The 576,716-nt window shown below is 43.9% G+C and overlaps 1 protein-coding gene, 1 long non-coding RNA gene, 1 other non-coding gene and 1 pseudogene across 20 annotated transcripts; 1 reads left to right on the top strand and 3 right to left on the bottom strand.

Annotated features, from left to right (window-relative positions):
* Positions 1-199,755: 199,755 nt before the first annotated feature.
* LOC134731006 (uncharacterized) lies at positions 199,756-235,150 on the bottom strand. The gene is made up of 2 exons (XR_010113031.1): positions 234,845-235,150; positions 199,756-201,241 (listed from the first exon to the last, which is right to left on the bottom strand). It is a non-coding gene; the product is annotated as an uncharacterized LOC134731006 (long non-coding RNA).
* Positions 235,151-284,728: 49,578 nt separating this feature from the next.
* Positions 284,729-528,707, bottom strand: LOC100971826 (uncharacterized). 18 transcript variants are annotated; one of them, XR_008626508.2, is made up of 12 exons: positions 528,547-528,707; positions 492,984-493,393; positions 444,451-444,619; positions 401,255-401,555; positions 396,252-396,381; positions 375,861-375,989; positions 375,131-375,257; positions 348,042-348,118; positions 346,601-346,664; positions 315,275-315,476; positions 289,335-289,471; positions 284,729-285,005 (listed from the first exon to the last, which is right to left on the bottom strand). XR_008626508.2 is itself a non-coding variant. In XM_063606899.1 (5 exons), the coding sequence occupies exons 2-5, from the start codon at positions 348,095-348,097 to the stop codon at positions 284,804-284,806; spliced, it is 459 nt and encodes a 152-aa protein (XP_063462969.1). In that variant the 5' UTR covers positions 348,098-348,118; positions 352,721-352,785; the 3' UTR covers positions 284,729-284,803. The 18 variants fall into 18 exon arrangements, 6 of the variants coding, with proteins under 6 accessions (XP_063462969.1, XP_063462968.1, XP_063462967.1 ...); XR_010113025.1 differs by lacking the exon at positions 315,275-315,476; XR_010113023.1 differs by lacking the exons at positions 346,601-346,664; positions 348,042-348,118 and adding an exon at positions 302,788-302,883 and having other exon boundaries at positions 315,364-315,476.
* Positions 374,964-375,036, top strand: LOC112440810 (U4 spliceosomal RNA; annotated as a pseudogene).
* LOC112440793 (U1 spliceosomal RNA) lies at positions 386,301-386,464 on the bottom strand. Its single transcript, XR_003028803.1, has one exon. It is a non-coding gene; the product is annotated as a U1 spliceosomal RNA (small nuclear RNA).
* Positions 528,708-576,716: the final 48,009 nt, after the last annotated feature.

Genomic DNA, 576,716 nt, shown 5'->3' with positions numbered 1-576,716 from the left:
AACCCAGCATACATTATACAATCAAAGCTGTAGGACAGAGAATCACAAGCAACATAGACATCAGTGCTTGAAGAAGTCACTTGCCTCCTGACACCAAGATACCTCTGTCCTTGAAGGTATAGAGAACATCTTCTCAATGGCTGCAGTCCAAGTAGAGGTTACACTTCAGAGGTTATTGATTTGCTACAATTTATAGAGTTCTCCAGAAACTTGCTAGTAGGATTTAGTAGGTTAATCCTCTTGGGGCACCAAAACAAAGTCTTCTTGATGTGGTTTCCTGTTGGATACAGCAGACCAGATGTATCATTGCCACAGGACTTCTCAAGAAAGTCCTGACAACATCAACTAACAAACGTTGACAATGAAGGAGAAGAAATGTCAATTAGAAAACTACACTACTCTGTGGTCAGTGTGGCAAAAAGCTTCTCTCATCTCAAGATCTCTTCGGAGATCACTGGGATAGGAGATTTTGCCTTCATAATGGAGGCATTGACTCTTTGAGAACAACCTAACTCATGTTCAGAAATAGTATAGTGTGATGGTTAAGCCCTCAGGCTCTGAGACCAGGTTGTCTGGATACAAATGCTGGGTTTGTAATTTAATCACTGGGGGACTCTGGGCAAACCTCTTAGCCTTTCTGTGCTTTATTTCCCTGATTTCTAGAAAAAGGTTATTAAGAAGATTAATGAGTGACTTCAATAAAACACTTTTTACTAAGCAAAATGTGTTAAACATGTTATCTATTATTATTTAAGCTCTGTTTGAGAAGGGTGGGAACCATGTAATATTTCCTAAGATATTTACATTAAAAAGTATCTAAATGTTTTTGTTTAACTTTGTTTTATATAAAGGAGTAAGCACCACTTATATAGAAAACTAGTTGCTTAACTAAACATAAAAAACAATAATTAGTGCATATTAATATGTGCCAGGGACTGTTCTAAACCTGGGTATATAGCAGAGAAAAGAAATAAACAAGAAGATAAACATTTCTACTTTCATGGAGCTTACAAATCTTAGGGGAAACATGCAATAAACAAGATAAATAGGAAAAATGGATGGCAAGTTAGAGAGTATTAAGGTCTAGAGAGAAAAAGCAATACAAGGAATGGGTATACGAAATCTCTTGCATATAACCATTTAATCAGTCAACTCTACTGAACACCTATAGAGACAGCCAGGATTGTGCTGGCCTTCTATATGTATAACATATACCCTGATTAGGTGAAATGAATGAGGTGTCATTGGAAGCGTATACAGCTTCTGTTAGTAACATGGGACCAACAGTGAGTTATGCTGGAAAGGTCAAGCTACATCCAGCCATCCTTGGCTTGTCATACCTGTAACTTTTGTAGACATACATTCCATTTTCAGATGACTGTGCTGTTTTGATATGACCTCTTATCCTTTCTCTGCAACTAGACAGGAACCCTCCTATTCCTGAACGTAGCACAGGGTAATGTGTATTCTGTGTTGGATCAGCCTCCAGTGGTCCATTATCCTCATATTTGCATCTTTTGAGTTCTGTTGTTCACTGTTGGGGGCCCAAATTTTCCTGGAATTGGTGAATTATCCATGGAACTCTATCCCAGAAGCTAGGATAGAGGCTGGGAATTATGGGTCGAGGGATAGAGTCACAGATATTGACAGTCACAGGCTCTAATTAAAAGAAAAAAAGATTTAAAAAATGAGTATGAGGCAGCAAAGATGAAAGATGAAAAGCCTCTAATGATCTGAGGTCAGTTATTTGTTAAGAAAACATTAACTGATTACCTGGCATTTTGCAGGGACACTGGGAACTCAACAGCAGAAAGATGGAGACGTTTTCTATATTTCCAGATCTTTCAGACTAAAATAAACTGTGCACAGGCTGTCACAATAATATTTAACATTTGAATAGGTTTAACAGTTTAAAAAGCCCTCACTTGATCTTCAAATAGCCCCATGAAAGTAAATGCTATTATCCCCGTTTTAAATGAGGACACTCAGATCCAAAGACTAAATAAGGAAGTCAGAAGGTAAGGAGGCCATTTAAGTCATCATTATAATGGGAAATTGACAGCTCAAGTTATTTTTATAGTAAAAGGATTGACCTCTCTGCTCCTCTGGAGCTAAGGAAATATCATACTTTTAGAAACCAGGCAAAAGCAGGGATAAATTTAGCCCATACATAACTTGTCCAGTACGAAAACAAAAAGTTCCCCAGGCAAGTTGATTGAGAGGTCAGGGGATGTGTGGACAGCAGCACATCCACACAATTTCCCCAGTGGCAAACTACTATGGGGGAGCAGTAAAGGACTCTACCTTCCAATCACCAGGATTGAAATCACTCCCCAGGAGGCAAGGTCTAGTGGCAACAGGTGGCATCAGTTTCATCCCATGTTGATGAGAGGGAAGGGAGAGATGGAGGTGGGAGGAAGTGAAGAGGAAAGCATGAGATCCTTCATGCTATAACAAGCCCTGGGAGAGCACTCTCTCATGGCCTCTAACAGCTCTTTGCAGGTGGTACTATCAGCAAGTTAGGTATTAGTACCTGCACACAGATGAGAAGCAGAGGCTCAGGGAGATGACGAGAATTCCCATAACATTCTTGTTGGCACTGGGCAGGTCAGATGTCAAATGGTGGTCTCTTGGACTTTGTGAGTTTCTGTTACCTACCAGCGCTGGGCTCTGAAGGGATGTATACAGGGTGGCCGCTACCCTCAAGGAGGATGTTTCCAGCCGTCTCCTGGAAGAAAGGAAGACCCTGGTTCAGGAAATGCTTGGAGACTGACCAAAAGTAATAGTTCAGAGGAGGGAGAAGCCATCTGGATCATCTCGAAGGTGCTGAGAGCCTTCTGGAAAGTTCCTCAGTCTTGCAGAAACTCAGGAATAATCCAAGTAGATCAGTAGAATGCTTTTAATGGAACAAAATGCCATCAAAGAAACAAGCTTCCTCTCCTGGTGCCATCCATCAACTCTTTCCATGTGATGACAACAGAGGGTGTGTATCTCCAAAGCATTCACTTTTGAGTCAGAAGACAGAAGGGGTCAGGGAAGTGGCATCTGAACTGGTCTATAGCTCCGATTTCATTTTGTGAATATTTCATCTAATCCAGTATTACTCATTAAGTGGTAACGACTGTCTCTATCTTCTTTGTCCTCACTGTGTCTCTTTGCCTCTCAAGCTCCTCTCCTGTCTTCCTTCTTTCCTTCTCTCTTCTCTGTCCATTCTTTATGTCTCTGATTTTCTTTCTGTGTTTTTCCTCTCCCACGCTTCCCTTTCTTTCTCTACCTTTCATACTTTGCTGCTCACTCATCATCTTATCTCACTGACTCTCTGTTCTCTCTCTTTCTCCCCATACCTGCCACACATATACACTCCACTCATCTTTCTCTCCCCTGTCCCATTACCTGACCTCATTCTTTGGAATCAGAAAGCTATCTAAATCTACAGATTTCTAGCCACATATCATGTATGACAATGCCCATTATAGAAAATGTATGAGGGGCTGGAGGATGCCCAGATCCCAGAAAGCCAGGAGCCAGAAAAGGCAACCTGGAAGTTTACAAGTATAGCAGGGTTCATATCTGAAGGCTCCAATATTTTCCTGTCATTAACAACTCAGCAGGCAGCCGGTGCAGGAATCCAGCACAGACATGCAATTCATTTAACAGCAAACAACACTCTCTAGTGCCACAACTCCACCAGGGACAGAAGGGCCCTCGAGCTCTCTGTTCTCTTTACCAAGTAAGAGAGCACCTTTTCCACAGCATATCATGTCAATGTGTTTATGAAATTCATAAAATCAGAAGGTCATAAAGCAGGAAAGGGAGACAGAGAAGTTGAGAGTTTATGGATTTCCTCCAAAAAAGAAAGCAAGAAGGGAAAACTATTGGTGCCTTTTTTGCAAAATCCATATGACTTGTCTCCAACCATATCTTCACCCAAATTTCCCATCCAAGACCCAAATATCCTCCTTGCCCAAGCCAAACATCTGTGTTTAAATAATATTAAAAAACTAAATTTTCTCTTCTATTTCACCAAACTAAGTCATATATGGTATAGAATTTTCAAAAATGTTAACAAGTACTACTTTTAAGTGGGAAGATTAGAAATTCTTTTTTTGTTTTCCCCTCTGTTTTTATAAGTATGTATTATTATTGTAATAAAAAGATACAAATTTAAAAATTAGCAAATATCCAGTAAATCTATTGTGTCTAACCCAGCTCATTCCCCAGAATCTCCAGTGACTCCGCATCACATTAATTTCTGCCTGCTCAGAATCACCAAGGCCTTTTATTCTCTTTGCAGCACTCATCATAGAGTTTAATAGGATAATTTTATGCAGATTTTCTTATCTAAACTTCTTAATATTTCTTTAAACTAAGGCAAAGGTAAGCCCAGAGAAACCAGTGATTTGCCTATGGTCATATATTTAGTGCCAGGCTCATCTCTTCCAGACTCTTCCCGATTCTTCTAACTGCTGCACAGTTGATAACAGTGATGATGGGATTTTTCTTAACAGTCTCTTTAGTCTCCAAGGTGGATTACTTAGTCTCTGGTGTCAGGGAGTGGATCTGGATTTGTCTGAACATATTCACTATATAGAGTGTACTCTCTTCTTGCTGAAACCACCCCAAGAGAATTCCTCTCTCCAAGCTCATTCTCCAGGTCTCTGGCTGACCTTCTTCATCCCAGACAAGCTGCAGGTCAAGAACTTCTGCAGGAAGATTCTGATGAGATTATAACTTTTTCTCATTCCTACTACTTTCCTTATTTGTTGTTGTTGTTGTTGGGGGGTGGATAGAGCTTTGATTTTCTAAGAAAATTGGCAGCCTCGGAAGAACAGGGTTGGTGTCAAGATTCAGGAGCATTCTTTCTCCTGTAGCATAGAGCAAAGCAGGCAGTGCGGGCTTTTGAAGGAACCAGACCCTTTCTACCCTGAGCCCATCAGCCTGACAATGAAAGAAATGCCACCACAAGTTGGACCATGATCGGTCTATTCAGCCTAGTGTTCAGTCTTCAACCAGATACTCCTACTACCAAAAATGAACTTTTGGGTCTCAATGAAACTTTAGAAAACAAACTGCCTTCATACTTTGTCTTGGCTTCCGCTTGGAATTCTCCCAACTCAAAATATCATTTAAATTAAGAGTTTGGGAGAAGAGAATCAGAAACTTCATCTCTACTCTTCCTGGCCAGCAACTCATCTCATTTTCATCTGACTTCTCTTTTCCCTAAGACTTAACGGAAAGGAAGTCAGTAGGGAAAGAGATGATATTTTATGAGTTATGATAACAGACCATGAAATGGAATTAAATTGATGCTTGTGGATTGCATCAGTTGGGAGCAATTATGTGTTCATAAATGAAACGTTTGGGTTCAGTGGAAGGTGGTCACAGAGCTAAATCTCAATGGAGGGGAGAATAATGATATCGAACATTGTCTCAATGGAAAATTAAATAGCCTCTTTCTTACCATTCTATAGATAGGAAAATGAGGTACAGAGAGGTAGTATACTTAAGGTCATCCAAAAAATAATCATTGCAGTTGGTATTGGAACCTAGGCAGTGTATCTCCAGGGCAAAGGTTATTTTCCAACCCCACTATATTGCCTGGGGTATGATCTGGGGTCACCCTCTTTGTGCCACTTTGTGTCCTTGTATGTAGGCTCTGTGTATGTGTAAGTGAATCATAGAGAGATATTGTACAGTCACTGAAAAAAGATGTCAACGTCTCTTTATCTTCCTCTACACCAGCACTGTTCAATAGAATTATGTAAGCTACATATGTATCATTAATTTTCTAGTAGGCACTTTTTTGAAGTTTTTAAAAAAGGTGAGATATTTTAAACTCTTCTGCTCATTTCAAGTCTCATAGTGTGTCCAGAGTTGGTTTCTTCTGGTGGGTTCATGGTCTCATTGACTTCAAGAATGAAGCCACAGACCTTTGCAGTGAATGTTACAGCTCTTAAAGGTGGCACAGACACAAAGAGTGAGCAGCAGCAAGATTTATTGTGATAAGTGAAAGAACAAAGCTTCCACAGTGTGGAAGGGGACCCAACCAGGTTGCCATTGCTGTCTGGGGTGGCCAGCTTTTATTCCCTTACTTGTCCCCACCTATGTCCTGCTGATTGGTCCATTTTACAGCGTGCTGATTGGTGCATTTTTACAGAGCATTGATTGGCACATTTTGCAAACCTCTAGCTAGCCACAGAGTGCTGATAGGTGCTTTTTTACAGAGCTCTGATTGGTGCATTTTACAAACCTCTTGTAAGACGGAAAAGTTCTTCAAGTCCCCATCCAACCCAGAAGTCCAGCTGGCTTCACCTCTCAATCCACCCTCTAGACAGGACACCCCAACTGCTGTTGGGAATGGGGTGAGGACTACTCTAGCTACTTCCTGCTGGATAGGGGCAAAGAAGGGGCCCTGCAGTTGTAGTGTCCTGCAGATGAGAACTCTCTAGGCCAGTCAAAGGGCCAGTGGGTCAATCCAGGGGCCTTGGTAGAAGTTGTTAGTTGAGCTCATTTGGGGTTCCATTTGTAAGGCCATCTGTAGCTTGATGGCCTCGATCCTGGAGGAAACAAATTTGACAAGGAGGTTAAAAATACAGGGCCTGGGACAACCCTTCCAGGTCCACTTCCACTGCATGGAAGCTTTACTTTTGCTTTTGTTTTACTTTCACTTTCACTTCAATAAATCTTGCCAACACACACTCTTTGGGTCTGTGTGTTTCTCTAATTGAGCCGTAACACTCACCACTGCAGTCCATGGCTTCATTCCTTGAAGCCCGTGAGACCACCAGCCCTTCAATCGAGAAAAGACCTTTGATTGGGACATTACCTCTTGTCTCATTTCTGGGGGCCCACCTGGGATTTCTCCAAAACAGAGAGTAACATCAAACCCTTTTCACTTGCTATTCTGTTCTATCTTCTCACTAGAACTTGGAGGAAAACACCAGGCACCCATCGGCCATTTAAAAGCAACAAGCACTGCCACCGGACTTAAGACACAGGTGTGAGGCTTTCTGGGAAAGGGCTCTCTAACAACCCCTGGCCCTCCAGGCTGGGAGCATTGGTTTGCCTGGAACCAGTTCCACCTTTCTCTACCTTTCCTGGGAAAAGCTGAGGGCTGGCTGGAGGTGGAAAACTGTCCCCCAAACTCCTGGCACTGACCCAGTCAAGATCATGGCACAGCAAGAAGCCTCTAGTCTGCAGCCGCCCATGCATGCATTCCCTGCCTTTTCTGACCCAGGCCTCCTGGGTCCTAATGTCCTCAGAGAATACTTTAGGCCCTCTCTTCTAGGATCTTTCCTACCCCTGAGTCTAAGAATCTTTTGGCTAGAAGCCTAAGTCGAGTGGAGTGGCAATCCAAAGACCCTTGCCCATGGTGCCCCCAGGCTTATTCTTATGCAAATATGTATCAATATACTTATATGAGACCTGTCCCTCATAACCTGTACCCTAGGCACTATCCGGGGCATCAAAAGGCATGTGAGTGGCTGACAGAAGTCCTAGGACATTTTTCCTTTTGTTGCCGTAAACTTACTCCAGATTATAGAGGCCACTTTAATTACCACCTTTCCTGTTTGGGATCAGCGATTAGAACTGTAGAACTTCTCCACTCGAAGCAGTCAGACTACGGGCCAAAAACAATATAATAGATAATAGGTCCCCCTATTCAAGACCAAAGGTCAATGAATATTCTTAGGAGGGCAAATAGGGAACAGAAAATTCAGGTACAAAAAGCACTGCGCCAACCATGGTCCTCCAATTTGCCACTGCCTACCCTAAAACTGTTGTGCTTCAGTGCCATTTTCAAGGAATTTATCTTGCTGGGACAGCTCCAAGCCTGGAAATATGCTAATTGGTGACTGGTCTCTAAACTCAAAATACACCCTGAACCTAAGACCCACTTGCAGATGCAAAGGCAATTGTGGGCACACTGGTAAGGAGCCACTAAAATCCAGCAGCCCCAGCCCCCTTTTTTGCAGCTAAAAAAGGGCAGGAAATGAGTGTGGGCAAAATTGCTACATCAGTAAGTGCAAATAAATCTGATAAGCAGGGTTCCATGGGTGATTGTGCACCCTGGAAAGAAAAGGACATTAGAACTGTAGGGGACACTCTAGGACTAGTGCTCACTAGGGCATGACTAGGAGCACGGGCACTCCTATGCCCTCCCTTCAGATGGGAGATGTTCCCTCAAAAGTGAAGCCACCTCTGAGGTGTATTCTGGATAATTTGGGACCAATTTGATTTACATCTTACCAGGGATCCTTAAAGCCTACCCCCACACCCAGGTCCCCCCACTGCTCCCCCTCCCACTAGTAAGGACTCTCCTTTGGCCCTAACGGCCTGAAAAGGAACCAGACAAAAAGATAGTCAGGGAACCAAAAGGTGCCAATGGCCCTCAATTGTGTCCCCTCCAAGCTGTGGGAGGAGGAGGAGACTTTGGCCCAGCGTGAGTACATGTCCCCTTTTCCCTCTCAGACTTAAAACAGATCAAACGGGACCTAGGAAAATTCTCAGATAATCCTGATGGATACATAGGTATCCTGATGGATACCTCTTACAGGGGTTAGGACAATCTTTTGATTTAGCAGGGGGAGATATTATGTTGTTGTTAGGTCAAACGTTAACTCCCAACAAAAAAGAGGCTGCCTTAGCTGCGGCCAGGCAGTTTGGGGATCTCTGGTACCTAAGCCAGATAAATGATAAAATGACATCAGAAGAAAGGGAACTATTCCCCACAGGCCAACAGGCAGTTCCCAGTGTGGATCCCCATTGGGACCTCAATTCAGAGCATGGAGACTAGAATTGCAGGCATTTACTGACTCGTATACTAGAGGGATTAAGAAAGACCAGAAAAAAGCCAATGAATTTCTCAATGATGTCCACCATAACGCAGGAAAAGGAAGAAAACTAATTTTAAAGGATAAGCTTATCACTCAGTCAGCTGCAGACATTAGAAAAAAACTTCAAATGTCTGCCCTGGGCCCCGAGCAAAATTTGGAAACTCTATTGAATTTGGCAACTTTGGCATTTTATAATAGGGATCAGGAGGAGCAGGCTGAATGAGACAGATGAGACAAGAAAAAGGCTGCCGCCATAGTCATGGCCTTCAGGCAGATGAACTTCGGTGGCGCTGAAAGAAAGAAAGGCTGGGCAGGCAACCCGCCTAATGGGGCTTGTTATCAGTGTGGCTTACAGGGGCGTTTCAAAAAGGACTGCCCAAACAACAATAAGCTGTCCCCTCGTCCATGTCCCTTGTGCCAGGGTGATCACTAGAAGGCACACTGCCCCCGAGGGCAAAGGTCCTCTGGGCCAGAGGCCACTAACCAGATGGTCCAACAACAGGACTAAGGGTGTCCAGGGCAGGTGCCAGCCCATGCCATCACCCTCACAGAGCCCTGGATAAGCTTAACCATTGAGGGCCAGGAAACTAACTTCCTCTTGGACACTGGTGTGGCCTTCTCAGTTTTACTCTTCTGTCCTGGAAAACTGTCCTCCAGGTCTGTCACCATCAAAGTGGTCCTAGGACAGCCAGTCACTAGGTATTTCTCCCACCCCCTAAGTTGTGGCTGGGGAACCTTATTTTTCTCACGTGCCTTTCTTATTATGCTTGAGAGCCCTCCTCCTTTACTAGAGAGGGACATATTAGCTAAAGCAGGGGCCATTATATAATTGCATGCAGGAGAAGGAATACCTGTTTGCTGCCCTCTGCTCGAGGAGGGAGTTAATCCTGACATCTAGGCAGAGGAAGGACAATATGGATGAGCAAAAAATGCTTGTCCAGTTCAAGTTAAATTAAAGGATCCTACCTCCTTTCCTTATCAAATGCAGTACCCCTCAGACCAGAAGCCCAACAAGGGTTACAAAAGATCATCAAAGACCTAAAAGCACAGGGGTTACTAAAGCCAAGCAGCAGTCCATGGAACACTCCTATTCTAGACATACAAAAACCCAATGCACAATGGAGGTTAGTGCAAGACCTCAGAATTATCAATGAGGCAGTTTTTCCTCTGCATCCGGTTGTACCTAATCCTTATACTCTACTCTCCCAGATACCAGAGGAAGCAGAATGGTTTACAGTCCTAGATCTTAAGGACACTTCCTTCTGTATCTGTCTGCATCCTGACTCTCAATTTCTATTTGCCTTTAAAGATCTGTCAAACCCAGCTTCTCAGCTTACCTGGACTGTCCTGCCATTCATTATCAGGGCTGGGATATTAGGAGGACTATGGACCGGCATTGGAGGCATTACCACCTCCACCCAATTCTATTACAAATTATCACAAGAGTTAAATGATGACATAGAATGAGTCGCAGGTTTGCTGGTCACCTTATAAAGCCAGCTTAACTCATTAGCAGCAGCAGCCCTTCAAAATCGGAGAGCCTTAGATTTATTAACAGCCAAAAGATGTGGAACCTGTCTTTTTCTAGGAGAAGAGTGCTGCTATTTTGTTCATCAATCCGGAATTGTCATCAAGAAGGTTAAAGAGCTTTGAGACCAGATACAGTGCCAGGCACAAGATCTCCATGACACAGGACCTTGGAGTATTGTCAACCAGTGGATGCCCTGGCTTCTCCCATTCTTGGGACCTATGGTGGCTATTGTGATGTTGCTTATGTTTGGACCCTGCATTTTTAACCTCCTTGTAAAATTTGTCTCTTCCAGAATAGAATCCATGCAAGTGGTTCTACAAATGGAGCCCAAAATGACCACCACTAGCACCTACTATCAAGGACCCCTAGACTGACCCACCAACCTGTTCTCGCACCATGACACTGAAGACTCCCCTCTCGAGGAAACCTCAACTGCAGAGCCCCTTCTATGCCCTAATTCAGCAGGAAGTAGCTAGAATGATCATCGCCCAACTTCCCAACAGCACTTGAGCTTTCCTGTTGAGGAGGGGACTAAGGGACTAAGTGGCTAAGTTGGCTGGACTTCCAGGGTCAATAGGGACTTCCCTAAGGGGACTTTCCCCTAAGCCAAAATAAATTGTAGCTGCAAGCTAAGGGATTGAAACTTCAACCAATCCAAGGGGACTTTCCCTAAGCCAAGATAAGTCATAGCTGCAAGCTAAGGGATTGAGACTTCAATCAATCATGTAGGGAGTTTAAGCTCTAGCTGCAGCCTGATGTTTTTAACCAATCAGGCCCACCAATCCACAAGCAGATTGAAAATAAGCTAGTTCTACAGGACAGAAAAAGGAAAAGAGGAGGGGTCATAAGGGGTAGACAAAACTGGTTGTGTATGTTAAAAAGGTGTGTGAGTTTGTTGTTTTCATTTTCCCATACTAAGTTATATCCTTGACCAAGTTGGCTCTTTCCTGATCAAGTAGGAGGTCATTTGTGAGCAAATGTCATCCCTACAGCATTTCATATGGACTGAACCCCATTTTGTTAGGAGGATTTCGGATTCCCAACAAGGCCATGGGCAAGAGAGTAGGCCATGGGAGATGAGTTTCTTTTGTTAGTTTCCTTAAGTGCCTCTTGAGTATAAGCATAAGACATCCAAGCCAAAAAACGGCAACACTTCCGGGTCCCCTTCCACCCTTGTGGAGGCTCCACTTTCACTTTTGTTTTACTTTCACTTTTGCTTTAATAAATCTTGTGCTGCAAAAAACAAACAAACAAACAAAAAAAAAATACAGGGCCCAAAGGTGAGTAATAGCAAGATGGCTGTCATGGGACCTAGAAAGGGGAGAAGCCATGTCACCCAACTCCAGACGTTGGTATAAGAGTTTGAAAGGCATTGTCTGATTTCAGAAGCCTTTTCCTGTAAATGCCAGGCGGCATCTCGTACTATCCCTGACTGATTAGTGTAAAAGCAACACTCTTCCCCTAAGAAGGTGCAAAGTCCTCCTTTCTCAGCAGTGAGGATGTCTAGGCCTCGGCGGTTTTGGAGAGTCACTGCTGCCAAAGAGTCTATTTGGGATTGTAGAGTAAGGATAGATTTTGTTATTTCTTGCAAACTGTCTGAGAAATACCTTGAGAGTGTGTGGTAGTAGGATAATGAAGTAGATAAACTGGCTATTCCTGTTCCTGTAGAAGTGGTCCTTTGTAACCCTATAAGTAGGAGTATTAGTTGTATGGCCCTGCGTTGACGAACTTGAGCCTTGAGGGGCACTAATAGGGTCTGATTTCCTGGGGCAATGTCAATGTTGGAACTTAGGAAGACTAAGGTGCAGGTGCCAGTCCAGTTGGTGGGGAGGCAGAGGTTGAAGTTCCACATAAGAAGAATATGCCTTGGCTGGGTAGACAAAACTGGCTGTGTATGCTAAAAAGGTGTGTGAGTTTGTTGTTTTCATTTTCCCATACTAAGTTATATCCTTGACCAAGTTGGCTGTTTCCTGATCAAATAGGAGGTCATTTGTGAGCAAAGGTCATCCATACAGCATTTCATATGGATTGAGCCCCATTTTGTTAGGAGAATTTTGGATTCTTAACAAGGCCATGGGCGAGAATAGGCTATGGGAGATGAGTTTCTTCTGTTAGTTTCCTTAAGTGCCTCTTGAGTGTTTTGTCTTCTTGGCCTTCCCTGAGGATTGTGGCCTCCAGGTGCAGTGAAGGTGACATTGTATCCCTAGCGCCCTAGAAATTCCCTGAGTTATTGTGGCCTTAAAAGCTGGACCATTGTCACTTTGTAAGCTTTGGGGAAGCCCAAATCTAGGAATTAGGACTTTAACCACTTACCAAGCCTTCTCCGTCTTGTAGGGGAAGGCTTCTATCCAATTTGTGAAGGTGTCAACACAGGCCAACAAGTATTGAAATCTCTTTGACTTAGGCATATGGTGAAGTCTAACTGCCAGTCCTCTCCGGGATAGTGACCTATTCTTTGTTCCCCCAGAGGGGCCTCACGATGGACCAAGGGATTATTCCTTTGGAACATCTCACAGGATTTGACTACTTGTTGGATGGTCCAGAGGAGATTTGGCCCTGTAAACAGGGATTTAGCCATTTGATGAGTGTTCTCAAAACCCATATGAAAAGTTTGGTGGAGGGTCTTAAGTATTTTCCACTGGCTAGCTTCAGGTATGAGTACCTTTCCCTCTTCTGTTGTTAACTACCCTGAGGGGAGAAAACTATGCCCCCGCAAAAGTCCCCATTCTGTTTCAGTCAGGGAATACTGGGGCTTAATCTCTTGGAAAGGGTTATTCCATACCAAAGGCCCTTCCATATATATTTCTAATGGGAGGTTCAACATGGCAGCAATTTTGGCCTCAGTGTCTGCCTGATGGTTTCCTTCTGCTTTTTCTCCTTCACCTTTTTGATGGCTTTGGCAGTGTAAGACTGCCAACTCCTTGAATTTTTACACTGTGTACAATAACTCCATAATTTCCTTCTGGTATTTAATGTGGGTTCTCCCAGAGGTTAGGAACTCCCTTTCTTTCCATATTGCAGCATGGGCATGTAGGATTAGATAAGCATACTTGCTATCTGTATGCACATTTATTCTTTTTCCCTTTCCCAGTTCTAAGGCTTAGATAAGTGCCACTAGTTCTGCTAGCTGGGCACTGGTCCCTGGGGGAAGAGGCTTACTTTCAAGTACTGTTACTGAGTGCTGATTGGTCCATTTTACAGAGTGCTGATTGGTCCATTTTACAAACCTCTAGCTAGCCATAGGGCGCTGATTAGCGCGTTTTTACAGAGCACTGATTGGTGCATTTTACAAACCACTTGTAAGACAGAAAAGTTCTTCAAGTCCCCACCCAACCCAGAAGTCCAGCTGGCTTCACCTCTCAATAGCACATGGCACTATGAACTAGCCACATTGCAACAACCACCTGTTGGACGGTGCAGCATTCAACTGAAAATTCTTCATCCTGGAAAGCTTTGGAAAACATCAATACCTGGACCCCTTCAAAGGCCTATTAAATCAGAAACTCTGGAACCAGGGCCAGGCTTTGGTGTCTGTTGAAATACCAGGATGCCTCTAAGATGTAGCCAGACAGTAAACTCTTAGAGAAAAATACTTTTCTTATTCCCCATGTATGTGGATTACTTTGCATAGAACCTACAACTTAGTAGGCATTCAAAATATATTTTGTGAACAAATGAGTGGGTTTGCATTTGCATTTAGATGTTCTGAGTTCTAGTCCTGACTCTGCCTCGATGTGTGATCATGACCTTATGCCAATAATGGCTTTCTGAGCCTAATCTTTCTCATTAACAGCAACAATCCCGCCAATCACTGCTCCCTTAGCCTCTTCTATCTCTGAAATTAATAACTCCCACGTATGTGCCGAGTACCTGCTATACCCAAGCACAGCCCAGCAATGCATGCCCCTTTCATCAGGTCTTCACCTCCATCTGAAGTCCATGGCCTGGGATCCACAATTACAGGGAACCCTCCTGCATTGCACTTGCTTGACACATGTAATCACTGTGTTGGTGGCAGCTCTACAGCCACAGGAAATTTAAATTGCATCTTTTGAGTCTTAATATGATGTTTCTGGGCCATTTCACATACAGCTCCTAAGATAAAGGCATCTACTTGGCATGCACAGCAGTTACACTAATAACAGAGGGATGGTGACATGCCACTGTTTATAGCATAAGAACAGATGCATCTCTGTGAGCTTCGGGTTCTGCTTACAGAGAGGAAGGGAAAGATGCCTTTCTATGAATGTGTCATTTGCATCTGTGGTTTTGTGGAAACATGAGAAAAGACATTGTGAGCCTTAGATTAAGTCCAGGTACCCTGAAATATTAGGGAATAGTTTGTTAATGTATCAAAGCACAGGAAGGAAAGCAGGAGAGGGAAAGGATGCTGTAATGAGAATTCAGGGTAAAGCCAAACTCTGAGCAGAGCATCAGACTTATGATGTACACTCCATCAGTGCCAGCACATGCAGCAGCACCAGCAGTACCAGTGACTGCACCAGCACCACCAGCACTAACACAGGTAGCACCAGTGCCAGCACCAGCAGCATTAGCACCTGCACAAGCAGCACCAGCGCCTGCACCAGCACCAGCAACTGCACTAGCAGCACCAGTGCCTGCACCAGCACTAGCACCTTCAGCAGCACCAGTAGCACAAGCAACACCAGCACCAGCAGCACCAGCAACTGCACCAGGAGCATTAGCACCAGTACCTGCACTACCAGCAGCATCAGCACCACCAGCACCTGCATCACTAGCAGCACTAATAGCAGCAGCAGCAGCACCAGCACCTGCACCAGCAGCACCAGGACCAGTACCACAAACAGGACCAGCAGCACTGCACCAGCACCAGCACCACCAGCAGCAACAGTACCGGCAGCACCAGCAGCAGAACCTACACCAGCAGCAGCAGCACCAGCACCAGCATCAGTACCACAAGCAGCACCAGTGCAAACACCAGCACCAGTACCACCAGCAGCACCAGCACCAACACTAATAGCACGAGCAGCAGTAGGAGCACCAGCACCAGTGGCAACAGCACCAGCACTAGCAAAACAAGAACCACAGGCAGTGCCAGCACCAGTACCAACAGCACCAGCAGCATCAGCACCACCAGCACCTGCATCTCCAGCAGCACGAGCACAAACAGCACCAGCACCTGCACCAGCAGCACCAACAACAGCAACACTGGCACCAGCAGCTGCACCCCCCTGCATTCCTGGTTCTCAGCATATCCCTCAGGGCTTTTCCTGTGCTCCCTGCACACTGGAGTAACAGTAGTTGCTTTAGTGGACTATAATCTCTCAAAGTTCCTTGTATTTGCACATGCTCTTTCCATGTTCTTCTCTTGCTAAATTCTACCCATTCTTTAAAATTTACTTGGATACTACCTCTTCCAGAAAGTGTTTTTTGGACACTTCAGCAAGCCCAGGCAGGATTAGAGATTTTGCTTTTGTGTTCATCCAGTATCCAGGCTCACTCTTATCATTGCACCTATCATCATAGAGTGCAAATCCCAAGTACTTCCTTCCCAACAGATTGTCATCTCACTAAGTGTAGGAATAGTATATTTTGTCTCTGCATGACAAGCACACTGGGTGGACATGGCAGGCTTTTAATGTGAAGACTGAAGAAGCAACGGAGGGAGGAAAGGAAGAAACATTTACTGAATGAGGTATATGAATAAGTTACAGACTAAATTATGTCTCCCCCAAATCTATATGTTGAAGCTTTAACTTCCAGTGTCACTGTATTTGGAGATAGGGACTTTAAGGATGTAATTAAGGATAAATGAGGGCATAAAGGTGGAGCCTTAATTCACTAAAACTAATGTCCTTATAAGAAGAGGAAGAGCTGCATGCACACAAACCGCAAGAAGGAAGCCGTCTACGAGCCAGGAAGAGAGGCCTTAGGAGAAATGAATCCTACTGACACCTTGATCTTGAACTTTCAGCCCCCAGAACTATGAGAAAATAAATTTTGCCACCCAGTCTGTGTTGTTTTGTCATGGCAGCACAAGCAGACTGATAAAGTGAGTAATAGAAGTCTTTATCCTCAAGGTATAGACAAGAAAAAAGATGAAAGAAGAAAGAGGGGTGTGTGGAAGCTGTGATGCTAGGAGAGTAACCTGCTCAGATGTCCCCTCAACAGAGAACCTGCTGAGTAGAATGAAGGAAGTCCACAGACAGCCGCCAGCTGCTGAGCCTTCAGGATCCACCATGGTGCTCAGGAGACTCAGGCAGCTCCCATCTAATGACTGAGCACTGTGAGGACAATAGAGCCAGGCCATTTTCACCCAATGCAAGACTCCTCTAGCAGCCTGTCTTTGCTCCTGGCTTCCCCAACTGCCTGCTCTATCAGTGCTGCCGTGGGTCTGAGGCTCTTCATCCCTCTTCCTCTTTCCCTCTCTGCCCTCACAGTTGTCACCCCCACATCACATTCTGAGCCTCTCCACCTGCTCTGCCTCCATTTCTCCTTATCCTATATGGGCATTTCCTCCAACAAACCTCTCATCCATTTAATTCTGTCCTGGCTTTCTGGAGTACCCAATCTGACAAAGGATTGGGGAGGGGCATTCACTGAGTGCTATTTGCTTTAGAATCATCTTCTAATTATATTACTGTATCTAGCAACCTCGAGAGGAAATTTTAGTTTCATTATAAAGAGTAGGAAATGGACATGATGGAGAAGAGGGGCTTGCCCTGAAATCACACGGCCAGTGATGAAAGAGCTGCTTCCCAACTCCAAAAGTAACATGGTGTATTGTGCCTTCCTCCCATCCCTTTTGGTCCCCTCAAGCCCTGCCCCTGCCTGACACTGTAAGCAGCTCCTTTGAATGCTGGGAAGTTCTTGGCAAGTTTCCAAGGGGATGTCTCCAAGTGGCTTCTACAATAACAGGTTTCACCCCAAGGGAACATGATGTCAAAGTCATATCCTGAAACCCGAAATATGATCCTCTTGGGGGAAAAAGAGAAGCCCTCTAATAATCACCTGATAGATTCTTCTTGCCCACTGCACAGATAAAATTGATTCACTGAGATAGTGGTATTGTAGTAAAGAAAGGATTTCGGCCAGGAGCAGTGGTTCATACCTGTAATCCTAACACTTTGGGAGGCCAAGGTAGAAGGATCGCTTGAGTCCAGAAGCTGGAGACCAGCCTGGACAATATAGTAAGATCCCACCTCTACAAGAAAATTTTAAAATTAGTCAAGCATAGTGGTGTGCACCTGTAGTCTCAGCTAACTGGGAGGCTGAGGTAGGAGGATAACTTGAGCCTGGTAGGTGGAGGTTGCAGTGAGCCAAGATGATGCTGCTGCACTCCAGCCTGGGCAGGAGAGTGAGACCTGGCTTAAAAGAAAGAAAGGAAGAAAGAGAGAGGGAGTGAGAGGGAAAGAAGAGAGGAAGGAAGGAAGGAAGGAAAGAAGGAAGGAAGGGAGGGAGGAAGGAAGGAAGGAAGGAAGGAAGGAAGGAAGGAAGGAAGGAAGGAAGAAAGGAAGGAAGGAATTGTTTAATACAAATCTAGCCATGTGCCTTCCTGAAAATTCAGAGACTGGAGTTTTTAATAATTTGGTGGGCAGATGGCTAGGGAATGTGTGCTGCTGATTGGATGAAGATGAAATCATAGGGGTGTGAAAGGCAGTCCTTGTGTGCTGGGTCAGCCTCTAGGAGGGGGTCGCAGGATTGATTGAGGAACCTTTCCTTTTTCCTGTTTCCTGAGGCTGCATGAGGTCAGTTGACCACCAGAAATATAAAAGCCTGAAAAAACATGTCAAAAGATCAATCTTAGTTTCTACAATAGTGATGTTATCTATAGAAGTAATTGAGGAATTTACAAATCTTGTGACCTCCAGAACAATGGCTGGTTATTATTTAACTATGACTACATCTTGGCAAAATTCAGGCCCCTCTCATAATCCTAATCTTGTGGCCTTTCATTAGTTTTACCAAGGTTGTTTTGGTCCCTGAATGAGGAGAGGGCAGTTTGAGGAAGGAGTGTTGTCATCCTTACTTTAAAGTTAAACTATGAATTCCTCCTAACTTCATCTATGCCTAGGAATGAACAAGGACAGCTTACAGGGTAGAAGCAAGATGGGGTGAGCTATGTCAGATTTCTCTTAATGTCATGATTTTGCAAAGGCAGTTTCACAGATTTTCAAAAAAAAAAAAAAAGTCAGAAGGGAAATGATGTGGAAGAGAAAGGTGTTCTGAAAGTGGGCCCCCAACAGGCTAGTCATTAGCCAAGAATGCATTGCTTAATAACTCCACTGCTAGGAACTTCACTCGCAGTCTTATGTTGCATAAATAATACAGCATTTCCACTAGTTATTATGTTACTCATGCTCATAGCCTCATTGAGAAAGAGGCAGGACAATAGGGCCTTTCACAGACAATACAGAGGGACAAAGAGTGAGTTCAAGTGAACCCAACATGTGCCTCAGAGCCACCCAAGAACTTTCGTCAAAATTCATACACCTAGCCTACAGCCCGCAGCTGCCAGCCTGTGTCTGATCCTGTCATCTCTGGAGAAGTCTATCAGGAGCTCACTACGTTTAAGAACCACTGGTTTTGGACTTTATCAAATAGCTGCTGGCCTAAGCTAGTTAATTTCAGGTCAACAAACATTTACTGAGCACCTATTATGCAGCGTCATGCCAGTTGCCAGGAATACAGTTTAAATAAGATATGGTCTCTGGCCTTGGGGAGCTTGCAATTTTCTAAAGCAAGACAGGCAAATAAACAAGCAATCCCAAAGGTGCGACAAGTATTTGACAGAGTAAGGACAAGATGCTCTGGGAAAACCTAATGCAGCCTTGGGAAATAGGAAAAAGGAAAGGTTTCTTTTTCCCAGACTGTTAGGGAAGAGAGGTTGTAAGTCTGTTCCAAACACAGGAGATTCTTGAGAAAAGGAGTAGAGGTCTAGAACAAAATGGTTTCTCTTAGGTATATATTAGAGCAGCAGTTCTAGAGCATATGTGAAACGATAGGGCATTGCACTAGGTAGGACTGAGAGGTAGATCAAGGGTAAAACATGAAGCATGTCGTATGCTAGTCTAAGAACCCAGAAATCTCTTAGTCACTCTTGGCTCCTTCACCTTCCCTGACACTCACTTCCAGCTCTTTCTTCTTGATTCTCACTGCTGTGGCTTGAGTGAAAGTCCACTCATCTCTCTTGGGACTCCCCAGGTCACACTATGTCCTCACTAGGTTCCGCCTCTTGTCTTTACTTCCCCTCCAATCCGTGGCTCTTGTTGCTGCCAGAGACACTGATCCAAAATAAACCAATAATGATAATAGTAATAGTAGCTGGGGATAAATATTAAGCATTGCCATGCATTATCTTAAATTGGCTGATTTATTTTATTTAATTCTTAAAGAATCCTATGAATCTCATTTTGCAGATGAAAAAAGGAGGACACAGATGGGTTTCTCACCTTGCTTAAGGAAAGCCATGTGACTCGTGAAAGATGAAACTCCAATCTCTCAGAGCCTTAGTCTCTCAGAGAGATGAAGTAATTATTTCAATGATTATTTCAGGAGCCTATCCTAATGAGGCTAAAGAAACATGACCCCAAAATATGACTGTAGGAGATCAAAACATGACACCCCAAAATATGCCTCTTTGGTGTAAGAATTATTTTGAACTGGATATTTTGAAAAACTATAGACACAGGAGTAGCTCTGAAAGATTACTATTTTTAAAGAGAAATTCACATCTATAATGGAATTCTCCATTTGTAAGAGTATCTCCCTTTCTGCACTAGGAAAAGAAGGACAACTCTTAAACAACAGGGAAGGCAGCTCTTAAATCTTCGTAACAAAACCTACCTTTGTTTTTCAGTGATTTTCCTGGCCACCTCCTCTTAACCAAACCTTTTTCCACATACTTATTTCTTAGTTTCTGAAAATGATGGTATTTAAGTCTGAAGTTTAAGCTCTTTCTTTGAGATCTACTCTAAAGATTTACTCCTAATTTGTTCCAATCCACACCCCCACCTTCTTCCCACGATACCAAAATTCGTGAACCCTCAGGTCCCGCATTGTAAAACGGTGTTGCCTTTGCATATAACTTACACACATTCTCCCACATTCTTTAAATCATCTCTAGATTACTTACAATACCTAATACAATTTTAATGCTATGTAAATTGTTGTAGTTTTTCAATTGGTATTATGTTTTACTGTGTGTTGTTTTTCACTGTTTTTGTTTTTTTAATATTTTTGATCCATGGTTGGTTGATGCAGAAACCATGGATATGGAGGACCAACTGTATTCATGAGCTGTACAGGTTGATAAACTTGTTTTTCTCTTGTTAATCTGTCTTTTGTCATGGAGAATCTCAGTTAAAAAAACATAAAAAATAGAAAATTATTTTTCCTCCCTTACACTTCCCTGACTTAAATGATCCAGTGGCTTCCTATTTCCTACAAAGGATGAGGTCTAAGCTCCTCAGGATGGCATTCAAGGCTTGCATACAACCTCACTTCTCCTCCCCACTAGCCTCAGCTCTGCCCAGGCAGCTCTACCACAGCCAGACTCCAGCACACTGGACAGCACACAGTCCCCCAGTAGCTCCTGAATGTTTACACCTCCTGTCCTTGTCCTATTCACCTCTCCCCTCCACGAACCCTTCCTCTATTCATGTTCCTGCCATGTAAAATTCTCCAGAACTTAAATTTGAAAACCTTTCCTCTAGGAAGCCTTTCTAAACTCTCCCAGAACAAGTTGATTTCTCCCTCCTCAGTGTCCCTACATCACTTTTTTATATTATGTAGTAAGGGATGCATCCACACTACTACAAGGGGGTGTAAAAATGCCTGCCCTCCACCAGCACAACTCTCCTTTGAGAAAAGTGCTTTCTTCAACATCATTCCTGATATCCAGCACCAGGCCTGGAACTAATCATGCTTGCTGAATTATTAGATTAATGAATTGTCTTTAATACATCTTTAAAAACCATGAGGTTAGATCCTGTAAGCTGTTAACACGGGACCTTTTCAAATGATCAAAGTCCTGCTACCATGAGCTAGCATGACAAAGAAAGTAACTTCGGGCTTTCCCTCAACCAAAATGTTTCCTGGATACTTGGTGCGCATTGATCATCATAATTTTAAATGGTAGAATATCTCTTTTGCAACAGGTCACTGGCTTTTTATTAGGTAAAGATTCTTGAGCTCTCACGATGTGATTTGTATTGTGTCAAATACTAAGGGTTAAGCAAGGGAGTCATCCTGTCTACAAGAAGCTCTATGGATAACAGGAAAGACACACCTTCTACTATAATACTGTTCAATAAATGCCATGACCAGGATGAACCCAAGGCACATGGAATTAAAAGACTCAATCCTTCCTGTGAAACAAAGGCAAGGCCTTGAGGAAGTAGCATCTGAGCCTGAATTCTAAAAGTAGTTTTCGAGACCAAGAGGAACATTCAAAGTAGAGGGAGATATGCATGCTGAGTCAGCATGCCATGACAAAGTAGGTTTAAAGGAACTCCATGTTATTTGGTGGAAGGTGGTCCCCTTTTAGGTTCTTCTGTGTCTGAACCCACTTCTGTGTTTTGAAATTTCCCTCCTTTCTAAACCTTAATCAGAAACCAAACCCTACCTCCCACTATATATGCTAAAAAATGTATACATCCTTATTTTTCCATATTCTTGTAACTGAGCTATGGAATGTGATCTATGCTTACTCAATCAGTTGCATCTACCAAAGATTTTGAATTTAGAGCAAAGAATTTAAGAGATAAGACATTGGAATATCTTGTTCTGATGGTAGCAGTAGCAGCGGTGAGAAGAATTTCCCAGGTCACTGATTATTTTCAAATGGTTTCAGTGGTAACCACAGGGTGGCCTGAGGTCTCTAGTGTGGTGGTAGGTAAGCCTATGTATAGCAGGTGTAAAATCATCCAGTGGCTTTCTACTTCCAGTCATGTATAGCAAGAGTAGCTGGGTATCTTTGCTGGACTCGTGTATGGGGTAATTTATTCTGTGGTTTTGTCTCATCACTTCCCTTTGTTGCAATTTTTTTCCAAGCCCAATTCCCCTACCTTCTAGGTGATTCTGAGAGCTACTCACTATATCCCAAGGTTGGATGTCCCAGAAGTAGACCTTGAAACAAGGATTGAGGAAGTGATGCTGGAAGGAAACAGTAAAGGAGTGAAGAAGAGAGAAATTTAAAAAAAAATAGAGAAAGAAATCCAATATATTACACATGATTAAACAGGTTACTGCTGGAGGAACCTAGAGCTCAATCCTTCTGATTTATTCTTCAGAGTTGTCCCATCTGAGGAATGAAGAACCTAGGGTATTTATTGTATAATTTCCATCCATCATTGGTTGAGGACTTCTCTCAAGCATGAGCTCCCTGGAACGTTCAGTCTGCCTACGAAAGTGTCAAGAAAAATTCTGCAGGTAGAGTCATAAATGCTCCCAACAGAATGCTCTCGACTTCTATCAAAATGGTGAGTGCCAAGGGTATACAGAGAGACACACTCAGGAGCTGCTACACTATTGCTTCAGTACATTATTTTTGCTTAAATTAGGTCTCATTAGTTTCTGTTTGTCGCAACCAAGAATGCTGACAGAATTCAAACATGAGAAGGAGCAGAAAGTAATGCAATGACAGCTAAAAGTCTAGAGCTTATTGCTAGAGTAATGAGGAGCCCTTGAAAGGTTTTAAGTAAGGAAAATAAGTCCAATTTATATTTTAGAATACTACTACAGATTGGGGTTAATATGAAGCTATTGACACCACTAAGGAAGCTGTTTTGTAATCCAAATGTAAGATAATTAACCATTTAACCCCCAAACCTTACTATTGAGTCCAAAAGTGGGCTTACTTTGTAGTCTCACCTATATAGACATCAAATTTTACTAGAGTCTCATAAGTTGCAGCATTTAAAATATTTAATAACAGCACAAAATATACCTGCTAATATGACTGCAATTAAGGAAAATGTTTTATGAAGTCAATTTACTGAAGTTTATTTGTGGATCTGTGGATCAGTAGAGCAGTCTTGTGTATAAAACTTTTCATTTTCAGGAATTTTTTTGTGTGTGTTTTCCTTCGTTCCTTCTTTCCTTCCTTCCTTCCTTCATTTACTTCCTTCCTTCTTTCCTTCCTTCCTTCCTTCTTTTCTTCCTTCCTTCCTTCTTTCTTTCCTTCTTCATATGTTTATAAGCACACCTGTACAAATGCTCTGACTCTGTGTCATGGGGCTCTGTCAGAGCTAGAAAGGTATTATCTTAGTCTATTTGTGCTGGAATAACAAAAATATCAGAGGCTGGGTAATATATCAGGAACAGAAAATTATTTTCTCACTGGTCTGGAGGCTGTGAAGCCCAAGATCAAGGCACCGGCAGGTTTGGTTGTCTGGTGGGGACTGCTCTCTGCTTCCAAGATGGTGTCTTGCTGCTGTGTCCTCCAGAGGGGCGACATACTGCGTCTTCGTATGGTAGGAGGCCCTTGAAGCCTCTTTTATAATGGCCTTACTCCTATTCATAAGGGGAGAAGGCTGTCATGACCTAATCACCACTTAACAGTCCCACTTTTTAATATCATCATATTGGCCATTAAGTTTCAACATTTGAATTTTGGAGGAGACACATTCAAATTATAGCAGGGCTTTATTTTATAGACGAGAAAAACTGAGACCCAGAAAGAAACACACAGAGATAGCAGCATGTTTGTTTTTCCCTTCTCACTAATTCTCTTCTATACATTTCTCCCTATTCTCCACCCACTGGTACTGTAACTCTTCTCTTTAAAGTTGAACAGGAAAAAAATTTGAAGGAGGAAAAATGTGTCATCAGCATTTGTTCATCTGTTGTGCTCATGCCTTCCCAGGACAGGTGCTGCAGAATAGGTGCTCTTCCTCAGCTCTTTCCTTCCCACATTCCATCTCTGCATCTGGGACAGCCTTTTCAGAAGTGGAAGGGGCCTCAGGAACCATTCGGTTCAAACATGGAATTAGAATATCACCATTTTGCAACTTCTGTGAATTGTTGAATCATGGCTTCAATCAAGTATTCTTGCCAAAAAATAGAACCTGGCTCCAAGAAAAAAGAACATGCTAATGAGGTCACGAGGATGCAGTCTGCAAAACCCAGACTGTTGGAGTCAGAAACTCTAGAACAAGCAACCCAGTATCTTCAACAACACCAATGAATGAAAATAAACAAATGAATAAAACAATTGAAGGATGACACAAAATGAAAAACAAATGAATAAAAATAAAATTTTTCAATGGAATAAAAGAGAAAATGGAAAAGCTGTAGATTTACAGAGATAAACATCAACCAGTTGACTTGTATGGAACTTATTTGAAATGATTCAAACAAAATGCAAAAAATAAAAAATGCAATAAAAAATTGAACACTGCATATTTTATGGTATTAGGTAATTGTTGTAGAATTCTTGAGTTGTGATAATTACATTGTGGTTATGCTTTAAAAAACAAAATAGAGTCCTTATGTTTTAAAGATGCATATTGAAATATTTATGAGTTAAATAGTATAACCTGTGGAAATTTGCTTCAAAAGATTCATGGAGGTGGGGAATGGGTAGGGTTATAGATTAAACAATATTGGACAATAATTAATAATTGTTGAAGCTGCAAACTCATTATACAATTCTTGTTTTTTGGACACTTCTAAATTTTGTGTAATAAGTTTAAAAATAATACCAGTTTCTTTGTGTGTTTTGTTCCTCTACCTTGCCCTCTCCCACTCCTTCTGGTACTATCCGCCCCTAATTCTCACAACTCCCAGAGTATTTTAACACTAAGCATGGCCAGTTGCTTGCCTTTACTTATGCTGTTCTCCACCTCTGGGTGCCATTTCCTCTCTCTTCCACCTATTCACACGGTAAGACCCAGTGCAAAAATATTATCTGTTAAATCTGCTTATTATCTCTATCCTGGGGAAGAGGTGATTAATCTTCCCCTGAGCATCCAAAGTTATATATATACATACACGTATATATATATATATATACACATATATATATACGTATATATATATATACGTATATATATATCCACAGTAGTATCTACACCAGTACGTTAGGTTAGTAGAGAGTAGAGCTGAGATCTCTAAAGGAGTGTGAGTTCTTCACTCACTCATTGTATCATTAAGCCATTACTTTTTGAGCACCTACTCTATGCCAGGTGCCATGTGTCTGTGAGTGAGATGGAAATGAATGGACTCGGTCTCTGCACTCAAGAGATCCCCACCTACTTGCTGAAACAATTCATTTTAAAACAACTTCGATCAAGCCAAGTTATACCAGATTGCAATGGAAATGTAAAGGAAGAAGAGACCAATAAAGAAGATTCAGCATAGTCATTCCTTGCGATTAGACTTGATGGTCAAGATGTTCAAAGGAAGCCAAGGTGCATCAGAGCCTACTCAACTAAGACAAGGGCATGTACAAAGAAGGTCTGTGACCCAAGGAAATGTTGTTCATTTGGAAACTAGCTCATATTCTGATGAGGGGGAGAATGGTAGGATAAAAAGACTAAGTATGGAGCCCAGAGCCACATCAAGAAGAAACTGTATTTTTCGTTGTTGGTTCTTTAGTGCCTAGCACATAGACAGGCCCTTGATAAATGTGCATTATAATAATGAGCCAAGACATAATCATTGAGCTTATGAGCATCAATTTGACTACTAGGTTAAATTAATGCAATATAAAAATGAACAGTGGTTTAATATTTTTCCCTTTTATTCTTTTTTTTTCATATCATTCCAGTTTGGGGTAAATTCAAAGCACAGATGATTCAGGAATGGACAGTTCTGACAAGAAGAGAACACTGTTCTGATAACTCTCTGCTGGTGCTTCATCTCTCCTGTTCTGAGGCTGTTCAGGAGGGCAGCTACTGAAGAGTTAACTCCTGGCAGGATTCCAAATCTGCAGCCAGGAGGCCAGCAGCTTCCTCCTCCACCTCCAAATCAATTACACAAGAAGGCTTCACTCTAAGTTTTTCTTTGATCATTATCTTGTCCCCTGTTACAAACCCATTCTCTGTCTTGCCGCAGCAGCAGGGGAGAAAAACGGTGTTAGCAGACTGACTGCAGATACCTTGGAAGTTTCAGCCATTGAGAGGCCACCTGCTGATGCTTTTGCTCTGCAGAACTTCAGAGGGGAACCCCACACATTTAAACACCAGAGGGGAGAAATGCTGGAAATAGATGCAAACTCTACCTCCAGAGGCCTGGCAGTGTTCTCTTTAGGCTTCAAGTAGAGCTGTTCTCTGAGGAGGCATTAAAAAAAAAAAGAGAAAGAAAGAAAAAGAGAAAGAAAGAAAGCAAAAGAAAGAAAGAAGAGAGAAAGAAAGAAAAAGAAAGAAAAGAAAGAAAGAAAGGAAAAAAGAAAGAAAGGAAGAAAGGAAGAAAGGTACTGGTTAAGGAAACGGGGTGAAAAAGTAAAATTGTAACCAACACTGAGTGCCTCTGGGCAAGAGATTTCTCTCTACTGGGCCTCAATTTCCTCATCTATAAAGTGGTGATCTTTTAAATACCCTTCAGTTCTTGAGGATTTATCTATTTCTGGGAAGATGGATGGATGAATGGATGGATGGATGGAGGAATTGATTTTTTAAAAGGATTACATAGACAAATACAGATGATCAGAGATAGATTATATTGATGATAAAGATGAAAGAATGATAGATTACAGAATGAAAGAGAAAAGAAAGAGTGAGCAAGAGAGAGAGAAAGAGAAAGAAAGAAAGAAGAAAGAAAGAAAGAAAGAAAGAGAAAGAAAGGAAAAGAAAGAAAAAGAAAAGAAGGAAGGAAGGGAGAGAGAGAGAAAGAAGGAAAGAAAGAAAGAGAAAAGAAAGAAAGAAAAGAAAAGGAGGGAGGGAAGGAGGGAATAGCAGATATGGCATGAGAAGATTTGGATCCAGGTGAGAACAGGACCCGGGTTTGAATCTTTGTTCCACTGGTTATTAGCAGATTTTACCCAGTTCCAAAATCTATACATTGTCTCATGTTTTCACTCCTCTTGGTCTCAATTTTCTCAACTGAAATTAGAGAAGGACATTTCACTGCATATAAGGCTAAATAAAATAATATGTAGAAATTGCCTCACATTACTTCATAGCTACCTATTAGATGTAAAGTAACCAAAAACAACAATAGATAAAAAAGTTCATTGGTTCTCAGAATCGTCAAAAGAAGCAAGACATATGCAATTGCCAGGCTTGCATATTCAGTTGTCTCTCCACTTGGATGTCTCACATCTATCTCAAAAGCAACTTGTTCCATACTGAAAGTTTCATCTAACGCTTAATCTTCTCCTTTGTCCTCCCTATTTCATTGAGAGAACCACTGTCCATCAAGTTTCTTAAGCCAGGAATCTGAAAGACATTCCTGATCGCTCCTTCTCTGTAGCCTTCATGTTTAACTTTTCACCAATTCTTATCAAGTTCACTTCCAAAGTACCCAAATCTCCTTCTTCAGCTCTTCATCAATGCCATCCTAAATCAAGACATTATCATCTTATTTTCTGGACCACTCCAGGGACCTTCTAACTGTCCTCCCTGCTTCCACACTTGCCCTCTTACCTCCTTTAATTCAATCTCTGTAAAGCCACAGAGAGATTCTCTGAAATTGTAAACTGCACCAGGCCACTTGTCCACTCAAAACATTTTGGTGTCCCCTTTTGCCCTTAAAATGTAATCCAAGGCCAGCCACAGTGGCTCATGCCTGTAACTCCAGCTTTGGGAGGCCAAGGCGGGAGGATTGCTTGAATCTAGAAGTTTGAAATCAGCCTGTGCCACATAGGGATACTCCATCTCTACAAAATAAATAAATAAAAAGTTAGCCAGGCATGGGGGAGCACCCCCGTAATTCTAGCTACTCGGGAGGCTGAGACAAGAGGGCAGAAGGATCGGTTGAGCCAAGGAGTTTGAGGCTGCAGTAAGTTATGATAACTCCACTGCACTGGAGCCTAGGTGACAGAGTGAGACCTTATCTCTAAAAAAGAAAAAAAAAAGATATAATCCAAATATTTTTCCATAGTCAGCCTCGCCCTCTGTGCCATAGCACCCCGGCACTCTTAGCTTCACGGTGTACTGTGCTTCCTCCACACCTCTGTGTTCTAACTACACTGCTCTTCCTCCATACTCTTAAATACACCAAGTTTAGACTTCAGAGTCTAAACTCCCATTCCTCTTATTCCTCTAGTCTACCCCCTTACCACCCCATCTCATAGGCTGATTAAGTTCTACCCATTCTCTACCAGGAATATCATTCAAAAGATTTCCTCTGACTCCTCAATTAAATTAGCCTCCTGGTTACACCATCTCTTAAAACCCTCCATTTTTCTTTATGGATTCCTGTTAGTGTGAATCTGTGTTTTTGTATGTGATTGTCTGTTTCAGGTCTGTCTCCTAAATCAGACTACCATGCCTACAAAAGCAGAGATTGTACTGTTGTTGTTTCTCACTGCTGTATCCCCAGCACTTTGCCTAGTTCCAAATACGTATAAGCCATGAACATTTGTTCAATTGTTGAATGAATGAATGAACGAAGTTACTGTATCTTCAGTGGCTTCTAATAAAAATCAGTGTTAAGATGTAGTGTCTTAAATAATGTTTTGTCATTTTTTCACAGTTAAGCCTCAAAAATACTTAAAAAATAGGATGTTTCCAAACTGAATTTCCTAGAACATTGGAATCAAGGGAGGTAGGGTCAAAAGGAAATTAAAAGCCTTCTCATCCAATCTACAATTTGAACTTCAAGTTTTTTTTTCTCAACTTGGTGGCATTCTTTATAAAAAGTAATTGTGATATAAAAAGTATTAGTGGTTGTGTTGAAATGGTAATACTAAAAAGTTTTTTTTTTATTTTTAGGTATTTCCCAATTTTTAATTATTTTATATAATTTTATATTTATTCTTACAATGAAATAAATTCTATAAATGCATTTTTACTTTCCTAGCTTAGGTAGCAAACAGGAATGAATATGTTTGACTGGTGAAAAGTTTGCTATTATTTTGTATTACTATCAACATCATTCCCATAAGCAAACATTTCCTGACCAGGGATCTACTTAATGTGAGGTTCTAGGTTCTCGGTTCTCTTTCTGCAAATAAGATGACTATAGCCAAAAAACATTGAGAATCTTTTCTCCAAGTCTCACAGCGAATAAATGCTGAAAGCACTATACTAACTTGAATGTCCGACTTGAAAATCCATGCAATGTAGAAATTTAGAAATTGAGACAAATCCTTGAAGCAATCAATAATCACAAAGATTTCTGGCAGGTTCTACATTTTCATCTCTAGACTCAATTTGCCAACAACCCAGATGCACATTTCCCCTAGTAACATCTTCTTTCTTAACTATTTTATACTTTATTACATATTTTGTGTTTAGAAAATCAATATCTATTCCATGAAAATGAAAATACATATTAACCCACAATTCAACCCACCAGAGGCAACATCATTCATTTTAACAGCCCAGATGAGTGAGTTCCATGCTAATAACTCCAAATATTGTTTGTCTTATAGGTGATAATATTTATTGTCAAAGAAAAAGTAGATATCAATGTTTTGTTTATTTTTTAAATCATCATATGGCAAACAATAACCTCCCTTGAAAATTTAATCTAAAAATCATCGCTGGTTAATATCATCCAACTAATTTGGAAGTCTGAAAGGAGAAGTACATGATTTGCTGCAGTTTACTTTAACATGATGCCCAACACAGTTAATGTTTACAACTCCAAGGTGCTCACCTCCACTAAAAGCCAGCCTTGCACATCAGCCCTACAGGGAAGGACAGCTCATGACAGTGTGAAAGGTGGGCTCCAAGATAAAGAGTAACCCAGCTTTCCGGAAAGCTAAGGTTCAAATGCATCTGGTTTCTATTAACTGGGATTGCAACAGCCTCTTCAAAGGCAAAGAAAATTCCTCTGTCCACAGCTATAAATGCAGCTTCCTCCAAGCTGGCAGGTATAGAAAATGATACTGGGTCAGAGAGTGAAGCTCTCAGTGGAACAGTTATTCTTTCATGCTGATTTTAGACAAATTGGCTTTGTTTGTTTAGTAAGACAAACAATACTTGTTCATTGCAAAGAAAAAATCAAAAGCCCCATTCATCATAAACAAGAATTAATTGATATCCTATTATTATTAATGTTTTTAAAAATATATAACAAAATGAAAGCATACAAGCATTTTTCATATATTGCTATATTATGATTATCCTTTCTAACAGTTTGATGCTGCCTCATATCCAATTGAAAAGATGTATGGTTTGCTTCCAATTTCTCCCTATTATAAACATTTCACCAAGGAGCACCTTTTATACTCAACAAATCATTCTACAAAGATTTATTGAACACCTACAATGCCAGCCACATAGTGTCTAAATTTTTGCTCACATCCTTAATTATTTCTTTAAGGTAAAGTTCCCAGAAGTGGAACTGTTGGGAAAAGTATACTTTTCAGATTTTGATTGGAATTGCCAATTGTTCCGCCAGAGAAGCTGTACCAATAGATACTTCTATCAATACCACCTGTGAATGAATGTCTACCTCACCCTACCTCCACCAAGGAAGGCAACAGGTCTGGTTTTAGAGCAGTTTTACTTTCAGTAGGCCTCAGACAAGTAGCAGTAGAATCATATGGTAATACACATTCTCAGCCCCCAGCCCAGATACCTACTCAATCAGCAATTCAGTTTTCAAAAACTGTTTTTTTTTTTTTTTTAAATCATTTTACTTTAAGTTCTGGGATACATATGCAGAACGTGCAGGTTTGTTACATAGGTATACATGTGCCATGGTGGCTTGCTGCACCTATCAACCCATCATCTAGGTTTTAAGCCCCACATGCATTAGGTATTTGTCCTAATGCTGTCCCTCCCCCCAACCCCCAAAATGCCCTGGTGTGTGATGTTCCCCTCCTTGTGTCCATATGTTCTCATTGTTCAACTCTCACTCATGAGTGAGAACATATGGTGTTTGTTTTTCTGTTCCTGTGTGAGTTTGCTGAGAATGATGGCTTCCAGCTTCAGCCATGTCCCTGCAAAGGAAATGAACCCATTTTTTATGACTGCATAGTATTCCATGGTATATATGTGCCACATTTTCTTTATCCAGTCAGTGTGGCGATTCCTCAAGGATCTAGAACCAGAAATATCATTTGACCTAGCAATCCCATTACTGGGTATATACCCAAAAGATTATAAATCATTCTACTGTAAAGACACATGCACATGCATGTTTATTAAAAACTGGGTTTTAACAAGCTCTTCACAGCATTCCTAAAAGTTTAAGAACCACTAATTTTGAGCATAAGACACAGAGTTATAAGTGCTACCACCAAGGAACTCACACCTCCCTTGACCCTTCCCACTGACTTTTTTTCTCAGTAACCTTCCCTATGGCTGACTGACAGGTAGCTCTTCAACAGGGGCCCTAGGGGATTATAAACAACATTGCAGTCATTTTGGCAAGAAAGTGAACTCCAGAACCGAGGTGGGTGCAATATAGAGACCAGTAGAAAGGATAGAAGTACATGGTCAGCAGCCAAGGGCCTGAGAAGAGTGGCCACAAGGTTTCTGTGAAAAGAGCAGTATGTGGAACCAGGACCACTAGCTGGAAGACTGGCTTTGAATGTCGGCCCCAGCTCACTCCTAACTCTAGGACTTTGGACAACAACTTCTCTAGATCCTTAGTTTCCTCTTTATTTTATCAGGAATAAAAAGTTCCATTTTGCAGGTTGGTGTGAGGTTCACATGTGAGAAGCAATGTGAAATTCTTTGGAAACTGTCCACATCAGGGGGCAACATTATTATCACAGACTTGAGCGTGGGTGGAGGGGAAGGTTGCTCTTCCTGTGCGCAGTCCCCCTTCCTCATTCTGACCATGAAATTCACATTTTCCTGCGAATCTTCAAAGGCCCCATTTATCAGCCATCGAAATACAAAGCAAACAGCCTTCTTGGCCTTCTTTTACGGGGTATCACTTACACTTCCCATTTGGAATATTATCCTTCTTATCTCCAGACTGCAGAAATGCATGACCCACCACCTCTTTAAGTTATATGGAAAATTACTTAGAGGGAGCACCCTCGTTGCAGAGAAGGAAAAAAACTGGGAAAGTTCAGCACACTATTGGGGAAGGCAGCATAATGTTTAGTGTCCTAAGACAGAAGCTCAAATCCTGACCCTTTTACTAGGACGAAGAGTGTATCCTTGGCCATTATGAGAATAAATACCCCAAAGCAGAAGAAAGTTTTACCCCCTACAAATCTGCTTTCTCTACATTCTCTCATCTCAAAAAATAGCTCCGTGGTTTCTCATACCAGAAATCTGAATTATGCTTGATTCATTTATTTCCTCACCTTCCAAGTTTAATTGATCACTCGATTCTACACTCTTAAGCAAGTTGCTTGACCTATGTGTCAGTTACATCATCTGAAAAATAAAAGATAAAAATGTATCTCATCCTAGGTTGTTCAAAAATTAATTTAGACAACATCCTTTGAGTCCTTGACCATCTAGTCTGCTAAAAATACCAACAATGGCTTTACAGTGTAAAGTGGCACCTCTGAGACCCATTACATAAATATTCATGGGGCCCATGCTGTGTCCTAGGTACTGTACAAGGGGCATAACAATGAAAAAGACAGGAAAGATCCCTGTCTCCTGAGGGTCAGGATCTCTCCTGGGGTGTGTAATCTAGTAGGTGGACAGGTGGTTGGTGGAGGGAGAAATAGACAAAGGAAACAAGAATATCAGATTATGGTAAGTGCTGTCCAAAGAGAGCCTTAAAGTAAGATGATTTAATAGAGTAGATACGTGGCTATCTGAAACTGGGTGGTCAGCAATGGCCTCTCTAATGAGGTCACTTTAGGCTGACATTTGAATGACAAGAAGCAGCCAGTCACGTAAATAGGATGAAGGGACAGGAGGCATCAGATGGAGGAAATAGCCAGGGCAAAGACCCTTAGGCATGAGTGAACCCAGAAAGGCTAAGGAATATCAAGGAGGCTACCATGGCTGGAACATGAAGAGTACCAGGAGAGGTAAATTATAGCTACCAGGGTGTTGGGAGAAAATCAGAGGGCTTCACAAACCAAAAAGAAGGAATTGGAGTTTGTTTTGTTTTGTTTTTCCAGTGAAAAGAGAGTTCGGCCAAGGGTTTTAAACACGAGAGTGAATTGGTTTTATTTGCCATTTCAAAAGCTCACTCTGAGTACTGCATGGAGAAAAGATTGTAGGATGACAAGAGTAGAAAGGAGATCAGTGAGAACAAAACTTGCAGTAGCTCAAGCAAGAGAAAGTGGTGGCTTAGAATGGAGTAGAAGAAGGGAGTTGGAAGAAAGGGAAAATTCTGGATGTGTTTTGAATGGAAAGTCAAGAGGACTTGGTGATCCAGTAGATCTGGAAGTTGTTGGGAAAAAAAGAATCAAGGATAACCCAGATTTCTGGCACGAAAAACTATGAAGCTACTTACTAGGATGGACAAACTCTAGGAAAAGCAGTTTTGCAAAGGGAAATCCAGAGTTCTACTTTGACCATATTATTCTTGTGATGTCAAAGATGCTCATATGGAAATGTGAAGCTGGCACTTAGATATGAAAGTCTGAGCTTCCAGGGCACATTCCATTCAGACTACAGGCAAAAATTTAGGAGTTATCAGAATCACGGATACCATTCAAGGATCAACTTCTTGAATGTTTCTACACATTGATATATTCTAGATTTCTTGTTACATCCTAGGGAAATACAAGTGAACAACATAGTTTCTGCCCTCAAGATATTCCCACTGCCATAGAGAAAAGAGGTCAAGAGAAAAATTGATCATACCATTTGTAAGTATTAGGATGAAGGTGGTTATGAGGTGCAGTTTGTGTGGCATTCAGTCATGCTCCCAGGTCTCTCTAGTCCTTGGTTCTGCCTCCCATAAATGGGAATAATACCACCTGTCTTGCCTATAGAGCACTAGGTATCTCAAAGGAAATAATGTAGATGGAAGTAAATGAAAAACAGAGTGTCCTGAATTATTATCCCAATGCAAAGAGGGAGAAAGCTGGCATGAAAAGCTTATTAACAAACTTTCCAGTAAAACACAGGGCTAAGTTCTGGCTGATAGGACTTAAATGTGTCCTCCTATCTAATCACTGCAGCAGGAAATGTAATTCTTCACAAGCCAGTGTTGCTATGAGGGAATTTGCATGAAGTCTAAGATAGAATGGAAAAGTTTTTCTGCTTCTGCTGCAGCTGTGTGATAGCTACCAAAAAGCAGGCACAAAGGACTTAGAGACTGTTTGTTTCAAAACAGCCCAACCTTGACCTTTAGCAAACCTTCAATCTTCAAACATTCTACCAATGACATCACACTGTCCAAATGTGAAAGCAATAAGCCATGGAATGGATATGCCTTGATTCAAACTTTGACATTATCCTTTAATAACTGTGCCTCCTGACTAAGTCCCTTAGCCTCAGTTTCCTGAAATATGATATGGCTGTGCTAACCACCTCCTAGGTATCTATGAGAATTCATCAGAGCTTTCAAGGCACGTAACATGGTGTGTGTGGTACAAAATGAGTGACTTTAAAATGTATTAATATGAAAAGAAAGAGTGGCATATGAGTTTATTCAAATCCTTACTCACTTGGAAAGGCGACAAGTGGGTTATGTTCATCTGGGCATTGGCAGCACCTATCAGAATAGAGGTTCCCTACATGTTTGTGAAATGAACAAATGACATGCAAAATAGCTGTGTAGAGTCCTTGAAGGACACAGTAAGCGATCTCTGGCTAAAAATGCCTTCCTCCATACCAGAGACCCTTCCCTACTGAGCCCAGCTGGTGCCCAGAAGTTAGAAAAATCAACTTTATAATTCACAATTTCAATGGCACCTTTGTTTGAGAAGACTGACACTGGAGCTCAATGGGGGGAAAAAGTTCCCGTCACTATATAATTACCTCAGTTTTCTTCCACCCCTCTAACTAAAGGAAAGGCTTACTTTGATAAAGAGAATATTAAAACCTGCTTCTGCTCTGGCAGGTTTGAAAAAAAAATGTCATTGTGAAGATTCTTCTGAAAATGATCAGCTTTTACAGCAGGAAGAATATTCATTGCAATAAATTTTCTTCACCTTGTAGAAGTTATTACACAAAAAGCAAATGTTTCCTTAGGCTAACATTTCTCAAAGTGTTATCAGTTGGGCCACTGGATCTCAGAATGTTAGTAGATATCATTGGGAAGACAAGAGCTCCATGGTACCCAGGTTTGGGAAAGACTCAGATAAAACTAAAAACTGGGGTAAATGTTGAAGAGGTATCTTTACTATAGCATTGTTCATCTTTAACATGTTAATGTGCATTGTCAGTTCTCAAGAGAGGGTGAATCATTGCACATATTCTTTGGATTTCTAGAGCATCTCACAGGACTTTCCACACTTTGAGAAATGTTTCCTGGAGTCAGGGGAATAGAGCACATCAGCTTTCCAAATCTCTTCCATCCAAAATCAGCTGTCATTTTCTGCCATACACAATTCAAATGGAATTGACAAATCAGCTAAGCATGTTTGTGTCTCCTGGGAAATGTTCCCTGTAAACCTCATGAGTACACTTATTTATTCATATGAGGATTCATTTACTCATCAACCTATGTCAGAAATCTGCTATGGACCCAGCACTGTGATTAAGGCAGAGATCTGTTCTCTTGGAAAAAATATGATGTTGAATCCCACAGGTGATAGAAAGAGAGAGGAAGCCTAGGACAGGATGGAGGGTTTAGAATGGAGGAAAGCCTGAAGAGACAGGAGAGTGAGAAAGAGGCAGAGAAGTAAAAGCTCTATTTCATTACATGTATTTATTGAGAGCTCACTGTTACCAGGCTCTTTGCTAGGTATAGCAAGCATGATAGTGAACAAGGCACAACCCCAGTCTTTGAAAAATTAACTCTTTTGTTGGGAAAAGAGAGAATCAGGTTTTGCTTTAAGGAAGACCATGTGGGCTACCATGTGGAAGGGGCAAGGCTGTGACTGGCTTATAGGTAGAACAAGCTAGGTAAAAAGTGGGAAGGCCTAACCAGGAACAATGACAATGGAAATGGGGAGAAGATAAACTGAAAAAATATCAACAATACAGAATGGGCAGAATGAGATTAGTGGTCTAATTTGATGATTGAATGGGAGACAAAAAACCAAACCCCCCCAAAAAGATTTCTAGGATTCTAGTTTTTAGCAACCAGGCAGAAAGTGGTGCCAATCAATGAGATGGGTGGGTGATGGAGGCGTAATGATGTGAGATGGTGGGGCTGAGGTGTGTGGAGGGTGTTCAGGAGATTCCCAGATGCACAACTGAGGAGTCAAAGATACATTTCTGAAATTCAGAAGAGGGAGCAGACCACAGGAAGAGATTTGGGGTTATCAGCATAAATATGGTAATTTAAGTTACAAGATTGAGGGTTCATACAGGGAGAGTCTAGAATGAGAATGAAGGAGCCTCCAGAAGACACATGACTTCACCAACACATCAGTTTTAGCCCACAATCCTTATTTCACACTTCTGACCTCCAGAACTCTAAGAGAATAAATTTGTATTGTTTAAGACACTAAGCTTGTGAGAATTTATTACAACATCAACAGGAAATGAATACAGATAGACACAGAGGACCCTAATTCAACTTGCAATCTGAAAAGAGTGAACCCTGTAGGTACCCTTCCAAGAAGAAGCAAGCATGCCTGATCTTCTAGGTTCTTGCCTGCTCTGTGGTCAGAGAAAATGGAAATTGGCCTCCCATTTCTTGTGGACTTAAGTTAAGCACTTCAGCATAGCACAGCAGTTGAAAGGGAAGCGCTCACACACTGTGTGATTGCATTTGTATAAAGTTCAAAAATAGGCAAAACAAACCCATCATGTTGGAAATCAAAGTGGGGATGATCTTTGGGCTGGAGGGAAGGAAGAGTGTTTGGAAGTAAGCAAGTAAGTGGAGGGGCTCCTGGACACTGGTTATGCTCTACTTTTTGACCTGGATGATAGGTTCCCAGTTGCCCTCACAATGTGATAACACAAAGATTGGCAACACGTTTTAGGAAGAAGAACAGATAGCAAATAGTTCAGGCTTTGGGGGCCATTCTTCTCTGGCTTTCTGAACTCTGTTGTAGCCCCAAAACAACCATCAACAATTAATAAATGAATTATTGCAGTCTAGTAAAACCTTATTTACAAAATCAGGTGGCAGGATGGAATTTTCCTGCGGGCTATATTTTGCTGACCCCTGTGATCATGTATTGAATGCGTATTTATAATTTGTGCACTTCTCTTCAAATGTTGTATTATTCAACTTTTTAAAGTTTAAAATAAAACAAACTATGAAAGAGGGCAGGATTCTGGATTCAGGCTGCCTGGATTCTATTCCTGACTTTTCTACTCAATATTTGGTGACATTGGGTTGCTTAAGTTCTCTGTGCCTCCATTTCTTCATCTGTGACCTGGGGTGTCGTAACATTGAAATGAGATAAAGTGTGCACAGTGTTAAAAGCAGTATTTAGTTTACAGGCAGCCTTCAATCCATGTTCACTATTTTTAATGAGATCCTGTCATGTGCAACAACATGGATGGAACTGGAGGACATTATGTTAAATGAATAAGCTAGGCACATAAACACAAACATTGCATGTTCTCATTCACTTGTGGGAGCTAAAAGTTAAAACAATTGAACGCATGGAGATAGTAGGATGAGGGTTCCAGAGACGGGGAAGGATAATAGTGGTGAGGAGGCGTAGTGGAGATAGTTAGTGGTTAAAACAGTTACAAATAATAAATAAGATCTCATATTTGATAGTACAACAGGGTGAATATAGTCAATAATAATTTAACTATACATTTAAAAATAACTAAGAGTATAACTAAATAGTAACACAAAGGATAAATGCTTGAGGTGATGGATGTCCTTTTACCCTCATGTGATTATTACACATCTTATGCCTGTATCAAAATATCTCATGTAAATTAAATTAAAAATTAAAAATTAAAAAAATTATTCTTTTTTTCTTCTTTATTATTATTATTACTATTATACTGTAAGTTTTAGGGTACATGTGCACAGTATGCAGGTTAGTTACATATGTATAAATGTGCCATGCTGGTGCGCTGCACCCACTAACTCGTCATCTAGCATTAGGTATATCTCCCAATGCTATCCCTCCCCCCTCCCCCCACCCCACAACAGTCCCCAGAGTGCGATGTTCCCCTTCCTGTGTCCATGTGTTCTCATTGTTCAATTCCCACCTATGAGTGAGAATATGCGGTGTTTGGTTTTTTGTTCTTGTGATAGTTTACTGAGAATGATGATTTCCAATTTCATCCATGTCCCTACAAAGGACATGAACTCATCATTTTTTATGGCTGCATAGTATTCCATGGTGTATATGTGCCACATCTTCTTAATCCAGTCTATCATTGTTGGACATTTGGGTTGGTTCCAAGTCTTTGCTATTGTGAATAATGCCGCAATAAACATACGTGTGCATGTGTCTTTATAGCAGCATGATTTATAGTCCTTGGGGTATATACCCAGTAATGGGATGGCTGGGTCAAATGGTATTTCTAGTTCTAGATCCCTGAGGAATCGCGACACTGACTTCTACAGTGGTTGAACTAGTTTACAGTCCCACCAACAATGTAAAAGTGTTCCTATTTCTCCACATCCTCTCCAGTACCTGTTGTTTCCTGACTTTTTAATGATTGCCATTCTAACTGGTGTGAGATGGTATCTCATTGTGGTTTTGATTTGCATTTCTCTGATGGCCAGTGATGGTGAGCATTTTTTCATATGTTTTTTGGCTGCATAAATGTCTTCTTTTGAGAAGTGTATTTTCATGTCCTTCACCCACTTTTTGATGGGGTTGTTTGTTTTTTTCTTGTAAATTTGTTTGAGTTCATTGTAGATTCTGGATATTAGCCCTTTGTCAGATGAGTAGGTTGCGAAAATTTTCTCCCATTTTGTAGGTTGCCTGTTCACTCTGATGGTAGTTTCTTTTGCCGTGCAGAAGCTCTTTAGTTTAATTAGATCCCATTTGTCAATTTTGTCTTTTGTTGCCATTGCTTTTGGTGTTTTAGACATGAAGTCCTTGCCCGTGCCTATGTCCTGAATGGTAATGCCTAGGTTTTCTTCTAGGGTTTTTATGGTTTTAGGTCTAACGTTTAAGTCTTTAATCCATCTTGAATTGATTTTTGTATAAGGTGTAAGGAAGGGATCCAGTTTCAGCTTTCTACATATGGCGAGCCAGTTTTCCCAGCACCATTTATTAAATAGGGAATCCTTTCCCCATTGCTTGTTTTTCTCAGGTTTGTCAAAGATCAGATAGTTGTAGATATGTGGCGTTATTTCTGAGGGCTCTGTTCTGTTCCATTGATCTATATCTCTGTTTTGGTACCAGTACCATGCTGTTTTGGTTACTGTAGCCTTGTAGTATAGTTTGAAGTCAGGTAGCGTGATGCCTCCAGCTTTCTTCTTTTGGCTCGGATTGACTTGGCGATGCGGACTCTTTTTTGGTGCCATATGAACTTTAAGGTAGTTTTTCCAATTCTGTAAAGAAAGTCATTGGTAGCTTGATGGGGATGGCATTGAATCTGTAAATTACATTGGGCAGTATGGCCATTTTCACGATATTGATTCTTCCTACCCATGAGCATGGAATGTTCTTCCATTTGTTTGTATCCTCTTTCATTTCCTTGAGCAGTGGTTTGTAGTTCTCCTTGAAGAGGTCCTTCACATACCTTGTAAGTTGGATTCCTAGGTATTTTATTCTTTTTGAAGCAATTGTGAATGGGAGTTCACTCATGATTTGGCTCTCTGTTTGTCTGTTGTTGGTGTATAAGAATGCTTGTGATTTTTGTACATTGATTTTGTATCCTGAGACTTTGCTGAAGTTGCTTATCAGCTTAAGGAAATTTTGGGCTGAGACAATGGGGTTTTCTAGATATACAATAATGTCATCTGCAAACAGGGACAATTTGATTTCCTCTTTTCCTAATTGAATACCCTTTATTTCCTTCTCCTGCCTAATTGCCCTGGCCAGAACTTCCAACACTATGTTGAATAGGAGTGGTGAGAGAGGGCATCCCTGTTTTGTGCCAGTTTTCAAAGGGAATGCTTCCAGTTTTTGCCCATTCAGTATGATATTGGCTGTGGGTTTGTCATAGATAGCTCTTATTATTTTGAAATATGTCCCATCAATACCTAATTTATTGAGAGTTTTTAGCATGAAGCATTGTTGAATTTTGTCAAAGGCCTTTTTTGCATCTATTGAGATAATCATGTGGTTTTAGTCTTTGGTTCTGTTTATATGCTGGATTACATTTATTGATTTGCATATATTGAACCAGCCTTGCATCCCAGGGATGAAGCCCACTTGATCATGGTGGATAAGCTTTTTGATGTGCTGCTGGATTCGGTTTGCCAGTAGTTTATTGAGGATTTTTGCATCAATGTTCATCAAGGATACTGGTCTAAAATTCTCTTTTTTGGTTGTGTCTCTTCCCGACTTTGGTATCAGGATGATGCTGGTCTCATAAAATGAGTTAGGGAGGATTCCCTCTTTTTCTATGGATTGGAATAGTTTCAGAAGGAATGGTACCAGTTCCTCATTGTACCTCTGGTAGAATTCAGCTGTGAATCCATCTGGTCCTGGACTCTTTTTGGTTGGTAAGCTATTGATTATTGCCACAATTTCAGATTCTGTTATTGGTCTATTCAGAGATTCAACTTCTTCCTGGTTTAGTCTTAGTAAAGTGTATGTGTCGAGGAATTTATCCATTTCTTCTAGATTTTCTAGTTTATTTGTGTAGAGGTGTTTGTAGTATTCTCTGATGGTAGTTTGTATTTCTGTGGGATTGGTGGTGATATCCCCTTTATCATTTTTTATTGTGTCTATTTGATTCTTCTCTCTTTTTTTCTTTATTAGTCTTGCTAGCGGTCTATCATTTTTGTTGATCCTTTCAAAAAACCAGCTCCTGGATTCATTAATTTTTTGAAGGGTTTTTTGTGTCTCTATTTCCTTCAGTTCTGCTCGGATTTTAGTTATTTCTTGCCTTCTGTTAGCTTTTGAATGTGTTTGCTCTTGCTTTTCTAGTTCTTTTAATTGTGATGTTAGGGTGTCAATTTTGGATCTTTCCTGCTTTCTCTTGTCGGCATGTAGTGCTATAAATTTCCCTCTACACACTGCTTTGAATGTGTCCCAGAGATTCTGGTATGTTGTGTCTTTGTTCTCATTGGTTTCAAAGAACATCTTTATTTCTGCCTTCATTTGGTTATGTACCCAGTAGTCATTCAGGAGCAGGTTGTTCAGTTTCCATGTAGTTGAGCAGTTTTGAGTGAGATTCTTAATCCTGAGTTCTAGTTTGATTGCACTGTGGTCAGAGAGATAGTTTGTTATAATTTCTGTTCTTTTACATTTGCTGAGGAGAGCTTTACTTCCAAGTATGTGGTCAATTTTGGAATAGGTGTGGTGTGGTGCTGAAAAAAATGTATATTCTGTTGATTTGGGGTGGAGAGTTCTGTAGATGTCTATTAGGTCTGCTTGGTGCAGAGCTGAGTTCAATACCTGGGTATCCTTTTTGACTTTCTGTCTCATTGATCTGTCTAATGTTGACAGTGGGGTGTTAAAGTCTCCCATTATTAATGTGTGGGAGTCTAAGTCTCTTTGTAGGTCTCTCAGGACTTGCTTTATGAATCTGGGTGCTCCTGTATTGGGTGCATATATATTTAGGATAGTTAGCTCTTCTTGTTGAATTGATCCCTTTACCATTATGTAATGGCCTTCTTTGTCTCTTTTAATCTTTGTTGGTTTAAAGTCTGTTTTATCAGAGACTAGGATTGCAACCCCTGCCTTTTTTTGTTTTCCATTTGCTTGGTAGATCTTCCTCCATCCCTTTATTTTGAGCCTATATGTGTCTCTGCACGTGAGATGGGTTTCCTGAATACAGCACACTGATGAGTCTTGACTCTTTATCCAATTTGCCAGTCTATGTTTTTTAATTGGAGCATTTAGTCCATTTACATTTAAAGTTAATATTGTTATGTGTGAATTTGATCTTGTCATTATGATGTTAGCTGGTTATTTTGCCGTTAGTCAATGCAGTTTCTACCTAGTCTTGATGGTCTTTACATTTTGGCATGATTTTGCAGCAGCTGGTATCGGTTGTTCCTTTCCATGTTTAGCGCTTCCTTCAGGAACTCTTTTAGGGCAGGCCTGGTGGTGACAAAATCTCTCAGCATTTGCTTGTCTGTAAAGGATTTTATTTCTCCTTCACTTATGAAGCTTAGTCTGGCTGGATATGAAATTCTGGGTTGAAAATTCTTTGCTTTGAGAATGTTGAATATTGGCCCCCACTCTCTTCTGGCTTGTAGAGTTTCTGCCGAGAAATCCGCTGTTAGTCTGATGGGCTTCCCTTTGAGGGTAACCCGACCTTTCTCTCTGGCTGCCCTTAACATTTTTTCCTTCATTTCAACTTTGGTGAATCTGACAATTATGTGTCTTGGAGTTGCTCTTCTCGAGGAGTATCTTTGTGGCATTCTCTGTATTTCCTGAATCTGAATGTTGGCCTGCCTTGCTAGATTGGGGAAGTTCTCCTGATTAATATCCTGTAGAGTGTTTTCCAACTTGGTTTCATTCTCCCCGTCACTTTCAGGTACACCAATCAGACGTAGATTTGGTCTTTTCACATATTCCCATATTTCTTGGAGGCTTTGCTCGTTTCTTTTTATTCTTTTTTCTCTAAACTTCCCTTCTCACTTCATTTCATTCACTTCATCTTCCATCGCTGATACCCTTTCTTCCAGTTGATCGCATCGGCTCCTGAGGCTTCTGCATTCTTCATGTAGTTCTCGAGCCTTGGCTTTCAGCTCCATCAGCTCCTTTAAGCACTTCTCTGTATTAGTTATTCTAGTTATACATTCTTCTAAATTTTTTTCAAAGTTTTCAACTTCTTTGCCTTTGGTTTGAATGCCCTCCCGTAGCTCGGAGTAATTTGATCGTCTGAAGCCTTCTTCTCTCAGCTCGTCAAAGTCATTCTCTGTCCAGCTTTGTTCCATTGCTGGTGAGGAACTGTGTTCCTTTGGAGGAGGAGAGGCGCTCTGCTTTTTAGAGTTTCCAGTTTTTCTGCTCTGTTTTTTCCCCATCTTTGTTGTTTTATCTACTTTTGGTCTTTGATGATGGTGATGTACAGATGGGTTTTTGGTGTGGATGTCCTTTCTGTTTGTTAGTTTTCCTTCTAACAGACAGGACCCTCAGCTGCAGGTCTGTTGGAGTACCCGGCCGGCCGTGTGAGGTGTCAGTCTGTCCCTGCTAGAGGATGCCTCCCAGTTAGGCTGCTCAGGGGTCAGGGGACAGGGACCCACTTGAGGAGGCAGTCTGCCCGTTCTCAGATCTCCAGCTGCATGCTGGGAGAACCACTGCTCTCTTCAAAGCTGTCCGACTGGGAAACTTAAGTCTGCAGAGGTTACTGCTGTCTTTTTGTTTGTCTGTGCCCTGCCCCTAGAGGTGGAGCCTACAGAGGCAGGCAGGCCTCCTTGAGCTGTGGTGGGCTCCACCCAGTTCTAGCTTCCAGGCTGCTTTGTTTACCTAAGCAAGCCTGGGCAATGGCGGGCGCCCCTCCCCCAGCCTCGCTGCTGCCTTGCAGTTTGATCTCAGACTCCTGTGCTAGCAATCAGCGAGACTCCGTGGGCGGAGGACCCTCCGAGCCAGGTGCGAGACACAATCTCCTGGTGCACCGTTTTTTAAGCCCTTCGGAAAAGCGCAGTATTCGGGTGGGAGTGACCCTTTCTTCCAGGTGCCGTCTGTCACCCCTTTCTTTGACTAGGAAAGGGAATTCCCTGACCCCCTACGCTTCCTGAGTGAGGCAATGCCTCGCCCTGCTTCGGCTGGCACACGGTGCGTGCACCCACTGACCTGCGCCCACTGTCTGGCACTCCCTAGTGAGATGAACCTGGTACCTCAGATGGAAATGCAGAAATCACCCGTCTTCTGCGTCACTCACACTGGGAGCTGTAGACCGGAGCTGTTCCTATTCGGCCATCTTGGCTCCTCCCCCCAACTATTCTTATTATTATTGATGCTCACAATACTTCTATAAATGTTGGCTTTTTTAGTTCTGTGTTACAAACGAGCAACTGAGGCATTCTGCCCAAATCTTTCTGTGGGTCCCTATTTCTCTCCAGATTTCCTGAACCGGCATATGAGGCTCTTTCAAGCCTCCAAGTCTTATCTTCAGCCATATTGCGACCATCACAACCACTCGCAACTACTTCAACCACACCACGTTTTTTATGCCTCTGTACTTTGGGAGATGCTGTTCCATCTTCATAGAAGGGCCTTCATCTTAGCAACTTGGTGAGCCCCAACTCTTCCTTTAAAATCTTGTTTTATGCTATCTCCTCTGTGAAACTTCTGAGTCTAGACACCATGGATTAGTAACCATGTATCAGTTTGAGCTTGAGCACATGCATAAGTTGTCATTTATTTCATTCCTATTTGTCAAGAGCCATGCACATTCTAGGCACCCAATGTATGTCTGTTGAATGGATTGCATATCTGAGTTCCCCTGTACACTGTGAGCTCTTATTTATCCTTCTTCTTAGCCCCTAGAATAATGCCCTATACAAGGCTGGTGCCCAGTAAATATTTGTCAGATGGATGAATGAATTGATTGTTGGAAGCCAACCAAGGCCTGGGCACCCTCATAGACAAGTAGATCCAGATGACAAGTAGCACAGTCCCAATCTCCGGGAGCTCCGTAGAGAGTTCCAGTCTTCATGAATATCAGCCATCAAAGGTTAATATTATGAGATTTTTATCTGTATTTTATACCCCGGGGGAAATTCTATGGATGTTCTCATAATTATTGTTCACATCTTCCAGTCATAACATGAAATACAATACATGCTCACCATTTCCCAGAGTCTGTGAGGGACAAATTTCTTGCTGAGGCAATTATCTTTCACAGCTGCTGTCCACAATTTTGTCCAACTCCCATGGAAACCAGGAACATTACCTTAATGTTAGAAGGGACCCCAGAGACAAGCTAGCCCAGCCCTACTGTTTTACAGATGAGGGAATAAATAACTTGTAGAGTTTTCCATTTTCAAGATCATTTTGCTAGGGAGTTTTCTTTTTGCTGGACATGAGAAAATGTAACAACATTTATGAACAATATTTTATCTCACTTATAAGCTTACAAATACATACATACATAGCTGAGGGAAAAAATATTTTAAAAAATCAAAAGGAAAATTATTATGCAGCCAGGATCTAGAGAGAGAAAAAGAACCTGAGGTACCATTTTACCACTTGTCAATAATAACAGTTTCTATTAGGGAAACCATTTTACAGAGTAATTTTCAAGCAGAGAGCAGAGTGGTGGTGAGCGCACTTGCACTACCCGTGTCTGAAGCAGTACTGGGTGTTATAGGTAGAAAAGCATGAATCATTTGGTTATATCAAAAATCATTGAGAGAGAAAAACAATTTGTTATCAGGAGCACTCATTCTTTGGGGACTTTCCAGTGGCCTCTACAGCCGCCTCCTATTCTGACCAACTCCTACAACTCTGGAACCCAGTTTCCCATATTCTGAATCATCTTGTGTGCCTCCTGTCCCTGCTGCTGGTAAGAGGGCATGAAAAGCCAAACCAGAACTGCCAGGCCTGACCCAAGGATCAGTTCTGAAAAAGCAAAGGACAAATCCAGATGAGAAATAGGGTTCTTCAGGATCTTGTCTTGCTGCTTCATTCATATCATCACATTCTAGTTTCCTATTTCAACCCTGTATCTTAATCAGGGCAGACTTGTCACTTATTCATATTTAATGACTTTCATGTACTTCTTGTTGCCTGGAATCTCCTATGCTTGACCATTGGCCTGGTCAATTTCCAATTCTGAAGAACTCGGTGCAAGTCTACTTCTATTCCACTTTCCTGAATACAATGTCTGATTTCCAGCTCCTGATGAATACATCCATTATAGCTCATATCACAGACCTGTTTACCCACTGTTTACTTATCTGCTTCCCCAGTAGACTCTGAGCTACTGAAGATAGGGACTTTGTTATACTCCTTGGTGGCCAGCAGTATTGGGCAATGCAAATTTGCTGAATGAATTAATGAAGACATAGAGTCACAGGAAGAAGCCAGAGTCAAGTAGTATAGGAATGGGAAAAATTGTACAGTCCAATAATTTGGGGTAATACAGTTAGTGAGGCCTCTTTATATATAGACTTCTCAGAGTCTTTTGTAGGCAAATGTGCTTGGTAAATATACAAAAGATGATATTTACTAAGTACTTAGTAAAGAAGTACTTTCCAACTTATTTGTCTCTGGAACACACACACACACTCTCTCTCTCTCTCTCGGTGTGTGAGAGTGTCTGTGTGTGTGTGTATGTGTGTGTGTGTGTGTGTGTGTGTTGCTTCTCTCTCCCAGAAAAATTGCTTAGGAGATGCAGCTTTCAGGCATCTTCATCTCGACTTTTTGCTTTAGGGTAATACCATTACCAGAAAGTCAATATCTAAGTTATAAGTCCAATGTGCAGGGTTGTAAGTGCTACAGCAAATGGTTGAATTGAATTTAGCCAGATGTAAAAGTACTTCAAGTCATTTTTGAGGCTGAAACCCCTACAGTGAAGAAGTTCTTCCTCTGAAGTTCTGCAAAATCCATCTGAACTTTTGACCCAGAAACATCTTAGACTCTTAAGGAAATGTTCATACCGAGTCAACTAGCTTTTACTGTTCTCATCTATAGTTAAGTAAAGGGCACCAAAAAACCTCCTAACCATTACATTCATATAACATCTTTTGGGTGCTTTGCATTCAGTGTGGTGAAGGTAATGAGCAAAAAAAGAAAGACAAGAAAAACAAAAAAATACTTTTTGAAACCCTGATAATATTTTCACAAATGATATTTAGCATTGCAAACTAATACTTCAGGGTTCTGTAAATGTGAAGAATTGAACAGGCAATAACAGATAAGCAATTATGGCATGAGATAAACCAATACTTTAGTTTATAGTCATAAAATTCTTGCCAAAAAGACACAAATGTTTTGATTTCCTCAGATACTATATGAATAAATTAGGTTAAAAAGCAATGTGATTCAGAAATTCATCAAAAATAAAAAATAAAAACATTTACTGGTAACTTGCTATGTGCCAATATTGAAGACGCAAAGATGCAGAAAAAGAAAAGGAAAAAGATCTACTCTCAACAAGATTACTATCCCTTTACACAAATGAATCATAATTAAACAGAAAAATATCTACAACAGGAGCACTATCTGGCTTTTAACAGGACATCCTTAGCACAAAGACTGGCACATATAGATATTCAATAAATGTTGAATGAATGAGTAACTGAGTGAACAAATGAATAAATATAGGCAGGATTTAAGTGGATGTCTTGACACATCAAGGTAGGGCTTTCATTAAGGACTGGGGATTGACAGATACCATACAAATGGTCATCCCCCAAAAGGCATGTTATAGATGCCTGGAGGAGGGTAAGTGGGAGCTTTCCTAAGTCAGTAGGGTGGCAGGAGACGAGGAGTGTTTCAAGGATGTACAATGACTAGACCTCTCTGATCTGAGGGGGGTTGGGTTGGGATACAGCATTCACACCAGACAGTTACATTGGAAAAGGCCTAAAGGGTCATTAAATGCCATGTTATAAAGCCAGAATTTTATCTTAAAGATAAAAGGACACCAAGGAAGGAAGTTTTTGACCTAAGGAATGATAGACAAATGTTCTTTTTAGGCATAAGTCTGTCTCATCATGGATTACAAGGAAAAAAAAATGTGGATTAGATGGATATTGAATGAAAAGACCCTTCTCAAATCTCAAGTCCTTGGAAATATAGATGCAAACCAATGCTTCAGGGTTCTGTAAATGTGAAGAATTGAACAGGCAATAACAGATAAGCACTTATGGCATGAGATAGACCAATATTTTAGTTTCTGCTGCTTAACAGCCATCAGATTGGGGCAAGTTGCTTAACCTTGGCAAACCTCAATTTCCTCCATTGCAAAATGGGGATATTAATAGCACTACCTCATAAGGTTGGTGGTGAAGATTAAATTAGATAATGATTGTTAACTATTTACAACAGCACTGATCCACAGTAAATGGTCAAAACATACCACCTATTAACACTCGACTTGAAATTGCAATTAACAGTTCATCCACTCAATAGGTCCTTTTTAAGAAGACCATGAATGAATGAACCAGCTTTAAAGATACTAATTCCTCAGTCTTCTTGTAATATTAATATTATGAAACAAATTTTTAGGGAAGGTTGTAAATCAGAGTTAATATTTTTGTTGCATTTGAGTCCCCATGATTATATTCTGCAGGGATTTAATTTTCTGTGATACTTAAGGCCTGTTTGTGTCTAGCCTGCTTTTTTCTGTCTTAACTCAATTTCCATTTAGTGCCATCCAAGTTAGAAAAAGGCAATGTCAACTCCTTCTCAATATCCACCTGTAGGGACTTGCCTAAAGTCACACAGCCAAGCACCCAATAAGACAGCCAGATCTGGAATGTAGATTTTCTCACTCCCAGGCTGGTGTCCACTCACACCCATGAAATGGTTTTTTCCACTCCCACTAAAGTGTGCCAACTAGGCAATAATACTAATGTGAGAGCAAGTATTGAAGCATCTACTTAAAGAGGTATAGAAATGCATGGGTGTTTACTGGCATGTGGCAAATCTATAGTGTTCACTTTCCAAATGAGTCAGATACCCATTAGAATGACTTCATTCAATTTTTGCATTAAATATAGAAAATCTTATACAGCAACCCACATGCAAATATTTAAAGTGGTGCTTTTTTAGCTCACAATGCTTTCCCTGTACCTTCTAATCAGCCAACCAGAATCAGTGCAAAAACAATATAAAAGACTAACATTTTTTGTTACCAGTAATTTCCAAGCTGGGGACAACATCATCAGAGGATCTCATCCTGACATCAGTACTTCCCCAGCTGACACAGAAACTCTGCTCTTACAGGGTGGCCCCATATTGTCAAGCACATGACTAAATATAGATCATAGGCTCATGCCTCTTGATCATCAAACACTGCTCCAAAATAATATTCAAGGAGTTGGTCTGGTTTGGAGGTTAGAAGGTATGTGTGGACTCATGACTTTGCCACTTCTCATAAAAAAATAAGAATTATTTCATGAATAAGCTGCCATGTTATGAATGCTCCAATATCCTGTCATCAGCACTGAGCACTACAGTTAGCTCAAAGTACCTATAGTTTTGCCACCAGCACCAGCCAAAGACAGACACATCACAGTTTTTTACCATTCCCATGCCTTCTATGTTGTTCTATCTGCCTTGAAAGTCCTACTCCACCCCTTGCCCATGTGTCACCTTCTACCTCAAAACTCAGCTTAAAGGTCCACTTGGTAAGAACATCTTGACTGGCCCTTGGATTCCAAAATCACTTTTCATATGAGCCTTCCATTCTGGCACTTAGGACATTGTGTTATGTGTTGACAAGTCAATTCCACACCAAGCTGTGGTCCACTTAGAAGTAGGAATCATCAAATTCTCCTTTCTAGAGGCCAAAGGAACTTGGTTGCAGCAGCCAACTTTGGAGCAGCCTCACTCCTTGGGAGCTGGAACAAAGCAGACAGTTATTCAGAGCAAACACTACACCAAGAGTAAGCAAAGAAAGCAAATCAGGGCCACGGAAGGTGCCACAGTCAAAGAGGCACCATCAGCGTTACTTCCACAGAGGTAAGGTGAATTCAGTAGTAAAAGGTGAGGACAGATGACAGAGGCCTGAGGTGATACAAAGTAAGTAGGAAAGTGAATATGAAGCGGAATAAAGTAGAAAGGCTTAGGACAGAAGTAAAGTGGAGCAGGGGAGAAGAGGGCCATGTCCAGGCATCTAAGGCTCTCTGGCGATTGCTTAGAGGTAAATGAGAAAGTTGGCCATTGTAAAGGAGCAGGACTGTTCTAGGGACTGTTCCTTTCTACATCTCTGCTACCTGGCACACTACCTAAAGCAAAGCAAGTATTTGAAAACTGTTTACTGAATAAATGAGTGAATTAATTAATAAATCAGTGAATGAATCATAGAGTCTTCTAAGAGTTGACCTACATATTCCAAGAATCTCAGCCTTGCTACTATAGTAAGTTGGTCATCTGCTCTTGTAGCAGTTCTCATAGGCCGATTGGTTTGCAAGTTATATATCTGTGTGTCTCCTCTGTTAGATGATTGCCCCAAGAGAGCAGCCATGGAGTTCCAGGACAGAGCAGAATACCATCTCTTGCACACAATAAAGTGTTCCATAAATGCCTATGGAGTTACACTGAACAATATTGAATTTAAATAATTTGCTTTTCAGTATAAATCAGCTTAGTAGTCCGGAAGAAAAGTTTAGATCAAGAGCAAATACAGAAACATTAAAAATAATAAATTGAATAAGTACATGAATTGATGCTCAACATCATTAATCATTAGAGAAATGCAAATCAACATCACAATGAGATACCACTTCACACCCATTAGAATGGCTAATATATATTTTTTTAAACCCCAGAAAATAGGAAATATTGGCAAGAATGTGGGCAAATTGGATCCCTGGACATTGCTGATAGAAATGTAAAATAGCACAGTTGCTGTGAAAAACACTGTGGCAATTCCTCAAAAAATCAAAAGCAGAATAATCATACGATCCAGCAATTCATTTCTAAGTATATACCCAGAAGAAGTGAAAACAGGAATTTGAACAGATATTTGTATACCCATGTTCATAGAGGCATTATTCACAGTAGCAAAAGGTGGAAGCAACCCAAATACTAATCAACAAATGAATGAATAAGAAAAACGTGGTATACACACACAAAATAATATTATTCAGCCTTAAAAAGGAAGGATATTCTGGCACACACTTCAACTTAAACAAACTTTGAGGTTATTATGCTAACCAGAAAAAAAGACAGTCACAAAAGGACAAATGCTGCATGATTCCCCTTATATGAGGTACCTAGAGTAGTTAAGTTCGCAGAGACAGGAAGTAGAACGGTGGTAACAGGGGGCTTGGAGCAGGTGGAAATAGAGAGTTATTGTTTAATGAGGATGGAATTTTAGTTTTGTGAAAAAAAGTTTTGGAGATGATGATGATGGTTGCACAACAATATAAATATATTTAATGCCATTGAACTGTTCACTTAAAATTGTTAAATGGTAAATTTTATGTTATGTACATTTTGCAATAAAAATAAATGTTAGTAGCAATTTTTTTAAATTGATAAATCAGACTCTAATTTCCTAGAGGCTTATCATTGAGGACCATCTCCCCTCTTTACCACTTTTAGAAAAAATGGCTAGTGATCACCAAAATACATACAACACACACACACATAAATATGTGCAAACCACAATTGCACACACACACATATTCTTATAATAAAGCTTTCTGTAATAAGCCAAAATGGAGGCTCTAATAATAGAAGCCAGAATATCTTACCTCCAAGACTTCTCAGCTAATTAGCTTCCAGTTGGGCAGGTAGTGTTCTTTCATCCTCCAGAATCTCCCACACGTTTGAGAACTAAGGACTCAAAGAGCAGAAGTAGGCTTAACTGTAAGGTCCAACAGGGCCATGAATGTTGAGTCTCTTCCTAGTCTCATAGAGAAAAGAGGCGTTTCCTTTCTTCTCCCACAAGAGACTCCCTTTCAGTACGACTCACTCATAGGCAGACAGAAGGTAGAGAAAGTTCTTAAAGTCACCTGCCCACACAGGATATTGATGGATACCACACATAAGACCACATCATTGTAGCAATGAGACATGGGCTCTGCTCTGGGCAATCCTGGATACTAGACCCAAATCCCAGATTCACATTGACCCAAGAATTCAGAGAAGGTCTGCGCTTATCATTGGCTTATTAAACAAATAAACCACTGCACAGGCTGGAAAGAAGCTTCCCTTAGTTCCTGCTCACTCTCAGAGGTGTTTCCCCTCCTCCCCACTTACCTTGTCACCCATCACACAAGGTCCAATTCCAGTTCCACCTTGTCATGAATCCTTCTCCTAATCACTTAAGTTCTTAGAAGTTTTATTTTTCCCTCTCCTGACCCCTAAATAATACATTTTGGGTATTCTTCAGAATGAAGATTTATGTAATAGAGTTTCTTTGGAGCTTTTATTGAGTTCTTGCTCTGTGCTCTGTTTTATCCTCAATTAGGATGTGAGCCCCCAATTGAAGCTCACTGCCCTGTCTTCTTGCCCACTTGACACACCCTGAATTATAGTATATTCCCAGGAATTAGTTAAGAGATTGAAATATTTCAACAACAGCTTTATTAGGTAAAAATACAGCCTTTTACAAAAACATCCCTTTTTAGTAGATCTTGGAACACAGTTAATTCTCAATAAATGTCCATGAACTGGCCATCTTAGGACAGCAAGAAGTACCCCCTCTGAATGTCATTTTTGTGCCTATCAACCTACCGGGAGGAAAGACAAGAATCCTTATGAACCAGCCTTTTCTCTGGAGCAGACTCACAGACTCCTCCAAGGATCAGAATTGCAGGAAATGTGTACATTTCAGCCCAATTTCCTTTTCCAGAAAGAAAAAGTGAAGTCCAAGGAAGGAGAGTGATTTGTCCAAGATCATCAATGAGTTGTGGGCAGTTCTAAGACTAGTACCTAAGTCTTGACCATGAATAGGTAAGAAATCTAGTCAAAGGTTTTGTAACAGTCCATTTGAAAACATTTTTTTTTTGACCTCAGAGAGAAGCTCTCATTGAGTTATTATATTGAGGACATTGCAAATTGACAAGGCTGCATAGAATCTTCTTGCCTTTTACTAAATTTTCTTCCAAAATCCTTATAATTTGAGAAAAATGAATTACATTCCAGAGTCACGGAATGTAGAAAGTTGCAGGAAGGATTTCAGAATGAGGATGAAGATCTTTTCACAACCTGGGTATCCTCTGCATTTCATTGCACATTAAGATAAATGAGCAACCCAGGTATTTTCAGAGAAGTAGAGGGCACTTAGCTGCCATGGCATAGTGTGGTAATTTCATTTATTTGTTAATTGTTGAAATATCTCTTTCAAGTAAGTTTTACTTTGAATGCCTACAATATGCTAGCTGCTGTATTAGGTTGAGAGATCCAGAGATGAATTAGACAAGCCTTCTGCCCTTGTAGAGTGCTAGAGACAGGAAATCAACAAAAAATAGTATTAAACTATGGTAGGCACCGTGGCAGAAATTTATAAGATGTCTCAAACCATTCCAGGCACAGAGGAGACACTCGATAAATATTTGTTAAATGAATGAATGAGTGAGTGAATGAATGAGTTAACCAGATTTTGCCTGAGAAATTTAGAACATATTTTATAGAAAAGTTGATACTTAAGCTACATTTTCATTCATTTATTTAAGTGATCAATCATTTATTCTTGTATTTTATACATGATCTGTTACTAGGCACCATGGTAAGCTGAGCATACAAAGATGAATAAAGCAAGGTCTCAGACCTCAGTAATGAATGATAGACCAATGTGACAAATAACGTTGTATTTGATATATTTGTATTCTTGTCTCTGTGCATATCATAGAATGTAAGTTCCCTGAAAACAGAAGAACTTATATTCTCTTGTTTCTCTAGGCTCTCTTGAAACACCCAGAACAGGGCTTGGCACCTGGTAAGCACTCCACAAACAGTGTTTGCTTTAATAACGAGTGACTGAATGGACACATGGGTGGTATGTTGACATGACCATGGGAGCACAGAGGAGCAGCATCTCATCAGCAATGTTTTAGGGGCAGGTGGAAGAAGAAGAATCCAAAATGATTGCAGAGAAGTTCCTGTTAGAGAGGTGCAAAGGTAACCAGAACCATCCTAAATGCCAATTGAGGGGACAATTTCCAAAAGGAAAAGATGGTTGACAAGCCTTCAATTAAGAATCATTTATTGATTGGTATTTCATGCTCCAAGGCCAGGACTGGGATAAGACAAGCTAGGAGTCTAGGATGGGAGCTCTAAGAAAGCACTCATTCTCAGGATGGTACAAGCACAGAGTCAGCACCTGAGAGTGGCACCTTCTTACATTTTGGGTCCTTAAATACCTCGCTTGCCCCACCCTAGTGCCAGTCCTGTTGGGCCCAGCACTGTGCTAGGTACTTGAAATATAATAGTCAGTAAGACACTGTCCCTGCCCTCAAGAACTTCAAGATTTTTGGGTGGACAGACCTGCAGCTGGTGATTATGATGCAGATGATGCATTCAGACAAGAGAAGGCAGGAGAAATGTGAAGGTATGAGAGACAGAGCATCAGCTCATAGGCTCTGAAAATAAGACTGTGCTTGAGCTGAGACTAAGACACAATCACAAATCCACAGGAGAGGGAGGAAAAGAATTTCTGACCAGGGAACAGCATCTGCAAAGACTAGAGGCCTTGAAAATACATGAAGTGCTTTGAAATGATGAAGTGTGGTAGCCAGAAGTGAAAAAAGACTGGTAGTAAATGGGGTTGGATATATAGGCTCTCGTTATTCATCCTTTCATGCTGGACCTCCGTTTTTATTTTTACCATTATATCAGTATCTGGGGCAGTTTTCCTTGGAAACAACATGCTGTCTAAATTAATTGGAAGGACCATCAGTCTGCTCGTTCTGCCTGGTCCAGCCCTCTAAGAGAACAGGGAGGAGGCCCCGGCTGAGCCTTTGCTGCTCGGTCAGATGTATTTTTAGCCCTGGCAGAAAATAACAGCAGTGTGTGCATTTAATAAGGAAAAAAAAATCAAGCCCTGGGAATGATCTAGTGCCAGTGTTGGAGCAATCAGGGACAGAATATGTTTCCAATTGAATTACTACTGTGGTCATAGTTATAAAAAGAGAGAGGGAGGAGAAAAATGTTAGGCTGGTCAGTTTCTCGGGAGCATTTAATCTTGGTTCGCTCTAATTTTAACGTTCAAAGACACATGAGCCAACTCTGCCCCTAGGAGTTATTTCAGGGGTACTGGCCAATACCCACAACTTGCAGTCAACACTGGGCAGCTCTACTGCTTGAAGTTGTTTTTCCTTTCTTTTCTTTTCTTTCCTTCCTCTCCAGCAGTTTTGGCCTCCACTAGTTCTGCTCACAAGCTGATGAGACACAGTGTGAATAATTACGATGAGGGTAAATCTAGAACCTGACAAAACTGAAGGATGTAGGACTCAGAAGCTGAGGCTCAGAGAGAGGTAGAGATGGTACAGCATCAAGAAAGAGCCTCGAGGAGTCACAGTACTGAGCTTTCCCACTGCTTCCACATTCAACATCTCCATATTTTAAATTGCCAGAGACCGCACCTCCCAGCCTCATCACAGTTTTCCTCCACAGCGTAGTCACTCTCCTTCGGCTTCCTCCCACCCTTCATCCTATCCTCTACTAAAAAATCATAATAATTAGCTACCTCCTATTGAAGGCCTCCTTTGAGTCAGACACTGGCTGAACAATTGTAGAAGTTATGTCATTTTATTCTTAGACTGACATTAAAAAGTACAAAATCCTAGCAATATGTGACTGAGGAGGAAGCTTGGTGAGGTTAAGTCACTTTCAAAAGGTCACACACCTAGTAAGTGGCAGAACCTGAATTCTGGCTCATTCTAAAGCCCACTCACCCTCTGCCCATGTGTGACCCTAATCTCCCCATTGAAGCCTGTCCTTCGGATGCTAGGCATCTTCACGCCCCCATATCATACACACACCACCCTCACCCTGCAATGCCTCCAAATTTTTTTCTTATAATTTGCTCCTAGAATGTCTCTTTTTGCTTTCATCAGCTGTAGCTTGTATTACCATTGGTATTGGTGATAATAACTATTATATATTTGATACATACTATATGCCAGACATTGCTTGAAGTGCTTTACAGGTATTACTTCATTTAATTTTCTCAACATTCCTAGGTGGTTACTATTATTATTCCCAATTTACAGAAGAGAGACGGATACATAGAGAAATTAACTGACTTACCCAAGTATCTAGAACTGGCTACTGGTAGAACTGGAAAAATGACTCTTGTTAATTGAGTAGTTACCATGCAACAGGCATTGGACCTAGCACAAGGCAGGTATCATTGCACTGAACACTCACAGTAATTGTGAGACAGCATTATTAGCCCCATTTTACAGATGAGAAGCCTGAGGCTCAGAGACAGTTTTGAGTAACTTGGCAAGGTCACAGGATGGGTCACAGTTCCAGGATGGGAACTCAGATATGAGAAACTTTCAAGCCCATTCTCCTTATACACTGCATTATTAGTTGCTTCCATATCTGTTTTCTCGGTACGTTGTCACTTTGTAAGGGAGAAAGCCATGCTTTCTTCATTTCCAACTCCCAGCACTTCACACAGTGCCCTGCTACACAGTGGGCACTCGGTAAATGTTGGATGAGAGGATGAGTAAATACAGGGCATGTGTAACCTCTTTCCCATGTGATATGTTTAAAATGACTTGGGAGGAAAAAGCAGATCAGACACGCAAGGGAAGGACGTTCTAAGGACAGAAAACACTCCCTCCCAGCGTGTTCAGCTCCTGCAGCTGGTCTGGGCTGTCGGGTCAAATCAGACTCACATGAAGGCTATTTTCTTCAATAGATCACCTCCTGTCTGAAAAAAAGGTCCAGCCCTGCCCCTCTGGCCCCTCCTTGCTGTCCTCTGGCCCTCTGAGCGGGCCGGCCCTCACAAGGTCTGGATCCCACATCCAGCCTGTCTGCCGGGAAGCAGATGATAATGACCACACTTCTGTTGGCTCCTTTCAGCACTCCCTGGACCCCAGCAGTCCCCACCTGTGCCCTGAACTATGCTTCTTCCCTGTAACTCTGCATCATGTCCAGTGTCAGAAAGCTATAAACACCTATAGGAATAAAAAGCTAAAGTCCTGAAAGAGAATTACACCTGGGGAGCTTGAGAGCGGATGGTGGAGTCCCCAGATAAGCCGCTGCCTCTTCTTCACACCTGTCAGTCTTGACCTCTCAGTCGGTTTCAGGAGAGTTGCACAGAGGGGCCTCAGAGCCCATGAGAGCTAGATTTCAGAGCTGAATTGTTAGTGCTTAGGCCCTGGACCCTGGACCAGCCACTGGCTTCTCTGAGCCTCCTTTTCCCATTAGTAAAGCAGGTATAACAATCCCCAAATTGCAAAGTGGTTGGACAATCAGAGGACGTCATGGATGAGACGCAGGAGAGTGCAAAGTTTGAAAACACAGTCTTTGTAGTAGAGGTAGAATCTCAGATCCACGGTGTGTGACCCATTATTCCTGCTTTTCTAGTACTGAGAGATTTCCCAGGAGTAGGACTTTGAGTGGTAAGTCTGGAAAATTCCCAGACAAATTAGCATGAGTTGGTCCCCCAAGGGACAATAAACTGGGGACACTAAGTGTTCTTTCCTTACAGGATAAACAATAAACTGGGAACAACAAGTGTTCTTTCCTTACAGGGTGGCCGCAGGATTCTGTGAAAATACATGTAAATTTATTGCTCCCATTTCCTCTGTTCCCTACAATTCCTCCTTGTGTTCACCCACTGACTTCTCTGTTGTTTTCTAAACAGAAGAGGCTAGCCATGCTTTTCAACCAGGCAGAGTATAAGTAAAGAAAAACCACGCTGCCCTTTCTAATCCTTGAGAGAAGGTCTCCCTTCTGGGCCCAGTGGCTGTGTAGGTGACTACCCTGTCTTGAGGATGCTGAGTAGCCCCCACGAGTTCACAAGGAACAGATTTCCATGATGCTAAATTTAAGATGATTCCACTTCCCTGCTTCACGCAAGTCTGGTATCATGCCAGCTGGAAGAAGGCCAAAGCAGAACACTTATTTAATGAAATGACTCAGGCCTATAGCTTGAGAGAATAAAGAAAGTAAATAAAATTCTTGAGAGAATAAATTAACTAAACCCTTTTGAGTGGTTCACAAGAAGAACGTGTGATGGCACGGCATCACTCATGGGGAAGGTTCATTCTGTCAAGTCTGCTGGGAATGCGGGGCCAACAGGCCCAGGGTCTGGCACATCAACAGGTGCCTTTTTAAATGAGTTGATTTTGAAACCATTTTGACAACTTCATGTGAAGTAGTAATGGTTAAACATATTATTTAAAATGTATTTGCCCACAGATATCTTTTGTCAACTTATCTCTCCTCCAAAAGGTAAGAACACAAGAGGGATATCCTTTACTTGAAGAGTGAGACCTGTTTTCAAATCCCCCTTCCATCCCTCTCCTCCAGTAACTACCTGCCACTTACTAGTTTTGTGACATTGTGTAAATCACTTACCTTTCTGAACCTCAGTTTCTTGACTTGTAAAGTGGCAAGAATAAGCTTTGCCCGTTTACCTCCCAGGCTGCCTTAGGACCAAAATAAATGGTCAATGTGAAAAGGTCAGACACATGCCTGTTGTTTGAGGCAATGTGTACTAGGTATACACATTGGAACCATTTATTATTAATCTTGTTCACTGTTCATACTGGTAGTTGCATCAACTGTCCAACTTCTTGGCCTTACTTCTCTCCTCCATATGTACTTTAAGTCAGAAAGACCATCATACTGGTAGTTGCATCAACTGTCCAACTTCTTGGCCTTACTTCTCTCCTCCATATGTACTTTAAGTCAGAAAGACCATCATACTGGTAGTTGCATCAACTGTCCAACTTCTTGGCCTTACATCTCTCCTCCATATGTACTTTAAGTCAGAAAGACCATAGTTTCAAGAACATAGAACAGGAATTAGAAATCAGGCAGGTCAGGTTCAAATCTCAGTTCCACTGCTCAGGCTACTTCCATGAGCTTTAGTCTCCTCATCAGTAAAATGGAGATGATAAGTTCTATCATACAGAGTTGTAACAAGAATCCAGAGACACAAGTCCTGTGTAAGTCACTTCAGGAAAGACAGATTCACAACAGAACCAGAATTCAAACCCAGGACTCTTGACATCCGAAACAGGGATGTGAACATGATAAACATCACAACTACTCCAGACCAATGTAGCCTCCCTGCCATTTCCTAAGCAAGTTATTCCCATGCAGGTAAAGCCTTAATTTTTACCTAGTATGAAATGCGTATATAAATTGTCACCAACATGCTTAGCATGTTACAAAGCATTACAATGGATAAAAAGATGTAGTAAGTACAATGTGTGCTGCTCCTAAAAAGGTTATAATCTATTTGGAAAAGTAAAGATGATAGATGATAGATAGATAGATAGATAGATAGATAGATAGATAGATAGATAATAGATAGATAGATAGATAGATAGATAGATAGATAGATAGATAGAGACAGACAGACACACAGAGAGAGACAGAGAGAGAATATAATTCCAAGGAGCTCTGGACCACAATATTAGGATCTAGAATATTCTCTGAGGACAACTCCCACATGTAAGATGATGTGAAAATCATAAGAATAAATAACAATTACAGTATCAGTAGTTGACATCTATAGCATACCTTCTATGTGCCAGCCATTGCGTTTAAGTATTTTAGCTATGATATCCTTCTTAATCCTCACAGAAGTCTTAATATTCTCCGTAATTCAACACTAGTCTAAATACATAGAAACTGAATCTCAAAACATTATCTTTAGTGAAAGAATCTTATACAGAAGAGAGAACATATGACATGACTCCATTTATATGAAGTCTTAGAATAGAACAAACTAATAATGTGGTTTAAAAAAACCATTAAAACAGTGTTTGCTTCTAGTAGGACATGGGTGTTGGGGCAGGGATTGGCAGAGTTGAGGAAGCTTTGGATGGTCCCAGTGATGCACATTAGGGGCTGCCTTACACAAGCATATGCATTTTTCAAAACTTACCTTAAGATTTAAGATTTATACATTTGTACATTGCATTGCATGTTCAAAAGGAAAAATGGATATAAAAATATTAAACTCTAGATAATGATTAAAATGCTGAAGTATTAAGAAGAACATATACTGATACTGTAGCTTACTTTACATTTTATTTACAAAATTAGATAGGTTGATGGATGGATAGACCAATGGATAGACCAATCAATAAATATGTGATGATGCAAGTTACAGTAAAAGGATAATGACATAATTTTGTTAGTAGGTATAGGACTACTTTCTACTTTTCTCTATGTTTGAATATCCTCATAGTGAAATTTAGTGGAAAATAAGTAAATCCACAGGGGCAAAGTTAGCAAATCCTCATCCTAGTTCTCTGAAGGAAACACACACAATAAATTTCTGTCCTGTCTCTACAGGGCAGGTAAATTTTAAATAGGGTCTAAATTGGCTGAAAGGCATAACTTTATACACCTGGGTGGGCCAGGGGATGCAGCCAGTAACATTTTCACGGAGGCAATGCAGACCCTTCTCTGGAGGAGGACCAAAGGCTCACCCTTGCTGAGTCATTCCTGTGCTGAGATCCAGGGACATAGGGAGTGAAGATCAAGTGCATGTGATTATGGGCCTTGTGCCTAGGGAGAGACTGACATCACCAAAGGCTCATCTCTTAGATCATCAAAATGACCTGTTTGCAGTGCCTGGGTGAGGAGGAGGTGACTAGGTGTTCCCGGAGCCAGCAGACAAGAAGCTCAGCCCAAGAAAGCAGTGGCTCCATTTCCCAATGTGATCACATTTTGGCCTTCAGTTAGCTTTTATTTGGTTTGTTATATTCAATAATCCACTCTGCTCTGGTCTCTGGGTAGCTGGGCTTAAGCAGAGCCTTTGTTCAGAATGATATAACAGGCCCTGCTCCTTTCTTAAAATAAGAGTTGTCGGTCAGTGGAAAAAGTATTATCAGAAGCCTTGGATATGAATTCTGGAAATAACTAGCTCTGGGGCTGCATGTGAGCCCTTTAAATTATATGGGCTCTGGTTTCTCCAAGGATACACGTACTGTATAAATACTAGATGTAAATTCACATCTGTCCTCGTGAGGACACAATCTTCACCATATTTATGTCCTCAGAGACTAGCCTAGTACAGTCTCCTGTACAGGAGCACAGGAGGCTCCTTGCAGATGTCGGCTGAACTAAAATGAAGAAACAGCCATGTATGCCTGCATGCTACCGTAAATGCTGATAGATTCGAAATCTGGCTTCTATTATTTCCTGACACTGTAGTCTTACTAAGCCTCAGATGTTTTGTTAACCTATTTTTCATCCTTATAACAACCTGATGAGGTAGGCACGATCACTTCATTTTACAGTTTGGGAAAACTGAGGTAGTGAGTGGTTTACCAACAGACATGTGAATGGTCTGCCAATCAGCCGGATATCAAGCCACACTGGCCTTGCTTTATAGCCCACCCCGGTTATTTCACACCACATTGATGTCTTATCAAAGCACCAGCAACATTGTCTCTCAGTGTTGCGTTTTTCTCCTTTCCCCATGAGAGACCATACCTAACAGCTTCTTCCACACTTGACTGAACAGGCAAAGCTGTGAAAACACAGGCAAGTGAGCTCTTCTTAGGGAAAATGCCAAACAACCTCCATCCCCAATGGCTGAGAAGGAACAAAGAAACAAATAAATCTACTCTTGATTATGGGCCAGGCACTGCTGCAAGCCAGATCACAATTTTGGGTCACCCACACAGATGAGAAGCCCCTTGTTGGTGACACAAAAAAGCTGCAAGTCACTCAAAAGTGATAGCAAAGGGCCTTCAATACGAGGCCTGATTGATCGAGGCGCAGGGAGAATGTGCTCTTTGCAGACCATGACAAAACGGCCCCGGTCCATTCATCTTCCCTGACCACAGCCTTTCTCCTTCCCGCTGGGGAAAATGGGCCTCTAATCCAGGGCACAGCTACACCTGCCACGTTCTGTTTCCATGGCTGTGGCTGTCCTGAGATTACTCTTTGAAGAGGAGATAAAAAATGTTCCAGCTGGAAGAATGCTTCCTAATATCTTTATCCTTGAATGATACCTGTGACCTGCAGGAAAAGGGTAAATTGTGCTTTGATGCCAGAAAGTTTATTCTGATAGTTAAATCTCATCATTCCTCAAAAGCCACATGATTTTCATCTCTCCCGCTGAAAGAGATTTTGTGTAGGTTTCTAGGTAAATGGCGTCCAGGCAGCCAGTACCACTAAATCACTCAGATTGTGGCCGGCTCTGCGCACAGTATATTGGATACCTTGTTGCCCTTAATCCCCACACTGGCCTTCAAGCTAGGCAGGCTTACTCACTGTACAGATGTAGAAAATGGGGTTTCCATCTTAATTCAGAAGAAGGTATTTGACTGGAGCCTTGAAGGAAGAATTAGATTTAAGTAGGCTTCAAGTAAGTGGCACAGCATTAGATAAATGACAATGGCACTTAGATGGGTCACTGTAGGTTTGAAGGCCATTGACCAGTTGTGTGTGTGCCTTATCTTTGGCAATGCGGATGATGAAAACACCTCTAACCTAGGACTGATCTGATGATTAAAAAAACTAATGTGTGGGACAGTGCCTGGTATAAGGAAGGCATTGAACAGAATTGTGATGATCTTTAATGAAGAAGCAACTAGATACAAAACAAGCCAAAAGCAAAGCAGTAGAGATGAAATGAACTATTACCAGGAGAAGGTAAGGTGTCAGGAAGCAGCCAAGGGTGAGCGACAGAAATGCAGGAGAATTTGCCTGGTTTCAGCAATACATCTGGATTGAGCAAGACCTGGAAGAGAAGTGATTGTAGAAGGGCTGAGTCTAGAACGGCATGGGGAAGAGTCTGGACTTGATCTGGAAGAGGCAAGATGGAGCCATTTCATGTTCTTGAGCTGAGGAGTAGCATGGTGAAAGTAGAGGTATTTGGAGACCTCCTTGGTCTCCGGGATATGATGGCAACTTTGGCATCACATTAGTTGCCAGAATGCTACCAACATTTCTCTTCATTGTCTGATGCTTATAATTCTGTAGTAGTTTTTTGCTCAAAGTATGGTCTGCAGCAGCCAAATCCCCTGGGGAGTCTGAGAAAATTACATAGTTCTAGGCCTTGCCCAAGCTTAGGAATTCGAAAACTCTGGTGATAACGCCCAAGAATTCACATGCTTCCAATTCCTCAGATGATTCTTACTCACACATAAGTTTAAAAGCCACTTGCCTGAAACAAGGGGCTTCAAACTTGGAATAAAGAAGAATCCTCATCTGTATTACTATAATTTTTGTATTATTATAATCAGGGCACAGTGTTTCCAAGGCTGTGCATAAGTATAATAAACCAAAGATAGCTGTAGCCCTCTTTTAAACTGCCAGACACCTAAAAATAAAGTGAGCAAGGCAACGTGAGTTTAAGCCTCAGAAGAGTGGCCAGAGGAGGGATTACAATTCGCAACTGGTCCCCTGTTACAGAGCAGGACTCTTTAGGCCTATAGCTCATGCCAATTCAGCAGCCTACAGCATATCTCAACTCAAGTGCAGCTTACATTGCTGGCCAAAGAGAGTCCTGGAAAGTAGCCATGACTCTCACCAGCTCCAAGTTTGGAAGCAAGGTTGCAGAGCAGGAGGGAAGGAGGAAGAGATTCAAATCAAGTTGATAGCATTGACTCAGTACCTACTATGAGGCAGATATCCTGGGTAACTTGATGGACACAGAGGTGGGGAAGACTGAGGCCTGCTCTCATGGGGATAAAATCTAGTGTGATGGAAAACATAAGTAGATGATAATATTAGTGTGAAAAAATGACTATGGAAACAGAGAAAAATAAGAGATCAATTCTAGGTAGTTTAGGAAGGGAAGACTTCATAAAGGAGGTTTACAATTGAGCAGGGTTTTAATAGAGTGAGTAGCATTTCAGCAGCCAGAGAAGAAAAGTGAGAATATACAAGTAGAGAAAATACTAAGGGAAATAAAGCCAGGGAACTGTAGGAAATATTAAATATTCTGATGCAATAGAAGTGTTGGATTCTTTTCCAGAAATAAGGAGTCAAGAGCATGGAAAGAAAGATTAAAAGCAATTCGTGGAAGCCTTGAATACCAGCTTAAGAAATGAGGTCCTTATTTTGTAGGCAACATGAAGAGCTTTATTAAAATAACCTTGGTGGTAAGGTGGAGAGGGATTTGCAGGTGACAGGCAGCAGTATAGATAGATATCTCTATCCCCACCTGGGCTGAGGCCCAGAAGAGAAAAACTGTATGCTTAGAACAACTTTCTCTACCCCTTTGAGCTTAACAGGACCCTGGAGAAATGGTAGGTGCTAAATAAATGTCTTTAAGTTGGTTTGTAGCCAGAAAGGTTAGTTTAGAGCTACCCTAATTATCTAGGCAGCAGAGATCATGAAAGTTGCACTAGGGCAGTGTCAGGAGACAAAACAGCAAGGATTAGATAAAGAGAGAAGAGATAAAAGGATCCACCTTTTTTCTTTTCTGAGTTAACAGCATTAAATCACTTTCCTACCTTAGCTCAAAGATTCTTGGATAGACCAGTGGCATCATTCTCTCATTCCTATCCTCCCTGCCCCTTTGCCCTGGCCAAATGATTTATAGCTCCCTCCTTCAAGAGATGAAGTCTATATCCCCACCCCTTGAATTTGGGCTGACCAATGCCTCACTTTGGAAAACAGAATATGGAGGAAGTGAGTCGGTTTTGAGCCTAGGCCTCAAGAGGACTTGAACAATTCTGCAGTGTTTTGGAAACATGCCACCACAGTGAACACAAGCTCAGGCTAGCCTGTTGAGGAAGGGGACACAGCTCATCTGAAGCCTTCCTATACCAGCCATTCCCTGGCTGGCCCACTAGCTGGCAGTGATGCACAGGAACAGACAAGATCAGCCAAGCCCAGGTGAGACCAGCCAAGCTCAGCTGGGATTAGCAGAGCTGTCCAGTCAACCCACAGACTCAAGAAAAATAATAGTTGTTTTGTTTTGTTTTTAAGCATAACTGTTGTGGTAGTTTGTTGTACAGCAGTAGTCAACTGATATAGGTGGGGTTAAAATGTCCCCAGGGAACTTCTATACAGTTTCTCACGACAAACAAGAGCTAGACCCTCCTTAGTGAACATTTTAAGCCAGGTTGTAAAAATAAAATAAAGAATGTTTCAGCATCAAGCTGAGGAGGATTTGCTAGATAACAGATTATTTTATTCTTTCAACAAACAAGTTGAACATTAACCATGTGGTTGTTAGGCATTTAGCACCTAATTAAGCACATGAGTACTTAAAGGATACACTGGTGACCAGGACAGGCCCTTCTCTTGCAGAGTAGGCCCTTCACTGTTACCAAGTGTTGTCATGTCCAACAGCTCATTTGATTCACACATTTCCCCATTTACAGATAAGAAGACTGAGGTTCCAAGAAGCCAACTAATTTTCCAAAATTTTATTCAGCCAGTTAGCAGGTTCATGTGCTCCACTAGGCTGAGAGCCCACTGTGGGATGAGAAGAGAGATCCTTGTCTTCCCAACTCCTTGGGACCAGATGAGTAGATCCCATCATTAGATTTTAAAGAAATAAATAATAGGACTAGAATTCAGTTCCATAGTTCTGACTCCAGTTCCTCTGCTTGTTCTATGATAACCATTTTAAGTTGAAGACAATCTCTATATTCAGGTAAAGGAAAGGAAATTCCCATTCCTCATATTTCCAGCTCCCAACTTGAGTGCTGAGTGCAGTGAGGATATCTGCTTGAGGTAGCTATAAAAGTCCAGGGACTCAGGCATGGCAGGATCTAGGTGCTCAAATATTTCTCTCTTTTCATGTCTCAGCTTTGCATGGCTCTGAGCTGGTGTTCTTCTCACACTGTCTTAGCATGAGGGTTAAAATGGCCCTTGGGAACTAGTTTTCAAGATTCTTTCAGCTTAAGATCTGAGAGACACTCTTTCCTTGAATGTCCATGTTAATTCTTTATATTGTACACTTGCCCAGGTTAGGTTATATGCTAAATCTTGGACTAATTTTGGTGTCCAGGAGAATAGTGTATTTTGAATGGTCATCTTTCTGGTAAGGTGAACAAAGACAATCAGTGACCACTACGGTAATCAGTAAATATTTTTAAGTAAATTAATTAATGAATCTTGGCTCACAAAAATTCAAATCTATCTCCTTTGCTAAGGAACAAACCAACATCCTTTGCCTGTCCCCCTCACCCCTGCACACCCTCACTGCATTCCATGAGCTGAGTGTCATCTAACCAATAACCCTTCCTGGGAAGCAAGATATGGCCTGCAATTCTAGTGGCATCTGTACACTCAGCATATAATTAAATCAGAGGCAAGTACAGCTGGTGGAAGCAGGAAGACATGCATAAACTCTTCAATCTAGGAATGTGTGTGGACCCTGTCATTATATCCCCCCACTTGCTAATCTACCTGACTAGGATTCCATAAACTCTGTAAATCTGACTCTTCTCTGGCTGAAAACTGTATGAGTCCTCTTTTAAACTGTGGCTTTCCTCTTTCTTTCTCTTCATTGAATGTTCTTGCAAATCATCACCAAATTGAAAAGATTTACAAGTCATTGGATGAGGAATTGATCTAGAAGATATTCAAGGTACAATGTCACCATGGGGTGGGGCAGGGAGAGTAGGTTTTAAGATAGAAATGCTATCTATTCCACATTTCACTGTGGAATTTTGTCAGGTTACTAAACCTCTCTGAGCCGCTGCATTTATATCTGTCAACATCAGTAATAAAATCTACCTCCTATGGTCATTTATGAGGGTTTAATGTCATTAAGAACATAAAAGGCCTAGCGTGGCAGCGGGAACATGACAAGTGTTTGACAAATGTCAGTTCTCCCCTTTTTTATAGACATAAAATGCTTTGAATCTCCTTGCTAAATAAAGTTAAAAGAAAAGGTAAAGGAAAGTTCTTTAGAAATGATCTTCTTAAAGCCAAAGCAAAATCAAAATACTTACCTAATTGTCTAGACTACTCATTTCTTTATTCATTCAATTAGTTATTCACTGAGTTCCTGATATCTGACAGGTCCCCTGCTAGTGCTTGGATGCAACCTTGAGTTAAACATAAGTTCCGGGCTTAAGGAGCTTGTGTCTGGTGGATATGATTATTATCTAATGAGGGATGTGTTTAAAGCAACTGCTGCATTTTGGCTGATGAGCAGTGCCCTCACACTCTTGCATTGTTATTCAAATCCTAGGCACTTATTTTTTTATCTCTCCAAATAAACTACAAGCTAAGAAATTTTGTAAAGCCTCCACATTGCCAAATAAGTGATAAATTTTTAAAAAATGGAAAAGAAAGTGAAGATAGAAAAGAAAATGTTCTTTCCATTTTCTCATTGATGAACAATTTTCCTCTGAGTAAATATTTAAGGATAGCCAGGTTCTGAGATTCTCCTATCAGCACGAACACAGTGTCACAGTATCTATTTAAGCATACCACAGCATTTTTTATACTTTACTTTTTCTCATCTGTAAACTAGACATTGTAGTACTTTCCCATATTAATCTCATCTTGTATGCTCGTGATGCATTCAAGAGCAGAGGTAATATTTTCTTTGCTGTTATGTCTCTGCTTTTAGCAATTTCTAACACATACTATATGATCCATAAATGGCAATGGCTTGAAACAACAAACGTGTCTTGTTTCTCTTGCGTCAGTGGGTTGGGTGGGCCATTCTGACATGGGCTGGGCTCAGCTGATCTTGACACACTCCTCACTTATGATAAATTACTGATCAGCTAGCGGGCCAGCAGAGGGCTGGCTGGTCTGGGATGGCCTCAGTTAAGATGACTGTGTTTTGCTCCACATGGCCTCTCAGAGATGACAGGGTCTTCTGGAAAACAAAGGGTTAGCAAGACAGCACTTAGTTTCTTAACAGCACCAAGATACATCCTAGGAAAGCCACTCCATTAGATAGGTCCATATGAGTACAAAGAAGAGATAAATAAAATGGATGTTCTGATTCTACATATATATTCTGCTGAAGGAAATATTCAACCTCTCTGGGAGGCAACTTGGTAATCTGTGCTAAAACACAACCTGGATGCTCATTTGGGCTTGAGGTTGGGAAATGAGCTGGGCACAGAGTGGCAGGTGAGAGAATGCCAGGGGGAGGCGAGTGGGAAAAGAGATGGAGAAGGCAAGGCAGGGACCTCAAAGGGCACTGTGCATCCTGAAGTCCTCTTACATCTCTTTCCTATGCTCTTCCAAGGACCACTTAACTCTCTGAGAGTGAGCCATGAGTCCAGAGTCTCTTCCTACTTCCTAGAGACAAGTGAGAAGAAAATGTGGACAATTAAACAGGTGGAACAAACCATGCAACTCAGGCTGACTCCCCAGCCTCTCAAGTGGATAGGGGTTGGGGGCAAATCCCACGATAGAGGCAGCCCCTCCCCAGCCCCCTAGGCAAGGAAAACAGTTGTCTAAACTTGCCAAGCATCATGAACAGACTACACCAAAGCCACTAAGTGGGCAGGTAATGTGACATTCAAATGTAACTGGATTTCTGAGCTTCAATCTCTGAAATCTCTGCAGGGGGCAAAATCTGCCTCTGTTTTTTTCCTTATCTCCTATGTCTGGGTTGTTGGAGGTAGCAGCAAGTTTGGCAGTCTGGAATATGTTCTCCATTGTGTTCTTTCTGTGAAGAAAATTACAACGTGAAAAGGAAAGGGGGTGGAGAGGAACATTGTATTCTAAACAGTCTCAGGGAGATAATTGCAAAGTCTCCTTTGCTCTCTCCTGGTTCCCTCTCCCTTCCCAGCTTCTCTGAGTTTTCTTTCCCTTCTAGGATCTGGCAAAGGGCCTACTGCATAAACTGCCTCTGCAGACAGAGGAGACCTCTGGGGCTGGTGCTTCTCTGTGAGGTGCCAGCTGTTTCCTCCTCTTCTTCCCAGGCAGCATGGTACCTGTCCATTGCCGCTAACAGTGGAAAATTCAGAGGTTTTCTTGGGGAAAGTTGAGCTGTTTTGTTTTTCTTCTTTTTCTTGGTTCTTTGGGTTGTTCCTTTAACACCTTAACTTTCTGCATGGGCATAATTCAGTTAAGATGGGCTCCAGGACTTATTGAGTAACTATGTCATTGTTTTATACATTTATAAGCACATAATAACTATGATTTATTGATGTTTTACTATATATCCAAGAAAAATATTAAGCATCTATGTCCCTGACTTTATTTAATTTCCACAGCCATCCGGGGAAATACGTTTTATTTGTATTTTCATGTTAGAGATGAAACGTGGGATCTCAGTGAGTTCCAGTCACTTGCTCAGGTTCACAAGCATTGCCACAATTTGAACCTAGTTATTTCCCATCTCCACTAGAACAGGCCCACCTACAAAACTGAGAAAAGCAGTCCTAAGTCCTCAACATCCTTGGGGTCTTAAGGAAGGAGACAGAAACCATAAATGAGGTGATTGGTTATAGGCATGGCCACATGATCCATTTCTGGCCAATAAAAAGCAAGCAGAAGGGGCCACCTTCCAGGAGATGAAGTGACTTGCCCCAGGTCACCCAGCTGTAGATCAAGGCTGGAGGGAAAACATCCATAGTTCTCCCACTATGGAAACTTAAAGAATTGTGACTGCCAGATCACTTAACAGATGATTGAAATACTGCTCAAAAGATCATTCTCCCTGCCCCACTGTGCACAGCTTGAAAGAAAATGCCATACAAAAAAGAATAACCTTGTTTTTCTTTTTTCCTCCTTTTTTTTCTCGTTTCTTCTTCTTTTTTTTTTTTAATTTAAGTATTGGTTTGTTGGGTATTTATGTCCCCATTTACTAGATAAAAAAACTGAGTCTCAGAGACAATAGGTCACCTGTGATCTGAAGTCCAGGGTTGTTTCCTCCACACCAGTGTTTCTCGCAGGGTAGCTGCTGGACCAGCAGTACCAGCATCACTTGGAAATTTGTGAGAAATGCAGATTTTCAGGCTCCACCCTTGACCTACTAAATCAGAAACTTTGGTGTTGGGGCCCAGCACTGTGAGTTTTAGCAAATCCTCTTGGTGATTCTGATGCAGCAGCTCAAGATTTAGAACTACTGTTCTATGGCAGCTTACAATTAATAACAAAATCCAACTGTAAATTCATATATTTTCTACTTCTATTGCTTTAACTAGAGACTGTTCTGAAAGCAATTTCATTTTGACCTTGGACAAATCAGTTGGAAAAGCAAAATACCAGCGAACTTTTAAAAATCTAATCAGCCATGCAACTTGTGATACACTGACATTTGGTACATGGCACAAAACAGCAGGTTGCTGCATTAAGTACAAAGGTATGAAGGGGAGGGGAAGGTTTTTCCAAGTTCTCACTGTTTCCTTCTTGTGCTGTGCCCAGCTGACGCTGAACAAACTGGATTCCACCTCAGCTATGAAGACACAATAGGTCAGTTTGAAATGCTCCCCTCCAAGGATCTCATTGTACTGATGAGAAACCACGCCACCTTCCTTGAGAGTAAAGTGACTTGCCCCAGGACACCCAGTTGCAGGGAGAGGCTGGGGAGGCAATCAATCCACACAGTTCCCATCGGCACCAATATTTAATTAAGCTGACTGCCAGGCAACTTGAGCAGATGTTTAAAACAGTGCTTCAAATGACCATTTTTCCTGTGTCCCTGTTGTCATACGATGTGGACGAAAATGCCATAAAAATCAAAGAGTAACCTTGGAGTGTTTTTCTTCGTTTATTCTAAGCTTTAGGTTTGTTGCATTTTTAAATGTTTTCAAGATTTTTCAGTGGTAAAGTGATAGTGCTATAAAAGTACTTATGTAATGCCTTCAGGTTTCAAAGCAAACAAAAATCAAGAAATGTTCTGTTAAACCAGTTTGGAAATATCTAGGTAGAGCCTAATTGCTCTCTGTCCTTCTGCATCTGAATTTGCTGGTAGGGTTGAGCCTCCATTCTCTTGCTGTCATCACCTTCCTCTCCATGCTGTATGTTGGTTCCTGCTCCACAGCCCTATGATTTCTCTCCAGCGGTCATCAGCACCCTCATTGTCTGGCCATCCACTGGCTTTGAACTCCTCTCTTGCTTTCACTCTATACCCTTCCTTCCTTGGTCACTGTTCCTTCTCCATCTCCTCCTAGAATTTACATCCTCTGTGAACCCTCAAATATTGGTGATCTCCAAATTCTCTGATTTCTGTCAGTCCATTATATTTTAGGAAAATTCCATTTCAATATACCAAAAGCTCAAATATATATCTATGCCACTCTGACTGCTTTTCTGAACCTCAGACTGGAATATCCAACCCCCTGCAAGATCTCTCCCTTAATGATTTCTAACTCCACTTGGTCAACACTGAATTCATCTTCCTGCTTCTCTAAAAACCCGTCCCCTCTGTACAGTAAGACTCAATATGTGATAACATCAACTATCTAGTTAATCCTCACTGATTCTCACCAGTGTCACTCTCATAGCATACACACACTCATACACTGTATATACATACACACCACACCCCATACACTGTGCTTGTAGTCAAAGGCCAGATCCTCTCAGTTTTGTCTCTAGACTTTTCTCCAACTCCATTCCCGCTGCTCTTGAGCTGAGATTCTCATCACTGCTCACGTAGCCATTGGAAGAGTCTCCTACAGCTCTCCTTACCTCCAGCCTCAGTCTCCTTGAATGAAAGCTGCATGATGCAGCCAAAGGAATTCTTTAAAATGCATATCAACCATAGCCCCCCTAGGTCATACTCCCCATCTACTAGTGCCTGTAGAATAAAGTCCTAGCTCTTAAGCATAGCCAACCAAATCCTCCTTGACCTGATCCTAGAGTCCCTTTACTGTCTCCATAAGAAATCTGCCACCAACCAGCACCATGATATCTTCAAACACTTTACTGAAGATCTGGGGGCAATTGATGTTAATAAAAAACTATTGATTAAAAAAACAAACATTAGTGGAAATGTGATCTACAAAGTAGAGATTTGGAACACATACTTTAGTTATACCAAATTCCACTGCCCCTCCAATGCCATAGCACTTAACTAGCTAGGTGGCATGGAAAAAGAAAAGGGTGTGCAGCCACAAGAAAGACAGAGGGAGTTCTTTATCTACTGACATGGACATATGATCATTTATTTAAGGAGCCCCCTATCGATGGAAATAGAGATAGTTGCTAATCTTTACAATTTACATTACTAAGGTATCAGTCTGTCTGTCCGCCTTAGGGACAGTAGGCCTGAAGGGCGGGCAGAGTTAAACTGGGGACCCTAGTTACAGGGCAATAGGCCAGCTAAGAGAAGGGAGGTATTTAAGGACCTAGAGGCCCTGGACTTAAGGCATTTAACCTTGCTAGGAGAAATGCAATATATCAGTAATTTCAGTGCATTCATTCATTTAACACATTTATTCAGCATCTATTATGTTCTTCGGGGCTCTATCAAGCCCTGAAGATAAAGTATGGAATAAACACTTGACCAGTCTCTGCCATCATGGAGCTTTCAGCCTATTGAGGAAAGACGGGTAAGTATTTCAGAAGGGGCTAATCCAGCCTGGCGAGAGGATGGAAGTGGTTTTCAGTAAGAGCTGCACTCAGCAGCGATCACAGAGGTAGAAAAATCGCTTATCAGTGGTTCTCCAAGTGTGGTCTTGATCTGTAGCAGAAGCATCACCTAGCAACTGGTTAGAAATGCACATTCTAGATACCACTGCAGACCTCTGGAATGATAAACTCTAGGATGGGTGGGGCCCAGCAATCTGTGCTTTAGTAAGCTCCCCCAGGGGATCTTTACACAGCCACAATTTGGGAGCCACCACCTAGAAATCCAAAAGATATAAAGCAACTTTCTCTGGCTGGGACTGATCTGGAAAGCTTAAGGCAGGGAGTGACCTATGAGCCTACCTTCAAAGGAGAGTGAGAGTTCCCCAGGAGGACAATCAGAGCTGGTGGGGAACATTCCAGAAATTCCAGGTGTTTGTGTTCCTCAGCCAGCTCATAGTACCTCCAACCTACATATTTTTCTTAATAGATTTAGAACTAAATCAGGGGAAATGACTTATGCACAAAGTTATTAGCTGCATTTTTGCAAACAACGTAAACACCCGTCAGCAGAAGACTTGTTGAATCAACTCTGATTCATGTATGTAAATGAGGACTCTTCCCCAGTTTAGAAGGAGAGAAGTCTTTATCTACTGACCGGGAGGTGAGTTGTAAAATACAGTGCTCAGTACAAAAAGCCAGCTGCAAAATCATGCTACCTTTTCTGTGAAAAAATAAAACCATACATATATGTATAGAATACTGCAGAGATGCATAAGAAACCAGTAACAGTAGTTTGCCTCTCAAGTGGCGAATTTAAGGAAGCAGGATAGGAGAGGCGGGTGATCTTCACTGGCACCACTTTGCACCTTTTCAATTTTGTTTTATGTACATAGGGTTACCAATGTAAAGAAACAGGAGAGATATCCTCTTCAATAGGCGAACAAGTGGAGGGGAGAGGAGAAGGCGCCTGTTCTGAACACCTTCTCTCAATCTCACCCCTGTGACACCTCTTGGGGAATTTGGCAGGGTGGGGGATGTGACAGGGAGGGGTGCTCGGTGTGGTGTTATATTTATTGCTTTCAGTACCTATTTTGTTCTAACAGGATGTGCTGCTTAGGGTCGCAGCCCAGGACCAAAGTAATAAAAAGGTTGCTGTTCTTGTTACAAACCTTGAGTTCCTGGTATTTGGGAAATGGTCACTGAATAGAGCAACAGCGGGGGTGGGAGACAGAGGTGCAAGAATTGGGGGAGGGGCACAAACAACCACTGTGGTGGGAAAGGGGCCCCACGGGGAGCTCCATTCAGAAAAAGAACAATTGGTGGTTTCAGGCAGCTGAGCTGAGAGCAGGGAGGGAAATGAGACAGCCTATGAGAGAGGAAGACACTGACCCTTGCCACTATCCAAAAAAGGAAACAAAAAATAGGTGCAAAAGAAGTGGCTTTTCATACGAAACGCTTCTTGGTTTAGCGGCTTTTGGCACTCTCAGAAGATTATCTTGGCATCTCTTTTCTATCTCGGCTTCCCCATGTCCCTGGAAGGAGAGGGAGCTCACCTGGGATTACAAAGCACCAAGTACACATCTCGTTCTGCTTACTGTCCCTTTTTGTGGTCACCTTGAATCCTCTCCATATCTCTTCCAGAAAAACATCCATTTTGCAGATATGAAACTGAGGCTTAGAGCAGCAAAGTAACTTTCCCAAAGTGGTCATAGTGGAGCCAGACTTTGAACCCAGGTCTTTCAGATTCTAAAGCCTCTACTACACTTTGCTGCACTTGCTATACGATTTTAGACTTCTCATTTTGCCTCTCTGATTTACAGTGTCAAGTGTAGTGTTCATGTTCACTGTAGAGGCAGAGAGAGAGAGACAGAGAGAGAGATGGTGTGCTACACTTAGCTAAGGAAAGAACTCTTCTCAGACTCTGAAACCACTCTACTTGGAATCAGCCACTTGGGCCCAGACTCAAACCCCAGGATTTGAAAACTGCAGTTGAAGGGAGCAGAGAGCACGGTGATGTTTCCAAGAAGACAAAAAAAATTCACCAAGGAAATCCTGTTTAAGACAGAGGAAGGATTTCCAGTATTTATCTGAGCTAGTAACCATGCTTTGTATTTGCTTCTGTAAAATACTGGTTTATCAAGTGCATGTACGTGATGGCAATCTTGAGCCCACCCATCACAGGAGTTTTCTCCCGTCTTCATATTGGCCAATAGCCAGGTCCACACAGCTCTCCAGCTCCAAGAACATTGTCAAGATAAAGGTTTATTTGGAAGGGATGTGACCTTCTTTGGGGTTTCAACAAAACCCTGCAGATGGCTTTAAACTGAAAGGCACCTTGACTCAAATAAGATATGACATCTCTGGAATTTGTTCGTTGAATCATTTAGCAAGGTTCATTGAAGACCTATTGCATCCTAATGATACAGAGATGACTAAGAGATAATTCCAGTCTTTACACAACTTATAGACACTAACATATACAAGTGTAACAGCAAAAGATGAACTCTAAAACAGAGACCTCAGCCAAGGCTACGGAGCACAGTGTGGCAAGTGGTCAATTCTCTCCAGGACTGGGGCAGTAAAGCAGAGGTGAAAAGTGGGGAATTGTAAGAAGCCTCTAAGGGAAGCTTTGAGATAAGCCTAGCAGAATGGAAAAATAAAATAAAATAAAAGGCATTCCAGGTAGAGAGAAGAGCGTGAGCAAATTTTTGGAGGCTTGAAAGTTTATTATTCATGCAAAGATGTTGCTCATACAGGAAATCTGTCTCAAATTTTTTGCCCTGCTACCAACTTGCTATATGATTTTAGACATCTCATTTTGACTCTTTGATTTGTAGTCTCAAGTGTAGTGTTCATGTTCACCGTAGAGGCACAGAGAAAGAGAGAAACAGAGAGAGACTTATTTCCATTTATGGTAAGAAGGGATACAGAATTGCATTGTCAGAGAGAGTCCTAGCTGAATTTATCACAACCTCTAGGAATCTCTCCATGAGACACACATGTTTGACTAAAAGGCCATGGAGGAAGAATTCCAAGGTTAGCTAGTGGTTGTCATTCATATTGCCTCATATCTGAGATCTATGATCAACTTCTCAAGAAAAGAGGAAGTAAATATGAAAAAGGCTCAACAGCTGAAAGTAGCCAGTCTTGGCAGAATTGATTGCTGGTGCTCTGGGAGAGCCAAGAGATGGAGTTGTCCCTTAGATTCATGTTGCTTTCTCATACTAGACCACTGGCAACCTCCCTCTTTTACTGACCAGACCCAGCTTCAACATCAACTCTTCCTACATTCCTTCCCTGACCCACTAAGAGAGGTCAGGTACCCTCTCTTCTGTGCTTTCTAACACTACCTGCTTCCTTCACTGTAGCCTTTAGCATACTAAATTGTAATTGCCTACTTACTATTTAACACCCCTCACTAGACTGTACATTTCATTAGGACACCATGCCTGTCCTTTATACAGCTAGCCTGCTACACAACATGGGCAAAGTAACTGCTGAATATGAATAAGTGAACAAATTAATGGGAAATGAGAGGATGAAGGTTGGAAGGTAGTAAGCAAATGGCAGTTTGCACAGAGTGGTCAAGAAGACTAGTTCCCTACATCATGAATTATATACTCTCTTGGATCCTAGGTACCAGTTTGGATGAGTGCAAGGGAGGAACAAAGGAAGTCCCAGAAAAATAAGGGTTGTATTACAACTGTCCTTGGGACAATATGTTATCTCCCAGCTGCTGGAATTTTAAAAGCCAAATGCAGTTTCTGGCCATTTCTCCATGGGCATCAAAAGGCACAATCTACTCCTACCTGAAATAGTTAGCTTCAGGTGGCTAGGCCAGATAAGTTTTTTAAAGACATGAAAAAAATGTTTTAAGAAAAGAAAAAATGAGAAACTATTTGATATGGGAGATGACAGGCTAGAATGAAATAGAAGAATTGAAGTGAGCTCTACTGAGCCACAGGAACAAGTGGGGAAGTTAAGATAGATGTTGGTGAAGGTAATAATGATAATAATAAAGATAATGATGATGATAAAGGCAATAGTGATGATGATGATGAAGATAGTAGTAATGGTGATGATGATAAAGGCAATAGTGATGGTGATGATGACAATGATAAAGGCAATAGTGATGATGATGATGATGGTGGTGGTAAGAAATGTAAACATTTTGAGCATCTCAACACAGGCCTTCTATATGCATTCTCTCATTTACTCAACAACGACTCGAGAAGGTGGGTATCATTTTTATCTTTATTTTAAAGATGAAGAAAATAAAACTCAGAAAGGGTAAATAATTTGCTCATGAGCACAAATCTTTTTTTTTTTTTTTTTTTTTGAGATGGAGTCTTGCTCTGTCACCCAGGCTGGAGTGCAGTGCAGTTCAGCGGCACCATCTCAGCTCACTGCAACCTCCGCCTCCCTGGTCAAGCAATTCTCCTGTCTCAGCCTCCCAAGTAGCTGGGATTACAGGTGCCTGCCACCATGCCTGGCTAATTTTTTTGTATTTTTAGTAGAGACAGGGTTTCACCATTTGGGCAGGCTGGTCTCAAACTCCTGACCTCAAGTGATCCATCCACCTCAGCCTCCCAAAGTGCTGGGATTACAGGCATAAGCCACTGTGACTGGCCTTGAGCACAACTCTTATAAGTGGTAAAGCCAGGACTTAAAGCACACTGAATCCAAAGCCCCTTCAGCTAACTTTTTTATAGTCTTTTTTACTTATTTACTTCAGATCTTGAAATCTTCATGCCAATACTCCTTCTGTGCTGGATAACAGTCTATCGAGGTCATTGCTAAGAAGAAATAAACATGATATCAAACTTAGTTCCCCAGAAGTAGTTCAATACACTCCGGACTGTACACACTAACTCAATGGTGACTTTGATTTCATATTCCAAAATGAATGACTGCAGGTGCATAGCAAGTGGCATCCAGAACTCCATTTCAGAAGATAGAAAGTCAGTTCAGATGTGGTAGGATTAATTGAAAATTCAAATGGTACATTTCACAATTTGCATAAATCACTGAATTGTAATATAGATTCCATTCATTCTGTGAGTTGTCCCTCTTTATTCAATACCAGCCTGCAAATCCTTTCAAAACTTAGAGTCACAAGTCTTTGCCTTGGAAAGAATAATCATGGAATCCATTGACATTCAGAAACTTGGTTAGGTGCCTGATCCATTCCAGGGGATTTAATCACTATGCTCTTAACTAATTGCCAGCTCTTAAAAGACAGAAAATATGACCATTATTTCCTATTTACCCAAAAGTCAGGGCATATATGGTCTTGTTAATTTAATGGTCTGGTGAATAAAAAAGACTACAGCTAACAGAAGATAAATTTCTACATTTCCAAAATGTAGACTATAATATAATACAGTACATTTAACTTCATATGAAGTCAGAATGCCTTACAGTTTACAGAGTACTCTAAAGGACATTACCAAATATGATGCAACAATGCCATGAGAAAACTAGAAGCATTATCTACATTAGAGATAAAAAAGCTTGAAGAGATTTAATTATGTGCCCCATGTGACATAATTAAGTCTCTTCAAGCTTTTCTATCTCTAATGCAGGAGATAGAACTAGAATTTGAGCTGTGCCTCCTAACTCCTCACTCAGAGATCATTCTGCCATCTGCTCTGCCCCATAGTTTTTGGTCACTTTCTTTCTAGCCAAGACAAGCGGACATACAGAATTTATAGACAATAAGCAAGCCACCCAGAAGCACTGTCAACAAACTTAGTACAAAAGAAACATGGAATTTATTATGGAATACAGCTGGTTATAAGCCCATGCAAAAAGTCATGTCCTACTAACTTTTTTTTTTTTTCCCCTGGGCTCAACACAGAGTAAATGTTTGTTGACTTCTGCAACTAGCATGTTACCATTCTGTTCAGGTAAGAAAGTTGTTTGTGGGGAGTCCTGAACCACAGGCCAACTCTCTTTTACTTAGTTACTCTGTCAAGTCAAATCAGACCAAGAGCTCAGATACAGCTTGTTCCTGATCAGGATTCCTTGTGATCTTCCTCCAAGAACAATCTCATTGCATACTGTCAGGCGATATCTCCTTAACAGCAGTAAAAGAAACACTACATGGCATCATACTAATGAAGTCAGAACCTGGCCGGGATCTGCCAGTGGACATCAAGTTAGGGACTAGCTTCCATCTTCAGCTTGCATTACATGTAGGACATCCTAGATGTCTCCCAAAGAAACAAGAATAGACCAAAAGAGTTGTTCCTAGCCTAGTGTAGGTGTCCTAGAGTATGGAAACTAGACAAAGTTCCCGTGGAGCCAAATGACAAGGCCATATTTTCAGGGATGGCCAGTTGCCCATTTCCCTTGTTGACCACTGGCCACTTTTCAATGGGGGAATACCTATTATCCTACAGACCAGATCAGTCAATAGGGATGGACTGTCAGAGACTTGGGAATCAAACTATTCTGGTTTGAACATCTTTATTTTTCTAGCTATGTGACCTTGGACAAGTTGATTAACCACCGTGAGCCTTAGATCCCTTTTCTGTAAAATGAATGAGCATGAGGATTAAATAAGATCATGTTTGTAAAGCATCTAGTACACAGTAAGAGTTCAATAATATGGAGCTGGATTTCATAAACATGCAAAAATTATAGACGACTAAAATTACCCTTGAGAATTCTTTGAATTGCCCAGAAAGAACAATATACATTAAATATATGTGTATATAAAACACATGTATATATAAACAAATATGTATAGTCTGCCATAATAATATAAGTAACATATACTTATAAATATATGATATATTTGGCAGTTAGTACATATGCACATATATAATAAAATGTATGATACCATAAAATAGTATCATAATTATATATAAAAGAGTTTGTAGTTGATTTTTGTGAGTTAAATAAACATATGCAAAAACCCTACTCTAAATAGAAGCTGAGCGTTTACCATGTTACTCTCCTAAAGGTTGTAGATGCAAAGGAGCATGAAATGTCTGATAATAGTAAATTAAGCATATTCTCTACTCAACACTCTTCTAGGCACTGTTTCATCTATTTCCTCACTTAGTTTTCACAGCAACCTTACAATGTAGTTTCTATTACTACTCCCATTTTACAGGTAAGGAAGCCAAGGAACAGAGACGTTAAGTAGCTGGAATAAGATCGCATAGGAAGTATAATATATAGTCTGGCCCCCAAAGGAGATTGTGATCTAGTTATATAGATGAATGAAAAATGAAATCGATGCTACTTAAATATTTTAAGATGACAATCTGGAAGAAGTAATATGACTGACAGAGGTCTGATACAGACAATATTTTCTGGACTTAGGATTTCAGAACTGGAAGAGCCCTAAGTGAAACTGGTCAGTGTAAGGGAAGGAGAGTTTGCTGTGGGGTCGGAGGTTCCAAAAGCACTCTTCTAAAGTTAAAACTGAAGCTGTGCCTTAAAGGAGGGAGGGACGGGTACGGCTAATCAGATGGTAAGAAAATGGAAGCCAATGTATTTATGCTGATTATGGGTGTAAAAATTCGGAGGGAAGCCACTGACTTTCCGTTTCGTGGATATATAGGTAAGTGGAGCTGTGGCTATGATGTCAAAAGATAGGAGCAGTGTAAAAAATAAGCCAAGGTCATATTGTGTCGGCCTCTGGGGTGGCACTCCCAGGAATTTGCCATGAACCTCAGGAAGCCCCTGAAACTGTGGAGCAAGAAGATGAAAAAGGGCATTTGGGGGAAATTAAATCTCCCATCCCCGGCCCAAAATATTTTGGCCATCAAACCAGCAGACTGCCTCTCCATGAGAAACAGCTAAAAACAGTTCCAAGGAGCTCATTTTTACCCAGCAAACAAATCATTAAGCAAATGTGTCTGCTTTCAGGATGAATCTGGACTTTCCAACCCTTGGATGACACCTTCACATGCAGCCCACAAGGCCTCTGCTGAATATCACTTGCAGCCTAATGAGAAAGCCATTCCTGGCACTAGATAATCGATGGTCGTGGTTTGTTTTCAAAGCTCCTGGTAAATTAGGTCTCCTGGAAGGCACCTTCCCCGAACCTTCCCCCACTGTATTTATGCTTAATTCTTTTCATTTTTCATTGCTTCCCCAAATTAAATTTATGTGTGCACTTGGCAAATTGTTGCCATTAGTGTAAACATTCACTACAAGACATCCCCCAAGTTCTGGTGCCTAGAGATATCGTAGTAAAATGAATTGTTCTCCCCCTCGATGTCTTCTTTCTGTATTCACTCACTTTGATAAAGGTCCGTTGATATCAAGTAAGCTTGTTTTGCAAAGCTCTGATCAGAAAGGCTTGATCCAATAGAGGATTTGTTTATTTTAAAGAACTTGAAGGTAACTCAACATTGAAGTGGCTCATGTGTTGAATGGTAGCACATAGTGATGAGGTGTGCTGTTGTAACTAAGCTCTGTTAGACATTGTAAGTTACAGGGATGGGCCTGGGGTGGAGGTGGGGACATTCAGGGGAGACTGATAGGGCAAGGAGGACCTATAAGAAAAGACTCAGAGGACTTTCCATCTTAAAGAAAATTTTAACGGATCAAGAAGTAAAAGAAATAAAAAATAAAAAAAAGACAGACCCAAAGAGACGACAGAAGAGAATAGAGAATAGTGCTACAATGCAACATTTTTTTTGAGACAGATTCTTACTCTGTAGCCCAGGCTGGAGTGCAGTGGTGTGATTTTGGCTCACTGCAACCTGTGCCGCCTTGGTTAAAGCTATTCTCCTGCCTCTGCCTCCTGAGTAGCTGGAATTATAGGTGCCTGCCACCATGACCAGCTAATTTTTGGGTTTTGTTTTTTGTTTTTTGTTTTTTAGTAGAGAGGGGTTTTCACCATGTTGGCCAGGCTGGTCTTGAACTCCCGACCTCGTGATCCATCTACCTCGGCCTCCCAAAGTGCATTAACCACTGCACCAGGCCAACGCAACACTTCTAATACTTACCCCCAACTTTCCAACTTTACCAATTTTATAAATGTCAAACTCAGTTTCTTGCTGATTTGGTTTTTTGTTTTTATTTTGTTTGTTTGCTTGCTTTTGAGACCAAGTCTCATTCTGTTGCTCAGGCTGGAGTGCAGTGGCTTGATCTCGACTCACGGTAAACACTGCCTCCCAGGCTCAAGTGATTTTTCTGGCTTAGCCTTCTGAGTTGCTGAGATTACAGATGCCCACCACCACACTGGGCTAATTTTTGTATTCTTAGTAGAGACGGGGTTGCACCACGTTGGCCAGGCTGGTCTCAAACTCCTGACCTCAGGTGATCCACCCACCTCGGCCTCCCAAAGTGCTGGGATTACAGGCATGAGCCACCACGCTTGGGCTGTTGCTCATTTTGTTCTGCATAAACATATATTATCTATTGAGAGTCTGTCTGGAAATATATTTGTTTCATAGTTAACTTGATTCTGAAAAACCAAGAATCACTTTACTGTTTTTCCAGGAGAAAAGATAGTATAACATATAACCCAGGCCTCTTATGCTAGTTTTCTCATTGCCTCAGATAGAAAGAGCTGATATCCAGTATGCCATTCCTGTTCTTTCTCACACTTCAAACGCGCCTTCCTACTCTCTCTATGACAGTACACCTCATACTTTAAGACTCAACCTAATACCTTTATTGAATAACCATGGTCTCTTCCATATGCTAGTAAAAGAATTAAAAGCACACATGTTAAAGTCAGATGTATATGAGTTTGGAGTCCAGCTCAGCCATGTACCACATCTCTGCTCTTGAAGAATTATTGAATCTCTCCAAACTTTGGTTTCCTGATCAGTAAAATAAGCATTAAATAAGAAAATAAATGCTGCCTTCTGGTAGGCTCCCTGATGGGAAGCAAGTGCTCAGTAAACTACAGCTGCTCTGGCTATGGCTTACCATTGGTTTTTCTGTGTATTTAGTGCCCTACCACACTGTTTCCCCTTGGGTTCTGTGCTGTCATTCTGGCATGCTTTAATCCCCTATTGTGGATGAAATTTTTCACTCAAAGAAGACTCTAAGACCTTTCACAATATAACTCTTAGACTAACTACCACTTAGCCAACTTCTCTCCTTCTGATGCTAACTTCAATCTGCTGCATTGTTCTCACTTCCTGCCTCATCCTCACTGCCTCTTCTCTTTGTCCAGTTCCTCCTGGAATCTCACCCAGATTCTTGCACAAATCTAGCTAAAGACATCTCTTTTTCTGTCTCTTCCTTCCTATTATAATATTAATAACTACTCTTTTTGAGCTCTTACTACTTACCAGGAAGATAAGAACATGGCATACTCATACTCTAATCTCCATAACAATACTACATGTATTCCCAATTATTCTGATGTACAGATGAGGAAGCTGAGTGAGGCTGAGAAAGGTGAAGTTCTATGTCCAAGGCTACCCAGTAAATCACCAGGTTAGGGTTCAAACCCAGGTCTGTCTCAGCTCGAAAGCTCTTTTCTGTATGTTCTGCTCCATCCCAATTTATCTTAAAATCTGATTAACCTTGCTAAATCACAGATCTGCTAAGAAATGTGCAGTTTGCCCTCCTCTTGATTTGAGAAGCACATTTGGCCTGGAATTGAAATTTCTCTTTATCTGACTCCAGCCTACTGTCCTTTATGAGCCTATCATGGTAAATGAAACTGTTCTTCTGTATGTGTCATGGAAGCCAAGCCTTTACCAACTTGCTGAAACTACTCCCCCTATTGAGAATGCCCTCCAGGTAGCCACCTCATCTTCACACATACCCAATCCTTCCATGAAGCATGCATCCCATTCACTCTTTTAGCGTCTACCACGTGCTAAGCAGTTTTAACTTCCATGCTATTCAGCACATGCTACTCATCACAAGATGAGTAGGGGTGGAGTGGGGAGATGGGAGGAGAATCAGCCTGTCAGGAATGCCTTTCTGAAGGAAATGATAGCTTACTTAAGACTGAAGAAGCTCGCACTTAGTAAATAATCTCTCCTTATTACAGCATTTTTCTAGGTCTTTCTTAAGATCACACTTTTTAAAATATTAGACTTATTTTTCATTTCTTTTTTGACTCCTACTAGACTTAGAGCTCTTGAAGGACAATATTTGTAACCATTTCATCTTTAAATCTGTTTTACAAAATAGGTACTCCACGGTGGGCATAAGCACAGACTTTGGAATGAGCAAACATGATTTTTAAAAACCCAGTTCCACCTATCAGCCACATGACCCGGTTAGGCTAGTTAAATGAGCTAAGACTCAATTTCCATATGTGTGAAATTAGAAAAAATAATATCTGCCTCCCAGGGCTACTATGAGAACACAAAATAATTTCAAAAATGTTTGTATAATGCATAGCATTGTGCCAGGTATACAGTAAGAGCTCAATAAGTGGTGGTCCGTTTGTATTTCTAATACAGTCTTAGAGACTATTTAGTTTTGTATATCTCTTAGCACCATACACAAGAATAGTCCCATGTGAACATTCAATAACCTGGATTGCCTTATTATCATCCAAATATATGTATATGAGTATGATAAAATTAAGCAAGATTATTTATCTCTTTTTGCAAGACAAATTTTCCTTCTGCCCCAAAATAGCATTTGAGGTTGAAAAAGCTAGTGCTTGATCATATACCACCTTGACCAGAGTTTGTCAATCACTCTACAAGTAAGCCTGGTGATTCATTCCTGTCAAGTGTGTATGTGTGTATGTGTGTGTGTGATAGTGGAGGTGGGTCCAGGAGGCCTCATTTAACCAAACAGAGCAAAAGCAAAAAAAAATGTAAGCCAGGGCTAGTGAGAAATTAAAACCATGTAATTCATTCTAAGCAGCATTTGTGGTTGGTTTTTGGTTTAGATAGCGGTGGTTTTTAATTACCCAAGATACAGGAACACACATCTAAGAAAGAGAATCCCATTAAATATTCTCAAGTTGACCCTCATTAATTCAGACTAATAGAGAGGGGAAGACAGATCATAAATTTGAAGAATTTTCCAAAACATGCCATTACCTTCAAATGCACCTAGTGGCCTCAGCTTATTAACTACTTATTAAACAGATCCAAATTGAAATTCTCTGATATAGGTAATGAAATAGATAAGACTATTGAGCACACACCAGATGCCACACACTGCTCCAGGGATTCAGGGGAAAATACACCCATGAATGAGATCTGCCTTTTGGGTGAAAGAGCTGCAAATACCTAACTTCACTTCAAGACAGTGAAATAAGAGAAAATTGTTTTATGGGCTTCCAGAAGAAAGCAATTGTTATAAATAGGAATAACAAATTTCCTTCTGGAGGCTAGATGACATTTTAGCTGGGCTTTAAAAACTAAACGCAAATTAAAAGCAAGGGAATTCATCTTTATTGAGTATCTATTCTGTGCCGTATGTTGAATATACCATATGTCAAGTAATTTGTCCAACTCTCTGAGATAGGCATAAGTATGATAGTCTCATTATAGAGATGAGAAGGTATTTTTTCCAAGGCTACACCATTAGTGAGTAGAAGCTTGGATTCTATCATGGCCCTGGATGATATAGAACCTATGATTTTACATCCTCTGTTGCCCTACAGTTTCTGCATAGTATATGAGCAACAAGATTAAAACGATATAATACCAGAGTTTCTATCATTGTAGCCAAACAATGAATGCATGAAAGCCTTTGTAACCAGTTCATTTCTCTAAGTAGATTGAATGTGCTCACTGCCAATACTGCTTATACTATTCATTACCCAGTATAGATTAACTAATTTACAGCTAACTTATAACTAATTTAAACAATTAATAAAGGTTATTGTATTGAATTGAATGAATTTTTTTCTCTTAAGAGACAGTGTAAAGGTTAGCTTAAACCAGGTTCAAGTCTAATTGTAATAAATTACATAAAATACTAAGTCAGTCAGAGACAAAATGAGGTGTTCCCAGGGCTTTGATTAGGGCACCAGCCTACCAGGTCCCAATACACAGATGATGTCTATGCAAAAGCTCAGGGGAATACAAAGAAGCTTTGTCAGAATGTGGGTTGTAGTAGTTTTTGAGTCCTCATGAAAAACAGCTTACCACCCTTCCCCAGTGGAATGGCCGTATCAATTGCAGTGCCTCCATACGATGGATCTTATGCAGCCACCAAACACCTAACTGGCTGCTGCTTTTTGGTCTACTTTGCTGGCTCCTTCTCATCTCTCCAAAGAAGAATCCTTGGTCTTCTTCCCTTTCTAATCTATTCTCACTTCCAAGGTGATTTCATCTAGTCTCATAACTTAGAACACCATTCAGCAATCAAAACCTCCACATTTATATTTCTGTACCTCTATCTTTCACTCTAGATGTGTCCATGCAGCTGCTGGATTGACATCTTCACTTGAATATCTGATAACCTTTTTAAACTTAACATGCTCTAAATTAAATTATTATTAAATTATTGATTTGAGGCTCTCCCTGCCGCCTCCCCACAAGCCTGATCTATGTCTCCTGAAGTCTTCTGAGTCCCAGTTAATGGAAAAATCAAGTATTCAGCCATTTAGGCCAGAAGAACTTGGAATCAACTCTTCTTGACTCCTTTTCTTCCTCACACTCCACATGGAATCTACTAGCAAATACTATCATCTCAACCTTTAAAATACGTGTAGAAATTGACCACCTCTGGCCACCTTCCTGCTACACTCAGCCTAAGCCATCATCACCTCTTGCCTATTTATAGTTCTGCAATTGCCTCCAACGATCTCCCTCCTTCTCACCCTTGACCCCTACATGCTATTCTCAGGCCAGAAGCCAGAATGGTGCCAGTGGCTCTCCTTCTCATCAGAGTAAAAGTTCAATTTCTTACTAGAAATCATAAAGCCCTCATGAGGGGGCCCTCCACCTTCTCCTTTTCCCTCCTCCCCCACCCCCACACACACTTTCCCTCTGTGCTGTCTTGCCAACTACAGTCTGGCTACACTGGCCTCTCAGCTGTTCCTTAAAATGACACACTCTTTCCCAACTGTGTCCCCCGAACATAGGCAATGGACCTCAGTCTCCTCACCTACAAAATGAGACAATTAGATCAACTAGTCTCTAAAGTCCCTCCATAAAAATATTGTGACTTTATAACTATTATCTGCAGACATGAAGACCATGAAATCCTAACCCTAAAAATAGGACAGCATTTTGAGCTCCAACCAATGATAAAAAAGAGCCTGCATTTCCATTCTTCTTCACTACAGGCTCTGAAAATCAAAATTAAATTAAAAAAAAAACCATCCTTACAGTGAAAACTGGAGATTTAGCAGCGGTCCACTGTAGTATTTAACCACTGAAATACCATGGTGACAAATACTGTATTAGAATAATAAGAAAAATATTCTGTTAAACTGCTAAGAGAAAGTAGGGAAGCAGTTTTATATGAATGCTATTATAACAAATGAAAATGTAAAAGTAAATAGAAAGATGTGTAGAAGGAAAATCATTAACATACTAAGAGTAATTGTGCTAAAGTCATGGGATTAAGGGTTATTTTTTCCTCCTCCTTGTCTAAATGTTCTACTTATATGGTTTATTTTATTGCCTTTTATAATGAAGATGTGAATATATATGTGTGTTTAATCTTTCAAATGTTTAAACTAAGAGATGTATCTCCAACTAGAACCAATACTTTATGGTCTTTCAATGACTGGGTCTACACACTACAGGCAAATTAGAAACTGTGTTCTTTGAACAAGAACATGGTAATAAAAGATTAACAGGCAATTTCCCTGCATTGATGTGGATCAGCCATGCAGTCAACTCTTTTGGCAACCAGGAGCTCAAATGCATGGACTCAGGTATTTTCTTATCTCACAAATATAGTTAGGGACATGCTCACTAATTGACATTGTTGGTAATGCTCAGAGGCCCTTGGAGGGACTCTAAATTCTTTCTGTCCTCAGCGATGTCAAGATGTCATTCCAAAGGAAAGGGATAGCATAACCCTTATCATTCAAGAATATTCATTGAGTTTCCCAACTTTAATCTAGTCGATGCAGTATTTATTAAGTCAGTGCTATGCAGCTAGAAATGTAGAGTTCAAAGTTTTAGATTCACTGTTCTCTGTACAGAAGCTGCCTGGCTTCGGCCAGGTTGCTCACCATCATGGATCTCAATGTCCCCATCCCTAAAATGGGGAAAGTAAAACCTTTGCCACTGTGGAAGAAAGGAATAAAGGGTGGAATGGGGAGTAGAAATGTGTCCCACCTTCCAAGGCTGTTATGAGCATTAAATATTATAACAGGTTAGCAAAAGACTTGTTTCAAATTACACACCAAAAATTCAGTTCTTTATTCATTCAGCAAGCGTTGAGTGAAAATTTAGGATGTGCCAGGCCTGTGGTAGGTGGCATGGCTACTACAGTGAAAAAGGCTCCTTCTCCTGCTCTAAAGTGGTGTCTAACTGGTAGGGGATCCAATAAATAAGAGACGATTACAATACTGTAGGCTATGCAGTAGATGGCAGAAAGAACAGTGCTATGGGAACACAGAGAAGGGCAGGAGGGTAGGGGGATAAATATCCCCTAAATACAGTAAAAAAAAATGTTTTTAGTATCAACAATAACTTGAGTGTTGATTACATACCAGACACTATTCAGCATTTGCAAAAAAAAAAAAACACCTTTTTTACTTGCATTATCTAATTGATTCTATTCTGTTATAAATATCTCTATTTTAAGATAATTGAGACAGAGTGATTGAGTCACTTTCCTAGAATCACACAGCTATTAATCATTGGAACCAAGATCAAAAGCCAAGAAATCTGACTTCCAACCCGCATTTTTAACTGCTGTGAACACCGCCTTCTTTATTGACTACTGTGTTTGTTAAACAGGGTAACAAAGGTAAAGTGCATAGTATATTGTCTATCATGTAGCAATTCCTCAATAAATGTTAGCTAGTGTTAGTAATAGCAGTAGTAGCAACAGTGATAAGAGTAATAACAAAAGAAGGAATGGAGTAGTAATAGTAGGAGTAGCAGTTATAATTATAGTGATGATAGTAATAACAGTAGTGGCAGCAGCAAAATGTAAAGCGCTCTATAAATGCTGGCAGTTAGTCTGGGCTGAGAAGAAGCAAACTAGGAAGGAGGTGAAAAGGGTTCTTATATTTTTGTAGCCTATGGTTTCTCTCTCAAGAAACCTGCTTTTTGGTGCAGAAGGGCCTGCACACATAAAACAGCTGGTCATTCAGAAGAAAAACTCTTTATGCTTCAAACTGAATACCTGAATTTTCAAGAACCACATGATTTAGGAAAAGATTGTCTTTTAGGGTAAGCCCAGAGGGACATAATCCTTAAGTTTTGGCAGCATACTTGGAATGCACGAGGTGCCACACTGAGTACTCCACAAGTACCAAGCAGTTTATTCCTTACAAATGCTCTGTGACGTAGGCACTGTATTGTCCCCACTCTACATAACAGAACACTACGGTTCAGACAGGGCAAACTATCTGCTCAAGGTTACATAGAATAAGCCGGGATTTTAACACAGAGATATGAACTCTGCTAATCTGGCTGCTGGGATGGGGGGTAAAGTATAACCCAGGTGGAACAGACTTGGGCAAAGGGAAAATAAAAGACAGGGCATGCTGAGAAGAGGAGCTGCTGGAACCGAAGCAGGTGGAGGTGACTGTGCTGGACTCAGGGCAGGGAGAGTGACTCAGGCCAGCTGATGCACATGAGCCTGGGTCCTGCCCTGCCCAAGGACCCCACCCAAGAAAAACCACACAACAGAGACACATATTTGTTTCATATATCTTGTTTTTAATTTGCATTTTGTTTTTGTTATCTGTATTGAGGTGTGTAAAACCACAATCAGAATGAGGAGAGAAGACAACTTTTCTTTTTTATTTTGGTATCTTCCAAAATCTACCCAAAGTAATAAAACTTTAAAAAAAAATGTTACTTTGGTTTTAGGACAATATTTGGGACCATGTTCACACACCCATTTGACCCTTCTTCCTAATTAATACCCTGTAGAATTTGTTCTTAGCTGAAGTAAGCTTAGGAACCTCAGAATAGCAGTTGTTTATTCAATCAACAAACTTTTTTTGAGTATCTACTGTATATCAGACCATGTACAGACATGACAGTGAAGTGAAAGAAGCACAGTCTTTGCTCCCCTGGAACTGACACTTTAGTTGTACAATAATTGAGGCAGGCAATACATGAAAAACCAAATAAATAAGATAGTATCACATCGAGACACACAGATGGACAAATATAAACTAGAGTGACATGAAGAGAAATTATTCAGGAAGATCTACACCAGGTTGAGGGGTTGGGGTTTGCCCTGAGAACATGATGTTTGAGCTGAGAATGGACAGTAAGAAGGAGCTTGCAATGTGGAGATCTAAGACTGGAGGCAGCCAGGTGGAGGAAACACCCAGAGCAGAGACCCCAACAGAGATGAGAACTTGGGGTGTTGGAGCAACAGAGAAAACCAGTTTAGCTGGATTGTAGAGTGCCAGAGAGAGAGTACGAGAAAAGGAAATCCAGAATGTAGCCAGGGAGCAGATCAGGAAGGAGCTTGAAAGCTCAGCATAAGACGTTTGGATTTCACTTTAAGTGCTATGAAAGCCATTTGAGGATGGTAAGCTGATCAGAGAAGGAGCTTATTTTCCTTGGTGAAAGTATCTACTTGGTAGCTGTGTAAAGTATGAATTATAGGGGGCCAAAGGAAGGTGAGAAATCAGTTAGAAAGATATTATAATGGCCCAGGTGAATGAAGATGGAGCATGGACTAGGATGCTTTTGGTTTATTTGGAGCAAAGCAGAGTTAGCAGAGTTTTGGTGTAAGGAACATGATGTATGGTGGTGATAATCAGTGAAACATGTAGGTCTGGTGATGAACAAGCTGGTGGAGGTTTGAGGAAGAGGATTCAAGGGTTCTGTTTGGACCTAACAGGTTAGAGATTGTTATTAGATATTCATGTAGAAATGGAAAGCAGGCATTTAAATATATAAGTACAGAGTTCGGAGGAGAGGACAGCCTGGAAATAGATTTTGACTTTTTCACCCCATAGATGGTAAGTCAAACATGTGACCAGATGAGATCATCTTGGGGAGAGAGAAGGGAAAAACTAGGTTCAGATCATCTCAACATGTGAACTTCCATTTCCTCATTTATAAAATAGAGATCATAACAGATACCCCATAGCATGGCTTTACAAATTAAATTTTATTTATACAGAAGTCCCAATCTGACTCCACATCCCTAGCTCATTGTAACACCATATCACAGTCCTGTCAAGGCCAATTTCACAAGGGCTAGGGTTTCTCAAGGGACAGGGTTTATTAACCGATTTACAAAGCAAGAGCCTGCAGTTCTCTGGACTCCACCAGCACTTCTTTCTTTCTCTAGATCCCTGCTTGACTAACTCCATCGCCAATACGTTTTTACACAAATATGCACAATATTTTGGGGTCATTTTTACATGGACTGCTGAATCTCAAGCCCTCTAAAAGAGAAGGTTTTCAAGACCCTGACCTGGGAGCATATGACCTCAGGGAGTCATAGCTGGCATGGGTTGCACCCCATTACACAATGTCAACTAAAGTGGCAGCTGATTCCTCTTGGCTGGAACAAATAGGAGCTTCCCTTAGAGCCCTGGCCTGGTGCCCAGTGGGGTTAGTAGCAGGCAAAGGAGTCTTCAGTCAATGGGGGATGAGTGAGGACACTGACACACACGCTCCCGATCTGCCCTCTCTGCCACATTCCATTGCGCAAAAGAAAGAGTGGCAGATTCTGCCATAATAATAGCTAACATTTCTTAAGCTAACTCTGTGTCAAGCACTTGGGTAAGCAATTTCTATGCATTATCTTATTGAATATTTCCAGCAATCCAGCAAGCTTTATACTATTATAACCCCCAAGTTATATAAAATACTGAGCGTCACGGAGGTTACATCATTGTAAAGGTCATACAACTAAGAAGGTCATACAACATACAAAAGGTCATAGTTGTAAAGGTCAAACAACTAAGAAGTGGCTGAGATGTAATGCAGGTCTGCTCTGTGCACACTGAGCCCAATAGTCCACAGTATTGTGTGACAACCCTTTTCAGTCTATGTCAGCAACATTGACTGTACACGGTGGGCTGAGCACAGGATGAGGAGTCGGGATGAGTCCTAGCTACTAGCTATGTGGCCTGTAGTAAGTCATTTACCTTCTCTGGATCTTAGTTTTCTTATATTCAAAGTGGAGAAAACAATCTCGGCCTCATTAGGAATATTGGGAGCACACAATGTGATAACTGATATAAAAATTGTTTGCAGACTCTCAAGGGAGAAATGCACATTAAAGACAATGACGCTGATAATAATAAGATGACCATGATAATGATATACACATACACATACATACATACACACTAGAATGAAAACATCTCAGGGCTCCTTTAGCTAATTATTAAGAATAATTAGAATAGTGCCTGGTCCGTATGTTCAACGAACATGAAGTAAATAAATAATTACGTAAGGAGAAAGAACTGATGAGAGAAAACTCTATAGACTCAACCCACTTCAAACAATTGAATCTGGAAATGAATCACCTAAACGCACATAAAGTTGGGGGTAAAATGAAGTTTAGTTATTACAACTAAATAACTTTACCTACGTAGCAGTTAGCACCATACCTAGCACACAATAGGTTCTTTGTATAGTTATTTTCTCATTGTCTCTCATTTCCTCTTTCTCAATCCCCCTCCTTTTCCTTCTCTCTCTTCTCTCTCTCTAACTCTCTCTTTCTTTTCTCTTTCCCTTATATGTACATATATTATCTCTCCCTTATATTTGAATATATATGTACATACTGAGGCAGGGTCTTGCTCTTTTGCCCAGGCTGGAGTACAGTGGCACGATCACCACTCACTGTAGCCTTGATGTCCTGGGCTCAAGAGACCCTCCTACCTCAGTCCTGAGTAGGACTGCAGTTTCACACCTCCATGCCCAGCTAATTTTTTATTTTTTATTTTTGTAGAGACAGAGTCTCACTATGTTGCCCAGGCTGGTCTCAAACATCTGAGCTTAAGCGGACCTCCCACCATAGCTTCCCAAAGTTCTGGAATTACAGGCGTGTGCCACCATGCTCAGCCCCTTTTATATGTTTTTAATTATCTTTCAGTCACTTCCTTTCTTCTCGCATTTCTCCTTTTCTTTCAGTTCTTCCATATTCTCCCTAATGCCTCCTTTCTGTTTCCTACTCCTCTATTCATTCTTCCTAGCCACTACATAATGAATCCTCTTCTTTGTTTTCTTTCTTTTAGGACTTCACTTATAGCAAGCTCTTTCTTCCCAGACTTTGATAACTTTAAATAGAAAATTCATCTATGAGGCCACCACAGAAAGACTTCCTAGAAATCCAACCATGGTCACCTTCCAATAGTGAAAGTCCCATTTCAAGTTCCAATCTGTGGATTGACTCACACTCAAGGGCACCCTAAAAACAATCCATCCAATCAAGGCCACCTCTTCCATTAATACAGTCATTGAAGGGAAGCTTGTCAATTCCACTAAATGTATGTCCATCTATGTTGCTATAATAGCTTGTGTTTTTCAAGAACCAGCTGTGTGGGCTTCTGTCTCCCCCTATGAACGTTGAGCCTCTGGGAATCCTTATTTACATTTCTAATTTCATTTAACTTCCATAACATCCTTACGGGTAGACCCTATTTTTTCCCCAATTTAGACATAAAGCAATAAACTCTAAAAACCACAAGAAGAAAAGAAGGTGGGAAGGAAGGAAGGAAGGAAGGCAGGAAGGAAGGGAGGGAGGGAGAGAAAGGGAGGTGGGAAGGGATAGAGGGAGGAAGAAGATTCTCCCAAATTATATATTATGAGAAGAACATAGAGATCAAGCCCAGGTCCCCTACATCTATTAATTTTGGGAAAGCACAGATAAACCCAAATCCTTCACTGTCTTTCTAAAGACTCACCATCAGAGTTATTCAGGGTAGAGAAAGTATAGGTTAAGGTTGTACAATCAGACAGACCTGGGTTCATTCATTAGCTGTACCACTCACTAACTTTGTGGCCTTCAGCTAGTTATTTAGGCTCCCTGCGCTTCGTTTGTCCTAATGAAAAAAAACAATTTCTCTTATAGAGTTAAAGTAACAATCCATATAAAACCCTTAACAGAGTTCCTCGCAAATAGTATATCAAGTAAAGTTAGCTATTGACTGCAAAGTTTTGATTCCTGGAAAGGATGATCCCTTAAGCCAACATCAGTAAATACAAGGGGCCAGAATACAGATTTTTATGATGTCCTGAACTAAATTTAAAGCAGAGTAACCTCTGCCCCAACCTATAGAGAAAAAGGACAAATTGAGGTATAGCAGACTCTCATGGTCCTAGTATCTAGTTCTCCAGAAATCATCACAATGGCCAACCTTGGTCACTTTGGAGTTCTTGTGCTCCAAAAGTTTTCCAGTAAGTCCCACTGGTTCTAATGACAAAGGATTCCAGACATCCCTGGGCCCAGAGAGAGAGTCATAGCAGGAGACCTGAGATACTATTTTCCTGCACAAAAGCCTCAGACTCCTCAGACTATTGCATCACAGGTATATCAGACAGGGGATGATAGCACCTGTTCTCATTCTCCTGTTGATTACAAGATAGATCAACTACCCATGTTCAATCACCACAAAGCCCATAGGTGTAACAAGGGCTTGGGTATGAGATCAACTGCCTCAGACACCCTTTGAAGACAACAGGAGCTCTTGAGGTTAGAGTTAAGAAGTGACCTCAGGCTGTCTACTCTTCACATCCCTGATGACTCCGCCCTAAAAGCGGATCCTCAAAACAGCACTTGATAAGTTAAAACCAGAGGTGCAAACCCAGTATGCACTTTCAAATTTTCTTGTAGGCCCTTCAGTTTGGCCCACCACACTTAACCCCTTCATCCTTCAGATAGGGAGACCTACTATGAGCAAGGCATATGGTAGGTGTTGAGAAAAACAAAAGTGCATCATCAGTTTTGCTTAGCCAGGAGGATAGTGGACAATAGCAATGGCTTCTCAGCATGGCTTCACTTTTGTTCTATTCTACAGAGTTAAATTGAGTCTCTAGAGAGACATATCTCATCTCTCCCTTGGCCTTTCCATGACCTTACATCTGTGGCTCTGCTGTGGTTTGAATATATACCCCAAATTTCATGTGTTGGAAACTCAATCCCCCTAATTCATATATTGGTTATAGATGGGGTTTTTGGAAGGGTAAACTAATCAAAGGGGGTGCTCCATGATAGAACTGGTGGCTTTTATTTTTTTAATTTAATTTAATTTTTCTTTTTAGAGAAAAGGTCTTGCTATGTTGCCCAAGCTGATCTCAAACTCCTGGACTCAAGCAGTCCTCCTGCATCAGATTCCCAAAATGCTTGGATTACAGGTGTAAGCCACCATGCTCAGCAGACTGGTGGCTTTATAGTAAGAGGAAGAGAGACTTGAACTGACACACTCTTGCCCTGTCATTTTGTGATGCCCTCTGCCATGCTATTATGTGGCAAGAAGGCCCTCACCAGATGCCAGTCTCTTGATCTTGGACACCCCAACCACCAGATCTGTGAGCTAAATAAACCTCTTTTCCTTATCAATTCCTCAGTCTCAGGTATTCAGTTATAGCAACAGAAAATGAACTAAGAAATGATCTATTCGAAGTCTGACTAACTAAACCTTTTAAGGTATTGACAATTGCTTTTTTGAGAAGGTCATCCTGATCAAGGTCAAGGTATGAGGTTGCTCCTCCACTCAGCCTACGCATCACTGTATTTGGCAGTTGGTCTCTAGTAATCCCCTAGCTTCAGTAAAGGTTTTGCCTATATTATTTTTATTGCTGTTGTTGTTGTTTTTATCAAGGGAAGACGAAAACCTTAAAGAAACTCCAAACCCCCTACTGTGCCATCTTTGTATGAGTCACTTCATTTTCCAGTTAAATAATCAGGTCCAGAGACAGGGGCAGAGTCAAGCAGACCTGAGGGACAGAGCTGGCCCAAACCCTGCTCTTTTGGCTCCAGCCTAGTGGTGCTGCTGCTGTCAAGATATTTGGGACAATTCACTCATTTTGTCCCTGTATAGCAAAGTCTGGGAAGGAGGGTATACTAGTCTGTTCTCACACTGCTGATAAAGACATAACCAAGACTGGGTAATTTATAAAGAAAAAGAGGTTTAATGAACTCCCAGTTCCACATTGCTGGGGAGACCTCATAATCATGGCAGAAGGCAAAAGGCACATCTTACATGTTGTCAGACAAGAGAAAAAATGAGAGCCAAGAGAGAAAAAGGGAAACCCATTATAAAACCATCAGATCTTGTGAGACTTATTCACTACCACAAGAAAAGTATGGGGGAAACTGCCCCCATGATTCAATTATCTCCCACTGGGTCCCTCCCACAACACATAGGAATTATGGGAGCTACAATTCAAGACGACATTTGGGTGAGGACACAACCAAATCATATCAGAGGGCTCCCCAGATTGATGCCTTGGTGATTACTTGAGGGAGGAAATGTGTTGAACAAAATTTTCTCTGATGATTTCCCACTCAGTCTCATTGTTATAACCAGGAGACTTCAGCTGGTCTCAAAAACCTTGACATGTATTTGGGCTGCAAAGTTAATTACATGTAATGTACTATCTCATTCAGTGTGAAGAATCAAATTTGGTGAAAGAATTACACAGAATTATGGTTTTCTAGTCAATTTACATTTTTTAAGATCCACCTGCAAGATAAGATGATTCATTCATTCATTCATTCATTTATTCATTCAATATAGTTAATGTCCTTTTCACATGGTGGAGGCAGCAATGTGTGGTTGTCTTAGCACTCAAGCTTTGGGGTCAGGCAGTTTTGGTTGGGTTCTTGAATTTGTTTTGCTAGTTGTTTGACTTTGGGTAAGTCCCCTAAGCTTTATGAGGTGTACTTTCTTTAACATTAAAATGAGAGCAATAGTTACTACATTATTTTTCAATGAAATAACATAGGTTAATGAGTCACATGGTAACTGGCATAGTAACATTCAAAAATTGTATATATTAAAAACAATAAAGAGTGATAGATTGTGATTAGATGGAATCATTAGTCCACAAGCAAGCTGTCTCCTGTTCTATTTGGGAAAACCTTTCAGAAAGCCCTGAAATGTTTATTTTACATTTGAAACACTTATTTGTCAGAAAAAAAAAGGCAGTGTGTTATTATGTGTATATCATTTGGGCCAAAACACACTGACACAAATAAGTTTCACTATTGAATATGCTTAGACTTGTAATTTTCTTCTTACTCACAAAAAAAGTTTGTGACTTGGCCATGGTATTTCCAGTAAATCACTCAAGTTAATGACCTTACAGGAGATCATTTGCACTTTTATCTCCTTTTGGTTTAATATCAATTTGAGCTTAAACTCCATTGAATTGGACTCTTTTAGTGTTTTCCAGTATTCACATCCTGCAGTGAACTGACATCATGCATGGAAAAATCACCCATTCCTATCCAACCAGTGCTAGTAAATGTTTAACAACCAGCTCTGTGGAAATAGGAGTTGGGGAAAGCCCTAATTAGTAGGCTTAACAAAGTTTTATTTTTTTAAGACAGGCTCTTCTTTGTTGCCCAGGCTGGAGTGCAATGGGGTGATCACAGCTCACTGTAGATTTGACCTCTGGGCTCAAGTGATTCTCCCACTTCAGTCTCCAGAGTAGCTGGGACCACAGGTGTGCATCATCATGCCTGGCTAATTTTTGTTTTTTGTAGAGATCAAGTCTCCCTGTGTTGCCCAGGTTGGTCTTGAACTTCTTGGCTCAAGCAATCCTCCCACCTCAGCCTCCCAAAGTGTTGGGATTACAGGTGTGAGCCACTGTGCCCAGCCATTAGCCAAGTTTCGTAGTGTAAATACTATCCCCATGGCCAATTTCCAGCTACCAATATGACATCATGACTAGGTCAAATTATCAGAAAGTGATGAGTTTTGAATATTTGTTACCTCTGTTTTCAATATAATTTATTTACTTTTAGGTTGATATATATTAATTTTAATAATGCCTGTGTTTAAAAATCAGCTTCCAAAATTCCTAACCATGTAACAATTGGCTCTACCCAGCCTATAGTTTCTGGCTCCAGGCACTCCTGGGTAAAGTAAAGAACCTATCCAGAATCCAATTCAAGTCCTGTCACAAACTGCTCTATGAACTTGGGACACTAAATGTATTTCTCTAAGGTTGTTTCTGCACATGTAAAGTGGGGGGTAAGAATCCCTGCCCTTCAGAGACTGTAACAATTGGAGAAAATGCACGTGTAGCCCATGCACATGAATGGTAGCCTTAGTCATGGTAGCCATTGCTCTTATTACTGGGTGATACTAGAATTGCAGGATCAAAGGAAAATGTTAAGTCCAGATTAGGGTTTTAAATAGAGCCCTCTCACAGGAAACTGATGAATTTTGGAAACTGGGGTAATAAATGAGGGGTGTTGGGAAACCCATTTATATTATTCCCAAAATGCAGCACACACAACTCTGGTGGGATATAAGATGATTTTGGTTGGTACATAGGTGCATATTCCATGTTTTGAAAACATTATACATATTTTGAGAATTTTATTCTATTTGTAGTAAAAGACATTGCCGTTACATTCTTTTCAAACATTTCATTGTTTATATATGCAAAAATTTTCTTTCTAATTAAATTTTAATATATATGAATGTAAATAAATTTTATTTAAAGAGTAACATTCCATAAATACTAAGACAGAAGGTGTTCTAATATTGGGAAAAAATGTGTAGGTGTTTCATAAATGAGGGAAGTTTAGAGGATAGCGAATTAAAGTACCACAGTGGTCCAAAGGATGTACACAGAACAGGGCAGTGGAGATGAAATCCAGACTGGAATAACACCTGAGGTTTGGAGAGTGACTGGATTGCCAGGTGAGAGAGGAGAGGGATGGTAAAAGGCTGGGCACATCAAGTAGAGTGAAAACTCAGATCACAAGTCAGAAAGTCTGTGACCAAAGGGTTTTGCTGTGAGTTAAATTGACTTGTATGTACTTCAAAAACCAAGAGCTATGTCTACCCAGGGCAAAAGAAAGACTTTCTACTGAGAGATGCTACATGATAAGCCCAGATAGAGACAGGGGAGAGGCAGAGGCAGTCGTGAAATTCCTCCCATTTGATTATTCAGTGGTCCCTGCCTCTTTAGAAATTGAGTGTTATTCTAAAAGAGACAACCCACGGCCTCTGCAGAAAAATCCAAAGACAGAGGGAGAAAAGGATATAAGCAAGGAGAACACACACACACACACACACACACACACACACACACACACAACACACAGGATATATGCAAAGAAGCAGAGGGGGATCAGGTAAGTTTTCTCTACACTGATTTTCTAAGTGCGAGTCTGATTCTGTCACTCTCCTGCTAAACATTCTTTGATGGCTTTCCATCACTCCGATTCCATTTTGTTACATAGTCTACAAGTCCATCCGTTGGAGAGCTGGCCCATTACTCCAATGCAAACTTTGTTACATGATCTAGAAGTCTATCCCTTGGAGAGCTAGCCTCCTCACCTCCTGACGCTATGGGTGCCCTTCGTGCATTCCAGCCACACTGACCAGGACTCGGTTTCTCACACTCTCCTTGCTCTGTCTCACCCCAAGGCCTTTGTGCCTGTAGTTTCCTCTGCTTAAAATGTGCTTTGGGCCACACTCGATCTACTCCCACTTCAGATCTCAGTTGACTTATCCTTTCCTCAGAGAAAACTTTTCTCATCCCCCACCGTAAGTAGGACAGGACACCAAGTTACATTCTATCATGGTATCTTTTAGCCTTCCTTTATGACATTTATCACACATACCTTCCTGGGCAATTATTTGATTGGTAAGTGCCTGCCTGGGCTGGAAATTCTCAGAGGAAGGAGTCCACTGATTTTTCTTACCATTGTACCCCCAGTAACTAGTACAGGAATTACTTAATGGGCATCCAATAAATATGTGTTCGATTAATAAATAATGAATTGGGTAGCAAAAGAATAAATGAGTATGTGTTGTTAACTATAACAATTTGTTCAAATACTTTTTTATATTTGCTGATTTGTGTTTTGCTCCAAGTTTTATGCTAGCTCCAGAGAAAGCTAAGCTGAGAAGCCCCAACCCCTGGCCTTGAGTTCAGAGTCTAGCAGGAGACACAAAACAAGTCATTAAATGCACTGTGATTGCATTGTATGGACTTGGATTAGGATCAAAGTATGTAAAAGAGATAGTCTGAGAGAATAGCAACACTGCTAGTTACCATTTGTTTCATATTGCAGTAAACGCTATCAAGACTTTGGTTTTTTTTTAATTTTATTATTATTATACTTTAAGTTTTAGGGTACATGTGCACAATGTGCAGGTTTGTTACATATGTATACATGTGCCATGTTGGTGTGCTGCACCCATTAACTCGTCATTTAGCGTTAAGTGTATCTCCTAATGCTATCCCTAAGACTTTGGTTTTTAATACTCCTTCCTCGGGATTTATGACTCATCCACTTAGAATTAAGACTTTTCACCATGATCTGTGCTCTCCTCCGCATGACTCTTGATCTATTGGTCACAGTGTATCTACCATATGTATCTATTGCCAATAACCAAAAATTCCTCTTAAAAAGAGAGTAAGGTACCACATCTATTTATGTTATTTTTAAGTTTGTACCTTGAAAGTGTTTACAAGTAAGTTAACCTTAAAATGTAATTTTTAATTGGGAATGGAGATAGAGGCAGCATCAGAGTTCACAATGAAATAATTTGGAGTTTTTTCTTATTGGAAGACTCTTCCCTAAGTCACATTTTTAACTGATGTTGAGTATACTCAATGTGTGTAATGTTTATAATTAGCATTTATCCATCATTCTAAAGACCCATATGGATATTTTTGATGAATACAAGCAACTCACATTATTGTAGTGAGAAAGCCCATTGTTCACCTCTTTGGAGGGAAAACTTAAGACTCAGAAAGTTTCAGAGTCTCATTGAAGCTCACACAGGTAGAAAGTAGCCTTGCAAACTCTTGAAATCATTCTTCCAATTCCAATACTTGAGCTCTTTCCAACGACTTCATGTTGTCTTGGTAACTCACATGCACTTTCCTCTAACCCTACTTTGGTTCTCAGAGCTTTGCAGGCGAAATTAGGAGCTTCAGGACCATAGAAATATTCCATTTTCCAGACTAGATGACATGTAGGAAAATACTTGAGGCTTGCCTTTTCCAGGAACTTCACCCCTTCCCTGTTACGTACTTTTGATTTTGACACTTCCACTTCACAAATTATGTACTAAGTACTCACCTGGACTGTTAAGGTCAATACCCTCAAAACTGAAAAGGGAGTGCTTAAAAACATTTTTTTGAGACAGAGTCTTGCTCTGTCACCCAGGTTGGAGTGCAGTGGCATGATCTCACTGCAACCTCTGCCTCCCAGGTTCAAGCAGTTCTCCTGCTTCAGCCTCCAGGTGTATGCCACCACACCCGGCTAATTTTTGTATTTTCTTTTCTCTTTCTTTCTTTCTTTTTTTTTTTTTTTTTTTTGAGACAGACTTTTGCTCTTTGTTGCCCAGGCTGGAGTACAGTGGCATGATCTCAGCTCACTGCAACCTCTGCCTCCCAGGTTCAAGCAATTTTCCTGTCTGAGCCTCCCAAGTAGCTGGGATTAGAGGCGCCTGCCACCACTCCTGGCTAATTTTTGTATTGCTTTTAGTAGAGACGGGGTTTCACCATACTGGCCAGACTGGTCTCGAACTCCTGACCTCAGGTGATCCGGCTGCATCAGCCTCCCAAAGTGCTGGGATTACAGGTGTGAGCCACCATGCTTTTGAAAACACAGTTTAAGCATGTTTATGTTCTTTGGCCCCATAATTTCACTTCTGAGAATATGCCCTGGAGAAATGATCACAGAAATCTACAAAGATTTAGCCTCAGCTAAAGACTGTTCACTGATACTTGTGTATCTTTTTTTAAAGAAACCTTGGAAACAACTTATATAAACTGTAATCTGTTCTAAGTGTAAAAGACTATGCAATCTTTAAAAGTAATGTGAATGGATCTTGAACATCAAGGAAAAATATTGATGATTAATTATTAATGTGAAAAATTAGGTTATAAAACAAGATGTACAATATAATTTCATAATTTCTCCTTTTTTTAAGTATATACTTACCTAGTAAAAACCGTAGGAAAATATGTCAAGTTATTAGTAAGGGTAAACTCTAGGAAGTAAGACTATAAATTATTTCTTCTTCTTCTTCTTCTTCTTCTTCTTCTTCTTCTTCTTCTTCTTCTTCTTCTTCTTCTTCTTTCCTTTCTTCTTTCTTCTTTTTCTTCCTCCTCTCATCTTTCCCTTTTCCTTCTCCTTCTTCTTCCTCTCCCTCCCTCTCCTCTTCTTCCCCTCCCTTTCTTCTTTCTCCACCTCCTCTTCTCCTCCTCCTCTTCTCCTTCTTCTTCTTTCTTATTTTCAGAAAAATACACAATGACCCTGTATTGTTTCCAGGAGAGAAGAATGAAGGCAAGACTGGGGAAAGAAGATTTACCAATGCGATGAAATCAGGAACAGGTTATATCACTTGATCATGAAATGTTGAACCTGGAAGACATGCTATGAAAGGAGGACTCACCTTTCCTGCACACCATGCATGCATCTCACAGAGAACATAAGTTCCCACCCTTCCACAATTCTCATTCTGCAGATGACAAATTAACCTGGCCAGTCATTGCCAGGATTTGAATCAAAACCTCCTGACTCCAGTCAAGGCTCCTTCTGATGGAAAAATATATCTATAAAATATAAATAAGTGTATATATGCAAATATTTAAATTAAGAACTCAGAAGAGTTATAGGAAATAGGAAGGAAAAAGAATGTAAGGGCATATTTATGAGCCCCAGTTAAATACATACAACCTCCAGTCAAATACTACTATTTATTATTTTTATTTATTATAAATAATAATATTTATGAATGGGATGAATATCTTCAGGCACTGAAAGAGAATGAATCCACAAAGAAAAGAGAAGTAACTTATCCAGTCCAGAAAGCACCTCATCACCCCAGACAAACCCTCAGAGAGGCATTTAGCAACAACTTGTGGGATAAGGGTTTCCATTGTATATTTTATGATGTCATTCATCATTCTGTCGAATTGTATGTTCAGAGAAATATGGCAAGTCCTATTTCTCTTTCCCAAATCTCTGAGTTTTTACTTTCTACCCAACCAAAGCCCTGTACTAGAAGTCAGAAATTGTCAACTGACTTTACTGAAATTTCAGCCCCAAAAACTGTACCCTCAAATGCTATGATTTAAATATGGACTGCCAATGCCTCTAGAGAACTTAGTGCATTGACAACATGGAGGAGGAGCTTTGTGTCTTATCCATAGGAATTCCCTACTGAAAGGCAATGCCTTCTTTCAGGTTAACCATTTATTTTATCCTCTGCAATAGGACCCTGCATTCTAGCCAGGATCTCAATGTGCTTCACAAATGTTACCTACAGGCCAGTATTAGCTTTATCTTTTTTCAGAATTGTTTCTAGTATTAGATGACTAATACGATTTTAGTGCAACATTCAGGGTTTACATTTCAACAGAACTAACAGGCCAGAACTGTGGCGATATTTTCTTTCTCTGCTTCATGAAGGCATTAGTTGTCTGGCTGGGAAAGTGTAGGAGGGGCCAAAAAAAACCTCAGAACCCCTTGATCTCACCATCCGGTATCTTCTCCCCTGCATTGGCATTGACTAATTCTAAGATCTGAAAGATAACTGCCTTTTGGTCGTAAGAAAACTTTGGTTCCCTGAAGGCCAACTCATAAACCTCAGACACATAATTTAAATGAATTTCAGGTTTTAATCTTACTTGTATTAACAAGTAATAAAAACATTACTCAAGGTATCATTAGTTGCTATTATAAACAAATTTCAAAAATGTGTAATGCCCCAAACACTATAGAAATTTCCACCTATATAAAATCCAAAATGGGTGGTGTTCATCAGCAAGTGGATGTATTCCTGATTCCAAGAAACGGAGTCTTCCCTCTTGTGGCTCCATCATCTTCAACATGGAGCTCCAAAAATGGCTTGTCCATGTCAGCCCCAAAATAATAGGAAAGACGATTGCAGAGACCATGAGAGATATTTAAGCACCAAACCAGAAAGTAGAACATTTCTGATCAAATTTTTTTAAGTAAAGTTTTTTTTTAATTGAAGCATAACACACACACAGAGAGAGAGAGAGCTTGAAAAAAATTGCAGCTCAAAAAATTTTCGCAAGCTGAGAACACCCATGTGACCAGCATGAAGATGAAGAAATAAAATATCAGCATCCCAGATACCTCCCTTTTCCTCCTACTCTGTTCACCTCTCACAAAGGTAACCACTGTCCTGGCTTTTACCACCATAGAACAATTTTGCCTACAAGTTGAATAATACAATGTAAACACTTCTATTTCTGCTTTATTTCTCACAACATTGTGTTTGTAATATTTATTCCTATTGTCACATGTAGTTGAAGATCATTAATTCTCCTTGTGATAGTATTTCATTTTGTGAATATAACTACATTTTATTTATCCATTCTACTGTCTGATGTATATTAAAGTTGTTTCTGGTTTGGGTCTGTAACAAGTAGTGCTACTATAAATTTTGATGATCATATATCTATATTTCTTTTGGGAACATTTCCGGTAGAGTAATTGCTGAGTCATAGGACATGTGTATATTCAGACTTATTCAACAGAGCCAAACAGTTCTCCTAAGAGTTGCATCAGTTTACACTCTCACTAGCAATGTATGAGAATTCTAGTTGCTCCATATCCTTCACTAACACTAGGGTATCTTATTTATTTATTTTTATTTAAATACGTTTTTGGGGGACAGGTGGTGTTTGGTTACATGAATAGGTTATTTAGTGGTGATTTCTGAGATTTTGGTGCACCCATCACCCAAGCACTGTACACTATACCCATTGAGTAGTCTTTTATCCATCACCCCCTTCACCCCAAGTCCCCAAAGTCCATTGTATCATTCTTATGCCTTTGGATCCTCTTAGCTTAGCTCCCACTTATGAGTGAGAACGTACAATGTTTGGTTTTCCATTTTGAGTTACTTCACTTAGAATAATGGTTTCCAATTCCACCCAGGTTGCTGTGAATGCCATTATTTCTTTTTATGGTTGAGTAGTATATATATATATATATATATATATATATATATATATTTATATATACACACACACACACACACACACACACACACACATATCACATTTTCTTTATCCACTCGATTAATGGGAATTTGGGCTGGTTCCATATTTTTGCAATTGTGAATTGTGCTGCTATAAACGTGTGTGCAACTATCTTTTTCATATAATGTCTTCTTTCCCTCTGGGTAGGAAAACCCAGGAGTGGGATTGCTGGATCAAATGGTAGATCTACTTTTATTTCTTTAAGGAATCTCCACACTGTTTTCCATAGTGGTTTTACTAGTTTACATTCCCACCAACAGTGTAAAAGTGTTCCTTTTCAGCACATCCCCACCAACATCTATTATATTTTGATTTTTTGATTATGGCCATTCTTGCAGGAGTAAGGTGGTATTGCATTGTGGTTTTGATTTGTGTTTCCCTGATAATTAGTGATGTTGAGCATTTTTTCATGTGTTTCTTGGTCATTTGTGTTACTTCTTTTGAGAATTGTCTATTCATGTCCTTAGCCCACTTTTTGATGGGATTGTTTATTTTGTTCTTGCTGATTTGTTTCAGTTCCTTGTAGATTCTGGATATTAGTCCTTTGTAGGATGTATAGATTGCAAAGATTTTCTCCCACTCTTTTGGTTGTCTGTTTACTCTGCTGATTATTTCTTTTGGTGTGCAGAAGTTTTTAGTTAAATTAAGTCCTATCTATTTATCTTTGTTTTTGTTGCATTTGCTTTTAGGTTCTTGGTCATAAAGTCTTTGCCTAAGCCAATGTCTAAAAGGGTTTGTTCTGGTTATCTTCTAGAATATTTATGGTTTCAGGTATTAGATTTAAGTCTTTGATCCATCTTGAGTAGATTTTTTTTATAGCATGAGAGATGAGGATTCAGCTTCATTCTTCTACACGTGTCTTGTCAATTATCCCAGCACCATTTGTTGAATAGGGTGTCATTTCCCTACTTTATATTTTTGTTTGCTTTGTCAAAGATCAGTTGACTGTAAGTGTTAGGCTTTATTTCTGGGTTCTCTATTCTGTTCCATTGGTCTATATGTCTATTTTTATACCAGTACCATGCTATTTTGGTGACTATGGCCTTATAGTATAGTTTGAAGTAAGCTAATATGATGCCTCCAGATTTGTTCTTTTTGCTTAGTCTTGTTTTTGCTCTTTTTTGGTTCCATATGAATTTTAGAATTGTTTTTACTAGTTCTATGAAGAATAATGGTGGTATGGTATTTTTATGGGAATTGCACTGAATATGTAGATTGCTTTTAGCAGTATAGTAATTTTTCACAATATTGATTCTACCCATCCATGAACATGAAATGTGTTTCCATTTGTTTGTGTTGTCTATGATTTCTTTCACCAGTGTTTTGTAGTTTTCCTTGTAGAGGTCTTTCACCTCCTTGGTTAAGTATATTCCTACGTATTTTACTTTTTTGCAGCTATTGTAAAAGGGGTTCAGTTCTTGATTTGATTCTCAGTTTTGCGGCTGTTCGTGTATAGCAGAGCTACTGATTTGTGTACATTAATTTTGTATCCTGAAACTTCCCTGAATTCATTTACAAGTTACAGGAGGTTTTTGTATGACTCTTTAGGTTTTTCTAGGTATATGATCATGTCATCACAAACGACAACAGTTTGACTTCCTCATTACCAATTTGGATTCCCTTTATTTCTTTCTTTTGTCTGATTCCTCTGGCTAGGACTTACAATACTATGTTGAAGAGGAGTGGTGAGAGTGGGCATCCTTGTCTTATTCCAGTTCTCAGGGGAAATGCTTTCAACTTTTCTCAGTTCAGTGCAATGTTGACTGTGGGTTTGTTATAGATGGCTTTTATTACCCTAAGGTGTGTCACTTGTATGCTGATTTTGCTGAGGGTTTTAATCATAAAGGGATGCTGGATTTTGTCAAATGCTTTTTGTGCATCTATTGAGATGATCATATGATTTTTGTTTTTAATTTTGTTTATATGGTGTATCACATTTATTGACTTGAAGATGTTAAATCATCCCTGCATCCTTGGTGTGAAACCTGCATGATCGTGGTGGATAATCTTTTTGACATGCTGTTGGATTCTGTTAGCTAGTATTTTGTTGTGGATTTTTGAATCTGTGCTCATCAGGGATATTGGTCTGTAGTTTTCCTTTTTTGTTATGTCCTTCCTTGATTTTAGTATTAGGGTGATACTGGCTTTCTAGAATGATTTAAGTAGGATTCCCTCTTCCTCTATCTTGTAGAATAGTGTCAATAGGATTGGTACCAATTCTTCTTTGAATGTCTGATATAATTTAGCTGTGAATCTATCTGTTCCTGGACTTTCTTTTGTTGGTAACTTTTTAATTATCACTTCAATCTTGCTGCTTGTTGTTGCTCTGTTAAGACTTTCTATTTATTCCTATTTAATCTAGGAGGGTTGTATATTTCCAGGAATTTATTCATCTCTTCTAGGTTTTCTAGTTTATGCACATAAAGGTGTTCATAGTACCCTTGAATGATCTTTTGTATTTCTGTGGTATGGGTTGTAATATCTCCCGTTTCATTTCTAATCGACCTTTTTGGATCTTCTCTCTTCTTATCCTGGTTAAGCTCCTAATGCCCTATCTTTTGTAATTTTTTTGTTTCAACTTCATTTAGTTCTGCTTTGATCTTGGTTATTTCTTTTCTTCTGCTGAGTTTGGGTTTAGTTTGTTCTTGTTTCTCTAGTTTCTTGTGTGACCTTAGATTGTTTATTTGTTCTCTATCAGACTTTTGGATGCAAGCATTTAATGCTATTAACTTTCCCCTTAGCACCACTTTTGCTGTATCCCAGAGATTTTGATAGGTTGTGTCACTATTATTGTTCAGTTCAAAGAATTTTTTTAAATTTCCATCTTGATTTTTGTTGACCCAACCATCTTTCAGGAGCAGGTTATTTAATTTCCATGTATTTGCATGGCTTTGAGGGTAACTTTTATAATTGATTTCCAATTTTATTCCACTGTGGTCTGAGAGAGTACTTGATATAATTTTGGTTTTCTTAAATTTGTTGAGACTTGTTTTGTGGCCTGTCCTATGGTCTATCTTAGAGAGTGTTCTATGTACTAATGAATAGAATGTATATTCTGCAGTTGCTGGGTAGAATGGTCTACAAATATCTGCTAAGTCCACTTGTTCTAGGGTATAGGTTATGTCTATTATTTCTTTGTTGACTTTCTGTCTTGATTACTTGTGTAGTGCTGTCGGTGGAGTATTGAAGTGCCCCACTATTATTGTGTTGTTGTCTATCTCATTTGTTAGGTCTAGCAGTAATTGTTTTATAAATTTGGATTGCCAGGATTAGATGCATGTATATTGAGGATTGTGATATTTTCTTGCTGGACTAATTATTTTATCATTATATAGTGTCCCTCTTTATCTTTTTTAACTACTCTTGCTTTAAAGTTTGTTTTGTTTGACATAAAATACCTACTTCTGCTTGCTTTTGGTGTCCATTTGCATGGGATATCTTTTTTCACCCATTTACCTTAAGTTTATGTGAGTGCCTATGTGTCAGGTGAGTCTCTTGAAGACAGCAGATACTTTGTTGGTGAGTTCTTATCCATTCTGCCATTCTGTATCTTTTATGTGGAGCATTTAGGCCATTTACATTCAATGTTAGTATTGAGACATGAGGTACTATTCTATTCATCATGTTATTTGTTGCCTAAATACTTTGTGTTTTTTTTTCATTGTGTTATTGTTTTATAGGTCCTGTGAGATTTATGCTTTAAGGAGATTCTATTTTGGTGTAATTTTGAGGATTTGTTTCAAGATTTAGACCTTTTAGCATTTCTTGTAGTGCTGGCTTGGAAGTGGTGAATCCTCTCAGCATTTGTTTGTCTGAAGAAGACTGTATCTTTCCTTCATTTATGAAGCTTAGTTTCACTGATACAAAATTCTTGGCTGATAATTGTTTTCTTTAAGCAGGCTAAAGATAGGACCCTAATTCCTTCTGGCTTGTAGGGTTTTGGCTGAGAAATCTGCTGTGAATCTGATAGGTTTTCCTTTATAGGTTACCTGATGCTTTTGCCTCATAGCTCTTAAGATTCTTCATCTTGACTTTAGATAACTTGATGACTATGTGCCTAGGCTGTGATCTAAGTGTGTCTTTGATTTCCAGAAGTTGTAATGGTTTTTTATTAATGTTATCTATTTCACTGGATAGTTTTTCCATTCATATCCTGTATCACGTTTTTTATTTCTTTAAGTAGTATTAAGTAGCACCTTTCTCTGGTGCCTCTTTGATTGGTTTATTAATCAACCTTCTGAATTATTTTTCTGGCAATTCAGAGATTTTGTCTTGGTTTGGATCCATTGTTGGTGAGCTAGTATGATCTTTTGGGGGTGTTAAAGAACCTCGTTTTTGCATACTACCAAAATTGTTTTTCTGGTTCCTTCTCATTTGGATAGACTACGTCAATGGGAAGATCCGGGACTCAAGGGCTGCTGTTCAGATTTTTTTGTCCCAAGGGGATGCTCTGTTGATGTGGTGCTCTCCCCTTTCCACTACAGATAGGGCTTCATCAGAGCTGAACTGCGGTAATTGTTATTTCTCTTCTGGATGTAGCTACCCAGTGGAGCTATTGGGCTCCAGGCTGGCTGGGGAGTGTCTGCAAAGAGTCTTATGATGTGATCTGTGTTCAGGTCTCTCAGCTGTGGATTCTAGCATCTGCTCTGGTGGAGGTAGCAGGGGAGTGAAGTGTACTCTGTGAGGGTCCCTGGTTGTATTTTTGCTAAATGTGCTGGTTTTGTGTTGGTTGGCCTCCAGCCAGGAGGTGGTGCTTTCAAGAGTGCATCAGCTGTGATTGTATAGGGAGGATACAAGCTTGCCCTAGGGTTACTTTTGGATAAGTATCAGGTATCTCAGGTGGTAGGCAGAGCCATAGAACACCCAAGAGATTATGTTCTTTGTCTTCAGCTGTGAGGGTGGGTAGAGAAAGACCATCAAGTGGGGACAGGGTTAGGCGTATCTGAGCTCAGACACTCCTTGGGTGAGGCTTGCTGTGGCTGCTGTGGGGGATGGAGGTGTGATCCCCAGGCCAATGGAGTTATGTTCCCAGGGGGTTATGGCTGTACCTGCAGCATCACTCAGGTCGCCAGTGAAGTGGGGGAAAGCCGGTAGCCACAGGCCTCACCCAGCTCCCACGCAGCTCACACCCTGAAAGGATGGTCTCACTCCCACTATGCCCCGCCTACAGCATCAAGTTTACTTCCAGTTCTTGTTGAGAACCTGCCCAAAGCTACAAGCCTCTCAAGTGAGAAAGCAAGCAGACTCACAGTTCCTTGGCTGTCCCACAGAGCCTGCAGGAGCAATCCACCTCTTTCAAAGGTTCTGGGGATACTCTTGGCTTTCCTGGTATATTCCTGTGGTAGTTCTTAGAGGAAAAGCTCACAGTGTGGAACTCTACATACTGCTCTGTCCCTCTGAGTGGCAGCTGCAAGTTAGTCCGGTCTCTTAATCTGCCATTTTTTCCTCCATGCTCATTTTTATGGAGCTCTTCCTTGTTTTCCACATCTGATCATGTTCCACTGGTCAGACTTTAGTCACATGATCACACCTAAATGCAAGAAAGGCTGGGAAATGTAGGTTGTGTGTCCAGGAAGAAGAGGAAACAGTGTGGTATACTTACACAATATGCAAATATGTTAAAATCAGCCCAATAACAATAAAATGACAGTTCCCAGTGTATGCCCTGGAGGCTGGAGAAATGAAGCCTAGTCTCTCCTAACTGCATCTTTGGTCCTACCCAGGAATCCCTGCACGTAAATAATATGTTGTAAGTTTTTCTGTCTAAGAACCTTTAATTGCCACCACAGGACTTCTCTTCCTAAGAAATGAAAGTAAAGAGATCCATTTCAGGGGTAAGTAAAAGAGTGTTTGAGGTAAGAATTGAAGGAGAAAAAAATTATCAAAATATCCTTGGGTTAGTTTAAAAATGTAATTTACCCAAAGCCACATTCCTCATTCAGTCAGCTAATTTGGACTTTACCCTAACTAATTAATAAACCATGGATATTAATACTCTGTAGTATTAATTATTCTAGGTGAGTCCCTATTTACCATATATTCTGTCCCAGACTAAATACTTCATGACAAAAAAAAAAAAGAAGGAAGGAAGAAAAGAAGGGAGGGAGGGTGGAAAGAAGGAAGGAAGAAAGGAAAGAGGGAGAGAGAAAGGGAGAGAAGAAAGGAAGGAAGTGAGGAGGAAGGAAGGAAGGAAACAGGCCCCTCTCTGTATGAGTTGTAGATCCCTCCACTTCTTTGCTGTGAAACTACACTTGGCTTCTAAAACTAGCCTCTCTGGTCTAACGACAATGACAAAAAGTAGCTCTGAGTGAGGAGACCCAAGAGTATTTGAAACCAGGTTACAACTCCCTTCAGTAATTTGGTTCTGTGAAAAAATATGCATTGCAACAAATTATTCTTAACTCCTGCAGTAAGAGATCCAGCTCTCATGGGTATTTGAATTTATTTTGAGGGTGGAAGTGGAGGAGACAGGCATTATTTTTTATCAATTTTTAAAATGGATTTTATGACCATATACATGAAGGAATAGTTCTGGCAGAAAAACACCTTCACTCTAATCAAAGCCCAACGGAGATTCTTGATGTCATAGGGTATGAAGTGAGGAACAAAGGGATTTTGCTCCCATATTATGCATGTCTGCCTAAAACCAATACACACACTTCCTTGTCCCCTTCAATCTGACCCATTATCCAAGAAACGCAAACACTGAGGTACAGTCTTTCCCATCGTATATTTTAAATATCACCTGATACCAATAAGAGTATGTTCAATAGATAAATACTGCTAACGAAATTACATCCTTGGGAAGCAGTTTCATTGGACATTTTATCAAGATTAGATGTGTTCACATTCTTTGAGCCAATGATTGAACTTCTTTCTGTCCTCATTTCAAAGGAAATGCTCTTAATTTCAGGAAATAAAGGTCTTACACATAAATGTTGTAGAGGTGATTATGGCCACAACCACCAACTATAGAGATTTGTTAAATTAATTTGGCATATAGAATATAGTGATGATTGAACTTATACCTGTGCATATATGTATAGCTCCAGCAATATGTAAATTCTTACAGATTTTGAATTAGTAAACTTATAATAATTGGCTTTTCAAGAGCTCTAGTGCCAAAGGAATCATGAGTTCATGCTTTAGCTTTAAGTGAACACATTAGTACATGCTTTCTGAATGGTAGACTATTGCCTTTCTGTTTCTAAGGCTGTGGCATTTTAATGATTTTACATTTGAAAATGGGTTGAAATTTAATTTAGGTATCAAGTGGAAAGTGATATCATTTTGCAATAACTTGGTGACATGCTTAAAAGATATGTTAAGTAAAAAAAGGCAGGAAAAAAATTGTTAGTATAGCCAAACTGAAACCAAAAAATGAAGTAGAGTAAAAATGTTTTAAAATAAAATAAGTTAATTTTTCCCATTTTTGCCTCCTTTTTCAAAATTTCTTCAAGAAAAAAATAAGATATTCTTTGAAAAAAATAAATATATATGAATTTGCAAACAAAATTTGCCTCTTAGGTCTATACTTTCTCATACGTCAACTGCAACTCCCAAATTGTAAGGATCACTTAGGTTACATGAAGCCTGATATTGGCCTTGTATCTCCAATATTTTTTATGCAACTCAGGAGGCCTCATTCCCAGTGGTGGTATGAGCTCATATTAGTCTGTTCTCATGCTACTAATAAAGACATACCTGAGACTGAGTAATTTATAAAGAAAAAGAGGTTTAATGGACTCTCAGTTCCACATGGCTGGGGAAGCCTCACAGTCATGGCAGAAGGTGAAAAAGGGGAAAGGCACGTCTTACATGGTAGCAGGCAATAGAGAGAGCATATGCAGGGGAACTCTCATTTATAAAACTATCAGATATTGTGAGACTTACTCACTATCACAAGAACATCATGAAGACCCACACCCGTGATTCAATTACCTCCCACCGCGTCCCTCCCATGACACATGGGAATTATGGGAGCTACAATTCAAGATTTGGGTGAGGACGCAGTTAAACCATATCAGAGCCCTTACAAGGGGTAAACTTCCAATAGTTAGAAGAACCTCCATAAGCCCCCCTATCAGGTCAGTTACATCTACAGCCACATGACACATAGCTATGATGATGATGCTGACAATCAACTTAGAAAAGAGATGCCAGCAAGAATGACATTCTTCCTCAACTCTGTAGCTCTCCTTTACCTTCCTTCTAGAAACAATTGCTCAGTCAGGAAATCTGGGGTGGCAGAAAGATCAGAATTTGCCTTTTCCCTTCCTCTTTAATTTGAATGTACCCCTGGTACTTAAGCCAAGGCAGACTGAAGCCAAGGCAGACTGAAGCCAAGGCAAGGCATGCTGAGTCAAGTCTCTTTTTACCAACAATCTCCTTATTGTTCTTGCGGGCAGCATGCGGTTTTGTTTCTCTTTCGGTGCCAGTGGCACCCAGCCTATCTTTAGTCAGGACCTCCTGCATCATTCTAAGAGAACATTTTTTTTTCTCTCCTGCATTTAATCATATTCTCTGCCACCGTATTTTAAAAGAAGTGATGTAGGTCCAATCCAGCTAGAGATGCAATAGCCCCTCTGTCCCTAGAGTTCTGAAAGAGGAACACTTGCCTTCAAATTGGGAAGCATCTCATGGATCCTGTTTGCCTGGGATCTCACTCCAGCCCCAATTCCTGACTCATCTCGAAAATTCAAGTACAGTCTTGGTTTTTGAGAAGCTGCAACACAGAGCTGTTACGTCAATTAGTCAGTGCAACAATATTTCTTGAGAACCCACTAGGTGTCGGGCAGTGTATTAGCTGCTGAAAATGTGGCCATGGAGAAGTGCCTTAAACAAATGATTCCAGTAAGTTATTAAGTCATAATCTCAACTGTTCAGGGTGCTACAGGAGTGTCTCACAGGGAGATATACTTTAGTCTAAGGCAGCGAGTTTCCAGTAGGGGCAATTTTGTCCCCCCTGGAGACATTAGGCAATGTCTAAAGACATTCCTGGTTGTTGCATGAGGGAAAGTGAAGAAATGAACAGGAGTGCTATTGACATTGAGAAGTTAGAGGCTAAAAGGCTGCTAAACATCCTACCATGTAGGATTTGGGGGTTTGGGGTGGGGGAACTACAGGACAGTCTGCCCACTCCTCAACCACCAACAACAAAAATTATCTGTTAATCGTATCAAGGTTAAGAAACCCTGGTAAACTTCCAAACTTAACCAGGCAAAGAATCACCTGGAGAGCTGGGCCACATACCCAGAGTTTCTGGTTCAGAAGGTCCAGGTGGGGCCTGTGAATTTGCATTTTTCGTAAGTTCTCGGGTGATGCTGAAGTTGCTGGTCCAGCGACTACACTTAGAGACCTATAGGTCTGGAGTTTCAGAGAACACATCCTCCCCAAAAAATGACGTGTGAAAGTTTAGCAGAAGTTAACTAGGTTTAGCAGAAGTTACGAGATAAAATTTTGCAGGTGGTTTGTGCCAAAGCCCAGAGGTGAGAGGTCCTGGCATGTTCAAGGAATTGAAATGTACTATGAGGTTTAATAAAGCTGGAAGGGGATCCAGAGTCTGACTGTGCCGGGCCATATTAGGGCTGTGGTCTTTATTCTGTTTGAAAGCAATGAAAGAGCACAGAAGAGATTTTAGCAGCAGATGGAGGGAACTTTACCAGGCAGTTGGTGTAGGGAGGTAGAGTAGGGCACGTTGCCTACAATTTCATGTAATAAAACAGCAAGGCCTTTGGAGCCACACAATCCTGGATTCCAATCCTAGCTCAGTCCCCTAATAGTTAAATGATTGTGGACAAATTATTTAACTGCCATGTGCCTCAGTTTCCTCACCTGTAAAATGGGACCATTCAGATCTATTTCAGCAGATTATTGTGAGAATAAATGAGATCATGTTCATAAAAGTTCCTGGCACACAGAAGGGCTCAATGAATGTTAATTCCCTTCCATTAAATGTTAATGATGAAAGGACAAGGGGATCCTCCAGAACCTCATTTGCATCACAAAGAGAACACAGGAAAGCCTGATCTCAGCAATCCAGGTCTAACCAAAGAGCACTTGCATTACCAGTGTGTGCCCAATCTGTGCCAGGACCTGCTGCTGGCATGTTAAAGTGCAAATTAAGCAACCACCTGCCCACACGAAAATGCTGCAAAGCTAATGCTAGGTTTGCAGATACCATCACAGAGCTCAGGCCAAAGTTACCTAATTTATAGATGTTTGGATACTTCAGAGGCTCTTCTCCCTTGTTCTTTATTGTTTTGTAGACTGACAATGGGGAGGAGAAACAGTGTTTGAAACCACAATAAGTAATAATACTTAGTACTTAAATAACATTTGCCATCTTCAAAGCCATTTACAAACACTCACAAACTGAGGCTTACCCAGCCCCAGCCTTGGGAAAGTGTCATTATCTTTGTTTCTTCAAGACAGCAAAGAGGATGAGGTAATGGAGTTAGCCAAAGCCTGTGGCCAGTTGGCATCAGAATGAGCAGTTTAATTTAATCCAGGCATCCCTAGTGGGCCCATTCCAGAAAGACCTGAACATTTCGCTGAACCATGGGTTGTGCAAAATGTTGGATTAAAAGAGCAAGTTCTGCTTTTCAAGAACCCCTTGTGAATCCAGTTCGGCACAGATGTTCCCAGTACAATCTGAATTAGACTTAACTGGAAGATTTACTTTGGCCAACAAGGTGTTGTCACTGGTTCCCCAACTCTCTTACTCTGCCACCTCCCAGAAAACTGAGCAAATGTCAGGACTTTGTGTGTGTGTGTAATAATTATATAATTAAGAATGATAATATCTCAAAATTTCCTAATCTGTAAACTGGAGAGATAATAACCCACAGGGTAGTTGTGAGGACAAGGTGTGAGAATGCTAGGTAAGTAATCAACACAAGGAAGCTCTCTATATCATTGTTGTGGTTGACGTCACTGCTGTTGTATTTATATCATTTTATTATCTACTCTAAGTTACACATATGCTCTGCCTTAGGGTGTTCATAGCAACTCTCTTGTAAAGATAAGCAGCTAACGTCATCCTCTGTGGGCCAGAGAGGGAAAATGGGCTCACTTAGAACTACACAGCTAATCACTGGCAGAGCAGGAAGGAGCCCAAGGGCTGTCTTTATGTCACCTGCACTTCAATTTCAAATTCTTCTCCTATCACAGAGACTTTTGATTTGTGTTGATGAGGTCTGCCTCTCCACATTCTGTGAAAATAACAACATCTCCCATCTCCCCTCACGTAAGTCCACACTAACTCAGAAGAAATTTGTTAAGCCTCTATTATATGCCATACACTGTTGCCAGGGTCTATGGAATGTCTTCCAGCAGTTTGTCCTCAAGAAGCTTCCAATCAATTGAAAAAGATAAGCACCAACCATCTGGAATAACTGCTTCTCTGAATCTAAGATTTGGAAGGGAATGGCCACCACTAGAATTTGGGATTTGTGAAACGTCAACTATGCCTCTCATCTCTACTCCTACCCCTATGTCCTCAGAATGTCCTCCTTTGTCTCAAGGTATAAGATTCCCTTGTTAAGATGCCTAGAAATTCTTTATGCTTATTTCAAATTAGATGCTTTTTTTTTTCTACTTTAAATCAGTATTGCACTGATTTAAAGCCCAGGCTTTGGGGTCAGATAGATGCGCACCTAATTCCCATGTTAGCACGAGCTTGTATATTTTACTTACCTTTGAAGAAACTAGAACTCCTGTAAAGTAAAGATGACAGATTTTTGATGGAGGATTTGAAGGAAAACACATATATAAAGTACTTACCACAAAACTAGGCATGTGGTAGTTCTCCATAAGTAGCAGCTATTGTTATGATTATATCATTTATATTATTATTGCTATTATTACAAAACCATGTTACTTAAGTAAACATTGTGTTAAATCTGAATGCAGAGTTTGGCAATGATGTTACTAATATCTCTTCTGTAAATAATCTTAGTGCAATTAACTGGTTATCTAGTGTAATAGATCTGAGGTCCTTGCAAATAATACAGTTATTCACAGTGCAGCTGCATAGATTAATTAAAAATTTTAAAAATATTTGTCCTTTTTTTCCTGAAGTTGCAACAGCTCAGTTTGGAAGCACTGGTCATTTCATAACCATCAGCCATAAGAAGGCATTTGCTCCAAAGAACAGACTTATTGGAGTCAAACAGAATATTAATCCCAGCTCTGTTTCTTAGTATCAGTGTGATTGTGAGGAGTTCAGCTCCACCAGGACTCTGCTTCCTCATTTGTAAAATGGAGATGGTAATATCAACCTCCATGGGTTATTGAAGAGTCAGTGAAATAATATGTATAACAACCACTGCACTATGCAAATGCTAGTAAAATACTAGCTATTTCGCTGTACTTAAAAGATCGATTTCTGTAGTTAATATGAAACTGGAAAAAATTATTATTATTTTATAAATATAGTTATTTGGTAGATAGACTCTAAAAATAGAAGGTTCCTGATGGAAAAAAATAGTGGAAGGGATGCTTGGTTTAAAAGGGTGGAAGGGAATGTATCATAATTATTAAATACCAACTGTATGCATCCAAATAGCATACAAATACCATATTTATATTAATAGTATGTGTTATAGATCCAGACAGATCTGGATTCAAATCCTAGTTCTATTGTTTCTTAGCTGTGAGGCACTGGACAAGCTACTAAATACCTCTGGGCCTCTGCTTCCTGATCTACAGGTGCAATAACAAATGTTACCTCCCTCACTGGGTTTTGATGAAGATTATGTACATGGAAGTACTTATCACAGTATCTGAGAAATATCAGGCATGTTACAAACATTCACTTTATTTTAACTATTATAATATACCAAAAGGAAAAGACAGCTTGGTCAGTGTTCTCTAGGTCAGTGCTTTAGAGAGAATAGTACACTTATTTCAGGCAGAGCAGCAGTTTCAAGAGTAACATCTGAAGGTGCTGTGCCAGCTGAGAGAGGCAAGGTCTGGAACTGAAGCCCTGAGTGCTTGTAAATCAGAGAACCGTAGCAAGCAGAGGAGAACAAAGGCTAGCAGCAACCTGAAGGTGGCAGGGTGCTACACTGCCTGAAATATTAACACACATAGGGTGATCATACCGCCCAGTCTGCCCAGGTGTTACAGTATCTACTGATATGTAGCAATTCGCTCCAAATTTAGCCGCTTAACATTTTGTTCCTGTATCTATAATTTCAACAGGACTCTGGAGGGAGAAAGAAAGAGAGAGGGGGAGGGAGAACAGCAGAGAGGAAGAGATGAAGAAGTAAAAGGAAAGAAGGAAGAGAAGAAGAAGTAAAAGGAAAGAAGGAAGAAAGAAAGGAGGGAGAAGAGAATGGATTAATAGATAGACCGACAGATAGATAATTGAAAATTACAGGATGGCAGAGTTTGCTTGGACTGAAGAAAGAGATTGCAGAGAAAACCTCACCATCCCTGGTATGCTCCAAGGGAAAGGAGATTTATGTAGAGACTGAAGGTTGCTCCAGTGAACTCTGACATCCCTCTTAGCTCTCAGATTCTGTGACCCTCTCTAAGGAGCAGGCATGGTGGTGATTAACATTCCCTTTTCCCAAGATGAGTGGTGCAAGCTTTCATCTTGCAATGTTTATAAATGCCTTGAAAATGGAATGTGCCAGATACACACTAAGAGCTATTATTAATATGGTGTCCAAACACCTCTCTCCACATGATAGTTAAACAACAAAGCATTAGGATGCGAGAACTTCCATAGTAAGTATGTGTGTGTGCATACACCCCAATTAAGGAATGTTCTTTATTCTCTCTCTGCCTTGGGAGAGATCGGAATACCTCACAGAGACCAGAGATGAGGCAGAATTGGGGACATGCAAGGGCCTATATAGATAATTGGGTGACAAGAGCATAATTAAGCAAACCACTTTTTATGGAGCTCCTATCTCTTGAAAGATACAGGGCTAAGTGCAATAAAAAAATGTAAAAACTTAACAGTACAAGGCCTTGTCCTGGGAATAAGGATATGACAAAACATTGACCTGGTTTGTAAGGGGTTTACTCTCAGAAGATAAACTTTAAGGTGAGTTGACCAGGCCCCAAATGGAGGAAACCCAGTAGGTCAGAGCAGGTGACAAGAAAGAGAAGATCCTACTTGTAAATAACTAGGGATAAGTTATCTACAATTTTTGCTGTGATTGCAAAGGCCATAGTTTAATTTTTTTAAATTTATAAATGCTTTAAGAATCCAGTGAAAGTTATGAACTGTCTCTCCCCAGAGATATGCACTTGCAAATAAAATTTTACAATAAATCTCCTGGAGTTCACAAATTTCCTAAAGCTCTGTCCTCCATGGGCTCTTTTTTGTACCTCTTGTGTAACTGTGACTTCTAAGATGTACATTAGCAAAGGCTGAATGGATTCAAAGCAGAGACCAGATTTTCTCCAACTCTGGATTTTGGTTGTCTAGCCCAGGGTCCACCAAGCACATTACGCAAAATTGAGGAAGCCTATTTTAGGAAATCCTAGATAACTAGCAAAGCAGAGCCAACCTAAGTATACTTCCTAAACTTCCAAATGTCCCTGTTTCATGAAAGAAATAGAAGCTGGGGATGCTTAAATGCACTATAGCTGTAAATCCCCCTGGAATAAACCTCTCAAAGAGATAAACATCTGCTGGCAACAATTCACTGGAAGAAATAGATTTGTCACTGAAGCAAGGTGCTCATTTATATGGACAATAAGAAAGCAAAGACAAGAGAGAGTAAAAGAGAGGGTGGGAGTGGGAGGGCAGGAGAAGTAGAAAGAGGGCTTTGGAAAATCAAAGCTCCTCATCTCATCTTTTTCTAAAGCGCTCATCCTCCTTGTGAAGGTAAATAAAACAACCCCATATGGGGATCCATTATGCAAATGAGCAGCAGGGGAGAAGTCTAAGAGGAAGAGGCCCAGGTGGATGGTTACGTGGTGGGTCACCTCTCTGTGTCCTCTCATCTGCCGAAGCCTTTGCATGCCGCTCTAGAGCTTCTCCCCTTGAGGGCTTCCAACTTCCGGCCACCTTGAGGGACTTTCTGGTAAAGTGCCACAGAAGATAAAATTAGAAACCAGGCTTCCTTTTTTTCCTCCTTCATTCTGTTACTCACACATAAATCAGCATTCACTGAGAGACACTCCCCACCTTCTATTGGCAGACACAAGAGTAAGCTAAGTTTCAGGCTACCTCCCATCTGACTCTCATGCCCCTCCTTTTGCTCACCTGCCACTGCAAAACCAAAGAAAAACATGCCCCTGGCCCCCACATTCTCTTCATTTTACGTGTTCTCTCTTCTTTCAAAATGTGTGACCCTGAGAAAATTGCTTAACTTCACTGAACTTCATCTGTATAATGGGGATTTTAAAAAGCCTATCCACCCACACAGAGTGACCATGAGGAAAAAAATGCAGCAATGTGAGTGGTGTTTGACAGCAAGCTGAACAGCCACACTACTCAGCTGAGATTGTTATTGGCAACATCACCATGAGCCCAGGCCCTCGGGGTTGTAATCCCAAATTCAGCTTCAGATATGATCCCTGAGGATCATGTTTGCATTTATCTCTCACTCTAATAGTCTGTACCCTTGAGGGTGGTCAAAAAATGCTGCAGACACTGGGATGTGAATAAAAATTAGTTGACTTTCTTTTCCCAAGGCTGCCTCTGATGCAGTTTTTGTATATCAAGAGGAGAAGATAAGGACAGAAGTTTCATGCTGTTTTTTCATAAGGATCAGGGTGTGATTCATTTGCATTTGCTTGATGAAGGAGGATGGAGCATGGTCTAGAAAACTTGCAGCAACTTTTCAAAGCCCACCCCTGACAAGTCAGATCTGGAGGAAGCCCTGCGCAGCTCCTCAAGTGCCACCATACATGGGGATTTGCTTCTGAGTGGTACATGGATAAATATTATGTTTTTGTTGTGAAGTTTAGAAGTACATTTTAAATAATTATAACAATCGATACCTGTTTTTCATTAAAAGTCATCACGATTAATTTTTCTTCTGTAATATTTCTACTTAAGTTAAAAAAAGAGTCACTATCTAGAAAATATTAAAGAATCAATAGTACAAATAGATTCCAAGTGGGTCAAAAACCTTGACTTGTTACTCCAATCAGATATCATAAACAAATAAGGAAAGCTTTGAAGAAGAGGCAAGATAGCTGGGCTCCAGTTCTAGCTCTAGTTATTTTTCTATAAAAATGTAGACACAATGTATTACATCTCTGCTCACAGTTTTCCTAATAATGACAAGGAGTATGTTGCTACATGGTGGGAAAAATGTTCTGTCTCTCATCCTTATCCTTTAAAGTTTACTCTACTCCGTCTTCCCTCTCTGGTGGAACACGTCTCTCCTTCTGCCTCACTCGCATGTTATGAAGCCTGGGCTCCTCGGGGAACGATATAGCAGAGTGATTGAAAGCGTGAGCTCCAGAGCCAGGCTGTTGGGTTCATATCCCAGTTCTGCCACTCACTGGCTGTGCCTCAGTTTTCTCATCTGACAAATGAAGCATCTAGCTCATAGAGTCATTATCAGAATCAAAGGAGATTAGTTGAGGTGCTTAGAGAAGTATCTTGCTAATAATAGGCACTCAAGACATGCTGGTTATTATAATTGTTCTATTAGAAGTTATTGTTATTGTCCTCTTGAATATGTCCCATGTGGTTTTATTTTATAGTAAATTGTCTACTTCTCCCATGAGAAGGAAAGCTTCTTGAGAGCAAAGGTGCAGACTCTTCAGTATTGATTTTCCCTTAACACCCAACACTAATCTTTGTAGGTGATTGGCATATGTTATTGAATTAAAGAAAATGTTATTTGACAATTTAAGAAGTACTTAGTTGAGCGTTGATTTTTTCAAGCCAGTGGATTTGGATTGTATCCAAAATAAAGTGATATAAAAACAAACAGTATTGGTACTCTGACCACCCTCTCCCCTCCTGCCCCTTCCACATTCACAAGTAGATAGGAGAATTAAATCCCCAAGACTTAAGGATATGTGTCGTTTCTCCTCAGAGTCCATGAGACTTTCACATCAAATAGGTTCTTCATGGAAAATTTGCATCACAGACTCATGATATTTTAGAGTTGAATGAGAGTGTAAGACAATCATTCTTATCTCTTATTTTACAGAGAGGGAAACTGAGGCTCTGAGATGAAAATAGGTGCACCCAAGATTACAAAGTGCATTAGTGGCAGTGCCAGAATTAGAACATTCCTCAGCATGCCTGGAAATATCACTGCATTACAAATCTGTATGGCTGCAAAACAGAGCTCTGTTCAACAATATACGATAAGGGGTTTAATGACTCAATGAACAGCTTGCTTCTCCAGGAAAAACATATCATCAATTTTTCAGAAGGCATTTGAAGGAAACTCATCATCATCTGCTACACACATCAATTTCTAGCATAATCACAGCAATAACTATTGAGTAGCTGCCATTTAAAGTAGGAGTCTTTAAACAAAAGCCCATGGGCTAAGTCTGGCCCACCACTTGTTTTTGTAAATAAAGTTTTATTGGAACACAGCCATACTTGTTCAATTCCACATTCTCTATGAATATTTTCATGCTATAATAGCAGAATTAAGCAGTGGTGGCAGAGACCAAATGGTTAGCAAAATGTAAAATGTTTACTTTGACCCTTTATGGAAGAAGTTTGCCAACTTGTTACAGAGCTTGTACTGCATGCTAGATGTTCTGCTTGGAATGTAACATATATTTCGCTAATCTTTAAACTGATCTACTGAGTGTTTAGGATTATCCAGCCTTATTTTATAAACTAAGTTTTGGGCAAATTCCTCAATTTATTCTTAGATTACAATGCTTAAAGAAATCGAGGGATTTGTCCAAGATTTATAATTTCTAAGCACCAAACTGACTTTTAGTAAAAGCAAAACATTAATACTTATTATTAGATGTCAATGGTGAGAATATGAGATGTAACACCACAACTCTATGTGTTTGACTCAAGGAACCAATGAGAATTACAAAACCGAACAAATCAAGAAAATGTAAAATAGCTTTAACAGTGAACAGATCACACAAAAGAAGAGGAAGAACCTTTTTATAGAAAAAAAAAAAAGGTGCCTTCCAAAGTATGGAGATTTTGATTCCTATCCTAGCTTTTGCTCCTACATTGCTGTGTGACCTTGAGCAAGTTACATGACCTCTCTCTGCCACAAGTCTCCCATCTACAGAATTTGGTCTTAGAGCCCCCTGATTGCTAAGGCTCCTTCTAAGTCTCTGGTTCTGTGGCTTTTCTTGGGGCCATGCAGAGCCATGTCCTCTGCTGTGATTCAGGCTGGCCATGTTGTTGGGGCTACAGTCTAAGAGTTTTCTGAGGCCCTTAAGGGATTCTTTCCAGGATTCTATCACACTTGAACCTGCTTAGTCAGGGCTTTAAGAGTTCCAGAGTCTTGATAATAAATCTTTCAGGCAGGGTTTGGGAGTGGAGGAGAGAAGATAGTAGAAAAGCTTTACAAATGAAAATAAAATCACCTTGCCATTTTTTTCCACTCTAATGAAGATGATAGATAGATAGATAGATAGATAGATAGATAGATAGATAGATAGATAGATAGATATAGATAGATAGGACTGGTCCATTGGGTCCAGTAGAAAACATGATTTTTTTTTGGTTCAAAAGTGTACTCAATAGTGCAACATTATTTGCTATATATCTATCCAATTGCCTCTTAACTTACTCAAGTTTTAGAGAATTATCTACTCTTGTGAACCTGAGATTATTCACTATCTTTAAGATACGTTATGCAAGCCCTGGCAGAATCAATTCTACAGAAGCTTGACTCAACCAATATAACAGACAATATAACTGGCTTTCTCAAGGCAGAGTTTAATAATCTTTAGCTTATGGATTCCTCCTACATAGAAGAAAGCTGAATGTTCTATAGGAATGGATATTTTGCCAGGCCTCTTCATTTTTCCTGCTTGATGTTCACAAAGTGATGTGGTAGTAGAGAATGTTGCAGCTGTTGTGGGAGTGAGATTTGTCACAGAACATACCCCCTTCATCAGAGAGTAAATCCCCATTTGAAAATAATTTCCTAACCCCATCAAGATCACAAAAGATTACTAATACTACAGGTCACTGTTATTCAAAATAATATTTAGATCCTTAAATGCCCTAAAAGATCAGAAATGCTGAAGGCCAACATCTTAATCCCCCAAGGACCTACAGTTTGACCTCTAGGTCTATTTGAGGCATGGGGTTTTTCCTTAAGAACCAGCAAATCCAGAGAGGAGCCAAGAGGGTAAGAAGACGAGACTGGTAGGTCATCTTCTGAGGAAAGGACAAAGGAGACTCTCTTACTCCTAGACCCAGCTGTGCAAGTAGCTGCTGCTTCTTTAGCCTGGATCCAGGAATAGGAGACATGTGGAGCTGTCTGATTTATTTTTGGATAACGCAGATACCATTATATCAACATCACACCAGGTCTACTCATAAATGCTCTGTGAGGTAACAGCAAGACGAGGCCTAATGGTAAAAACAACCACATTTTATTTTTCAGCCTGAGAGTTGGCAATCACATGCTCCAAATGATGTTTCCAATGATCTATCCAATAAATCAAATGGTCATTTCAACTGTCCAACAATGGTGCTACTCCCCAGTAACTAAAAAAATATGTTTAAATTAGGCAACAGACTACATGATTCTTATCTGCTGGTCTAACATCAGACGACTGATGTTTGTGAATATTCCTAGAATCTTAAATTAGAAAGAACTTTTGGAGTTACATGGTTCAGACTTCTAACTAATGAGCCTGAAGTCTGAGGCTCTGATAGATCTGATTTAAAACCCCACCTCCACAAATAACTAGTGCATAGCCTTGAGAAAATTATTAAATCTCTCTGAGGCTTGGGTTTTCCATCTGTAACATGGAGATAATACCACTATTACTTTAAAGATAGCTGTAGAATTAAATGAGCATCAGCTCTCAAAACACCTGGCCCAACATCTGGTACAATGTAAGCATGCAATAAATATTAACCATTAATATCATTATTATTATTACTGTATCCCCAAAGGCTGGCTATTTGGCCTTTTTAAAATCAATTTTATTGTGACAAAATCTGCATACAATAAAATACATATATACACAGTTGATGAGTTTTGGCAAATTTATCTGCTGGTCTAACATCAGACAACTGATGTTTGACTGTACCATATAACCACCATCAAAGTCACAATATAAAACATTTCTTTGACACCAGAAAGTTTCTTTCTGAACTTTTAAAGCCAATCTGTTTCAGCCTCAGCCCCAGACAACCTCTAATCTGCTTTGCACAAATCTTAAATGTCATCATATATTAATTTTTCCTGTTCTAGAATTTCATGTGTACAGTATACTAAAATATGTATTTTGTGTCTGGCTACTTTTTCTCAACATATTTTGAAATTCTTTCATGTTGTAGTATCAATAGTTTATTCTTTTCATTGCTGAGAAATGTTCAGTTGTACATATATACCACAATTTGTGTATCCATTTGTCTGTTAACAGACACTTGGACTGTTTCAGTTTGAAACTATTACAAATAAAGCTGCTATGAACATTTGTGTACAAGTCTTTTTGTGGCCATATATTTTTATTTATCTTGGGTAAATAAAGAGAATAGCTGGTATTCGAATGGCTGATTGATGATAAGCAAGTGCTTAACTTCACAAGAAACTGCCAAATATATCTTTCAAATTGTTATGGCATTTTAAATTCTGATATGGTTTGTTTCTGTGTCCCCACCCAAATCTCATCCCAAATTGTAACCTCCATAATCCCCATGTGTTGAGAGAGGAACCTATTGGGAAGGGATTGGATTATTGGGGTGATTTCCCCCATGCTATTCTCATGATAGTGAGTGAATTCTCACAAGATCTGATGGTTTTATAAAGGGTAATTTTTCCTGTGCTCACACACACTCTCTCTCACCTGCTGCCATGTAAGATGTGCCTGCTTCCTCTTCCACCATGATTGTAAATTTCCTGAGGCTTCCCCAGTCATGCATAACTGTCAGTCAATTAAACCTCTTTCCTTTAGAAATTACCCAGTCTCAGGTATTTCTTTATAGCAGTGTGAAAACGGACTAATGCATACTTTTACTGGCAATGTTGAGCATTTCAGTTGCCTACACTCTCACTGACACTTGATATTGTCAGTCTTTCTCATTTCAGTCATTTTAATGAATATATTGATAACTTATTGTGATTTAAACTTGCATTTCTCCGATGACATATTATGTACTATAGATTTTCAGATGCTTATTTGCCATCTCTGTATCTTCTTTTATGAAGTGTCCAAAACTTTTACCAATTTGGATAGAGGCAATGTCTTATTATTGTTGAGTTGTATGAGATTGTATATATTCTCTTTAGAAGTGTTTGCCAGATATATGTGTTGAGACTATTTTGTCACAGTCTAGTACATTTAGTGTATTTTAAACACACTAACAAAATATCAGTCTTCTCTAAAGCAATTCTGAAGTTTAATAGCTTTATTAGGAAACTCAAATTTATATTGAAAAAAAATCAATCTTTTTGTATCAGGGGGCCAAATATTGCCCATTGCCTGTTTTTATAAATAAAGTTTTATTGGACATGACCATCTCATTTGTCTACTTATTGACCATGGTTTCTTTTCTGCTGCAAAGGCAGAGTTGAGTGAGTAGTCATAACAGAGGCCATGTGGCTTCTGAAGCCTCAAATATTTACTATCTGCCCCTTTATAGAAAAGTTCACCAACTGCTACTTTACAGCATTGGACTGTTTGTTCTACTCCAACTTGTGAGTAACAGAAAAGAAGCCTGTCATCTTCTCCAAGGGTCTGAAACAATTCTTTGTCTTCCTTTCTGTTCTCCAGGCTAATTAAATACTTCTCAACTTGTCATGGAACAGGCTTTTAAGGTTGCACACCATCCTGGCCACCCTTCAGTTTGTTAGATCCTCTTAAATTGCCATGTCCAAAATTATTGTAAGACTTATTTGTGATCAAATCATTATAGGTAATGAGAAAACCATTTACTCCTTTAAATTGGGCTCTATGGCTTTTTAACAACCTCATCCCATGGTTGGCTTCAATTATGAATGTGGTCACTTATAGACCTCAAGTGTTTTTCTTCTGAAAGAGATCTCCCTAAGATTATTTACCCATTCATTCATCAGTTCATTTAATAACATTTTATGAAGTGACTCCTGTATTTGATGCAGGAATGCAAATTCCACATGCAGAATTTGTCTCTGTTAATTATTGGAGACTAAGACATTCCAATCTGCCATGTATGATATTGGCTATTACTAAGATTATCTGTTGCTGTGTGACAAATCACCCCCAACATGATGCATAATAAGTAATGATCATCTACTTAGTTAATGATGGTGCCATTTGGGCCAAACTCAGCAGGGAAGACTCATCTTTGCTCTATAAGGCATCAACTGGCGTCCTCAGGCCCCGTCCTCTTTCTATGTGGTCTCCTCATGTGGTCACTCCAACATGGCAGCTTCAGGGTAGCCATCCAAAAATGCATTTTCCAAGAGAGAGCCAGAAAGGAGCTACAGAAGCATTTCTACCCTAACCTCAGAAATTACTTAAGGTCACTTTTTATTTGTCACATTTTATTTGTTGAAGAAGTCTCAAATTCCTCCCCTTTTTCAAGGGCTTAGGGAACTAGTCTCTCCAGCTCTTGATGACTTTAAAATCTCCACAAATACCATTGCTTTTATTGGAGTGATGGTTCTCAAACAGTGGTCATAAAGAGCTCTGATAGTCCAGGGACTGAATTGAGTTTTTCTACCATAAGGACAGAATTTTAACGGCATTCCCTTAGTCATTTCTCTCAAGAAGTAAATATGATTTTGGCCTGGTGACAGCCACCTTCACCGTCCACTCACACCTGCCCTTGAGCTGAAAAGCATCACTCCAGTAGACCCATAGCAAGGACATCAGGTTTTCCACAGACCCCTGTAAGACAGTCTCCTTCAAGTTACTTTTCTCCACATTGGAAGCTGTGTTCTGGAGCTCAGTCTCAGGAAGATTGCCTGTGCTGCTTTGAGATTAAATTAAATTCGAAGGGGAGAAGAAATATTCCTTCAATCCCTTAGGTTTCTGGAAATACCGTAAAATTTTCCTGATCACACTCAAGAAAAGGAAATCTTTATAATAAGTAAATTCTGCCAAGACTATCTCTTTGAATATCTTCTGGGGCCAGCAGAGTGATAACATCTTGAGTTCATTTAAAGTAAACTGAGATTTTAAACTTTTAATTAGCATTATTTCTAAAATGTTAAACATGAACCCTATTACATTGCTCAAGGAAAGATAGATGGGGCTTTCAAACAGACCTCAGAACTGCTAACTTAGAAGAAGCAGGTAAGTTGGTGAAAAGCACATGAGCTTTGAAACTAATATCCCAGCTGCAGCGACATCACCCTATGATCTGGGGAAATCATGTAACCTCATTGTGCCTCAGATTCCTCATTAGTCAAATAGGGAAAAGCAAACGTGAAATGCTCACCGATGTTCCATGTGACTTTCACTAAATCTGGAAAGCCGAAAAGTTCCAGGCTTAATTCTTATTATCTAGCCCCCAACAAGGAAAAGTAAAGAGAAAAATAGAACAAGCGTGGGACTTAGAATTAGTAACTTTACTTCCAAATAGCTTCTTAGAATCTCTGTTTCCTCATCTATAAAATTCAGGTAGCCATTCTTGCACTGCACATATGCCTGGGAAGATGAGCTGATTAAATAAGATGATGCCTGAAAAACAGCACCATAAACCTAATAGCATCATAACTTGTCAATGGCTTTGTAAAAACAAACAAACAAACAAAAACAAGTTATATGAATCGATCAAGTTCTGAGGTGCTAGTATCGAGAAAAAGACAAGAGGAGGTAGGAGTTTGAGCCAAGCTCTCACCTTTGGACTGAATCTGTAAAACAGCAAAGATTTGACCAAGATATCTGGAGCATCCAAATATGTGATGACTATGCAAAGATTCTAGGTGACAAGGAAGAAAGGAATGTAGGTAGGGAAGGGATGACTAGCCTTTAGTGAGGACCTGCTAAGAAAGGGAGTAGGACTTAGCAGTTTGGAGTAGGAATCCACTTGCCTGGCTCTGATCCTTAATACAGTACTTCTTAGCTGCCAGGTCTTAGCCAGATAATTAAACTTTCTGTGCCTCAGTTTCTCCATCTGTAAAATGGAGATAATTAATACTAGGGTCTCCTGACAGTTGTGAAGATTTTATTAGTTACTGAAAGTGTTTGGAACTTGAGTGCTTCCCATAAAGTAAGCCTTCAATCTGTATTATATTTATTAATTTAATTATTGCACTTAACTAAAAATATATTTATAAAGAGTTTAGTCCATGCCAAGCCCTGTTCTAGAAACAAGGCAAAGTTACAAGCAAAACAAATCTCTGTCCTCAAGTAGTTTGGACAGGGTTCTAGAGCAGTTCCAGAAACATAATAGAGAAATCACTATAAAGTAGGTGAGTCCATATTACTATAATAAATTACTACTGAAAATACCATGGATAAAAATAAGGCAGGGTAGAAGGGGTATGAGATTAAGGGACTGAAATTTTAGGTAGAATAATTAAGCCTCCCTGAGGCTGTGACTCACTCTTCATGTAGGGGAAAGTGTAGTAGGCTGCCCCAGGGGGCTCCCAGATGGAGGCACTCATTTCACCTGCTACCAAAATCTCTGGCTGCTGCCTGTAGACTCAGCCAAGTAGAACTTCCTCACTCCAATTTTTACTCCTCCTCAGAAGGCAGCCTTCATTCATGACTGGTCAAAATGGATACACAAGAGCCCTGCCACTTCTCAACTGGGACAAATTCTTTTTTTACTTTTTTTCTTTTTTTAAGACAAAGTCTCACTCTGTCACCCAGGAGGGAGTGCAGTGGTGTGATCTTGGCTCACTGCAACCTCCTCCTCCTGGACTCAAGTGATTCTCCTACCTCAGCCTCCCCAGTAGCTGGGATGACAGGTGCCCACCACCACGCCCAGCTAAGTTTTGTGTTTTTAGTGGAGATGGGGTTTCACCATGTTGGCCAGGCTGGTCTTGAACTCCTGACCTCAAGTGATCATCCCGCCTCGGCCTCCCAAAGTGCTGGGATGACAGGTGTGAGCCACCGTGCCTGGCCTTCAACTGGGACAATTCTGAAGGGCCAACCCAGCGGCAGGATTCCCTATGGGGATTTCTGGGGGCCTCCACTGAATTGCATCATGGTCCCACTTCTCCCTCTGCCTAATCCCTGCTTCCCTGCCTCAAGAATTGTTCCTGAGTCTACTCCTCAAGTAGCTTCCTCCACATAAACTTCAGAGTCCTTGGCTCTCTTCTCCAGGAAACCTGACCTATGACCAAGGCTAAATAACTTGTACAAAGTCTTTGAGCAGAAAGGAAGGGAGCTAGGACTTGTTCCTGGGCCTGCCTGCCTTGGTGGCCTATGCACCTCATGGCAGTTATCAGCCGCAGTACATTCCAGCCTGTTCCTGTCAGTGTGGCAACAGGAAACTTCTTGGAATTTCTGAGCAACACAGAGCATGAGGGTGGGTATGGCTGTGGATAAGCGAAAAAGAAGTGAATGTTAATTTCAATAGCAGAAGATACTAAATTTCCCACATCAAAACCCAATGATGAGGAGAGCGCATCATCACATTTTGAAAAAATAACCTGTAGTATTCTAGAACTTGACTTATGTTTTGCTGTAAACTCAGTTCCTTTGCAATAAATGGATAATGGCTTATTTTATGTCAACTTTAAAAAACCCTCTTTACAAATAAGTTCTAGCTTTCATTTTTCATCAAGCACATTTTTCTTATTTTATTTTATTTTGTTTTATCTTTTTTAAGTTCAGGGGTACGTGTGTAGGATGTGCAGGTTTGTTGCATAAGTAAACATTTGCCATGGTGGTTTGCTGCACCGATCATCCCATCACCTAGGTGTTAAGACTAGCATCCATTAGCTATTCTTCCTGATGCTCTCCCTCCTCCACACCCACACTCTGACAGGGCCAGTGTGTGTTGTTCCCCTCCATGTGTCCATGTGTTCTCATTATTCAGCTCCCACTTACAAGTGAGAACATGCAATAATTGGTCTTCTTCTCTTCCTTCATTAGGTTGCTGAGAATAATGGCTTCCAGCTCCATCCATGTCCCTGCAAAGGACGTGATATCATTCCTTTTTATGGATGCATAGTATTCCATGGTGTGTATGTACCACATTTTCTTTATCCAGTCTATCACTGATAGGCATTTAGGTTGATTTCATGCCTTTGCTATCGTGAATAGTGCTGCAATAAACATATGCATGCACATATCTTTATAACAGAACAATTATAGTCCTTTGGGTATATACTCAGTAATGGGATTTCTGGGTCAAATGGTATTTCTGCCTGTAGGTCTTTGAGGAATTGCCATACTGTGTTCCACAAGGGTTGAACTAATTTACACTCCCACCAACAGTGTAAACAAGTATATTTTTTATGTTTTAGAATGGCATTTATATCGTAGGACATAAAGTGAACTTTTGAGGGACTCTCAAAAGGTGATCTTCCTCTTAGTCTCAATGAGATCTTTACTTTTATATCTGAATGTTTTTAATACCTGACTTTGGCTTCAGACACGACCCTGAATGCAGAAGTTCCAGAGTCTGGTGAAAAGGCATCTCAGATGGAAAGAGGGAAGACAGAAAGTCCTCAGAGATTGGGAAAGTCTTCCTATGTTACAAATGTTTGGAAGGGAATCCAGGAGCTGAAAGAGAATTAGCATTACTATAAGTGGAATCTCAAAAAAAGCAAAAGTTCAGTTAAAATATCCAGAACTTGAAGGAAAAAAACTAAGTCCAAATACACGTAATTTTTAATGAGCACAGTCTGTAGATGCATCTGAGCTCAGTCTGTAGATGTATGACTGCATTTATAGAGCACCTTTATGTGAAGATGGTATTATAACTCACTTAAAAGGAATAAAAGCTGAGGTTCAGAACAGGTGACTTCCCAAAATTTACACAAATGACTTTCAGAGTGAATGTTTCAATCTAGATTGGCTAACTCTCAGTGCTATGCCCAAAACCAAGGATTCATTTTTATAATCATTGGGAAGGCAACTCAAGAAATAAATATCCAGTTCTTTCATAGTTCTGCTCTTGCATTTTCTGAGATGCAACATTGTAACCCTCAGGAAACTTAGTCAAGTCAAGTGGATTCTTTGAGTTTATCTGCCAAATCTGTATAAATATATAATCTTCTCTGAAAGTATTTGTGAAGACACATTTCTTGTGTTCTCCCAGAACCTCTTGAGCTTCTACTGTGGCATTAATAGCAGGGGTTGAAGCCCACCTTATCAGAGCTGATGTAGAAAAATTACAAAATTTCTAGTAGCACAGCATTCTTTCGACATGTTCCAGCCTCTCCTAGAGCCTATGAAAATAGTGATATGAGTCTAAGAAATAATTAAAAGAGAGGCCAAATATTTCTACTAAGTATTAATGACTCTGATTTTTACTGATGCAATGTTGGCCTCTTTTCATTTTGGAATCTTGGAAGAACTTCCAAACCAGAGATGGGAACCCTTGTAAGGCATCATAGCAAATGTTACCTAGTCTCCAACTGAAGTTCATAGGAATTCATGGATTCAGTAGGATTCTAGCAAACAGAAATATATAACATGATCTCAAAATATAATTTTTTTAACTCCTGCATTATTTGAGTAGTGTGACCATTTAACCCCCAGCCCCCAAGTCTCAATTTCTGCATCTGCTAAGTAAGTAATAGCTACTGGAGTTCACATACCATGCAGGGCTAATGTGAAGAGCTAATAATCCCTTTGGTTTTCTGGTAAGGTATTCGCTGAGTTGCCTTGAAAGTGTTTTATTGGATATTGGCTGCATAAGGAAAATACTCTAATCGTGTTCCTTCTCCACTTCCCTATGCTCAGCAGCATTTGGGAATTGTCCATTATCCAGTGTAACCACATAAGCTTCGTTTTATAAGCTTTTCATGACCTGCTCCCAAAATCCTACCTCTCCAAACTCCGCTGGTATATCTTTCTTTCCCACCACAGCCAAAGATGCCCCACTTCTGAGACCAATCATTGACTTTCATTTTGCATTGATTTGTTTAATCAGCTTCCTCTGTGAAGAATGCTCCTCTCCCTGGCTGCCCGAAGAAATCAAGTTAATAATTTAAATCTCACTCAAATGTAACTCTACAGTATCTTCTCCTGCCACTCCCTTGCCACCCCACTGAGCTCCATGGCACTTTGCTCTTATGGCTAACCAATATCATAAGGCTTCTGGCTATGCTCAAGGTGACTTACAAAAGTTACAAAATTGTAATCCAGCAACCCAAGTCTTCTGGTTTCTTTGGCTCCTTGTTCTAGTCTCTTTCCACAGACACTTCTAAAAATAAATAAATAAAAAATAAAAAAAATTTTAAAAAAACCAAGAAACTAAATTACCCCAGGATCTGTGGGAGACTCTGATGAATACCCAAGACATTCATTTCATGTTTAATAAAGCTAATCTACCCAGCCATTCTAATAAAATTGTAGAAATGCAATTGACTAGACCTCATGGCTGGCTCTGTCTCTTCAGATAAGGCAAAGAAAGCTGAGTACGGTGCTTCCAGAAAATAAACAAAAGCAAGAATGAACTAAAGGGCTGTAATTCCATCGAGGGTCTCTGGCCAGTGACAGAAACCCCCCAGAGCAGCCTTCTGTGATCTCAGAAATGACCACTTCTTTGAAATCCTTAGTCCCTGCAGTATTTGAGTTTGATTCTGACAGTGACAAGACTCACAAGATAAGGCCATGGACTGCAGTCACAGATTGAGTTTGTGTAACACAGCTGTCCACAAATGAAGGATTCACCTAACGTCAATGAAAGCAAATGAATTTCATTGTAGTGGTGCCTTAAGTCCACGACCTCAAAGTAGAATTTCACCTCCCTCAATTAGAAAACATCCATGTATGCAAAAATTGAAATACTTCAGGATACCTGTAAGTCATAGGAAGAGAGCTTTTGCTGTTAGAGCTGATCAGCCATAAATTTTTATCAGGAATAGAATGCCAAGAAGATCTATAGGATTCAAGAAAGTGGAAGCTATGTTGTAACTCTGCCTTGACACAGCATGGCATCTTTTGCATAACACTGTACAATTATCTTGATATAGCCTCTCAAAATCCATCAATGGGCTGGGCATGGTGGCTCACGCCTGTAATCCTTGCACTTTGTGAGGCCAAGCCAGGCAGATCACAAGGTCAGGAGTTTGGGCCTGACCAACATGGTGAAACCCCATCTCTATTAAAAATACAAAAATTAGCCGGGCATGGTGGTGTGCACCTGTAATCCCAGCTACTCAGGAGGCCGAGGCAGGAGAATCGCTTGAACCCGAGAGGCAGAGGTTGCAATGAGCCAAGATCACACCACTGCACTCCAGCCTGGGTGACAGAGTGAGACTCCGTCAAACAACAACAACAAAAAACAAACAAACAAACAAACAAAAACTACAAATGTAGGCAAGTAACCAGCATAATTGTCCCCATTTCACACATAAGGAGAAATGTGGCTCAGAGAATCTGTGTGATTTCCCCAAAGTCACGTTAAGTAGAGGCTCAGGGTCAAAACCACCCCCAGTCCAGTGATTTGTCCACTCCTCTCTACTCAGGGGTTTCACACAACATCAAGTAAAGGCTTCTGTTTAAAAAAAAAGAAAAGAAAAGTACAACATTCTAAAGGAAACTCTAGTTGTTCCTAAAAATTGCCAGGCAATAATGCTATGATTATTTAACTTATTGTTATTATTAATAAAGCGCATCTAGATTATCCTACCTAAATTTTGGCCTTTACTCTCCATGGAAGGTGTTTAACTAGAGATAAAATATAATGTATTTTGAAGTGCATGGTATTTCGCTGAGGAGAGACTTGGGTTCAAATACCAGCTTTGCTATTTACTAGCTTTATGACTAAGGGCAAGTTACTCAGTCCCTTTGAATCTGAGTTTTCTTATCTTTAATATAGAAATTATAATAAATTCATCACAGAAATATGGCAAGGAGTAAACAAAACTGCATGTGAAAAGTGTTTAACAGGGTGTACTTGATGCATAGTAGTGCTCAAAGAATGTCAAAATCTAGGGAGACAAACTCTTTAACATCTTGTCTGCTAACGGTGATCAAGCTACCCACAAGTTCTTTCATAGAGAGATTTCATTCAGGCTGTAACCCCACTAGGGTACTACTCTTCGCATAATACCTTACACTTTGTGAAGAAGGTACACACACTGTCACAATTAAGGAATCAAATCACTGTCTTCAGGTTTCAGCCATTTGCCAGAAATCACGTTAGCTTTTGAATCCACTAGCAAAACATAAAGGATTCCCTTCTTTTCCTTATTAACAGAATTCAAATAAAACATGTCCTAAGCATCTGAAATAAGCCCCAATATTGGGAGAGCACTAGATGTAAGTTACAATTTCTTGAGTAGCTGCTAAGTTCCAGTCTCACTGTAAGGCACTTCCACCCATTAAAAGACATTAGCACATTTGAGCCTTGCAAACAACTTAACAGGTAAGCTGTGGAAATATAATATTCTCTTCATTTTACAAGTGAGGGAATTGAGACTCAGAGTTGCCAATCATTGCTTAGCTCCTGAAAGCAGCAGAACAAGATTCTGACTCCAATGCTCTTCCCGCCTCCTTTAGGGCAAGGGCTCACTGCCTACGACTCCCAAGTCACCATCAAGTCGACATCCAACAGAAAGTGCCCCAAGAGTGTGCACGGGTGGCTGTGAGTGGGAGGTGCCTGACTCACCACCACTGACTCACCATCAGGAGGGATCTGCTGCACTGGTCCTTTGCACTCTGATTCTCACCTTTTGAAATAGGATGGCATCTTACTTGGTTTAGATTTAAGTCAGTATCTACTTACCAAGTAGCCTGATTCATTTCAGAATTTCACATTTGTACTATGTTTCCCAGAAAGCCATTTGAAACAGCAGCTTTTCTTTGTGTGAGTTTTATTGTTCTACAAAAGGAAAATCTGCTTTTTCATGATTGCTCACTATTTATGAAGTCAACACTATTTGGCAGTCACTGTGCTAAGTTCCAGGTACAGAGAAACTGACTAGACTGATTCCATCCCTGCCCTCGTGGAGCTGATAGTCAGCTGGACATAACAGACCTAAACACTAAATTATAAAAGTGATTACACAGTAAAAACTCTGATGACTGCCACAAAGGGGAAGTCCAGACTGCAATAAGAGGTTATATTAGGGGACATACCACAGTCTTGGGGTCAGGGAGGGCTTCCCTGAGAAAGTGCTATTTAAGGAGAAAGCAGAAGGATGAGCACAAATTAGCCAATCAAATGGAGGGGTGATGATACTCCCAGCAAAGGAAACAGCACTTGCAAAATCCCTGGGGCAGGAAGAAGAGTAACACATTTAAGGAACTGAGAGGTTAGTGTGGCTAAAGAGCAGAGACCCAAAGTGGAAACGATGTAAGAATGGAGGAACAGGAGTATAGCAATGCTTTCCAAAGCACTAACTGGCGATGGCATCAGCCATTGTGAATGCATACAGTCAGCCCAATGCAAATGCCAGTTAATCTCTCTGACATTTATGGAAGTTAGACCTGAACCAATGAAAAGTTCGATAGCTAATTTTTCTTTCTTCTTCTCTTCCTCTTCCACCTTCTATTTTTTTCTTGATGATTATATTACTTTCTAAGTATGAGAGGGGAAGTAGACAGAAAGAATCTCCGAAGAAACTGCTTACATTACACATCTCATGCACTGTGTGTAGGGAAACATGGTGTAACCTTAAGCAAACTAACAAGCTTCAGGGTCTTTTGTTCTGCAAAACAGTGCTGAAAAACCGCAGAACACATTTAAGATTAAGTGAGGCAGTGTATACAATCTGCTACGCACAGTGACTCACTCTAATAGTTAAAGCAGCACCCTCTTTCCAGGTGAGACAGGAAACTGAAGAGGTGTATTAGTTAGGCTAGGCTAACTGCTGTAACAAACAAATCTATGCATAGTGGTTCAAACACAATAGAAGTTGATTCCCTGCTCGTGTAATGTCTAAACTGGCTGTTCCGGAGGTGGCCAGCTCTCATCCACAAAGCAATCCAGGAACCAGTCTCCTTCTCTCTTAGTGCTGCACCCTGTTCCTCCACATCAGGCTGGAGGAAAGGTAAAACATGGAGGAGTGTGTATGAACGAGGCCTAAAAGTGAAAATATTACTTCTCTTGTAGAGCTCCATTACACAATCTCACCTAACTACCAGGAAATAAAGTCCAGTGGAGTGGAAAAAGAAGGAGCGGGTGTAAGTGATTAGCCAGCAGTCTTGGCCACCATGCATAAAGGTGAGAGAGGTCTTTCTTATTCAATCAGCTTAAATAAATTAATTTTTCTGCAAATAGGTTCTGCACATCTCCTTTCTGCAAACCTTAGTCTAGGTATGACAATGACAATGAGCAAGTCAGTGTCTTCTGCCCCATCTGGAAGTTCCTAAAGATATGACAGCAGTGTGACTTCTCCCTCTCCTTTATCTCCCACAACCACTCACTTGTCTCATTAGTTTCTCTAGTTTCCTTTTCTAGGGATATATGAAAATCCTTCCTCTTCTTGTGATTACTGTCACTCTTCTTGATTTCTCACTTGAATCACGGTGAAATGTTACCTTATATCACCTGCAACTAGACTGACTCCCCTCCCACCCACCTCTGCTTGCCCCCACCTCCAACTCCAGTCCATTCTTCCCCCAGAGATAGGAAAGTGCTAGCTCTCCAGTGCAAATTCCAAATGCAGTAGGCACTGGCCTGCTTCAAATCCTATTTGGTTCATCCCAGCATACAGGATAAAGTCCAAATCTCTTCATTTAACAGCTTACAGTGCAGTAAGCTGGCCCGAGCTTCCGTGCAGTCTCATGTTTCTCCAAGCCCCTTCTGGTACCTAGGGCTCCAGCAACACAGAATTACTTATAGTTTTCTGCACACAGAGCCTCCAAGCTTCTTCTCTTCTCCAGGTCATCTTGACTCCTGTTGACCCTCTGGTGGCATGCACATCCTTAAAGTCCATCTCAGGTATCACCAATGGTTGGAAGCATCCTCTGATCTTCACCCTCCTCTGCTATTCTCAAAACACTTGTGCATGTAATTATCTCTGAATTATCTCTGTAGTGTGTGCTCCTTTGTAATTCATCTGTCCACCCTACTATCCCTGAAACTCCTGGAAGGCAGGCAGCATTGAGAGCATTGAATGTCATTCTAAGGACTTGCAGGTCTATCCTGCAATTTAAAAGAAATTATGTAGGATTTTTTAATAGAGGGAGTGATACAATGTAGTCAATATTTAAGAAGACAAATTTCAGGGAAGACTTTAAAGTTGAATATGGAAAGAACTGACTGAATGTAGGTCAACTAGCAAGAAGGGAGAAGACACCAGGGTGGCATTTTCTCTACACCCAGGGCCTCAAGATTTGGTCCCAGATCTAGCAGATGTTAGCCGTATAAAGTAAACACAATACCTCTCCTGCTCTTGTTTTATTTGTGAACAAAAAGGATATAATAAACAATTCTGGACCATCTTACCAGTTTGATATGTGGGCATTGCAAATTAATGAATGCTAATGTGCTTTGTAAATTACAGTAAAATTGGCAAGACTAGTAGTTAAAATCCAAATAAATCCAAACTTAGGCAGTCTCATCATACCTTCAACGTCAAATAGAGTCCCTTCTTGAAGTCTTGAAGGATGCGTCCCAGGAGCCCCCACTGTTTCCTTGTGCAATGTGAGGCTGAGATCATCCCTGCTTGCCTGCCACCTGAAAGCTGAGTTTTAATATCTGAAGGATTGTCATGCAGAAGAAAAATGGGACCAACTCCATGGGCTGTGTAGCAGTTTCCAAGAGACAAATACTGGCTCAACATAAGAAAAAACTTTCAAACAATCAGAGCTGTCCAAAGGCTGCCAAGGGCTGGGAATGGAGATGGGCTGTGAGCTCCATTAGATTGGAGATGATGGGGCCAAAGCTGGATGCCTATAGCTAGACTCCACACATCAGAAAGGTTTGGACTGATCAGCTTCAAAGCTTCCTCTCAATTCTAAAATTCTATTGTCTGCTACCACTGGGTGCACCTCTATTATTGTACATATTGATGACATGAGATGGTTGATTCAGGCATCTTTCTCCTCCACTAGAGTAGGCTCACCAGGAAGGTAGGAACTGAGTCTCCTTCAATTGGGATCCTCAATGCCTGGTACAGCTCCTGGCACACAGTAAACACTCAGAATTGCTGGTGGAATAAATGAATGTGTAAATGAACTAGTTTCTTTTTTTATGCTATTGACACCCCATAGGGGAAAAATGATGGTTTATTAGTTCGTTCTTACACTGCTATGAGAACTGCCTGAGACTGGGTAAATTATAAAGGAAAGAGGTTTAATTGACTCGCAGTTCTGCAGAGCTGGGCAGGCCTCAGGAAACTTACAATCATGGCTGAAGGCACCTTTTCACAGAGTGGTAGGAGAGAGAATGAGTGCACAGTGAAGGGGGAAGCTCCTTTTAAACCATCAGATCTCAAGAGAACTAGCTCACTATCATGAGAACAGCATGGGGGAAGATGTGCCCCTGTCGTTCAGTTATCTCCACCTGGTCCTGCCTTTGACACATGAGGATATTACAATTCAAGATGAGATTTTGTTGGGGACACAGAGCCAAACCACATCATAAAATGTCCTTAAGTTTATACTAGGATGAGTTCTTTCATTGTGGGCCTTGTGTATTTTGATACTAGTCTACTTTTATACTCTCCAACTTGGAGTCTTTGGACTTTTGGAAGTCCTAACTTCAATATTTTAAAAAGTCAAGTAATAAAAATCAGGCATTTGTCCATGTTGCAAGTGCCCAGGTTTCAAACACACCCAGTTTGTATGCATTTGACAGGGAATTTACGAATGCAGTGTGGCCACTCTTTATCTTATATAGCAAACTATACCCCTGGAATGTTGCACCTATAATCTCATTTAATCTTTACACAAAGCCTGTATTTTAGGTGACCTCATCTCTAGTTTATAGACAAGGAGACTGCAGAGTTCAAAGAGTCTATATTAAAAATTTACTGTCAGAGGCAGAATTTCAATCCAGTGCCATCTGGCTGGCTGGCCCACACAGCACTTGGCTTCATTTTAGAGAACAAGGTTCCTCTGACGTGCGTTTCTGTCACAGATATGCTTGAGATGGGGACCTTTCCTGGCTATTAGCAGTTTCTGTCCCTTGATGGGCCAGTCAAATATAAGAGGCAAAGAGATCAATGCACAGAAGGCCTTCTGATCCCTCAAGAAACCCTCGGTTTAATGAGAAGGCTGATACGCTACCTGCTAAGTAAACCTGGCCTTACAGACCCACCACGCTCAGAAAGCCCCCCCACTCTCCTTTTCCAGTGCAATCTCCTTTCTACCCTCAGATACAATATATAGCAGAACACCAGGAAGTCTCCCAGGCATTCTATTCTAGCCTTTATATTTTTCTGGTGTTAACAACTTAATATGTGCTCATGCTTCCTTTTATGGGTAAAGATAAGCCCCCCCGATGGCAATCAGGGGACCAGTGTAGGAAATGCTGCATTACTCCAGCAAACATTTGACTGCACTTTCTCCAAGACAGGCATCATTGTGCCGGGCCCCAGGAACAGCTTCAGGTCCACAGATCGGCAGGTGAGATAGCCTGGTCGTGAATTATGAGAGGGCTTCTTTAAAAACCAAGGCCAGAGCTGTGTGTTCTGGGGTGGCCCCTGCTCTACATGACAGAAAGCTGCTCTAAGGAAGCCAAAGGCAGAGTCCAGGTCTCAGATAGGGTGGAGTTCTCTGCTTCAGAAACTCATCTCTGAGAAAGGGGGCCTGTCCAAGTGGCTTTTAAAAGGAAATTACTGCAATTATGTAGCTAGTTTTCATGTGTTTTTTTGAATTGAAAACTCAGGAACAACCTCAAGGTCAATGAGGAATACTGTGGATCTACAAATGCAGGGCACAAATAGTAAAACTATTGACAATAATTACCAATATTAAATGAATGTCTCCAATGTGCCGGTAATCATGGTACGTTCTTTTCATGTTTCACTCCATTGCACCTCACAACATTCTATTAAGGTATTTATTGCCCTGTTTTAGAACTGCAGAAACTGAGGCAGGGAGAGGTTGAGCAAGTTGCATGGGGTCTTGCATTAAGCAAGGGATGGAACAGAAAGCTCTGCAGCCACTAGAAATGGTACTTGAAATGAATATGTATGGATTCAAAAACATGTACACGGTATGTTATTGAAGGGGAAAATGCAAGTTCCCAACTTGTGCGATCCCACTTTTTCTAGCTCACAAAAAAGGAGTACCAGCTCACCCCATTAGGATGGTTACGATAAAATGAGAACACACAGAAAAGAGCAAGTGTTGGTGAGGATGTGGAGAAATGGGGACTGCTGATAGGAATGTAAAATGGTGTAGCTGCTGCAGAAAACAGCATGACAGTTTCTCAGAAATGTTAAAAAAGAAAATCCATATGATCCAGTAATTTCACTTCTTTGTATATGTTCAAAAGAACAGAAAGCAGAATCTCAAGGAGGTATTTGTACACCCGTGTTCATAGTAGCATTATTCACAACAGCTAAAACACAAAGGCAAACCCAGTGCCCATTGATGGAAGAATGGAAAAACAAAATGTGATATGGCACAGCTCACTTTATTGCACATTGCTTTATTTTGCTTCTCAGATATTCCATTTTTTACAAATCAGGGGTTTGTGGCAACTCTGAGTTGAGCAAATCTATTAGCACCATTTTTTTTCTGACAGCATATGCTTGTTTCATGTCCTGTCACATTTTAATAACTCTCACAATATTTCAAAGTTCTTAATTATAATTATAGTGATCTGTGATCAGTCACCTTGGGCATTACCACTGTAATTGTTTTGAGGTGCAATGAACCTCACCCATGTAAGATGGCAAACTTAATGGATCCACATTGTGCGTATTCTGGCTGCTCCACTAACCAACCGCTCCCTTCGTTTTTCCCCTCTCCTCAGATGGCCCTATTTTCTGAGACACATAGTATTGAAATTAGGCCAATTAGTAACCCTACAATGGCTGCAAAAAGTTCATATGAAAGGAAGAGTTACATGTCTCTCACTTTAAATCAAAGGCTAGAAATGATTAAGCTTAGTGAGGAGAGCATGTCAAAAGCTGAAATGGGCCAAAAGCTAGGCCTATTGTGCCAAACAGCCAAATTATGAATGCATAGGAATAACTTTTGAAAGAAATTTTAAAAGTGCCACTCCAGTGAACACATGAGCGATAAGAAAGCAAAACAATCTTATTGCTGATATGAAGAAAGTTTCAATGGTCTGAATAGAAAATCAAACTAGCCACAACATTCTCTCGAGTCAAAGCCTAATCCAGAGCAAAGCCCTAGGACTGAAGATGTTTTTCAATTCTATGAGGGCTGAGGGAGGTGGGGAAGCTGCAGAAGAAAAGTTTGGAGCTAGCAGAGTTTGATTAATGAAGTTTAAGAAAAAAAGCCATCTCCACAACAGAAAAGTATAATATGAAGCCACAGTGCTGATATAGAAGCTATGGCAAGTTATCCAGAAGATCTAGCTAAGATAATTGATGAAGGTAGCTCCGTTAAACAACAGATTTTTGATGTATACCAAACAGCCTTATATTGCAAGAAGATGTCGTCTAGGACTTTTATAGCTAAAGAGACATCACTGCTGAGTTTCAGAGCTTTGAAAAACAGGTCTACACTCTTGTTAGAGGCTAATGCAACTCATGACTTTAAGTAGCAGCCAATGCTCATAAACCACTTCAAAAATCCTAGGGCTCTTAAAAATTATACTATATATACTCTACCCATGTTCTATAAATAGAACAACAAAGATTAAATGACAGCTCATCAGTTTACAGTGTGGTTTACTGAATATTTTAAGCCCACTGTTGAGACCTACTGCTCAGAAAAAAAGGATTTATTTCAAAATATTACTGCTCATTGACAATGCACCTAGTCACCCAGGAGCTCTGATGAAGATGTACAAGGAAATTAATATTGTTTTCATACCTATTAACATAACATCCACTTTGCAGCTTATGGCTCAAAGAATAATTTCAAATTTCAAGTCTGATTATTTAAAAAACACATTTCATAAGGCTATAGCTGCCATTGATAATGATTCATCTAATAGATTTGGGCCAAGTAAATTGAAAACCTCTGGAAAGTTTTCACCATTGTAGGTGCTATTAAGAACGTTAGTGATTTATGTAACAAAGTCAAAATATCCACATTAACAGGAGTTTGAAAGAGGTTTCCAACTCTCATGGATGACTTTGAGGGGCTCAAGACCTCTACACGTGATGAAAGTAGCAGGAGAACTAGAATTTGAATTGGAGCCTAAAGAATGTGACTATAATCTTATGATAAAACTTTGATAGATGAAAACTTGCTTCTTATGGATGAGCAAAGAAAGGGGTTTCTTGAGAAGGAATCAACTCCTGGTGAAGATACTACAAAAATTGTTAAAATAACAAAGGATTTAGAATGTTACATAAGCTTAGTTAATAAAGCAGCAGCAGGGTTTGAGAAGATTGACTCCAAATATATAAAAGAAATTCCACTGTCAGGAAAATGCCATCAAACAGCTTTCTACAGATAAATCTTTCCTGAAAGGAAGAATCAATTGCAGTGAACTTCACTGTTGCCTTATTTTAAGAAATTGCCACAGCCACCCCAACCTTTAGAACCCACCACTCTGATAAGTCAGCAACCATCAGCACTGAGGCAAGACCCTCCACCAGAAAAAAGATTATATTAGTAACTGTTGGAAGGATCAGATGATCTTTAGCATTTTTTAGCAATAAACAATTTTTAATTAATGTATGTACATTGTTATTTTATAAACATGTTGTATTAGTCCTTATTTATGCTGCTGATAAAGACACACCCAAGACTGGGAAGAAAAAGAGGTTTAATTGGACTTACAGTTCTGCATGGCTGGGGAGGCCTCAGAATCACGGTGGGAGGTAAAAGGCACTTCTCACATGGTGGCAGCAAAAGAAAATGAGGAAGAAGCAAAAGCAGAAATCCCTGATAAACCCATCAGATCTTGTGAGACTTATTAACTACCATGAGAATAGCACAGGAAAGGCTGGCCCCCATGATTCAATTACCTCCTCCTGGGTCCCTCTGATGATACATGGGAATTATAAGAGATACAATTCAAGTTGAGATTTGGGTGGGGACACAGCCAAACCATATCACATGTTATTGCACACTTAAACCACAGTACAGTGTAAACATAACTTTTATACACACTAGAAAACTAAAAAAAAATGTGTGATAATTTATTGTGATATCTGCTTTATTCAGATGGTCTGGAACCAAGCCTGCAAAATCTGTGTGTTATTCCCGTTTATAATACAATGGAATATTATTCTGCCTTAAAAAGGAGGAATACTCTGACATGAACTACAACGTGGATGAACACTGAGGATATTATGCAAAAGTGAAATAAGGCAGTTACAAAAAACAAGTGCTGTATGAATCTAAGTATATAAGACACCTAGAGTAGTCAAATTCATAGAGACAGAAAGTAGAATGGCGGTTGCCAGGGCCTGGGAGGAGGAGGAAATAGGGAGTTATCACATAATAAGCACAGAGTTTCAGTTTTGCAAGATAAAAAGAGTTCTGGAATTGGTTGCACAATGGTGTGGGTATATTTAAGACTATTGAACTTAAAACTGAAAGGAAGGAAGAATGAAGGAAGGAATGAAGGAAGGAGGGAGGGAGGGAGGGAGGGAGGGAGGAAAGGAAGGAAGGAAGGAAGGCAGGAAGGAAGGAAAGGGAAGGGAAGGGAAGGAAGGAAGGAGGGAGGAGGAAAATAAAGAAAAGAAAAAAATCAGGTTACAGTATGCATGAAAAAATATCCAAAAGGATATACAGCAATGAGTTGATAGTAACTTGCATTGGATTATCATTTTACAAATAAATATACCTAATTTTTGTTTGACTTTCTATTTTTTCTACAAAAAAATGTGTTTTGCACTAGTAATAAAATTTTTTAAAATTATCTTCAAGACAAGAGAAAAGCCGTGAGAGGGAGTGAAAGCTGGAGTAGAGGAGAAGGAACCTACAATCCATGTATAAAGGGATGGAATGGACCACTGGTTCTGCAGGAGAGTGGTTCCAATCAGGCAGGCTGTGCACACTCCTCAAGTTAGGTTCTTGTGCTCAGATGCTCAGCCTTTGTGAAGGAGGAGCTTACGAGAATCCTGAATAACCAGAAGCAGGAGGTCTTCATCCACATTAAAGAGAATAGGTGGAGAGAATAGAGTCAGAGTTGTAATTCTGGGTGGAGATAGGCATCGCTGCAAGGAGGATCTTGTAATACACCTGTTTGAACACTGCACCAGAGGGTGGAGTCAGGCACAGTGAAGACTGGTAGGAGGGAGAGTCCCTTCTCTTGCCCACTACCAATTAAGATACCGAATTTAAAACTCAGAGATTAAAGAGATCTTAGAAAACATTCAGCCTAAACACCTCAATCCCCCAAAGAAATTTAAGCCCATGGAAGTGACATGATTTGCTTAGGGTTGCATAGACAGTTTTGTGGTAGACACCAGATTGTAATCCAGCTATCCTGAACATGTCTTCCTTATCAGTCCACCCATCCATCTATCCATTTATGCATGAATTTATTCATTCTTCCATTCTTCATTCACATTTATTGAGCATCAAATCTATACCAGGCTCTGAAAGAGCCACTCTACATCTCTTTATCCCCCCACAGTGCTCCATACAAAGTGTATTTGCAGAGAGATGAAATGTAGTAGAAAATGTCAGATGCAAGTTTATGCTTTGCTGCATTTTCACTTCTCTTTGTCATCACTGTTTGCATTATTGCTTATTCTTCACTTCACTCTGCAATGGTCACCTCATACACAACCAAACCACCACCATGAGAAGAGCTTCATAGAGAAGAGTGCTTTGGGGGCAGAATCTATGTGAGTGCTTCTCTTAAGCAGGTTTTTATAGTTAAGGATATGCTGTGTCTATGCTGGCCAACCTCTGCTTTTTGAACCATCATGCAGGAGGAAGGAGAGGGTCTGTCTGTCTTAAGCTAGTCATTGTAAAATCTGTTAGAAGTACAGCAGTAGTTGAATAAATATTAACTTTCTCCTCCATCTGTACACTTTTGCCTAATAGTTTTTTTTTTTTTTTTTTTAGTTTTCACATCATCTGTCCCCTTTATCAGGACCATCTTCTAAGGCCAAGGAACAAAAATAAATGAGGGCAGAGTATTCTTCAGATTAGAAGAAAATAGCTTTGCCAAGTTGATCTACTTTGGGGCAGAGGATGAGGAACTACAGCCCATGGGCCAAATGTCACTCTGACCCATCCATTGTTTTTGTCAATAAAGTTTTATTGGAATACAGCCTCATACATTCATTTACATATTATCTATGACTGTTTTCTCTATAATGGCAGAGTGGAGCAGGAAGGACAGTGGCTCAGTATCCAGTAAAGATGAAAATATTTACTATTTCTGTCTTTATCAAAAAAGAAGGAAAGAAAGAATGAAAGAAAGGAAGGAAGGAAGGAAGGAAAGGGAAGGAAGGAAGGAAGGAAGGAAGGAAGGAGAAGAAAGAAAGGAAGGAAGGAAGGAAGGAAAGAAAGAAAGAAAGAAGAAAGAAAGAGAGAAAGAGAGAAAGAAAGAAAGAAAGAAAGAAAGAAAGAAAGAAAGAAAGATGGAAAAAGATAAAGACAATGGCCAACCTCTGATTTACAATGTGTTTGCTATTTTGTCAAGAGATGATTTACACATCCTATTTTCTTCTCCGGATCTCCAAGATGAAGTGGTGTACAATTGCAAGAATGACTAAAAGAAGGAGGAGCATATACTCTGCAGTTCTAACAGTCTGGGGACCACCTTTTACTAAATTCCTTCCATCCTTCTTTATAATAGTGATTGATGTTATGTGGCAGGCAGTGGAGACATGTAACTTGTTTTCTACTGGTAGATAAGTTTGTTACATCTTAAGCATAGTAAAAAAGCCAGTGACTCCAGGAGTCACAATACATTGGAGTGGTTAACCTTGTGATACTGAAATGACTCATCAGAGTCCCTGACTTTACTACTATTAGTTTCCTTAGTTTCAATCTTCAGTCACTGTGTTCATGCTGCTAGTGTTCCTGAAAGTGCCCAATATGTGTCAGCTGCACAGGTTCTTGATTTGCTGTGAGGGCCTTTTCAATTTTTTTCTTTCCTTTTTTTTTTTTTTTTTTTTTTGAGATGGAGTCTCGCTGTGTCGCCCAGGCTGGAGTGCAGCGGCCCAATCTCGGCTCACTGCAAGCTCTGCTTCCCAAGTTCACGCCATTCTTCTGCCACAGCCTCCCGAGTAGTTGGAACTACAGGTGCCTGCCACCACACTCGGCTGATTTTTTGCATTTTTAGCAGAGACGGGGTTTCTCTGTGTTAGCCAGGATGGTCTCGATCTCCTGACCTCGTTATCTGCTCGCCTCAGCCTCCCAAAGTGCTGGGATTACAGGCACGAGCCACTGCTCCTGGCCAAATTTTTAAGAGCCTTTGACATCCCTTGGCAGCTGAAGAAACTGTGAAAGTTTCTGCTTTACTCCACAGCCTATGGATGCAAGCTATGGATTTAAGCAATAACAAGAAAAAGATGCTAAAATAATGTTAAGAACAGAACGTTTAACTCAATCCGGAGTTTCAAAGTCTAGATAGGAAGACAGGACACCGTGCATAGTTGAGGCAGAAAGGAACTTAATACAGGAAATTAAAAGCTTAAACAACTGTGGGATGAATTGGAGTCACGTTGGTCAGGAAATCTGGAAAAGCTAGAATCCAGGAAGCTGTGCAGAACTGGAAAATTCTCAAGAAGATGCACGGAAGGAAACTAATGGAAACTTTCTACATCTATTGACACCCACTCCCTGATGGCTGCTGCTGAGAATAAGAACTTCTTCTCTTTTGCCTTCAAAATACCACACCAACACTTCTTCTTAGAAAAATCCAACCCTGAACCCTCCTGGCAAAAATCTAGAAAATGTGGTCCAAGGCTAGCTTCTCTCATGCAGGGAAGAACATAAAAGGAAGGAGAGGATAATGCTGAGTTGATATTAAATAACCCAGCATATTGGGGGATCCAGGAAGACTTCCTAAAGAATATGATACCAGAGACTGGGTTTTGAAAAATCAAAATTGGCCAATCCTTGGCCTTGGTCAATGATTCATCAAGAGAATTTCCCTTTCTAGACTACAAGAACCTGAATTAGGGAAGTACAGCCTTCCCAAGAAGCATTCATCTTATGCAACCAAATGAAGAGGTATCCATAAATAGCCTGATTTGCTCACCATTCTGTGTTCAAAATGGATAACTGAGAGCAATCTTTCTTTCCTAGAGAAAGAAAGATATGTTTTATAGTTATTAAAACCAAGAGCAGTAGCCCTTCACATTACAAATGTAAGTGAGGAAGGATTTTTCTCCCAACATATTTCCTAAACAATGTGGAATTGTTGTGCCAAGAGATTGTGCAAGGGTGGGAAAATCGACCAACTACATGGTTGTTGGGCAATGCACAGAAGTCAGATCCTAGCATCCCTCCCGTAGCATTATTCTTTCTCTCCTTTGTGGCCCCCTCCCCTTCTTTTCAGAGACACACCAGGAACCCCCAAATAACCATCCCATTGGCAATTGATCCCTCATCTTTCCCTCAAGATTTACATTGACAGAAATCTCACAGTGCTGTGAAAGTAAAGGTGAAGCATCAGTTAAGCACCTACCATTTCTCTTGCTATGTTAGATGCTTTGTGTGCATGATTCAATTAAATCTTCTAAAGGACATTTGAGATAAGATTATTATCTGCACTTTCCAGGCAAGGAGGCAGAGGCCAAGAAAGATAGACTAATAATACTGAGGTCGCACATATACTCCTTTGCTCCATAGAAAATGGGGAGTAGGGAGACCCCACTTCTCTACTATAAATGAATCCTCTTTTTTTTTTTTTTTTTTTTTGGAATCCTGTATTCAGTGGGAGCATTCTTGGGTCACATAAAGGTCATCACACTCTCGGAGCTTTGCAAAACCATGGAGAACCTTAAATCCATCTCTTCAGACTTCTCTTCTTCCCTCCTTTACCCTAGAAAATGTGAAACAGTGAAATCACACCATGGCCAGAACAGTAGCCACCTTGGAATTCCCCACAGACCCCAACTTCCCTCTGTGCCATTTTCCCAAAGACACAAAACCAAAAACCAAACAAAAATGGCTCCTTAGAGACTATAAGGTAGTCTAATATTGGTAGATTTTCAAATTTTCAGACCAAATTCATCTTTGGGTGTTTTATTTCATGTAAGTTATTGTGTTTTTCACCTTCCACTGTTTCTTTATTAGCCAAGTACGTACTAACTTGTGTTCAAAAAATTAAAAATACAGGAGTCAGGCACGGTGGCTCATGCCTGTAATCCCAGCACTTTGGGAGGCCGAGGCAGGCAGATCACTTAAGGTCAAAAGTTTGAGACCAGCCTGGCCAACATGATGAGACTCTGTCTCTACTAAAAATATAAAAATTAGTCAGGCATGGTGGTACACACTTATAATCCCAGCCACTTTGGAGGATGAGACAGGAGAATCGCTTGACCCAGGGAGGCAGATGTTGCAGTGAGCCAAGATCATGCCACTGCATTCCAGCCTGGGTGACAAAGTGAGACTCCATCTCCAAAAAAAAAAAAAGAAAAAGAAAAAAAAAAGAAATAATAAATAAAAAATATGTATAGATAGACCTGGAGAAAAATAAAATATATAAACACATTACAAATATAAAAATACTTAGGTCTTCTATAACACATGAGTTCAGCACTTTATTTTTCTCCTCCACATTCCATTTTGTGTATTTCCCAGTCTTGTCAATAATTCTTTGAAGTCTTGGGACCCGGATTGTTATTGTGACATTCTTTTAAACATTATAAATGTTCTGTGTGCTGAACGGATTTCAGGCTTTATTTCAGTTTTAGAGTCATAATAGTGACAACTAGACTTATCTCTTCTTTAATTGTTATCACTGCTTATTGCTAGTCCTTCTATATGGTAACCATCTTGTTCAGAGTCCTTAATTGTGTTTTATTACTCAGTCTGCAGTATGTCTTAAAAAATGTGTGAGAGTTTTTAGAATCAGTTTACAGATAATATATTTTGTCTCTTTTGCATATCCAGTGATATCATTCTCTTCCCTGTGTATGTGAATGCTAACTGGAATATATACGTAATATTCTTGGTGCATATCCTTTTCTTCGTCAAACTCTATAGATGCTGCCAAATTGTCTTCTGGCATTTAGTGTGCTAGGAAGAAGACTAAGGCCAGGCTAATTTTTATCTTCAGAAACTACCCATAGTTTTATGTCTGGATATTTACAGGGTTTTGTGTTTGTCTCAGTAGGCTGGAAGTTTCACCAAGCTACATAGATGGGAGGCTCTTATCCTTGAGTTTTCCTAAGTTGGGGTCAGCTCTTTCTGTCTACCATGAGTTTGCTTTGTTTTAGCTCAGGGATCATTGTTTTTTTTCATTCTTTACACTCTTTGTCCCCTGTTCACTCAATTCTGTAAGATTTTCTCAACTATGTTCTCCACAGCAGTGATACACCTTTAGGGAGCAACAATACTGCCTCTTTTTGCCTCTCACATGAGTTTAATTCCAGCCATTGATGCATATTCTTCTTACTTTATCCCATCACTATTCCCTGATATAAGCCATGTTTTGCCTTTATTTCCCTCCAGATCTTGCCTTCAGACTTCTGCTTCCATTTCAGAGAGACCAAGACTTCATGCAGTTTCTGAACATGCTGCGCAGTTGTCTAAAATAATCATCTAGATTTTATGGAAAATCATTTTCAAGATTGCTCTGCCTTCCTGAAGTTATTCCCTTCCCACTCACCCCTCAACACACATACTTTTTTTTTTTTTTTTTTTTTTGCATCATTTTTCACCAGCCTCTTGGTGGTGTTGTTGCTGATAATATTGTTTGTTTTACTCATCCTCGGACAGGACAAGGTCAATTTGTCAGTATGTATTAATGCCAAGAAGAGTGATTTGCGCTGTGCGTTGCCTTCTTGGTCAAATTCTCATCTCAAATCCATGATTTGTGTTCAGAATCCAGTCTACCTCTTACTCAATAACCAGCTTTCACCTGTGATGCTCTTGCCTTGACTATGGTACCCCTTCCTCAGCCCTCAGCCCAGCTCCTGGTACTTAGAGATAATGCGAGATGGGACCAGCCCAATGCCCAGCATGCAGAGCTAGTCCCAGTGTCCCAAGTCTTCATGTCTTGGCAGCTGTCTCCAGAGCTTTGTCATGATTTCTTGCCGCCCTGTGGTCACTTTAATTGTCCCAATTCGTGCCCAGCAATTTGCTGTGATTTGCAGAATCTGGCTGGTTTGGGGGAAATGGGAAAAAGGGAGCTGAGGAAAGATAAATAAATAATGTTTAAGAGACCAGCACCTCAGGAAGGGAAATAAGTGACTGCTTCATTTCCAATTGATGCAAAGCTTAGAGCTGAGTCTAGGTTCAGGGAGTGGGCAAAAGCAAAGCCTCTTCTTGCTTTCTCAGGGGAATTTTTCTCACGAAGGAAAGTAAGAGTATGCCACATTCTGGAGCCAACGTAGGTCTTTCTCAATCCAGATCCATCTACCCTGTCGTTACTATGAATCGTTCCAGATTCTATCATTAGGCTGTACTGTTGGTCTTCATTTTCTTTCTCACCCACAGTTTTAACAGTTTTAATAAGAAAAACTGTGAGGTTCAGCTTTGGAAGGCCCCAGCCAGCTGCCATTTTGAACCAAAAGTCAGTGGGCAGCTTACTTTAAACTTTTCCAATTTCCAAGCAGCTATTATCTCAAAAAGTCAGAAAGAAGACATCCAAACATCTAAACCCCATGGTGGTCTAACCCTCTCTCTTCTACTCAGTCTGGTAGAAAACTTGTTCATAAAGCAAGAGAAAAAGATGACAAAGTATTATTATTATTATTATTATTTCCATTTTAGTAAATCTTCTTCACAGAATCTTTCAAACTGCCAGTTTAGTTTTCACTCAACATCTCAGCCTCTGCAGATTGTCCCACCAGCAGGCTCTCCACTACTCTACAGATTACCTCACGTCAAATCTGTGAAGTCCCATTTCTCAGGGACAGCCATGCAGCTTCCAGAGTCAGCCTTTGTCCTTCTCACTGGGAGGTCAGGGTGGTCTTTGCTGTGTAGGGTGGCTGAACTGGAGCCCTGCACTTATAATCTTGGAAGGAAGGTTACCTCAAACCTTCTGATCTTTACTTGTCAGTTTTAGACTTCCTTCTCATGTTTCATCCCCTTCAAATATAATTATCCTGCCCATCTCCCAGACCTCCACCCAGTTTAGGGGCTGAATTTCATTGAGTCTACACCAGGCAAAAAGACACACAATGCAAACCAAGAGAAAGACTAATTTGAAAAGCAACTAACATGATCAGGGTATATTCATGTTAAGAACAGCATGACAATTAAGATCAAAGTCTCAGGACTCCCCAGATTCAAACCCCAGCTCTGCCACTTAGCACCTGTATAAATTTGAGCAAGTTATTTGACCCCTCTGTGCTTTATTTCCTCATCTGTAGAATAGGACAATAAGAGTCTCCACCTTATAGAGTTGTGTGAAGATTAAGTAAGTTAATATCTTCAAAGTGCTTTCAGAAATAAATGTCCAAGATCTGTCAGCTATTAACATCACCTACCACATGGAAAGTTCTTTCGGACATATTATTGTAGGCATTTCATCTACTTATCTGTTCTTCTTTCCAGGAGTATTTCCTCCACATAAGATGAATAATAGGAAACAAAGTCAGAGTCTTGTTACTAGATGCACAAGCACATCACTGTCACCACTCCTCCCCAAACAGAGCAGGATTACTCAGCTAAGCTTGGTAGCTCAGCATAGTGAGCGTATAACCAAGCCTGAGGTCTGAAGTGAAGATAACACCATGCTCTAGAATGGTCAGTTATCTGTGGCAGTCGCTGAGCCCACTCATCCATCCCTTTACCTAGACAAGAATGCCCAATTGCCTCTCCCACATAGGGACAGACTGAGAAACAGAGGTGATGTGACCAGTTGCTAGATGAAGACCTGGTCTGCTTACACATGGTGGCAAGATGTGAGAAAGAGAGTTCACCCTGAATGGGCCACACTCTGACAACCAATACCTTCCTTGAGGGCAAACTGGAAGCATATCCTCGAATAAACATGCTTTCCCCTCCCCAATAATTTCTCCATAGCCTCCCCATAGCTCTGCCAAATAGATATGCTTACCCACACATTCAAGTTGAGCATACTGAGGTTCCGAGTTTCAGCGGTAGAACCAAGATGACAATCAGGTGGTTCCCAGCCAACGTCCATGCTGTTTTCACCATACCCCACAGAAGTGATGTGTGCATGCAAAGGTGAGAACTTTTCAAGTCTCTTCATTCAGTTGCTGAGCCAATTGCAGTAAAAGAATTCATGAAAAACTTGGAAATCTTATTTGAGCTTAAGTCAGAGTCTTCTTAGGGTGTTTATCAGAGTAGGTCCTTCAGGTCCCCTTTGCTTAAGTACATTTCTCTCTCGTTCTCTACTAGTGCATTAAATCAAATCTGTTCAAATACCCAAATGCAGTACTCAAACAAGGTTTTCTCGGATCTCAGTGGGCCTCATGTTTCCCAAATGTAAAAGGGAGTAGACTTTGTAGGATGTTGAGGGGACTACAACCAATGTGCAGGGTTTTGGACATACATTGAATGCTCATTTGTGAAATGATATATATTAAGTAATGTAGTCTTCCTGATATTTCCCGATGTTTCTAGACTCTCTCTCATCTTCTCTCATTCTGGCATTCAGACATAGTAGCATCAGGTGATTCAGAGAAGAGTAATAGTAACAGAAGAGTGAAGGCCTTTGAATCTTCAAAAGTTTAAATGTTGGTTCCAGACATAGAGAATACAAAATAGGTCACAAATAAGCTGTTTCCTGTCTCCCAAAATTAAATGAAGATTCCATAGGATGAGATAATGGAATAAAGAAAATCCTTGGAAGTGAGCCCTATGTCTTGTCACCTGAGTGCTAGGTAAAGATGGGGGTGGGGTTGAAGACAGACAGAATCCCCGTAAAGCTGGGGATTCTACAACAGAGGGGACCTGATATGGTTCGATTATGTCCCCACCAAATCTCATCTTGAATTGTAATTCCTATAATTCTCACATGTCATGGGAGGGACCAGGTGGAGATCATTGAATCATGGGGGTGGTTTTCTCCATCATGTTCCCATGATAGTGAGTTAGTTCTCATGAGATCTCATGGTTTTATAAGGGGCTTCCCCCTTCACTGGACCCCACTGTGAAGAGGTGTCTTCTGCCATGATTGTAATTTTCCTGAGGCCTCCCAGCCTTGCGGAAGTGTGAGTTGATTAAACCACTTTTCTTTGTAAATTACCCAGTCTCTGGTATTTCTTCATAGCAGCATGAGAATGGACTAATACAGGGCCTGTACCTTCTTTGCCAGATAGGACCTGAGAAAGTGGCGAGTTCTCAGGTACTCAGCATAGTGTGCAAGCCAAATATGTATTTACTATGCAGCCAAAGCAGCTAAGAGCCAGTGGACCTGAAAGAGCCCTGTGAGGTGAAGAAGGGGTATGAAGCAGACACTCATCTGGGCCAAAAAGAGGAGGCCACATAAGAACAAGCATAGCTTAACTGATGCCACCAAAGAGAAATGATGATCCAGGACAGATTCCTTTATTCCCTTCTCTCAAAATTTCAACAACAGGTGATGCCCCCACCTTTAAACAAAAAACCTGGACACATCACCTAGGTACAGAGAAGGGATCTCAAATTAACTGAGATCAAATTTTTAGCACCAGGGAGCAGAGGCTTGCTATACTTGCTATACATATTAAGGTCTAGTATAAAAGAGAAAGGAAGTCACATATATTTTATAAATGTTGTAGCCTGAGTTTTATACCCGTTGCACAGCTGTTTTAGAATCTGTAGAATCTAGTTCAAGAAGACCCATAATTTAATGCAAATAATGGATAAAACTGAAAGAAAAAAAATAGGATCATAGCTTCTTCCTCCCCGATACCTACTAAAATAAACACAAAATGGAGCCCAGTGCAGTGGCTCACGCCTGTAATCCCAGCAGTTTGGGAGGCCAAGGCGGGTGGATCACCTGAGGTCAGGAGTTTGAAAATAGTCTGGCCAACATGATGAACCCCATCTCTACTAAAAATATAAAAAGTAGCCAGGCGTGGTGGTGTGCGTCTGTAATCTCAGCATACTTGGGAGGCTGAGGCATGAGAATTGCTTGAATCCATGAGGTGGAGGTTATGGTGAGCCGAGATTACACCACTGCACTGCAGCCTGGATGACAGAGCAAGACTCCATCTAAAAATAAATAAATAAATAAATAAATAAATAAATAAATAAATACACACAAATTAGAAAAGAACAACAAGCCAAAAATTCACCAGGAACTGTTTAATAGGAAAAGACACTACAACTTTATCCAACAAACTTCAAAAACAGCAAATAAGAAAAGAAACAAGATTCTGGTCCACCAGAAACTAAAGCCACGCTCAATTTCTCAAAGATACAGTTAGGAAAAGAACATGTAGGAACAGGGAACACGCACAAATAGACAGCGAAGGAAAAGGCCAAGAATGAATATTTGAGGCAAGAAGTCCCATATAACATTTGTCTATTCATCCATCCATTCATTCAGCAAATAATTGAGTGCCTACTCTATGTCAAGCACCATTCCAGGCACTTGAAGGTAACAGGGAACAAAGCAGAGAAAAGCTGCTGTCCTATATTTTCATGGTGGTTGAGGGAAGAAGTAAATGATTTAAAAAAATGAAAGACAGTAAAAGATAAAATGCTTCTGATGATGTTAAGTGCCTTGAAGAAAAATAACAGAGATGGGCCGGGTGCGGTGGCTCACTCCCATAATCCCAACACTTTGGGAGGCCAAGATGGGCGGATCATGAGGTCAGGAGTTCGAGACCAGCCTGGCTAACATGGTGAAACCCCATCTCTACTAAAAATATAAAATGTTAGCCAGGAATGGTGGCAGGTGCCTGTAATCCCAGCTACTCAGGAGGCTGAGGCAGGAGAATCGCTTGAACTCGGGAGGCAGAAGTTGCAGTGAGCCAAGACCAAGCCACTGCACTCCAGCCTGGGCAACAGAGAGAGACTCCATCTCAAAAAAAAAAAAAAAAAAGAAAAGAAAAATAACAGAGATAGGGGATGGAGGGTGCCACGTCATCTGCTATATACAACAGTATATATGAAAGTATATTTAATAGTATAAATGAGCAAAGACCTCATTGATATCCTGACATCTAAGCTTAGACCTGACGGATTTGAGGAAGGAAGCCATGTGGTTATCTGGGGGAAGAGTATTCTAGGCAGGGGAACTACACTGCAAAAGACCTGTGGACAGTGTGAGCCTGGCAGATTTGAGGCTCAACAAGAAAGCTAGCGTGACTGGGGCCAAGCGAGCCAAGGGATAGGAGAGTGTTGCCAGTGGCCATCACACAGAAGCCTAGGAAGCATTGAAGGGCTTTGGCTTGAGGAGGATTTTGAGCAGGAGAGTGTCATGATATAACGAACTTTTTTAGAAAATACAGCACTAGTGAAGCACGTTAGACTTTAGCAGAAAGAACAAGGGCCATCAGAGCCCAGCCTGTTGCAGTGCACTGTGCTGAGATGGTGAATGAAGGGGAGATACAGCTGGTAGTGGGCCCTGATACAGCACACTTTGTGGACTCAGATGAAACCAGTGTGGAGTCAACCAGCAACTACAGCTGAGCTGTCACCCCACACTCTGTATCCTCAGAGTCTGGAAGAATGTTCAGAAAGAAACAGCCAGCCCATAAATTTAACTAGAAATGACAAGACAAGACCACCTTATTAAAGATAAGGCAGCAAAAGAACAATCATGTGTCCCCCACCCCTTGAATCAGGGCGAAGAGATGACCTGGGCAGAGCTCACCTAAGCCTGAGAAAAAAGGGGGGGAAATGGTATTTCAACTATGCAAACATTCTAGAGCACAGAAGAGAAAGGAAACACAATCTGCAAAAGAACAATAAAAAACTCAGTATGGAATCATTTATACAAGACTGAAAAACAAGACGATGAAGCAATATGCTGTGATGAAGAGGAAGATTACCGAGTTAAGGAAACAAGGAAGGGCCAAAGCAACATCTTCACAGATTAAATAAATAAATGTAAACCAGCAAAGAACTGACTGGGCTCAACTGAAAATTCAAACAATAGCATAAAAAAAGGCTTTAGGAATCACAGTGAATACAAAGGTAAAAGATAAAGCAAATAAATCGATCTGAGATGGTGATAAATAAAGACTTCGAAGTTGGCCCACATAAAGTTCACTTGTATTTCTCAAGTACAGCACCCAACAAAAGGAAGAGTATTCAGATGTGTAACTTCATGTCTGAAGTTTTTTCTGATGTTAGAAAACTATTATACTAAATCTGCAAATCATAAGAAAATGAATAAATTGGAAGAAAAACAACGTAATTTAAATAGAGATACTCAACGTATCCTGATCAATATTAACCATAGAGAATGCTTTCATCCAGGAAAAAAAAACAAGGGAGTGGAGAAATCAAGCTGGTCTCTGACTTCTTCACACGAATGTTTTTACAAAAGAAATCAGAGTAAAATCTACATAGTCAGATAAAGGAAAGTGTAACCCAAGAATATTAAAACTGAACATATTCTCAAGCATGAAAGAATCCAGGGAATATATGGGCCATGTTGTAAAATATACTGGAAGACTAAATACAATCACAAGATAAATTTATTTACTTTTTTTAAACAAGCACGTCTCTAGAGTGAAGAAGTTATGTTTAAGAGAACTAGTGGTTAGGACTAAATCCATTAAATAGTGTAGACAACACAACAGCAAAAATGTTGTTTGCAGAACAGAATGTGTTATCAATCATTTAAATGAAAATTATAAAAGAAACAAAAATCAGGGGGTGAAAGAAAATGGGAGGAAATATTAAGAGTGGGAATCACTTGATTTTTCATAGTAGGAAGAAAATTCATGCCACATGAAAAACTGAAATATGTATGTTAAAAGTAAATAACATGGCACTAACTTACCTGGTTTCAGCATGTTTTTTACCTAAGCTTAGAAGAATATTTGAGGAAATAGTATCACTGGCAATGAAAGAAACATGATCTAAATTTCAGCAATTCCTTGAGTTTAACTTCAGTTTTTCTCTGGTTGCATTCGACTGAAGTTAAGTAAATGCTTTATTTCACTAAATATGGTCAGTATGATATTTAATTAACTAGCTGTTTACCTAAATAGCTTCCAATTCTTGCATTTTTTTGACACACACTGATATCTGGAATGATATCCACCAAAATTTAAGGCTGGCTATTTACTTCTTGCTGGTGGAATTTTGGGGTGATTTGTTGCTTTCTTTGTACTTTTAAAAATATTTTAAATTAGTTTATTATGAGCATGTATCATCTAATAAAAATAAAGTTTTATGTTTATTTTATTTTATATATATATTTTGAGACAGAATCTTGCCCTGTCTCCCAGGCTGGAGTACAGTGGCACCATCTTAGCTCACTGTAGCCTCCGCCTCTGGGGTTCAAGTGATTCTCCTGCCTCAGCCTCCGGAGTAGCTGGGATTACAGGCGTGCACCACTATGCCCTGCTAATTTTTGTATTATTAGTAGAGATGGGGTGTCATCATGTTGGCCAGGCTGGTCTTGAACTCCTGACCTCAGGTGATCTGCCCGCCTCGGCCTCCTAAAGTGTTGGAATTACAGGCATGAGCCACCGCGCCCAGCCAAAATAACATGTTTATAAACTACAATGAGATACCACTTCACATGCATTTCTGTCTTCCTGAATTTGACTACTCTATGAATTTGAGGTGCTCTAGGTGCCTCATATAAGCGGAATCATATAGTACTGTATGTGTCTTTTGGTGACTGGCTTATTTCACTCAGCATAATGACCTCAAGGTTTATCCATGTTGTACCATATGTCAGAAGTGTACTGATGACTGTATTTTTTGGAAAAAAAAATGACTGCTATTTTTCAAAAAAAAGAAAGAAAAACAAGTATTGGAAAGGATGTGCAGAAAATGGAACCCCTGTGCACCGATGAGGGGAATGTAAAATGGTATAGCCATTGTGAAAAACAGTATGGCAGTTAGTCCCTCAGAAAATTTAACAATAGAATTACGCCATGATCCAGTATCTCCACTTCTGGGCATCTATCTCAAAGAATTGAAGGCAAGGTCTCACGGAGATATGTGTACACCCATGTTCATGGCAGCATTATTTACAACAGGTAAAAGAGGGTAGCAACTTAGTGTTTATCAATGTACATAGACGTATAAACAGTAAGTGGCATATACAATATACATACAATGAAATATTATTTAGCCTTAGAAAGCAAAACAGTTCAGATATATAGTACAACATGGATAAACCTTGAGGTCATTATGCTGAGTGAAATAAGCCAGTCATGAAAAGACACATACAGTACTATATTATTCTGCTTATATGAGGCACCTAAAGAACTTCAAATTTATAGAGTAGTGAAATTCGGGAAGACAAAAAGCAGAATGATGGTTTCCAGGGGTGGGAGAAGGGGAGAAGGAGGAGTTATTGTTTAACAGATGCAATTTCAGTTTTGCAAGATGAAAGAGGTTCTGGAGATGGATGGTGTCACGGTTTCACAATGGAAATATGCTTAATAACAGGGAACTGTACACTTAAAAATGGTTAAGATGGTTTTATGGTTAATGGTTTTATGTTATATGTATTATACCATGATAAAAACGTTTTATTAAAAAAGTAAATAAATAAATAATACATAATTTTAAATATGTACAATATTAGTGTAATAATAAATCACTACTAGATGGTGCCCTAAAACTGAAATTATTATTCACTAGTAATTGATTTATTGAAGGCCTTATATAAAGGTGCCATTTATTTTAAACATCACAACTTCATGAGCGTGTTCTCATTTTAAAGACGAGAAAGCTAAGGCTCAGATATGTTAAGTGACAAATACAGCGTTTACACACTTCCAAGTTCTGAGAGAGAGTGGAAATTCATGTTTTTAATTCCAAGTCTATTCATCCATTCATCAGTTTTGTACTGAGGCCCCACTCTGTCCCACACATTATGTTTGCTCCACCATGACATAATTTCTAGACTTCTTCCTGATGACTAATTTTGACTAAGAATTTCCTCTTTAGTTGGTTAAAGAAAAGTATATGGCAATATTTCATACTGATTTAGAGACTCTAATTCATAAACTATCCCAAAATGGTGCATTTATTTAGTATTCCTTTCATCTTCTCTTTGAAGATGAAACAGTCACTGATTTTACATATACTCTGCACATTTATTTCATTTAAAAAATACAGTATAATGAAATTGGAACCATGATGTTTGTTTATAATTGGTTCAACTGTACATGTAGACTGTGCACTTTCTATATGCAGTTCTATTTTACAATTTTAAAGTTTTTTTTTTTAAAAAAAGAATTAAACACAAGCATAACATCAGTTTGCTTCACTCAATAAATTCAATTTTGATGTGTGATAGATAGTAAAACATAGATGACCCAAATATTTATATAAATGTGTCTAGGATTATATATTATTTACCTATTGCTATTTGTCAAATTACCCCCAATATTAGTGGCTTACACAACAAACATATACTCCCTCACAGACTCTGTGTCCGGAATCCAGCCTTCACTTAGCGGAGCCCCTCAGGCTCACCCTCTTTCACCTTTCACAGAGCTGAACTCCATGGGTTGACTGGGGTGGTCACCATAAAGCTCTACTGGGGAGAATCACCGACGTGGGTCTTGGCAGGTCTCAGGTATTTCCTGGCAGTTGATCAGAGACATCTGTTCCTTGCCACATAGATTTCTGATCACAATAAAAGTTTGCTTCTTCCACAGTGGGGTATCTCAGAGAAAGAGAAACCCAAGATGGAAGAAGAGTCTTTGTATAACCTAATGTCAGATGTTACTTCCAATCACTTCTGCCTTATTCTGCTCATTAGAAGTGAGTCACTAAATCCAGCCCACACTCAAAGGGAGAGGATTACACAAAAGTGTATAGGGCAGGAAGTGGGGGTCATTGAGAGCCATCATAGAAGCTGGTTGCCAAGAATACAAAAGCCACGTACCAAAATGTTAGCAATGATTGCCTCTAAATACTGGATCAGAATTACACTTGGTTTTTATATTTTTGTTGCTTCTCTGTTTTTCTAAATTGTTCACGGTGCAGATGCAGAAGTGGTCTGTATTTAAATTCTGCTTCTGTCACTCATCATCTGGATAACACATAAGACAAAGCTGTCAGTCTTACCAAGCCTTTGCTTCCCCAGTGCCAACCTCTTATAGTTATAAATATCAACATGATCTGTATGTAAAAGACTTACACAGTAGCACATTACAAGAGCTTATTATCCAAGCACGATGGCTCACACCTGTAATCCCAGTACTTTGGGAGGCAAAGATGGGAGGATCACTTGAGGTCAGGAGTTTGAGACTGGCCTGGGCTACTTAGTGAGAACTTGTCTCTACAAAAAGTTTTTAAAAAAATTAGCCAGGGACTGTGATGCACTCCTACAGTCCCAGCTACTCAGGAGGCTGAGGCAAGGGGATCGCTTGAGTCCAGGAGTTGGAGATTACAGTAAGGTGTGATTGTGCCACTGCCCTCCAGCCTGAGTGAAAAAGTGGGACCCTGTCTCTAAAATTAGTGCTTATTACTGGTCAATATGTAATTTTTAATATATTGAAAATTAGATGGTATGGTTTTATCCCCACTTATATTTTCATTAGCAGGGAAAAGATATAAACACATAAAACACAGGAAAAATAAGAGCAAATAGTATAACAGCAAGTGCTAAAGTATGTAGGTGAGACAATAAATGAAGATATTAGAAATAAAGAGAAAATAGAAGATGAGGAAATTGTGGTAAAGGATACATTTCAGAGGAGGCAGGGCAGACTTTGAACAGGTTAGATGGCAGGATTAGAGGGTTTGAAATTCTAATGAGCTTCTTGTTTACTGAGGGCCTCATCCATGCCAGAGTATAAGAGTATAGTGCTGAACAAGGCAGAATATCTGCCTTCAAGAAACTCATAGTCTAAGAGACAAAGATATAAATGAAAAGAATCTTTCAAAATATTTGGTGACTTCAGAGCTAGAGATTAGCATTTGATCAATAGCTACTTATTAAGCACCTACTATGTGCAGACATTACAGTGGACACTCAAAACCACGACCCTCAAAGAGCTCATAATATAGTGCAGAAGATGGATAATTAAACAGGCTATTTTATGATAATTTATTTGGCAATGTAATAAATGCTAAAGTGAGAAGAGAGATGAGATGAGATGGAAGAGCAGAGGAGGGCAGAGGACTGCACAAGGAAGGCTTTCTGAGGCAGGTTATATCTAATTAAGCTGAGATTATGTTAGCCAAGCCAAGAGTTAGGGGAAGGAAGTTTTAGCTGAAGGAATACCCCAAGCACAGGGTTCTGTGATGCACAGAGAAGATGGCATAACTGAGACACCACGGGCAAGAGGATTTAGACAGGTGAATCAAGGCCAGAATTTAGAGTGTTCAAAACTACAAACAGGAAGCAGAGTGCATATTCAGAATCGGCAGCGAGCAATAACATGGTGAATGCTCTGTTTAAGGACGGCCACACAGAGAACGTGTGGATAAGTGGTGAGCTCAGCACCTGGAGGGGAGGTGACCGTGACATCAGAGGTTGAGTTCACCTGGGGTCATCCTCCCAGGGTGATTTCCTAAAATGCCAATGGCATCTGGGCTGGAAATTCACTGCAGCTCATTCTAAGCTCTGCAGAATCATGTGACGCTTGCAGAAACAATTAGTCTCATGCATGATAGACAGAGTGTCTTAGAGAATGACAGAGAAGAAAAAGCTCTCAAAACAAATCAAAATACACCAAGACTCAAATGGGATCCTCACAGACAGTTTCTTCAATAAGATGGTGCCAGCAAAGGCAGAGCCTGACACAGGTTGGGAGAAGTTTTTAGTTGCCACCTTAGTGGGAAAACCATCTGATTTTACTCCTCCAGAGCACTGTGAGTTTGGCCAAATTCCTTAATCCTTTTGACCCAAGTTTCACATCTCTAAAATGAGGATAATTAACCTCTATTTTACAGGACTGTTGCAGGGATAAAAGGAGATTATCACTATGCAGACACAAACCACTACTTCACTGTAAGCTAATTTTACTATTATTATGAGACAAAAAGTAGAGTGTCATTGTAATACTTGAATTCTGGAGTTCAAGCTTGGATTCAAATCCCAGTTCTTTCAATTGCTAGCTGTATAATCTTAGACACGTTGCTTAACTCCCTGAGTCTCTTATTCTTTATCTACAAAATGGAGGAAATAATGGTAACTACTTCATAGGAGTTTTATGAGACATAAATTCTTAATTTATGTAAAATGTTAAAACAGTGCAGGCATACAGTAAACTCTCAATAAACATCAGCCATTAATATTTTATTAACAGTAATGGTTGTAATAATAGCACCAGTACTAACAGTAGTAGTAGCATTTCTGGGCTCTACTGATCCTGATTTTTATACAATGCATACGTGAGTGGAAAATCACATATTGATGCAATTCAGATTGTTTAGCATCTCAAAATATTTTCATATATTTTGTGCTCTTCAAACCCAATTGCAGGCAGGGTTGCAGCATTATTCTGAGATTAAATATAAGGACAAACTGGGAGAAGTCACAAGAATTTCTTATGATCGCACAACCAGAAAAGGCTGTGCAAAGAGTTGAACCCAACTTTCCTGATGCTAAATTCCGTGTCCTTTCTCATACGTTCTCTCTCTGTACTGGGTAGGGCGTGCTTTAAAAATAATAATTTTGAGACGTCTCACCAGGAATTTTCTTTAGATTGAGCTAAAATCAGACTGTATGGGATCAGTGAGTGTTACTGTTCTTCTAAAAAGTGTTTGTCTTTTCCAGTCTTGTCTCAGCCTTTTCCTCCAAGAAGAAATTTTCAATTAACTATTAGCTTATGTTGCAAACATTTGTTCTTAAATGCACTCATTCATTCTTGTAGGTGATTAAGGATGATGGGCATATAAATATACAAGTACATAAATGACAAGTCAAACCATGTACATATGGTAATTTAATTTTGAGAGGAGTACCATGTTTATGCATTTCTATCAGCCTGCCTACTTTTGATGAATGTGTAATTTTTTTACCCACCATTTTATCATGGCCAATATTTAAGTAAATATCCTAAGTGTAGCACTAGATAAAAGCATCTATGCCATCCAGATAATTTGCAGCTGGGAGACATGAGCAATTTTTTTTTTCTAGATTCTAAGTACATTGATGTTCCGTACTTCACTAACGCTGTATGTTTCACAGGTGTCAGTGCTTTGGAATGTGCCACTGTGTGAAGTAACATTGATCCTAGATAGCAGCATAAGTTTTAAGATAAAGTTTAGTCATTTGACTAAATATGGCCAAGAATATTTTGGAAACTATCACAGATTATATAATTTTATAGTTACAGAAATATAGAGAAGAGATACCGAATCCAGCTAAGTAAGATTAATCATAGATAAAAGAAGAGAAAGGGCATTCTAGAAAGGAAGAACTGGGTAGAAAAGTAGGATGATTTCATTCAGGAATCTACAGGAAGATTGGTGTTGCTGAAAACAAAAATGGCAGAGATGAGACCGAGGTGGGCCAAGGGGAGGTATAGGGTCTTGGATGCCATGCTGAGGGATGTGAACTTTATCTTGAGGTCATGGAAAGGTATTAAGCACAGTGTGGCATAGCCAGGTTTGGTCTGGGACAAGGGAGTTGGAGGATAGTGCCTCATTTCCACAGCAGGCTGGAACTCCCAGCGTTCTCTGCTCTTTTTTCATTATTGAGGATGGTTCGAAGCGTTCCAAGCACGACCCTCCTCTTCTACAGCAAGAGGGCATGGAGAGTGATTGAAGGACATCCAGAGCACTGTGGCTTGTAAGCGTCCGAAGTTAAAATCATCTCTGACAATCAGCAAAGTCAAAATGTCCTTAGGTTTCACAGGGCTCAGTGCTGAGGGATGGGAGCCCTTCAGATATAATTTGAAACCATAATTGAGACTCTAGGTGGCCAGGTACTCTCTTAGAAGATTTTTGCACCTCTCAGAGTGTTCGATAGAGCTGAGCTGTTGTACAGCTGTGGGTTTTGCAAACCTGAGCTTATGAGTTCCTTTCCTAAAACTGTCTGCTCGCCACACCACACAATGCAACTCTGCCCCTCTATGAAACTTGCGGGGGTCACAGGGTTTGAAGTAAAACTGAAAGTTCCAAAAGAACCACAAGAGACTTCTGCTGTCATGTCCTCCCCAAACTTCTCCTGCCAAAGTATGCCCTCTTCTTTTACTGCATGTGTACTTCCCAGATGTAGGGCTGACTCAGAGTCCAGATGTTATAGTAAAAGAACACTCGGCTCAGAATACAGGCATTTGGTTTGTATCCTTGTTCTGTAGCTTTCTGACCATCTGACCTGTAAATCCATTTAACGCAACTTTCCCATCTGCAAAACAGAAGGTTAACTAGATGATGTCTAAGGGAGTTTTGAGTTCTCTAACATTCTGTGACTGCAAGAACTTCCTGTCCTTGATGCTGAAAAGGCATAAAAGGAAAGAAGCCACAATCCCACAATTATAATATAGCTATGATATTGATAATAAGCAGATACCCAAACAATGTAGTAGGAAAGTGCCTAATGACATGGAAAATTCTTCAGTTCTATTACCAATGAGAAAAGAATCTACAAACAAGTACACTATGATCTCATTTTTTGTACAGTAAATATATACATAGAAAACACAACCAAAAAAAGAGTCTCATGGTCCTCTCGGGCCATAAGATTTTCTTTTTTGTGTTTATATTTATTTTCTCTCTGTCTCTCTTTTCAAAGAAGGTACACTATTTTCCCAGTAATCAAGTACATTTTATTTATAATATGACAAGGGTCATTATTCTCTGAAGTGTTGTGGATCTCATGGATCTATTGATTATTTTTTATCTCAGGGATCTATTGATTATTTTTAAGGAGAAACAATGAAAATTTTGCAAATGATGTGACATTGAATCTGAAACACAATAGCTAAATGAGGGTAAGTTTTTTCTTAGCAACCCCTTCATCCACTAATTTTCCCATCCTTTTCTCCTGAATACTTCTTACGGTTTCTTATGAGTAGCACTGACTTTTCCTGCCAAAGCATGTGCACCACTTGAAGGCAAAAAGCAGTTCTCCTGGTTCCCCTGTATTCTCTCTAAAAATAACAAGCATTTAGTCCTGAGAACATACAGAATAAATAAACTTGCACTTATGATGTTGGTTTTTCTGAAGGCAGTGATGTTGTTTAACACCTAACTCTGTGGATAGTTGTGCAAAAATCCTCTGTCCCTGGTTTCTCAGTGGTGTGTGACCCAGTCTCCCAAAGCCAAGTCCATGAGTTCATTTCCTACATCCCTCAGTTTTACTGTTTCCCTTGTGGCTTGAAGCAAAATCCCAACAAAGTGTGCAGTCATTGCACTGGGGAAACTAAGTAGAGACAGACGGAGAAACTAGAAAAGCACAAGAGAGTTCAGTTGTGATTGAATGGTTCTATACAGAAGCAAGGACTCACTGGGGTAGGACAGAGAGATGGAAGAAGCAGAGGGAGGAGAAAGGAAGGGAAAACGGAAAACCTCTACTTCTTGGACTTAGGCCAAAATAAGGTGAAATTAATCTTAGGAAAGCCAGTGGTGGGATAGTTGTCAGCTACGTTGCGTTTCTTAAATACCATATATCTACTGGGTCTTGAGAGCTTGTCTGGATGTTCTAGCAGGAGAGCACAGCTAATCATATACCCTTGACCGAAGACCAGTCCTTCTCTGTCAGGGAATGGTCGTCCTCTTCGACCTAGCGTGCAGCTTTGGGAGGAATGCACTTGGAGCTGTGAGCAAGGAAGGGACACCAGCTTAGCCAGCCAGATTAGCCGAATCAATGCTGGCGATCAATGGGGTGACAGATGTCGCAGTCAGATCGCCCTCACATCCAATACCATGTATCTACATGTCAACAACTCCCAGATGTTACATCTTCTGCCCAGCCCGATCTCCCAAGTCCCAGACTAGTATTTCAACTCACTACTTGATAGGTCCACTTGGATACTTCATGAACTTCTCAAACGTAACATGCCCTAAACTGAACCCCTGATGTTCCTCTCTTAAAACTGCGTAACCAGCAGCTCCCCCATCTCAGAGGACAGGAATCTCATCCATCCTGTGCTCAGGCCAAACCAGGAATAGGAGTCATCTGTGCTGTCATTCTTTCTCTCATATCCCACATTCAATTTGTCAGGAAGCGCTGATGGCTCTATCTTCAGAAAAATATCAGAATCCAACTGCTCCTCACCAACCACACCACTGCTCTTCTGTCTCAAGGCACCACCATCTTTTGCCTGTATTACTGCAAAAACCACCTGATGTTCTCCTTTCTTCCTTAACACCCTAGAGTCTATTCTAAGCACAGCATCCAGAGTGAATCTCTTAAAACATACATTATTTTATGCCACTCACCTGCTCAAAATATCACCCTGAGTTCCCTTTTCACTCAGAGTAAAAGACAAAGGCGGGTTTTTTTGTTCATTTTTTTGTTTTGTTTTTGTTGTTGTTGTTTGTAGACGATGGCCTACAAGACCCCCTGTGATCCCGCTTCCAGCTCCCATTACTTCTGTTACCTTATCTCACTCATTCAGTTCTTGTCACACACTTCTTCTTGCCCCTCCTCTAGGCAATTATCCACTCATATTCATGGTGGCTTATATATACTTTATCTAACTGTTAAATAATATGAATAGCTAATACTTTGAATCCCATGTGCATAGTGCTTTGCAGCTTACAAATTACTTCTGTATATAATATTTCACTTAATCTTCACAATAATATTGTGAACTAAGTATTACTTGTCACATTTTATAGATAATAAATCTAAGCTCAGAGAGGCTGAACAACTTGTCCAGATCATATAGTCAGTAATTGGTGCACTTGCATTCAAATATAGGTCTGTTAGACCCTAAAAGGGAAAGGGAGGGGATTAATATTCATTGATTTGTACTGGGGTAACGTCCTTTACTTGACAATCTCATTTAGTTTCCCTTAGTCTATCATTTTCTCACCTTCCATTATGTCCTACTCCATTACACAAAGTGTCCATAGTAGATGCTTACAAAATGTTGATAAGCATCGTCATCATGATTATAAATTCTATCTTTTGAGTCAGATTCTCAGTTATCATAGATCATGTTCTTTTTGCTTCTTCATTCATGAACTAAAGAAAGAGACTTATGACCAACAAGGTGGGAGAATTAAATTCAGTGTGCGATAATTGTCTATGTCTCTTTTTCTTCTTTCTAAAAATCACTGTCCATTTGTCCTCACTGTCTGCTCTATGGCCATTCCTAAGGGAACACTTGGTTCCTTGAGTTCCTTTCTAACTTTATTCCCACATAGCAATACAGTTATTTAATTTGCCAACTGTATGTTTCCAAGTGCCCCCAGCGTTGTCTTTTGTAAATGTCATGTGGTCTAACTCATCATCATTCCCTAAATTGTTCATCTCTATTTTCAGGTATAATTATTTTTCTCCTTTCTCAGAACACGTACAGAGCTTGGTCAGTTATTTAGCCAATAAATATTTCTTTAGCCTTTAATATAAACGAATCACTGATTTAGGAATTGGGAATTGACAAAGAGATAGGACACTTTATCCTTGTGGTACAACAAAGGATAAAGATAAGAACCAAGACAATTTTAGTCTCTTCCTAGGACGTAAGTGTCTGAGCTGGAAAGTACCTAAGACATCAATTATTCTCTATTTTATAGATATCTAAACTAAGTCCCAGATTTTTTAGGGCAGTTTCCAGTTTTTTGTACCAATTATTTTTATCCCAACAGATTTGAAATGTTGAAGACTGTGTACTCACTAAAAAGAAGAAAATACTATTTTTAAGCAACTTCATTCTTTCCTAGTTTGTTTGTTTTTTTTTTAATTGAAGCTGTCAATTGGGGCTTCTAATTAGCATGAGGTAGAGTTGCTACATTAAATTGATTTCATTCCATCAAAATTAGAAAAACTTCCAGCCTGGCCAACATGGCGAAACCCCTTCTCTACTAAAAATACAAAAATTAGCTGGGCATGGGGGTAGGCACCTGTAATCCCACCTACTTAGGAGGCTGAGGCAGGAGAATCACTTGAACCCGGGAGGTGGAGATTGTGGTGAGTGGAGATGGCACCACTGCACTTCAGCCTGGGTGACAGAGTGAGACTCCATCTCAAAAAAAAAAAAAAAAAAAAAAAAAAAGCAAAGAAAAAGTTGATGTTTTGGCTGAGCCTTTGTACTACTAGAAAGCCTAAACATAGTTTTTTCATTATGTTTTTCACAATTTTTTGTGAACCCCTGGGGATTCAGGGAGCACAATTCAGGCAAACTTGCTAAGATGGGACAATAATAACAACTATGTAAAGACTCAAACGATGAGTCCTGTATTCTCCCCATAGTCCTTCATGTTTCATGCATGCAGCCACCATTCCTTGGGCCCCAACTGTGTTTTGGCCGGTCTTCTATGTACTGTGGTACAAAGAGCTGCAGACGCTCCCAGAAGAGAAGGGAAGAGAAAATTGTGCACACATGAATAGCAGTCATTCACACAAGTAAGGCCAAGTGAAAAAATAGTGAGCAGACGGATGAAGGAGGTAGGAAAGGATCTAGTTTTAAAAGAATTTATATAGCATCATCCCACAGAGTTTGAACCTTATTTCGTAAGCATTGAGAGGTCATTGAGGATACTGAATTAGGGAAATGATGTTATCACTTTATGTTTTTCAAAGGCTGTTGTGTGGAGTGTATATTAGCTTAGGGGGAGAGATCAGAACCAAGGAAATCAAGTCAGAGACTATCACAGTAATCTAAGCAAGGATATATGAGGGCCAAGACAGTGGGAAGAGAGGGGTAAATGGGAATGGATGTGAGAAACATTTAGAATATTAGATAGGACTAGAGGAGCAGGAAGTAAGAATTTAAAAGCGCTGTAAGTGTTCTGTCAATTTAGCGGTCACTTCCAGCCTGCTTTTTGAGGTCATCAAGTGCCATGTCCCATGCGACCCTCTCCAAGCAAGCATCAGCTTAGTTACCAGAGATAGACACCTGACCCCAAATGGGCCAGATTTTCTTTCCTGGGACATCTTAAATAAAGGCATAAAGACTTAATTGTCCATATCCTGGAAAATCCTGGATATTAATATTAGAGCTTTGGAGACTCAGCTAAAGACCATACTGAGGCATGAATAAGCAGCAGAAGGCAGTCTCTAAGGTAGACACCAGAGAAAATTGATACAGAGAAGACAAATGAAGGACCACATCATCCAGGAGAGGAAGCAAGGAAGAGGGGATAGGAAAAAGATAAGGGAGAGAGACGGAGACCTTGGTAAGGGATTGTACTCTCGAAATTGTAAGAAAACAAATTGAGAATCATTATACCAGAGAAACAGGACTTGCACATCTGACCTGGAGGAGGTATTTGAACAAAATGCTGTATTCCACTTTACGGTGATTTCAGGAGACAGAAAAGACCCTGGTAAAGAAAATCTTAGGAAGGAAGCATCCTGTCCCTGCTGTCATGAGTTCAAGTGTGGCACAAGGACACTGTGACAATTAAGTGTTCTAGAAATGTGACAAATCAGAGTGTTTGCCTATGTTTAAGAAAGAAAGGCTTCTGAGGAGCAGTAAGGTAATTATAGCCATCATATTTACATATTTGTTTAGCACCGATAAATTGCTATGCCACATTTTGGGGTTTGGGGTTTTTCGAAAGAATGCTTGTGGTAAAGGGGTAATAAAAGAACTCATTGAAAAGAAATGTAAATGCATACGTGCTGACCATTGTGCCAGGTGGGCACAAAAACATGGAGACTGAAGATGATCCCTAACATAGAGAAGCTTACCTCCAGGGAACACAATAGCATAATGTTAAGTATTATAGTGGAAGTTTTAACAGGAAACTCTAAGAACCAGCATGAGCCAGGGGGATATGGATAACTATTTTCTAGGAGGAAACATTTGAGTATTACAGAATAAGCAGAAATTCACCGGACAATGAAAGGTGGAAGAGGGAGGGTGCTATGAAGAAATTATCACACTTTTCCTCCCAGTAGTATTTCATACATGTAGGTACTGATTCAAAAACAAAACCTTAAGTCTCTTGAAAGTAGGTTCTAATTTTGTTTTTATTGATAAGCTGATTTTTTTCTTGTTGGGTCCTAGCCTATCTTAATATATTTGGTGTTACTCCATGATGGTGAATCACATGAGCTTAGGAGTCCAACAGACTGGACCTCAGGTCCAAACTCAGATATTTCCTAGCTGTGTGGCCTTAAGCAAGCTATTTCATAACCTGTGCCTCAATGTTCTAAAACAGGGGCTATGCTGGTATTTACTTCATTGGATGTTTTTGATAATTATACTACTTCCAGTAATATAAAAAACATTTGAAACATCTTACTTAAGAAAAAACTTACTCTTTATGTCCCGTTCTCCAGTAACATTATCTCAAAGTCATAAATATATTGGTATATGTAGTTTGTTAGTGCACTAGCTTTTTAAAAGAATATTACAAGAAATTCAGAAAAAATATTTACCCACTATGTTTACTCAAACTAAACATCACTCCCCTCACACTCTTCCAAAGCTCCCTTCTATTTTTTGATGCCCCCAGACTTAGATATTGAAAATAGCTAAAATTCTAGTATACATTTAATTACACGTTCTGCTTCCTTTCACCTAACATTATTTACAAACTTTTTTATTTGTTATATTTTTCATAATTATTGCTCAAAATTTTTCAGAATGAAGGTGTTATCATTAATTTAAGTTTCCCCTATTATTAGATATTTGAATCATTTACAATTTTGCACTATCAAAAATAATATTACATTGCCTTCATTTATTCCATAAATAATTTTTGAGCGTATATTAAGTGCAAGACACGATTCTTCAATGTTGGGTTAGGAAATTGATTCAGGCAGATATTCTGCTTGCAAGTTTTCAATCTAGTAGAGTATAGCTAGATCAGTAGGTAAATATTTGCAATAAGAAGAGTTGCATGGGTGCTGTAAGAAATGTCCAATTACACTGTTGGAGCAAGTGCTTTTATTTGGCTATAATTCATGGTTAGGGAAACAAAACACGGAGAGATTAAATTGGAATAGTAAGGGCAGATCATGGAAGGTCTCGAACTCTAAGTTAGAGAGTCTGGGCTACTTCCTGTGAATGATGGGTTACCATCAATTGAGGCACCATGAACTAATGGCTAAACGAGCATGGGTTCAACGATAAAGGTTTGTTAAATAAATCATGACATGTACAAGTAATAGAATACCACAAAGCCATTAAAATAAGTGGTAAAAGAATAACTAAAGACTTGAAAACTATTTATAACATTATCTACATAGAAAAGTCAGGTCATAAAACAATATATACAGTATGACCCCAAGTTTGTATCAGAAACAAAAAATAGAAAACAGCTGGAAAGATATACATAGCAGTGTCCTTGTGGTTATTTCTGAATACAGAAATTGTGACTGATTCTTATTTTTTCCTTTGTACTTTATGTTATTTTTTTCGTTTTAAAGTTGAGCACTTAATAGAGCTCTAACTGTTCAGCATTTGGATTGTCTCCAGTTTCCATTATTGGTGGAAATACTTTGATGAAAATTTTTATACAGAAATATTTGTGCGTGTCTCTGTCAATTTATGTAAGTGAAATTTTGGGATCAAGGGACATGCCCACAGGATATGTATACTTCGTGTACTTTTAAATACCTCGGTATTTAAATTTTTTAATGAAAAAAAAAAAGGCATTGTTTCTAGAGCTAGGCTACCTATGCTTGAATGTAAACTCCACATTTCCCAGAATATGACCCTGAACAAGTTACATTAGTTTTCTGTGCCTCACTTTGGAATGTGAGGATATTAAAGCACCTTCCTTATGGGGTTATTGTAAAGGTTAGATGCATTGTTTCCTGTAGTTTACAATAGTGCCCAACACAGGGTAAGCACTTAATCAGTGTAAAACATTATGATTTTTTGTTTGTTTGTTTGCTTGCTTGTTTTGTTTTTGCCGGACATGGTGGCTCACACCTGTAATCCCAACACTTTGTTTGGGGGGCTGAGGCGGGTGGATTACTTGAGATCAGGAGTTCAAGACCAGCCTGGCCAACATGGTGAAACCCTGCCTTTACTAAAAATACAAAAAATTAGCCAGGCATGGTGGTGCATGCCTGTAATCCCAGCTACTCAGGAGGCTGAGACAGGAGAATCAATTGAACCTGAGAGGCAGAGGTTGCAGTGAGCTGAGATTGCACCACTGCACTCCAGCCCGGGTGACAGAGCAAGACTCTGTCTCAAAACAAAACAAACAAACAAAACCAACCAACCAACAAACAAAATTATAAAATAATTATGAATTTTTATTATTGATAATATAACAAAAAAAATTTATTTTGTTTTTACCTGAAGCATTTTTCCTTGTCATTTAATGTTTTCCATTAAGACAGGGTTTCACACCCTCCAAGTAATTCATTCTTACAATTTCTATCACTACTTTAGAAAACGTTCTTTACTGGGTTTGAATCTATGACCATTAAAAAAATAGAAAATGTTCTTTAAGAATAATTCCCAAGTTATGGGATATGAGTCATTATCTTTCACTCTTGATATGAAAAAGTATATTTTTTAATAGTTTTTAAGCTATCCAATCACTAGTCACAATATATTTTGGCATGAAAGCTAGTTAGGATGTAGTTCTACAGTGTCAAAACCAATTCTGAAAGAACACAGAGATCCCTACAGGATTTCAAGCTTCACTTTTCAAGGGAACATTACGGTTTGAACAAGCATTTGTTTCCTACATTTCCCTCTGGAGCCTCTCTGAGACAGATGAAAGAGGGAAAGGAATCTTTTTTATAAAGTAGAAGGTGCACCCGCCAGAAGCAATTACAGATGCGCAAAGAAAACATCCTTTAAAATTTTGGGTTTTGTAGAACATAATTCTATCCCATAAAATATTCTGTTAAACAAAGCCTTACTTGCAAGATGAGGCTGCATTAGAATTCAGACATACTCTGTATGCCAGCAAAAGAAGTACATCCTTTCCAGACTCCTTTGTGCTTCCTCTGCACATGTCTGTAACTGATACAATACCCATGGCTCAAAGGAAGGAACTGAGGACTGAAATTCAGGATACTTGGATTTCAGACTTGCTTGCTACTAATTACCTGGATGACCTTGTGCTAGTAGTTACAAGGCAACTTTTCTGAACTTGTTTTTTATGGTAGAAATGAGTTATAGAAACAGCTGATGTCCAAGTTTTCTTGTGTCCAAACATTCTAATATGTTTCTCTTGATTTTGTTGTTTCCTTCTAGACTTGGCTCAGAGTTAAGAATGCAGTAGGCTCTCATTAAATATTACAACAGGATTCCCCTAAACACTTGGAAAGAAGGTGAAAATTCATGTGCTAATATTTTATCCCTTGACACACAACCCATATTTTTAAGGTGCCTATTAGGTGTTGGACACTGTTATGTGATGGGGACACATAATAAGCAAAACAGAAACCATCTGTGTTCTTTGAAGCTGAGAGGAACATCAGATAATTAAACAGGTGATGACTATTAAGTTTGACAGATGCGGTGACCTCAGGGATAGCCAGCTTTAGGGTGCTATGATTTTAAAGCTGGACCAACCACTGGAAGATGCTAATTGTACTGATGTGTCAGCTCCTTTAGATAACCCTCCCTGGCCCTTTCCAACATCCTTAGCTCAGGCCGGATGAGGTGTTTCCCCTCTGGGTTCCCACAGCATCCAGTGCCTACTTTCATCTGGTCCCTTAATACATTGAACTGAAAGTGTCTGGACATATGTATTCACTCCATTAGATGCACAGTTCTCAAGAAGATGGGTCATTTCCATTATTTCTTTGTGTCTCCACTCAACTCCTTATTTTAAGACATAGCACAGTTCCTGATGCCTTGCTGGAGCCCAGAAGATGTTTGTTGACTAGATATACCAGGTGGTAGAAGTCTAATCAGAGTCCAATCAGCCCAGGAGTCAAGGACCAGCTCTAGGCAACTAAATACTGTCTTGCACGGAAAACATCGATATAAAAGTAATTATTTGGTTACCTTCATTCTCATTCAGATTTATCTTGTACTGCTCAAATATTTCCTCCTTTACCAAGCCACAGAGAGCATTGAGCCCTAAAGAAGAAATGATGTTGGAAAAGCTCTTTGACCTCTCTGCAAGAAGGTGAGTACACGCACACACACACACACACACACACACGATCACTTGACCACTTTATATTCCTCTGAATTTTTCTTTTTCTTTTTCTTTTTCTTTCTTTCTTTTTTTTTTTTTTTTTTTTTTTTGAGACAAGTCTCACTCTGTCTCCCAGGCTAGAGTGCAGTGGCATAATCTTCGCTCACTGCAACCTCCGCTTCCTGGATTCAAGCGATTCTTCTGCCTCAGCCTCCTGAGTAGCTGGGACTGCAGGTGCGCGCCACCACGCCAGGCTACTTTTTTGTATTTTTAGTAGAGATGGGGTTTCACCATATTGGCCAGGCTGCTCTCGAACTCCTCACCTCATCATCTGCCCTCCTCAGCCTCCCAAAGTGTTGGGATTACAGCCTGACTTTTTCTTTTCAATTCAATGAGTTCTTATCAGCGGTTGACACTTATCTCCCATTTCAGGGAACATGCTTTTAATAAACTCAGTAGAAAGTCAAAATAGACAAAATTGTTCTAATACAACTCTAAGACATTGGTGCTGTCTTGCTGGTGGCCTGAAGGTATACCAGCAGCATCCTGATCAAGCTCTGGGTGCCTACCACTGCCAAGCAACCTCTTTTCCAATTTGAATCAGGAAAGAAGCTTTCTGAGTCTGTAGATGGCTGGGAGCAGGGAATCTGCAGGTTAGTTGTCAGCCGACACCTTTGGTTCCTCCATTGTCTGACCCTGACCCATTAGTCTATCTTTTCTTTCTTCAGCTCCCACTTGCTCTTGCCAAGCTGAGGCTCTCTGTTCTCTGAAAGCCCAGCTTATCTTCCACCTCCTTGCCTTTGCACAGACTGAACTCTGGCATCAAAACTCTCCCACCCTCTCTGCATATTCAAATATTTCTTATTTTCAAGGTTAAAGTCACAGGGCAAATGCTCCAAAATGTCTTTTCTGATTATTCCAGCTTCATATAGTTTCTCCCTCCTCTGAGCTTTCTATGGAGCCTTCTGTTTGTACATATTCTTATTAGTTCCTGCCTGGTGTTTTGGGAGTTCATGGACTGCTCTCATCTTCCCTGCTAGCTGCAAGTTCACTGAGGGCTAATTCATTGCTACATTCCCACACCCAGGACAGACAGGATGCTCAGGACATTTGAGGAGGATGCAGGGATGGGTTCTTCCACCCACTCTTGCACTTCTCATTCTTCAAAATAATGGACACATCTGCTATTTGAAAGGAGTGAGGGGGATTTGAGAGGCCTAGTTGCTAGAGAACTTCCTCAGTTTGGATCCTTTGTTCTATCAAGGCTTCACCCAAGCTAGGCTGATCTTGGGTGGAAAGCACTCAATTCCAAGGGAAAGCATGGGCAAAGGCACAGAGATGTGAGCCTGCTGTGACTTTTGGAAACCATAGAGTGACTTGAATTCAGAGTCCACGGTGAGAGAAGACATGTAACTGGAAATATAGGAACAGCCTCAGATGCTAGACACACTTACATGCTGTTTCAGAAGATGGGACTTTATCCCATGGTCATTGAGGGCTCCCCAAGGAAGGTAAGCAGAGGAGGCAACAGTGAGGGTCTGAAAAATGACCCTGGCTGCTTTGTGAACAAAGACGGACGGGAAGTGGGGGTCAGGGAGATCAGCTAAGGGAAAGTTTGTTAGATTCCTTGAATGTACCATCTCTTTTGGTTTACCCAAGGTGGAAGAAGGAGAAGTAGTAAATTTAGATGGCATGCAAGCACTTTTTTTGCAAATAAAAAAATCTCTGAGAAACAAATGGGCTAACTGTACCCAAAAGCCTTCCAAACATCCAGGCAACACACAAATATAAGATACCCATTCCCTCAGGCTAAGGCAAAAATGAAGCTTCAAATTAAGTACTGTTCCTAGGCGCATCCTGCCTGTTCATTTTCTTCACACAGTGATTGACACCTGTTTTTAGCTAAAACATGCATTCTTCCCCAGAAAGTGAGGAGGAGGGCACAGAGCTTGCTGAGCTGGGGGAAAAGAGTAAGTTACAGATCATTCAATACGTAAGTGTTATTTTAAAGTAAAAAATTGCAAAGTGGTTTCTGTTTGTTTTGTTTAACTCCTTTAAACAAGCAAAACAAACAAAAAGAAACACGAGTTTGTTTTACTCATATGTCTTTCATTTCCGTCTTGGATTTGTGGCCAAACCCCAGGTACATAACTACCACTCGCTGAAGAAGGTATGTGCCTTCGTTTCAGCTACCTTTCTCTGCTGTTTGGAATATTCTGCTTTCTTGTGGGCTGCCATTTTTTGAGCTCTAGAAATCATACATAAAGAGAGCTGATCAGTGGGGAGAAATTTCAGTTGAGGAATTGATAAGAGTTTGGATGTTTGCCTCCCCCCCCCGCCCCTCCAATCTCACATTGAAATGTAATCCCCAATGTTGAAGGTGAGGACTGGTGGGAGGTAATTGGCTCGTGGGGGCAGATTTCTCATGAATGGTTTAGCGCCATCACCCTTTGTACTGTCCTCGTGATAGTGATGAGTACTTGTGAGATCTGGTCATTTGAAAGTGTGTAGCACCGGCCGGGCAAGGTGGCTCACGCCTATAATCCCAGCACTTTGGGAGGCGGAGGCGGGTGGATCACGAGGTCAGGAGACCGAGACCATCCTGGCTAACACGGTGAAACCCCATCTCTACTAAAAATACCAAAAAAAATTAGCCGGGCGTGGTGGCTTCCGCTTGTAGTCCCGGCTACTCCGGAGGCTGAGGCAGGAGAATCACTTGAACCAGGGAGGCGGATGTTGCAGTGAGCCGAGATCGCGCCACTGCACTCCAGCCTGGGTGACAGAGCAAGACTCCGTCTCAAAAAAAAAATAAAGGAAGGAAGAAAGAAAGAAAGAAAGAAAGGAAGGAAGGAAGGAAGGAAGGAAGGAAGGAAGGAAGGAAGGAAGGAAGGAAGAAAGAGAGTGTAGCACCTCTCCCATAGCACTCTCTGGCTCCTACTTTTGCCATGTGACATGCCTCCTCGCTGTTCACCTTCTGCCATGATTTTAAGTTCCCTGAGGCCTCTCCAGAAGCCAAGCAGATGCCAGTATCATGCTTCTATACAGTTTGCAGAACCGTGAGCTAATTAAATCTCTTTTCTTTGTAAATTACCTAGTCTCAGATATTTCTTTACAGCAATGCAAGAACAACTTAATACAGGAAGGAACTCAGAGCTGGTGCCCTGTGTTGCCGTAGTGCCTCCCCCTTAGCTGGGCAGAACTCTTCATTTGGGTCTTGTAGAGCATAATCGTATCACATTAAATATTCTGTTAAATAAAGCCTTGCATGGAAGACGAGGCTCCTTTAGAATTCAGATGTATTATTTATGCTAGCAAAAGAAATCAGTCTTTTACAGAATCCTTTGCCTTTCCCTTGTACATATATATATAGCTGATAGAAGATACTTGATGAGACCCCACATGGCAAAAAATTTCTTTCTGGAGTCTTGTATGAATTCTCTAGGCTCCATTTTCCTGTCTAAAAAGTGAGGTTGAAAATAACGAGAACTGACCTTTGGAGTCTGTTACTCTATCACAGGGGCTGGAAACTATGGTTTGTGGACCAACTCCACTTATTTCTGTATGGCCAGAGAGCTAAGAATGGTTTTTACATTATTATTATTATTATTATTATTATTATTATTATTATTATTATTTGAGATGGAGTTTTGCTCTTGTTGCCCAGACTGGAGTACAATGGCACAATCTCAGCTCACTACAACTTCCACCTCCAGGGTTCAAGCGATTCTCCTGCCTCAGCCTCCCAAGTAGCTGGGATTACAGCGATGTGCCACCACACCCAGCTACTTTTTTGTATTTTTACTAGAGGCAGGGTTTCACCATGTTGGTCAGGCTGGTCTCAAACTCCTGACCTCAAGTGATGCCCCCACCTTGGCCTCCCAAAGTGCTGGGATTACAGGCAGGAGCCACCGTGCCCAGCTGGATTTTACATTTTTAAATGATTGGAAAAAATCAAAACAATAGTAATAGATTGTGACAAAGGAAAATGATATAAATCAGATTTTGGTGTCTGTAAATAAAGTTTCTTGGAATACAGCCACTTATTTGTTAACCTGTGGCCTACAGCTGCCTTCCACTGTGGTGACAGAGTTGAGAAGTTGACACAGAGACTAAATGTCCTGCAAAGCCTAACGTATTTATTATCTGGCCCTTTGCAGAAAAGAACTTCTGACCTGTGCTGTGTCTACTTAACAACCCTACATGTGAGTTCCCACCAGTGTTTCCATTTTAATGGTGAGGAGACTGGGGCACAGAGGATAACATGCTCTAGTGAGCACAGCTAGAAAGTGGACTCAGCGTCTACACTACCCAGTCAGACTCCAATGGGTATACTCTCATTCTTTATATACTACATTTCTAAGCTTCTGTGTTACACCTCAAATCCCCCCAAAGAGAAATTGGTTAAAGAGTAAAAAAAATACTGTTAGCTGGAAGAAATAAGTTCTAGTATTTGAAAGTACAGAAGGGAACTTACAGTTAACACTAATTTATTATATATTTCAAAATGTGACTAAAAGAGAAGAATTGTAACATTCCCAAGACAAAGAAAAGATCAACTTTTGAGGTGATGGATATCCTGATTACCATGATTTGATTATTACACATTGTATATGGGTATCAAAATATCACACATCTCCCCAAATATGTACAACTATTATTTATAAAAAATAAATAAATTTAAAACCGAGTTGAGGTCTCGTCCCCTCTGAGAAGTCTTTCTTCACTATTTTATCTTCTATTATTCTCTTTCTCCTAGCAAATTTCCATATCACTCCCTGTCTCTCTCCTTTTCCTTTTAGCCCTTAGTCTTGTCCTACTGCAGTCACTTACTTGTTTTGCTATCCCAATAGAATGCAAAGCCCGTTGAGGGCAGGCAAGGTACCCGCTTTTACACCCCGATCATTGGCACAGGGGCTGACTCATGGTAGGAGCTTGGTGCAAATGTCACTGATTGAACAAATGTGACTTAGTAGGTGAGTGTGATTCTTCTCCTCTCTACTAAAGCAAACTCATTTATAACAGAGATTAAAACTTCCACTCCCAGTGTTTCTCCCCACAGGGAAGAGCAACATGCTAGTTCTCAATGGTCTATTATTGGAGATTGCCTGTATTGAAAATGAAAATAAAGATATTATAACCATCATTTATTGACAACGGTGTTTGACCCAACCCACCAAGGGGGACTTCCTGCCTTGGGGTTGTTCAGGCATGCCATTTCAGGATATTCTTTCTCGGTGAATCCTCATCGCAAGCTGGACCATTTCAAGTCTCTCTTTGAGAGCCTGTATTGACTCACTACTATCTACAGAATCAAGTCCAGTTTCCTCAGCTTGGCTTTTAGAACTCTCAGGGGTTCGATGCCAAGACAACTTTCCAGCTACATCTTCTGTTTCCTCACATTAGACTTTCCACCATCTCCCAAGCTGCCACCCTTAGCCTGTGACCATGCCTTTAATCACCTTGTTCCCCACCCCATGTCCCCAGTCATCATATCTTTGAATGCCTAATGCCATGGGGAAATGCAGCCTCTACAAGGACAGAGACTGTGCCCCAGTCAGTGCCCTCCTCTTGTCCTGCAGGTTTTAACCCAGTGGCTGTGCACAATAAATGCTCAAGAATGGCTTGTTTGTTGCTATGGTTCTAGTCTCTTATCCATCCACCTGTTCTCGTCTAAATCCTCTGACTCTATAGAGGTAGGAACACATAGAGGTAGGGAAGAAGGTAGGAAAAGGAACAAAGACCTGTGTGCCTCCAGTATTCAAGCTTATTCATTCATCCAACATTTATTAAACACCTACAATGTGCCAGGCACTGTGCTGAGAACTTTATATTTATTATCTCTCCTAATATTTATAACATCTCAGCGAGGTAGATACTATTATTAGCTTCATTAGACAAAAGGGTTAACCTAGGCCTAGAGGTGTGTAATTTGCCCAGGTTCACACAACTATTTGTGCCTGCTCATGGAACAAAAGGTATGGTTTTTCTATTACATGTCATCATCCTAAAACAAAGACCTTGCCACCAGGGAGTGGAGGGAGAAAACCTGTGAAACTCAAGAAAGTAATCATAACTCCCTGCGCAGGTAAAACAAAGGAAGTACAAGTGGCTTATTCACATAGAGATTTTTTTTTTTAATTGTGAAATGAGGAACTCTACAAACCTGGGTGGGGTTTTCAACATGGTTGGCCTAGCTGAAACAGAGGAGGAAGTGAAAATCAAAGGAAGGAATGAAACACTGATTTGGAGTGAAAAAATCTCTATTATCACACATGTTCTGGGTTTTTCTCAAACTCAATAAGTCTGTGTTCCAAACAGAAAACTTCAGGAAATTTAGGGCCTGGCCATGAAAATATACTGTTCAGATCTCTTGCCATGAGAAGCTGAATGAATGACCCAGCTGCTGATATCTGCTGTGTTCATGTCCCGGCCACACCTCCCGTAGGCAGCCCCCAGCCAATGACTAAAAACCACAAAGAGACTGGTCCGGGCCCATTCCTTAAGGCAGCAGTCCCCAGCCTTTTTGGCACAAGGGACCAGTTTCATGGAAGTCAATTTTTCCAGACTTGTGGGATCAGGGGGATGGTTTTGAGATTATTCAATTGCATTACATTTATTGTGCATTGTATTTCTACTAATACTATTACTACATTGTAATATATAATAAAATTAGTATACAACTCACCATAATGTAGAATCAGTGGGAGCCCTGAGCTTGTTTTTCTGCAACTAGATGATCCCATCTGGGAGTGAGGGGAGACAGGGACAGATCATAAGGCATTAGATTCTCATAAGGAGTGTGCAACCTAGATCCTTCACGTGCGCAGTTCACAATAGGGTTCGCACTCCCATGAGAATCTAATGCCACTGCTGATATGACAGAGGGTGGAGCTCAGGAGGTAATGTAAGCAATGGGGAGCAGCTGTAAATACAGATGAGGCTTTGCTGGCTGGGCCACCACTCACCTCCTGCTGTGCTGCCCTGTTCCTAACAGGACATGGACCAGTACAGGTCCATGGCCCAGGGGTCAGGGACCCCTGTTTTAAGGCATGAAAATGTTCAGACAGGCTCAAGAACTTCCTCTGATCATGCCAAATTCTAGAATTTAGAGCCATGCTACAATCTGAGACTCTTTGCCACTCAATTTTCTTTCCTCCTTCTCTCCTTTCACAGGTGTAAGACCTGCAGCAGGTCTGAAGCCTCTCCCTGCCTTCTACTTCCTCTTTCTTCATGGGTGTTTCCTCTAATAAATCTCCTGCACAGCTACTCCTACCCTCTGTGTGTGCTTCTCAGAGTGCCCAAACTTCCACATTAGTTCATTCAGACTTTCAGATAATCAAGATGGTTTTTTTAACTCATCTTCAGAGAGTTGGAAAGAATTAATGATAGAAAAACAATGATTCTCATACCCCTTGCCCAAGAAATTTCTGGCTTCTGAAAAAACTCCTCAAATACCACAGTAACTACAATAATTGCTATGACGAAATATTTTTGTCTTTTACTCTGGAATAACCAGCTGAACGGCATGAATGGGTGTTTGCTCACTTTAGAGACCAGAGAGCCGAGTCCCAGAACAGTGAGATGACTTGTGTGAAGTGCCATGTGTTAGTAAACAGGTATGGTAAACTGACATTGCCCAGCCCCTAATTTTATAGGCACTCCACGCTGCAGTGTTGCATGACTTCATGTTTCACACCAACTGCAGGACACAATCAAGAAACCTGAAGTATCTATTTTGAGTAACATAATCAGTCCATTGAACCTAAAGAAACTCATTTCTGCATAGTAAAGAAATATCTATTTCTTGGGTGTTTTTAAACCACCTTAATTGTCTGGTCAAAGTCTTCAGCGGCATGAGGCCTCATCAGTTGTTCAATATAATCCCGGTGCCTAGAACCGTTCCAAGACTACAGAAACCTCCTTACAACATTGACGGATTGTTGTTGGATGGGCTGAAGTTGGGATATCCACATGGCATAATCCATTTTTCAAAGATGACAACTACAGTTGTTAAGTATGCATTTCAATGACAAACTGAAGAATGTAACATGTTATCAAAAGCCATTAAAAATAGCATTTATTTCACCCTTACAATGTGCCATACACCATGCCAGAACCACCATCGATTATTGCCCAGTTTTGCAGATGAGGAAACTGAGACATTGACATTGGAGACATTAAGCCATTTGCCCAGTGTGTCACACTAATAAGTGATAGCAATCAGATTCAAGTCAGATTAGACAACCACTCTGCCATTCTGTCTTCTTCGCCTGGGATTCCAGATATGAGCACAAAAATTCTCATTTTGGCCTAGCAGTGTGGGTAAACAAGACTGAAACCACAAATAATCCAGAATAGCCATGTATTTAAAGAAATATTTTCCAGTGCTTCATTCAAACTAGGTCAACAAAGTGATACCTAAAAAGGCATTGTAGACCGTTTGAACTATGCGCTATGTAGAGGACATTTATAATTATCTCATTAAAGGCTTGACAACTAATGCTTCCAAGGTGCTTAGTGCATTTCAAATCATTTCTTTTAAGGTTTTTCTCTGCAGATCCCTGTTATTTTGTTCACATTCTAACAGGGGAGCTTGAAAAGCCATAGGAAACTGCCCAAAGAGATGATTAAAGGGAACAAGCTTATCCTGACTTCCAATCTTGCTTAGAAAGGTCTTGGTCACGTCTGCGCATGCAACCCTTGAGTTTACCATCAGCCTCACCCATGCTGGTCTGTCTTTGACCACACTGACCAACTCATATCAAAGGCTGAATGTGGACAGTGTGACAGGCCATATTCAATTCTTCCCATGTTACCAAATTTAGAAAGAGTCATCGTCAGACTGGAAGAATAGCTCCATGGCTGCCTACCCCAGACTCAGAAAAGAGGAAACCAGAATTCTAGATGGAAAAAAGGCAGAAAGAAGAGCATTCTATTCATGATTTATTTAGTCATTATTTATCCCCAACAAATATAAACTGAGTGCCATTTTTAGGCCAGGCACTGTGTTAGGAACTGATGAAAACAGCATACTTGTTTCTTGAGGTAAAGGGAGGGATGAGAAAGGAAGTACCTTTTTCATCAGACCCTGCGTACCCAATGGCCTTCCTTGTTTCGGTCCCATGGGTCTATCCTGAGTCTTCTCAGCCAACCCTGGTTACCCACTCGCTTTGCCAGCCATTTGTTTACAGCTGGATATGTGACACACTTCTGGTCAATGGTATGTAAGAGAAAGTCTGAAAGGGGCCTTCTTGGAAATATTTGCCTCCCAGATAGAAAGAAAAGCATAGGAGAAGAGGCCCTTTTTGTCAGCCCTCCCCCTTTCTTCTTGTCAGACATGATGTTCTGAGAGGACAGAATGCTTGGGGGTGAAGCAGCCATATTGCAACCATGAGGAGAAACATTGCTGAAACTTGAAGAATGGAAGAACGGAAAGATATACAGGATATACGTCCTCGATGACATCAAAAGGTGACATGCATCGGAATCCAGCAAGTATGTGATCAGCTCAGAGAGGCCTAATGCATGTGAAGATTTAATAACTGTCAGGTTTTATTAATAATATCAATGAACAAAATGAAAACTTATAGTATCCACTTATTCTAGATCTATTTTGTGCCAGGCAATGGGCCAAGTGCTTTTCACATTATCTATTTTCATTTGCACAGGAGAGCAAACAGATGTTCAAAAAAGTGAGATTGGGCAGCCACCTCGTATTTACCTAAACCAAATGCAGTTTTTACGTCTCTATCATCCTTCCTCCTTCTTGTGTTAACAGCCCCTTGATGTTCCCATGGGGAGCCACAGTTACCCATCCCATGTGGTTCTGGATGAACCATCAACTGTGGTGTCTCAGGCCCCTTTTAGATAATTGAGAAACAGTAAACACTAAAAAAACTACTGATGTTCTCTCTTCCGCTACACCCCAAAGCACATTTGGTTCATTCTCTTTAACATATAAAATATAATATTTTTACCTTGTTCTTTTTCCAAGACCCCACCACATTTTTTTAAAGGACCATATTTTTAATATATTTTTCAGCACATCACTTATTCTAGATAAATATACCATCTTACTAAGGTTCTATTTGGGAGTCAAGCAAAGTTCCAGCCTCCCAAATTCTATGTGTTCTCACCACAGACTAGCTCTAGAGGTATGTGGAGAAGGTGCAGTTACCAGGAAACAAGGAGTTAGAAGGAAAATATGTGGGAGGGAGGGCTCTCACCACTCACACTTGTTAAAGAAATATTACAAACAAACACAAACTCCGAGAACAGATTCCCCTGCAAGCACACTGTCTCTGCCAGGAAAATATTGCTCATTCCTTAACGCTGGAAAGGAATGAAGAGATGAGATCTGCCTAGGAAGTTCAAGAACATTTTCAGCCTGTTAATATGGCTTAGCACCTTTCAGATTCACACTGCTCAGACCATAGAATGCAGAGGTCAGCAAACTACAAACCAAGGGCCACTTCCCATCTGCCACCTCTTTTTGTAAATAAAGTTTTATTGCAGCACAGCCATACCTATTTGCTTATTAATTGTCTATGACTGTGTTCACACTACAACGGCAGCATTGAGTTTCTGTGACAGGGACAGTCTACTCTGCAAAGTCTAAAATATTTTTTATACCTGGTCATTTACAGGAAAAGATTGTGGGCCACTGGTCTAGTATAATAATATCAGCAATTATCAGTTATTCAAAATCTACATTTATCTAGATTTAGGCCTCATGACCTCTGAAGTAGGTACCCAAATCCTTATTTCCAAAATGAAAGCAAAGTGAAGCTTAGAAAACTTCAATAACTCACCAAAGGTAATAGACAGAGCAAGGATTCAAACCTAGACTTATTTAATGAATATTACCTGATGCTCTACTGTGCCTTGGGCATGGGCTAAATAGAGAGAACACAGTCGTGAGCAATACTCGAATCTCTCTTCACTCTTTGGCAAAAGGGGTATCCCCTTCTCCATCTACAGGCACCATCTGGGTGAGTTCCGTTCCCTTCTAGGCATCTCTAGATGCACATTTTTATTTCTGCCAATAGCAGAGATGTAGGCAGTGGGGAGGGCTAATAATAATACTCACAGTCAAACAACTTCAATTTCCAAAAAGATTTTAGATACATGACTTCATTTCACCTTCACCATTGCTTTTTGTCCCTTTCAGAGAGGCAGTATCACAAAGTGGTTAAGAATGAAACTTCTGGCACCAAAATGCTTGCATTTGAGCCCTATTTGCTAGATGTGTGAACTTGAACAAGTTACTCAACCTCTCTGTGCCTCCATTTTCTCATGTTTAAAGTGGGGATTATGACAGTAATTATATTGTGGGGTTATTATGAGAATTATTTGCATAAACACATGAAGCACTGAGAATAGTGCCTGGAATATAGTTAAGTGCTCAATGTTTACTTTTCATATTGTTTTATGGATGAGCCCAAGAATCTTGGTCAAGGCTTGTAGGCGGAGGTAGAGCAAGAGATTCCAAATCCCAGCCTCCTCTTCTTAATGCTAGAAATGTCCTGGAACCCAGCCCTCTGTTTCTGCCTTTCAGGTCTCACCACTGCCCCTCACACACTGTTGTTCTTGTCCAGGCTGCAGGTGCTGTACTGTAGTGGAAAATGACCTAGAGCTGGAGATCAGAATGGAACACTGCACAGCAATGTCCAGAAAAGGAGAGAAAGAAGGAAAAAGAGAAAAGAATATGAGGGTATGAGGGCCTATGCAGCATTCTGAGCAGCGTCAGGGCTCCATGCAGGGGTGGGAGCACCCTGGACAGGGGAATGATTCAGTGCTCCTTCAAGGAAATACGTTTTTAACTGTTTGGCCATCTATTCTGTGTGGGAAAATCAGAGAAAATAGCTTGTTGGTAGCAACCTCAGCCTCCCCTCTGTCCTCTCAAACAATTCAGCTCTGACCCAGACTTGCATACCTTCCTGGCACTGACCTGATCCACTATCCCTAGAAGATAACTCTGTTGGCACCTCTTTCCACCTTCAGTGTCTTATCAAACATTTTTCCAAGCAGAGTTCTCCACGGAAGGAATATTAATAAATAAACTGTGTTCCATGTCATTAAATTTCCAGTGATGTCTCAGAGCCTATTATAGAATCAATCCTCTGGCAACTTCCTGTCTAGCCCACCCCTTAATTTGACTCAGAGTAGAGTTATTGCCCATTTTCAAGGCTAAGTAAAAAGGCATAATCACAAAGATATGGACAGGGAGTGGAGAGGAGCCAAATCACATACCAGCGTGAGCAGAAAGATGGCTGTAATTTAAAGGGAATCAGGCCCCTTCCCTGCAAAACACTCCTCCATGTGCCTTGCCAAGGGACCTCTTTATCAAGATATTCATTTTTTTTTAAGAGGAAGCAGCCATTTAAGACATCAACTGATAAACTAAATTGGATCCAGAAATGTGATTTAAATCCTGATTCCAAAATCTATTACTGTTTACATCATTTATAGAGTATAAATAATTATACTCACTTTACAAATATCATTGCAACATTTGAATGAAATAACATTTTTAAAGTATCATAAAATGGTTGGCCTATTGCAATTGATCAATAAATATTATTGTCATTTAAGTAGACAAAGGAGGTAAGAGGGTCCAGAAAACTTTGTTTTGCCACGAATCTGCTAAGCAATCAATCAGAAGGAATGTTCAGATGAGATCCCTTGAAAACATTCCTCTCTGTCTACCTGCCACCTCCTGGCAGCTGGTGTCCAGGTGAGTGAGCTTCTAATACCCTGGACGCTGCACACAGTGTTGGGTGACACAGTGAAGCAGATGAGATGCACCCATGGCCTCTCTGGGAACAAGAGATTGAAGGGGTCCTTTCTTAAGACCACTCTCTCTGAGTGAGGGTCTGAGAGGACAGAAGTGGTGGATGAGGGAGTAAAGATAAGAATGGGAACGGACAAATAGTGGGAGACTTATGTGCCCACAAACAGCTAAATCATCATCCTCACTCACTGAGGCATCCTTTTATGTCCACGGCTGCCTTGTCCTGTGAACCAGCCTTTGGATAAGATAATAACAACAACACAGTGAATGTTTATTTAGCACCTATTATGAGCTAGACAATCTACTAGGGGTTTTACATACATTCTTTCTTTTAAAACTTCCCTCAAATCCCATGAGGTTGGAACTCTCATGATCTTAATTTGTACATGAAGAAATAATCTCAGAGAAGCTCAATAACCTGCTTGGGGTCACTGGCAAAGTTGGGAATTAAACTCAAGGTCGCCTGTGTTGCATTTTCTGGTTGGTAACATACTACAGCATGTGCAACCCAATAAATGGTGACAATGATGATCAAGATAAGGAGACAGTCATGGGTTCCAGAGTGGTACCTTGAAGACATCCTCGCCTCCTTAGTGCCTCTCTCTGAATTCTTCCCTTAGTCTTCCCTCCCTCCTGGGACCACCAAATTACTATCTTTTTAATTCTTCTTTTGATTCTAGCTCATCTAGTCAGGAGAAGTTGTGACAGTTACTGAGGAGAGGTTCTCATGATTCAGAGGCTCACTGAACCTCTATGCCTCACCCTACTCTTGTGAGGAAATGTAGCTTTAACATACTCTCTAAGGAGCCAGGGGACTGGGTTTGAGTCCATTCATTTGTCACTGATTACCCAACCTTGGCCAAGTCACTGGACCTCAGTGAGTCTAGTGGATAATCAACACCTGTTCTATAAACACATCATATTCTCAGAAGGTGGCTGTGATGTCACCTCTTTCTACCATCTCCTCTCATCACATATTCTTTCTTAAGAGATTCTGCTTCCACTCTACTCCCTCAGTTGTGGTCCAGAAGCCCAAAATAATAGCATCTTTTGGAAGAACATCTTCCCAAGGCTCTAAGCTCCGCTGGTATGCTCAGTGCTCTGTGTAAGTCCTTTCTTCCCTGAAAGCACAGTGATTTAATATGGTCCAGAAGTTCTCAAACTTGAGTATGCAGCAAGACCTATAGGAAAACTGTTAAAACTCAGATTTCTGGGCTCCACTGACAGAGTTTCTGATTTAGTAGGTCTGGAGTGGAACCAAGAATTTGCATCTGTAACAATTTACCCATCGATTCCAATACTGCTGGTCCTAACACCATTTTGAGAACTGCACAGCCAGGATGAATTGGTCAACCTACCTGAAGTCGCTGCTCAGCTATTCTACTTTCTAGCTGAGCAAACTTGGGCAGGTCAATTTCTCTGAGCCTCAGTCTCAATCAACATTAAATGGAGATGATAACAATGCATATCTCAAAAAGTTATTGCAATGACTGGGGGAGTTCCTGCACATAGAGCCTTCAGTGTTCTACCTTGCTCTTAGCAAGTGCTCAATATTTGTGAATTGTTAAAATTCCAGGGGTTTTAAAGCCCCTGGGATCAACTATCCTGCATCCCCTCACTAGGCTGCACTGCACAACCAGCTTCAGAGTAAACCAGTAATTAGAGAATGACTCATTGTCAATCTCTGGGCTAGTGGCTAAACAACGTTGAGGATATTTAGTTTTTTTCTGTAAGGAAAGAGCTCATGACACAATACTGAAAACTCAAAATTTGGACCTGGGTAAACTAGTGGAGTAACCTCAAGCAAGTTCAATATAATTTCCAGGGTTCAGGTTCCTCGTCTGTTCAATGGGAACAATAATGTTCACCTCAAACTGAATGAGCTGTCAGCCTGTTTTGTGAGCTATGGTCCTTCTAGTTGTGAGAAATCCAACAGCTACCTAAATATTTGTGTCCATTACTGATCCAGGCAATTAAGGTGCCACGACTGATCACCTGAGTTCAGCCACTGCTCCCTGTCCCTTGACTGTGCTGCCACCTGGATTCTGTTATGTAATGAACCCTCATTTCTGAGGAAGACCAAGCTCCCTGTGTTTCCAGTGAATGCCATTGGCCTATGTACCTAGCTACAGGCCATTCCAAAAAAGTGATGTTTTGCAAAGGCTGGATACAGCCACAAAGCTCACAGGAGACAAAGTCCATAATCATGTGCCCATTTTTCTTCCCCTTCTCCTCCAAAAGTCAATTACATTACTCACTAGTCATGCTTTGAAAAACCTCCAAAAATCCCACAGGAAAGCACCACAAATTGTTTTTATCATTTTTGTTCCATTTCTCCTGTTTGCTTAGTAATCCTGACAAATAACTTTGTGCAAACAAAAACCTTTTAATTCTATTGGGTTCTTGCCTGTGATACTAGAGGCTCAATGTTAAGGTCCAGGGGTAGGTGGAAAAAGTGCTTTGGATTTAAACTACCTTATAAATGAGCTTATAACAAAATGAAAGAACACTTAGCAGTAATTTCTTTATTCATTTAAATAAATATTGAGTGCTTACTGGGTGGCAGGCACAGTTCTTAGCTGTTCAGAATATAACAGAGAATATAGCATAGGCTCTGTCTTCTTTTTTTAATACCCAATCAAGGAATATTCTAGATGATAGAAATAATTAATGGCAGAGTATTTGGCCAGTAAACACTGGCTCTGTCACCTTCAGTAGTTTAATTTGAATTGGTCAATGTATGAGTACTGAAAAGACAAGACTTTAAGAAGTTATCTACCTCTTGCTTTTTAATTTTTTTTTTTTTACTGTGTCAGAAGAAATTATGACTCTTCACAAATAAGAAAACAAGTAATGGAAAATATTTTACCTATTTTTTAATTGGCTACATTAAACAGCTATTCATATGTTTATTTATTCCCTCATTCAATCAACGATTGTTTTCTGAGACTTTTTATCCTCCAGATACTAGAGATATAGCAGTGAATGAGATGCTCCCTGCCCTCCAAGACCTGTTAGTCTATTAGGGCCGGATAATTACCATTCAGAATGGTGAATTGTAGGAAAACAAAAATAACAGATACAAAATAAACAAGAATCGTAAAGCCTGAGTGTGCCTGACAATGTGGCTCACATATATTTGTACAATGCCAGGTACCTTACACATATTTGTGTAACTCTCTCAACAACCCTACAAAGTTGGGAAGTATTATGAACCCCGCTTTACAGCTGGAAAATTGAACCATGGACACATCAGGTCACACAGCACTTAAGTGCCACATTTGAGGAGGAAAACTTTGTAGTTTTTAATGACCATACGTTGGTTCCTCAAGTAAAATTTCTAAGCATTAACTTAGAGGTTGAATGACAACTTAACTTTGCCATCAGCCTAGAATATCTTCACTTACAAATGCCCCAAAACATGAAACTTCTTATCCATTGGGATTCATTTCAAATATGAAAGAGTCCAGCAAGAGATTTTTTTCCCAGCACTGAGTGCCCAAAAGGTTTAATGGTCCCACCGGGTTGTGGCCAGAGAAGCACATCATATAAAACAAAGACAATGGAAGGACAGAAGATTTGCTTCCTGCCCCAGTGCTGTCTCTCTCTGCCATGTGACCTCCAGTAAATTGTTGGAGTTTGGGTTCCCCTTTTAAATTCAATGGGGATTTCAATACCAACTTCAGGCCATCATTTAAGGGGGTTAGAGGTGAGTGTGTTTATTTATTTGTTTGTTTGTTTCTTTATTTATTTATTTATTTTGAGATGGATTCTCGCTCTGTCGCCCAGGCTGGAGTGCAGTGGTGCGATCTCGGCTCACTGCAAGCTCTGCCTCCCAGGAGAATCAAGCGATCCTCCTGCCTCAGACTCCTGAGTAGCTGAGACTACAGGCGTGTGCCACCATGCCTGGACAATTTTTTGTATTTTTAATAGAGACAGGGCTTCCCCATGTTAGCTAGAATGGTCTCAATCCCCTGACCCCGTGATCTGCCCTGCTTTGCCCTCCCAGAGTGCTGGGATTACAGGCATGAGCCACCATGCCTGGCCATGAGTGTGGTTTCTGAGCTGCTATATGACTATTGAGCAAAAGTCTCTTGCACCTCTAGACCTCACCATCACCATCCTCTGAATCTTGCTTTGTCCCTCTGAAAGAGTATTGTATCTCATGTAACCTGACTCCATATGAAAGCTATGTTTTTTATTACCATTATCAATACAGTCATCATCGTCATCATCAGCAGCATCATCATCATCATCTCCATTAGGAGTTTTGGCCCACAAATACATCAAAATGTATTTACTGAGTGTAAGTTAGTCTGGGGCATCAGAATCCTTTTATTTTTATTTTTATCTTTTAACTTTTATTTTAGGTTCAAGGAAACATGTGCAGGTTTGTTATATAGGTAAATTCTTGTCACAGGGGTTTGTTGTACAGATTATTTCATCAGCTAGGTACCAAGCATAGTACTCAATAGCTGTTTCTTCTAATCCTCTCCCTCCTCCGACCTTCCACCCTCAAGTACGCCCCAGTGTCTGTTGTTCCCATTTGTGTCCATGTGTTCTCATCACTTAGCTCCCACTTATGAGTGAGAACATGCCATATTTGGTTTTCTGTGCCTGTGTTAGTTTGTTAAGGATGATGGCTGCCACCTCCTTCTGTGTTCCTGCAAAGGACATGATCTCATTCTTTTTAGGGCCACATAGTAGTCCACGGTGTATATGTGCCATATTTTCTTTATCCAGTCTACCATTGGTGGGCACCTAGGTTGATTCCATGTCTTTGCTATTTTGAATAGTGCTGCAATGAACATATGTGTGTGTGTGTCTTCATGGCAGAACGATTTCTATTCCTTTGGGTATATACCCAGTAATGGGATCACTGAGCCAAATAATAGTTCTGTGTTTTGGTCTTTGAGGAATCACCACACTGCTTTCCACAATGATTGAGCTAATTCACACTTCCACTAACAGTGTATAATTTTTCTCTTTTCTCTGCAACCTTGCCATCATCTCTCATTTTTTAAAATTTTTATTAATAGCCATTCTGACTGATGTAAGGTGGTATCTCATTGTGGCTTTGATTTGCATTTCTCTAATGATCAGTAATATAGAGCTTTCTTTCATATGCTTGTTGGCCTCATATATGTTTTCTTTTGAAGTGTCTGTTCATGTCCTTTGCCCATTTTTAATGGCATTGTTTGGGTTTTTTTTCTTGTAAATTTGTTTAAGTTCTTTATAGATACTGGATACTAGACATTTGTTGGATACACAATTTGCAAATATTTTCTCTTGTTCTGTAGGTTGTCTGTTTACTCTGTTGATAGTTTCTTTTACTGTGCAGAAGCTCTTGAGTTTAATTAGATCCCATTTATCAATTTTTGCTTTTGTGGGGTGTTAGAATCCTGAGCCTAAGGCTATGTCATCAGTCACAGCCAAAAGCCCTAGAGAAAAAAGGAACTCTGTAGAGGTTTAGCTCAAAAGGGAAATCATCATCACATCAGCAGCTGCTTTTGCTGACCTGGCATGAATGAACCATGTACTCTGGATAGGCACTTTACAAAAACCACAGAACTTTGCCAGCTTAGAGTTTCTACATTGCCCCACTGGCTCTCCCTGAATTACCACACCCAATGCTATTCAATGATTCTGTGTGGGCCACTATGTCACCGCTATCAGCTAAGGTAATAATACAGTATTTGTTAGCATCATTCCAGCTTTACAGCCTTCTACCTACAGTGCTGTATTTTCAGGTTCTCTTACCTCCCTAGTCTTTTCACACTGCCCCTGCAGGGATTTTTCTTTCTGCTATGCAATCCAGGTCACTCCAGGCTTTCCTTGCTTTCTTCCATGCATGTCACAGACTGGCACTTTCCACAGCCTTAGCTCCAATTAATTCTTTGTTTTGTTTGATTTCCAGCCAACAGCCAGCAACTGTTTGGGTTTTACTCCTGGTTGCTTAAATAAATAAACCAAATGTTAATTTGTTGCTCATTGATTAAGTGCAGAGATCGTGTAACTGAAAATACTAATGATTTTCTAAGTGTCCACACTAGCACAGTAATGGTGTCAGGTTTAGTTCGTGTTTGGTGTAGTGGAGGGAAGGGGAAGTTCTTTCTTTAACATTTTTATTTTATTTGTTTCTTCCAATAGCCTGGCAAAGTAGACAGGACAGGAATTATTGTCTGTATTTCACAGATGAGGAAACCCAGAGATATTAAATAACTTGTTGAATGCCACCCAGCTCAGAAAAAGGTAACTGCAGCTAGGACTCAGTAAACCTGACTCCCTGTTCATGAAACTGTTGTAGGTGGCTCCATTTCCCGTCAGGTACTCCTGTGGAATAATAATAATCCTTTATGTGATGTATTAATATTTTCATAAACATTTTCTGTGTTTTTCAGAATGTCTTCCATGAAACAGCAGTTGTGTGAAATGCACTATAAGAAAAGAGTCCCTGTGGTCAAATGTGTGTAATATGCTATATACTGCACCCACTTCTTGGAGAGTCAGTACATTGGTTAGTATGTGAAAGCCTCTGAGAAGTCCTGCGGCAGTACAAGACTTGGAAATTAATTTTGACCCAGCGTTGTCCAAATATATTTGAGCATGGATAGACAAGAGTGAAAGCAGAGACACCATATTCCAACAATACAGACAAGAGACGAGAAGTGTTTGGGCAAAGGAGGATGGCAGCAGAGGTGGTAAGAAGCAACTGGATTCTGAATATATTTCAAATGCAGAGCCAATCAGATTTGCTGGTGGATAGGATATAGAGTGTAAGAAAATGAATGAAGTCAAGGATGATGCTGAGATTTTTAGGCCTGATCAACACATGAACAGAATTTTCACTTCCTTCAGGAAGCTCTCCCTAGCCTAATAGCCCCACCCTTACTATCACAACCTCTTACCACATCAAATCTCTTGCCTTCAGAGATTGCACAGTTTTAGTTATATCTTTGTTGATGACATTTTTGACAATGGCTGACTTTATCATTTTTGCTTGCTATTGTATCTCCCGTGCCTAGCACATTGTAGGCACGCAATAAATATTTGTTGAATGAATGAATGGACAGAGACTAGCATGTGGTAGTTGTTTAAACTGTAGCTACCATATTATTAATCTATCTAATATCCAGGTGATATTAATATTAATATGACTGATCAATTTAATATGCAGTGCGGGGCTGGAGAAAGGTGGAAGAGGAGTGACTGCTAACAGAAAACAAACAAAAAAAAGATGGTCAGAAACCCCAGCTCTAATTTGAGTTATGCCCATATGTTTTTGAGTCGGTCCTGGGCAAGTCCCTTCACCTTTTGAGACCCATTCTTCTAATACTGTTCAAAAATAGATAAGACAATATGATTTTCATCAGCCTTGCACCTTGCTCTCCATGGGTCTAAGTGAAAGCAATAGCTTGTATCTTCAGTAATGTCGTGCAGCACTCTTCAATGCAGAACCTGTCTGATTTAATGTTCCATTCTCTAGCACAATTTAAGTACTTTAGGTACCTGGAAAAGGGTAATGCAATTGTTGCTGAAGTCACCCAGAAGACTTCCTGGAGGTTTTCTTTCTTCCTCCTTCCAAGACCTTTAAGTAGCAGATGAATATACTGGTGTATGGTAGAGGGAGAAAAAAAAAAAAAAACTTTTACAGTTTGTACTACTCTAGTTCAACTGACAAGATTGCAGTAGGAACTTGCCCCTTTCCTACCACCTAAAGGACTACTGGGCAAAAGTCACTCGCCACTCTAGACCTCACCATTCGTTTGAATTTTGGTTTGTCCCTCTGAAAGAGTCCTTTTTCCTTCCAGATAGGAATGCACACAAATACGTTTCCCATCTGGACCTTTTTTGAACCATTCACCCTAAAAATCAATCTTGGGTTCTTGAATCTGGCCAGCTTGCGCGGACGGTAACCTCACCACAATGCATACACAGGTCCACAAGGTTTCATTAGCTCTCTCAATGAGAACTCTTTTGGGTAAAGCTACCCAGAAAGTGATTTTTAGTTTCATTTCATTTATTTTTGTTTTCCACCTGGCTGCCCAGGGCAAACATCTACCCCAAGAGCTTCTCCCTCGGGGGACCATCCTCTCTATCATTGGTTGCCTTGGTACAAACGTTGCACATGTCTCCTAATGCTGAGGCTCTGCTAGACTCTTTCTTTCCCCAGAAGAGGTCACTACCTGATTAGAAAAACAGTAGCTTTCATTCAGCCCCCAGCCCCTCACTGCCACTCAACGCACAATTCTCCATGGCTAATAGCTAAACCCAAAAGTCACCCCATCTTTCCTAATGTTGTTACCATTCATTTTATGATCATTGGTCTGTGAAAAATATTCAGGGCATCGTCTGCTTATTACTTCCAGTCTCGTTTTTGAAATATTCCACCATGACAATTTTTTAATTTTCCCCTCAAAATGACCCTCTGCTGCTACTTAGCCTAGTTTATAGGTGAGAAGACTGAAGGACGAAGAGATGAATTGGCTTACACAACGACTATCGACAGCAAAGTTTACACGAGAATTTGTGTCTCCTGATAACATGTTCAGGTGTTGAAAAGAGAAGGTGCCAGAATTTTATTGGTTGAGCCATTCTTCTAAAGGAGGAGGGGAAAACCGGAACATGGAAACAATTCAAGTTGAGAAATGTCATCCTGTGAAAATAGACAGGAGGTGACTGGAAAGCCAATGGCTTAGCTAGAGGGCAGCTCAACATTCTTTCTGGCTCCAGGATTCCAGGATTCCTTAAAAACCAGGATTCCCTGGAAACTATGATACAACAACGATGACAGCAGAAGACTTCACCAAGCCTTACAGTCAGTCATGGGGACAAGATCAAAGGGTGGGACAGTGCACCATGGATCCTCTGTCATTGAATGAAGCACCAGGGACATGTAGTATATCACTCTGAGCTCTTTGTTTCAAGAACATAGGGAGAAAAATTGGGGAAGAAGGGTTAGTGATTTACTGGAAGTTTATCAGAGGTTCTCAGCAACAGGAAACTTAGAAGAACAAGAACTGTAGCAGTCTGGATGATTAAAGAGGAGGAAGCTCAACAATGATCTTGTAGGAAGAAGGAAGAATGTAGCCGAATACCACCACTGCAGCTGCCTGAGCTGTGAATAAATTTTACGTGAGTATTTAGCTTTGGGACATACTCTCAGGTTTCAAAATCCCAGAAGCAAGAGTCACACAGTCAGGATTCAAAATCTCAGAGGCAAGGTGGCAGAGGGATATAATGGGCCAAACTCTGGACATTTGCTAAACTCTATCAACCTAGGGATGAAAAGAGGGAGGATTTAAAGTCTCTGACATCTGTGATAAGTAGAGGCCACTATTCTCCAACCATACTACGAAAAAGAGGCTCTGTACCAACAAGGAAGGAGTCTGCATGCTGGACAGCTCCCAAAATTACAATTTGGGAGAGCCCACTACATAGTAGGCTAGTATGCATTGCTGTAAGTTCAGTGGTTCTTCCAGAGCCCTAGAAGAGGCAGAACACTATAGCATTCATGGTCGATATAAATAATAGCTATAATTTAGCGATCATCTACTGTGAAGTGAGCAAAATAGGCACTATATTCATATATTATCACATTTTATTTTCATAACAGCCCTGCAATGGGTTTTATTAATTCTGCTTTACAGAAGAGGGACTTGAGGTTCAGAGAGGCAAGCTAGAGTCAAACAATTTTCAGGGAGAATTAGAACTCAAATCTAGTTTGCTGTGCAAGGCTGCAGCTCTTTCCACTACCTGATGCTGTGCTCTCCAGACTAGACTAGGGAATCCTGTATTTATATAGCAATGACAGAAGAAGGATGAAGACTCCACAGGAGCCAAGTTGGAAAGGTCATTTTTGATAAGGGTTTGAACCAAGTTGGTATCTGAAGTCATCCAAAAAATAAATAAATAAGAGGGAAGCAATAAACTACTGGAATAACCCCAACAGTGAATCACTTTCCATTTTTATGTGTTATTATGTGGCTTAAAAAATAAATAGGCAAGCATTTGTTGAGTAAGACTGTATGAGATGCTATGGAGGGTGAGAGAACAGATAAACCAGTATCTTTCTCTCTTTTCATTTAAGTATCTTGAAATCTTGTTGTTTTCCTATATGCTTAAAAAGATAACTAGCAGTTTTAATTATATAAATTCAGATATTAAACAACAAGGGTCCTATGAACCTTTGTTGTCAGGGGAGTTTCACAAAAGCAGTAATACCTGAACTTCCCACTGAATATTAGGTTTGAACAAGTGAAATCTAGATAGGTGGGCACACCCAGAAGAGGACCACCAAAGCAAAGGCACAGACACAAGAGGAGATTGGTCCACCTGGAGTTGAGAGTTCATAATACCATGTAGGGAGAGAAAGAATTAAAAAGCAGGTTGAGCCAGGGCCAGCAGCATACACCTATAGTTCCAACTAACCAAGAGGCTGAGGCAGGAAGATCCCTTGAGCCTACGGGTTAAAATCTATCCTGGGTAACATTGCAAGATCCTATTTCTTAAAAGAAAGAAAAAAAAGGAAAAAGTAGGTTAAAGGTATCAAAGCAGGTTGAAATAAGTAAATGCAGAGGTTTCTGAATCATAGGCAATGGGCCTTGACATTTATATGACAAGTGATGGGAATCTGAAGAAGATATTTGAACTCATTAATATGTCTAGTGCCTAATAGAATGTTCAGGCTCTACCAGGTATGTTTGCTAAGTGAGCGAATGAATGAATGAATGCTATGTATAGGATGTGCTAGCATAGAAAGAGTTAAGAGTGTATTGCAATGGCAGTCTGGATGATATAAGATGGTATTGGTAGCTGTAGAAAAGTTATGAAAAATTTGGAAGCAATGAAAAAGACACTATAAAAGGGAAAAAGAGATTCTATTCCACCATTTTTTCCTGAGTGGTAATTTACATGAAAACAGTAGGAAAAAATTCTTCTAATAACCTCTAAATTCAAGAACTCATAACTCTACCAGTGGAGCTCAAGATGCTTATACATCTCTCTGGCAGTCAAAGAGCTAGTCAGGGGAAGAAAATGAGAAGCATATTTTTAAAAGCAGAAAGTAAAAATATTAAAATGCATGTTAAGCTTTGGAGGCAATATTTAACTTTTTCTCTAACTAGGTAATTGAAGCTCAATTTACTAATGGTCAATGGAGAAATGCAGGTCTTATTATTCCTGGTTTGCGATGGGAATACCGAGGGTCAAAGAAGCCCAACATTTCACAATGACGTGATTCCAGGTACATTTATTCTAAGACCTGTATTTTGTTTTGTATTATCACATGTCACAGAAGACTTGAGGAAGAAAAGAGAAAAAAAGATGAGAAAGATTCAATTCTAGGAAGTCTCCTTAGTAGATGTCTCAGGAAATACATGATGGGACTGTATTATACTGAGGACCCATAGTTGAGCATATATAAAACTTTTCTCTCTGCACAGGTATAGCACTCTCCTGTTTACCTAGGACAATTTGCAGTGAATGATAATCCATTTTCTCTCCCAAGAGTTGGTAAATTGATTTTGTTTGTTTGTTACTTTTGAAATGCACAGACTGCATATATGTAGTTGGTGCTTTTTTACAAGGCTCTGTTGGGTCAATAAAGACCCTCCTTTTCCATTTCTCCTCCCTGTGTCTTACAGCCATCACATTCCAGCAGACACTAGGGAGCTCTCACCCAAGCCAATAAGCCGCAGAATTACCTAAAGCTACAATCATTCCCATCAAATAAGATCTTGCAGTTTGGAACAAGTCCCATAGCTTCAACAATTTGGTTTCTTGGCCAGAGCCAAAAATGCTGATTTCCCCTCCCTGGAAGGTTTAGAAACCTGGGATGCACCATGGATGGGGTGCTCCTTGTGTTCTCTGCATCCTTCTTCATGACACAGGATCTGCTGAAGAGATGACTGAGGCTTCATAAAACTTTATGAGACACAGTGGAACAGAAAGGCTTTGAGCCACCATCACCTTTGTAAAGTCCAGCTGTTGCCATCAGCTCTGCAATAAAAGCTGAACAGAAAGGTTGGCCACATCCCACAAGTAATGCTTCTTTACTGTGATTCATTCAGAAACACCGAGTTCCACTGAGAAGCTGGGGATAGTCCAGAGGCAGCCTTAACCAAAACTAGCTACTTCTTTGAAATTATCATCCGAGAAATGTGCTTGAGTTTTAAGCCCCAACGGCTGGTTGCATCCCACTGGTCACTCCTGAGGTTAATATCCCTTCACCTGTAGCACTGACTGCCTTTTCTCGAGTCCCCTGCTAACCCACCATCCAGTCTTACTTCCCTACAAAAAAAAAAAGGCTCCTTTTTAAAGCAAAAACCCAGAATTAATATGATGCATAAAAACTATTATAGCCGAAAGCGATGGCTCACACTTGTAATCCCGGCACTTTGGGAGGCCGAGGCAGGTGGATCACCTGAGGTCAGGAGTTCGAGACAAGCCTGGCCAACATGGTGAAACCCCATCTCTACCAAAAATACAAAAATTAGCTGGGTGTGGTGGCAGGTGCCTGTAATCCTAGGTACTTAGGAGTCTGAGGCAGGAGAATCGCTTGAACCTGGGATGAGGAGGTTGCAGTGAGCTGAGATCATGCCATTGCACTCCAGCCTGGGCAATAACAGCAAAACTCCATCAAACAAACAAACAAACAAAAAAAAAAACACACAAAAATCAAAACAAAACAAAAAACTATTATAGACTAGATTGGCCAGACAGAATGCAGCAACACAGTGGTGCTCACTGAAGGATCATGGTCATGCCAGGATTTTGCTCTCATTCCTTTAAGCAGCAAAAGTTCCCAGAGACGTCATTCTTCTTTTTAGCCAAATTCACCGTACAAAAGTTTTCCTTTCTTATGTTTACCTAGAAATTAAAAAAAAAGGGAAGAGGGAGATTGAAATTATTGCCATAGATTATTGGGAAAGAAACTTGAACTTGGTAAAGTCTTTTTGTAGAATAATTAGGGAGTATTCATCAAAACCTTAAAAAGTGCAGGCTCTTTAAACCAGAAACACCACTACTAGCTATTTATTCTGTGTTAACGGGCACAGAGCTAGGGATTGAGTTTACAGGGTTAAGGTGCTCCCAGTTTCATGGTAAAAATAGCAAGAGACTGTGGATTATGGACATGGCAGCCCTGTGACTGATGACCCATAGATGCAGAAAGCAGAATGCTCCAGACTCTGTCCATGAGAGGAAGGCCATGCCTAGAAAAGCCCATGGGCACCCACAGCTTTGTCACAGTGCTAACTGCATGATTCTCAGTGTGCTTTCAGGCACCCCCAAGTGCTTCATGCCACTGCTCCAGAAATGGGAAGTGGTTGGCCTTGCTGTTGGAACTAGTTGAGACCTTTAAGACAAGAATCTCTAAGGGGATTCCCTGAGACCAAAACCAGACATTTCATGTAATCATGATCAGCTATTTCTCACTCTGTATCAGACCAGTGAAAATGAACAAAGTGGATGAAGGGAATCAAATAAGCCTGAACTTAATACAATGGAGTTGTATTGAGGCAGAGGCTGCCCTAAGACTCAATACAACAGAGATCTCCCACTCACTTTGTGTTTCGCCTCTTCGGAAAGCTCTCTTAGCTGAAGATATATACAAACACATACACACAGGCACTACTCACATACACTCAGACACATACGTCCATGAATGTGCACCGATTCTCCTGAAACAAATACTATTTTAAAATATTAGAGGGAAATGACCTGTGCTACAGCAGCACTCTTCCTTCCAAGCCAATATTGTATTTGAGTCAGTGTCTGTGGCTCAAATGCTGTGTTACTGAGTGAGAATTTCATACGGCTGTGTGGGAAACTGGCCCATAAACATACTTGTTAAGAGCATTTAGCTTTCTGGCTCCAGCCATTCCGATGTCTGTCTTAGAATTGTGCCAGGAGCCAATGGTAGGAAAAGAAGCAGCGTCATTCAGCTTAATTGGGCAATGATTAGGACTTCCTCCAACAAAGAAAGTAAGCAGGGAAACTGTAGCTGACCTCCCTAGGGCTGTTTAGGGGTCCTGGGTCCAGGGACTACTTTATACAGGATAAATATATCTGAACTTTCCTAACCTCCCAGCCTGATTTAATTAGTAAACACCTTCAAAGGGATCAAGCTGACTTGTGAAACAAAGTCTACCGCACACTGCAAAGGTGGGCAAATAAATATTTAAAGGGCACATCCATGTAGGTGGAGCGGGGAGGGAAATAGATTAGGAACAGTAGGAAAAGATATGAGTTAACTCTGGGAGTTCTCTTGTGTAACTGCCCTTGACCTTGCCCCTTCCAGTGGCTAAACTTGCCCCTTCTCCAGGGCTTTTGTGGGACCTCTTCACTAGACACAGCCAGCCAGCCTCAGAAAGAACTATCCCAAAATATGGATTCACTTAACCTTATTATAGTTGTGGTCACAGTTCTGCTCACAGAATATTTCAGTTGTCTTGAATGTCAGGGCTGAACAAGATCTATTTAAAGGTCTAGAACTAAACACTGCTATTTAGCAAACTTGTATGAACATGCAAATCACTACTAAAGTGTGTTTTGTTTTGTTTTATCTAGCAATGATATAACCTAAAGGACTGACTCGTCAATGGTGGTGTTTCAGGAAACGCCAGCCGTTGTCAAGTGCACCTCTGCAAAAGACCAGCCCTGTCTATAGAATTTCCAGACACTTTATGCTTTTTCAGTGGCTTTTAGCCAATTATCACATAGTTCCCCACCACATTGTGGTGGAACAGCAACTAACAAGACTTCCCAGGTCACACAAAGGCTCTGAAAGAATCAAAGTGCATGCCACACAAATGAACTATCATCAGTTCCACCTCCACTGTTAACGCTCTGGAGAACTTGGGATAGAGAGATTTTCATAATGGGATTTAAATCTAGGAGTCATACTTGGAATTGGAGTTCAATTCTCTGAAGTGGTTCAGATGGGAGACTAATATGAGCTTCTTAATTACTTTATTTCACATATCAGAAGGGAGATGAGGCAGGGGAGTGAAGAATACCATTCTGGGAATTCAGCACCTGCTGAATTCCAGGTATAATATTCTAGGAATGATATGCTATTGCCCATTCACTGCCTCACTTAATCCTCATGGCAAACCTGCAAACTATGTATTATTATTCCTATTTTGCACAGAAAGCCGAGGCTTAAGCACATCAGATGGGCTACACGCAATCCAGTCTGTTTTGTTTTGCTGTTTGATTGGTTCGTTGGTTGTTTTTGTTTGTTTATTTTGTTTTTGTTCATTTTGCTTTATCATTTACACATTGATTGTTCATTCAGCAAAAAATTGTAAAATACTCAAAGACAATAACTTTGTCTAAATTCTTTCCTCTCTATTCCCAACATTCATCTGACTGCTAGACTCATATTCATTCATTTATTCATTCAAAACATATTTATTAGACAGTAGGGACACAGCAGTGGACAAAACCGAAAAGGTGCTTGTTATTATGAAGCTTACATTTTAACAGAGAAAGACAATCAATTAAATAAATAAGCAAGTTAGAAGTAAGAAAGAAAGGATGGAAGGAAGAAAAGAAGGAAATGAGAGAGGGAGGGAAGGAGCCAGAGAGAGAGGGATAAAAGAAGGAAAAAGGGAAATTATCAGAAAGTGAGGCATATCATGCAGAAAACTGAGATTGGAAGATGTGATGGAGAGAGGCTGGATGATACCTCAAATTGGGTATTCAGAACAGGATTCTCAAAAAAGGAGAAGTTCAAACTGAACCTGAATGACAAGAAAGAGGAAGCCACAGAAAATCAAGGGGAAGATATTGTAGCCAAAGAAACTACAAAACCCTGAGATGGGAAAGAACTTTAAGAGCTAAAAAAACTGAGAAAAAATGAATGTGGCTAGCGATGGTCAGTGATTCAGAGAAAGAGTTACACAAGATGATGTCAGAGAGATGGTTAGGAGCCAGGTGACATAGGACTTTGTAAGCCACAGTAAGGATCATTCATCAAATATGTGTTGAATGAATAAATGCACAGGCCTTGGAGCACTATGAGAATGTGAGTACCAGTAGCCTTTTAAGGAATTTATACTTGAGTCAGAAAGACAAAAGAAATCCATGTCCACTCATTTAAGAACTATTTCCTGAAGCCCCGTGGCATGCTGGGCATTGTGGTTGATACAGGGGCACCAGAGTGAATAAGCCATACTCCTGGCCTTCTACCAGTTCACACGTTTAAGGAAAGAGACAAGACCATGATCAGAGTAACAGGTTTTTTAATTTGAGGAAACGCTATGTGAGTACATGGAAAACATCTAACAGCCTGGAAAAGAAGTCAAGGAAAAGCAAAGACAGCATATAAATTACAGCCAAGATAAAAAATTCAGAAATGCATTGGTCCCTGTAGGCTAGAAAGGTCAGAGAAAATTGTCAGAGAAAATTAGACTTAAGCTGGATCTTCAGGAGCAGAACTTGTTGGTAAGAGGGAGGAATTCGAGATTGAATAACAAATGCACACAAGTTTAGATCAAAGGTCAGCATCTTGTTGAGGCATACAAACCTCCCCCAGCCTCTGCTTCTCCTAAGCAACACCTTCACTGCACACACACATAAGCTCCCATGCTCATCCTCCCTCTCTGCTGAAACACAGCTGAAATGACCTACTATTCATCCCCTAAATTACTTGATATCTTGGTCACCAGGAAATGAAGGTCTGATTCTCATTCCAGCTACAAAGACGATGTACATCTTGCTGATGGTTGAACATCCCTCAGGATACAGAATTCCTAATTTCACCAGTTCTTCTTCCTTGGCAAAGAAATTCCTCCTTAAATGCAACAGAAGTCTACTTTATTGGTGTAGCTATTCCTTGATCCTAATTATTTTATGTTTTTTTTAATCCTAATTTTAATCTCAGCAGTATGTTGGCCAACTATTTCTGGGTATGAATCATTATCACACCCTCAGAGGCATGTACAATAACCATTAATTTCTCACTTACGAAGGTATGGGCTAGCTGGGAAGGCTCTGGAACATGCTGAAGGGTGGTGGGAGGTAGCTCTGTTCCACGTTTCTCACCTTATCTGGGACCAGTGGGCCAAGTGGGCTAGGTTATTACAGTGATAGCAGAAGTATAGGAGAATGAATGGAAACATGAGATGTTCCTTATGGGGCCAGAACTGGCACTCTATAACATCTACCTACATCTCATTGGCCAAAGCAAGCCACACATCTAATCCCAAGGTAAAGGGGAAGGAAAGTGCATGCTGCCTGTTATAAGGCTATGACAAAATGGATGCAACGGGGCAAGAATTGCAGCGAAATATTCAACCAACCACAGAAGTTACAAATTATTCAACTCACTTTTCCTACTAATTTCAGATCTCAGAAGGTGGAGTTCATGTTCCTAAAAACATCTTTACTTTTCAAACTAAGCTTTCTCAACTCCTTGGTTTTCAGAGCCTTTCTCCCCACCCTGATCTGAACATCTTTTAGTTTGTAAACATTTGTAGCCAATGTTTATGAATGTTTCTAGCAATCAAATGTGGTCATGGTATTGTCTTCCAGAGTGGCTTTGCCAGTGCAAGACAATGGGTCCGTCTGTTAGGATTTGATGCCTAACAAAACATTCCAAAAGTTAGCTCACACTTCTAGAAGTCAGCTAGGCAATTCTTCTGGTCTGGATTGGGCTTGGTAATTTCATGCATCTGCATCAGCTGCAGATCAGCTAGAGATTGACTGGTCTAGGGTGACCTGGGCTAGAACAGGTGGGATCTCTCTCAACACTATTTGTCTTCTTCCAGAAGGCTAACCAGGACTTATTCACATGGCTGTATCAGCGTTCCCCGAGTTCGAGAATGGAGACTGCATGCTTGAAAAATGGGCTCAAGTGACACAACCTCACTTCAACCATATTCTAATGGCCAAAGCCAGTCATGAGGCCAAACCAGAATAAATGACAGACTGAACCTCATATAGGAGAAGCTGGAAAGTGCAGTGATCATATCTGCAATTCCACAACAGAAGCATTCCGTACTGTATGTTCATGAATGCATTGAATGTAATCAGCTTGCCTTGGGTTTTGGCCCATGCCACACTGTTAACTCACAGAGAAGTCAATAAAAAACCTTAGACTTTTTTTTTTTTTGAGACAGAATCTTGCTCTGTTGCCAGGCTGGAGTGCAGTGGCATGGTCTCAGCTCACTGCAATCTCCACCTCCCGGGTTCAAATGATTCCCCTGCCTCAGCCTTCTGAATAGCTGGGAGTAAAGGTGTGCACCACCAAGCCCGGCTAATTTTTTGTATTTTAGTAGAGTCGGGATTTCACCGTGTTGGCCAGGATGATCTCGATCTCCTGACCTCGTGATCTGCCTGCATCAGCCTCCCAAAATCCTGGGATTACAGGTGTGAGCTACCGCACCCAGCCACAACCTTAAGACTTTTAATGATGAACTATTGTCAACTAAATTCATATTACACTTGTATTTATGCAGCTGATTAGAACCAAATTGCAACCCTTCGTATTCAATTTCATCTCCATTGCTTCAGCCAGCTTTGATCCCTTCATATCTCTTCTTGTAGCAATCTTTTGATTCCTGTTTAAATCAATTGCCATATTCTGAATAACTTCTTCATGTATTTTCTTATCATAGTTGATGTAAGAAATAAGTTGATATAATATTGCTTCTATCAACAATTTAAGGACAGGGATAACCACATTTTTTAGTCTTCCTGCATATCCTATGGCAGCCATCACTGTTCTGAGCACATAGCTGGTCCTCGGTTACCTCATGAAGTTACATAAGAATGAATCAATACCCAAAACAACACAATTCCAATGGGGTAAATCAGTGGTTCTTGAATTCTTTTTTTTTTTTTTTCAGTAAAGTTCTTCTTTTTAAGATAAAATATTTTACGAAAGTCCAACATGAAAGGCAGATAAACCTAAGAAGACATTTCTGAAATTCTTTCTACTTAACTTTTTCCATCCTTATCTCCCATAAGATATCTGAGGCCTCCTCAGATGCCACGGAATAAAATTTGAAAAACACTGGATGAAGTCAACATTTTTCCAACTTTTCAAACTTAAACCTCAGTAAGAAATGCATTTTACATAGTGACCCAGGACACACTGACATATAGATAACTGAAACTACTGCTCTCAAGACTACTTCACCCTAAGTACAACAAAATCTCATGTTTTCTATTCTACTCACCTCATTTTTTGAATGTCAGCCATGAACTACTAAATTGATTTTATAAGCCACTAAACAAGCAATGCCCCATAGTTGGAAATTATTAGACTAGATGATCTCTTGAAGAAGTCTTTCAAGTTTTAAACTCTATTGGCCTAGGGTTCTACAGCTTCTGTATCCTCAATTTCTATTGTTTATTCCCAGGGCAGAGAAGGAGGTGATGGTCACCTCCAAAAAGAGCGGAAGTTAAGTTCTAGATAAGCCACAATCACGCTCCCCAAGTGCATGAAGACCACATAATCTCGTGGGCGTGAATAAAATCAATGGATCACTCTTGAGAGGAAAGCTCACTCTGGAGTCAGACTACCTAAGTTTAAATCCCAGTTACTCAGGCTTATTACTTAACCTGCTTGTCAATAATTACCTTCTCTGAAATTTATGCCTAATAATTGTTACCTACCATGCAGGGTCATTAATAGGATTAAATAAGATAGTGTATAATGAATGTAGCTCAGTGCCAGGAAAACATGAAGTGCTCCAAATTCTCTAGTATTGATAGGAAGTAAGCAGTTATTTTTTTTTTGGAAGGAGTGAGCTCAATTATCAAGACCAAAGATGTATAAATTACTCCCCGCCCCCACCCTCTGCTTTAATAAGCAGGGAGATGTAGGTTCAAATTCTTTCTCTGCCACTGACCAGGTGTGTGGTCTTAGATGACTCACAGTTTCTGAGCTTCAAGATCCTCAGTTGTGAAATGGAAATAACAAAACCTATCTGATAGAGTTGCTAGGAGGATATTAGGAATAATGATAAAACAATGAATATAAGACACCTGACCCAGGACTTGATATATAGTAAGTGCTCAAGAAAAAGAGTGGCGGGAGAAAGAGAGAAACACCCTAACAAAATCTGGCAAAAAAAAAAAAAAATCAAAGTGCTTTGAAAAGCAATTGTTGATATTTTTAAATAATGAAAGAAATAATCACAGCCAGATCACATTGGTTATTTTAACCGTGATGCATTGCTGTAAAATGCAGAGCCCTACTAAGATGTTCCAGCAACATAAAATTGTGGAATTCATCACTCTATCACATGTGTGTGTGAGCATGTGTGTGTGTGAGAGAGTGAGAGAGACATCTGTTTGACTCAGAAAACACAATCATCTTCAGTGTGCCACACAGTGTGCTGAGGTTACAGGATAAACAGGGCAAGTTCCTGTCATCAAGAAACCTATACTTTATCAATATCTCATCTCCCTCTCTGTCTCTCTGAAGCTCTCCCCTCTTTTTATTTAGCACTTACTAGGTTATAGGCACTGTGTCAGGTATTTTACATCATTTCACCTAATTCTCATAGCAACCTGATCAGACAGGATCTGTTATTCACACTTCATAGTAAAGAATCCTAAGGCCACATAACTGTTCAGGGCAGAGCAAGGATGTGAAATCAGGTTTCTTTATTAACCCCTAGGTCCTCTATAACTTCCTATAGGAGCACAAACGTGTGATATCTTTCCTCGTCCTTCCTCGTCATAAGGATGGCACCCTTATAACAAAAGAAAGGATGACAAGAGAAAAGCATAATAATTTTTTTAAATGAAAGTTTGGTGTGACATAAGAACCTTCAAAATGAAGACCCAATGAGCTACAGAAAACTATCCATTTTTATGCTTAGATTCAATGAAGAATGGACTGCCATGTAGAAATGTGATCAGGCAAGAGGATATGATCTAATGGTAACAGAGGGGATCTCAGCATGATCTGTCTGTTCCTATTCTTCTCGGCTTCTCTGGGTGACATTTCTTCCTCCCAGGTTTGGGGTAGGATTCCTCCGAAATGAGAGTCTGATGACCTGCTATCCAATAAGGTAGGGCAGAGAATTTCTTTTTGGCCAGCTCCTCCACAGTAAGGTGGGAGAAAGTTAGTGTAGCATTTCTAGTTTCTGTGGCTGGTTCTGGGCAAAAAAGAGGAGTGGGAGCAGAACTTCAAAAGGATCTCACTTCTATGAACTCCCTATGTCCTTCAGCTCAAAGTACTCAGCAGGCCATGGTGCCATACTTTGGGGTATCATGTTCTAAACGCCAACATTCCCAATTCTACTCCTATGAATTGATAAGCATAGATAGAAAGTTCACCAGGTATAACATAAAATACTAGCTATGTGGTGCCTCTCTGTGTAGATCATAACAGCATAGGGTAGGAGCTGAGAACAAGGATTTCAAACTTGGCTAGATCTAGGTTTGAATTCTTGTGGTACCACTTAGCTCTGTGGAGAGAGAGAGAGAGAGAATTGGATTGAAACATGATATAAAGTTTACATAAATACATACACACCATACACACACACACACACACACACACACACACATACATGCACATACCACCACTCCCATAGGCTCACTGTGAAAGGTACCTTAAGAGAAGACTGAGATCTAATTCAATCTCCTTACTTTGCAGTGGAGAAAATCAACCCTCGGTGGGGACAAGGGCACAGTGGATTTCCTGCCAGTGCTCCCACAGGGAGGGAGAGACTGTCACCATTGGTACCTCAAGCTCCAGCACCTCAGCCCTGTGCTTTTCCCAGCACTGCATCCCAGGAGCCCAAATTTTCTATAAATGTGTCCAAGTTTTCAAGTGGTTACTCCTGAGGTCAAAGGAAATGGCCATCCCGGATAATGCAGACTCTTGAAGAGGAAGAAAGTTCCTCTCATTCTGAGATTTTCCTCTATCTGCTTCGTAGAGGTCAAGAGAAGGGCAAGGGAAAGCTCCCATGACTTGACTCCTAGGTCTTCACATCCAAGAATGTAGTGGAGGTTTAAATAAATCAGGCTGTAGGCAACAATTCAGACAGGCTCCCCCACATGTTCTATGATTTTTGTTTTGTTCTGTTTTGTTTTGTTTTGTGTTTTTGTTTTTTTTTTCCCCCTAGTGGATACCATCAGCTGTCTTGTTGCTACGAGACCAGAGTGGGTGGGAAAGGCCAACAGCCATATTTTTCAAACTTATCTGCAAAACCGGTTTTGCCCTTGCTCCCCCAAGGGGTTCTACTTCCTTAGGAACAGGATGTTACAACTAGGCAGATGGAGAGAGTGAGACTACATTTTTCGAGAAATGGACTGAGCTTTTCCTGGACATTTGGTGTCATCCAGCAGAGTACTGGGAGCTGCCAATTACAGGTCTGATGCAATGTTTGGGAAACAGCCGCAGAGTACACATGACTCAACAAAATATTACGATTTGCATTCCTATCTCTTGGGAAGTTGCACTTATCAGCACCAACAAGTGTCATGCGGTCAGCGAGAGTGCTGGGCTGAGTTTGTCATTGGAGAATTAAAAAGGAATTAAAAAAAAAAAAAAAAAAAAAACCAAGAAGGGGTTGTGGGGAGGTGAGTGTTTGAATCATTCCGGGACTTTCCTTTCGGGTTGCATTCCAATCAGACAGACCTAAACCTGGCAGAGCCATATCATTGCTCAATGTCAGAAACATTCGCCTGGAATGCGGGGACATGTGAACTTGGACACCCCCTGCAGCTTCCTTGTGTGGCCCAGAATGCTGAATCCACCATAAACACACCATCAGGAGAGCAGAGGCAGAGCCCAGAGCCGGGGTTAGTGGGGAAGTGGCACATTTCATATAAAAGAAGACACAAAATGTGATGCTCTCGGCAGCATTCCCTCTAAGGCCTTTGTACAGGCTCACAATGCACACTGATGACCCAAGCAGAGATGGAAAATGAGCTGGTGCATTTTTTTTTTTTTTTTTTTTTTACCCTTAGAAAAAAGTAAGAATGTGAATTAACTTCCTCCTTCTCTGGGCTTCTACTTGGCAGTCTGAGACAGACCAAAAAAAAAAAAAAAAATCCCTATTTCCAAAGAACTCTAAAACTCTAAAAGTGGATATATGTGGACATCAAATTCCCCGCCCTGCCCCTGTCCAGGGACCTTTTCCACCCCAGCTAAGATAGTCAGGGTTCAATCCTTGTCACATGAGTATAAATTAGAACATAAATCAGCATACCCAAAAGCCCATTTACACCTTGCAGCTTGTTCCCGAGCTCAGTCTCCCAGCCAGCAGAGAACTGATCATTGGCAGAGCATTCTGGTTAACTATATGCAAATAACATCACTCCTCCACCCCAATACAGAAGAAAGGAAGGCATCGTAGCCAATCGGCCATTAACAGCAGAAAATAATGGCACAGGGTGCGATGTTCGCAAGGGTCGGAGATACACAGAGTCTAAAAAGTAAAAACAGTCAAGCTAAATCAAATGCATATTATAAACAGGCAGATAGTAAGAATGTGATGGCTTTGTTGTATTTAATTGTCACAACAACCAATGGGATACATACAATAGCTTTTCACATTCACCACTCTGATGATAAACCAGTCAAAACAGCATTGGCAGTCCCTATCACACAGAAGGTATAAACTTACTGCTAAAACAGTGACGATTACTCATGCCAGCTGTCAGAGATGATGCACTCTTTCACATAGGATAGCAATTAGCTGAAATAATCCCAAACCACTGTTGCCCTTAATCCCTAATTGCCTATCTGGGTTTGTGGTTTTGTCTACCAAAACAGACATATAGAGTAGCAAGTGAAAGGGCTTTCCAATGAAGATTCTAGGGTGAGGTTGAGTGTGTCTTTTTGGAAAACTGACAGGTGCACAAAAGATCAGACAGCCAACTGAGGGAGACCAAAGGCAGCATGTTCAAAATTGAGTTTACTGCCCTTTAAACTCTAGAATTAGGGAGGAGGTAGAGGTAGGTTGAACAGAAGATAGAATCACAGTAACTGTGAGCTCAGAGCCGATCCCACTATGGTTTTGGTTATGAACTGATTGGGTGACATTAACATTTTATTCATGGAGGCAATATAATGTAGTGTCATAGATATCAGCAGCCTTAGTTCTCCTTTACAATCTGATAACTCTCATTATGTAACATCAGACAAGTCACTTCTTCTTCATGGGACAAAAGAGCTGAACCCAAGATTACACTTAAAGCTATGGCTATGATTCCTACAAAGGCATTTATAAGTTATCTCTCAGAAGACAGAGTTTAATCAGAGTATATGGCAGTAGATAAAACAATGAGTCACATTGAAATCTAGATTTGTATTTTGAGAAGGTAGTAAAAGAGTGTGTCAAATTCTCCTTCGTGGCCGGGCGCAGTGGCTCTTGCCTATAATCCCAGCACTTTGGGAGGCCAAGGCAGGTGGATCACCTGAGGTCAGGAATTCAAGACCAGCCTGGCCAAATGGCAAAACCCTGTCTCTACTAAAAATACAAAAATTTGCCAGGCATGGTGGTGGGTGCTTGTAATCCCAGCTACTTCGGAGGCTGAGGCAGGAGAATCGCTTGAACCCAGGTGGCGGAGATTGCAGTGAGCTGAGATCGTGCCCCTGAAGACACAGCAAGACTAGCTCTCAAAAAAAAAAAAAAAAAAAAAAAAAAAAAAAAAACTCCTTTGCATTGTGCAGGACACGCAGAAGAATGTTGTCTCCACAGTGGATGTCCCTTAAATAGGGGTGTGCTTTGACATGTGTCCAGTATAATGGTAATCACTGTCAGGTTAAGCTCTAATAGTGTCTACCGAGCCTTTAGGAAAATTGCCACTAGAAACTTGTCAGCATTATATTGTTAGCATCCAGCACAGTGCAAAGTTGTTGAATAAATGTTTGTTGAGTAAATTGACAGTTCAATGAAACTCAGTTTTGAGTTGAGTTAAAGGTGATATTTCTCTAATGAATATTTGGTCATGTCAATCAGTCAGGGCCACGACTTTCAGCCTCACAATCTTGCCCCTCCTATATTTCCTACATTTGTTAACTCTGTTCCCCCATTTATGGTTTATGAAATACCATCCCCCCACATTTGCCTAACAAATTCCTATTCCTATTTTGAAACCTTTCTCAGATGTCTTCTCCTCTGAAAGCCTGTCCTTGCCACAGCCTTGAGGATAACTGATCACTTCCTCTTTTGTGCCCACACTGATACAAAGAACGCAGTGCCTGGCAGATAGCATTACCTCAATACATTTTGATTAATGGGCAGATGAATAAATGAATGGTCTGCAAGAATGCTGACAATTGAGGTAAATCAATCAACAGCAATTAGGTGCCTACTTGGTGTAAGGCATTGTGTCTCTGCCTTTTGTTAAAATCGCATATCACAATAAATGTCTTTAGGCAGGGAGGTAAAGAATCTATGCAATGAAAATCCTTGTAGCTTTTGCTGTGCCTCAATAATCCACTCAGTGCTTTGGATTGGCCCCAATTACTAATATTCTCCAAAACTGAGGAATCAAAGGAGCATTAATGCTAATATTATCCCTGAAATGTTACTCATTGCAAAGTGTTGTGTTCAGCACCATCTCTGAAGGCCTTCCACCCATTCTCAAAAGAAAAAAGAAAGCAGAAGCAACTGCCTTCCTCCTCTGAAATAGCGTTTGTCATTTTCATAAATGTCTTTGACTCACGCAATTTGTCATTCAGGCACATATTTCCTCCTGGGCCTGTCCCCTTTTCTCCTTGAATTGGGAAGGATCATTCTGGCTAAAGGAGCCAAGTCCTTCAGGAGAGAGATCTGGTTTGAGGCACTGTCTTCCAAAGCAGAAGTATAATAACTAGAGCTAAAAGCTTTAGCCATATGGAAATGTTAGAATGTCAAGAGGATTCCTGCCATTTCTAAATTCAGTAGACATCTGAATTTGTTAATATCCAACCCAGGCCAAAAAGTCATGGAAAAACAATTAAGATTGTGGCGCCCATTCGACTCTTCTCTCTAGCCAGCATTTTATTTTCATCACAAAAGTATCACGAACATTCAAGTCATGGACCATTCATAGTGTTGGTGAGGAGTCTGTACATTTGAACATGCATGTTTCAAATCCCTAATAAAATGTCTAGAGAGATACACAGAGAGCCCTTCACCCTTGGTTGTCTTTGGAGAGACAAAAGAGATTAGAAGAGTAATAAAGAGGAATTTTTACTATTTTCTCTAAGTGTTCCTGTATAATTTGATTTTTTGTATCATGGACATGTTGAAAATTTAAAAATAGTAATAAATTTATTAAAATGAGAACATAGGATGAGTTTGGGCCAGCTCCCTTATATTTCTAACTCTGTAATTTTCCCACCTTTGTCATGGAGCCCTTGGTATGTGAATTTGTTCTCTTGTTCTTTAACATTTATCAGGTCACTCAGTAGGGAGTGAAGGGCTCACAGGGAAGAGATGAGACTAAAACTGATCCCAGCACTGTCTGAGCCATTTCCTTACACAATCTCATTTTCATCCTCCTAAAATTCCCACAAAATAAGTACTACTGGCTACAGAAAGCTGAACATCCAAGTCATATCACTGATTTTCAGATTTTCTTTCATCTATAAATGAGTGCTATACATGTCCTTCTATTTTACAACCTGCTTTTTGCATTTACCAGTACATCATAACCATCTTTTTAAGTAAATGAATTTCATTCCTGTAGTCATTCTTGATGGCTGCTTAGCATTTGTTCATATGGATGTGCTGAAATCAACTCAGCCAAGTCCCTATCACATTTTGAGGATAAGAAAATGAAGTTCAGAGAATTTAGTGAGGTGCTCAGGGCCACATAGCAGGTGAGTAAGAGCAGGAATTAGACTCCTGGTCTGCCAGGGGTCTGGCTCCCACTCTTACAAATGTGCCCCGCATTATGTTCCAAGGACTCCATCCTCCAGCTTCTCCTGGGAGCCCTGGCCAATGACATCCTTGCTGGATCCATCCTGGCACCTTCCCCTATTCATTCTTCCATCAGAAGCACTCACTCTTTCAAGATGAGCAAAAAAAAAAAAAAAGGAAAATGCAAAGCTCATGCATTTTACTACCCCTGTGGCTCTACAGTGTGATTGGCAACTTTTCACTGCCAAATTATAGTAGAATTTAATCAGCAACTTTTTACTGACAAATTACAAGCTTATTCTCGGACTTCCTCATAGTCATCCACCTGTCTGCTCAATAATAAGTTCACTTAAGTCCAAAAAAATAAGACAAAGCACAACCGGAGAATAGAGGAGACATGGCCAGTACGAAAATATCTGGGGGTTTTAGTCAAAGTGGTTCCAGAATGAGTCAGCAGGGAGATGTGGATGACAGGAAAACAGATTTCCACTTTAACAACATTGAAATAACTCAAGTACTAAGAAGAGGGAAAGTCACCATCCCCTTGAATGTAGCACTGGGACAAGTTCCTTAGCCTCTCTGAGCCTCATTCTCATATAGTGAATGGGAATAATGATAAAAAGCATGCATGTAAATCGCTTCACAAAGTGCCTAGCCCATAGCAAGCGCTCCAAAAACAAAGCTAGTTTTATCACTCTCTCAACAATACTAAAGCAAACTCTATTACATGCCTTACTTTACAAATTATGAAACTCAGGTGATGAAGCTAAGTGGCAGAAAATAGACTAAAACCAAGTCTGTCCGATTTTGAAGTCCATTTTCATAACCACCAAGTTATTACTTCCTCCCTTAATAGAAAATTTAGAACAAGAAAATCCCTCATAATCTCGTGACCCTGAGATAAACACTTTTACTCTTTTAAACACTTTCAGATTTCTCTTCCATATATAAATGAATACTATTATTCAAAATTGGAGATCATGCATTACATTCTATTTTATAACCTGGTTTTTACATTTACTATTACATTGTAACCATCTTTTAGATCAATAAATGTTCATTCCCATAGTCATTCTTGATGGCCATTAGTTCATACGGATAAGCAGTAATCTGTTCAGCCAGTTCTCTGTTGTTGGACATTTGTTCACAATGTAATCAATACTGCAGTGAAAATCCTTGTTGCTAAGTCTTTGTCTTAGCCATTATAGGTTAAGACAATGTAGATACATTGGAGTTTGTTCTAAACTAGCAATTGGGTGGATGATGAGAGTTTAAGACTCATTCCATGAGAAAAAAAAAAAAAAACGTGGAAAAACTGGCATCCTCCTCTCTGGAAAAGTGAGAGTCCATAGGCTGAAGTGGTGGCATGACAGCTGCCCTCAGATGGCCAGGAAGGTGTTGGTGACACAGTGACTAGACTTTCTCCAAAGGCTCTGAGCAAGTAGGACAAGAAGGCAGCAGACTTCTGATGAAAAGCATTTTCTCACAGACTCAATTGTCAAAGGACAGATTAATGTGCCTCAAGGAGTGTTAAATGCCACAGGATGCAAGAAGCTCAATTATATGCTAACCTCCCCACTGTGCAGGGATGTTAAAGAAGAAAGCAATCGGTCTTAATTCTTAGGACTGCCTGAACTTTAAGCATCTAAGCTCTATCTCTAACTTACTGACTTGCAATGAAAGTTGGGAACCTACTAAATACCGAGTGCTCTACAACATTATTTCGCTTCGTTCACAGACACTCAATAAAGAATGAGGCACAAGAAGGAAACCTAACTTTTTTCAATGAACACAGCTAGTAAGTCTTGGGAACTTAAACCTGTACATTTCTGGTGCCCAAGCCCATGCAGTTTGGTCCAGTGATTAAAAGCATGGATTTTAGAGGAGAACAGACACAGGTCAATAGGAAACCTTCACTTGCTGGCTGGGCAACCTTAAGCAAGTGATTCAGTCTCTCTGAACCACAGTGTCTCATCAGTGGCTGCAGGATAATAACACTCACTTCTGAGTATGGCTATGAAGGTTGACGGAGTTGACTTGCGTAAAATGCTCATTACTGTGCCTAGTACAAGTGAAGCACTCAATAAATGTTAGGCAACATTAGCTAGTTGGCATGTGCTGAGAGGTTTAGGAGAAGAAAATTAAGGGTTGCATACTTGGTTCCATAATGTGTTCATCCGTCTCTAAAATGAGTTCATCTGTGTTTTTCCATGAAGTGTTTAAGTGGCCTGGCTTCCAGAGCAAAAATCTTAAACATTGACTTACCCGTGCCATTCATTTGTTCATGGCTGGGCACTGGGCTAGGTACCATGACTATGAAATGAAAGGGCAAGACAATTATAGTGTCTGCCCTCATGGAGCTTCCAGCTTCCTGGAGAAGACAGATCTTAACACATGACAATGATCAAGGATGAGAAGGGTACTATAGGCGAAAAGAGGGATGTTATGGAAAAAATTTGCAGGGCTCCTCACTTTGTCAAGGGGAGTTCAAGTAGGCTTCATAAGTGGGTGATATCTAAGCCGGGCCCTACAGGAAGAAGAGGTAGAACAGAGAACAAGGTGCCTGTTGAACAGAATTACTTAAGGATCAAGCACAGGGGGGTGAGAAGTCATGGAGCAAGTCTGTAAAGCTCATCAGGAGCCCCTTTTACAGCAAGTGCACTTTACTGTGAGGAGAATGTGGACTCATGGTGTGGAGGCTTAAGCAAAGAAGTAATATGAAGAGACAAGCATTTAGAGAGCTCATATGGGTATAAGAATGGATGAAGGGAGCAAGCCTGGAGGCAGAGGCTTCTGGAAAATAGTAGTGACTTCAAAAAGAGAGTGGCAATGGGACCCAGAAAGTGGTCAGATTGGGGAAACCATTAGGAGCAGTGTCAGCCAAGCACATTCATTCTGGATGTAAACCTAGAGCATCTGCATGAACAGGGTTTTCTGTCTGGGTTTGGTGTGGGGCTTAACATGGTAGCTTGCACTAGGATTTTAAAAAGCCAAACAAAGAAATATTTTGGTGTCAGACTTTTTCAACTCTTCTTCTTTGAATCCACATGTTTAAATAAGAGGAATTAAGAAGATTCCTTGGTAGGCAAAGCAGAATGATTTCTAGGCTCTGGCCCCAAAGGTGTGCTTCTACAGATCTCCAGCCTCGAGCCAGCTCAGGGGATAGAGAGGATTGGGGAGCTGGAAGAATCAGGAAAACCAGTTCTTAATAATAATAGGTCACCTCTGTATAATAACAGCTTCTGGCTTACAGAGTACTTTCACAGGCATTATCTTATTTGATTCTCACAGTAAATGGAACTGTGGGGAGGTAGGTGGGGAGAAATAGGGCAATTAGAATTAGCCCCACCCTTCCAAATATGAACACTTGTGGCTCAGAGAGAATAAGTGATTTGCCCAAGATTATAAAACTGCTAAGTAGTGGGGCTGGGAATGAGAGTTTTATGACTCTCAGTTCAGTGCCTCAGCGCCCTGTGTTATAGCTATTTTGGTGGAGGGAGAGTGGTTCATTATGCCTACTGAGAAAGATAGCATATATTTACTCATTAACACCTAAGAACAGCAAGGCCAAGGCTAGAAGAGGATCTCTGAGCAGATGAGGTACAAAATAGGACAGTTTTGAATGGAGTGAGCAGAGGATACTCATAAAAAGAGTGCACACACTCAGTGCATGCCCAATCTGGGGCAGGCTAGGTGTACTAGAGGCAGGAAACCACTAGCACTTGTCTGAATCCAAGGAAATTACATTAGGTGAGGAATGGAGTGAGGAAGGAAGAGTAGGCACTCCACACAAGAATCTGGGGGCCTCTGGTCGGCGAGTCCTACAGCCAAGTCTGAAGGCCCATCCAAAAGTCAGGAAGCAAAAACAAATTCCACAGATTCACCAACTCTGAGCAGGAGCATTCAGGTAAAGAGACCTTACTCTGGTGCCTGTTCATGTCACCAAAGAGTTGATAAGAAAAAAGACCTGAGACTGTGTGTCTGTACAATTCAGTAAAATCCTCAAAGCAGAAACCTGGCCCATGTAGTCCTGCTAGCACCAGGGTCTGGCAGCTGCCCAGGAGGTTGTGAAAGGGTTTAGTTTCAAGAGCAATTGAGCTATGCCCTCCAGCCCCAGAGAACCACAGAAAGTAATTTTGCAGGAATGATCCACAATGGCCAACCAGGAAGAAGGAAGGAGAAAACTGTTCCCAGAATCCGCTGGAGACCTCTATCAAAATGGCCCTGCCATCTACATCTTGAAGGGTAAGAATGAGGACACACAGACCCAAACCAAAGGCACTCTTAGTCCTTACTGCACATCACTGTACCCCAAATTTTCTGCAAAGTCCTTTATGTTTAACACCATTCCATTCTCACAACAACCCTACATTATGTTGAGGAAACTGAGACCCAGAGTAGATGTGGTCTCTGCTCAGGGTCCCATAGCAAGTGAACTACAGAGCTGGGATTTTCCAGGAGGTCTGGTAGCTCAGAGCCCACATTCTTTCCACTCCTCACAAAGCCTTGTGAGTTTATGTGCTTGAAATAACATTGGAGGGAGAGAAGAGGAAGGGAGCATGGAGCACAGTGGAAATTGTGTCTTAAGCCACCACCCTGACTCACTCCTTAATTAAGCAGGGAATTGCAGCTGAGGTGTCTGCTTTTAAAGGGTGGGGGGGGGGGGCGGTTCTAGAATACCAGTGCTTATGAAGGGGAATCCAGGCTGCCAGTGACTGAGGCATGATTCAGCATGGTGACTTCCAGATCAAAGAGGAAGCCTAAACCAGCAGCAGCCCCAGATACAAGAAGAACAGTGCCCATGGTATCTGACATTTCTGAGACCCGCTGTGGCTCCCTGCTTCCATCTCCAGCCTCATTTCAAACTAAGATGCAAACGGCTGCAGTTTTGTTCTAGGATGCCCATATCAGGAGCCCCATGTGGCCTTCGGCCTTTGCTCCTGAATTGGTCCGCATCAGGAATGTTCTTGCTCTTCTCTCTGCCTCTCTGACTCTGAGTCATATTTCAAAGATAACCCCCTCAATTCCCTTTTGTTCGACCAGATTTGTTTACCCTAGTCTGTTTACTCATGGATTCATCCTATCATTCATTTAGCCAATATTTGCTAAGCACCTTCTATTCTTGGGTTCTGTGGAGATATTAGGATGCAGTGTTTAAAAGAAAATTCAACTCAATCCAGTAAGTGTTTAAGATGCTCACCTGGTGTGTCCATCCTGGTTTTAGTCCCCATGAAGAAGGCAGAGGAGCATCGTCCAGAGGAGACCTGACCTGCACCTACTCATCTCCTGTCCTCATTGCCACATAGGAATAAGAAATACATGGCAATAGAGGGTAATAAGAGTAACAACAAGAGCTTGGAAGATGCTTCCCTGTTATAGAAATGTTTAACTTCTCTGGTCTATCGAGGGGTGGGAAGGTCTCCAAAAGCAGGTTGCAATCTAGATGTGTTTGAAATGATGAGTGAGATGAATGAACAGCTGGAATCAAGAAACCTGGGTTCTGGTGCATACTCTGCCTCTGTCTGTGCTGACTTGGAGCAAATCATCTCATCTCTTTGTATCTCATGAGGGGATTGGAGTGGCACAACGATGAAGGTCTCTCTTGCCTGAGCTCTGATCTTCATGTTGAGTAACTTCATATTAACTTCATATTGCTCATCTTGCATCTCCAGGCTTCCATTTCCTTGTCTGTAAAATGAAGATGCTAATAAGCCAAACCTTGAGACTCTAGAAGATTCAACAGGAGAATGTACAGAAATACAAACATGCTGAGCCCTGGGAAGGGATGAGTAGGTGCAGGTCAGGTATCCCCTGGACGATGCTCCTCTGTCCTCGTCATGGAGACTGGAACAAGGATGGACACACCAGATGAGCATCATCAACGTGTGCTAGATTGAGTTGAGCTTTCTTTTTCACACACACAACACACACTCAGAGACATAGAGTTATTATCATCTCATCTCAGAATACTCTCCTCCTTCATTTCCATCAAAGCACTGAACTCCTCTGTCTAAACCTTGCTCCACCAGCAGCCCCAGCAGCATTGCTCCCAGGCCCTTCACTTGCTCTCCTTCGTGGGTTCTTACGTTGCATACATGCTGAGCACAAGGCTTTGGGGGAAGGCAGTGTTGAGAATTAAATTCTTCCTAACTGTATGATTTAAGCTCACTGGGCCTCAGTTTTCTCACCCATAAGGTAGTATAAATAATATACCTACCTTATGGGATTCTTTTGAGAATTAAGTAAGACAATCCATGAAAAGTGTGTGGCAGAGTGCCTGCACGTGGTAAGTGCCTGATACACGTTAGTTGCTGCTATTCCTACTCTGTCAATCACTCGCAGTGTGAGTTTGACCAAGTGACTTCACCTCTCCACGCTTCTATCTTTTAGGATTACTATGAGGATTGGGTAAATTAAAGTATATAAAACAGTTCCTGGCATACATAAACACTACAGTGTGAGCTATCATTGTATCATTGTCTTTATTTTTATTATTACTTTTTGCACACAACTTACTTTTATTAATAACTCCTATTATTTCAAGAAGACTTTTAGCTCATTGATTTTAAAAATGGCTGCAAATTCTTAAACTGTCTTCTCATGGAGAAGCGGAGTCTATATTCCCTCTCCTCGAATCTGGGCAGGTTTAGGATAGCTTTGACTAATAGAGTAGAACATAAATGACACTGTGTGACTTTTAAAGCTGGGTGATAAAAGGTCATGTTCTTCTGCCTTGTTTGCTGGAACACTTCATTTTGGAGCTCTAAACAGCCATGTGGGAAGTATGACCATCTTGAAGCCACCATGCTTGAAGCAAGCTCAAGCTACATCTAAGGGCCATCTGTAGGCACCTGGTAGCCAGTTCCAATTGATTTCTGGCTTCCAGTTAACCTAGTAGAGAAATCCCACCCCTCAGTTATTTGAACAATCCCCAGCCATTCAAGTCTTCCTAGCTGAAGCCCCAGATAGCCTGCAGCACAGACAAGCTGTTCTTGCTGTGCTTTGTTCAAATCCATGGAATCCTGAAGAATCTGTGAGCATAATATATGGGTGTTGTTTTATACCACTAAGGTTGAGGTGGTTTATTTTATAGCAACGAATAGCAGGAATTAACTTGTTTGATAAGCCTGTGATCTATCAGAGACTTCACCAAGATTTATAGAGACCAGTTTGATATCTGTCTATGTTCCAGCTTCCTCAAAGACTTTCTCAGTATCTCTCTTATACTTTCCAGGAGTCTCAGTCACACCCCTCACTATTTCATATCTTAATGTTTTATGGGCATCCCAATGGGCTCCATGCCTGTTTGCAAAATCTTCATCTTTATTCAATGAGTTCTCAGGTCAGATCATGTTTTCTATTTTATAGATACTAAAGCAGAGGCTAAGAAAAATTAACTGACTTGTCCAATGTCATCCAGGTGTTTTGTAGGATGCCTGACTCCCCCTCCAGTGCTTTTTCTACTACAATCTGTCACAATCACAGGGATAAAAATTGTCAAACCTCTATATTCTGCGTCTGAAGTGGGGGGAAAAAATCATCCTGGAGCCAGAGGGATTACCAACTCCTTGAAAAAGTCTAAGCTTCATTTCTTTATAAGCCCTACAGAACTGTCACCCAGCCTGCCTCTGCAGAAACAACCTCTTAGTGGCTTAATCAGAATGACAGCCAAGCATTTGCTTCAGAATAAAATGCTGCAATTACTCTTAGGTAATAGGTGCATGGGTGCTTATGTGTGTGTATAAAGCACTTTAGCTAATATTGTCAGTCACCACAGCACCTAGAAATCCTGAGTCCTGCCCAGCCATCCACTGCCCCCTCGTTCTTTCCCATTCCCCAGGACCAAAACACAATGAAGATTTGTAATTGTGTACTAGTGAAACAGCACTTCAAACACACACACACACACACGCATGAACACACAATTTCTTCAAAGCCCTGATTTGTAACACTGCCAGTTTCCAGGACATAAACACTTTCACCATGTTCATTTCATGTTAGCGACATGAGGAGCTGGGAAGATGTGAGCATAATAGGCTCTTATGAACCAATGAGTCAGTTTCAGTGCACCAATGAGCCTCACTTCTCACTCTGCTGAAACATAACCACAGAGTCAAGCTGCCACACTGGTTTTGTCTCTTTACTAGTTTGCCTTCTGCAAATTGTCCCCAAAGACCAGTGCTCAGGGAAAAATTTATTCTCAGTACATTGAAGGAGCCATTTTCTGCTAGAACACAACTCATACAAGATTAGAACATTTGTCTGGTGTAGTTATTGCTTGTTCATTCGTGCACTGTTTTTATGGGACTTAAAGCTGTTGATAATTCAAAAAATAACTCTTGCATTAGCAGAATTCAATACTCTGCATTTTGGCTTGGAAGCCTAGCATCTACTCAGCCTTTGAGCCCCTAAGACATACAGTTCTACCCGAGATCCTAATGTAAAGAAATGTAGAATGATAAAATCCTTAGAAAAGTACCTACACTAATTCAGTATATACTGTGTGCCGGACATTGTTCTAGACACTCATGGCAATACAACCATGATTAAAATAAGGTCTCTTGCAGAATGAACTTTGATTCAAGTGGAGGAGATAGGTGATAAACAAGTCAACAGGGAAATGAACAAGATGAAGTCATATATTGTCAAATGTTGAAAAAAATATAAAACGGTGAGGTGAGAAAGTGTGGTATGACTTTAGATTAGGTAGTCAGGGACAGCCTCTCTGAAAAGGAAACATCCGAGCTGAGACTTGAACAGCAAGGAGGAGCCAGCCTTGCCAAGAGCAAGGGGAGGAAAGAGCTTGGTGTGTTAGATGAAGGGAAAGGCAACCTCCGTGGCTGGAGAGGTCAGAAAGTCAGAGAGTGCTCAGCTTTATGAGAAACAGTAAGATGTTGGGTTGTCATTCCAAGTATGATATGTTGACAATTGGAGGGTTTAACTCAAGAAGTACATAATGTGTACTTATGAAGAAGGTCTGGCTGCTGTAGAGAAAAGAATGAGTGGAGGTGTGAGATGATGGAGAATGAATTGATTGAAACAGAGTGAGAGTGATACATATGGGAAGAAGAGAGTGGAGTAGAGTATATTTTGGAGGTAAGGATAGGAGGACCTGATATTGCCTGGACATGGTGTGGTGACCACTCTTGTTCACTCTCTTGCTCCAGGTGCAATGGGAACATTCCACAAATGTCTTTAACACACAGTGAGTGAGCACCTAATGCATGAATGCATCAAGCTAGGACGAGGAACTCTGCAGTTAAAGTGGCAGGGCCACTAGCTTATTGGGGAGACAGGCACATAAACAAATGACTTTAATATAAGGTGGTGAGTATCACAACAAGGCTATGTCTAAATCACCGTGGGATATGGCAATGGACTGTATCTGCAGGAGTACCAAGAAGGATATCAAAAAGGCAGTAGCATTTCAGCTGGATATGGAGTGACAAGCATAGGATTTTTATGAGGATAAAGAGCCAGACAATGCAGGGAACTACTTCCAGTGACAATAGTGCTGGTGACAGGATGCTAGGCCCAGAAGAATAACACAAGTTGGAGGAAGCTGATGGGAAGATGAAGAAGAAAATCCACTGCACTGGTCTTTGAGAAGACAACCTGAAAATATAGTAAGCTGAGTAACTTTGATTGAGGAAATGGCTAGGACCATTCTAGACCTCCTGGGACCTCAGCTGTGTAGTAGTCACCATTGAAAGACACTTCAATTCATTTCTTCCTTTTGATATTAATAACTGTCTTCTCTGCTCCTCACCACGAATCAGCCACCAACATACCATATGTGAACACCATCTCTGGGTCCTACTCCGAGTGTCCCCTGGGGCATCTTAGGCCTTGCTGGTGTATGTGGCCAGTGATACTGCCATAATAATTACAACTACTTATTGAATGCCTGCTCTGTGATCAGGCTCTGTGACATTCTCCCACTGATCCTCATAAACCTCTGCAAGACAGGAATTATAATTCCCAATTTACTGACAGTAATTGCTGTCATGGAGTGAAAGCTTAGCATGTGCCAGGCACTATACCAAGTATCTTCTGAGTATAAACATATTTCATTCATGCAACAGTGTGATGAATAGGCATTTTGTTAGTTCCATTTTACAAATAAGAATACCAAGATTCAGACCGGGCGTGGTGGCTCACGCCTGTAATCCCAACACTTTGGGAGGCCAAGGGGGGCAGATCACCTGAGGTCAGGAGTTCAAGACCAGCCTGGCCAACATGGTGAAACCCCGTCTCTACTAAAAAATACAAAAATTAGCTGGGCTTGGTGGCAGGTGCCTGTAATCCCAGCTACTCGGGAGGCTGAGACAGGGAGAATCACTTGAACCCTGGGAGACAGAGGTTGCAGTGAGCCAAGATCACGCTACTGCACGCCAGCCGGGGCGACAGAGTGAGACTCCATCTCAAAAAGTAATAATAATAATAACAGCAAGATACAGAGAGGGGTCAAGTAACCTCCTGAGTTTAGCAACTGGGGATCTGGATTTCAAACCCAGGTCTACCTTACTCCAAAGTTCATCTATAACATGTTAGTTTGACATGCTAGATAGACAAGACTCAAAAGTGACCTAAAGTCAGAGTTTGAGATAACTATATAACTGCTTTTCCTCTGTCATATACTGAAGCACAGGGCTGATTTGGGGACTGCTGTCTCTCTGGACTCTGGTTTTGTTACTTTGCCCTGATGAGGCTTCAATGCCACGTTACTAAAGGTCCTCACTCTTCCTTTGTGGCAAGCTTCTAATTCCGGATGGCTGTAAAAGGTGGGAAACAGGTGTGCCCCACATTCCTACTCCTGCAGCTCAGCTGGACACAGGGTTATACTCCGCTTGCTCCCTTCCTCACACCTCTGAGTTCAGAAATGCCACATGCCAATGTCAAATGCACATGACAGTGATGGTTCCCCCCCCCATCAAATGCTGTGTAAGATTCACTGCAACAAATAGCTTAGAAAAAAGTAAATTTTTCAAACTAACATTAGAGAAATCCATAATCTGACAGACTCTGTGAACAGGTTACTGAAATCTGTTTCCTCTTGCTCCTGGGCACAGAGATTGACTACATTTCCCCTTCTTCCTTGTAGTTAGGTGTGGTCACATGGCTGGGCTCTACCCAGTGGGAAAGGAGCAGATGAGATAGGCACCACTTCCTGACCTGGCCCTTATGAACCTCCCTTGGGTGACCTCCTTCATGTTCTATTCCTTCTAGGTCACTGGGATAGATACCAGGGTGGTCTCCAGAGCCACCTTTGGGAGGTAGATAGCATAAGCACCATCAGTCAGGGTCTCTGACTGACCGCACTGAGCAGATTGCTCAGCTCTTAGTCCACAGAACCACCCTAACACCTACTCAAATCCTTATACTTCTAAAACTAGATTGTAATTACTTGTCCATGAATTTTTATAGCCAGTGGAATATGAGCTCACTGAATACAGTCATTATTCATGTTTAGATCTTCATAGTCTAATACAACATCTGGGGAAAAAAAGTGGTACCCAATACAGCTTTACTTAATCATTAGTGTTAGCTGCCTTTGTTAAATTCATGAGCTGCTTCTTGTTTTTTTGTTTATTTGTTCGTTTTCATAAGCCAGATTGGGCAAGAATTAGCATACCCACAGGTGGATGCTTGCATTTCATCCTAAGAGTATAATCACTTAGTATAAGCTTTGAACTCTCATTGCATACAAAGGGCTCTAAAAGTTTGTGAGTCATGGATACCTTTGTGCACTAGGGAAACTGGAGTCATCTCCACTGAGAGCCTGAGAGATTTGAAAACCCTGGAAGTAGAGGAAACTTCTACTTCTGGCCAAACTGGAGTAACACAGATGAGATCTGCCTTTTCACCTAACAAAAAAAAATGGACAAAATATGAACAATAGTTTGGAAAACACTTGACGTCAGGCAACAAAGGACAATAACACATACCTGAGGCATGGTATGGAAATATAAAGAATGTTGACTGGAGAGGCAAAGGCTGGGGTTCTAGCTCAGGTGAGTCCTATGATTGCCCCAGATGACCACCTCGAGAATTTTTCCAGGTCTCAGCACAGGGAGTGGGATCTAGGCAGAGCCCAGCAGGCAGGCTGAGTTGGGGAGACAAAGGTGAGTCCAAGTAGAACAATGTAGCTGGAGCTCACAGACCCCAGAACCAGACAGAAAAGAGCTGCCCAAAGAACTGCAGAAGTCTGCACTACATACCTATTAGAATAGCTAACATGGGAAAGACTAACCATATTCAGCATTGGCAAGGGTGTAGAGAAACTGTAACTCTCCTACACTGTGAGTGGAAATGTAAAATGGTACAACCACTTCGGAAAACAGCTTGGCAGCTTCTTGAATAGTTACACATCCACCTACCACATGATCCAGCCACTCTACTTTCGGGTATTTTCACAAATGAAAGCATATGTCCAACAAAAATTTGTACAAGAAGGCTCATAGCAACTTTGTTTGAGATAACCAAAAACTGGAAACAATCCATATGTCCATCAACAGACAAATGGATCTACAAATCATGGTACATACATACAATGGAATACCACAGAGCAACAAAAAGGAATGAATGATTGATACATGCTACAACATGGATGAATTGCAAAATAATTACGCAGAGTGAAAGAAACCACATGCTAAAGAGTATATGATGGTTAATTCTTTGTATATAAAATTCTAGGATGTGACAACTAATATCACCAATATCACAGTGACAGAAAGCAGAACATTGGTGCCTTGGGGGTGAGGGGACAGGAAGGTTAATAGGGACAGCCTGGAAGAAGAGATTATAAAGGGGCAAAAGAAAATTCTGGGGGTGATTGGCATGTTCATTATCTTAATTTCATGGATGTAGACATATGTCAAAACTTACCAAACTACACACTTTCAATTTAAGTATAAAATATACACACTTAAATAACGCTGTTTGTTTTAAGAAAACCCTGGGATTAAAGGACATAGGGATATAGGTGTCAATTATAATGAAAGCTTTTTTTTTTTTTTTTTTTGAGACAGGGTCTTGCACTGCCACGCAGGCTAGAGTACAGTGGCATGATGTTGGCTCACTACAACCTCTGCCTCCTGGGTACAGGTGATTCTCCTGCCTCAGCCTTCCCAGTAGCTGGGATTGCAGGTGCATGCCACCACCCCCAGGTAATTTTTTGTATTTTTACTAGAGACAGGGTTTCACCATGTTGTCCAGGCTGGTCTCGAACTCCAGACCTGAAGTGATCCACCCGCCTCAGCCTCCCAAAGTGCTGGGATTACAGACGTGAGCCACTGCTCCTGGCCTATAATGAAAGCCTCTTAGTCTTGTGTAAAATGGTCTTCTGTACTATCCCAGAAACACTCACATTGAGGCATCTGCTGGGGCTTCCCCAGAGGTGACTAGTGGGGAAAAAAAGAGTATCAGTTGATATTGGTTGAGGAAGAAAAAGACCTGGGTTCTAGCTCAGACTGTTCCTTTACACATTGTGTAACTTCCCATGGAGCTGTCCCAAAACTTGGTTGGGAAGGAACTAAGCTCTTATTTTTAAAAAGCAAGAGGAGATAATGGAGAGCATGATTTTGCAAACCAGACACACCTGGATTTGTTTTTGTACCTTGTCACTGAAGAGAAACACCCACAGACGAGTGCAGGAAGCCCAAGTGTATGGTGATAAATTTTTACACACTGAAATTCTCTCCTGAGGTGCCCACATCCAGGTCAAGAATCAGGACATTACCAGGCCCCCAGGAGCACCGCCTCATGCTCCGTTTCAGTCACTACATACATCAAACAAACCTCAATTTGAATTCAGCCTCCACCACTCATTGGCCATCTGACTTTCAGCACATTTTCTCTTTCATAAAGTGGAATTCATAATCCCAATTTGACAGATTTTATTTTTTGAAGAATAAAATGAAATCGCAGGTTTAAATCACCTACCACAAGGTCTAACATGTCAGAGGGTTTTATACACAGGAGTTTCCTTCCCAAGGAGAAGCTTGGAAGGGCCAGACTCCAAGGGGCAGGAGACAGTAGAGGACTCAGAGAATCCTAAGTTGCATCAGGGGCACACCTGTGGGTGAATCACTTTGCCATTCTGGGTTCCAACTCCAATCCCATGAAACGAAGGCCCTGTAAACACTGGGTTCAATATGGTACTCCTTCAGGATACCTTGCCAGGGATACAAGGATGAATAAGACATGGCCCTCACCCTTTGAGAGTTTGGAAGTCAGAGCTCTCTAGTTCTGATCCGCTGTGAGTTTGAACTTCAGTTTCTGTAAAATTGTGTAAATATATGTAAGTGTACAAATGGGGAGATCAGTGCCTTCCTTAAGGGTGGTTCATCACAAGTACCAAAAGCTTTTATTTATTTTTATTTTATTTTATTTTGAGATGGAGTCTAGGTCTGTCACCCAGGCTGGAGTGCAGTGGTTCAATCTCGGCACACTGCAACCTCCGCCTCCTGAGTTCAGGCGATTCTCCTGCCTCAGCCTCCCAAGTAGCTGGGATTATAGGCACCCACCGCCACGTCCAGCTAATTTTTGTATTTTTAGTAGAGACAGGGTTTCACTTTTTTGGCCAGGGTAGTCTCGAACTCCTGACCTAGTGATCTGTCCTCTTCGGCCTCCCAAAGCGCTGGGATTACAAGCGTGAGCCACCACGCCCGGCACAGAAAAATTTTACAACTAGCATCTCGCCTCACACTCCCAAGTCAGAAACTCTAGAGTTAGACCCCAGAAATGAGTATGTGTTGCTAATCCCCCAGGTGATTCGGACACAAGGGGTCTACACAGAGCACATGGGAACCACAGTGAAGAAGCCGGGATGATGGAAGTTGTACTGAGCCCAGGACATACATTGCCAAGTTAATCATTACTAATAAATCTCTAAGGCCAATTTGCATCCTCTTCATGTGCCTCTTTTCCCTAAGGCATACCAAAAATATACTCTCCTTAATTAAGAATATCCAGTTACTTGAGCTCCAAACAAGTCATTTCTTCTTTCAAACCAGGATCTAAGTTCCCCATCCCTACTGAACATCAGCTATCAGAAATGATTTGCCTGTTTCTCAGCAGCAACTGATCATGACATGACAAGCCTGTCCTGGGGCCTCCTCGGAATAAACAGCACACAGCACTGAGAACAAACTGTTCTGTCAACAGCAGGCTGCTAGCACGGACAACTCTGTACACCTGTTGTCACAAGTGCTAATGATAAGTGACACTCATCACTGAGGATGTCTGAAACAGCCTTCCCAAAAGAATGGACAGTTGCATCCAATTTCTAGCCTTGAATTATACAAAATAAAGAATAATAATTAATAATTATAATAATAACAATAGCCAGCATTCACAAGGCATGGATCATATGCTCAGATACTTCTGGGCACTTTTAGTGTGTTATTTCACTTACTCCCTGGTATAGAATGAATTACTGATTTCAGTTCTTCATCTTTCATTTTTCCCTTTTTTACATTCTTTGCCATGTGACTTATAGTTGTCCCTAAAGGTGGGGTGTATTTCCCCACTTCTTCCCCTCAGGCAAACCTAGGCTACATCAGCTAACCACAGATGTTTCAGTAAGAATAAATGGTTCAAATTAGTGGATAGGAAGCCACTTATATAGTGACTTGTTACATAACAACGACTGACCAATTCCATCTCCTAGAACAGTGATCGGAAAACCAAGGTATGGGCCTAGGCTCTGTTTTTGTAAAGAAAGTTTTATTGGAACAAAAAAAAATCCATGTATTTACATATCATCTATGGCTGCTTTCCTGCTGTAACAGCGGACTTGAGTAGTTGTCACAAAGACCGAGTGATTTACAAAGCATAAATATTTACTATCTGGCGCTTTACAGAAAAATAATTGCTGGTTCCTGCCCTAGAACAAGGTTTCTCAAACATTAGCCTGCATCAGAATCAGCTGGAGGACTTATTAAACAGATGTAGCTGAGCCCGAGACCCAGAATTCTGATTGGGTAGGTCTGGAGTGGGACTCAAGAGTTGCACTTCTAACAAATTCCCAGGTAGATGCCAATGCACTGGTCTAAGGACCACACTTTAAGAACCACTGCCCTACAACAGTGGTTCTCAACTCTGGCTATATATTAGAATCACCTGGAGAGCTCTAGTGTTGCGCCCTGGGGTATATCAGTAATTGCTGAAGAGCTGGCAGGGCACGGTGGCTCACGCCTGTAATCCCAGCACTTTGGAAGGCCAAGACAGGCGGATCACAAGGTCAGGAGATCGAGACATCCTGACCAACACGGTGAAACCCCGTCTCTCCTAAAAATACAAAAAATTAGCCAGGGGTGGTGGTATGCGCCCGTAGTTCCAGCTACTCAGGAGACTGAGGCAGGAGAATTGCTTGAATCCGGGAGGCGGAGGTTGCAGTGAGCCAAGATCGTGCCACTCCACTCCAGCTGGTAACAGAGCAAGACTCCATCTCAAAAAAAAAATAAAAATAAAAATAAGCTTTCTGGGATTTTTAGATTTAGAACACTACTTGGGAGCAACGCTTTTAGTCATTGAATTATTGTTTGAGCAGCTACCATGAACAAGCAACTGTCTTGAAAACCATTTTGAGGACACAGTACTGAACCCGAAGGAACTCCTAGTTTGAGGAGGAGACACACGGATAAATAGCAAAAGGGAAGCTATGTGCATGCTGGAGGTGAGCATTCGGTGAGAGGGACATACCAGGGATGAGCTGTCAGGCAAGGCTGGGAGAAGAGTAGGAGGAGGTTACCTGGGGGAGGTGACACCAGAAGCAAATTTTGAAGAGAGAAGTATAATACACATTTCACCAATAAGGAATATAGACTCAAAGTTTTAGGTCGCTTGGCTAGGATCACATTCTAGTATGTGGCGGGTCAGGGTCAGGAGCCAAACCCAGCTCTTGGAACATTTCCTTCACACCCCAAAGCCTGTTTATGTTTGTGTTTCTGCATGACAGGTTAGTCGGGGGTTCTGTTCCAGACTCCAGTCTCATACACGAATGTAATGACATCTACAAAATAAGTACCTTCTAGAGTTGTTGTTGTTGTTAAATGATGGATGTAATTGAATCGTGGTATGATTCAGAAGGCACATCAGGGTCTTCAGGTGTCTCAAGGCCATCCATTCAAGCAGCAGTCATCCAAATATTCTAGGTACGTCAGAATCCTCACTCATCTACATTTCTGGTTGAAAATTGTTTTGTGTATTACAGAGAGACAAGAAGATATCATTTGCCTCTGGATGGAAGTATACACCAATACCTGATGTAGTATTCTTGCCTGAAAATCAAACTTAAATTCAATCAAGGATCTAAGTACCATTTACCAGGAAAACAGTGAACCACAGAGAGGCAATCTGAGAAATCCAGACAGAAGGAATAACTCAGTGCAGAACAAACAACTCAGCTTCTTCAATAAATTTAAATTGTGAGGAAAAGTTTGTTATGAGCTAAACTGTGTCCCCTCTTTACAATTAAGATGTTGAAGCCCTAACCCCCAGTACTTCAGAATGTGACTCTGTTTGGAGATAAGGCCTTTAAAGAGGTAACTACGTAAAAATGAGGTCATGTGAGTGGGCTCTAATCCCATATGACTGGTGTCCTTATAAGAAAAGGAGATTAGGGCCGGGTGCGGTGGCTCAAGCCTGTAATCCCAACACTTTGGGAGGTCGAGCAAGGTGGATCATGAGGTCAGGAGTTCGAGACCAGCCTGGCCAGCATGGTGAAACCCCCATCTCTACTAAAAAAATACAAAAAATTAGCCAGGCATTGTGGCTCATGCCTGTAGCCCCAGCTACTCCAGAGGCTGAGGCCGGAGAATTGCTTGAACCCTGCAGGCGGAGGTTGCAGTGAGCGGAGATTGCACCATTGCACTCCAGCCTGGGCAACAGAGCGAGTCTCCATCTCAAAAAATAAAATTAAAAAAAAAAAAGAGGAGATTAGGACACATATGGTCCTACAAAGGACCATGTGAAGCCATACAGAGAAGATGGTAACCCACAAGCCAAGGAAAGAGGCCTCAGAAGAAACCAACACTGCCAACACCTTTATCTCAGACTTCCAGCTTCCAGAACTGTGGGAAAATATTTCTGTTGTGTGAGGCCTCCAGTCTATGATATTTTATTATGGCAGCCCTAGTACACTAATATCGGGTTCCTTCTCTTTAGAGCCAATGCTTTGGGCATTATTCAACATACCTTTGCAAACAGCCTCCAGCAACTTCCATCAGCTGGTCTGGTCTTTGGTTACAACTTCTGGCATTACGTAATAAAAAGTCTTATCCTTCTTCCACATTTGAACCCTTTACATGAGGAAAGCTGCCTGCTACTCACAAGACTTCCCTTTTCTGCCCTAAACACCTCAGTTCTCTCACTTGTTCCCAGGCCGCGGCTTCCAGACCCTCCCCAAGCAAGGTGCTCTTTACACATCTGAAGAAGGCCTACACCCTTGAAGGCTCGCGTTGCTCAGGGCTTATGAATTCGCTGTTCCCTTTGCCAGAGACCATCCTGGCCTCGGATATCTGCTGGGCCCACTGCTTTGCTTTGTTTGGGTCTCTGCTCAAATGTCACTTCATCAGAAAAATATCCCCTGGCCTTTTCATCCTTCACCCCTTTACTTTGCTGCTTCTCTTTCTATAGCATATATTAGACATTTATACAAATCATTATGGGTTGTCTGTCTCCATCCAATAAACTGCAAGTTCCCTGAGGACAGGTACTCTGTATGCATCCCTGCTGCATCCGCTGCACTGAGGACAGGACCTGTTGTTCTGAAGGGGCTCAACCTGTATTTCTTGGATGAGTGAGTAAATGATAGCTGTTTTTAAAGTGAGGCATTTCAGTTCCAGGTCACAGCAAATATCTTTGCTTATTTCCACCCCTTCCCTTTAAAAAGGCTCAGCAACAAGCCTAAAAGTAGCAGAAGGAAGCTCTGTCAGCGGCCACCCAGCACCCTCAGAATCACTCCCCCCACAAAAAAAAAAAAAAAACCGCCAGCCCGCCCAGGCTGCAGCTGGACAGCCCGGAGACACTTCGTGGCCATCTGCAGACCACCGGGCCCGTCAGCCGGCTGGGGAGACAGCAGGAGGCCTCAGGGACACGTGCTTCAGGCAGACGCGCACCCACCCCGAGCACATTCGACTTTCTCCTCAGCAGACGGCTCGTTTGCATCTGCCCATGTGTACCTTGGCTTCCACAGCCTCTGTTTACAAATCTGGGTCAAGGAAGGACAGGAATTCCAACAACACGCGATTTACAGAAGCCGGCCCGCGGCCTGTTCTCATTTTTCCTTGTAAGAAGGCCGTGTGGAGCAGCACTGAGTCACTGGAGTTGGAAGCCACCCAGACCTAGTTGATGTCCAGCTGTCATCTGTGTTTACCATCATTGCAACTTGGGGAAAATAATATGATCTCTGTGAGCCTCTGTTTTCATGCTTTTTAAAAAGAAGATAATGATACAAGCTTATCAGAATCAGAACTGGCGTATGAAGAGAGTAGCCCATGGAAATCATTCAATAATTTGATATTATTATTTACATTCCCAAGTAATGCTCTAGTGTGTCCCATCTTAGGCAGAATCCTGGAGTTGTTCTTGATCCCACTTTCTCCCAAAGACAATTGGCCACGATTCTACCTCTTACTTTATCATGAATTCAGGAAGACTGGCTGTTCCTAGCACAGGCTCAGGAGTTGTCCCCTGTGACGTTGGCCATGTCTCCACCACTTCTGGCTGGGTGATGTTGAGCATGTTATTTATCTTCCATGTGACTTGGTTTTTTAATCTGTAAAGTAGAATGACAATGGTAGGTGTGGAGTCAACACTGTTGATTCCCTACTAAAATCTTCTCCCAACACTCTTCTCCATTGCTACCTCTTGTATGGAAGCTGAGAAGCCAAGTATCAGAGTTCCTACCCTTCTCTGCAGCCAGGGATGTGCTGTGACTCATTCTGGCCCAAGATACAAGCAGAATTCTGCTGATAAGTGTTGACAAAGCTTGAAGGTTAGGTTATAATATCCATGGGAAATGCTTACAGAAAGGACTGCCTAATAGAACAGAGATGCCTGTGGAATGAATGTAGCAAGGTAGACACCAAGGAGGAAACAGAATTCAACGAGAAGAACGAGGTGAGGACCAGGTGCTATGAGAAGATTTCAGGGAGGTGGATGGTGCTGGAAGAAAAGATAGGACCTGGGCAGGGCCTGGACATCCCACACTGCTTTAAGACGATCTCGGAAGCCGCCTGTTCCTTGAAGGGAGCTAGTTAAAGAGTCAGTACAAGGGACCCACCATTCATCATTGAACTGTGAAGTGGTTATGAATTGGTCTCCACATCATCTGGTTTACATGGCGCACATTCCAGTCACCATTAAGTGTGAACGGTGTCTTTCATCTCATACTGTCTGGCAGCCGTCTCACCAGACAGGGCAAAGCTTTGCAGGAAACCCCAGGACATAGGGCTGTGCACAGCAAGGTCCCCTGGGCTGCTCTGCAGTGGCCACAGCCCCACTTGGGGGAACACTCATGTATGATACCCCCTCATGTGCCCTGTCCCAGCTGGAGAGCTGCTGCATTGTGTCCAGGCCCTTGGAGGCATAAAGGTCATGGAGAGATGTCAGGAAAAATTCCAGTGAATGGGTCTGCTATAATCATAGAAACTGCTCCTCACTTTCCTGAATGTCGTGGGTCCCTTCCACCCACCCAGCCACCTCATGGTAGAACTGCTAATATTGGGGAAGAAGCCAGAAAACAAACAGACAGAAAACATTCCCCCAAAAGAGTGTCTCTTAGGTGTCTCAACAAGGTGAGCAATTACGGTCCAGAGGGTGTCCAGATTCTGACTCCCAGCAGGGGTGGTGCTAGCCCCAGCTTGGAAATTGTTCAAATATGTAAAAGGTTATATTATGCTAGGCACTCAGTAGCCCTTTTGAAAACATGTTTTAAATACCTTCAGTGTCTAGTTTCTCATAGGCTTAACCTGGAACACAACCACACAAATGTTCTTTCCAAAATGCAAATCAGACTGTGTCACTTTCCTACTCAGAGACTGGTGGCTCTGCCTTAACGATGAAATTGAAGCTCAGCCTGGCAGATGTGTCCACTGTTTCCTCTTTCTCATTTATCTTTATATGGATGCCCCAAACTCATTTATATTCCTCAGACACACAGTGATACTCCTCCCTGCTTGCTTCTGCACATCATTGCATTCATTCAATAACATACTCATTCATTGAATGAAGATTTATTAAGCACTTACTGCATGCCCATATGTTACTTATTAAGATACAATGATGAATAAGAACAAATGCCTGTCCTCAAAGATCATATCGTCAGGAGTACTCATGCCTGGCAGCACATCAGAATCATCCACAGGGCTGCTTGAAAGCACAGAGGTTTGGGCTTCATCCTACTATCTCAGAATGAAAAGAGAGGGAAAGGAAACAGCAAGCAAAAAAATCATGAGAGAATGAGGGGAGCTGATTACAAATTTCTCCTGTTACCTTCCTGACAACCAATTGGGTGAATGGGCTGGGCTGTAGAGCCAAAAAGACTGGTTCAAAACTCAGGCATTTTTATATTCTGGCTTGCTGGGACATTTCCCCTTTGCATCTGTGGCTGTGAAATTATTACTAGTTCTCCCTTTTACTTTCAAAAGTGCCCTGTTTTGGATGATAAGTTCTATAATCACCTTATTCTATAGTCAGTTTTACCCTTTCCTACCTGTGAACACTTGGGGGAAATGGCTGCAACTTTCTGAGCCTCAGTTTCATGGTCTGTATCGTAGAGTGAGCCATACCTACTTGAGAAGGTGTGAGAATTAAATGAGATGATGTTTGCCAAGTGCCTGGCACAGTAGATGTTTAATTCACAGAAGCTGTTGTTATTGTTTGCCTTGTAGAAAGTGGTTTTCATCTGGTCTGCATTTTTCACTGTCAAATGAAACGAGACCTCAACGATGAGAACATTGAGATGAAGCACAGAGCATTTATATCGGTGGAGAGGATGGCCTGGGTCAGCAAGACATTACTTGGGTAGTCGCTGGCCAGGGTGACAAGCCTGTCTTAAGAATCTCTGTTACAATATTAAAACTTCAGCTCAATGGCCTAGATAGCTTAACTTTACTACCCTCCTTGTTGGTTTAAATTTCTATAGCATTAGGTCAAATGTCAGCAATGGGCCCAGAAGGAGGGAACCGCAGTCTATTTTGATGTCCAGGGTCAGGCTGAGGAGAGAGACTGACACATTATCTGTCTGGCTGACTGTCCACTCCCCCCCACCACAGTGGTGACTCATCAGAGGGCGAGAAAGACCCGTCTCCGCCTGTCTGAACAGTGATTCTGCCGGTGATTCATTGTTGCCCACCAGAAAGCCCCCTTCTTAATGTCCTCTTTCTGAGCTCTTCAATTAGCATTTGAGGCCAAAGGATATTTAGAGGGAAGGGAGGGTAGAAAGATCCGCCAGTCGGACCGAGTGTGGCTTCACTCAGTGGCAGTGGGACACAGGGAGAGAGAAGAGGAAGTGCTGGGTACGGCTTGCTCCCAGAGTAGGAACTTGGAAACAGCTAGAGAAAAAATATATATATAATAAATGGTGAATATTTATAACATTGCAGAGGTCCTTAGGGGTGAAGGAATCTCACCAAAGACAGGAAGAAGGGCCAAAACTTCATAGAAATTAGAAATCTTTTTGGATGACATTGCATGAAGCTTGCTATGTGAATGGATTGTTTAAAAGTCTAAGGTATGTCAAACTGAAGATAAAGTGGATCAACATGAAGAGAATATTTGTAGTCTAGGATAAAAGGAAGACTAAGGCAGGACTTATCCAGTGCTGTTCTAGAAAGACAGTTACTGAGGCTGGTAGATATTCAAGTCTCCAGAATTATCCATAAGTTCTCTAGTATGGGCCTAAAAGTGATTAGTTTTCCCAAAGTGTGATAGGTAAAATTAGTAACATATATACACATAAAGAAAAATTCTTTTAGGAGTAATCTGTGCATTCATACCACTTGTACATCAAACCAAGATTATCACATGTATTTTTCTTTGAACACAATTAAGTAAAAATATGCAAACTTTTTCTTTCTCCAGACATGCCAAGCTTCAGCTGAAACTCAAGCCTCATGCAGTTTTCTCTGCTTGGAATGTTCTCTGCCCAGCCTTCACCTGCCCAGCTTCTTGTCCTACAGGTCTCAAGTCAAATGCCTTCTTCTCAGTGAAGACTTCCCTGGCCACCTTGTCAACATAAATGTCATCTGGTTATTCTCTCTCCAGCCTGTGGCCTATTTTTTCTAAAGAACTTTTCAGAATCTCATCCATATCTTGGTTTACTTGTTTGTAACCAGTGTCTCTCCTCCAGAATGTAAGCTCCAGGAGAGCAGCACTTTCTCCTTGATGTTATTCCTGCTTCAATCCTTAGCGTCTAGCCCAGTGCTTAATACATATTTGTTGAATAAAGATCCATTAAAGTGAATTATGGACTTAATAATGCCATTCTTGCATTGGGGAAAAAAAATTGTGGAGTTGTAGTAAGGACATGGAGAACCTGGACATGGCCATAGGAAAGTGTAAAATGTTTGGTGATAATTATGCTTTTCCCCCTCAAATGAGCCACAGACCTGAGAGTTAGGTAGGGATCAACTGTTTTCCCATGCTGGTAAATATGAATTAGAACACATGGCTTAGAAATGAGTCAAAAACAGGTTTCCCACTCCTGCCTCTTCTGATAGAGATGACTTACCCAGTTACATCTAGAAAACTTCAAGCTTCTCTCTTTCTTTTCCTCCCTCCTTCTCTTTCCCACCCCTCCTATCACCCTGACTCAGGGAAAGGGCTGTCCCAGGGGACTGACCTTACAGAAGAGGTAGAAGCTGAGAGAACACCTGTGACTCTGAAAGCCATTCTTTCATGGGGAAGAGCAGACTAGGATAGAAGCTTCCTCCAAAGCTCTTCTGAGATTAAAATTTCTATATGGAAGTGAGCTAATGCAGGAATGGGTGGAAGTAAAATGGATTTCCCTAGAGTAAATATCATGGTCATGCATGTGTCATGGGTGAAAAGGGAAGCTGAGGACCACTGTAAACCACCATCAGTTCCCAGAGATCCGGGATTATGTCTTCAACTACTATTCAGAGACCACTGATCCTAGCATGTATTTTGTGCCTGGCACACAGTAGTGGTCAATCAGCGTGTGCCTAACAGTGTGCTCTGAAGGAATGGAAGACTATATGAATGATTGACTATATGAGTGATTGAGTGAATAAAATATGCATTATACTTCTGCCTCTTACAAATCTAGTTAATGTGAGTCTAATCTTAAACCCTGCTCACCTTAGAATACAGAATAAAAAATATATTTTTTAGACACACAAGGCTGAAAACGAGAATCTGGACAGAAGTGACCCCACTAATTTCTGGCAATGTTGTAAACCCTCTTGGGACACCTTTTAGCCCCAAGGAATCTGGGGATCTTACAGTGGGTAGTTCACATAACCTGTGATGAACCAATAAGCCATCTCTGCCTGCATTCAGTCTCTTGAGGAGAGGTTCTTAACTTAGGTCCATGAACTCTTCAAGGATCAGAAGGCAGACGCCTGGAGGCCTGTGAAGAATAAGGAAAAAATACAGCTTGATTTGCACTCACCTGTAATTGAAATTTAGTATTTCTATCACTTGTATATGTAGACAACACACAGTTTATTAGCAATAGCTGTGATTTTTGTCATCCACAGAAATGACAGATAATTTCATATCATATGTCAGCTGTGGCAGAGATCATGAAATATTGCCCTCATGTCTATTTCAAAGTTACATTAGTTACTGAACTTCTGCTAGATCTTCTTTGATGCCTTCAAATAGCATATAGAGCACTTGTGGTACTCAGGCTTCTAAGATGACCTTCAGTGACTCCACCTTCTTGCTTTCACAACTCATTTTCAGCTCTCCCTTGAGTGTGAGCTGAACCTAGTGACTTGCTTCTCATGGATAGAATAGGGCAAAGATGAGGAGGTGTCACATCCACGAGGAGATTATAAAAGATTATGACTTTGGTCTTGCTCACACTCACTTTCCCTCTTACCTCCTCACTCTGACAGAGCCAGAGGCCACGTTGTGAGCTGTCCACAGAGAGGCCCACATAGCAAGAAGCTGAGGGCAGCTTCTGGCCAAGAATCAGTGAGGAAATGAGGCCCTCAGTTAGACATCTTGTGAGAAACCAAATTCTGCCCACAAGCCTGTGAGTGAGCTTGGAAGCAGGCTTATCCCTAGGCCATCTCAAGATGACTACAGCTCTGGCAGACACCTGAATTGCAGCCTCATGAGAGATCTCAAGCAAAAGGACCCAATTAAGCCGCGCCCAGGTCCCTGACCTGCAGAGACTGGGAGATAATAAATGCCTGTTGCTCTAATACACTTTTTGTTGCTCAGCAATGGATAACTAATATAGTTTGTGTGTGTGTGCGTGTGTGTGTACTGTTCCATAACAGTTTTTTGCTATAATTAGTTTCCTTTGAAATCCCATGTATCTTTATTTAATTCATTTAAAGTCATTATTCTGAGAAGAGATCATAGGCTTCACCAATCTGCCAAGGAGGTCTATGCCACCCAGAAGAGCCCCTGCCCCAGACTCTGTTTTGAAGAAGACATGGGTTCTTGGAAAAGGGATTATATATCATTATTATTATATAAAGGGTATATATATATGTGTGTGTGTGTGTGTGTGTGTGTGCATGTGCGTGCATGTACACATACCACATTTTCTTGACTTGGAGGTGGTGGAGTTTGGTCTAGCTGATGGTTGCTCCCCTGAGGTTGGAGCAGTAGATTCTCATCCAGACAGCAAGAGACACCAAAGGGAAAGAAGAGAGCAGAGAATCTGTGTGGCAAGTTTGAGCCCAAAGTCTGAAGAGTGACAGAGCAATGGGGCAGATAGAGAAGACAGGGATAGAGCCAGGAATGTCAGAGTTTGGAGAAAAAGAGGCAACCTGAACTGCAGTAAAACAGGGGTCCTGAGAAAATTCTGTATCCCCAAGTGATTTGGCCTGATTAAATTAAAAGGCTGGATCAGCAAAGAGAATGTCATCCCCCCTCCCATTTAGAGTAGAAATCCCTTGCTGTGTGACAGGCATTTAGGCACTGCTTTCTTGCACCTGTTACCAAAGTCTGCCCACCCACCTAAATGGTAAGCTCCTTGGGGGCAAGGCCCATGTGTTCTTGTTTCCTTTTAATTCCAGAGATCTACTGCAGCATATATGTTCACACATCAAATATCTGCTCAGAGACAGTGCTGGGCCTGGGAAACAGAGATGAATTAAGTTCAGTCTATCTTGAGTTGATTATGGCCTAAAGAGGGAGACAGATCAATACAGGCATTGACATTAAAGAGCTTCAGTTCAAATGTGAACTGCATTTCTGACCTCCAACCCTTGACTTTACATCTGTTAAAGAAAGGTATAATCTCATCTTGCTGGTTTGTGGAACGTTAAATGAAATAATATACTTCAAGAGCCTTACATAAGGCCTGACATGGGGCAGACACCTCTACCTTGCTTCTGATTCTCACACCATTTCCAGTCTTATGATCACAAGGCCACAAGTGTTTATGTGAGATCAAATTCCTGTGTAAAAGCTGTGGCAGACTTCTAAAGACAAGTCCTTCTCCCAACAAGCTTTCCTTCTCACTGCAAGATAATGTTCACCCACATGCCATGTTCTGTGAGCTCTTGGAAGCAGAGACCATGTGGGACTCATTTTTGCAACCCCAGCAAGTAGAAGAGTGCTGCATCAAAGTAGGCTCTGTTCAGCACAGGTTGAATGAATGACTAGGATGATAAATAATAAATCACAATAAGCTCTCCAAAATCGAATGCAATAATGTCATGCAGGAAAGGTCATCATGAGCTGGAGGACAGGGGCCTTGACCTGGCTCTTTCAAATGTGGAGGATTTAGTTGAATGCAAGATAACTGGGGTAGAGAAAAGAGGGAGATAGTGAAGGCCCACAGTCACCTCTGCAGAGGAAGGAGAAATATTGACGAGGAGGTGTGTAAAAAAGCTACAGCGGCCTCTGCCAAGTTTCATTTTAAAAGAGAAAAGATCAGAAGTAACTGTGGCAAATGTCAACATGTGTTAAATGTGAGTGGTAGGTGCAAAGGTGATTAGTATATTCCCTATGCTTCTTGCTATGTTGAAAATATTTCATGACAAGAGAGGAAAAAGGATTTTAGGTGGGAAGAATGCCACAGGCAGGTGCAGAGAAGTCAGGAGACATGTGGCAAATACAGAACAGGAAGCCTTGAGGTAGACTTCTTACTCAGGTCCTACAGGCCAAGTCCCAAGTGAGGGGCAAGGGAGCAAGCTTGGTGCTGTCCTTGGTCCTGAACCAAAACCACACCCTTGAGCATTGCTATTTCTAGTTAAAAAGCAATGGGTTCCTGCCTAATCCCCCCAGTGCTCAGAGGTTTCCTTAGTATTCTTTAACTTAATTTTTTAACTTATTTTAAGTTTATGCATACAAGTGCAGGTAACATAGGTAAATTTTTGTCATGGGTGTTTTTTGTACAGATTATTTCATCACCCAGGAATTAAGCCTAGTACCTGTTAGTTGTTTTTCCTGATCCTCTCCTTTCTCTCACCCTTCACCCTCTGAAAGGCCCCAGTGTGTGTTGTCCCTCTCTATATGTCCATGTGTTCTCATCACTTAGCTCCCACTTATAAGTGAGAACATGCAGTATTTGGTTTTCTGTTCCTGCATTAGTTTGTTAAGAATAATGGCCTCCAGCTCCATCCATGTCCCTGCAAAGGACATGATCTCATTCTTTTTTTATGGTTGTATAGTATTCCGTGGTGTATATGTACCACATTTTCTTTCTCCAGTCTTTATTTAGGTTGATTCCATGTCTTTGCTATTGTGAATTGTGCTGCAGTGAACATACAAGTGCATGTATCTTTATAATAGAATAATTTACATTCCTTTGGGTATATACCCTGTAAAGAGATTGCTTGATTGAATGGTATTTCTGTCCTTACGTCTTTGAGAAATTGCCACAGTGTCTAATTTACACTCCCACCAACAGTGAATGTGTTTCTTTTTCTCCACAACCTTGCCAGATCTGTTACTTTTTTACTTTTTTTTTTTTTTTGAAATGGAGTTTTTCTCTTGTTGCCCAGGCTGGAGTACAACGGCACCATCTCGGCTCACCACAACCTCCGCCTCCTGGGTTCAAGCGATTCTCCTGCCTCAGGCTCCTGAGTAGCTGTGATAACAGGCATGCACCACCATGCCAAGCTAATTTTGTATTTTCAGTAGAGACAGGATTTCTTCATGTTGGTCAGGCTGGTGTCAAACTCCTGACCTCAGGTGATCCACCTCAGCCTCCCAAAGTGCTAGGATTATAGGCGTGAGCCACTGTGCCCAGCCACTTTTTTACTTTTTAATAGTAGCGATTTTGACTGGTGTTAGACAGTGTCTCACTGTGCTTTTGATTTGCATTTCTCTAATGATCACTGATGTTGAGCTTTTTTTCATATGATTGTTGGCTGCGTGTATGCCCTCTTTTGGATAGTATCTGTTTATGTCCTTTGCCAACTGTTTATGGGGTTGCTTGGGGTTTGTTCTTGTAAATTTAAGTGTATTATAGATGCTGGATATTAGACCTTTGTCTGATGCATAGTTTGCAAAAATTTTCTTCTATTCTGTAGGTTGCCTGTTTATTCTGTTAATAGTTTCTTTTGCAGTGCAGAAACTCTTTAGTTTAATTAGATTCCATTTGTCAGTTTTTGCTTTTGTGGAATTTAATATTTTTAAGTCCAATTTTACCCAGCTACTATCATTGCAAAAGAAATAAAAAATTCTAGCAACAGAATACTTTTTTTCCAACCTGATAGTAGTATGTATCTATTATTTATCAAGCTTTTGTATGTTCTGGACACTGTGATAAGCAGTTGTTATATATTGTCTCATATTGCTATAATTATCTTCATTTTATAGATGAAGAAAGACACACAGAATGATTGAGGTCACAAAGCTCATAGATGGCACAGTTGAGATTAAAAGAGGTCACATAAGTACATATCCCAGGAATTAGCTAATCACTCCCTGGCATAGGCAAATAAGGCCTTAACTATGTAGAAGGAAGTAACTCTATGAAGTCACTGTCTTAAAACTTTCTTGATTTTTCCATCTACAAAGGCAAGATTGTGGATGCCAAAATGGCAGTGTAGGTGAAAGTACCTCATAAACTATTAAGTCCTCTGCTGGTGTTGGCAGCTATCTCTGCTCTCTGTTATTGATAGTGATGGTTATAGTGACAATCATATGTCTTCAGCAGATGCCAACAACATAAACTAGTTTCTACTTCCATGGCTCACGGAGGTAAGCCAAGGCAATAAATACATACATACATACATACATACATAAATGGTAAAAAAAAAGAGAGAAAGAAAGAAAGAGAGAGAAGGAGAAAAGGAAGGAGGGAAGGAAGGAAGGAGGGAAGGAAGGAAGGAAAGAAGGAAGGAAAAAAGGAAAGAAACAAAGGAAGGAAGGAAGGAAGGAAGGAAAAAAGGAAAGAAACAAAGGAAGGAAGGAAGGAAAAAAGGAAAGAAAGGAAGGAAGGAAGACCCAAAATGCAGTGGGACAGACTTGGATTTGTGGCCTTTATTTTAACAAATATTAGCAATGTTACTGTGGGAGAGTGATTTGATCACTTCCCAACCTCAGTTTCCTCTTCAAAGAAGGGGTTGTGTCAATCCAAAAGGATAAAATGTGTGATAGGGCAGCCTAGAAAAAACTACGGCATCGCTGTTGATGGTGATGGCAGCTACTACTTATTGATTCCCTTCTGCCTTGTGCCAGGCACTGTGCTTAGGCACTTTATGCACACAGCTCCAATCCTCATGCTGGTTCTAGAAAGTTCCTATTACTATCTACATTTCAAAGATGACAGAAGAGTTACTCAGGGAGCCCTTAGTAACTCTCAGCTAAATCAGAATGCAATTTGACTCATCTAATCAGATGGCACTTGGGAGGCTGGATGGCAAGGGCTGGTAGACAAGAAGTGGCCCTGCCCTGTTTTTTCCAGAGTCTAGGCAGGTACTTCTAACAACAGGACCCATTTCAAGCTGAGAAAGAGAAAATCTCCCAGGCTGCCACCCAGTTTACCAAAGTGCCAAATTCCAAGCACAGTGGAACCCAGTCTGGCTCCCCGGATGTTCAGAAGGCAACTGCCTCGGGTCCTCCCCTATGTCTCCCTTTCTCCAGTCTCTGAATCAAAGAAAAACTTGCCCTCCAGGCAGCAAAAACCAGTTTAAGGGAGCTGGGCTCCTTCCTCCTTGCTGGGCGAGCAGGGGAGAGGATAGAGGAAATCGTGCCAAAGGTCACAGTGTTCTGGGTCAGCGTGTCCCAGCTTTGAAGTCAGAGAGCTGCCAGCAACCAGGCAGGAAAAATGCTGTGGGCTGTTCCATCTATCAGGCCTCGGACAAGCTCTTGCTGGGCCTCGGCCTGCACAGCAGCTGCATACTTCAGGGAGGGCCACCCACACGAGAGACACCCCCTGGTCGCCACAGCAGCACCCTTAGGAACCTGTGACTGCAGAACAGCCAAGCCACAGAGCACACAACAGCTTCACAGGTGTGCCCAGGTACCTTGCTCTCTTGCCTCCATCACCAAACTCCCTTGGGGAGAGTTTTTTGCATTCCCCAGGTTGTCCTCCTTTCTCTCGCTATACTTACAACTTCTCCTTAATTTGTTCAATCCTGATCCCCACCAAAAATAAATATTAAAAAAGTTAATTGTGCACTCACAATTCTGTGATATGATAAAGGGACAGGTAATGGTGGTCAAGTTATAAAAACACCACTGTCCCTGTCTTTGTAGAGTTTATAGAGGGTCATAGACATTAACTAATAAATGAAGAAGTTGGTATAAGATTAAAAGTTGTGGTGGCATTATGAAGGAAAGAGAACAGGGTGCCAGAGGAGAGAAGAGAGAGTAATACAGCAACCTCCAGATAGGAGAATAGGAAAAGTTTCTTCCAGCAGGGACAATGAGATTGAGGACTGAAGGATCAGCAGGAGGCTGCCTTCAAGTCCTGGTGGGGTGTGGGGTGAGGGATTTTTCTGGGAAACAGCATGTGCAAATGTCCTGAGGCAGGAAAAAGAATAAAATAGTCAGGAAAGTGAAACAATATACATAATAGATAGATGTGAATCCCTGATTAAGCTGCGGGACCTGAAGTCTATACTTAAATTCTCCATCTCAGTATTCTCAGGTAGAATCAGGTAAGGATTCTGGGAGGAGGTACACTTGACCTCAGTATGAGAAGATGTGAAGATAGAGAATCAGAAGACAAATGGTTCCAGTTTAGAGGTTTTTTTTAACAGATACCCAAAATCTCCCAGCTAGAAGGGATAGAACAGCAACTTGAATACACAACTAACAATAACTAACTTATACATGCATATTTTCTAAGTTTTTTCATCCAGTGCTTCTTCATCGTACTTCAAGTTGGTCTAGAGATAAGTTTGTCTACAGATAGGAACAGAAGTAGGAAAAATGAGAAGAATCCAAGTTCCTAACTATTTCTATTCTCCTTAGCACTAGGGAGAACCAGTCTATAGGAATGAGTGAACTAGTCTGTAAAAATGGGTGTTGAAATAGCAGTGTCACCACCCAACTGTTCAGAGATTCCGAGTCCAGCCATCCCCAGCAGGCCAGCAAAATCAGACTGTGGACACTTGGATGATTGTCAACTCCTAGACCTAAGACAAGTCACTGACCTCTCTGAGCCTCAAGTTGCTGTTCTCACAAGAAAGCAGAGCTGACAACATGATAAAAATGAGGGTCCCCTTCTTGGAAAAGCAGGGGGAAATTATCATTCAAAGTACTATTAATAAAATATAAAACTATTTCCTTTCTGTCAGTCTCTCTTTTGACTTGTCATGCTGTTTTAAATTTTTTATTTAATATAAATATAAGTAAAGCATAATAAATATTTTAAATCATCAGCATACATTTTATCATTCATCTTTATATTGTACAATTCCAGTTTTAAGTGCAAGTATAAGAGCATTGAATCCACATACAGAATCACCAAAATTACCCAATTTGTACTTTCTAGCCTATACACGCAGGTATATTTTGTTCTTACCAAAAGAATAAAAACACTGCCCAAAACAAACTCAGTTATGTTTATTTTACCTTTCAATACACACACGTTATACCAACAGTCAAAATGGCTGGCGGCTTTCATCACACAGTTATCTCGTACTGGCTGTGAGTTCCATTGAACTTCTGGGCTCTGTGGATCCACCAAAATTCTGTCCTCATGGGGCATGGCAAGGACGATATGTGATAAACAAGAAATGTGATACAGTGCCTGTCTCCTCTCATCACTTACATGTTGCATTACCCCATCAGACTTTACTTACAAAACTCAAATTCAAAGATAAAAATCTGTAAGAGTTTCAAGCTAGTGACTACAGAGCATTAAACCAAGCCTGGGGCTCTTCTGAGCAAGGGGACATGTGTGCTCGCCCTTGCCACACCCACATGAAACCTGCAAGTATGATGCTCTGGATAGTAATCCTGACTATATGTGCTTAGTGTCACCAATTATGTTTTGACCATCATAAAATATTTCACCTTTCTGAATCCAATTTCATCTCCTAGAGGCTTTTGCCCTGTAACATGCAGATATATTTTGTTCTGCAGATATATTTTGTTTTGGCAGATAAAGTAGGGTTCATGTGTATAGACTTGAGAACCAGGGGGAAGGTCTCCTAGAACAGTCCACACTGGCTTAAGTTCTCAGTGGACCTATATTCAAAGCCCAGCTTCCCCACTGAGTAGCTTAGTAACATTTAGCAAGTGATTTAGCCATCTGAAGTCTCACTTTCCTAGGTTGTAAAATGGGGATTATGGCTGCCCTATTAGAGAAGGGCTGCCAGAACTCAACACAATCTAGATCAAGTCCCTGAACATAGGAGCAGAAAATTAACAATTACTACTATTTTTAAGTTCAGGTCTCTGAACTTCAGGTGTCCTGATCACTCTTAGTGCCTCCAGTCACTCCCCAGAACCCCCTCCTTGTTACCCATAGACACATGCCTGGTCTAGGAGGCAGATTTGTGCCATGGAGTGGAAGGTTACGGGGGCTTCCAGGTCCGCTTATTGGAACACAGATTCCAATTTCAGCACCATTTACTGTGTGACTCTGAACAATGACTTCACATCTTAGGGTCTCAGTTATCTGATAGACAACTGGAATAACAGAAACTTTATACCAGTTATCCTCTTACCAAGAAGTATGACAAGGTACCTACTTTATAAAGCTGTTGGGAGAATTACATGAGCTCTATGTGCCACTCAGTATTCTATTTGGCACAAATTAATGCTCAGTAAATTATTCCCTGCCTCAATTACCTATCTGCAAAATGAGGATACTGGTAGTCTCTACAACAGGAGGTTGTTTTCTGAAACAAATGATAATGTCCATGTCATGTGCCCAGCATGGTGCCTGGCATATGGTTATACCACAATGAATATGAGAAAATAACAATAATAATGATTGGCAGTTATCACATTCCTGGTGGTAACAGATAACCACCACAACTCTCACTTCTCCCCACTTCCCCTGCCTAGGGCGACAGTTCCCAGGGGTATCTGTTCATTCAGTATCCATTTTTCTGACTGCACTTCAAAACCCCCTTCCTTACCCTGAGAATAGTTTACTCAAGGACTGAGTCTATTTTTGTTTTTGAAGAAGGAAAACAAACCCATGTGCCAAAGAACAGACTTCTTCAAAACAAGGCAAATCCCAGACAAGGCCATGGCCCTGGCTTTTGGGAGTTGGGAGGAAGGTTTAATTTTGAGTAACCTCTTGGCAGAAGATAGTAACTCCATCTCCCCCGCCTCTGTGGTTGTGAGTCAAGGTCTATTGTCCTCTGGTCTAGCACAAATGGTCATGTGCTTCCCTATTTGAAGCTATGAAATTATCTCGCTTCAAACAACATCAGAACATCAGTCTTTGTCACTGTCCCCAGGCGCCTTTACCCCCTCTTCTGTAACAAAGAGTCATGTTCCATAAATGCTTGGAGTTTATTACCCTGGCCTTAAGGTGCCCCCATCAACGCACCTTTCTGATAAACCTCTCATTTTCCCCAACACAACTCAGATCCACTTTGTTTAGCTCATTTTTTTTTTTGCACCCAACAGACATTTCTTGAACATTCATTATGTACCAAGCATAGTGCTAGATGCCAGGGACAGACCTGTTGAGTGTGATACAATCTGTTTTCTGTGTGTAAGCAGACTACAAAGGTACACCTACATTTCAATATCATGTGTTAAATGCAATAAGAAAGGAAAAAAGACAGCACTATGGAAAACCAAACTACAAGACGGGGCTTAGCCCTATGTGAGGGCTTTAGTATAAGTTGAAGAAGAGGACATCTTCAAGAAAGAAAGTCAAGAAAGAAAATGGCTATTTCTCACTCATAACTTCCCTAGTCATTCATCTCACAAACACAGATTAAGCAACATTTCCCCAACCCACCCATATTCTCTGGCAGCTCCCCTCTCCCATCTCAGCTCTCAGCACACAGTTCTATAAATGCACATTTCATTATCTTACTCCCAGAATAGACTAGGGTCTCTATAAAGGCAGCAAGCAGGTCTGCCATGTTCTCTGTTGTAGCTGTAGCCCCTGATATTAGTGCTCAGCATATAAAAGGCACACAATCAATATGTATCACATTGAACAAAACATCTTTTGGCAACCTAATGTTGTGAAGGCTCCATGCTAGATAATAGTAATCCTGCTTAGACAAATATGCATAAAGAAGTAAATAACAATAGAGGTTGGCAAATGTAAATACTAAATGAATGATAGAGACTATAGATGTTAGGTAGACTGATATATTTAACTCTGTTTCATTAAATTCAGTCCAATGAATATTAATTGTGCCTTCCAGAAACATTATAGGAACAGGAGGGGATGCAAAAATAAAACAGAAAAAAAAGAAGTCCTTACGCTCAACCTGTTTATGTAGAAGCGCCAATACAAATGTACCAAAAAAAAAGAAAAGAAAAGAAAAGAAAAAAAAAGACTGTGAATATGCAAGGGAGGGGCACCAGAAAAGATTTCAGAAAGTGTTTAGAAAACACTGGAGTAAAGCACTTCTGTGTGGGTTCAGATGGAGACAGAGGAAGAAATCATTCCAGGAAGAAAAAGCATTTGAAGCAAACAGAAAGACAGAAAATGGGCGGTGCATTTCAGAAAAGCTTGATTAGACAGCCATCTAAAGACAGTGCTCCGGAGCAGAAAAAGTCTAACCTCAAGTATTCAGCAAGCTCACCAGCTCTTCCAGAAACCTCCTACACCCACAGTGCTGGAACATCATGGACCTGGCCATGACTTCCACACAGAGGCACTGGCCCTTTTTGTTTCCTTCAGCAAGGAAGTAACACAATCAAAAGTGCATCTTAAGAACATTTATAGGCGACTACGCAGGAGACATGTGCTGCTACTGTCTTCCCAGTCCTTCTACTTCCTCGAAGGAACCACAACCTTTTCCATTCCAAATGGGTCTAATAGGTCTTCCGTCAGGGTAGTCTCACTCTAACCCTCAGTCTCAGGAGTGGATGCAAGAAGGTCCATCATAAAAACCCATCCACTGTAATAATGACCAGTCCAGTGGTGGGCAGATTCCTCAACAAGAGCCACTCAGAATATTTTTCTGGATCAATACACAGATATTGGGAAAGAGAAGTCTTTTCTCAGCTGATGTTGCTAAACTAGGAGGAAACAAGTTGGAAATATATACAGCCATGTTCTCTACCCCATAGAGAAAGCCAGCCAGGTGGCATGAAGCCAACATGCATAGGAAGCTAGGCTGAAGGATGGAGAAGGGGCCTGACAACATACTCTGACAGATGGTGTGTTTTAAACCGTGAATGACTAAAAGGACAGTGGACCCATCAACAGAAACACAGAAGTCAAGGGGGTGATCTGATTTTCAGAGAGAGATAGTATCACCTCAAGTCATCAAACCTTAGAATCAGAAGGGTTGTAAAGGGATTTGGTTCAAACACTTATCTGATGCCTGAATTGCTCTATCTTTTGTTTATGTTTTTCCCAGAATGAGTTTTATTCTGCTGATGGCCTCATTCAGTCAACAAATGTTCATTAAGCAGTTGATCGATTTGGTGAATAAAACATGAAGAGCCCTTTTTTTGAGGGGCTTTCCATTTACTTGGGGAGAAGGCAATGAACAAATGAACATACACTATATTGTCAGGTTTTTCTTATGGGGTAATATGAAAATTAAAACAAGGCCCCATAACAGCTTTGGGGTATGCTGTGTTACATCACGTAGCCAGGGAAGGGATGTTGAAGGGGATTATATTTAAGGAGAGATCTGAATGGTGGAAGGAAGTGAGTTATACAAAAAGAAGAAGAGCATTCAGTGAGGTGGGAGAGTGCTTCACATACAGCCATGAAGCCAGGTACATGTAGAGCTGGGTAAGTGGAGGTGGGGGTGGTTGTGGGAGAGGCTATGGTCACCAGTGGACAGAGCACAGAGGACTTTGTAAGCCATGGTGAGTGTGATGGAAAGGTGTTGGAGAGTTTTAGGTAGGTGAGTGTTATACTAGAATACCTAGGAGAGTATCTAACCCAGATTCCATAAGTGGAATTCAACTTGTCTTGAAAGTAGAGAAAGACAGATATAGGAACAAGGGAAGGTGTTCCTGGCAGGGGGGCCACGCAGTCCTTGGAGCAGCAGTGAAAATGCACTTCAGCTGCCTGGAGAAGAGTGAGTGGGCAAAAGGGGACAGACACAGTGGAAGTTCTGGGGAAAGGCCCAGTGGACCAGAAGCTTGAAAAAAGAGGTTGGAACCCTACTTTAGTGAGACTTAGATGCCAGGCTAAGGAAACAACTCCTTATTAAATGGGCAAAGAAAAGCCATTAAAGATGTTTGGAAAGGAAAAATGACTCCAGTCTGCCTCAGCAAAAACTTGTATCCCTGGAGAAGAAGTGTGACGAAGGAGGAATAAGCATGAGCTTGGATTCAGGCAGACCTGGTTCAAATCTAGTCACACTCTTAACGGTGCAATCTTGGGCAACCACACCAAGAGGATAAAACCAAGTAAGAAAACCAGAAATACACCAAATCACCTCATCTTTCACAAGGAATGTTCTAGAACAGACACTGGCAAACTACTTTTTCTTTACGAATAAAGTTTTATTGGAAACACAGACACATGGCATGTCTGCACATTGCCTATGGCTCTGTTTTGCTCACTGCAATGGCAAAGGTCAGTAATTGCAACAGAGACCTATGTATGACCAACAAAGCCAAAGAGTAATTACTATCTGATCCTTTACAGAAAGAGTTTGCTGACCCTGCTCAGGATAAAACTTTATTTTACAGAATAAAACTTCCTGTTACAGGATGGCCCCTTTGTAGTAGGAGAGGAAATAAAAACTTGATGAACTTATCCCAGTTTAGGAGACAAGAAAAGCTAAAGAGTTTGGCAATTACCTCTAGACTTGAAAGAAACATTATTTTCTCATGATAAACAGTCAATGGAAGATGTGTTGTGAGACCTGAGACAGAAACAGAAACAGAGAAATGCAGATGAGAGAAATGAGTACGGTGAAGAGGCAGAAAGACATCCATGGAGATGGGTGAAAAGAAATAGGGAGTCGGGCGTGGTGGCTCGCACTTGTAATCCCAGCAATTTGGGAGGCCAAGGTGGGTGGATCATCTGAGGTCAGGAGTTCGAGACCAGCCTGGCCAACATGGTGAAACCCTGTCTTGACTAAAAATAAAAAAATTAACAGGACATGGTGGTGCACACCTGTAATCCCAGCTACTTGGGAGGCTGAGGCAGGAGAATTGCTCAAACTCTGGAGGTGGAGGTTGAAATGAGCCGAGATCATGCCACTGCACTCCAGCCCTGGTGACAGAGCAAAACTGCCTCTCAAAAAAAGAAAAAAAAAAAAAAAAGGATAAGAAATAGGGACACAGGGGAAAGGGACAGGCAGAAAACAGGACAGGTTATCACAAAAAGTACCACACAATAAGGGGAATAGGAGACATTTTAAAAACTATGCATATCTTATGTATACACAGGTATTATCTCTCTAGGGTTGTGACAGTGTTTATGTCCTCAACACAAAGAAAATGTCTTGACTGGAAATATCAAAAAGTCGTTTCTTCATTCCAGCCTGTGCTGGGATGGAAAATCAGGATATATTGACCCAAGGGATACCTGTGTTGACAGAGACCAAGACAAGATCAATACAGGCTTCGAAGGCAAAGTTTATAGAGCATTGAAGAATGTTTCCCACTTGTTTTTATCAGAAATATCTGTAAAGGTTTATGGGCCCTCCTTTCTAGTCTGTCTTTCTAAGCTTATAAAAGTTCTTTTAGGGTATGTCTTACTGATTGCAAATATGACAAATAGAAGTAATGAGCTTTTTAAAGTTCCCCTTCCCTCCTTCCCAAAAAACAAAGCTATTTCCTGATTTTAAAGACAAGAGGAGGAGTCTGTTACTGTAGGAAAGAAAACTCAGGCAGGCCTTAAGTAAAATTAACACTTCTGTTCAGAGTGCGGGCCATCCCCTGCGACCACAGTGTGATGACTGAACTTGGTCAAAAGCCCTGACAGCTAGGGGAGAGGGCTCAGGATAAAGAATAGGCTGGAGAAATGGAGAGAGGGGCCTTCCACACCATTCACTATTTTTGCTCTGGAATAAGTCATTGTGCCTGTTATGCATTCAAGCAAACTAGGATTTGAATTCTAAATCAGACACATGGATGGGGAGGAGAACGGGGGAATAGGGAGAGGTTGGTCAATGGGTACAAAGGTACAGTTAGACCGACAGCAGGAATAATTTCTAGTGCTCCATTGCATAGTTGGGTGACTATAGTTAATATATTATCTATTTCAAAATTGCTAGGAGGAGGCTTTTGAATGTTCTCACCACAAAGAAATCATAAATATTTTTGGTGAGGGATATGCTAATTATCCTAATTTAATCATCACACATTTTATACATGTATTAAAACATAACCATGTACCCCACAAATGTAAATATTATGTGTCAACTAAAGTTGAAAATAATTTTTTAAATTTAAAAATAAAAGGTAAATTAAAAAGAAATAATATGACACATGGAAGCTGGTTGATCCTGAGCAAGAAGCTCTCTCAAGTTCCTTGGTCTAAGTTCTGTTTGAAGAACTACAAACAGTTTACTATAGTTGGAGCAGGCAGCATTTGTGGGGCTGTGGCAGGAGAGAGTGATAATGATAATGATAATAAATGATAACAATAGCTATTTACTAAGTGTTTCCTGTGTGCCAAAGCCTGTTTTAAGTGCTTTAAAATATAAACTCATTTTATTCTCACCACAACCTTATTAAGAAGGGAGTTATTACTCTTATTAGCTCTGTTAGGTAACTGAGACCCAGGATGTGATAGTTAATTTCATGTCTCAATTTGATTGGGACTTGGGATACCTAGATGTTTGATTAAACATTATTCTGGTTGTGTCTTGAGGATGTTTCTCAGTGAAGTTATTATGAAATGGTGGATGAGTAAAGCAGATTGCCTGCTCCAATGCAAGTGAGCCCCATTCAATTCATTGAAGGGCTGAAGAGAATGAGACTGAATGAGAGATAATTCATTCTCTGCCTGACTGCTGCTGACCCAGGACATTGATCTTTTCCTCAGGCCTTAGTACCTGGACCAGAACTATACTATCAGCTCTCCTGGGTCTTGCTGACTTTGGATCTTGGAATTTCTCAGCCTGCATACCCATGTGAACCAAATCGTTATAATGAACCTCTTTTTAATATATCTATCTCCTATAAATTCTGCTTATCTGGAAAACCTGGACTACTACAGAGATTTAAGTAAAATGGCCAAAATTTGAATTCAAAGAGTCCAGTTCCAGGGTCTGTACCATTATCCGCTGTGCTCTCTGTTGCCTCTATAATGAGGCTGGAAAGATAAGTGGGAATTACAGTATTAGTCTCCTAGAGCTATCATAACAAACTACCACAAAGTGGGTGGCTTATAACAATAGAAATTTATTCTATCTCAGTCTGAAGTCTAGGATTCTGAAATCAAAGTGTGGGCAGAGCCATGCTGCCTTTGAAGGCTACAGGAGAAAATCCTTCCTTGATTTTTCCAACCTCTGGTGACTACTGGTAAACCTTTACATTCCTTGTCTTGTAGATGCATCACTCTAATCTATGCTTCCATCTTTGCACCACCTTCTTCTTTGTGTCTCTGTGTATTCTCTCCTCTTCTTACAACCACAACAGCCATTAGATTTAGGACCCACATTAATCCGGTATGATAGCATCTCAACTTTCAACATCTGCAAAGACCCTATTTCAAAATAAGGTTACATTCTGAAGTTCCATGTGGACATGAACTCTGGGGAGATATTATTCAACCCACTACAGTTATGTCGGGTCTTGGGTGATTCTAATGCATCCGTGAGATCTAAAGAGACAATTAATTATTACTTTTTAGTCAGGGTTCCTTGGGTCCCAAGTGATAGAAACCTAACTACCTCATACTGGCTTTGGCATAAAAGAAATGTATGAGCTCAGGTTACTAAAAAATTCAGATGTAAACTTTAGGTATAAAAGTTTCAGAGATGGCTGCTTCCAGGAACACAAACAAATGCCATCTTTTAAGTATAATTTCTCCTGTTTTGATTTCAGTGAGGTAGACTCTTCCCAGGAGACGTCAAGGTGGCTTCCATCTCTCCAGAAATAGGACTAAAAGAACCAATGACCAAATCCACATTGCTTTTATTTTTCTTTGAAGTTATTAATAGTGAGAAGTCAATAAAGTTTCATTCTCTATCTTCTTAGCAATATCAGGTGAAGGAGAATTTCTTTTTCTCCAAAGTTCAAAAAAAAAGATTTTCAGGAATAAATTTCAGTGGACCCACCTGGATCATATTACATCTTCAGTCCCCAGCCAAGGGCAGGGACATTTTAATTAGCCTGGACATAGACCTATTGCACTTGGTCCCACTCATCTGGATGAGTCAAGGATGGTTCCAGAAGGAGAAATTAAGACATTGGATCAAAATGGAGGATGGCTGCAGGGCAGGCAAAACCAATATACGGCAGCCTTAGATTCAAAAGAGGTGAATGACAAAATTGAATAAACCTTGGGTGTTCAGAAGAAAGCATCCAGGTGGCTGCCATTACATTCGATCTTCCATCTCTAAATCAATGTAGTGCAAAGCAAATACAGTGTAGAATCCATAGTAAGTGCTTATTCCTCTAGTAGGAATGCATTAAGAGGACCAATTGCTTTTATTTTCACGATAGTTATTGTTATTGATGAGGCTGTATAATTTACTGAAGGTTTTCAGCATACCCAGTTCTATTTCATGAAGAGCTCTAGCCTCAAGAGCTTACATTTTATTTGAAGATATAGCCACTAGGAATTTCACAGGAGACAAAGAGGAATGAAAGGAGACCAAATGACAAAAAATGGACTCAGCATAATAAGGTGTCTGAAACAGAAAAACTTTTCACCCCACCCTGCATGTCTTACACATAGTATTTTCCCAGGGTCAAATCTAATTAGGAGCAATGGTACGGGAGTAGAGTGGTTACATGAATCCTCCTGCAGATGGCTATTATAAAAACTGGATTTTAAAACTTTAAACAATTTAAAGACACTGGAAAGCATCCCAAACCAGACAGTAGCCAGAGGAGAGTTTAATCCTGAAAAACCACAACTGCGAGAAGGATTGGTAATTTACAGCTTTCTCAATTGAGGGTGCTCTGTGATCCCCATGGCTGCAGATGCAAAAACCCATAATCTTACTGGCCTAAAGTGCCAGAGGTCGGGATATAGGGATAGAAGAGGAGGTAACACTTTAATGGATGATTCCTGGCAATGAGAATCACAGAAGTAGTGAGATATAAACACCAGTTATAAATTCTGCCAAATTCCTCAGCTGACAACTAAACTGTACGTGCACAGGAGCGTCCCAAAGGGACCAGTAAAGGGCATAAGTAGACCAGCTGGACATTTACTCTTTAAAGATAGAACTACAAAGGATAAGATCTGTGAGTTTTCTATTATTTTTTTTTGTAATTACGTGTCTTTCCCGTTTTGCACCGCTTGGGCGGCAGAAAAAGGAAGTCTTATAGGCCTGAAATGTCAGGATAGAAAACCTGAGGTGGGTAGACAAACTAGAAATTAGGGGAAAAACCTAGAAGAAAACAAAACTGAGAGGGTGAACCTCACACCGCCCAAATTCTTGGCAAATAACCAAGTTTTGTAGGCACCTAGGAGATCCCCAGAGAGTCAGGCTAAAAATACAACACTGGAAGCCATAAGAAGAGACTAAGGCTATCAGGTGCTACACACTACAAGAGAGATAACATTTGAGCTTTGAATCCTTTTAAGTTAACTACTTACTATAACAAAAATGCAATAATCCTCAAAAGTACACAACATAATCCAGTGTCACTATAATGTGTTATCAACAAAGTCTGCTTTTCAACCATAAATTACTACACATGCAAAGAAACAGAAAACAGTGACCCATGCTAAGGAAAAAAAGGCAATAAAAAAAAACATGGCATGGCAAAGATACTGTAGTCAGCAGAAAAGTGTTTCAAAATGTGACATGAATGAATTGTCTAATAAGGAATTCAAATGGGGAGTTAGAAACTATTAAAATGGAAATTATAGCTCTGAAAGAAAAATTAATTAAATTTTAGAGATATCAGAAGAAAAAAATCAGTGAATATGAAGATAGAGCAATAGAAATGATTCGATTCAAATAACAGAAATTTAAAATATTTAAGGAAAACAGAAGTTCAAAGACCTATGAGACAATATCAAGCATGATCCAACATGTATATAATAAGAATAGAAGAAGTAAAGTGGTAGAAAGGAATATAAATGTTGTTTGAATATATAGTGGTCGGAGCCTTCCCAAAGTGGGTGTAAATGATTAATTTAAAGGTCCCCACAACTTAACAAACCCATAGCATAATAAGCACAAAGACATATATTCTTGAACACACCACAGTAAAACTATGACTATCTTTGGCCAGAAGCATAACATAAAGCTAAAACCTTGGAAGCAACCAGAAGAAATAATAGATTCCAATAGGAAACTAACAATAAAATCTATGGCAGACATCTCATCAGAAACTCTGTAAATCAGAAGATATTGAAACAGCAAAGTGCAGTTAAAACAAAATAAATTATCAATCAAGAATTGTGTTTCTAATTATTTTGCTTAAAAAATGAAGGTGGAAGAGATATTTTCAGATAAATCAGAATTAGTTTAATATTAACTCAAAGATCCATAGAGAAATCAAACACAAAAATATCAGAGAGATATAGATAGAAAACAAGGAATTGAAACAAAATATTAAAAAAAAAACTTGATAAGAAGGCAGGAAAAGAGAGAAAAAATAAAAAACAAATGAGATAAATAATAAAGATAAAAATAGATGACCTCAATACAAATTTACCAATAATTATAATAACCTCAAAGGAAAGGGAAAGAGTCCACAAGACTCGCTTGAGCCCAGGAGGCAGAGGTTCCAGTGAGCTAAGATCATGTCACTGCACTCCAGCCTGGGCTGTACAGAGTGAGACTCTGTCTCAAAAAAAGAGAGAGAGTTTCAAACTGAATAAAAAATTAAGAACCAACTATATGCTGCCAACAAGGGACATATTTTAAAATTAAGACCCAAGCAGGTTAAAGGTAAGAGAATACAAAAGATACCATGCAATCAATAAGCATAAGAAAGCTAGAGTGGCTACATTAATGTCAGACAAAATAAACTGCAGGATTACTAGAGACATTGAGAGACACTATGATAATAAAGAGGTCAATAACTGATTAGATATAGATAGATATAGATATAGACAGAGACATAGATATAGAAATAACAATAATCAACGGTATTGAATGTCTCTGATCCTGTAATACAAGGATATCGCATATACCGCAGTAGCATATGTAAGCATATATATTTTACTAATATATTTTTTACTAAATTTTACTAGCACATTTTTTTCTCCCCCACCAGAACATAAGCTCACAGAATGTGATTTTTTTTGGTCTGATTGTTCATTTCTATATCCGCAGCACCTAAAACAGTGGCCAATGGATGATAGTTACCCCAAAATTTTGGTTGAAAATAGACCTATGTGACTAAATAAAAGAAGAAAATGCCATTGAAGAGCTTGGGATATCGCAGGGGCTCAATGAATGTTATTTTCCTGCTCTGTTTTCGTTTCCTCCCACATTCAAAGAAATACATCCGCAAGTTATTGTGAGACAAAGTTCACAGCTCAGGGCTCATTCTCTTCCCAGTCAAAATAATATGATTACTTGCTGAATGAGACAGGAAATGACCAATAGCCACAACTAATGACACAGTCCCTGGCTGAGGAGATGAATGAACAGCTTCTATGCAGAGTAAGCAATAAGGAACCACAGGAATGTGAGGCAGAAACATTTGTTAATGATTTTTAAATGAAATGATACAGCTTGCCTTCCAGTTATTCTTTGATGAATCTGACACTCACCCTACAAAATTTAACTGCCATTTTTTCAGACTAAATTCTTTTTGCCTGCACACCCAATTCTGAGGAAGGTGATAAATCATTTCAACAAGTCAGAGAATTAGAGTTCCTCATCTTCTGCAAGTAACAGGCTCCTTCCAAGACCTGATGAATAGTATAGATCCTCCACTCAGAAAAATGCATTCATACACAATGTTTTGCATACACTTTTAGGAGACTGAAGGACTCTGTTGGCCAGATCCATACACTATGTTTTCTGAGGCAAAGTTCTTCATTTTACAGAGGAAAATACCAGGGTCCAGAGAGGAAAATCATCTAACTCAAGGTCACTGGACTTACTAGAAACAGCTGTGAACCAACTCCACGTCTCCTAATATCAAGTCTAACATTATTCTCATTATAATTACTTTGCTTTTCATAGCAGACAAAATCTTTGCAGCCATCTCTGGCAAATGAGGTGTGTGACTCAGCTAGTTAATATCCATTTTGGAGGGGGAAAATATGAGTAGAAAGTAATGAGATTAGGGTTTGTGCCTGAGACGAATGCTGATTTCAATCTTGACTCTCTACTTAGCTGTGTGATCTTGAATGCATTACCGAATATTTCTGAGCTTCTGTTTTTCTTGTTTGGAAAATGAAAATTAAGAACACCTATCTCACATAGCTTTTGTGAAGATTAAATAAGAAAATCTTAGAAAGTATTGGCTGTTAGCAGGAGTACTAGTGTTATCAGGAGTTTAGTACTTTTATAATGTAAAGCAGTTTTTTGAATGGAAGTAGAAAATATTTTGAGTAATGACAATATCATTGGGAGAATTGTCCAGCCATCCACAGAAACAACTACAGCCAGTTCACAGGGCGCTCAAATAATGTGCCTCTGCAATTTAGGAGAAAGGCCATCCTGTAAGAGCTAATCTCATAATATTCAATAGACAATGAATGTTTTAGTCAGAATATGCTAGTTCGTGCTCCTGTAACAAATCATGAAGGCTTACAATTACAACAAGTGTTTATTTCTTATTCACATGACTTGTTCTTCACCAGTTGCCTTTGAAACTGCTGGACCCTCTGGGAAGCAGACTCTGTCTGCAACTTCGCCTATCATCAGGGTAGAAGAGAAAGACAACTATGATAAACCACATGCTGCCTTCTGCCTGGTAATAATGACACGTCTCACTTCCATTCACCTTTCATTGGCCAGAGCAAGCTATATAACCATGCTGTATACCCATGGGGCAGGACAATATAATTCTCCCTCTATGAAGCCCAGTGAATATCTGTGAACAATACTTCAATCTACCTTGCTTGATTGGAGCTACCCTTGTAGAACGGGCCACTTTAAGTAATGAAACACGGAGCTGAAATATTCGAGACCAACCAAAATGACCAGTTGAGAGGAAGAAGTCCTCAGATGACACAAACAAAACCCAAGGCCAAATCAAAATTATCACAACTAGGCAATGTGAAAAAAAGCAGATTAACAGAAATGCCATAGTCTCCATAGGAGCTGGAAAAGGAAGTGGGTGACATAAAATATGAATTCCCAACAATTTGGCAAGAGTGCCCTGGTGCACTTGGCAAGCATTTTTTGCCTTAGTGATATCTGTAAGATGGGGTCATAATAATAAGCAGGTCTTAGAGCGGTCATGGGAATCCCTAAAAGAAATGATTGATAGGTGCACAAGCACAGCACAGTATGTGGTCCATATTACATGATCATTAAATGCTAGCATGTGTGTGTGTATACACAGATATATATATATATATATGTACATACACACATGCTATATCATCCATATGTTATAATATATCTCTATATTGTGGATCACATCCAGGGTCTGGACCCTGAGAGGAGGCTGAGTCTGCAGACCCCACCTGGCTCTGGTGCTGCCCTCCATGGTCATATGGCATGGCTTGGATTCCTCACATCTATATTGTGCATTACCATTTGCAAAAAGTGCATGTCCACCCTCTTTTCCCCATGTAATCCCTGCAAACCCACGAAGTGCAAGGTCCCACAGTTTGTAAGTGGCAAAGCCAAATTCCAAGCAGGACTTTACCTGAAGCCTTTGGGATCCAAATCCTGTGCTCTTTCTCAAACAAAATCCTGCCTGAGGCAAAGTTCAGGCCACCTTCTTTGATCTCTCCATCCCCTCCCCACCCACCACCCACCGTCATTTTCTCTCTCTCACCCTCCCTCTCTGCAATAGCTACTTCAAAGGAACAATATTTGAAGAATAATGGTGCTCAGTTACCCTACTTTTCATTCAGGGCATGTGCCTCCCCTTCAAGTCTCCCGGTGTGTCCAACCCAGGACGTGCCTGGCTTTGGGTTGGTTCTGTCCCTGTTCTGGTCTCCATCTGCCCTGGCACTGAACGCAGGGCCTGCTTCTCATTGTAACAAGGTTGCACTAATTAGCTGTGTTGGATTTTGCATATGGAGAGAGAATGCAAATAAATGCAAAGCAGCATGCAAATTAGCATCATCCTGGCTCTCCCAAAGAACCAGCCTGCAATACTGATGTCAGCGACAAAGTATATTAATAGCCCATCTCACTAAGGCATGCTATTTTTTCAAAGGAGGCGGGCATCAGGGTTTTTCTTTTCTTTTTTTTTTTTTCTGGAATAATAGTGACTTTATATTGAATTCCGAGTTTATGATCCTCGACAAGAAGTTCATTGACCACAATGCTGTGTTCTCTATAGAAAGTTCTTGTGAGCAATAGGTTTTGTTGGAAAGAGAGCACAGATTCAGGAACTGAGCCATAGAGATCGTAGTTTAAAATCCTGCTCTTTGCTTGGACAGTTACTTAGACTGAGCCTCAGTCTCCTCAACTGTAAAATGGGGTTAATAAATCTACTACAGAGTTGCTGATGAGGACTGAATGAGATCATGTTTAAAGTAGACTGAAATGCAATAGGTGAGCAGTAAGTTCATCTCCTCCTCTCATATTCCTTCTCTGCTTTGAGGAGCTAAGTTGGTAATTCATGGAGACCGGAGGGTGCTCATCTCCCCCTCCTCGTTTTCCCTGTATTGCTTGCCATTCCATTAAATGTGTTTAAATGTGTCTTTCTAGTACAAAGCTGTGACAGTAACACACAAGCCCAGTCATTTTTTGCAAGAAACTACAGGGCCTCTTACATCTTCCAGAAACGAGATTATGACTCTGTCCTGCTCCCCACAGCCCACCTCTGTAACACAGCAGCTATTCTTACAAAGCCTCTTCTATCATCCTCCCATCCCTAACGCCATTTCTGGGTTCCCTGGGAGGATAGGGGCTCTCCTCTGTGCTCCCAGAACGCCCACCTCTGTGTCCCCTTCAGGACTGTACACTATTGCCATAGCCTGGCTTATCTTCCCCCAAAACAGACTAGAAGTTTCTCACAGGCAGGGACTAGTTCTGAATCATCTGTGTGTGCTGAGTGCACATGGAAGATGTCCTGGCCCAGAGAAGGTGCTGAGTATATGTGGGAGTTAGAGAGATGGGGGAGGGTAAAAGGAAAGAAGCAACACCATATATTTAGCAGGAGCCACCTAAAAATCTGCGTAATTATTCATAACAAAACACAGACAGAAGTGATACTTATATTCTGGAAATGCATGAAAACCTGAGCTTGGGTGCCTGACAGTAAGCCCCACCTTGAGCAGAAAGAGGCCACACGGACACGGATCTTCTCTAACACAGAGATGGTGCCCTGAGGTGGGCGCTGTGGGGACAGTGGGGCTCCTGGTTAGGGCTCCCGGTTTCCCAGACCAGGCTCATCCACTCGGAGTTGAACATCCCAGTGTTCTGACCAGACGTCCAAGGTTCACATTCTGTCACTGTAGCCTGCGTCTGATGCAAAATAAATAAATGGCTGTTGTTCGAACTTCCTGCTCCCCCACTGGTGGGGAGGGCACGCACACACATACACACTAAGGAGCACACATTTGGAGCTGCTCACAGGAAACAGACACACACTCTGAGATTAGCTTTATCTTCTTATGTGTTCCAAATACCGAGACACTGCTCTTGGTGGTTACTGGCATTTCTGAAGCTCCACAGATGCCAAGCGTGAAGACAGCCCCAGAGTCCCCAACTGTTCCGCCTGCCCATGCCCACCGCAGGGCCTCAGCTCTGGATAAAGACGGCACTCCTAGGATCCCACTCTACAATCAATCTCCAGAGGATCCTTTGCCATCGGGCTGAGGAGTGTCCTGGGTTCTCCTTTTTGGGCTGTTAAGTTAATTTCAAGGCCAAAAGGCAGAGGTATCAGTTGAGTGAGCCAGAGGACCTACAGAAAGGAAACTCTCTAGGCCCTGGCCCTCAGCTCTTTCTCATGGCAGCTCCTGGGAGAGTTGTTCTCACTTTGCCGGTGAAGAAACTGAGAGATGAGGTGGCAGGTACACTTGCACTTGGCCTCCGGACTGGAGCTGAGACCACCGTGCAGCCTCCCGGGGCCTGGCCTGGGGACCCAGGTAGATGGTTCCTGGGTCCTGGGTAGATGGTTCTCAAGGAGCTCTGAGCAATTTGAGTAAACAGTTTCTTAAGAAGAAAACAGTCCAAAGAGCTAGGGCAAAACTTCTAAGCCCTCAGTGGGTCTCACCTCTCCATAGCGGGAGGAAGGAGGGATGGGCATGGCCCTTCCTGGGGACAAAGCTGAAGGGTAGTGTTTGGCCCTTCTGGGGCAGAAGCCTCTGTGGGAGGAGGAAAGGGCTGGAGAGACTGAGGAGTAAAGTGGGGGAGAGAGAGAAAGGAAAGGGGAAGAGGAAGGGAGAGAGAAAGACAGAGGGGGGGAAGTAAGGAATGCAGGGAGAGAGGGAGGAGGAAGGAAAGGGGAGAGGGAGAGAAGGAGTGAGGCGGGGAGGACCATCTACCTTAGAGGGAAGAGTGGGTTCTCCATGGAAACAAAAGTGCCTGTTTGCCTTAGGATGCCACCAAGGAGGAAAATTGTAAATCACTTTCCAGGCAGGAGGCAGGATGACTGCCCTGTCTTTGACAGCTGAATTTGAAAACACTCCTATCAATCATCATAGATCCTGTGGCGCACACCTATGCCAGGTGCTATGGGGGCTATTAAAAAAAAAAAGACAGGCCTCACACACACTGTTTTATCTTACACATTCCTTTTAGACAAATATTATGCAGGAATTATTTCGTCTCTTCCCCCATCCTCAACTGCAAAGAGAGCAAAGGAGGGAAAGAGGGAGGGAGGGAAAGAGAGAGGGAGGGAGGGGCCAACAAACTTATTTACCTGCCCATCACACCAAGAAGGATCTTTCATCCAGACACAGGTGCTGGAGATGGAGAGACTTGAGTCTAAAACTCAGCAACCCCTGTGCCATTTATTGAGCACTTACTGTGTGCCAGGCCTGGTGCTGAGTCACCCACATTCTCCCATTTAGTGCCTACAGCGTGCCCTGGGAAAGGTATTGTCACTTCTCCCATTTTTCTGAAGAAGAAGCTGGTTTCAAGAGATGTCACACAAGTGGTTCAAGTCACAGCAGTAGCAGGAGGCAGGTGGCAGGACTTCAACAGACTGAAATAAAAGGTGCTGATTCTCAACCCCCCAAAAATGGCACTTTCTCTTTTTCACTGGAGACAGAGTCTCACTCTGTCACTCAGGCTGGACTGCAGTGGCATGATCTCAGCTCATTGCAACCTCTGCCACCCCAGTTCGAACAATTCCCCTGCCTCAGCCTCCCGAGTAACTGGGATTACAAGTGTGTGCCACCACACCTGACTAATTTTTGTATTTTTAGTAGAAACAGGGTTTCACCATATTGGCCAGGTTGGTCTCAAATTCCTGACCTCAAGTGATCCACCCGCCTCGGCCTCCCAAAGTGCTGAGATTACAGGCATGAGCCTGCTTTCCCATTTATATGTCCTAATTCCGTGTCAACAAATGCCATAGCGCTGGGTTGGAGGAAGCCCGGCCTGCAGGAAAAATGACAAGCTGAAGGAAGGAGGTTGACTCCTGCTTGTCTTAACAGGCACTTGGTGGGCCTTATGAGGTTGCTGTGCATGTGTGCCTGCATGTGTCTGTGCATGTGTATGCGTGTATGTGTGCGTGTCTACATGCACAGATGTGTGAGCATGAATATGTGTTTATGTGCCTCTCTGTGTACCTGCATGTGTGTTTGTGCATGTGTATGAGAGCAAGTGTGAGTGTGTGTGCATGCGTGTGTGTGAGAGAGCATAAGTGTGTGTGCCTCTGTGTGTGTGTAGTAGGTGTATGGTGCTTGGTGGCGAGGAGATTGTGCATGACAGGGTAGCTGGAAAGGCATTAAGAGTTCCCTTACTTTACATGCAGATAATGGTTTTCACCAAAATAGAGTATTCTCTCTCTCTGTTTTTCTATTTGTCTGCCTTTCTCTCTCTTTCTCTCTCTCCCTTTCTCTCTCTCTCTCTCACTCTCTCTCTCACACACACACATACACACACACACACATCCTTGTATGTGATTTCTTCTTGTGTGTGACAGAACTAACTGCTTAAAAATTACTGGCTGGCAGACACTGCGATCATACATTCACAAGCTTTACCCCATGTGGATTCCATGAGGGGAGTGTTGTCACCCTCATTTTACAGAGAAAATGAGATTTGCAGAGGTCAAGTGGTGTTTCCAAGGTCACCCAGGCTGTGACTCAATGGTGGCTTAATTTCCCCTTAAATGTGACTGATTTCAGACATACCAAAGAAAAAGTATATATGGGAACATAATGAGTACTCATGTACCTGCTCTTCTATTTAAGGTAAAAATCCCTCCTCCCCAAAAGTAACTTTGAGGTTTCTCATTCCCTTAAATGTGTGTATAGTCTGCTGTTTGTGAACAAATACATCCTGGTTATTCTGTTTGCCACTGTCCTACCCAGATCCATCTCTGTGCCTCAGAGACTGCTCCCAGTAGAGGGCATCTCCCAGATGCCCTTGTTATCTGGTTCTTATTGGGTTCAGCCAAAGAGCCTTGCAAGAGATTGCAGCCGGGGCAGGAGGAGAGAGAGATCGGGGTATTTCCTACCACACTTCCTCCTTGCTATGGTTATGTGATCCTGGGGCCTGCCTGACAGCCTCTCCTCTGACCCTCAGGCCCCCACCAGGTTCCTGTAACACTGCCTCCTATACTTGCCCCTTCAGGTAACTCCCAACTTGCTAGTTCCTGGAAACCTCAGAACCTCGTTGGTTCCTTGATTCCACTATGTTGATTATATATTCATAACAAAACACCCAAAAACTAGTGGCTTAAAACAATAACCAGTTCTTTGCTCATTATTCTGTAGGTTGGTAATTTGACTTGGGCTCACCTAGGCAGTTATTCTGCTCCAAGTGGTGCTGATTGGGCTCATTGTACATTTGTAGTCTGTCAATGTCAGCTCGTCCTGGTTGGTAATGGCTGTTGGTTGTATCTTTCTCTCCAAAAGGCTTCCAGTAGGTCAGTGCAGGCTCCTTTACATGAAGTCAGAAGCATTCCAAAAAGGTCAAGGCAAAAATCACAAGACCTCTGGAACTCACCCCAAATCACTTTTGCTTCAGCCTATTTGTTAAAACCAGTCACAAAGCCAGCCCAGATTAAAAGGGATGGGAAAATGTATTCCTTCTCTGGGTATAAGGAGCAGCAAATAGGGAATAAATAATGGAATGGGAGGAATCTGTGGTTATTAAACAATCTCCTCTTTCTGAGACCTCTATAAATGTTCCTTCTTTTCCTTCTCTTTAGAATTCCAGTTGCATCTGGATGTGCCTTCTGCTTCCTACTGGGACCCTACCAGGCACAGTATATAACATTATTATGATATCATACTACAGCTATTTTTTTTTTTTTGAGATAGAGTCTCACTCCCTTGCCCATCTCCCAGGTTCGAGCGATTCTCCTGCCTCAGCCTCCCAAGTAGCTGGGACCACAGGCATGCGCCACTCCCCTCCCCCTCTGGCTAATTTTTGTATTTTTAGTGGAGACGGGGTTTCACCATGTTGCCCAGGCTAGTCTCAAACTCCTGGCCTCAAGTGATCCACCTGCCTCAGCCTCCCAAAGTGCTGGAATTACAGGCATGAGACACCATGCCCGGCCATATACCGATTCTTCAGACTGCTTTTTATGCTTTACATCATGTTTTTGAGATTCACCTATATTTACTATATGTAGCTCTATTCTCTGATTTTCACTTCTCTGTGATACTCTTTGTACGAGTTTATTTGTCCATTCTCTGTTGGATGGACATTAAATTTAACTTTTTTTTTTTTGGTGTTGCAAATACTACCTTTCTGCTTTGCACATCAGCATTCTCTAGGGAGTATAATTAGGAGTAAAGTTGCTGTAGTGTAATACTGCCAAATTACTTTCCAAAGTCAATATAGTCTTTAATAGAACAAATAGAATGTGAGAGCTGAACAAAGCTGGAAAACCAGGTTCCCCTTACATTATGCAATTATGTGTTTTGAAGATCTGTAGCAATATCTGGTTGGAATGAGCCACCCACCCAATGTAAGAATCCTTTCAACAGTGTTCCCAGGGCATGGTCAAACAATCCTTTCTTGAACTCTTGGAAATCCACATGGGAAGCCTGATACCTTAACTGTGATTCCCTCTGCAGAGCGAGAATAATTCTGGGAAAAAAATAGTCCTCTTTTTTTTTTTTTTTTTTTTTTTGCTGTGCTGATGAAGCCTGCACTCACCACTGGAACATGTGGCGAAAGGAAAAAGGAACAAAGGATGAAGGCAGCTGGCGATAGGCTGGGTAGATGCAGAAGGACCATTCTGCCCTGTATGAAGTGTGTGTTTTATCCTGGAAGCAATGAAAAGTCACTGAAGGAAGTTGGGCAGGAAAGAAGCATGTTCAGATTTGGTTTTCAAAAAGTCATTCAATCTGGAGTATCCACAGTGGTGGCAGAGGAACCAAAGAGGGAACAGTTACAGCGACCCTGAAGAAAGATGCTAATGCCCAGATAAAAAGATATTAAGGCTGGAGAAAGGAACCTGCTTCAGTGGTTGAGACTAGAACCTGGAAGAGAACTGGCTTATGGCACTTACTTGCCCTATTAACCTCCTTGAGCATTTGTTTCTTTATCAGTAAAACAAGGGTTATAATGGTACCTATTCCATAGAGTTTGTATGAAGATAAAATAAAATCTCACATTTGAAAAGTTTTATGTCTGGCTCATGGTGTGTGCTCACAGTGTAAGTGTCAACTATTGTTATTGTTGAAGAACTGTTGAGAACACTTAGGGACAACAATAGTCAGAGTAGACTAAAGTGCCGTAGCTGAAATCCTCAAATTCGTAATAGTTAAAACACAACAGGATTTTATTTTCTCATATACATGGGAGTCCAAGGTGAGAGTCTCAGATTTACAGTCTCCTCCACATGGTGATTTAGGGCCCCTGGTGGCTCCAGGGTCACCTGGAACTTTGTTATTCTCTTCATCCAGCCTGAGAAAAGGAAAAGGATACATCCACTTTTTTTTTTTTTTTTTTGAGATGGAGTCTCACTCTGTCACCCAGGCTGGAGTGCAGTGGCGAGATCTCGGCTCACTGCAAGCTCCGCCTCCCGGGTTCACGCCATTCTCCTGCCTCAGCCTCCCGAGTAGCTGGGACTACAGGAACCTGCCACCACGCCCAGCTAATTTTTTGTATTTTTAGCAGAGACGGGGTTTCACCGTGTTAGCCAGGATGGCCTCGATCTCCTGACCTCGTGATCCTCCCGCCTCGGCCTCCCAAAGTGCAGGGATTACAGGCGTGAGCCACCACGCCCAGCCTAGTACATCCACTTCTTAAAAGCCCTCCTCCTGGATGTGGGCACAGCATTCCTGCTCATGGTCCCTTGGTGAAAACCAGTCACAAGGCCACAGCTAGATGCAAGGGAAGCTGGGAAATGTAGTCACTGACCAAGCAGCCACTTCTGTCTCCACCAGGGCTTCCCAACCTCAGCAATATTGGCATTGCCGGGTGGATAATTCTTTGTTGTCAGGCTGTCCTGTGCACATGGTAGGATGTTTGGTAGCATCCCTGGCCTCCACTTACTAGATACTAGTAGTGTGAGCACAGGCACCTAGTACACACACACACACACACACGATACAACTCCTACCAAGCTGTGACAACCAAAAAGTCTCTAGACATGTCTTTTGGGGGGCAAAATTGCTCCTGGTTAAGAAATACTGCTTTACACTAAAGAAGGGGAGAAGAGATACTGTGAGGCAACTGGCAACCTCTTTTGGAGAGAGAAAATTCAAGCTGCTAGCTCAGCTGAATTCCTAGTCCCTACTAGAACGTGAACTCCCTGAATGCATGGGTTTTGTATGCTTTGTTTTCTGCAGAATCTCCACCTCCATACCTACAGTAGCACCTGACTCCAAAAAGGTGCTCAATAAATAGTTGTTAAGTAACTGAATGTGTTAGGTAGACTAGACCAACATGTACTAGTCAAACATACCTGCGGTGCTTTCCATAAACCGAACACTGTGCTTATAAAGGATGCCCTCTCTCCTCACTGCAGGTAATCATTAATAACAACAATAATAATAAAAGCCCAGATCCACTGGAAGAAGGAAATCACATGAGATCTGCCAACCCCACCTCTGGAGGTGATGAGCATTGGTACCTAAAGGACAAATACGAAATTCCGGCTCCATCAGCTGCTCCCCACCACTGCTAAAGGGCCTCACGATACCCGAATGCTGGAGATCCCTCTGCCATACCTGACATCAAGCCATTACATTCTCTGAAAGAAGACCTGATTATGCCATAGGCAACAACCTACAATTTCTCATCTGCTAAGTGAGATTCCGTGGGATTTTAATTCTCCCGTTCACTTTAGAGGCTCCCGTCCCATCTTTGAAGTATTTCCCCTCCTCCTGGCTCTGCCACTTCTGTCAACACTACAAGGCGGGAGATGCTATGACATTATGGTTGCCATGGATGAATCTAATGGTTATATTGATTTCTTGGTTACATCTGCTCCAAAAGAGCCATGGAGAATCAGGCCCCGAGGGTCTGGAAAGATAAAAGAAGAGAAAAAAATAAATGGACTTTTTTTTTCCTTCAGGGAAATAATTACTATAAACAAATTAACGTGTGAGCCCATGTTTAGAAGCGTTTATTACAAGAGACCATGAAATACAAGCACGGCAGTACAGGGCAGACACTGTGCAACCCGGGAAGAGTCAAACACCAAAATCGCCTGAAAAAGAACCTCGAAGTTAGCTTCAAGGCAGGATGATTAAAAAGCCAGCCAGATTGTACATGTCATGAAAAAAAGATGTTTACTAGCTTTATGAAATTAAAATCCCTAAGCTGCAATTTCCTCACTTGTAACATGGAACTAATAATATTAATACCTACCTTGCAGAATGATCATGAAAAACAAATGAAACAAGTGTGAAAATACCAAGCAAAGTCTCTGCCACACATTACAGTTTCAATTAATATTATTTTTGCTTCACAGGGAAAAGAAAAGTGGATAGTCAGAAAATATGCATGGCTTTAAGCATGACAATTAATAAGAAGGAGTAAAAACTGGGACAACCTCTGAACAACCTGCTATAAATAGAAACAAAACCAAAATGTCGATAAAAACCACGCGCAGTTCCTCCATGACATGAGCAGGCAATAACCAAGAGGGTCCCTCTCAGGAGGCCATATGACATGGAACACAGACAATGACTTTCCAAACCCCAACATCTGCACCTCTTTCCACAGTCAGACCAGCACCAGCACAGAAGGTTCTATCCTGGCCAGCCTTGGGCAGAGAAAACTTCCCACCTTGCCACCCCCAAGAGACAAACAAATCAGGCAATTAAAAAGGGTGAGAGAGAAAGGGAACATATTAATTTTTAGAGCCAGTTTGCACATCAAAACCAGACCTCAGCTACCAAATAAATCAGACAAATTCATGAAATAAGAGTCTGAGGGTCGGTTTTAGCCCATTGTTACCATCCACACCGTTAGGCTAGTAGGGCAAACATTTTGACTCCAAATCCACATATCTAAGACATTGGCCAGTGTGGGAAGTCCCCTTCTTCCCTCTTTCCTTGGTTACTAGGCACTAATCTAAGCACTGTGATATCAGAAGATGATGAGACAGATACTCTGCAGTATGTCTTCAAATGTGGCAACTGTTGAGAAGTCTTGGATAACGCTAGGGATTGTCCAAGAAACACAGATGAAATGGTGCCTCTTGCATTGTTCAGAGAACCCCCCAACCCCCAGACATTTTAAACTTGGTCAGGCTAGACCACGGAGAGCCTTCTGGTTCCGAAGGTGGCAAAATCTAGATACACTATTTATTTATTTATTTAATTTTATTTTATTTATTTTTGAGACGGAGTCTCTCTCTGTCGCCCAGGCTGGAGTGCAGTGGCGTGATCTCAGCTCACCACAAGCTCTGCCTCCTGGGTTCACCCCATTCTCCTGCTTCAGCCTCCCAAATAGCTGGGACTACAGGCACCCGCCACCAGGCCTGGCTAATTTTTGTATTTTTAGTAGATGCAGGGTTTCACCGTGTTAGCCAGGATGGTCTCGATCTCCTGACCTCGTGATCCTCCCACCTCGGCCTCCCAAAGTGCTGGGATTACAGGCATGAGCCACTGCGCCCGGCCAATACACTGATTAAAAGTAGCCCTCCCACAACTAGGGCCTTTAGATGATATGCATCCAGAGTGATCTGGTTTCCTGCAAGAGAAAGAGTCCTGGGTAAGCACCTACAATGCACTAAGCATTGGGAACAGATTCAGAGACGAGAAACGTTCATATATTCATTCAGCAAATGTTCATTAAGCTCCTGCTATGTGACAATCAAGATACTAGGAACTGGGTTCAGAGCAGTAAATCCAGTAGGAAATGAGCATCTTTTTTTCTGCTTTCAAGTTGTTCATGGAGATACAGAAAAGTAAACATAAGTCAAAACAGGAGTGGTAAATACAACGGGAATGGACAGGAAGGGCCAAGACGAGTCTACAGGATGAGCAGGAATGAGTTAAGGAAAAAGTTTGTTAAATAAATGAAAGAATAAGTATGAATTAATTCATTAATAGGTGAGAGACAGGGACCTCTGAGCAGAAGAGATTAAGTGCAAAAGCAAAGGAGCATGCAAGATCATCAAAATTGTCAGCGAGTAAGTGATCTGATGCAGCTGGTGTGGGCTAAAGTGGCAAGATACTAACAAGAGCAATGATAAGAACACAGAGATGGCTGGCACTTCCTGAGTTTTTTCCATGCACTGTTCAAAGGGCTTTAGGTCCATTATTTCATTGAATATACACAACATTACTACCTCCATTTTACAGATAAGAAAACTGAGGCATTCATGAGACTAAGAATTTCCCCTTGGTCACACAGCCCACAAGTGGCTCAGCTGGGATTCAAACTAATGCCAGAGAATTCCTTCTTCACCTGTGGATCTTGAGAAGGGCTTTGCAGGTCACAGGAAGGCTTCTAGACTCAGTCTTGTCAGAAATTAAGAGGCCAAGAAAAGATGCTACACAGTTTTGGCTCAAGAACATCTCACGTTCTCTAAGGAGAGGCAGGAAAGTGCAAAGTCTACACAGGCCTTGACAAGTGCTAGACCATAGGTTAGACAAAGAGGCATGCCTGTGCCTCTGACCCAGAATGAGGGTAAGTTGAATATTTCTTTGACAGATTGATGAAGGCTTCATAGAGCTGGTATCATCTGAGTCAAGTCTGGAGGGAAGAGAAAGATATCGGGCAGATGTCACAGTATATGCAAAGGAAGGGAAGGTAGAAACTGCACCACGTGTTGGAGGCAGGTAGGTTTGGAGCAATGTGAAGCATAGGGGAGGAGCGGCAAGAAGGATTCATTTTTCACTCAGAGCTTGTCTGTGGCCTGGAGTCCAGGGTTTAGGTCCTGGAGAACCAGTAGCTTGAGGGTTCTTCAAATTCAGAGATAGTGGCCCTGAATCACTTAACATGGTAGAGATGAAACTTACGAAAGAATGCCCTGCACACACATGGAGGGCTTTAAAGGTACTTATCAACTGTCACCTGCACCTCTAAGATGAAGTGAAGATGGGTGAAGGCTGCTGGCAAGAGAGTGGGCTGAAGGACCTCGAAAATGTCTCTTTCCTCTTCTCTTTTTTCAATTTCACACACACACATACAGAAGTTCCTTAACACTAAGAAAGCCCACCAAAAACACCTGGACCAGGAAAAAGGCAAGAGAAGAAAGAGGGAAAGCACCTGAGCACAAATCCCAGCCCTGCCCTGACCAGCTGTGTGCTCATCTTAACCATTTGCTCCTCCTGGGGAAGACTACATTTCCCAGCCTCTTTTGCAGTTAGTTTGAGGCCATGGGGCTGAGTCTTGGCCATGAAGGCTAAGCAAAAGGCATAAAAGCCTCCTCTTCTAGGCCTAGCCCTTTTTGAACATCCTAAGTGACCCTCTGCCCTCTCTTTTTCCTTCCATGGTGACTTTGGGGACCATATGCTCCAAATGATAGGGGCTATAGCATGAAGGAGGGCTGCCCTACCCCAGTAAGACTGCAACTTAAGCAAGAAATGCATTTGATATGTTAATCCATTGAAACTTTAGGGTTTGTCTGTTGCTGCAAAAGATATTGATTCTCCAGTGGTTCTAAAAGCTTGATCCGCAAGCCCACAGCCTCAGCCTCAACTTGGAACTTGTCTGAAATACATATTCTCTGGCCAGGCGCGGTGGCTCACATCTGTAATCCCAACACTTTGGGAGGCCGAGGTGGGTGGATCACCTAAGGTCAGGAGTTCGACACCAGCCTGGCCAACATGGTGAAACCCCGTCTCTACTAAAAATACAAAAATTAGCCGGGTGTAGCGGTGGGCGCCTGTAATCCCAGCTACTTGAGAGGAGGCAGGAGAATCACTTGAACCTGGAGGGCGGAGTGAGCCGAGATCGTACCACTTCACTCCAGCCTGCTAGACAGAGACTCTGTCTCAAAAAAAGCAAAAGCAAAAGCAAAAAGAAACAGATTCTGAAGTCCCACCCTAAAGCTGCAAAATCAGACAGAAACTCTGTGCTCAGGGCTTAGAGATTGTTTTCAAGCGATTCTGATGCAGCTACAGTTTGAGAACCACTGGCTTCCTCTGAGAGGCTACTGTGTGGCCTTCATCTTTTTGAGCCTTGGTTTCCTCCTCTGTCAAATGGAGGTAAGAACACCTCCCTTTCCAGGGTTCATAGGAGGGTCAAGTGATACTGCATGAAACGATGTGTTTAAGGAGTCTGGCATGGTTGTTGATACACAGTCAATGCATAATAAATGCTATTTCTTAATAAATAAAAATGTTAAATGTTAGTTCTTTTTCTTTCAGTTAGGGGCCAGGGACTGCCAGAAAAACAGAAGGTGGGGATGGGGATTGCCAGAGAAATAGAAGGTGGGCTCAGACTCACACCTCTAATCCCAGCACTTTGGGAGGCCAAAGTAGGCAGATTATTTGAGGTCGAGAGTTCAAGACCAGCCTGGCCAGCATGGGGAAACCCCATCTCTACTAAAAAATACAAAAATTAGCTGGGCGTGTTCGTGTGTGCCTGTAATCTCAGCTACACAGGAGGCCAAGGCCGGAGAATCACTTGAACCCAGGAGGCAGAGGTTGCAGTGAGCCGAGATTGTGCCACTGCACTCCCGACTGGGTGACAGAGCAAGACACATTCTCGAAAAAATTAAAAGAGAAATTTAAAAAGCAAAAGAAGGTGTGATCCCTGCCTCTTGGCACTGTGCTAGACAGCTTGTAAGATGCCCCCACTGATTCCTGCCTCCCAGTATTCAACCCTTTGTGTAATGTACTCCAGTTGCAGGTGGACTGGACCTAGGGACTCACTTCTAATGAATGTAATATATTAAGCTAAGCTCCTTTTAAATGTCCCAGGGGAGAATTATTTGCCTCTTCCAGCTTCTGGAGGCCCCAGCTGTTCCTTGGCTTGTGGCTACATCACTCCAATCTCTGTTTCCTTTTTCAAATGACCTTCTCCTCTTCTGTCTCTTATAAAAATACTTGTCACTAGATTTAGGGTCACCCAAAGAATCCAGGATGATCTCATCTCAGGATCCTTAATTATATATGCAAAAATATTTTTTTCCAAGTGAGATGATATTCACAGGTTCTGAGATGTAGACATTTCTTTTGGGGGTCCACCATCCAACCCACACAGTGCCCAAAGAAGAGTCAGGTCTTGTTCAATCTTATATTCCACTGACCAAGACACCTCATGTGTAGTGCATGACACAAACTTGAAATTTGACAAAGTTTTTTAACAGAATGGCAGAAGTGCGTAGCAGTAAAGCTACTGGGCTTTAGAATTAGCTAAACCCCTATTCAAACTTCAACCACTTATAAATAAGTGACGTTAGGCAAATTACTTCACCTCTCTGGACCTCAGTTTCCTCCTGTAGGCATTTTAATAGTGCGTGTCTCATGGGGGTGTGACGAGGATTGAGGGAGTAAATGCAAAGCCACTACACAGAGTCTTGCATCAAGTGGGGCTGCAAAGTGTGGACGCGGTGCCTGGCACACAGCGAGTGCTCAGAGAGGCTCGCTCTTCCAACTAGCATTTTGAGGGCTGGAGTTGCCGTTGTTCTTACTCTCACAAAACCTCCTAGCCTTTCGCTCTGACTGCCGCAGGGACCCTTTCACCTGCTCAGAAAGGAGAAAGAAAGAGGGAAGTCCCTGAGGCACCCAATAGTTCTCCTTTGAGACAGCTGTGGACTAAATATCCCAGCCCCGCCCTCCCATCTCCTGGCTGGTTTCCTCCAGCGATGCCTCCCAGAGAAGGGCTGGCGGCGAGCTCGCCTAGGCCCTTCATTGTTATTCCTGGCATGAGGTAATACTGTCAGCATTCTCGAAGGCCCATAAGAATCCCCGCAGTTTGTCTTTCATCAGAGCAACTCAAAGCTGTGTGGCATCCTCCCCAGAAGACCACACTCCCAACCGGGTTGTGGGAGCCGCCTACTTCCCAGGATGGTCTGGTATGTGCAAGGCAGAGGGCGAGAGTGTGAACCGAAATAACCCAGCCCAGCACTGGCTCGAGGGCCACATGCCTCCAGACTGCCAGGGAGATACAAGGCTTCGTGTGTGGAAAGAAGCTTCCTGGGATTTTCTGGACATCAATCCTCTGAGTCACACTGCAGTAGGCCCACACTCTCACTGCTGTACTGAGTAGCTGTGTGATTCTGAACATTTCACTTAAACTTTCTGTGCTTCAGTTTTGGCTTCTAGGAAATAAAGAGGATAGTAACATCTACTTCATCAAGTTGCTGGGAGGATTAAAAGAGACAGTGTGAGTAGAGACTGGAAGAAAATATTTGCAGCACATGTATCTGACCAGGGATTTGTATCAATGGTATATAAATAACCCTTGTGACTCGATAATAAAAAGACAAACAACCCATCTTCCCAAATAAAGAAAAGACCTAGACACTTCACAAAGAAGATATATGCAATAAGTGTGTGAAACAGTGCCCAATGCCATTAGTAATTAGGAAAATGTAAATAACAACCATGGTGAGACAGCACTCCACACCCACTAAGATGGCCAAAAATCAAGAAGACTGTCAATACCAAATGTTGGTGAGGATGTGCAGCAATTGGAGCTCTCCTCTCTCTGCTCCTGGCAAGAGTTAAAAAATAATATTGGCTAGGCATTGTGGATCACACCTGTAATCTCAGCATTTTGGGAGGCCGAGGCAGTCAGGAGTTTGAGACCAGCCTGGCCAACACGGTGAAACCCCGTCTCTACTAAAAATACAAAAATTAGCCAGGCATGGTGGTGGGTGCCTGTAATCCCAGCTACTCAGGAGGCTGAGGCAGGAGAATCGTTTGAGCCTGGGAGGCATATGTTGCAGTGACCTGAGATCACACAGTTGCACTCCAGCCTGGGTGACAGGGCAAGACTCTCTCTCAAAAAAAAAAAAAAAAAAAAAAAAAGATACCACCACTTGGAAAAACAGTTTGGCAGTTGCTTAGAAAGCTACAAATACACTTAGCATATGATCCAACAATTCCTCTTCTAGGTATTTCCCCAAGACATATGTCCACAAAAAGACTTGTCCATGAAATCTCATAGCAGCCTTATTCATCATCAATGCACACTTAAAACATCCCAAATGTCCATCAAACAGATGAAATAATAAACAGTGTGGAGTATCCAGAGAATGGAATACTAAACAGCGATAAAAAGGAAGTGTTTTTGATCTATGCAACAACCTGGATGAATCTCATAAACAGTGTACTGAAGAAAAGAAGCTAGGCATGAGGAAAGTAAAGATGATTCTAAGGAGTTCTAGAACAGAGAAAATGCATGGGTAGGACAGAAATTAGAACAGTGGTCACCTCCGTGTGGGGTGAGCAGGACGGAATATAGAAAGAGACACAAGGCAACTCCCAGGGATGAAAGAAATGTCCTGTGTTCTTGTTTGGGGGTGAAAGGTACATGGATGTATACATTTGCAAAACACACCAAATTCTAACTTAAGATCTTTGCATTTTGTCATCTGTAAACTATATTGCGATAAAAAAGATTTAAAAGGGGTATTGTATGTAGTAGAGAGATTAGCAAGGGGGCCAAGCTCATAGATGGAACTCAGCAAAGGCCAGCTACTATTAACAAATTGTAGAAACAAGTCAAAATGACTCAGTTGTATGTTGGGAATTTGGAGCACCGATCTGAACCGTGAGCCTCCCTAGTCAGGTCCCCTCTTGGAGAATGGGCGAAACTTACCCAACGAACCCGAGGCGAAGACTGTTGTGCCCTGCCTCCCATGCTTCCTATTTTTTCTCCGGTAAACAGAGAAACAGAAGAAGTGCATTTAGTGATGCAAAAATGAAAGATGCAGCTCTAGGAGGAGTGGAGCAAATGCAGAGGGTGGCGCTGGGGGAGTAATGAGAACAGGCTCACTAAGCAACAAGGAGGCATGGATGCGGCAGAGTGTCCACAGCCCGGGCTGCTCCATCTGGGGGTTTCACAGATGCCTGAAGCAGCTGTGGAAATGAGATCGGGCCTAGCCACTGGAGCAGTGGCCCCCCTTTTTTTTTCTTCTTTTTTTTTTTTTTTGAGAAGGAGTCTCGCTTCGTTGTCCAGGCTGGAATGCAGTGACGCGATCTCGGCTCACTGCAACCTCCGCCTCCCGGGTTCAAGCGATTATCCTGCTTCAAGAGATTCTCCGGCCTCAGCCTCCCAAGTACCTGGGACTACAGGCACGCACCACCGTGCCCAGCTAATTTTTGTATTTTTAGTAGAGACGGGATTCCACCATGTTGGCCAGGATGGTCTCCATCTCTTGACATCGTGATCTGCCCGCCTTGGCCTCCCAAAGTGCTGGGATTACAGGTGTGAACCGCCGCGCCTGGCCAGCAGTGGCCTCTTGAAGACTGCATAGGCTCCAAGGGTAAGAAAAGGGTCTGGAGCCCAGCTGCCTCTCCCCCACCATACAATCCCAGGCCACCTTTTCTCATACTGGCCTCCCTTAGGGGGTTTCTCCTGCATCCTTAACTCTTTCCTGGAATGTTCCACCCTCTGCTGTGCTGTGGCCTACACTGAAGCAGGAGACATTGCTCCCAGCCCAGCGTGGTCTATTTTACTTTAACTGAGATCTCTCATTGGACACAGGTCTGCAGTGGCGCCCATGATTGGCTTCGAGTGGCTGCTCGCTCAGATCTCAAGGAGCCTCATCTATTTCACATGAGATAAACCAGATGAGGTGTCCTCCCTGATTCACAGCCCTATGTGGCTGTGATCTTCCCATTACTCTGGCTGTGGCTGCTGAGTCTTCTCCCAGAGGTCCAGGGGGCAGCAGAAGAAAGTTGCTGATACCGGCAAGCAGGGCCTCCCTCCTGGTCCCCTGCCCAGCCCGCGCAGTCCACTTTCCAGGCTTCCACGGCCTGACTCCAGCCTTGCCAGCCATCCAGAGATGCCCACATTTGCATAAAGTAATTGCCCTTTAAAAGCGTCTTTTAAAGAGAACACTCTGCATCTGAGGATTATAACAACAGAAGAAGAAAAAAATAAGATTGCCCTCTCATCCACTACCAAACAGGAATGTCGGTGGCAAAGGGCCCATATTTTGGATGCAAATCTTAAAAAGGACTCAGGAGGCTTTAGGGAAAAAATATATCTATATTTGTAGAAGGTGGCAAAACTATTACCTTTCAGCTAAAGACTTTGTCTCTACCTGTGAATCAAAAGTCAGAACAAACTGCACTCAATTACTAAACTTGGAACAAGTATTTTGGGGTTTTTTTTTTTTTTGAAGCGAAAGAGTGCTATCATTTCATTCCCGCCCATGACATGCTATGCACCCAGATCTGGCTACCTTATTAGCAAGGCCTGGTGCAGAATGAAAATGCTTGTTCAAACAGGAAAAAAAAAAAGCTTTTTTCTTTATTCTGAGATCTCCATCCTGGTGTGTTTTGTTTTGTTTTTATCTGCTATTTAATGTCATACTCTTTTGGGCACAGGAATACTTGCAGGGTGAATACAGCCCCTTGAAGACCTCCACAGCCCTGCCCCATGGCACAATTATGGGATTGACTCTGACCTTCTTCAGTCTTGGGCACATTTGGGGAAAGGGGGAGGTAGCAGAAGCAGAACTTCACTTACAAAACACAAACTCAAACATAAAGTGATTAAGATTTTCAAGAATTTCAAGGTGGCTATTGCAAACCTTTAAGCTCCAAGTGGGGAGCCCCCTTATATCCAGCAGTCAGCGTAACTGAAGGTGAGGAGCCTCCCCCTAGAATGTCTTATCCGTCTGGGCTCAAGGCCTGCCCCTCTGCCCTTGGCCAAGTTACTGATCTTTCCTGTTTATAAAATGGGGCTAATAACAGTACCTCCTTTGTCAGGCTGATTGGATAATTAGCTGACCTAAGAATAATGGCTAACTCTTCTACAGCACTTGTTGGCATGAGTGGCATTAGGGGCTAGCCTAATGCCCCACACTGATGTGTTTTAGAAATATCAACTCACTTAACTCTCATAACAGGCGTGGGGGGTTGCTGTTACTGTTTCTGCCTGACAAGAGAGCATGTGGAGGTGTGGAGCATCACGCAACTGGTCCAGGCCCAAACCTCTTGGGTGTGGAGGAGCAGCATGGCCAAGATTTGCACCCATCCACTCAGCTCCAGAGCGTGCACTTCTGCCAGGTGCCTGAAAGGTAAACAGTGGTTATTGTTTCATTTCATCTAGCTCTCATAATGAGCCTATGAGTTGGGGTTGTTACATTTGAGATCATTAAAGAGAAGGATACGGAAGCTCAGAGAGGTGAAGCAACTTGCCCAAGGTCCCCCAGCAGGACTAACTCCAGGAGAGGAGAGGATGTCGACTGAGGGGAGGAAAGGGATGGAGGGGCTGGGGCCTCTCGACTGAGGGGAGGAAAGGGATGGAGGGGCTGGGGCCTCTCGACTGAGGGGAGGAAAGGGATGGAGGGGCTGGGGCCTCTGACAGAAGGGACCTGCATGGATGCCTTGGGAGTTTTTATGTAAGCTACGGCTCCAGATAGGATAGAAAGGCGGGAGTTTGAGGGGTATGGAAGAATGGGGCGTTATAGCCCTGGGATACTAAAATCTGATTATCAGGGCAGGATGGCAGTGTGGAAAGCATATCTATGTCTTAATTTTATAGTTGGGGAAACTGAAGCTGGATGTGGGAAGTGGCTAGCCTAATGTCCCTTAATCAGAAAACACAGCCCCAAGAGCAGATGACCCCAGGCCAGCATGCTTGCCAGGTCTGTGGCATGTGCTGAGCACATACCAAGGGTCCCAAGTCCATAAATCCAACAGGCCAACTCCTCCTAAGAGGCTGCTGGATAACCACCAGACAGTCCCAGGCACAGCCCAAATCCTTACAATAAAGCCCATTGCCATTTTGAGCTAGAGTGGGTTTTTAGTTGTAACATTTAGGAAAGGAAAACCACCAACTTTGTAGTCAGGCAGATGTAGAATTGAAAATGGCTTTACCATTTATTAACTGTGTGACCTTAGGCAAATTACTTGACCTCTCTGAGCTTCAATTTCCTCATCAGTAAAATGGATCAAAAGCAAGATCACATCATAGTGAACATAAGTTTCTGGAACAGATTAAATGAAAAAGAAGTTACAGAGTGTCAAAATGCCTAGTGTAAAAGCTAGCACTTAGTAGGTGCTCAATAAAAACCATTCTGAATCCATCAGCAGCCAAACCTACATAGCATGTAAGAGAAGGGTCTCACAGGAGATGTCAGTTCTAGAGGCACTTACCATACCTCTCTGTCTAAAACCCAAAGAGAGGAAGTTCAGCAGAATTTGGGGAGGTCTGAAATAGGGCCCACCATTCATCATCACGCAGGAAATAAGATCTGGAGGTTCTAGTGATGGGAAGCAGGAAAGGGAAGTTGAAAAGGAGGCTTAAGTGTGAGAGAAGTTACATTTTTTGGAGTTTCCTTTCTATTTAAGGTCTTGCTAACCACTCGGTAAAACTCATTTCTGGTTCATGTTCTTAGCAGGAAAACACATTTCATGCTAAACAGTAAGAACAGGCCCCAGCTTGGAAAGTCCTCAGAGGTTCTCATGTTTCTTGTGTCATCTGCAACTGTAGGGTACCATGGGCTGAGTGACTCAATTTGAATAATTGTACTTTGAGGATTTCTAGGGGAAGCACCCAGGGCAACCTTCTGACTGGGATCTTATGCTCACTCCAGATTGCAATGCATTCATTCAACAAAAATTGATTGCTCACGCAATGTGCTGAAGACGCTCTCAGAGACTGAGGACCCATAGTGAGCAACCTGGACACAAAGGGGCTTACACTGTGTCGGGGGAGGCTACCAAAAGAGAATCTCCCGTGGGAATAGGCTGCAGAGCTAAAGGTGTAGAACTTGGGAACCTAGTAATGACTGGGAGTTAAAGAACGGCTCTTCAAGGAGATGGCACTAGAGGTATGAAATGAAGGAGGAGAAAGAAATGTATTCATCTCCTGGGGCTGCCATAACAGAATATTATAAATTGGGGAGCTTAAAATAACAGAAAAGTATTTTTGCACAGCTCTGAAGACTAGCAGTCTGAAATCAAGGTGTCAGCAGGACTGTGCTCCCTCTGAAAGCTGTAGGGAAGAACCTTTCCTTGCCTCTTCCTAGTGTCTGGTGGTTGCCAGCAATCCTTGGTGCTCCTTGGCTTGTAGATGCATCATTCCCACCTTTACCTCCATCTTCTCAAGGCCTCCCCACTGTGTGTCTCTGTCCTCAGGACACCAGCCAGTGGATTAGGGGCCACCGTCATCCAGAGTGACCTTATTTGAACTTGATTGCATCTGCGAAGACCCTATTTCTATTATACATAAGGTCACATTCACAGGTTCTGGAAGTCCGAACTTCAGCATATCTTTTGGGAGACACAATTCAGCACACTGCAGGAAGCAACACAGGCAGGGTGAGCGTCTAACAAAGCCCTGAGCTCGGCAGCAGATGGAGGCTTCAGGAAGGAAGGAAGCCAGTGTGTCTGGAGCCCAGTGAGGAAAGGGGAAAGCGGGTGGCAGTCAGATCATACGGACCCAGGAGATGGTAAAGAGTAACAGGGGAATTCACCAGTTTTTAACTCTGAGATAGACACACTTTTTCCAGCTCATGCTGTTTGCCTCAAAGAGGTCAGCATCCCGGCACAGAGTTGTGGCCACCCAGCCTCTTCATAGTCTGATGCACCACACCTGTGACTGGCCTGCCACTCCGGAGCACCAGAGGTGAGGCAAAAATAGCTTATGGTGTTGACAGCTCTCTGCTCTGGGAAACCAGAGGCTAAAGGTGTCCCCTTTTCCTGTACAGTTGCTGCCTGAGTGCACCCTGATGGGCAGCAGGGGAAACCAGAAAGGGAACTTCTCTGAAAAAAAAAAAAAAAAAAGGACAACTTGGACATATATATGTGTATCAAAAGGTTTGTGCTTGAAGTAAAGATTTGTTTTCTGTGCAGACTGTCTTTGGTATAAGGAAGTCCAATCATTTGTTTTACAAATACTTATGGAGTGCCTACCGTGTCACAGATACTTTTCTTGGAAAGAGATAAGACAAAAATCACTGCCTTCCTGAAGTTTATATTCCAGGGGAGTAAGAGAAACTAATAAATCAACTCAAACAATTAATTGTAGAACCCAATAGGAGACACCAAGAACAACGGAGGAAAATAAAACCAGCAAAGAGCATAGTGAGCTTCGTGGGATGTGGGGAAGTTTCAGTGTTAAATCTGGTGGCCAGGGAAGGCCTCATGGAAATGATGATACCCGAGCAAAGACTGAGAAGGGATGAGGAAGTGGACAAATAGGCTAGAGAGGACACAGCAGGTGCAGAGAACCTGAGGCAGAAGTATGCCTGGAGGGTCTGAGTTATGACAAAGGGGCCAGGATGCCAGGGCGAAATGAGATGGAAAGGACGAGGACGTGATCAGAGACATCACAGGGCTGCATCCCACGGGCCTCGCAGGCCACAGTGAGGCCTGTGGCTTTTACTCAAAATTAGATGGAACCCTTTGAGGGTTTTGAAGCAAATGGGCTCATGAGCTCTGGCTGCTCTTTCAAAGGATCACCCTGGCTGCTGTTTTGAAGACAGACTGAGAGGCAAAGGCACAAGCTGGGAGACCAGCCCAGGGGCTGTTGCAAAAATTACAGGCAGGAATGAGGGTGGCTTCGACCAAGAAGTGAGAGGAGGTCATAGTCTGGATACATTTGACAGATAGACTGGATAGATAGCATAACTGCCCAAGAGATTCTTCCTGCCCACTGCATCCATGCACCATCGTCAGCAGTGTCCCGCTGGTAGAGATGGTGCCAGAGTCAGCCCCCATCTGTCTGCCAGGAGAACTAGGCAGCCGTTTGAGCTGGCCTCCAGGCCTGTTGCCAGCGGGGGGCTACCGAATCATACACAGGTAGCCACCAGCACAATCCCACATGAGACCCCAAATTTGTTACTGCCCAAGGGGTTATTCCTGCCCACTGCATAAAGAAAGACCACGGCATTGTAGTAGAAAAAGAATTTACTAGACACGAGGCCAGCCACGCCACGTGGGCGATGGAGTTCATACTCATCTTATTCAAAGCTCATAGGTTAGGGATTTTTCAAAGGCAGTTTGGAGGAAGGGGTGGGGGTGGACAGGTAACAGGTGCTTGCTGCTGAGTGGTTGGGGCAGAGATGAAATCGTAATGGGTTGAAGCTGTCCTCCTGTTGGGCTGAATTGCTTCTGGGTGGAGCCATCAGGTCCAGGTGGAGTCATGGGTGTCAGACATGCAAAAAACCTGGAAAGATATTTCAAAAGGCCAATCTATAATAGTAGTGTTATTCACAGGAGTAATTGGGAAAGTTGTATATCTTATAACCTCCGGAATAATGTCTGCAGCTTAGTAGGATTCAGGCTCTTCTCCTCTCCGCACCCTGATGGCCCCCTAACAGCTTTACAAAAGTGGTTGAGTTTTGGGCAAGGCCTATTATCATTTAAACTGTAGCCTAAATGTCTTCCAAAGTTAGCTTGACCCAATAGCCCAGGAATAATTAAGAGAAAGGCAAGATGGAGGTTGGGTTGGCTTAGCTTACTGTTATAATTTTCTCATTGACACAACTTTTGCAAAGGTGGTTTCAATAGGATGGATGAGAGAGGGGATGAGCAACTGAAGTTCCTCATCTAAACCAAATCCTTCCCCATCTCAAGGCCTTTGTCAGAACATCTTTCCCATCCTCCCTGCAGCAGGTTCCTTTAAGTCTGGGCTTGACTGTCACCTCCCCAGAGAGGGCTTTGCTGGACCGCAGCTCAAGTGTGCTCCCCCTGTAATTCTCATTCCCGTCCATGTGGATGTTGTACTTAAACACAAGTTAGTGGCCTGCTTAGGTTTTGTCTATTGCCTTGATTTGAGTCTGTGCCCCACACTGGATGCATCGATCTCCAGGAGAGCAGAGAACTGGTTTCTCTTGTGCAGTGCTACATCCAAGAACCAAGCTCAGGGCCACTCAGAGGAGGTGCCCACATGATATTTAAATGAGTGCATATTTACATAAAAATATAAAATATCTAACAAGGCATTTGTTTCGGGAAGGAGGGAAGGAAGGGAGGGAGGGAGGAAAGAAGGAAGGAAGGAAGGAAGGAAGGAAGGGAGGGATGGAGGGAGGAAGGTTGGGAGGGAGGGAGGGAAGGAGAATTTATGGAATTTGCAGACTCAGCATTTAAACCCAGGTTTGCTTACCCAAATCTCACTCACTTTCTACTTCCCTCCTCCACCCCATACAGCCATCAATCAATGAACAAACCCACCCTGCGGCTGGCTGGGGAACCTGAGGGCTTAAGACACTTATAACGTAACTGAAGATGCTAAACTAAGATGCACATAACACAACAGTGACCATGATAAAAAAAAAAAATTCGTTAGCAAAGTTTGTTATAGAAGACTATTGAATTATAAGGAAAGATGTTTATGATACAGTTTTAAAAGGACGTTTTAGAAAACAGCATGTAGAATATAATCTCCTTCCTAAAAATATATATATGTACATAGAAACTGTACTGGAAGATTTTACATCAAAATGTGAGCTGGGTATATTTGACTGGGGTGATTACTGGTATTAATTTGGCTATTTTCTTTATTTAAATTTTCTATCATGATTTGGCATCACTCTCAGAGCAATATAAAAGTAATTAAAATTATATTTCTGCATACATATAAGTCTATAATAAGCTGCAAGGTCAGTAGTGATTCCCATAGAAGGGGCAGGCCAGTGGTCAGGCAAGGCTTCCAGAAGGAGGGAAGGCATGGACTGAGGTGGAGCACGCAGGCGAGAGGACATTTCCTGCTGCCGTTTTCCCACAGTGACGCTGGGTGGTGGCCCCAGGCTCCTCTGGGGTGTTCTGCCTCTTCAGGCCTCTGAGGGAGAAATGCAACTTGTCGGCGGGGCCCCTGAGAGGACCCTCCTGCCTGGCTTTGACCTAGAGGTCTCTTGGCCTCCACTGCCTTCATTCCAAAGCACTCCTGAAAGCATCCTTCCATGGAAGACCCAGGAGAAGCTCACAATTCCATATCAGCTAGGGATGTGTGATCACGTGACCCGCATGTCACCATATGCAATGATGCGGAGAACAGGAGTCAGAGTGAGAAGGCCTGGGTGGGAGGCCCACTCTCCACTGCTTAGCTAGGCGACCCCGGGGGAGTCACTTCATCTCGGAGTATTAATTGTCTGTAAAATGGGGTAATGAACCTCTCACAGGGCTGTAGTAAGGGCAAAGGAAGATAACTTTCGTGAAATTAATGGGAAAAATCCAGAAAAGCTGCTTTCTAGACAGTAACTCACTCACAAATGTTAGCAAGCAATGATCCCATGGAAATTCAGTGCAGGACTCACTCTTGCTGGTAACAGAGAAGGAGGGCACAAAAGTCCCTGTCCACAGGGGCCAGGATCCCTGGGGGTCCCGAGGCCTGGGCAGAAGGCACTAGGGTGCACTAACAGGAACTTAGGTGCTGCCAGCTTGCTCAGCATGGAGGAAACCTCTGCAGAGGAGGGGTGGACTGATGAAGGGGAGCAGCAGAAGACAATTTCACACCGAGTGCTTACAAAGTGCCAGGAACCATATTATCTCTAATATAAGACACGCTGCCAGGTAGTTATCATCTTCATCATTTTAAAAACAAGTAAAGTGAGGCACAGAATGTTATGTAACCTGTGCAAGGTCACACAACCAGAACATGGCCTCTCTACCTTCACTCTACATGTACTAATCTCCATCCCCAGGGCCGAGAGGCCGCAACCGGATGGTGAGGTTTAGTCTTAGCCCTGATGGTGGGGTGGGGAGGGGACAAGGGTGACTTGAAAAGCTCTCTGTTCCCTTTGGCAGCTGTCTTTCCATTCGCACCCCCTCCTGCACCCCTCTGCCAGGCCTGTTGATCACAGAGGCACCATCCCATCTGCTCCGCCTAGAAGTTCAGAATCTCCCGAGATTTCTGAAGCCTCCAGCACTGTTCTTTGTGACACTCTAAACACAGCAGCTTCTCCTCCTGGGGATGACAGAGGGTCAGCCAGAGCCCTGGGCCTCTGTTCCCAACCCCTGAGCCCAGCCCTGTTCCCAAGGCTGCACACTACAATTCCAGCCGCAAGGACATGGTGGGGCGGGGGGAAGGCAGAGAGTAGAGGGGACACAGGAACTGCCCCTAGGAAGGGAGGCCCCGAGGTCCAGAGAGGGGAACAACTTCAGGCCTGGCTCATGGAGATGATTCCAGCCTCAGAGAGAGCAGGATCAAGCAGAGTTCCAGGTGCCGGGTAGGGCAGAAAAGGAGGGTGGTCCCAGAGCCTCGTCTAAGTCCCTGCAGGAAATCTCTGAGTAGGAGCTGGCTGGGGGCAGGCTGGGGTGCAAAATGCCTGTCCACTGGCTGTGGGGCAGGAGAGGGCAGAAATTAAAAGGAGAGTTCTTGTCTGAAGCTCATCCCTACGCTGATGGCCCAGAGTGCAGCTAGGAAGTATGAACTCTGAAGCTGGACTGCCTGGGTTTGAACCCTGGCTCTGTTACTTAATAGATTCTCAGGTAAACGAGTTAAACCTCTCCATGCCTTAGTTTCTCCATGTTTACAAGGAATGATAATCACACCTGCCTCAGTGTTGATAAGAGAAAGGAAATGAGTCTGTGTGGTTGAAATTTTCACAGGGAGCCTGGGGTGCGGTGAGCACTGCCTAATCCTGCGACTGGCACACTTTTTCTGTAAAGGGCCAGAGGGTCAATATTTTAGGCTTTGCTAGCCAGATGGTCTCTGCTGAATATTCTTTTTGTATTCTTCAACCCTTTAGTGACATAAAAATTATTCTTAACTCAGAGTTCTTACAAGCACAGAACACTCACCAGATTTAGCCCAAAGGCTTAGTTTTTGTTTGTTTGTTTGTTTGTTTTGAGAAGGAGTCTCACTCTGTCGCCCAGGCTGGAGTTCAGTGGTGCTATCTCAGCTCCCTGCAACCTCCACCTCCTAGGTTCAAGCGATTCTCCTGCCTCAGCCTTCCAAGCAGGTGGGATTACAGATGTGCGCTACCATGCCTGGATAATTTTTGTATTTTTAGTAGAGATGGGGTTTCGCCATGTTGGCCAGGCTGGTCTCGAACTTCTGACCTCAAGTGATCCACCCGCCTTGGCCTCCCAAAGTTCTGGGATTACAGGTGTGAGCCACTGTGCCCAGCAAAGGCTACAGTTTAAGGACCCCTGATCTAGACTAAAGGTAACCCTAGAGTTGTAGGTGTGGTTAGGGGCAGGCATTTGGCTGGTTTCAGTTGGAAGCAGTTTCTAGGCCAGCCTGGGGAGGCAGAGGAAACATGGCAAGACTGGGGGCCTGGGTGGGGTGGAGCACAGCCTGCTGTGAGCTCTCATGCTGAGCCCTGGGCCCATCTGCTGCCATCATTCCCATCACAGTTTAAGAAGCACCTGAGGCTGGAGCCTCTGAGGACAATGACAACGGACTGTGTGTCATTCAGAAGGGATGACCCACCATACATCCTCTAATAAACATTTACAAGTTGTTTACTATATGCTAAGCACTGGCCTAAGCCATGAACAAGGCAAAGGGGCCTGGGCTCGACCCCTGGAGGTCTCAGCTGGCAGGTCGCACCTTTGACAGCCCCAAGCTGGGTCTTCATCCTGAGTCTCAAGATGCAGTAGCCTCAGTGAACTCCTCAGCCTCCAAGCGTTCCTGGGGTGATCCTCTTGGTGGGGCTTGTGAATCTGGGAGCCCGTTATTCTGTCCTTCTGGAGAGAAAGAGAAAAAAAAAAAAAGATCCACTGACTATAAAATGGTAGCAGGACAGTGGCCCACTCGCATTGCTCAGCTGGTACAGGGGACAGGGCCCCCTTCAAATGAGGACGTCAGAGCATTTGACACATGTCCACTCATTCCAGAAAGCTCTCCTTCACCATTCTAGATACCAAGGCCTCGAGAGGCTCCTAACTGTGGGCCCTGCCCATCAAAGAGAGTGACAACATATAGTGAACATTGCCATTTTACAGATTGGAAAACTGAGTTTGAATAAAGCTAACTAAGGTGTCTAAGATCATGCCATTCACCATGATGGAAAAGTAAATCAGAATCTTATGTATCCTGTGCCCCACAAACACAGTGGACTCCTTCCTGTAACCCATCAGCATTCTATTCTATAATATTACAAAGCACAGTTGTACCTGGTTGGTTATCTTTTTTTTATTTTGACTCATGTCCTCTGTGCTCTGAGCCTACTTGTTGCAGGACCCATGGTTAATCCCTAATGAATATACCAGCAATTGACAGGTGGGTTGAGTTTCTTTTTACAAAGAAATGAAAGTAACACCATCTTACATATCAGATCTGGAGGGCACAGAGAAGCCAGCTCTGACCATGCCGAAAGAGCGTGGCGGAATTGGAGTGGAAAAGAAAAGTCTCCATAAGTATCTTAGAAAGGGCATCGAGAATGCGTACCTCAAGCTGGTTCCTTGTTTTCAACTTGCGGCTGACCGCAACACTAACAAACAAGGGAAAATGAAATCCGTGATCATCCTCAGACAGGGTCACCCTGACATTCAGAGCAGAAACCACAAAGTTTTGCTGTAAAGAGCCAGACAATATATATTTTAGGCTCGGCAGGACACAGGTCTGTCTCACGATTCCACTCCCCTACTATAGCAGGAAAACAGTCACAGACAATATGTAAAGAAATGGGCATAGCTATGTTCCAATAAAACTTTATTTACAAAAACAGGCTGTGGGCCACAGTGTGCCAATTCCTGGTTGAGTACAGACAATGGCAATGTGACCACTTAATGAGATTCTATCGTGTGCCAGGAACTCTACATCTTTTAATCACCTTTCTAAGGCAGGTGTTTGCCGAGTGCTCACCCCCAGCCAGGCACTGTTCTAGAAGCTGGGCTTCAGTGCAGAAAAAGACAAAACCCTGCTCCCTCAAGCTTACATGGTGGAGAACCCTTCCAACACCCCACCCTCACCCCAAGAAAAAGCATCACCCCCACTTTTCAGAAAAAGCAAAAGGTACGAATCCTAGAACTTGTGAGGGGCACAGCTGGGATTCCAGCCCAGATTTCAAATCTCGGTTCTTTTCAGGATGCCATACCATCTCTCAAAGCAGAATCAGGACCCTCAGTTTCAGCCCAGAGGCTGCATCTCATCTTAAGCCAAGCCAAACTGCAGCTGCAATCTCCTATGCAACAGCAGCCCAAGTTTTAAAACGCCCAAAGCAAGAAAAGATGCAGTGGACGCTGTCCAGCCTCTGATAAACCTAATAGAAGTTGCTCTCCGGGGCTGGCCATGCAGGGCTGGCCCCATCCACATCTGGAACCACGAGATGCAAAAGACGCAATGGATTTAAACTCTGCCTGTCCACCAACAGTCCCATAGACTGAGAGGTCTGGGGAGGCTCTGGAGCAGGAAGGTGGAGATGACAAACACAGCTCTGCTGTTTTGAGGCCTGGTATGGGCATGGCACTGGTTCAGAGTCTCCCTGTCATCCTTTTTCTATGGTTTTCATGGCTTGGACCCTGAAATAAAAGAGCCCTCTGTGAAAGGGAATGAAGACAGGGAGGAATAGAGAGTAGAAGGAAAAACTTTTCTTGAGTGCCCACTTGATATCAAGCACTTTAACATTTTACCCACACACGATGGGTAGGTATTCATCATTGCTCCTGTTTCACAGACCAAGGATCAGCATAAAATTTTTTTGTAATGGGCCAAGTAGTAAATATTTTGGTTTTCTGGGCCATCCCATCTCTGTTGAGACTACTCAACTGTGCCATCATTGAGTGAAAGCTCTGCACACACCAACTATAGCTTATGTAGACAATACATAAATGAACAAGCATAGTTGTGTGCCAATAAAACTTTATTTACAAGTGCTAATGATAGAATTTCCTATAATTTTCATGCTATAAAATTACATTTCTTGTGATTTTTTATTTAAACATCTAAAAATGTAAATGTTTATATTTGCATTTAATTTACATTTACATTTAAAAATGTAACATTTTCTATGTAAAAATCATTTAAAAATGTAGCAAACATCCTTAATGTGCAAGCTGTACAAAAACAGGCTGTGGACTGGATTTAACTTGCGAATCATAGTTTGCTGACCCCTGTTTTAGAAGAATTCACAGCTGTCATTTAGGTGACCTGGCAACCTGATGCAGAGCCTGGGTTTGCAGGTGCATATGCCATGCTGCTGACGTGGCATTAAGAGGGGTGGTGAGGACTGTAGCAAAAACCTATCCATTTTGACAGCTTCAAGTAGAACAGTAAAGGCCTTTATCCATTCAATCATTCAATCACTTATTCATTGGTTCCTTAAAATGTGCAGAGCTGGCACGGCACGGTGGGTCACGCCTGTAATCCCAGCACTTTGGGAAGCTGAGGCGGGCAGATCACGAGGTCAGGAGTTTGAGACCACCCTGGCCAATATGGTGAAACCCTGTCTCTACTAAAAATACAAAAATTAACTGGGCGTGGTGGCGCGCACCTGTAATCCCAGCTACTCAGGAGGCTGAGGCAGAGGAATCGCTTGAACCTGGGAGGCGGAGGTTGCAGTGAGCCGAGACTGTGCCATAGCACTCCAGCCTGGGTGACAGGGCTAGACTCTGTCTCAAAAAAAGAAAAAAATGTGCAGAGCCCTGAGGGAGGTGACAGTCATGCCAAAGGCCTCTTTCAAGCCTTATAGCAACTCTTTTTATTTTTTATTTTTTAAGACAAAGTCTTGCTCTTGTCCCCCAGGCTGGAGGGCAACGGCACAATCTCAGCTCACTGCAACCTCCGCCTCCCAGGTTCAAGAGATTCTCCTGCCTCAGCCTCCTAAGTAGCTGGGATTACAGGCAGCTGCCACCAAGCCTGGCTAATTTTTTATTTTTAGTATTGACGGGGTTTCACCATGTTTGCCAGGCTGGTCTCGAACTCCTGACCTCAGGTGATCCGCCCACCTTGGCCTCCCAAAGTGCTGGGATTATCGGCGTGAGCCACTGCGCCTGGCCAAGCCTTACAGCAACTCTTAAGAGGGTTGGTTATTTACAATGCTTATCCCCATTTTACTGATGAGAAAACAGAAGTGGGGAGAGAAGCCCAAGCTCTTTCCGTGATCCAAGCTGCTTAGTCATTGTGAGGATAGAATCTTTTCCTTAAGGAACATGGCAGCAAATAACCAAAATAGAGATAAAAAAATATGAAAAGATCAAAAAAGAAAGACAGATCTTAAAGTTGCATATATATATTATTCCAGATGCGGCAGTCAGAAAAGCTTGGTGGAAGAGGCATCTGGGCAGGATGGGAGAGGGCAGCATTTCAGCCACAGGAGGTGGGGGCACCGTGGGCAGCAAGAAGCAGAAAGAACAGAAAGAATAAAGCCCCAGAGAGCGGGATGGAAGACTGAATAGATGGCAGGAGATCTCCTGGCGGTGCAAAAGTTATTAGGTTGGTGCAAAAGTAATTGCAGTTTTTGCCATTACCTTTAATGGCAAAAACTGCAATTACTTTTGCACCAACCTAATAGTATGGACACTGGGAGGTGGGCTGGATCAGTCAGAGGAAGGCCTGAGGCCCCTGCCCAGGGGAGGGGAAGGGAAGAGCTTCAGGGAGCTGGGGACACCTGAGCCATCTGTCTGACGTGACAATTAAGCAAAGGTTGGTGTGTTGGTAGTACAGGACTAGGGAGTTTCAGAAGGTGCTGGAAGGGGAGATGGAAAAGGAGATAGAGAAAGATAAATGGGAAACAGCAGGGGGGCTGGCTGACAGCAGGAAATTCTGAGCCTAAGGGTTCTTTGCAGCTTCCCAGCCCCTGCACTGGGAGGGTCAGCTGGGCCCGCCAGGTGGGATGGAGAGGTAGGTGTCACCACCAGGCCCAAAGCTTGCACACGGCCCAGGGGAGAAGGGGAGAGCTCAGTCCAGTTGTTGACCTGTTAGGCTTCAGCTTTCTCAAACTCCTCTCATATTCCCACCCTCACAATCTTATGAGGACATCTCTCAGCAACCCCACAGGACAATGGGGACACTGAGACCCATATGCCACAAAGCCTGGAATGGAGACATACCCTGAGTTTTCCTATGACTGCTAATGATGCCAGCTGACACTTGTGGGGTGCTTATGATGTGCCAGGCACTGGGCTAAGCTTTTACCATCCTCACAACTTTACAAAAATTTATTACATATTATAAATGTATATATATATATACATGAAATACTGTATATTATCCTGATAAGTAACTTTAAAGGTAGAGCACTTGTTCTGTCCCACACTGAGTATGCAGCCAGGATTGAACCCAGCTGTTTTCTTTGTCACCTTACCGCTCTTTCATGTATCCCTCTAGAGTCTAAGCAGCACTTCTGGAGAACAGAGAGTTATCACGAATGAAGAAGAAAGGAAAAGCAGCTGTCTTGGGGACACTGGAGCCCCATTATCTCCCCAGATGAGAATGTAAAGGACATGTTGGGGGAGGGGCGGGTGAGCCAGGGTGCTGTGTGATGTGGGCGCTGGAGGATGATTCTGAATAAAGGTCAGGCTTCTCCAGCATGAGAAAGCCAGCTGGAGAGGAGTGATTCCCTCACCCGGAGCAGTGCAGGCTTAGCCGACAGCTGGGACGAGTACCGGACTTGGCCTGGAGTGCAGGTTGTATAATCATCTCAGCCCTGCCGGTCACTGCAGAGCACCAGGGCAACCTTGGGACAGGAGAAACAAACTCATGAACGCCTGCCAGGCCGGGACAGTCCGAGGAGTAAACAGAGGAGTGATCGCCCCCAGGGACCTAACACTCCTCCCTGTCCTGCTGGGCTAAAAATAATCACAGTAACTAACATTTACGGAGCACTCACATGCTAGGCACGTGTGCTCAGAGCTTTAGATACATTCTCCCTTTAATCCCCCAGGAAAGTCTGTGGGAAAGGTGAAAAAATTATTCCCATTTTACAGAGGAGGATCAGGAACTGACCTGGGATCATCAAGCTATTTAAATAGAGGAGCTGGACTCGAAACCTGGCAACCTGACTCCACAAGCTGCACCCACGACCTCCATGCCGCAGGAAGGCCGCTGGGCATGTGGCAATAGAAAAAAAAATATTTAGGAGCCTAGATTATGTGGAATCAGATCTTAGCTCCACTGCTGCTCACTGGATGATCTTGGATTAACTATGCTCAGCAACTGTTGTCTCAGTGGTATAGTGGGGACCCCAGGTCCTAGGGTGGTAATGAGCATAGGGGGTGACATTAATGAGCAAAGTGTCTGCCAGTAGTTCCTTCATAACTAGTGTCTGATCTCATGGGACCCACAGCCCCTGCCACCTCCCAGAATATGACCTGGGTCCTCCCTGAACCTCTGACTTCTCCTCAGCCCCCCGTCCTCCTGGGCTGCACTCTCTGTTTGGTGAACTCCCAAAGAGGATTCCAAAGCCTAACAAGCAACAAAAGGCTCCCTAAGAAACACGTTCTCTGAGGACTTAGCCCCCCATCAAAGTCAGCCTTTAACTTTTCTCTTCCCTCCATTGCCAATTCATTATACTCCATCCATGGAACAATAAGGGAAATGTAAAAGGTGGGCAATTCAACTGCATCAATATGTCTGCTTTCTGGAAGTTTGGGCACGCAGTCTTTTGAGAAAAGAAACAGAAACCATAAGCTCACCAAAGGCAGGTAAAGACAGTCTTCTGTGGAGTTACCCAAACCTATTTGAAAGTAAAAACTCCAGTCAGGCCCTCCTTGGAGGTAACGAATTCCATAAATATAGAAAACTGCTGGCCCTGGGAAAGACTTTTTTCTTTCTCTGCAAAGTATCTCCCCACTACTCCATAAACATTCAGGTCCCCGTCCCATAGATTGAGTGAGGTAGAGGGGAAGGCCTATGCACAGAACTGAATTCAACACAATTGGTTTTCTTTGCAATCCTTTGAAATAAAATCTGAGGATTTTGTTATATGCATTTTAAAAGCATTATTCTGAAAAGATGTCCATAGCTTCTCTAGTTTGCCAAAAGGGTTTATGGTACAAAAAACGTTCCAAGCATTCCTGATCCTAGTGGGTGAGGCCCTAGCGAACTCACATGTTCCTTACTCTTCATGAAATCATTCTCTAACGGTTTCTAATAGGCTGATAGATAGGATCCTGTTGTTTTCCCCTTTCAGCTTCCCTGTGGAAATCCTCCTGGTTTGTCTGCAAATATGTGTAACAGAGAAAGAGAGAGGGAGAAACAAAGAAAGAATGATTTTCTTCTAATCTCAACATACTTTTCCAATTATGACCACCCCCGACCCTGCTATGCGTAGTTGTGTGTTTAATTATCTGTACGCCCTCATGGCCTGCAAATTCCAGAAGGGCAGGGGCAATGTTGAATCCTTGCATCCCAGTTATAGACTGAACATTTGTGTCCTCCCAAAATTCATATGCTGAAATTCTAACCTCCAGGGTAATGGTATTGGGAGGTGGGGCCTTTTGGGGGTGATGGTCATGACAGTGGAGCCCTCCTCATGATTGGGATTAGTACAATTATTGGGGGGTGATGGTCATGACGGTGGACCCCACATGACTGAGATTAGTACCATTATATAAGCGACCTCAGAGAGCTCTCCTGCCGCTTCCTTCACATTAGGACACTGCAAAAAAGCAATCATTTATGAACGAGGAACTGGGCCTTCACCAGACACAGAATCTGTCAGCACCTTGATCTTGGACTTCCAAACTTCTAGAACTATGAGAAGTAAACTTAGTCTTACAGTATTCTGTTGTAGCAGCCAAAATGGACTAAGACAGTAGGTCTCTGATCAGATCAGTTTTGGCTGTGCTTGAGATGAGAAGGGGTCTTACCACACATAACTTCTCTCATTTCCATGGGTAAATTTCCCTCCCTCCAGCAAATCTCAAGATATTTTCCCCTGGCCTCAGTGATCTGTTTAGAGTTCTTGGCCTTTTCTTCTTATTTGGGCCACATGGAGGACAAGTTGGCACAGCACCTGCCTCCTGGGGTCAGGGCCTGGCAGTGCCTTCTCACCCACATGGACTTTTCCCCTCTCTCCTCCTCTGAGCTCACTGCAGAGTGAAGACTACATTCTCTCCCGAAACCGCTGGTCTACACAACTAGCAAAATAGCCTCTTGCTTGTGGGTGTATCTGGTAATCATGGCAATAAATGAAAGAACGAGTTTTTCTTGAACAGTGAGTCTATACCAGCTGAGTACTGGACCTTTCACAGTTGATATTTATGGAACACTCCATCCCCAAACTGCAGAGGACGCATTCTTTCCAGGTGCACATGCAACATTCGTCACAGGACACTGAGCCATAAAATAACCTCAACCACTTTCAAAGGACTGAAGTCGTGCACAGCATCTACTCTGAGGACAATGGAAAGAAACTAGAAGTTAACAATAGTAAGTAGGTAGACAATCCCCGAATACCTGCAAATGGGGAACCTCGCTCAGTGCTTGGCACAAAGTAGGCTTTCAATAATATTACCTCCATCCCCCAACCCCTGCCCCAACATCTTTCTCCACCTCAGGTATGACCAACCCCTCTGCTGCTGCTGAAAGTGAAGGTAAACCAGCAGCCAAGGACATTGCTGAAGCCCTGAGTGTGTCTTTCACTGGCAAGTCTGCACCACGAGCTGGGACCGTGAATTAACCTTGGCCCCTGCGCTGAGCCCATGGGCTTCCACCAGATCCATGATTAGACAGGAAGACCTCCACCATTCTGCCAAACAAGGCACCTGCCTTGCCGAGGGGGCTGCCCAGGTGTGGGGTGAGGCTTGATTTAGTAATGGATCTTGTTCTGCTTACTCAAAATATTTTCTGGCAAATAAAATCAAACTTGTTTTGTTTGGGGAATTTAACTGTTGTGTCTTGAGGGAAAAAAAACAAGTAGCGGCTGGGCACGGTGGCTTACACCTGTAATCCCAGCACTTTAGGAGGCCGAGGTGGGCAGATCACTTGAGGTCAGGAGTTTGAGACCAGCCTGGACAACATGGTGAAACCCCATCTCTGCTAAAAACACAAAAAATAGCCGGGCGTGGTGGCACGTGTCTGCAATCCCAGCTACTCGGGAAGCTGAGGCAGGAGAATGCTTGAACCTGGGAGGTGGAAGATGGAGGTTGCAGTGAGCCGAGATTGCTCCACTGCACTCCAGCCTGGGAGACAGAACGAGACTCCATCTCAAAAAAAAAAAAAAAGTAGCACATCAGGAATGTCAGCAGAGTTAGAGGGTTTCCATGATTGCAACAACACAGAAAACCAGCAAAAACCTTGGTGAGCCAATCATTCAAAGTAAATAGGAGGCATAGCCCTGGCATTCTTTGGGTTGGAAAATGATGTGGGCCCTTAGTTATGCTTAAGAGTTTGCTTGAGCTTTTCAAGGCCAATAATGGGAGTGATCCATGTTTTTGATTCATTAACTAAAAGGGCAGTTGTGGTGTTAATAATCTGCCACGCATAACAGCCTGGTGGAGGGACACATTATTGCCAGATGCCTGAAATGTGTAAACAACCACAGTTTACAGAGACAAAGCTGGCTGCAGCATCATTTTCCTGCAAACTAGGATAATGTCACCTAGGCACAAATGAGTGGAAAATTAAGATCTGAATTAAAACACATCTAAAGAGACTGATACATGACAAAACATCCTTGGCAATCAGTTCATGGAGGCTCTCACTGGGATTCCATAGAAGGAAGGGAGTTTAAAAAGGTATGATTACAGCCCAGTTTTGTCACATCTGAGCTGTGGAACCATGGGCAAGAGGTTTCACCTCAATTTCCTCATCTGTGAAAAAGGGGTGGTAGTGAAAGAACCTACCTCAGAGGGCTATTGAAGACTGAGATAATGCACAAAGATGCTCCACAATTGCCAATCACATAACAGTAAACAATATTGGGCACTGATCGTGCAACCTAAGCAAAGACGCTGCATTACGACAATTCTGGGAAGTAGATAAGAAAATTAAAGCTCAGGAAAGCTAAGACATTTGTCCAAGGACATAGCTGTAAATCATAGAGCCAAACTCAGTCTAACTCCAGAACCTCAAGAAACTTCCAGTCCAATAGGAGTAATCAACAGACACCACTCCCAACAATTCTGGGAGAGCCAGCCATGCAGCCCCAGGGACAATATGCTGGAGCCAAACGCAGCCAGGGCCCACCCTGTAGGAACAAGGAGTTAAGCTGTTCCATTTGAGCTGGGTCTTGAAGGATGTTTTGGTTTTTACCAGAAAGAGAAGGACGTAAGAACATCCTTATCGGAAAACCCATACTGAACAAAGTAAGATGGTATGGATTAAAAGAAATTCTCTGTTTAGGTAAAGCTGACAAGACAGCTGTTGTGGTGTGAGCTTTGGGTTTGTTGGAGCCTTTTATGACTATTTCTGAGTCTTTGCAAACATTCTGGTTAGTACAGCGCTGTGGATATAAGTACAGGCTCTGGTGTCTGATGGTCTGAGTTGACATAATCAAGCTGTGTGACTTTGGGGAAGAGACTTAACCCCTCTGGTCCTGAAGTCGGTTTGCCTTTCACATGAGGATTAGCATAGTAGCACTTTGGGCAGCTGTACTAACTGCAGAGCTCCATGTGAACACTTAGCATCAAGCCTGCTAGGAAGCTGATGCTTATGTTTCTGTCCCCCTAGATGTGGCCCTGGGTCTCCCTGTGTCATCCTTTTGCCCACTGCCTAGACCCCCTCTGCCCATTGGCTGGAATACTCAAGGAACTACTAGTTCGTGTCCTAAAAAAAGGAAATTCTCAAGAACCAAAGAGAAATGGGGCTTGGACTATTACTATTACTAGGGATGAGTTACTGCTGAAAACAACTTGTCGACTCACAGCCAGATTAAGGGATCTGACTTCATCCCTTTTGCAAAATACATTTGGGCTCAATAACTGTGACATGATGTCATTTGAATTCCAACCATTCGACGGCTGACAAGGAAGGCACTTTTTGTCTGGACCACAAGGATGTCTGTACTAATCTTTGTGTTTTATCATATAAAACAGAATGGCAGATTGGAGACATTCATACAAAGGTACATTTGCTTTAATGTCTCCTCTTACACTTCACAAACTCTAATCTTGGGGATCTCGTTTTTTGCCTGGGCTTAGCTAGGTGCTTATGTTAATCAGTCTTTAAATCAAAGACGCTAAGACATACATCTTTTCAAATTTCAATATCTCCAAAATAGGTATGTGTCCTACAACCAGTGGCATACAGTAATGCAGTAGTTTAATTGGAAGCATTTGTTTCTTTCTTAGTACACATGAATTAAGGGTGAGTCGTAAAATGAAGGCATCTTAAGTTTGAGAAAATATTGTTTGTGTGGAGAAGCGTGCTAGGTTTTGGACAAAACTTGCTTTTGCTTGAAACAACAACCACATTAATATATGTTATCACTCTTAACTTACAGATGAGAAACCTGATGCCCAGAGTGTTAAAAAAAAGGTTTTTCTCATGATTGCCTAGTACATAGGAGGAAGAGTTAAGGTGGGGTTCTCATTACTATTGCGGATTACATATTTACTGCAAAACTTAGTGTTGTAAAACAATAATTGTTTCATGTTGCATGATTTTTTTGGTCAAGAATTTGGGATGGGCTTGGCTGGGTGGTTCTCACTTGGAGTTTTCCATGCCCTTGTAGTCAGATGTCAGCCGGGCCGCGGACTTTTGAAGGTGCAGAGGGCCTACATGTGCATCCAAGATGGCGGCTCTCAGGATTGCTGGCTGATGCTGGGAGCTCAGCTGAGGCTACAAACAAGAGCACCCACCAGGGACCTCTTCGGCTCGACAGTCCCAGTGCTTTCCCTGGGATAATTATGCTCAGAAAACCAGGCAGGAGCTGCATAAAGCAGTCACAAGCCTGCACAGACTCAAGGAAAAGTCATATATCCCATCTTTCAATGGAAAGAATATCAAGGAACAAGGTCATTTTGTTTTTAAACCACCACAGATGGGAACCTCGTTCTGACTGGTACCAAGACCCCATATTTGGAATGACTTGTCTGGTGCCTAGGAGCAAAGCAAGAAAAAGAGAGCGTGAACTAATCATGATGAGTAGGATTTTTAAACCAATGCAAGAGGGTTCATCCAGTCACATGTAGCTTCATTTTCACTTTCATGTATTCACTTTGGAACCTCAAACACTGGTCCAGCATTGCTCCCATTATTCAGAACATATCTAGAGCTTTCTGAGAAGTGGTTTCAGGGCCAATTTAGCAGGCTCATAAGAAACATCAGGCTTAGAATTCTGTCAGCTATACCTTATTTCTAACCTAAAATGGCTCTTTGTAGTTTAACAAATATTTAGTGATCACCTGCTACAGAATGTTCTGGTTTCTGTGGATTCCTTGATGAACAAAACGATACCTCATTCTTCACTTGGCTTACATTTTGCTGGAGGATGCAAAAAATAACCAAATTTGTAATAACATCTGCAAGTCATCAGTACTACAGATAATGATAGGAAATGAGGGGTGGGGGAAACTCTTTTAGAGGGAGTGGTCAGAAAAGGCCTCTCTGAGAGTTGACATCTGAGCAGAGAGCCAGGCAGATGTGCAAGGAAGAGAGAGTGTTCCAGAAAAGGAAAATCGTATGTGCAAAAGCCCTGAAGCCACACTGGTCTCAGATATGTCTGGCCCACAGCAAGGAGGCCAGTGTGGAAAGTAGAATAAACAAGGGGGAAAGTGGCAGAGGAAGGGTGCACCTGGGGTTCACTAAGGACAGAGAAGGCACTTAGGATTTTAATCTGAGATGAGATCCATGGGAAGATTTTGAGTGGTTTAGTCTCATGCTTTGGTTCACATTTTTAAAGGATCCCCTGGCTGCCAAGGGGGGATAAAGGATAGAGTAGAAACAGGAAGATAGATTAGGAGGCTCCTGCAGTAAATCAGGCTAAAGGTGGTGACAACTTTGTCTGAACTGTCCTTGGTGGAGAAGGTAAGTAGGGGGTAAAAAGAGCAGATATTTGTTCCATAGGATTTGCTAATGGACACACCTACCAGTTGATCCTTTAAACTCATGAACAAGGTATATTTCAAAATATTGCTTAGTGGCTGCCCAAATTAGAGTGGGACCCCGACAGAGGTGGCAACTTGGATGGTAGAAAATGAGAGACCCAGGTTACACCAGTTCCCTCAAACACTAGCTGAGGATCTTGACCCTCACTGCATAGAAAGGGCAGGAGCTCAGGCATTAGCCCTCCCTTCTCCCTCTCACTCTCTGGCAAGAAAGGTATGAGGAGAGTCAAAGAATAAACCACTAGTTGGAAAGACCCTCTCAAAAAAGGAGTTCACAGATAAGTCTAGAGCCTTCAAAGGGGGCTGCCAGGAGAGACCCAAGCCCATTTGCATGGGCAAGTTTGGGTATTTCAGCCATTCAGTTGTTGACACGACTTGGTAGTCACAGCCTCTCCTTTGCAAGCCAACGTTCTCTAAGGAGCCTTTTTTTGTCAAAAAGAAACCACCATTGTGGCTGCTTTGAGACAGATTTTAGGGGGAGTTTCATGCTCTATGAGCCTCAGTAGTGAAAAGGTGAAGGTTCTGCTTAAATACCACAAGTGGCCCAATGATGGGATCAAGATGCAAACCCAGGCCTATAATAGTGACTACTTTTCTTTTAATTTTACTTTGACAAGCACATCTGCAGCCAATTACAATGCTCCAAGCAATGTTCTAATCATTTTATAAAATGTTTAGCCATTCGATGATCCTAACAATCATATGAATTCAGTATCACTATTATCCTTTATTCAACAGTCAATACACAGTTACTGAGCATTTTATACATGAGAAAAGCGAGTCACAGAGAAGCTAAGTGACTTGTCTAAAGTCACGCCACAGAGCCAAGATTAGAACCCAGGAACTCTTGCTCTGGAACTTTGGCACATAGGTACCATGTTAAGCTGCTCTACACTGTGCTTTGTTGGAAATCTGTATATCTATTAGAAATAATTTCAGCTGAAAATAAGAAACAATCCAAGTTAGAGTGACTTAAACAACAGGACATGTTGTACATAACAAGAAGTCTGGAGATAGTCAACTGTCTTAGGCTGATGGAACAGTTCAACAATGCTATAAAAAATCCAGACCTTTTCTATCTTTGCTGCTCCACCGTCTCAGTCTATTGACTTGTCACCTCATAATTACAAGATGGCTGCTGCACATCCAGCTATCATGTCCAAGATCTAGGGAGGAAGAAAGGAAAAGAGTAATAAGCTTCCTTTGCAAGGGGCTTTGCCTTTTCATTTGAGAAGAGACTCCCTCCTCAGCATACTGTTCCTAACAAGACTGGGTAACTTGCCTGCCATTACCATATCTAGTTGAAACCAGTCACCAGGTTGGGATAAGAGTCTGACTTCCCTGAGACTTGGTGCCTCCTGCCAACCCTTTGAACATATTGATGTTCTGTACAGTGGGAGGCAATGGTTTTGAGGTAACAAGAGACAGCGTCTGCCATGGATGTTGCTACCCCATGATGGGAACATTGCAGCTAGAAGTCACAAGGTTAAGATCACATGACTGACACTATGGCAGCTCCAGAATACTAATGCAGGTCCATCTAACTCTAAATCTCATTATTTTAACTGTAAAGTAGTACACTGCTAAGTGGAGTCGAGAATGGATGGACACACATGTGGCTTTACCACTGAAAGTTGTAGCACCCTGAACAAGTTACTTAACCTCCCTAAAGCTCAATCTATTTATCTCTAAATTGTGGCTAGTAATGATGCTGAACCAAGGGGCAGCTATGAGTGTAAAATGAAATAATATATGCAAAGACCCTGACAATACTAAGCAATCAATAATTCTTGGCTATTTTTATTATTGTTGTCACTACTATTATCACTCATTACCCTATGAGACTTTGTAGCTATAGTGGCCTTGTACTCAGATTAGAACACCATTTTGGGCGTCTTTGGGCAATCTGGTAATGGCAGTCAGTAGTGGGTAGGCCTGAAAGTGAGGGGGGGTGTTCAATACAATACTAACTACAGATTTAAGAATCTTCCAGCTTGTCTTGCTTGAATGTAGCGAGTCAAGGACTGGTGGCTCAAAATACAGGTCTACGGATCTACAAGGCACAATAGTTTAGTTTTAGCCTTGGTTCTGTTACTAGTAAAATGCCGTTTGGCCAGAAGTATCTCATTTCTCGTTTTGGGACCTTTGTGTTTTCATCTGTACAGTGAAGTGGTTTTTCCATTATTGGTATTCAGTGTGTAGTGGACACTAATTCAGCAACTATTATACTCACGGTGCCATGGAAGCCATAGAAGAGCAGTGATAGGGGATGCGGATCTCACACTCAGAAAGCTTAGAGGCTTAGGAACCTTCAGGGTTTCTTTCAGCAATAACATTTAATAACATTAGCCAGAAGGCAAGGCTAATAACCCCCAACCCAAAGGTTTATTCTGAGGATTAATCATGTTAGTGACATTGTAACGAAAAATCTCTGAACAAATGCAAAAAACATATAGCTATGGCAGTTTCCTGATGAGCTAAACATAGTCTCACCATGTGAACCAGTAATTGCGCTCCTTGGTGTCTACTCAAATGAGTAGATTTCCTCTTCCCACAAAAACCTATGTACGAATGTCTGTAGCACCTTTATTTGTAGTTGCCAAAAATTGGAAGCAACTAAGATGTCCTTCAATAAGTGAATAGATAAACAATCTGTGGTATGTCAAAATCCCAGCAAGTTATTTTGTGGATATCTACAAGCTGATTCTTCTATAGCGAGGCAGAAGACCCAGAATAGCTGACACAATACTGCAGGAAAAGAGCACACAAGCTGGAGGACTGACACTACTCAACTCCAACACTTCCTATAAAGCTATGGTCATCAAGATGGCGTGGTATTGGCAAAAGAATAAACAAGCAGATCAATGGAACAGAACAGACAGCCTGGAAACAGACCCACATATATATAGTCAACTGACCTTTGACAAAGGAGCAAAGACATTGCAATGGAGGAAAGATAATTTTTTTCAACAAATGGTGCTGAAACAACCAGACATTCATTTGCAAAAAAAGAATCTAAATATAGATCTTAAACCCTTCACAAAAATTACCTCAAAATGCATCATAGAGCTAAAAGTAAATTTAAAACGATGAAACTCTCAGAAGATAACAAAGGAGAGAATCCTAGATGACCTCGAGTATGGCAATAACTTTTTAGATACAACACCAAAGCCACAATCTATGAAAAAACTAATTGATGACCTGGACTCCATTAAAATTAAAAACTTCTGATCTGCAAAGACACTATAAAGAGAATGAAAAGACAAGGCACTGACTGGGAGAAAATATTTGCACAAGACATGTCACTTAAAGGAATTTTATACAAAGTGTACAAAGAACTCTTAAAACTCAAGAATAGGGAAATGAGCAACCCAGTTAAAACATGAGCAAAAGAACTGAGCAGGCATCTCATCGAAGAAGGTATACAGATGGCAAATAAACATATGTCATCAGGGAAATGCAAATTAAAACAACAATTAGATACCACTACACACCTATTAGAATGCTGAAATCCAAAACATGAATACCAAATTCTGGTAGAGGATTTGGAGCAACAGGGACTCTCATTGTTGGTGGGAATGCAAAATGATATAGCCACTTTGGAAGACAATTTGGCAGTTTTCTATAAAGCAAAACATATTCTTACCATAAGATCTAGCAACAGAACACCTTGATATTTACCCAAATAAGCTGAAAACTTACATCCACACAAAAACCTACACACAAATGTTTATAGCAGCTTTACGCATAATTGCCAAAAACCTGGAAGCAACCAAGATGCCTTTCAGTAGGTGACAGGGTAAATAAACTGTGGTACATCCAGACAAAGAAATATTATTCAGCACTAAAAACGAATGAGGTGTTAAGCTATGAAAAGACATGGAGGGACCTTAAATGCATATTACTAAGTGAAAGAATCAGTCTGAAAAGGCTACATCCTTGGGAGGCCGAGGCGGGTGGATTACGAGGTCACGAGATTGAAACCATCCTGGCTACCATGGTGAAACCCTGTCTCTACTAAAAATACAAAAAATTAGCCAGGCATGGTGGCGGGTGCCTATAGTCCCAGCTACTTGGGAGGCTGAGGCAGAAGAATTGCTTGAACCCAGGAGGTGGAGCTTGCAGTGAGCCGAGATCACACCACTGCACTCCAGCCTGGGCGACAGAGTGAGACTCCATCTCAAAAAAAGAAAGAAAAAAAGAAAAGGCTATATCCTATGTGATTCCAACTGTGTGATTCTGAAAAAAACAAAACTATGGAGATTAGTGGGTTGCCAGGGGTTAGGGGGAGAGAGGGAGTAATGAGGAGAGATAGGGGAAGCACAGGGGAATTTTAGGGCAGTGAAACTATTTTGTGTGATATTATAATGGTAGGTACACAACACTATGCATTTGTCAAAACCCACAGAACTATACAACACAAAGAGTGAAGCCCAATGTAAACTATGGACTCCGGTAACTCTTAATGTATCAATATTAGTTCATAAATTGTAAAAAATGTACCATATTAATTCAAGATGCGAATAATAGGGGATATGAAGGGAGAAGAGGAGAATATATGGGAATTCTATACTTTTGACTCAATATTTTTGTAAGCCTACAACTGCTCAAATAAACAGCCTATTAATTTACATACACACAGAGAGCTGAGCAACAGTCATATCCTTTGATCTAATGATTCCACTGATGAGATCCTCTTGAGATACAGGACATACTAGGAAGAAAACTTTATTTACAGAAGGGGAAGAAAGTCAGCAACCTGTAGTTCATCACAAACAACCACATGGATAAAAGCAAATTTCAAAATGGTAGTTGAAAAGGTTACGGAATAAAGTGGACAATGCTTGTGGAAAAATGTAAATGGAAAAAAAAATTGGAAATCACCTTAAGATAACAACTATGTAAAAAAAAAACAAAGAAAAGAAAAGGAAAAAACCCAAAAACAAAACAAAACAAAAAAACCCTAACTAGCCAAGCGTGGTGGCTGGTGCCTATAGTCCCAGCTACTCGGGGGGTGCTGAGGTGGGAGAATTGCTTGAGCCCAGGACGTCGAGGCTGCAGTGAGCCATGTTTGCGCCACTGCATGGCAGCCTGGGCAACAAAGTGAGACCCTGTCAACACTTGTATAAACGGACATAAATGGGGTATAGCACATTGATAATGATAATTGATAGTATGTTACCAAGGGCACAAGATTAGGATAACTATTTTACTCATTTTTTCAATTTCTTATATTTGACTTATCTTCTAAAAATATATATGAGGTCTTAAATATATATATATAGTCTACGATTCCTACAGTTAGGGGGAGAAAAGACAAAAACCGGCAGTAAAGCTAGATGGCTAATAACAATAACACCATCTCCACCTCCTCCATTACCATTTCTTAGGAACCGACTACGGGGAAGCCACTGTTCTTAGTACTAAGTTCTAACTAATCTGGGCTAACCCACTCAAAGTCGCAGAGCTAGATAGCATGGGGTTGCTTACAAGCAAGTAAGAAACTGATCTCTGAACCTCTGGCTTATTCAAAATATACTTATTGAGAACCCAGTAGAGTCACCAGGTGCTTCAAACATGCAAAGAAAAATGAGAAATAATTTAGAGAACAAGGAGGGGAGTTTAAGAAACCACTTACTCACTCACTCGCCTACCCAGCAAGCATTTATGTATTAATTTCTTACAAGAGGCTAGGCACTGGAGATACACATGATTAAATGTTATCTCTGGCCTTTAAGAACTGCCACTCTACTCTCTTCAGAACCCTACATCTTCCAACCTGTGACATTTCTAATAGTGGACAGGCACGTTAACTGTTTAAGAGGCTGGGACCACAGGCATAAACTGAAGCTCCACCAGCAAGCCTGGATGTGTGATCACCCTAAGTCAGACTTGGAAGTGCAGCTCCTGAAGGGCAGGAACCATCCCCATGACCCCTCTCTGCCCATTCTAGTTCACTTGAAGTGACTTTTGGGGTCAGGAAATTTATTTTTGTTTCTACCCCATCCACCAACCCCACACCACCAAGCATTTCAGATCACGTATCTGTGAATCATAGGTCAGGTTGACTCATTTCTTAAAGTTTCCAGGCTGTGAATGAAAATGGTATTGATGGCTGGGAGGATGATCAGATGTAGGGAGTGTCAATGTGACTTGTTCTACATTTATCTACAAAACTGCAAACCAGATCTGCAAGCATTTTATTAAAATGAGGAAGGCAGCTGCTGAAAAATTTGCAGAGAGGCTTGATAAATGGAAACGATCACCATTCCTGTTTTAAAAAACTAATTTATCATGTACACCTTCCTAATGACATTTTCTCTATTCGTGGTACTGCCTATTTGGTTTATCTTGGTTAATGTGAAAAAATGCCCAGGGTGGGTTTTTGGAAGCTCAGTTATAGATTCAGTGCTTATAAAATTATGAGTTTTTTTTTCCATATAAAACAGGAAAAGGGAAATAAAAGAAATGTGGATTGAGCACCTATTGCAGAATCTCATTTCACCCGCTGAAGCCCAAGCAGGTTAGGAAGCAGATGCTAGGAGAGGGTTAGTCACCTACCCCAGCGAGCTCAGCAGCGGAAAAGCACCACAGGCTTTCATCTCCTTTGGTAGAAACCTGCTCAACCAGGGAACACTTAACTAAGGGGTGTTCAGGAACAGAAACTCACAGTAGGGGCAAAAAACAAAGTTCTGGGACTAGGGGAACCAAAACCCCAGACACTTAGCTGGGCTATGCCTCCCACGTGGCTTCACACCCATTTACACTGACCTTTCACCTTCAGAACCACATTGAGTCTGCTGACCCATGTGAAACACCCAGCAGGGAGCCATAACTCTTGCCCTACATGGAAAGCCTCATTGGGTCCCCTAGGGAAACCCGCTGGCATCTGAATCAGATCCTGTGACCTCTGTGGTCCTGAGCCTCAAAGCAGGGGAATACCCTTTGCCGTGGATCCACCACAAAGCCTCAGGGCCTAGGTGAGAAAACTTCACCTGTGAATCATGGCAGCTCAGCACCTTCTCTGGGCCTCTCTCAGAAGCCCCTGAAGGGCTTAGCATGTGTCACCAGGGGCCAGGACAGCTGCAAATTCTCCTGTGAAACAAGAAGGTTTCATGGGCTCTCGTGGTCTCTGAGGATGCCTCATCAGTTCATGAGATGACCTATTTGCAGGTGACAAGGCTCACAAATGCCAAATGAATCACTCATAAGTGAGTGTGGTTTTCAACTTTTCAGTGTCATTTTAGTGGATACCTGGCTCATTGGGAATTGTGATGTCAATAGACGGAAGCCCAGAGAAAGTAAGTGACTCGCCTAAGAACACACAGCTAGAATTAAACAAGTTTGGAAGTAGAATTCAGGTGTCCACAACCTTTTTTCCCATCATCATACTGCCTTGCTTAGAACAAAGACAAACCTAAGCAAAAGAAAAAAATATATATTCATTTTAATTGGATGGTAAAATAGTAGGAAAGAGGAGGAAAATCTGAAGACAATACATTCCTTGCCACTCATGGGCTCTTTGAGACATTGTCTCAGCTCAGAGCTCTGGGCTGGAGCTTGGAGCTTTATCAGGAATTGCCCTTCCCCACCCCAACATGTAGTGAAGGGTGAGCTAACAGGACATTCTTTATGTCAATCCTGGTGGCAGTGTGTAGGCCCAGTTATTCAGTCTAAAGAGCTTCAGGCTGCTCACTGGGTCCATTGTGCAGATAAGAGAAGTAACGTCCCGGGAGAAGAAATGATCTGCTCAAGGAAACCCAGCTGGCTGTGGGCAGAGCAGACACCAGATCACTGTGTCACAACACAGAGTGAGTGGTGGTCAGCATCACTCACTATCCAACCCTGTGGGGTTCCCAGAGCACAGGGTACTTCTCTAGACTGTGAGGACAAAGGAAACTCTGGTCCCTCTAACAACACTTCGAATTTTACATAATCTGTCTACTGGTTTGATATAATTTCTAAGGCAAGTGGCTGATTTTGATAAAATGTGTTGTAGCTACCAAAAGATAGCAGTGAACCTGGCTGGGTTTGTCAACTTACACAAGAGAAGCGATCTGTAAGTATAATGAATGGGAAAGCAGATAAATAATTTGTGTATTTGGTCCAAATAAAAGGTGGGTACATCCACATGATACAATAGAACAATGTAGCAGTTAAAAAGAATAGAGTGGCTACCATGGATAGCACTCCTCAATATATTGCTGAGTGAAAAGGGGTAAACTGCAAAATACTCTACCAGAGGTGTACACAATAGTACTCAGTGTGTATATGTGCATGCATGTACACTTAAATGAATTAGAATGGTCTGCAGGAATGTGCTCTAAAAGATAACAAACATGACCTACACAGAACTAATGAGGAGACAAGGATTGAGGATGGGTGAGCTAAAAGGACTTTGGCCATTTGTGGAAAGTTTTTAATTTTTCCGAAATGAATGCAATCATTTAATATTTACGTAATAAAAGATTTTTTTTAAAAAAAGGAGAAAATAGAAATATAATTTTAATGATTCATTGATCTATTCATGCACTATTTGAGCATCTATTATGTGCCAGGCATGAAGAAGGTAAAAAAATCCAGCCCCTGACCACAAGAATATGTTCTAACATAGAAGGAGGAGGTTTCCTGCTTATAAGCATGATGAGATATATCACAAGTGCTCTGGTGAATGAAGAAATCAGAGCAGAGTAGGAAAATAAAGAAAGGGATCTCCATGTTTCACGGGAAATCCAAAGGCCAAAACAGAGTCTCCAGTCAATTCTGCCAAGGCCTGCCATCTTGAAAAAAAAAGAGTATTATGACAACGGTTTGCAAAAGGACACATCTTTTGTAATTTTAAAGTAATATCCATGATCTCTCACTTCAGCTAGAGTTCACAAATGAATATAATAGTACAACGGATAGTTTGCAGTTTGTAAACATACAACCCCCATGAACGGAGAGAGATGGTTTTGTTACTTTTTAAAGAAACTAACTCTTTGGCTGCATTTATCAGTACATATGGTTTACTCCGCTAGACTAGAAATGGCTCTGCCAAAATTGCTGCTTAAATTTGGGTTTCTAAAAATAACTCATGGGAAGCCTGCAGTGTGAGAGGAAGATGGTTGCACACAGCTCCAGGGAGGAAAATCTCAAGCATTTGATTTGAATTACCTAAGAGCTGAAATTGAGTGCAAATATCTCCTTGTAGCAACTGCTATATAATTAGCCATCCTAACGGAATCCTTTCAAAACCGAGGCAGTTCAACAAGTTATTTTAATTGAAAATAAAATTTCCTGACCAACTATTCTGTCAAAACCACATTAAATGAAGATAGCTCAGCAGTGACCAAATCACTATAAAAAGCATTACGTGTTATGGGAGAAATGAGCGGGAAGGAGCCCCCCCCCTTTTTTTTTTGAGACAGTCTCACTCTGTCACTCAGGCTGGAGTGCTGTGGCATGATCTCGGCTCACCTCAACCTCCGCCTCCCGGGTTCAAGCAATTCTCCTGTCTCAGCCTCCTGAGTAGCTGGGATTACAGGCATGCACCACCACACCCCACTAATTTTTTTTTTATTTTTACTTTTTTATTTTTAGTAGAGATAGGGTATCACCATATTGGCCAGGCTGGTCTCGAACTCCTGACCTTGTGATCCGCCCATCTTGGGCTTCCAAAGTCCTGAGATTACAGGCGTGAGCCACTGTGCCCAGTCGGGATATGCTTTTCTATATGGGTAAAACGTGGCAGTTCTCTGGGCTCCTTTTTCTAGCTTCATGTGTCTTCTGGTCTCTTGGAAAAAGTATTCCATTTTCTCTGCATCAATGCTACTGCTGGGGCTATCACTTGAATACAGTGCATCACTGTCTTCTGAAAAGAAGCAGCCAAGTTAAGATCTCAGAGATAAAGGGGAAGAGAAGAGAAAATGGCACTTGCTTTCTGTCGAGTTCATGACTAGCACAAGGACACCTTCCATCCCAGGAGGGCCACATTCATCCATCAGCTCTTGGAGAAGACTACAGAGACTTGGAACTGCCTCTGCACTTGGACTTTCATCTTTGCTACTTATCAGCTGTGCCTAGTTATTTTTAGCATCTCTGACTAGCAGTTTTCTCATCTTAAAAAAAAAAAAAGAAAAAAAAATTGTTGTTATTCTCACACCTCCCAGGATGGCCAGGGAGGTCAAATGTGTGCACAATCAATCCGGTATTCTAGACAGTATCTGCAACTGCCTGTGTGAGGAGGGCTAGGGAGGGGACCAGACCCTTCCTCACGAGTTGAAATGGGTTGGCGCATGAGGAGGGCTAGGGAGGGTAGCAGACCATTCCTCACAAGTTGAAGTGGGTTGATGCATGGACCAGCGGCATCAGTACTGCCTGGGAGCTCATTGCTAGAGTAGATGCTCAGCCCCACACCGAAAAATTGGTCAAAAGTGTGCATTTACCAAGTACCCCTGGAGATTTGTGTGTGGTTCAAATTTGAGCCTCACTGGCTGGTGCCATCTCCCAGGTGTGTGATTCTATATCGGGTGACCTGTGTCGAAAGGAAGGGAGGGAGGAATGAAGGGATGGAGGGATAAAAGGAGGGAGAACGGGGTCAGTTAAATTAAAAAACAATAAAATTAAAAGATCTCCGCGTTACTAGTTATTCAGGTTTAGGTTAAAACGTGCTCCCAAGGAAATCTAGACCTTGAAGCCATCCTTTTTGCTTAAAGCCACATCACTGAGCTTGAGATCCCCATTCAGACAGAACATGCGGCCCCTCAGACCCATCACCAGGTCTACATCTAAAAATGCTCAGGTGGGCCGGGTGCGGTGGTTCACGCCTGTAATCCAGCACTTTGGGAGGCCGAGAAGGGCAGATCACTTGAGGTCAGGAGTTCGAGACCAGCCTGGCCAACATGGTGAAACCCCATCTCTACTAAAAATACAAAAATTAGCTAGGCATGGTGGCGCACAACTGTAATCCCAGCTACTTAGGAGGCTGAGGCAGGAGAATTGCTGGAACCCAGGAGGTGGAGGTTGCAGTGAGTTGAGATTGCACCACTGTACTCCAACCTGGGCAACAGTGAGACTCTGTCAAAAAAACAAAAATAATAAAAATAAAAATAAAATAAAATAAAATAAAATAAAAGTGCTCAAGTGGACAAATGTGGTAAGGGAATGTCTCGTGCGACAGAAAGCTACCTGATTCATTTTTCCCCAAACCGCTAGGCACTGTGGTTAACCAACCTTCTAAAAACACCAGTGGTGCCTGCCTCCAGTCCATTTAGCTTGGTTAAGAAAGGAAACATCTCTTCCAGAAGATTCTGAAATTCTGTTTTCCTGAGCCTTGTAGTGAATAAAATGGAGTTGGGGGGAAATGACTCTTAGACTTTTTGTCAGTGTAAGTGGAAACTGAGATGAGACACATAATATAAAGTGACATATAAAATCCTAATTTTGGAATAAGGAACCCCAGAGATGGTCAGCTTATAAGGCACTTTTAAAATCCTTACTGGGAGGAACTATAATGAAAACCTGATTTTAAAAATAAGGAGGTGGAGACTCTGCAAGATTGAGTGGTCAAATTAGGAACTGAGCGCTGTGTCTTTTCCATCCCATGCATGCTTGTTCTATGGCCCAGTATCCATGTCCCCAGCCACCTTCCAGAAATGATCCAGTCATGTGTTAGAAGACTTACACTACGTCTTTGTGGTCTTTGTCACCGAGTCTTCACCTGAAAATTGATTCTACTGATGAGGGGCGCAATGGTGATGTTACCTTGGATAAAAGCCCAGTTTCGGAGCCAGAAGCTTTTGGATTCAAATCATGGCCCTGCTACTTAATAACTAACTTTTGGCAAATTGACCCCTCTGAACCTCTCAATTTCTTCATTTTAAAAAATGGCAACAATAGTAGCTAATAAGTATCAAGTGCCATTCTAGGCACTTTATGTTTATTAACTCTGTGAGCAGGTGCAATATACTATTATCATTCTTCATGTAGAAATGAGAAAGCTAAGGTACAAAAAATTGAAGTGACTTTCCTAAGGCCACATGGCTGATAATTGTCAGAATCAGGATTCTGTAGGAGCCTGTGATGTAGCAATAATATATCAATGCTCTCAGAGGGCTGCCAAGAGATATCTATGAGATCGTAGAAATAAAATGCTTCCCAGGCCACCTGGCAAAGATAAGTGCTCAACAAATTATAACTACACGGTTTCCATTTCTTTTATTTTTATTTATTTATTTATTTATTTTAGAGACAGAGTCTCAAATCTGTCTCTCAGGCTGGAGAGCAATGGCATGATCAGAGCTCACTGTTGCCTTGACCTCCTGGGCTCAAGCGATCCTCCCACCTCAGCCTCCTAACTAGCTGGGACCACAGGCATGTGCCACCCAAACTGCTTTTTTTTTTTTTTTTTTTAATTTTTATAGAGATGGGGGTCTCCTTAGTTGCCTAGGGTGGTATTAATCTCCTGGCCTCAAGTGATCCTCCCGCCTCAGCCTCCAAAAGTTCTGGGATTACAGGCATGACCTGCTGCACCCATCCTATAAATTAATTTCTTGAGCTAGCCAGAAACACAAGGTTACTATGGCATCCACGTGGCTGATAAGAAGGGGAAGTTCCTGCTTGCAGAAGTGATACTCTCTGACAGGTATTCATCTGCAACTGTCCTCAGCAGGCATTCTGCTTTGACATCATGGTGCAGGGCAGGAACTTTGGTGCTCTGCCCTTTGAATCTTTCTATTGATTTCTGTCACACAGAACCTGCATGGGAACCTCAGCTGGAGCAGCTGGTGTGGAAATGGGTCTCATGTCTGCCTGGCAAAAAGAATTGCCGTTTCCAAAATGAGCTGGATGGATCTAATCCCCAAAGCAATGGACATGTATGAGTGACTCGCTGCTTCTGAAATTCTCTGCAAATCAAACAGATGTGGGGGAAGATCCCTTATATAGAAGAGGCAGCATGCATGCAAAAAATTGGCAAATGCAGAACTCTGATGTAGAAGACTCTGTTGGCTGCCAAGTTACTGATCAGCCACTGGTCTCTTCTTCTTTATTAAAATATTCCCAGTTCTATTCAGGGACAAGGGAGATAGCAATGTGCTCAAAAAAAGTCCATGGCAGGGGGAAGAATTGGCCCTGGCTTGAAACAGCCATGACAATCTTGTTATCTCTGTCAGGGACTGGCTGGGAGCTTACCTGGCCCAGTTTGGCCACTGAGACATAGGGGAAGTCTACTGGGGATTTCTGGGGAAAATTTTCTTCCCTAACAGAAGATAGGGAGTCACAGTAAAAGGGCCCCTTTTTTCCTGCCTGATGCTTCTTCCTGCTCAAAATGCTGTTATGACAAAGTGATGTCTGCAGCAGAAAGGGCCATCACAGGGATGCTAATCAAGTGCTCTGATGCGGTTGAGCTGTCAAATGCATCCTTTTTGATGCATCTGCCAATACCAGGTGCTGGCGAGGACAGAGGGAAACAGAAATCTTGAGCACTGCCTGTGGAAGTGTAAACTGGTACAGTCATTCTGGAACACAATCTGGCAGTACTTGTGAAATTAAGTGTGAGTGTGCACTATGACTCACCCGCATCACAGTCCATATCAGAGAAACTCTCCCACAGTCCATATGGGTACAGGTGTGAAGAGCTTATCACAGAACTAGGCTGTGGTTACCTCATGTCCACTAGCAGCAACAGGAGAAGCAAACAGGGCAGGATCTATGGCATGGGCAGGGTAGATGCAGCTCCTCAGATGAACCAGGTGAACATAGAGCACCAAGACTGGCTCTGAAAAAGAGTGTTGAGTAAGCAAAAAAACCAGATTGAGATCTATAGCAGAATCCCATTTGTCTAAATTAAAAACAGATACCCAATCAGAACAAGACAGGGAGGATCCTCATGCAGGCCCTCATGCAGGGCCTGCAGCAAGCACACTGGAGTGGCTGCCTATGGAGGAGGGAAGGGAATGGGAATAAAAATTCCACATTTGTCTCCTCATCTCCTCTTGCAACAGAGGAGGCAAGTGGCTGGGGGTAGGGGGCCTGGTAGAGATCAATGATGATGATAATAATGACAATGAACAAAGAAGGCATTCATAATAAAATTCGAAAGAAAAAAACACAGCCAGATTTACAGTCAGAGAACCCAGGCGTGAATGCTGCCTTGATCCTTACTGGCTACGGCTCTTTGGCAAATCACAGTGCCTCAGCTTCCCCATCATGAAGAGCAGGTTTGAAGAGTGGCTCTGCAGAGCTGTTATGTGAGCATCCAAGGAGATAGTGTGGGGAGATTCTAAGCTTGGAACGTAGCAGGGGCTTCCTGGATGGCAACTGCCAGGAGCCCTAAGGACTCAGCTCTCTCCTCTATAAAATGGGGATTTACGTTACACACCCAGCACGATTATGGTGCAGATGAAATGACACATGACCATGAGGGACAAAAAGCAAGATCATGAAACCCAGGAGCACCTCCTGCTCTGACCCCTGAGTGCAGCAGTGTGCGCTGTGCCCGTGCCTGATACAGCAGCGAGGGTCAGGCTGTCCTTTCGTGACGTCATTCCTAGTGGAACATGGGCCTTACACATTCAATATATATATTGCCTTTTACTTTATTCTATGGTAATGACTGAAGTTTAACTGAATAAGACAAGCTATAAAAAAAGAGAAGAGATGAGATGAAAGAAGAGAAAAAAAGAAGCTGTCATGCTCTTATTATTCCAAGTAGGCATCATTTTTCCAATGAACAGCTAGCCTCTCTCTATACAGGTTTTGTGTAATCTCAGGAAGGACGCAATGCCTTATGTAATTGTCACATCAGAGATTGTCACTGCTCTCCTTAAGGTGCCGCCTCTTCTCCATGATGACCCTTCAGATGTCTGGGAAAGATTCCGTGAAACAGAAGGACCCTGGAGTCCACTTTGTTTCTAATTTTGCCCTGAAGTGCAATAGGCTGCAAGAACCCCCTTTTGGCACACAGCTTTCTCATTTTCTGGAAACTCTCTTCTAAATAAACTTCCCAAATAGGGATACAAGGTCAAAGTAAGGCTTTGATGCCTCTTGACAAATTGTTACTCCAAAAGAACAAATTATGCTGCCACCGGCAATGGAGGCATATGCTAGGCTCTGACACGTTCTTAAAATAAACCCCAAAACTGGCCGGGTGCAGTGGCTCACGCCTGTAATCCCAACACTTTGAGAGGCCGAGACAGGCAGATCACGAGGTCAGGAGATCAAGACCATCCTGGCCAACATGGTGAAACTCTGTTTCTACTAAAAATACAAAAATTAGCTGGGTGTGGTGGCATGTGCCTGTAATCCCAGCTTCTCAGGAGGCTGAGGCAGGAGAATCGCTTGAACCAGGAAGTCGGAGATTGCAGTGAGCCGAGATCGCGCCACTGCACTCCAGCCTGGTGACAGAGCAAGACTCCGTCTCAAACAAACAACAACAAAAAACACAAAACCTATTCTAACTTTTGGCAACCTGATGGGGGAGGTACATTACCGTTGTCTGATTTTCTGGTGAATATCACTGTGACTCCCAGGGACCCCAAGTTCACTGATGTGCTATTTTCCTCATATGAGGTCTGTGTAAGAGCACCCACATCTTGTTAAAGTGGGTTTTCTGCATAGAAAGAGACCTCTTTCATATAGGCAGGCCTGAAAGGTAGAGCGGTGGATGGGACAGAGAGAAAGCCAGGGAGAGGAGAGTGGGAGCCTAAAGCCTCCTGGGAAAGAAGGAAAAACAGGAACAACAAATGAAAATGTTTGTGTAAAAAACTGCAAAACAGAAAAAAAAATCTCACATCCACGGAGGACACATCCCTGTAAAATGTATGCATGCACAGCAGGAACAGGGGGCAAGAGGCCAAGCAGACATGAAGGCAAGAGTTGTAATTGGGTGAGATGATGGCTCTGGGATTTGGGCATTCTTTAAAATTGTTTTTATAGATGTGGTTATATTGATTTTCAAATAAGATAACAACAACAAAAAAAACACAAAGTATGTTAGTCCAAGAATAGAAAAATAAGAGCAGAGTCAGGAGAGGAAAGGCAGGAAGTGAAATAAGGACATGAAGACAGCATGATCAGTCTCTTCCATCCTTAAAACCCCTCTGGGGCATCCCTCAGGGCTAAGGATAAGGTCAAGCTCCTTCCTGCAAGCAGGGAGGCCCCACATCACTCCTCCAGCCCCGTCCCTGGTCGCTGGTCACAGGTTGCTCCAGCTCACCCCTAACTCCAGTTCTCCAGCCCAGGCCTGGGTTGGGATCTCCAAAGAGCATTCCTCTGGCTCCTCTGTTGGGTTAATCCCCACACCTCCTTCTGGGAAGAGCCTAAACATCCTTTCCCCCAGGAAGCCTCCCCTTTCCCCTAAAGTCGAATCGCTGCCTAGTCTCATCCTGCCAAGACATCCTGTGTGTTCCTTTTCTGAGTTTCCCACTGCAATGGCTTGTACTGAGCTGCTCCAATATAGACCTTTTGATTAGAAGTCTAACCATTTCAGGAAGGGGACATCACACGGGGACTGTGCCAGCCATGGAAGGAAGGACTGGCCTGGGAGACAGGACAGGCAGAATGGGCTGGACAATGCCCATTAGATGACTCCACGTCAGTTCTCCCCTTCTACTCTCTAGCCCCACATCACTAATCCAATCAACTCTTTAAAAACTTATTTCTCAAGTGCCTGTTATCACCAAGACATTGCAGTGAGAAATTGCAAAACCCAGGCCATTCCTTGAGTGTATAACCTAGTTAGGGAGTCGAGACTTCAACATGAGGATTGTTAGATAACCATGCAGCAATGAAGTATAAGATAAAACAAGACTGTCAAAGATTAATTGAGTGTGGGCACTGTGTGGTCTGGGTTCAGGAGAGCAGGGTCACTGTGGCTGCAAAGGAAAGTCCTCTGAGAGCCAGATTTAAAGGATACCCACAGGACAGGTAGGTTTGCAGGGGGTGGGGTGAAAGGATAGCATTCAGTGATCAAGGCCTAGAGCAGGGGAGGGGTATTGCATGCTCAGTGGCCAGCAAGAAGTCCCCTGAGGGAGGGTGTGTTAGGGTCAGAATTTTGAGAACCTTAAAACCCAATGAGAAGAATCTGCACTAGGAAAGAGACGAGTGAAGACCACATAAAGCAGTACAGCTGATGAGAGTCATTTGTGAGGATAGATGCTCAGGACAGACTAGAAAAAGATCCTGGTAAGAACCTTTTATGAAAGTTAAAGCAAGAAGACAGGCATGTGGTACCAGAGCTGCCACCTCCCACCTACAGGCGTGGTGGTCAACACCAAGTCATTAGAGCCCACTTTCCTACCAGGCCCAGTTGGGACCTCAGAGTTGTTTCCCATTCAGGGCCAAGAAAACCCCTACCAATGGATCCAGAGTGACAGTTCAAATTTATTTTGCCTTGCAGGTTGTATTAGTATTAGTCAGAAGTGATGCTGTTATGCTGCACTAACATGTCTTTCCAAATTTTAGTGGCTTAAAGCAACAAAGATTCATTTCTTTTTTCAGCTGCATGTTCATCACAGGTCAACCTGAGATCATGCTCAATCTCAGCATTATCCAGACCAGGCCAACGTGGCAGCCTCTACACATAGCACTGATCAGCAGCAGGCCAGAAGAGAGAATGACCTCTGGAGGGTTTCTCACTAGAATTCCAACATGAAGGCCAGAAATGACATGTCAATTCTGCTCACTACTCCTTGGCCAGAATTGCTCACAATGGGCAAGAAAGTTCAGTCTTACCCTGTGGAAGGCAGAGTCAGAAACAATAAATGGCCTAAGTATATCCCCTTTCAGGTCACATGGAATTTACTATTCATCCATTCAACTAGCAAGAACTTATTTTAAAATGGCATGCTCTGCACCCAGCCACTTTCCTTCTCATTATCTTCTTCTATTTTCTTCATAGTAATTGTCACTATCTGAAATATCTTAACTGAAATGCCTTAATTGTTTATGGATCTGTCATCTGTTGTTGCCTGTGTCACAGACTAGGTTCTAAGCTCCCTATCTGCCTTGTTGGCAGTGTGGGGCACGCAGTAGGACGCTCAGCAAATATTTGTGAAATGAGTAGGTGAATGAACGAAAGGTTCCACAGGGCAGGGACTCCGTCAGCTTAATTTAGTGTGCACAATGTCCAGCACATTGTCGGAACTCAGTGGACTGCTAAGAAGTTAGCCAGTTTTTTATGTGTCTGCTTGAAGTGACATGACTCAGCACTTCTTCCCCACTTGGTGCATTTCCTCTCTCTTTCCCCCTACAGGGACTTGAGAGCTGAAGACTGGTCTTGACAGATACTATTGCCTATTGATTTCAACCCTGAGATCCCCCCACTAACCTTTCTCCCTTACCCTCAGGGTTCAGGGCCAGGTTTCAGACTGGCCTGAGAACATAGGCACCAAAGGGAAAAAAACAGCCAGAGTGAAAGAGAAATGAAGAAGAGACTTCTGGCTGGGCGTGGTGGCTCACACCTGCAACCCCAGCATTTTGGAAGATTGAGGTGGGTGGATCGCTTGCGGTCAGGAGTTCAAGACCAGCCTGGCCAACATGGCAAAACCCTGTCTCTATCAATGATACAAAAATTAGCCAGGCGTGGTGGCGTGTGCCTGTAATCCCAGCTACTCTGGAGGCTGAGGCATGAGAATCCCTTGAACCCAGGAAGCACAGATTGCAGTGAGCTGAGATCACACCACTGCACTCCAGCCTGGGAGACAGAGTGAAACTGTGTCTCAAAAAAAATAAAAATAAAAAAGAAGAGACTTCTGAGAGGGATGTAACCAGCCCTTGCACACGCATGCACATGCACGTACATTGTAAATGCTTCACTCTAGTCTGGCCTCTTCAGGAACTTGCTGTGTAAACTTGGGCAAGTCCTTCCCCCTGTAGGCCTCTGTTTCTCTGATAGTAAACTCTGGGTACTGAAGAAGGACATTTCTAAGGGGCCTTCCAGATCTAAAATGCTACAAGCAAGAAATCATCTAAGGGCATATTTCTCAGAGCAGGGTCCATGGGGTGACAGCTTTTATAAGGCTTTTGTAGGCCTCACACACATTGTATCAAATGCATTAATTGCACTCATATCCTTCATTAAAAAATAATTCCTATGTAACCGTAAAAGTTGAGGCGAACTTGACAAGTTGACATAAAGTTCTATAAAACATACAGTATACCTATTTCTATTTTGCAGTTTTGTTTTCATATTTTTCAGCTAAGAATTTTACATGTTTGTTCTCAAGGTTGTTTGTGGGTCTTTGAAATATCAATAAGTCCCAGACATTCTGTTTATAGCACTTAACTGGTCAAATGGAACTATCTCAGATGTTCGGTAAAAATGTCATTTGCAGGCAGGGCCCCACCCTAGACCCACTGAATTAGAAAATCTGTTGGGGGAACCCAGGAATCTCCATTATAGCACATTTCCCAGATGATCATTTGCAAACTGAGGTTTGAAAACCACTGCCATAAAAAGAGGCTGAGGAAATGGGCTGGGGGAGGCAATTAGGGAGGAGGAAGGAGGGTTAAAAGGTGACCAAACACGGGTGAAAAGATGACGGTGCATGGCTTACATTTTGCATGTGTGCAAATGTGCTTCTGCCCACGTGAGCCCACACGTTCCACCAGACTAAACACATTTTGTAAAACCATGAATCGCTCTCTGCTGAGCCCCTCCTCCAGACCCGGAAAACAATACTCAAACTCAGTCTGAGACTGCATCCCCTCTGGTGATTTACAGGAGGAGTTAATATTTCTAGCATATCATTGGGCACCCAGCCTGAAGACTGAAGGTGTTTCTGCCAGGGACGGGTACTGCAGGAAGGACTGTCAATAGCGCTGTCACCCAGATGCTTGCGGCAATGAGTTCTAGCTTTGGTTAGTAATACATACTAGCTCCGTCAGTGAGCAGTCTTAACTCATCCGTGGGGATGGAGGTTTTCTTTAATCTTTTTTTTTAATTCACAGATAAAATTGTATGTATTTACTATTTACAACACGATGTTTTGAAGGACACAGTCGATACATTATGGAATTACTAAATCTAGCTAATTAACATGTGCATTACCTCATGTAGTTATCCTTTTTGTGGTAAGAACACTTTACATCCACTCTCTTAGCCTTGTTCATGAATACAACACATTATTAACTATAGTCAAAATCGACTTCTTGAACTTATTCCTCCTACCTAACTGAAATTGTATATCCTTTGGCCAATATCTCCCCAACCCCCTCCCCAGACTCTGATAACCACCAGGCTCCTTTCTACTTCTTTCAGATCAACTTTTTTAGATTTCACATATGAGTGAGATCATTTAGTATTGGTCTTTCTCTGCCTGGCTTGAGCCACACACACAAAAGTTGCTTGTGTACATATGTGTGTGTGTGTGTCTGGCACACACATAAATCTCAAAATTTATTTATTTATTTTTTGAGACAGAGTCTCACTCTGTTGCCCAGGCTGGAGTGTAGTGGTGCAATCTCAGCTCACTGCAATCCCCACTTCCCGAGTTCAAGCAATTCCTGTGTCTCAGCCTCCAGAGTAGCTAGGACTGTAGGCGTCCTCCACCGCACCTGGCTAATTTTTGTAGTTTTGGTAGAGATGGGGTTTTAACATGTTGGCCAAGATGATCTTGAACTTCTGACCTAAAGTGATCCTCCCAGCTCAGAATCCCAAAGTGCTGGGATTATAGGCTTGAGCCACTGTGCCTGGCCTGCGTGTGTATTTAAGCATCTGCAACGATTACAGATGAAACCTAGCAATAAGAAGTCATCAAACTGTACTGCTGAGTGCTGGTTTTCATGGTGCCAGGAAAGACCAGGATAAAGGGGTAGGTTGGAAAGAAAGGGTAAACTAATTCAAAAGGCCAAGTACTGTGCTAGGGATTTCCTAGTATGTCTCACATCAATCCACTGGGGAGAGCATTATCTGTCCCTTTCTTCCAGTGAGGAAACCAGGACACAGAAAAGATCTGTGACTTGCCCCAGATACTGCAAGATCAAACCCTGACCCAGCTAACCACAAAGTTCACGTTCAGTGCCCTGTGCAGTGCTGCCTGAAAGTTCCCTAGCTTTAAACACAGGAGGGATGGGAGAAGGAAGCCTGTTCTAGAAAGGGGGAGACTGAGGAAACTGATCTCTCAAATCAGAAATAACAACCCAAGTAATTTCTCAACAATTTAATTCACAAGCAACTAGTGGTTATTAGAAAAAAATAAATCACAGATTAGCAATAAGAAAAAAAATACACAAATAACCACATCCTCCCCCAAGTAATGGTGTTTTTATATGTCTATATTTTTACTAGCAAATACATATTTTTTCTAGCCTACAAATGACATGATACTATTTTAGAAATTTTATCAAAATTTATATAATTTTGCCTTTTTAAGAACATGGATAATGTGTTTGCTTGCCCAGTTCTCACCTTCTGTGAATTTATGTCAATCCATACATTTCTTTCCACCTTCTAAGGGGGAAAGAGGAAATCCTTCACTTCTTTTTTATTTGTTTGTTTCCTGTTGTTGCCTGCTCCTCTGAACAGGTGCATTTAGGAAGGGTTAAAGAGTATCCTAGGAAATGTTGTGTTCTGGTAGATAATGTGGCCTTCAGAAACACACTAAACAAAAATTAACTTGGTTTCTTCCTCCTCATAGATGAAAATGAAGAGTAGGTTTTGTAGCAATTGAGAGAAAATAATTTTTTAAAATTATCTTAATGCCAAAGGAAAAAGCAGCTGTCCTGTCTCCCCCTGCACCGCAGGGGGCAGCCCTCCAAGTGCCCCCATCACCCCTTCCAGGCATCCACCAGTTGGGAGAGTGAAAAATAGCCTCCTTTTCACTCCCCTGTTGTTAACCAGGCTCCCTATTGAGATGTAGTTAATCACATCAATTAAGAGCTTTTCTTGCACGTGGCCTTGCCTGCCAGGCACTGGCCCTGTGTCCATGGGAAGGTGGGTAAGATAAGCAGCCAGTCAGGTCAAGTGATAATTAAAATACAGATATTTTGCTTTTTCCTCTCTTTCTATGTTTTTTCATTTGTACATTTTTTTTTTAAATCGGGCATAAGTCACATGCCGTGAAATGCTCAATTCGTAAACAGTTTGATGAGTTTTGACAAATGCAAGTATTCAAATGCACCAAACCAGCAAGACACGGAACATTTCCCTCTCCCAGAAAGTGTTCCTGGGCCCTTCATAGTTTCCTCTGCCGTCGTTCCAGAGAAAACCACTGTACTGACTTCTAGCACCGTCATATGAATGGAGTCATGTTCTGTGTTTAAAGATAAACACGAATAATGAGCCCAAGAATGAGCAGCTTCTAGTGGGAATGTAAAACAGGGTAGACACTTTGGAAAAGACTTTAGCAGTTGCTCAAAAGGTTATACATAGAGTTACCATATGACCCAGCAATTCCACTCCTAGGTATATACATGCCCAAGACAAATGAAAACATACCTCCATACGAAGTCTTGTATGAACCTTCAGAGCAGAATTAATCATAACAGCCCCACCCCCAAAGAAACAACCCAGTGTCCATCAACTAATGAACGAATAAATAAAATGGGGCATATATTCACACAATGGAATACACTTTGGGCATAAAAAAGAATGAAGTATATGTTGTAACTTAGATGAACCTTGAAAACATTATGCTAAGTGAAAGAAGTTCCTCACAAAAGACCATATATTCTGTGGTTCCATTTACGTGAAACGTCTGCAATAGGCGAATCCATGGCCAGGCATGGTGGCTCACGTCTGTAATCCCAGCATTTTGGAGGCCAAAAAGGGCAGATCACTTGAGGTCAGGAGTTTGAGACCAGCCTCGCCAACATGGAGAAACCCCGTCTCTACTAAAATTACAAAAATTAGCTGGGTGTGGTGACTCACGCCTATACTCCCAGCTACTTGGGAGGCTGAGGCAGGAGAATCACTTGAACCTGGGAAGTGGAGGTTGCAGTGAGCCGAGATCACGCCACTGCACTACAGCCTGGGTGACAGAGAGAGACTCCGTCTCAAAAAAAAAAAAAAAAAATAGTAGTTGCCTAGGACTGGGGATAGAAGGGAGATTGGGAGGTGATATCTAAAGGGTACAGACTTTCTTTTGAGATGAGGAAAATATTCTAAAATTGGTAAATTGTATGGTATGTAAATTATATCTTAACAAAGCTGTTTAAAGAAAAAGAACATTCAGAATCAAAAAGAGTAAAGACAATTGTAACGGGCAGAGAAGACAGACCAGTTTTCCTTCATCGGAAGTTTAACTGCAAAAGTGTTTGGCATTGTGGCCTAAGGACCCCATGCCACCTGGGAAGCATAATTGATGTTCAGGAAAGAAGGTCTCCTTCCCTCCCACGAGAAGGTTGAGGAGTTGTCTGCTTTCCTCAGGAGTCCCTGCCCTGTTCCCAGAGTTTAAACTCCGAGAGTCCAGGAACTATTCATCAGATTCATCTGTTTATTCCACAAAATTTATTAAGCTTATGTTTAGTAGGAAGTACAAAACCACATTTAGTCCTGACATTGCTATCAAGTGGCTGCATTTATAGGGATATCTTGAATGCCTCTGTGTGTCTGGCCCTGCGTTTAGCAGGTGATCCTAGGAGACTAGAGTGGTGGAAGGAGCTCATCATGAGAGCGAGACCAAGAACTTTGAGGCCAACGAACCTGGTTCTAAATTCTTTCTTTTTGACGGAGTCTCACTCTGTCGCCCAGGCTGGAGTGCAGTGGCATTATCTGGGCTCACTGCAAGCTCCGCCTCCTGGGTTCACGCCATTCTCCTGCCTCAGCCTCCCCAGCAGCTAGGACTACAGGTGCACGCTGCCACGCCCAGCTAATTTTTTGTATTTTTAGTAGAGACGGGGTTTCACCATGTTAGCCAGGATGGTCTCGATCTCCTGACCTTGTGATCCACCCGCCTTGGCCTCCCAAAGTGCTAGGATTACAGGCATGAGCCACCACGCCCAGCCTCTAAATTCTTATTCTACCATACATTAGTGCATGACTTTCTTTTTTCCTGCCTCACAATTCCTCACCTGCAAAGACCAATGACTTACCCTATGGCTGAACAATGAAGAGTCCCAGTTCTAGGAACAAGACCCCAACTCTACCACTTCCATGCTGCATGTGGCTTCAGGTAGTTTCTGAACCTCTTTGCATCTCACTTCCCCATGTGTAAAATGGGGATGGTATGATAACTGCCAACACTATGCGGGATTGGATGAGCTTACACATGTAACCCAGGGGTCAGCAAACTCTTCCTATAAAGTGCCAGATACTTAATATCCTGGGCATTGTGAGGCCACCTGGCCTTACTGCCCCTCGTCATCTCTGCCATTGTAGCATAATGCAGCCATAGGAGATATGTTAAGAAAAAGGGTCTGCTATGTTTAATAAAATGTTATTTATGGACATTGAAATTTCCATTTTCATTTCATGTAATTTTCATATATCACAAAATATTCTTCTTTTCTCGATTTGCTTCACTACCACTAAAAAATGTGAAAACCCTTTTTCACACTAGGATTGTACAAATACAGTGGTGGGCACAGATTTGGCCCATGAGGCATAGTTTGACCACCCCTGGTGGACACGTAAACATTGTCCAACACATAGTCAACTGCCCTGCCCAGCCATTGAGCCTGGGCAACAACGGCTGAGCATTCACCTGTGTTGAGCTGCGTATTGAGCCTTTCCCTGCCATATCTCATTCAAACCTTATCATAATTGTACAAAGGGGGTTCTCACATGAAAAAGCCAGGACTCAGGCGAGAAAAGAAGCAGAGTCATTGTAAATCCAGGTCTTTCTGATGTGAGCCATTGCTTCTATCCATGATAAAATATGTGCTGGCCACCGGGACACAACAGGGAACTGACTCACTTGGGCTCCCCTCCAAACAAGACAAATCATGATTTAATTCATCTGAGATGTGTGTTGCACAAAGCAAGGGCTGGAAGGAGGAATAAAAGGGCACTCACTACACAGTAAGCAGTGAGGGAGACTCTCTAAAGAAGGGATGATGGCCTGAGAACAGCCATGCGTCTGGTGCAATACCGAGTGCCAAACAGATGAGGCTGGAAAGGTAAGTCCACCCTGAAGCCCTGCTGTGGAGGGCTCGAGGACATGGTCGTCTGTCATGCTGGGGGTGGAGGGAGACACTGGTCCCCACTTTTTGAAAGGGAACTCCGCAACCTCAATAGCCTAACCAGCCTTTGTTTCAGCCATTCTAGTTTATGGGAATATGTCCTCATAAAGTAGGAAAACATATTCACAAAGATTTAGCTTTAGGAATATTCATGCCAACACTGTTTATAATAGTGCCAAAGTTGAATTCATTTCCTAAATGTCTGCCTAGACACTTAGAAAAATACAAAGGGTTTTGCCACTTAGGTCTGAACAACGGTGAAGGCTGGTGTCCAAGCAATCAAATGGTGATGTAGTAGAAGTATACATGTTGATGTCAAAGTATATTTATCATGTATTTAGTAAAAGAGCTATTTACAGACTAATATATATACCACCATACAACTACACACACACACACACACATCAGTTTGTTTAATTAGTTACATCTAAGTGATATAAGGGTTTTTCACTTTTTCTGGAAGAGGTATGTACTGTTTTATAATAAGACGTGAAATAAAACTGATGTTGGACAAGAGTTTAAAACTTCCAGGGATTTAATTGGTTAGGTCGAATCACTATTCATTAATTTACCCAATACACCCTTAGGAAGGATCCTTCACAAGCTAGGAACTGGGTTATGCACTGAAGAATCGAGAGAGATGAGACAGACAGAGCTCCATGTTGAGTAGGAAAGCTGGTCAAGTAACCACCTCCATTCATTCAGTGACGCTGATGTTCTACAGTATTTGCAGAGAGGAGCCCCAGCTCCTGATGAAGGGTCCAGCCTCTTACCCTAATTTGATCTCAGGGTTGGCTTACACCCTCACACAATCAGCTTTTGATCAATTTGACGGAAGACCTTCTGGTATCCATGGTAAGACTAGTGTTTGGATTGAAAGCTAGGCCAATGATACCACCATGTGAGCCTTTCTTTTCCTCACTCACAAACAGGGTAACCTCTCGCAGCTGTCAGGATAAGCCAAGGCTCAGGAAGTGTTCTGCAAATGGCAAGGCCCCGCACACACTGTGGGGGAGATTTAATGCCGAGATCCGAACCTCGTTCTACAAGGATGACGACCTGGAATTTAAACGATGCTGGATGCCAAAATGCAGGGAGGAAAGCATGTTTATCAACTGAAAGGCTGGACAGAGACAGGCAGTGAGCAGTGGGATTCTAGGTCACCGTGCCTTGGAGGGACGGACACCTCATTCTGTACCTCCCACGTCAGCCAGTGCCAGGGTGGCTCCTGACTTTCTGGTGCTTGTTTGTAACCCCAAAGACAATCTGTACATTTGAAATTGGATAAAATATCCCTGCAGGTTTTTGTTCACATATATTAAAGAGAAGTATTTAGGAAGAATTTAGGACCTAGGGCCTGAAAACAAATCTTAACATATCTCCCTGCCGGTATAGTAGAAAGAGAAAGGGGTTTTTCCGGTTAGGTCATAAGGGTTTGAATCCTTGTTCTGTGCCCTTTTGTAAGCTATTATCCCTTAGCTTCGGGGTAATAATACCTTTTCTACATGGTAAGTAATAAGAAAACCAACGTTTGTATACAGTATTAATGCTCAATAAAGAGCAGTTGTAATTTTCTTAGTGGGAAGGCCTCAGGGAAGTTACAAAGCAATGAGGTCATATCACCCAGAAGCTGGACCTGGGGTAAATCAGCTCACTGTGAATGGGAGGGAAGCTCAGGGTGGTCTGGTTATCTCACAGCTAAACTTGACGTCAGCTCAGCCTGGAAGTGGTGAGGTGAGAATACCCTGTCTTTCTCAATGATGCGGGAAGCTAAACTAAACTAAAACTCCAAATGTGAAACTGGCCCTGTGTTCTGCACTCCTCTGAGATCATGGTTGTGCATGAAGAGAATGCATTCAATTTTTCTGGGGAGGGAAAGGAAAATGAATTAACCAGAGAGTAAAGAAGATACTGCTGGGGCAAGCATGGGCTGCCAGGGACCCGCCACGATCAGAAGCGCCTATGACGTTTCTATCAGAATCACCCCGGAGCAACTCGTGAAATAACCAGATTCTAGGTCAATCTCTTGGAGTCAGCAGACCTGGGGTGGGGCCCAGGATTCTGCATTTTACCAAGACCCACTGATATACTTCTGATGCATCCCAAGGGCAGTCTTGGCAACCATTCGTGTGGTGGAGAAGGCACTAGGCATTGGCCTCGGGAGGTCCCAGTTCAACACCCAGCTGAAGACCAGTTCTCAAGCGCGGTGATAAAATTTTCTCAAATACACTGGGGCAGGGCCCAGGTTAAAGCAGCCTGGGACTTGTGTACAGGCTGCAAACATATGTATAAACAGGGAAACATCTGTGCGAGCTATGCATGCAATTTTATGTATACACGCAATGAATATATATTGTATATATAAATATATACATATGTAGGTGTATATGCAGACACATATGTATGCATATATGAGTATACATACCTGCACATTCAAATGTAAATACATGAACGCATGTATACAGGCATGCATATGCATATAGGCATGAATACACACACACTCCTATTTCAATTAATCCTCACACAAGTTCCACTTCAGTACCAACATTATCCCCATTTCCCTTATAAGGAACCTGAGGCATGAAGGAAATAAGAAACTCACCTAAGGTCCCATAGCTAGTCAGTGGCAGAGGCAGGATTTGAAAAGGGCAGGCTGGCTCCAGAGTTTCTGTTCAGAGGTCACTACATTATTACAAACCAACCCAAGAGGTTAAGCAGAGTAGAAGCTGAGAGTCATAAACCTGAAAAGCAACGTGTGCCTGGGGTGGACTGTGTCCAGTAGTGAGTGATATGAGTCCTCCCATTTCTGTACATGCATATTGTTTCTCCCATCAAGAGTTGGAGTTGGTTTCCCTGCCTTGAGTCTGGGCTGGTCTGTGGCTGCTTTACCAGGGGAAGGTGATGGAAATGATTCTGTCCTAGGAAACTTTCACATCTATCCACTTGGGATTCAGCTACCCAACCTACCATAAAGAAGGTTGAGCTAGACTGCTCGTGATGAGAGACCTCATGGCAAGACAGATGCCACCAGCCACTCCAGTCACCCCAGCTGAAGCACCAGACTCCTAATTTAATGCAGCCACACACCGATTCCAAATGCTCCCATGTGGAACAGAAGAACCACCAGCAGAGCTCGGCCAACTTATAGAACTATGAGAAAAATAAGTTGTTTTAAGCCACAACATTTTGTTATGGTTTCATGTGCAGCAAATAGAGAACTGATTCATGCAGCTACATGGCTTGCAGTAAAGTATAAATTTTAGAATAAGCAGCATTATGTGTTGAGCACTAGGCCAGGCAGTGTATTAAGTGCATTACATTCATTGTCTTGTTTAGTGTTTATTGGCATTAATGTAGGAGGTGTTTATATTATTTCCATTTTATTGATAAGGAGACTTAAGCCCGGAAAAGTTAAGTAACTTACCCTCAGCATTGGCAGTTCTTGGAGTCATACCTAAATTTGTCTCATTCTAAAGTCTGCATATTATGATGTCCAAGGTTTTTAAAATAAAAATAAAACAAATAAACACACAGCTTGCATATAATATCAAGGTTCTCCAAAGAAATAGAACCAATAGAATGTGTGTGTATGTGGGTGTGTGTGTGTCTGTGCATGTGTGTGTCTGTAGGGACATAGAGAGATTATAAGGAATTGACTCACACAATTGTGAGGACCATTAAGTCTAAATTCTACAGGGCAGGTTGGCAAGATGGAGATCCAGAGAAGCCTTGATGTTGTAGTTTTAATCCAAAGGCATCCTGGAGGCAGAATTTCTACTTCCTTAGGGAACCTCATGTGTTTTCTCTTAAGGCTTTCCACTGATTGGATGAGGCCCATCCACATTATGGAAGATAATGTGCTCTACTCAATGTCTGCTGATTCAAATGTTAATCTCATCTGAAAAATACCTTCAGTGACATCTGGACTGGTGTTTAAGGAAAACCTGGGTAACTACCCAAGGTGACAGATGGAATTAACCATCACATGGCATTTCTCTCACTCTGTGATCTGTGTCCCTGAAAACCTGGGCCCAGCATTCCCAGTCACAGTCATGATTCACACAAGCAGCAAAATAAATGAAAACTGCAGTCAGAATTGTCATATGAAACATGGAGTGCCCAAATCATGTGGCAAGAGGCAACCAGCCACATTGAACCCATCAGGGAATGAGCCCAGAAGACAAGGAGAACTGACACAGTTGAAGCAGGCCATCAGTGTTTCAATCAACAGGTGCAAGGAACTGAGGATGGCAACAATTAGGAAGCCATGGTTGGTTCCAGGAGCCAGCTTTACCCTCAACTTGCTGTGAGACCTTGGGCCATACCTCACCTCTCTGAGCCTCAGTTCTCCATGTAAGCTTGCTGTTCTGCAAAGAACTGTCAAGTTCTTTCCATACTTCTCTTCAACTTCATCTTAGGCACAGGTCATTGCCATAGCAACCTCCTTTCAACTGTGGGAAAAAATCTAACAAATCCCATGTTGCCACTACAAAGAAAGTGGGGTACAGAGTGCATCATGCACTTCCTGGTGGCAATAAAGTAAGTCACTGGTGAAACCTCAAAAACTTGGGAACCCCCAAAACTCAGGCTCTTCTCTTCCTATTTGTTGGGAGAACCAATAGGAGATTCTCACCCTGTTGTCACACACTGGATGCTAACTTAGCATTTGTAGGAATTCACATCCTCCCACCACCTCCTATAGTCACCAGCAGATATGCAACCCAGAACCCAGACTGGCAAGAGGTTATCACTCACACTGGATTTTGCTTTTTTGTCCCCACTAAAGGCAGCTGTTTCCTACAAATTTGTGTCAATCAGGCCAGGAAGTTTCCTTTTCCCTGCAATCCATTGTATGCAGGAAGATCAGAGGGCCCTGTCAGATACAAGGACGGAACCAGCTGGGCACTTGGAGATACAGGTTGGCTGCCCTGGCCTGGCCTTGCCCCAGCCCTTCTGGTTGCTCAGCCAGTCCACTGTGCTGGTGCAGCTGTACCTGCTGACAGATGCTGAGAACAGGAGACTTGTTATGATAATTAATTAGGAGCACTGGCATCATCGTAAAGAGCCTCTGTTCTGTTCCAAAACCAGCTAAGAAACTCACATCACTCACATCCTTTCCTGTCTCATAAACATGCTGCCTCTAGTCCACTGAGGGGCAAGGGATTGAGCTTATTTCCTAGGGGTAACATCTCTAGTAAAATAAAGCCATTCTGAGGAGCCTGTGTGGACATCAGGCAGGACTACATCAAATTCTCATCTCATGGATAAAGAAGCTAAAGCTGATAATAATACCTATATATATTAATACCTATATATATAATATCCATATATATAAAATACACATATATAGGTATTATATATACAATATATATAAAATACATATATATGTGTGTGTGTGTATATATATATATATGTATATATAGCCCTCCAAGATGGCAGATGACACTGTCTGAGCACCCACTATAATCTATACTCTCATTTTTTTCCACCATTAATGTAAGATTAATAGGAAATTATTAACGAATTTCTTCCATGTTGATCTAACAAAACCAAGACTTAATGAAGTTAAACACTTTGCTCATAGTCACTTAGTGATGAGTGAGCTCAGATCTCAATCTAGCTGTGTTAAATTCCTAGATCCAGGTCCCCTCCTCTTTACTATGCTGTTAACTCTGTGCCCAGAGCATAAACTGCAGTGAGAACTTACCCAAGAAATAGGATAATGACCCTTTGTTTCATGCACCACCCATTTGCTGAGCATCTTTGCTGGGGTGGTTACTAGAAGAAAGCACTAGAAAGGTCTGGCAGAGTGGTTAGATACACAAATCCTGGAGCCACTGTGAGGTTTAAAATCCTGGTTTTACCATCTACTGTCTTCATAGGAGAGCTAGACCACATTACTTAGCCTTTGTGTGCCTTGGTTTCTTCATCTGTAAAATGAAGTGACAGTATATCTCAGTTGGGTCTAATGCGGATAAAATAATTTGGTAAACATAAAGAACTTAAAACTGTGCCCTACACATAGTGTGACAACAGCACTGGTTTTTATTGTTATGACTGTGGTAAACACAATTGACCTCATTCTTCCCCTTACAGGATCCCAATCTAGTGAAGGAATATGGATGTGAAATAAACAAAACTAAATGTATCATTTTAAATAATACTATGAAGAGAAGAGTAATGTGAGCAAGATGGCAGAATAGTAGTTTCCAGTGTTTATCCCTTCATAGAAACAGCAATTTGAACAACCACCCATGAAAAATATACCTTCACAAGAGCTAAGAAATCCAGATGAGCAATTACAGCAGCTGGGTGGAGCATAGAAATAATAAAAGATGCATTGAAAAGGGTAGGAATAACAGTTTCACATCACTCACATCACCCTTCCCCCAAGACAGCACAGTGCAGCATGAAGAGAGAAACCCTTCATGTGGAGGAAGGAGAGTGAAGTAAGCACCCAACATCAGTGTAGATCCTAGTACCACGTTGGCCTTCACAGACGCATGCTACAGACATGAACACAGTCAATAAAGCCATCCCACTGTATCTCAGTGCCAGTCTGGCCCCCAGGGACCCAGAATCTAGGCCTGTACCCATGGACTCAGGCACCAGGCCAGCCCGCTTAAGAATTCCAGCAGTAAACTTGCCCTCAGACCCTGCCAGCAAATCCACCCAAAATATCTTGACTGGTGAACAGCTTTCTTGGCCAAAGCTAATTGGTAAAGAATAAAAGAGATCTCTACTTCTTAAAATAGGTAGACATCAACACAAGACCACAAGGGTTACAAATAGACAAGGAAATATGACTAAAAAACAAACTAAAGCACCAGTAACCAATCCTAAAGAAATTGAGACCTATACATTGTCTGACAAAGAATTCAAAATAATTGTCTTGAAGAAACTCAACTAAAAGAGAACACAAACAACAAAATCAGAAAAACAATACATAAACAAAGTAGAAGTTCAACAAAGAGAGATAAACCATAAAAAAAGACCCAAACAGAAATTCTGGTGGTAAAGCAAAATGACTGAACTGAAAAATTCTATAAGGAACTTCAGCAGCAGACTTGATCGACCAGAAGATGGAATCAATGAGGTCAAAGACAGGCCATTTGAAATTAGTCAGAAGAATAAAAAGAAAAAAAGAATGAAAAAGAAAACCTATGGGACTTATGGGACACCATCAAGTGAACTGAAATACACATTATGGGAACTCAAGAGGAGGAATAAAAGCAGAGGAGAAGGTGATAGAAAGTTTATTTAAAGAAAAAAAATACATAGAACTCTCCAAATCTGGAGAGGAAAATAAACATCCCAATCCATGAAGCCCAAATAATTTGTAATTTATTAAACATAAGGAGGTCTTCATTGAGACACATTAAAGCCAAATTCTTAAAAGTTAAAGATAAAATTATGGGCATCCATCTGAAGGGAAGAGTCCTCCTCTCCTTGGGCACAGAACTTCCCCCAGTCCCCAGTCAGCACCAGGTTCTCAGCTACCTATGTCTTATGCAATCCAGGCTTGGCACAGATTCCCAATAATGCAACCTCCTCACTGGATGATAGGCTATGTGAAGACAGAGTCTTCATTTTATGCATCCTTACAACTCCAGTGTGAAGCACAGACACAACATATTGTGTGCACTCAATCAAATTTCGTTGAATGAAAGAACAAGTGACTCTCTTTCATTCTCTTGGAGTTGAATACTCAATCGTCCCATAAATGGTTCCAGTGCTCAAGCTGAGAATCTTACACCACAGTCAATGCCCTGAAGAAATTGAGACTGTGCTGGGAAGTCAGACACAAAAAGAAAGAGATGAGGTCCACTCTTGCTGTCATACATGAGGAACTAAGAGTCTTTCAAACAGAGGAAGATGACTTTGTGGCAGAAAAACCCACAGAGGAAGTGAATGATGGAATGGAACTTGAGGACAGGTGGAGTTTGAATAATCAGTGGGGTAGTCAATTAGAAGGTTAGGGAAAACCCCATTCATTTATCTGACAAATCAAGCCCCAGTAGGAGCCTTTAGACAGATTCTTCTCACAAGAACCCTGCAGGTAGGAACTATCAGCCCAGGTTAATGTCAAGGATACAGAGGCTTGGAGGGGTGAGGTGACATTCCTAGGGTCACAGAGCCAGCAACTGTTGGAGCTGAGGTCTGAACCCAGCACTCTCTGAAGCCAGAGCCCATGGATCTCTCAGGCATCCAAGGGAGAAAAAACAATGGGATCAAAGCACAGACGTCAAGGAAAGCAAGTAGTGTTTAAAAGACAAGAAGTGAGACCTGTTTACCAGAACTGATTCCCCACATAAGAGGCTCGGAGGCATTCAGTCTTTATTCACAGGCTGGAGTGATATTGCGGTGGACTTAATGCCCCCTGAGAGGTCTGACTTCAAGCCTGTGGGTGACACGGAGCTACTGTTTTTGAGTTGGACAGGGACATGGTCAGAACTGTGTTTTCAGAATTTGGACTTGGCCACTGGAAGAAGAGACAGTTAAACTCAAGTTGCCCAACAAGAGGCATGGGATGGGAGAGGTTGGGGAAGGGATGGAAGGAAACAGAGTGGGCACCAACAGGAAGGAAGCAAAGTCAGGAACTGCTGGCTGGAATGGGTCCAGGGAGAGGGGAAACCACTTCTCCTTCCCTTTCTTATGATTGCAAGATTAGTACTTGAGAATTAGGCTGCACAGGCCAGGACTTCCCAAAACTCAGGAGGGAAAGAGCCCAGAGCATGTGTCTACAATGGAGGCTATAGCTCCAAATCATGTGATCATCAGACATCTCCTTGCCCACCCTGGAGCCCTTGTCCCCAGTGTACTTTGGGCTCAGACAGTCCCTCAGGGGATACAGCAGTGTCCTTTCCTTCAGCATTCAGGGAAAATGAGAGGCAAAGAGATCAATGGAATGCAAAAGCGTTACTATAGATGAGAAGTCGGACGCACAGAGAGGTTCCACCACTTGCCTAATATCACACAGCAAGTACACGCCAGAATCAAAATTCAAACCCAGAGCCCCGCTGTAAACCTTACCTGAATCAGTCAGGGAGCAGCAGGGAGGCAGTGGAAGGATAGGCCCCCCGACCTCACTCCCCGCCTGCCTTCCCATCCTGCCAGTGCCTTCCAAACTGATACCAGAGAGCACGGCAGCCCTGTGTTGCATCCACCCTGATAATGCATCCACACAGGTCAGCCTTCTGGGCACAAAACAAGGCAGAGAAGAGCAAGGAGTGGACCTGGAGGGGCCCATGGAAGCTCCCCAGCACCCACCACTCCAATGGCCCAGCCCCTGGTAGGTCTCCAGTGCCCGTCACCCTACAGAGCCACAGAATCCCCAGGCCTTGACTCTGCAGCAAGGGCCCACCTGCCTCTCAAGAGAAGGGCAGGGCCCCACACAGGCAAGTGCTCTGCCTCCGCACAAAGCTGGGCATGCGTCATCACACTCCCGCCTTCCTTCCTCATTCACTCTCCCTCGCCCTGCTTCTATCAGTGGCTCCAAGATGCAAACATCTCGAAATGACCTGCTTCTGTGTAGGTCAGCTAACAGAAGTGCTGTCTTAAGAAATGAGGGCCAGCTGATGCCCACTACCAGGCCCAGCCAGCCCCTCCCAGCCTCCCTGCCAGCCCTGCACATGGAGGCCTGGCGGCCAGGAAAAAGAAAGGGCTCCTATCTCTGATTCCTCAGGGCCTCTGATAAGAAATGTCATCCCTTGCTGGGTAATATTACAAAGCCAGATAAAAATCTCTATCAAGCTTAAACATATGGCTGGCTGCAGAACACAGAGCCCAGTGGAGAAGGGTAATTTATTTGCTTAAGCTGAAAACCCTGGGCAGCCGAAAGAAGTGCCTGAATAAAAGAGTAAGAGCCAAATTATAACCTCTTCTGACTTGGCATGGGGATTTTTCCCTGGGAAGGATGAGACACCTGAGAACAACAGGGGGCTCTCCACACATTTCTCCTGACACAATAAGCGCTTTCGCCTTCCTCTTTCTTCAAAGGGCACTTTCACTTATGCTATCACATTTAATCCTCACTACAACCTCAAGAGAGGCATTTTTAGCTTCCTTTACAGATCAGGAAATTGAGATTCAGCAAGGTTAAGTAAAGTGGCCAAGGTCACACAGGCAGCCATGCTGGAGCAAGGACCCAAACCCCAGCAGGTCTGACTCACCATCAGATGGGGAGGCTGATCCCAGCTTCTGGGGAGGATCGGCTCATACGTTCACTTAATCAGCGAAGTCAGATCTGCCCAACTTAACTGACAATGTCAGCTACACGTTGTAATCTTGAAGGTACATTTCAAGGCTCTCCCCTGTCTCCTTGTTTCTCTGTAGCCTAGAGGATAATGAGAAAGCCTTGCAGAGCACAGAAGCTCAAGGAAAAGGACGGGAGGCCAGGGACAGTACCCAGGAGAGCAGTGAGTGACCTCAGGGCTTAGATTCCAGCCTCATATGCTCAAGGAGTAGCAGGTAGAAGGAAATTGTGGAAAGAAAACTCCTCTCTCTGTCCATTCATTCATTCACAGATATTAGTGGAAAGCCTATTGTGTGCCTTCTCTAGCTTGGCCTTGGAGATACCAATGCAAATGGGCAGGCTAGGACCTGCCGTCATGGATCGTCTGTCTTCTAGAACTGACTTACAGGTCAGTAAAGAGGCAATAGCCACAGAGCGTGTTAAGTGTGTTTGTGAATGCAGAAGTTCACATAACTGATCTGGGGTTGGTGGCTGTGCATTAGTGTGTAGCTGTTAGCATACTCCACACACTGTTCTAGGCACTATTCTTTAAAAAGTCAGCATTGTTAAGGTTGACTTTGCTCTTTGGTAGTTAATATAGCTTCAAGATTGTTCCCAATTACTTCATATAGCCACTAATTTCTTTAGATTAATTTTTAATTCACAAATAAAAATTGTATATATTTATAATATATGATGTGAAGTTTTGAATTATGTATACATTGTGGAATGGCTAAGTTGAGCTAATTAACAGGTGCATCATCTCACATACTGATTTTTTTTTACTAATTTTTTAAACAGCTCTATTAGTGTTCCATTTTATCACAATTTAATCAACCAATCACTAACTAATGAGCATTTAAGCTGAGTCTCATTTTTCTGTGTCAAACAATGTTGTAATGAAGATTCTATTCTCATCATGCATGTGTTTCTGCATGAAAAGTTCTTAGGATTCACCCAGTGTTTTTTAAGCTTGGCTTTTCCTGTGCTCTTCACTGCAGCAGTAGCAAGGTCTCAATAGCGTCCTTTACAAGATAATGGCTCCCATGCGCCCATCCTCTTCAGACCTGGTGGGGCTCTAGTAAAAGGGTTTTAGTTCTCTTTAGTGAGCAACTGCCACCATTTCCACAAAAGCACACAAGAAAACAAAAAACGTTTCCCTTCTGGTGGCCAAGAAACCACTCCTCTTATCCCTGCCTCCTCTGGCCCATGGTGACTTAGTTCAGAACCAAGCTGAACTTAGCAGCAAGACAACAACCTCTCTTCTCACAGGTCATTCCTAGAAAGTGTCAGCTTTCCTTTTCTTCTGGACTCTGAGAGATTCAAGAACACAGAAAGCCCAAGGCTAGCAAATCTCCACTGAAGCTCAGCATTCATCAAAAACTAAAGCCTGGTGGAGAAGGCACAGCAAATGTCAACTGCACACTTTGGAGCCCAAAGTTGGAGGAAGGCATCAGTCGTCCAACAGAACACCTTTGGATAGTCAAAAGATAAAGAGAGTATGACTCCATGGCTGGAACAAAGTAGAACCTCAGACAAGAGGACATCCTGTTCATGAGAGGTTGGCCATCCACTGAAGACACTGTGGGGGACCGTGAAGGGAGAGCAGACATGAGAAAGGCAGAGCCCCACTCCTTGGTCCCCTGGAGAAAACCAAAGAAAGGGCTGTAATCTACGTGATTAGAGATGGAGAAACTAAGAGCCTGGGGACCAAAGGAAAGGGCCTTACTCATTCTTCCTGGACAAGTTAGAGAAGAGGATATTTGAGTTAGATATTGAAGAGTGAACATTTAGAAGACAGAGAAAAGGGAGAGGACCTTCAGAGGGTACTAACAGAGCAGTGTGGCATGGAGAGTGAAAGAATGTTCAGCCAGTGGCCAGACTGTAAAGGGTATTTCTCAGGTGCTGTGCTAAGGAGCTGGGCTTCTCCCTCCAGATGCGATGGGGGGCTGTGTAGGCTCCAGAGCAACAGAATGACAGATTCGAACTATGCTTCTCCATCACCATGGAGCACGAACTAGTGAGAGAAGACTCTCGGCCATGTGAGAACCAGTATCCTACAGTTCTAAGAACATTCCACAAGGCAACAGATGCAGTGACTTAAACAGAGGCCTACGGAGCCAGGCTCCCGGTCTTCAGATCCCAGCTCTGCCATTCCCAGGTTGAACAAGTTACTGACTGACCCCATGGACAGTTTTCTCATTTGGAAAACGGGGATATCAGCAGAGGCCTCTTAGGGCCATTTTGTTGGTTGTGAGCTGGATGAGTTAATATAAGTAAAGTGCTTAGGACAGTGTCTGGCACACAGTAGGGGCACAACACAAGACAGCTGTTGGGATGGCTGCCATCTCTCTTGTCCCCTTGGTTTCCTCTTTCAGCATTGTCATTTCTTCTGAAAGGTGAGCAGCTATGAATCTGAGCAAGAGTGAGAAGGTTTGAGCTAACACTTGCTTAGGAGGGCTGGAACTACATCTGAAATAGTTTGGGGTCTGTAGCTTCTTGTTAGTCCCCAGAATCCCTATAACAGGGATGCTCTAAGACTGTGGTCCTCAAACTCCACTGCATAATAGAATCACCTGGGGAGATGTTATAAATCCAAATGCCCAGGTCCCATTTCAGACAAAATCAAAATCTTTGCAGCTGGGGTACTAGCAGCAGGATTTAAAAAATCCTCTAGGCAATTCCAAGCTTCAACCCAGTCTTAGAACAACTGATCTAAGAGTCAAATCCAACAGGAAAGGAAAACATGGCAGAGAGGAAAGCATCCCCACCCTTGAGCGGTGTCATCTGCAGAACTACTTCAGCTCATTATGAAGCCGCTCCTCATTACACCTTACAGGGCAGCTCGGTTGTCACAAGGAGCTAACAGACTTGAAAGTTGCCCTGGATCATTGCATTTGTAACACACCCTTCCAAAGTCTTCTGGAAGCAGGTAAGGGTAGAAAATACCAACAAATACAGCCATGTGGGTAACTCTTGTGGAAAAAGCATTGGGTTGCGTGCAGACAGCTGGTTCTGGCCCTAGGCTCTTTCATTAATACTATGTAACTTAAAAAGCATATAACATTTACGCATCAGTTTCTTCAGTAGTGAAATAAAGAACTGACTTACCCATCAGATAAGATGTTGTGGGGTACAAGCCAGAAGACATAGGTCAGCTGTGGCAAAGCATTTTTATTTAACATGTTTTCCAGGTCTTCAATGGAACATAAAAAGTTTAGGAGAGAGAAATGTCCCCTTAAACATTTTTTTTCAATGAGAGAAGGGAGGAGTCAAGGAGTAGAGTTGGTCGGCCACATGAAAGCTCCCTTCAGAGCAGGCTGCTGTGGTGCCTGCCCACAAGGGGTACAAGTGGGGCCAGTGATAGGGCAGGAGCTCAGGGTGTGTCCAAGGGCTGCCCCAGCAAAGACGTTAAGATAGGATATGTTATCTGGGAACAATGGAACAACTGTACCGTTGTCCTAAACCTGAATCTGACAAGAGGGGATAAGACTCCAGGAAGGAAGCATGTCCCCAAACCACTGGCCAGAGTGGCCCCAACAAACCACTGGTCCATTTGTTCATTCCTTTATCTACTTACTCATTCATGTACCTTACAGTAGTGTATGTCAACTACATATCAAGAATTATATGGATGTACAAGATTGTAGGAATGCTGGAATGAATAAGGCTCACTCCGCACCCTCAGGAGGGACAAAGGTAAGTAGGGCAAAGAAGTGGTATTTAAGTACAACACAATGTGCTAAAGTATAATAAAATAACAAGTATAATAGTAAATAGCCACCACTCATTGATGGCCAACTATGCACAGGCACCATACTTGGTATTTTATATTGAACATCTCAAATCCTTGCTATCTCCTCAAGGTAAGGATCTTTCTGGGGGCAAAGATGGTTGTTATAAGCATTATTACCTTTATTTAACATTTACTGAGTCCTTACTGTGTTGCAGGCACTGTGCTGAGGTTTTGTTTGTTACCAGCAGGGAGGTAGTAATGATTTAGATTAGAGCATGGGCTCTGGGCCCAGATTTGCCTGTCAGTAGCTGGGTGATTTTGAGTAAGTTACTTTACCTCTCTGTGCCTGAGGCTGGGCGTGGAGGTCATCTCCAAAATAGAGACTTATGCATTTAACAAATATTTAGTAGGCACTTACCATTTTCCAGGGAATAAAGCACTTAATAAAATTAACAGAAGTCTCTGCATTCCTGGGGTTCATGAGGGGTTGGGGGTGTCAGACTGTCAACAAACAAATAAACAAGTAACTATATGGTGGGTCAGATAATGATAAGTGCTATGGTGATCGATTAAGATAGAAAAAAAAAAAAGGGAGATGGAGGTGCGAGGTGGGTGCTGTCTGCATAGAGTGGCCAAGAAAGGCTTGTCCAATAAGATGTTTGGGGCTAGGTGCAGTGACTCATACCTGTAGTCTCAACACTTTGGGAGCCTGGGCAGCAGGATCACTTGAGACCAGGAGGTTGACACCAGCCTGAGCAACATAGTGAGAACCCTTCTCTACAAAAAAAAAAAAAAAAAAAAAATCAAAAAATTAACCGGGTGTGATGGTGCATGTCTGTAGTCCCAGCTACTTGGGAGGCTGAGGCAGGAGGACCACTTGAGCCCAGGAGGTCAAGGCTGCCATGATTGCACCACTGCACTCCAGCCTGGATGACAGAGCAAGACCCTGTCTTTAAAAAAAAAAAAAAAAAAAAAAGACAAGATGTTTGGCCTCCTTGTGTATGTGTGTGTGTGTGTGTGTAGGAAATAGTTTGGGAAAATAAGTAATACTATACAGCAGTTAAAAAATAATGTATGTGTACACACACATATGGACACACAAAGATCTCCAAAATATAATTATCGACTGAAAAAATTAAGATGTTGAAATACTTGATTTCCCCCAGCTCTGAATGCCATGGAGTCCACAGAGCCAGAGACAGCAGGTGGAGGACACAGGGATCAATCCCAAGGGGATGGGCTGCTGAGGCTCCTGCTGTAGGCCATCTCCTTCTATGAGCGAGTGAATGCCATGCCCTCTGTCTAAGTCTCTAGGCAACAGCATCTTGTGACCCAGCTTCCAGTCTGATTTTGTTCTCTTAGTTCCTTGAAGATACTTACACTGGTTTCAAAACAAAACAAATCAAAAGAGCTTCCCTCACCTCCTGACCCCCAGCCTGTGAGAAGTCATGGAGAGCAATTCATGAATGCTGAGTTGCAACGTGAAGTCCTAGGGGCTTTATCCAGCTACAGATCTAACCCACAGGGTGTTTCAAATATTTTTGAAGTTATTGCCTACATCCAAAATTCAGAAATTTTCATTATATTCAAAGTCCAAAAATTAATTTGGCAGCACTGAATGCACCCTCCCACAATACAACATTAAGTGGATGCTAATGGAGGGCTGGCCCCTTTATTTAGGGAAGGCACCCTCCCATGGACCCATCCCCACTCCTTAGAAAGCACCTAGTCCAAGGCTGAGCACAGTGGCTCACGCCTGTGATCCCAGCACTTTGGGAGGCTGAGGCAGGCGGATCACCTGAGGCCAGGAGTTCGAGACCAGCCTGGCCAACATGGTGAAACCCTGTCACTACTAAAAATACAAAAATTAGCCAGGTGTGGTGGTGCAAGCCTGTAATCCCAGCTACTTGGGAGGCTGAGGCATGAGAATTGCCTGAACCCGGGAGGCAGAGGTTGCAGTGAGCCAAGATTGCGCCACTGCACTCCAGCCTGGGTGACAGAGCAAGATCTTCTCTTAAAATAAAATAAAATAAAATAAAATAAAATAAAATAAAATAAACCACCTAGTCCAATCTCCTCATAGATGGTGATCCCACTGCTCATACAGGTGAGAAGGCTCACACAGCAAGGCAGGGCAGTACCAGAACTACCATTACCACTCAGTATTCCTCACACGAAGACCTGTGTCCCTTCCTCCTGCCAGGCTCCACTCCTTCTTCTTCAGGACCAATTACAGTCTTAGAAAGTAGATGATCCACTTGACATTGGGTGACATGGGGCTAGAGCAAGGCCCTGGGGAGTACCCTGTGTCCTGCACATCTTGGGGGGAAATGGTGTTCTTATACTGTATGATGGTCCAAACACATTGCAACACTATCACCATAATTAGCCCAGGCCTGGTCATCAGGAGGACTCTTGCTCAATATTATTCTTTGCTTCTTGGTTTCTACATCCAGAGAAATAATACTTCTCTAAAAATCAATTGTCCCCAGCAACCCACCTACACAGTTCTTGGAAAATATGGGTTAAACATTCTGCCTTACAAAGAAAACGAGGAACAAAGAGGGTGAAGGAAATTCATCACCATGGTCCTGCACTTCACATTATTCACACCAACCGTTTTTCCAGTCACCGAGTTCAAATGACCCTGTCCCTTGGGGCTGCAAAACTATTTGTACCAACACTTGCCATTAAGGAAGCTTCACATGCTTTAATAAACGGGATTACTCAGTACCGAGAGACGCTAAATGGCTTCAAGAGACTGGAGGTTAGGGGAACTGAAAATGGCATGGAAGGAAGATGCCAGAATAATCAATTTCTGACACAGGAGAAGGAATGGCTGGATGCCAGTCTGCTGCCCAGAACACTGGAGGGACTGTGATACAGGAACTGCAAAGCATCAGTCAAATACATAGGTGGCCCCATGAGAATCCCTTCCCAAACTTCCAGAAAAAGTAAGGAGATAGATGGCTCTCCATGATGACATCTAAACTGTTTTAAGAAGAGGCTGCATCTAGTAATAGGGGATGCTTGACACATAGCAAGTGCTCAGCAACCAATACAAACACACACATACTAAACACACGCACACACAAACAACACACACACAAACACACACGAACAACACGCACTCACAAAATACACATACATTCACCACACACGCACACAACACACATGCACACACACACCAAACACATGTACACACATACAAACACACACACAAAATACACACATACATTCACCAAAACACACACGTACACAACACACATGCATACACACACAAACACACATACACCACATACTCACCAGGCACACACACCAAACACATATACACGCCAAACACACACACATGCACACAAACACATGAGCACAAACACACACACATGCATACAAACACACACATACACATATGCACACAAACACAAACAACACATGAGCACAACACAAACATACAAGCATAAACACAGATGCACACACATGCACAAACATGAGCACAACACAAACATACAAGCATAAACACACAGATGCACACACATGCACAAACACACACACAACACACAAACACACACACACACAAAAACACATGCAAACACACACGAACACAAGCACAAAACACAAACACATGCAGAAACACACATACAAGCAGAAACACACATGCACACACATGCACAAACATATACACACAATCACACACAAGCACACACAAACATATGCACAAATACACACAAGCACAAAACACACAAACACACAGGCACACAAAAAACACACGAGCACAAAGCACACACAAACACAAAAGCATAAACACACACAAGCACACACAAACATATGCACACAAACACACCCAAGCACAAAACACACACATATACAAGCACACATACATATGCACACACATGCACAAACATATACACACAAACACATGCACGTAAACAATACACATACAAATACACAAGCACAAATGTACATACACAAACACGCAAGCACAAACACACAGAAGCACTCACACACAAGCACACACACACAAAAGCACAAAAACACATACACACACAATAGCACTCACACCCAAACACATATAACACACACAAACATACACACATAATTTCTGAATCTCTTAATCTGTGCTGTGCGGCCCCATGGACTGGTTCCTCTCTGTCCACAATTGTCTCTTGATGATCACGCTCATATTTAAGGCTTAAATAACTTAAGTCCCAAATACAAATCAGAATATCCATTTTTGCATAAATTTTGGATATCCAAATTTATCCCTTTCTTCCATGTGTTAGGATTTTCCAGAAAAACAGAATCAGTAGGATGTGTGTATGTTGAAGAGAGAGACAGAAAGAGAGAGATTTTAAGGAGTTGGCTCATGTGATTATGGGGGCTGGCAAGTCCAAACTCTGCAGGGCAGGCCAGCAAGCTGGAGCCCCTAGGAAGAGCTGATACTGCGGCCGGAGTCCAAAGGCAATGTGGAGTCAGAATTCCCACTTCCCATTTCCTCAGTCTTTTTACTCTTAAAGCCTTCAACTATTGGATGAGGCCCATTCACATTGTGGAGGGTAATGTCCTTTCCTCAAAGTCTAGTGATTTAAATGTTAACCTCATTCAAAACATACTCCATGTGACATCTCAACTATTTGATCACATGTCTGAGTACCATGGCCTGGCCAAGTGGACACTCTGGATCTGTACATGCAGCTGCCTCCTTACTGTCTCCACTTGGATGTCTGACCAACATCTCTAACATAACAATTCCACCTCTATCCACAAAAAAACAAATAGGCACTCCTGCTCACCCTGAGCATTCGCCCATATCAATAAATGGAAACTTCATTCTGTAGTTGCACAGGATAATCAACAATCGGGATCATATTTCTTACGGCACCCCATAGCCAATCCACCAGCAAATCCTACCTTTGAGATATATTCTGAATCTGATCATGTCTCACAATCTCCTCTGCTTCCACCAGGCCAGGATTACTGCAATACCCTGGATTACCACAATAGCCTCCTGATTGGTCTGTCTTTCCATCTTTGCCACTTCCAGTCCACTTTCAACACAGCAGCCAGAAGGATCTCATTAAAATGCAAATCAGAACCTGCCAAAAAGTTTCCGATGGTCCCATCTCAACAGAGAAAGAGCCAAAGTCCTTACCAAGACTCCCTCTGAGCCATCTCATCCCTATCTTTTTTGCTCTTTGTGGCTAGACTGTCTCCCCCGCCACCATCGCCCCTGAGGTATGGCTGCCTATCTCTCATGACCAGATGGGGCATTTCCTGAAACCCACCCAGCTACAAGGGGAAGCAGCACCCACCAGGGCCTTAGAGGCTGAGCAAGGGCCATGACTTTAGGGCATTAACTTAAGGACAACAGAAAGGAGGGAACACTGAAAGGTGTTAACTAGAGGAGAGGTGGGCACAGGGTAGAATTTGTCTCTTTGGACGATTCCCCAACCAGCTGGTGTGGATTGTTCTCTGAACTGTATTTTGAAAGAGAAGAATTAGGTAGCTGCCAGGTAAGGAAAGGTGGGAGGAGGGAGGAAGGGGGAAAGGAGGCGAGGCAAGAACCTGAGCAGGTGCTCTGCAACCTTCATGAATTCCCCTGCCAAGCAGCTACTATTTCCGACGGCAACAGTCATTGACTCACAGGGAACAAAGGCAGAAAGAAGAAACGGTGTTTGATTGTGGCCAGAAGAAAGAAAGCCTTCCAGTGGCCAAGAGGAGGGGCACCTGGTGCTGAGTAGGTTGGCTCAGCAAATGGAGCTGATCCGTCCCTCCCCTTCCTTCTGTCTCCCTTCCCTCCCTCAGACAGTACCTGAGCACAAAGATACAATGGCTGCAAGGTCCCTTCTGTGTTCTGATGACTTGGTTGCAGACATCTGGAGAGGGAGAGAGGAATTACCATCTTTCCTACTGAAGAACATTAAATCTCCTTCCGAAGACCTGCCCAGCTCTCAGCAGGGTGCTTTGTCCACCAGGCCAGATTCAACGTACCTATAAGGCCTCCTCTTACTGAATCTAGTGAGGCAGGGCTGCTCCACTTCTCAGAATCCCTCTCAATTAGCAAGACACAGCCTACTGCAGAGCATATTTTTGCAAGCAATAGAGGATTCCGTCCCCAAGGAGTCAACTAGCAGGAACTGGGCCCTGTCAATGAATCTGTGAAATGATCCTAAACAGGCCAAGTGAAGACTGTGCTTCAGGGTAGGGCTGGGAAATGGGTGACTTGATTATTTACAGAGGCTTGTTACTCCAGAGACCAGCACCCTCAAGCCCATTCATGTGCCGCACCTCCCTCTTAGGACTTATCACTGCTGGAAATGATATTCTTTCTTTCTTAGCCTCCCTCACTTGGCTACAGACCCCATTAGTACCATGTCTGCATCTGCTGTTCACCGTGGCAACCTCACACCCAGGGAAGTGCCAGGCATGTGGCGATCACTGAATAAATACATGCTGAATAATGACACTGCTCATGCTAAAAGGGGACAAGACAGGATGGAGGCTCCCAGGGAAATGTGGAGCTCAAAGAAACCTTCCATCAACATTTGATCCAAATTCTTAATTCCAAACAGCAAAATAAAAGTTTATACCAGCGATTCCAATCTCAGGACTCCTCCACGGGGGTCCTCAGTCTACTTTTCAAAGGGTCAGGAAGACTACCAGAAATTTCACCTTCCTTTCCAATAAGACCACAGTTGTCACCTAAAATATCAAGCTTCTTTGTTCGATACTGGCCAGAATTATATCAACTCAGCCTGGTGACCCAGATCAGGAACTCCCATTGGCAGATATTTTTAGATAAGAAAGTAGAGGAATAAATACTTAACAATGAAGTTTATTTGGTTGATAAACTCCCTCACAGGGAAGGAGAACCAGTAAAAGGGATTTCTGGTATAGCAAATGTTGGGAACCACTAGTCTACACCAGCGGTTCTTCATCAAGGGTGACTTTGCACCCTCACCTGCCCACCAAGCCCAGGAAAGGCACTGAACTAAATGTGCTGCTGGGCTCTAAGCCACCAACGCGAGCAGCATTTGTGTTTACCTGGAAGGCAGGGGCAGAGACTGAGCTTCGTGTGCTCCTGAGAAGCTCTGTGTCCCACGGAGGCCTGGGGTTCAGAACCCAGGCTTGTCAGCAAGGGCAGAGAACGTGGGAGGGTTGGGTACCCCCTCTGTCTGTAGGCACAGCTAGCCTAGCGTGTATTTACGCTAAAAAATGCATTGAGATCCTCCCTCCAAATGGACTGTACTTACAGGCCAGATGCTTCAAGGCTGTCCCCCACTTCCCTTTCCAAGCCTGTTGCTGACATGGCCTCAGGAATGCAAACAAACTGCAACAACACAATAACAATGACAATTGCATTTCCAGGTGGGGAAAAGAACATTCTCTATAGCGAATCAAAGCAAGCTCCCCTAAACCCACACCCGAAAAATCCATTAAAAGCATAAATTACAGAATTGGAAGCAGTGATAATGATTACTCCCCTCTGAACATACATGCAAAATGAAAACAAATGGGCGTATGTCCCATCACCAACTGAAAGACAGGTGAGGAGACTGTAAAATGGACCCAGTGGCTCCTGCCCCTCAGAGGTGTGGTGACTGCAGGGCTTAAGGCCCCAGCACAGTGCCCAACTTCCCCAGAAGTGCTGGGTCTCGGGCACCTCTGCCTCTTCCCACTGCCTGGGGGAGCCTCCATCTGTGGACCTCTGGCAGTGGCAGTGGCGGTGGCTGACTGATCAGGAGGAGAGGGGCCCAGGCAGCTATTTGGTGAGAATCTCAACAGCAAGTATGCATCAAAATCATCCCAAATGTCCCAGGGAAGGAGCCCAAACCCATGGTGGGCCTGGAGGCTGCATCCTCAATGCAGCAGAGGCAGGCAGGAATGGAACAGCACCCTGCGGCCAAGTCCTGGCCCTAACGAAGCCTCAGGTTTCTCTAACAGTCACTTGCTCAACTGTCCTCCAGGAGCTGCTTTGACAGCCTTCTATTACCTTCCTGGCAAAACCCAGGTGCGGTAACCCTGCAGCAGCTTCCACTCACTCCTGCAATGCCTGACAGGTACATGGCAGGGGCGAGATTCCCATTTACTAAATAAAAGAATGATGTATACTCATGAGTAGCTTACAGAGGTAAAACTAAGGCTGCCTGTGAACTGCAGTGAATGGGAGGATCAGGAGTGAGTGACTGTTTCAGAATAGCCACTAAACTACTGAGGGCCCAGCACAGTGCCCAGCCCCCCAGAAGCGCTGGGTCTCGGGCACCCCTGCTTCCTCCCACTGCTAACTACTAAATGTCTTATCAATCCTATCCAGAAGCCTCAGCCCAGAACACCTCTGCAGACATTGCCCTGCATTGTGACATCCCTGTGGAGAGGTTCTCCAGCATCCAGTGCCTTCCTGTCGATGACGAGGTGCAAGAGGCAAGGCACGGGAGGAAGGTGCTGGGGTACATACTGTGCTCCAGACAGCCAACTTCAAGTGCATTTCACAGCTCAATCCTCACCACCATGCATGAGATGGAAATGACTATTACCCTTATTTTACATCATGATGTTACATCAGATGACAGACAAACCTGGGGCTTTGAGAAGTAACATGGCAAAAGGCCCCTTAACTAACAAAAGGTGAACGTGAACTTGAACCAAAGCACTGGGACTCCAGGGATCTACCTTGGAACCACTGAGCCATTCAGTCTCCTTCATCACTAGGGAAGTGGTGTTAACACTTAGAATACTGCAAGGACACATTGTATTAGTTCCTCTTGCTGCTGTAACAAATCATCGCAAACTTGGCAGCTAATAACAACACAAATTTATTCTCTTACCCTTCTGGAGGTCAGAGGCTGAACTAAGTCATAAGGAACTAAAAGCAAGGCATCAGCAGGGCTGGGTCCTTCTGGAGCTCCAAAGGAAAATCAGTTTCTTGTCTTCCACTTCTAGAGGCTGCCAGCATTTCTTGGCTCCTGGCTGCATCACTACAATCTCTGCTTCCATGGTCATATCTCCTCCTTTAGGGTATTCAATCTCCCTCTGCCTCCCTCTAATAAGGAACCACTAATAAGTAACTATTTGTGATTGCTTTGGGTCCACCTGAGTAATTCAGCACTCTTCCCATCTCAAGATCCTTAATTTAATCACATCTGCAAAGTCCTTTTTGCCATGTGAGATAACAGTCGAAGGTCCCAGGGATTATGGTCATCTTGGGGGGCTGCTGTCCAGCAGACCACATGTGTTGACTTGTCTGTACCCTGCACTGTCTTACTCGTCATCACATTCCCAGCACCTAGCAAGGCTCAATAAACGCAGAAGGAGGGATGAAGGGTAGGAACACAAGCATTCCATCCCTTAGCCCCCCACAAAGTGTGAGAGCAGAGAGAGATGGGCTCAGGTCCAAGGAAGGCTGAGCAGACACATACATATGTACTGGGAACCCTTAGAAAGTGCAAGGAGTCAGCACCTCATTGGCTTGAGGTCGGAAGTCCCCAATGAGTCATGTGTTTGTTTTCCTAAACTTGTGTGTTCCCACAGCTATTGCAGCCTAAATAGCAGGCCCACAAGCAGCAGGCAGCTCCTCTCATGCCAATTTCCTGGGAACCCAGGCAGGACTAGAGTAGCCAACAGGTTTACTGCTGTGCCCTGGTGAAGGCACTTTTCCTGCATGACAGTAAACAAAGCCAGACAGAAGAGAAGCCTGCAAATAACTGGATCCTTGCCACAAATGCTTTTATTGCCCCCTACCCCTGCCCGCCATGTGATACTATGAACAGTTGCCTTTCAGGGTAAATAAAATAGCCATAATAGCTACTGCTCATGCCAGGACTTTGCAAACATCATCTCTATTCTTTTCAACAAATCAGGCAAAGCAAGTGTTTCTATGTTTATTTTACAGATGGGGAAACTGTGGCAAAGGCAGCAGTGAAGTCACTTACTCAAAGTCCCCCACTTGGGAAAAGGCAGAGCAGGGATTCAAACCTGAACCTGTCAAACTCTAAGGTTGAGCTCTTTCAGCTTCAGCACACATTTGCCAAGTGTGAGGAATAAATTGTATACATGGAGACACAGGTCTTGTCTGTGTAACAGAGCCAGGTGTTCCAGCTTCCAAGTTAGAGCTAAGTGATCTGGAGCCCAAGCTCCCTGCTGAACTAAGGGTGCCCCTCCTTGTACCTACATTTGTCCATTTTGCACATGTATGTTTAGCTTCCATGCTGTGTTTGACACTGTAGTGGGCACAGAGGACACAGAGATAAGTAAAGGAGCCACAGTCATCCCCTTCAAATGGTTTAGTTGACACACACACCAAGAGATGAGCTAGAACAGCAAAGTAAGTGTATTCTGGACCAGAGCAAAGCCCTGGAAGTGTGATGTTCCAAAATGGAAAGTCAGCAACTCCACCCAGGTGGTGAGAACAGTCTTGTGGGAAATGGGTTTCTTCCCCCAGATCCAGAAGGATGAACAGGAGTTTTCCAAGGGAAGAGAATACCAGTCCTTGCAGAGAAAAGGGCATCCTCCTTATAAACCTTTAGTTCACTGGGAAAAATAAATACATCCCTGGATTTATGTTTGGCACAGACTAAGTGTAGAGAAGGAAAGAGGAAGAAGAGGAGGAGGAGAAGGAGGAGAGAAAAGAGGGGGTGGGGGAGGTAGAGAACATCTTGTTTCTATCTCCCTCATTCAAAGCTCTGCACTTTGCTTTTATTAGGCCAAAGGTCAGGGCCAAAAAAAAAAAAAAAAGGTGCAGAAGTGCAGATGGTACCACCTGTAAGCTCACAGCTCGGCAGGGCTGAGGAGGTGGCCGGCAAGGCAGATGGTTGCCCAGCCTTCTGACTTTGGCCACCCAGGAATCACTTTCAAATATGTCTTCTTAACATGGGAAAGCAAGCAAAAGTGTGGAGAGGGGCCTCAGGCAGGCAAGTGAAGAAAAGTATTCCTAAGGGAATTGACTTCAGGATACAGGCCAAAGACTGAATTTGGCATCGGGACTCCCTGGGGCTATGCCATGGTGAAGGGGGACAAAGGATGAGGGGAAGCAGCTCCAACTACACAAGGAGGAATGCCTTACTTCAAGGCCATTGTTAAAATCAGAGCCCCAAGTCAGTTTCAGTTCTCAAGGCTGGAGATTTTGCTGAACTGGTGAGGCCCCAGCCTGCACACTATGGCCAATTTATGGCTCAAAGGCCTCATTTCTCCGTGATCTATCTCAAAAGACCTTCTTCTGAAGACTCCAAAGATTTTACGAAAAATCCTCTGCTATGTTCTAGCCTCTGGGGTGGCCACCCAGGGAGAAGCTTGTGGAAAGCCTGTGGCGATAGCAACCTGTGGAAAGGAGGTCACAATTTCTCTCTCCTAAAGCTTCTTTTCCTTCCAGTTTCCTTCCAAGCAACACTGTGAGGGAGAACTGGCTGCAAGAGTCACATAAGTCTGACTTGGGCACAGGTTTGGGTTCACACACACATACATACACACACACATGCACACACACATGGGAACCAGGCAGGTGACATTTCAATGCTGGCTGAGCCACTGCTCTGTTAGGCAACCTTGATAAAGCCCCCTGGTCCCACAGAGCCTCGGAGAATCATACCATTGATCTCCTTAAGTGGATTGTTGGGTATTCAGTCACTGCTAGGTGCCTGTTAGTATCTTCTTCTTTCTAACAATGCAAATAGTTTTAAGTAAGGATGACAGCAAAGCTCAGAGAAGCCTGAGGGACAGTTGAGATGACATCACCTGTGATCAAGTGCAAACAGGTCTTCACCCTACCTGCACCCTTACCTGAAGGGTGACTCTTCACCCTACCTGCACCCTCACCCTCCACCATGCACCTCTGCAGTGCCTTCCCACACCAACACTCAGTGTGGTGAGGTCACTCGCCTCAGCCAATGGAGTGCTAGCAAAAGAGAGGCCAGCAGAAGCTTGGAAAGGGCTTACTCACCTAGGAGTGGTCTTGTCTTGCTCTGTGCTTTTCACCATAAGAACGACATTCCCCCAGCTAGTCTGCTGGTTTCAGAAGGAGATGAAAGACACAGAGGGCAGAGTGGAGACACCCCAGCCACTCCAGCAAAATCACATCAGCCACCAGGCAGCCACACCCTAGACATGGAGGCAGTCCAGCCAAGATCAGCAGGGCTGCTTGGCCAATCTCCCCAGATATGTAGATAATAAATGCTTAATATTGAAAGCCACTGAGATTCTGCAGTTTGTTACTTGGCATTGCCATGGCAAAAATTAATTGACGCAATTATGGTACACCATGATGGAAATATAATATGCATCTCCCAGGGCTACTGATGAGATGAAATGAAATAAATGAAGGTCTTAACTCAATGAATGGTAGCTGTGATCCACCATCTCATAAGAGGGCTTGAGATCACCACTAAGCTGTCTGGAGAGGTCAACGGAACAGCCTAAGTTTCCTGTCCTGAGGGAACAACGAAGTTCATGAAGGAAGCAGGAGTGGGGCAACCTCCTCACCCTTCTTGCTATAGCTCCACAGGTTCCAGCAGCCCTGGGCCCACTCACACAGTCAGGATCCAGAGCTGTAGGCAGAGCAGTGTGGGCTGCGACCGTTTCTACACCCATGTCCTCCTCCTCAGCTCTGGGCCTCACAGACTCCACCGAATGACTGCTCGGGTCTTCAGCCATCTCTTAAGGCCCGGTTTCCTGGGATTTCAAAATGACTCCGCCTCCAAGGCTTGTTCTCAGGATCAACAATGAAAATGGATTTGAAATCCCAGCAAGAAGCAGATTGCTACACGAAACGAAGGGATGTGTTCCTCCTTCACCACTGCCATCGCTGTTATCGTCGTCATCATCATCATCATCATCATCACGTGGTTGTCCTATCATAATAATTAGGGGAACACAATATTCCAAAGGCTAGGGGGAAGAAATGGGGAGCAAGGTGGCTATAGACCAGTGTTTCACAACCAGAGTGCCAGGTTCAAACGCCGGATTGTCTTCTCATGTGCTGTGAGATCTTAAGAAAGTTACTTAACATCTCTGAGCTTCGATTTTCTCATTTATAAAATGAAGATAACAGTACTACCTACCTCTTAGTGTCATTATGAAGATTAAATGAATTAATATAAAAATCAGTTAAAATAGTGTTTGGCATATATGAAATGCTCAGAAAGTATTAGCTGCCACCGTTATTACTACTGTCACTGTTATCATTATCAGATGCACACACACAGAGTAGGCACTTTAACTTATCAACCTGTCTAATCCTCACAAAAACTCTAAGAGTTTGGACTCATCCAGTCAGTTTTACAAGGTGAAGAGCCTTGCTTAGCTTCCAGGTTAATGCTTTGTACGCAATACCAGGGGCCCTGGCAACGTGCAGGCAATCACCGGGCCCAGAAATGCTCCCCGTGCCTCCCTATGACCCCATACCTATGATCAGGAAACAGGCTGATAAGCTCCCTGGCAGTTTCCTGGGTCGTTTTCACTTTATTTGTGCTGCTTTCTGCAGCTTTTGTGTTCTACAATGCCCTTGGCTGGGCGAGCAGCCCCTGGGGCATCAAAGGCCCCGCTGGCAGCAAATACAAAGCCACAGCAGTGCCAAGGGTCCCTCCCCTGCCAGCCACCCGCCACCCGCCACGCAGCCCGGGAGATTCACAAGAAGGAGGTGCCCAGCCTCCTAACCACTCCAGGTGTTACTTAACCCTCAGCCTTGCGATCTGTCCCGGAACAGGCCAGGTGCGCCAACCCCAGTGTGACAGGCAGAGCTGATGTCCAAGTTGCTCCTGGACTGAGGACAGCAGGCAGATAGCTGTCAACACGATGGTTGGGAGAACTTTGGTGTGAAAGAGCTCAGAAAAGCTTCATAGGGAGGGCGCTGTCTTGAATCCAGAATGGAGAGATCCCTGTTTCCACAATTCAATAGTCATTTACTGAACACCTGCTCTAGGGCAGGCCTGGGACTGGGGCTGAGGGATTCAAAGACAATCTGACATGGTCCTGGACTTGAGGGGTACAGAAGCTAGTGAGGGGGCCAGGTGGAAAGACATGTTCAATGCTGAGATGAGCTTTGAGCAAGAAATGAGATAAAAAAGAAGACTGAACTTCCTGTGTCTATTCACTCAGTAACTATTAACAGAATGTCCACTTTGCGGCAGATGCTGGGGAGATGACAGTAAGTGAGGCACACAGTCCCTGTTCTTAAGAAACTTATGTTCTTGTTGACTCTGCCTTGGGGAACTCCAAAAGCCTTCCCAGAGAAGCTTCTGGATGTCAGCTGTGCCTCAAGTAGCATAATTTTAGGGAACTTATGTTGCATCTCAGCACTTCCAGGTCCTCAACTGTAAAATGGATATAACACGTTTGTATTATAACATACCAGGTGGCCTTAAAATATTTTCCTGCAGAAAAATTCCCTAACAGAAAAAAAATTCAACTTACATTAAATGACAAAAGCTGGTTACAAAACCAGAGGAACCTATTCTTTACTTTTTCAAATATACGTATATGCAAGAATTTAATATGAAATGAAATATATATGAAAAGTATATAAAATGCATTATATATGTACATAATATAATAGGCATGCACTATTATGTCCATATAAACTATTATTACACATGGTTATAAACTAGCAATTCTAGTGTGTGTAGGGGTATGCATATGTGTGTGTACATGTGCACACATGAGTATATACGCTGGTAGGAAAAGAAGGTTTTTTTAATTTTTCTTTTTCTTAAGATGGCATCTCATTCTGTCACCCAAGCTGGAGTGCACTGACACAGTCACAACTCACTGCAGCCTCTAACTCCCAGGCTAAAGTGATCCTTCCTCTTCAGCCACCAAGTAGCTGAAACTGCAGGTGCCCACCACCATGTCCAGCTAATTTTTTTAAAAAAATTTTTATAAAGACAAGATGTCACTCTGTTGCTCAGGCTGGTCTCAAGCTGCTGGGCTCAAGCAATCCTCCCATCTCAACCTCCCAAAGTGCTGGGATTAGAGGCGCAAGCCACAGCACCCAGCAACAAGTGTTTTTTTGTTTGTTTGTTTTTGAGACAGAGTCTCCCTCTGTTGCCCAGGCTGGAGTGCAGTGGCGCGATCTCGGCTCACTGCAACCTCCACCTCCTGGGTTCAAGTGATTCTCCTGCCTCAGCCTCCCGAGTAGCTGGGACTACAGGTTAGCGCCACCACACTCAGCTAATTTTTGTATTTTTAGTAAAGACGGGGTTTCACCATGTTGGTCAGGCTGGTCTTGAACTCCTAACCTCATGATCCACCTGCTTCGGCCTCCCAAAGTGCTGGGATTACAGGTGTAAGCCACCGCACCCGACCGCAACAAGTATTTTTTAAGTTTTCTTTCACTTATCTAAATTTCTTAAATTGTGCAGTCAGCATGTACTACTTTTGAAATTTAGAAAATAGGAGGCCAGGCACAATGGCTCACACCTGTAATCCCAGCACATTGGGAGGATGAGGTAGGCAGGTTGCTTGAGCCCAGGAGTTCGAGACCAGCCTGGGCAACATAATGAGACCTCGTTTCCTGCAAAAAAAAAAGTCAAAAAATTAACTGAGGGTGGTGGTGTGCACCTGTGGTCCCAGCTACTTGGAAGGCTGAGGTAGGAGGATTGCTTGAGCTTGGGAAGCCAAGGCTGCAGTAAGCAGTGATAGAGCCACTGCACTCTACAAAAAATAAAATCAAATAAAAAATTAGCCAGCCATGGTGGTGGTGCTGTAGTCCCAAGAGCTGCTTGGGAGGCTAAGGTGGGAGGATTACCTGAGTCCAGGAGTTTGAGGCCAGCCTGGGCAACATAGTAAGACCCCATCTCTATAAAAAATAAAAAAATTAGCCAGGTGCAGTGGTATGTGCCTGTAGTCCCAACTACTTGGGAGGCTGAGGTGGGAGGATTGCTTGAGCCCAGGAGGTCAAGGCTGCAGTGAGCTGAGGTCACATCACTGCACTCCAGCCTGGGTGACAGAGCAAGACCCTGTCCCCAAAATAATAATAATAAACAACATTTAAAAATTTAAAAATAGGAACAGGAGACCCCTCTTTCACACGAGTCTTTTAGGCTCCGATGCTCCTCAGCTACTAGAATGATGATCCCCCACATATTAACAGTGCTCCCCACAACTCCTGTTGAAGACTTAGCTTGCAATGTGCTAACCTACAGTATTCATCACCCTTCACTGTGCCGGTGAACTGGGTGCTCTACGCTCCCCACTTATAGAAGAGAAAACTGAGGCATGAAGCAGATAGGTCCCTAGCTAGAGATGGCAGAGTGAGGCGCTCGACACTCATCTGAAGCCAAAGCCAGTGCTCCTACCCTTTGCCCAGTCCTGCCTCTCCTCAGAGAGCTCAGAACCCAGCCAGGCTATTCCTGCTGCCAGTTCTCCTTTGTGGAGACAGAGGCTGTGGGATGCACTGCCTGGGACAAACCAGAGGGCTTCACTATGGAGAACAGGGAGCCTGGGAAAGGACTCTGGGCTGTGGGAACAGCCCCAGCCTGCGGCCCTGGACACAATACCCATGCCAGCCGAGGAGAACGTCCAGGCATTTCTGTCCCCATGTGAATGGGCCTGGGAGCAGCCAGGTCCCAGGAGCCAGAAAGGCGGGAAGCAGCTGCCAGCGCGCCGGCACCAGCACCCTGCCTTGCGCGCTCGGGCCAGCTTGGTTGGCTGCCTGTCAAGGCTTCAAAGGAGTGTGCAATGCAGGCTGGGGGACCTGGCTGGACTGGTTGGCCTGAAACTGAGGTGGCTGAACAAAAGGAGGCCGTGTAGGCTGGTTTGGCGGGAGCCCGTGGCGGGACGGAGGGCAGGAAGCGGGAGACAGCAGTGGGAGGGCTGGGGAGAGATGCAAGGTGCACTTGGCACTGGGCAGCCTACGCCTGCAGGAGGGGACCAAATGCCAGCTGGGGGCCTCAGGTATGACCCACACACAAGGGAAACAGGCTCAGGGAAGGCTGTGCCTTGGCAGGAGATGGCCAGCAAAGTGCAAACTCTTGTGCTGGTTAAACTCCAAGGGATTAGGTGCAGCATCTGTGCATTCTGGGAAATTCATTGAGTCATTTCTCCATTCATCCAACAGTGGCTGAACACTCACCATGAGCCAGCACTCAGTAGTGCTGAGAACCTAGCTGGGGGCCAGAACACCAGGGCCCCTACCTTGGCCACCTTGCATGGTGCCACAGCCCAGGGAGGTAAGAACCCAGGGTCTCTTCAGGATGAAGAGAAGGCAGAGACTTGTCACATGGCACAGAGCATAGACACAATGCCTGGGCTCCCTGGTGATTCCATCACTGACTCTGGGACTCAAAGCCTATGGCTTCATCCCCTGAGCCTCAGTGCCCGTCATTCACTATATGCTCAGTAAGTGTTAGCCAGGCAGTCAAGCCCATCAGTGCATGGGTAGGAGTGGGTAAACCCAGGATATAGGATGCCTGTCCCCACCCAAGTTCCCTTCTGACTGCACCCTGCCCACTCCCAAGGGAATCACCACCTTGTGGATGAGAGGTTCCACTCTCCAGGGACCTCAAACAGTGAAGTCCTGAGCACAGAGCCTGGCACTCTAGGTGTCCAGCTAAGGGGAGCCACTGTTAGTGCTGCCGGGGAATACAACAGGGGGAGGAGGAGTCACTTGACTTCAGAGCCACACAGGCAGGGTTGGGACCCAGATCCAAGGGACTCGGAGCCTGGCTTTTTCCTCAACTTCAAGCCAGCACCAAAGAGAAAGTCACAACCTGACCCGTCTCTGAGATTCTTATGTAAGAACAGAGGGAGATCCACACATAAATGGAAGCAGAGGAACCATGTATGGTGTCTTGTAATCAACGGTCACAACAGATGACCCATTAGAGAACTCAAGAAGATCAAGGAAGGCAAAGAGAGGGGCTGGGAGATGGCAGACAAGAACGCCTCAGTGCACAGGCCTGGGAGTCAGGGGTCCCGGATTCTGCTCCAGACTCTGCCATCTCTTCTATGGAATGAGGCCGGTCACGTTCCCCAGAGAGCGTCTTCTCATTTGGTAAATGAGAGGGCAAGAGCAGAGGATCCACAAGGTCTTTCTTTGCACAGTACAGTTCTGTGCTTCCAGAGGGAGGGTAGGTGGGAGACTATAAGGAGAAGGGCAATATTTGAACTTTTCTGGCCTCTCGAACAGGATCAGCAGAGCTGGAACAGCTCTGGGTGCTGCCTGCCCTCCCAGGGGTCTAGCCAGCCTCCTCACCCTCCAGCCTGCCCTGGTGCAGCTGATCTCGGTTGTAAGCCAATGTGGCATGCAGAGAGACAGGTTGCAGAGATGGAGACAGAGGGATCTGGGCTCATTTTCTACCCACTGCTCGATGTGGGGCTTGGGGAAAGATATTTCTCCTCTGTGAGCCTCAGCTTCCTCGGTTGTAAATATGGATGAGAATAAAACCTGCTGCAAAAGGTTGTCAGAGAGATTAAATGAGAGCCCAAACAAAAAACAGAGCAGAGAAACATGAATTTCTCTCTCCCTACTCTCACTTTATTTGAGCACAAGCCCTTTGAATAAAAAAAAAATACAAATAAAAAAATAAAAAGTCTTCTTAAATGTCCACAACTACAAAACAAGAGTGAATCAGAAAGAAGGCTGGGACTGGGCGCGGTGGCTCATGCCTGTAATCCCAGCACTTTGGGAGGCTGAGACAGGTGGATCACTTGAGGTCAGGAGTTTGAGACCAGCCTGGCCAACATGGTGAAACCTCATCTCTACTAAAATTGCAAAAATTAGCTGGGTGTGGTGGTGCACACCTGTAATCCCAGCTACTCTGGCAGGAGAATCACTTGAACCCTGGAGGCGGAGGTTGCAGTGAGCTGAGATCACAACATTGCACTCCAGCCTGGACAACAGAGCAAGAGTCTGTCTCCAAAGAAAAAAAAAAAAGAAGGCTGGATTTTCATAAGGAAGATCTGGGCTCCAGTCTCTGCTCTGATACTTATTCTACATTAAGCCACTGGGGGAGCTACTCAAGCTCTCTTGGCCTCAGTTGCCTCACCTGTAAAATGGGGCTAAAAAGAATGCTCCATTCACAGGGTTTGGGAGACCTTAAGTGAGCTAATGTATGTGAAAATGCTTTGGAAATCAGGGAGCTTTCAACACGTTAATTATTGCAATGCTCTGACTTAGTAAGGCAGATCCTCTTGTAAGAAACAGCCTTGGAAATAGTCTCTCACATGGTTCCAACAGGAAGGGAGCTGTATTGAGATTCTGCACGAATTTAAATCTTCCCTAACATCTAATCAAAGGCAGGCAGTATGGCAAATTCTTTCAGATGTGGCCCAAATGGTCTGGGAATGGTGCAAGACTGGGCATTTGGAGAAGGGTGCCTGGGGTGAGCTGGACAGGAGACTCTCTCCCCTGAGGGCTGAAGGTGCCTGGTGCAGGGCTCTCAGGCGCCTTACCAGTGTTTGTTCTGTGCACATTGCGCAGGCCTCCTGCCTTCTCCTCTGGGTACATTAGGTGATGGTGGGATTATTACCTGCCTGACAGGTAGTTGAGAGACAGGGGTACAAAGAGGGCAAGAAACAGCTCCTCAGAGAAGCTGCTGGCCCAGCAGCTGGCCCCCGAGGCCCGGGACACCCAGGGTGCAATGACGGAAGGCATCCTGCTTCCGTACCCCGAACGGCTGAGCAAATACACAAGTGTGGCAGGTGCCTGGGGCTGCTAGCCAAGTAGGGCTCCTGCCTGGCCAGTGCCAGCCCAAACAGCTCCCTGGCACCGCTCCCACTCTCTGAGCTGGCAGGCAGAACGAAGGATAGGTAGATGCCGGGGCAGCCAGCATGAGGGGCTTCTCTCCTCAGATCCTTGGAGGTGTTGTCTAGAAATGGCATGTCTGGGGCTGGGCACAGTGGCTCACGCCTGTAATCCCAACACTTTGAGAGGCCAAGATGGGATCACTTGAGGCCAGGAGTTTAAGATCAGCCTGGTCAATATAGCGAGACCCCACCTCTATAAAAATAAATGAATGAATGAATGAATTGATTAGAGATGGCACACCTGCAGCTAGCCAGCCCTCAGGCCTCTTCCCAAAAGGCATCCTCCTCATGATGCTGACTTGCTTCCCTGAAGACAGCACAGGCGCATAGGAGCAGCTCAGGTGTTCCCTGGTGTGTCTTTTGTTGTTGTTGTTAAACCATAGTGCTTCTTTTAAGGTGCTCACGTGGAGGCCTAGAAACTGATAATGTCTCCATGGGAAACTTTTTTTTTTTTTGAGACAGGGTCTTACTCTGTCACCCAAGCTGGAGTGCAGTGACACAATCATGGCTTGCTGCAGCCTGGACCTTCCTGGGCTCAGGTGATCCTCCCACCTTAGCCTCCTGAGCAGCTGGGACTACAGGCATGCACCACCATACTAGACTAATTTCCGTTTTTTTTTTTTTTGTAGAAACGGGGTCTCACCATGTTGCCCAGGCCGATCTGGAATTCCTGGGCTCAAACCATCCACCTGCCTTGGCCTCCCAAATTGCTCCCCAAAATGCTGGGATTACAGGCATGAGCCACTATGCCAGCCCTCCACAAGCAACTTTTATCCAGGAATTTCAGTGACACCCACTGGCCCATGAGATCTCAATAAGTCACACCAAGGGCCCTGGAAGGGGTATCAGACAATCTAGTTACACTCACTGCCATGTAGCCTTGGGCAGGCCACTTCCATTCACAGGTGCAATTCCTTCATTGATAAACTGAGGAGCTTCACCTGGATGCCTGCTGTGGGCTCTGCAGATGGTGGTGGGGTGTAAGAGGCTGTCCTTTGCTGTGAGGTAGCTCTGGATCTAGAAGTTTGAGCTGTTACCTCCTTAGCTGTGTGCTCTCTGATCATCTATTTGATGTCTCTGAGCTGTTTTGTCCCCTTTAAAAATCAGGAGAGCAATTCCTCCACGCAGAATAGATAAGAACTGCCTGGCGTAGAGCAAATGCCCAAAATATGGGTACTGCTGTTTCTTTTGTTCACTCATACTGTGTTCTCAAACTGATACTGATGTCAAGCTGTTTTCTCCTTGAAGAATATAACAGGCTTGCCTTGAAGCCAGGGACCCAAATTACTCCGTAGATCAATCGACATCTCACGTAAAACTAGGAACCTAGCTACTTCACGTCTCTCTCTCTGAATGTCCAGCAAATGGCATTTCCACTCTTAAAGAATTTCAAGTGAGTGGCAGTGATTGCAGCCTACTAGAGATGTTCTGAATAGAGAAATCAGGTGCAAAAGAGTTACATAATTTATCCTTATAAGACCATTCAGTCATTCCAAAAGTAGTTGATGTATCAGGCAATGCATGTAGCACTAACCAACCCATGCCCTGGCAGGATTTGAATCCAATAGTTATTACTATTGTAATAGTACTAGTTATTACTGAGTTTCCCACTATATCTATTACCAAAACAATGGTGCACTTAGTGGCATAAGCACTAAGTGTCCATATATCTGCGTGGTCGAGTAGGTAGCTTTGGTGATCTTGGCTGGGCTCACATGGAGGTCTAGGAGTTGGCTGGCTGTCAACTGATCTAGGTTGGTGTCAACTGGGACCATTAGAGCACCTGAGTTATGTTCTATGTGTCATTCTTTCTTCTCCCGGTACCAGTGACTAGCCCTGAAATCTCTTTTCATGGTGATAAAAGAGATTCAACAGTGGAAATGGAAACAGTATTTCAAAGCTCAGCTTGCAGCCGGATACAGTGGCTCATGCCTATAATCCCAGGACTTTGGGAAGCCAAGGCAGGCAGATCACCTGAGGTCAGGAGTTTGAGATCAGCCTAGCCAACATGGTGAAACTCTGTCTCTACTAAAACTAACAAAAATTAGCCAGGTGTGGTGGTGCACTCCTGTAATCCCAGATACATGGGAGGCTGAGGCAAGAGAATTGCTTGAACCCAGGAGGTGGAGTTTGCAGTGAGCCAAGATCAGGCCACTGCACTCCAGCCTGGGCCACAGAGCGGGACTCTGTCTTAAAAAAAAAAAAAAAAAAAAAAAATCTCAGCTTGCGTCATGTTTACTAACAGCTTATGAGACACAGTCAGTCCAGAATGAGATACAGGGAATGAGTGAAGAGTTAGGGCTATTCCTGTAATCAGTTCACCACATCATTTTATAGATGAAGAAGGGAGGATCCATATAATTATGCTACTTACGTAAAGTTACTGAGCTTAGTATCTGAGTCAGGATTTGAACTTGGGCTATTTCAACTGTACCAAGTTCCATGCTGCTGCCATCAGATATCATGGGTACAAAGGAGAGGCAGCAAGAACTTGGAAGGCCAAGAGTGAACCGGACACCAGATTTGGCCCTGCCAGGAATTCTTCAGTGCATCTTATGTGTGCAAGGCCTTTGTGAGTGCAGGGAAATGCCTTCTTGACCCAGGTGGAGATCTAGCACAAGCTCTGGCCAACAGAAGCTATCCTCACCCTATACAGAATGAAAGCAAATAGCACTGAATTAAATAGCTGCAGTCAACCAGCAGCTTTATTTGGGAGAGTGGATATGAATTAAGCAGTTCCTCAGAGAAGAATGCAACTTTCCCTTTATTTCTAAGCCCCATAAATCCAGGGTAAAGGTCAAGCCAAGACTCCAAGTTAATTGATCCACTCCCACCCCGTCCCCACCTTAAAATGTCCTGGTTTTACTGGGGATAAGGAGAGCACATTGTAACCCACCTCCACACAAGGCCTGCAGCTCTGCTGGGTTGACATAGGAAACAAAAGGCCAAACAGGGTCCAGAGCTGACACCCAGCATCTGATTCAGTGGTTCTGGGCAGGAGCACAGAAGCTGACTTTTCTTTATTTTTGGGACAGAGTCTCGCTCTGTGGCCCAGGCTGGGGTGCAGTGGCATGATCTTGGCTCACTGCAACCTCTCCCTCTTGAGTTCAAGCGATTCTCATGCCTCAGCATCCCAAATAGCTGGGATTACAGGCATGTAATGCTTCCCTACCCCTGCACTCTCCCTCACTCCCAGCACCTCTGTAATGCCACAAACATACTGATGCATGCCATCTGAGCTCAGACGCTAATCAAGAATGAAGGAGAAAGGACACTGAAGACCTCCCTGCCATATTAGGCATATTGCCTGCAGTTGTTCATTAAAATAGCACATAAATGAGTATTTACTCGGTTCTTTTTGCACTATTTTAAGATGGATGTCTCCAAGGACTTGAAAAATCCCAGGAGTATTTTTAGCACACTCACCCTGCAACAGCATTTCTGTTTGTGGGGGCTGATTATACTGAGTATAAAGATGGCCCAGACAGGCCGGGCGCAGTTGCTCACGCCTGTAATCCCAGCACTTTGGGAGGCCGAGGAGGGCGGATCACGAAGTCAGGAGATCAAGACCATCCTGGCTAACATGGTGAAACCCTGTCTCTACTAAAAATACAAAAAATTAACCGGGCATGGTGGCGGGCGCCTGTGGTCCCAGCTACTCGGGAGGCTGAGGCAGGAGAATGGCGTGAACCCAGGAGGCGGAGCTTGCAGTGAGCCAAGATTGCGCCACCGTGCTCCAGCCTGAGCAACAGAGCTAGACTCCAACTCAAAAAAAAAAAAAAAAAGCACAAGTCCTGGGGAATCGGACTGGAGAGGCAATGCCCCTGTTCCCAGTAGAGATTGTGGATCCTAGGCTGGGGGATGTGCCCTGGATTCAGTAGAAACAGGAAGCCCACAGGATGTCTGTAGCTAGGGAGCGAAGGAAGCAAAGCCGCACTCCAGGAAGTTGCATCTGGAGGCAGTTTGAAGGATGGTTGGGCAGAGGGAGGGCCTGGAGTTGAAAAGACCCCTAAGGAAGCTACCAAAACATCCCAGGGGGTCTGAAATAGGAAGCCAAGGCCCACATTGCAGTGGTAAAAATCCACCAAGCGGTGACTATAGGCAGGTGGGGGAGATTAAGTGTTTGGAAGATGTTAGAACCTGCTCATTCAGGAGCAGCAGGGCAAGCTGAGCTGAGACACCTGAAAGTGAGCTACCGGGACTTGAAGGTCCCCTGTGAAAGTGCAAACACGCTCTGGAAAAAGCGGGGCCTGGGGCCTGCATTCCCAAACACTAGGATCCTATATTAATTTTCTACAGCCACTATAACAAATTACTACAAACTTAGTGGCTTAAAACAACACATATAATTACCTCAGTGCTCCTTACGTCAGAATGTGTGTTGGCTCAGCTGGTTTCCCTGCTCCTGGTTCATGAAGCTGAATTCAAGGTGACAGCGGACTGGGCTCCTATCAGGAGGTTCTGGAAGGATCCTCTTCCAAACTTATTCATGTTGCTGAATTCAGTTCCCTGCAGCTGTAGGCCGGCGGTCCCCATTTCTCTGTTGGCTGTTAGCTAGGGGCCACCGTTAGCAACCAGTCTCTCCCTCCAGTTCCTATAAGTGGGCCCCACATTTCAGAGCCAGCAGTGGCACATCAACTCCTTCTCACACTTACAATCTTTCATGGCATCTTCTTGATCACAGTCGGAGAAAACCTCTGCCTTTAAGGGCCCGTGTGATTGGATTGGACCCACCTGGATAACCAAGGCTACTCTCCCTATTAGAAGTCAATTGATTAGTAACCTTAATTACATCTGCAAAGTCCCCTTTGCCATATAAAGTAACATATTCATTCATAGGCATAACATCAGAGATTAGGGCGTGGGCATCTTTAGAGGGCCATTCTGTTTACCAGAGCTTCTCTGCTTCTCCACAGGAAACAGGTTGAGACATCACACCATAAATCATAAGGGGTAGAGAGCCCTGCCACAGAAGGAGGCCTGGGTTCTAAGCATCATGGAGAAGAAGGACTTTACCCAGCCTCAGTGAGGGGTGGTGGAAAAGACGAAAATCAGGAAACATTTCCCAAAAGAAAAATGAGATTCTCTGATGGAACCTGGAATTGAGCAGAGCAAAGGGATGTGTTGCCAGCAGAGTTGATTAGGCTACAGGTCATTGGAAGAACATATTTAGAAGAAACCAAAGCTAGAGTGAACTCCAAGTAAACACCAAAGTTTACTTTTTTGTCCACTGCAAGTGCACAGCATTGCAGGAGCTAGCCTCCGAGTGCCAAGCTGCTGCCATTCCTGTCTCCTGGGGGGCCGATTCTGCCTTTCCAGAAGCAACACAGTGAGCCTTCATGGAAACCCCATCCCACAAGTGAGAGAAGCTAAGTGAATCTGCACATGCTGGTCTAGGAAGACATCCGTGATACCGTAAATAAAAATGGCGCACTTATCAATACCATTGCAAGTTTCCATTTCCTGCCTCCCTCAAAACGAAGTACAAAAAAGCAAACGTTGTGAGCATGTATGCACTTGCAAAAGCTGATTGTTAAATATTCAAGAAATTTGCGAACTCGTTTTTAAAGCTTTGGTTGCCTGAAATCGGCTGCGGTGGGATTTCACCATTGAAATTGACAAACCTACAATTCAGGGTTTTTGTTTCTCCCCTTGAGAAGTTTAACAGTGCCACTACATTTGCATAAATTACCAAACTGACAACAGAGATTATCTCAAGAAGGGGCGGGATGGGTTTCAAGCTGGTGTTGGTTACTTTCCCGTCTTTCTATTATTAATTTTTAAAATTGGTGCAATTATAGCAATTTTTAATTTTTTCCATTATCTCCCAGATGTAAAAAATTAACATAAAACAAAACCACCAGGCTGTAATTCCTCATTTTCAGAGTTCTTTTCCTTGGAGGCAGCAGCAGCATCCTGGGCACCGTGGCTGCCTTCAGCTGGTCCAGACGCAGTGGCTCTGACGTTCTCTGGCAGGCGGGAAACACTGCCTGATGGTCAGCGGCTGCTCATCGCTGATGCACTGCTAAGAACTGGGCAGCCCAGACCAGCTAGACAGCTGAGGTCTTTCCGGGAAGCTGGACACACCTCCCCAGGGAAGAGCCTTCCTTAGCTGCAGACTGAGCCACAGACCTCGCGGCTCATCTGCTGCAACCATTATGAATCATACTAGGATTATCAAGGAACAGTCTTCTCCAGGATCAGCCCTTTCCCTACCACTGTCGGATTCAGGGAATTTTAAGTGGTGGGGGGAGGAGGGAGGTAGCCGGTGTATTCCAGACAGCAACACTAACTGCCTGTCCTGAGGACGCAAGATTTTCTCATTTGTAAGGCTCTGCGTAACACACTCATCCTAGCACACAGGGCTTCAATGTCAGGATGCAGCCTCCTTCCCAGGAAGCTGGCTGGACACTAGGTCACAGACGAGCTGAAGCTCTCCCAAGAATACATCCCCTGTTTGACCCTGTCATTCACTGCTACGGCCACCTGAAGACGAGACTTTCCATCTGGAACATTTCGGTACCTATCTCCCTGGCATTTCTCCAGTACTCTTTTCCTCTGTGATTGTTTAGCCCAATAAGCACACAGAATGGCATTACACATAGTGGTAAAGAAGCTGTTACATGTGGTGATGAAGATGTCATTACATGCAGCAATGAAGGGGGCTTCCAGGAGCCTAACAGAGGGGACAGAGGCACAAAGGGGCTGCTGCCCACTTCCTGGGGAGAGCATCTACCAATTTCCAGCCTGTGTCTGGCACAGAGCAGCTAATCATGACATGACTGCTGACCTGTGGGTGACTTTATGTGACCTTTTATAACATCTTTTTCTTTCCTTATCATATCATCATGCCATTTGAACAATTTGCATCCTGTCCCTTTTCCCCATAATGAAGTCATTTTTAACCCTTATTTTCATGTTTGCATGGCTGAAGAAAGAATTCTGTGCACGTGCTGGAGGGCCTTCCACCACTCCCCTCTCACAGGAGATTGAAGCTATTTTGGAGTTTTCATGGTTATAAACACACTGCAGCCAATATTTTTGTGCGTATTCGCAACAGGATTCGGAAAATGTTCTCTGAAATAAATCTACGTATTCGTAGATTATTACAAACTCCCAGGGCGCAGGAGGGTAAGATGTGCTGGTATTCCGTCTGATCCTGGTGAACACAGGAGCTGAATGTGACCTACAGCTGGGCCACATGTGGCATCACCCCCGACGCAAGGAGTGAGAGCCCCAGAGACCTCATCTGACATGTGGCAGGCTGTGATGGCTGCCGATATAAATGAGGCTGTGTGTGTCCAGGTCCTATTAATTCATGTTAAAAAATTAAGGAGGGCTGGGCATGATGGCTCACGCCTATAATTCCAGCACTTTGGGAGGCCGAGGCAGGAGGATAACTTGAGCCCAGGAGTTTGAGACCAGCCCTGGCAACATAGCAAGATCCCTGTTTAAAAAAATTAAAAAAAAAAAAAAAAAATAGCGCTTGGTGGCATGCACTTATAGTCCCAGCTGCTTGGGAGGCTGAGGTGGGAGGATCACTTGAACCTAGGAGGTTGAGGCTGCAGTGAGCTCACTGCACTCCAGCCTGGGCTACAGAGCAAGACTCTGTCTCAGAAACAAAACAAAATGAAAAAATTAAGGAGGCAGCTGGCCGTGTAGTTGTGTAGACAACACATTCTTCATGTCTCAGGAACCGGGCAGCAGAATTTTTGCTGTTGCAGGAATCTTCCCACCTGTTCTTCTGTGGTCATTTCTGCTCCATTCTCCATTGCCCTCTGGCACACTGAGAAAGCCCTTTGACATGGAGACATTCAGAGGCAAAGTTTGGAAAATAAGACTCTAGGACCTTCATACAAGGGCGAGAGAATTTAATTCAGGTTAGAAATGTCGGGATTTGAGGTCCACTGGATTTGTATAGCTGCCCATATGTCCCCCAACCTCTCTGAGTCTATGCATTTCCATCTATAAGCAGGTGGGGTGACGATGGCCAGATAATCTCCAAGAGCCCCTCTCTGATGTTCTACACCATCTTGGAAACTTTTCTTTTTCTTTTGAGACAGGGTCTTGCTGTGTTTCCCAGTTTTGTCTTGAACTCCTGGGCTCAAGCCATACTCTTACCTTGGCCTCCCAAAGTGCTGGGATTACAGGCATGAGCCACCATCTTGGAATCTAAGAGGATGGGAGCTGCTAACCCAGGAATGGCAGGGAACTCATCCTCATCCGGACTGAGACATCAGACCCTCCAAACTTCAAGTTTCCACAGCACTGAAGCTCTGATTAGGAAAAGCCATGGCTTTCTGGCCAGGATAACCATGTCGTGTCACCTGGGTAGCTTATTCAATTGTGAGTGTTTAAAGAGCAGTACAGGCATGACTCATCTTCGTCTCCCTCACAGCACCAGTTGTGTGGTGAGCCTGTAGGAGAATTCGTGCTGTCTCCTTTGTAGTGAAAACAAAACCAAAGACAATCTATAAGATACCAGCAAGGGAGGAGTTAATGTAAATCATGATCCAGCTGTAAGCATTAGCCATTACATTCATGGTGGAGATCTATCCTTAATAACACAGAGAGATGTCTACCACATATTTCCAAAGGGATACATTAATTTCAGGACCACACGAATGGTCCTGTGAGGCCATGTGTACCTACAAACAATCCACAAATAAGTAAGGCCATAGTTGGTGACACATGTTATGCAAGGGTAGGTTCACAAACCCAACCTCACTTATTCTTGAGCAACACTAAGGTATTTATGGCAGAGAATGGTTACCATCCCCGCCCCTTTTTTTTTTTTTTTTTTTTTGAGACAGGGTCTTGGTCTGTTGCCCAGGCTGGAGTGCAATGGTGTGATCTTGGTTCACCGCAATCTCCACCTCCCAGATTCTGGTGATCCTCCTATTCAGTCTCTTAAGTAGCTGAGACCACAGGCATGTGCCACCACAAGTGGCTAATTTTTGTATTTTTTATAGAGACAGGGTTTCGCTATGTTGCCCAGGCTGATCTCCAACTCCTGAGATGAAGCAATCCTCCCACCTTGGCTTCCCAAAGACCATCCCCCTTCTAAAGCTCATCCAGAACTTATCCCTGGCAAGTGAAATGATTGTAGCCTACTTCCAGAAGACGTGTTTAAGAAGTGGTGTGCCTTCTCTCCTGTCCTTCATCTCTGCCGCCAGTTGGAGTAACTTCAAGGTCCCAGGGATGGCAGAACAACTACATGGAAGAGACCTGGGTCTCTAGATCACAGAATGAAGAAAAGCCACCTAATGACCAGGAAAACCCTTCTCAAACTTTTTTTTTTTTTTTTTTTTTGAGACAAAGTCTTGCTCAGTCACCAGGCTGGAGTGCAGTGGCGTGATCTTGGCTCACTGCAACCTCCGCCTCCCAGGTTCAAGCGATTCTCCTGCCTCAGCCTCCCGAATAGCTGAATCTACAGGCGCATGCCACCACAGCCAGTTAATTTTGGTGTTTTTAGTGGAGACAGGGTTTCACCATGTTGGCCAGGATGGTCTCGATTTCTTGACCTCGTGATCTACCTCCTTGGCCTCCCAAAGTGCTGGGGTTACAGACGTGAGCCACTGCGCCCAGCTTCAAACTATTATCTGACTTAGAAAGAGGTGTCTTTGAGCTACTAAAATACTGAGGTTTATTTGTTATGTCATCTAGAATTACTCTAACTAAACAATCACTTCTCAGACAGGCACAGTGGCTCACACTTGTAATCCCAGCATTTTGGGAGGCCGAGATGGGCAGATCACATGAGGCCAGGAGTTTAAGACCAGCCTGGTCAACATAGTGAAAACCAGTCTCTACTAAAAATACAAAAATTAGCCTGATGCGTTGGTGCACGTCTGCAATCCCAGTTACTCAGGAGGCTGAGGCACGAGAATCGCTTGAACCCAGATACCAGAGGTTGCAGTTAGCTGAGATCGCACCACTGTGCTCCAGCCTGGGCAACAGAGTGAAACCCGGTCTCAAAAATAAATAAATAAATAAATAAATAAATCTATTTCTCTTTTCTTTCTCTTAGGTGAGGAAACTGAGGCTCAACATGGTAAATTAAACTTGACAACTCACAAGGTGTGGATTCCCACTAGTTTCTTGGACAGTTTCTAAAGTCTATGATCTTTCCACAGCACCCAGCTTGTGGCATGCTAATTGCTTAAGTGCCCCTAGAGTCCAGATGAAGAAAGTTCAGGGCACAAGACTCTGAGAGTACAAAGCACTCCAGAAATAAGCCAGTTGCATTTGTCATTAGCTTTCCTGTCCACATTACCTTTTCTTAGTCAGGTTCAGTCCATCTAGAACTTCAATTTCAATGGAAACAGAGGAAACGAATGTGGTAGCAGACATCACTAAGCACTCTCAAAGCTTTCTTGTTACTTTGAAATGGTCTAAAAAGCCCATTCTTTCTACCCACTTGGTCCCCACCTTCCCCGCCAAGTCTGTGTTCTCTGTTCGGTTCATTATCAGCACCGCCCACGGCCAGACATGGCCAGGCGGCTTCACAGAAGCCAAAGAGCTTATCAGAAATAAGTACTTTATTTGACAGTGAGGCCAGATGTGCAGAGAGAGGCATTTCAAGGCCTTCACTTCTCTTCTCATAATTAGTCAGCTTCTAGCAATGATGAGAGTCTGAAGATGTCGCAAAATAATGAATGACCTTCTCAAGCAGCTCCAATGAGGGAGCGTTGTTTCAGCACCCATCACAGGATTCTAGAATGTGAGCATTGAGGGAGACCCTCAAAATACTGGCTAACCCCCCTTGTAGAGATGAGGATAAATTCCCAGAGAAAAGCTATGTCGTCTGTCTGGCCACTCTCTGTGTATCCACTGTGCACCTGCCATGTGTCAGGCAGTGACCTAAACCCTGGGAGGGAATAAATGCAAAAAAGACACATTCCCTCACCTTGACAAAACAGAGCTTCGTGAGAGACACTGACCCATTTATCTCAGGCCCATACATGTTTATTGCAGGGCCTACTAACACTTGGGTCCCCACTGCTCACCAGAACAACAGCTATTACAGCAGCTACAATGGTCCAAACCTATCCTCATATACGTGTCTATAGTTCCCAGAAATCTGTAAAGATTTCTGTAAAGGTCTTTTGTGACTCCAGGATTTAACACAGCATCTCAGGATGTGATGTTTAAGCTAAATTGAGTCAAAAAAATAACTTTTTGTTCATTTTGGTCCAGCGTGATTCATTCATTAATTCATTTGACGAGGCACATTTCCTAGCCCCAATGATTAGGACTTACTGTTGAGGGACAGAGACGTAATAATCACAGTAAGTCCCAGGACACTATATGTGGAAGGGAAAGAAAGAATGCAGGTGACACAACTAACTCTGTCAGGAGAGTCTTCCCCCACAGCAAGGTACGAATAAGGACTATTTGTTCCAGTCTCTGTAGCATCCTAGCCTATTTCCACTTCCTCTTGTCATCATCTGTCCTCCTCAAAGTTCAAATGGCTCAAGAGGCAGAGATTGCATCTCTCTTGTCCATTCCTCAGCATTCAGCAAGTGTTCAACAAACATTTGTGGAATGAATATATCAGGTTAGGGACACAAAAACACATTACAATTCCATAATAGAAATAGAAAGTGATGATATGCTTATACATAGGAAGAAGTGGCTAACTCTGCCAGGGGGGAAAAAAAAACAGGAAAAATATCTTACATACATTTATACACTCACACACATGCAGCTATTGCAATGATAACAACACCATTAAGCAAGACTTATTTGTGGAACCCTAACTATTCAACAGGCATAATCCCAAGAGTTAATGCTCACAACAGACTTATAAGGAAACTAGTATTATTATCCCCATGTTACAGAGGAGATGGAAACAGAGGCACAGGGAAGTGGGGGGTGGCCTTTCTGAGGTCACAGAGCTAGTAAAAACAAGAGTTGCAGTATAAATCCACATGGCACCCCCATAGACTATGACCTCAAATCAGGATGGCTTCAGGGAAGAAGGAATGAAATCATTTCTACAAAACCAAAAGCAATCGGCACAGAGCTAGCAGGCCCTAGGAACATAGCAGGCCCCTTCATGCCTCATTCCAATAACCCATGAACCTGAATGTGCAAACCTGCCCCACACCAACAAAAATTTGGTGATTCTCAGCCATCTAAAGAGATTTTTTAAAACACCAAAGCCCAGATCCCTCTCTAGATCAATTAAATCTTAATCTCTGGAGTACGGTGGGAGTGGGGTAGATATTAGTAGATTTTGCAAGCCCCTAGGTGACTATGGTATACAGCCAGGACTAGGAACTCCTAGAGTGACTTGTTTACAAGGTACAAAACAGGACTCTGGCAGGAGGAGCAGCCGAGAAATTGCTGAGGATCAGCAAGAGTGCAAGAAAGAATGAGTTGACTGTTTGACTACTGTTTCCCTAGATTAATTATTCATGTGACTCGAAACAGGGTCTCCATCAACTCTGCAAGAACTCCTTGCACACCCAACAGGGCCAACGTTGGCTCACATTCATTTGAAGAGGGTGCCCAACTGTCTGCAACCCTAATGCCCTGCCCAAGAGGAGTTGAAGACCTTGCTAAACTCACTCAACTCTTGAAGCCTCCATTTTCTCATTTGCAAAATGAGAACAATAAAAGCTGGTTCTAAGGGCATTTGTGAGCATTAAAGGGGATATTGATGTTGACGAATTTACCAAAATGCAAAACAAACAGAAAAGCATCAGCCTCAGAGAAAATATTATTTCCACCTTGGAAAAGACTGAGTAGAGTAAAGAGTACAGTAGAGACCCAGGTCCAAGCCTGGCTTGGCCTTTCCTAGCAAGTCTAGAAATGACTCTGCCCATGTATTCCTCTTCTGCCAACCAAGGTACCACAATAGCTCCTTCATGCATCCCCCTCATTCAGCAAATGTGTATTGAATGTCAACTCTAATGTTTTGATATAAATCATGGGAGCTAATGTACTCACAAAAATGCTTTGGAAATTTTAATGTGCTCCACAAATAAGAGGGAATCGTTTCTGTTTGTAATGATTCACTGTAAGCTCACAAGTCCCAAAGTCTAAGGGACCTTATGGGGTCACATCACAGTGCAATGCTTGGATCCTTTCAGCCCCACCCCCTCTCAGTAGTAATACAGTCCCTGTGTGGATATCTCCAGTGATGAGATCCCAACCACTGTCAGAGACAGAGCATTCTCTCAGGTTCCTTTTCCTTTTATGAAGTTGCTTTCTGTTTGCCTACTGTTTCTACCTTTCCATTTTGGTTCTGATCTTTGGGGCCACAAGAAGTATATTTGACCTCTTCTCAGCCTTTCACTAATTGAATATCACCACCATCAAGGTCCAGTCTCTACCTCCTAACTCCTCTCCACATCTTCTCTCTGTGAAGCTAAGACGGCCCTAGTTTCCTTGTATTTCTCCATTTGGAAGGCTATAATAGACTGCACCAGACTGGGTGGCTTAAATAATAGAAAATTCATTTTCTTACAGTTCTGAAGACTACAAGTGCAAGATCAAGGTGCTAGTATGGTCTGTTCTGATGAGGGCCCTCTCCTTGCATTGTGGATGGCTCCCTTCTCATTGTGTCCTCACGTAGCAGAGAGAGAAGAGAGACAGTAAGCTCTCTGAGGTCTCTTATTTTGAGGGCACTAATTTCATCACGAGGGCCCCACCCTCATAATCTCATTTAACCTGAATTATCTCCAAAAGGTCCACTTCTTAATACTGAGTACATGGGGGTAGGTTTCATCATATACGTTTGGGAGGAGGAAAACAGTTCAGTCCATAACACTCCCTCACAAAAGATTATCTTGCTAAACAGAAGCAAATCTGATTGAGACATTGACTAAGTACCCGCCATGCCTACAAAACATGACTCGTATACGCTGAAGAAATCAATTTGATTGCCCTACCATCAAGACACATATAGTCTAAAGATTGTTGCCATCTACATTTTAGAGGTCCCCGCACCTTAAGACAGAATGAGCCAGAGGCCTGGGTAAATTTGGAATTTACAAATAGAGTCAAAGAAGTCAAGGCAAGAGAAAAACATAGCCCCACCCTTTCATTAGATTTTATTCTAGAGATTAAGACTCCTAAACCAAAATCACAAAATCTCAACCCATTCACTGTTGACTGATTGCCTTCTTTGGATCATGCTGCAGAAATCACAGCAGCAATAAACATGGCAGGCAAATGTGTCAACCCTTGGGGAACTTTAACTTGTTTTCTGCTGTTGTAGTGAGATCAAGTGTGTGTGATTCTACGAGACGGGACATGTGAAACTTCCCTGTACCCCTCAAGCCCAGCACAGAGCCTCATCCAGAGTAGATGCTCAATGATGACACCTTATAAAACAACAAATAATAGCCAAGACCTCTCCTAAGTCTGCTGAGGGGTAGCCACATGGCTTCTTAAAAGTCAGAGGCCATTTGCTATTAAAGAAAGCCATGAGCTTTGCGCAGTGGCAGTATCGTAGCCAATGAGGTTTCTCTGAGGTGCGATTATTGCTAATACAAAGCCATGGATGGTCCTGGAGACCAGAGCCATCAAAACCCTTGTTCTTGTGCGGAAAAGAAGGCAAACCAGGGACCGAACTTGGATTTTGAAGATGACTCACCACCAAAATCCCAGGTCTTGATGACAGGTTAAATCTTGTAAAACTTTAATTTGGCGAAGAAGTTGGCTGCTGTATTACTCTGTCACATGTCTTGGGAGAGGTCCAGTTTCTGTCACCCTAGCATTAACTGAAAAGCGGGATGAAATATGAAGACATTTTGCAGTTTATAAGAGAAAAGCACCAGGGAGTTTTAACAATTTGGAGAAGTATCATCCTAAAATTGGACTCTAATGGGCACTGAAACCATTGCTGCACTCAGTAAAACTGGGTTGCCTAAAGCTACTGCCATGGAGAATCTAAAACAAGACATAGTTTAAGAGGCACGAATCAGTCACATAGAGGCTTGATGCACAATATGTCCAATGAAGCTTCCACCGGAGAACTGAAAAGCAGTATCTCAGCAGAATTGCAACTGCTGATTTTAGGTTCTTGTCAATCTATTCTAACTCTTAGCAAAAGATTCTTACTGTTCAGCCTCAGAAACACTTTTATCTTAGTTGACTTTCCTGAAATCATGCTGTATTGAGCTACGATTCTTACTCAAATGTAGTTCCTATGTCAGAATCTCATCAATGAGAAATTTCGCAAGATTGCGTGCCAAAATATCCAGTACCACACTTGCATATTTTTACTTCAAACAGAATTAACATTGCATCTTAGACACAGCGTGGTTTACCCTGCTAGTCATCTCAAACACTGAAGACGGTGACTGTACTACATGACTATTTACCTGCTCAGCTCAGGTTCCCATTGTTCACATTCACATCAAGACAGATCAGCACTGGCACAACCACTGCTTTTATTGGGTATATCAAGTGTTAACAGATCCTTCAATGTGTTTCTGAAAATCTCTGTTGGCCTATGGTAAAGAAAAATAAAATCTATTTTGAAAACTCACAGAGCTGTAGTTAAAGGTTCATTTAATACCACCTATATGTCTTTAATGTCTTTAGACAGAAAAAAAAAAAGCTTTACAGTTCAATTAATGTTTCCCCTTTGGGTGCAATTTAACAGAAAGGGCTTCAGAAAAAGAATGAAAGAGGGCTATTAAACACATTTCTTATATAAAGATACTTGTTCTTATGCAGGACATATAGAATAGGCCTTTTTTGTAGCAAATATTTTAAACAAGAGATATTTTGTTATGTGATGCTTTTTTAGCTGCAGCTAAAACAATTTTTAGTCGTGGAAATTCTGAAAAGCTTGTCATTTCTTTTATTATACTTACTAGAATATGATTACTTTTGTTGAAGGACAATATTTTCCCCTCTTTTCCTTACCCTGTGGCCCCCAAAAATGTTTCTGCTAATGATATAAGCAGATTTCTAATACTTTATCTGCTTTTAATCTATGAAAATTAATATTTGGATATTTCATAATTATCTTGATTATGTCACTTGATAAAATAGTGATATGTATTAATGTTAGTTCAACCATATATTTATACTGCCTGGGAATAGGTGGCTGCAATTGTGTGGCGAGCATAATTTGGCAGCGTTCACTAGCTTGCAAAAACCTACTGCAAGAGCTTAAACATCTACATGAACACTGATATGAAAAAAGCATGTAAGCCTGACCATAGCTTCTAGTTCCTAGATGGACCTGGCTGTGTTTTTCAGGCCCCAACCTGCAGGGAGCCCCTTCAATCTCATCAGCTGAGTGGGCAGAATAAAGACATCATGCCTGCACATGCTCAGCATTGTGCCCAGCATGGTCAGGGATTGATAAAAACACTTGTGTATTCTCTTTTTATTATCATCACCACCATTATAATCATTACTGAGAGATGCATCCGTAGAGACATCATGTCAGAGAGAAGCAGAGGAACCCAGAAGGCAGCAATGAAACTAACATTTAGAAGCAACACAGGTGATGGGGCAGCCCAGAAAGCTGAAGACAGAAACCATTTCGGAGAATTAGCTGCAAAAGAAGTAGGGAACAGGCATGAGAAGGGGACAGTTCTTTCTGGAGCTAACTCAGTGAACACGCCAGAGCCTGTGGGAGCATACATTTTTGCATCAGTTTCCTCATTGATAAATTGGAAGAAAGGTACATGGTAGAGAATGTTATATTAGTCGATATTTGTAACAAGTCAGGGCACATAACAGGCCCTCACTCAAGAGAAGACACTTTTGTTCTCACATCTCCCTTCTTAAATTAAGGAGCATCTGCCCTGTATACAATCCTGCACAAAAATAAATCCACGTAAACAAAATTTCACAGTAACTATAAAAGCCTAATGATCATTAAAAATTCCTGGGAGAAACAGATGACCATTCACTAATTAATCAAGTTTAGATAAATCAAGCACCACTTAAAGAATCATTACTCCTTAAAGAGGTAAATGCAACGATTGTCACATGGCCAATTTCTAATTTTTCATTTCTCTGGGGAGACCAAAATGATACAATCTTAGTAATAAATTTCTCCCTAAAGTTTCTGAGGACAAACAATTTCCAGCCTCCTCAGACAAAGGTAAGATGAGTCAACTAGCATTACTGTCAACAAGTATGAAATGTAGGCCACCTTTGTGTCTACAACTAACATACTTTGTTAAGGATCAGATGTAGGACAGTGGTTTGTGGAGTGAAAATTAGGTGGGTGTCCACTGGGCAAGACATTGCACAGCACTGCCTGTGCTGGAAAATGCAAAAGAGAATAAGCTGGATGGGAAGACATCAAACCTAAACCTACACGTGTAGAATCACACTCATGCATACAACCCACATTCTTACTGTTTTCCCATTATCAGGAGACATCAAAAAGTCAAAGTTGTCTCATACCTTCCAAACACATTTCCCAGAAATGTCTGTTAACAGGAAGTACATACCCTTCACAGAATTTCTCCCATGTGTAGATAAATATGTATGTGCACTATATTGTTCTGTCTTGCTCCTACAAAAATGGGCCAATTCTATACAAATGGTACTACAACTTATCTTTTCCAATTGATTGTGGACACCATCCCATATTAGTACATATAAATCTATCTCATGGTTTGTATTTAGGTTTTTTTTTTTTTTTTTAGTTTTTATTTTAAAATAATTTCAGATGTACAAAGTAAGAGTTTAAAAAACTGAGAAATTCCATTTAGCCTTGCAACTTCTCAATTTTGACATCTTATATACACAGTACAATTATTTAACTGTGTCAGGAAATTAACTTTAGTACAATACTATTGCCCAATCTAGCAACTTAATACAATACTATTGCTTAGTTGCTCAATCTAGAGACGATATTCAAATTTCATCAGTAACACTTTTTTCCAATGCAGAACGCAGCCCGCAGTCGTGCGTTGCAGTTACAGTTGGAGCGTGTCCCTTCGTCTCTTTTAATCTGAACTCATTCCTCAGTCATTCTTTGTCTTTCATTTTTAAAGAGTGCTGATCAGTTGTTTACTAGAATGTCACTCCATTTGTGTTTGCCTGATATTTCCTCCTTGTTAAATTCAGGTTATAGTTCTGTCAAGGATAGCACAGCAGCAATGGCTGATTCCAGGGCTGGAGCAGGCAAAGTGTACACTAAGCCTAGAATAACTTGTGGGGCCAAAAGGTAAGGCAGTGCTCCAAAAACAACAGTAAAATGGCAAAAATACATAGACCCCAACTTGAAGGGCATCCCAAGGTAAAATCTAGAAAAATCTGAGCACAAAATGTATTATAGTCATGGGTTATAACCAATATAATGAGAATCCATGAGTCCATACTGATTTAAAAAAAAAATTGCATTTTTTCAATATAAAAGAAAATATCTTCCTTATAGTAAAATTTTAATTGACAAATGTAGAAGTAATGATGGAAGTAGAAAATCACTGTTTGGCACACACTGTAGTAATAACTGTTTCAGACAAGAATTATCCACGAATGCTAAAATTAGTTTGGTGAAAGTATGATGAGAAACAAGATACTTACATAGGTCCAAAGCATCTCCTGACAAGATACTTATTCACTACACATAAAAAAAAATAGAAACTTTACAGTAGAGAAATCTGGCAGACATCACCTTAATCAAGTGATGGAAGTAAACATCATTAGTAACGTGACAAACCAACACCAGGTGCCTCCTGATCTGAGGCACTGAGAAGGACACAGCATCTCATTCTTTATAGTGGCAGCTGAGCATTGTACTGTTGACCAGCTAGGCTGTCTTCAAGGTTCTGATACATTACTAATGCTGTTGAATAAATATCTTTTGAAACTTCCCTCACTATTTCTAGGGTACAGACTCCAAGAAGTGGGATTTCTGGGCCAGAGGGTGCATATACTCTAAACTTGGAGAAGTCCTGCCCAAATTTCCCTTATCTTTTTATTTTTATGATTATGATTATGATTATTATTACTATTTTTTGAGACAAGGTCTCACTGTGGCACTGAGGCTGGAGGGCAGTGGCGCAATCTCAGCTCACTGCAACCTCTGCCTCCGAGGTTCAAGTGATTCTCCTTCTTCAGCCCCCTGAGTAGCTGGGACTACAGGCGCGCACTACCACATCTGGCTAATTTTTGTATTTTTGGTGGAGACGGGGTTTCACCTTGTTGGCAGCTTGGCCTCGAACTCCTGACCTCAAGTAATCTGCCTGCCTTGGCCTCCCAAAGTGCTGGCATTGCGGGTGTGAGCCACCACACCTGGCCTCGAAACTTCCTTTAGAGCTGTTGGTCCTGTTCATCACCCTCCACCTTTCAGCAGCAGTGTGTGAGAGTACCCACTTTCTTTGCTAGCATTCAGCACTACAAGCCACCAGAATGCTGAAAGCTGGGGCAAAGGAAGCCATATGTGGCTGTGTCAGCAGCTGGGCAGATGCAGGGAGTACAGCAGGAGCCAGACAAACCGAGAGTACTGGATGCATCCGGATGCAGAGGGATGTTCTGAGGTTTAACTAAGTCAGGGCTCCAGGACACGCTGCAGTCAGCAGCAGGTACATGTACAAAAGATAGCAGGGGAAAGACGACAAGACTAGGGCATATCTGTTGGATGCTATTTGAGAGGTTTGCTATTTAGAAATGACCTAAGAGTTTAAACTTGCACCAAGCCCCACCTGGCCCAGTCTCCATCCTTCAGTCACAGCTCCTTAAAAGTCTAAGACAGGGGTGTCCAATCTTTTGGCTTCCCTGGGCCACATTGGAAGAAGAAGAATTGTCTTGGGCCACACATAAAATACACTAACACTAACGATAGCTGATGAGCTTTAAAAACAAATAACAAAAAAATCTCATAAGCTTGGTCTAAGACAATACAAATGTAGTAGTGAGGTTTCCCAGTCAAACTTATTAGTGATAGTTGCCAACCTTTGTGTTGTAACTTTTTTTTTTTTTGAGATGGAGTTTTGTTCTTGTTGCCCAGGCTGGAGTGCAATGGTGTGATCTCCGCTCACTGCAACCTCCACCTCCCAGGTTCAAGCGATTCTCCTGCCTCAGCCTCCCGAGTAGCTGGGATTACAGGCATGTGCCACCACGCCTGGCTAATTTTGTATTTTTAGTAGAGACGGGGTTTCTTCATGTTAGTCAGGTTGGTCTTGAACTCCCAACCTCAAGTGATCTGCCCTCCTCCACCTCCCAAAGTGCTGGGATTACAGGCGTGAGCCACTGTGCCCAGCCTATGCTGTATTTTATAATCAATTTCATGTCACTTTATGTGGACTTCGCAACAACATAGAGAAAGGCATTGTTACATTTACAGGTAACAAAGAGTGGAAAATCAGAGAGGGAAAGTAACTTGTTCAGGGCTGCACAGCTGCAAAGTGAGGCAGGTAATTGGTATTCGAAAGGCTACTTCAGTGGTATCTGGAGACTAGTCTATCTCCTGGCCCGGGCTTCTCCCTGTAGCAGGACCACTGTTGTCCTAACGCCACAAATACATTATCTCATTTCATCTCTACAGCCATCTGATGAGATGGGTACTATTGTTAGCTCCATTTTACAAATAGGAAAACAGAGATTGTGCCCAGGGCTTTGCTACCAGTAATGGGTGGGCTCAGGACTCTCTCGGCAGAGAGGGAAGTGAGGGGACAAGGCAGACCCAGCTCAACCCCACCTCCAGGATGAGCAAATGTAGAGAAAGGTGAAGAAGTGCTGGCACCTGAATAAAGCCCTCCCTTCTCCCCCACCCAATAAACCCAGTAAATCCATAGTTCTTGATTACCCACTGTATACAAACTGGCTGGATTACATGGACCTGCTTTACAGACTAATGTTCATTATAATTCACAAGAGTCAAGGGGATCTTATTGTACAATGAAATACAGTAGTTGCGGCCTGCTGTGGACTGAAAGGTGCCAGCATCCATTCTGCATTCATATGTTGAAGTCCCAACCCCTAAGGTGACTTTATTGGAGATAGAAACCTTATGGAGGTTAGTAAGGTTAAACGAGGTCCTGAGGGTGAAGTCCTAATCTGAAAGGATATGTGTCCTTATAAGAAGAAACACCAGAGAACCCTCTCTGCTCCTACAACCATGTAAGGACACAGAAGAAGGCAACCATCTGCAAGCCAAGAGGAGAGCCCCCACCAGAAACTGAATCAGTTCACACCTTGACCTTGGACTTCCCAGCCTCTAGCACAGTAAGAAAATAAACTAAGTCCTTCATTCTATGATATTTTGTTATAGCAGCCCAAATAGACAAAGACAGAGACCCTTCATAAATCAGACTGGTGGCCTGATTAATTTGTCTTTTGACTATGCCCTCATCAGTCATGTTGGAGAATAGTCCCCCAAATCTATATAAGAACTCACTTATAATTTACACATATGCATATGAATGCCTATATTATTATTATAATAACAGGGATGAAAACAAAGACATTTTATAAAAAAGAAATAAACAGGCCAGGCGCAATGGCGCACACCCGTAATCCCAGTACTTTGGGAGGCAGAGGCAAGCAGATATCTTCAAGACCAGCCTGGGCAACATGATGAAATCCTGTCTCTACAAAAAATACAGAAACTAGTCAGGCATGGGAACACATACCTGTAGTCCCAGGTACTTGGGAGGCTGAGGAGAGAGGATCATTTCAGCCTGGGATGTCTAGGCTACAGTGGGCCATGATCCTTCCACCGTACTCCAGCCTGGACAACAAAGAGAAGAAGAAAAAGGAGAAGGAGAAGGAGGAGAAGGGAGGGCAGGGGAGCAGAGGAGACAGAAGGGGAGGGGAGGGTAAGAGAGGAGAGGAGAAGAGAGGAAGGAAGGAGGGAAAGAAGGAAGGAAGGAAAGAAGGAAGGAAGGAAGAAAGGGAGGGAGGGAGGGAGGCAGGATTGTCTAACACAGTGAAATCCTGTCTCTACTAAAAACAAAAAAAGGTGTGGTGGTAGGTGCTTGTAGTCCCAGCTACTCGGGAGGCTGAGGCAGGAGAATTACTTGAACCTGCCTGGGAGATGGAGGTTGCAGCAAGCCGAGATTGCACCACTGCACTCCAGCCTGGGCAAAGAGCAGGACTCCGTCAAAAAAAGAAAGAAAAAAGAAGGGAGGAAGGAAGGAAGGAAGGAAGGAAGGAAGGAAGAGGGAGGGAGGGAGGGAGGGAGGCAGAGAGGGAGGGAGACAGGGAGGGAGGAAGGAAAAAGAAAGAAACGAAAAAAAGAAAAGAAAAGGAAAAAAAAGAAGAGAAAGGAAGTTGTAACATTTTCTCCTTATACTCTGTTGTGGCTTTAACTGTGTCCCCAGAAGTGTTATGTTGAAGTCCTAACTCCCAGAACCTGTGAATGTGCCTTATTTGGAAATTGGGTCTTTGCAGATGTAATCAAGTTATGATGAGGTCATGCTGGTTTAGAGAAGATGCAATTCTAAGAAAAGGGAAATTTGGACACAAACACACAGGAGAGGACACAGGAGGATGGAGGCAGAGACTTGGATGATGCAATGACAAGCCAAAGAGCGCCAAGGATGGCCAGCCTCCAGCAGAGGCCGGGAGAGAGAAAGGGAGGATTTTTCTGGGCATCTGCAGGGAGAACACAGCCCTCACAACTCTTTGATTTCAGACTTCTGGCTTCCACAACTATGAGAGAATACATTTCTGTTGTTTTGAGCAACCTAGTTTGTGGTACTTTGTTATAGCAGCTCTAGGAAACTAATACACACCCTGACCAATCTGCACATCCTACTGAATAAGAAAGAGTAACATGTAAAGCAATGGGAGGAAAATGTCACACAGGTGCAGAGGCCAGATTGGAGAGTAGTGGCTCATCACAATGATCATGCCCATGGATCCCTGGGAACCGAGGTGGGCCCCTGGCCGTGGGGAATCACCCAGGGCGGATGTGAGACTCAGGCGCCTGTTGGGGATTATCCAGGTCTTTCACTCATTTATGCATTCAGCAATCAGCAAGGATTCCTGAGGAATATTGTCAATTAATCACTCAAGTTTCACCCTCAGAAACATAAAGTTCTGGCATCAGAGGGACAGAAAGATTGTTGGCGTGCCTGGTCAGGAAGGTGAATTCGGTCGAGCAGGATTGTGCTGGGGAGCTGCTACAGTCTGAATGTTGGTGTCTCCCGAAAGTTCATAGTTGAAATCCTAACCCTCAAGGTGATGGGATTTGGAGGTAGGGGCTTTGGGAGGCGATCCAGTCACGAGTGTGGAGTCCTCATGAATGGGATTAGTGCCTTGACAAAAGAGGCTCCAGAAAGCTTTCTCGCCCCTTCCTCCATGTGAGGACGCGGTAAGAAGACACTGAACCAGGAAGCAGGTTCTCACCAGACACCAAATCTCCCAGCACATTGATCTTGGACTTTTAGCCTTGAGAACTATGAGAAATAAATTTTTGTTGTTTGTAAACCACCCAGTTTATGGGATTTTGTTACAGCAGCCCACATGGATGAACATGGGAGCAAAGGGGAAATCATGGAAGGAGGACTGTTTTCGTTCCATAGGCAAACCTTTCCCACTCTGTGAGTGGCTCAAGGTCAACAAGGGAAAACAGATTCCTGATCTGGTGGGGGCCAATGGTGAGTCTGAAAGGGTCACAGGAAGTGTGTCAGCCTCTGCCTTCTGGGACCCTTGGGCAGCTGGGCACTGTTACAGAGGAAACCCCCAAGAAGCACTCAGCCCACATTTCCCCCCAGCTAGCCTCACTTCCCCCCTCAGCACTGCCCTGGTTTATTTTGACAAGGTTGTTTCCACCCTGCATGGTCACACACCCTTGCAGACACCAGGGAGTCCTGCCCACTCTGGGAACCATTGTTCACTGTGGAAAACCCGAAGCGTCACCTTTATGCACAGCAGGCTGGGAAACAGTGCTGCTGGCGAGCCCCTCAGGAGCAGTCATGGTTGTGGGCAAGCAGCCAAATGGGGTGCAGACAGCACGCAGGGCTTCCTGGCACAGACTTGCAGGTGGGCGGTGGGCGGTGGGGTGGGGGGCAGTGGCAATGCCCTGGGCCTCCAAGTGATGAGCTTGGAAACCTGCTTCAAGTTGAACTGAGCAAAGGATGCAAAGGTAGGAAATACAGAAATACACCTCGCAAGAGAAGAGGAAACAACCAGATGTTTTAACGGGTAGAATTTCAGATAAAAAACAAATCCTGTATTGAACATGGAAAAGGCACAAGGGGGACAATGAGGTCTGGGAGAAGCAGCAGCTGCACGAAGCAAGTACACCCCTTTGGTGATGGGATCTGCGGGTGGAATGATCAGAACTGAGAAGCCTGGAGGACCTTGCAGAGCTCCAGGCTGGGCTGTCATCTCTCAAAGTACCACAACGCAGCTGGTTCCAAGTATGGGAATAAACAACAACAACAAAAGCCCTATACACTAAAATCAACTATTGTTATGGGACAAAGTCCTGCTGCCAGGAAAGTATTGCTACAGTGACACTGTCAGGCACAGGAGGCAAATGGGAAGGGGCAAGGCCCTCCGCCCTTCCCACCTGCCAGTTTTCCTTTGAACAACCAGGTCTGGCCACTCTGGGCCTGCAGACTTTCAGGGCCATAATCAGCAGCCACAGACTGGCCATTTCCCCCTTTATACTGGGCCTACACAAGGACCATAGTCAAAACATTTCTCAACAACTGATTTGCTATGCAACCATGGAGGTGCCTGACCATTCAGAGCAGGTGCTGGCCTGATCTCCTGGTTCCTTGCTACCTCTGGTGCTTCCAGTTCTGCACCAAGCCCTCCTGACCGCCCAGGAGGCCCACATCACTTATTTTTATTGCCTGCCTGGCCTCTGCAGACAATTGAGTTTGGGACGCCTGGCTGAGAAGGAAGCCAGGTGGGGGATACTACATGATACATCAACTGTTTCATCCTCATTCTGTGTGCCTCAGGTCCCAGGAAAGCAGGGACATCCCTGATGGGGCTAACCAAGGGGTTCTAGGAGCAGTGTGCAGGGGAAGAGGTTGTATGGAGTGGGAGTGGCATGGGAGGGAAAGGAAAGCAGGAAAGGCTGTCAGTAGGAGGACAGGAGCAGAACAGGACAGTCCAGAAACCAGCAAGGGCACATGAAGCCCAGGGAGAGACACATTCAAAGGCCTGTGAGCATAACACAGAGTCCCGGTTTGCAAACATCTAGGCAGGACACATTTCGGAGTCTCTTTCTACATGCATCTGACTCATCTTGATTTTTGTTGAACGAGGCCACGTTGACCATAGGGAAAAGTCCAATGTTCTCAGCCCACTGCTCTTGCCCCACGTGAACTTTCCAACATCTCTGTTCATTACCTTCTTTCGTCAGTCAATGTGGGCAAAAAGAAAACAAGTTTGTTAAAAGTGGATGGGGGCCGGGCGTGGTGACTCACGCCTGTAACCCCAGCACTTTGGGAGGCTGAAGTGGGTGGATCACCTGAGGTCAGGAGGTTGAGACCAGCCTGGCCAACATGGTGAAACCCCGTTTCTACTAAAAATACAAAAATTAGCCAGGTGTGGTGGTGTGCACCTGTAATCCCAGCTACTCGGGAGGCTGAGGCAGGAGGATCGCTTGAACCTGGGAGAGCGAGGTTGCAGTGAGACGAGATCACACCACTGCACTCCAGCTTGGGCGAAAGTGTGAGACTCCATTTCAAAAAAAAAAAAAAAAATGGGTGAAATGTGGTAATGAATTAGAGTTGGAGACAGCAGTATGAACTCATAGTTAGCTTAACATAGATAAGATGGATACCTGGAGAAATATTTACACATATGTGCATGCACATGGATTCATATACACACATTTATTTATTTATGTGTTTATTTATTTTTAAAACTTTTTACAGGGAAAAGTGCAAATGCAGTCCCCCATTACCACAAATTATGCAGTCAAGTCTCCCACATTTGGGGGAATCACAGGGGTCAGCACATCGGGAGTGCAATGGATAAGCCTCACCCTGGGGAAACCACCTTCGTGATTATGGTATCTCCCCTGCCAGGTAAGTATTCATATGTGTTAAAAAAATTGTTCTCCCCATCCTCCCTACACACATATATTTCACTGCTCTGTCAGTTGAGAAGATCTGGAGGAAACAACACCTCAAGCACATCTAGCACCCAGATCTTGGATTCTAAGTCCTTTCTCCAGTAAAATGACAGGGGATCCTTGAAGAAATGGCTGATTCTATAACTGGGGCTAGAAATATACAAGATAAGCCCTAAGCATCTTATAGTGCCAGAAAGTATGGATGCACCAAAAAAAAAAAGAGAGAGAGAGAGAGGGAGTGGGAGGGAAGGAAGGAAGGAAGGAAGGAAGGAAGGAAGGAAGGAAGGAAGGGGAGGAGGAGGAGAGGAAGGAGGAAAGGAAGGAAGAAAGGAAGGAAGGAAAAGGAAGGTAGGGAAAGGAAGAAAAGGAAGGAAGGGAGAAAGAAAGAAGAAAGGAGGAAGGGAGGGAAGGAAGGAAGGAAAAAAGGAAGAAAAAGGAAGGAAGGAAGGAGGGAGTGAGGGAGGGAGGAAGGAAGGAAGGAAAGAAAAGAAAAGAAAAGAAAAGAGGGAGGGAGGAAGGGAAGGAAGGAAGAGAGAGAGAGAGAAAGAAAGAAAGAAAGACAGACCCATAATAAGAAAGTATGTCAAATGGACACAGGAAGTAACTGAAGAGTTCCCAATAGCCAAGGAAGAAAAACCATGAGCAACAAAATAAAATCATATTGGATTATAACTCAAATAAATTAAAAATTATCAAATAAATACCTGCAAGTCCATACTGATATATAAATAAATAAATAGGAGAGAGGAGTTAAATCTCCCAGGTAGAAAAAATCTAAATAGTTCATGTAGATCCTCTAGCCATGGAGAAGGAAGAGCAGGAATGCCCTCTTCTTAGGGGATGGCTATGCACAGTGACTTCCTTCTGAAGAGTTTAATATAAAAAGGGAGTTAAGAAAGAACAAAAACACAAAAGTATCTTTAAAGTGGACAAACCCGATAACCACTACAGCAGCCAGGTAATCAAAGTCAACATCAGTGATAGGTCATGCTGATGGTGCCTACCCTTGATTTCATAAAAGCGGAACTTTACCTCTGTGGCCTTCCTCCATAATCCCAATCTAATAATAAGAAGAATCAGACAACCCTCACAGAGGTACGTTCTATGAAATACCTGACCAGTCAGAACTGGTCATCAAAACTCAAGACTGTCAATGTCATCACAAACCAGGAGAGTCTGAGAAAGCGGCACAGCCCAGAGCAGCCTAAGAAGACATGATCTCTAAATGTGATGTGGGATCCCAGATGGGATCCTGGACCAGGTAAAAACTAAAGTAACGTTTCAACTTCAGTAAATAATAATGTATCAATATTGGTCCATTAATTGTGGCAAATGTGCCACACTAATGCAAAGCGTTAGTAACAGGGAAAACTGGGAGCAGGGTATATGGGAATATGGGAACTTTTTGAACTGTTTTCACAATTCTCCTGTAAATCTAAAACTCTTCTGAAAATAGAGTTTATTCTTTAAAAGTGTCTGGAGGATGTGCACAAGGGTGTGGCAGCAGAGGGGCTACAGGTAAAAAATCATGACATCTGGAATATTTCCTTCAATTTTTACTCCACACGGTGACTATCTTACCCTGCTCCCATTAAACTCTGAACAATGTTATCAGCCTGAAAAATGGATTGGCATGAATGTGTAATGTCGAAGCTGGGAGGGACTATGGCGGCCATCCAGGCCCCTGCTTTCAATTACACTTGAGGAAAATCAAATCCAAAGACCGGAAGTGGCCAGGCTCAGTGGCTCACTCCTGTAATCCCAGCACTTTGGGAGGCTGAGGCAGGCGGATCCCCTGAGGTCAGGAGTTCGAGACCAGCCTGACCAACATGGAGAAACCCCATCTCTACTAAAAATACAAAATTAGCCGGACGTGGTGGCGCATGCCTGTAATCTCAGCTACTGGGGAGAATCGCTTGACCCCGGGAGGCAGAGCTTGTGGTGAGCTGAGATCACGCCATTGTACTCCACCCTAGGCAACAAGAGTGAAACTCTGTATCAAAAAAAAAAAAAAAAAAAAGAAAGCAAATGGCCAGTGAATGTTCCAGTTCAGTGCCCATGGGTAGAGCTGAAATCCTCAGGGTCCTGGAAGACTGACGGACAGCAATGTCAGCCTGTCCTCAGAACAGCCCACTCTGCACAGGAAACCGAGGCTCACAAGAGCCAAGAGCCTTCTTCCCAGCCAGAGGGCTGGCAAGCAGCAAAGCAGAGAGCCAGGCTCAGGTCTCCTTTCCGGCTTCACAGAAGTGCTACCTCCCTGCTACCACTAACCCTCACACCCTCGACCCCTGTCCCCATGGCCAGTCACTTTCCCGTTTCCTCCCACAGCAGCAGGGGGCGGCGGCTGAAGACTCAGGTAAGATGCAACTCAGGGAGGATGGCCCTTAGATTGGTTTCTCCTTTTTTTTTTTTCTTGATTCTGTCTTTATGGAACTTTGCTTTAACCCAACATTGTTTAAATCCCGACCTGATTTCTCGTGAGCTTGAAGCCAGGGTGCCCACATTCTGCAAAAGAAGAAAAATGCCAGTATGAGTCCTTGAGGCTCAGTGTTGTTGTGCAGTCCATGGACAGGACAATGTCCTCGTTTCAAGGTTTCATTTTTGGAGGAAAAACAATTCCTCAGGATGCAGGATGCCCTGCATCCCACAATGAGTATGCCCCCGTTGCAACCAGCTCTGGGAGGGTGACCAAACTAAAAAGGAAACCGTTCCAAGCAGAAGGACACAAATTACCAACAGAGTCATTATTACTCACAGCAATTCAGGCCCAGGGTCTATGTGGTGCAGGGTTTCTGAAAGCCGGCCTATACCTGGGAAGGAGGGAGAGAACGAGAGGCCTGGATGCTGGGTGAAGGTTCTGTGATTTACTTTGTTACAAATTTAAGAATAAAACCTGCTGGATCAGGAGCTTTTCCTAGCTCCTCAAATAAACACCTGGATTCCAAGAGGAACAGAAAGGAGAAAGGTGAGTGTGGGAGAGGAATTGGAGTGCAAGCTCAGAGGTCCTTGAGGGAGGGAGGAGAAGGTGTCTGCTTTGGGGAATGGCAATAAGAGGTATGTTGGGATGGAGATATCCAAATGTGTAGCACTTATACCGATTTAGCAAATGGTCCTCTCATTAGCAAAAGCTTCTAAACATTAGCCTTAAGTTTTAAAAAAAAGGACATTTGAAATTATGCAAAAGCCCAGAGCACCAGTATGCGCTTCACATACGTTCCGCAGGAAGATTCCTTCATTTGCAAACTGGAGTATATTACATAATCATTTCCATTTCCTGGCAGGTTGTGAAGAGTAAATGAGATCATATAATGTAAAGTGCTTGAAACACCATGAATAATACATTTGAGCTATTACTATTTTTACCATGATTACTGGTAGATTAAAAGCAGTCTCTTCATGGCCATCTTGATTATTACTAGTACTAACACGACCATCACCGCAAACACTACTACTACTATAAGGATAGTACTTTATTAGTGGTGCTTAATAGAATCTATTATAATTCTCAATACTCAGCATATTTCAGGAGGAAAACTGACTGACGGACTGATATAATGCACAATTAAAGAAACGAACAAAGAAATGGATAGATTCCTATAATGTGGGGGGTGTATCTTAAAAGAAAAGCAGTCCAATAGGTTTCAAAGAGCAAAACCAGGAGTCAAGAGCTGTCTCTAATCCCAGGAGCCAGATGCTGTGAACACAGGAGTGTTCAATAAATACCTAACTGATGTCTGAGCAAGGAAGAGACAAAGAATGACAACAGTCAATTGGGCTTAGCTTAGATAAACACTCAAAGCCAGGATACAGACAGAACAGGACAAGAGTGGCTCTTACAGTCACTTGATTCAGGGTCCTTGTTTTAATGATGGGGCTGTGAAGGATCAAAGGGGTCAGCTGGGGCTCAACACTCAAAGGGCAGCTTTGGGCCAAGTCAATCAAACCAGCCTGGTGAGCTGAGATGCACGTTATCCAGTAAATACAGGTATTGGGATAGACTGTGTCTCTGCAGTGTGATGGTTAGTTTTGTGTGTCAACTTGACTGGGCCACAGGATTTCCAGAGAGCTGGTTAAACAGCATTTCTGAGTATGTCCAGATGAGATTATCATTTCAACCAGGAGACTGAGTAAAGCAGATGGTCCTCTTCAATGTGGGTTGGGCCTCATTCAACCCACTGAAGGCCTGAATAGAACAGAAAGGCACAGGAAGGTTGAATTTCATCTCTGCCTGATTGCTTGTTCTGGGACATCGATCTTCTCCTGCCCTTGGCATTCCTGGTCCTCAGACCTTCGAATCTAGACTAGAATCTACACTACAGGTTCTCCAGCCCTCTGCCCTTTGTGACACAACAGCTGTTTCCTAGGTCTCCAGCCTGCAGGTGGCAAATCACAGGACCCCTCTGGGTCCATAATTGCATGAGCCAATACCTTATAATAAATAAATCTCCTAGATATAGATATAAATATCAAGGTAGATATTGATATAGACATGGATACGCATCTATCTACATGTTCTATTGGTCCTGTTTCTCTGGAAAGCCCTGACTAATACATCTGTATATTTTGAAGGCTTTTAAAGAAGGACAAAGCTCTTTTTTATCCACTCTGTTGACTCCTCATAGCCTATCTCAGCAGCTGACTCATAACAGGAAAGTGGACAAGGGCAGAGAGGACAGGAGGGAATGGCTACCTCCTGCCAGTCACCACACAAGGTGCTGGGGAGGTGGGTTCAGTGAGACCCAAGGCTCTGCTCCCAGGGAAAGTTGGAGAGATCGTGTTCCCAGGTGAGATCCCAAACACAGCCCCCATCAGCAGATCCCTTCCCACAAGAGGCACTGTAGAGAGAAAGATCCTCATTTTCAGAAGAAACAGAGCTGAAAGAAGGGACTAGGAGTGGGCAGAGGACAATGGCGGAGAAGGAGAGACAGTTGGAGAGGGGGTGAGGAGCAGCACAAGACAGTACAGAGAATGTGCTGGGAGAACAGGCAGGCACAGGGCAGGTTTAAGGGATTCAGAAGACTCATGTCCTGATTTGGGAGCCACCATCCATGAGCAGGGGGGATCTCAAGCAATGCAATTGCTCCAAGCCTCCAGTCCCTTCATCTGTGAAATTCTGGCATCCATGAAGCTAGCTTCACTCCCTGTGATTCCTTCAGAGAAAGCACAGTGGCTTTTCTCCTTTATTCCAGGCACCCTGCACAGTGGCACACTGCAGGTTCTCGTTCGATATTTGTGCAATACAAGAAAGGAGAAAGGATGAGAAATCATTTTATAAATTGTAAAGTCCTGGGCAGATGACAGGGCTGCCTTTGTTTCTTAAGGCAGACTGGGGAGCTTCTGAAAGGGGAATACTTTCTTCCTCACTTTGCCTTTCCAGCCCCAAGTCAGTGTCCCGAATTCAGTTAACTCAAGAAAACGTTCTCCAAGCATGTCCTACGTGCTGTCAAAATGCCAAAAGCTGGAAGCAGACAGAGAACAAGACCTAGACCCTGCAATCCAGGGGAGAAGAGCTGATGTTCAGGAAAGTAAAATGCTGCTTCTGGAGACAGAATAAATCCCCCCGGAGAGAGGATAAGAATTGACTATTCCAAAGCCCAGCCTTTCTTCAAAACCATAATGATAATCATCACCCATAGTGACAGCTACAGTGGGTGGTCACCTGTGTGGCTGGCTGCTAGATGAGCTGGACTGAAAGAGACTCAGAAATGCTTTCGTTTTCAGGTAGTGGCGCAGCCACTGCTCCCCGCCTGGGCCTAGTGCATTGCAGACATCACGGAGGAAGCTCCGTGTCTGTGGGTGTGACGGTGTATGATCAGTGAAAGATGTTATCAGAAGAAAAAAAATTAGGCACATTTTCCCCTAGACTTACTAATCCTTCCTCTGCAATTACCCTCATGTTTTGACATTAATTGAACTCTGTCTTTATTACTAAAAATAAACTCCAGGGCAATTGCAATGCACCAGAAACCTCAGTATGAAACCACAAGAAACAGTAATAGAGAAATGGGCCAATACCAGAGGTGTTTTGAGAAGATGTTTCTGTTTCAAGCGTAGAGTTCCGAGTGGGCCAGGAGTTCTTTAAAATCCTGTGGACACCAAGTACAGGAAGCAATCTTTACACACATACCTTGTGGTGAAAGACTGGTGCTGGCTTGTATCCCTTGACAGGGAAGCGGGAGCCTGCTGATGCACTGTCACCAAAGGCCAGGAGGCCAGCATGACCAGTGTGGCAGTATCAGGCAGGGAGCCAGCAGATGACACCAGGGGGAGGCAAGGCCAGAAGAGGAGTCCAAAAGAGCAAAGTGAAGGTCTAAAGGGAAGAAGCCCATCCTGTCTGCATATCCAGGGAGCAGGGCCAGGGGTGAGCAAGAATGACACTGAGAGGGTCAGGAGCTAGACAGGTCAGGAGCTGGAAGGAGAAATAAACAGGCTCCTGTTCATTGCCCATTTCCGCGGGCAAGGTTCCGTCATCCTCAAAACCAGACCAAGTGGCTTCTGGTCCACGATGTGGCTGGGAAAATTGAAGTCTGGCTGGGTGTGTGGTGTGTGCCTATAGTACTAGCTACTCAGGAGACTGAGGTGGGAGGATTGCTTAAGCCCAGGGATTGGAGGCCGGCCTGGGCCACATAGCTAAGACCCTGTCTTTAAAAAAATAAAAGAAAAAAATTTGTATGTGTGTTTTGAGACAGAGTCTTGCTCTGTTGCCCAGGCTGGAGTGCAGTGGCACAATCTTGGCTAACTACAACTCTGCCTCCCAGTTTCAAGTGACTCTTGTGCCTAAGCCTCCCAAGTAGCTAGGATTACAGGCGTGTGCCACCATGCCTGGCTAATCTTTGTATTTTTAATAGAGACAGGGTTTCACCATGTTGGCCAGGCTGGTCTCGAACTCCTGGCCTCAAGTGATTAGCCCACCTCAGCCTCCCAAAATGCTGGAATTATAGGCGTGAGCCACTGTGCCTGGCAAGAAATTTTTTTCCTTTTTTTTTTTTTGTTTTAAGAAAAAGAGAAGTTTGAAAAGCTGTAAAAGACTTGCCCAGAGTCAAATGGGCAGTGGGAAGTGGAGCCTGGGGTAGACCCTAAGTGTCTGACTCCGTGTTCCTGGTGCCTTTGCTGCACAGCAGGCAACAGTCCCGACTCGTGGGTGGGAAAGGTGAGGATGCTCTCCTATCGGTGTGCGTCCCAGCCAGGCTGATTTCTAGGCACGTACAGACAGGCAGGCTCCCAGTGTGAGGAGTGCCTTTAGGACAAGCAGAACTGCACACATAGATGCAAATGCCTGGGCCTTTCTTCAGGTTCTGTCATAGAACAGACTGCCTGAGGCCATGCTCAGGACTGCAGGCCTCAGAAACCCAGCACTTGCCCCTGCTCTGTCTTTCTGCTCCCAGCAGCTGAATTCTAGGGAAATGTCTCTCCGTCACCCCACCCCGAGACAGACCTGCCAAGCTTCTGGCTTTCAGATTCTCTGCCACATGACTGAGGTCCCATCAGCCCTTTTCCCCAATATGAGAATAGCTTGTTCCAGCCCTCCAGGTGCAACAGGGCATGGGGATCAGCTGGAAAGGCTGCTACCCCTGTATGCTCTCCTGCTCCCTAAGCCTGCCTCAGAAGCATGGGCTCCCAAGACATAATTCAGTGACTGTCCCTGAGGGTCAAAAAGAGCTACGAGGCCAAGGCGGGCAGATCACAAGGTCAGGAGATCGAGACTATCCTGGCTAACACAGTGAAACCCCGTCTCTAATAAAAATACAAAAAAAAGTAGCCAGGCGTGGTGGTGGGCGCCTGTAGTCCCAGCTACTCAAGAGGCTGAGGCAGGAGAATGGCGTGAACCTGGGAGGTGGAGCTTACAGTGAGCCGAGATTGCGCCACTGCACTCCAGCCTGGGCGACAGAGCAAGACTCCGTCTCAAAAAAAAAAAAAAAAAAAAAGAGCTACGTAGGGCTCCCAAGGAAGGCTTGTCAGCTGTAGACATACAATGCAGTAGCAGAAGTGAGAAATTGAACAATGAAACGAAAATGAATGCATAATATGAATGCACAAAGGTGCTGAGCTCTAAACAATGGAAAGGATTTTTAATTACTAAACAGCAGTTCAGCTCCCAGTATGCTTTATTCACAAGCATCTTTCAAGAGTCACGAGAGGCAGCACCTGCTCTAGGAAGCCTCCCGGCATGGAGAAAGTCCCCTCCACCATCCTTACAGACACCTAGGGAGTATGGAGTATCCTATGTGTGCCAGTATCCCCACCTTGACTGAAGGGCAAGGCCTCATGCTCTTCACCTCTGCATGCCACAGGAATGCTGACTATCACAGCAGATTTGAAATGCAAATGCGCTTTTGAAAATTTAAGGCACAATACAAAAGATGACATATGTAGCACAACAGAAGTACAGTTCTCTGCTATGCTCTCAGTTCTGACTTCTCTGTCTTCTCACCAGTCCACAGCTTCTCACCCACCTTTCCACCTTGCATAGCTTTCAAATTTATGATAGGAATAAAGTCAGTTTCCTTTTCATCATGTCATTTATTCTTTCCAACATCTTACTTAAAAAAAATTGCAACTGACCTCATTCTTTCCTCTGAACCTTTAAAAACTTTCTTCTTTTGGTTACTTCTCTATCTCTTTTTCTCTCTCCTTTCAATTACTCATTCATTTGTTGTTTCACCCTCGGTCAGGCACTATGCCAGATCCTGTGATGTGTAAGACAGTCCTTGCTCTAAGCAATTTCACCAGCAAGAGGGGGAACGGGCAGGGGAAGGGTCAAGGGACATTTCAACCCAGTGCAGTAGCCATGGTATAGTGGAGACATGCCTTCACTAGCCCGCTGCCATCCAGGGGAGGGGGGAATCAACTCTGCTTTGGGTAAGGGGCTGGGCACAACTGGAAAGGTGATTCTCAGCTGTTTCCCAGGCTGACTTGGTGATAGGTGAAAGGCTGGGGGACAGCAAATGAAAGACTTCAAAATAGCCTGATACATGGAAGGAATTCTAAATGGCATAATTGAGGAATAATTTGCAAAAACTCTCTTCCCTTTTGGAGCATTTCTTCCTCAGTGCAAGGCAGCCTGCTAAGCTGTTTTGCTCCAATATCTCACTCAACACAAACAACATCTTCATGAGGCAGGCACTAATACCATCCCTATTTTACTAATGAGGAGACCAAGGCTTTGAGAGGCTGAGTGACTTGTCCAAAGTGAGGCAAGTAGCAAAACCAAGAAAACCCAAGTCTACCTGAAGCGCTCAGTCTTAACCTCTAACCCTTTACCTCCTGCACCCTCAGCCTTAGTGTGGAAGGAGCACAGAATTCAAGGAGGTGAAAGGAGGAAGCACGGATTGGCTGGGAAAGGAGGAAGAGCTCATGTTCTGGATGTCCCAAAGGTGTTTCAATCTGATTATATAACCCTCACCTCACCTTTTCCTCTTTTCCCCAAGGCTGTCTCCACATGTTTTCACAAGACAGCTGGAGCATCCTGCACCTTCTGCTACAAGTGGGGCATTCACTAGGAGATGGTGGGCTCCTCCCTCCACTAGGGATAGAGGGAGAGCTTCCTAGGCACAATGAATAAGTGGACTAGACTCTGAGAACCAGGTCGGGGAGAGGTTATGGGGAGCCAGCTTCCCGAACACATTGGAGCGGCACAGGAAGACACACCGAGAGGTCAAGAACCACAACCCAAGTTGTGCTGCAGGAGATCATCAACTCCAAAAGCTATTTTTGGTTTCACAAGGATCAGGAAGATAAAGTCCCTTACCTTAATTCTCCAATCTCGAAATACTCCAGCTTTAGGTCACGTAAGGACAGTTCTCAAGTCCGTCCAGAGTGCTGAAAGGATATGTATTTTTTCAGATTGAAAGTGCCTAAATCCCAGGTGTAACAGGATTCTAGAAACACACACAAAAAGGATACATATTAATATCAATGTTTACCTTGAATAGATTTGGTAATGAGATGTTTCATTCATTTAAAAGATAAGGACTGCACATTTACTATACACTGAATGAGGAGCACAAGAAGAGAAGACATTTAATGAGCAATGCTTATGTGGCAAGCACTGTGTTAGGCATTTTATACACATTAAACTGTTTAATCCTAGAGATAGGTTTTGATATCCCCCATTTCTGAAGTCACACAGGCAGTCAGGGCAGAAGTGATGGTTGGGTCTTTCTGACTCATAAGCCCCCACCCATTAATCATGTTTCCCTCCCCTACTAGAGCATTTTCATTCACCTTCTTCCAAGAATACTAGGTAGAGAGGAATAAGAAACACACCCAATAACCCCATTCTGAGAATAGCCTGTCCCTGGGTGCCCAGCCCATTTCATACACGGTGGGGATCATGTGAGCCATGGAGGCTGCATCAGATTAATTTTGTTGTAAGTTTTATCTGAGCCCAACACTGTCATCTGGTAACATGTGTTCAGTGGACATCATGCATTATTCAGGAAACAAAAAAATGTAGCCTCACTAGAGATTCTTATCTTAACTGATCATCAAGATGGCTAGATGAGGTGGTCAAAAGGGGTGGGACAGTGTGGAGAATGAGGCCCAGGGGCCACCCTTCTATGCTATCCTAAAGCAGCGCCTGGTACTTAGCCTGGGGATCCAGGCACTGACCTTCTCTCCTGTCCTTCAAAGAACTGTGATGCTCCGGTGTGGCCCCCACAGAAAACCCCATTCATACATTTACAGTACGGCGCCCTTTTCCCTTTTCAGGCCCCCCCACCATCCTCACTGGCAGCCAAATCATGAATGACATGAAGCTTAGTCAGCACAAACTCAGAATAAAGAACCCTGAAAAGTTCTGAAGGGGAATTTGCTCTCTACTCTGGAATAGCTGGTGAAACATCCTTGCCCCACAGGCAAGAACGGCGGGCAGGTGGCTTGTATTCCCCACTTTGATTTCCTCATCTCTCCCCAAGGAACAACTTGGCCATAATTGTCTTCTCCGAGGCACTCTGGTTGTCATATTCCTTCCTTAGATGTGTTGGTATCACGGACAGATCTGCAATCGTTCTGCAAGCCTCAGAGTCCTCGCCTCCTCCCATTCAGTGCTGGCTTAACGCATCCTGCACTCAGAGTCCAGTTCCCAGCAGCACAGAGTGAATTCCCCCTTACTCTGAAAAGTCCCCTTGACTAGCTAGGCACGCAGAAAGATGCTGTCCTCAGCGCCTCTGGGCTCCCCAGTGAGCAGCCTCCCACACGCCTCAGGCATTGTGACCGGGAAAGCACTTTTAGCCTTATTGTCAAAATGCATTTGCTTCACTACCCAAAAAGGGCAGAGGCACAGCCTCTTGGTTGACGGTGGGCTCTTCTCAGGCTTCTTGGGTTGGTGTCCCGGTTCTACTACTTAAAGAGGCTTTTTAGGACCCTGAACAAGTACTCAAACTTGAGCTCTCTGAGCCTCAGTTTCTCATCTTAGAGGCTTGTTCCTGGTGTTAAGTGAGAATCTTTGCAGAGTTTAGCACTTGTCTCTGGATATTATAAGCCCATAGAAACATCAGCTTTTATTAGCACCACTTAGGCAAATGCTAGAGACTTAACTTCTTCCTCTCCTCCCAGGAGGAAATGAAAAGGCCTCCCCTCTTTCTATCTCACCACCGTAACTTAGTGTAGGGGCTCAGCACATGGGGCCAAGGGAACAAATGAAGGCAATGAGATTGGGCCAAAGCCTGGGGCTTCCGTCAAAGGTTCTCAGCTCCAGGCCTGGCTGTAACCCTCCCTTTCCAGTGTACTCATCTGTGAAAAAGAGTGGATTCAAACACTACCCGTCTGCCAGGTGCGCTGACAGGATTAAATGAGACAGTGCGCAGAAGAGGCAGTCTGTAAACTACCAGGGAAATCCAGCTAATTATAACAACAGCGCCTTTACTAGCAAATTCTGTAGAGGACATTTCACTAAGGACTGTCCTCCTGGCACCTCACTGAACACACACAGAGTCCCCAAGAAATCAGGAGACACATAACCTTTCTTCCCATTTTACAGATGTGGAAACTAAAGTTCAGAGGAGCTAAGGAGTCTGCCTGACACCAAGAGACAAATCCACAAATACAGGGCTGAAGTGTTGGTTTGCAAGCTGATGTCCTGTCCCCTCCTCCTTGTAAGGGGCTGGGGAGAGGGGGTTGCAATAACCCAGCACGTTGGCTCCTGCAGAAAAAAGAACCTCTTTCCAAGGCAGCCAAACTGATTAATGTTTTTAATTAATGTTTTTAGCCACACACACAAAGCAATGTTCCATGGAAATTAAAGAAATTAAAATTTCTAAGCTTCTCCCAGGAGCTGCCAAGAATCCTGGGCAGGCCAGGGTGTTTAGAGCCCGGTGCAAAGCAGAAGGTCATAGCCCCACCTCAAAACACTGAACCTGCTCAGCAGGGGGTCACTTCCCACCCACAGAGTGACAGGCCACAAGGAGAGAACTTGCTCAGAAATATGCCAATGCCAATAATTGGTGGGAGAAACAGGGAGTGAAGAGGAAGGTCTGATGGGAGGTGCTAGATCCTGGGACTGAAGGGTCAGGTGGCTGCCCCCAGACCCTCTGGCTATCCTCCCACCTGACACAGTTCTCAAGGATATCTACCTGCTGTGTGGTTGACTGAGGTCCCTGCACCTGATGTGGCCGAGCAAGCCATGGGCTTTCTACGGACACTAACAACACCTCCCTGATGTCTCCTGGGACCGCAGAAGGTCATGCTGGGCCCAACGCTGTGCTTTGACGTCTGAAGAGCCTGAGTGCCAAGGACAGGCTGACTCAGGACCTCCAAGGCTCCCAGGAGGTTCGGGGCAGAGGTGTGCTCTGTGTTAACATCTGTTCTCCTCTCTGCCAGCAGAATATCAAGCATGCCACAGTTTCACATCATCCATTCCTCTCTACAGGCCGAGAGGCAGGGCCGTATTGTCTTCCTTCTCCAATCAGAAGGTGAATTGCATAAGGGCTAGGTAACCTGAACAAGGGGAGGCAGTCCTACATGTAAGGCAGGTCTCTGTTGGAAAGACGGAGAGACCCAGGGTATAACACACATTGACTAATCACCATCTCTGCTACCAGTTCTTGGATGCCACCAGAACGTGGCCCAGGCAGTGGGGCCAACTGGGTGGGCAGATGGCAGCCAGGAGCAGCCACCAAGGGCTAGGGTAGGAGCCCTTGGCCACTTGGCAGGAGACAGTGAACAAGCTTCGAAATCAGCAACAGCACTTGGGTTCATGATGTGGAAATCATCAAAACACCATCGCCCACTGCAAATAGATCATGGAGGTAGACTATGGTACCTGCAAGAGCTGTAGATGGCAGAGAGTGGAGCAGTTTCCCCTGGGAAGCTCCTGAGTGCAAGCTCCAGCTTTGGGATATGTTCTTTCCCTCTGGAGAAGGCCCCAGAAAAGGACACAGAAACAGACACTGCTTCTCACAGGGAGTCAGCAGAGCCTGGCCCCCACGCTTGCTAGATTCTATCAAATCCAGCAAGCCGAGCATGGGGTGCAGGGCAGGGTGGGACGTGCATAGTCTGCCCAGCTCTGAGCTGATCCCCACCAGTTAGTTGCTGTGTCAACATGGGAAGTCAGCCTAGCTTCTCTGGTCTTCATCTGTAAATCGAGGATTAAAAAAAAAAAAAAAAAAAACAGCTACTCAGCCGGGCACAGTGGCTCACACCTGTAATCCCAGCTCTTTGGGAGGCTTAGGCAGGAAGATCGTTTGAGGCCAGAAGATTGAAACCAGCCTGGAAGGCTGGGCGCGGCGGCTCACGCCTGTAATCCCAACACTTTGGGAGGCCGAGAGGGGAGGATCATGAGGTCAGGAGTTCAAAACCAGCCTGGCCAAGATGGTGAAACCCTGTCTCTGCTAAAACTACAAAAATTAGCCAGGGGCAGTGGCAGGCACCTGTAATCCCAGCTACTCGGGAAGCTGAGGCAGGAGAATCACTTGAAGCTGGGCGGCAGAGGTTACAGTGAGCCGAGATCACGCCACTACACTCCAGCCTGGGCGACAGAGTGAGAATGTGTCAAAAAAAAAAAAGAAAGGAAGGAAGGAAGGAAGGAAGGAAGGAAAGAAAGAAAGAAAGAAAGAAAGAAAGAAAGAAAGAAAGAAAGAAAGAAAGAAAGGAAAAGAAAAGAAAAGAAAAGAAAAGAAAAGAAAAGAAAGAAACCAGCCTGGCCAACATGGCGAGACCCCTGTCTCCACTAAAAATACAAAAATTAGCTGGGCATGGTGGCGCATGCCTGTAATCCCAACTGCTTGGGTGGCTGAGGCAGGAGAATTGTTTGAACCTGGGAGGCAGAGGTTGCAGTGAGCTGAGATTGTACCACAGCACTCCAGCCTGGGCGACAGAGCAAAACTCTGTCTCAAAACAACAACAACATAAAACAGCTACTCCTGGACTGGGGTGGGGTGGATGGGAGTATTGTACTGCAGTGTCTGCAGAGTGCTCAACACAACCTCTGGCTCAGAGTGGGTGCTTGATAAACACTTTGTTATTCTCAGGGTCTAATTGTTGTCCTTATTCCTGTTGCCTGGTAGGCAAATTAGGTTTCAGGACAGATAGCCTGGATTTGAATCCTAGCTCTGCCACTTGCTGAGAATGTGACCATTGACAAACCACTCTACTTCCCGATGGCTCCGTTTTCTTATCTACAGAGACGTGGATGTGATCAGCAGCCATAGGGGACCATTGAGGATTACAGAATTAAAGCAAGTGGTGCAGTATGAGCTTTCAAAAATAACAGTCTCAACCCAAACTGAGGAGTGTTTCTACAAAACAACTTACCTGGACTCTTCAAAAATGTCAAAGTCGTCCGGGTGCGGTGACTCTCGCCTGTAATCCCAGCACGTTGAAAGGCCAAAGTGGGTGGATCACTTGAGGTCAGGAGTTCGAGACCAACCTGGCCAACATGGTGAAACCCCGTCTCTACTAAAAATACAAAACTTAGCCAGGCTTTGTGGCACACGCTTGTAATACCAGCTACTCGGGAGGCTGAGGCAGGAGAATCACTTGAACCCGGGAGGTGGGGGTTGCAGTGACCTGGGATCATGCCACTGTACTTCAGCCTGGACCACAGAGTGAGACTCTATATCAAAAAAAAAAAAAAAAAAAAAATCAAAGTCAAGTATGACTGGGTAACATGAGACACAGCCACTAAATGCAATAATGATCCATAATTGGGAAAAAAATAGTCAAAAGGGACATTATTGGGACTACTGATCAAATTGTGTGTGGCCTGAGGATTAGATAATACAACTGCAGCAATGCTAATTTCCTGAGTTTGATAATTACACAGTCGTTATGTAAAAGAATGTCGTTATCCTTGGGGAGCACACACTGAATATTTAGGGATGAAAGGGCATGTCTACAACTTACTCAAATGGATCAGGAAAAAATAGCGTATTTGGTGGTGGGGTGGAGTGTGAGTTAACAACTGATGACCTGGGTGTGCAGTAGTTCTTCATATGTTCATAATTTTTTTCTGCAAGTTTTAAATTATATTAAAATAAATAAGGACCACAAGCTACAGAACAAGAGGGCGAGAATCACCCTGAAGAGCCTGGAGTATTAACCATCCATGCAAGCAAGAAATCAAGCCTTTCTCAAAAAAACCTATGTCACCTTAATCACAAATGTTAGGATTTATTACGTAGAAAACTACAAAGGGTAAGGCTGAAATTTCATTTGAACCACCACCTCCGTCCAAGAAGAAGAAAGAAAAATGGATGGCTACTACTGTTCCTACAGCCCACGGCCAGGCTGGCAGGGCCATCAGGAAATAATTAGGCCACATCCGAGCCATCCAGCAGCCTGGCACATAGGTGAGCTGGGATTTGACCCCAGGCTGCCTCAACAGGAGGCCAGAGGGAGGCAGGTACTCCAAGTCAAGCAGCAGCCAGCCCCAAGATCAGCCCTTCCTCTGAAGCCGAGGCCCCATGCACTGTAAGGCTGAGCCCTTAATACGGCTGCAAACTTCAGGGGAGCCCAGACCCGTGTCTCCCTGCCCTGTGTACTCCCATCACACTGCCCCCACCACTGTGCACAACAGGTGCTCAACACTCGTCTGTAGATGTACTCATGGACACACATCTTCTTTTCAATAATGCACAGACTCTTTCAGGAAGAAGGAGCAAGAAACCTGCAACAACTGTGTCCCAGGGAGGAGAAACAGGGGTCTGGGGACATGAGGGTTGGCAGTCTTCATTGGAAAACTTTGTATACCTTTTGGATTTTGTGTCTTGTAAATGCTTTACTTATTCAAAAAGTTTTGTTTTGTTTTTCTTAATTCTTTTAATTGATTCATTTATTTTATTAATTAATTAATTAATTAATTATTTTTGTAGAGGCAGAGTCTCACTGTGTTGCCCAGGCTGGTCTGGAACTCTTGAGCTCAAGCCATCCTCCCTCCCGTGCCTCCCAAAGTGCTGAGATCACAGGCATGAGCCACTGAACCCAGCCATTTTGTTTTTTTAATATAAAAGGAAAAAAAGAAATTGACAAAGTTACCTGTGAGGCTGCCATGAGTGCGAAGTCATGAGTAATCCCATGCTACTTAATGCTGAGTCCCCGGCACACAGCTGTTGCTCACTACGCTACACATCCTCTTGTTTTCAGAGGGTGAAGAGACTAGAATGATTAAAGACTCACAGTCAGCAGCATCACTGATTTTACTGGAGAGTGTTTAGATTTGATCACCAAAAGTCCAGTCCTTATGTTTCTGAAACTCTAGAGCTGCTGTTAAAACAAGGTAGGAAAGCCAGCCTCAAGTAATCCTAACATCGTTATCCAACTCCAATAGGTGCCAGGAACTGTGAAGATGTTTTCATCCCTACAACAACCCAAGAAGGTGGGTAGGTGCTCATATTATCCCCATCTTACATTTCAAGAAACCAGGTCACAGAATGGTCACAAAAGGCGCCCAAGACCTCTGCAGAGGGAGAAGCCTGGTAGGTGAAGGAAGGAAGTCTAGCGCCAGAGACTGGGCTTCTAAAGTCTACAGTCTTGAAGGGAATGTGAGGACCACCACTGTCCCAGGAAAAAAGGATTTTGACTCAGAGAACCCTGGGTTCCAAGCCAAGCTCCCTCCAAAAGCCGCAGGTGTGGTCAGACAGCCTTTGGTGGCACCACCTCCTGGGAGGACTGAAGAAGATAATATGTGAGGAAATGCTTTGGAAACTGTAAAGTGCCATGCAAATCTCACCGTAGAAACAGAGGATGCAGTGGGGGCGTGGGAAGAAAGGAGGCATCTGGAAGTTCAACCTTACCAGGACGTTTTCCCTGAGCCATTAGAAGTATTTCCACTCCTAGTCTTCTACCTCAAACTTTCCTTTTTGTACTACACTTACATTCAACTTTCCCTCAAAAACATCCTTCCACTTCAGAGGTGTTAAGTTATTAAGTCAGCCCTAAATGTAAATAGTTTTCATTTCTCTAACCCCAAAAACCTCCCTTCCCGCCAGCATGCTTTGGTCTTGTCACCCAGAACATCAAAGCCATTGTTTTCCGTAAAAGCGTTCTGATCACTTGGGTGACTTGTGCAGATAAACACCACCCACCACATGCCAGGCTGTGCAGCACCTTCCTGGTGCCCTGTCAGGAGGTGAACGGGCCAGGAAAAAATGCTGAACTCTACTGGCAAATGCTTTGCACATGCTCACATGCCCTGCACCTCTCTCCAAGCTCTTTGGGTAGCCTTGGCCAGTCGCTTCCCCACAAGGGCCCTCTTGCAGAGGAAGGAGGTTGGACCAAGCAATCTCTAGTTCTCCTTGAGATCTAAAATCCACTGATTCCATCTCATCCTCCCTGCTAGGAACTTCCTGAAATATAATAGTTCATTTACAAACACACACACACACACAGAAGCTAAGTAACTGCGTATAAGCTGGGCTCTAAGCCTGGGCGCGGTAGCTCACGTCTATAATCCCAGCACTTTGAGAGGACAAGGCAGTGGATCTCTTGAGGTCTGAAGTTCAAGACCAGCCTGGCCAACATGGTGAAACCCTATCTCTACTAAAAATACAAAAATTAGCTGGGTGTTGTGGTGGATGCCCGTAATCCCACCTACTCAAGAGGCTGAGGCAAGGAATCACTTGAACCCAGGGGGTGAAAATTGCAGTGAACCAAGATTGCACCACTGCACTATATCCTGGGCAACAGAGCGAGACTCTGTCTCAAACAAAAAAAAAAAAAAAAAGAAGCTGTAGTTTTTGGTGACTCACAGAGGAGAAAATATATTTTTCCACTTAGCTCAAAAGAATGGTTCCTCCATTCTTCAATTACTCAACTGATGTAATGATGTAAAGTCACCAAGCCAATGGGGCACCTGGGGAAGTTCCAGGCTCCTGGGAGTTCAAACGTCAATGAAGGTAAGTGAAGCAGGGAATTTCCTATGGTGGACAGGTGCGCCCAGAGGTGGGCTGCAACAGAGAGCCCCCTCCCTGAGAAAACATCCCATATCCATTCAACTCTCCAGCTCAATAAGCCACCTTCTAGGGAACCCAGGAAACACGGAGCCCAACGCTGGCCCAGAGCCCATCGTCCAGGAAGTCACGCCCCCAGTATGCAGGTTGCCTCTTCCAGGAAGTCAGTGTTGAGCCACCGCTCAGCCCAAACCCCCTAGACTATAACCTCCGTAAGGGTAGTAATCGTGACTGACATGTCATAGGAACATAATAGATATACACATTTGCTAAATGAATTACTCACAGTGCTTCCGTAAAGCTTAGGTAATTCCATTCCCCCCAATACTGTGTGCTTTTATGTACTAGATACTGGGGATAAAATGTAAGCAAAGCAGATATTTGGCCAGGCACAGTGGTTCACACCTATAATCCCAGCGCTTCAGGAGGTCGAGGCAGGAAGATCGCTTGATGCCAGGAGCTCAAGACCAGCCTGGGGAGCACAGTGAGACCCCATCTCTACAAAAATATTTTAAAAATTAGCCGGATGCTGTGGTATGGACCTGCAGGTCTAACTACTTGGGAGGCTGAGGTGGAAGGATCGCCTGAGCCCAGGAGATCAAGGCTGTAGTGGGCTATGATCATGCCAATGCACTCCAACCTGGGTGACAGAGCAAGACCCTTTCACTGAAAACAAACCACCACCGCAACAAAAAAACAAAGCAGATGTTTCTCCATCCAGGCTTCTTCTAAAGCAGTTACTAAAGTGCTGGCAGATGACCATCAGCTATCAGCCCTCTCTGGGAACTGCCTTGGCCGAATACAATCACCTTGTTCAAGATTAGGCATCCTTTGAGTGGTGGGGTGGAGGGCACATGAAATGACTGATCAACCCTCACCTCAATTCAGGACAATTCTGTAGGATCAGTCTAGCTCCCAGGCTCCTCTGGCATTGGCCTTTGTTGGGACATTGTTACAGCTCCACTTCTCCCTCTGCCCAACTATGGTTTCTTCTCCTTCAGTTTCACAGCTGTTGATCCCAAAGGAATCCCATAATAAACATCCTACTTGCTAATCTACATCTTAGCGTCTGTTTCCTAGAGAACACAGCCTGCATCGCAAAGGTTTATATGACAGATGCTCAGGCCTTGTGTCACCAAGATGAAGGTTCCAGGACCAGAAGGGCAAACATATCATAGCAAATGGGAGCTACTTTGTGGGAACACCTTGCTGACAAGGATGCAAAGCCTGGACTCAAGGCTGGCATCAACAAGCAAGGGTAGTGAGCAGTGTGCAAACACTTGTGATCATTTGAATGCGTGGATGAATCCCAGCTCATTGAGTTAGAGACCCATTTTCTTCAACTTTGTTCACCTAGCACCTAATATAAAAAAGGAGTTTGGTAAAACTTCTGTTGGGTGATTAGATGATGACCAGATGGACAAATAGATAGATGAACTTACACATTTGGTTGAGTTTATTGTTAGACAATAAATGAAAGATGATTATTTGGTACAGGTTAAATTGTGTCATTTGTGTAAAGTATTAATCACAATGTCCAAATAACAATAATGCTAAAAATGGCAACTGCCAAGGCGGAAGGGTCACTTGAGGCCAGGAGTTTGAGATCAGCCTGGGCAACATAGTGAGACCTACAAACACAGACACACACGTAAATAAATTAGCAAGGCAGCTTAAGTCTAGGAGTTCAAGAATACACTGAGTTATGTTTCTGCCACTGCATTCCAGCCTAGGCAACAAAGCAAAACCTTGTCTCTAAAAACAATTATAATAATAATGGTCCGGGTGCGGTGACTCACACCTGTAATCCCAGCACTTTGGGAGGCTAAGGAGGGCAGATCACCTGTTTTCACGAGTTCTAGACCAGCCTGGACAATATGGTGAAACCTCGTCTCTACTAAAACCACAAAAAATTAGCCAGGCGTGGTGGGTGGCACGTGCCTGTAATCCCAGCTACTCAAGAGGCTGAGGCAGGAGAATCACTGGAACCCAGGAGGCAGAAGTTGTAGTGAGCCGAGATTGTGCCACCTCTGCACTCCAGCCTGGGCAACAGAGCGAGACTCCATTTAAAAATAATAATAATAATAATAATAATAAAAACATGACAACTAAGGCTGGATGTGGTGGCTCAGGAATGTGCATTGGGAGGCCAAGGCAGGAGGACCACTTGAAGCCAGGAATTTGAGACCAGCCTGGGCAACATAGTGAGATCCTGTCTCTACAAAAAAAATTTTTTTTTTTTTAAATTAGCCAGGTATGGTGGTACACACCTATAATCCCAGCTACTCAGGGAGGCTGAGGCAGAAGGATTGCTTGAGCCCAGGAATTTGAGGCTGCAGTAAACTATGATTGCACCACTGCACTCCAGCTTGGGTGACAGAGCAAGACACTATCTCTTAAAAAAAGAGAAAGAGAAGTAAGCTACTCATGGAGAACTTCCTGTAAGAGGTAACTTGTGATCAGCAGCTTGAAAGAAGTGACAGTGTGGAAGTAAAGCATGCAAGAGAACAGAAGAGCAACAAGACATTAGCACATAAGCCCTGACTCTGCTCTGCTCATCAGATGCTGGGGTAAATATAACACTGTCACTAGGATAGCCCAGCAATGCATGGGGAAGCATGCTGTCACCTAACACCCATCACCACGGATGTGGGTGAGAACATGCCTGCAACCAGGGGAGATGAACAGTTGACAGAAGGCACCGAACTTACAACTGCGGTTTACAGACTTAATCCTATAGTGATAAGAAGCCTTCGAGCTTATGGAACTAAGGTGTTGGGTGACAGCTAGTAATGCAAGTGTCAGAACTGATACAAGGTATCTTTTTTTTGAGACAGAGTCTGGCTTCGTTGCCGAGGCTGGAGTGTGGTGACATGATCTCGGCTCACTGAAACCTCCGCCTCCTGGGTCCAAGAAATTCTCCTGCCTCAGCCTCCCGAGTAGCTGGGGTTACAGGCATGTGCCACCATGCCAGGCTAACTTTTTTGTATTTTTAGTAGAGATGGGGTTTCACCATGTTGGCCAGGCTGGTCTCGAACTCCTGATCTCAAGTGATCCGCCCACCTCAGCCTCCCAAAAGTGCTGGGATTACAGGTGTGAACCACCATGCCCAGTCAAGATTTCTTAAATAGTCCAACCTTTGAACTGTCCACAGTTTCTTCAGGTATCTCCTGCAGCAGATGAGGGCTTAGGAAGTACCTGGAGTCTCCATTGTGAGAAAACAGCTTCAGGGGCAGAACCCACACTTGAGAAGCCCAGACTCCAGCTTCAGTTTCCCCCCAGGAAATGTACACACCCTGGGGGCCATCCTCATTCAGATGCCCACCAGACCTACTGCACATCCTTATTTCTGAGGGTGATCCCTGGAGAAACAGATGAGAGGATTAAGGACAAGGGGAATAAATTAGAGCCTGGGCTTTGTGCAAACAAGAGTAAGTGATGAGGACAATAAGAAAGGGATAGTAAAGTTTGCTTGGGAAAATCACAAAACCAGTGGCGTCACAGAGGCTATTTGTTAAGTGGTACGAAGTATTCTAGAGAACACTGATGCCTTTAGCCTATTACTACACATCGTGGATCTGGGAGCACCTAAAACACTAAATACTGGGGCTGTCAGAGATGGCAGGTGGGATGACAACTCAAAAAACCAAACTCCAGGGCAGGCTGGGATGCTGTGTGTCAGGTTGAAGGTCACAAGTCACAAAGAGGCAGTAAAGCTCAGAGCTGAAGCAGACAGGCCTTGCTGCTGAGCTACCTGGGCTGGAACTGAGTCTCCACCACTTCCTTCCTGTGTGACCTCTGTGTGGCAGAGCAACGAGCACCTCCCTGAGGCTCAGACCTGATCTATGATATGGGGATAAGGATACAGAGCCCCCAAAGTGTCTGTCAGAACTGAACATGACCTGTGCCAAGCCCCTGATGCCTGGTTAACGTTCAATAAGTAGGTGCCGGTGTTATTATAACCATAGGTCACAGTGCCATCCTTTCCAACTGTACTCCACAAATCCCTAGGGGGTCAAGAGAGCCTCCTGAGTGACTTCTGGGGGCCAGGTGGAGATGGGAGGTTCAGCAGGAGGACTATAACCCTATTTTTATCAAAGCAGCTCTCCTTTAACAAGTTACAGGTATAAAGCTTGCATATAAGATTTCAGTAGCCAGTGGAGTTTGAGGGCTTTAAGACAGTAGAAGAACTTCAAATATTCATCCTCTTGTTTATTAGTAATAATAATAAACACTCAAGAAAGCAAGGAACTCATCTAAACTCACCTGGCAAGTCAGAGGCAGGGAAAGGGAAGCTGCAGCTGCTGGCCCTGAATCTCCCACACAGGCAATTAAAGCTGCTCTGGAGAAGGGTTGGAAGAGATGACCTCTGAGGTTTCTTTTAACTCTGAGATTCTGCAACTGCAAGTTGAAATTCTAACTCCCATCCTTTGATTCCCCCTGAGTTGAATGTGGGCATTTCTGCAAACCCAAAGATGTAAGCTCCACTCTCCCTTAGAGACAACAAGGCTCTTTAAAATCCATCCTGGCTTCTCCCTGCTAGCCTCAGCCTTCCTACAGAGGAAGGTTCCAGCTGGAGAGCTAGGGAGGGCTCCAGGCACTCAATGTCAGACAGGCAGAGACAAACAGGGCTAGAGAAGCCTCCAGCTCCACAGGATGTGGTGAGTGAAGCAGCAAGAGAAAACCAGAAAAAACCATCTAGAAACACAACAGCCCCACAAATAAAGAGACAACATGAACACACAGGGACTTTTCTTCTCTTCGTTTTTCAAGCTAGGAAACCCAAAAATAGTTGAAGGAGCTGTATCTCAAAGCTTTCTGAAGAAAAACCCTGCCTAGCTCATAAGACAAATCTAGGGGGACAACTGTTAAGTTTGAAGTCATAAAGACCATAAGGCCAGTTCAGTGATTTCATGCAGAACACCACGACGTGAAGAGCAGGGTGTTGCAATCCCAGCCTTCAAACTCAGGGGCCAGTGTGCTAAGCTGAATTTCATACAAAGGCTCAATGTTGAAGCTCAATCATTTTAAGTCAAGGCTGCGTTGCAACTGGCTCAACTTGAAGGCGTCCACATGGAAAGTAACAAACTTGGCTGGAGGAGCAGCCAATGTCAGCATTCCCAAAGAGAGTTGGTAAACACACAGAGGGAAAAAAGAAAATTGGCCTCACTAAGGATAAAAAAATATATAAATCTAACAAGAGATCATTTTGCATCCATTGAATGATAATTTTTTTTAAGCTAATAATACCCAGTGTTGATGAGGTTGTGGTGAAACTGGCATGTCCACATGTTGATGGAAGCAGCATAAACAACCTTATTTGAAAGCAATTTGGCAATGTGGGTCAAGAGTCATAAAACTGTGCCCTTTGACTCAATAATCCTGCTGAGAATCTGTCGAAAAGATTTTCCGAGAAGAAAAAGGTTATATGCACGAAGATGCTCATGGCACCCTTAGAAGTGTAACGGCAAACTACTAGGCACTTTAATTTTTAACAACAGAGAACTGATTTAGAATATGACTTGTCCACTTGATGAACCATTATATACTCTCTAAAAATGATCATTTGTAAGCTGCTTTAATAAAATGAAAAAACATTTAGGGTATATCAAATGTTTAGGATATATTATAATAAAAATGTTTCCGCTTTAGGATAAAAAAAAAGTGACTACAAACTATTCCCTACACCTATGACTATATAAAATCATTAATTAATGTAAAGACAAAACATATCAGATATCTGAAAACAATCTGATTAGTCAAGGAAGAGTTACGGATTTTGTTTTCTCACCCGTATCTATTCTTTGGAAATACAATGCTGTGTAATAAGTGACATCAATAATGATGATGGGCTGGGTGCAGTGGCTCGCACCTGTAATCCCAGCGCTTTGGGAGGCCGAGGCAGGTGGATCATTTGAGGTCATGAATTTGAGATGAGCCTGGCCAACACGGTAAAACCCCATCTCTACTAAAAAATACAAAAGTTAGAGCCGTGTAGCAGTGCGCACCTGTAGTCCCAGCTACTCAGGTGGCTGAAGCAGGAGAATTGCTTGAACCCGAGAGAAAGAGGTTGCAGTGAATCAAGATCGTGCCACTGCCCTCCAGCCTGGGTGAGAGTGAGACTCCATCTCAAAAGAAAAATTAATAATAATGATGATGATGATGATGATGATGATGATGCTGACTTTTTTTGGGAAAACTTCAATAATGTATAAAATTAGGATAAAACTCTGGGGAACTGGAAATAGAATTCAGGATATGAGAAAGGATCAAACTCAGAGGCATTTGAGCATCAAGTCAAAGAAATATGATCTCTAATCAGAGAATGGAAACTGTAGGCACCAATGGGGTGATATATTAGCAACGTCAGCTCTCCAGGCCCCATGGCACATCCGGCAGTATCTGATCATCTCAGCTTTGTCTTCTTCCTCCTCCTCCTCACACAGCCCAGTGTTCAAAGAGGAACAGAAAAACCCAATCTGTGTAATTTAAGTGCCCACCCTTCGAAAATATAAAGCCCTGCTGAGAGGCCAAGAAATAACCTAAATACTGAATTTCCTAAACTGTGTCTTCTTTTTTCTTTTTTCTGAGACGGAGTCTCGCTCTGTCCCCAGGCTGGAGTGCAGTGGTGCGATCTCAGCTCACTGCAAGCTCCGCCTCCCGGGTTCACGCCATTCTCCTGCCTCAGCCTCCCGAGTAGCTGGGACTACAGGCATCCACCACCACGCCCGGCTAATTTTTTTGTATTTTTAGTAGAGATGGGGTTTCACCATGTTAGCCAGGATGGTCTCGATCTCCTGACCTCGTGATCCACCCGCCTCAGCCTCCCAAAGTGCTGGGATTACAGGTGTGAGCCACCGTGCTCAGCCTTCTTTTTTTTTTTTTTTTTTTTCAAAAAGGCAACTTGGGTCAGCTTCTACACTGGCACTAGAAGTAATGAGGAACTTTACTTTTCCATCAGGTGGGACCCAGTTGGGATTTCCAGTGTGGACCACAATCCCAACACACAGTTGTCCTCACTGAAAGTCCAAGCAGGGGTGGCCAAGGCAAAGGTAGCACTTTGGAATCGCAGGGGACCTAAGTCTAGTTCTGACTCCAACACTACCAGCTCTGTGCCTTTGGGCATGTTACTTTACCCCCATGACCTCAGTATTCACATCCATAAAATGGGGACGTTTCAGAACTTTCCTCCTAGCAGCATGGTGAGTACTTAGTGTAGCTCCTGGCAGTAGTCACGGCTCACTAACTGGTGGCTCTCTCCATTATTCTTATTTCCTATGTACCCCTGTCATTGATTCGTCTCCCAGGTCTTCAGGTACCAGGTGTGCACACATGGCAAGGGAGGGCACACAGGTAAATGACTAAATGCAGCTGAACAGCCAGGCATGGTGGCCCACACCTGTAATCCTGGCACTTTGGGAGGTCAAGGCAGGAGGATTGCTTGGAGTTCAAGACCAGCCTGGGCAACATAGCAAAACTCCATCTCTACAAAAAATATATACATATATAAAAACTTAGCTGGACATTGTGGCATGCACCTGTAGTCCTAGCTACTCGGGAGGATTGCTTGAAGCCAGTAGTTCGAGGTTATAGTGAGCTATGATTACATCACTGCACTCCAACCTGTGTGACAGAATGAGACTCTCTCTCTAAAATTTTGTTTTAATTAAAAAAATTTTTTTAATATACAGCTCAAACTTGGCTGACATTAGGATCACCTGGGAGCTTCAAGAAGCACAGATGCCCCAGTCCTTCCCAGAACAATTATGTCATCAGTTTCTCTGGGAGTGGAACCCTGGCAAAGCTATTTCTATTTATTTATTATTATTATTTTTGAGACAGAGTCTTGCACTGTTGCCCAGGGTAGAGTGCAATAGCGGGATCTCGGCTCACTGCAACCTCTGCCTCCTGGGTTCAAGTGATCCTCCTGCCTTAGCCTCTTGAGTAGCTGGGATTACAGGTGCCTGCCACCACACCCAGCTAATATTTTGTATTTTTAGTAGAGACAGGGTTGCACCATGTTGGTCAGGCTGGTCTTGAACTCCTGACCTTGTGATCCGACCACCTCGGTCTCCCAAGGCACAGCTATTTTTAAAGCTGATTCCACTGTGCCACTGGGTTGGGGCACATCTAACTCAAGCAGGAGCAACCCAGTGATAATTGACTTAGGCCACAGTTCAACAGCTCCAATTGAAACCATCGAACACCCTGTGAGTGACCAGCAAATAAATGGCAAGGGGCTCCCCAACTCCCTGCCTGCTGCTCAGCCCAGTCACTTTCTGCAAAGCAAGAAAGCTGGCCGGCTGGAGTGGCCTGCCCCACGGAGGCCACTGGGAAGCACCTGACCAATATGGGTGGCGCACTGACAGTCCTGGGGTGAACACAAGCCCCTGGGGCAGAACTTCGCCCCAGCATGCAGCTTGAAGGTCTTGCTGCTGCCATCCCAACACTGGAGTGCAGCAGTAGTTCCTGAGGAATCTGCAGGCTCCTCAGGAGCAGGTGTCCAGGGAGGCTGAGGCCAGATGCCTTGCCTTTCCCAGCCCCAGTGAAGAGACCAGGACAGCAATTCTCAGACTGGCTTTTCCAAGGGCGATCTGAGTAGAGGAGGGGCTTGCTGGGCCATCTTCACCACAGTCATCTGCCTGACAGTCTCCCTTGGTCGGACTGTCCAAAGACCAGCATTCTACTCTTCCTTTCTCCATTTCTAAAGAATCCTCAGTAAACAGCCTGGAGCCTCGATAATAACAGCCCATTTCTGTCCCGGTGGTGACAGATATGCTAAGAATGTTCCATGCACACAACCTGCAGTAGCTCCTGTAACCTCACAGTGGGCATTTGGGGTTGATGCTGTCCTTATCCCCATTTTACGGATGAGAAAAGCGAGGCCCAGAGAGGTAGTCTACCTTGTCCAAGGTCATAGCAGACTGGAACTCGTGGCCTGGCATGGGTTCCAGAGGCTGGGCTGTTCTATGCTACACTGCAGTGCCCTGGCTTGAGGGCTGCCCTCTTCATTGATTCCTTCCTTTAATCAAAAAATATTATTGGGCCCCTGCTCTATGCCAGTGCAGGGCAGGGGGCTGGAGCTATTGCATGGGAAGAGATATAGGCAGTCTTCTCAAGAGCTCTCACCTGAAAGCTAACTGTCACAAACAATCCCTAACAGATCATGTACTCTTGGAAACCTCTCTAAGCAGTGTGGGCCTGGACTGCCTCCTGCAGAGGCCCAGCAGGGGACGGAGGCAGAGGAGCAGTGGATCAGGGTGCAGGCTGCAGGGTCAGGCAGACCTGGAGGTGAATGCCAGCTGTGTAGGGACTGGCTGCATGATCTGGGCAAGCTCCTCCCTGGCCCTCGGCTGCCAAGGCCTGCTATGCAAATGAGAAACTGTCTGCCCTCCATAAAAAAATAGCTCCGACTAGTTAGAAATCAGAAGTGCAGTTTAGAACCGGGGCTGGCAATCTTTTTCTTTAAGGGTTAGACAGAAACTATTTTAGGCTTTTTGCAGGCCACAGGGTCTCTGTAAGGACCAGACTCTGCTGTTATAATAGTACCTAAGCAGCACTGATAGCACATAGAAGAATTGACATGGGTATGTGCCAATAAAACTTTATTTACAAAAACTGATAGCCTGTCAGTTTGCTGGCCTCTGATTTAGATGACATGAGATGGGACATGTAACAGCCATGACATCAGTTAGCTGAGTGATAACCTGCTCTGTTTTCATTTTCTTTTGCCTCCTCCTAGAGCACTTGGGCTTTAAGGTAATAGTGATTCCCAGTTTTTTGAGGTTTCCTACTTTCTTTGGTGGTCTTTAGTTTTTGTTTTTATTTTTTGGGGAGGTGTCTTACATAGCTTTATTTAACCCTACAGTGCCCCTAACCAAGGTTGAGACCCCAGTCATAAGTCTTCTCCCTGGTCCCTGTTAGGCTGTGACAGAGGGTTGGAGATTGACGGCTAGTAAAAAAACAAGTCAGCCGGGCGCGGTTGCTCACGCCTGCAATCCCAGCACTTTGGGAGGCTTAGGCGGGCGGATCACGAGGTCAGAAGATCAAGACCATCCTGGCTAACACGGTGAAACCCCATCTCTATTAAAAATACAAAAAAAATTAGCCAGGCGTGGTGGCGGGCGCCTGTAGTCCTAGCTACTCGGGAGGCTGAGGCAGGTGAATGGCGTGAACCTGGGAGGCAGAGCTTGCAGTGAGCTGAGATTGCGCCACTGCACTCCAGCCTGGGCAACAGAGCAAATAATGGCAGATGGAGAGGAATGTGAATGTGGACAAAACTCTGTAGCTTATGCTGAAATGTGTGCCCCCTGAGGGTCTGAGGAGACAGAGAAAGGAGAAGAGAAGGTTAGGCATAGCAGGAAAGGTGAGTAAGCCACACGCCTGGATGCACAATTCCTGCTCATATGGTAAGGCCTTTCCTTCTTATTCAAGAGCGAAAGGGGGGTTGGGCATACTTGCTCCAGGCAGAAAGGGCTGCTGGAGACCATGGGTGTCAGAGCCCTGTCTTCTTGTCTTCTTTTCTGGGAAGAAAAGTTCCACTTCATCCATGCAACAAGTTCCTATCACCCCTGGGCCTGCTGCAAAGAAGATCGCCCAGACTGGATGGACAGCGCTGCTCCTGCTCTGTCCTCTGCAGACAAGCTTTTGTCCTGGGCCAATAGTGGCCTCTATGTCAGACAGGCCAGGGTTCAATCCCAGCACTTGCACTGGTAAACTGTGTAGACCTTAGGCAATTTTCTTATTTCTGAGTCTCACTTTCCCATCTTTATCTTGGTGGTGAAAATAGCTATATTCATCCACTCAGCAATCATTTACTGGAGTGGTTATGACTCTTTACTTCCTAGCACTGTACCCAGGAAGGGCTGAGAGAAGCCTGGAACACAGTGAGTACTCAGGAAGAGGCAGTGAAGAGGACTGCAGATTCCTTGGAAGCCCAGCACAATGCTGACTCACAGGAAACAAACAGGAATGTTTGAATGGCTGCATACCAATCTGAGGATGACTTGAGCCCCCAGATGGTCAGTGTCCAACTCAGAGGGCTGTAGAACTTCAGAACATGATATGTGGTGGCCAGCAGGGGCTCCAAAAGGCATCCTGGAAAGGCCGGGGTCTGAAATGAACAGATTTTAGGTGGGTCAGAAAAGCTCTCGGCCAGGGAGAATCAAGATAAAGGAATGGAATCAAGATAAAGGAATGGAAACCAGCAGAGCCTGGGGGTCGCCACCTGGTTGATGCAAACTATGGGTTGGAGGCTTGGATTACCAGATTTCAGCAGATTTAATGACAAATCCTATGACATAATAAATACCCATTAATAATGAAGAATGAAAGAGAGGATTCCCAGCCATATCAGCAGAGGCAAGTGTCAAAGTTCGCTTATAAACATGCAATTCCTTGCTCTAAATGGAGTCTAGGAAAGCCATCACCTCAAGATAGGATGAGATTCCCTTCTGTATTAGATTCTCAGGGCTGCCGTACAAATGGTCGCAAAATAGGTGGCTTGAAACAACAGAAATGTTTTCTCTCACTGCTCTGGAGGCTGCAAGTCCAAAATCAAGGGGACAGCAGGGCCGTGCTGTCTGTGAAGCCTCTGAAGGGAAACCCTTCCTTGCCTCTCCTGGCTTCTGGTGGCTGCCAGGAATCCATGGCCTCCCTTGACTTGGTGCTGTATCCCTCTAATCTCCACCTCCATCATCACATGGCCTTCCTCCCAGAGTGTGTCTGTATCCACGTGTCCTTTCTCTTACAAAAACATCCTTCATTGGATTAAGAGCTCACCATACCCCAAGATGACCTCACCATAACTTTATTACACCCTCAAAAATCCTTCCAACTAAGGTCACGTTCAAGGGGACAGGGGTTAGGACCTGAACATATCTATTTAGGGGATACAATTCACCCACTGTACTAACCCTTTTAGGGCCTCCCTGATACACCCCACTGGCCAGCTTTTGCCTAAGCCAGGCCTCTCGGTGTGTCTTCAGTTAACAGGAACGTAATCCTGCGTCCCTGGTGGCAACTGTAAAATCAGAGAAGCTTCATGTGCTGACCTCATCTCCAAGAGCACTTACGTTCTGCATCCACGTCAGTGCTGTCTTGGTGTCTCCCTAATGGTATTTTTGAAAGAGGTTTCAAACCACCCCCCATCCCACCCCACCCTACAGCTGAGCCAGCACTCTACACTCAAGAGGCATCCAGATGCATGGTGTCTTAACAACAGACATCCCCAGACCTGCAACATTTAGGAAGCCAGGCAGTTAGTGAGGGACCATCAAGGACAGATCCTGTTCCCAAAAGCCAGGCAGGAGGGTCACTTTGGAAAAGGGACGTATACACCCCTGCCTGTTTTGCAGGTTCTCCCAATCAGTTCTGACAGATCCAGAACTTCTCCCCAGCTGCCATTTGGAAAACCCTATGCAATCTGTGTATGGAGTCAGCCAGGCAGACCTTCCACAAACATTTGTCAGGCTCCACTCTCCTACACAGGATTGTTGGCTGAGCACAAATGTGAACAAAGGTCAGCACCGAATAGGAATGAGTGCTCCAAAGTCATACGTTTTCGGAGCCTTCAAACCCAAAGCGCCCTCTCAAGGCAGCATCCAAGCACATACTACAGGCGCTCAATAAATGTCAGTGGAGGCAAACTGACCAGAAAGACTTTTCCAGTCTGTAAAGGGAGCCTGTGTGTGCTCAGAGACTCAGCAATGAATCTCCTGTGAGATGTCTGGCAAGTTACAGGACCATCGTGAGCTCTTCTCCTTATCTGGATGTAGAAAGCTGACATTAAAAGGAGTCTTAAAGCACTCGCCATACTTTTCCTTTCCTTCTTTGTGGCAGGAGCAGTACTGCCCAGGCAAGCTGTCCTTTATTCAGGAGATGGCTCAAAGTAGGCTGGGAAAATACAGGGTGAGCCTTTCCTGACGAGGCCTTATTCTTGGCAGGGCCACAGAGCACCCTCTGGACTGAGCTTTGTTGTAGATGCCAGGCAGAGGCATTTACTGACCTCGTGGTACTGTCCAGAACATGCACAGATGAACACACCACTTGCTCAGGGTGGCCCCAGTGCTAGGCTCTGCCGTTTTTCTTCCTTTCAGCCAGTATTGTATTACAAGCCCACTTTGTGTCCCACACAGGAGGAGACTTGGGCAAACAAGAGCGCAGCCTTCGTGGGACTAATCCCAGGCTCCTCTCCTCCTTCCCCCCTCTTCTCTAAGCCCCCCAGAAGTTAACCTCTTCTTCTCCCCACTTCACTGCCCAGTTCATTCTTCATCTTCCAGGAGAGATCCCGGGTCAGGTTTTCCATTCAAAGAAAGGCCCTGTCCTTCTGACCTGTCCCTTTGTCATCAGCGGGTGGGTATGCATCCATTCTCACCAAACAGCATCCAACCTGCAATCAGCCCTGGGGTGGGTGTCCCATGAGCCTCCAGAAACAAACACTCATTACCCAAGGCGTTGTCAGGTGTGCCACCCTCGAATTAAAGTCTTCCAGGCCTAGCATCAGCTGCCTCCTCGGGATTTTCCTTTCTGGGGCAAAGGGGCCTAGGGCTCAGGACCCATCTCAGCCAGCAAACCCACTAGCCATAGCTCTGGGATACCCGTGACAGGGGGCATGGAGTCTCGGCACATCAAGGGAAGAAAAAAAGAAAGGCATTCTAATATCCCCATCAGCAGGTACTCCCCACCATACCCCTAAAAGATGAAAGGACAATCCCAACAGTCAAATGGTTTCCTGAAAAGTCCTTCCTATGTCCCATTGTGGCTCACACTTGACTTTTACAGCGCTGACGTATGCTGTCCAATGGGGTGGCCACTGGCTACATAGGGAGGGCTATTTAAATTTAAGTCTGTTGAAATTAATTCACACAAAAATTGCAGTCCCTCAGCTGCTACAGCCCCAGGTCAAGTGTTCAACAGCCCCACGTGGCTAAGGGCAAGGATGTCAGGCAGTTCAGGTTACAGAAAGCTCTTCACTGCTCCCAAGGCCTTATCTGGCTGCTGAGAAGAGGGGCAAGCTCCATACCCCATCTTGTGCCCCAGTTATGTCCCAGTTTAGCTTCCTAGAGGTATAGTGGAAAACAATTCCATAGTGAGAGAAATGGGCATAGCTCAGAAATCAGCAAAAGAACTAGTGTGGGGTCTTTTCTAAGACTCAGGGTCCAAGTGCAGCTCTGTTACTTACTAGGTGCATGAACCTCAGCAATTCAGGTCACCTCTAGCTTCCTCATCCCCACAATGGGGGCAAAAATACTCTCCCTGACTCTTTCCACAGCTTTTGGTACAATTATGAGACTCCATAACCCAGGTAAATTCAATACCATACAGTGGCAGGATCAAAAACAACACTGTACTATTAACGTTTGCATTCTCTTAGACGCTGTTATTATCATTCTTGTTTTGTTATGAAACCATCAGCTACATTGATCCACCAGCATTTATAGGGACTCTAAGTAATGCAATTTAATTTAATGCAAACCAAGCAAGCTACCCCCTCCATGTGCCTCTGGCAAAACCTCTAAAACTGGACTTTCAATTATACTATTTATTGTGACATTCTCTTTCACTGGTTTTCCAGCCCTGATTCTGCATTCACATCAAAGTAGTCTTTCCAAAAGGTAAATCCTGTAACCTCCTTGCCTCTCCCCCTCACCTAAAGCCTGCATCATCAGGAAGGTAGGATGGAAGCTCTTCAGAGCTTCAAGCACAGAGCTCCTGGCGGACTCTGAACAGCCTGCTCATCTCCTGCCAATCTCTGTTCTGCACCCAACACCTGACTCTGTTAGTTCCTAGATGTAGGGCAGAGGCTCGGACACCCAGCTCAAAATGGACCGAAAGGCAGCAGGCGGTGCAGGGAGCCGCCTTCTCTAAATAACTCTACTGCATCTGAAGTGCCTGCAACTGACACATCCAAGGGCAGAGCGGAGAGAACAAGGAAGGGTCCCCCAGGACCCAGGATGGCCACTTGGCTTTAAATGGGGGGTGAACAGAGCTGTGTCTTTGGCCTCTCTGTGACTGTGCCAGGACGATGCCACATTCCTAGTGACAGATGTAACGCCAGAGCCTACAGCAAGCCTTAGAGTGAGCAGCTGCCTGAGAGACCAATCATAACTGTCCAGCCCCATGGTAAACTCTCTGTCTGACGCTGTGAGGGGTACGGGGAGCCTGAGGCTCTGATGAATCTGCCAACTGGCTGTGAGAAAATGTGTACATTATACCCACTTAGGGGGCAACATTTTTTCACTGGTGAACTTGGGTAAAGTATATGAGGGAGTTCTTTGTACTCTTCTTGCAGCTTTTACTCAATGTGAAAGTGAAATTATATCAACAAAATTTTAATTACCTTTTTAAAATATGTATATATTTCTCATGTAAGATAAGAAAAAGTGACAAAACCACAGAAAAGAGCATCTGGATATGAGGTCTAAACCTTGGCTTTCCCCAGAAGTGCTGGGGCCTACTAGTGTGGGTTGAATGCTGTCTTCACCCACCGAAAAAAGATACTGCCCTTAGAATCTGGTGCCTATGACCTTATTTGGGAAAAGGGCTTTTGCTGATGTAATGAAGTTAAGAATCTTGGATAGGCGTGGGGGCTCACGCCTGTAATCCCATGCTGTGGGAGGCTGAGGCAGGACAATGGCTTGAGCTCAAGAGTAGGAGAGCTGCAAGGGGAACATGGTAAAACCTCATTCTTAAAATAAATCAATAAAATAATAATAAAATTAAATAAAGTTGTTTAAAAATAATAATCTTGAGATGAGATCATTGGAGGCCCTAAAAGATGAGGAGAGACGGACATAGAGAAGGTACGTGGAGACAAGAGCAGAGATTGGAATGATTCTGCCACAAGCCGAGCAACATCTAGTGCCACAAGCAGCTGGAAGAGGCAAGGAAAGGGTGTCCCTTAGCACCTCAGAGGGTGTCAACCTCGCTGACACCTTGATTTCAGACTTCTGGCCTCCAGAACTGTAAGACAATAAATTTCTGTTGTTTTAAGCTACCAAATCTGTAGAAATTTGTTACTGCAGCCACAAAAAAACAATAAGGGCCTTTGCCTCCAGCAGGAGAAGGAAGCCAGGCTTTGACTCAGGAGAGTCTGAAGCCCAGTGTGGCTAGAACCCTTCCGAGGACCTCCATCATCCAGTTCTGCTCCCACTGGTGGCTTCGGTTGGTCGCTGCTGTATCCGCCAAGCTGAGAATGGGCCACCACATGACAGGCATAACCAGGAACTATTTCTGAACCAGTGAGCTAATGTCCTCCCACTCTGACATCCAGGTGCATGCAGGCCTGCTGCAGGGAACACACCACCGAACATCTGGGAATGACAACTGTTGAAACAGGACTCCCAGCAGATGCTGCTCCTCTCCAGGCATGGCTGACTTGCCCCTCTTTGCCCAGCCTTCCCTGAACCCATCTGCTTGTCCTGGAAGGACGCTCCTGGGGGTCATCGTCGTCATGGCACTCCTCCATCTGCAATAAGCCTTCGCAGTCCCTGTGGGGATCACCCTCCAGCTGTGAGTTCCCTGACGGTGCAAATTCAGCCATTCTCCACTGGACATTCAACCCCTGACAAACGTTACTGGACGAATAAACGATCCTAGAACTGAAAACAGAATATGAAGATATTTCTATTCCAACTCTTCAGTCAATATATATTCAAACCAAGAATCAGAGAAGTGGAGGGAACCACCAGGACCAGGTCCCAAGGCACGCAGGACAAAGGCCATGCTGGATTCAGGGCAGGACTCCATTCCTCCATTCCAACCCCACCTGGGCCCCAGCTAGATCAGCTTCCTCCCGAAACATCATTCCCTGATGTTTCCCAAGTGCCAAAAATCATGCCTGACACGTAGTACATGTTTGAGTGAATATTTATTAAATAGGCCCAGAAGTCAGAGTGGAGATGTACAAAGTTGGTTTCAATATTTGTAAATGCTGCTGCTTCAAAAAAAAGGTGGAGGGGGGTGGGGGGTGCTGCCTTTCTATGGAAAAGTTAAAAATATCTAAGGGTGCTAAATCCCCCTGTGTTAGTAGTTCAGGGAACTTTTCTGCCACACTTTTTCTCAGAGGAGGCAGGAGTGGGTGAGAACAAGAATTGAGTGATTTCCAATAACAACGCTAGTGTAAACAACCACACTCACCCATGCACCAAACAGGTGACAAATCTCACCAGGTGTCAGACACTGAGAGAATCACCAGGGACACACAAATGGCAAACCCCAGTCCTGCCCCGTGGACCGCACCATCCAAGGTAGAGGGCAGGCAGTCACCAACATGGTGGCAAGTGGCCGATGCGAGCCTAGGACCTGGGATAACAGAGCATGGTGTGAAGTCAGCCTGGGCAGGGGCAGGAAGGCTGCCGTGCGAGGGGTGGAAGATCTCAGAACTGAAAAGATCCTGTCTTGGGCACTTCTAGGAGGAAGAGAAAGCTGCTGGGCAGGGTGAGACCCAGACTCTGTTGAGGAAAGAGAGGAGAGCTGGCCAGCCCGATCTCAATCCCGCAGGCCAGAGGTCCATTGGGGCCCTCTTCCAAACACCTCCTCTTCCCTGACCGCCCCAGTGAGGATCTGACACTACTGCCCATCTGCAAGTAAAATAGGGACTGCTCCTTTGTAAAATAGGGACACTAAAATGCAGATGAGGCCAGGCATGGAGGCTCATGCCTGTAATCCCAGCAGTTTGGGAGGCCGAGGTGGGCGATCACCTGAGGTCAGGAGTTTGAGACCAGCCTGGCCAACATGGTGAAACCCCATCTCTACTAAAAATACAAAAATTAGCCAGGTGCAGTGGTGTGCCCCTGTAATCCCAGCTACTCGGGAGGCTGAGACAGCAGAATCACTTGAACCCAGGAGGCAGAGGCTGCAGTGAGCCGAGATAGCACCCCTGCACTCCAGTCTCGTCAACAAATCGAGACTCTGTCTCAAAAAAATAAAATGCAGACGAACCTCCAGAAGACAAGGACAAAAATCCCAACTGGGTGTGAGAACACCCAGGCCCTAGGCCTTAAGAGGGATGGTAACCCCTAGCCCTGTCATCTACAAATTAAGGTCACAGCAGAGCTAGGTGATCTATAACGTCACAGCTGAAGTTAAAAAATTCAATGAGTTGATCACACCCAACTCAAGGTGCTGGCTTAAGGATTAAGAAGGAATACATGTGTCAAAAACCATTAGGCTGCAAAGCAGTGCCACCGATGATCATGTGTACAACAACAACCCCCTAAATGTGTGGCCCACTCCCAGTGAGCCAGCCCTGGGCTCAGAATTCTACATTCATGGCCGGGAGCAGTGGCTCACGCCTGTAATCCCAGCACTTTGGGAGGCCAAGCCAGGTGGATCACGAGATCAAGAGATTGAGACCATCCTGGCCAACATGGTGAAACCCCGTCTGTACTGAAAATACAAAAATTAGCTGGGAGTGCCCCTGCAGGCCCAGCTACTTGGGAGGCTGAGGCAGGAGAATCGCTTGAACCCTGGAGGCGGAGGTTGCAGTGAGGCAAGATCGCGCCACTGCACTCCAGCCTGGGCGACAGAGCGAGACTCCGTCTCAAAAAAAAAATTCTACATTCATTATCTCCTTCGTCCTCACAACAAACCTGGAGAATGCAGAGGTGCTACATTTCTACCCACTTTATAGATCAAAATGTGAAGTTACAGGTTAGTCATTGTCGAAGCCAGAAACCAGGAGTCAGACTCGGGCAGGGGGCCCTCTGCAGCTCCTGAAGGCCATCCCCACTCCCTAAACAAGGTTGAGAAGGTGTGGTTTAAAGAGGAACACCATGGAAGGAAACCAGTGCTTTCTTCACTTTTTAGTCTGGCAAAACAATCCTTCAAGTTGTTCCGTGGTTTGGAGAACAGTAATCTGTATGGGGAACAGGTGCTCAGTGGTACAGACAAGGTTGTACATTTCCAGCCTCAGAGTCTTCAAGGCAGCTTGCTGGTAGGAGAACCTGGACTTGCTCATGCAGTCTTGGGCACAGCCCTCACTTACCTTAGCTGCTCACCCAGCTTGGGGTGGGGCACAGCCCCTCCAGACTCCAGCCCAAACAATCCCCATCACCTCCGCGTTTCCTAGTACAACACACAGCACCGAATCTATTCAGTGGCCTAAGCTGGACACCGAAAAGAACATTTTACCCCTTCCTTCCTGTAACCCCAGAGGCTCTTTGTGCACCGCGTTCAGGGACTTCTCTCTTGGGTCTCCAGTGCATCCCTGTCTCCTCCAGCTCAGGCCCCGTCACCATTGGCCACCAGCTTGGACCTCCCTCTGATCTTGTCTTCCTATGGCAGAGGCCATGCTTTCTGAAATGCTAATCTCTCCCTCTCTCACCTCTGCTTAGAATCTGCATCATGAGACCATCGCCCTCAGCACAAAGTCAAAATGGTCTTTCTAGGATCTGGCCTCTGCTTACCTTTCCTGTCTCCCTCCTGCCTCTTCTCTGGGCAAACTTCTTCCTTCCCCTGACCACCCTAAGTCCACACCCTGGGCCCTTCTGTGTGCCTATGGCACCCTGTGTCCCCAGGCAGGCACCTTGGCTGTGATTATCTGATTTCTCATCTAAATTCCTCCCCTATTCGTGCCCCCGCCCCCCGCCCCACACACACACAAGAGAACAAAAAATCTCTAAGGAAAAAGAGCACTTCCAACTCATTCCTGTACTTCCAGAATGCATGCAGCACCATGCCTGGCCTGCAGTATGTGCTCAATTAAACTATTGCATAATGAGAAATACCCTATGTTTTGAAGTGCCCAGGAAATTGAAACAATAATACCCACTCCCCACAAAAAACAGAAAACAGTTATCTACGCCTCAGTTTTTGCGTCTGAAAAATGGAGACAGACTCCAGAACAGGGTTGACAGGAAGGAAGTACCTCAAAGCAAACCCTGCAGAGGCCTTCAGTGATAAGTGTTCACTTTCCCTATCTTCAGCTTGCTGATTTCCCTATCGTGGTGCATCCATCCAGAAGGCCACAAAGATCCTATCTCCCACCAACTGAACTTCAAAAGCATCTTTATCTGCAGAACCCACCTCAAGGAAGGTCGATTCCTAACTTCTCTCGGTGATCCTTTTATTCTGGGCTAGCTAGGCACACCCGCCCAGCCTTATCTGTAATGTCCCCAAGCTGTTGTCTTTCCAGGAAGGGTGTCTCCTATCTACAGGCCTCCAGGAGGCAAGACCAAGGAGGCAAATGGAGGAGAGCCACTCTGAGACCTGAGATCTGGCTTCTGCCACCCTCAAGCTGTGTGACCTGGGACAAATCAACCCATTCATCAGAGGCTCAGCTTCCCCATGTACCCCTCTGTTCAAAAAAGGGAGTAGACTCACGGACCCTCCAACTTGGAAACTGCAGTAACAGGCTGTACTGGACATGTTGAATGAACACCACAATGGCTGCCTAAGCCGATCCCTTCTAGCAAAAGAGGGAGAGTGAAGCAGAAAGAAATCAGGGAAATTTCCAGAAATCATGTCATCCTGGGTTGCCTGCAGATGACAAAACTACCACGTACAGGAGACCCCTTCCAGGAATTACATACTGCATCCGGGGAAGGCCAGAAGTAAGTGCAGACATACATGAAAAGGCAGGCATTAGGGATGGTTAAGTGGATGCCAATTCCCTGCTTCCAGAAATGAACTCAGCCTAATGAAAATTCTGCAGGGGCCTCACCTGTATACTGCACTTGGGGCTAGGAGTGCAAGCACCCAGGGGCTCCTGAGGGGCTGCTCACCTAGGTCCCAACCCCCTTCTGCCATTTCCTAACCAGTTTGTTCTCAGCCTCTTTGAACTTCAGATGCTGAGCAGCTTAACAATGTCTGAACAGCCTAAATCAGCCTCTGGCCCATTAAAGATGTCTGTTTCCTGCCTCCTTTCCTTAAAGAGTTTCAATAAGAAGAGCTCCTTTAAGGGTAGGCACTGGGTCTTTTTTTTTTTTTTTTCCTGAGACAGAGTCTCGCGCTGTTGCCAGGCTGGCGTGCAGTGGCGCTATCTCGGCTAACTGCAACCTCTGCCTCCCGGGTTCAAGCGATTCTCTTGCCTTAGACTACCGAGTAGCTGGGACTATAGGCACGTGCCACCACGTGCAGCTAATTTTTGTATTTTTAGTAGAGATGGGGTTTCACCATGTTGGCCAGGCTGATCTCGATCTCTTGACCTCGTAATCCGCCCGCCTCGGCCTCCCAAAGTGTTGGGATTACAGGCGTGAGCCACCACGCCCAGCCTGGGTCTTTTAACTTTTATATCCCCAGAGTGTAGAATATTTCCAATACCAGAATTCCTTTATAAATGCCCACTAAATGAGTGGATAAGATAAAAACACAAGACAGGAAGCAATCAGGGGACTGATAAATAGTCATCAGTTCGCTTGGTAAAATGCACTCACATGGCTAGCACTCAGGAGACACCCCAAATCTCCCTCCTGCTCTTTCTCCCTTAGAGCCACACAGATGTTCTGCAGGCCTGAGCCCACCTACCCCACCCTACCCCACCCCGCTAAGGGGCAGCACAGAACAGCAGCAAACCATGAGGACCCAGGCCACCTGCTGGGTTCCCATCTTGGTGCTGTGACCGTGACAACTGACTGAAACCCTTAAGACTCCCCTTCCATAGTATCCACTTCACAGTGAGCTAGGAGGACTCTGTGAGTTCAAATATGACATGTGCTTAGAACCAGGCCTGGCACATGGCTCCCGTGGCTGTCGGCTATGGGATCATTCGTGCTACTATTGTTATTCCGTACAACCAGATGTTGGAAAAATTCTGGAGTCACCGAGCCACAGAAGGCACACATCCAGATCCCAGATTGCAGCTGTCAAGACACACTTTGAGCCTTGGACTTGGAATCCTAAATCACTGGGTCAAATCCTGGCTCTCACCTACCTCTGGGGCCTGACTTTCTCCTCTCTGAGCCTCAGTTTCCTCCCCTGGAAAGCAGACCTCTCAACCTGCCCTGTCTTCCCCAAAAAGGGGATCAAATAAAACAGAAAGCATAGGCCGGGCATGGTGGCTCATGCCTGTAATCCCAGCACTTTGGGAGGCCAAAGCGGGCGGATGCCTGAGCTCAGGAGTTCGAGACCAGCCTGGGCAACACGGTGAAACCCCGGCTCCACTAAAATACAAAAAATTAACTGGGCATGGCGGTGTGCACCTGTAGTCTCACCTACTCGGGGGGCTGACGCAGGACAATCACTTGAACCCAGGAGGCGGAGGTTGCAGTGAGCGGATATCGCGCCACTGCACTCCTGCCTGGGCGACACAGCGAGACTCTGTCTCAAAAAAAAGAAAGAAAAGAAAAACAAAAAAAGAAGAGAAAAAAACAGAAAGTATGAAGTTTTCTAAGGTTGGTATAGTAGGTGCTGAATAAATATATTCATTTAAATGAATAGATTACAACCTACTCCACACTTGGATCAGCCAACCAACCACTCTGTCCATCCTGTTTGATGCCACGCCCATGTTCCCTTCACCTCACCACCTGTCATTCCCATGTGCCTCTCTGCTTTCTGTTAGGGGCACTCAGCTTTGATCACCCAGCAGGGCTTTTGGTGCCAGGGAATTAGAAACCATGGCCAAGATCTGAGAACATATCTATCCCCATATCACACAGGCTGCCCGCTGCTTCTCAGCCTTGGCCTGCAGAACGAGGCACGGCAGGGAAGCTGGAAAGTGCACCCACACCTCCCTGCCATGCACATGCTTGTGTGCACCTTGTGTGTGTGTGCACGTTCAGGGGTTGCAGTGCTATCAGCTGCGCAGCACAAGCTGCAAAGCCTCCCAAGGCAAAGAGAAACACTCGCTCCCAGGACCGGGAAGGCCTGAAGAGGAATGAGCTGTTTGGCCCTAGGCAAGTGACTCCTCCTGTATCTCAGTCTGTTCACCTATAAAATGAAGACCATGTTCCCCATGGCCTGCAGAAGACTTTTTTTCTTTTCTTTCTTTTTTTTTTTTTTTTTGAGACGGAATCTCGCTCTGTCACCAGGCTGGAGTGCAGTGGCACAATCTCGGCTCACTGCATCCTCCACCTCCTGGGTTCAAGTGATTCTCCTGCCTCAGCCTCCTGAGTAGCTGCACGGTACAGGCTTGCACCACCACACCCAGCTAATTTTTGTATTTTTAATAGAGATGGGGTTTCACCATGTTGGCCAGGATGGTCTTAATCTCTTGACCTCGTGATCTGCCCACCTCGGTCTCGCATAGTGCTGGAATTACAGGCGTGAGCCACCGTGTCCAGCCGAAGACATGTTTAAAACCACCCCTGAAACTTGAGTCTGAAGAGGGCTTCATGTCACAGGCTATCATGGTGCTTTTCCTAGTGCTCGGGAGCAGAGTGTGGATCCTGCCATCCCCAAGCTGTGCAACCTGGGGCAAGTGACTTGGCATCTCTGAACCTACACTTCCACATGTGCAAAATAGGGATGGTACTAGTAGCTAAAGTAGAGGTAAATGGTGGTTGAAAAGTTGTTTGAAAAGCATTAAACCACCATGCAAGCTAGGCCAGTGATGACTAGTTAATCACTAGAGAGAATAAAAAGTGATAATGATAGTGATGATGATGATAATAGTAATAATAGTGCCTAGCATAACAGTGAGGCCTATGACACGCCATTCTTAAGATAAAAATGAAAAAATAAGAACAAACTTCTGCTAAAAGGAGGGCTCTAGCTCAAGTGTGAAGCAGACCCTGTTTTCATGTTTTGCAGAGAAACATGAGACTTACAAAAAAATTAAACTGGCCGGGCGCAGTGGCTCACGCCTGTAATCCCAACACTTTGGGAGGCCAAGGTAGGCGGATCACGAGGTCAAGAGATCCAGACCATCCTGCCCAACATGGTGAAATTCCATCTCTACTAAAAATACAAAACTTAGCTGGGCGTGGTGGCGCGTGCCTGTAGTTTCAGCTACTCGGGAGGCTGAGGCAGGAGAATCGCTTGAACTCAGGAGGCAGAGGTTACAGTGAGCTGAGATCACGCCACTGCACTCCAGCCTGGCAACAGAGCGAGACTCCGTCTCAAAAAACAAAAACAGAAAAAACACAACAACAACAAAAAATTAAACTGCAGAGCTGTGTCTTCCCTTCACCACGGAACCTGGAAAAGAGGTGGCAGTCCTTTCTTCTGCAACAGCTCCCTATCTGTACCTACACAGTGTGGAAAGACAGAGCAGAATGTTCAGAGCTCCCTTCTTGCCAGCCAAGGAAAGGCCTTTGATGGTGCTGGATGGATGAGGGGCAGGCCCCTCTCAGCCTCAGCTCCAGCCCCAGCCCTGCCAGCCTGGCTCTGCACCATCCTTCCTGTGGAACAAGCACTAAGGCTCAACTTGGAACAGCTGAGTGCTGGGGCCAAAGCCAAGGCTCTTCCCCTTGAGCTTGGGTCCCAGATGCCCTTCTCACACTCCATTGTGACATACTATAGTTGTAGATGTACCTGTCTACCTCCCCAAGCTCTGAGAGGGCACTAACCCAGGCTATCTCTGTCAAAGAGGTGGTACAGCATGACAGGCAAATTCAAAGGCCTAGAGGCCAACTACCCAGCTACAAATTTAGCTCTTGCAGAAACTAATTGGGCATCTTGGGCAAATTACTAAGCCTCTTGGAGCTTGGCTTTTTATTTGCAGAATAGAAATGATATTACAGCCAGGCGTGGTGGTTCACGCCTGTAACCCAGAACTTTGGGAGGCCGAGGCGGGCAGATCACTTGAGCCTAGGAGTTTGAGACCAGCCTCGGCAACATGGAAAAATCCCATTCCTACTGAAAATAAAAAAAAATTAGCAGGGTATGGTGGAATGTGCCTGTAATCCCAGCTACTCGGGAGGCTGAGACATGAGAATCACTCGAACTTGGGAGGTGGCGGTTGTAGTGGGCCGAGATTGCACCACTGCACTCCAGCCTGGGCGACAGAGACTGTCTCGGGAAGGGGAGGGGAGGGCAGGGGAGGGGAGGGGATTACAGAGTCTTGGGCATAACTCTTATACTGTGTGTTGGAAACTTAGTATCTTGACCTGAACTACCATGAAGCTATTTATGGATTTTATTTATCCCACTTACTGTGAAAATTAATATATTTCCCTGTAGAAATTTTGGGCTTGGTTAGAGGCACTGCCCCAGACACACGGTATATTGGTCTGCTAGGGCTGCCATAAAAAAGGAGTACAGACTGGGTGGCTTTAACAACAGAAATTTATTTTCTCATAATTCTGGAGGCCAGAAGATCAAGTTGAAGGTGTTGGCAGTTGGGTGTCTCCTGAGGCCTCTCTTTGGCTTGCAGATGGCTGTCTTTTCACTGTGTCCACACATGGCCTTCCCTCTCTGTGTGCGCATCCTGGTGTCTCTGTCCAAATTTCCTCTTCTTACAGGGACTCTAGCCCGGTTGGCTTAGGGCCCACCCTAATAGCCTAATTCTAACTTAATTACCTCTTTAAAGGCCCTACCTTCAAATCCAGTCACATTCTGAGGTCCTTGGCACTAGGACTTCAACATATGAATTTGCAGAGACACAATTCAGCCCATAACACATGGTATGACATGCGTACTGTATTGCATTTCTAAAATCTCAAAACAGGATAAACTCCCAAACATAATTCATCCTAAATGTTTTGAATAAAGGATGGAGGACCTGGAGGACAGGCTTGTAGGGTGGTGCAAAGGACAAATGTGGCAGCACACAGAAAGCCCTGGCCCATGGTACAGAGCTCACAGACTCCCAGGACCAAGCCGAGCACCAGTTGCAGAGCAGCAGCTCAGTCATTGCTTCATGGAGGAATCCACAAACTCAGAGGGCCGAATCCTTCTTCTACACTGTATGACTTTGGGGAAGCCACTCCCTGGGCCTCAGTTTGTTCACCTGCTCAAGGCAGGCAACTACCACCTGGGAGAGGCACTGGGGGCGCTGAACCACACCCACAGGTAGAAGTGAGTACTTGTTGGCCTGGCGCAGTGGCTCATGCCTGTAATCCCAGCACGTTGGGAGGCCGAGGCGGGTGGATCACAAGGTCAAGAGATCGAGACCATCCTGGCCAACATAGTGAAACCTCATCTCTACTAAAAATACAAAAATTAGCTGGGGGTGGTGGTGCGTGCCTGTAGTCCCAGCTACTGGCGAGGCTGAGGCCGGAAAATCGCTTGAACCTGGGAAGCAGAGGTTGCAGTGAACGGAGATGGCGCCACTGCACTCTAGCCTGGTGACAGAGTGAGACTGTCTCAAATAAAAAAAAAAAAAAAAGAAGTGGGTACTTGTTGAGTCTCAGTCACAGCAGTCACACAACCACAACAAGACAATTTCATCACAAAGCATCTGTTCTAGTTAAGACATAGGTATTGCAGGCCTCTGTCATCCCTCAGAATGATTCTCAAATAACATTCTGAGGCCCACAAGGAAACTTATGAGTAACGGAGGTCAACTTCACCCTCAAAGGCAAGTCTTTTCTTGGAGCAATGTCAAGCAGTGGCAAAAGTCCATGGTTTTGGTTTCTTTTTGCACATGGTTGTGCCTTACTGCTAGTAATTAAGAGATATTCAAGATGATCAGTATTTCAAGTTTTGTGCATGTTTTGTCCAAAGTCCTGGAGCCAACCTGCCTAGGCCATGCTTTGCATTTATGTATGTATCTTCTGTAGTTGGGATTCTACTGGGAAGGAGAAATTATGAACGAGGCACCTACGTGAGCTGTAGCAAAAGAAAAGAAAAGGAAACAAAAGAAAAGAAGAAGACAGGAAAGAAAAGAAGAAAAAAAATGTTCCAGTCATCTAGGAAGTCCACATAGAAATGAGCTCACAACAGATTTCTTGGAGTAGGGAGAAGGGAATGTCTTCCCTAATCTCAGGAGATCTGGGTTTCAGCTCCAATCCTGCAAGTTAGAGTTTCAGTCTCAGCTTTTTTATCTGTAAAATGGAAGCAAATTACCCGTTCAATTTATCTCATGGTTAATTTGGGAGGGGTGTGGATAGTGCTGTTGCTACCAGAGCAAACATTAGAATGGTTTCTGATACTAAATACTAAATAAACGTTACTATAATAATAAATACTAAATAAATGTTAGCTATTATAATTTATTCTTCTAACTATCTTTATGGCCATCCCCTGATAAAGGTATTCCAAAGAGCCTGATTTTTGCAGATGGAGACAAGAGTGGGGTTTGAGTCAGGTTCTCAGGCAATCTACAGGCTGATATCTCCAACATCAAGGTCTATCTGTTCATTCGTTTTATGCAGAGTCCAGTAAAAGCATTCCTGCACAGGGAGGTTGCAGTAGGGTGATCTCCCAGCAGATCAGGGCCAAGATACTCCAGGACAATTCAAAAGGACAGAGATTACCCAGCCTGACCTTCAAAGCAAGAGTAAGTAATGTGCCATAACCGTCAGTTCAGAGCCAAATTCCAGACAGGCCCTTGTTCTCCCATTGAGGAAGGACAGAGAAGCTTCTGCCTACTGGAGAGAATGACCTGAAAAATGCAGGCACGGGCTGGACGCGGTGGCTCACGCCTGTAATCCCAGCACTTTCGGAGGCCAAGGCGGGCGGATCACGAGGGCAGCAGTTCGAGACCATCCTGGCTAACACGGTGAAACCCCGTCTCTACTAAAAACATAAAAAATTAGCCGGGCGTGGTGGCGGGCGCCTGTAGTCCCAGCTACTTGGGAGGCTGAGGCAAGAGAATGGCGTGAACCTGGGAGGTGGAGGTTGCAGTGAGCTGAGATCGCGCCTTTGCACTCCAGCCTGGGCCACAGAGCGAGACTCCGTCTCAAAAAAAAATGCAGGCACAACCTAGGTGCAGACACAGCTTGCGATTCTAAACCATGAGACCTTACTGAGCTCCCCAGACTGTGCCTCTGTTGCCTTATCGGAAAATGAGGGCACATATTACATTTTGTTTCAAAGTATGACTATAAAGCCAATGGAGAAAAAAGACTTAGCACAAAATAGGTACCCAAAACATGCCAGTTCTTTCTAGAATAGGGTGTTTAAAGAAAAAAAATGGCAGATCTTCAAGATGTAAAGGAAGCATCAAATGAAATGAGTGAGGAAACCAGGGGTCTGGAAACAGGGAAGGGGCTTTGCAGCCCTGGGGAAATTTGTGCTGAGTAAGCAATGAGACAGCGAGTGTTAAGACAGCCTCAGAGCTCAGGGAGCTCAAAGGGCTTTAACAGACATGATCTCACTGGGATTTTTTTATTAGCTTCTTAGACAGTTTAACAGGTTCCTCCAGCTCTGCTGAGACAGTGAAACTGTGGGCTCCTCTGGCCTCCCTGGGCACATGGAGGCCAGGGCAGTCTTTCTGAACCTGCTTGGGTGGCAAAGGCCCAAGATCTGTTTCTTGATCTACAATCGGTCATGAGCCAGGCATTGCAGAAGGAAATTCATTTTTTAAAAATAAATTTCCTAGAGCAACATTGAAAGAATTCTGTTTTTTGGCCAGGCGCGGTGGCTCACGTCTGTAATCTCAGCGCTTTGGGAGGCCAAGGCAGGCAGATCACGAGGTCAGGAGTTCGAGAGCAGCCTGGCCAATGTGGTAAAACCTCGTCTCTACTAAAAACACAAACATTAGTCGAGCGTGGTGGCATATACCTGTAATCCCAGCTACTCGGGAGGCTGAGGCAGGAGAATCGCTTGAACCCAGGAGGTGGAGGTTGCAGTGAGCCGAGATCACGCCACTGCACTCCAGCCTGGGCAACAGAGTGAGACTCCATCTTAAAAAAAAAAAAAAAAAGAATTCTGTTTTTGTTTTTCTAAGGAGCAGAGCAGCATGGAAAGAAGGGAGGCTTTGGGATCAACCCTGGGCTTAATTCCCAGCTCAGCTGCTTCCTGGATGTGTTTCTTAGTCTGCAAAATAGGGCAAACAGTTCTTCCCTTGAAGGACAGTGCCAAGGACCAGTGCAATGACAAATGTGAGGTTCAGGCACAGTCTAGGCATGTGATGACCGGGGGAGGCTTGCTGTTGATATTGTACTCCTTTGTTACACGCCTTTTAGTTTCTCCTAGGGGTATTCATTCAGCTCTAATCTCAAGACCTTTCTGTGATCTGATGTCCCTCAGATGTCAGATCCATGCTGTGACGCTGTCTTCCTTTTGATCAGCCTGAGGCCTGCATCAAATCTACCCACTGGCCTTGCCCTGGGTTTCCTACCCAGGGCCCTACCCCTGAGCTCTCTGCTAGTGCACGGGTATGACAACAACACGGCTGTGGACACTGCTGTGCAGGGAGCTTTGCCTCAGGAATATTGAGCTCCAGCAGTGCACTGGGTTAGAAGGAGCAGGTGGGATGACAGTTTCCCAGGAGGGTCCTCTCCCTCTCTAAGGAAGCCTCTGTTCCCTCTTCAGTAAGACAGGGGCACCGGCTATGGTGGCTCACGCCTGTAATCCCAGCACTTTGGGAGGCTGAGGCAGGTGGATCATGAGGTCAAGAGTTCGAGACCAGTCTGGCCAACATGGTGAAACCCCATCTCTACTAAGAATACAAAAATTACCCAGGCATGGTGGCACATGCCTGTAATCTCAGCTACTTGGGAGGCTGAGGCAGGATAATCGCTTGAATCCGGGAGGCGGAGGTTGCAGTGAGCCAAGATCATACCACTGCACTCCAGCCTGGGTGACACACCAGGACTCCATTTGGAAAAAAGAAAAGAAAAGACAGCGGCTTGCATTCCCATATGATTGCCCAATGGAGTGAGATAATGTCTGTGAAATGGCTTATAAACTGTAAAAGTGCTGAGCAGACTGAGCTGTTAGCCATCCTCCCTCCTACACCTCCTCACTCGAAGGTGCTCCTCGTGAGCACCTGAATCTTGAGTGTGAGGGAAGGAGACATAAAGGAGAATTCCCAGCCCAGGCCCTTTTGGGTGAAAGTCAGTCCTCCCAGGTCAGTCTTTAGTTCTGGTGACACATCTGTCTCCTAAGTGACTGCCAGCTGTCTCTTCCCATCCCCCAATCAGCTTTTCTCCCAAGAGTCCTTTAAGCAAATTCCATCTGAGCCTGGTGACCCCTGGGCCCTGGTGCTTATCTGAGACAGTGGGAAACTCCTCCACCTTCAGGTTCAGGAGTGGAGGCAGCGTGGAGCAGTGGTTGGAGCTCCCACGCTTGAAGCAGGACCAGCCTCACCTGGGAAACTGGCCGCATCTCCCCACATGGCACAACAGCTTTGTGGCTAAGCGCTGGACAGGCAGATGGCATACAGGAGCTGGGACACCCAGAAACACCCAGGTCTCAGCCTCCCACTCCTATGCAGGAAGAGTAATAACAGCATGCCGCCCGGGGCTATTGGGTGCTAACCCCAGGACTTGGCACACAGTAGCACCCAAGTGAGGTGAGCTGCTTTCTGCGGTTAGCATTCCCACTGTCAAGCCTGCATCATCAGTAAAAGGGAAATTAGAAGAGCATGTGCCCCGGAAGTTTATTAAAAGGATTAAATGAGAAGATTCATGTAAAGTGCCTAGCACAGTCTCTGACACTTAGTAAGTGCTCAATAAATGAGCTTTCTAATGGCTTAAGTTAGAGGGAAACTCCCGTCCTCTGGCACGCAGCTTTTCCAGGAACCCGGGCCGCCAGGGAAGGCAGGGGACAGCCTCAGCTGGAAGCAGAAGAGTCTCTGGCCTGTGACTAAGGCACAGCGAGTCAGAATCCAGCCGCTGGGCAGGGCCAGCTTGGGCCGATGCCTGGCCTGGCCCCCATTCAGGGTGATGCGTTTTTACCGTAAGGTCTGGGTGACTCCACAGCCAGCACTGGGCCTCCCTGTCCCTGGGTGGGGCCTGACACTCACCCATCAACCATGACAGCCGCTTCGTAAAAGAGGCGGGGACTCTAGAGCAGTGAGGGCCCAGTGAGAAAGGGCAGATTCACGGGTTTCAGCGTCATCTGCTAAATGCCACCCCCATTGGTTTAACCATGTGAGAGGTGTTAGTATAGCACGGCAGGTCTGGGTGCCAGGCTGAGCTCCAGGACAGGAGCCAAAGTCAATTAATACCAGGGATGGGGGGTGGGGGTGGCTGAATAGGGAGAGGATGCTGATGGGCAGTGGCAGTGAAGGGAGGCTGAGCTCCCTCCCAAAAACAGGAGGGAAGAAAAGGAAGGTGGGGGAGAGAGGAGAGAGAGGGAGACAGACAGATACACACACACACACACACACACACACACACAGAGCTCCTGGAGTTCAAACATTCCAAACTCAATGCAGCAAATGGGAGGTTCCGGTCACAGGGGGCTGGTCTTCAATGTGTCCCATAGGCCAGGCACTACTGGGTGGGCCCTTCACCTACATAGTCTTATTGTAACAACAGCTGGGACAGCATAGTGATCCGGTATGTGGGCACCAGAGTACAACTACGAAGTTCCACATATGGACCAGCCCCTTCCTTGCTGACTAACATGGGACAGGTTAATTAACAGCTCTGTGCTCCACTCTCCTCACCTGTAAAATGGGAACAATAGTATCTCCCCTCCCCAGCCAAAGGCTACACATGAAGATGAAGTGTGTTCAGACATGGAAAAGGCTTAAACAGGCCCTGGCTCACAGTGAGCCCCCGATGAAAGTCGGCTATTTCTGATGCCTCTTACCACAGCCTGTGAGGCAGAAATTCTCAGGCTTCTTTTTAGAGCTGAGACCAAGGGGGTTCAGAGAGGGTGAGTGACTTCCTCATGGTCGCTGTATTGATCCGCCAGGGCTGCTACAACAAATTTTCACAGGCTGGGTTGCTCAAACAACAGAGGTTTATTTCCTCACAATTCTGAAAGCCAGAAGTCCAGGATGAAGGTGTGGGCAGAGTTGTTTCTTCTGAGGCCTCTCTCCTGGGCTTGTAGATGGCCACCTCCTCCCTGTGTCCACACGTGGTCTTCACTCCTCCTGTGTCATCTTAATCTCTTCTTCTGATAAGGACACCCACCAGTCTGACCATATTGGAGCCCCTCCATGTGAGCTCAGTTAACTGTACCTCTCTAGAGACCCTATTTCCGAACACAGTCACGTTCTGAGGTATGGGTGAGTAGGACTTCAACCTATGGTTTTAAGGGGGACAGAATTCATCCAGTCATAGTCACCAAGCTTCCCTGAAGCTCTACTAGTCTGGCATAGAGAAATCAGAGTGAACCAAGATCAAAATCTGAGGGCAACCTTGGCTTTCCCCTTCTACACAGAATTGGATGACAGCTAGGAGATGGATCTATGAATTTTCTCCCCTGAGAAACCAGACGGGACCACCTAGAGTCGGTCTCCTTCCCCCAAACGCCCTGGACCTACCATGGGCACAAGCTGGGGCTCAGGGAATACCTCTGTGCTCCACCACTCAGCAGCTGCTTTTCAAGAGAAGGAAAACACTACTACACGCCATCCACAGCCACCACACAATACTGTATCACTTTGTCAGGGATAATAAAACAGACGGGAAGTCACTCTGGAACTTACTATGGCCTTGGGTCAAAGGCAGGCTGACCGGGGCTGGCAGAAGAAAGCTAAAACTTACTTCTCTGGGATTCTAGGAATTTCAACAAATGAGACCAACAGCAGATAGTTTCAGATTAAAGAAAGGCAATGTGTTCCCAAACTTTGACCCCTGTGCACAGGCTCTGCAGAAAAGCTGTCACTTTGCACTCAGTTTCCTTGTAGGTAAAATGGGGATAATAATATTGCCTGTCTGCCTAATTTGTATGAAGCTCTTACAAGAGGGTCCAGCACATATAGTAGGTGCTCAATAAATGTGAGCTCTTCTTTGTATTCCTATTTAATAGTCTTGCTATCATTCATCCGTGGTCTCTTTCCTTTTCTTGGAAATCAGCACTTTCTCAGACACAAACTAGTTACCAAAGCAATGGAGATGACCACCATTTCCTCGCTATCATGAGTAACAGGCTACTTGGAAACATTTGAAAGATGGAAGATGCTTTCTTAACATGGGGTTCACCTTCCTACAAATACTTAACCTCTTCCCCCTTCCTCCACTAGTCTATACAGCCCACAAGGGCAGAACCATGTCTGTTTTGCTTGCTCTTACATCCCTAGCACCTAAGAGTGTCTGATATATTAGGCACCCAATACAATCGATTGAATGGCTTGTGCATGATAATAACCCAACAAGCTTGGGAGAGTAAGCATGAGCAGAAAGGCCAATCGCCCTAAGTTCCCTGCCTTGGATGTGTGGCTGGTACCCTGACAGACCAGAAGCGATTTGGCCTGCAGTGTTTTTCCTGGGTCTGCACTCCAGCAAGCCCTGCCTTGGTGCAATGTTTTGTCTGTCTCTAAACCCCTTCATACACATTCACATGTGTTACTAACTCTTTCTTTTTTCCAACCCGCAGCGAGGCTGGTAGCTTTAGTCCCTTATTACAGAGAAACAAAAGGAGGCCCAGAGAGCTCATGGGTCTCTCCCTAGGACACAGAGCTGACTGGGGACGGTGAGTGTCCCAAAAGCCAGGCCTTCGGTTCCACATCCTGTGCTGAGTAAAGTGCTGAATAATGTTGGTTAGTTGAAGGAAAAAATGAACGGATGGGAACAACAGTGGGATGTGATTATTTTCCAAAGAACTCAGTCCTGTCTATGGCTACGTGACAGAAAAAACTGCTCAGTGGGAGGTCCAAAACTGACACTCAAGGCAACAAAAGGAACAGGGAAAGGGAATCGTTTCAGATAAGCAATGGACCAGACCAGCGTGTCCTCCTAGGTTGTCAGGGCACAGGCTGGGAACTGTGAGGATTCATGCTGCCTTTGGAGGGCCTTCAGCATGGAGCAGTTGAGGGCAGGCTGCTCATCCCCCTGGCAATCAGGGGAACTACCAGAAATGGCATCACCCCCATGAGACTGGCAAAAAGCAAAATTCTGACCTATCAAATGTGGGTGACCAGTTGGGGGAAAACAGGGCTCTTGTGTACAGTCAGTGGGAGTGTAAATTGGCATGATTGTTCTGGAGGGCAATGTGATTGCGTGTTATAAAACAGAAAATGTTCCTTAGCCTCCACGGCAGTGAAGTCGCCTCAGGGTATAGATCCTGGATGAGCTCTCACATAAGTGACCAAGGAAGCACGTGCGGATGTTCCTCCCAGCAGTGTTTGTAATATGGGAGAATAAAAAAGAAAGAAAGAAAAGAAAAAAAAAATGCATCAAGCACAGTGTCTCAACAGGGGAATGGTTAACTGGCCCTTGAAAAATACTCGGCCACTGTTCATTGTTCATTCTCCTCTGATCCAACTTCCCACACACACACTCACCCCACCCACTTCAGGTTCATTTTTATGTTTTATCAGCCTATTGCCTTGACCCCCAGAGGAAAGTAGAATTCACATATGAAAAGAGGGTCAGACTCCCCGGAAAGCTTTTCTATGTCCTTTGCCCAGGAGAGGTTCCCATTACAATCGGGCCTGGACCTCAGCCATGAGCACGGGGAGGGAAGGAACCAATTTCATTCCACTTAAACCAATTTGCCGGGCCCAGACAGCAGCTAATGAGCAGCCTGCGCCCTCGGAGTCATCGATACCACTTTCCAAATCAAGTTACCAAATTGGTCTTAAAACCACTTCAAAGGGGCCGGGCTGACTGTTACCAGTGAGGCATCCTGCCGGCCATATGGCCACGCTTCTTCCCACTGTCATCCTCCTCCTCGGTATCAGCTGCAGAGGGGATGAGCTGGCTGGCTGCTTTTGTCTCTGCTTTGGATCCCTCCTTCCCCTGAATGCCTGATCGTCCATAATGGAACTTGGGTCACCATTTAAAAAAAAAATGGGACAACTGTGGCAGAGGGATTCAAATAAAGGAGGGCCCATTCTGGCAGCACAGCCAGGAGCACAACAGCCCGGTGAGGTCAGTACTCTTATTGTTCCCATTTTACAGACAAAGAACCTGAAAGTATGAAAGCTGGGCAAGGTCTCACCATGGCTAGCAAGTGGCAAAACCAGAAATTGAACCTGGGGCTTCCTTAAACCACAATCCATGCTCAGCCTCTAAGCCACGCAGGTTTTATAGTTTAGATCTTCATGACTTACATTCCCTTCTCTACAATCAAGCAGAAAAAATAGTCAAATGGGCCAGGTGTAATGGCTCATGCCTATAATACTAGCTAGCACTTTGGGATGTTGAAGCAGGAGGATCGATTGAGCCCAGGAGTTTGAGGATGCAGTGAACTAGGATGGCACCACTCTACTCCAGCCTGGGCCACCCCCATCTCTTTAAAAATAAATGGTCAACTGAACATTGAACAAGGGCCCAAAATAATTTTCCTTAAGAGGCTTTTTGTTACTATTCATAAATATAACCCCTATTTTTTATTGAGTGCGCATGGAATGAAAAGCACTAGACTATCTTGCCTCTTTAATCACACAAAAGTCCTGAAGTAGATGGGATGATTTTTTTCTCCCACATGTGGAGTAACATGCTCCACGTCCTACAGCCAGGAACGGAACACTCATCTTCCACATTGGGGATGAAATTCACTTTAAACCCTCAACTCAGTTTTCTTTTCCCTAAATCCAACTGTCCATCAACCTATCTCTCTTTAAGCAGAAGGCTCTGTGGAAGAGCCCATGTCAGCCCTATTAGGTGGTCTCTAGATTAGTGGTTCTCAACAAAGGGAGATTTTTACACACACATACGCACACACCACCACCACCACCACAAAAGAACACGTGGCAATGTCTGGAAACACTTTAGGTTGTCCCAACTGGAAGCTGGGGTTGCGACTGACAGAGCTACTGGCATCCAGTGGGTAGAGGCCAGAGATGCCGAGCAACATCCTACAATACATAGGACAGCCCCCACAACAAATCATCTGACCCAAAATATGAACAGCGCCAAGGCTGAGAAACTCTGCTGTAGACCCTACCTATGGTCTTTGCAATTTCTTCATGGTCTTGATATCATACAAAGAGAGCTTCTTTATATATCAATACAATAAAGTAATACTTAGTCATTTGCATTAAAACTGAGCACGACTAATTTTTGCAGCTAATGGACCCACCAGGGCTGGCCAGAATAAAGGGCTGGGCTGGAATTCATTGCATGAAATGGTGCTAAGATCACTTGAGAAATGTGTCCTTTTGCTTATTAAGATTACCGGGAGGCTACTATGTGTCAGACTTCGCGTTAGGATCTGGGGAGGGCGTCAACGGGCAGGAACACTCTGTGCAGGACCTCCTTCTGTCCCCAGAGGACACACATCATCTTACTGAGTCACGAGATGGTCCATGGGACATTTCCAGGCCCCCTACAACAGCACATTCTCTTCTTTCAGGACCTCAGGAGAGAGGCTCAAGACAGAACAAAAGGAGACCTGGGAAGATGGGTCACTCAACTTGGAGAGGAGGCCCTGAGGCAGGCCCTGCTCCCTCCTCAGATTTTATTTCTCAAATCCTAAGGAATAATAATCACAGTTAAAATTGACAGTTTATACAAATCTCAGCACTGGACATGACAGTTTCATTCCAGGCTTTCCAAAGCCACTTCAGAACAGCCACTACCTAAACAGCACCCAGGATAGGAGAGTCGATGCCTAGCTTCAAGGAGGGACTGAATCTCACAGTCTTTCCCACTGAAAGAAAATAAAGCTGGAGGCTCCAATACTTAGAGCAAAATGAGGCACCAGCTGGTCAGGCAAGTCAGAATTGAACCCAGCTCTACTGAATGAGAACCTTCAACATTGACACCAGGTGGCTATCACTCATACTGGTCAACAGTACATGGTGGACCTCAGAAAGCTCTGGACACTCCCTAGGCCTCAGTTTCAGCAGCTGTAGAATGGGTTATCATTTCCCCTATGGCAGCCTTCAGGGGCTCTTCCAGGTCAAGGGGGAGAGGTGAGTGACATCAGTTTCAATGCATGAAGATGTAAATTAGGTGCTTTCCCACCACTGGCTGTGTAGTTGCCTGCAGGAGAAGCCTTAATGAGAGAGGTGGCTATGGGTCAACAAGAACAGAATCACACCTGATTTCTTTCCTGTCATCACAGGCAGATGAACCCGGGTTGAGATGCCAGCTTGATGACCTTAGGCAAGCCATGGAAATTCTCCATGATCCCTTCCACATTGCTCAACGACCTTAGGCAAGCCGTGGAAATTCTTCATTAACCCTTCCACATTCACACAGTGGGGATGACACTTCCCAGCTGGCAGAACTGACAGGTGAAAGTGTCTGGCCAAGGCAAACATGGGCTTGTGAGGCTTAAGAGCCACATGCAGGGAGTTACAGAGCTGGGGACATGGGATCACACTCTGAGGGCCCAACATCTGTGGGCCTGGGGACCTGGGACTCAGGGTGCCCTTGGGAAGGGAGTCGTTTCCTGACAAAAATGGGCCCACAGGGGTGGTGCCCTGCAGGCTGGTTCGAAGACCCAAGAGCCCCGAGGAAGCCAAAGGGGATGGTCTCAGGAAGGAGAGGCATGGCCCACTTCCCAAAAGAGAAAAGTCCCACCCCACACACATGGCCCAGAGCTGAGCTGGTGCTGGATGAGGGGCTCTGCAAGAAAGAGGGGCCCCTCAGGCCAGAGAGACACTGGCACCAGAGCAGGAGACTGAGTGTGGCCTGGAAAGACATGCATTGCCCTAAATCAGAATAAAATCTGAAAAAGGCATGATGATCACGGTGTTCACATATATACTATAATAACAAAATAATAACTCTTTAAAAAGTAATGCCCAACAATAGCAAACTGGCTAAATAAAGCATGACATTTCTATCACTAGAGTAATGACAGCAAACATTTACTGAAGATTTACTATAGACCAGATACTATTAAGTTGACCTTTTATAGGTCAACAATTCAATGCTGCCAAATTCACATGGCTCTACATAATATTTTAAGTGCTTTGCATGTCTCCATTCACTTCATCATCACAGCAACCCTTCTGAGGTACTGTGTCAGAATACCTGCCACCCCTCATTCCAGTCAAAGAGATGCCCATGTCGGAATTTCCTGGAACCTGTGAATATGTTGCCTCCCATGGCAATAGAACTTCCTAGATGTGATTAAACCTAAGGACCTTGAAGTAGGGATTATTCTGGATTATCAGGGTGGCCCCAGTCCAATCACATGAATCCTTAAAATTAGATAATCTTTTCTAGCTGAGATCACAGCGGTGAAAAGAAAGAGGGAGAAAAGATTTAAATCCTAAAAGGAACTGGACCCACCATTGCTGGACTTGAAAATGGAGAGAGGAGGCCACAAGCCTAGCGGGGAGGCTTCCAGAAGCTCAATGCAGCTGGACAGCCAGCAAGAAAACAGGATCTCAGCCCTACAACCTCAAGGAAACAAATTCTGCCAACATCCAGAATGAGCAAGGAACAGACTCTCCCCTGCAGTCTCCAGAACGGAAGGCAGCCTACAGGTTCCTTGATGTTAGCCTGGAGAGATCCGTGTCTGACCTCTGCCCTAGATAACTGGACATGAGCCGGACATAGTGGCTCACACCTGTAATCCCAGCACTTTAGAAGGCCGAGGTGGGAGGATCACTTGAGTCCAGGAGTTCCAGGCCTGCCTGGGCAAGATAGTGAGACCTCGTCTCTACAAAAAATACAAAAAATTAGCCAGGTGTGGTAGCTCACGCCTGTAGTCCCAGCTACTCTGGAGGCTGAGGTGGGAGGACCCCTTGAGCCCTGGAGGTCAAGGTTCAGTGGGCCAGGATCACACCATGCACTCCAGCCTGGGTGACAGAGCAAGACTCTGTCTCAACACTGCCCCTCCACCACCCCCCACCAAAAAAACCATGCATTAATATATTATGTTATATAAATGCTAAATTTGTGTTAATATTTTATGGCAATCATAGAAATTGATAAGCAGGATAAAAAGCATTCGTAACCACACTTGAAGGCAGATGAGAATATGAATCACAATGCCCAAGGTCACTCAGCCAGCAAGGAGCAGAACCGGGTCTGACCAGCTCGTGGGACCTCTGGCCCTGCCGTTCTGCTCTGCAGTCTCATGGAAGAACAATTCCAAATCCAGTTCCCAGATGGCAACACAAAGACTGTATTTTGGGCTGACTCTACCAAAAGTTGGGCTTTAAAAAAAAACGCAGTTATTATTTTCAGTAATTAAAATTGTTAAAAGATCTTGGCCTGTCCAGGCCTGGATGATGGCAATAAAAATGTGGCTAGAGATGAACTAACATAGGGGTTGGGTGGGGGAAATAATGAGTCTAGAGACACCAGGCCTGATATTCAGCAGGAACTCACTCACCTGCAGTGGTTTTGTGAAAGCGGTCCCATAACAGCGAGTAAACAGATACCTCCCCATGAGGGCAACTGTTGTCCCCCGTGTCTAGGCATGTTCCCTGGGGGAACATTCTCCCACCCACCTCCACAAAATGCAGGGTTCAGGCCTGACGCAGTCTCAGAACCTAGCACCATGTATCCCAATGCCTCAGACTAGAATATTTGATCATCACCTCCAAGGGATCAGAAAGTTAGGAAAGTTAGAAAACAGTGGGCCCAGCAGGCAGGTGCCTTTGGACTTACCTAGAAGAAAGGAAAAGATCTGCTTTGGTCAGGCCTCTAAAGATATGGAAAGTATGTGGAAAATGTACAGACCCTTAGGTCTGGTCTTAGGCCTGTTTCAATCATCTCTTCATCTTCTCTGTTAGCACATGGCCTCAGGTAAGCCACTTACCTCTCCAAATCTCAGTGTCCTGGCAGTAAAAGGGGAACACCAAGGGAGCCACGTGCCAAGCAGCTCAAATGGGAGATGATTCAGCCTCCACTTAAAGTACCATCACGATGGCTGTATGTGCCAAGGTCACCCGCGCACCTCGGGAGAAGGCTCCAGGGAGTGTGGTCAGCTGCAGAAGCAAAAGGTATGAGTGTCAGTGCCCTGGAGTCAAAAGCAGGCCTCACAGAGCACAGCACTGCCAGGGACTCGAGGCTTTGAGAGACCCCGCACCTGGCTCCCGTGCTGCCTAACGCGGCTTTTCTCCAGCACCTCCACCTGCCGGACCATACCCTGTCCACCTCTGCTCCATCTGCGGTCGTAGGCCCCCATCCATGAAGCCTGTGTGCCTTAACCATCCCATATCAGGGTACAGGGCCACGGTGCTGGTTGGGAAAGGGCCGCAGCCCCACCTTTGTACATGGAGCCCTTAAAATATGTTGGTCAAGTGAGAGGGCAGGTGAGGATAGGGGAGAAGAGTCACAGGGTTGCCAAGACAGACCCCAGCTCTTTCTTCCTCCATAACTGCAAAGCCTTGGCCTAGAGAAAGCGGAAGCAAGAAGACCCCTTGGTCCAATCCCCATAGTCCAATTTAACTTCCCAAATAGAGAAGGTACATGCCACAAAAGAGAATGAGGCTTCTGTGATATCACCCAGAAGTCCTAAATTGCTGCATCCCTCTCAGCCTCAGTTTCCTCATCTATGAAATGGGCATGATGCCCACCTGTGCACCTCACCAGAGGAAGGACTGCTCAAAGGAGACGCTCAACCAACTTCCCTGTGTGAGCATGCATTCTGCCACACGATGACTGCACCATCGAATGAGACCCACTCGCCTGCCACACAGAGACCCTGGGGCAGAGGAACGCAAAGGCAATAAACCTAAGATTTTGGACATTAGTAAAAACAGACTGGAATCTTCACTCATTTTCAGGGACACTTCAGCCTTTCTCTTCCATGTCCTCTGGTGCTGCAGCTTTGAAAACAAATGGCATTTCTTTTTAAGGGTGTCATTTTTCTTTAAACACCTTAAGAAAAAAAGTTAGAATCCCAAAGGGATCTTACATTTGCGTTCTTGTGTAATCTGTTTTGCTAGAAGCTTTCAAATACATATATTTTTGAAGCCACAGGATACAGCCCCAGGGTGAGGCCTTGGGTTCCTATCAGCAGCCCCTCAAGGCTCTGGGAGCATCTCTTCTTTTCATCTGGAGCAGCTGTCCTTGAGGAACATGCCGTGGACACAGCTGTCTGAGATGAGTAAGCCTCATCTCTGGCCAAAAGGAAACACACTGTGATTTGGGGTCTCTCTGTCTCAGGATGGGGCTTCCTCGGAGGCCTGAAGCCATGTGGGACGGCATCCTTTCCCTGGAAAGTGCTGAGATTGTCAATCTCGCTCATATTTGATCAGGGCTTGTCGCCTCTTTGTGGCCCCCGCTGATAAAAGCAGGGCTGGCGCTGTTTCTGGAATGATGTGAGGGATACCACCCCCATCCCAGCCCTAGGAAAAAACAGTATCATTCTCCGGATGGCTATGCTCCTTGTGAACATCCCAAGGAGGTCGCTTGAAGAGGTTACAAGGCCAGTGATTCCCAGCTGGCTTCCGCTGAGGGAAAGAGACTGATCTTGGAAGAATCAGACCAGGAGCCTAATGAGGAAAACTGAGGGACTCCAGTGTCGACCTCCACACAGGCTCTGAACTAGACGGAGCATGTAGCACGATTTAGCATGACAGAGACTAAATTCTAGCTCTGTCACTTTCGCAGTGAGACTAAAAAATGTCTTCCCTCTCTGAGCCTTGGGTTTGACTTCTGTAAACCATGGGTAATAAATAATGCCCTTGTTCGATGCCCATAAAGATTGAATTGAATTGGGGCCAGGCTCACTCCTGTAATCCCAGAGTCTTCCTTCAGAAGGAAGAAAGCATAATCTATATGCTGGCTGGCTCTACGCAGCAGCAGGTATCACAAGTGGTTTTTGTCTGCCTTTGCTTCTGAAGGTTAACCCACTACCTATTTAGAGAGGCCACGTTGGTCTCTCTCTCTCTCTCTCTCTCTCTCTCTCTGTGTGTGTGTGTGTGTGTGTGTGTGTGTGTGTGTGTGTGTGTGTGTGTGTCTTTTTCCCTAGGGTGGGCATTTTCTTTCAGGCAGGTGGTACCCTGCCCAAGGAGGGTGGATCACTTAAGGCCAGACTTCGAGACTAGCCTGACCTACATGGCGAAACCCTGTCTCTACTAAAAATACAAAAATTAGCTGGGCGTGATGGCACACACCTGGAATCCCAGCTACTCAGGAGGCTAGAGGCACGAAAATCACTTGAACCCAGGAGGCAGAGGTTGCAGTGAGCCAAGATCGTGCCACTGCACTCCAGCCTGTCTAAAAAAAAAAGAAAAGAAAAGAAAAAAGAAAAGAAAAAGAATGAATTAGATAATGTGCCAAAGCATCTCAAGATTTGCACCCAAGACTCGTCAGTTCCCTTGCCCCTGCTGTCAGATTAATTGCAGTTTACTTGTAGAGGTAAAGAGGGTGCCCACAGCAAAGGGACTGAACCAGATAACTCAAGGTAATCACCCAGTGGATGATGCGGGCTGCAAGCCCGAGGGGTTAGGTGACTTGGTCTGGACTTAAAACGGGGACAGGAAATTAGATACCAGCATTCATTTTTCTGATTTACAAATCCTTTCCTGCATAAAACTCTTCCAAGGCACACATGTGAACATACACAGTTATGCTTCAGCTGGTCCCTCCCATCTAGAGAATCCAACCAAGGACACACAGTGTGTCTAGGGAGAAGAGGTTATTCTGTGGCACAGGTGGCTCTGCAGAGGTGGGTGCCATGCCAAGTCCCACGGGAGGGTATGTTCCCAGCGAAGAGTTTAGAGCAAAGACCTGCTCAAGTTACATTAGGGGTGAGGTTCCTTCCTAAAGGCACCCTCAAGCAACCCCTCACAGGAAGCAGGAGAGGAAGCAGCTCGGCCCTGAAGGCTGCAAGAGCTCAGCAGTGCCTACTGCCTTTGTTGACCTTTGAAGGTGGACAATCATGGCGGGAGGGAAATGATTTCTCCAAGGCCAGGACATGGAGTGGAGCGGTAGGATGCACAGATCCAACCACAAACCAGATGCAGAAAGTGTCAGACCAGCATTGGGGCGGCCATAGGAAGCCAAAGCCACACCCAGCACCACCTTTCTCCTTTCTGAGAAAGGCCATCAAAGCAATATGAGAGCAGCTGGCACAATGGAGTGATCCCCTCATTCAATAGAGAGTTCTAGCCTGGGCGCTTCAGGGCTACAGTTCTGCTTAGAGAAGACACTGTTGACCAGGTGGGGTGGCTCACGCCTATAATCCCAGCACTTTGGGAGGCCAAGGCAGGCAGAACACCTGAGGTCGGGAGTTGGAGACCAGCCCGACCAACATGGAGAAACTCCATCTCTCCTAAAAATACAAAATTAGCCGGGCGTGGGTGGTGCATGTCTGTAATCCCAGCTACTCGGGCGGCTGAGGCAAGAGAATCACTTGAACCTGGGATGCGGAGGTTGTGGTGGGCCAAGATCGCACCATTGCACTCTGGCCTGGGCAAAAAGAGCAAAACTCCATCTCAAAAAAAAGTAAAAAAAAAAAAAAAGAGAGAGAGAGAGAGAAGACACTGTTTGTACAACTCTTACCTCAAGACCATTCCTTACTCAAACCACTTCCACCCTCACGTGGCCACCCCTGACAAGATTCTCAATCTTTGGCCCACACCACCCACTGACACCTCTCAGATCAGGAAGCCACCAGTTACTCCAGCTTTTGGCCAAATCCACCCTAACCAGGATGGTCATTACAGCCAAGATCATCAGAGCATGTACTGCATGCTGGACACTGTTCTCCGCTCCATACGGAGGAGAACCTGACTTTGATAAATGGTCAAAATGGCCCTTTGGGATACATACTGTCCCATTTTACAGATAAGAAAACTGAGGTTTCTCAAGATTAAGTAACCTCCCACGATTGTGCAACCAGAGCTCATGCTCTGTGCCATCGGGCCATGCATGGCTCACCTTTTTCTAGGCTTTGGACCAGACCCCTGAATACATATGTGATTCTGTCATCTATCAGTTGTGTGACATCAGACAAAGCACTTCATCTCTCTAAAACTTCACTGCTTCTTCTACAACAGGGGATCATAACAACACCTTCCTGAATGAAAATACCCACCCTAGGGAAAAAGACACACTCACACACACACACACACACACCCTGACCTGGCCTCTCTAAATAGATAGTGGGTTCACCTTCAGAAGCAAAAGCAGACAAAAACCCCTTGTGATGCCTGCTGCTGTGTAGAGCCAGCCAGCATATAGATTATGTTTTCTTCCTTCTAAAGGAAAAGGCTTAAAAAAAGAAGAGAACTGGCTGGGCACCGGGATTACAGGGCTCACGCCTGTAATCCCAGCACTTTGGGAGGCCGAGGCGGGCGGATCACCTGAGGTCCGGAGCTCGAGACCAGCCTGACCAACATGGAGAAACCCCGTCTCTACTAAAAATACAAAATTAGCCGGGTGTGGTGGCGCATGCCTGTAATCCCAGCTACTACGGCGGCTGAGGCAGGAGAATGGCTTGAACCTGGGAGGCAGAGGTTGCTGTGAGATAGCGCCATTGCACTCCAGCCTGGGCAACAAGAGTGAAACTCTGTCTCAAAAAAAAAGAAGAGAACTTAGGAGAGGGCCTGGTTGGATAACACAGCACCCAGGTACAGCAGTTAAAACCAAACAGAACTCCCCGATATTGTTTCTAGCCCAATGCCATCTGGCCCCAGGAGCAACAAAAGTGGAGGCTGCCTAAGCAATTACCAAATTTTATCAGTTCCATCCCAGCTCCAGGCCCTCCGAAAAACCATTGATAAGTCAAAGCCAAGAATTTAGCAGCTTCTCAACTTTTCCCCACACACCTGGAGGTAGACCCTTACCCCAAGGAACAAAGTCTTCATCCTGTTAGAAATCTATGAAGGGAACATGTAAACAAATGTTGCAGAGATAAGGAAGCCTGCCATGAAGGAGTCAGTTTGGAATCTCCAGCCCAGAAATTGGGAGAAATGTACCCATTCACTCTTTCCTGACCTAAGACCATTCTGGGAGTCCCTAAACAAAGGCTGGCCATCTCTTTCCCCTCTATCTTTGGCAAACCTATTTCAGCGATCACTGAGGCACTTTCAGACCAACTTCCTCCCATCCCAAGAGAGCCCAGACCATCCTGGGGAGGAAGACACCCAGAGGGAAGGCTTCAAGGGGCCCAATGCCTCAGCTTCCTCACCCCAGTCACCCCCACCAGACTGGTGGCTTGATGAAGATGAGGATGAGGCTGTCTTATTTATCACCTTTACCAAGACAGGTACCTGGGGCAAAGTAAGCATTCAATAAATTTTTGTTAAACCCTGGAATGTGCAGCATCCTTCCCCCAAAAAGAACTGCATGGAGTCACCTCTACTCAATAAAATGCCCAACCAACTACCGAAGTTTCTTTGCCCCTTTGAAAACATGAAAGGCCCTTTTTCAATCACCTTAGCCGATGGCCCACACTAGGGAAAAGGAGACCCATCAAAGGGTAGTGAAAAGGGCTCAGTGTTGTATCCTATAGCTGAGTTGATGGCCCCAGCAACTACAATGTTGACTTATGAGCAACCTACAGCTCTGTAACCATCACAGTTAGTTGAGAGTTAGCTGCGAGGCTGGAACCCTGCTGAAGGCTTCAAATGCCCATCTCATTTGACTGTCTCGCTTTAGAGGCTCAAACAATAATTCCCATTTCATGGATGAAGAACCCAGGATGTAGAGAAACTGTTCAAACTTTCCTAAGGTTGCTCATCTAGAAAGCTATGGAGGCAACATCCCCACACAGTTCTGCCTGGCTCCTATGCCCAGGCTCTTACACTGCCTTGGAAGAAATGGCCACTCCCAGAGAAAGCAGCAAGCAAGTAGAAACAGCACATCCTTGGCCTCTGGGTGACCACACACTAGGCAGATGTCTCCAAGGTCCCACCAAACCCAGAGAGGCTTCATCTTGCCCCTTCCAGCATAAGGGCATCATCCCCTCACCAGTCTGTCTCCCGCCCACCCTGTACACAGCACACATCTCACGCACAGGGTCTCCACTTTACGATGGTGTGCCCATTAAGAAACTATACCCACCTATACCCGCAGGTTTGTGTCTCTCTCCATGGGAAAGCAGAGAATAGGAATGAGTTCTATTTCTAAATGCAGGACATAGTAGTGCCCAACACTCAACAGGCACTTTAAAAATATCCATGATACTGGCCAGGCACAGTGGCTCGCGCCTGTAATCCCAGCACTTTGGGAGGCCAAGGCAGGTGGATCACCTGAGGTTGGGAGTTCGAGACCAGCCTGACCAACATGGAGAAACCCCGTCTCTACTAAACATACAAAATTAGCCAGATATGGTGGCGCATGCCTGTAATCCCAGCTGCCCCAGTGGCTGAGGCAGGAGAATCGCTTGAACCCGGGAGGCAGAGGTTGCAGTGAGCCGAGATCGTGCCATTGCACTCCAGCTTGGGCAACAAGAGCGAAACTCCATCTCAAAAGAAAAAAAAATTCATGAAACTGAGTTTGCTAATAAATTAATTCCCATCTATAAAAGGGCAATAATATGCCCTTTTATAGCCTCCAAGGTTGTTGGAAGGAAAAAATAAGATAACCCATGAAAAGAACTGCTAAGATCCAAATTGCTATAGATAAATCCCTAATGCCTGACAATCCTTAAGACTGATAAATAGAACAGAAAAATTAAATGTGAGGATGACCTGGCACAACACTCCACATGCATTGGAGATAGATACGCATATACATGCATGTACATGTGTGTGTGTGTTTGTGTATGTATGTACAGTCAGAGATGTGTATATCTACTATATATCTATCAGCTTATTGAGATAAAAATAAGAAATGTGTATTATAAGATAGAAACATAATGTGTATTATGTTTTTATTTTTTATTAGCAAAGAAAGAAGGGGCCTTGGATGTGGAAGGTGAAGCTGTACGTAGCTTGGTGTCCATCAGGTACCATGTCTACGAACAGCGAAATCTGTACAGAGTTCATTGGGAGTCCAGTGATGCTTCCATAGCAGGCTGGGACTCAGCCACAGCGTGGGGAGTTGGATAAGGCAGGTGCTGGGAGGAGTAAACGGGGCTGATTTCCGTTACTGCTCACCTGCGAAGTCCTGCAGACAGGATAGAAAGAAAACTTATGTGACAATAGTTCTCGCATGTCCTCCCATGTTCGAGCCTCCTTGGGGTAATCCATCTCAGACTTCCCAAGGAAGGCCTTCACTATTCATCCCTTTACCAGGAGAGGGGCAGAAGGGAGGGAGATCAAACCTAAAGCAGACACCCGTTAGTAATGGGAGAGGAGCAGAAACACGGACCCCCTGCCTCCTTGAGGCTAATCCCGCCCTGGGAGCACCTCATACCCATGGCTGGGCCTCACCTGCCTCGAGTGCTGGCATGGGGCAAGTGGGCTGGGAGTGCACGGCATTCCCAGCAAAGAGGCAGGCCCCACTCCTGACCTTCCCACCCAGCCACAGACTGTCCACCGCCAAAGGCCAGGCCCTCCATGGTGGTGTTCCCAGGAATCTGGAGAAAATTCAATAGAGGAAGCCTGAGGATGGGGTGGGAGGAGGAAATGGGGCAAAGAGGCCCTGTCAAGTTTTCCAGAGGAAATGAGTAACCCGTTGTTATGCAGTCACACAGCGCCAAGCGAGGAAGTGGCATTGTCTGGGGACCAGCCGCAGGGCCTTACATAATAGGCACCCCTCTCACTTTCTGGCCCTGGCCGTATTTGGGGATTGGCAAAAACATCTGATGAGCACCTCCAGCCTGTGTAAACACTGGCTTTATTAGGGTGGTGGACAGAGGTCTGGACGGGAGTTCTGCTTGGCTCGCGCTGAGTGAAATCAATTCCCATGGCCTCATCCTGCAGACTCCCATCCATTGGGTGGCAGTGCTGCTCAGTGGTTAGCCCTGACTCTGAGGCCAGGCTGCCAGCACCCATCCAGATTCCAGCTCTACCACTTTCCAGCTGTGTGATCTGGGCAAGCTTCTCAGCTGCTCTGTGCCTCAGTTGCCTTGTCTATAAAATGATACTATTTGACCGGACTGCTAGGGTTACAGAGGATGAAGCAGAATCATATACACACAGTGCTCAGAACAATGCTTTGCACAAAATAAGCTTTCAATGATGAGCCAGTCAGGGTCCTAGAGATAAACATAGTGCCCCCACCTTCAAGACAGGAAACGGAATAAGTAAAATACAGAGGTGGGGCCTGCATTCAGCAGAGTCTGCACTGGGTTTGGTGGCTGGGCAAAAGAGATGCAGGGCAATCACTTCCCCCCAGCACCCTGGAAACATAAATGGAAAAGGGGTCTCCCTGGGAGCAAATAACAGAGGAGATAAGCTTGGAAATAAGAAACACCAAGTTCTTGGCCAGGAGCAGTGGCTCACACCTGCAATTCCAGCACTTTATGAGGCTAAGGTAGGCAGATGGCTTGAGCCCAGGAGTTTGAGACCAGCGTGGGCAACATAGTGAAACCCCATCACTACAAAAAAATTCAAAAACTAGCTGGGTGTGGTGGAACGCACCTGCAGTCCCAGCTACTAGGGACGCTGAAGGGGAGGATCCCTTGAGCCTGGGAGGTTGAGGCTGCAGTGATGGCACCACTGCACTCCAGCCTGGGTGACAGAGCAAGACCCTGTCTCAAAAACAACAGCAACAACAAAAACCCCATCAAGCTCTTGCTGGAGATATAGGAAGATTCTAGCCAAGTTTAACAAAACCTTGAAATTCATTCCAATTAAACTCCCAGGGTCACAGCCCATGATATCATCAAGAACCTGAAAATATGCTATAAGGGGGTTCTCAGCGGAGTCTGTAAATCCACCCACTGCTCTACACAGACAGACCTGGGCATGTCAGCGAGGGGGTACGAAGGGAAAGAAAAACCTTTGACGCCCCAGGAACTGGTACCTTTACACACCCTGCTGGGGCCCCTACATTCCTACTCACAACAACTCATAGACAGAGATACACACAAACATGCACACACACACCATCTTTGTTTTGAAAAATGAGGAAACCGAGGCACAGAAAGGTTATGTTCCCTGGCTGAAGTCAAACCCTGAGTAAATTTAAAGGGTCAGAATTCAAACCCGGGTTTATTTTATTCTCCACTGAAAAGATTACTGCCAGGCATGATGACTCACGCCTGTAATCTCAGCACTTTGGGAGGCCGAGGTGGTTGGATCACCTGAGGTCAGGAGTTCGAGACCAGCCTGGCCAACATGGCAAAACTTCGTCTCTACTAAAAATGCAAAAAAATTAGCCAGACCTGGTGGCACATGCCTGTAATCCCAGCTAATTGGGAGGCTGAGGCACAAGAATCGCTTGAACCCAGGAGTTGAGGGTTGTAGTGAGCTGAGATCATGCCACTGCCCTCCAACCTGAGCAACAGAGTGAAACTCTGTCCCAAAAAAAAATAATAATAATTCCGCACCGCCCCACCAGAGGTTGGTTTTTTTTTAATTATTGTTATTTGTGAAATAATCACAAACGTGTTGGGAACACACAGCAAATCCTTTTCCCCTACAGCACGTGAGAGGGAGTGGTGGACCTGAAGCCCTATCGCTACAGAGTACTTCCATGTGTATTTTTCTAAAGCAAAGACATTCTCCCTTAGGACCATGTTCTATAGGAAGATCAGGAAGCTGACACAGATACGTAACTAACATCTAACGTTCCCAGCCATCCAAGGTTTGACAATTGTCCAGAATCAAGCTTTGCATTTAATTCTCACATCTCTTTAGTCTCTTTCAGTCTGGAACCATTTCTCAGTCTTTCCCTGACACTCATGACCTTGACACTTCTTTTTTTTTTTTGAGATGGAGTCTCGCTCTGTCACCCAGGCTGGAGTCCAGTGGTGCGATCTCGGCTCACTGCAAGCTCCGCCTCCCGGGTTCACGCCATTCTCCTGCCTCAGCCTCCCGAGTAGCTGGGACTACAGGCGCCCGCCACCACGCCCGGCTAATTTTTTTTGTATTTTTAGTAGAGACGGGGTTTCACTGTGTTAGCCAGGATGGTCTCGATCTCCTGACCTCGTGATCCGCCCTCCTCGGCCTCCCAAAGTGTTTTATTTTCTTTTTAAAAATTTTCCCTGGGAGCACAGAACATATTAACATTTATTTTTTTTTTTTGCCTAATTGCAAAGCAAGAGTTGGGAGGAAGATTTCCTGGAAGAAAGTAAATCATCTAAGTCAACTGTGATGACAACCCACACCCAGTCATTTTTAATTGGGCGAGGCAAAACGGTGTACTAGTTTATGGCTTAGGGAGGGTTCCAGCAGTCTGCCTGTCTGGGGAGGGACTACAGCTCTTACACAGCCAAGTAGATCCTGGCATCATTTGCTCATGCCAGCTTTGCTTACAAATAAAAAAAAAAAAAAACAGAAAAATGAAAAACTGAAAACCCTCAGAGTTCAGCTTAAAAAGACCTTTCATGCAATGCCAGGACTCTCCCTTTCCCACCCGCTAAACCCCCCTTGCTTCTGTCCCAAAGTACAATACATATGTTTATCTTGCTTCTAAGTAGGGGTATATTAAAATACTTGAGGATTTTCCCCTCCTAATTCTGGCATGCTGGCTCCCACTGGCTGTGCAGCCGCATATCATGAAGTGCAAAAGCAACAGTAAATTATACCCTTTACAAACACAGCGATCTTTCCTGAGGTTGGAAGTCGCATCACTTGAAAGGCTGACTTTCTTCAAACTTCCAGGAACTGAGTGGCCCAGAGCCCATCTATTTAAAGGTCAACCCAGCCCTGCTGTATTTGGAGGGCTGCCTCAGCTTATTCTCAGCCCCTCTCTGCAGCCACCGCAGCAGGACAGGCTGTGAGCAGCACTGTGTCCCTTTCAAAGGGAGAAGGGAGGCCAGAGACAGAGGAGGGCCAGAGAGAGATGGGAGATTGGAAACAACCAGTTGCCACCCCCTTACCCACCGCACCCCTCTGGGGGATAGGGTGGGGTGATGGTGGTTAGCAGAGTAAACTCCTCTGCCATGATTAAATCTCGGAATCGAGCTTAGGTCCCAATTTTCAGGGACAAGATGATCCATTTGGTCACACTTTTAACTCAGCTGCCTGGGCTTAAGCTCTGGCAGAGCAGAGCAGATGGTAAAGAAGACAATTCAGGACCATCCTGATAGGTATAGGGACCACGGCAATGGGAATTTGCAGTGTAGGAGAAAGATAGGGCTCAACTCAATACAGCCTGAGCAAGTGGAAATTCACAGCCAAGAAGCAGGGTGGGGGTCAGAGGATAGAAAATTACTAACAGGCAACATCAGGAGTAAGGGGGATTCTGGTTAAATCAACCTATCAAGATTCTTGCTAAAGGCAGGCCAGGGTGACCAGACATCATCTGGAGGGTGGTAGAAGATGAGGAACCCTATCTATCAGATATGGAAGATATTTACGGCCGGTGGTCCTTACCAAACTGACTCAGCAGAGTTTTTTGCTAAAACTAGATTTTACAGGAAGTACACAGATGGGCCTAGGAAAAGACTTAAGTGTCTGATTAAATTGGGTAATTGGGTCAAGCAAAGAATCTTTGTCAGTAGGTAGTGGGAGATGGCCCCTCTACCAGCTTGGCAAGGCAGCCAGAGGGGACGACAGCCCTTCTCACCCACCAACCGCACTGAGAATTTTTGGAAAGTATTTAACCCTTAGCTTGGTGTTAGCTTACACAGGTCTGTGTGTATTTAATTCTATGAGCTTTGCTCAGTATTTGCTCATTCTTCAAACTGCTCGTGAATTCAGAGGATGCCAGGTAGTGAGAAGTCACTGCTGACAGAGCACCTGCAGCGGGCACAAGGGTTCTGTGGTTGGGGGGTCAGCACAGCTTACAGATGACTTTCAGGATGGTACAGTCAGTTGCCTAAAGTCACCCAGCTAAGGAGGGGGTATGGCCAGAATCCCAGTACTGATCAGTCTGACTCCAGAACATAGCCTCTAATTTCATCACACTCTTCATACACCCCCACATTCATGAAGTGAGCAAAGTTGTAAAGAAGACAGGCCCCACAGATCCTGGACCATGCAGCAAGCAGTGCTAGGATGGAAAGAACTCATCCCCCTAAGAGGCATCCAAAAGGGCTTCATGGAAGAGGTAGCATTTAAATGTTGCTTACAATGGGGCTTTTTGACAGGTCAGAGAGAAAAGGAAGAGCAACCCAGGAGGAAAGTACATGAACAAAAGCAATGAGACCAGAAACGGGCCTGGATGGGTGATGACAACTATCTGGCGAGGCTGAGCCCCTGCGTGGTGAGGGAGCCCAGGACTCCTTCTGGATGTCTTTCCAGCCTGTGTGGAGAGGGTGTCCCCTCGATGGTAGTCACTGCACCACATCATTGACCCAGATTATTTCCGATCCCCACAACAATGCAAGGAGTAGAGACGAATAGTCCCATTTTCATAGAAGAAGTTCCCGGTTAGAGAAGCCACCACAACTGAGTGCCTGGCTCCTGAGCAACAGGGCCCGGACTTGAACCCAGAGCTGTTTGCTACCAAGTTCCATGAGTTTCCCATGCAGCCTTCCCACGTCCTTTTCCCCTTTCTGCTGAGGTCATTGTCGGCACAGAAAAGGATGTTCGGGGGAATGAACGGAGGAGGGAAGGAAGGGGGGAACAGTGCCAAGGCTGTGATTCAATGCAGACCTTTCCTCGTGTCCGATTAGCCTGAAAAGACTTGGAAATCAAAACCAACCAAACAAAACACTCAACAGGCCAGCCCAGGAAGCTTCTATTCTCCAGAACAGAACTGAAAAGAGAGCGAGCAGGCCAAGGATCTCCAAGTCAGATACATCATCAGAGGGGACTCAGGAAAGGGAACGTGTTGCCGGATAATGTCTGAGGGTGGGCACCCGGGGACAGATCCTGAGGAGGGAATGTCTGTCTGTGTGATTTAACAGGGAGCAACCTCAGGAGAAAGGAAGGGAAGGTGGCAGAGCCAGGCAAGGGAAGGAGGTGGTCTCGGCTGGGGACCAACTCAGGCCATCCACAGGATGCCCTGGAACATGAACTGCACCATGGAGTTTACCCCACACGGAAACAAGGAGGAGCAGCCCTTTGCACCCCTGAGTCAGCCAGGGCTGGTGCAGGGTGAGCAACTTCCCGGATGAAGCAGCTCCAGTTGGAGGAAGGCTAATCTCCAGAGAAGGGGTGCTGTGGACATTAGCAGCAGTGGACATTAGCAGCCGCCGTCTCGGCAGCTGGGGTGAGTGTACCGGTCCAGGGAGGGGGACCTGGGGCAGCCCTTCAACAACAACCACTACAATTAGTCACAACGGAGGGACTGTGCGATGCTCAGGAATGATAACAGCCCCCATTTTTTAACATTTCCTGCAGTCACCTTCCCTAGGCCAGACACTGCCTGGGCTGAATCAGCCTCTCAAATGGGTGCTGGAAACATCTGGGTCTTAGAGGGACACCAGGGGCAGGAAAAGAACCATTCTGGGGAGAAGAGAGCCGGCCAGAGACCATGACTGGAGGGAAGTGGGCAGAACAAGAACAGGACTGCAGAGAGTCCCACCTTTTCTCCACGCCTCTCTCCTAAAGAGAGCTGACATCTGAAATCAAATGAAACGAGCTGAGAACACAAACTCATGCTCCCATTCTTACACCCCAAAAAAGTCTAAAACTCAACTGGGCACGGTGGCTCATGCCTGTAATCCCAGCACTTTGGGAGCCTGAGGTGGGTGGATCACCTGAGGTCAGGAGTTCGAGAGCAGCCCGGCCAACATGGTGAAACCCCATCTCTACTAAAAACACAAAATTAGCCAGGCATGGTGGTGTATGCCTGTAGTCCCAGCTACTTGGGAGGCTGAGGCAGGAGAATCGCTTGAACCCAGGAGGCAGAGGTTGCGGTGAGCTGAGATGGCACCACTGCACTCCAGCCTGGGCAACAAAAGTAAAACTCCATTTCAAAAAAAACAAAAACAAAAAACCTCTAAAATTCACAGAGCAGCCTCTGATAAATCTTTTCACAAGACTATATAATCTCAATAATTATTTTCAGTAAATTAATTAATGAATCCTACCATAGTGCCCACCATATGGTAAGTGCTGAATAAAAGCTGAATGGCGTGTCCACTGAACACATTGTAACATCCACCATATGCTTACAGATAACCTTCTAGATCTTTCCCAAAATAGTAGAGGCTCTCTTTTGTGAAGTTGAGTTTGGCCTTAATCACATGATGCTGGATTTTTCAACTACATTTTCTTGATTTTTTCAACTATATTTTTTTGATTTTTCATCTTGATTTTTCAACTAGAGCTTTGCTGTCCCCAAATGTTCATCAACAGATGAGTAGATTTTTAAAAATGCAGTATGCCTGTGCTAGGAAACAGTATTCAGCCCTAAGGAGAAATGACATGCTGATCTATGCTACAACACAGATAAACCTTGAAAACATTACACCAAGTGAAAGAAGCCGGGCACAAAAGACCATTCCAGGATAGGTATATTTGTAGTACAAGTAGCTCAACAATTTCTTAGCACGCAGAGAATTGTGGGAATAAAGAGGTGACTGCTAATAAAAACGATTTCTTTTTGGGGTGATCAAAATGCTCTCAAATTGATTGTGGTGATGGTTGCACAACTCCATGAATATATTAAGAACAATTGTGTTGGCCGAGCACCGTGGCTCCTGCCTATAATCCCAGCACTAAGGGAGGCCGAGGTGGGTGAATCGCTTAAGGCCAGGAGTTCAAGACCAGTCTGGGCAACGTGGCAAAACCCCATCTCTACTAAAAATACAAAAGTTGGGGTCGGGTGCGGTGGCTCACGCCTGTAATCCCAGCACTTTGGGAGGCCGAGGTGGGCAGATCACGAGGTCAGGAGATCAAGACCATCCTGGCTAACATGGCGAAACCCCATCTCCACTAAAAATACAAAAAATTAGCCGGGCGTGGAGGCGGGCGCCTGTAGTCCCAGCTACTCAGGAGGCTGAGGCAGGAGAATGGCATGAACACGGGAGGCGGAGCTTACAGTGAGCCGACATCGAGCCACTGCACTCCAGCCTGGGTAACAGAGTGAGACTCTGTCTCAAAAAAAAAAAATACAAAAGTTAGCCAGACATGGTGGTGTGTGCCTGTAGTCTCAGCTACTCGGGAGGCTGAAGCAGAATAGCCTGAACCTGGGAGGCGGAGGTTGCAGTGAGCCAAGATGGCACCACTGCACTCCAGCCTGGGTGACAGAGCAAGACTCTGTCTCAAAGAAACAAACAAACAAACAAAATTGTGTTGTATACCTTAAATGGGTGAGTTTCAGGTGAATTATATGTGAATTATATCTCAATAAAGCTGCTATATATAAAAAAGAAAGGAAGAAGTTTGCTCTGATGTGAAGGAATAACACCAGCAATGATGGATCCCAGCCACTGTATGAAAACACAAACTGGTGGCTTCTAGAAGAGGCCCTAACAGCTCCATGAACACACAGACATGTGTCCCCAAACACATCCCCCTGGAAAGGAAGAAGAGAATAGCTGCTGCCCACCACTCCCCAAATCTCTGACCCCCGGCCTCCAACACCATGCCAGAGGGGGCATGGAGCAGACAGCCAGGAACTCTTATTTTGTCTCCTGCCCCGAGCAATTCCTAAACAGTGGGAGTTAAATATTTATAAAGCTGTCACTGTTTGTTTAATGTTCAATCTGTACTTGGGAAGGCTGATGCAGGGAAATGCTGAAGTGACAGCTGATTATACAACCTGGGAGAAGCGCGGCGCACCAAGATCTGACACTTCCCAGGGCTCTGGCCCTCGCCTTCTCTCCCTTTTGCTCCCCAGCATGGGCTGCCTTCCTCCTTCTCCATGTGCCCCTGGGTTAGGGGGAGGCTCCTGTGTTTAGTCTCCTCTTCCCAGCTCCCGTGGAACAAGACAAAATAGCCCTTTTCACCAAAAGCCAGAGTCTCAGTGCTTTTAATGTGATGTGAACAGTCCCTGAGACTGGGATGCTGTTGGGGAGACATCTTCCTTCATGGAAGCCACTGCATTGAACCCTCTGCCAATAGAAGATCCTGCTTAGAAGCGGGGACCCAAACCAAGGCAGTGAGAGCAGCACACTCAGACCAGGAACGCCTTCTGAGGCCTCCCCCAAATCATCCTCCTCGTCCTCCTCTGAGCATGTCCCACACCAGGCCCCAACCTGAACGCTTCATCAAAGATGAATGTTGGAATCCAACTCACAGGCTTCACATCTGGCTTTGTCATTTATCAGCTGCGTGACATGAACCTGCTCTGACTCAGTTTCCCACACTGTGAAGCACAAATGAATGGCCTGTCTGCTTCGCAGAGTTGCTTGTGAGCATTAACTAAAATAGTACTTTGAGGCAGGCAGCATCGCTATGATGAACTCAACGGTGACTCCGCCACCTGCTTCGGAGTCCTAACTCTAAACCTCACTTGTCTGTGACCTTGGGCAATTCCAGTCACTTGTCCCAGCCCTCCTCACTGGTCTACCCGGCAAATGAGATTACCATATAATGAGATAAAATAAGATACCTAATAAAATGATACAAATGAGATATACAGTAAGATAAAATGAGATAGGGTGAGCACTGCCCAAAATATGGGTCAGGGCTTAGCGGTGTTGCTGATACAGCAAGGTGGGGAGATGGCCGCTAATGCTCCTTCATGTCTGGGACTCCCGTGACTCTTTTGGGGGCCCAGATACCTCTGAAAGTGGCTAATGCACAGGGATTATCCTGCCAGCTGCATCCAGTAAGAGGTTGCCAGAATCTTCAAATTGCCAGAAGGCATTATGGTGACACCAGTTGGTCTGGAAGTAAAGAGATGGGCCTGAGCTAAGTAATGGTGACAGATCCTGTCCAGCCTGCAGGACCTCGCCTAAGCCTGCCGCCTTCCCTTCCTACCACTGTGTTGGCAGTAGAGTGGGGGACACAGATGGATGAGCAAGATCTCCCTCTTCAAGGAGTCCTGGGTCCCACAGTGAGCTGGACACATAAAGAAATCCCTAATGAATGCAAGGATAGAGGTAGGAAGGTAGCTCAGAGAGATGCAGTCAAGGCAAAGAAAAGTGAACTAGGCATAAGGAACAGCAGGAGCTCTGCAGCCATGGAAAACTGAGGCAGAAGAGAACCTCATTACCCCAGAAAAGAACCCACTTAAAATAGGTCCAGATATTTAATGTAGCGTATGGGGGAGGGGGGTTGCAGCATCTTGAAAAATCAAGCTTCATCACCTGCTTCGGATTCCTAGCTCTACCCATTTGGCTGTGATCCGGGGTGACTTTTGTCACTTGTCCTAGCCCTCCTTGGTGGGGGGGGGTGGGTATCTTGGAAAAAGAAATAAAGAATTATAAAAATGACTTTATATTTATTAGTATACAATTTATAATTACACATAAACTATACATAAAATAAGATTGATCTTATACTTTGAAACCTGAACTGGCTGGGTGCAGTGGCTCACGACTGTAATCCCTGCACTTTGGGAGGTCAAGGTGGGCAGATCACGAGGTCAAGTGTTCAAGATCAGTCTGACCAATATGGAGAAACACCGTCTCTACTAAAAATACAAAAATTAGCCGGGCGTGGTGGCACATGCTTGTAGTCCTAGCTACTCAGGACGCAGAGGCAGGTAAATTGCTTGAACCCAGGAGGCAGAGGTTGCAGTGAGTCAAGATCACGCCACTGCACTCCAGCCTAGATGATAGAGCAAGACTCTGTCTCCAAAAAGAAAAAAAAAAAAAAAAAAACTTGAACCAAAAATTATAATTTTTTTTAAATTTATTTATTTTTCAAGACAGAGTCTCGCTGTCTCACCCAGGCTGGAGTGCAGTGACGTGATGTTGGCTCACTGCAACCTCTGCCTCATGAGTTCAAGCGATTCTCATGCACAGCCTCCCAAGTAGACAGGAAGATAGGCATGCACCACAATGCCCAGCTAATTTTCTGTATTTTTTAATAGAGGTGGGGTTTAGATATGTTGGCCAGACTGGTCTCAAACTCCTGGCCTCAAATGATCCTCCCTCCTCGGCCTCCCAAAGTGCTGGGATTACAGGCAGGAGCCACTGTGCCTGGCCCCTGAAATTATCATTTTAAACTATGATCTAATTTGCTGAGTTGTGTACAGAATGAATCTAATGTCGAGGCCTTCCTTAGCACACATTTTCTCACAAAATATAAACTTCCTTCACTCCACTCCTTCATCATTGATCCAAGGAATCATTTTGCAAAACACCTTTCGAAGACCTCTCTTAACTTTTTTTTTTAACATTTTTAAATCACTTTCCCTTGATTTGCATAGAGAGCCATCATCTTTCCTTTCTCTTCTCCACGGTAAACAGCTCTGATTCTGCTAGTGCTCCCCAATTGCTGTATCCTCAGCATTACTCAGCGCTCGGCACACAGGAGGTGTCAGTAAGCATGTGTGGTTCATGCAGCCTCTCACAGGCCTTTGCTGATTCCAGGAAACCCTGCAGCTGGTACAAAACGTGCAATTTCTGGCAGCTGATCTGCCTTGGAGAGAAAAACCCCTGTTCCTCAGTTCTGCCACTGTCATTTCATTGAAAATGTAGGCAATCATAAGGACCAACACTTAAATATTTTATTATAGTTGCATATTTATTAACCAATCAAAGGGTAGGATCTTTTTTTGGCACGCTGACTAGAGATGCAAATCATCTTCCATGCAAAATACACACTCACGAGTCAACATCTACAATTCCTGGTTTCAGTTTCTTTAAAGCAGTGCCAAAGTTAATCACCTGTAAAGCATATGGAATACAAACTATGGTTTTACAATTTTTTACAGCTGTTTTGCCTTTAAGTTATTTGGTGACAATTTTTTTTTTAGCAAATCAATATTATCCATTCTATCCAAAGTACTAAACTTTTCATAAAACAACTCTTTATAAACTCAGTTTTCATTAGTTTATGTAGTACTTAATTACCAACACAAAAACTTTTGGCAAGCACATAAATCAACTAGTAGTAACAAGCCTTCTGGGCACACCAATATCAATAGCTAACATTTATTGAGTGTTTATCACATCATAAAACACTGTTCTAAGCCTTTAAACGTACTAATTCATTTAATGCTCATAATCACTTTAGAAGGTGGGTACTAGTATTAGTCTCATTTTACAGATGCAACATACAGGCACAGAGAGGTTAATTAACTTGCCCAAGGTCACACAGCTAAGAAATAGAAAAAATTTTGAATCTGGAAAGTTGGGCTTCTGGGTAACCCACAGAGTCTTCAATGAGCCTGGGGCCTCACTCAGTTTGCTTTTACAAAGCGAATGAGTAACATCACTTAATTCAGTGAGTAGGCCAAATGGAGGTCAGCTACGAGTTTCTGCTGTTCTTGCAGTGGACTGACAGATGTTTACAACGTCTGGCCAAATGTAAATGACTGATTATCATTGGATGTGGGTGGGCTGAATGTTGGCAGTGAGTTTATTCATGCATATTTTTATGTTAGGATGACTTTTGCCGTCCTACGCAAGCTCTGTCTGCAGGAACACAGATAATGCAGGACCCCCTCAATTTCTGTGTGGCTAGAACATGAACCACTGTTGGGGACAAGAGGAGAGGCTGGGGGAGACTTCAAGGCCAGATGTGTCAGGCCAAGTGTTTTGGATTTAACTCTGCCTATAGATGCTTCTTCATGTTCAGTGACTGGCCAGAAATTGCACCTGCCTACCGCTGCGAAGGGATAAGATTCAGGAGACCCCCAAACTGCTGGCACAAAATGTAGAGCAGAAGGAAAGGGAAGAAAACCTGACAGTGGAATGGTGGGCCTGCATGCGAGGGCTTGGAGGCTTTCCTTCCACTTCTGACCTTCCCCGAGTCCCCAGGACACCTGCACTGCTGGATGGTGGGCCACAGTGAGTGAGGCCAGAAAACGAAGGTAGGGACCCTGATCAGAGACCAGGCAGCTCTTCCAGGCAGAGGGAAGGTCAGACATCTGATCTCCGGGCTCTCAGTCCAGCGTCCTTTCCACCACCCTATGCCACAGTCGCCAACAGAGCCGGAGTGGGTAGCAGGATGGTGACTGCTCAGGGGAGGGGGCAGACCCCACTCAGACTGGATGAAGAGTGAGAAAAAATATATAACATTGCACAAAAGTGGGGAGAAGCCTTCAGTCTCCAAAGCCCTGCTCCTGAAGCCCAGACAAACAGACTGTGTCACTAAGTCAATAACTTTCCACAGTAGAGGGTTAAGAAGAGGAAATGGCTTTGTTACCTGAATCCTTTTCACTTGTTAAAAGAAGTCACCTTCCTGTTCCTTGAAGTAATTGACATCAAGGAGGAATGCCGAGAATTTTCAGCTTCTCAGCCAGCTGACAAGGTGCTGTGTTAGAATGTGCACACTCCATAGCAGCCCAAATACTACTTAAAGTGCAGAGGCAGGTGACATTAGAAAATAAACAAGCCAACAAAAGTAAACCGGGCTTCACTGCTCCCTGGTTAGCAGAAGCTGAGGGCTGGCCAGGCTCCTGGTACCCGACGTGCAATCACATCTCTAGGGAGGGAAGGCCCAACGCGCACTGCCTTCACCAACCTGACAGCTGTCATCTGAAGAAGGGTGTCAGGACAGCCCCAACGATCAGAACCCAGAGAGCTGGAAGAAAGCCCCCACGACCCAGCGAGAGGAAGAACATTAGAACTCTGCACACCATCTTTCAGAGGTAGTGAGTGCCCCATCAGTGGAGGTATTCCAGGGCTGACTAAACAGACAAGTGGCCAGGTTGCTACGAGTGGGGGTTCAACTTATCTCTTGGGTGGTTAGAAAAGAATGCAGCGACTCAAGGCTTGTGCATTTGCTCACTGCATTACAAATGCATATCAGAAAGGTTGCACAACCTAATCTGACCCTTTGTTCCTTCACATTCTTTCTCTCTAGGGCTTTCTCTGCAAAGCTAGAGGAGCTGTATGGATGTCAGGAGCAAAGTGTCCCTTCTTACTTTATGGAGGGCCTACCATGTGCCAGCATTGTCTGGGGAACTCAGATGAATCATGCAAGCCCCTAGTGCCAGTTCTCTAGAGCTATGGCACAATGGCTTCAGTTTATCAATGAGACTAGAAGCCAGTAAACATTCCTGAGGGCCTAGTGGTTCCAGTTGTGAAAGCCATCGTCGTTGGTGGTAATGTTATTCTGTTATTCCCACTGACAAATGAGGACACAGATCAGGGAAGAGAAAAGATGCCCTCCGTTCACTGAGCAAGTCCGTGGAGGAGCTGCCTTTCCAATCTAGCCAGCCATACCAAGCTCCAAGATCCACACTCTTTCCCTGGCTGTGCTGCATGGGCCGATACACAGTTCCACACCCCCAGGAACATCCCCTCCACCAGGAAAGTCAGGACTTGTCTCCACTCCCCCATCCACTGCCTTCAGGGGTCATTCCACCATTTCCTCTATATTTCACCACTGGCCCAACTGAATTCCGGTGGCGCAGGCCGCCCCCGAGGCATGGCAGAGATGAGCAGGGCTTTGAGAGCAGAGATGAAAGGCAGCGCTGCAGAGCGCATGAGGTCTCAGCACAAATGTCAACTACTTTCATCAGGAAAACCCAAAATTACCCACTCTTACACGCAGTCTTTCATCTGCTACGGGGCAAGCAGAGGCTGCTTATTAGAAATGCTGCCTTGTCCGTAATCTCCTTGTGGGGGACAGGGTTGAGGGGCGAACGCCAGCATCACCCTCAGAATCACGGCACTGCCTCACTCTGAGGGGCAGCTGGTCTGTCGGAAACACAGGCTCCACTCTGCCCTTGGCCACCAGACGCTGACTAACCAGACAGAGTGGAGGTCTGCCTGGGCCAGCTGCCACCACTGCAGAGGCAGACTCTGCCAAAAGACGGCTGTCCCCAGAGCGGGCTGCAGGCGCGTTGGGCCGTCCAAGCCACTGCTGTGCACCTCCCACACATACAGCCTGCAGCTCCAGGAAACAGAGGTTTGAGACCGCAAACTAAATGTACAGGAGGGCTGACCGGCCCCTCTATTTCTTCCTTCTCTCTTCCTCCAGCAAAGCCAGCAATTGAGAACTCCACATCACAGATTACTGTGGCTAAAAGGGGCCTCTTGAGGTCACTGATATGGTTCCCCTGGATCAAGACCAGTCTGTCCTGGGTCATCACAGGATCCAGGCTATAATCCTCATGAAAGGGATCTCAAGGGAGAGCTGGTTTCCTTTATTGCTACCAGAGCAGCCTGCACCTTTCTGAATCCCAGCACTCATGACATTTGACTTTTGCCTTCTATTCCAGTATCTATTGCCTCCTCATGATCTGTGAGTCCTTAAGACCAGGGACTGCTTTAGCCTTTTCTGTGTCTACAGGACTTAACACAAGGCCTGGTCCAGAGAGCTGGCTAGGAAATGTGGGTGGGTGGATGGGTGGTTGCGTGGATGGATTAGTAGATGGTAGCGCAGGCAGAAAGGGGAAGAGACAGAAGAGAGTTGCAACTAGGGGCTATCAAACACATCTACTCTAGACTGCCACAATCACGGAACTTTTGGGCCAAAGTGGGCTTGAGAGATGCTCTAAGTCTCACTGCCACTCCTTATTTTGCAGAGGAGAAAACTTAAACTCTAGCACTCACTGTCTTGTGCAAGGTGAGATAATCCATCCTAACATCTAAAGCTTTTGGTAGCCTCCATCAGAAGGGATACATAACAATCCATCCTGCTATCAGAACCGAAACGATACTCACGATCCCCTAGCTTGTGCAAGAAGTGCTGCCTCTAACCTGCAACCCAGAAAGCTTCAGCTCAGTGCTGCTAAAAATACAATAAAATCAAGAGGAAGTGGGGCTCAGGAAGGAAGGAACACAGGTCTCCCACCACTACAAGCCAAGCTTAAGGTGATGGCCCACAACTTCCCACCAGGAAGGCCAGTTCTCCCTGCTTCTCACCTGGATCACACGCCTCACCAGGATGAGAGGAGGACAAAGCTGAGCATTTGGATCTTCCGGGAATAATTCCTACTGTGAGAGAAAATGCAGCCAAAATCCAGAGACCAGAATGAAATCATCTATCTCCTGCTTGGTTATGGCGAATACGGACACATTAATCCATGACTACTTCCTGACAGCCTGCTGTGCATTCAGTCCTGGGCTGAGCACACACAAAGACAAGAAATCTAAATCCTGACCAGGCCCACATTGAGGTCATTGACCTACTACTCATTCATGCACTTGTTCACACAACAAATCATTATTGAGCACCAACCACATGCCACAGCACTAGATTCGGGAGTTTTGGGTCTGTTCTCTGCTGAGTATGCAAGAAGCTTGAACTTGATTCCAGGAGAGAACATCTAACAATAACCATCATGCACATCACTCATATCTGCACAGTGCTTTTCCATTCTCAAAGCACTTGCCCCTACATGGTGTGTTTAATCCTCACAAAACCCCAGGGAAGACATCAGATAAGTGTTCTCATGCTCTCCCACTGCACATTTAGGGAAACTGAGGTACTGAGGATTGAAGGCACTCATCCATGACCACATAGTGGAACTGTGACTCAAACCCACATCTTCTGTTTTCTTTTGGCTATAAATATTTGCCCGCCTGTAAGTGGGATGTGGGGAGTCCCTATTGGCCTAGTGGCCAGGGTGGGATTGACTGTGAAGGATGTGAATATGTGGAAAGCACAGGGCAAGGTTGCATGAAAAGGCATAGATCTGGGCTCTTCAGGGTCAGGTGATGTACCCATGGCACACAGCACTTGGCATGAGCCAAGAATCTGAAGCAAAGCGAAACAAAACAAAAGCTGTCCACTGTAGAGGAGGAGGAACATAGAAAAGTGATCAAAAGCAGCATTCTAGAGTCAGACCAATCCTGGTTCCACTTCTACACTGTGTGCTGTAATGGAGCCTCTACTTTCTCATCTGTAGAATGGGGCTAATGAACCCATCCCATCTCTATAGAATCCACCAGTTTAAGTGCCAGACATAGTGTCCACATATCCTCTTTTTTTTTTTTTTTTTTTTTTTTTTTGAGATGGAGTTTGGCTCTTGTTGCCCAGCCTCAAATGCAATGATGCAATCTCGGCTCACCACAACCTCTGCCTCCCAGATTCAAGCAATTCTCCTGCCTCAGCCTCCCAAGTAGCTGGGATTACAGGCACGTGCCACCACGCCTGGCTAATTTTGTATTTTTAGTAGGGAAAGGATTTCTCCATGTTGGTCAGGCTGGTCTCAAACTCCCGACTTCAGGTGATCCGCCGCCCGCCTCGGCCTCCCAAAGTGCTGGGATTACAGGTGTGAGCCACTGAGCCTGGCCCACATGTCCTCTTTTAACCTGATGGGATCTGTGATGTCATAACTGTTTTAATGGAGGTAAAATCTGCATAAAGTAATATTAACCATTTTAAAGTGTACAAAATCAGTGACGTTTGTCTAGTACATTCACAATGTGGTATAATCACCATGTCTATCTGGTTCCAAAACATTTTCATCACCCTCAAATAAAACTTTGTACTCATTGGCCAGGTGTGGTGGCTCACACCTGTAATCCCAACACTTTGGGAGGCCGAGGTGGGCGATCACCTGAGGTCAGGAGTTTGAGACCAGCCTGGCCAACATGGTGAAACCCCATCTCTACCAAAAATACAAAATTAGCCGGGTGTGATGGCACATGACCATCACCGCTCATCTGTAACCCTAACCGCTCAGGAGGCTGAGGCAGGAGAATCACTTGAACACGGGAGGTGGAGGTTGCAGTGAGCTGAGATTGCACCACTGCACTCCAGCACTCCAGCCTGGGAAACAAGAGGGAAACTCGGTCTCAAAAAAAAAAAAAAAAAACCAACAACAACTTTGTACCCATTAAGCAGCTACTCCCCATGGCCCCCAGCAACCATTAATCTGCTTTCTGTCTATATAATTTTGCTTATTCTTGAAAACTCATAAAAATGGAATCAGACAATATGTGACTTTTTGTGCCTAGCTTCTGTCACCTAGAACAGCATTTTTGAGGTTCATCCATGTTGTAACATGTATCAATGTCTCATTCCATTTTACAGTTGAATACTGTTTGCTATTCTTCCGCGGACAGACATTGGACATCTGGGTTGTTCCCACCTTCTGGCTGTTGTGAGTAGTGCAAATGCCTGTAAAAGCTTTTTGTGGACATACGCCTTCAACTCTCTTGGATATACACCTAGGAGTGGAATTGCTGGGTCATATGTAATTCTATATTTTACTTTTTGAGGAACCACCAAACTGTCTTCCACAGAGACTGTATCATCTTACATTCCTACCAGCAATGTACAAGGGTTCCAATTTCTCTACATCCTCACCAACACTTGCTATTTTCTGCTTTTTTTTTTTTTTTTTTTTTGCTGTTGGTGGTGGTGGTGTTTAATTACAGCCATCCTAGTAGGTATGAAGGGGTATTTCATGGTTTTAATTTGCATCTCCCTAACAACCATGGCTACTGAGCATCTTTTCATGTGTTTATTGGCCATTTATATAACTTCTCTGGAGAAATGTGTGTTCAAGTCTTCTGCCCATTCTGAAACTGGGTTGTCTTTTTGGTTTTGAGTCCGCTAATGTTTTGAGCAAGTGTATAGCAAACTCATATGCTGCCTCAAGCCTATTCATCTGGCAGTCCCAGCCACTACTGAAAAGCAGGTGTGAGGCCAGGGGGCTGCTGGATTCTGCATGTGGGCCTGGAGAGAACAGACAGCCATGTGTGTGGCCCCAAACCCTTCACTTAGAGAGGCACTGGAGCCCCTGGAGATGTCCAGGTGAGAGCAAAGGGCATGATTAAAATGGGGTGGGAAGCGGCACTTTCGAGGAAGGTTAGAAGAGATTAAGGGAGGGAAAGACTGCGGACGACTTAATCCCACACAGACCCTGGAGTGTCTGAGCAGGTGATTTCAAGGAATCAGTGGTCAGCTGTTTTCCATTTCCCCAGCAGAATAGAAGGAAATGTGCACAGTCGGGGAGAGGCTGAGCACAGGGAAGTGCTTCCATACTGAAGAGCTCTACCTGGCAGAACCTGCCAACACGTGGCATAGAATGCAGACCCCACATGGGGCAGACTGGACCCACCCAAGCAGCAGCGCCCAACAGAACCCAGGCTTAACTGCCCCTGTCCCCCATGGAAACACGTTCTTCAGCAGAGAGAAAGGGACTCATCACAGTCATGTGTGGCCCAGCATTAACCTTAACACCCCATGGCCTCCCAACATGGGAGGGCCTATACTGGGCCCAGGTCAATGGATCAGGCTAGGTGCAGTGAAATCCTGGTTTGAAGGCCAAGTGCCAGGGAGCAGATATGAAGAGCATGTTGCGCCTGACCCTGAGGAATGCATGGCTGATGGGAGGATGCTGTGGAAACCGCTCACTCCACACCAGCAGAAGGCACAGGCACCATGAAAACACCTGGACAGAAAGGCTCTTGGACAAGGAGCTGAGCTTCAAAGTTAGCAAGAAGGGAGGGAAGAGGCCAAGCGTGGTGGCTCACACCAGTAATCCCAGCACTTTGGGAGGCCGAGGCAAGCGGATCACTTGAGATCAGGAGTTCAAGACCAGCCTGGCCAACATGGTAAAACCCCATCTCTACTAAAAAGAAAAAAACAAGGTGGGGTGTGACGGGGGTGGGTGGGCGTGACTCACGCCTGTAATCCCAACACTTTGGGAGGTGAAGGCAGGTGGATTACCTGAGGTCAGGAGTTCAAGACCAGCCTGGCCAACATGGTGAAACCCCATTTCTACTAAAAATCCAAAAAATTAGTCTGGCCTGGTGGCAGGTGTCTGTAATCCCAGCTACTTGGAAGGCTGAGGCAGAAGAATTGCTTGAACCCGGGAGGTGGAGGTTGCAGTGAGCCAAGATCGTGCCATGGCACTCCAGCCTGGGTGACAGAGTGAGACTAGTCTAAAAAAAAAAAAAAAAAAAAAAAAAAAGAAGGGAGGGAAAGATATAAAATGACCCAGTATTTGGGGTCAGTGGACATGTGTTCAATGCTAATGTCACCATTTATAATTTCTGGCAAATTCCTTCACCTTTCTTCCTCTATCACAATAGGGATAATCCAACTTCTCCACTGGGATGGTGTGGAATAACTCAAGTGAGTCAGCTCACAGGAGGCTGCTGCCCTTCCATCGTGGAGGGCTGTACCTTGGCAGAATCTCCTCCTAGGATTATGCTCTCTCCCTGGGTTCCAATCCCCTCTTAGCCACTTACTTGCCAAGGGATCTTTGGCAGATTACTTAATTCCTCTGAGCCTCAGTTTCCTCATCTGTAGAGTGGGTGTGTAAACATAGTACTTATTATAGGGTGGTTGCGTGTGTTACATGAGTCAACACGTAGAAATCACTTGGAAGATGAATGGCAAGTGCTCCAAAATTTAAGTAGCTATTATTCTATAACATTCAACAAAATAAACAATCCCTCTTCCTAAACTGTCTATATGTTTAGTATAGATTTCTGCACAGTGGGCTGAGCTGAATGCCAGGATGTTCAAACTGCAGGATCACAGAACTTTATCACATGTGGGATCTGGAGAAACTAATGTTCTGCTCCAAGAAGTGAAGAAACAGGTACAAAGGCTCACCTAACTCAGGGCACTCAAATCCAGGTCTCCACTAAAAGCTGGTTACTCTGCTGCCCTCTCCCCATCCACCAACTTCCCCACACTGAGCCGCACCCATTCTTTATCCATTATGAAACAAGCACCACCCGTAAACCTGTGGTGAGGTTCAGTTAAAACAGTTTACTGAATGTAAAGCTGTTCTTTTGGCCATCGCCTAAGATAAGGGCCTGAGGCCAAAGGGAGCAGGGAGGTCACCCATAGTGCGGACCCCTAGTCACAACAAAAGAACCATCAATTTCTCTAAACAGCACTCCAAGAAGCAAATAAAAGCACAGCAGAGGGGGCACGCATGCTATTAGACACAGCTGGTGTAAGCCCTAGTTCTATGACTGTGCCTTTGGACAAGTTCCTGACCTTCCCTGGGCCACGGTTTCCTCAACTGTAAAACAGGGACTACGCAGGGGTGGTAGCGAGGATGAGAAACAGAGGCTTATACAGTGCCTGCGGTTTGGCAGCCTGTTTTTATTAGAGCTGTCATCTCCTCCGGAGACCTCCAGTCCTGTACTTCACAGTGGCCACGGGGATCAGTTTCAGTGATTCACGGGCTGGGGCCTGGCCCTGCAGAGCCTTTGCAAGGCCGGCCAGGTGAACAGCTGGCAGCTGGGGACCGGCGGCCACTCCGACCTGCTGTGCAGGTCAGAGCAACTGCACACAGGAGCACTCCCCTTGCGGTATCTTCAGGGCTTTGAGTCTCAACCCAGCTGGGTCTGGACGCACTCAACTGACACAGGCCCAGGAAAACTATGGCCAGAACAAAGGAACACTACAGCATAAGCAAGGGGGTGGCTCTACTAAGAGGAGCCCGACACAGGCTGCAAGTGGCAGAGGAGGTCACTATTCTGGGAGTCCCACCTGTCTGACCTCCTCTGAGTCCCTGGACGGTTCAGGGCAGGAGGAAGAGGAGATGGAAGTCTATAGGTCCAGCCTGCCCCAGGTTCTGGGACTGACAGATTGTCAGAACTGAGTTAAAGCCCATGGCCCCATCCTTCTCACAGCTTCTATAAGTAAGCCTGATCCACCAAGACTGTAGCACAGGAATGCCTTATAATGATTTCTATTGCTCTTCACCGTACAATGCACAATCTTTCTCTCTCTCTCTCTCTCTCTCACACACACACACACACACAAACACACACACACAGCAGACTGATATAATGGTTAATAGCACAAACTCTGGAGCCAGACTGTTGGGGCTGGAACACCAGCAAGCCACTTTCAGCAGTGTGACATTAGACATTATACTTAGCCTCTCTGATCCTCCAGTTTTCTTGTTTGTAAAATGGGGCTAATTATAGCACCATCCTCCTAGGATTATTATAGGAATTAAATTATTTAACAGATGAGACCAAATTCGCACTGCCCAGAAGTTAATAAGCACTAGATAAATGTCAGCTATGATTATTAGTTACTAATCTAATTATTATCATTAGGAAGTCATTTAATTTAACTGATTTGACTGGTAGGTTCTTCATGAGTTATCAATCACACAGAGATTTACCAAGGAAAGGCCATAAAGAAAAGAAGGAAGAAAATTAGCATTCTTTGTCAGCTTCCTACACATGTGATCATTTCAGGTCAGGATTTCACATTCCCTGCAAAACTGAGATTGTGATCCCCAGTTTGCAGATGAGGACACCAAAGTTTGGAGAAGCCAAGGCAATAGAGTCAGATTCCAAAGCTAATAAATTTATTATGGAACAAAAACCACCTTCTAAAATGTCACCTTCTTGTGCATGTTTCCACGACCCTGTACCTTTCGCACACAACTGCCCCCGCTTCCATCTCCCCAATCTTCCCACCAGTCCCATCTTGCCCTTGCGTGGCGAGCAGAGACCCACGTCCATGGTGGACACTGCTTAGGCACCCTGCTAATTGCTCTTCCAGCGCATGTACAGAGCTGACCTCATAGCAGGATGAGGACGGACGTGGTGTGCAGAGGCCCTTCCCTGCACCCCACTCCCAGCACCTTGCGACCAATCCCCACACACCCAGCCTCTGCCCCATGTTGGAAAAATTGCCTCCCACTCTGGTGCTACAGGTATGAATCTCAGCCACAGTGATGACTGTGGCAGCTACAGGCCTGATGAACACCCCAGCAAGAAAAGGAGCATCAAGTGCCTGCTTCTCTCTGGTTCCTAAATCCGTTGGCCAAACATTTTCCCCACAACCCTCCACTCCAGTTGGCTGGTCACTGCCTCTCAGAAAGAAGTCCCAGGTCCCTGTCAGCCCCAGAGCGCCTGCATGGACTCTGCCCACTGTCCCTTTCCAACACAGAGGCCCCCAATTCTGGGGTCCCCTACACCCTACCCTGTACCACCACATCCCCATGCCTGCTCCAGACAGCACTAACCTCCCATGACAGTGGGACCAAAGTAGTTCTTAAAGGTCCAATCCACTCAGTTCTTAAATGAAAAACAGTTGCCCATGAGTCACCCCCAAAGAGCTCCGCACATATGCCAAACACTCGGTGTGCACTATTTCAACTGATCCTTGAAACAATCCCCTGAAGCGAGCACTATTGTCACACTCATTTTGCAGCTGGGAAAAACAAGGCTCAGAAGGTAAAGTGACTAGAATCACAGGCTGGTAAGGCACAAAGCCATGATTCAGACCCAGGCCCTCCCTCTCTCGAGATGCATCACTTTGAAGACTCTTTCCTACTGTTTTCCTGTAGTTTCACCTGATTTGGGGAGAGAGAGCTCTGTTTTTCCAGTAACCACACTGCGAACACAGCAGACAGTCACTTACATTCACGGATGATCTGAATAGCAAAAGTAGCCAATAGGCAAGGACAAAAACGCAGCCTGCATGACCCATTTCCCTTTAATTTTTAAAAGTCTCTTTCAACCAGATCTCCTCAGAGTTCTTCATCCATCAGTAAATACGAACTAACGTCATATTGAGGGCCTTCAAATATACAGTGGGCCAAACCTTGTCCTTCCACTGGAAATACGCACAGGACCATGAGAGACATGGACCTAAATGGCAGGGGCCACGTGGGGGAAAAAAAGGGCAGCGTCTATGAGCTAAGAGGACAGAGCAACCAACTATGCCGGGTAAGTCAGAACAGACTTTGAAGACCCGGCAGCTGGGTTCAAAGCTGAAATTGGATGGGGACTGGAGAGGGAGACAGAGGCGGAGGGTGACCATACCTCTTAGGACTGGTGATGGTGGCTGCCTTACCTCCCTGTGGCAGGGACTCTACTGCTACGATAGTTCAGACACCTTCCGCAGCCCTTCCTCCCGCACTCCAAGGAGTTCCTCCATCCAACTCAAAGTCCACCATGAAACCAGCAGTGCTACTGCATCTAATCTCAAGGTCCCGGGTGTTTAGCCGGGAATCCCATCAAGGGTTAAGAAACTGAACAGGAGGCTGGATGCGGTGTCTCACGCCTGTAATCCCAACACTTTGGGAGGCTGAGGTGGGCAGATCACAAGGTCAGGAGTTTGAGACCAGCCTGGTCAATATGGTGAAACCCCGTCTTTACTAAAAATACAAAAATTAGCCGGGCGTGGTGGCACAACCCTGTAATCCCAGCTACTCAGGAGGCTGAGGCAGGAGAATCGCTTGAACCCAGGAGGCAGAGGTTGCAGCGAGTCAATATCACGCCACTATACTCCAGCCTGGGTGACAGAGCAAGATTCCATCTCAAAAAAAAAAAAAAAAAAAAGAAAGAAAAAAGAAAAAAAAAGAAAAGAAACTGAGGAGGAAGGGATGAAGGGATGCACATGCATGCACAGATAATGAAGATCCACCCTCCTCACGGCCGACCAACGTGAAAATACAAAGCCTGGGATGCCCAGAAAGGACTGTGTACGGAATACTAAAATGTGGTTGTATTTTGTGGAGTTGTGCCATGTGTCTCCTTGACTTATCACCCAACACACAAAAAGAAGGCGAATTCCAAAAAGATGAGGCAGCCATAAAATTAAGATAGAGAATGCCATGGGTGATGCGCGGCCACAGATTAACTGAAATGGAATTTCCTCCTTAGTCACTGGAAGGCATAGGAACCCAGCTCCAGGCAGGGAGGCCACTGAGCCACTTGAATCAGCCTCTTGTTCGCTGCTTGGAGGGAAACACAATCAGGAAGAAGCTGGGTGTGGAATGTGCTCCTTTCTGCAGCACTTTTTCATTTCTTCAGCTACCCCCCTCCCATCCCAATCCCCAACCCAACCATCCCCTCCTTACAACCACTATAAAACTTGCCTTGGAAATCCAAAATCTACAATTATTAGGGTGATAGCTTAGAAAACAGGGTCTGAAACGGTGAGGATTTCGTGGAAAAATATAAAGATTTAACACAATCTTTCTGCCATCTGGGCTTCCTGACCCAAATCTGATCATTGGCAGCACTGCATACTAATCCAGGAATTCACTGACAATACGGTCTGAACTGTTTCAGTGGTGTTTTCCTCCCTACCAGCCCTGTCCGCCCGCTCCCTGTCCAGCATGCACCCCAGCCAGCCCACAGAGCTGCAGCAGAATTTCCTGTCATCCTCCGGAGTGCTGGCCACCACGGCTGATGACTTCCGGAGACCCTGCAGGAGAACAGGCACTGTAAACATAGCAGGCCCGTGTCAGTTCCATCAGGCATAAAGATCCAGACTCCTGAAGGCCAGAGTGCCTTCAAAGGGCCCGGGCTGTCCATCTGGGACCAGAGCCCTGTCATTTACAGCACCGCATTTTGACATGTCTGGGGTAGGAAGCAGGCGGTCTGGAAACATGCTCAAGAGTGCCAGGGAAGGCCGGGCATGGTGGCTCACGCCTGTAATCCCAGCACTTTGGGAGGCCGAGGCTGGCAGATTACCTGAGGTCAGGAGTTCAAGACTAGCCTGGCCAACATGGTGAAACCCCGTCTCTACCAAAAAAAATTAAAAATAAAAATTAGCCGGGTGCGGTGGCACATGCCTGCAAATCCAGCTACTCGGGAGGCTGAGGCAGGAGAATTGCTTGAGCCCGGGACAGGGAGGTTGAAGTGAGCTGAGATTGTGCCACTGCACTCCAGCCTGGCTGACAGAGCAAGACTCTGTCTCAAAACAGAAAAAAAAAAAAAAAAAAAAGAGAGTGCCAGGGAAGGCTGGGAATCCCAGCTGAGTCCTTAATGGCTGGGTGTCTCAGCCTCTCTGAGCCTGTTTTCACATCTGTAAAATGAAGGTGATATGACATTTACATCTTTGGGTTGCTGAGAGAAATATTTAAATCCTGGCACATAGTAGGCACTCAATAAAGGGTAACAATTACATAAGAATGGTGACATTAACGCCTACACATTTACACCTCAACCATTATGCACAAGACCTTAACATCTGACAGAATGCATGGAAACAAGACTCAAGCATGAGACCCCAGAAGCATCGGAAAGGCAATGGATTCTCCGGATGGCAAAACAGAGTCCACCCCCCATCCCCCTCTCAACCCCTAGGAGCAGGGGACATCAGATGTGTCCTTTAAGCAACTTCTCACCCATTCGTCACACCAAAGAGTTACAATCTGCTCAGCCACAGCCTGAACTACCCCCAGTTTCTCCTTTTACCATTATCTTCGGTGCTATCTAAACATTTATCATCCTCAGGAAGATGTAAAATGCTGGTGCTGTCAGAATTCAAAACGCAATGTCGACTGGAAGCCTCAAAGCCATTTGGAGGATTTATTTTGGTGCTAACTAGAGAGCAAATGAAACCCCAGGAATGGCTTAATTAACCCCGCAAGCAGCAGCCAGGCATTTTCTTCCTGTCTCGTTCTGGCTCTCAAGGTTCCCTTAGGTTATCAGCAAGGACAAAGGAATTGACAGGGACAAAAACATAACCCAGGTGGTCATTAGGGTCTGTCCATGAAAGCGGAGTGGGGAAAGGAGCTCTCATTAGGAAGACCAGTCCAGCTCTGCCCAAGATCTGCCATACACCGATTATGTGACCATCTGCAAGTTCCTAACCCTCTCCAAACCGCTCTGAGGTTATAAGGATAACCAGGCTTCATGGATACTTGGTGTGTGTGGGGTTTGTGCAAAATGTATCTTACTGAAACCTCAGACCCTTCCTACACAGAGCAACTAGTATAGCCCCATTTTACAGATGGGGAAACCGAGGTCAAGAGAAGTTAAATAACTTGCCTCAGACCACAGCTGCAAATGGCAAAGCCAGGATTCAATCCAGGCCAGCCAGCTCAGGCCCCGAAAGTCAGTGCACTCTTGCACATGACACAAAAGACTCAGACTGTGATGTCAGGTAAATCCAAGATGGGAGATTGACTCAACCTCTATTTCCTCGCCTGAGAAATGGGGGTGACAGCAACAACCTCACAGTGTTGCTACAGCAATGAAATGAGGTGAAAGTCATGTAAAATGACAGAAGAACACAATTATATATACTCAAAAAAAACCCACAGGTCCTCAATTTTTTACTACACTGCCCTGCACATAGTAGGTGCTCAACAAACATTCATACAAACACATTCACCTGAGTTGAGGTGCTCAACTCAGAAATGACCAATGGATGTGAAAACCTTACAAAGTTGTTGTAAGGATTAAATGATGCCAAAAATAAGAATTGCCAGCATGCTAAGACCACAAGAAATACACATCCCAAAGGAAATTCTCTTCTTCATGTGAGGCTCCCCGTGGACATAACCCCCAGGGCACCACACAGGTGGTCTATATCCCTGTAACCAATCCGTGCCCAGAAGAGATAGTGAAGCTCAGCACAAAAGAGCAGGTGAGAGCTCCCAGCCCATGGCATTTGCCCATGTTCCTGAGTGGGAGAGAGAAGGCATGCTAAAGCATCACCCCCAGTGTTGCATCCCCCAAAATCACATTAAGTCATCAAGTCACAGACAGAAGCTGGTCTAGTTGGATTCTTAAATATTCATCTGAGCATTTGTGTATTTTGAGGCTGGGGAAGGGCAGGGGAGAGAGAAACTTTTCCCCAAGGAAGCCAGGTACCTTTGAGCACCACAGGGACTTATCAGCAGATAGACCAGAGCTCTGCAGACACACAAAACACAGCCTGGACCCAGGATGCTTGGCCATGGAAGTCAATACGAAGCCTGAACCTTAGTCCTGCCCTAGGACCAGCTCCTTGGACATACAGTCTGTGCAGGCACACAGGGCTCCTGGCTCAGAGGGGCCCGAGCTTGGTTTAAAGCTCTGCTGTCAGCATCTAGAAATTCTTCATAATTTTTGCACAAGAGAGCCCATATTTCATTTTGCACTGAGCCCCACATATTATGTAGCCAGCCTGGCCTACCACAGACAAGCCAACAGGCCCAGGTGCTCCCCATCACCGGCCTCAGTCTGTCAGTGGTAAAATGGAAGCATAATGCCTGCCTCACAGTTGCCAAAGCTGGCCAGGGACCCATACACTCAACACTTCATGAGTGTGAGATGCCATGCCCCTAACGGAGGGCCACGGTTTGCTGCCTGGCAAGTGGGATTATTTTCCCAGGTATTGGCTACCACAAGAATGTTTTGCAGGTATAACGAGGCCAGAGATAGACACACACCTCAGAATGATGGATGTTGACATCATCATCATCATCATCAACATCATCTTCATCACTGTAAAACACTGAGCTGACCCCAGAATGGGTCACATCATTTAGGGGTCTGAAAGTGCTGCACAGCAGGGCCAGGGGCAGTCAAATTCAGCATTGGTACCAACATGCATCCTCTCTCCTGGTACCAACCTGCAAAACTGGATAACCCACCAGAACAAAAATATCCTTAAACCCCTAGTACCCAATAATAAAAGAGGGTATTGCCCAGGCTACAGTAAGACCCCCACTCTCACAAGTGAAATGCCCCTACTGCATACCAAAGACAAGTTGTAAGCTCCTTAAGGATAGAAAACAGGGCTTCATACACACATAAATAAAACATCTAGTAATACTTCTAACCAAGGAGATGAAAGATCTCTACAAGGACTACAAAACATTGCTGAAAGAAATCAGACATGACACAAATAAATGGAAAAACATTTCATGCTCATTGATTGGAAGAATCAAAATCATTAAAATGGCCATACTGTCCAAAGCAATTTATAGATTCAATGTTATTTCTTTCAAACTACCAACATCATTTTTCACAGAAGTAGAAAAAACTACTCTAAAATTCACATGGAACCAAAAAAGAGCCTGAATAACCAAAGCAATTCTAAGAAATAAGAACAAAGCTAGGGACCTCACATTACCTGACTTCAAATTATACTACAAGGCTACAGTAACCCAAACAGCATGGTACTGGTGCAAAAACAAATACACAGACCAACGGAACAGAATAGAGAACCCAGAAATAAAGCCACTTATCTACAACCATCTGATCTTCAACAAACTTGACAAAAAGAGGCAATGGGGAAAAGACTTCCTATTCAATAAATGGTGCTGGGATAAATGGCTATCCATATGCAGAAGAAAATGAAACAGAATCCCTATTTATCACCACACAAAAAATAACTCAACATGGATTAAAGACTTAAGACTTCAAACTATAAAAATCCTAGAAGAAAACTGAGGAAATACCCTTCTCAATATAGGCCTTGACAGGAATTTATGGCTAAGTCCTCAAAAACAACTGCAACAAAAACAAAAATTGACAATTGGGGCCTAATTAAACTAAAGAGTTTCTGCAGAGCAAAAGAAACTATCAAGGGAGTACACAGACAAGCTACAGAATGGGAGAAAATATTCACAAAGTATGCATTTGACAAAGTTCCAATATCCAGAATCGATAAGGAACTTAAATCAAAAAGCAAAGAAGCAAATAATCCCATTAAAAAGGGGGCAAAGCACACGGACGGACACTGCTCAAAAGAAGACATTCATGCAGCCACCAAACATGAAAAAATGCACAACATCACTAGTCATTGGAAAAATTCAAATCAAAACCACAATGAGATACATTTCATACCAATCAGAATGGTTTTCATTAAGAAGTCAAAAAATAACAGATGTTGGTGGGCTGTGTAGAAAAGGAGACACTGACACACTGTTGGTGGGAATGTAAATTAGTCCAGCCACTGTGAGGAGCAGTTTAGAGATTTCTCAGAGAACTCCAAGTTGAACTACCATTTAACCCACCAATCTCATACCTGGGTGTATACTCAAAGGAAAATAAATTGTTCTACCAAAAGTACACACGCACCCATGTGTTCATGGCAGCACTATTCACAATAGCAAAGACATGGAATCAACATAAATGCCCGTCAGTGGTGGACTGGATAAAGAAAATGTGGCACATATACACCAAGAAATACTATGCAACCATATAAAAGAATGGAATCACGCTCTCTGCAGCAACATGGATGCAGCTGGAGGCCATTATCATAAGCAAACTAATGCTGAAACAGAAAACAAAATACCGCATGTTCTCACTTATAAGTGGGAACTAAACATCGGGTACACATGGGCATAAAGATGGGAACAATAGATGCTGAGGGCTACTAGAAAGGAGAGGAAAAGAGGGGGACAAGGATTGAAAAACTACTGGATACTATGCTCAGTACCTGCGTGATGAGTTCAATCATACTCCAAACTTCAACTGCATCCCATATACCTCTGTAACAAACCTGCATATGCATCTGTTGATTCTAAAATAAAAAGTGAAAAAAAAAAAAAAGAAAATAGAACTTCAGCTCTGGAGCTCTGCGGTAGCTCCAGAACATGCAGCCTCGCACAATGCCTTGCACACAGCCGGAACCAAGTATACACAATGACAGCACTAGAAATGACTTGTGAACTGTCAAAGTGCTTGATGCTCAGTGGTATCATTCAATTCACAGGTAGGGTGAACGACCATCCCAGTTTGCACAGGACTGAGGAGGTTCCCAGAGTGTTGGACTTTCCGTGCTAAAACCAGGAAAGTCTCTGGAAAACCAGGACAACTTGGCCATTCTGTTCACAGGTATTATTTCTAAGGCCAAATGTGAACAGAGGTTACTCCTCAGTGGAGGGTTATGGGGCTCTTTTTCAACCACCAACACATTTCTGCACATTCTAAGTTTTCACCAAAGATCTTGTATTAGTGTTATTATCATGGGAAGTGTTGAAGAAGTAAAAAGGTTATTTCATAGTATGCACTATCCATTACCAAATCCAAATTTTCTATTTCTAACGATATTTTTCTTAAAAAAAAAAAAAAAAAGTACCCTTGGCCAGGTGCAGTGGCTCAAGCCTGTAATCCCAGCACTTTGGGAGAACAAGGCAGGAGGATCGCTTGAGCTCAGGACTTTAAGACTAGCCTGAGCAACATAGTGAGACTCCATCTCTATTAAATATAAAATTAGAAATTAAAAAAAAAAACTCTTCTCGAACTGTCTATGTTTAATCTTCCCTTGTGGCTGTACAATGGTGGTTCATGCCTATAATTCCAGCACTTTGGGAGGCCAAGGTGGGAGGGTCACTCGAGTTCAAAAGTTTGAGACCAGCCTAGGCAACATATCAAGACTGTCTCTCTAAAAAGAAAAATAAAAAAAAGAAAAGAAAAAAATCATTCCTTGTTCATTTATGTCAGCTTTTTCCCACAGCATTCAACTTCCTTCCAGAAGTTTCCCCCTCCTGACCTTTACAGCCCTGCTGCCCTGAAGTGTCCTTCTGGGCCACCGAGGGCATCTCAATCTTGCCTTTCCTAAAATGTGTCTGTGCTGTGGGCTTTGCTAGAAGCCCCAGATCCTGGCTGAGACAGACTCATAAAGTGGTTACAGTAACTCTGGGTCCCCCACCCCTCTTCCTGCAATGGGTCACTTGGATAACCCTCAGTGAGTGAGGGCCAGAGCCAGACTCCAGCCAGCCCCTCCAGCAGCCCTCTGCAGCAAGCCCAACTTCCTCCTCAGCTCTCCACTGTGCATCCAACTCCCCAAAAGCCCACAGCAATGGTGCCTGGGACCTCCATGTCCAGCCTCATGATATCCAGCCAGGCCCAGACAACGCTGTTGGCTTCTTCACAAGTGTCTTCTCAACAGCAATGTCTTCATTCACACCCTCACTCCAGGCCCCTATTTCTTTGTTCTTTCTGCTGCTTCTGCAAGGGGCCCCCATTATGTTGCTCCTTCCACACCCAGACTCTGGACCTGCCCTGGCACTTGCCTTGTCCCCTTCCAGAATTCACCCCATTCAGGCGTGTCATGAGCTGGTACATGGTGTCGGGCATGCTGACTGGCAGAGGGATATAGTGGTGAACACCACCCACCCCTGCCTTCCAGAAGTTCCCAGGCTCTCAGGGAAGGAACCTAGGAAATAGTGCCAACTGGAGAGTGATGTGGCAACCTCCAGTCAGGCTGCAAATGTGCATGCTCTGTGCCCTGTACTCCTGGGACACACCCAGACATGCACCTGCAGCCCTGTGCTAGGATGCTCATGACAGCATTGTTTACAAAAGCAAAATTCTGGAAACAACCCAAGACTCTGTGGCCCAGGGAATGAATGAACAAGCATAGTAGCATCATCTGCCCAGCATAGCGCCGGGAGAAAAGAGGAAAGTGCAGACATCTTATACGTTATGTCACCTACCTAAGAATTTAAAAACACACAAAATGGTGCTACCAGTGATCTTCAAATAGATTTGTAATGAAATTGTAAGAGCATGACCTGTTATACCCCAAGTTCAGGAGAGGTACTTGTATGAAGAGAAGGATGGGGAATGGGAGACAAGGCTCATAGACTTCCCATTTATCTATTTTTTTTTTTTCTTTAAAGACAATGATCCAGGCTGGGTGTGGTGGCTCACACCTGTAATCCCAGCACTTTGGGAGGCCGAGGTGGGGGGATCATGAGGTCAGAAGATCAAGACCATCCTGGCTAACACAGTGAAACCCCATCTCTACTAAATATATAAAAAATTAGCCAGGTGTGGTGGTACGCGCCTGCAGTCCCAGCTACTCAGGAGGCTGAGGCAGGAGAATCGCTTGAACCTGGGAGGCAGAGGCTGCAGTGAGCCGAGATTGCACCACTGCATTCCAGCCTGTGCAACAGAGCGAGACTGCATCTCAAAAAATAAATAAATAAATAAGGAAACAAATAAATAAACAAAATAAAATAAAATAAAGACAATGATCCAAAGCAAAGCATGCCACCTCATGAGCACGTGCTAATCCTTGGGTGGGAATACGGCTTTTATCACATTGCACTTTGTAGCTTTCTCTTTTGTGTTTCAGAGCTAGATATTCACACTATGCAGAGATCCCCCTGAAACTCCATAGCAGATTCTAGAATACATGGAGGCTTTGGGAAAGACAGTGGAAAGCCAAGGAAGCCAGAGAGCTCCAGGCACACACAGCACAAGAGGGAGGCGGACCACCAGATCATGAGGTCTCCACCGGTGCCTCAGCAGCCAAGCACTGCCTGGCCTGAAAGGAATGTGCTCTATGCCCTCACTTCCACCAGCTCCAGGCTCCCTCCCTGAATAATCAAAAGTCAGGCTCTGCTCTGCTCCCTTTTCCGGATGTCTCTGTGGATGAAATGCAATCCCACAGAGTGGTGTCATCCAGCTCTCAGGCAGTTTCCCAGAGGTGACTCATCTGTCCTCTCAACAAGCACGTGAGGGGCACAAGACGAGGACTGTCACCCCATTGAGAGATGGGGAGCCAGAGACTCACAGAAGTCCCAAGAACTGCCTGAGCTGACTCAACAGCCGGAAACTAGGACAGTCACAAAGTCAGTCTGACTTCCAAATTTAAATGAGATTCAGGGCTTACTATGCGTCATGTTCAGAGAGGGGAGATGGACAACTGGCCAGTTTTACCTCCCAGATCATCTCACTTTCACAATAACAGGCTTCCCAAAGGAGCAAGCGAAGGCCCAGAGAGGCCAAGTGTCCTCCCTTAGCTCACAGAGCCAGAAAGCCTCAGGGATTTTCTAACATGCCTCAACAACCTCCCCAGAGCATTTCTCCATCAGGAAAACTATTTTCATTATGGGTATCCTTATTTTCCCTGCAGACGCAACAAGAAGCTTCTGGGGCCCCCCAGTGAGCAGAAAGCTGAGAGCTGGGGGCCAGCCAGTGTTTATTTGTTTATGCCATCATCTCCCACTGAACCCAGTCCCAAGCTACTGAGTGACTCAGAGACCTGACCACCAACAGCTGTTCTTCGGTTGGAGCCAGATAAGCCAACAGGGGGTGGGGGTGTCCACTGCACTTCCCAGTAATCAGGTGGGACACACTCTTTCTGTCCAGTACCCCCACCCCTTGCGGAGTGATAAAGAGTGACAGACAGATGAGAGGGAAAGACCCCCATCCCCAGCAACTGCACTGGAAATCCAGCTATCAGCATGTGGCCACTATTTTAACAAGGCTACAAGACAGAGAGAGAGGGAAGAAGCCCCCACGCCACCGCCTCACCCCCATCACAGGGAAATAATCTGCCTCCTGGGAAGGTGAGAGGGAAGAGAGCCACCAGGGCCACTGGAATACAGGTTCCAGCCAAGGCCACCCTGAGGCCCAGAGTCTCAGCAATGGGCCATGGTTGGCTCCAGTCTAGTGTGGCCCATCAATTATGGTGACTTCACTGCCTCAGTCTGGTCTCCAGCATGATAAGCAAAGGCGCTTCCCTGCCTAGCTTGGTCTCCAAAGCCTTTTCCCTGCCTAGCTTGGTCTCCAAAGCCTTTTCCCTGAAGGTTCCCTGAGCCAGAAACAGAATGTATCTTGAGGCTTTACCGTCCTCAAAAGCCTGATCTCTGGATCCTACTCCACTCATTTTAACTGAAAACACCACTCAGGTCCAAAGGACAGTAATGAATCTTTCTTTCCTTTCTTTTCTTTCTTTACAGTCTTTTCTTTCTTTACATTCTTTCTTCCTTCCTTCATTTCTTTCTTTCTTTTCTTTCTTTTCTTTTCTTTCTTCACGCAGGTACAAAGGACAGAGTATATTTCTTCACTCAGGTTCAGAGGACAGAATAATGAATCTTCTTTCTTTCCTTCTTTCTTCCTTCCTTCCTTCTTTCCTTCCTTCTTTCCTTCCCTTTTCTTTCTTTCTTTCCTTTCTTCCTTCCTGTCTGTCTGTCTTTCTTTCTTTCTTTCTTTTCTTTTCTTTTCTTTCTTCACGCAGGTACAAAGGACAGGGTATCTTTCTTCACTCAGGTTCAGAGGACAGAATAATGAATCTTTCTTTCTTTCCTTCTTTCTTCCTTCTTCCCTTCCTTCCTTCTTGCCTTCCTTCCTTTCTTTTTCTTTCTTTCCTTTCTTCCTTCCTTCCTGTCTTTCTTTCTTTGTCTGTCTTTCTTTCTTTCTTTCCTTTCTTCCTTCCTTCCTGTCTTTCTTTCTTTGTCTGTCTTTCTTTCTTTCTTTCCTTTCTTCCTTCCTTCCTCTCCCTCTCTTCTTTCTTTCTTTCTTTCTTCCTTTCTTTCTTTCTTTCTTTCTTTCTCCTTACTTTCTTTCTTCATTTTTGGAACTGGGCCTTCTTCCAAACTTCTCACATAGCCCCTTACTCTGCTCTTCCTATGGACAGCTGAGAATCATTTTCCAACTTTATCAAATATGCTCCCTCCTCTTAAGATAGCCTGCCCTGGCTGCTTCCTATGTCTCTCGCAGTCTGACCAGGCGCTGTAGGGAAGAGGCCCAAATGCACCCACCTGGCCCAGATATCCAGAGGCCAAGGCCACGGTCCTGCACCACAGCGTGAGAGTTCTTCTTTGCCGTGCCTACAAACCTATGCTTGCCCCCAAACTCGCTCAGGGATAACGGGGTTGGGGAAAGAGTGGAAGGTCAAACAGAGACCCTCTTGGAATCTGTTCCCTTCATTAACTTTGGAATTCCACAGGCCAGTGTTTTCTCAAGGCTTGTTACACTGAATACTCCCCCAGGAGGAGGGGGCTGCAATCTTCATACCCACAGGCTCTAGCTGGGAAAGCCAGGAGACAGCTTCATGGGGTGAGGTCAGCCACCACCCGCCCAGCCCCCAGGTGGAGGAACTAACATTTAGAGAGCAAACACTAAATAGCTAGCATCAGAGTAACAAATAGAGATTCAGAGGTGTTATGGTTTGCAGATGAAGAAAGTGAGGCTCAGAGAGATTAAAACACTTGAGCACATTGGGGCCTGTGGGTCGGGGGCGGGGGGAGGAAAGGCATCAGGAAAAATAGCTAATGCATGCTGGGCTTAATATCTAGGTGATGGGGTGATAGATGCAGCAAATCACATGGCACACGTCTACCATGTAACAAACCTGCACATCTTGCACATGTATCCCAGAACTTAAAATAAAATACATACATAATAAATAAAAATAAAATAAAATCCCTTATACAGAAAAAAATAAAAATAAAAACTTGAGCAAGATCACACAGCAGGTATAAAACAGCAGAGCTTCAAAACAGATTTAGTTTTGTTCTAAAAACCACACTCTTCAAATAATTGTAGCTATCAGTCAAAGAGGGCCAAGATTTCATGACACGACCACTCTTGAGGCAGGACGCTGAGTGACTGTCCCTGGAGCCCAGGCCTGCCGGACCAAAAGCCCACTCAAGTTAGCATTGAGGCCTGTGTGTAATTCAGGGACGGAACAGTGTGTCCAATACTGTTCTAAACTGACTTCCCAAAACTGTCACCGAGACCACTCCTTGTCAATGCAGCACCCCCTGCCAAAATGCACATGCCTTTACGTTTTACTATGTATGGATATCAGAGCCTAGGATGTAGTAAGCCCTCAATAAATGTCTGCTGAATGAACAGTAAGGGAACTAGCCATGTGAAGGCCATCTTCTAAGTTTTCTGTAAAATCCTAATGAAAGCACTGCGCATATACTGCTTAACAAGTCTCACAGAAATATTGCATCTTGTAACAATTTTTTTTTTTCAGTGTTTATGATCCAGGAGAAGTTTCTGCCTTTCAAAGACAAACATGTTTCCTTTATTTAGGCCAAGGACAAACTACAGCCTAAAGGCCTATTGCCAGTTCTTGTAAATAAAGTTTTATTGGCACACAGCCACACCCACTCATTTACATATTATCTATGGCTACTTTCCAGATACAAAGGCAGAACTGACAAGCAGTACAGAGCTGTGTGGCCTGCAAAGCTGAAAACATTTGTCACCTAACTCTTGATATAAAAAGTTTGTCAATCTTTACTTTAGATACAAATATAACCTACTTAGCATGTTGTGCTAATTAGGAAGCTCAGAGCTAAATGTAATGTTAAATTTTAGTAACTCACTCATCTTCAATATTTTTTATACCTTTATGCCTATATGCTTTGACCTTCTAATCCCATTTTAAAATTTTATTTAAAAAAAACTAGTATTCCCTGAGTACATATTATATGCCTGGCACTGAATGAAGCCTTTTAATATGTTCTCTTATTTAATTCTCATAATAAACTCATGGGGTAGGTAATATTATCTTTTATTTATTTATTTATTTATTTGGGAGATGGAGTCTCAGTTTGTCACGCAGGCTGGAGTGCAGTGGTGCAATCTCGGCTCACTGCAACCTCCGCCTCCCAGATTCAAATGATTCTCCTGCCTCAGCCTCCTGAGTAGCTGGGATTACAGGCGCATGCCACCACACCCAGCTAATTTTTCTATTTTTAGTAGTGATGGGGTTTCGCTATGTTGGTTAGGCTGGTCTTGAACTCCTGACCTCAGGTGATCTGCCCACCTCGGCCTCCCAAAGTGCTGGGATTACATGTGTGAGCCACTGTGCTCAGTCCTTATCTTCAATTTATTGAGACTAAATGAATGAAATGAATACATGAATAAGTCACCAATTGATTGCATAGTGGAAATATTTACTATTTCATAATTCAATCCCAGAGAATAATTAACTCAGGAATTGACTGAAAAACTTTGGGTGCTCAATGAACATAACAGGCAGGGCTGAGATAGTAACTGCAGGCAATTTGAGCCAAATTATAGGATTGTAAAGTGCTATCGTTCTGGGATCCTTATCGTTTTCAATCTAGCTTCAGACCAAGCCGGCCAGTCACTTCATCATGAATCTTCAGGATTTGGGGAGAATCAGCAGACGTGACACAGAGCTACTACTCAAGTCACAGGCTCAGACACTGCCTCCAGTGGCGTGGCCAGAGCCACACAGCCAGAGTACCGCAAATAGAAACAATTACCGGTGCCCCAATGTAGTCCTCTTCAGGAGGACTAGGTCCACATGTCACTAATAGTATTTTTGAAAAGGTGACCTTTTCTTAAGTACCAACATCCTAAGCAGTATCATCTGCAAAATCACAGGTCGCACATACCAATTGTTGCCTTTTTCTAATTTGAGTGAAACACAAAGCAATTTTTTTATTCTTATCTATAACGTGAAATCATCTTGCATTGCTCATCAGCACGCTTTGAGAAACACTGGCTGGACAGGAGTAGGGGTGTCAAGGCTGACAGATGGGACTGCAAACACCAGCTTCTCTGCTCTCTCCATCAGTAACCGTGGCAGCTTTCTGGATCTCACTGAACCTCAGTTTGTTCATATGCATAAGGAGGAGACACATTCCCCTTGCCAGATTAGAAGGTGAACTGGCACATTCCAGGTATTCATACACACCAGCTGTTAAGCAACCTTGGGCTGTTCACCGAAGAACCCCTGGAGATGATCAAGTCACAGCCTTTCCCTCATTGCCACCCTGGGTAGACCATCAGGGGCTCCAGGCACCCCGTGGGGAACAGGACCAAGATGCCAGGCCATCTCCAGGAACCTGGCCAGGATGTCAGTGTAGGTGGCAGGGCAGCCCGTACGACTAGAGAGTGTGCTGTCAATAATTCCAGGAGCCTATCAAGTGAAAACAACACAGGTTGGGACTGCTGTAGCGGCAGTCAGGGATAACAGGGCTCTTCTAAGTGGCTGAAAGCAGGCTTGTGACATGAAATCAGAACAGCAAGCTCCTGCAGCACGAGTAGAAATGCAAACTGTTCTGGCAAAAGTCCAGGGAAAACTGGGAGAGCCAGCCTTGTATGCATGATGCACCAGCAGCACCAGCACCCACCATCTAACTGATGAGTGTGCGAGCCACTAGGCCTGGCTTGCCCAGCTACATCCTCGTGTACACCTGTCATCCCAGAGTAAGTGATACAGTGCCCCTTTCACTCTCAAGTCTCCAGGCTGAGAAGAGAAATTAGCCAGTTTCTCTATGAATGAATGTACTAAGGCCCAAAAAGCAGAGGTAGTTTGCCCAAGGTCACAGTCACCAGTGGGCCACGAAGGGAGAATGTGCATCTCTCAGCTCCAGGCAATGTTGTGCAGCGGCTTTGGAGTCAGACAGGGCTGTCCAAATGCTGCCTGTATTCCCTAGGGACACTTGATTTCCCTCTGGGTGCTCCAGTTACTTCAACAGTAAAACAGACCGGGCAAGGTGGGTCACGCTTGTAATCGCAGCATTTTAGGAGGCCGAGGCAGGCAGATCACTTGAAGTCAGGAGTTCAAGACCAGCCTGGCCAACAAAAATTAGCCAGGCATGGTGGCGCACGCCTGTAGTCCCAGCTACTTGGGAGGCTGACGCACGAGAATCACTTGAACCAAGGAGGTGGAGGTTGCAGTGAGCTGAGATTGCACCACTGCACTCCAGCCTGGATGATAGAGTAAGACTCAGTCTCAAAAAAAACAACAAAAACAAAACAAAACAAAAAACAGTAAAACAGATAATCACCATAATGGTGCGCATCTCATAGCTCTGTTTTGAGGTTTGAATGGAAAAACATGTGCTATGTGCCCTGTAGACAGCATGGCTTAATAAATGGAGATTATTACTACATCAGCATCCTTGCTGACACAGAGAAGGAATCTTATTCATTGCCATAACCATTCCGTGTCCTTTGGTGTCTGAGCCCACTCTGGCCCTACTGTGAAGAGTGGGAGATAACCCAGACCACCACAATTGGGTTGTTCTAGGCAGTAACTGATAAAAGGGGAAAAAACAGAGCTATGGACCATGTGATAAGTGAGGCACAGCTGCCACCACGATAGGGTGTGGGGAGAGGGCAGGAAGGGATGAGAGAGGACTGGGAAGGCACAAAGGAGTGGGGAGTATCTGCCTCTGTCTTTCCCAACTGATCCCCTCCCATCCCAGAACCTCTTTGCTCACCACTGTGAGCCTCTCTCCAGACCCTCAGCAGCCCCCCGAAATGGCTCCTCTGCCTGCCCCTACGTGACCACAGTCAAGCACAGCCCAGCACCTGCTGCAGCTCACCGTCACACACACACCCTTCCCAAGACTGCAAGGAAAAGTCTTCAGCTGAAGGGGCCTTGTTCGGTGTAAAACACGAGGCAGTTCTCAGCTTCTGGCTCTGTCTTCTCCTGGATAAATAACCTTGGGGAAGGTACATGGCCCCTCAGAGCCTCCAGGCGCTCAACTGTATAATGGATAAACCATTGCTCTCCTAGTGAGATTGCTGGGCTAAGTCATATATATACTCAAGAAAAAAGTGTTTCCCTTCTGTCCGACCTTTTCAAAGAAACCAAGAGAAAACCACAGAGAGTCACCATATTTGATCAAGGCAACTGCGATGCAACAAATAAAATGCCTACTATGTGTCTAGCCTGTGCGCAAGGCAAATGCATTTCCGCAACTCAGAAAGATTACTTTCTAGTGTGAGAGAAAGACAGGAAACCCAGTAAATTGCACCTATGAATATACAATTAGAACACATCTAAGAGCTATGGGTGAGAACAGCATGTAACACCCAGAGGGACATTATTTACCTTAGGAGGTCAGGGAAGCCTGTCTGAGAAAGTGCTGTCAGGCATGAGCAGAACTAGGAATCCAATCAAAATCAGACTCAAGGCCCCGCCCCAACTGTGGTCTTGGCCGCCACATGCCAGGTAGCCTCAAGTGGTCTGAGAGCTGGACCACTTGCTGTTTGAGCTGCAACTCTCCTTCAGGCACCTTGGCACCACTCATCGCTCAGAGCTAGCAGCCTCCCAGGCCACCAGGCCTGGACCTGAGAGGCCAGTCCTTCCACTTGTCAGCTGCAGAACTGCAACAGGCCTTTGTGGCCAACCCAGCTGCTCCCTCCCTCCAGCTGGCATGAGACTCCATTTCCTCATCTGCCACTGACTTGTCACTCTGCCTTCCCATGGGCTGCAGGGAAACTGTGACCTTTAATCAACTGTCCACGCCAACCAGCTGTGCCCAGGTCAGAGTCCAGCACTGCCTCCCTGGCTCTGCTCAGAAAGATCAGGGCCAAGAAATGTCCACCATCCCCAAAAGCTACCCCCAGCCAACATCACCCACCACATGCTGAGTGTCTGTCATGTGATCAGCATTTCAATGTCTACTTGGCGATCTTCAACTCCAGTCCTGTGACGTGTGATAATACTTAACCCTTCACTGCAGGGAAAGGAATCCATCAGTCTGCATGGAGGCACGCAGTGTGTATGTGTTAAAGAGTCACACCCAGGCCTGTCTGCCTCCACATGCATCTGCCCACATACAACCCTCACAGTACCAGCCATATGGCCTTATGTTGTTCCTAGCTCTGAGCACAGAGCCAAGAAATTATCCCCCCATGCATATCTTTCCATTGAATCTCCCATGTCTTCATTCATTAACAATCCTGTCTTAATTTACCCTTTCTGCAGTATGAGAGACTGTGTCAAATGCCACACAATGTCTTAAGGACACAGAACCAACAGCAGAGGCACTTTATAGGGAGGTAGATGGTGACAGATACGTAAACTGGGAACATCAGAAAATGGTGACAGGTACAATAACACACGTCAGGGCAGGGAACAGTAACGGTTTCCAGGAAGGACCTCTTTAGTTCCATCTGTCTCCCCCAGGCACCCAGCATCACGCCAACCACACAGAGGGTGCTCATTAAATGCCACCTCGTTGAGAACACCAGCCACATCCCAGTGAACCCTCCGTGACCAGCCAGGACAGCCTCACCTCAAGCCCAGCTGAGCGCCGGATGGAACGTGCATCAGATGCTTCACCAGGAAGAGTCGGGGTCTTACATTCCATAGGGAGACCCAAAGGAAGTTGGCAGAGATCTAAGTAAACAGAGATCTCAACCCTCTCAGCCAGCTGCAGTCCTTCGTCCCCCATGGACATCCAAGCTGTAAGAATCCATGAGGCATTCAGCCACAGCCTCCCTTAAAACCACTTTTAGTATCCTGAAATGTGCCGGGCGTGTGTCATTCCAGTGCATGGTTCCACCAGCGTTATTCCCCAGACCACTGAAGATCACTGTAAATCCATCAGGCTCAGAAAATACTTGAACGAAGCTCCATGCAGTTGACAGGCACAGCCATCTTGAGGGGCATCTTTTTAATCTCCTTCTGGCCAAAAGATCAGGCCTGCAACAGGGAAGAAGAAAAAAACAGTCTTGTCACAGTCACTGACCCAGAGCAGTATTCAGTCACTCTTTCCTCCTTGTGTTTGGCCCTAACAGAGTGTAACTCACTAAAAATAATTCTCCATAACTGGTAACACACAAAGTTGAGACCGGTGTCCAGGGAGGCCTTCAGGTGAGAGCTGCCTCTCCTGCGGTACCAAGGACCTCTCAGACAGGGAACTGCCAGCTGCTCATAGCCTCAGGAGCACCCTGAGAGGGGAGAGGAGGCTGGGGGGCATCCATTATAAAGTTGAGAGGAGAATGTTTGTGACTGGCTTAGAAAGCTGACAGCAAGGCCAGGCCTGGCACATAGCCTGGGCTCCCCTGCAGGGCTGAGAGGTCCCTGCAGGGAGCTGAGGGGTTTAGGGTCAGCTGGCAGGAAGTAGTTCTTTGTTTTGTTTCTTTTTAAAGACAACCACAAAACTCTGGCCTGGCTCCAGGCCTTGTCCTGCACTGTGAGCCTCTTCAGGGTAGGGCCTAGGACCTGTTCTGTTCTTACTCATTCATTCACTAACTACTGAGCACCTGCTAGGTACTCAGCACTCTCCCATCAGGAGGGTGATAGCTTTGTCTTCCCAATCCAGTGTATTTAAATTATTCCAAAGATAACTGAAGAACAAATTGATCCACAATGCCTAGGGCTGGAGGCTCAATATTCCCCATCCACCCAGTGATAACAATAACTGTCCTTTGGGGAATGTCTATGATGTATCGGCTAAAAACTCTGGCCTCTCCATCTGATATGATCTCTCAAACACCCTGGGACGTCTGCCCCTATTTTCCAGATGAAGCAGTGGAGGAACAGACAACCATTCTACTTCAGACTAGTAAGAAGCCTAAATCTGAAGCTAGACAGTCTGTCTCCCAAGTCTGTGCCCTGATCCGCCGCTCTAAGTTACCTAGTGAGGGATTCCTGCCCAGAATGGCCGCAGCTAAAACTTACTTCCAGGCTTTCTGCATGTATGAAACCCTCATTTCATCCTCACAAAAAACTGTGAGTTGTAGATTATTGTTAACCGACTTTAGAGATGAGAAATTTGAGGCCCAGAGAAGTGAAGCAACTTCCACAAGGTCACACAGCTTTAAAAAAAAAAAAATCACAGGAAAAGGGTTTGAGGCTGGGAGCGGTGGCTCACGCCTGTAATCCTAGCACTTTGTGATGCCGAGGCTGGTGGATCCCTTGAGGCCAGGAATTCAAGACCAGCCTGGCCAACATGGTGAAACCCTGTCTCTACTACAAATACAAAAATTAGCTGGGTGTGGTGGCGCATGCCTGTAATTCCAGCTATTTGGGAGGCCAAGGAATGAGAATCGCTTAAACCAAGGAGACGGAGGTTGCAGTGAGCCAAGATCACACCACTGCATTCCAGCCTGGGCCACAGAATGAGACTCTATCTCAAAAAAAAAGAAGAAAGAAAGAAAGAAAGAAAGAGAGAGAGGGAAGGAAGGAGGGAAGGAAGGAAGGAAGGAAGGAAGGAAGGAAGGAAGGAAGGAAGGAAGGAAGGAAGGAAGGAAAAGGGGTTTGAAACAAGGCGGACTGGCAGACTGGCTCCAAAGCCCACGAGCTTGACCACTGCTCCAACTTCCATCAAAAGCAACGATTACTGCCAAAGAAATGTTTACAAACGTAGTGGTTTAAAACAGAAAAAGAAATAAAAAATAAAACAGCACACACTTATGATCTTACATTTCTGGAAGTCTGACATGGATCTCACTGAGCTAAAATCAGGCTGTTGGGAGGGCTGCATTTCTTTCTGGTGGCTGAGAGGGAATGCGTTTCCTTGCTTTTCCAAGCTTCTAAAGGCTGCCTCATAGGCCTTGGCTGTGGCTTCTTCCTCCATCTTCAGATACAACACCAAGGCATCTCTGACTCTGCTTCTGTGGCCGTATCTCTGTCTCTGAATAACTCTCTGCCTCCCTCTTCCACTCCTAAGGACACATGTGATTATATTGGGCTCACCCAGATGATCCAAAATCATCCGTCGACCTCAGGGTCCTTAGCCTTACTAGCATCTGCAAAGTCCCTTTTTACATGCAACATATTCGCAGGTTCTAGGGATTCGGATGTGGACATTTAGGGGGACGTTATTCTGCCTGCCATACAAGAATAACAGAGGGCACCCATCTCCTGTTTTAAGAAGTCTTCCGTGAGGAGGCACCACTCATTCCCAAAATGGAAATCAAGCTAGCTACCTCACCCTGCCCACAATGCACAGAGCCACACACACTTGCAGCGGCTAGTGAAGAAATCACGAAGGAAACAGTAAGGTACGTTTTCTTCTTAAAAAACATATCCAGCCCAGTGCGGTGGCTCATGCCTGTAATCCCAGCACTTTGGGAGGCCGAGGTGGGTGGATCACGAGGTCAGGAGATCGAGATCATCCTGGCTAACACGGTGAAACCCCGTCTCTACTAAAAATACAAAAAATCAGCCAGGCGTGGTGGCGCACACCTGTAATCACAGCTACTCAGGAGGCTAAGGCAGAAGAATGGCTTGAACCCCGGAGGCCGAGGTTGCAGTGAGCCAAGATCATGCCACTGCACTCTAGCCTAGGTGACAGAGTGAGATTCAGTCTCAAAAAAAAAAAAAGAGATAGAGTGAGATTCTGCATCCAAGTTGGGTTTGACTCCAAAGCTGTTTTCTTTCCATTCTGAGACACACTCTTTCTTATTTAAATAAGACAGTGTTTCTAGGCCAAGTGTGGTGGCTCATGCCTGTAAATCCCAGCACTTTGGGAGGCTGAGATGGGTGGATCGCCTGAAGTCAGGAGTTTGAGACCAGCCTGGCCAACGTGGTGAAACCCCATCTCTACTAAAAATACAAACAATTAGCCAGGTGTGGTGGCAGGTGCCTGTAATCCCAGCTACCTGGGAGGCTGAGGAACGAGAATCACTTGAACTCGGGAGGTGGAGGTTGCAGTGAACCAAGATTACACCATTGCACCCCAGCCTGGGTGGCAGAGCACAGAGTGAGACTTTGTCTAAAAAAAAAATAAAATAAATAAGACAGTGTTTCTAGAAAGTTCAAGAAGGTTCTGGCAATGGTTGAGTAGTTCCTATTGAAGCAGTTCCCTGGTAGATAGCAACTATAAATGCTGAACAAATATTTTTAAAAAATAAAAAATCTAGGCACCAGATGACCAAAAGTAGGACATTCTGGAGTGTGATCAAGACTTGGACACTCAGCAAGCCAGTGAGTTCCTGCTTTTGGTCAATTTTAGTCTGAGAGTAGGCCCGGTTCTGCAACATATGAGTGGCTAACACTCAGATGGTGTTGCTGCACTGAAACATCAGGACAGAGATCAAGGCAACACAATAGGTGAAAGTGAAAGAAGAAATCCTGGTAAAAAGAGAGTTTCCAAAAAGGGGAGTTCAAATTCTGTGTACAAATGTTCCCTAAGTCACTAAGTGACTCCTGAGCCAAGTTTGTATGCAGTAGCCCAGTTAAAGCCAAAAGAACTAAACAGCAATTTATATTGCTGCCCAATACTAGGGAGTCAGAATTTGAAGTCTTATTTTACTGAATTAACTACCTACTGAAACAAAAAAGCACTACTCTTTGGAGGAACAAAACAGAATCAGTCCTTACCAAGTATCACTCACAATGTCTGTGATATAATTTATAATAGCTCAATATAACAAACAACTAAAAAGAAAACAAAAACAGGAAATGTAATCCATTCTTAAGAAAAAAGATAGTTATGGGGACCGTCCCCATGACCCTGAGATGACCCAGTTTCTGGAATTAGCAGACAAGAGTTTTTTAAGCAGCTATTATAACTATGCTCAAAGACTCAAAGGAAAATGTATTCTTAGTAAATAAAAAGATAAGAAAGCTTAGCAAAGAAAGAGCCAAATGGAAATTCTACAATTAAAAAAAAAAACTGAAACAATCAATTGGATCCATTTAACGGCAGACTGAAGAGGAACCAAGAGTCAGTACAATTTGAGGAGAGGCCAATAGAAATTATTTAATCTGAATAACAGAAAAAAATTTTGAAAAATTGAAGAGAGCCTCAGAGACCTGTAGGACAATATCAAAAAGCCTAACAGACATGTAATTTTAGTCCCAAAAGGAGAGAAGAGAATGGAGCAAGATCAATATCAGGGGGGGAGGGAGGGGAGGGGGAGGGAAGGGATGAAAGTGTTCTAAATTCAGTGAAAGACATTAATTTATAAATATAAGAATATCAGCAAATCCCATGCAGGATATATATTTTTTTAAATCACACCTAAGTATATAATAGTTGAACTGCTGAAAACCAACGTTTGAAAAAAGTCATGAAAAGAGCCAGAGAAAAACAGTGGTTCTAATTTCTTAAAATCATTGAAAAAGCAGATAATTACATCTGAACCCAATATGTGCTCTGCAGGTCACTTCCTCTTGTCCCATTTATTTATTTATTTATTTATTTTATTTATTTTTTCCTTGAGACAGAGTCTTGCTCTGTTGCCCAGGCTGGAGTGCAACGGTGCCATCTCAGCTCACTGCAACTTCCACCTCCCAGGTTCAAGTGAATCTCAGCCTCCCAAATAGCTGGGATTAGAGGTGTTAGCCACTGCATCTGGCCTTCTTGTCCCATTTAAATCTACCTGACAGCTTTTAGACCCAAGAGGAAGATGGCTTCAAAAGGAAGCTCAAGTATCTAAACAGCCCCTAAGAGAAAAGAAGAAGGAAGTACAGTAATTAAAAATTACAGTTTGAAGTTAGACTCCCAAATTTACTACGTTTCTTACTCTGGGGAAATGTTTTTAACCCTTAATTTCCTCATCTGAAAATGGTGGTAAACAACATCTACTCATTTCATAGAACTACTGTGAGGTTGTATGATGTTTTGAATGTTTGTTACCCACACCCCCGACCCCTAAATTCACACGTTGAACTCTTAACTGCCAAGGTGATGATCTCAAAAGGGGAGGCCTTTGAAAAGTGATTGGGTCATGAGGCTGGAGGGCTTAGTGCCCTTATAAAAGAGGTATAAAATACCTTATTTGATCCTTTCACCATATAAAGACCCAACAAGAAGGCATCATTGCTAAACCAGGAAACAGGCCCTCACCAGACACCAAATATGTCTGAGCCTTAATCTTGGACTTCCCAACCTCCAGAACCATGACAAATAAAGTTCTGTTGTTTACAAGCTACCAGTCTAAGGTGGTTTGTTATACCAGCCTGAATGGACTGTGACAGGTTGCAATAAACAACATAAAGGACTTAGCATGTTGCTGGGCATATATTAAGAGCTTGATGGATCTATCATTCTCACATCAAATGGAAGAGGCTCCTGCAAGTCACCCCACAGCAGTGACTCCAGGACTGCACACACTCACTCCTCGGCTCCTACAAGTGACCGCCAAGACCTGCCAGCCCTGGGAAGCAGCCCAGGAGAGGCACTGCTCCTGAATGTCAGGACTGGAGTACCGTCAGCTGAGAGGGGCCACTTACAACAGGAAGGGGAGCTGTGATTTATGGTACCAGCCTCAGCTAATGACAGGGGAGTGAACAGGGGACACAGTCTGTTAAATATTTACTGAGGCCCACAGGCAAGTCTGAAGCCAAGTTTGTTTTGTTGGGGTCGGGTCCATTAAAGCTCTGTCACCTGAGGAAGAATTATGACATGGTCTGTTGGGTATTACTGCAGTCAAGTGGTGGTCCCTGACCAATGGCAAGGACTGCCCTGATGCTCACAAGAAGGTGGCTGCACCTCGCCCTCCGCCTGCAAAATTACACAATGTGTGGCATTGTACACCGGGATTTCCCGTATCATCAAATCATAATGCTTTCTCAGGGAGCATTTTCTTTTCTCTCCTGATTACTTGCTGTTAGATTCCTTTCATTTGCTCTTTCTGTAATGGGTTGGCTAAAATTTAAAAACCACACAATGCCAATAATTGGCTTTGATGTGGAACTGGAATTCATACGTGCCGGTGAACAGACACTCTGAAAAAGGATAAACAACCACTTTGGGAAACTGTTTTGCACTATTTACTAATGCTGAATATACCCAAACCCTATGACCCTGCAGCTCCACTCCGTGGTATCAATGCACAGATATGTGTGCATATGTTCACCAGAAGACACGTCTAAGGATATCACAGCAGCTCTATTCATAACAGCTAAACACTGGAAACTACTCAAATGCCCATCAACAGTAGAATGGATTTTTTAAAATATGCACACAATCTAGTGACCAGTGAGAATGATCTGAAAATGCATGTACCACATGAATATATCCCACAAACATAATTTTGAGTGAAAGAAGCCAGACACAGGGGAGTGTGTGATGATGTTATTTAGATTAAGTACATAAACAGGTTAAACTAATCTGTGTGGTTAGAAGTCAGGACAAAGTTCTCCTGAGTGACTGACTGGCAGGGGGCTTCCAAAATGCTGGAAATGTTCTATTGATCCAGGTGCTGGCTCCACACTCAGGTTCAGTTTGAGAACATTCGTCAAGCTATCGATACACATATGACATGTGCACTTTTCTCCATGCACATTATTTCTATAAAAAGGGAGTTTATATTTTTTGAGTTTTCCTGTGAAAATATGTTTGCTGGAATGTCAAAGACATCAGAACACCCCTTCAAGGCTTGGGAATCGGCAGCTTCCAGGTTTCCCTGTTTCATCGTATTCTCACGCCCCACTGCCTCACAGCTGACCCTTCCCCAGAGGACACTGAGGGGAAGTCTTCACAGTAAGCATGCTCTGGCCCAGTGACACGGAATTGCCCCACAAGAAAACGTGGCCCCAGCCCCATTCTCTTGGCTCCATCTCTCTCCTCTCTGCCTCCCAGGCTGTCAGGACCAAATCTGTCATTTCCTTCTTTTTTTCTTTTTTTCCAAAGTTAAAATAGGAATTCTTTTTTTATTTTATTTTTTTAATTTTATTTTTTTTATTATACTTTAAGTTTTAGGGTACATGTGCACAACGTGCAGGTTTGTTACATATGTATACATGTGCCATGCTTGTGTGCTGCACCCATTAACTCATCATTTAACATTAGGTATATCTCCTAATGCTATCCCTCCCCATTCTCCCCACTGTCATTTCCTTCTTGACCCTCCCCACCAGGTATTTCCACTAGCTGAGGCCCTGCAGAAGACATTTGGAAGAAAAACGAAAAACAGACTGCGTCTATTCCCTACCCAACACCAACAGACCACCACTGCGCATCCACTCCCCCTCAATATAGGACGGGCAGATGGATGCTTTGGTAACTGAAGACTTAAAGTATACAGGGTTGGCACAGGCTGGTAAATGGGGTATGAGGTACAGAACACAGAAAGTGAGGGAAGGCGTCCCTGGTCCTAAAGCTTTGAGGGGAGCACCGTTTGCAGGGGGAGCCATAATAAGTGTCTCCCAGTGTGTGTGTGGCTGTGCCTTCCTCTCTCTGTCTCTGAGCCTTCTGGACTCTGCATGTGTCTGTGTCTGTGTCTGTGTGTGTGTGATGTGTGTGCATGCATGTGTGCGTGCAAGTGTGTGTGTGCAGGCATGTGTGTGCGTGTATGTGCACATGTGTGTATCTCTTTCCCTCTCTTGCAGAAGGGACCAGTCATGTTGTTAATTTTAGTACCAGCAAGAGTCAGAGGATGTTAATTATAACACTTCTGAGACCCGGTCAATGGGGCAGCAGTTGTAGCAGCAGAAGTGAGAAATCAGTCTCACATGCTAAGTGTGCCTCAATTTCTCTTTCTCTCAGGATTGTGAAGTAAGATTTCTTCAAAACTGGCTGGGTGCGGTGGCTCACGCCTGTAATCCCAGCACTTTGGGAGGTCGAGGAGGTGGATCACCTGAGGTCATGAGTTCGAGACCAGCCTGGCCAACATGGCGAAACCCCCTCTCTACTAAAAATACAAAAATTAGCTGGGCGTGGTGGCGGGCACCTGTAATCCCAGCTACTTGGGAGGCTGAGTCAGGAGAATCGCTTGAACCTGGGAGGCGGAGGTTGCAGTGAGCCGAGATTGTGCCATTGCACTCCAGGCTGGGCAACAGGAGCGAGACTCCATCTCAAAAAAAAAAAAGATTTCTTCAAAACTGATGCCAAAAAGACGATGTCTCCTTTATCTTCTTCTGAGGAAGGGAGAGGTGGCAATTTCTCTGGCTGTGCTCACATTATTTCTCTGTGGTACCCCAGGAGCTGGGGCTTCCCTAACCTGGAAGATAAATCGGGGAGATCTGTTCCCAGAGAAAGCGGCAGCTGTCCCCCCGCTGACAGGCTCTATTTTTGCTTCGTTTCACTTCCTCCCTAACGTGTGCTGGGATGACATGGATCAGCTGCTTTGGAATTCCCAAGCCTTCGAGTGCCTGCTCCCGTCACACTCACCCGATTCCTCATTCAGGGGAGGGGGGATGGGAGCCACAGGAACCAAGGTGTGAATCCTCATGCTGTGGTCACAACCATGTGGCCTTGGGCACATCCCTTAAGCTCATTGAAAGTGTTTCCTCATCTGTTCAATAAAAACAAAGAATAAGCCGGGCACAGCGGCTCATGCCTGTAATCCTAGCACTTTGGAAGGTGGAGGCGGGCAGATCACTTGAACCCAGGAGTTTGAGACCAGCCTGGACAACATGGTGAAACCATATCTCTACAAAAAATACAAAAATTAGCTGGCAGTGGTGGCACACCTGTAGTCCCAGCTACTCAGGAGGCTGAGGTAAGAGGATTCCTTGAGTCCAGGAAGTCAGTGGAGGTTGCAGTGAGCCAACAGCCTAGGTGACAAAGTAAGACCCTGTCTCAAAAAATAATAATAATAGGCCGGGTGTGGTGGCTCACACCTGTGATCCCAGCACTTTGGGAGGCCAAGGCAAGTGGATCACCTAAGGTCAGAAGTTCGAGACCAGCCTAACTAACATGTTGAAACTCCATCGCTACCAAAAATACAAAAATTAGCTGAGTGTGGTGGCGGGCACCTGTAATCTCAGCTACTCGGGAGGCTGAGGCAGGAGAATCACTTGAACCCAGAAGGCGGAGGTTGCAGTGAGCTGAGATTGTGATTGTGCCACTGCACTCCAACCTGGGCGACAAGAGTGAAACTCCATCTAAAAAAAAAAGTAATAATAATAATATAATAATAATATTAATAATAATATTATTATTATTATCTCAGAAAAACAAATGATAATAATAATAATAAGGAATAGAAACATGTGTCCACTGGAGTTCATCTGCGGACAAGACTGAATGTATAGAGAGTGCTCGGCACACAGTGGGCTCACAACACAAGCAGATAGTCAAAGTCACCCTCAACAGCACAGCGCTGCTATTATGGTGGCTACTCCCACGAGTCAGACTCGGGAGATGCAAACCGAACCCAGTTCAGTTCCCTAATGTTATTAAGGGCTTGATTTCCTCTGCACTTTGCCAGACACAATGAGGGTCTCCACAAGGAGGAGGCAAGCAGCCAATATAGAACCAGGCTTCTACCAGCAGGCACCTTCATGGGCATGATGCAGCAGAGCCCTGCTTGAGCTCTGCAAGGTACATTGCTTAGAGCCATTCTTCAGGAATACTGACATTTGGGTTCTGCCAGCCTCCAGCAACCCATGCGTGTCTGGCACAGTGCTTGGGAACTCAACAGGTGCTTAAGAAATGACTGGAAAGCTGAGTGCAGTGGCTCACGCCTGTAATCCCAGCACGTTGGGAGGCTGAGGTGTGTGGATCACGAGGTCAGGAGTTCAAGACCAGCCTGGCCAGCATGGCAAAACCCCGTCTCTACTAAAGTACAAAAAATTAGCCAGTCATGGTGGTGCACGCCTATAGTCGCAGCTACTCGGGAGGCTAAGGCAGAATAATTGCTTGAACCCAGCAGGCAGAAGTTGCAATGAGCAGAGATCGTGCCACAGCACTCCAGCCTGGGAGAGAGAGTGAGACTCCATCTCGGAAAAAAAAAAAAAGGGGGGCCGGGCACGGTGGCTCATGCCTATAATCCCAGCATTTTGGGAGGCTGAGGCAGGCGGATCATGAGGACAGGAGATCGAGACCATCCTGGCTAACACAGTGAAACCCCACCTCTACTAAAAATACAAAAAAAAAATATTAGCCAGGCGTGGTGGCGAGCGCCTGTAGTCCCAGCTACTCAGGAGGCTGAGGCAGGAGAATGGCGTGAACCCGGAAGTGGAGGTTGCAGTGAGCCGAGATCATGCCACTGCACTCCAGCCTGGGGGACAGAGCAAGACTCCGTCTCAAAAAAAAAAGGAAATGTTGACTGGAATAGTGGGTGATTAATTCCAGCTACACAGACAGTGTTCACGTGCTAGCTCCTAGCACAGTGCTAGAAGCCAGAAATCATATCAAACATGAAAGACACAATCCCTGACTTCATGGAGCTTTCAGGCTGTACCAAGATTTCCAGAGAAGCAGGACATGTCCATAAGCGAGGACATTTGTTGATGACCAGGTTGCCTTGGCGGGCTGGCAGAAGCTGAGGAACAGGAGGAAAGGTTGGACCACATGGAATGTGAGAGGCCCCAGTACGTCAGCACACAAGAAACCTTGGAAATAATCTCGTTCAATGTCCTCACTGAAGAGCTGAGAAGTAAGGCCTGGAGAAGTAAAGTGACTTGCCCAAGATCACCCAGCGAAGACCTGCAGATGCAGAGTGAGAAGCAAATCTCCATGAGAAGGGTGCGCTGGGCACAATGCCTAGAGGAGGAACTGGTCCTTAAACTGGTGGGTGCTGGGGCATTGTCCGTCGAAGGTGGCATGACCAGAAGCCCAGAAGAGCATGTAATTACCACACTTCCTGAGTGCTGGTTCTGAGAGCATTGGTTGTGTTCCTGTAGTCTCCAACAATGCTGTGAGATACGAACTCACTTAGAAACGAGAACACTGGTGCACAGCAAAGCCCAAGTACGCCCAAGCCATGCAGGAGTCAGCAAGAGACAGAGCTAGGATACGAGCCCAGGCACTGCCTCCGGAGCCTTTGTTCTTTTTAGTTTGTTTGTTTGGTTTTGTTTTGTTTTGTATTGTTTTGTTTAATTGAGATAGAGTCTTGCTCTGTCACCCAGGCTGGAGTGCAGTGGCGTGATCTCAGTTCACCACAACTTCCACCTCCTGGGTTCAAGCGATTCTCCTGCCTCAGCCTCCCAAGTAGCTAGGATTACAGGCACCTGCCACCACGCCCGGCTAATTTTTGTATTTTTAGTAGAGACAGGGTTTCACCATGTTGGCAAAGCTGGTCTCCAACTCCTGACCTCAACTGATACCCCGGCCTTGGCCTCCCGAAGTGCTGGGATTACAGGCAGGAGTCACCACGCCCAGCCCTGGGTCTTTGTTCTTAACCACTAGTCTGCCTTGCCTTTGAAGAATTACGTGATGAGAAAGACTGGAGGCAGAGCCATAGGATAAGAAGCTTCTAAAAGAAAGAGATGGGAATGGTACTTTGCTGGGAAATGCAAGGAAAATAGAGATTTCCAAATCATCAATATCATCTACTGCCAGGAGTTGACCAAAACAGCCCCAGTAGGGCTCAAGTCTTGCTCTTTTTCCCTCAGTAATTTCTTCACGTCATCCATGACATCCTTCTCCAGACTGGCTCCCTGTCAGAGTAGATAATGTGTCTAGTTGTGGCCTGAAGCCATAATATCATTCCCCCTAGGCTCAGGGAGTAGGGAGGCAGGCGTCCCCAGAACAGCCCACCGCTGGCCACTTCTCCCCACCCCCTTGCAGGTGAGAAGGCAAACGCCCTCATCTGCAAGATGCCTGTGGGCAGCATCCAGGGAGGCTGTGGGCATTTCTCGCTGATGGGCACTGTCTTACAGATCCATTAGGACTCAGGCACCTAAAAGTTATGGGAATATGACTGTGCCAATAAGGATCCCAGGGTTACCTCACGACAGCCTTCTTTTTAATTAACTAGACCAGACCAGACCAGACCAGACCAGTAAGGAATAGCAACAGTAATTTTAAGACAGAAAGAGAGGCAGACAGGAAGACAGGCAGACAGTGGCAGGGAAGGGAAAGAGGAAGAGAGGGAAAAAAGAGGGAGGGATGCAATGTCAAGCAATGACCAATGCTTCAGAGACAAAAAGGCTAGGGGGAGAATTCTAGCTCTGGGGCTTCCAAATCTGTGAAGCTTTAAGCTTCAGTTCTTTGAACCTGCATCCATATCTGTGAAATGCCTTGCAGAGCTGGGGGAAGGCTAGAGATAACCCATGTGAGGTCCTTGCACCTAGTAGATCCTCAATATAGGAAAAGCTCTCATTTAATCAGGCTCACCTCCACTCTCCTTCATCTTTAGGCTCAAGATGATTAAGATGCTGAAATGACGAAGAAGAGTCATGAACACTGTTCTTCTCCAAGTGACAGACCTTCAAAATTTGTAGGCTTTTTTTTTCAATTTCCTTTTGTTTGACTATGCCCACAAAATCCCTCAGGGAAAGGTCAGCAAAGGTCCAAATGTCAATCAATCATGAACAAAGGGGCAAAGTGCCAAGGACGTGAGCCATCAAACAATGACTCAAGGTGACAGTTCCTTACAGAACAGCAGGACCTGCACTTGAAGATTCCAAATACAGAAGTTCTAGTGTGCATGTTCTCCAAGAAAGTTCAGTAAGGTTTTTTGTGGGGGAGGGGGGTTGTTTTTTTGAGACAGAGTCCGGTTCTGTCACCCAGGCTGGAGTGCAGTGGCGTGATCATGGCTCACTGCAGCCTCAAACTCCCGGGCTCAAGCGATTCTCCCACCTCAGCCTCCAGAGCAGCTGGGACTACAGGCGCGAGCCACCATGCCCTGCTAATTTTTGTATTTTTTTGTAGAGAGAGGTTTTCATCGTGTTGCCCAGGCTGGAAAGAAAGTTGACTAAGTTTGACAGAGACTCAAGAGTTTATATTGGTCCCTGTCTGCAAAGAGCTTAAAATCTCATTTACAAAACAGGACTATGAGAAATAGTCCATTTAAGGACTAAGTCAAAATGTTATCCTAAACAGTAGTAGATGTGCCATGTGGAGTTCACGGAAGCTCCACGAGAGATCAGAGCTGCTTTTCTGGGATATCCACGTATGCCCTGAGAGGTATCTAAGGTGGGAAGAGAGAGAGACCCTCGGGGTAGGGGTTAGGGCTAATGTCAAAATAAGGAGGATGAAAGGAAATGGCATTTATCAGTCACCAGTCACAAAGAAAACCCTTTTAATTTCCCACTTAATCCCCATGTATCCTCACAACCCCACAGACAGGTCTCATATCTGAAAGTTACAGAAACAGCAGCGTGAAGAGGGCGGGCACCTTGCCCAGTTTGTGTGGCTGAAGAGGGTGGACTTGAACCCAGGTCTATAAGACTGCAAGTCCCCTCGGGGGCCATCATCACACCACAGCCTGCTTCACTTTAGAATCTGGGCACATTCCAGGCGCTCTGAGCTCCCGCTGTCTCAGGGGCTGGGGGGTTGGCCTCCTCGGCGAGAGGAAACTTTCCACCACGCCACTCTGCTGAACCTGTCCTCTCCCACATCCCACAGCTCCATACATCCCATAATCACCACCTTTGTTCCAACTCCTCTTTAAAACCTGGATTAGCTGGGCTTCCGGGGAGGTCACGCTCCTGACTTTGGAATGCACTTCTGACTTTCTCAGAAGCAGGTCTCTACTCAAGTCACGCAGGCACATCTCGCTAAGTAAACTTTGGCAGCCATCTAGCTTGCCCAAGGACTCTGGGTAAGTCCAAATTAGGGGGATGGGGCAAATGAAAGCGATGACAGCACGAACAGCCCACGACCAGGAGCAGGCACATCGGCTCTGCTCTGCTGTCACCCAAGCGCCACGGAGGACAGGAGTTGTGGAAAACTGGCAGCAGGTGCTCTGGGGGCACCTAGAAGCTGGCATGGTTCCCTCTTCCGCCTGCTTAGAGGACAGATCCCACTTAGGCCCCATCCCTTCAGAACTGGAGGGGCCAGGAGATGGGAAGAGTGAACGGTTAATGCTAATATCATCCAGGGAAAGGTAAAGGACGAAAGCGGGAGGAGATGAGAGGAAAGGGAGAGAAGGGGAAAGAAGGGAGCAGCTAAAATAAATACACAGGAGACATTCAAATTCACTGTATTAAAAACCTGTCAGATATAATAATAATAATAAAAATAAAATAAAAAATTTAAAAAATTAAAAAAATAAAAAAATAAAAATAAATAAAAATAAAAATAAAAACCTGTCAGAATAGCACTCCAGAAAAGAACCCTGACTTGGGGAACCTGAGTCCCCAGAGCTCTGTGGGAACTGGGTGGCATTACAGCATTCATAGCAAACCAAGTGTGAAACCACACACACACACACACACACACACTGCTGTTTGGGGCGTGTGTGTGAATCACTGTATGTTTTCCAGGTGTCTCCATGGTGCAAGTCACAGTACTGGTCTCTTAAAAGGCTTCTCCCAGTCTTCCCCTCTAGGTCAGTGGCTCTCAAACCTGAGTGTGCCTAAGCACCACCTGTGGACTTGCTACAATGCAGATCCGGAGGCCCACCCCCGTAACTCTGTTCAGTAAACCTGGCTGAGGGTGAGGGGGGGTGGAGGGTGCCTCTTTGCCAGGTCCCCCAGGTGAGGCAGGGGTGCCACAGAACTCCCCAGAGAAACCCTGTTTCAGAGGACTTACTGCTCAGAGAGCAAATCAATCTCTCTTTCCAGCATGAGGCCTTGGAGATAAAAATGAGAATATGAGTGATGTTTGCTAAAAGGGAGAAGGAGGAGCCCACGACCTGCCCTTACTGAGCTCCATTCTGTGCTGAGCACAGGCGGGGTCCAAACACTCAGGGTCTCCCTTCCTCCCCACCCTTCCCTTGGAAGCAGTTGCTAGAAGCTTGTGCATATGAGCAACTAAGGCTCCCCAGGGTGCCTTGTCCAAGGTCACTGAACTAGGAAATAGCAGAACTAGGAACTTCCCTTTGTCTCAGAGAAAAGAAAATGAGGAAAGGAGTACACTCTATATCATGGAGATGTGGAGCGGCTTAGAGGAGAAGAAGGAAATGGAAAAGAAAACAAGGAAAATAAATTATTGAGCACATACGACTTTGCACACTTGGCCACATCCCTTTAAATCCTTCAGTCCTTTACTATGCTTATTTCATAGATGAGGAACGGAGGCTCGAAATATGTCTAATGATGAAGTATTCCTCTTATAATCAGAAAACAACATGTGAAAAAGGGAGAGGGAGAAAGAAGAGAGAGAGAGAAAGACAGAGACAGAGACAGACAGAGACAGAGACAGAGAGGACACACACCTCTCCCTTCTTGCTATGGCTCCAGAAATCAGGCCACCTCTGCGTACCCTCCTGGCTCTCACAAACCGTAACACCCGGAGGAAGAACAGACCCCAGCTGTGAAGAAGGGGACGATGTGCAACTTTCCACAGTCACTGGTTAAGGTGGGAAAGAGTTAAAACCAAAATCCAGCACCCCAATTTCTCCCCCAAACACCATAGAAAACTGAGTGCAACTAGCAATGACACTTCTCATCATTATAGTGGAGGATGTTCCTCCACTCTAAATACACAGGCACCCAAGGGGTCACATCCAAAGCACGCATGATGAAAGGGCAACTGCACCTGCTCCAGCAGGCACAGTGCAGCCCAGGGCCACCCACGCACCCACACGCACACACACCTAGAGGCCAACCAAGGCTGCAGGGCAAGAGAAGGGCCAGGTGGCAGGCCAAAACTCAAAGATTAGTAGGCTTCCTGCAGGTGGGAAGGGTACCCACCAGGGATGTGAAGGAAGGGAAGGGTGGGCAAAAGCCTTAAAGAGGATGAAAACCTTCTTTTGGGGAACAGTTCAACAAATTGAACTGCTTCACTTCTGTCTCAAACCTGCTTCACAATCAGGCCGAAGGTAATACCCACTGCTAACATTCACGGTGCACATTTCAGATCAGAGACACTGCACACCAAGAATTTGAGTGTGGCTCAGACTCTCAACACCCCTCCTAGGAAGGTACCAATCTCATACTTGTGTTACAGGTGACAAAACCATAGCACCAGCCATATGGGTGGGAATAAGATGAACTGGGATTGAAGACTCACAGTCCAAGCTCTTACACTTTTAGCTTCAGCTGCAACCATCCCTGATCTCTGGACATGGTGGATGTGTCATTCACTGATTCTCCTCTGGGCTTCTGTACCTGCTGTTCCTCCAACTGTTACCCACCCTTGGTGAAACTCTACTCATCCTACAAAGCCCTTCTCCTCTGTGCAGCCTTTCCCAATCTTCTCATTAACCCCTTGTGACTCTCAGCTGAATCTACTGCTGCCCCTTCCCCAGTGCTCCCATGGCATCATGACATTATCAAATTTAAATCCTAAGCCTGTCACCTCTACTGTGTCATTCACTCTAGCACTGCACCCCAAGATGCAGAACTGCATGTACTAAAAGCATGCAGACTGTATTTTCTCCATAACCCTCACCCCAAATTGAGCTGCCCTGAGCTTTGCATGTTCCCTTGAGTGTCTTACACAAAGCTGTGAGCAGCTTGAGGACAGTAACTACACAGCCTTAAATTCTACGTCTCCCAGATATAGGGCGCTTGGCTGCTTGGCAGCTAGTGGTGCTCAATTAATGTTCACACTGGGTATTCATCCACTAGACATTTACTGCACACCTATTGTATGTTAGTCACTGTGCTTGGCCAGAATGATGGAGATCATTTTTAATGAAGAGATGGCAAAAGATTGCAAAGGAAAAATGGACAACACAGAATCATTGATTCATAGAGGCAGCAAAGTGGAGAAATGGAGCAAAGATTCTGTGGGGCAAAGGCCTCCTCTGGGAAGCCCAGGCTCTGAAATCTCCATAGCACATTTGCACCCTGCCTCCATTGTGTACTGTGTACACCAAGAGGGGTATTTAACATTTCTAAGTTTCACCTTCCTTCTCAGAAATTAACAACTCCCTTTACTCCCTCCCAGCTCTTTTACCTGCTGGGAGGATAAAATGAGACAATCCACGCAAATTGCACGCCGGGTCCCTCCTACACAAAAAAAAAACATGAAATAGATATTAGCTACTATTGCTACCACCTAGTAGCTCAATACGTGAAAGTGAAAGCTAGCCACGATGATTTTTCTGCAGCCAAGAATGCTCCTGAAGGATAAACACACTTTTGTGCTTCCAGAAGTTAGAAGGGGTCTCCTTCCTATTCATTTTCCAAATAAGGTTAAGAAAGTGTTACCCTTCAGTTAATTCCAGATGCCAAGTAATCCAGGGCTGTGCTTACCCAGCAAGTAAAAGAGCTGAAGGTAAATCAGGTGTGTGTCGTGGGAATCTTCAGAAAGCTGCAAGGAGAAGCAGGCATTCAGTCTGAGCCTGCCCAGATTTCTCTAAAACTTGCAGGAGGACACACCCAGAAGCCAGAGGCAGGCCCTTGTCTTGGGACACCATAGGTGCTCCAGGCTGGAAGCCTTCTGCCCCATATCCTCACCTAACCCCAAGCAGAACAGCCAGAGCAGGCCAACACCAGCAAGTGAGAGGGCAGGAAAACAGGAGGAACCATGTGGGGCTCAGTAGGAGAGAGCAGCTCAGTGGTGCAGTCAGCAACAGATCAGGAAATGGACAGGGCTGTCCCATCACTTTGCTTTAATGTATCTGGATTCCTAGAAGATCTGAAGCAAGGGGCAGGCGTGGGGACAAAGAATATATCTCAAACCACAAAGGACCAGGGACCACTGTGGACATAATTTCATCAAAAGTCTGCTGTAACTCTCATGATGGCCTTTGACAGTGGCAAGACTATCCCCCATGTGAGACCTGAAACACTGAAATAATCAAGCTCAGATCCCGAGCCAGGGTTTTCTGGATGCTTCCATTGAAATTCTCTGCCGAAGTACAGGCATGACATTCTACGGAAAGGTCACTTCTACTTTTAAACAGTTCTGTAGTGTTTGAAGTTATTTTTAATGAACTTTTTATTTAATTTTTAATTTTTGTGGGTACACAGGCATATATATTTATAGGGTACATGAGATATTTTGATAGAGGCACACAATGCATAATAATCCCTTCAGGGTAAATGGGGCATCCATCACCTCAAACATTTACCCTTTCTTTGTGTTACAAACAATCCAATTAAACTCTTATTTACTTATTTATTTATTTGAGACGGATACTCTCTCTGCCACCCAGGCTGGAGTGCAGTGGCGCAATCTCGGCTCACTGCAATCTCCACCTCCTGGGTTCAAGCGATTCTCCCACCTCAGCCTCCAGAGTAGCTTGGGTCACAGGCACCCACCACCAAGCCCGGCTATTTTTGTATTTTTAGTGGAGATAAGGTTTCACCATGTTAGCCAGGCTGGTCTTGAACTCCTGACCTCAGTGATCTGCCTGCCTCGGCCTCTCAAAGTTCTGGGATTACAGGCATGAGCCACCACACCCACCTCTTTTAGTTTTTTGAGAGTTCTTTTGTTTTTGTTTTTTTGAGACGGAGTCTCACTCTTGTCCCACAGGCTGGAGTGCAATGGCATGATCTCGGCTCACTGCAACCTCTGCCTCCCAGCTTCAAGTGATTCTCCTGCCTCAGCCTCCAGAATAGCTGGGATTACAGGTGCCCATCACCACGTCTGGCTAATTTTTTTTGTATTTTTAGTGGAGACGGGGTTTTGCCATGTTGGCCAGGTTGGTCTCCAACTCCTGACCTCAGGGGATCCGCCTGCCTTGGCCTCCCAAAGTGTTGGGATTACAGGCGTGAGCCACTGCACTCAGCCAGTTATTTTTAAATGTACAATATATTATTGTGGACTGTACTTCTAATACAATCAGAAAAAAAAGTACAGATGCTTCGCTGGGTTTTGTTTTTGAATCAACATCTGGCACCAGAACTTGCAGATATTCCTCTCTGGGTGTGGGAACAGTTCCTGGATATGGGTCAAAAAACACCACCAAAGAGCTGTATCTTGATCTCTTCTCCTCACAGTTGACGTCATGCCCTACACTAAGAGGCAGTCACATACTTTACCCGATTCTGGTGGACTCTGCCTAAGGACAGACAAGCAGAGGGCCCCTGGACACTGGGAGTCCAGCGCATCCCTTCCTCAGCAGCAAAATTTGCAAAGACCTCATCAGCTGTGCCGACATCACACAAACCTAGGATGTGAAGCATCCCTCTCCTCGCTAATGTCTATTTGATACAAAAGTTTTCATATCCACTCCCCTGCATCCCATGAGTAAAAAACACATTTATTCTGAGATTTGCCATCCCCTGAGAGGGCTCCTGGGCATCGCGTCAGCAAAAAGGCAGTTGTATGTGCTAACTCCAGGCCAAAATGTGGAGGAGTGTCACTTATACGCAGTGTCCCTGTCCCACACAGCCCCTCCTGGTGCTCCCTGGAGAGGCACACAGCAGGCAGTAACCATTCCTCTGCATTGCGTGTTTTAGATTTGCTCTCTGTCTTTATTTTTTCCTTGCAGAGGAGGTAGACAGGGCATGGTTTTCAACCCACCCACAGGGTGATCTGGAATATAGACCAGGAGGACAGGAATTAATTCAGCATTTCACCCTCTGAACTTCCTGCCCTCCCTAGTCACTGGACAGAGAGGAGGAGGAGGAGGAGGCAGAAAGGAGACGTGACTGTGGCCGTCACAGAGTTAATAGGACACACGCATATTCAGCAACACTACTCATCACTTTGGCAAACAGTATAAATAATAAGGGCTCACATTTTCAGGCTGCATGCTGGGGCTTTACATGCATCATCGCATTTAATCATTGCCTTGACCCAGACAATTTTGCAAGTAAGGTCACTGAGGCCCAGAAATGTTAAGCCATCTGCCCAAGATCTCATAGCTAGTAAGTGGGAGAAGGAGCTTCCTCTAGCTGAAGAGGATGTTTGTCTAGACATTTCAAGAGCTCCCAGAGCTCTAAATGCAGAATGAAATGGCCAGTTCTACAGATACTTCATCTTTCCTTCATTCAGTAAATATTTACCAAGTAGTCCTATGTAAAGGGAGGGAGTGCCGCTCATTCTCCCGCTCCACTTCCCTCAATCCCCAAAGGGTATTTGGTTCTGTGTTGGCTACTGTCTTAGTTTCTGAGGGCAGCCATAACAAATTGCTACAAACTGGGTGGCTTACATCAGCAGATGCACTCTCTCACAGTTCTGGGGACTAGATGTCCACGATCAAGGTGTCAGCGGGACTGTGCTCCCTCTGAAGGCTCCATGAAAGATCTTTCCTTGCCTCTTTCTGGCATCTGGTGGCTTCCTGCAATCCTTGGAGCTCCTTGGCTTGTAGCTGTGTCACTCTAATCTCTGCCTCTGTGGTCACATGGCCTTTTCCCTGTATCTCTACAAATCCTTCTTTCCTATGTCCCTCTCTTCTCCTCTAAGGACATGGGTCATTGGCTTTAGCCCCCACCCTAATCCAATATGATATCATCTTAAGTAATGACATCTAAAAAGACCCTATGTCCGCCAGGCACAGTGGCTCGTGCCTGTAACCCCAACACTTTGGGAGGCCGAGACAGGAGGATCACTGAAGGTCAGGAGTTCGAGACCAGCCTGGCCAACATGGTGACACCCTGTCTCTACTAAAAGTACAAAAAATAGCCAAGCCTGGTGGCGGGTGCCTGTAATCTCAGCTACTCGGACGGCTGAGGCAGGAGAATAGCTTGAACCCAGGAGGCAGAGGTTGCAGTAAGCCGAGATCACGCCACTGCACTCCTTCCTGAGTGACAGAGCGAGACTCCATCTCAAAACAAAAACAAAAACAAAAACCCTATGTCCAAATAATGCCATGTTCTGAAGTTCATACAGGCATGAATTTTGGGGGGTCACTACTCAATCTGGTACAATTATTTACTATGTTCTTCTACTATAAGGTAAAATTTGTAAATGACAAACATTCTCAGGCTTGCAGGTTATGAAGTAGCAGGGAACAGTAGAAACAACCAGGTCCTTAAGGTCTCAGAAAAACAAGAGGAGGCAAAGAGCCTAATGGGAAACAGTTGGTATTGTCTACCATCTTCTTTGTCCCTTCGACTTGTGATATTAGTCCAACACTGCAAAGCTGAATACTAAGTAATAAGACTGCAATACATATTTGAAAGCATCAGCATCATTTTATTTTTTAATAATAAAGAATAGGCCAAGCATGGTGGCTCACACCTGTAATCCCAGCACTTTGAGAGGAGGAGGTGGGTGCATCACCTGAGGTCAGGAGTTCGAGACCAGCCTGGGCAACATGATGAAACTCCGTCTCTACTAAAAATACAAAAATTAGCCGGGTGTGGTGGTGCATGCCTGTAATCCCAGCTACTCTGGAGGCTGAGGCAGGAGAATCACTGGAACCTGGGAGGTGGAGGTTGCAGTGAGCCGAAATCATGCCATTGCGCTTCAGCCTGGGCAACAGAGCGAGACTCCATCACAAAATAAATAAATAAATAAAGAATAATAATGCCAACTTCATGATTTACTAACAACTGCTTATAAATAATTCATTGTAATTTTAACAATATAGAACTTGCAAAATTGTTGAGTCCACCCTGAACCAGACCCCTAAGCCTCCAGTCAATATTATCTCTGCCATCTACAGCTTCTTAAGCTACTTGTTATTGACTTTGGTCCAGCAGAAGCAACTCCTGAATACCAAAGTGTGCCTGAAGATCACAGCAGTGCCTGTGGGTTTGTTTTGGGAAATTTTAAGTAATTCTTAAAGTCTGAGAAACTTTTAAAAAGTAAAGAGATAATACATACATATATATATGTTAAAAGGAAGGAGAAATAATAGGATGCAAAATTATACACACAGGACTATTAAAAAAAACCTGTGGGCCAGGTGCAGTGACTCACACCTGTAATCCCAGCACTGTGGGAGGTGTAGGAGGGTGGATAATCTGAGGGTGGATAACCTGAGGTCAGGAGTTGGAGACCAGCCTGGCCAACATGGTGAAAACCCATCTCTACTAAAAATACAAAAAAATTAGCTGGGTGTGGTGGCATGCACCTGTAACCCCAGCTACTCTGGAAGCTGAGGCACGAAAATTGCTTGAACCCAGGAGGTCGGGGTTGTAGTGAGCCAAGATCATACCATTGTACTCCAACCTGGGCAATAGAGTGAGACTCCATCTCAAACAAAAACAAACAAACAAAAAAAACTGTGATTCAAGTGATAGGAAATTGGTAAAATCAACCATATGCCTGGATTCTGGAAATGAACACTGTTTCATTTCTGGGTGGTGGAACTCATGTTCTAAATTCCCTTCTTTTCAGTGAGTAGGGAATGCCACAGACCCTGAGGCCTTATAGCTCAGAGAGCTAGCGCTAAGGTGGACCCTAACCTCTCTGTCTTCCCACCACCTGGCAGAACTGCTCTAGGATTAAATTAAATGAGTTAATATTTGCAAAGGACTTAGAAGAGTTACCTAGCTTCTAGAAGGACTACAGAATTCTTTGTTAAGCAAAATAAATATCTATTTCATAATAAGAAAAAGATTATTTTAAAAGTCAAGGAAAAAAACACTGGCAGACAAGGACAGAAGGATCACAGAGGAAGGAGCCTCACGCCCCAGGGGCCGTGCTGTTGCCTCTTGTTATGTTTTCCTTTGATAATAGTTGAGATGGACGTCCTGCCCTCAGTGAAGGCATACTTCAGATTCAGCAGGAGGCAGCAACAGTGATTTTATTAGGGGGCAGAGGGTGAGTGACCTAGGGCCTCTGGGACACTTTCATCCGGAGATGCTCCATAAAGGATGACACCTCAGATCTTAGCTTCAGGTCTCAGATTTCCCAGTCCCCTTCTCCCCACCCCACCCGCCACCATGTCTCTGCATCCCCCAACATATCTGCATAAAAAATGAGACTGCACAGCCACAGGGGCTGTCCTCGAAGTTCATTTTTTACCTTCAATCAAGGCCAGCCCAGAGGGCATTACCATCCCAATAGCCCGGCCTTTGTCAGACAGGAAGGCAGAGTGAGGATGGAAAAGCAGGGAGTAAGTGCTGGTTCAGCAGAGCCCTCCCCAGCGGAGCATCCTCCAGAAGCATCGCTCATTGTTATTCCAGCTAGGTGTCAGCAAGCTGGCCAAGCCCGGGATACTGCCGAGGAATGTGCACATCAAGATCAGAGATAATTCCCCTCACAAAATTCCTCACCTCCCACCCCTCTAACTGCGGAGGAGTAAATGGGGGTGTTCCAGGCAGAGGAGCTGATGGGTCTTCTTTGCACAAAAAAGGACTGCCAGGCTGTGGCGGCTTGGACTCCTCCTCCTCCACCCTCCCAGGCAAGTGTGCCCCTCCCCCTTCTTCCTTCCTGACAGCCTGACCTTGGCTGAGGCCAAACACATGCCCGGGCAGCATCCCTGGCCATTCCTAGCATTCTGGGCAAGCAAGCCCGAGGAAGGCCACAGGCAGGACTTGAGCAGAACTGAGAAGGGCATCTGAGGCCAGCTAAGCCAGGCCCTAGGTGGAAACCACTTGGTAGAGCTTCACCATTCAGGCGAGCAGCCCATGCACTGCCCAGCTGATGACTTGGGTTTCAAGTCATCCTCTACAGTGAATCAGTGAATGCAAGCCTTACACACAAACACACATAGCATTAGTGCAAACTCCTCACAGGCACAAGGAGCCTTCCTCTAACACGGCCCAAGGCTCCCTGATGATGTGTTTACCCGGCATAATGTGTAGCATCTGCGGAGGGTCGGCAGACGGGAGGCAAGATCTGCCTAGGTCTCGGAGCCCAAGATCTTCCCTGTGTACTAATATGAATGCACAGACAATACATAACAGTCTGGTCTCCTGCAGTGATGTCTGCCTTCACCAGTGATTAACTGAGCCTCCAACACAAACTAAGGTCTCTGCACTGCTTCTGCCACTGTCTGTCACCATCCTGGAACCCACCAGATAGCAGGTTCCTCTCTCCATCCCCTATCCCCTTCCCCCTGCGACCACCCCATGCTCACCCAGCCCACTCCTGTCTCTATTAGATAGGGGCTACTCCTCCAGGCCTCCTTCATTCCTCTGATGCTGAAGGAGAGGGAGTGGGAGGGGACACTGAAGGAAGGCAGGATGTCCCAGTGCCTATGATCCAAGAGCAGGACAAGCCACCAGCAGGTCAGCAGTGGGCCTCAGCTCAGAGAGCATCAGCATCTCTGTCTTCTGGCCCCCACTCTGCCACATCCTATTCCTGTGGGTCAGGGGCAGGAAAGAAGACCCAGGGGCAGCCATGCTCCCTACACAGACAGCTCATGAGGGTCCCATCAGCAGGAGTTGGGATATGTGTTATGGAAAACCACGAGGGTGCTGGGCCCAGAGCAGGGACACAGCCAGCAGATATGATCAGCTTGAGGAGTAGGTCATCTGGGGCCTAAGGGTACTTGTAAAGGGCTCCTGAGAACGCCAATACACCAACAATTCAAACAGCAGGGCAGGAGGGGAAGGGGTCCCTAATGCACCAACACGCCATCCTGGCCAGGCAGCCGGAGGCAGGGCTGCGCTGTCAGAGGGAGAAGCCATGGGCATGTGAATTTACGCAAGCCCCTTTATCTTGCTGATCTGCAAACCCTGCCTACTTAAGCCATCCCTGCCAGGTCACCAGGCAGCTTCAGTGGCCCAACTCACTGATGATCACACCCAAACAAGGGTTTGCCTGCCGGTGCCACACTCAAAGGACATTTTCCTTGGACTGCCCTCAGTTCCCACTCCCCACAGGCTGGATGCCAGGCTGGCCATCAAATGCTGCGCCCATCGCATTCACTTCCTAGGGCTGCCGGAACAAACTAGTACAAACTCAGAGGCTTAAATCCACCCACAGGTATTATGATACAGTTCTGAACATACAAAGTTCAAAGTGGGTCTCACTGAGTGTTAGCAGGACTGTGTTCCTTCCTGGAGGTTCTGGGGGAGTTCCTATTTCCTTGCCTTTTCCAACTTCTAGGGACTGTTATTCCTTGTCTCATGGCTCCTGCCTCCATCCTCAAAGCCAGCAATGTTACTTGTCACCTCACATGTTTCTGAACCCTTCTTCTGCCTCTCTCACCCACTTGTAAGGATTCTGTGATGAGACTGGGCCCTCTGGATAATCTAAAAGGATCTCCCTCTTTTAAGGTCAGCTTTAATTCCACCTGTGACTTTAATTTCCCTTCTCTGTATGGCATATGACATCCCCATGTTCCAGAGATCAGGATGTGAACCTCTTTGGGGGAAGCATAATTCTGTCTGCCACACCCAGGTTTATCCCCATCCTCAGGCTGCTGTTCAATATCTGCAAAGCCCCCAGATTGGCACCTACCACCTTGTCCTTCTGAAAAAGCCAGGACCATCCTGATTCCAGTGACCCCTGGATGATTTCAACCACCTCCCCATCCTGAGAATCCTCGTCCAAATTGAGGTGCAGTAATGTGGTGCCCACTTCAGGATGAAGAAATAGTGGCAAGAGACTCACCCAGGGCCACACAGCTCTAAGAATGAGATGTGGGATTGGAACACTGGTGTTCAAGCAGGCCTGCCGTCTACAGCCCCATATGAATCCCAAGCACTCAGACTAGTTCTGGTCTTAGATCCTCTTAGCCAGGTCCCTCTAGGACAAGATGGCCTCTGTCACCTCCATCTGGTGCTTTGGTAGGCAAGAGGACCTCTATCTCTAGTTCCCGCTGCCTCCACTGAGAATTTCTCTGTGTTAGAAATATCCTGCCTGGGCGCGGTGACTCATGCCTGGAATCCCAGCACTTTGGGAGGCTGAGGCGGGCGGATCACAAGGTCAGGAGATCGAGACCATCCTGGTTAACATGGTGAAACCCCATATCTACTAAAAATACAAAAAAATTAGCCGGGCGTGGTGGTGGGCGCCCGTAGTCCCAGCTACTCAGGGAGCTGAGGCAGGAGAATGGTGTGAACCCGGGAGGCGGAGCTGGCAGTGAGCCGAGATCGCACCACTGCACTCCAGCCTGGGTGACAGAGCGAGACTCTGTCTCAAAAAAAAAGAAAGAAATATCCTGCCACATTCAACACATGTCCGTGTGAAAAGCAACAGGAAAAGAATAAAAGAAGGAGCGAGGGGTGGGAGAGAAATCAAAATTTATTGAATGCTTGCCAAGGGCCAGGAGCAGGCATCCAGTTACTGAATCTTGCCCACAAACCCTGACGGCAGGCTTCATTAGCTCCATTTTACAGACAGGAGGCTGAGGCTCCCAGAGATTGGAAGCATGCCCAAACTCATGCAGCGGGGGACTGGCAGGGCCCCAGTTCCAGCTGGCAGGCTCTCTCCCCTCCCCAGGTCTCCTTCATCCCTGCCCACCCAGGAACCCAGCATTCCAACCCACACTGAATTGACCTGACCCCTTCACCCCACGTAACCTTTCTTTCCTGCCCCACCCCCACTGCAAACCACACCCCACCTGCAGCTTCTCTGGCCTGGAGCTTGATTGGTTTCAAGCTTCAGCTTGTGAGGAAATAGGCTTCTTTCCCCTTCGATGGCAGGCCCAGGAAAGCCATGCAGGGTTTAGGGCAGGGATGTGCCAATCACCTGGAAGCCAGTCCCAACCTTTCCCCTACATCTCGCTCCATCCGCGCTGAGCCAAAATAACCTGGAATCAGTGATGCCAGCGGGCATGGGGGCAAAGGCCTGGCACCTCAGCAACTCTTACCACTCTCATCCAGGCACCAAAGCAAAGCCCTGGCCACAGGTACACAGGGTCCTGAGGGATCCAGCTTGAAGGTGGGCCCAGACACCGGGTCCCAGATCTGCCAGGTCCAAGCTGAGGGGCCTCAAGCAAGTCATTCTACCCCTCTGGGCTTTGGCTTCCAAGCTAAGCACTGTGCTAAGGGCTGCAGCAACACATACCAAATGATAAAAGAGACATGATCGCTGCCCTTAGCAGAGAAGCTGATATTACAAAAATGTTCACACAAGCACACACCTAAGTAAGAAATTGCAATCGGTGCGACAAAGGAGAAGTCCACCCCCGACGCCAACAGCTAATTTAGGGGTTTAAGGTGGGGCTCCCAGAAGAGATGACTTTTAAACTGACACCTGAAGTTAGTAGGATTTTTTGTTTATGAAGACAGAAGGGAAGAGAGAAGTTCCTTGGCAAATGCCACTCACCTGAGAACATTAAAAACTGGCAACTGGACAGGCACGGTGGCTCATGCCTGTAATCCCAGCATTTTGGGAGGCTGAGGCAGAAAGATCATGAGATCAGGAGTTCCAGACCAGCCTGGCCAACATAGTGAAACCCCATCTCTACTAAAAATGCAAAAAATTAGCCGGCGCAGTGGCGGACACCTGTAATCCCAGCAACTCGGGAGGCTGAAGCAGGATAATTGCTTGAACCCAAGAGGCGGAGGTTGCAGTGAGCCGAGATCATGCCACTGCACTCCAGCCTGGGTGACAGAGCAAGACACGGTCTCGGAAAAATAAATAAATAAATAAATAAATAAATAAATAAAACTGGCAACTGCCCAGATTAATGGGGTAGATCCTTGTATTCACTTGCAAAGCATGGTTTGGTATCACAATCAGATGCAGATTTGTAAAGAAATGTCCCCCATAGAAATGGAGGTGTCGAATCCAGGGACAGGATGCCTAACAAAGGGGACTTACTGTGGGGCACCCCGGTTCCACCATCTGCAAAATTCACAAGTTAATCAAGACAGATCTTACAAATCAATGAGAAAAAAATTGCTAACACCCCAAAGGAAATGACCAGTTAACAAACACAAATAAGCCATAAACATGAAAAGCTGGCCAACCACACCAGTAGTCAAAGAAAAGCAACTTTATAACAAGATAGTTCCCCTCATGTTTTAAGAGTTTGCTGCAGGCTATGGCTCAACCCATAATTCCAGCATCTGGGGAGTCCAGGATTGCCCGAGGCCAGGAGTTTGAGACCAGCCTGGTAACATAGTGAGACCTCATGTGTACAAAAAATATTTTAAAATTAGCTGGGCATAGTGGTGTGCACTTGTGGGAGGCTGAGGTGGAAGAATCTCTTGAGCTTGAGAGGTGTAAGCTATGAACTATGAACTGAGCTATGAACGTATCATTGCAATCCAGCCTGGGTGAAAAAGCGAGACCCTGTCTCTAAAAAATAAAAATTAAAAGTTAATTTTCTTTTTTTGAGATGGAGTCTCACTCTGTCTTTCAGGCTGGAGTGCAGTGGTATGATCTCAGCTTACTGCAACCTCTGCCTCCTGGGTTCAAGCAATTCTCCCGCCTCAGCCTCCTGAGTAGCTGGGATTATAGGCACCTGCCACCACGCCTGGCTAATCTTTGTATATTTAATAAAGATGGGGTTTCACCATGTTGGCCAGGCTGGTCTCGAACTCCTGACCTCAAGTGATCCACCCACCTCGACCTCCCAAAGTGCTGGGATTACAGGCGTGAGCCAACACGCCCAGCCAGAAAAGTTAAAATTTTTTTTAAAAGAGTTTGCTGCAGTAATTAGAATGCTCACACTATTGGAGGCTGCCTCAGCAACCCCTAATATTGCCTGTGGAGTGGTGACTGGTTAAATACTCCTCAACAGCAAGCTGGGAATGCATCAAGACCCTATTAAATTCCTGGGGTGTGGGTGGCTCTGCCAAGAAAACAATCAGAGACACATGAAAAGGTTTATACCTTGCAACAGGTAAAAGCAGAGGAAATCTGAAAGCCCCGCAGGACTGACTTGGCTGATGATTAGCAATGACAATGACAATAATACCAGTAGCAGGCAACATGCACCCAGTACCTGCTCTGTGCCTGGTACTAGTGAGGGGCTTTGACAACTTTCTTCACCTCATCCTCGCAACAACCCCATGTAGAAGGGGTTCTTATTTTCCCCATTTTACAGAGAAGAAAAACCTACTTATGGAGTACCTTTCCTGTACAGGTGCATAATGAAATATGGAAAAGATACTCAAAACAAGTTTTTAAAACTTTAAAAGACATAGAGGAGATGGTCATAATATAAGTTAAAAAAAAAAAAACATGTCAAGAACAAAACCATCTGAAAGCAAGACAACAAGATGTTAAGGGTGACTATTGCTAAGTGTCAGAATGATGGGTGATAATTACGGGTGATCTATATTTGATCAATTTTTAGTAGAGGCAGGGTTTTGCCATGTTGGCCAGGCTGGTCTCAAACTCCTGACCTCAGGTGATCCACCCGCCTTGGCCTCCCAAAGTGCTGGGATTACAGGTGTGAGCCACGGCACCCAGCCTGCACCCATGCTTTTGTCCAAAGTCCTAGTCATCGACCTGTTTGAGAAGTGGCTCCCATCAGAAACAAGTGGCCCAACTGTGCCACTTGAAACTCTGTCTCAATAAAAAAGGATAGTTAGTTGGAAGCCTAGCTAGGTGGAAGGCTGGTTAGATGAAAGGGTGGCTGGGTGGAATAAAATACAGAAGAATGGTTGGGAGAAAAAAACATGGAAGGGTAGAAGGAAAAACAGAAGCATAGGAGAAAGGGGATATTGAGGTGAAATCACCAGGAAGAGGTGAGGTAATAGGTCCAAGGCAACACGATATCAGTACACCAATGAGGAGGGAGGCTGGGGACACGTCCGCAGTGGCATCCCAAGTTCACGCCTCTACCATGGGTCATAAGCCACCATTCTGGGCATGTTTCAATGTGAAAGACACTCTTCAAGGAGCCCCCTTGCCCTTGAGAAGGTCACCGAGTAGGAGGGAGAGAAATGGCCACCTGACCAAGAGCTAAATTCCACAGGAGACAGAAAGCTCACAGTTGTCGCCTTCTCTTTTTTTTTTTTTTTTTTTTTTTGAAATTAGGTCTTGCTCTGTCACCCAGGCTGGAGTGCAGTGGCGTGATCTCGACTTACTACAACCTCCACCTCCTGGGTTCAAGCAATTCTTCTGCCTCAGCCTTCCGAGTAGCTGGGATTACAGGCACGTGCCACCACGCCTAGCTATTTTTTTTGTATTTTTAGTAGAGACGGGGTTTCACCATGTTGACCAGGCTGGTCTTGAACTCCTGACCTTGTGATCCGCCCACCTTGGCCTCCCAAAGTGCTGGGATTACAGGCCTGAGCCACCATGCCCAGCTGCCTTGTCTTCTCTACAGGGCTGCCTATCAGCAAAGCATCAACCTAGTGAATCTCCCCCATAGTACTCCCTGAGCTCCGAAGCTCCGAGAAAAAGTTTTCCCCCAAAGGCTCCTCTCCGGAATGCTCAGCCCTGTCCTTGCCTTCTGAAGATGCCTTCGAGAAGACTTTGGTTCTGGCGGTTCCTGGCAGAGGAGCAGCCTGTTGCTGGTCCCACACCGCACCCCAGCGCCCAGAGCTGGAAGCCGATTCTGCCAGGAGCCGGCCTCCTGCGCCAGCACCTCCGCCACCAGGACCTGCTCCTCGTCTCCTGGAGCTCACTGGGAGCCGGTTCTCTTCACAGAGCAGCCCCGTGGTTCTAGGAAGTGGCCCTGCCCAGAAGCACACACACCGTTCCTGGTAGCCCTGGAGCGTCATCAGTTCTCATCACCGCTGGCAGCCGCAGCCAGTCACGGGGTCCGTGTGAAAGGAGGTGTTCACCGGGCTTGATGTCACACCATTATTCCTGGGGCTCACCACACCCAGGTGGAGATGACACACGAAAGGAGGGAAGAGAAAGTGATCTCCCCTCAGGATCTGTGTGACTCAGCCTCTCTGCTTGTAGAGACAAAGAAACAAATGACGGCCAAGGGCCTCCGTGCACGAGAATCTCCTGCAACTACCTTCGACCTAGATGGTATCATCCCCATGGTACAGACAAGCCGATTGAGGCTAGGACAGGTTCAATAAATAGCAGGCCCGAGATTCAACCCCAGGTGACTCTAAAGCCCAAATCTGACTCCTGCACAGATTTCTCCAAGTTCAGCATGGCCCTGAGCCTGCTCCGTTTAGACAGAAGCCATGATGGGATTCCACAGGACCAGGGCAGCCAGGACTCTGGCGGGGAGTCAGACCTGTGTGAATAGTTTGCAGGCCAGCAGTGGATATTTCTGTCCTAACCTCATAGCTTCTTATGTGAGGTTACTGTCTGTGCCATGTTTGCCACTTTAATTATTTAGGAGGAGCAGTCTAGGGTCGTAGGAAGGAAGCAAGCTCCAAAAACAGAGACCAGAGTTCAAGTATGGAGTCAGCCACGGCATGATATGAGAAAGCTGCTTCATCTACCTGCTGTTCCTCAATAGAAGGTCATGGCCGGTATGAGGTGGGCACCCAAATACATTGTTCCTAGTCTTTCTTCACCTGCCTCGCAAGATAAGAAGCCCAGACCTGGTTGTTCTGTGTGTTCTAAGAATACAACAACACAGGCAGTTGAAGAGCCAAGCCGACAATCAAAATTGTCCAAAATGAGACAGCCAACTACAGACAAGCATAAGAAGGTTGTGAGGAAGAAAATACTCAATTTATCTCACGAGTGCCATTACAAACGAGCCTTCAGGCCAGGTGTGGTGGCTTATGCTGGTAATCCCAGCACTTTGGGAAGCTAAGACGGGAGAATCACTCGAGCTCTGGAGTTGAAGACCAGCCTGGGCAACATAGCAAGACCCTGTCTCTACAAAAAGTAAACAAATTAGTCAAGCGTGGTGGCACACACCCAAAGTCCCAGCTATTCAGGAGGCTGAGGCAGGAGAATCATTTGAACCCAGAAGCTCAAGGTTACAATGAGCTATGATAGCACCACTGCTCTCCGGCCCAAGCAAGACCCTGTCTCAAAAAAAAAAAAAAAAAAAAAAGAATCTTCAAGTGTAGTCCACAAGAGAAAAAGAAAAAAAAAGAAACCAAGTGGTGACTGAAAGTCACAGAACTGCTTGCTGTACATTAGTAGATTTCATAAGAAACTACTATAATGGCCACCATCTATGGGCCAGTTGCAGTTCCAGAAATCCTTGTACAATAATCTTTCCTTTACAGAAAACAGGCTTGAAATTTTCCATCAAAAATAGAAAGTCCACTTTGACATCTGGCCTTTTGGCCAATATTTAAGATGTCTGTTTTCAAAAAGTGCCCATGTTAAAACTTGTCTCCATATCACTCACATGCATTCTGCAGAAGGTAACCTATGCCCAAACCGAAACCTCAAGACCATCTTTTATTTATTTATTTATTTATTTATTTATTTATTTATTTATTTATTTATTTTTTGAGACAGAGTCTCACTCTGTCACCCAGGCTGGAGTGCAGTGGCACAATATCCGCTCACTGCAACCTCCGCCTCCCAGGTTCAAGTGATTCTCCTGCCTCAGCCTCCCTGGTAGCTGGGATTACAGGCACCCGCCACCATGCCCGGCTAATTTTTGTATTTCCAATAGAGACACAAAATACGCCATGTTGTATTTCACCATGTTGGACCGGCTGGTCTTAAACTCCTGACCTCAAATGATCCAGCCGCCTTGGCCTCCCAAAGTGCTGTGATTATAGGCATGAGCCACCACACCCAGCCTAAGACCACCTTTCTGGTGACAAGTTTGAATCTTTGGGGATTTCTCACACCAAAGATGATAACTGAATTCAGAATCATGGATCCCTGACAGCACTCCAAAGATTCTGAACATTCAACTCCATTCTCTTTATTTCCTTAACTCACATTTCCTCTCTTCTCAACCCAGAGTTTAACTTCATCACAGTCCACCATACGAATCAGAGCACTTTGAAGATTCATTTGAAGACAGTTTCAACTCACAAAAGAAAACACAAATGATTTAATATCCATTCATTCATTCGACCAATATTTATGAAACTTCTCCCAAGTGCCAGGCAATGCCAGGAGAGGGGAGAACATGAGGGTAAAAAAGCAATAAACAATGTCAGAAAATGTGGATGCTCCTCCCTATCTGTACCTACTTGTTTTTGCTTTGTTTTGTTTTGTTTTTTGAGGCAGTTTCACTCTGTGGCCTAGACTGAGTACAGTGGTGTGATCACTGCACACTGCAGCTTCCAACTCCAGAGCTCAACCAATTCTCCCATCTCCTCCTCTTTCACCTACTGAGTAGCTGGGACTATAGGCACACACCACCATGCCCAGCTAATTTTTTATTTTTTGTAGACATGGGACCTCACTATGTTGTCCAGGCTAGTCTCAAACTCCTGGACATACTCCATCCTCCTGCCTCAGCCTCTAAAAGTGCTGGGATTACAGGCAGGAGCCACCATGCCCCAGCCTGTCCCTAACTGTTGAGAGTCCCTGGGGGAACCAAGCTGCCTCTTCTTATAACCAATGTCATCAAGAGCCCAAAAGAGGTCTTATTCATCTCAGTATCCCAGAACAATGTAGGCACATGGTAAGCACTCTCGGATTATTATTATATTACTATTATTATTATTTTTTAGGCAGGGTCCTGCTCCGTCTCCCAGGGTGGAGTGCAGTGGCACAATGTTGGCTCACTGCAACTTCTTCCTCCCATGTTCAAGCAATTCTCCTGCCTCAGCATCTCGAGTAGCTGGGATTACAGGTGCCTGCCACCACGCTCAACTAATTTTTGCATTTTTAGCAGAGACAGGGTTTCGCCATGTTGGCCAGGCTGGTCTCGAACTTCTGACCTCAAGCAATCCACCTGCCTCGGCCTCCCAAAGTGCTGGAATTACAGGCATGAGCCACCACGCCCAGCCCTCGGATTATTTTAGCTTCAGCTTCAGTAACTAATATATCAAATGGGATGACACAAGGATGGAAGGTTTCCCTCCTCACCCCAGGCATAGCGGTTAGGAGAGCACTCTAGGCCTAAATGTTAGCCTTGCTCCTGACTGGCTGTGTAGCCAGGACCAGTTACTGTGACTCTCTAAACCTTAATTTCTTTATCTATTGAATGGGGATAATGACAATACTCCACTGTCATTTACTTATTTAGTCTTCAATAAGAACTCCATTTTAGTCCTCAACAAGAACTCCATTGAGTTAATATAGCTGGCTGGGGCCGGGCGTGGTAGCTCACGCCTGTAATCCCAGCACTTTGGAAGGCCGAGGCAGGAGGATCACCTGAGGTCGGGAGTTCGAGACCAGCCTGACCAACATGGAGAAACCCCGTCTCTATCAAAAATACAAAATTAGTTGGGTGTGGTGGCAGGTGCCTGTAATCCCAGCTACTTGGGAGGCTGAGACAGGAGAATCACTTGAACCTGGGAGGCGGAGGTTGCAGTGAGCCAAGTTCATGCCGTTGCACTCCAGAACGAGACTCCGTCTCAAAAAAAAAAAAGAAAAAAATATATATATATGTACGTACAGCTGGCTGGAAGCACTTAGAGTCCTAGGCCTGCCACGTAGTGTCTATAAAAGCCTTCCCCGGACACCCAACCACCTTTCCCAGCCACCCCAGCATACACCCTAAGCCCTACACATCACATGCCCCATCAAAGCTCTCCACACACCAAAAGGACACTCATCCTTTTGTCTACACATTGGGTGGAGGGCAGGTATGGAAATTCTTCCTTTCAGAGAAGAGGGATGCCCACTCTCATTTTTCTAGAAACATAGAGTCCTCAAGTTTCTTGCTCTACTTTTGATAAAGATGTAGGCACAAGAAATATTTCTCATCTCTCTTTTCTAAAAGAATAACAACGGAATGAACTTGAATATAAATGGCAACGTCAGGTGGCCTGGTCAGGGAGGGGCGAGATTATGGAGAAGGGAGTGGGGCATGACCAGGGGACGCTGCTTGTGGGCTCTGGCCAGGGCGGCTGCACAGGTGTGGGGCCCCCACCCCTACCGGCCATACCTTTCATGCCTCCGCTCCCCAGAAGGGAAGCCAGAAATTTTCATTTTCACACGAGGTCTATCCATTTTTACAGGTTAGTGATTAGTTCAAAGGACACTTGTTTCAAACACAGGCCCAAGAAAAACGTTGTCCTGAGCAACCTCGCTGGTGGGGGTTCCCGCTCAGTCTGCTGAGGCCTGAGATGACGGGAGTTCACCGGGAAAGGTGCTCTCCAGTCTCTCCTGGGGAGTGTGTTACGAATGCAGATTCCAATCCCCTCACCCACTTGTCTCCCTTCCCGGGAGAGAGAAGGGGCTACACTTTAGAAACACTGCTCTAGTCCAGTGTCTGCCAGGGCCAGCAGAAATGACCCCCCCAAAGCCACCTGACTAAAGGAGGGTAAAGCTGGAACCTGAACCCTAGAGGGTTTCTCTAAGGCCAGAAGACACTTTACAGCGTCAACAAGGGTTTCCCCTTGGGGTCAGCGAGCCATCCAATTCCCGCACACCAGGACCCACTCCCATCCCCCAAGCTCCAGACACTAACCCTTAGGGGTCCTTACAGCCAAGGCCCCCAGCTGCTTCTCCATCCACCTCGGCGATGAAATCCCTCAGGGCTTCACCGGCTCAATCCACAATGACAGCAGGACTCCTAAGAACACTTTTGTTTCCCCTTAATAGTTGGCTTCCTGCACTGCAGACAGCTATGGTCCTTAGGGAAGATTCCAGCAGCCACGTGGGAGAAAGAGAGACAGAGAGAGAGGAGAGAGACTTAACTTGAATCGAGTAGTTTAAAATAGTAAACTGAGTCAGACAGGTCTGGGGTCAAATCCCAGACATGCTGCTTTCTAACTCTGTGCCTCTGAGTCAGTATCTTCTCCTACTACACCTTCAGTTTCTTCAACCGTGAAATGGGTATAAGGACAGCATCAGCATCTTTGGGTCAGGACAAGAATTCACAACCTCAGTGCACACTGAGCATGCTACCCTGTGCCAATGGATAAATGGTATTCCTGCTCCTGCTTCTTCATGGTATTGGGTAGATTCTCAAGGTCATTTCAAGACACTCACAAAATACGAAGACACAGGAGATGTGTATGCTCTTCCTGTGGCCCTGCCAGGACACGCGGCCCAGCCCTCTCCTCCCGAAATCTTGCCTGGTTCACTCCTGCCTGGACTTGCTGAATCATTGCCCTGGCTGCTTTCCTGTAACTCGGCTGCTGACTTGAACTGAACTCTTCGATGCTGGATCCTGTAAGGCGGACCGAGATTGAGGAATGTATCTCTGAATGCCTGGCATCCAGCCACAGTTCTGTAAAATGACCAGGGCGCGAAAGACCTAGAGTGTCTCTCTGGCATCAGAGAGGGTCATATGACAATTTGGGACCCCTTTAAATGCTCTGAGGGACAGGAAAGCCCAGGAGGGTCCCACAAGGCAGTCACTGTCCAGTCCAGGGCTGCACTGTGACTCAGAGGCCTCACTGCTGAGCGATGACTCAGCGGCCCAGCGCAGAGCCAGGGCAGCCATGAGCAAGCCCCTGAGCTGCCTCCAGGAGCAGGGGGTCTTGTGCCAGGCAGGCCGGGCTCGAGTCAGCCCAGAGGAATGCCCCCTGCCCTCCGCCTGTGCCCACTGCCGGAGACTCACGCAGCTGGCATCCCAGCAGTGCTACATGATCTACCTGTCCCTGCGCCAGGGTAAACAGGCAGAAAACAGGAGCCCTGCTTCCCGGCTGCCACAGGGGTGAGGCCTGCCTACAGAGGGCAAGGCCATGCTAGATCGGAGGAGGGTGGGCGGCCTTGGGGCAGGAAATGGCTGGGATACCAGCAGGCCTCCTTGCCAGGCTGAAACAAGTTGGCACGTGGGGCTGGGGACAGAGGAGCCGGGAAGAGAAAACGCAGTACAGAAAGGGCAGGACAGAGCAAGGGCCACGGGATGGGGGCGGGGGTAAAGGAAGGGTCAGTGAAAAGCTGGGATGTAAACAATGCTATAAGATGCTCGTAGACTTAAATAGCATCGTGCCCCGCCTTTCTTCTCTCTCTCTTTATTCACTTTTTTTTTTTTGAGACAGTGTTTTTTTGTTTTGTTTTGTTTTTGTTTCTTGTTTTTTGTTTTGAGACAGGCTAGAGCAGAGCAGCACAATCTTGGCTCATTACAGCCTCTGCCTCCCAGGTTGGAGCGATTCTCCTGCCTCAGCCTCCTGAGTAGCTGGGATTACAGGCACCCACCACCACACCCAACTGATTTTTATATTTTTAGTACAGACAGGGTTTCACCATGTTGCCCAGGTTGGTCTCGAACTCCTGACCTCAGGTGATCCCCCAGCTTTGATCTCCCAAAGTGCTGGGATTACAGGCTCAAGCCATCACGCATGGCTCCTCTCATTCACTTTTAAAGTTCAGTTACGACCACGTGCCCAACATTCGGGTCACACCACACCCCTATGGAAAGGCTCTGCCTCAACTGGACTGAGCTAAAGAGCCCCCTCAAACTCACTCGTGGGGGGCCTCCACTGCTGCCAGCCCTTAGGTCAACCTGAACCTCCACCAGCAGAATCTCCCTCAGCCCATTCCATTTCTTCTCTCAAAATCCTATGCTGCTCATGTTCCACCCCTTCCAGGAAGTCTTCCTAGAGTTGCAGGATTCACTTTCCCCGGCCTCCTGCTGGGCATGGTTCTTTCACGATTGCATTATAGGAATTCTCTGGGAGGCTATATCTTGTCTCCTCACTTGAAGCCCTGGCCTGGGAAGACTCGCTGTCCTTCTACCATGTACTTCAAGGCTCCACCCACAGCTGATCTTGCCCATGGGAGATGCTCGATAAACTTATGCCAGCTGGGACTTTCCCTGATCTGAAATCTGTATGTCGTGAGAGAGAACCTTGTCTGTTCTCTCAGCAACCACTATGCCAGCCAAAGTCACACTCAGCCACTGTTTCCTGAGTCCCTCTCCATGTCAGCTGGACTCAGTGCAAGGCGCCACAGAGGCAGTGAGGACCAAGTCCTCTGGGCCTACCTCGAGGGCCCCACTGTCTAAGCCAGATCATCAGAACATGTCATAACATGTGTCCAGAACCTAGAGAACAGCGGGTACCAGGCTGCTGTGCGGATGGGGAGGGAGGAGGGCTGGGCAGGCTTCTTGAATAGTAATAAAGGACCAATAACATCAGCTCACATTTATTGAGCTCTTAGTGTGTGCCAAGGGCTTAACCTGCCTTAATCCTGATAGCAATCTTGCCAGGAAGCCAGGCACTGTACCATTCACTTTACATATGTTAACTCATTCAAACACCAACCCTACGAAATAGATACTGTTAAAATCTCCTATTTCACACAAGAGGGAGCTGAGAGCCAGAAAGGTCAATATCATACAACATCACACAGGTGGATTCAAACCCCAGCAGGCTAGAGGCAGAGTCAACGCACTGACCACTTCACCTCACTGCCTCTCTGCCTCAAGGCATCCAAGCAGGAGAATGACATGCCCAGAAGAGTTTGGATGACTTGCCCAAGGTCCTAAGCTTACTCATGACAAGTAGAGTCACCAGCTCGCTAAACATCCAAGTGTCTCTCCAATAGGCTCCCACAGGCTTCAGCATTAGCACAATGCAGCTTTCTGATGCCAGGCTCTGCCTTGGAAGCTGCTGATCATGCTGTCTTCCAGCTGTAGTCACTGCTGCTACAGTTTGGAATCCCACACAAAGTAAACACAATTCATCACAGCAATTACTGCAGTGACTCAGTTCCAGGAATTCTGTAACCAGAAATCGAGGCAGCTCCCCAACTGCCGCTGAGCCTGGGTATGGGCTACCCAGAGTCACCTATGGTCAGCTAACAGGCCAGTTTGGCTCCAGATCACCCTTGTAAAGTGCTGGCTGAGCTGCAGCCCTTGGAGATCTAGAGATGAGTCCTCACTTCAGGGTCATCACTCACTTCCCGCCTAGGAAGGCAAGAACAGAGACTGTGAGCATGGCGTGGCAACCGGTCTAGAGAATGGGACAGGTTTCTCCAATGAACCAGTCCGGAGCAGCAGGGGCCACAGAGCACAGAGCCCCCAGAAAGACCCCTTGTCCCAACCTCACTCCTGCATGGAGAAACCATGGCTAGAGTCTCCACAGCCTGCGTCGTGATGAATCAGCGCCTGGCTCACGTCTCATCTCTGAGACTCTGGACCCCAGGTGCAGATTCACCCTCCTGAAAGGCTGGGATGAAATGACTCCTGCTGCTTGCCAAGGAGAGGTTACTCCTGCAGTGACTCAGTCTCTGACCTCACAGTGGAAGCAGAAGAGGCCACATCCAGAAAATGGCTGTGTCCGTGCACCATGGATTACAGACCAATTGGTGCTAGGCTCTGGGCTGGGTGTGTTGCTACATCGTCTCACTTGCTCACCAAAAGCCTGCAAAGCCCACACTATTATCCTCAGGGTACAAATGAGGGCCACGGGCGGGGGTGGCTCAAAGGAGTTAAACAACCAGGTCACACTGCTTGGAACTGAATTTGCATTAGAAACTCAAGATTATCTAATTCCATGGCCCTTGTTCTTACCATGCACACACAGTGCACCCCAAAGAAAGGGAGAAACAAAAACCTCAGAAGAGCACCCACTCCAAACGAATACATCAATTAGGGTGACACTTATAGAGCAGACCATGTGGCCATGTGACAAACAAGCCAGCAAATGACTCACAACACCCAGATTCACCACCCACCTGCCAAAGTTTATATTTAAAATTGAGTTTCCTCCATCCCCAGTTTTATTGTTTTGTTTTGATTTGTTCTGAATTCCTGTTTTAATATAAAATGCTTAAAAATGCTTAGAAATCTTTTCGTAACTACATTTTATCTTTTTTTTTATTTTTTTTTTATTCTTTTTTTGAGACAGAGTCTCCCTCTATCACCCAAAGTGGAGTGCTATGGCACGATCTTGGCTCACTGCAACCTCCAACTCCTGGGTTCAAGTGATTCTCCTGCCCCAGCCTCCCCAGTAGCTGGGATTACAGGCGCCCGCCTAATTTTTGTATTTTTAGTAGAGGCGGGGTTTTGCCATGTTGGCCAGGCTGATCTTGAACTCCTGACCTCAGGTGATCCACCCACCTCAGCCTCCCAAACTGCTGGGATTACAGGCGTGAGCCACCGCTCCTGATCACAACTACATGTTCTTAACTTAAAAAGGCACTGTGACATTATTTCCACAGTTACCCAATCAGTGAGTCTACATAAAAAATGAAAGAACAAAATTCACATCAATCTTACTTGTTTAATCCCATGTGCAGACACCAATTATGTCAGGCAAAGTCGCTATTCTTAACATCTGCAAAGCTGGCTCTGCATGGCTCCACACCATCACTGTGTCTTACTATACAAACCACAGTGCTCTGTGGTATGAAATCTACACCAATCATTTTCATCATTAATTATCTTTTTTAGGATACCTGAACCAGGGCCGTGGCATCATAACCAAAAGTGCAAACATGTGCCCCCAACAGATGCTGGTGGCCTGAGTTTCCAATCAGGTTTCCAATGTGTATCAAACAAGCCGCAGAGATTACAAATCTTTTCCAAAATAAAGGTTCCTTTTCCAGGCCAAAGTACTACTCCCTGATAACCTATGCTGTAAACCAGACCGACCGCTAGGTCCTCTTAAAGGGAGGCACACCTTTGCCTAACTGCCCTAGGGTGGGTGGTATAGAGAGCGGCACTCTCTCAAATGGCCTTTAAGGAAGTTTCTAGTCCCTCAGGGTCCCTCACTCCCCTCACATACCCACAGGCTCACACACATGTAGTTACAGGCTGTGTACCCATGCATATGCAAGCAGGAGCACACATACACATATGTACAGGCTGTGCACCCATGCATATGCACACAGGAGCACAAATACACATATGTACACAATGTGCACCCATGCATGTACACACAGAAGCACACATACACATATGTATAGGCTGTGCACCCATGCATGTGCACACAGGAGCACAAATACACATATGTACACAATGTGCACCCATGCATGTACACACAGGAGTACACATACACATACGTACAGGCTGTGCACCCACGCATATGCACACAGGAGTACACATACACATATATACAGGCTGGGCACCCATGCATGTGCACACAGGAGCACACATACACATATGTACAGGCTGTGCACCCATGCATATGCACGCAGGAGCACACACACACATATGCACAGGCTGTGCACCCATGCATATGCACGCAGGAGCACACATACACATATGTACAGGTTGTGCACCCATGCACATGCACACAGTCTTTCTCTTTTCTTATTTTCAAGTGTCCCTGATTCTTATTCCACCTGTTTTTACCTTGATGGCATAACTAGGAGTGTGAATGATAGCTACCACTTCATAGGAACGGCAAGGCCCTAGGAGTTTTTCATAGGATCCTACCTTTATCTGATTGAAAACCAGTCTTTCCACCTCCTGGGAACACCTTGTTTTGAAAGCTGGGCCAAGCTGCAAGTTCTGCCTAATCCTCAATAAGTGGAAGCCTATGAGGGTCCCCAGAGCTGTTTTTCACCCATGGTTTACTTCCACTTTGTAACCAAACTGCTCTGACCCTGTCTTAGAGGCACTGAAAAGGTAAAGGCCTCCCAAGGCCTAAGGAAAAGAACAGAAAACAGCCTCAACCAGGGTCTGCCAGTCTAAAACCTCCAGGCTCCCCAGGCCGGCATTATCTGCCACCTACTCTCTAACCCCCTTCCCTTGTCTTTGGCAAACTCACTAAATGAACACACACTCTTCCTACTGAGCCAGGGCACCATAAGGCTCTCAGCAGCCACCCAACCAATCAGGGTTGGCACAGAGAAAGAGACTAGCTGGCATCCCCTTCCCAGCAATTCAGCATCACACAGGACAGCCCCTGGGATCTGACTCCCAGCTGTGTCTCCAACCCCACCTCCCTTCAGTGTGGTCCACACCATGCCCTGGGGAGGGCTTCAGTCCTCTCTAGGCCTGGACTTCCTCCCCTGAGGCCCAGCAATATCTCAGAGGGCCTTTCCACACTATGCAAGCATCATGTCCTCTGCCAGGCTGTACCAGTACCACCCTGAGCACAACTGTTCCCACAGCCCTTTATTGGAGCACTAAGGGTGGTGGTCACCAGCTTTTCCAGTTTTGAGGAGTATTGGTCAAATTTGTTGGCCTTTTTTGTTTGTTTGTTTGTTTTTTATCTGAGACGGAGTTTCGCTCTTGTTGCCCAGGCTGGAGTGCAATGGCACGATCTCGGCTCACTGCAACCTCTGCCTCCCGGGTTCAAGTGATTCTCCTGCCTCAGCCTCCCAAGTAGCTGGGATTACAGGCATGTGCCACCACGCCCGGCTAATTTTGTATTTTTAGTAGGGATGGGGTTTCTCCATGTTGGTCAGGCTGGTCTTGAACTCCCGACCTCAGGTGATCCGCCCACCTCAGCCTCCCAAAGTGCTGGGATTACAGGCGTGAGCCACTGCGCCCAGCCAAATTTGTGGTTTTGGAGAGATGAGGTCTTACTATGTTGCCCAGGCTGGCCTCGAATTCCTGGGCTCAAGCAACCCCCTGCCTCAGCCTCCCCAGTAGCTGAGACTACAGGCACATGCCACCACACCTGGCTTTGGTCAGGTGTATTACAGGGATATGCAACCGGGATTTATATCAGTCACGTGGATAGAACATAACCTTGACATGTGATAAGAACTGACGTTTTACCTCTGGGGTCTCCCTCCTAAAAATGCATAACCCCAGTCTAATCATGACAAGGTTATAAACTTTTTAAATTAAATGTATGATAGATAATATACTCAATGTTTGAGCTGCTCCCGATTTCAATATATTCATGCTTCAAAATTCAAATGATACCCAAAGATACGCAATCAAGAATCTCCTTCATAGTCTGAGGTTGCAGCAAGCTATGATCACACCACTGCACTCCAGCCTGGGCCACAGAGCGAAACCTTATCTCTGAAAAGAAAAGAAAAAATCTTCTTCATGCATCTTCCTCCCCAGTCTCCCCTCCCTGCATCTCCCTCCTCCCACCACGCACAGAGGCCACCACTTGTGTTGGTTTCCTGTGCATCCTAACAGAGTTTGTGCAAAGACACATTTTTACATCCCCTCTACACCCATGCTTTTTTTTTACAGAAAAGATGGCATGCCATACTCCCCGCTCCACACTGTGCTTTTTGTGTCAACAATACATCCTGAGATCTCCCCATGTTTGTGCACACAGCACTTCCTTATTCCTTTCCGCATCTTGCCTAGCACAATGTGTCATCATTTGCCAGTCTTCAACTCACAGATGTTTGAGTTACTCCCAGTCTTTTGCTTTTATAAAAATGTTCCATGAATAACCTTGGGCACTGTTCTTTTCCTACAAATATCTATAGGTTATCTCTGTAGGGGAAATATCCCAATGTCCCAACATGAGATGGCCAGGTCAAAGGGCACATGCTTTTGTAGTTTGGATAGAGAATGCCAAAAGGCCATAATTCTTCCCAAAGGGCCACATCCACTTGCATTCCGTCCAGCAACACAGCTTTTGCCAACAACAGAGCGCATCACCAACATGTGTATTATACAACGTTGGTATTTTTTATCTGTATTTCCTTTTTTAGGATTGGGTAGAGCAACTTATCAAAGTGTCATTTGGGGCCAGGCGCGGTGGCCAAGAGTTCGACTATCCTGGCCAACATGGTGAAACCCTGTCTCTACTAAAAGTACAAAAATTAGCCAGGTGTGGTGGTGGGCGCCTATAATCCTAGCCACTCCAGAGGCTGAGGCAGGAGAATTGCTTGAACCTGGGAGGCGGAGGTTGCAGTGAGCTGAGATCTCACCACTGCACTCCAGCCTGGGCAACAGAGCAATACTCCATCTCAACAACAACAACAACAACAACAAAAAAAAAAAAAAAAAAAAAAAGGCCATGTGCAATGGCTCACGCTTGTAATCCCAGCACTTTGGGAGGCCGAGGTGGGCGGATCACCTGAGGACAGGAGTTCAAGACCAGCCTGGCCCAAATGGCGAAACCCCATCTCTACTAAAAATACAAAAAAAAAAATTTGCTGGGTGTGGTGGCAGGCACCTGTAATCCCAGCTACTTGGGAGGGTGAGGCAGGAGAATCGCTTGAATCCGGAAGGCAGAGGTTGCAGTGAGCCGAGATTGCGCCACTGCACTCCAGCCTGGGCAACATCTCAAAAAAAAAGAGAGTACCATATGGGGCCCCTTTCCTGTGAGCTGTCTTTATATTGTGCAGACCCATTTCCCACACAGCTATCAGCTACACCAGCTGCCACTCGGCCATGAGCTAGACTCCGTGGGTGGTGGGTGCAACTTGGAAACACACGGCACAGGCTCCAGTCATCAGGGAGTTGATCCAGGAAAATGCTCACATGTAAAGGAAGGCTGCAGCCTGAGGGAACATGCAGTAGGAATGCAAGGGTAAGAGCAAGGATCATTCTAGAAAGGAAAAGCTCACTTAGGAAATGTGATTAACCACGGCCTCCAAGTACTACCTGCTCCTTGGAGAGATAGGAGAACAGGAAAGGTGCCCCACACAGGTAATCCTGTTTAGTAGGGAGATAAGGCCAAAGACACCATGGACACCCACCAGGGACTCGACACAAGCCAAGTAACCGGGTCTTACCGTGAAAAAATGGAGGAGAACTCTCCCACTTGTTCTTTCTTTCCATTCTACTGACATTTCCAGACTGGCTACTTTGTTCACTTTTATTACCACTTAGTTCAGTAGCTCTTAAAGCTCCAGTCACCTGAAGAGCCCTTACAAAGCACATGTGCAGCCCTGGAGGGGTCCAGGATGTGTGCTTGGGAAAGGCTCCAGGGTGAGTGATTCTCATGGGTATCTCTCATAAAGGACTACCACCCAGCTCAGGGCTGACAGGGCCAGCACAGCCTCCCTGGGACCCCGCTAAGAACAGACCTTTCAAAGTGTGGGTGGGATGTGACAGAGAAGCTAAGACAAATAGGAGTGACCTTTCCGCCGAGTTTTGTTCAAGTGACAGAGAAAAATCACCAGTGTCAGAGAGATGTCCACCTTGGAAATCTCTTTTGAACACAAAATCCTCGCCAGGCCTGGAGGCTGTGGATGGGAAAACAGGACACTCCGTTCTGCAATTATCTCAGGTCTACTAAGAATTCTTCCCAAGACCAGAGACACCCTGGGCAGTTCATCTGCATATCTAATGTATTATTTATGCCCCTGCCAGCTTCCAGAATGCTCTGGGTCATATCACTTGCATAATCCCATCCGGTAGGTGGAAGACAATAATGTTGAGTCTGCTATATAAGTATGTTTGGGGTAAAGGACTAGCATTTTTAAGTTCCTAGACTCACACAGTATTTTTGGCTAGCCATTCTTCTCTCTTTCAACATACGACGGGTCTAGACTTTCAAATGCTTCAAATACTGTTAAACTTCCTCCTCCTCCCCACTTTCACCCTCTCCCCTCTGTCCCAGCCAGTCCACCAGAGAGCCATTCCTGTATCTTGGGCATGACTCCTTGAAAGCCATGAGGATCTCCCTCTTCTATAGGGACTCGAGAAAACACTCTTCATTTAGGCCATTCATGCAACAATAACCTAGATCCAAGCTCAGTCCCCAGCTCCTCACTCTGACCACTAGCTCCAAGGAAACAAGCCACCTCAGCCCCCACAATGAAGCCAGTGCTTTAGGCCCCCAGTGCCATCCCTCGTCACAACACACACCTTATTTCTCAGATTTTATACCCTGCAAAGGGCTAAATTCTAAACACACCTCCTTTAAGAAACCTTTCCCCACTACTACAACCAACACCCCCCACACATAAAACACCTGCTAGGTTCCAGGCGCTGTCCCAGGCAGTGAGATGCATGTAAAACACACCTCCGGCCGGGCGCGGTAGCTCACGCCTGTAATCCCAGCACTTTGGGAGGCCGAAGCAGGTGGATCACGAGGTCAGGAGATCGAGACCATCCTGGCTAACACAGTGAAACCCCATCTCTACTAAAAATACAAAAAATTAGCCAGGCCTGGTGGTTGGCACCTGTAGTCCCAGCTATTCGGGAGGCTGAGGCAGGAGAATGGCGTGAACCCGGGAGGCGGAGCTTGCAGTGAGCCGAGATCATGCCACTGCACTCCAGCCTGGGCAACAGAGTGAGACTCCATCTTAAAAACAAACAAACAAAAAAACAAAAACAAAAACAAAAAAAAACACACCTCCATTCCTACTCAAGAAGTTCAGTCAAGTGGATGAGACAGGAATTCTGATGCAAGAGGATGAAAAGGGCTCTGTTCACAGTTAACACAGGGATCTCTGGCAGCCTATTCTAAAGATTGGAAGTCAGGGAGAACTTCCTGGGGGAGGCGGCATGAGTTGCATCTTTAGGAAGCAAAGAAGATTAAAAGGTTACAAGTTGTTGTGTGGGTTGTAGAGGAATGGGCGGAGACGGGCTGAGTTTCTAAGGCCTCATGGGCAAGGCACAGAAGGACAACAAACTGTGTGCAACATACCCACCCAAGATCACGGATGCACAAATAAAGGTGGTCTTGGCTCTGCCCACTGCTTCACACTTGTCACTTCAGACCCATTATGAGGCTGCAATCAGGACTAGGCGGCTTTTCTCATTCACGAGAGGGCACTACATTCTGCTAACTCATGCAAATAGATCCTTTTAATAATGTAGACATGCCAGGAGATCGAGACCATCCTGGCTAACACGGTGAAACCCCAACTCTACTAAAAATACAAAAAAAAATTAGCCGGGCATGGTGGCGGGCGCCTGTAGTCCCAGCTACTCAGGAGGCTGAGGCAGGAGAATGGCATGAACCCGGGAGGTGGAGCTTGCAGTGAGCCGAGATTGTGCCACTGCACTACAGCCTGGGTGACAGAGCAAGACTCCATCTCAAAAAAAAAATAATAATAATGTAGACATGCATCAATAATTCAGAGGCTAGGAGGCTCCCCAGAGAAACCATGAAGAATATCAACAATCCCCTGCCACAGGACTTAGCAGCTTTGGAAGGCATCGTCCAAGCAGCGACTCTGGAAAGAAAGGTGCTTCTCTCAAGCAATCTGTACAAAGCTCCCTGTGAACACATCACATCTAGTCTGCCCAGGAAGACAAGGGATTCCCACCTCCTATTAAAAAACAGCCAAACAGGCCAGGCGTGGTGGCTCACGCCTGTAATCCCAGCACTTTGGGAGGCCGGGGATGGTGGATCACAAGGTCAGGAGATCGAGACCCTCCTGGCTAACATGGTGAAACCACGTCTCTACTAAAAATACAAAAAAAAATTAGCCGGTCGTGGTGGCGGGCGCCTGTAGTCCCAGCTACTCAAGAGGCTGAGGCAGGAGAATGGCGTGAACCTGGGAGGCGGAGCTTACAGTGAGCCGAGACCGTGCCACTGCACTCCAGCCTGGGCAACTGAGCAAGACTCCATCTCTAAAAAAATAAAAACAGCCAAACAGGCATCTCTCAAGAGCTGTTTGATTTACAAAAACTTGGCAAGGATAAACCTCTTCCAACCATATTACCTGTTTTGTTGTTTGCTTGTTTTTTGAGACAGAGTCTCGCTCTGTTGCCCAAGCTGGAGTGCAGTGGCATGATCCCAGCTCACCGCAACCTCCACCTCCCGGGTTCAAGCAGTTCCCTCCTGAGTAGCTGGGATTACAGGCATGCACCATCACACTCAGCTAATTTTTGTATTTTTAGTAGAGATGGCGTTTTGCCATGTTGCCCAGGTTGGTCTCGAACTCCTGACCTCAAGTGATCCACCCGCCTCAGCCTCCCAAAGTGCTGAGATTACAGGCACGAGCCACCATGCCCAGCCCATATCACTATTTTTATCCTCAGAACCTGTGTGGTAGGTAGGGTCCCATCTGTCACTTCTGTAGACCAGGAAACTGGGGCTCTTGCCTATTGGTCATACATTCAGAAGACTCCAGAGAGGGTATTGTGACCTGCCCTTCTAGCCCTATGCTACTTGCTCTTTACTATACGAACTCTAGGAAGTTGGGTACTAGGCAATCTGTTAAGGCCACCTCATTCAACTCCCTTTGAGAGCCGGCACAGGAGCTGAGGGCCTCTGTGACTTGGTGACCCATCTCCATCAGATGCTATCTCTTGAAATTGATTAATTGGCTCAGGGATGAAAAGGTCTCTTCTGAAGCAAGAGGGAGGGTTGGTGCACAGTGATCACTTCATTATTGGCCCTGTCTCACCCTCTTTGGAGGAGTGGACAGATGACCCTCCAAGACAGCTGGGTCTTGGAGAGACTCGGCCTTTCTGTGGAGTCCAGAGTTGCTACTTGGGAATGGGGAGACAAAAAATTCAACACAGGCCATGCACAGTGGCTCACACCTTTAATCCCAACTCGCTGGGAGGCTGAGGTGGTAGGATTGCTTGAAGCCAGGAGTTCAAGACCAGCCTGAGCAACAAAGAGAGACCCTATCTCTACAAAAAAAATTTAAATTAAAAAAAAAAAAATAGCCTGGTGCGGTAGCGCACACCTGTATTCCCAGCTATTCAGGAAGCTGAGGCAAGAGGATCACTGGATCCCAGGAGTTGAAACCTGCAGTGAGATATGATTGTACTTCTGCACTCCAGCCTGGGTGATAGAGTAAAATTCTTTCTTAAAAAAAAAAAAAAAAAATCCAGAGCAGTTCCACAAAAGAGCAAAGCTGTTTTCCAGTTTTTGTCTTAAAAACTCTAAATTGACTTAAAAAAAATTTAAAGAGGAAAGCATTAAATCCATGGATTCAAAAAACTACTTCTGCAAAAGTTTAAATGGGCCATACAACTTTTAAAAATAAGATAACAAAATATATATAAATAAAAAATATAATAACAAATATAAATAAATAATAATTTTAAAATAACAACTTTAGCCAGGCGCAGTGGCTCATACCTGTAATCCAAGCACTTTGGGAGGCCGAGGAGGGTGGATCACAAGGTCAGGAGTTCAAGACCAGCCTGGCCAATATGGTGAAACCCCATCTCTACTACAAATACAAAAATTAGCCAGGCATGGTAGCAGGCACCTGTAGTCCCAGCTACTCGGGAGGCTGAGGCAGGAGAATCACTTGAACTCGGGAGGCAGAGGTTGCAGTGAGCCGAGATCGCGCCACTGCACTCCAGCCTGGGCGACAGAGCAAGACTCCATCTCAATAAATAAATAAATAAGCAACTTTAAAATGCATCAACATGCCTTTGCAAATAAAAATACAGGTGTCGGCCGGGTTCTGTAACTCATACCTATAATCCCTGAACTTTGGGAGGCAGAGGTGGGCAGATCACTTGAGGTCAGGAGTTCAAGACCAGCCTGGCCAACATGGTGAAACCCCGTCTCTACTAAAAAGACAAAAATTAGCTAGGGGTAGTGGCGCACACCTGTGGTCCCAGCTACTCGGGAGGCTGAGGCATGAGAATCACTTGAACCTGGGAGGCAGAGGTTGCAGTGAGCCAAGATTGTGCCACTGCACTCCAGCCTGGGTGACAGAGTGAGACTGTCTCAGAAAGAAGAAAAAAAAAAGCAGATGTGTAGCTCCTGGGTCAGATCATGAGGCACAAAATTGCATCTGTGATGAGAAGTACACCAAGTCTGGGGTCAAGACTTGGATGCTACCACAGATCTTACCTCAGCCATGGCATTTAGCCTCTTGCTGTCTAATTTCACCTCCTATAAAATGGAGCTAATAAGCCACATGTGGTGGCTCACGCCTATAATCTCGCTGAAGTGGGCAGATCACTTGAGGTCAGGAGTTCAAGACCAGACTGGCCAACATGGCAAAACCCCCTCTCTACTAAAAATACAAAAATTAGCCAAGCGTGGTGGTGCATGCCTGTAATCCCAGCTACTTGAGAGGCTGAGGCGGGAAGATCACTTGAACCTGGGAGGTGAAGGTTGCAGTGAGCCAAGATGGCACTACTGCACTCCAGCCTGGGTGATAGAGCAAGACTGTCTCAAGAAAAATAAAAAAATAAAATAAATGGGGCTAATAGTACCTACCTCCCCTTCCTTCAGGCCAACAAGAGGTGGATGAAGATCTAACCCTGAGCTGAAAGGGAATCTGCTGAACAGGTACTATGTGCCAGGCACATGCCAAGCGCCTCTTGCCTTACTCTCAAATGCCCTCTGATGTATACTTTCCCCATTTTACAGGACTGAGGACTCAAAGACAGCAAGCATTGTTTCCCAAACCATCGATTCCCGGAGCAAGCTTTGGGGCACACAAAGGTGAAAAAGTGGTTGCTGCCTGCAATGGGTTTCCAGATGACTTGGTGCCTTGGTCACAGCAGCAGAACCTGACAGAACTGGAAGCTGTCTGAACAGCCGCCTCCTTCTTCATTCGCCATCCCACTCAAGTGTGTTCTCCCTCCCCTGGGCATCCTAAGAGAACCAGCTCATTAAAAGAGACTTGGCTGTAGCGTGGCCTGAGAAGATACTGGCCAACTTTTCATTCCCTGGCTGGACAGGACCAGCTTCCTGCATGAGCAGGACCAGTTCGGTGCCACCCTCTTAGGGGAACAAATCCAGACAAGAAAGCTTTTGTGTGTCCAGCTCTGCGGAAGCACAGCTAGGAGAGTGGCAGGGTCCCCAAGGCCAGGGGCCGGTCCCACCAAGGTGTGGCCAGGGCTGCCAGCACAGGTCTCCTCCCTTTTGGAGCCAGTCTCCCGGCATCCCACACTATTTTAAGGCCTTTGGAGATCCAAACAGGATTCAAGCCTTGCCCAGGACGGCCTGTAAAAGTTTTCCACTGGAACAAAGATTTAAATGCTGTAACTCAAAACGTGACTTTACAATGGGCTCTGATTATCAAACGTTCCAGAATATCCTCTTTTGAGACACTGCTCCTTTCTCTTTCCTGTCATTTACAGGCTGGCTGGCATGAGGCACGTAGTCTGGACTGGGCAGACGTCTCCTCTGAAGACGCTGGAGGAAAGGGCCTTTTCCTCCTCAGCACTCATCCTGAGAAAGGGAGAGGAAGGGGTGACTGTTCACACCTAGCATAGAGAAAGACGTTCTCCTGATGGCAGTGGCCATGATGCACACATCTGCTCAAACCCTCCACTGGCTTCCTGCTCCTTCCAAAGAAAGCCAAAGGCCCTGTGTAGTGTGGACCCCAGCCTCTCTGACTTCACCTTCTACCCCCTTTACCTGCTCACTCCTCTCCAGCCATTGGGACTTGGGTATTCTCTAGTTCCCCTCCCTCCCGACTCAATCCATTGTCTGCTCTGTGCCAAGAAGCAAATGCCTGTGGGCTCCAACAACAGCTCCCCAGTGCACTGGCCATCAACTGTGTTTAGCCAATGGGAGGCACCAGCAGGAGGTCAGAGGGCAGAAGAAGGGAGAGTTCGCGGTAGGAGTGACAGGTCCCTCTCCACATGGCAGTGGCTGGGTACCCCACACTGCAGCCAATCCTTCCCAGCCCTGGCAACACTGTACCACCCCCATGATCCATGTTGGCTCCTTAACCTTCTCTGACACCTTCCCTAACACCTCTGTCCACAGTCTCTTCCTTAAACCTCCCTTCCTCAGCTGAGCCATTAGACCCTGACTGATGCACGGGCTCATGACCCACCTGGGTTTTTCGTATGCCCTCTGCCTGCCTTATTATCTGGCTTCAAGTACCAGCTCTTTTTTTAATTATTTTATTTATTTTTTTATTTTTTATTTATTTATATATTTTTTTAGATAGGATCTCACTCTCTCACCCAGGCTGGAGTGCAGTGGCACAATCACGGCTCACTGCAGCCTTGACCTCCCAGGCTCAAGCCATCCTTCCACTTCAGCCTTCTGGGCAGCTGGGACCACAAGTCTATGCCACCATGCCTGGCTAATTTTTTTATAATTTTGGTAGAGGTAGGGTCTCCCTCTGTTGCCCAGGCTGGTCTCAAACTCCTCTCCTGAAGTGATCCTATTCCCCTTGGACTCCCAAAGTGCTGGAATTACAGGCACGAGCCACTGCACCCAGCCCGCCTTTTATTATATGGGTGACCTTGGGCCAAGTTAGTCAATTTCTTGCCACAGCTCCTTCATCTGTAAAATGGGGTGATGATAATAGGACAGTCACACGTTGCTTAAGGGTAGAGATACATTCTGAGAAATGCGGCGTTAGGCAATTTCGTTGTGCGAACATTACAGAGGGAGCTTGCACAAAACTAGATGACAGCCTACTCACTACACATCTGGACTATATGGTACAGCCTACTGCTTCTAGGCTGCAGTCCTGAATGGCATGTTACTGTACTGAACATCGGAGTCAACTTAATACAATGGTGAGCATTTGTGTATCTAATCATATCTAAACATAGAAGAAGTACAGTAAAAATACTGTATTATAATCTCATAGGACCACCGTTGTATATACGGTCCATTGCTGATCCACACATCATTATGTGGTACGTGACTGTACTTAGAACATAGGGTTATAACGAAGATGAAATGAGCTAATTGATGAAAAGCACCTAGAATAGTGTCTGGCACATAGTAGCAAACAATAAATAGAAGCTACCATTATTATTTATTACTATCATCAGAGTCAGGCTCACTCTGTTGACCAGGTTGGAGTCCAGTGGCACCATCTCGACTCACTGAAACTTCCACCTCCCGAGTTCAAGTGATTCTCCTGTTTCAGCTTCCTGAGTAGCTGGGATTACAGGTGCCTGCCACCACACCCAGCTAAGTTTTGTATTTTTAGTAGAAACGGGGTTTCACCATGTTGGCCAGGCTGGTCTTGAACTCCTGACCTCAGGTAATCCACTCGCTTCAGCCTCCCAAAATGCTGGAATTACAGGCATGAACCACCGCACCTGGCTAGACCTTGTTTTTGACCCCATAGGGTTTAAGCTGAGTCACTTGATATTCCTCCAAATGACAAACCTTTAAACTACAGATTCCCAACAATTCTGAGCACAGGTTCCATTACCAGTATCTGTCCATAGCCTTGCAAGACAAGTACTTTAGGAAGGACAACCTCACTCTGCAGCAAATTGTGATGTGATATATAATCAGATATTACATATACACATATATTTTTAAAATTCATAAATGAGACCGGGTGCAGTGGTTCATGCCTGTAATTCCAGCACTTTGGGAGGCCGAGGCGGGTGGATCACCTGAGGTTGGGAGTTCAAGACCAGCCTGACTAACACAGAGAAACCCCATCCCTACTAAAAATACAAAATTAGCCGGGCGTGGTGGCGCATGCCTGTAATCCCAGCTACTCAGGAGGCTGAGGCAGGAGAATCATTTGAACCCAGGAGGCGGAGGTTGCAGTGAGCCGAGATTGCACCACTGCACTCTGGCCTGGGCAACAAGAGTGAAACTCCGCCTCAAAAAAAAAAAAAATCATAAATAATCACATCCCTTTAGAGCTACAACTGATATTCTCTACCCCACAAAAATCTAAGTCAAGGAAGCAGTACATAGGCTAATCATACCTGACAACACAAAAGAGTATGAACACTCGGACAGAATTCCAAATCCTAGCCATGAGCTGGGGCAAGTTCCTCCCCTGGCTCCGTTTCCCCATCGCTAAACAACACTCATCTTCTCTGCTTCATAGGGTCACTTTGTAACTAACAACTGAAAGGGATGACCATTTAGCCTGGCACACAGGAGGGCCTCAATCAATATTAGTTCCTTTTTTCTCTTTAATAAAACAAAGTAATTGACATAGAAAACTCAGGAAATTATATAGGAATAATATACTCTAATGTTATCTACAGCCTCCGAAAAACAATAAATCAAGGGAATTTTTCAAAAGTACATTTTCCAAGTGCAATGGTTCATGAAGCCATTATGAGGTTTCCGAACTTCCCCTTAATTTCCGGTATTCAAAAAAAAAAAAAAAAAAACAACCAAAAAAAACGCTTCAGTGATACAATGTCAGTGGCAGCAGCTGAGGCCCACCCCCAGCCTTCTTTTTTCCTTTTACAGGTTGAAAGGTGTTGCATGAAGCCTGCAGTCCGGCCAGAAAGACTTCAGCTGGATGGAAGGCGAGCCCATGGCCTCTTCTCTTGCATGTGGTGTTCCCAGCCAGAGACCCAAGCATCTATCTCTACAGTCAGCCCACCCATGGCCCTTCTCTGGGGACTAGGTGATAATTATGGCTGAAGGGGTGTGGGGGTGTTTGTCAGTCATGAACAAGATTCCAAAGAGCGCTCGCACTTCCCAGACAAATAACAGACCCTCAGGGGGCCTGGCTTATGGTCCCATGGGCTAGAATCCATATCCTCACGTGTGGGACAGGCCAGTGAAGGCCAACTGTAACCAGAACCACTCATGTCCACTGCCCATCACCTAGAGGATTTCATCACACCTGGCATGGGTGTGAAATGGGGAGTTTGAAAACAGAGAGCAGGTGGGGGACTCCCGGCCCGGCAGCCCCTCTCGGTGCAGTGCAGGCGCCAAGCGTGTGGACTCTGAAGCCATATGCCCAGGTATGAATCTAGGCTTTCTTGCTCGCTGACTGTGGGCCAAGTTTCTTATTGTAATACTCTGTGCCTCAGTCCTCTCCTCTGTAACATGGAGACAACTGTGGAAACTAAATGACGTAATGCACTTAAAGCAGTGCCTGTAACACACTGTAAGCACTCTTTTACATTCTTATTTTATTATTAGCAGTCAGAGTTATTGCCATTACCTCCAGCCTCTGGATCTGCCCAGTTCTGGCCAGCTCCAACAAGGACATTCCATTTTCTTCCACCATGGAGGGGCTTCACTGCAGTCACTCCAAAATTTAGACTACATGGTTCAGCCTTGACCTAACCCTCTGCAGCCTGTATACAAGCATTTGCTCACCTTTCATAGAAAAAATAGCTAATGCATGCTGGGCTTAATAACTAGGTGATGGGTTGATAGGTGCAGCAAACCACCATGGCACACATTTACCTATGCAACAAATCTGCACATCCTGCACATGTACCTTGGAATGTAAAATAAAAATTAAAATTAATTTTAAAAAAAGAATATGTATGAACCACCCACTGAGTATCAGACAACACAGAGTTCAAGGACAAAGTCAGTTTCTTTTCTCTAGGGGAGGAGTCACACCAAAATCAAAGAGCCAAATAATTTAATAAATTTTTTTTACAGACTATGACTGGTGCCACAGTGAAATTCAGCAGCATCCAGTGATGAGAAATGGAGGTTAGGGAATGAGTCTATTAGAAGGGGTGGTCTGAGGAGGTGATATTGAAGTTAGGATGAGAATCAGCTTTTCAACAAGCTGGGGAAAAAGCATTCTAGGATCTGGGACCAGCAAGTGCAAAGGTCCTGTGGTGCCCAGGGAAGGGTGTCAGGGAACTGATCAAAGACCAGGATGTGGGGCTACAGAGGGAGGGACCACTTGATGAGGCTGGGAGACACTAGTGTTCACAAAATAACTCCGTGAATACTAAACAATCTTAGGCCTGCATAGTCTATCTAACAAATGAATTCTATTTACCTCATCCAATTGTGTGTGATTCCAACCTCTTCTTGATTACCTCTAGTGATGGAGAACTCACTCACTGCAATTTCAGAGAATGCTCATTCACTCGATCAACAGGAACAGGCTGCTCAGGATTTCAAAAAAGTCAGGAGATACAATGGGAAGCCTGGAGATAGAGTTTTTGTGGAGGTTTTTTGTTTGTTTGTTTGTACTTTAAGTTCTGGGATACATGTACAGAACACGCAGGTTTGTTACATAGATATGCGTGTGCCATGGTGGTTTGCTGCACCCATCAACCCATCATCTAGGTTTTAAGCCCTGCATGCACTGGGTATTTCTCCTAATGCCATCCCTCCCCTTGCCCCCCATCCCCCAACAGGCCCCAGTGTGTGATGTTCCCCTCCCTGTGTCCACATGTTCTCATTGTTCAACTCCCACTTCTGAATGAGAACATGCTGTGTTTGGTTTTTCGTTCCTGTGTTAATTTGCTGAGAATGATGGTTTCCAGCTTCATCCAAGTCCCTGCAAAGGACATGAATGCATTCTTTTTTATGGCTGCATAGTATTCCATGGTGTATATGTGCCACATTTTCTTTATCCAGTCTATCAGTGATGGGCATTTGGGTTGGTTCCAGGTCTTTGCTATTGTAAAAAGTGCTGCTATAAACATATATGTGCATGTGTCTTTATAGTAGAATGATTTATAATCTTTTGGGTATATACCCAGTAATTGGATTGCTGGGTCAAATGGTATTTCTGGTTCTAGATCCTTGAGGAATCACCCCACTGTCTTCCACAATGGTTGAACTAATTTACATTCCCACCAACAGTGTAAAAGCGTCCCTATTTCTCCACATCCTCTCCAGCATCTGTTGTTCCCTGACTTTTTAATGATCACCATTCTAACTGGCATGAGATGGTATCTCATTGTGGTTTTGATTGCATTTCTCTAATGACCAGTAATGATGAGTTGTTTTTTGTTTTTTGTTTTCTGTTTTTCATTTGTTTGTTGGCCATATAAATGTCTTCTTTTGAGAAGTGTCTGTTCACATCCTTCGCCCACTTTTTGATGGGGTTTTTGTTTATTTGTTTGTTTGTTTTTTCCCCTGTAAATTTAAGTTCTTTGTAGATTCTGAATATTAGCCATTGGTCAGATGGATAGATTGCAAAAATTTTCTCCCATTCTGTAGGTTCCTTGTTGACTCTGATAGTAGTTTCTTTTGCTGTGCAGAAGCCCTTTAGTTTAATTAGATCCCATTTGTCAATTCTGGCTTTTGTTGAAATTGCTTTTGGTGTTTTAGTCATGAAGTCTTTGCCCATGCCTATGTCCTGAATGGTTTTGCCTAGGTTTTCATCTAGGGTTTTTATGGTTTTAGGTCTTATAGTTTAAGCCTTTAATCCATCTTGAGTTAATTTTTGTATAAGGTATAAGGAAGGGGTCCAGTTTCAGTTTTCTACATATGGCTAGCCGGTTTTCCTGACACCATTATTAAATAGGGAATTCTTTCCCCATTGCTTGTTTTTGTCAGGTTTGTCAAAGTTCAGATGGTTGTAGATGTGTGGTATTATTTCTGAGGCCTCCATTCTGTTCCATTGGTCTATATCTCTGTTTTGGTACTAGTACCATGCTGTTTTGGTTACTGTAGCCTTGTGGTATAGTTTGAAGTTTAAGGTTTTAAGCAGACTCAGTGAACTCTGCTAGTTAATAAGTGTAGGTGAGGTTGTAAGCAGGCCACAGTGGAAGCAGAGGGCCCAAGTAGAAGATATTACCTATGGGCAGGGAGGAACAATGGTTCCTATGGGAAGACTTTGCTTAAAGTGAGATACAAGGTCGTCAACTTCAGTGTCACCTGTGAGCTTGTTAGATCCAATTCTCAGGCCTCATCCTAAGTCTCTAGGGAGGGGTCCAGCTGTCTGGGTTTCAACAAGCCCTTCTGGGGATTCTGACTACACTAAAATTTGAAAATCACTGGACTACAGGACTGATAATATTAACTAGAAAACAATGGTGTCCCCCAGGAATGGCTTCATATACCTCTGGAGCCAGGCAGAGCCAATGCCCTCGGGCCAAGACATTAAGATCCATAAGGCAGGCTTGTAATCCCAGCACTTTGGGAGGCTGAGGCAGGTAGATCGCTTGAGTCCAGGAGTTCAAGACCAGCCTGGGCAACATGGTGAAACCTTGTCTCTACTAAAGATACAAAAATTAGCTGGGCATCATAGCATGCACCTGTAGTCCCAACTACTCAGGTGGCTGAGGTGGGAGGATTACTTAAGCCCAGGAAGCTGAGGTTGCAGTGAGATTGTGCCACTGCACTCCAGCCTGGGCGACAGAGCAAGACCCTGTCTGGGAAAAAAAAAAAAAATCCATAAAGCAGTTTTCAGAGAAGACTCTGTCCATGGGATTGATGTTCACTTACCCCGGCTAGGACCGGGCAAGGCCAGGCTAGAGGGCAGGAGAGAGGAGCAGCTTCAACATCTCTGCAGACACCATCACTGCAGCCACATTCCAGTTCCACAGAGGAATGCAGACAATCCTCACAGTCCCCAGGGCAGGGCAGGAGGTAGAGAGGATTATGAAATGCCTGGTTGTTGACCAAAACCTACCTAGGGAATCTCACCGAATCCCTCAACAACCCAGAACAGTACTATTCTGTTTACTCCCTTTGGCTCTATAGGGCCCAACAGATTATGGCAATCCAGAAAGGCTGAGACCAGAGCCCCAAGTGGCCAAGACAACAAGAAAGGAGCCATAATAGTGTTGCCTACTGTCCCCTCCTCTATATCTGGGGAGGTGGGGGGAGATTCCTCTCAAAGTTTTCTTGTTTTGTTCCAGAATGGTAAGAGATACTACTGTTCATTAAATAACTCCATGAATATCAGATAATCTCAGAGTTGGATAACCTTTTATCCAATACCTGAATTCTATTTACCTTATCCAATTGTGCAAGAATTTTTTTTTTTTCTTTTGAGACAGAGTCTCACTCTGTCGCCCAGGCTGGAGTGGAGTGGTGCGATCTCAGCTCACTGCAAGCTCCGCCTCCCGGGTTCACACCATTCTCCTGCCTCAACCTCCCAAGTAGCTGGGACTATAGGCACCCGCCACCACGCCCAGCTAATTTTTTGTATTTTTAGTAGAGATGGGGTTTCACCATGTTAGCCAGGATGGTCTCTATCTCCTGACCTCGTGATCCGCCCGCCTTGGCCTCCCAAAGTGCTGGGATTACAGGCGTGAGCCACCACACCCGGCCATGTGCATGAATTTGATCTCTTCTTGATTACCTCTAGTGACATAGAACCCACTCACTGTGTTTTCAGAGAATGCTTATTTGCTAAATCAGTCACAAAACCACTTGCTGAACCAGGCATGACATTAAGTACTACAGTAAAAATGCCTGTTGATGATACCTTATCTGTCAGCAGGTTGATAGGCTATCTGGAATGCTGGGTAGAATTCTAAGCTGAGTCTGGGCTCAAAGGAAGAGAAGGTCATGATCAGCTAGTGATGCCTGCCATGGGTACCCAAGAGAAAGTAACAAGTGTGGCAAGCATTTGCTATCTCTGTGTGGGAATATAGAGATGTCATTCAGATCCTCTCTTCACTGAGTTCATAATCTAGCTAAGAAAACCAAGAAATGTAACAAACCACAAAACACTGGGATGTATGCCGAGATGGGGGTGGAGGAGGGGTGCCTGACACATAACTCTTACTTTTAAGAAACAGCCTGAAAAAAAACACTTGACATTTTTAAGTTGTGGCTTTCTCATCTGTAAAATGGGAATAATACCTGCCTGCCCTGCCCAGCCTTTTCTGCAAAGATGTTGTTTTGAGAATCAAATGAGCTAATGGGTAGGTAAATACTAATGGTGACGTTAGCCTTCAGGGAACCTACTGAAGACACTGATTTGCCTAAGCAAAGAGCAAAAGGCAACGAAGAGAGAGCAGAACGCAAGAGCAGTCACCTTCATTGGTCACTGGCTTCCTCTTGATTGCTCCCATGAGGCGCTCTTGCCAAGTTAGTCAACAACCTCCTTGATGCCAAATCTAACAGTCACTTCTGTGTGACTCATTCTACCTGACCTCTTAGCAACATTGCAAGTGATGACTCTCCTCCTTCCTTAAGAAGGTCTTCCTTCTCTAGGCTCCGGGCATGTTTTTCTGCCTCACCAGTGGCTCCTTGTAATCACCTCTTCCAGCTCCCCAACTTCTACCCCTACCACTAGTGGCCATGTCTAGTCCTGTGTCCACTTTTCTATCTATACTCCACTCCCATGGATTTGGATCCCACCTCTGCCAAAATCTTCCAAATGCTATCTCCTACCATGATGGTTTCAATTCCCAGACTCACTTTGCCAAGTACCTAGTTGGCATCTCCTGTGGCCATTAATGGGCATCTGCAATTTAACATGCCTGCACAGAACTCTCTGCGCCCACAATCTACTGCCCATCTTCCCCGTGTCCATTGAAGACACCAGCATCTGCCAGGTTGCTGATGCCAAAAACCTAGGAGTCATTCTTTTTTTTTTTTTTAATTTTTTGTAGAGACAAGGTCTCTCTAAGTTGTCCAGACTGGTCTTGAACTCCTGACCTCAAATGGCCCTCCTGCCTCAGCCTCTGTATTAGTCAGGGTTCCCTGGAGGGACAGAACTAATAGGAGATATATATATATATATATATAGAGAGAGAGAGAGAGAGAGAGAGAGATAGATATATACACACACACGTATGTATATAAAGAGGAGTTTTATCTATATATATATATACACACACACACACACGTATGTATATAAAGAGGAGTTTATTAAGTATTAACTTATACGATCACAAGGTCCCACAATAGGCTGTCTGCAAGCTTGAGGGGCAAGGAGAGCCAGTCCAAGCCTCAAAACTGAAGAACTTGGAGTCCGATGTCTGAGGGCAGGAAGCATCCAGTATGGGAGAAAGATGTAGGCTAAGAGGCTAGGCCAGTCTTGCCTTTTCATGTTTTTCTGCCTGCTTTATATTCACTGGCAGCTGATTAGATTGTGCCCACCAGCTTAAGGGTGGGTCTGCCTTCCCCAGCCCACTGACTCAAATGTTAATCTCCTTTGGCAACACCCTCACAGACACACCTGGAAACAACACTTTGCATCCTTCAATCCAATCAAGTTGACACTCAGTATTAACCATCACAGCCCCCCAACGTGCTAGGACTATAGTAGGCATGAACCACCCAGCCTGACTCGTAGGAGTCATTCTTGATTCCCTTATTTTCTCACCTCCATATCCAATCCGTGTGCAAGTCCTATTGGCACAATTGCCCAGATAAATGTAAAATCTAAGTTTTTCTCTCCGCTTTCTTTGCTACCACCAAGACACAGGCCACATCACTCTCCCCTGAAATAAAGCAATATGGTTTCCCCAACCCCACTCCCACACTCCCACATAGCAAGCTCCTTGCTTCCATCCCTGCCCCTCTCCACCTGCCAAGCCAACCACACCTCTCCCTCCACGTCTGCTATCTGGCTCTCGTGTTCCTCAAATAATCAGGCTTGCTCCTATCTTCTTCAAGAAATGTCTATCCATACCTCTGGTAAGTGACAATCATAAAAATACCAGATGCTGTCATCTGCCCGGATGTTGTCTGCAATAAAATGCCAGACATCTGTACTGGGTTGATTGCTCCCAAGAATTCATGTCTATTCAGAACCTCAGAATGTAGCCTTATTTGGAAATAGGGTCTTTGCAGGTAATTAGTTAAGTAAAGAAGAGGTTCTGCTGGATCAGGGTGGGCCCTGGATCTAATGACTGGCATTATTATAAGAAGAAAGAATTCAGAGACACACAGAGGGAAGAAGGCCATGTAAAGATGGAGGCAGAATGCTGCAGCCACAAGCCAGAGATTGCCAGCAACCACCAAAACCAAGAGGAGGCAAGAAAACATTATTTTTCGGAGCCTTCATGTGGAGCATGGCCCTCCTGACACCCTGAATTTGGATTTCTAGCCTGCAGAACTGCAAGAGAATAAATATCTGTTGTTGAAAGGAGCCCACTGCTAATTTGTAATGTGAGCCCTAGGAAATGAACACAGCATCTTATCAATATTGTCTCCAGTCCATGTGCCAACCCGCAAAGGTAAAATTGTGGATCTCACTTTACAGATGGGAAATTAAGTGTCAGAGAGGGGATGTCTCTTTCTCAAGTTCATACTGCCACACTGGCAGAGCTGAAATGTAAAACTCATTCAACTTCAGAAAGCGCTTTCTTGACATTGGGCTGAGCAGCCACCCTCTTTTTATAGAATAGATGTGAAAGAGGGAGGCCAGAGAAGCAACACCTGAAAGTCTTGCTTACTTAAAGGACCTCTGACAGCTCTTGGGTTGGAAAGGATTTCTGGGAAGCCAAGGAGAGAAGAACTGGCTACCAACCATTTCAAGAACAAACTTAAAGGCACTGGGGCCTTAAAACCATAGCTGTCATGTACAGGACCACCCCATCTCATATATACACATGTGTGTGAATATATATAAGGTTTTATTTTATGCAATATGCATTTTTTTCCCCCTGAGATGGAGTTTCACTCTTATTGCCCAGGCTGGAGTGCAATGGCGTGATCTTGGCTCACTGCAACCTCTGCCTCCCAGGTTCAAGTGATTCTCCTGCCTCGACCTCCCTAGTAGCTGGGATTACAGGCACCTGCCACCACGTCCAGCTAATTTTTTGTATTTTTAGTAGAAACAGCATTTCACTATGTTGGCCAGGCTGGTCTCGAACTCCTGACCTCAGCTTCCCAAAGTGCTGGGATTACAGACGTGAGCCACCGCGCCAGGCTCAATCATTATTTTTTGCTCATCACAGAGTCCTTTGTAGCTCCTGACCTGAATCATTATTATTATGCTTGTCTCAGATGCTAACAAGTTTACCTCTGAACAAGCATTCTCAGCAAAAGATCCAAAAATCTTTAACTGGTGGAGGCACAGAACTTGGAACGAGCATCTGGCATGTAATTATTTTTAAGGGGAAAAAAATAGTCCATCTCGTCAGCTTTCCATCCCGTGCAAAGACAAATTGGCCACGAGGACACACATGGAAGGATGATTCTGTGGGGGGGGGGGACCTGCACCATCCTTTCACGGATTCACTGAGTTTAATCAAGATGAATGCAATCATTCACTCTCTGAGGATGGACTGTCCTCAACATCCCTCTCCCCACGTTTATAGAAAAACCTGGCCTCGCTTGGCTCCCAAAACCACCGTGAAGAGGTTTCATGCAAGTTTTCTAAAGCGTCAGTGAAAACAGGACTTGTTTGCTTTATCATTTAAATTTCAAAATACATCTCTGGCCAAAGAGAAATATAAACAACACAGGGCTTGTGCTTCCATGAAGAGAAAAGGAGAGGCCACTAAGCTTCACCATCCAGCTGAAAAATAAAAGCCCCATGATTTAGGGCAGAAGATGCTTCTTCTTCTAATTATTGTTGTTGTTATTTGCAGCTAATAATAAGTCTCACCTACTCAGAACTTTACAGAGCCTCTCCTTCGGAAACGTCACATCCACTCTGGGCCTCAGTTTCCCTCACCTGTACAACAAGGAACTAGACACTCAGTAAGAAGCCCTTAGCAAGAGATCTACTTTGAGAATGAAATGAGGAGAGAGCCAGCTCGGCTTGACTGAAATGTACCCAGGTGTAACCTGCCAGAAAGCACATAGCCTTCTGTCCAACAAAGTAGAACATCCCAGCAGCAAGAAGATACACACCCTGCCCACCCCTCACCATGGGATCAATAAAGCTATTTTCATTTTGAATGGAGAAACGAAAAGTAGGCTCATAAACACTTTGATGTTTCCAGAATTGGTCGCTGGGTAGAAAAAAATGCTCACATTGAACTAGATGCCCTCCAAAGAGCAGGCACTTGGCCCTAACAGCCTGGCTCACCAGATGTTACAACGGTGCTGAGGGAAATACGGCACAGGGGCTTCGGGCCAGAATGAAGATCAAAGGCTTTCAGGACAGAGGAGGACTTCAGGCTTTCCACCCCTGCCCCTGCTGAAGCCACCCAGCAAGATGCTCCTGCAGGACTCAACTCAAGACTCATGGTCTGGGGCCATGCAGGGAATCCATCGTATTTGCCAGAAAGAAAGGGGGAAGGAAATTTTTCCAGGGAGCTGCCAACTCCGTGCATGGGGCCTGAGGGAGCAGCTCAACCCTGACGTGCAAGCAGAGAGGCCCTGGAGTTCTTGGAACAGGCCTTGGTTCAAAGGAGGATAAGGAACAAGCTGCACAGATTCTCCCTTCTGTGCTGGGAGGCTCCTGGGCTGTGAAGGGGGCTGGTTAGGAGGAAGCCAAAAACTCCAGCCTCAGGGCTGCTCAGTCAGGCTGATGGCTCCCCTATACAGGGAGCCCCAGGGGGTGAACCAGAGGAGCAGTTGGCTGCCGGGGAACCAGAGGCTAAGTGTCTAGGACTCAGTCTAACATATTCTGGAGACAGACTGGGAGGCCAGCAAGAGACAGCAGACAGTCCATGTGAGTGTTAGAAAGCCCTGGGGCTAGGTCGGGTGTGGTGGCTCACGCCTGTAATCCCAGCACTTTTGGAGGCTTGAGGCAGGCAGATCACCTGAGGTCGGGGGTTCGAGACCAGCCTGACCAACATGGAGAAACCCCGTCCCTACTAAAAACACAAAATTAGCCGGGCATGGTGGCGCATGCCTATAATCCCAGCTACTTGGGAGACTGAGGCAGGAGAATCGCTCGAACCCAGGAGGCGGAGATTACGGAGAGCCAAGATGGTGCCACTGCACTCCAGCCTGGGCAACAAGAGCAAAACTCCATCTCAAAAAAAAAAAAAAAAAAAAAAGAGAAAAAGAAAGAAAGAAAAAGAAAGCCCTGTGGCCAGGATCCAAGGCATGTGAGTTCAGATAGACAGCTACAAAACCAACAGAGAGATTTTGCATACTCCCAGGGATTCTTTCCTTGCATTAAGAAGCAGGATTGGCTTTCAAAGATCTTTTACTACCTGGCGAATTTTAAGAACTCATTGCTTATTAATTGAAGAACTAAAAGATACACATGGTAAAATTTTCCAACAGGACTGTAAAAAAGTCATACAGTCAAGGCTAAGTTTCTCTCCTGGCCCCAGAAAGCTCCCGGGTGGCCTCTTATAAACAGCCACTATGACCATTTTCTTTGTGCACCCTTCCAAATCCAGCCTATGCAAATATGCTTGTGTGTATATGTAAGTCTGTGTGTGTTATCCTCCTTTACACACAAATGGAAACAGTTACGAAATTCCAAAATAGACACTCACCATCTGGAGCCTTACTTTGTCATCCATTGAGTGACAAACTTGGATGGGTCCCTTCTGACTCTGAAGATTCCAAACGATGAATCTAGCCAGCCATACACAACCAGCCTGAAGAACTAAAGTGCAGGCTGGCTGAACTTAACGCTGGGGAATCATCAGGTCTGGTGGACTCCACTAGTGAGAACAACTGATTTTTACGAGAAATCACCAGGATTAGGCACCAGGTCAAGCAATCTAGCGGAAGCACTTTGTTCAACCTTCCCAATCCCCTTAGGAGTTAGGGACTATTATTATTATTATTATTCCCATTTTACAGAAAACAAAACCAAGATCCAGAGGCCAAGCAATTTGCCCAAGGTTACTGGCAAGTTGTAGGTAAACAGGATAGGCTGGGTGTAGCGGTAGCTCATGCCTATAATCTCAGCACTTTGGGAGGCAGAGGAGGGGGAATTGTTTGAGCCAAGGAGTTCGAAACTGGCCTGGGCAACATAACAAGACCTCATCTCTACTATCAAAAAAAAAAAAAAAAAGCTGGGCATGGTGGCACACTCCTGTAGTCCCAGCAACTGAGGAGGCTAAGACAAGAGAATCCATTGAGCCCAGGAATTTGAGGCTGCAATGAACCATGATTGTGCGACTGCACTCCAGCTTGGGCAACAGAGTAAGACCCCATCTCAAAAAATAAATAAATAATAAATAAATAAAGAGGATACAAATGCACTTTTCTTATGCTCAGCATTTTCGAGGACACCCATATAGCTGAGGAAGAGATGCACGCCATATGAAGAAGGTATGTACTGAGCAAGGTTGAGTGACGCAGCAAGGAACATACAGCTAGCCACATATGTCAGATGCAGAACCTAAGCCCTTTGGTTTTGCATTCACATCCCATGCTTTTGATTTCCACTAAAGCATCCTGAAAATGCAACATGGTCGTACCCCACGTAGCAGCCAGAGTTCTGAAGTAGATGTCATCATCTACTGTGTGCCCTTCAAAGCTGTGCCCCTTCAAAGCTACTCTCATTTTCCACGCAGCAAACTGTGCTATTTAAATCAAACTCAAAATGATAGTGAAAAATAGTGACAAATGCTGAAGAATTATCGCCTTCACCTCAACAAGACCCAAGTCTTCCTGGCCTCAGAAACCCAATTTCATGAGAAACCAACTCCATAGAGGAAAAAATATTTGGTGTAATTTTGTGACTGTAACTTGGTGTAACCAAATGGGGAAACAACTGAACAACATGCACTGAGAGCCTTAAAAATGTCTAGAACCTTTGACTTGATAATTCTTGCAGAAATCTATCCTATAGGTTTCTGCACACATATGTGCACACATGCACAGACATATACACCAAAACACTCATCTCAACATTATTTAAAAGAGGAAAATACACACAATGTTCTTTTTTTTTTTTTTTTTTTTTTAGATAGTGTTTGGCTCTGTTACTCAGGCTGAAGTGCAGTGCATGATCTCGACTCACTGCAACCTCCACCTCCTGGGTTCAAATGATTTTCCAGCCTTAGCCTTCCGAATAGCTGGGATTACAGGCATGCACCACCACACCCAGCTAATTTTTGTATTTTGAGTGGAGATGCGGTTTCACCATGTTGCCCAAGCTGGTCTCGAACTCCTGACCTCAAGTGTTCCACCCACCTCGGCCTCCCAAAGTGCTGGGATTACAGGCATGAGCCTTCATGCCCGGCCACATTAAATATTCTTAATACCTAATAGTGCAGATAAAATTGGGAGAAAGACAAGCTGTCATTGCAATAGGATGCTACAACATTATATTGCATTAAAAATGATACCTAAAAGCTTGCTCTTTACAACACATGGAAATACTAATACTACATTAGGAGAAAAATCCAATAAACTTCTTGACATTACATGATCTCAAGTTTAAAAGAAATATGCAAAGAAAAAAAGAAAAATGCAGCAATTGCGTTAACATGACTTATTTTCTTCCTTATACTCTTAACATTTCCCACATTTTCTACAAAGAAAAATCTCATAAATAGAAGCATTATTTGAAAGAAATGATGACCCACGCTCCTGGATAAAAAGGTAAAATTTAATAGCAACCTGGCTGGGAGTGGCGGCTCGTGTCTGGAATCCCAACACTTCGGGAGGCCAAAGTAGGCAGATCACTTGAGCCCAGGAGTTTGAGATTAGCCTGGGACACATGGGGGCTGAAGGGGCCCCAAGGGAGGGGCCTGAGGAACAGGCATCACCTGTTCAGCCTTCATAATCACTTTAGGAATTCAGACTGTTAATTATTATTCCCATTTTACAGTAAAAGAAGCTGACTGAGAGTTTAAAATGCAACTACTCTTAGGATGAAGCCAGATAGTTCCTTTTTTTTGAGATAGGGTCTCACTCTGTCACCCAGGCTGGAATGCAGTGGTGCAATTACAGCTCACTGCAGCCTCAAACTCCTGGGCTCGAGCAATCCTCTCACCTCAGCTAGGACCACAGGCGCACTCCACCATGTACGGCTAATTTTTTAATGTTTTGCAGAGACAGGCTCTCGCTTTGTTACCCAGGTTAGTGTTGAACTCCTGGGCTCAAGAGATCCTCCCGCCTCAGCCTCCTGAACTGCCAGGATTACAGGCGTGAGCCACCTCACCCAGCCTCAGATAGTCCCTTAAACGGCGATTAGAAAGCTGAGGGCAAAGAGAGAGCTGGACACAAAGGACATGTGATCAAAGCCGACTGCTTCGACGGGCAGTGAAGGCCATTGACAAGCCTCCTAATGTAAACACTGTTCATCCATTTATCAATTGTTGGAATTAACCTTGCAGATAAAGCACAGGAGTCTTAAGTGTGGGCGTGGGAGGGAGTATAAATGTTCCACACCTTGCCAGGGGGGAAATGGGAAGTACAAGTGGCAAGAGGGGGCGTGCTGGTCTCTCTGCCTCCCCCGGTGTGAGTCCCAGGACATTGCTGAGGGTCCAGAAGTCTAAGTCAACAGAGAAGGAGCAACATGAGCTCATTCTTTAGAGGTACTGACCTGTCCCTGATTCACTCTGGGAAACAGGGCTAAGGACAGGCAGGAAAAGGGCAGGGGAATCTGGATTTTCCATAAAAGCCTTACCCATTTGATGTTAAATATATGCATGTGCTATTTCAATTAAAAACCTAATTCTTTCAAAAAGATACCAGACCCAGAATTTAAGCATATCAAAAGCAGGAGTTTCATATTTTAAGCTCCTATCCTTCTCTTTGATATGGTTAAAAAGCTCTGCATCCATATGAAGTCGGCTGTCAGTGGGATGGGCTGGCAGCCACAGCCTAAAGCCTCCCCAACAACCTGACACAAGAATCCACATCCCCATTGAGCAGAAACCACCTTTAGATATGCACCATTCCAAGCGCTTTTCTCATGCAGATAAACTGGGAAGGGATTACAGGTGTGAGATCATAGCATACGTGCCACTTTCAATATAAAGACTTTTGAACTTTAACAACAACAATGAAAAATACACTACTTGAGCTTTGGAAATAGCAATCTTTCTTCTCTTGATCTTCTTGCCAAAGACTCTTGCTTTCCTTCCAAGACAACCTCCTCAAAGCAGTTAGAATGATCTGATCATGAAATCCAATCATGTCACTCCCTGGCTCAAAATCCTTCTTGGCTCTCCATGGGTTACAGGACAAAATTTACACCCAGCTGCTGTCCTCTTTTAGCTTGGGTTCATTTCCCACTTGCCACATTGCAGTTTGCTCAGGCAAACTGAGTTTCTGCAGTTCCCAGACTGAACTGAGCTTTCATCCATCTCAGCCCTGTAGGTGCTGTTTCTCCCGCCCACAATGTCCTTCTTATCTCTGGCCAGCCCAATAAGCTCAGCATTTCTGCTTCTGAGATTCATCTCAAGTCCTGCCTCAGTGGGAATGCCCCCTGATTTGTCCCGATGGACTTACCCCTCTAATAATCACTGCATTGAATTTATTTTTTCTTTCTTTCTTTTCTGAAACAGAGTCCTGCTCTGTCGCCCAGGCTGGAGTGCAGTAGCGTGATCTCAGCTCACTGCAACCTCCACCTCCCAGGTTCAAGCAATTCTTGTGCCTCAGTCTCCCGAGTAGCTGGGACTACAGGCACTCGCCACTACGTCTGGCTAATTTTTGTATTTTTAGTAGATATGGGATTTCACCATGCTGGCCAGGCTGGTCAAGAACTTCTGATCTCAAGTATCCGCTCGTCTTGGCCTCCCAAAGTGCTGGGATTACAAGTGTGACCCACTGCACCCAGCCTGCATTGAATTGTTTAATCTTTCCTTTCGTGGTTTGCCACAGACAGACTGAGTCTTTCCATCCTTGTGTCCTCAGGTTCTAAAAAACAACCACTAAAGTAACAACTACAACAACCAAGACTCACTGAGCTCTTAAAACGGGCCAGACACTATTCTAGGCACTTTATATGCATTAATTCATTTAATCCTTACAACAGCTCTATGAAGTATGCACTATTGCAATACTCATTTTACAGATAGAACAACTGAAGCTCTGAGAGTTTAAACAATTTAATCAATACCACACAACTGATTACTGGTAGAGCCAGGATTCGAATCCAGACAGTCTGATCCACACCTGGTAGGCCTGCCACATATGGCTGTGCAGATTGTACCCTGCACAACTCTAAAGTCCACCGTTTGTGTCACAGTTTAGCATAGCACTGCCCAGTGGAAATATAATGCAAACTACACATGTAATTGTTAATTTTCTTTCTTTTTTTTTTTTGAGACAGAGACCCTCTGTCGCCCAGGCTGGAGTTCAGTGGTGCGATCTCGGCTCACTGCAAGCTCCGCCTCCCGGATTCACGCCATTCTCCTGCCTCAGCCTCCCCAGTAGCTGGGACTACAGGCGCCCACCACCATGCCCAGCTAATTTTTTGTGTATTTTTAGTAGAGATGAGGTTTCACCGTGTTAGCCAGGATGGTCTCGATCTTCTGACCTCGTGATCAGCCCACCTCAGCCTCCCAAAGTGCTGGGATTACAGGCGTGAGCCACCGCAGCCAGCAGTAATTTTTAATTTTCTAGTTGCTACATTAAAAAATACTAAGCAGAAACCAAAGGTGAAATTCATTTTTAATGTTTTATTTAACTTAATATATCGAAATCTTATCATCTCAACATGTAATCAATATTTCAAAAGTTATGAATTTTTTCTTTTTTTTAAACTGAGTCTTATAATCCATTGTGCAATTTACATATACAACATATTTTAATTTGGATTTTCGCACATTTCGACTGCTCAATAGCCACATGTGGCTAGTGGCTAGCGGCTACCATATGGGACAGCACAGGCCTAGCTATTACTTGAAGAAGCCCCAAGTTTCCTGGGCCTCAGTGTCCCCACGTTAAAAATGAGGGCGGGCTTGATCTCTGTATCTTCTTTCACCGTCAGATTGAGTTTGATAACCTTTCATTGATCTTAGCTAGTATCCGCACAGCTTTTTTCATGTTACACAAGACAACAATACTTTCTCTAGCTCTCAAAACATGCTCCCAGTTGCAAGTATCAGAAACTGAGGCTCAGGCTCGGCGCAGTGGCTCATGTCTGTAATCCCAACACTTTGGGAGGCCAAGGCGGGCGGATCACTTGAGGCCAGGACTTTAAGACCAGCCTGGCCAACATGGTAAAACCCCAACTCTACTAAAAATACAAAAATTAGTTAGGCATGGTGGTGCATGTCTGTAATCCAGCTACTCGGGAGGCTGAGGCATGAGAACCACTTGAACCTGGGAGGCAGAGGTTGCAGTGAGCCAAGATCGCGCCACTGCATTCCAGCCTGGGCGACAGAGCAAGACTCTATCTCAAAAACACAAAAGAAAAAAAAAAAACAAAACCTAAGACTCAGAGAGGCCAACTGCTCAGCCCAAAGTCACACAGTCAGCAGGGGCCAGAACTTGGGCTTCCCTGCCTGACCAGTAACTGGTCTTCAGTTACTGCTTGCTAATTCTTCACCCTAGGAAATGTGTACCTCCTTCCCTCGAGGGAGATGCTACACCTCCCCTTGGCATTCCAGGCACATTGTTGAAATTTAATGAACCATTCTGTTCATCAACTTTTAAAGAGATCCCATCATGCATCCTGCTCTGATTACTGAGCAGAGGAACATCTGGAAGTTTAAACCACTCAACAGCTGGGCAACATTTTTATCCTTAAAAAGCATAATTTATTACTCCAACAATGAAAACCATATTTGTCAATTTGGGGAGAAGGGTGTGCAACTTTGCCGCTATCAGTTTCTGGGCTGGGAGGGGTGTATGTTTGCCCTTGGCCCCGTGACCTACTGGAGTAAACAGAATGAGCTTGCTGCTAATCCACTCTTGCTGATTAAACTCCCAACCCACACAGAGGCAACCCTTCCCTATTACAGATCAGGTCTGTGGGAGGGCTGGACCACTGGCCTTGAACCCATACTTCTCTTCCAGGCTCAGCAGATGCATCCCAAGCAAGCTGAACTGGGTGCAGGGCAAGTCCCACGGGAGCATCTCTACAAAAGGCAGAGTTCCAAACTCCAAATGCTTGACCTCACCCTTAGAATCATCTCAATCTAGTGACATTCCATGAAGATGAAAGAATGCGGATGATCCTTGAAGCTGCCAGATGAGACTCGATAGAATCTGTGGTGCAAGAGAAAGAGACACGCACCTTCTAATTCCACCTCTGCATTTCTTAGAGGTTAATGATGAGGGCGAATTACTTGGCAAAGAAATCCTTTCCAATGTTAAGAGTCTAGGATTCCAGGAAAATGCAAAGCAGTATTGGGTCCTACCTATTTAATATGTACCCCAGGAACTCTGGCACAGGTAACCTTGCAAGGCATCCCCAACTGCTCTGCTGTGAGCTCCTGAGGGCTGAGTAGCCTGCGGGTGTTATTAGCCGACTTATCCCGAGGCTCTTCCGCATTGCACATCTCAACCAATCTACCTGGAACCCTGGAGGAAGAGATCACCTCTAGACAGGAGGTATCAGTTATCAGTTATCAGTTAACTGGTATCAGTTAGGACACATAGAGGGTCTTTCAAATCCCAGCGTGCCCTGCTACTGGTTAGCTGTTAACCTTGGGAAGACACTTATCTCTCTGCCTCAGTTTCTCCATTTGTACAGCGAGAAATTACTATGGATCAACCACCTCAACTGTTGTGAAGATTAAGTATACAGGTTGAATACAGATGCAGAGTGCTCAGAGCAAAGCCTGGTGACAGTCAGAGCTATCTACAAGCTCACTAACAGATGAGGAAAGCAAGATCCAAGAGGATTCAAGTGACTAGCCTCATTTTGCAGACACGGGGCTCACACTTGGATCCCAGGACTCCAGAGCTGGGAAGAGAAAAACCAAAGTAACGTGTACTGTGAGATTCTACAACTGTAAAGCATCCTTGCTCCTTCAATGATGATTTACCGAGCACGGATTTTGCTATAGCCCCAGTAGCAGTGTGCCTACCCCGGGGCTCACAGCCAGTTAGAGAGCAACCAGCACTCCAGCAGGGACCACATAGCAAGACCCCATCTGTACTAAGAATAAAACAAATTAGCTAGGAGTGGTAGCACTCGCCTGCAAGTCCCAGCTACTCGGGAGGCTGAGGCAGGAGTATCCCTTGAGCCTGGGAGACAGAGGCTGTTGTGAGCTATGATCACTCCACTGCACTCCAGCCTAGGCAACAGAGTGAGAGAGAGAGAGAGAATAACCAGCGTTTATTGAGCACCTACCACATGCCAGCTCTGGGAAAGCTCTACATGCACGTCATTCTACTCTCACAACAAGGTAAGGATCTAGTGAGTACCACTTATTTTCTAGTTTTATAGATGAGGACATGGAGGCTCTAGAGGGTAAGCAACTCGCTGAGATCTCAGAGTTTTGAAGCTGCAGAGGGGGAATTCAAATCAATGCTGCTGGAACTGCAGAGTGCACCCTTATCCATTATGCATGATTGCCTTCCAACAGATGTCAGCAATTTTTTGCGGCTTCTGGTGGTCTCTCACCGAATATCTGAATAACACAGAACGCCAGCAGAGCCCTCATTTATAAAAAGCCCAGGCGCTGAGCCTGACGTAATACATGAATGAATAAATCCTGCTGATGAACCGGGTCCCTCTCCTGGAAGAGAGACCTGCCTGCTCTCCCTTCTTACAATCTGGGCCTCAAGTGTGGATGGAATGTCAGGCAGGGGGCAGCACAGGAATTAACTGCTATTGATTCCTCACTGAGACTTCCAGAGCAGGGTGGGACCCCTTGGGAGCCCCTTCTATTCAGTTGTGATAAGTTTATCTGTTTTTGAAAGGCGTATCTTGGCAGGGGGGTGTCCAAGCTCAAGGGCACACATCTACTGGAGGAGGCCCCAACAGGCCTACATTTCAAGTCTAAAATGGGAAGCCTGGAAGGAAGCGGGGGTGAAATCCCACCTGGGCAAGTCAAGATCACCTTGAGGAAAGCCACAATCCAGCCGGACTATGATCCTGCCTGGCGTCCTTGGCCCACGTTGAGGGGAAGTAAACTGGACCCGGGCTGTTTCCCTTCTGCTAGTTACTGCCCCTCTCCTGGGCATCAGTTCTGCCTCTGCAAGTGTAAGTGATCTTTAAACACCAACAGGAACAATGCGAACAGCAGGGAGCACTTACTCTGTGTTTATTATTTCCAGGCTCCGAGTTAATCTCTACACATGCCGTATCTTTCTCTCTCTCTTTTATTTTTTCTGAGACAAGGTGTCACTCTGTTGCAGCTCACTGCAGCATCGACCTCCCAGGCTCAAGCAATTCTCCCATCTCAGCCTCTAGTAGCTGGGACTGCAGGCACATGCCACCACACCCAGCTAATTTTTTTTTTTTTTTTTTCATTTTTGTAGAGACAGGGTCCAACTATGTTGCCCAGGCTGGTTTCCCACTCCTGAGCTCAAGTGACTCTCCTGCCTCAGCCTCCCAAAGTGCTGGAATTACAGGCATGAGCCACCATGCCAGGTCTCTATCTTATTTAACCCTTAGGGAAATATATATATGTGTATATATATATATATTTAAATAGATATATCTATTTAATATATATATATATACACATATATATATTTCCCTAAGGGTTAAATTGAGTCTGTAATATATATATCTATTTAAATAGATATATATATTTAAATAGATATATATATTTAAATAGATATATATATATATAACAGACTCAATTCACAGACAGGGAAACTACTGAGGTAGAGAGATGTTAAGTTCATTGCATAATGAACTAAGTAATAAAATGAGGCAAAGGCCCAGCACGTCTGTGTCTCTCCTATTCCAGAACAGCGCTCTCAACCATCACACCAAGAGCATTTCTTTTGAGATGATTGATAAAGGTGAACTACTTGGCCATAGAAGTCCATTCCAAATTTGAGAGCCTACAATCCCAGGAAAATCCAACAGCAGTACTGCGTCCTAGCTGTATACCCCGGAAATTCTGACATAGGCAACCAGATGTATGAAATGTCCACAGCAGCACTGTTTGTATCGGGAGGGGGTGGGGGGACACCTGCAAACAACTCACATGTCCTTGGAGAACAGATCAATCAACTGTGGTCAGTTCACACAATGGAACAGATTATCACAGTGAAAAATAAGCTACAGCAGCAGGCATCAGCAGAGACTTACCAACATGATGCAGAGCGGCAAAGGAAGCTGAAGGCAGCGTGGAATTTCTGTAAAGCTCTAAAGGAAGTAAAGGAAACAATACACTATTTAAGAATACAAACGGGAGGCCGAGGCGGGTGGATCACCTGAGGTCAGGTGTTCGAGACCAGCCTGGCCAACATGGTGAAACCTCATCTCTACTAAAAATACAAAAATTAGCCAGGCATGGTGGCGAGTGCCCGTAATCCCAGCTACTCAGGAGGCTGAGGCAGGAGAATCGCTTGAACCCAGGAGGTGGAGGTTACAGTTAGCCGAGATCATGCCATTGCACTCCATCCCCATCCTGGGTGACAAGAGCGAAACACCATCTCAAAAAAAAAAGAAAAAAAAAAGAATACGCATGGGTTTTGTTTTTTTTTTTTCCATCCATGACATGATAAACATCAACATTCAAGATAAGAGTTGGCCTGGCATAGCGGCTCACGCCTGTAATCTCAGCACTTTGAGAGGCCGAGATAAGAGGATCTCTCGAGCCCAGGAGTTTGGGACCAGCCTGGGCAACATAGTGAGATCCTATCTCAACAAAAAGAAAATCAGGGCCACCAATGAGGGAGAATGCTCGGGGACAGGGGGTAGGCATGGGAGAAAACTGAAAAGAATATGGAGTTGGAGTCAACCATCAGTGTTCATAGTTTGGATCCTAGGCAGGGTGGAGAGGTCATGGGTATTTACTTACCAATATGCCTCCCAACTGGCCTGTAGGTGACATCTATAATTTTGTTTGTTTCTGTTGAGACGGAGTCTCACTCTGTTGCCTAGGCTGGAGTGCAGTGGCGTGATCTCAGCTCACCACAACCTCCGCCTCCCGGGTTCAAGAGATTCTCCTCCCTCAGCCTGCTGAGTAGCTGGGACTACAGGCATGCGCCACCAAGCCCAGCTAATTTTTGTATTTTTAGTAGAGACGGGGTTGCACTATGTTGGCCAGGCTGGTCTCGAACTCCTGAACTCATTATCTGCCCACCTTGGCCTCCCAAAGTGCTGGAATTACAGGCATGAGCCACCACACCCAGCCTTACATCTATAATTTTGTAGGTATTAATAGTATATAATGGTCTTCAGGTTGAAGCTACATTAAATTCATTCACCAATTCTGTCGCATCCAAATTATTTGCTAGCCATTTATGTTGTGGGCAGCATAACATAAATGATGCTATAGATTATTGGAAGGTGATTCAATATGTTGGGATTTTTTGGGTGGGTACCCTGTGCCTCCTCCGCCCCTGATGAATTTCTGCCATGCCCAAGAGAGCTGGGTGCTCCCTTCCATATTTGCAAAGTGGAAAAGCAGCATCTACCTGATCAAGCTGCCGAAAGCAATGACAAGAACTCATGTAAAAGCAGAAGTCAGCCCCAGCACAGGGTCAAGACTCTGGGAGCAGCAAAGCCATGTGGTCAAGATCCAGGCTCTGCCACTTCTGGTTGAATGGCCTTGGCTAAGTTTCTTAAAATGTCTGTGCCTCACACCAAAAGCACAGGCAACAAAACAAAGAGTTAAATGGGAATGAATTTAAAAAATCATTCAGCCTTAAAAGGGCATAAAATTGTAACACAGGCTACAACGGAGATATACCTTTGAAAGATTACACTAAGGCGGGGCACGGTGGCTCATGCCTGTAATCCCAGCACTTAGGGAGGCCGAGGCGGGTGGATCACCTGAGGTCAGGAGTTTGAGACCAGCCTGGCCAACATGGCGAAGCCCCGTCTCTACTAAAAAATACAAAAATTAGCCACGCGTGGTGGTGCACGACTATAATCCCAGCTACTAGGGAGGCTGAGGCAGGAGAATCTCTTGAATTGGGAGGCAGAGGTTGTGGTGAGCTGAAATTGTGCCACTGCACTCCAGCCTGGGCAACAGAACAAGATTCTGTCTCAAAAAAAAAAAAAAAAAAAAAGTTTACACCAAGTGTAATGAGCCAGTCACAAAAGGATGAATACTATGATTCCATCTATACGGATGCTTAGGGTAGTCAGATTCATAGAAACTGTGGATACCAGGGGATGAGGGGAGGGGGAGAGGAGAGTGAGTGTTTAATGAGTGCAGAGTTTCAGTTTGGAATGATGAAAAATGTTCCGGAGATGGTTAGATTAGTGGTGATGGTTACACAACAATACGAATGGCCTTAATGCCACTGAATTGTACAGTTAGAAATGGTTACAATGGCAAATTTTATTATGTAAATTTTACCACAGTAAAAACATTTTACACATAAAAATTAAAAATAAACTGTCTGTGCCTCAATCCCGACATCTGTAAAATGAGGATGGTCATCCTGTCAGTCCCCTCAAAGGGTTTGCTAGGGAGATTAAATTAGCCAAAACCTGCAGAGCACTTAGAGCATTGCCCAGCATGCAGCAGGAGCTAAATAAATGAGAGTAAATTAGGAGATGCCCAGCGTGCAGCTGGAACTGCTCATTAAGACACAACTCAGCCCCTCCTGAGCTGGGGAAGAAATAAAGACAAGGATGCATGAAAGGCTGGCTCACTCAAGCCGACTTCACACAGAAACCCTCCCCGGCTGACGCGTCAGGCAGGCTCCTGGATTCTGGAGAGGCCCAGATATGGCCCAGGTGTCTCCACCTGCTCAGCCTCTCCCAGAAACCCAGAAGCTCTTTTCTTGGGAATAATGAGGAAGGGGCTGGAGAAGGAGGATGGAGGTCTTCCCCACCAGGAAATCTCCTCTCTATTCTCACGTCCACTTTCACCAGCTGTCTGGATAGAGGAAAACTCTAGATTTAGGACAACTGAAAGTGCAAAAATAATTTCCCATCTGCGGCCGGGGGCGGTGGTTCATGCCTGTAATCCCAGCACTTTGGGAGGTCAAGGCGGGTGGATCACCTGAGATCAGGAGTTCGAGACCAGCCTGGCCAACATAGCGAAACCCCGTCTCTATTAAAAATACAAAAATTAGCCAGACTTGGCAGCAGGTGCCTGTAATCCCAGCCCGCTACTCAGAAGGCTGAGGCAGAAGAATTGCTTGAACCTGGAAGGCAGTGGGTGCAGTGAGCCGAGATCGTGCAATTGCACTCCAGCCTGGGTCTGCCTCTCGTTTCCATGTGGTTTGCATCACCACACTCCTGTTCACGTTTGGTTTGGGGGTGACCATGTTTTTGTTGAAGGAGCCAGAGGTGAGGTGTGCAGCAACTCACTTAATTTTCTTGAATACCCAAACACACAGGGACCATTTGTATTCCCATTTTACAGATGAGGGAACTGAGGCACCAGGCTCTGAAGCTCACACAGCTACTTGGCAGCAGGGCTGAGGTTCAAGCCACACGGTCTGTTATTAGAGTGTGAGGAGACAAAAGCGGACAGGGGTCAGGGACAGTAGGAGAATCCCTGACTGATGTGGTCACTGTCACTCACGTGGCCTAAAGTAGAGCTGGGTCTAGGGGAGGCATTTACAAATACAACCAGGAGAGCAGATGACGTTTGCACACTTTTTTTAGTTCAGAAATCAGAGCCAGAGAGCAGGAGAAGACACTGGGTAAGAGATCTACAAGTTTCCTCTACATGGGATCCTGGAATCAAACTGCTCCTCTCCTCCCCCAATCTTCCCATCACCATGACATCTATATATTATATATATATATTTGTATATATTATATATATTTGTATATATTATATATATATTTGTATATATTATATACATATATTTTTTTTGGGACAGAGTCTCAAAATTGATTCACATGAATTAATACAGGAAAAGTTCAAACCGGCACGAAGTCAGGGCTTAATATCTATATAATGCCATTTTATTATAGCTATTAGTAGTACTAGATAACATTACTCCAGGTTGTACCTATATTAATGCTATATTATCATTGTCAATGCTCTTTCTCTCACTCTGTGCCTCCCAAAGGCATGGACTGGGCTCTTGTAGACTATAAAAATCTACAGTTCCTCTTGTTTGTTCCCTGTGAGAGCCTGACACAGTTCCAAGTGCATATTAAGCTTCTATAATTCCCAACCAGAGACTTACTGAGTTTTTCCAGAAAGATAACAAGACGGGAAATGCTGCACAAAATGGAGTGGACTGAGACTTTTTTCATCAAGATAGCCGACCGGTTTTTTCCTTCCTTCTTTCTTTTCTTCCCTCCTTCCCTCCCTTCCTTCCATTTTCCTACCTTCCTCCCTTCCCTCCCTTCCTTCCCTTCCCTTCCCTTCCTTCCTTCCTTCCTCTCTCCCTTTCCTTCTTTTTTTTCTTCCTTCCTTCCCTCCCTCTCTCCTTTTCTTTCTTTCCTTTTTTTGACAAGGTCTTGTTCTGTCACTCTGGCTGGAGTACAGTGGTGGGAACATAAGTCACTGCAGCCTCAACTTCCCATCCTCAAGCAATCCTCCAGCTTTGGCCTCCTGGGACAACAGGTGCATGCCACTGGCTAATTAAAAAAAAATTTGTTTTGTAGAGATGAAGTCTCATTATGTTGCCCAGGCTGGTTTCCAGTTCCTCCCATCTCAGCCTCCCAAAGTGCCAGGACTACAACAGGCAAGAGCTACCAGGCCCAGCCTTTCATTCTCTTCCTTCCTTCCTTCCTTCCTTCCTGCCTTCCTGCCTTCCTGCCTTTCTTCCTTCCTCCGTCCCTCCCTCCCTCTCTCCCTCTTCCCCTCCCCTCCCCTCCCCTCTCCTCCCCTCCTTTTCTTTTCTTTTCTTTTCTTTTCTTTTCTTTTCTTTTGAGACGATGTCTCACCCTGTCACCCAGGCTGGAGTGCAGTGGTGCAACTACAGCTTACTGCAGCCTAGAGACCTCCTGGGCTCAAGTGATCCACCCGCCTCGGCCTCCCAAAGTGCTGGGATTACAGGCACGAGCCACCACACCTGAAGGTTCATTTCTTTAAGCAATTTTGCTATAATTATTCACTGCAAATGAAGGTAAATCTGAAAATCATGCTTGTTACCCTGATGGAAATCAGCAGTGGCTTACCAGCAGAGAGGGCAAAAGTCAGTGAGCTACCAGAAACCACTGTTGCTTAATAACAGCCGACCCCATGTTATGAAGCCCTGTGTTAACTGGCCAGATACAAAAGAACTGGCAAAAAACAAAAAACAAAAACATATGTTGAGGGGACGGAGAGAGAAAGGAAAAAGGAAAAGAACAGAAGAACAGAGTTATCTAGAATCTAAGGAATGATGACTTTTCCAGGCACATACAGACTATCACTAAAGTATGTAAGGAACTGAAGCAATTCAGAATAGCATTACATACAAACAGTTCTGAGGGAAAAATGTTAACACCCTGTGAGCAGGGAGGTGCTTGCTCAGTCTAGCATTCAAGTCAATAACCAATAATTAGGGAGCACCCACTGTGACATGCCAGCTCCCTGCTAGGCCCAGGGGGAATGGAAAGGAAAGACATGAAATGCCTGAGGGAGCTTGTGCAATGGGTTAGAGGCACCTATAACCAAGGAGCTGCAAACTGCTGGCCCCGGGGGCCACATACGGCCCACAGGTATTTGGTTTGGCCTATGAATGTTCCTTTAAAAACTTAACTGAAAACATTTAAAAATCAGGAGAGTTTATATTTTAAAAGGCTTCTCTTTTAAAAGTGGAAGCTGTGGCAAACTGGGTCTATCTTTTGGCATGAGGAGAGAAAGGGGGCCAGGGGAGGAGGGAGCTGGAATCTAACAGCAGCCTCTGTTAACATCTAGCAACATCTCTGTCTAACAGTATCTCTCTGATAACATCTAGAAGAGGGACCCGCTGGTTCGCCAATCCGGACACTTCTTACTGTATTTGATCAGGCCCGCCTGGTGTGGTTGTACAATCTACTCATCCTCCTAAACAGCTAAGTTTGGAACCCCTGACAGGAACCCACTGTAGAAACAATATAGTAATACAATGGGGTGTGAGCTGTGAGAACTCACACACATGGTGCTGGGAGGGGATCAAGCAGGAACGACACACTCAGAACCAGCGTAAGGAGATGAGGGAATGCTTCCTGGAGGAGGTGACCCCTTAATGCAGTCATAAAGCATAGGTAGGAGTTCATTAGAAGAGGAAATGGGGAAAGAGACAAAATCCTGTCCCATTTCCCTGGCTGGCTGATTCTCTCACTATGTGAGACACAAACCTTAGAGAAGAATCTGCAGACACAAATCCTCTAAAGTCTGGAAGAATCATTTCATTCCAAGCCTTCAAAAATATTCACACCCCACATTCACCTGCTGCCTCTGATCCCATGATCACTATTTCTAACCCCAGGCAATCCTGCCAATCCTTATTTCTGACCCCAAGGCAGTGCTTTCCTCCACAGGGCAAAGGCACTCAGCCTTGGGACAGTGAGGGCCAGATTCCTCGCCCAGGGCCACCATGCATTCAGCAATTCAATACACGCTCACTGAGAGCCTCTGACGCACCAGGCACTCAAGCTAATCATGGGAAGCCATTAAAAGCTTTTAAGTGGTTGCCTTTCAGGATCTAGTTTACCATTTGCAAAGCTCGCTTACAGGAGGGAGGTGCAGGATGCTCCTTGGCTTTTCCTTTTTAACGAGATCAGCATGCAGAGAATGTCTTCCTAATGCAGAAGGTATGTATGGAATTTCCAGAGTCATGAAAAGGAAGAGATATGGCCTTTGCAAGGCCTGGGGAGAGGAAAGAAGAGGGCTCAGACCAGCCAGGAACTTCGCAAAGGCCAGGGGGTGGCCCCCCAGGCCCAGCATGCCTGAAGCCCCCTCCTGCTCCTCTCCCTTTCCAGAGGGCATGCTTCTGGGGGGCCTCTGTCCCAGGTGTTCTCAGGGAAGGCAGCCTTATAAATGGGGAGGGACTGCAATGACCATAGGAAGCCCAGCCTGCCAGAGGAAGCTACTGGTCTCCACCGGCTGGGTCTGGCCAGGGCTTTTCACGGACAAAATGAACTCATTTGTTTTGTGAAAAGCAATGTACCACATGGATAGGAGATATCTCTCTTCAAAATCTCTAAGTGCGAAGATTGGCTGACGTGATCCCAACGCTGCTGCTGGCCCAGTGGGATGAATCATGACCTAAGTGGGACTAAAACTATGGAACAAACTCAGTCACAATAAATGCCGGAAGGGAACTCTGTCTTCGTTAGCCACTCTCCTGTAAATTCCTGGGGACTTTCCACACAGAGGACCTTTTCCTTTTCCCATTTCCTTTTGAAAAAATGGGAAAAGCCAAGCATCCCACCAGAGGGTAACTGACACAATCTCTGCTACATTACCTAGAACGTTCCAAAGAGACTCCAGGCTGGTCACCCTTCCTCTGGACAAATCTCTCTGGCAAAGGCACATCACTCTAATCTCATCCCTGCCCCACCTCAAAACCTTCCATAGAGCCGAGCATGATGGCTCATTCCTGTAATTCCAACACTTTGGGAGGTCAAGATGGGAGGATCGCTTAAAGCCAGGAGTTTTAAGCCTGGACAACAAAGTGAGACCCTATCTTTATAAAAAATTAAAAACAAAACATTAGCTGGGGGTGGTGCCATGCACCTGTAGTCCCAGCTACTCTGGAGGCTGAGGTGGGAGGATTGCTTGAGCACAGGGGGTCCAGGCTGCAATGAGCCACTATGGCTCACTGCACTCCTGCCTGAAGCAACAGAGCAAGACTCTGTCTCCAAAAAAAAAAAAAAGAAAAAGAAAAAAATGAAAACTTTCAATAGTTCCCTATCACCCACAGGGTAAAATCCAAATGCCTGAGCACAGTTTGGAAGGTCCCTAGCTAACTCTTCCCTCAAACTTTGCCCTCCAAGAAGTCCTTTCTTTTTCTTTCTTTCTTTCTTTCTTTCTTTCTTTCTTTCTTTCTTTCTTTCTTTTTTTTTTTTTGAGATGGAATCTCACTTTGTTGCCCAGGCTGGAATACAATGGCTCGATCTCAGCTCACTGCAACCTCCGCCTCCCGGGTTCAAGCCATTTTCCTGCCTCAGCTTCCCAAGTAGCTCGGATTACAGGCACCTGCCACCACTCCTGGCGAATTTTTGTATTTTTAGTAGAGATGGGGTTTCACCATGTTGGCCAGGCTGGTCCTGAACTCCTGACCTCAAGTGATCTGCCCGCCTCAGCCTGCCAAAGTGCTGGGATTACAGGCATGAGCCACCACGCCTGGTCCCAAGAAGTCCTTTCTGTCTCCAAAATAAATACCAAACTCATCCTCTTCTCTTCCTCTCCACTGCTAGAGCCGAGTCCAGCTCTCTCTTGGATTGCTGTAATTCAGTCCCCAAATGGGCCACCTGCTTCCGTTGATCCACCATCTACCCAACAAAAAGGTCAATCAAATCAGGCACCACCCAGCTTAGCCACCCCCAAAGACTTAAAAAAGCACTTAAGGCCCTCCATGACCAAACACCTGTTCATCTGGACCCTGGACATTCACTCCTTTCCAGCCACACGAATCTTTTGACACTCTGAACACACCAAAAGTTTTGTAGCCTCAGGGCCTTCACACATGCTATTATCTTTACCTAGGATATCCCTTCCCTAAACTGTTTTGAAAGAAATTTAAAGAACAGGCTGGACGCCGTGGCTCACGCCTGTAATCCCAGCACTTTGGGAGGCTGAGGCGGGTAGATCACCCGAGGTCAGGAGTTTGAGACCAGCCTGGCCAACATGGTGAAACCCTGTCTCTACTAAAAAAAATACAAAAATTAGCCAGACGGGGGTTGTGCCTGAAGTCCCAAATACTTGGGAGGCTGAGGAACCAGAATTGCTTGAACCCAGGAGGTGGAGGTTGCAGTGAACCGAGATTGCTTCACTACATTCCAGCCTGGGTGACAGAGCAAGACTCTGTCTCAGCCGGGCCCGGTGGCTCACGTCTGTAATCCTAACACTGTGGGAGGCTGAGGCGGGTGGCTCACGAGGTCAGGAGATCGAGACCATCCTGGCTAACACAGTGAAACCCCGTCTCTACTAAAAATACAAAACAATTAACCGGGCGTGGTAGCAGGCATCTGTAGTCCCAGCTACTCGGGAGGCTGAGGCAGGAGAATGGCGTGAACCTGGGAGGTGGAGCTTGCGGTGAGCCGAGATCGCGCCACTGCACTCCCAGCCTGAGTGACAGAGCGAGACTCCGTCTCAAAAAAAAAAAAAAGAAAAAAAGAAAAAAAGAAAAATTCAAAGAACCTAGAATTGACAACCATGAACATCTTGTCATATGTATTTTCAAACTTTTTTTCTTTTCTACATATTTTCAAACTGTGTAAGTGATATGTGTAGGTATCCACCTTCTTTTCAAAAAAAGCATTAAAGATAGGCCAGACACTGTGGGTCCTCCCTGTAATCCCAGCACTTTGGGAGAACTGGGCAGGAGGATGGCTTGAGGCCAGGAGTTCAAGACCAGCCTGGGCAATATAGTGAGATCTCGTCTCTACAAAAAATAC

Source organism: Pan paniscus, chromosome 7 (assembly GCF_029289425.2).
Source record: "Pan paniscus chromosome 7, NHGRI_mPanPan1-v2.0_pri, whole genome shotgun sequence".
NCBI classification, from domain to species: Eukaryota; Metazoa; Chordata; class Mammalia; order Primates; family Hominidae; genus Pan; species Pan paniscus.
The sequence above is the reverse complement of the archived record's forward strand: the minus strand, read 5'-3'. Positions and strand labels throughout refer to the sequence as shown.

Bases quoted from the DNA above. Each gene is read 5' to 3' on its own strand.
- LOC100971826 (XM_063606894.1), bottom strand. From the start codon at position 336,071: ATGGGCCCCTCCAGGTCCACTCCTTGCTCTTCTCTGCCTTGTTTTGTG. The intron at 315,477-335,854 runs GTAAGGTTTACA...ACTCTTTTTCAG, and splicing joins CTGCTCCCTGACTGATTCAG to AGCCAGTCTTGGTGCTCTAT. The intron at 289,472-315,363 runs GTAACCACAGCC...CTTTCTCTCCAG, and splicing joins TTGCTGCTAGTGGACATGAG to AAGGACAGAATAACGGGCTC.